General features: G+C 40.2%; 3 protein-coding genes, 2 long non-coding RNA genes and 1 other non-coding gene across 21 annotated transcripts; 2 read left to right on the top strand and 4 right to left on the bottom strand.

Moving 5' to 3' along the window:
• Positions 1-60,310: 60,310 nt before the first annotated feature.
• Positions 60,311-64,239, bottom strand: LOC129060720 (WAS/WASL-interacting protein family member 1-like). Its single transcript, XM_054560771.1, has 3 exons — positions 63,999-64,239; positions 63,378-63,952; positions 60,311-60,712 (listed from the first exon to the last, which is right to left on the bottom strand). The coding sequence occupies exons 1-3, from the start codon at positions 64,237-64,239 to the stop codon at positions 60,671-60,673; spliced, it is 858 nt and encodes a 285-aa protein (XP_054416746.1). The 3' UTR covers positions 60,311-60,670.
• Positions 63,497-153,874, top strand: TAX1BP1 (Tax1 binding protein 1). Of its 14 annotated transcripts, none has more exons than XM_054559102.2 (18): positions 63,497-63,631; positions 70,523-70,691; positions 80,001-80,103; positions 89,712-89,899; positions 93,529-93,687; positions 109,285-109,433; positions 109,521-109,611; positions 111,581-111,766; positions 116,165-116,368; positions 117,141-117,287; positions 118,401-118,524; positions 120,195-120,298; positions 124,078-124,203; positions 127,546-127,617; positions 140,919-140,964; positions 141,460-141,608; positions 152,357-152,439; positions 153,249-153,874. In XM_054559102.2, exons 2-18 carry the CDS (start codon positions 70,530-70,532, stop codon positions 153,448-153,450), a joined length of 2,295 nt encoding a protein of 764 aa, XP_054415077.1. In that variant the 5' UTR covers positions 63,497-63,631; positions 70,523-70,529; the 3' UTR covers positions 153,451-153,874.
• Positions 153,875-155,186: 1,312 nt separating this feature from the next.
• JAZF1 (JAZF zinc finger 1) lies at positions 155,187-509,303 on the bottom strand. 3 transcript variants are annotated; one of them, XM_054558858.2, is made up of 5 exons: positions 393,535-393,722; positions 314,190-314,262; positions 219,961-220,157; positions 165,287-165,456; positions 155,187-157,579 (listed from the first exon to the last, which is right to left on the bottom strand). In XM_054558858.2, exons 1-5 carry the CDS (start codon positions 393,548-393,550, stop codon positions 157,403-157,405), a joined length of 633 nt encoding a protein of 210 aa, XP_054414833.1. In that variant the 5' UTR covers positions 393,551-393,722; the 3' UTR covers positions 155,187-157,402.
• On the bottom strand, positions 444,727-476,137 carry LOC134761764 (uncharacterized). Its single transcript, XR_010140856.1, has 2 exons — positions 465,028-476,137; positions 444,727-446,823 (listed from the first exon to the last, which is right to left on the bottom strand). It is a non-coding gene; the product is annotated as an uncharacterized LOC134761764 (long non-coding RNA).
• Positions 446,443-446,549, bottom strand: LOC112134553 (U6 spliceosomal RNA). Its single transcript, XR_002915954.1, has one exon. It is a non-coding gene; the product is annotated as a U6 spliceosomal RNA (small nuclear RNA).
• On the top strand, positions 509,083-521,837 carry LOC134761763 (uncharacterized). The gene is made up of 3 exons (XR_010140855.1): positions 509,083-509,237; positions 510,174-510,303; positions 521,648-521,837. It is a non-coding gene; the product is annotated as an uncharacterized LOC134761763 (long non-coding RNA).
• The last annotated feature ends 489 nt before the right edge of the window (positions 521,838-522,326 follow it).

Below are 522,326 nucleotides of genomic sequence, written 5' to 3'. Positions count from 1 at the left end.
AAATTCAAGTTCGCAGATGTCAGCCAAGGGCAAATCTGGTAAGGAGCCAGGCCTGCTATGTTAACTGTTTTTGTTTTTTTAAATATCTAAGGAAATACAAATAGAGGAGCTCTGGTAGAACAGATCTAAGGCAAATCTCTTGAGGGAGAGCCAAGGGTCTGAGGCTGGAGTCACCAGACATAACTGTCAAGTCCAAGCTTGACAGTGAATGGGAAAGAAAGCCAAAATGGGAAACCGAGCAGGAAGCTGATTGAAGTACAGCCCACTGAATGTTTTGGTCAGAATTGATTGGTCCCAAATGCTGCTAGGTGCCTAAAGTTACCCCTCCAGGTGCATAGGTGAATCAAGCAACTTAAAGATACAGAGTCAAGATTGGCAAACACTCTCCAGATGCCACCCCCCCAACCCACCATTGACATGGCAAAGATTCCTCGGGGAAGAAAGGCTGTGACTGGTTACTGAGGTGAGTGTTTGTATTAGAAGGCCAGTGTTCTGAGTTTTCCATTTGTTTTTCCATTTGCTTTTCCCATTTGTTTCCAGCCAAAGTCTAATAGCTCTACAGTGTCTGACATGACCCATTCTTTCAATGATGCATTTGTGGCAGATGCTGAATTATGTGTATAGTATCCCACAACATATAGCCAACTATTCTTGGAGAAAAGCCCTGCCTCACTTTGAACCAGGCTGCAGTGTCCCATGCTCCTTGGGAAGAATGAGAGGCTATGTCAGGAATACTGTGGCCTGCACACAGTGACCTTAGGGCGTCATTATCCACTCACTTCCTCTGCAGCCAGTACTAATAGGCCCTGGGAGGCTCATCAGAGAGTTAGATCTCTAAGGAGGCTAAAGCCTTGGGCATCTCTCTCAGGAAATAAAACAGTTTTTCCAAGCCCAATTCAGATGTTTGAATACTGGCTATAAATATTAGTTTCCTAGCAATTGATTAACAACATTTTTTATGACTCTCTAAATAGACTTATTTGGTCCCTGGATCTTGCCTCTCACACACCTCTGGTGCTGAAAGTCCTGGACTGACATGGATATGGTATGTTGATCTCCAGGCAAACTGGAGAAATTCAATTCTGAATGCCTTGCTTGTAGAGAGCACCTCCTCAGACCCAATATCTATTCATAGATTTTGGATTTTACAGCCTCTGGCCACACATTCACTAGCCTAACTCTTCCACTGACTGTTCTCTGGAGTAGCACTGTGCAAAAGAAACATAATTTGAGCCATTTAAATTTTCTAGTAGCCACATTTCAGAAGAGTATAGAGAAATAAGTGAAATTAATTTTAATAATATATTTTATTTAACCTGATACTAAAAATAGTATTTCTTCATATAATCAATATTTAAAAATGATTAACAATATATTTTACACTTTTTTAGACTAAATCTTTTAATTCCAGGTTCTATTTTATGCTTGGAGTACATCTCAATTCGTACCAGCTACCTTTCAAGTGCTCAGTAGCCACCTGCGGCCAGTGGCTACCATACGAGACTTTGAAGTTCTAGAGAAAGGCCAGGGGGTCACTCAGAATCCAGCAGTCAGGAAGTCTGCGACCCTGTAATGCACCCTACACATTAGCATTCAATGCTATTGTCCTAAGAAAATACCTGTAGACGTGCCCTGCTACATGCTTAGTAGTTTCATACAGACTGATGCCAGATGAGCTTAATTACTAGGGTAGAAGAGCAGCTCCTCACCATAAAGTTCACCTTCAACTCCTAAAGACCCCGCCTCAAAAAGATCTATTGCCAGGCATGGTGGCTCACACCTGTAACCCCAGCACTTAAGGAGGCTGAGGCAGGTGGATCGCCTGAGGCCAGGAGTTCAAGACCAGCTTGAGCAACACGGTGAGACCCCATTTCTATTTAAAAACAAAAATACAAAAATTAGCTGAATGTGGTGGCACAGGCCTGTAATCCCAGCTACTGGGGGTTGGAGGTGGGGGATGCTGAGGTGGGAGGATCGCTTGTGCCCAGGAGGTCAAGGCTGCAGTGAGCCATGATTTCACCACTGTACTCCAACCTGGGTGACAGAGCAAGACCCTGTCTCAAAAATAGAAAAAAAGACTTAGCACTCCTACTAAGTTCAGAATGAAGCCCTTAGCAGATATGTGCCCCTATAAATTAAGGCCAGGGGCTTAATTCTTCCACTGGTTAATGTTAGGTTTTAAGGTGCTTTGAGACCAAGAAGTCAGAAAATTACCCCCATTCCAGATCTTTCACTCAAAAACCTCTGCTATATAGTCCTATAACCTCAAAAGAACTGGCAAAAACTCATACAGTGCCACCAAACAAAATTTCTATATCTGTCCAAGCTTACAGGGCTCTGAGCATACCCTGAGAGTCAGCCATGTGAACTAGGAGTAAGGAAGGCCTCCCATGCAAGTACAGCCAGTTACATGTCCCAGCAAACAAGGCCTGGGTCCAGGTCTTTCTGCTGTGCCAGGATGCAGTCTGAGAGGTCCACTGGGGCCCTTTCAAGGAAACTAATTTGACTCATTAGGGACTCTAATGGTCCCATGTGTAACATAACTTCTTTCATTAGTCAGGCAAGTGCAAATGGTACTCCTGGCCAAAAAATAAATGGGTGATTCCCAAAATGCTATTATTCTTTTTTCTGCCCCCTAAGCCTACTAGGGTACAATGTCATCCAATTTAATCATAAACTTTCCTGTTTATCTGGGTTCATCTCAGGGACGATGGGGCTATTAATGAAGATAGTTTTATTTATCACTTGTGCCTGACTACACTTGACACTGGACACTCAACCATGCACCTGCAAAATGTGATAGAACAGTATAGACCACTGAGTAGATTCCTATCATACATGTAGAACCCTTTAGAGGACCTACACTTGTGACTCGCCTTGTAAGACATCACTTCCAGGCCCAAATGTACTTCCCGTTACCCCTAAACTCACTGCTAAGAATTCATCAACCACGTGCTAGAATACTTCAAATTTAGGGCATCTTCTTAATAGGGTAATTGCCCTTAATAGGCCAAACTTCATACTATGAAATTTTTAAAAATAACTTCATTCAGCCAATATTTAAAATACATACTACAATTATGTGTTTCAATCCATCTTAGATTATTTGGGCTGCTGTAACCAAACATCAGCCAACAACAGAGGAATGAATAAAGAAATCATGGAGGCCGGGCGCAGTGGCTCATGCCTGTAATCCCAGCATTTTGGGAGGCCGAGGTGGGCGGATCATCTGAGGTCAGGAATTCAAGACCAGCCTGGCCAACATGGTAAAACCCCATCTCTACTAAAATTACAAAAATTAGCCGGGCGTGGTGGTAGGCGCTTGTAATCTCAGCTACTTGGGAGGCTGAGGCGGGAGAATTGCTTGACCCCAGGAGGCAGAGGTTGCAGTGAGCCAAGATCACATCACTGCACTGCAGCCTGAGTGACAGAGCAAGACTCTGTCTCAAAAAAAAAAAGAAAAAAGAAAGTGTGGTACATTTGTATATACACATAAACATATATAAATATTTACATATATGTGTAAAAATACAAATATATTTACACATATATAAATATTTACATATATGTGTAAAAATACAAATATATTTACACATATATAAATATTTACATATATGTGTAAAAATGCAAATATATTTACACATATATAAATATTTACATATATGTGTAAAAATGCAAATATATTTACACATATATAAATATTTACTTATATGTGTAAAGATGCAAATATATTTACATATATATGTACCACAATGTATGTGTGTGTGTGTGTGTGTGTAAAATGGATATTTATTCCGCCTTAAAAAGGGAGATCTTGGTCAGGCACAGTGGCTAACACCTGTGATCCCAGTGCTTTGGGAGGCCAAGACGAGAGAATCATTTGAGGCCAGGAATTCAAGATAACAGTGAGCCATGATCATGCCACTGCACTCCAGCCTGGGTAACAGAACAAGACCCTGTCTCTTTTAAAAAAAAAAAAAAAAAAAAAAAAGGCAGGTGCAGTGGTTCACGCCTGTAATTCTAGCACTTTGGGAGGCCCAGGCAGGCGGATCACCTGAAGTCAGGAGTTTGAGACCAGCCCGGCCAGCATGGTGAAACTCCATCTCTACCAAAAAAAAAAAAAAGGCCAGGGTGGTGGCTCATGCCTGTAATCCCAGCATTTTGTGAGACTGAGATGAGACGATCACAAGGTCAGGAGTTCGAGACCAGCCTGGCTAACATGGTGAAACCCCATCTCTACTAAAAATACAAAAATTAGCTGGGCGTGGTAGTGGGCATCTGTAATCCCAGCTACTCGGGAGGCTGAGGTTGGAAAATTGCTTGAACCAGGGAGGTGGAGGTTGCAGTGAGCCAAGATTTCACCACTTGAGTGCACCACTGGAGTGCACCACTGCACTCCAGCCAGGACGACAGAACAAGAGTCCATCTCAGGGAGGGGAAAAAAATACAAAAAAGTAGCCAGTCATGGTGACAGTAGCCTGTAGTACCAGCTACTTGGGAGGCTGAGGCAGAAGAATCACTTGAATCCGGTAAGTGAAGGTTGTGGTGAGCCGAGATTGTACCACTGCACTCCAGCCTGGGTGACAGAGCAAGACTCTGCCTCCAAAAACAAAGGGCTCCTGTGATTTCCCACAACATGGATGAATCTGGAAAACATTATGCTAAGTGAAATCAGCCAGACACAGACAGAAAAGTATTACATTATCTTACTTATAAGTTGAACCTAAAAAAAAAGAGTGAAATATGCAGAGATAGAGAATAAAACAGTGGTTACCGGGGTTAGGGGGGTGGAAGGAAGAAATGGGGAGATGTAGGTTAGAAGTCACAAAGTAGCAGGTATGTAGGATGAACAAATCTAAGGAGCTGATGTACAACACCATGGCTATAGTACGGCTAGAGTTAATAAAACTGAGCTGTATTTAGAATTCCTGCTAAATGAGTAGATTTTACCTGCTCTTACCCCCTCTATACACAAAATGAGTTACCATGTGAGATGATGCATATGTTTATTTGCTCCACTCTAAAAATTATTTTTCTCTCTCTATGTATCCTGTAACATGATGTTGTGTACCTTAAGTATACACAATAACGTTTATTTTTTTTTTAAAGTATCATAAATTGGGTGGCTTATAAACAACAGAAATTTATTTCTTACAGTTCTGGAGGCTGGGAAATCCAAGATCAAGGCACCAAGAGATTCAGTATCTAGTGAGGGTCCGCTTCCCGGTTCACAGATACTGTCTTCTTGTTGTGTTCTCACATGTTGAAGGGGTGAAGGATCTCTCTGAGGCCTCTTTTACAAGGGCACTAGTCCCATTCATGAGCACTCCACCCTCATGACCTAATCACCTCCCAAAGACTCCATCTCCAAATTTCACCACTGAATGTGTGTTAAGAGTTAACATATGAATTTGGGGGTGACACAGACATATAGTCCACTACACACTCCAAATAATTCTCCATTATTCACTTCAATCACCACTACAACAACTCATCTAGAAGAATCCCATGCAGCCCACAACTATCAAGCCTTTTGAGACCTAAAAGACTAGACTCTGAAGTCTAAAATACGGCCAACAATAATTGTTTTATAGATAGTGTCCATGAAATGTTCAGCTTCGCTTCCATTATGAGGTTCTTTGGGAATATCTCCTTTTGCTGGGCATACAATGAAAAATAGATAAGCTGCAATGTTCACAGTTGCCATTGTTTCTCTTGATAGCATCAGTATTTACTCTATATTGGGCTAAATCTGGGAGAGACAGAATGTTCATGGTAATTTTAACATAAATTTAACATAACTTTAAAATTTTAACATAATTTTAACATAATTTCTATTAGCAAGGAAAGATTCTGTAGCTTATTTGTTAGGCTTTTTGTGGGCTTCTCTCTGTAACCTTTACATTGTTTCTTTGTAGACAATCATTAGTGAGGGAAAGTTAGACCTAATGAATCCCACTTTGCAGTTTATAATTATACCTTCATTGTGATTATAATTATTCTATATCCTCTCTAAGTCTGACATTCTTGAAGATATAGTTCTATTTCTATTCCCCCAATGGTTGTATCCTAAGTAATAGGATAATCTAACAACTGATCTGTATCAAATGAGAGAACTTCCTATAAGTTGCATCTTTTTAAAAGACATATTATGATCATTATTGCCAGGCATTATTCTGTTGCAATAGAAGAAAAATTAATTCATTTTCTTTGACAATAATTTACGAACTTTTTGGAGGCAACAGTGGCAAGGCTTTTATAATAGCATTGAGGAAGATTAGAGTGGAAGTTATGGTCTTTGTTGGTTGCCTGCAAGGCACCAATTTCCTTCTCTTTCCTTTTCTAACAGTTTCCTAAGTCAGGTTCCAGTATAATTCTTCTCTCGTACTTCAGGGAACACTGTTATACCTAGCTCCAGAGGAAGACTATTTTGAATGAAGGGTAATGTTGTCTCCCTTGCCACAGTGACTGGTACAGGAACCCAGGCCTAAGCTTATCTGCATATGGCATTCCTTTGACCACAGGGATTAGTTCAGGAATGACATAAGAACAAGTTTAAGCCAATGAGACATAAGAGGACACATGCAGAAACTTCTGAGAGTTTTTCTCTCTTTCTCTGGACATTAAGGAGAGCAGATGTGAAGGTAACATTTGGTCATGAGAAAAGCCAATGTGAAAAGGAATCCAGCCAGGCACGGTGACTTACGCCTATAATCCCAGCACTTTGGGAGGCCAAGGCAGGTGGGTCACTTGAGGTCAGAAGTTTGAGACCACCCTGGCCAATATGGTGAAACCCCGTCTCTACTAAAAATACAAAAATTAGCCAGGCGTGGTGGCTTGTGCCTGTAGTCCCAGATACTTGGGAGGCTGAGGCAGGAGAATCGCTTGAACCAGGGAGGTGGAGGTTGCAGTGAGCCGAGATTGCACCACTGCACTCCAGCCTGGGTGACAGAGCGAGACTCTGTCTCAACAAACAAACAAACATTAGCTGGGCATGGTGGTGCACACTTGTAGTTTCAGCTACTCAGAAGGCTGAGGTGGAAGGACCACCTAAGCCCAGGAGGTTGAGGCTGCAGTGAACCGTGATTGTGCCACTGCACTCCAGTCTGGGTGGCAAAGTGAGGCCTTGTCTCAAAAAGAAAAAAGAGAAAGAAAATAAATCCAACAAACAGGAATAAATAACAGTCTTGGCAGCCTGCGCCAGGTGAAACCTAAAGCCTGCCCTACTCTGGACTTCCATTATGTAAGTTCCCAGTTACATAAGCCAATGAAAACTAAGTGGAGTCTGGTTTTCTGTTACTTTCAAAAAACATTCTAAATGAAATGGTGAGTTAGTTTTAATTTTATTTCACTTTTGGAGTATTTAGAGCCTTAATTCACCCCTGTAATCCCAGCACTTTGGGAAGCTGTGGTGGGCGAATCACCTGAGGTCAAGAGTTCAAGACCAGCCTGGCCAACATGGTGAAACCCTGTCTCTACTAAAAGCACAAAAATTAGCCGGGTGTGGTGGTGGGCACCTGTAATCCCAGCTACTCAGGAGGCTGAGGCAGGAGAATCACTTGACCCTGGGAGGTGGAAGTTGCGGTGAGCCAAGATCGTGCCACTACACTCCAGGCTGGGCAATAAGAGCGAGACTCTGTCTCAAAAAAAAAAAAAAAAAAAAATTATAAGCATACGGTAAAATTCAAACAGTGTAAAAGGGCAATCAAAGTAAATGTCCCTTTCATTTCAGGCATCACTCATCTCTCCAGAGTCAACCTCAGAACAAGTTTCATATGTGTGTGTGTGTGTGTGTGTGTGCGCGTGTGTGTGTGTGTTTCATTTCTACTCAAATACAAGACAATATACACATTGTTTTACATCTTGTTTATTGTACTTTATATATCTTTCAATCAATACATATAGATCTATCTCCCTTTTTAAAGACTGCATGATATTATATTGTATGGATGTACCACAATTCATTTAACCAATTCTAATTTTTTACCATTATAAATAATGATGAAATGGACATCTTTAAATTTACATCTTTAGACAAAGATGTGAATAGAAATCTGAGGATAAATTCCTAGAAATGGAATAACTGATTTAAAAAACATGCATTTTACATTTTAACAGCAATCGCCAAAATTTCTTCTAAAGAGGTTCTATACATTTACATTCAAGAATAAGATAGTTTTGATAATAGAAAAAGTTCTATCCACCCTCATAGATTTCCAAAAGCCTTAGCTGTTGTCTATTTCAAAATTAGCAGACAATATGGTCATCTCCTATATGCTAGGCACTTTGCTGAGCGCTTAATATACACTAGTTTATTTAAGACTCAAACAGTCATGGAAGGCACAAAAGGATGAAGTAATATGCCCAAGGTCACACAGATAGTAAGGAGCAAAGGAATTAAGTAACATACCAAGGTCACATAGCCAGGAAATGGTGAGGCTGAAACTAAACACTCATAAACTGACTTCAGAGCTCATGTGTCAGTTGCTATCCTGCCTCACTACTTTACTTTGAGTTTTATATTTATCAAAGTAATATGTATATATGGTTAAAATTTTTTCATCTTATAAAAGCAACTATAATGAGAGACAATAGTCCTCTGCTCCCCAGAAACCACAGCTTTTAATCACTATGATTTTACTTCTAGTAGAGACTTCCATACATCTAAATAATATGTTCCTATTTTCATTGCTTGATTTATTTGTTGATCTCCTGCTTTAAAAGATGAGGATTTAACTCACTCTACTTACATCTACATCTCTTTCCATTTTTCCTTTTGTAGATATTTGATTGTTGTATCATTTTTTAAACTTTGTAATATTTAAGCTTTTATTTATTGTTCTCTTACTCAAAGACATTATTTCTTAATTCCGCATTATGGTTTTTTTTTTAATGTTATTAGTGTCCCTATGCTTCCATTTACTTCTCTTCTTCAACTTTTACCTACCAATTTCTATCAGCTTTATCTTTCTTTTATATTGTCAAGAGTGGTTTATATTCTGTTCTGTGGTCATAATATAACATTTTCTGTATCTTATCTATAAATTGATTCTAAAAGTTGAATCATAATTAATAACACATTTATTATTTAGACTATAAAGGTATTGTTCAATAGAGAGCCAGGAAGCTTGCTTTTTTTCAAACTATAGATTCCATTTAGGATTGCTGTATACATGAAGGAGAATGCTTCTGACATCATAGTCAACTAGATTGTTTTTGTTTTTGTTTTTGTTTTTGTTTTTTGAGACAGAGTTTTGCTCGTCTCCCAGGCTGGAGTGCAATGGTGTGATCTCGGCTTACTGCAACCTCTGCCTCCCGGGTTCAAGTGATTCTCCTGCCTCAGCCTCTCAAATAGCTGGGACTACAGGTGTGTACCACCACACTTGGCCAGATTGTTTTTTATACTCTGCCTTATACTGTATTGTATTTCCTTTATACTCTGCCTTATACTGTATTGTATTTTCCTTGTACTCTAAATACAATATAATCCTTGTACTATAAATACAATATAATATACAATTAAGTTATACTGTATTTTAGATTGATTAATATGAGGAATACAACTTTATTTCAGCATTTTTGTTTTCCTGGAGTTTCTAATTGCCTTGCTTTTTTTTTTTCATGAAAAAAAGAACATGCTTACTTTGTCATATCCAAATATCTTCCAACATTTTATTTATTCTACTTATGACATGGGATTCTTTCCTTTCTTACTGAAGATATTCTTTTTAGTCCCCACTGAATTCTTGTTCCAATTTGGAAAGACTTATTTCTAGGCCCGCAGTACCCAAAATAAGTTATTTTTATTGAACTCCTGAGTAGTTCCACATTTTCTGTATTCTAAGTCATTTTCTTTCTGATTTCCCTCCCTCGTATTTTTTTCTTGGGTACATCAAGTAACTTCCTAAGAAAAGGAGTTTCTGAGACCTAAAGTATCTTTATCTTCTTCTCATGCTTACTTGATGGTTTGACTCCAAGTTCTCCAGCCTCAGAGTTTCTCTGAAGTGCTGCCGGTCAAATTCATTCCTACTGCCACTGAAGCCCCTCCTGATAGTATCTGGGTTATGGCTTCCTTCGTTCTGTTTAATCCATTACATGATTCTATCTCTTTTCTGACTTCCATAAATTTAAAACAAATCTCATCTGTTGGTGATTCTCATTCCATTCTCTTCATTCTTGTGATTTTATTTCCTTTCCAATTTTTGTTCCTTTATTGCCATTTTAATGGCATCCAGATCAAATACATGTGTACAGTCTGCTATCGAAAATGGAAGCTTCTCCCTTGTCCTTTTTATTTTTTAGAGTTGCAAAGATTGTGTTGTTGGTTGTCATCATGAATAAGAATCCACCTTTCTACTTTTTCAATGAGCTAGGCACTATAATGCCTGTAATTTCAGCTACGTTGGAGGCTGAGGTGGGAGGATCACTTGAACCCAAGAGTTTGTGACCAGCCTGGGAAACACAGCAAGACTCCATTTCAAAAAAGAAAAAAAAGAAGTAGCTCATGGTACGATCTAACCTCTTATATAATTATATAAAATTGAACTATATAGGTGGGAATAAAACGTTACTTTCCAAAAATAGTATGCAGTTAGCATTTCAACATGGTTTTAAAGTCTCACCATGGATCTCACACAGGAGTTCATTTGTCTATTTGTCACGAAAGCATTTAAGGAAATAACTGAATGAGAAGTCCTATTAAGAACTGGTAACAGCCTGAACTTTTTGTAGCACTGATGGAGTATGATTTAGGGTGGAGTCATACTAGTCTGGAACTAAGTGAGTGCAAGTGGAATGAAATGATGCATTATTCATATTTTGTTATTATTAGTAATTAATTACAAACATATTACCTAGAAGTAGTGGTGAGCTAGTAAACGTTTAAAAACTGACTCTTCAGGGAATAAAAGTGTGCATACATATTTATATGTGTGTGTGTACGTATAAGTTTATTATAAATTTCATGACATAAAAGATATAGAGCATACAATTTACAAATAATAATAAAATATACAATACTTTTATTGTGACTTCCATGTAGCCAATGGATTTGTGAAGAATGCATTTGTTAATTTTTGCCAAACTTTTGTTTCTGTAGCCAACATATGGTTACAATTGAGCAATGATTTGACAAATGGAGTTGCATCTCAATCTGCTAACTCTTTCCCCAGTAAATCTTTTGTCATTAAATCTGACATGTGTACTTTATTTTTCATGATGCCTTCATTTAACAACCAGCTTGCAAAATTCCTGAAAATTTAATACTCAGCTCTCACAATCTGGTACAAGCCAACTCCAGCACACCATCACTTACAAACTCCACTTCTCTGACTTGAAGGACAAAATGAGGAGCCATCTATTTTTGTTATCCAAATAATACTTCTCTGACATGAAAATATCTTTTTTCTCTGTAATCCCATCTCTCTGACCATTCCCACATCCCACCATAGGAAATCCATACACCTCAGGGACTGTACAGTCAGGTCTGCCTCTAGAAGAGAAAACCAGAAATTCGGCTCAAAGTGCCACATTGGGCTAGATCTAGGCTGTTGCTGGTGTCATAGCCACATGATGGCACTATTGAAACACAGGTGTTCCAGCTGCCTCAGTACCCCCTCCATACCCAGTCCCCCCTCCATACCCAGTCCCCAGCTTGTCCTCAGTCATGCAAAGCCTACATCTTTTCTAAAAACCTCCCATCTCTGTCTCCTTTCACACCCAGTTCCTTTCAGTGCAGGAAGTTCCATAAGTGCCAAAAGCCCATGGGCATTCTGCTTGCCTAAAAGTCATATCATAGGACCTTCCTGTTGCATCTGTCCTGGCAACTTCTACCTTTTGACATCTGATTTTTAGACTCTGTCATCCATAAGTCACCAGGGCCTTCTCTGTCTCTCACTGATGCAGGCAATGCTTTGTCTGAATACCATTCCAGGGCCTGGGTTCAAGTTCTTATAATTTGTGTGTCCTTATTTATTTGTGTCTTTCTGTCTTTCATTGTTTACTTTATCTGCATGGCCTGCTCCATATGAGATCCTAATGGGAAAACTTGATTGTTTATCATTTTTCATAAGACATCCAACACAACTCAGCATTTTTATGTTTTGGTAGCCTCATTGAAGTGCTCCCACTTTCATGTAAATATCCCAGGGAAAGACTCTAATTGGCCCAGCTAGGGTCCTATGCCTACTACTGGGCCAGTGTGTGGCCAGGAGGATGGAATACTGTGAATGATTAGACCTGCATCGCATGACAACTTCTATGATGGTAAGAATATAAATGAAAGCCCAGAACTGCATGGAGTGAAGGAGAAGCAATATCCTCAAAGAAGTGGGAAAGTATTACCTGAAGATGGGAGACAGAAATACTGAGAGAATAAATGCAACAAACATTCCCTACTGGTAGAGATTTTACCCTTCCTTATGGCTAGTTCTCCTTTTTGGGATGTTTTACAATTCATGGAGAAAATAGGGAATGATATGCTTTGGGAAAGAATGGTAAAATGAAAACATATTTACCATAAAGTGATGCTGAAAGAATGTCCTTTGAAGCATTCCTTTGAAATATTAGCTTATCTATTATGAAGCTTGGATTTTCACCCATATAATTGGCATTATCAAAGTGGGGGCATGATTTTGGCATGCTTTCAAACTCTCTGACATTTGGCATTACTTTAAATTCTCCCTTAATATGCTATCATTATAATTTAGGAGCTTCAGTGGAAAGTAAATCAGAATCTGCCTTATACTACTTCGGTAAAGCCAAAAAATGCAAAATAATCCCACTGCTATTTATTCTACTATTCTAGTTTTATATTTTTGTCTTATAGACTTTTTCATCTCTAAAAATTCAAAACATATAGATTAAAATAAAGAAAAGAATTTAACTTTGGAATGTGAGTTCTGCCAATAGTGGGGCGTGTTCACAAAGGAGTTCCTTTTGCCCTACTGATTTTCTGGCAGGCCTGATGCTGTTTGCTTGCCTCACCACCTGAAGCCTATCTTCTATCTTGCATCTTCATAGGACATGCACTTCTAAAAAGAGTTCAGGGGAGTAGGCTTCAAACTGGATACTCATATATTCCTAGGGTACATGAAGACTTTCCAAAAGCACATGGTGATGGATAGTGCAATCACTTTCCAGATTCCTAACTTCTACATCTTGGTTTCCTGAGAGCTCTCCTCTTAAGGCCTGCCAATATCTGCCTTAACACATTCACTCTTCTTCCATCTCAGAGAAGACAGACTTATCTCTCTCCCAACTTGAATCTTACATTGGTGCATTGCTCTGGCGTATACAAATCTTGAGGATAACTCATAAGGGGATAATTTAAAATGCACTGCTTCTGAGGGGGCTTTTTCTCATTCCTCCCTAACAGAAAAAAGAAAGAAAGAGAGAGAGAGATGGAGGGAGGGAGAGAGGAAGGAAGGAAGGAAGGAAGGAAGGAAGGAAGGAAGGAAGGAAAGAAAGAAAGAAAGAAAGAAAGAAAGAAAGAAAGAAAGAAAGAAAGAAAAAGAAAGAAAGAAAGAATGAAGGAAGGAAAGAAAGAAGGAAAGAAAGAAAGGAAGAAAGAAAGAAAGAAAGAAAAGAAAGAAAGAAAAAGAAAGAATGAAAGAAAAGAAAGAGAAAACAAGAGCAAAGAAAGTCTCAGTAAAAATTACTAAAGCCTGGCCGGGTGCGGTGGCTCATGCCTGTAATCCCAGCACTTTGGGAGGGTGAGGCAGGCAGATCATGAGGTCAGGAGATTGAGACCCTCCTGGCTAACATGGTGAAACCCCGTATCTACTAAAAATACAAAAACTTAGCCAGGCATGGTGGCGGGTGCCTGTGGTCCCAGCTGCTTGGGAGGCTGAGGCAGGAGAATGGCGTGAACCTGGGAGGCGGAGCTTGCAGTGAGCCGAGATTGTGCCACTGCACTCCAGCCTGGGTGACAGATCAAGACTTCGTCTCAAAAAAAAAAAAAAAAAAAAAAAAAAAAAAAAAAAATTACTAAAACCTTATTTTATCCAGGCAACAAACTCTTGGCAAATCTCCATGCCTTCTCTCTCTACCTTGTCTCTGTCTCTCTCGTAGAATTAAGATTCACAATGATAGGCCATTCATTTAAATTTTGAAATGATAGGCAGTAAGTCTGATTTAGCTGATTGGTTTGACAGGGGAGACTGGCTTCTCCAGTAACGTATTTGTACAGTGGACTTAACTCCATAAAGTGAGTGAGCTAAACCTGCAGCTCCAAGGATTTGATAAAAATAAAATTAGGCCAGCCACTGTGCCTAAGGCCTGTAATCCCAGCACTTTGGGAGGCTGAATGGGGAGGATCACTTGAGGCCAGAAATCCAGATCAGCCTGGGCAACATGGTGAGACTGCCACCCCCTCCCCCAACTCCATCTCTACAAAAAAATGAAAAATAAGCTAGGCACAGTGCTGTGTGCCTGTAGTTTTACTACTTGGGAGGCTGAGGCAGGAGGATCTCTTGAGCCCAGGAGTTTGAGGCTTCAGTAAGCTATGATCAAGCCGCTGCACTCCAGCCTGGGCCACAGACATTAAGACCTTGTCCCAAAAAATAAAATAAAGTACATATTCAAATTATAATACACCAGGAAATACATTATTTGCAATGACTGAAACTTAAGATAAAATGTTTTTAGATATCCTTGTAAAATGTTCAAGAGACCTGTTGTTTTTCAAAATGCTTTTGAGATTAAATTTGCAAAGAATTTTGAAGGCCCTGGGTCTAAAGAACCAGAAAAATACTTTGAACAGTTTAAACTCTATTAAGAAAATATAACTATATAACTTACAGCCATAATTATTAAAAATATCCCATTGAAAAGAGAAGGATGGAAAAGAACATAACATGTTAGTAAACAGTCAGTTAACTAAGCAAACTTTTTTTTTTCTTTGTTTTCTTTTTGAGACAGAGTCTTGCTCTGTCACCTGGGCTGGAGTGCAGTGGCACGATCTTGGCTCACTGCAACCTCTGCCTCCCAGGTTCAAGTGATTCTCCTGCCTCAGCCTCCCGAGTAGCTGGGATTACAGGAGCCCACCACCATGCCTGGCTAATTTTTTGTATTTTTAGTAGAGACGGGGTTTCACTATGTTGGCCAGGCTGGTCTTGAATGCCTGACCTCATGATCCACCCACCTTGGCCTCCCAAAGTGCTGGGATTACAGGCATGAGCCACCATGCCCAGCCCTTTTTCTACTCTTGAGTCTATTCAAATGTGGGGATTTTCCTGTTGAATATAGAATTTGGCCAGAGGACATACTAGCTTTCAGTCCCACTATCTTTCAGCCTGTTTGCTTATGCTATAGGAGGGAAGTACCTGGTGTTTAAATTCTATTTTCCCAATATTTAAGCCTATTACACTTATATTTTAACCCCTACAAGAGCAAACGTTTCTGATTACAGTTCTCCTGGTGGTGGTTTTTCCCCTCTGCTAAATATTTCTTCAAAAAAGAAGAAAATAGCAATTTCCCCATAGTCTGGTAGATCCCATGACTATTTCTACCCTATGAAAAAGAAAATCGCGAAAGAACTACTAACTTTTACTTTCCCTCTTCCACCTCTGCTGCTTAGATACCTTAGGGTCACTTAACACAATTATAATGCAAAATTAATTACTAAGGTTTGATTATATTAAATTGCCAGATGGTTTCACTGACCCAGAGCCAAACTGGTTTTTCTACCAGAATTTTCCTCCCTGTTTCTAATAACTAAAAACAAAAAAAAAAATTGAAACTATAATATAAAGACTGTAAATACTAAGCAGCACAATTTTCTCCACAAACAGTACCCTCTTACCCATTAATTTGCTGCCAGCAGAGAGAAAAATTTAGCAGGGACAGGGAGACCCCTGAGAGCTAGAGGGAGGGAGAAGAAGTGACTGCAAAGAGAAAGGGAGCTGTTTGGAGATGTGCGTGTGCCAGAGACAAACTTCCTATTGCATAAGCTTGCTTCTGGCAAGGCCAGGCCTTGAGGACAAGGCTCTCTTTAATCACCACATTTAACCTGGGATGACCTTGGTTTGGGGAGACATAGTAATGTATTGATACATATTTGGAGCAGAGGGTTAATTTTTAATTTAGCTTTTCTGCACTTAATTTTTATTTTCTATCTGCCTTGTAGGCAAAGCCCTTGCAATAATAAACTAGGTGTGGCTACAGCTTTTGGCACAAAAATCGAGCTTTGAAAAAGATATTCTAGCTATAGACTTGGAAGGGTTTTTCCTTTTTTCTCTTGTTTCCATAATATTTTTGATGTAGTGGCTGATTCATCTATATTTTGAGCTTGCATCCTGTAAAGATTTTTCTGTTGACTCATTTGAGGAGTAAAAACTCCCCAATTTTTTTTCAAGAATATAATCCCAAAAGAGTAATTACCTGTTCCCTGTGGTGACAGGAACATTTTCTAGTCTCATCAGCAGAGACTGCAGAGCACAGCCAATGAACAATGAATAACTGTTAGTAAGGATAAAGCCATAAATAAGCAAAATTAAAGTGTGATTCATTATAAATTGTAATGGTGGACATGTTACCAAGAAGAAACAAGTTAATTACTCATGTAACGTATTTTAAAATGATAAGAAAACCATTCATTGGTACAGAACTCTTCCTCAGCTCAGATTAAATGAAGATTTAAGTGCAGTTAAGTGTATACACGTGCACTAGAGAGTAGACAGAATCTTCTTGCCAACTGCTTCATACTAATAAGGACACTGAGGTCACCGAGGAATTCACTGTGACTCTGTCTATGCAAGGGCCCCAAGTCATCAGTTTTGAGACAGTTCCTTACAAATCTGTTTTCACTATCATGTAGGAATAATCATAATTTTATAATATCAATATGGTCTACCTTATAACTTTTGCAAACAAATAGGCATCCCCCCAATTCCCCCAGTTCCTCAGCAGGTGCTGTTGAGGTAAAGCTGCTGTTTGCCTAGCCTTCTAAGGTTAATCTAATCAATATTGAATTATGTATTGACTTACTTCTTCAAGGCACCAAACCTATTTTCCATCAACAGAATAGGAGAATGATGTACCAGAAAGCATACTGCAGACCAGAGGGCTGACTCAACGTTTTAGCATGATATAGGATGAAATACAGCACAAGAAAGTGCAGGCAAGGAGAAAACATATGGATGGGAAATATAGCTTGTCTGGAAACACAAATTTAAAGCATTCCCTTCCACATACTCTAATCAAGATGGCAGAATGAGTTTACTTGGAAGCAACATCCTGCCAACAAGAAAACCACCCTCTGCCCTCCACAGCATCATAGACAGAATGTTTATTTCAATATAGCTATACTTAAAAGTGATAAAGAAAAAAATTATTCAGTGATGCTTGTTAAAGCATGCTAAAGAAGACTTTATTCAGGAAGACTGCAATAAGTGTAAGAACCATGGCAAAGGGATTTTGCAGTGGAGGAGAGAGATTGGGCTCAACTCTGAATATAACACAGGCAAATGGGAATTTATAGCCAAGAAGCAGGGTAGGGCTCAGTGGATAAAACTTACTAAGAGGAAACATTAAGGGTAAGGGAGATTCTGGTGAAATTGACCTAACAGGATTCTTGCTGAAGACAGGCCAGGGTGATCAGACATCTCCTGCAGGATGGCAGAGTTTGAGGAACCTGATCAAGCTATTGAGGGTGATAGGATATGCAGGGTGGAGGGTTCTTGCTAAACTGACTTAGCAAGGCTCTTGCCAAAACTGGATTTTACAAGGAATAGCATAGATGGGCCTAGGAGAAGGTTCAGGAGCCTGACTAAAATTTGGTCAAGCAAAGCATCTTTGTCAAAAGACACCTCCAAGTTCCAAAATGAGAAGCTTAAAATGGGATTTAAAATATGTCTCTATGTACACATGGAGAAATAAGAAACATGATAAATTTATATATTTTCTTTTAGAGAAGTTTGTGATATATTAAGTAAAAAATAGTAAATTGTGGATTCACGTGTATAATTCTATTTCACAGAAAACAAACTCAAAAATCAATCTGTGTTTGTGTGTGTGTGTGTGATGAGCAAATTATATAGGCTAGATTATATTATATAATTTGTGAAATGATCCACGTTGGTCATTTAACATGTGAGCCTTAGATGGCAGAGACAGAATTTAGACATAAAATAGTTTTTTGGCTTTTTTAAAGAGACAGGGTCTTGCTGTGTTGTCCAGGCTAACTGGAACCCCTAGATTCAAGTAATCCTCCTATCTTAGGCTCTTAAGTAGCTGGGACAACAGGCATGTGCCAGGAAAAATTGTTTTTTTTAAATATAACTTTGTATAATCTCAGTTGTTACAACTAGCCTGTATCATTTTTATAGTTTGAAAATCCCCAAATTAAGGAAAGTGTAAAAAAAATTACATGACTAAGTTTTACATAGTTTCTAGATTCAATAGTAAATTACATACTGATTCAGGATTCATTTGTAAATTTTCTAAACTTCATCTAATTATAAAAATATTAAATATTCATTTAAGAAATACTGAACAACACAGAAAATCACACAAATACAAAGAAAATAGGTAACACCAATAATTCCAACTCTTAGAGATAAATATGAACATTAATATTTTGGTGTAATTATTTCTGGTCTTTTTTTTCTATGTGTGCTATGTGTGTGTTTGTATATTTAAAACAAAAATTAAAAAAAAAATACTGTCTATACCCCACTGTTTTTGAAACCCAACAAAGGTTTTCCAAAAAATCAAATATCTTTCTTTTTTTTTTTGAGATGGAGTCTTGCTCTGTCGCCCAGGCTGGAGTGCAGTGGTGCAATCTCGGCTTACTGTAAGCTCCGCCTCCCAGGTTCACGCCATTCTCCTGCCTCAGCCACCCGAGTAGCTGGGACTACAGGTGCCCGCCACCACGCCCGGCTAATTTTTTGTATTTTTAGTACAGACGGGGTTTCACCGTGTTAGCCAGGATGGTCTCGATCTCCTGACCTCGTGATCCGCCTGCCTCGGCCTCCCAAAGTGCTGGGATTACAGGCGTGAGCCACGGTGCCCAGCCTCAAACATCTTTCTTTAGCAGCAGTGTAGTGACTATACTGCACACTATAAGGACAAGAATTATATTTGACTAAAATGAAACGGTGATTTAAACACAAAAGCAGGCAGTTTAGGGATGGTATGGTGGTTTCTTGATGTCAAGGTTGACTATGTAATTGTGGGGCCCAGTGCAAAATGAAAATGTGGGGGCCCCTGTTCAAAAATTTTAAAAATGTTTCATTAAGAGTACTGAAACATAGGCTGGGCATGGTGGCTCATGCCTGTAATCCCGGCACTTTGGGAGGCCTAGGCGGGCAGATCACCTGAGGTCAGGGGTTCAAGACCAGCCTGGCGAACATGGTGAAAGCCCATCTCTACAAAAATACAAAAATTAGCTGGGCATGATGGCAGGTACCTGTAATCCCAGCTACTCGGGAGGCTGAGGCAGCACAATCGCTTGAGCCTGGGAGGCGGAGGTTGCAGTGAGCCCAGATTGCGCCATTGCACTCCAGCCTGGGAGAAAGAGCGAGACTCTGTCTCAAAACAAACAAACAAAAAAAGAGTACTGAAATATAAAGATTTTTCTTTTCTACTGAGACCTCTCTCTTGACTTGCCCTGGTGTTTTTTTAAAATTTCCTATTGTTGTTCTAAGTAACAAAAAATACATAAAAACGTAAATTGATAGCATGAATTTTACCCTTCATATTTATATTAAGCAATGCTAGTTTTAAATGCAAATATAAGAACATTTAATGTGTGTACATGAGATCACTGAAATCACATAATTCATATTTTATAATATGTGTGTGCATTTGTACTTTGTTCTTAACCAGAAGAATGAAAATGTTGCACAAAATGAAATTAACTGCTTTTATTTCACTTCTTGATACAAGCACCTTTTACCAACACTCTCTATCTTTGACTTACTGATACATAAGGAAAGACTGAAATTAAAAGGAACTATGGGCTGTCTATCTTCCCTTTTCCTTCTATGTTATTATTTTCAGGGTAAGTTGTTGACTACTACAGGGAAGTAACATAAGTAAGAAATGACACAACAGGATTCCTTGATTGTTTATGTTCCTAGAAATGCCACTTCTTTCTGCATAGCAAGTTCCAGTTCAGATGGAAAGTGTGGCCTCTTGGGGCCATCACTACTCCAATTAATTAGTCATAGATCTAACACATTTTCCTTGTACACTCTGAGTCTCAGTGAACTCCTACTCATTGTGGGACCTCTGGAATTCAGAGCTCATGGGACTACATGCAAATAGGGCAACAAGAAAGAGCAGACGTGCTGATTGTGTGTAACTTCTCTTTTCACACACATGCTTCCTTGTTCTACTAGACTTTATGTAGAAAGCACAACCTCAGGCTGGGTGTGGTGACTCATGCCTGTAATCACAGCACTTTGGGAGGCCAAGCAGGCAGATCACTTGAGCTCAGGTGTTTGAGACCAGCCTGGGCAATGTGGCAAAACCCTGTGTCTACAAGAAATAAAAAAATAAAAATAAAACAAAACAAAACAAACAGACGTGGAGGCACATGCCTGTAGTCCCAGCTACTTTGGAGGCTGAGGAGAGAGGATCACTTGAGCTCAGGAGGCAGAGGCTGCAGTGAGACTGCACTGCAGCCTGGGCCATAGAGGGAAATCCAGTCTCAAAAAACAAAACCAAACCAAAAAATATAACATCAAAGATGACAGTTATTAAGAATTTCAAGGTAGCCATAATAAAGCATTGAACCACATGTGAGGCCCTTCTGAGCAGAGGTCCTTGTACGACTGCACACTCCAAATCTTCCAGGATTTGGTCTTCTTTTATCATTTTCCTCCTTCATATGAGGGTCTCTAACCTCGAGGTCACTTCATCGTCCAAGCTGACTGTTGAAGTTCAACATCAGCAAAAGGGGTGCAAAGGAGTCTCCCCTTTGGGCTGAATCAGCTCTCTAGAGGGAGACTTCGCAGAAGCCCAGCTCTGCTTTCATCTCATTAGCCAGAACTTAGTGATGGGACTACACTTAACTCTAAGGACAGCTGGAAAATGTAGTCTTTTTGCTGGATACATGGCCACCCAGCAAGAAATAAGGCTTTTACTAAGAAATAAAGGTGAATGGATATGGGTAGGCAACTAACAGTCCCTGCCATACCAAGTGAAAAAAATATTTAAGCAAACCTTAATTTTTATTTACAAAAATCAGGTTGTATCTGATTTTTCACCGTTATCAACATTACTTGCAAACTTTTCAATTGTGTCTTGCTCTAAATTTTTAAAAAACACATCCCTAAATAACAAGTACACTTCTTTGGAGTAATTTTGTTTATTAAATCAAATTAAATAATATGTATTTAATTAAGCTTGCAACAATAACAGTTGAGTCCTTTTTAAAAAGGAGGGCAATTGAATGTTTATATTGATATTTAGTCCTGACATAAACTTGACCTTGTGGGTCAAGGAATAGATGGCTAAGATAAAGATATGTTAAATTATGATTTTCTTTCTTTCTCTTTCTTTCTTTCCTTTCTTTCCTTTCTTCTTTTTTGAGACAGTCTCCCTCTGTTGCCCAGCTGGAGTGCACTGGCACAATCTTGGCTCACTGCAACCTCTGTTTCCCCGGTTCAAGCGATTCTCATGCCTCAGCCTCCCCAGTAGCTGGGACTACAGGCATGTGCCACCACACTCAGCTAATTTTTTTGTATTTTTAGTAGAGATGGGGTTTCGCCATATTGGCCAGGCTTGTCTCAAACTCCTCACCTCAAGTGATCTGCCTGCCTTGGCCTCCCAAAGTGCTGGGATTTTGGGCGTAAGCCACCATGCCTGGCCTAAATTATGATTTTCTATTCTTGTACAGTATTGCTAATTAATGTGTGACTACATTACATAAGGCAAAAGTGATGTAAGCAGCTTCTAAAGGTTGCTGATTTTTTAAAGATCATTTATGTCAACCTAAATCAATCTACTGCCAATATCTGGATGCATTGTATCATCTTGCATTAATGTTATCTACTTGAAGCATTCCAGATGACTAAATTTAAATGAGAAATAGCTATTGTTCATTTCTGCATTAGCATTTTACATGGCGTATATATCAAGCTGTTCTTTAATTGGTGAAAACTAGTTCTCTGTTTGGTGTTAGTAACTCAAGGCTGAAATAACTTGAATTTTCTTAGCTCATTTTTATGTTTCTCACATCTTTGCCAAGCTTATCAAATTATTTCCATGTGAAATGAAAAAAGACTTTACTAGCCTCCACAACATTTTTATTTCAAGTAAGTAACTGTGAAAGAATTTACTTATTCCAACCAGTTTTTAAAATTTGTTTTTAAATTACAAGAACTTGTAGTTTATTAAACAGAACAATTTCTGCACATTTAGATTCTAATGTGAGATTTTTCTGAATGAATTTGGGCACAATTCTATTTTTAAAATGGAACCATTAAAATCTGAGTATTATGAGTAAACTATTATTTATAGAGTATAGTTCTACATATTCTGACATTTTATCTTTCACATATAAATATCTGGGTACATGCACATCTGAGCGTATAAAATTAAACTACCTGAACACCTTTAAAAAATTAGAGTAAAACGTAAAAATGTCTATAAAAAGAAATTCATTAGAGATTTCAAAATATCCGTAAGTGCTAAATAAGGTTTCCAGAAATCAGTGATTACACTGAAACGTGTCACAAGGGGAACTGTTAACAAGTGTTACTTTGCCAATGGTAGGAAGATTGCCAACCTTTAATTGGCTTTAAAGTTGGTGTTCTATCAATGGTGTATTGTAAAAGGTAATAATGCCCACATTTATTATTTAAGCCTGAAATGGGAACTCTAGATTTGACTAAAGGTGGCACTGTGCACTAGTCCTTCTAATTAAAAATATTCAAATGCCCACATTTTAAATTTGATTAAGATGCACATTATCATGTTTATCATTAACAAAAGCAAAACAAAAGATGTTTGTCTACACTTTACAATACACAATGACCAGTCAACCTTCCCTTTTGGTTTGCTATTCATTAACTGTTTTGTTCTGAGGAAAATGCTGAAAATAGCTCTTGGTAGGTTGATAGGAAGGTACAATTTTATTGAATGAAGCCCGAATTTGGCATGCCATCTTTCTTTGTATTCTGTAAAGGTCAGGGAGGCTCCTCATTAATAAACGCAAATAAGGGATTATCTTATCTTCCAGAATAAACAATGCTCTATCCATTGGTTTCTGGATTTCTAACCATGAATTACCATATAATGACCCAGAACCTAGGGCAGCACAAGAAAGCTCTTGAATAACACTTATGAACAAATAAATATGAGGAAAAACCAGTCAAACACTTAAGAGGGAAAATTCCAACAGAAAGTTCACTTTCAATATGTGTGAGGCTTCAGAGAGTAGGAAAAAGATCCGTTGAAGATTTTTGAGGGAAATCAGCTGAATGTTGAATATCAGCATTCATCTGATTAACCTCGAAGTTTTGTCCTGCTGACTTGAATAGTTTTGTGGATTAGGGATAGTTTACAATTTTTCTGACTCTGGCACATTACATATTCATCAGACTACCATTCTATACCAGGCATGTGTCTTTTTTTTTTTGTCTTTTTTTTTTTGAAACAGAGTCTCAATCTGTCACCCAGGCTGGAGTGCAGTGGTGCAATCTCGGCTCACTGCAACCTCTGCCTCCTGGGTTCAAACAATTCTCTGCCTCAGCCTCCCAAGTAGCTGGGATTATAGGCACCTGCCACCAGGCCCAGGTAATTTTTGTATTTTTAGTAGAGACAGGGTTTCACCATGTTGGTCAGGCTGGTCTTGCACTCCTGACCTCAGGTGATCTGCCCGCCTCAGCCTCCCAAAGTGCTGGGATTACAGGCGTGAGCCACCATGCCCCGCCGCCATATGTCTTTTAGCCCTCTCCTCTTCCTTCCACCCCATGTGACATTCACATCCTCCACGTTTTAGCTCATTGGCCGTAAGAAAGATGCAAGGCACATGGAGTGACGATAGCTACAAGACCCTTGTGGCAGACCTCGTTGGTTGCCTTCCCAAGGTCTCCTTCCTTGCTGGCAGGGCCATCTATATTCTATAACAGAGACAGAAAATACCCAGTACTCCCATTCCTAGCTTCCCTGTGACCCCAGTTCTAGTTTATGATGTGAGGTGAAGTCTGCTGAGAATTTCTGGAAAGAAGAAAAGAATAAAAGTTTCTCCCCACCCCCCATCCCCAGGCTTTCTGTTTTTAATGTGATCATGTAAAAGATGTGATGTTTGGAGCCCAGAAGGCCGTTTTGTGACAATGAGGATGAAGCTTAAGATATCGCATAAAAGCCAACTTACTGTCTGTTACCCAGGCTGTCACCTGGGGGGAGTACAGTGGCTTAGTCATAGCTCACTGCAACCTCAAACTCCTGGGCTCAAGTGATCCTCCTGCCTCAGCTTCCTGAGTAGCTAGGACTAAAGGCATGCACCAAAAAATAAGCTATCTTTTAATGCCACTTGTTAATTGATTTTTTTACTTGTATCCAAAAGCATCTTATCAATACCACTGAATCAATATAGTTTTCTAATATAAACAGACTGACCTGTGATGACTTAAGTTGCCTTTCAGACAGTGCATAGTATCTACTTGGTCATTTCTGAATCCAGTTTCTATTATGCTATAGAAAAGTAGTTATCAATCAAAGGTATATATCTAATATGTTGAGATTTAGATATAATCTACATTGAGGGCCAGGTGTGGGTGTGGTCACTCATGCCTGTAATACTAACACTTTCGGGGGCCAAGGTGGGAGGACCACTTGAGGCTAGGAGTTCAAGACCAGCCTGGGCAACATAATGAGACTCTGTTTCTATAAAAACCAAAAAAACCTAGCCAGGTATGGTGGTTCACACCTGTAGTCCCAGCTACTTGGGAGGCTGAGGTGAGAGCATCACTTGAGCCCAGGAATTCAAGGTTACAGTAAACTATGATTGCACCACTGCATTCCAGCCTGGGCAACAGAGTAAGACCCCATCTCTTGAGAAAGAGAAAACCTACATAGAATGAGGGTCTGTGAAAATTACTTATCCTACGTGACAAAATTCACTCATCCTCAACATGAACGCATTTTTTTCTCCCTAGATGCTTCTATAAACATAAGGCAGAATGCCTGTGAACATAAAAATGTCTTTTCCAGAAAAGGTGGATTTAAAAAAGTCTTTGTTAATACAATGTCTTGTGGAACGTAAAATATGAAAAGATGAAAATCATATCCACTAAGAGCTAAAAGTAATGATAATAATTTTAAAAGAAAAACAAAATTGACTTTAATATTTTGTTCATGCAACTCATTCCAATATAATCACAAACTATGAAATAAAAATCTAAGTATTTAAACCTGAGGTTTTGAGGTCATCTCAGGAACATTAGCAAATGCTAAGGAATCTTTTGCATTTATTCTCAGCTAGAAAAAATTGTCAAAAAATTTACTGTATCCTGTAAGCATCACAATTATTCATTAGTCAGAAGAATAAAAATGTGGAAAGCACATTAAATATGTTTAAGAATTGGCAAATCTCTATGCTGGGATTATCACTGAATTAATGGGAGCTCAAATATCGACTAAATCACCTCATCTCATAGTCTGTCCCTTCATAGCCTATTCTGTGATATGGAAACAATATTATTGACAGTTCCTGAATGTCCCCTGTGAGCTTGGAAAATTTCCCAACATGGCTGGGTGCGGTGGCTCACACCTGTAATCCAAGTACTTTGGGAGGGCAAGGCAGGTGGATCACTTGAAGTCAGGACGCCAGCCTGACCAATATGGTGAAACCCAGTTTCTACTAAAAATACAAAAATTAGCCAAGCGTGGTGGTGGGCGCCTGTAATCCCAGCTACTCAGGAGGCAGAGGCCGGAGAATTGCTTAAACCTGGGATTCAAATGGGTTCAGTCGCGCCGCTACACTCCAGCCTCGGCGACAAAGGGAGATGTCATCTAAAAAAAAAGAAAGAAAAGAAAGAAAGAAAGAAAATTTCATGCACACTGAAGGTTAACCCCAAGCAATTTATAACCTTATATAATTTAGGATTAGGCTAGGTGTTGGCAACAGAGACTGAAGTTATAGTAGCTTAAACATATTGTTTATTATCTCTGATAAAATAAGTCAGACATGGCAGTTTAGGGCTGATGTAAAGACTTCACAAAGTCATCAGGGACCCAAGCACTGCCACCCTTGATGCATGGCTTCTGTCCTTATTCCAGCCATCATATCTACATTCTAGCAGGAAGCAGAATGAAGGGAGTGGGAGGAAAAGGGCACAAATAGGGTAATTGCAATAAGGACATCTTTTCAGAAAAGAGAATGTGAAATGTACAGAGGGAAGAAATCTTTAGTTACTAGTGTAATTCCATCGTTGATTTCTTGGTTTTGACAAATGTCCCATGTCAAGGTAAGATATTAATATTAGGGGTAGCTTGTTGAAAGGTACAAGGGAACTTTTTTATATAGTGGTAAAACTCACCATTTTTAAGTGTTCAATTCAGTAATTCAGTGAAATCAGTGCCTTCGCAGTGTTATGTACAATCACCACTGTCCAAGTCCAGAACATTTTTGTAACCCCAAAAGGGAGCCCTGTACTCATTAAGCACTCTCCACTCTCCCTTCTCCCCAGCCCCTGGCAAACCACTAATCCATTTTCTGTCTCTGTGGATTTGCCTGTCCTAGATATTTCGTGTAAATGGAATCATACAATATGTGGGCTTTAGAGAGAGTAATCAGAAGACTGGCTTCTTTCACTTAGCATAATGTTTTCAAGGTACGGGAATTCTTTGTACTATGTCTTTTCAACTTTTCTGTAAATCTAAAATTATTTCAAAATAAAAAGTTTATTTAAAAAAACTTAGTAGGCTTATGGTCTGTTTTCTTCTAATATGTTCCCTTTGCTAGTGACTATAGTCAAAGATCAGGCTACATTTGTGTATGCTGAAGCCATCATCTTCATATTACAGACAGGAAGCAGGAGTGGGAGTTGCAGGACACATGGGATCATTCAGCAACTTCTGCTTACATCATGGCTGGGGAGTTGTGGTCTTTTAGCTGGGCACATTGCTGCCTGAATAAAACAGTGATCCTGTTACTTACTGAAGAAGAAGGTGAGAATGGATATTGGATAGGCAACTAGCAGTCTGCCACAGATCTCCAACAAAACTCCTCATGGCCATGAAAATTTGATGCAAGTTTGCTTGCTTGAAGCTGTTTGCTCTAGGGAGCAACAGCATGAAACTTGAAGTCTCTCTGAAACCTGGCTTTGATACTATCTTTGTTACTTACTAGCTATGTGGCCTCAGACAAGCTGATATCCAAACCCTAATTTATCTTGCATAAATGCAGAGAATAAAATATGCTCAGTACTTGTCAGAGTGCCTGGCCATCATCATCATCATCATCATCATCATCATCATCATCATCATCTTCGATGCCTTATCTCCCAGTCCAGGAAATTTTCTATTACAATATTTTGCCTCTTTTTCTTTTTCTTTTCTTTTTTTTTTGGCAGGGTCTCACTCTGTCTCCCAGGATGGAGTGCATAGGCACAATCTTGGCGCACTGTAACCTCCGCTTCCTGGGTTGAAGTGATTCTCCCACCTCAGCCTCCTGAGTAGCTGGGAATATAGGCGCATGCCACCACACCCAGTTAATTTTTGGTAGAGACAGGGTTTCACCATGTTGGCCAGGCTGGTCTCAAACTCCTGACCTTAAGTGACCCACCCGCCTCAGCCTCCCAAAATGCTAGGATTACAGGCATGAGTCACCATGCCCTGCCAATATTCTGCCTCTTTTAAAATTCTTTTTAGGTTTTGTTTTTTAATAATTTTTTTAAAAAATTAAAAAGTAGATAAATTTTTAAAAAATAAAAATAAAATAAAATATGCTTAGCAAGAAGATTAACTGTAATAATAAGTGGGAGCTATTTCATATTTATCTGATGAGAAGTGATTTTAAAAGATAAGATCCAGAGCTGGAGCAGGACTTGGAGGGGTTTCTCAGGAACAGCAGCCTTGATGTTGAAAACAGGAGCTAATTGGTTCTCACAGATTTCAAAATTTTCTCCAATAGGCTGCTGACTAGCAGTGCCAGCAGGTATTCTTGTTTCGTTATGGGAGACCTCAAAGGCTCTTCTGCCATAGTTCTCCATGATGGTTACTTTTATGTGTCATTTTGGCTGGGCCACGGTGCCCAAATATGTGGATTATTCAGGATGTTTCTATGAGAGTATTTTTGGATGAGATTAACTTTAAATCGGTGGACTTTGAGTAAAGCAGATTACTTTCTCTAATGTGGATGGGCCTCATCCAATCAATTGAAGAAGCCCTGACTACAACAAAAGGCTGACCTCCACCACCCCCAGAGGGAGTTCTAGTGGCAGATGGTCTTCACACTTGAACTGCAGATTTGGGGTTTACTAGTCTCCGTAATTGCTTTAGCCAATTCCTTAAAATAAATCTCTCTTTCTCTCTTTATATATGTACACACACACACACCATCTCCTGTTGGTTCTATTTATCTGGAGAACCCTGACTAATACATTCTCTGACAGAAAACCTAGGGATTAATTTCACTATAGTCTCTTTTAACCTAGATCCCTTAGTAAAACTTACCCTTTTAAGATGTGTCTTAAAACATCACTGTATCTGAGGAAAGCACAGGATAATGACCCAATTCCAACAAGATTGGTTACAATGAGCCTCTGTTCGGATGATTAAGTGGGGAGAGAATTAACTCTTAGCTGGGTATAAATGTGCATTGCCTATTCCAACCATGTTTGTGATAGACAAGGCCTTAACACATAAAGTAGGGGCTATATAAACACAGTGTTATAGTGACTATGTGTCTTACTCATACTACTTTTCCATATTGAGCTGGTGATTTCCTGGAACGCTTATTAATGTGCATATTAATTGCATTTCTAAAAGCCGTTTGCAGCTTTTAAAACACAATTTATTAGCAAATATAGTTCACAACCACAAATTCTTACTACTTTCCAACTGTGAATGCATCAATTCATCATTCCTTGATACTTTTTCATCATACATTTCAAAAGTGCATTCTCAATGTTTGGTTGGAAAAACTTCAAGTTGGCACTGAAAACAAATTATTGAGCATGAATGTGATTTTCCTATTCTAAAATATAAAATTATACATGTAATGATGACCCATTTACACAGGTAAACTAGAGTTTTATATAAGTAACTGAGAAAGAAGAGATATTTACGTTATGATTTTTCTAGTGTTGAATAAGAATTTTATGACTAGGTATGAGCCTTTTCAATATAAAGTAATAATTATTTTTCCACTAAAGATAATATGTAGCTTGTGCATTCAGATGTTTTTGATCACTTAAAGCATACAGCTTTATTTTTAGTTTTTGCATTCTAAAGAGCTGAAATAGTTTTAGGAACTCTCTCATTAATCTTCACAACATTCCTTTTGAGCTATAATGGGAATCAGTCATTATCTTTGGGTAACATAAGGATAATATAATATAGATGTATATTTATTAATATAAGTATTAATATGCTATATGCAGAATACACACATGCTCTGAGTATGTTCAGTTCTTAACATTTTTACTTAGACACAGTTTAAGTAACAGAGCCAAGCAAATGAACCTCTTTCATGAAGTCTTTACCATCCATATCTCACATGCATATGAAGGTCTAAAGACATTTAGTCTTGACTGGGCACAGTGGCTCATGCCAGTAATCCCAGCACTTTGGGAGGCAGGTGGACGTATCACTTGAGGTCAGGAGTTCAAGACCAGCCTGGCCAACATGGCCAAACCCCGTCTCTACTAAAAATACAAAAATTAGCCAGGTGTGGTGGCAGGCGCCTGTAATTCCAGCTACTCGGGAGGCTGAGGCAGGAGGATCACTTGAACCCGAAAGGCAGAGGTTGTAGTGAGCTGAGATAGTGCCACTGCATTCCAGCCTGGGTAAAAAAGCAAGACTCCCTCTCAAAAATAAATAAATACAGACATTTAGTCTTGATTACATTTGTATTAAACACATGCACAAAACAGTACTATATTTTTCCTATGTATATAATGCATGGAAATAATCTGGAAGGATGCATATTTAACTAATAACAGCAAATACCTTTGGAAAAGTAGTGCTTGCATCAGGATGGAAGTGGTGTTCTAAGAGACTTTAGTTTTATCTATTACATATATAAACTCCTGGTCTCAAGTGATCCTTCTGCCTCAGCTCTTGAGTGACTGGGACTACAGGTGTGTGCCACCACACCCAGCTGTTTTTTTACAAGAAACTAAGTTATGTATTGTTTTAGTAATTAATTAAAAAAAAAATTTCCATCCCACCCAGCCTGAGGCAGGAGAATAGGGTCTGGAGGCAGGGAACCTAAGGCTGACTTCATGCTGACTTCCCTAGAACTGAATCAAAAGGAAAATTCCAACTTTCCACACCCAAGTAACAAAAGGATCAGAGGCTACTTCCTTTGCAACACCCCCCACCTTCTGTGTTGCAGATGAAAAATGGAAAGTACCTCTGATTGGTACCCTCCTGCAACCAATCAGACATTTGCATACGGTGTAACTTTGTAACTTCACTTCAGCCTCACTGGTTGCCTTGTGCCAGAAAATTCTGTAACCCGCACTCTTGAGCTGCTTGCTGGAGCCTGCTCCCACTCTGTGGAGTGTACTTTTATTTTAATAAATCTATGCTTTTGTTGGTTGCTTTGTTTGTGCGTTTGTCCAGTTCTTTGTTTAAAACACCAAGAACCTGGACATCTTCTACCAGTAACAACCAGGCAGGCATAATTAAAATAATTTGTAAAATGAAACTGCTGGGCTGTTTTTCCTCTTTGCAAGATAGAATTGCAAACAGTATTTGTCATGCCTATCACCTGGGTCCCTATAATCCTATATCACCACTTTTGACCCTGGCCACCCAGTATCCGGTTTTAGAGACTCTTCTTACCACAAAGGAAAGGGCTTTGTGGAAATTTGTACATGAGGCTTCCTTGTACATATATGATGGCTGAGAAAGAATAAGTAACACACGTATCCCTTAAAGCTCTGTTTGCAGTTTTGTTATGAATAATAATCTGGGTTTAAGTAACAATTACTTATTCAGTGCCTATTTGGTATCTAGGACCAATGTAAACATTGAACATATAAACATGCATAAAAGTGTTCTTGCTTTTAAGGAAAGGTGGAAGGATTGGGCAGACATAAACAAAAGAATGAAAATATAGTGAGATGAAAGCTAATGGAAGTCTGGGCCAAGTGCTTGGGCAACACAGAGGATGAGGTAACTAGTAGTGCAGAGGATAAAGGTGAGGAATAAATCAGGGAAGACTCATAGTGATATTTAAGTTGATTCTTGAAGCAAGAGTAGGTGTGTGCTTGGCAAACAAGAAGAAAATGAGCATAACCAGGCAGAAGAATTGTTAGACTCTCTAATCAAAGATCACCAGGAGTACCTGTTGATTATCCAAAGCTGGGTTTATTATGCATACTGAGCAAGGCAGAGCACTGCTGTGATGGTGTCCCAAAAGGAAGGAGTCAGGGAAGGGTACTTGGGTAGGGGCTGCAGTTAATCATCAGGTGGTTTTAGGTGGCAGATAGTAAGTGTGGTCTTAGCAGGGATTGGTCAGAATATGTAAATGAAGTGAGCTGTTAGAAGAGTCAGTGGTCCCATCTGCACAAGATATGAGTCTGCAAAATTTCAGTTAAGTCAGTTTATCTGTGGTCTTACTTGGAAGATGTGAATCTGAAGGAGATACGGTTAATTTGATCTTAGTTTGTGTGTGTGGCACATTATGGTTTGGTGCAGTTTATCTGTTTTGCGAGTCATGGTGCATTTTCCAAGTTGTATTTCTGTTTCATTTCTAGGATCCATTTGTGCACTAAATATAAGGCCATAATTTGAGTAATATGTCACATGAAAATAATGACTCAGTCTGGATGTCAGCCTCAGGGCCAGGGCAGTGATCCATCACAGACGGTTTTTTGTTTCTCATTGCCCAGCAGGTCCATGGGACGATATGGGGCAGAAGGACCAATCGTAGCTCCAGTTGTATGTCGGAAGGGCAAGAACAAATCTGCGAGATTTCTAATGTTGGAGCTGGAGAAGTGACTCCAAACAGGTTGTCAAAGCAAGGAAAGCCTGAGATGAGGATCTTGAGCCAGAGTAAGAAAGAACAAACAACAGTGATTTAAGCTGAACAAGTGGGATTCCTAGTGATGTGTTTGCCTATAATACCAGGGGTCAAGAAGAATGTCAGAAAATCACACTCCAGATAAGAACTACATAGTCTCTGAAGTCTTTTCCAAATTTAAAACTTAATGGATCAAAAGGATGAAGGAAGAAAAGGGCAAGGTAGAACCGATGGACATAAGGATAAGCAAATGGTCATAAAATATATACAGTTTTGTCAAGTGAAACTTCCTATCTACTCACTGCAACATCCCCTCAATGGGTGGTCATCTGCCTTCTGCATGAGAACTTTCAAAGAGTTTATATACTACTTTATAATGTGTCCATTTTGTGTGTGTATGTGGGGGTACAGTTTTAATCATTAACTGAGGTAAAACTGGATTATCTGTCATTTCTGCTCATTATTTCTGCCTTGGGAACTATAAGGCACATATCTTACCTTCCACACAATAGAGGCCTGCAAATATTTTAAGAAAGTAACCAATATTATTATCTCCCCAATGTGTTTCTTATTCCTGACTAAAGGTCCATTAAAATAATTTCTTGGCCAGGCATGGTGCCTCAATGACTATAATCCCAGCACTTCAGGAGGCGAAGATGGGAGGATTGCTTAAGGCCAGGAGTTTGAGACCAGCTTGGTCAACATAGTGAGACACTGACTCTACCAAAAAAACAAAAAATTCCACTTTTATTCTGATAATTTCTTGTCATGTACATATAGGAATAAATTATAAACATATATGTAAATTTTGACTTTTATGGTTTTAATATTGATAAATATTTTTAACAGTGAATAAACTTTTTATTTTAGAATAGTATTAGATTGATATAAAAGGTGCAATAATATTACAGCGAGTTCTCACATACCCAACACCTAGTTTCCCCTATTATTTATGTCATTATGGTACATTTGTTGCAGCTAAAAAACTGATATTATTAACTAAAGTCCATACTTTATTTACATTGCCTTAGTTTTTACCTAATGTCTAGAAGTCCACTTTTCACATGACAGTTTTCTGGCCTTTATAGTCCTGGACAAAGCCCTCTTCAAATGCTCAGAAATAAACATGATTCTCCAGATGTAATCTTCCCAAAGAAGATCCCTGGTCAGAAACTAGAAAGTGAATGAAAATAAGGCCCTCTCCCCCTCCCCCTCCCTCTCCCTCTCCCCTTTCTTCAGTCTCCCTCTCCCTTCTTTCTTCGATCTCCCTCTGTTACCGAAGCTGGACTGTACTGCCGTGGTCTCAGCTCGCTGCAACCTCCCTGCCTCAGGCTCCTGTGATTCTCCTGCCTCGGCCTGCGGAGTGCCTGGGATTGCAGGCGTGCGCCGCCACACCTGACTGGTTTTTGTATTTTTGGCGGAGACGGGGTTTCGCCGTGTTGACCCGGCTGGTCTCCAGCTCCTGGCCTCGAGTGATCTGCCCGCCTCGGCCTCCCAAGGTGCTGGGATTGCAGACGGAGTCTCGCTCACTCAATGCTCAATGTTGCCCAGGCTGGAGTGCAGTGGCGTGATCACGTCTCGCTACAACCTCCGCCTCCCAGCCGCCTGCCTTGGCCTCCCAAAGTGCTAAGATTACAGCCTCTGCCCTGCCGCCACCCCGTCTAGGAAGTGAGGAGACTCTCTGCCTGGCCGCCCATCGTCTGGGATGTGAGGAGCCCCTCTGCCCGGCCGCCCCCTCTGGGAAGTGAGGAGCGCCTCTGCCCGGCCGCCCCGTCTGGGAGGTGAGGAGCGCCTCTGCCTGGCCGCCCATCGTCTGGGAAGTGAGGAGCGCCTCTGCCCTGCCGCCCCCATCTGGGAGGTGAGGAGCGCCTCTGCCCGGCCGCCACCCCGTCTGGGAGAAAGTGAGGAGGGACTCTGCCCGGCCGCTCCGTCTGGGAGAAAGTGAGGAGCGACTCTGCCCGGCCGCCCCGTCTGGGAGGAGAAATTCTTCTGCCTTGGGATGCTGTTGATCTATGGCCTTGCCCCCAGCCCCGTGCTCTCTGAAACATGTGCTGTGTCAACTCAGGGTTAAATGGATTAAGGGCGGTGTAAGATATGCTTTGTTAAACAGATGCTTGAAGGCAGCATGCTCCTTAAGAGTCATCACTACTCCCTAATCTCAAGTACCCAGGGACACAAACACTGTGGAAGGCCGCCAGAGACCTTTGTTCATGTGTTTATCTGCTGACCTTCTCTCCACTATTATCCTATGACCCTGCCATATCCCCCTCTCTGAGAAACACCCAAGAATGATCAATAAATACTTTAAAAAAAAAAGAAAAAAAGAGAAAGAAAGTGGTTGCCTGGGCCCAGCAGTACTGAGAAGTACTTGTTACAAGAGAGCAAGAAGAAAGCTCTTTTTGAGGGGAGGGAAATGTTCCCTATCTTGATTATTGTGATAGTTACATGGTATACACTTGTCAAAACTCATGAATTGTATAGTGAAAATAGATGCAATTTATGTATTTGTATATAATAATAAAGCTGATTTACAGTTTATTATTAAAATATGTTTTACAAGGTTCAAAAAAAAAAGAAAAGAAGAAAGAGAGGTTGGGGCAACCCCAAGAAAGGATTTGAGGCCAGGCACGGTGGCTCTTGCCTGTAATCCCAGCACTTTGGGAGGCCGAGGCAGGCAGATCACCTGAGGTCAGGAGTTCAAGACCAGCCTGGCCAACACAGTGAAACCCCGTCTCTACTAAAAATACAAAAATTAGTTCGGCGTGGTGGTGGCACACACCTGTAATCCCAGCTACTCTGGAGGCTAAGACAGGAGAATCGCTTGAACCCAGGAGGCAGAGGTTGCAGTGAGCCGAGATGGTGCCACTGCACTCCAGCCTGGGCAACAAAGCAAGGCTCCATCTCAGAAAAGAAAAAAAAAAAGAAAGGATGTGAGATCAGCATCAAGGAGACTATGTCTTAAAAGCTGTGCACTGCTCATTGATGGATTCATTTAATCCTCCCAACCATTCAGGAGGTAGGTGCTGTCATTATCTTCATTCTTATAGAGACTCAGATAGGTTAATTAATCTCCCCAGGGTCACAGATGTGTCTGACTCAGAAGCTCATTGCATTGCCTCCCCTTGGTATATTTCAAAGAAAGGATGCCACGTCTCTCTCTCTCTTTTTTTTTTTTTTTTTGAGATGGAGTTTCATTCTTGTTGCCCAGGCTGGAGTGCGATGGCATGAAATCGGCTCACCGCAACTTCCGCCTCCCAGGTTCAAGCGATTCTCCTGCTTCAGCCTCCTGAGTAGCTGGGATTACAGGCGTGCGCCACCATGCCCAGCTAATTTTGTGTTTTTTAGTAGAGACGGGGTTTCTCCATGTTGGTCAGGCTGGTCTCGAACTCCTGACCTCAGGTGATCTGCCCGCTTCGGCCTCCCAAAGTGCTGGGATTACAGACATAAGCCACCGCGCCTGGCCAGTATGCCACGTCTCTTATCCATGAACCACTCATTGTTCATCCAAGATTGTAACATGAAGGGCGTTTAGCCATTCTCTGCTGTGAATTCATTTATTTAACAAGTGCTTTAGCTCCTGCTATGGGGCAGAAATGACTGCACTTTGCAGAAAGGACTTTGGATAGAAACAAAGGTCAGGCTGGGGCATGTGGCCCCAGCTAGTAAATGTAAGTGTGAAATATCAACATATTAGTGTTAAAGTCAAATTTCTTGCCTTTAACCATCAGACTCCTAAACCAATAAATGCAGGGAAACTGTGTTCAATTACGATTTGGAGTTGTCAATAAAGACAGACCATAATTAAGAAACCAGTAGTACCCAGGTCCATACGTGTGCTATTTGTACTTCTATCTTCAGAGAGTAGGACATTATAAAGATTCAAGGGTAAACAGGTGACTCTTAATGTGTATCTCAAGGTTGAGAACCACTGGTTTACTGAGTAGGTTCTACATGGGTGAGAGACTATGTAAAAGAAAGTCCTTTTTTCTTTTGATGTGTTGTCCACCTAACTGTTGATGTAAAGTAGTTGTGATATCATAAACATGTAGTAATGATGTTGGCCACCATTTGCTGAGCCTGTGGTGATGTGGACCAGCCTCTGCATTAAGTGCTTGACATTCATTTTCTTATTTAACCTTCACAAAGACTCTTGTGGGAGATATCCTAATCACAATTCCACAAGGAGTGAATTGAAAATTAGAAAGATTAAGCACTTACTATTAGTAATTTCGTACTGAGCCCAGGTTTGAGCCTGGATTTGTCTGATGCTTGGCTGGCAGTGAAAAGGCTGTGGTTTACCTGGCTCAAGCATGAGCCATATGAGTCGGGGAACATGTGATGAATGACTGGCCTCGAGGAGGTTCACCACTGGGGTTTGGAAAATAAAGATATCTTTAAACATGAAATAGAAATGTTTAGCTAGTTCTGATGTATTAGTCCATTCTTGCACTGCTATAAAGATTTACCTGAGACTGGGTAATTTATGAAGAGAAGAGGTGTAATTGACTCACAGTTCCACAGGCTGTACAGGAAGCTTGGTTAGGAGCCCTCAGGAAACTTACAATCATGGGCAGAAGGTGAGGGGGAAGTCAGCATGTCCTTACATATTGGAGCAGAAGAGAGAGAGCAAAAGGGGAAGTGCTGCACATTTTTTTTTTTTTGAGACAGAGTTTCCTTCTTGTCACCCAGGCTGGAGTGCAATGGCGCGATCTTGGGTCACTGCAACCTCTGCCTTCTGGGTTCAAGCGATTCTCCTGCCTCAGCCTCCCAAGTAGCTGGGATTACAGGTGCCCACCAGCACGCCTAGCTAATTTTTTGTATTTTTAATAGAGACGGGGTTTCACCATGTTGGCCAGGCTGGTCTCAAACTCCTGACCTCAGATGATCCACCCGCCTCAGCCTCCCAAACAGCTGGTATTACAGGCGTGAGCCCCCGCACCCGGCCTTGCTACACACTTTTAAACAACCAGATCCTGTGAGAACTCACTCACTATCACAAGAACAGCAAGGAGGAAATCCACCCCTATGATTGAATCACCTCCCACCAGATTCTTCCTCCAACATTAGGAACTACAATTTGACATGAGATTTGGGTGGGACACAGAGCCAAACCTTATCACCTGGGATGTAATATTGTGTCATTATACTAAAGTCCAGATGCCAGGCTAGCACTGTAGGTAAAGAAGCCAAGCTTCACCTAGGGGTGGATTGATGAGTTCGATATAGCTTATTCCAACAAATCTATGATACAGTTTATTCAATCAACAGGGCAATCAGTTTAAAGGAAAAAGAAATAAACTTTACCTACCCATGAGGGTAGGAGGAATGTGAGAAAGAATGAGGAAATTAATATATATAAATGTAGAGAGAAGGAAGACAGAGCCAGGTGGTGTCTTCCCATGCTGATATCATTAATACTAGTAATAATAATGATGATGATAGCGTTTTAGTCAGTTAGTGTTGCTGCAACAAAGTGTCATTGACTGAATGGCTTAGAAACAACAGAGATTTACTTGATGCAGTTTTGGAGGTTGGAAGTCTGAGATCAGGGTGCCAGCATGGTTGGTTCTGGGATGGCCCTTTTCCAGGTTGCAGACTGCCAACTTCTCAATGGACTCTCACAAGGCAGAAAGAGGACAAGAGAGCTCTCTGAAGGCATTATAAGGGCACTAATGCCATTCATGAGGGCTCCACCCTTATGACATATTACCTCCCAAAGGTCCCTCCTCCTAATATCATCACACTAGGGGCTAGGATTTCAATATATGAATGTAGGGTGTGGAGCAGGGGGATACATTCAGTCCATTGCAGATAGGAAACTTTTTTGAGTATCTGTCATATGCAGGCACTTATGTGAATGTTTCATAACTACAAAATACGTGCTATATGGATGATAAAAAGCTCAGAGAGGTGAAGTAATTTTCATAAGGTCACTCAGGCCTATCAGACTCAAAAGCTAAGAAACAGTACTATTTCTTTATCCATGTGTGTATCACCTATTATCCAGCCAGGATGTCCTTCAAACCTCCCTCTAAGAAGGCATGAAGACTAAGAAGGATGTGGAGCGAAAGTATGTGGGTGATCTGAGATACAGTTTCACTGGATGGGATTCTCAGGAGGATGTGGACACCACCGGTGAGAGACTAGTGCTGTTTGGTTATTGTAGGAGGGGAAATCTGTGCTTTCTCAGCCTCACTGTACTTATGAACTTTGTGTTTTCTTTACGTTCTTTTGTCTTCAATCATATTCCTTTGGGAAATTCCAGCTTGCTTTACTGTGCTGAGAGTAACAGTGTTCTTTTGTTCATGTCTGAGCCAGAGAGTTTCTCTGCCAAGGGTAGAGGAAAGGATGTGATGGGATGGGGGTGGGCATGGAGTTAACAGTGGATTTGAAAGTGTGAGAAGCTTAAAAGGGCCACCCATCTGCACACACACACTCCTGGGTCCTTTTCTCCTCTATGTACCGTTGCAAGGGAGAGGGCAAAGAAAAATGGCGAACATCTTTTTACTTAACCTCGCTATGTTGTCCCCTCTTGGCTGTAGATGGTCTCTGCAAAACAGGCATCCAGTGGAGCATATGTAGGGTTCTCTGGGGACCCCTATAGGGGTCCTCCCCACTGTTTAATTCTCTGACTAGAGAGAAGCTAGCCTGATGCTTTTTAAAATCCACCAACCCCCTCTCCTATCCCTCTTTTCCAGTCCTGCCGTCCCTTGATCTTGGGTCCTCTTGCCCCACAGGCAGCCCTCTTGGGCGGGGCACCTCCAAGATGGCTCAAGCCTATCTGTCTTCATCAGGGTCCACTCAGATCCTTGCCAAGCCCAAGAGAAATCTGACAAATTACTCATACAAAAAAATAAAACCGAAACACACAACTGTTTCCACTGACCTATTTGTGTTTTACCAGCTAAGGCTAACATGGTGCCCTCTTTGAGTGCAGCTGTCCTACTACCTCAGCAAGGGAGCAGCCTGCTCCTTAACTGTCCTGTCTCCCTTCCTTGTTGTCACTCCCTGATTTCTTTTTCCTTATGCTCAAATGGGCATAAAGGATAAATCAGCAATATCAGGGCATAATTATAACTTCAGCTGGGGAATGACTCTCTCCTCACAGGCCCTTTCCAAATGTACAAATTTACCAGAGATTCTCTTACTGTCCTCCTCGTGTGGCTTGGGTTGGGAATGGAGAAGGAAGAAGCACAAAAGAAGCGTGGTGAAGAGAGGGAACTCACCACATAGCTAAAGGATTTCTTGAGAATTATGAGTGGTAAGTACAAGCACCTATTTTCCTCAGTTTTAGGATCCAATGTTCTCAGCTTTGGGGTTTTCCCAGCAATCAAGAGGCGACAGGAAAAATCTTATTTAACTTTCAGTTATATGTATATTCATGCCACAGCAAAGGTGCAGAAATATGTTTATCTCAATCATAGGGTTGATGTGAGAATCAAATGAGATAGTCAAAAGGCTAATAGCTCCAGCCTACGTTATCTCTTAAATTAGTGATAGCCATTCTAGTTCCAGGATCCCTTATTTGAAACCTGTAGGGCCGACCATATTCTAAGATTCAGAAGTTTTTGGACTTTAGAATAGTAATTCTATATGTTATAGAACTTCCAGGAGTCTGGAGCAAAGTCTTCTAATGAAATACATTCATATTTCTGCAGTGAAATGTATAAATAATAACAGTAAATGGTTTAAATAGATTTTAAATAGCCTGACATCAGTTCAGGTGATAATTTGCCACTAAATGAGTTCAGACTAGTCCAAGGTTTTGGCATTTTGAGATATGACAAATTGTCAATTTCAAGAGTTCTTTGGATTTCAAAATTTCAGATAAAACACTGTGGACTTGTATTAAGAATACAAGGTCTTTGTCCTAGGAACTAAAGCCCAACAAACCAAGTGCTAGACTGTAGCTTTCCTTGCTGACAGTTTCCATCATTGTGTCATTGACCTGGCCCTTCACAAAATAAACTGTGCTTTGTGTGACCCATTCATATTTTCCTTACCCAGCCTAAAACAATGCCCTTTCTAAGTGTATCAATTGTTCTCCCACTCTGGCAAGAGTAGTTGGCTTCTAGTAGACAAAGCCTCTTGGGTGACTATAACAGTACAGAGATTTATTAAAGGGTGCCCTGCTGGTTAACAAGCATTCACACAACTCTGAAACATGCCTAAGTTATAAGTAGGGATGGTCAAACACAAGGCTGAGTTCACTGGGAATTTTGCTCCCCTTAAAGAGTATAGAGTACACTGTTTAGTCATTAACCCCTTTAAAGTGTTTCGTTCTGGCTACTGTCCGTTGATTAGATATGCCATGAGCATTGGCCAAGCTCCAGGTAATCAAGGGTTCCTTCTACTTTTGAATGGCTGATTTTTTTTTTTTCAGTTTAAAATAAGGTAGAATGAAAACCATAAATTTAATCCTCAGAGTCCCCAGTTCACTTGCAACTATTATTTGACTCGGGATATTTACTACCAATTAGTTGACTCATTTAGAATAATGTATGGTGGAAAGCTTCATTTTATGCTAAAAATATTTTTAATATAAACTTATTATAGCAATGAGAGATATTTTTAGCACAATTTAAAAAGTGCCCTAGAGCTTTAAATTGAAAGAGTATGTTAATAACTTCCACAGAGTTGGCATGAAATATAATTTTCAAGAAACACGTGGGATGATAAACACTCAATTCAGAATATTAGTTACCCCTGTATGGAGGGGAATGCAGTCTCTGGGAGTACACAGAGCCCTTCTTTATCAATAAGTCAATACTCTGAGAGATTTATTGATAAAGTCAATATTGATAAAGTTTTGATAAGGTTTTATTTTTAAGATGGATTAAGGGTACATGAGAATTTATTATTCTTTCTTTTCTCCCTTCCCTTCCTTTCCCTGCCCTTCCCTTCCCCTTTTCCTTCCCTCTCTTCCTCCCTTTTTCCCTTTCTCCCTTTCTCTCTTTCTCTCTTTCTCTCTTTCTCTCTTTCTTTCTTTCACAGGGTCTCACTCTTGCACCCAGGCTGGAATGCAGTGGCATGATCATGGCTCATTGCAGCCTCAACCTCCCTGGCTCAGGTGATCCTCCCACCTCAGCCTCCTGAGTAGCTGGGACTACAGGCACATGCCACCACATCTGGCTAATTTTTGTATTTTTTGTAGAGATAGGGTTTCATCATGTTGCCCAGGACGGTCTCAAACTCCTGGGCTCCAGTGATCTGCCTGCCTCAACCTCTCAAAGTGCTGGGACTACAGGTGTGAGCCACTATGCCTGGCATTTATTATTCTTTATGCTTTTTTGAAAGTCTGAAATATTTCATGATAAATTAAATATAATATACATACAATTTCATGAATTCATCTAGGATAGGGTAGTGAAGCACAAAATAGACTTCTATATCATACATCTTGATAATGATGAACTATTTACTAACCAGCCATCCTTCCATGAGTTTGCTTCTCCTGTCCTCCAGTGATCAGTGTTTCTTCATCACTGGCTGTCCCCCAAGCTCAGAATTCATTTTAGGAACTAGTTATTAGACAAAGGGAAAGGCCTCTCCATACAACGTCTGTGAAAAATGATTTCATTTTAATGTGAGGTGTGACATTTTATTCTTAGAAGGCGATTGAAAGCACTCTTGGCCTCCCCTAAGGCCCACTGTGGTGAACATTTTTGCTTTCTTGCTCACTTCTTGCATTGTCTCCTCCTGGCCTCACCTTTGCATGAGGCAGAAGTCGGTCATGCTATGTGTATTTTTTGTTTTAGCTTCCTTTCTCATGGAAACTATTGAAAATAAGGCATCATTACTGCATGGGAGTGGCCCTTACCAGAATTCCAGGCTCTTTTCCATAAAAATTTATTTGTGAAAAGAGCCACAGTCCACATTAGTCAGATTTACAAAATGTGGGAACCTAATACTGGGCCTACTTGGTCTTTTCTAAGCAGAAAAATCCCCTTGAAGGCAGATATTAAAGCAAACATTTTGAAAATGCTCATTTAGCACTATTTAGACAAACTTTAGTATGTTTAAGAATTTCTCATATTAAAATTGTATTCTCCTTTTATGCATTATTATAGTAATTATGTAACATTCCATTATGAGTATAGTTTAGATAAGAAAGGTCTTTGATATCATATACACATGCTACATATGTGTTATGTGTAATGCCTGCAATATGATTGTTCATAGAATCTTGGAGAATTATGTTTATTTGTCTGAAGTAAAATACACTAAATTTGAAATCCTTAAATAAACTCATGATTTTCAAAATTTGTTGCTTCATAAAAAAACGCTGAAGTTTTGTTGGAGTTGTTTACCTTCTGCCTGTGGGCAAGTCTTTGTGGAATGGGCAGCTTTAAAGCCTTCTAAATCAGTAGCTGTCTTTACTATTAACTCCTTGAAACAGGTGTGGGGAGCAGAACCAAAGTCCCAGAAGTCAAGATCTGGCAAGAGTGTCCAGAAATGACTGATATCACATTAAACAGAGCAGGGAAGGTAAGGAGGGAGAATGAGAGGCATGTGTCCTTCAAGTCCCTTTGGTTTGCCGAGTGAAGACAGGACGCTGATTTCCTCAGTTCCATGGGCAGAGGCCTGGTCAGTCTTGTGTTAATGTGCACAATGGTACGGAAAAGGATCAGTCTACAGCTGTAAGGAGCCCAGAGTAAATTCAGTACTATTGGAAATGCAATCCAAAATTATGTTTTTCAAAGGATAGGGCAGTTATATTATGTCCAGGAAAAGGAGAAGCCAGTGTTCATTTGTGGAATAACATGATGGTCTATGGTTCTTTTCTTTCTTTTTTTTGAGATGGAGTCTTGCTCTGTCACTGAGGCTAGAGTGCAGTGGTATGATCTCAGCTCACTGCAACCTCTGCCTTCGGGTTCAAGCAATTCATCTGCCTCAGCCTCCTGAGTAGCTGAGACTACAGGCGCCTGCTGCCATGCCCAGCTAATTTTTGTATTTTTGTAGAGACGGGGTTTCACCATGTTGGCCAGGCTGGTCTTGAACCCCTGACCTTAAGTGATCTGCCTTCCTCGGCCTCCCAAAGTGCTGGGATTATAGGCGTGAGCCACCGCCCCTGGCCAATGTTCTATGTTTCTAAGGGTTAAGTTAGCCACAGTACATTTGTTTCTAGGCAGTGACCTCGAGAAGAGCCTATTCTAAAATGGAAGCTTTTCTAAGACATTACTACACTGCTGACCTCAGTGTAGTAATCTGACAATTCTTTTAGTCCCTCCAAACTGGACTGGAAATAATGATAACTAAACTATATAGGGCCTTAGCATTTGCAAAGTGCTTTCTCCCATCCCTAAATGCATGAGTCAGACAGACTCTGGACAGACAATCAATTGGTGGCAGATAGAGTAACTCAATATAGCAGGTTTACTGATTTGGCTTTGATGAGGACTCTGAGCTGTATAACATGTACATTCATTCATTTAAATTATATATATATATATATATTTTTTTTTTTTTTTGAGATGGAATCTCACTGTCACCCAGGCAGGAGTGCAGTGGCACAATCCTGGCTCACTGCAACCTCTGCCTCCTGGGTTCGAGTGATTCTCGTACCTCAGCTGCTGAGCAGCTGGCATTACAGGCGTGCGCCACCACACCCGGCTAATTTTTGTATTTTTAGTAGAGATGGGGTTTCGCCATGTTGGCCAGGCTGGTCTGGAACTCCTGGCTTCAGGTAATCTGCCTGCCTTGGCTTCCCAAAGTGTCGGATTACAGGCATGAGCCATTGCGCCCGGCCTATTTATTTAAATAGTATTTTTTGAGTTTCTCTTACATGCAGCACACTGTTCAAGGCAATGGAGACATTGCAGTGCAAGAAACAAATTAAGTCCCTCTCCGAATGGGGCCTATAAGTTTTACAATCGCAAAGATGACAAATATCAGTTAATGAAGAGTATTATTTTAAAAAAAGCAGGATAAAGGACTAGAAAAAAGAGTAAGTAAGTAGGATAAAGGACTAGAAAAATAAACAGGATAAGAGGGATGCTGTTTTGCGTAAGGTAGTCAGAGAAGGCCCCTCTTAAGAGGTGACATTTGAGCAGAGGCCAGAATAAATTAAGGAAGCACACTACGTGGCAACCTGGAAGAACAATATTCCTGGCAGAGGTGACAGCATGTGCATAGGCCCTAAGGCAGAAGTGTATTTGCATCATTTTTTCTTACTTTTTATTATGGAAAAATTTAAACTATACAAAAGTAGACAGAATTGTATAACGAACCCCATGTATCCGTTAATCTGCTGCTATACTGCCAACCAATTAATCACCCCCACTGGATTATTTTAAAGCAAATCAAGACATCATATAATATCATCCAAAAAAAATTCAGTATGTATTCCTAAAGATAGGAGCACTTTCCTTTGACATGCCACGTCACTGTCACACTTCAAAAATTGTCAATAATTCCTTAATATCATTGAATATTAACTAGCGTTCAACTTTCCCAGATTGACTCATATATATTTTTACTAGTTGGTTTGTTAAAAATCAGTATGTAAATAAGATTATCTACAACATCTGAAAAATAGCAAGGAGGATGGTGTGGCTGGAAAGAACATAGCTTGATACCAAAGATTACAGCTTCACAGAGAGGGAAAAAAAGCAGGATTGGAATCAAGATGTCCGTTAAAGGAAGTGGGAGAAGGTGATCAGTAGTTATGAGGATGCAATGAACAGGCTAGTGCTGGTTGGCAGAGGTGCACAGGCTTCTGTCAACATTTATGAGAAGTGTTGTCCTGTGGGTCCAGCTCCAGGAGGAGCAATCTAGAAGATGCTATTGCCCCATCCTTGAGATCCTTGGATCCTCTTGCCCCAGACAGGAAAGAATACTAATCTTTATATACCAGCTCCTAATTCTCACAATAGCCCTGCAAGATGATAACTGTTGTTTATAAGAGATGAAAGAGGCTCAGAGAAGTCAAGTGTCTGGTGTGGTGTGGAGAATGAATTTGACCACTGGCCTATCTGGCCCCAAAACTGGCCTTCACTTTCTGATATTATATCCTAAATCTATTTCTTTATTGTCCCCATCACGAGGGCAAGGACTTGTCTGTTTCATGCACTGTGATATCCTTGGACCTAGAAAACTAACTGGCACTTGGAAGAAACAAAAAAAATATATATATATATATTAATTTAAGGTATGAATGTACATGTTACATAATCTTGGGTCTCACTGAAAATGCTTTTGCAGGGATCAACTCAATTTCAGATCAATTTCTGCGTCTCCATGGCTCAACATGATACTTTCTACCTCTCTCTACTTCCTTTAATTTTTTCTAGATCCACAGGTCTTGGATGGCTTGGAATATGGTCAGAGTTAGGAAAGATGAAAATAGCTCAGGAATGACCCCAACTGAGATACTATTTTATACTTACTACATTAGTAAAAAGTAAAGGCTGACTATATCAAGTGTTGGTGAGGATGTGGACTAACAGGAACTCTTACATATCACTGGTAAGAATGTGAGTTGATAAAATCACTTTGGAAAAGCTTGGCATTGTCTTGTAAAATTGAACTGCATATTCTAAGACTCAACAATTCCACTCCTAGACCTTATTCCTGGAGAACTATTGTACCTCTTTACAGGAGACTTTCATGGCAGCCTCATTCATAACAGCAAACAACAACAATACTTGTAGTTCTATTCACAGTAGAATGAGTTCATAAACCATGCTGTTGTCACACAACAGAATTTTGTTGTTGTTGTTGTTTTTTTGAGATGAAGTCTCACTCTTGTCTCCCAGGCTGGAGTGCAATGGCATGATCTTGGCTCACTGCAGCCTCTGCCTCCTGGGTTCAAGTGATTCTCCTGCCTCAGCCTCCCGAGTAGCTATTACAGGCTCCTGCCACCATACCCAGCTAATTCACACAACAGAATTTTATACAGCAGTGAAAATGAATGTGTGAGCTACAGCTACAAGCAACAATATAGATGAATCTTGAAAACATACCCTTGGGTGAACAAAATCAAGTTGCAGAAGACTATTTTAAATATGTTGTTTTTATAAAGCACAAAACAAGGAAGGTGAAACAGTGCAGAGTTTAAATATCTATATATTTATATCTGTCTATTTACTAAAACCATTTTTTTAAAACATAGGAAAAACAAATGCAAACAAATCAAGATTTCAGTTACCTCTGAAAAGGCGGCAGAAAAATGAGAAGATTCTGTGAGGTAAAGGAGAGAAACATATATAGGTAGGTGAAAAAAATAGATAATGTTGTCATTCTTCTTAAGTTTGGGTGGTGTGTTAATGGCTACTTATTTTATTCTAACACTTTATTCCAAGCTCAGAAATTAACTATGTGACTTGTTTTGTAGGTATCAAATAAATAAATAAATAAAACAAGCCAGTCAGCAGGATGGAGCAGTGTGTGAGGGCATCCTGTCTGCCATCCACACAGCCATCTGCTGGCTGCTGGCAGGAGTGTGCTTTTGGCATCTGGAAGCTGTTGTTTACTGTATGGCGGGTGCCAGGAGGTGTGCTGAATCCCTTAAGTGAGAAATGAAACACTTGCTCAAACTTGGAACTCCCAAGTACACATCCAGTAATTACACACCAGGGAGCAGACTTCATTCAGGGAATGCATAATTTATTTGTGCTTAGACATTCCTTTACTGTTTGACAATGTAGTGATCACACCGAGAGGCACCAAGGATTCAAATGTGTTCTTTTATAAACATTTTTCTTCATGCTCATCACGCTGCATAAAGCTGCCAAAGATCACGCCTTAAGTTCACTGAGCTTCTTTGCCACAGACACGGAGGCACACACATTCTCAGCTACATGTGTAGAATTAATGTGTCTGATCTCACTTGGTCTCATGTGAGAAAAGTCACAAATTTCATCCATCTTTCTAGTACAGTTTCAGGACTCCTGGCAGCTCTTGCAATCTATAAATGGGGTAACTTTATTAATTCTAATTAAGTGTCAGAAATGAAAATAGAAAACATACAGAGGGACTTTTTCCTTAATAAGAAATGTTAACACCATGTGATCTTAGCTTGTGCCAAAGACAGTAGTTGTACTGGAGTCTAAGGTGTCAGACTGTTTTGAAGAGTTTTAAAAGTACGTTGAAAAGGAATTTATTCATTCTTTTTAATGATAAGTTTTAGAGAATAAAAATCTATGCTTGCTCTCCCCACAATGAAAATGAAGATTTATAAATCATCCAGAAAATATGATCAATGTAAATAAACTGGTAATCTAGATACCTTTAGTTTTTGGCTTATATTGTCAACTGAATGTCTTTATTCCATGAATCAGACAATTGCTATATCTCCATTTTACTTTCTTCAAATTAGACACAGTGTTAATAATTTCTCTGGTCTACAAGATCATTTTCTTGCAAATTAAAAAAAAACTTTGAATAAACCAACTGAAGAAGACCATGTGCATATATATAATATATAAACATATATGTGTGTATAATACATTATATACAATACATACATATTATATATGTATATAGCAATAGTACACACATACTCAAATACATATATATGGAAAAAAAATTTTTTTTTTCTTTAGAGACAAAGTCTTGCACTGTTGCCCAGACTGGAGTGCAGTGGCATGATCATAGCTCACTGAAGCCTGGAACTCCTGGACTCAAGCGATTCTCCCACCTCAGCCTCCTGAATAGCTGGGACTACAGGCATGTGCACCATGCCCAGCTAATTTTTTTTTTTTTTTAGACAGAGTCTCACTCTGTTGCCCAGGCTGGAGTTCAGTGGTGCGAATTAGTTCACTGCAGCCTCCACCTCCCGGGTTTAAGCGATTCTCCTGCCTCAGCCTCCTGAGTAGCTGGGATTACAGGCACCTGTTACCATGCCCAGCTAATTTTTGTATTATTAGTAGAGATAAGGTTTCACCATGTTGTCCAGGCTGGTCTCGAAACTCCTGACCTCAGGTGATCCACCCGTCTCGGCTTCCCAAAGTGCTGGGATCACAGGCATGAGCTACTGTGCCCAGCCTGCCCAGCTAATTTTTAATTTTTGTGTAGAGACAGGGTCTCACTATGTTGCCACGGCTAGTTTCAAACTCCTGGGATCAAAACAATCCTCCTGCTTTGGCCTTTTAAAGTGTAAGGATTACAGGCATGAGCCACAGCATCTGGTCAGGAAAAGCATTTTTAAAAAACTGCCTACTACTCTTAGAATATGTAGCAGTAGGTTTATAAAAATAGATGTATTAAAATGATATTCCATTAGATTAATTCACATGTAACTTTTTAATTTTTTTTTTTTTGAGACAGCATCTCACTCTGTCTCCCAGGCTAGAGTGCAGTGGTGTGATCTTGGCTCACTGCAACCTCTGCCTCCCGGGCTCAAGTGATTCTCATGCTTCAGCCTCCCGAGTAGCTGGGATTATAGGCACACGCCACCATGCCCGACTAATTTTTTGCATTTTAGTAGACATGGGGTTTCACCATGTTGCCTGGGATGGTCTTGAACTCCTGAGGTCAGGCAGTCCGCCCACCTTGGCCTCCCAGAGTGCTGGGATTACAGGTGTGAGCCACTGTGCCCGGCCCACATGTAATTTTTAAAACTTACGATCATCAATAAAGAATGACACTGCACACAACATGATGTACAAGTGTCCTTTTGTAGCTTATGGGTCTGGTCACACTGCTGGGACTATTTCTTACATAGTTATTAGTATTTTCCTTTACAAGCTTTTGGTTCTTGGGCACCATGATTATACAACATCCATTCATTTATTCATTAATTTATTCAACCAATATTTATAAAATATTTGAAAATAATACTGTGAGATGCTACTCACTTTGGTGCTGGGGCCGTAATGATGGACAAAATCAAATATGACTCTTTACCTCACAGAATCTTCTGTCTAATGCTAAATATATTAACAAAATAATCACCAAAAAAGTTTTTTTTTTTAATTTTTTTTTATTTTGAGATGGAGTCTCGCTCTGTTGTCCAGGCTGGAGTGCAGTGGCGTGATCTTGGCTCACTGCAACCTCTGCCTCCTGGGTTCAAGCGATCGATTCTCCTGCCTTAGTCTCCCAAGTAGCTGGGAAATACAGGTGCCCACCACCACGCCTGGCTAATTTTTTTATTTTTAGTAGAGTCGGGCTTTCACCACATTGGCGAGGCTGTTCTTGAACTCCTGACCTTGTGATCCACCTGCCTCGGCCTCCCAAAGTGCTGGGATTACAGGTGTGAGCCACCGCGCCTGGCCCCAAAAAGGTATATAATTATGAAATGTGAATAAAGAAAAGTATGTGGTGCTGAAAGATTATAATGGAAATATGCCTTAGTTTGGGAACATCTCAGAAGGCTTTCCTGAGAAAGCCATGTTTAAGGCGAAGAGGGCCTGGTATACAGAATCAGCCATGTGAATCTCATTTTCTTTAGAAATCTTTTTAATGCCTGGTGTTTTGCCAGTTACTCTCTAATTACTTTCAAAGTTGTATGATTAGTTATAATCAAATTCACAAAAACCGACTGAATACTTACTATGTGATGAGTAGTATAAGTACTAAAATAAAGTTATTCCCTTCAATGAGTTACTTAGGGAAAAAGCACAATGCGATAATACAAAATAAAACTTATGAGCAAAATAAGAGATATGCAAGCTAGAGCACAAAAGAAGGAAAGCTTTCTTCTAGTTAGAAGTAGATTCTAGAGCATTTTCACTAAGCTTGTGGCATACATCTTGGGCCTTGCAGTATAGATAGGAGTTTGAAGATACAGATGGGGGAAAGTAATTCAGTACGACGTAGGGATGGGGAAACATGAAACATATTCTAGAAACTGTGGGTCTAGTTTGAGTTCTGTAAGACGAAGTGGTGAGAGTTGCGGCTGGACAGTTAGACTGGAATCAGCCTGTGACAGTCCCTGATGGCCATGAGTTTGTATGGGCTTTTCAAAGTAGTAGATGAGCCAGCCTCAGTGGCTCACACCTGTAATCCCAGCACTTTGGGAGGCCGAGGTGGGCGAATCACTTGAGGCCAGGAGTTCCAGACCAGCCTGGTCAACATGATGGCACCCTGTCTCTACTAAAAATACAAAAATTAGCCGCGTGTGGTGGCTCACACCTATAATCCCAGCTACTCGGGAGGCTGAGGCAGGAGAATCACTTGAACCCAGGAGGTGGAGGTTGCGGTGAGCCGAGATTGAGATCGTGCCACTGCCCTCTAGCCAAAAAAAGAGAGGGAGGCAGGAGGGAGGAGGGAGGGGGAGGGAGGTAGAGAGAGAGAGAGAGAGAGAGAGAGAAAAGAAAGAAAGAGGATAGATAACTCCTTAGATGTGTAAAGAAGTGGATGATAGATAACTCCTTAGACATGTGCATCCAGCCCTGCTCAGCTCTCCTACTCCATACTGTGGCACTAGGTCAAGAAAATGATTAACGCTAATATCCCCATCCGTTTCTGTTCCATAAGCTGGGCAGAAGTGAGGCAGATAAATTGTGTGCATTTGGAGGAACACAGAGGGACTATATCCTTGAGGTTAGGGACCTTGTCCAATTCATATTGATATGCCCATCGCCTCACATAAGCCTGGCATTTGATTAGTAATAAGTAACTGTTAGTTCCCATATTTATCTACTCAGTCACTAAGTAGAAGACAATAAAAGATCAAAACCCATACATTGCCCTTTTTTCAATTACATTTTTTATTACAAGACACTGAGCAGACATAACCAAATACAATGTATTTTATTGGACCTTGGCTTGAAAAAAAATAGATAAAAAAGGCATTCTTGGGACATTTGGTGAACTCTGAATATGGCTCATTTATAGGAAGATATTATGAAATTATTATTCATTTTCCTAGGTGTTTGCAACTTTCTCAAATGTTCAGAAAGCACACAAACATACATATAAGGCAAATATACAAAAATATTACTAATTGTTGAATCTGGATGGATGATATGCAGTTATTCATTTCACTACTCTTTTAACTTTTTTTTTTTTTTTTTGAGACGGAGTCTTGCTCTGTTGCCCAGGCTGGAGTGCAGTGGCACTATCTCTGCTCACTGCACTCTACCTCCTGGGTTCAAGAGATTCTCCTGACTCAGCCTCCCGAGTATCTGGGACTACAGGCACATGTCACCATGCCTGGATAATTTTTGTATTTTTAGTAGAGACAAGGTTTCACCATGTTGGCCAGGCTGGTCTCGAACTCCTGACTTCAGGTGATCCGCCTGCCTCGGCCTCCCAAAGTGCTGGGATTACAGGCGTGAGACACCGTGCCTGGCCTTAACTTTTCTATATGTTTGAAATTATTCATAATAATAAGTTAGGGAGGCTTTTCATTTCAAAAATCAGTGTTTTTAGTGTCTAGTAAAGAAACAAACTCTGGCTTATCTAGGAAAACAGTTTTTACTGAACAGGTGGTGGACAGCTCACAGATCCTCTGGGAAGGCTTGAAAATCATAATATGGGGGACCAGTCCTTCGAAGAACTACTCACCTTTCCCCCACCGTCCACACAGCTGGTTCTGCTAACACTGATGCTACAATTACTGTCGTGTCTCCCTCTGGAGACCCAATAGTTTCCACTGAGCTGCTGCCTCTCCTGGGCCAGAATGAATTCTATATGCAGCTAACTGGTGGAGCCCAGGACCCGATAATAAGGGAGTATGAAAAAACACATTTCTTCCATTTTCAATATTTATAATGGAATACAAAATCTGCTTCATAAGGTGGGGGATTCCCCAAAGCAAGGTGGTTCAGATGTTGATTGGCCAAGAACAATAACAAAGGTCAACTACAGATGTATGTATGTATTATTATTATTATCATTTTTTTTTGAGACAGAGTCTCGCTCTGTCACCCAGGCTGGAGTGCAGTGGTGCAATCTCTGCTCACTGCAAGGTCCGCCTCCTGGGTTCACGCCATTCTCCTGCCTCAGCCTCCCAAGTAGCTGGGACTACAGGTGCCCGCCACCACGCCCGGCTAATTTTTTGTATTTTTAGTAGAGACGGGGTTTCACCATGTCAGCCAGGATGGTCTCGATCTCCTGACCTCGTGATCCGCCTGCCATGGCCTCCCAAAGTGCTGGTGTGAGCCACCACACCCGGCCCAGAAGTATGTATTATTGAAGATGAAAGTTATACTCCTTCTCAGAAAGATAGGAGACATATGAAAAAAAAGAGTTATACCCCTTTCCAGAAGGCATCACAATTTTATATGTATCCTTCCATATATACAGATAGATATAAATACATATAGATATATAAGATACCGGTAAAAAATATTATATATTTTATATAAACAATAATAATGGTAGTAGCTAACATTTGCTGAATAATAGCTATGTACTGGATACCATTTTGAAATATTGCTTATGTAAACTAAAACATTTACTGCTGACAACACAATCCTCTGAGATGGGTACTAACGTTACTACTCTAATTTTCCTATAAGAAAACCGAAGGCTAAGTAAATATTTAAACCATCCAGTTTTCCAGAACTAGTAAGTGGTGGAGCCAGGATTATGAATTCAGATAGAGCATACATTCTTTAAACACAGCCTCTCTAATACCTATTGTTTATTATTTTCCTTATTCACTTACAATATGTGATTGTCTACTTCATTCTTTTAATGGCTACATATTATGGGCATATCACAATTAATCTAACCATTCCCCTGTTAGTCAACATTTAGTTTGTCTAATTTTTCCCTATTCAAAGTAATATGTCCTATTAAATATTTTTCTGCACATGTGTAAGTATTTCCAAGAGTCCTGGAAGTGCAGTTGCTGGTCAAATAGTACAAACACCTTAAATTTTATGTATATTGCCAAATTGTCCTCTAAAAAATTTTGTACCAATTTACATCCCATCTCTCTGAGTCTGAGGGTCTCTTTCTGTTATCAATCTCTACATTTGTATCAATTTAATGGTGAAAAGCATTTCATTGTGATTTTAATTTGTTTTCCTGATCATTAGTGTAGCTCAGCATCTTTTCACGTGTTCATTGACTGTTTATAATTTTCCTTCTATGAACTGCTTATTTATGTATTTTAATCCATTTTTCCATTGGTTAGTCTTTTTTTTTAATTTGAAGCTTTATAAAAAAAATCCTTTGTCATGTTACTAATGGTTAAACTTTATCTAAACTGAGAACAAATAATTTAAAAAGCAAGAGACGTGTGTGTGTCTGTGTATGCACTTGTGTGATTAAAAAATCAATCAGCGGTGAAATCTACACAGGGCCTGTGGTCTAGTTAACAGTATGGTACTAATGTCAATTTCCTTGCTTTGATATTGTACTATAGTTATACTAAATATTACCATTGGGGCAAGCCGAGTGTATTAGTTTCCTAGGGCTGCTGTAATAAATTATCACAAACTGGATAGCTCAAAATAATAGGAATTTGTTCTCTCTTAGTTCTGCAGGCTAGAAGTCTGAAATCAAGGTATTGGCAGGTCCATGCTCTCTGAAGAGTCTAGAGGAGGATCGTTTCTGGCTTCTTTCCCAGTTTCTAGTGGTTTCTATCAAATCCTTGTATGCTGGTGTTCCTGTGCTTGTACATACAGTACTTCAATGTCTGCCTCTGTTGTCATGTGGTGTTCTCTGTGTACCTATGTCCAAATATCCTTCTTCTTATAAGAACACGAGCCACTGGATTGGGGCCCACCCTAATCCAGTATGACCTCATTTCAATTTGATTATATCTGAAATGGTAAGGTGACATTCATAGGTTCCTGGGATTAGGGCTCGAGTATATGTTTTTGGCGCACACAATTCAACTCAGATACTGGGTGAAGGGTACAGCGGACTCCCTTTACTTTTTTTTTTGCCACTACCTGTAAGCCTAATTATTTCAAAATAAAAACATTAAAAAAAATCTATCTGGAAAAACATAACAAAATTATTAACAACGGTTACCTCTTTAGAAGATTTTACATTTTATTTAATACACTTTAGTCCAGCTTGGCTTTCCTTGGGAGTTATGGTATATGACTTTTGTCATTTAAAAACTAAAACAAAAAAAATAGAAATTTGGGAGAAAAGAATGGTCTTGTCATTAAAGCACTTAGATCTTAGCCTTTTGGAAAGAAAACTTTAGTAGCAGTGTGAAGGGATGGTAAAGGGATGGTTTGATGCTAGAAGCTGAGAGACTAGATAAGAAATGTGTGCACTTATCAAGGTGAAAAGAGATAAGGACCTGAGCTGGGAGCACTGGTAGGGAATGGCAAGGAGATAAATGTGAGAAACATTCAGAATGCAACATAGACAGGATCTGGTGACTGATTGCATATAATGGAGTAAGTAAGAGCGAGGAGTTGAGACAAATTCCCAGGTTCCTGGCAAGCAAGACTGGGTCCTTGGTGTTGCCATTCATTGAGGAGATAGGCTGGTTTTTGTCCATTTGCCCCAACAGAACTATTCTCCATCCTTTACCTCACTACTTTCTGCCCCAAGAAGCTGACCTCAAAAGACCGAATCCCTGGGCTCCTTTTATCTCTGGTTTCAGGTTGGGTTTGGCCAATGAGTGGTATTAGCAAGAGATCAGAGAGAGGCCACACCTTCTGTCAGAGAGCCCTTCCTCCACATCCAGGTCTCAAATGCTTCCCTGACCCAGTTGGGGGATAACAGCTTCCTCTCTGTTTCTGCTCCTTCTGCTGCTAGAGAGAAACTTTACTGGATTCTTAAAGGGTCCTATCATTAAACTCTCAGCAATGACTTACAGAGTGTGTCATCCATTTCCTGCCAGGACCTTCATTAGTATAGAAAAGGAATACAGGTGAAGGGGAGTGAAGTGAGAGAAAGATGGCAAATTCACTTTTAGAAATGTGGGGCTGGGCATGGTGGCTCATGCCTGCAATACCAGCACTTTGGGAGGCCAAGGCGAGGGGATCGTTTGAGGTTAGGAGTTCAAGACCAGCCTGGGCAACATAGCAAGACATTGTCTCCACAAAAAATGAAAAATTAGTCAGGTGTAGTGGTACATGCCTATCATCCCAGCTATTCAGGAGGCTGAGGTGGGAGGATTGCGTGAGTCCAGGAGGTCGAGGCTGCAGTGAGCCGTGATTGTGCCACTGCCTTCCAGCCTGGGTGACAAAGCAAGACTCTGTCTCTTAAAAAAAAAAAAAAAAAAAAAAAAGGAGGCCAGGCATGTTGGCTCATGCCTGTTAATCCCAGCACTTTGGGAGGCCAAGGCCAGCGGCTCACAAGGTCAAGAGATCAAGACTATCCTGGTCAACATGGTGAAACCCTGTCTCTATTAAGAATACAAAAATTAGCTGGGCATGGTGGTGTGCACCTGTAGTCCCAGCTACTCAGGAGGCTGAGGCAGGAGAATCACTTGAACCTGGGAGGCGGAGGTTGCAGTGAGCCGAGATCGCGCCACTGCACTCCAGCCTGGCGACAGAGTGAGACTCCGTCTAAAAAAAAAAAAAAAAAGCAAAAAAAAAAGCTGGGTTTAGGATGTTTGTGCGACATGTAAGTGGATATCTATTATATATAGGGTTGATGTCAGGAGGAAAGCCCGGCCTGGAGATATAGATCTGGTAGATCTGGTAGTTATTAATAAATGTATTAGTATATTTGGCAATTGAAAATATGCAATCATAATCGGAAATAATTTAAACCTGAAGGGACTGATGGCTGGACTCTGAGGAAGATTAGTACTTATGGGAGCAACTGCAAAATGAGAAGCCCACAAATGAAATTGAGAAGGCATATTCAGAGAAATAAAAGGAAGACTAGGATGCAATTGTATCCCAAAGGGGATAAGGAAAAAGTTTTAAGCAGGAAGGAGTGAACAATTCTATCATTAGAACTTCTTGGTTGAAAAGTTTGTGGAATAAGGTCTGAGAACTGAAAAGTAGGTTGGGAAATGTGGGTCACTGATGACCTTACCATGATAACTTTCAGTGGACTAGTGGGGGTTGAGCACACTTTTTTTTTTTTTTTTTGAGATGGAGTCTGCTCTTGTCACCCAGGCTGGAATGCAGTGGCACGATCTTGGCTCACTGCAACCTCTGCCTCCCGGGTTCAAGCAATTCTCTTGCCTCGGCCTCCTAAGTAGCTGGGACTATGGGCACCTGCCACCACGCCCGGCTAATTTTTGTATTTGTAGTAGAGACAGGGTTTCACCATTTTGGCCAGGCTGGTCTCGAACTCCTGACCTCTGGTGATGTGCCTGCCTCGGCCTCCCAAAGTGCCAGGATTACAGGCGTGAGCCACCATGCCCAGCCTGAGCACATTTTATGGGATGAAGAATGCAAGATTAATTAACATGTAGCAGTATGAATTTTAGCCCACAACTCAAGCTTGTAAAGAAGTATGTTTTAATATATTCCACCAATTCAATTTCTGTTTTGAGTCTCCATTCTGGTTTTGTCAGGATTTTGAAATATTGCTCTGTACTAAGATAGGGTATGAGATATTTTGGAGACCCAGGAAGGTTAAACGGGCTGTGTGGTTTTGTCCACCTAGAAGCACCCTCCCACCCTCTCAGACCCAGAGAAATCTGTTTCTAGAGTTGAGGGGGAGGAAGATGCTGCCTGTTCTCCCTCCACCTATATACCCCTGCCCTTGGCTTCTCCTGAAGCCATTTCTCTGTGGCCTGAATCCTCTCCCCATTTGTGGGGTTTGAGAGTCTGGAAACAGAAGCCAGAAAGATTTTCCTTCTACATCCTTTCTTCAAGGCAACAAACCTATGGGTGAGGGTTGGGAAAGTGGCAAGCTATACAGGGGGAAAACACCAAGAAAAATAGGTTAATATCTAAAACATCACATCATATAGATTGGTCCTTAAGAAGTTCAGCTGGGAAGGAAAGAAAAAAAATAGGATGCTAGTTGGAAGAAGATATGGGTTAAAAGGAGCTTCTCCTGGAATGATAGCAACTGTGCTTAAAGAAGCACAAGGAAGTTTCCTTACTTAAAGAGATCCTCCCCCTATGCATGGAAACCCAGCTTGACAGACTTATTACTTTATGCTCGTAGGTCTTATTTTGAGATCCTGATACTTGCATTAAGTTCCTCATAGGCACAGAGATTACTACTGAGAATCAGTCTCTTTTTTTTTTTTTTCCTGGATAAGACTGCTTGGTGCCCGAGGGGTGGAGGCTGTTAAACTTGTGAAGGGTACCTGAAAAAGAGGAAAAAGTGTAGAAAAGGAAAGATTCAGGAAGGGGAATTTTGTCTACTCACAGCTTGTCTTAGAACTTGCTATATCACACTATGTAACGTCAGAAGCTGATTTTCACAATTAACTAATAAAATGTATTACAAATTACTTTCTAAAGATGCTCAGCATAAGTACTTAGTAATAATTTCATTTTTCCTTTTGTCCTCATGGCAGGATCAGCCTAGCTATGGTCTCTTGTGAGAATAAAGGCATTTCTTTCATCTATTAAACCCAATGCTAAATGGCAATAAATCATCATTCATTGAATTCTGCAACCTAAACTATACCTTACTGAAGAAATTCTAGCCCCTATGCATCATAATTAACATCAAGTAGCAGTAGAAAATTGCAGTACAACAAAGACCTACATTTTGGCAGCAACCCTACTTGGTCGGAACGGAATGAACTCTGAGCAATTACTTCAGGGGAAGAAAGAAAAATAAACAAGACAGGCTTTACCTATGAAGCTAAACGAAGCAGTAGAATTGTTGTGTCAGCCTGGGTCCAATTAGTAGAGAAAAACCATATAGGTAATATGAACAAGGAAAGTTTAATACAAAGAATTATTAACTATAATAGGAGATCGAAGTAACAAGGCTAATAGGAGTAAAAAGAACTCTAAAAAATATAAGAATGGCTGATATAAGGAGAGGCACTACCCCTAGATCTGAGATAGAGTGTCCAAGCAAGATCACCTCTCAGGGCTGACATCTAGGCCCTGGAGAGGGCACATCTGTGCGTCCTTGAATAAAGTCCCATAGAGAAGTCTCACAGAGAAGTCCTTGTGTTGCTGAGCTGGTGAAATTTGCTGGAAATTCACCTTCTGGAACTTGCCAGAAATCTACCATCTGGAACTTGCTGGACATCCACTATCTGGAACTTGCTAGAAATCTGCCCTCTGCATCTTGCTAGAAATATGCCTTCTGGAACTTGTTGGAAATAGATGGAAGATGAGGGAGTATAATATAGACAATTCTTCCTAGAAGTGAGAAGGTTGCTTGTAAAGACAAAAGACAATAGGAGCTGGAAGGAAATAGGGAGCTGGGAAAGTTTTTAAAAATTGAAGAGACTTCAATATGTTTAAAAAGACAATGGAAAAGATCTCGTGGAGATAGGGGGCTTGAATATAAAAATGAGATCATGCAGAGTTCCTGAGAAGGTGGGAGGTGTTGGGATCTGTGAAATAAAAACATATTTGAGCCAAAAACTTTGATTTAGCCTTGGTTAAAATTAAACATTTGAAGATTATCTTAACATTTCCTTAAAATAATTTTTATTAACTTTAATTATCATTGATACACAGTGACTCACAAAATACAGGTATTTAATAAGAAACACTGGGAAGGAAGAATCTTGTTGACATAAGTACCTTAAAAATTCAAAGTACTTCGCTGGCTATTACTCTTCTCAGTAAGATGAGGAAGAGAGGTTAGAAAATATTTACATTCTAGTGACCTTTCAGTTGCACAAGGAACAAAGAACACTGTTAGGAGCCAATGGGGCAAAGGTCTTATATAAACCTCTGCAGGCTCTGTTTCTTAGTATCATAAATTATAGTTTCTCTTTTTGATGGTGCAAGAAACTTCCCAAAACACTCAATCTTAACTTCAAAGTTTCTGCTTAGTATTTCCAGACGTAAACTTTAGTGTAAAGCATGCGATGACTACAAAGTCTGTAATGCATTTGTTATAGGAAATTTTCCTTAATGGGCCAGATAGGAAGTCAAGGGAGTTTAAGGTGTTGGAAGTCATGTTAATGAAATTATAGCCTATGGACTCTAAGTTGGATACTGAGGGAAGTATTAAAAAAAAGAAATGGATTGAGATGCTGATGAGTTTGAAAAATAGTTCTGCTGGGTATATTTGAATGAGCAAGTTAGAAGAATAGGAGATTGTGGTCAAAGAGTAGGAGGCTTGCTTTTCAAGATGATGAGAAGGGCCAAGGTGTGACCACAGAAATAGGTATCTGGAGTGGAGTATTTGAGATGGGGGATTCAGGAAATTAAAATGCTGGGATGTTGGCCTTTTCATTTTAATCTCATCCAAGTAGACAATGAATGGCTTAGAATGGAGAAGGAGACTGTGTACTAGGTGACACTCTTCACTGAATGAGGAACAGTGACTTGGAGATCAGCAGATGACAGCCACAGGGAGGGAAGATGGAGCATAACACAACAGTGTATATCTCAAAGGAGCAAAGGTGTGTTACGAGCACCTAGGTAGGTAATGATTGGGAAACAAGGAGCAATGAGTACATCAATAAAATCTAATAGACAGGGAAAGAGAAAATAAGCATATTTTAGAGTGTTTGGAATCCTCTCTTTCTCTGCCTATCCAAAGCCTACCATTATTCAAATCTCATTTTTAAAGCCTCTCTTTTTAGATTGAGACCATCCTGGCCAACACAGTGAAACCCCATCTCAACTAAAAATACAAAAAAACTATCTGGGTGTAGTGGCACACACCTGTAGTCACAGCTACTTGGGAGGCTGAGGCAGGAGAATCACTTGAACCCGGGAGGCAGAGGTTGCAGTGAGCCAAGATTGCGCCACTGCACTCCAGCCTGGGTGACAGAGTGAAACTCTGCCTAAAAAAAAAAAAAGCTCTCTTTTTAAAACAAAGGTTTACAAAGGTGTTTTTCTCTTTTTAATTAAGAATCATTTATAACAAAAGGAATCTTTAATACAAATTCTAATGTAAACCATTGTTCTAAGAAAGGAGAACAACTCATTTGCCTGGCTTTTAAAACCTGTAATGTTTCTAATAAAACATGTCTATTTGAACTTTTTCAAAAATTTTCAATCCATGTTTTGCTATCTAGTTGTCCCATCTGTGCCTTTTAAATTACATTATTCTCACTATGTAAGCCTTTTTTCATCTTTTCAAATCTTATCAGTCTTTTGAAGTTTAGAGACCAATCTCTTTTACAAAGTCTAATTTCAAAATTAATTATTCTGTATATCTTTCTACTTTATTTCTCATAGTCCATTTCCTGCAGATCTGACAGTTATCTATACCATCCGGTAACATCTTGACCTGATTTTAAGCAGTTTCAGGGAAGAAACCATGCTTGATTCCTTGTTTTTCCCAGAGCACATAGTAAATGAACAAAATCCTCTTAGTAAGAAGCAATATGACACAATGGTGAATGAATGAACTTTGGAGAAAATTATTATTTTTGGTTAACAATTTTCTTCTTACCTGATTCCCTTGCCCAAGCTCTTAAATCCTGACTGGAAAGTCCTCCTCCTCCATCTCCTCATCGAAATCATACCTCACTTTGACAGTCCAGGCCTGCCTCCCCCATGAAAAGCGTACTGCTAACACAAGCCTGTACTTTCTCCCATCTCTGAATGTCTGTCTTCTTATTCATTTACACTTTAGTTACCTACATTTTCATGGGCTCATTTCTTTTCTTCCCTTTGCTATCATAAGTTCCTGTAATGAAAGAACAGTGCCTTTTAAATATAGTCAGCATATTTTCCCAATCAAACACAGGACAACTGCCTAGAAACTACTTGACACTGTAGTTGCTCCAGAAAAATCATGGGTTACTCACTGATTTACTTTCCAATAATTCTCTCAATATTCACCATTTTGAAATCTAAAAAGCTCTGAAAATTGGCCAGGCGCGGTGGCTCACGCCTGTAATCCCAGAAGGAGAATCGCTTGAACCTGGGAGGCAGAGGTTGCAGTGAGCCGAAATCTTGCCACTGCCCTCCAGCCTGGGTGACAGGGCAGAGGGCAGAGAGTGGTCTCAAAAAAAAAAAAAAAAAAGCTCTGAAAATCAAATGTTTTTTCAACATTTGGTGGCAAAACCTGTTTGACCTGACTCATTTGTCATTAAAACTTGACCTGAACCCAAGGGCAAAGTGTCAGAACCTGACCTGAAAAATTTGACCTGAGTGAGACTATACATTTCATTTATCTTAGTGTGATATTCATAATTGTTCCGGAAAAAAAAAGTTGACTGTGAGTGCTGCCCCAGATAGTGAGGAATATCACATAAAGCACACCTCTCTAAAGTCTGAAAAATTCTGAATTCTGAAATCCATCTGGCAGAAAGATTTCACTTAAAGGAAGTGAATCCATATCTCTTCTAGCCATAGTCCACTGCCATACACATAATAGGCTAACTTTAAGAAATTTAATTAAAGCCGGGTGCGGTCTCTCATGCTTGTAATCCCAGCACTTTGGGAGGCTGAGGCAGGCGGATCACCTGAGGTCAGGAGTTGGAGACCAGCCTGGCCAACATGGAGAAACCCCGTCTCTACTAAAGATATAAAAATTAGCCCAGCGTGGTGGTGTGCGCCTGTAATCCTAGCCACTGGGGAGGCTGAGGCAGGAGAATTGCTTGAATCTGGGAGGTGGAGGTTGCAGTGACCCGAGATCATGCCACTGCACTACACCCTGGGTGACAGAGCGAGATTCTGTCTCAAAAAACAAACAAACAAAAAACCCAAACCTTACCCCCCCAAAACCCAGAAATTCAATTAAATACTAAGAGGGCATCTATTTATCTTGGTGGGAAAAACGTGGTCTAAAAATTAAAGGATCATTATTAAAATGAATGAAGCAAGCTAAAATTCCAGAACAAATACCTTCCTGGGGAAAATAACGTCTAAAAATTCAAGAAATAATTAAAAATAACAAAGTAAAAATACCTGTGAAAATGTCTTTCGAGACCAGCCTGGCCAACATGGCGAAACCTCGTCTCTACTAAAAATAAAAAAATTAGCCGGGCGTGGTGGCTGTTGCCTGTAATCCCAGCTACTTGGGAGGCTGAGGCAGGAGAATCGCTTGAACCCGGGAGGCGGAGGTTGCAGTAAGCCGAGATCGCGCCATTGCACTGCAGCCTGAGCAACAAGAGCGAAACTCCGTCCCCCCCGGGGCAAAAAAAAAGTCTTTCAATTATGGTTTTTATTAAGCATACTGTTTTTCTGATTTCATTAACTGAAAATTAGTGGTAATTAAAAATTTATTACATATAAATAGGAATGTGATTTAAACATACAAAGAGTGACATCTCTGACAAATTGTGCTTATAAAATTCACTGCTATGTTTACATTTCTTAAGGGACACAGTTATTTCTACTACCAGAAGGTTGCTACCAGTAACGCGAGTGATAACTTATGTTGATTATTCACACCGTTTTCTTCATCCATAAAATATGGAGACTGGGACTAAATAATCTGTTAAGGTTCTTCTGAAATTCTATGATCACGTATAATACCCAGCACAAGACCAAGTTCAAAAATGTCAATACAGGAAACAAATCAGTCTGTAAATATTGAGAACCTATGTTATCAAAGCTAATGTCTTCTGAAATAACTGGAAGTAAAGATGAAAGTATATGAAAGATAATTTTGAATGTTCTGTATTTAGAATGTGCTTCAACATTTAATGTGATCTAATTTACATATCCTTTCTGGTGCTATTGCAAGTTTTAACAGGGTTTTACCGCAAGAGAAGACTATGATGAATTCGAATGGGACACATTTGCTTCTGTGGAGTTACGATTCAAACTGAATGTGTAATATAGGAAAGCAACATATACAACAAGCAAAAGTGATTTTAGAAATAACAGAACGCGGGACAAAATTCACACACGGAAAATGATACGGATAACAAAAGCAGGTAACTCACAGAAATGCGGCTAGAAAAGAGGCCTCTGCTGGAGCGAGAGCAAATAGAATCAGAGGGCATTAGAACTGAAAAGCTCCTAGGAGCTTTCAGTGAACAAAACTTCGTAGCCAAAAAAGCACAGGACTGGGCCAGGAGTTGAGAGACAGTCTTGGAGCTCAGGGGTTTGCAGCCCTAGCCGTGTGGTCACTCCCTTGCTTCTCTGGCTATTTCCTTATCTATAAAATCGGTGGGTTAGTTTAGGCCGACTGAGACGCAGACAGGGATACGGTACTGTTCATGGACCTCTGAGCTGCCCTTTCCACATCGCTGGTGAGTTACTTAAACCTCCCGTGTGTTTCCCCATTTCGTATGTCAAAATAATAACATAAAATCAGAATGTAAATCCAGACGCATTGTTTTGCTGCGATTAAGTTGAGCGAAAATAGCAAGGAGGAAGTAAGGAGAGAACCACACTACCCGCGGCATGACGCGTCCCGCGGCGGAGTGAGCTGGGGGCGTGTCGTCGCGGAGGGGCGCGGCGAACCCGCCAGGAGGCGGAAGAGACCGCCCCGTGGGCGGAAGTGACGCAAGGCCTACTGTGGGCTGTGAGGGGAGGTGTAGCCGGTCTTTGGGGGTAGGCGGTAGTGGCGGAAGAGGTTCGGCGGCTGATGGCGGATCAGGATCGGAAGCCTGTGTAACTTTCTCCCTTGATCCGGGAGTCTTTCCACTGGGTAAGGCGCCTCCCCGGTCCACCCCAGCGCCCTGTGCGGGGCGGACTCCAGCTGCATCTCTTTTAGGGCTCGTGGTACACCCTTCAGCCCCTGTACTGTAGGGGCCTGGCCGGTCTCGGGAGAGGTCTCTGTGGTGACGAGGCTTTCCTTCCCGAAGACAAACCTTCCTTTCCAGACTGCGATTGTGACGGGGGTGTGGGCAACTCGGATCAGCCGTGGAGTTTTGGAATAGCAACGGGTGGCCGCCCCACGCGGTGGGAGGCCCGCGGGACAGGCCTTCGCGATTTGGGGGAGGTGTGTGGGACGGGGGCTCTTGTGACGCTGGCGACCCCCCCGAAGGAAAAGCTTCTGGTATCCAAGGCTAAACTCTGGGGTGACTGTTTTGAGGGCAGTGTGGGTGTTACCGGCGCAGTAAGCTGAGAAAACACGTAGGTCGCGTCCGAGAAGGACGCTTGGGTTTGCCTTTGCGGAGAGAAACCCAACTGTTTTGTTTTGAGTCGCCGGTGGCGAAGTGGGCGGAGACTCCCTGCGCCGCCTACTTTTGAGGGCCGCGGGCGGAGTTGGCGGTTCTGGCTGATCGCCTGCTTCACCTGGAATCCATTCCCCATCCCGCCCGGTTCGCAAGGCGTGGACTCGTCCCGACCGACTTGCACTCCTCGCTTAGGGAATCTGTGGCTAGAGTTTAGTGTGTGCGCGCGCGCGTACCCCTTATTAGTAAAAAATAGAGCTTAGCGTGCGTCTGTGTGGGTGTGTGTACACACCTTATTGGTAAAAGTTTTGTTAGAAAACACTGGCATTTGACTTTAGACATACACAGTGTTAGGTTTCCGGTTTCACACAGTGGTTATGAATTGCTATTATGTTAGGCTTTAGATGGGAAAATAAATCTTGATTTTTCAACTGTCTGCATTCTGCTAATGTTAAAATTTCTACGAGCTGTGCACGAACAATTACTAGTTACAAGTTTGGTGCTGAATTCCAAAAGGATTTAAAGAGATCATTTGAATAGAAACTAAAAGTGGGTCGATTGTCCTCAAAGTGCTTTTCGGGTTTAGGGAAGGAGCTTAGGACAGCCTTTCTCTTTCGTTCTGTTCTTTTCAAGGGTAAACTTGAAGGATTGTTTGATGATGCCGACTTCTAATAAGGTTTTATTTATTTATTTTTCAAACTGATTGTTCAACTTCAAAGAACATTGTAGTTTTTGTTTTCTAGTCATCACGTTTTTTTTTTTTTTTTTTTTCTTGAGACGGAGTCTTGCTCTGTCTCCCAGGCTGGAGTGCAGTGGCGCGATCGCGGCTCATTGCAACCTCCGCCTCCCAGGTTCAAGCGATTCTCCTGCCTCAGCCTCCTGAGTACCTGGGATTACAGGCGCGCGGCATCACACCCGGCTAATTTTTGTATTTTTAGTAGAGACGGGGTTTCTCCATGTTGGTCAGGCTAGTGTCGATCTCCTGACCTCTTGATCCGCCCGCCTCGGCCTCCCAAAGTGCTGGGATTACAGGCGTGAGCCACTGCGCCCAGCCCATCACGTTCTTAAATTGTAGACCGCTGTTTATAGTTCTCACTGCAGCCATGTTTGTAGAGTTAACCAGCAAATACCTTTTCCATAACAAAAGTAAAATTTTGGAATTCAAAGTTTCAGCCTTTTTAATAATGTTAAAATAATCATGAAAGATCCTAATGATGCTCCTTGTATACTTTTGGGGATTTTGTTGTATTCTTTTGGAATGGATATGTTAAATCTGGGCTTTATGCATTTCTGTCTTTTTAAAGCTTATTTTGTCCCAAATCTTTAGAAGAAGATAAAAATGTCCTCTCCCCTAATATGTATGGGCCGATATCATAGCATTTTAGAAACCAACTTATAAAATCTAAAAAGTAAATAAAAGTGGTGCGGGTGGACACCTGGGCGGAATGTCTTGGCACTCAGGTGTAAAGGATTCTGGAAATAGGGATGTCTGCAAGGGTGCAAATTAATAGACTGGGGCTTTTGCTGTTGCCTCCTAGAAAAATTGCTGATTACATTTTTTGGGAGCAGAGGTCTGTTGAGAGTTGTTAGTCTTTCTTTTTTTGAGCCACAGTGTGAATAATTGGAAACTATTTGAATGCTGGACATTTTTTCCTTTCATATGTTTGTGTGTCCTATCGGATTAAAGTTTGGAGATAATTCTAAAGGTTTTTTAGCTGAAGATGTGAAAAACTTTCAGTAACTCTATCAACCATTACCTGAATTACACTTCTAAGGGTACAAAGCGTTCATATTCTAAAATGCAGTGTTTCTGCTACAGTGGGTCATATGTGGAGTGTTACTAATCTGTTTCATTTCTTTATTTGCTTTGGTTTTACTATTACAGAAATTTTCAAACATACACAAAGGAGAATGAACAGTAAAATGAACCGACACTTTACTAATCTTGTTTTATTACCCCCTCTAACATTAATTTTTTTCCCCTGGAGTTTTTAAAGCAAATCTTAGACATCAAGACATTTCACTTACAGTTAGTTTAGTATCTTTATTTTTTATTTTTTATTTTTGAGACGGAGTCTCGCTGTCGCCCAGGCTGGAGTGCAATGGCGCGATCTCGGCTCACTGCAGGCTCCGCCCCCCGGGGTTCACGCCATTCTCCTGCCTCAGCCTCCCGGGTAGCTGGGACTACAGGCGCCCGCCACCTCGCCCGGCTAATTTTTTGTATTTTTAGTAGAGATGGGCTTTCACCGTGTTAGCCAGGATGGTCTCGATCTCTTGACCTCGTGATCCGCCCGCCTCGGCCTCCCAAAGTGCTGGGATTACAGGCGTCAGCCACCGCTCCCGGCCTAGTTTAGTATCTTTAACTGAAAAGGACTTTAGAAAAACACAGAATTACCATAATTATATTATCACACATAACAAAATTATCTTACTTTTGAATTCTAATTGTTAGGACTGGCAAATTATATTTAGTATTTATCTAAATTAAAAAGCTTAATTTGGCTTCATATGTTTAGTGTACAGAAGTTCTTACTATGGTCTATTTTTCAGTAAGTTCACTAAGGCTTACATTTTTGGGCTAAAGTAAAACAAGTATTGGGAACCACTGGAAAAATACTACCACAAAAGTCAAATCTGCTTTGGGCTTGAAAAAGTTACAAGAGGAGTAAGTAAAGATAACATTGAAATGCTTCCCTGCCCCCACCCCATGTTTATTTTAGCTGTATACATAACTGAGTGCCCACTATGTATTATTTGTCTTTTTTATAGACATTAATACATTCGCAAAATAGTAAAATTGGAATTTAGACCTAAGACTTTATAATATACAGTTTACAGCATAACACGCATAAAGAAATTCTAGAGGCATTGGAACTTGGGGAAATGTAGTAGGAAACCTGGAAGAGGGCACTGCAGCCAGCATGTATAAGCATTTCTGATTTTGTTTCCCAGCCAAATGTGTCTGGCCCCTTAATTGTTGACTGGACGTTTTGTACTTATCCTTGGCTTGCCTACTTACTATACTCCTGTTTGTGGAGATGCACTTTAGAGAAGGGGAATCAGAATTTGACATGGTAAAGCTGCTTGCTTCTACTTTCCTTTTTGTGTAGGCAGTGTACTTCTCTCCAACTGAGAGGAGGTTTGTACTTTTTCTCAGGATGTTAGTGAAGCTACACTTCCCAGGCATTACCACAAGGTGATGCAGTGACTTTGCATATTATTTCTCCACTCTCTCAGTGAATTCCAACATTTTTATAAGCTTGCCTGTCTATGTCTGTTATCTGTAGGAGGAGTGAACCAGAGGAACTATGTGGGAATTAAAAATTTTATTATTTAAAATGGGTTGATTAATGACATAATTATATTTAGATTGCATTCATCCATGTAAACTTTTTAAATGATTAGTAGCTATATTGTAATTTAATAAGAAGAGTAAAAAATGACAAGGTACTGGAATGACTTTTGTAAAATATTTCTATAATTATAGCAATGAAATTTTAAAAAGATTGGAGTGTTGGAGAGAGATTAATGAAGGCCATTAATAGGATAATCACAAATTATTTTACGTTTCAGACTTGTAAACATTGTGAATACTATATTTTAAAGTGAAATACTAGTGTTTTCTATTAGAAAATGTGAAATTCAGGGGAGGGTTTAAAAATGGAATTTCTTGTTAATAGGGCTATTTAAAACAATAGAAATAATACATTTATATATACTTGTAAAAATTCAAACAATAAATTGATGTAAAATTTAAAATCCTGAAGTCTTCTTTTTACACACATCCCTTATAAGACTATTAACTCTATAGTGTATACTTCTTGAGTTCCTTTTGATGCATTTGTAAACATATACAAATACATATATGTATACCTATGTGCTATTTTGTAGCTCAAAAACTTCAGTGAACTAAAAGTATAAGGTTGGATTGTGGATTTTTAAAAAACTGTTATAATTGAGGTTAACACAAGTTTAAACACTTTTGCCTTGTTTTATAGAAAAAAAATAGTTACAGCTTTGTTGGTTTAATTTATTTTAGGAAATGACATGTTAAATTTTAAGAAAAAAGTATTATTCTTAATCAGCTTCTGATTAAAAACATGGGACGTTTATTCTAAGCTAGTATATCTTTCTTAAAGGAAGCGTGAATATTCACTCGCTTCATAGAAAAATATTATTCTCTTAATTCAGTTTTAGTAGTTGTATCTAATAGATGTTGGTTCAGTTGATTTAGCTATAGTTTCTTTTGTTGGTATCTTATAACCAATAGTGAGTTGGTTTTTTTTTTCTTTTTTTTTTAAAGAACTGGAATTGGTGTTTTTTTTTTTCCTTTGTGAAGCCACTGACTTGAAAAGAGATGATCATTAATGACTTCATTAGTATCATGACCTCCCTGGGAGCCCAAATTAGCTCAGACAACTCAAAGAAACAAAATAATAGAACTCTTCAGTTATTTTAGGCAGAGTTCTCCAGTGTTTGTAAATGCTACCTGTTCATTTTTCTGATGGCTTTAGGTTATCAGCTAGAGAGTATTCATAGTTAAGTCTTTCCATGAAATATGGTTGCTGGTAGCAAAGTCCCTTTATTAGTGCAGAGGTAAAGGAGGATTGCTACTGAATATACTTTTTACCTTGGAATGCTTTGCAAACCTCAGGTAGGGAGAGGCTGACAACTAGCCTGATACTCTACAGTGGTTTCCAGGTTCATGATTGACAGTCTCTTTTTGGGATATCCATTATATTCAGTAAAGCAGGACTTTGGCCATAACAGAAGCAGAGGTGACACAAGAAGAAAGTTGGTATTTTTTAAAGTGCTTATTATTACAAAACTTTAAAAATTTGCCTTAGTATTTCAAACAGGTCAGCAAAAGAAACACTTGTAAAAGCACACTGTTTTAGATCTTAGCAATAAGCCTTCTTACTAATGGCTAAAATATGAGTAGAGCCTTACTGCTGTGCTTGCTCTGTAGAAACTTCATTGATTTGTGAAGTAAATTAGATTAATTTGGTTAGCAAAAACCTTGCCCCAGTTTTCCCCATTATTACAGAGATGCCTGTTTTAATGACTCAAGCAAGTGTAGTCAGGACAGTCATAGTTTCTTATGTGTATTGTAGAATTAGTGATTGTACGGAGCCTGTGACAAACTGTACAGATTGCTTTTTTGCGTAAATCCTCATTTGTTTCTGTTTTCTCAAAAGTAGAGCACAAAATAGGGAAAACATTTGGATCTTGCAGTTTTTATAATCTACTTTCACCATTCATCTGCTATCCAGTGCCTTGGTGTTTACTAAGCCAGTGAGCGTTCATGAATCTCTAAGAGATTTTCAACAGTATGTATTTTATTAACACTACACTTTTATTTTTATTTTTAAATATAAGTTTATTTTAATCAGTAAACATGTGGAAAGGGTACGTGAATACTAGAAGTCAAGGTAGGATCATTGGACCTAGGATGAAATGATAGGTTTGTTATAGGTAGAGAAGAACAAATAGGCTGAGCCATTTCAACTAGACCAGCTAAAATTTTACATGGTTTGAGAGATTTGAACAAGCTTGTACCAGAAGCCCAAGAAGACAGGCTGGGTCTGGGATCTGTGGAAATGAGTGAGAGGTAGAAGTTGTTGGATAGTGGTTCTCTTTTCTGGTTGCATACAGGATTGAGATTACTTGGGGCGATGTAGGGGCAGGGCTATGTATATTTGTATACACACTCACAGACACACATGCACACACTCCCAGGCCCCAATCCCAAAAAGTTGTTGTCATCTATTTTTTTTTTTTTAAAGGCCCCTAATGATTCTAATGTGTAACCAGGGTTGAGAAATGCTGGTCCAGGGGATTAGAAGGGCAGGAATGTAGGCACAGAGATGTTAGCATCAGGTTTAGTTATAGGACCCCAAAACCTAGGGAGAGGGGAAGAGATGAATGGGATGGGCTAGGTTAGGGAGGAAAATGATGAAGCTCAAGGGTTCTACATAGGAAGGAAAAGTTAATTGACCCATAGCCAGTAAAATACTGACTTTTAACTGTTCTTGTTTCTGTTTCTTGGTGTTTGTTACTAGGAGCCAGCAGGTTTATATTGGCAGCGTGTGCAGGAAAACACCTCTGGTTCATTTGCTTTTGATTTAAATAGAAGCAGAGGGCTAGGCTTTCCAGGAGAGTTAATTTTTGGTTTTGGTTTTTTAACTTTTAAATGCCCATATAACTTTCTGAGCCAAATGGGTTTTAGTTATTTTTCCAGTTTGTCTGTATTTTTATATTTAATCATATTTTTAAGAAGTTCCAGTATTTACAAAGTATATATTTTCTTAATTATGACATGCAAATATTCATGAAACTTATATTAAATATTATGTATTTTCTAAAGGCATAAATTTATTCTTAGTTGGTATAATTTAACTTGTATGAATTTCTTGTTTCAGATTCACAATGACATCCTTTCAAGAAGTCCCATTACAGACTTCCAACTTTGCCCATGTCATCTTTCAAAATGTGGCCAAGAGTTACCTTCCTAATGCACACCTGGAATGTCATTACACCTTAACTCCATATATTCATCCACATCCAAAAGATTGGGTTGGTATATTCAAGGTAAGAAAGCTTTCTGAATGTGTTCTCCATGTAAACACTTATAATTTTCTTTTAAAACAGATTGATAAGTAGGTTGTACTTGCCTTGTCTTAACTCTGCATTAAGACTCATTTTTGTAAACATCACCATGAAATATTTAACAGTGGGGAGTAGATAAAATGAATGTTTGGAACTCCATTTCACCAGATTTTCCTCTCCCTGATCAAAAAGTTTACCTTCACTTAAGGACTTGTGAAAATTTTTTCAGAATCTTCTTTTCCTATTTTCTCCATTCATTACAAAGAAAAAAAAGATCTTTTTCTTTGGGTTCTTATATTATTTACCATTTTTTCCAGTCATTTGAAATAAATTTTATACAGCTTGACAGCCATGTTATTATCCCTTCTACTGTCCTGCATGGCTTAAATATTGCTCAGATTGTATTACATGATTTTAAGAGTATTCTGTTTGTATTACACAGTTTTAAAGTATTCTGTTTAACATGACTGAATAGTAAACTCTTTGATGGCAGGAGTTCCAGTTCTTATGTTTTACCAGTGATTTTGTATAATACTTTCTTGAAAATAAAGGTGATCATTACAGTGGTACACCTCACTGTGCAGGACTTTTTCTGGCAATTTTAACTCTTCAAAATGTAGTGGAAAACCAAAACATAAGAATGTCCTCTGAGCAGTCAAAATAATGTCATGAATGTCCAAACAGTAAAACACATTCACTTTTCTCCTGTGTTATTCTGTAGTCTTCCTCAGAATCAGTTTGTTTTATTTTAGTTAAGATTTTTATGGGCTTGAAATTTTGATTGTCTAATCTGTATAAAGTTAAACAACAAGGAAGAAAGAAATGAATAGCTGCTAGAAATTAGGCACATTGAAAGTGTCTAGAAGTAAAAGTCCAGCCTGACGGGAAGGCAGAAAAACATTTGGACAAAACAAAGTTTTGGCATTTAATGACTTAGTTCCTTTCTTTGAATTCCTCACTTCTTGATGTTTCTGAATACAACATAATAGTTATTTGCTATTTACTTTTTGTGTCAGTTTTTTAGGCTTGTCAAATCCCAAAATGGAGAAACATTCATTGTAACAATTTTATGAAATCAGTAGTAGTTTTTAAATTTTATTTCTTATTTTTTGAGACAGGGTCTTATTCTATCATTCAGGCTGGAGTGCAGTGGTGGGATAGTGGCTTACTGCAACCTGACCTCCTGGGCTCAAGTGATCCTTTCCCCGCAGCCTTCCAAATAGCTGGAATTATAGACGCAACACCACGCCTGGCTAATTTTTAAATTTTTTGTAGAGACAGGGTCTCACTATGTTGCCTAGGCTGGTTTTAACTTCCTAGGCTTAAGTGATCCTCCTGTCCCAGCCTCCCAAAGTGCTGGGATTATAGGTGTGAGCCACCGCACCTGGCCTCAGTAGTAGTTTCGATTTTATGGAAGATACTGGTATCAAGTTAAAGATACTGATTGAGAACTGATGTTTTCTGTAGTAACAGAGCAGAGAGGAAGAAAACAGAAATGTGACTGAGGAAAAAGAAGGGCATTTCCAGCAGGAAAATGGTACAGGTTGAACATCCTAAATCTGAAAATCTGAAATCTGAAATGCTTTAAAATCCAAAACTTTGAATGCTGACATGATGTGCAAAGGAAATGCTCATTGGAACATTTTATGTTTTGGATTTGGGATGCTCAACCAGTAGGTATAATGCAAATATTCCAAAATCTGACAGATTTAGAAATCCAAAGCACTTCTGGTCTCAAGCATTTCGGATAAGGGATACTGAATCTGTATAAGCAGAGGCTCAGAGGTAGGAATGTTCATGAGAATGAGTAAGTCAGTTTAACTAGAGCATAAGCTTCAGTTAGGGAAGTTGTGGGAGATGAGATTGGAGATAAGTTTCATTCTGTCTATGGAAGACCTTCAGTGTTAGACAGTTTATGGACTTTTTTCTAAAGGGCAGTGGGAAGTCTTTGTATATGTATAGGTTGTTTGAAAAAGTATGTTTCAGGAAGATGAATTATTACCTTTTTCCTGCAGACTACTTGTTTATTTCTTATATTTTTTCATTTTTTTAAAGCCAAAAGCCTGTGACTTTCCCTTCACATCCAAACAATCAGTTCTAACCATTTTATTGCTTACATATTTCTAAATCCTTACTATCACTAGTTCATGCCTTCCATATTTTTTACCAAGACTATTGCAATAGGTCAGCTGTTTTACCCACTTTCATTCTTGGCCTCTAACCTTTGTTTTTTAACTGCTCTATATAAGCTGTAAAATGGAAACCTGAACATGTCTTTCTGTTGTTTGAAACTCTTCATTGGTTCTTCATCATCTATAGAATAATGCCAAGACCAAATAACCTAGAGCCATACAGGGCTCCTGTATAAGATTTTATTTCCAGCTTCAGTTTTGGTCATTCCTGCTGCTGCCTTTTTGCTTTGGCAGTGCTAAACTATACTTCTTTCATTGTGCACTTTAAGGATTGTAAGTTTTCTCTCAGCAAAAAAGAAAAGAAAATCTTCTTTTTAATTCCCTTTCCATCCTTTTTGCCAGCATAAAACTTTAAAACTCAATAGGAAGTTCAGGCATGTAGTAAAAATTTCAGGTAATACAGGAAGGCTCAAGGAAGAAAATAATCATGCTTAACACTTTTACCTACTGTTAACTATTGTTAACATATTGGTATATAGCTACATGTAATAAAATTACAAATAATTATACACATGCATAATGTGTGTATAATAAATATATACACTACTGATGCATCATAGTGTGTGTATATATTCATTGAACCAGTTTCTTACTATTGGAATTTACATTGTTGCTAAATGCTTATCATTAACACTTAATAAAGATCTCTAGCTATCTTTATTTTGTCTACTTATTTCATAAGGTAAGTTCTTGGAAGTAGAATCACCATGTTTATGGCATTGTATGTTTTTAAGCACTTTATGTGTACTGCAAATTGCCCTCTAGAGTGATTTTGATAGACACCATATTGACAAGCAGGCAGGAAGAGAGTGCCTGGGTAGCAATTGTAAGGGAGGAGGAATGAAGATGGGAAAGTAGTATGCTTGAGAAAGTGTTAAGGAATTTGATTTGCCTGGGACACCTATCAATTAAAAATTTATTATTATTTTTTTTTAGAGACGGGGTTTTGCCATGTTGCCCAGGCTGGTCTCGAACTCCTGGGCTCAAGCGATCCACCCGCCTCAGCCTAAATAAGTGCTGGGATTGCAGACGTGAACCACCGTGCCCAGCTACAAATACCAGTTTTAGAAGATGAATGGGAAAGGTTAGTTTGGATCATGTTGTAGATTGTTTTAATATTTGAGGGATAGTTTTTAAGTAAGGAGTAATAAAGTTTAGAAGTGAAGCTTAATCTTATAGTGCTGAGTAAGATAAATTGGAATTCGAAGGGAATGGAGGCAAAGAGAACGTTTAGACTATCCTAATTTTCTATGTGAGATAATGAAAGCCTAAAGTGGAGAAGGAAGTAAGTTGTGTGTAATAATCCATAAGTAGAATTCATAGGATATGTCAACAGTCAATTGAATTAGAACTGGCACTCATTCTATGGCATCTCAGTAAGGAGGAGCAAGGTCATATGTGAAAAGTTGGGGAGGGCTTGAGTATAGATAATTGGCCTTGCTACTGTGGAAGAATGTCATAGGGAATTGGAGTGGCTTAACCAGAAGATTACTAAGCAGCAATTTTATGACTTTTTCCAGAGAGATTCAGCATCTGGAGTTGTGTCAACAGTGCCAGAAGTGGCTGTCATTCAAATTGGGTGTTGGAAAAGGGTGGGAATGGGAAGGGAAGTTAAGAGGACAAAGGATACTATGGTGGTTTCGAGTACATTATTGAGATGATTGACTGATAGTGAAGTCCAGGTTGGGTAGGGAAATGAGTGAAGCCAAACAAGGGATATAGACCAGTTGGACGTTTTTGTTCCTTTTAGTTTTTTTACTCCCTCTGCAGTATTGATTGATTAGTTTTAATTATAACGAAAATAAACATATAACTTATGTTTATTATTTTATACATTCACCTCTCATCTGAGCATTATACTCCCTATTTTATAGATGAGGGAACTGAGGTCCAGAGAATAAAGTGACTTGTTCAAAGTTATCCATTATACGTTGGAGCTGAGATTTGAACCTTATGTAAATTGGCATTCAATAATTATTCTCTGGTTGTTTGGTTAAGTGAGAGATCTGATTATTCAAAATTAACAAGAGTTGCTAATAAGTTCAGCATGGATTTTCTTTAGTGACAGAATTGAAGTAAAATTACAGGAAAAGATTTAGAACTACACCTGATGCAGGCTGGGCACAGTGGCTCACGCCTGTAATCCCAGCACTTTGGGAGGCTGAAGTGGGCGGATCACTTGAGGTCAGGAGTTTGAGACCAGTCTGGCCAAAATGGCGAAACCCTGTCTCTACTAAAAATACAAAAATTAGCCGGGTGTGGTGGTGCATGCTGGTAGTCCCAGCTACTCAGGAGGCTGAGACATGAGTATCGCTTGAACCCAGGAGGTGGAGGTTGCAGTGAGCAGAGATTGTACCACTGCACTCCAGCCTGGGCGACAGAACGAGACTCCGTCTCAAATAAAAAAACAAAAAGAACTGCACCTGATGCCATCTCTTTATTATTAAACCAACATTAATTGCAGTAAAATATTATATGTTACATTATATTTGAGTTTTGTTCCGTTTTGTGTTTATGAATTTGATTTGGTCTTAGTTGTATAAGTACATAAGCATGAGGAATTGGTGTATGTTTAGATTTATGCTTAGTACAAATTAAATTACCTTACAGTTAAAGACCCCCAGTGGATACCTGAAATTACAGGTAGTACTGAACTCTATTTACACTCTACTTTTCTGATACAGTCATACCTATGATAAAGTTTAATTTATAAATTAGGCACAGTAAGAGTTAACAACAATAACTAAAAATAGAACAATTATAACATGAAATTGTTATATTACCTGATACCTGGCCCCCATCATTAGCAACTCTGTTGCTAATTTTGAATAATCAGATTTTTCACTTAAACAGCCAGAGTAAAAGTTATGTGAATGTGCTTTCTTTCACTCTCAAAATATCTTATTGTACTATACTTATTTTGGGGTCTTGGTTGACCTTAGGTAACTAAAACCACACAAAGTGAAACCTTAGATAAAGGATGACTACTGTAGTAACATTAAAGGTCCATGAGTTTTTGTTTTTTAAACTTTAGAGTCTTAGAATTCTCACATCTCCGAGATACTGTTCTAATTGGAATTCTCACATCTCCGAGATACTGTTCTAGTTGAGGAAACTGGAAGTGCAAAGTGGTCATGTGATATGTTCAGAGTCACATTGCTAATGCATGACATGTCCTATACTAGACAAACAAAACCTCCCTGTAAGGTACTGTTTTCACTGCATCCTGCTGTCAAGCACATCAAAAACTAAGTTGCCTGATTAGAAGGTGGATCTAAACAGTGATTTTATGCTTGAATATCCTGTTTCAAGCTTTTGTTTCTTTGTTCCTTGTTTTTCCTTTTCAAATTTTTTTCCTCCTTCTTCTGTTTTCCTGCCTTGGTCTCCCCTTCAGTCCTGTCTCATTCCACTCATTTTCTGTTTTTAAAAAAAGTCCTCTGGTTATAAAAAAAAATTACAATTATATTATAATATATATAATATATAAATATTTATAATTATACTTATTTATAATTATAAAATTAAAATGTCCTACAATCCCACTACCAAAGTATATCCCTACCTAATATCAATGGTTAGCGCTGTTAATGTTTTAAGTATTTCCTTCCAGCGTTGTTTTATTAATGGAAGGAGACTTTCAGTCTTTTTTGTTTTTTGTTTTTGTTTTTGTTTTTTGAGACAGAGTCTCGCTCCGTCGCCCAGGCTGGAGTGCAGTGGTGTGATCTCAGCTCACTGCAACCTCCACCTCCTGGGTTCACGCCATTCTCCTGCCTCAGCCTCCTGAGTAGCTGGGACTACAGGCACCTGCCACCACGCGCGGCTAATTTAAAAAAATTTTTTTTATTTTTAGTAGAGACGGGGTTTCACCGTGTTAGCCAGGATGGTCTCCATCTCTTGACCTCGTGATCCTCCCACCTCAGCCTCCCAAAGTGCTGGGATTACAGGCGTGAACCACCCCGCCTGGCCTGTCTTTTTTCTAATGCATGTATTTTGAATGTTGCTGGCATATCTCATGCCTTTTTTAATGCCTTGATTTTTTCACTTAATCACTTACAATTAGTTCTGTACCATTTTATCTCATTGAGGAATTTATTCTGTTTATGATATTTCTCTGTTGAATCAATGTTGCATACTCCCTGTGTATATCTAGGCATTTTTGCAGTCATTTTTTTCCTAAAGGAACTTTTCTAGTAACATGATTATTAGAAGCTACATTGTATACAGAAGAAGGAAAATGAATGCTCCTACCCATTGTACTCCTACCTTCCCCAGTGATGTCTGTTGTTATATGTTTCTGGATTAGAAAAATTCATAGGCTCATTTGATACTTTTTTATGGGCTTTTTTTCCTCACTTAATTATATGTCTTGGGAATCCTCCTATATCCATATGTAATCAGCTCATTTATTTTCAGTGCCTTTCCTACTCCAAGGCTTGTCTCCCTTTATTCATCTCCAAACATCAGTCCCCTCTTCTCTGTTTATTTCTTTCTTTCTCATATGCTTTCCTCATCCTAATGTTTCTGTCGTTTTCTCAGTGTTTCTCCAGGATTTATTATCTTGATTTTTTTCTAGGTAACTTTGATGTCATTCTGGTCTTCTGTATGTTCTTTCTCAGAATTTCCTTTATGATCAAAACTTATCCAACATGTTTTTCTGAAATGTTAATCCTATTTAAAAGGAACACATTGTGGCTTTCTCCCTTCTCTGTCACCCTTGTTTAATTTCCATTTTCTCATTTATTTTGCTGTTGCAGTAGTAACAAGAATGATGCCCACTGCTGTTGTAGTTCTTCAAACTAAAGTATGTGACATACTCATTGCTTTAGTTTCTTTCTTAACATACGTACAGCCTCCAGTGGTATCTGTGACTACAATTAACTGGTTAACTAGATTCAGGTATATCTCCTAGAAGCAACGTATTTTGGCAGTTTTAGATAACTGGCTATTTTGTCCCATTGTCCGAAGTGTCGCCATGTTCTCCCTGCCATTTTTCAATGTTTGAAAATTGCTGTTATCAACTTTAAGTGTAATAATTTTCTTTACACTTGGTAATGGTGGACTAAAAGACAAGATTTCTTGCATTTCAGTGTGTCCTGTAGCATTGAGCAGCAAGTTCTAGCCCGGTGACCAGGAAAATAAAACAGAGAATCAACGTTTGGTTTGGACACATTATGGTTTATTGACTCTTCTAATTAGATTTATTATTATTGCAGTGGACTCCTACATAATTTCCTGATGTTCATCTTTTGTGTTCCTTTCAGTATTGTCCACTCTAGCATACTTTCATGCGGGAGCTTAGATATAAGACAGTTACATCCCAAAGGAGCCCATTCTTTGTATCTTTCCAGGTTGAGAGACTTCTACATTTATTTTTTATGTATGCCCAACATGCCCCTCTCTAAGTGACTTAAGAACTATTGTTTAGTTTTAGTTTTCCTTACTCAAAAGCAGTTTGAAGTGTAGTTCTATATTTCTGACTTTTTACTCAGGATTGTATCTTGCCCCCAACTTCTTGGTAGGCTCAGTTCTCAGGCTGCTAACAAGCACTTATGTGATAGGCACTATGCTAGATACAGGGATGATCTCATTTAATACGGACACAACCTTTTGAGACTGTTTTTGTTATCAGAGGAGAAAATGGAAATGAATAACTTTTCCAAAACCATACAGCTAGCAAATTATCTTTTCTGGTATTCTGACCTCACACCCTATGCTCTTAGTTATTACAAAATGCTACACCTATAATAACTACCACTCATGGAGTGTTTGCCATGGATTAGGCACTTCAGATGCTGCTTTTAGGTTCATTATCTAATTTAATTCTTCCATCAACTGTGAAAGGAAAAATGGGCTCAAACAGATGAGGTAAATGACTTGTTCACTGATTCCTCAGGTTTCATATCTGTAAAGAGATGAATAGTGTCAAATGTTTTTTACCTTGACACAGAACAAAGTAAATTGCAAGATTTGTCCCAGCATGCAGATACACCAGAAGCCAAATTTTGTGAAACACTTACCCTTAATATACTCCAGTACTTTCTCTTCTATGTAATTACAAAATAAATGCCAGTCATGAACCACTAAATTGGTTTATCACTTCTTACTGAGTTGTAACCTGTAGTTTTAACCATTCCTTTGGAGGCTAAAGGTGACTAAGGTTAGTTCAGCTTCGGTATTCTGTTGTCTACAATCAGGCCAATCAGAATCATAGAACATGTATAATCTAACCTTGTGGCTGATGCATAAATTTTTGTAATATTACTAGCAAATGGATATCTAGTACCTGTTTTAAACATCTCCAGTTTTCAATATTTAACATGGTATAGTCCATCTGGAAAATATGGATTGAGATATGTATATATTCATGTTGTGAGTAGAAAATGTGTTAGCATTAGGTGAGACATGGGTGGTCTGTTTGTGCATATATAAACATCTTGGTGCTGAAGGTCTTTTTACAAAATTTGCCAATTGGCTGCAGGTAAGACTTGCCAAAGATGAGAGATTAGTGAATTTAGTGGATTTAGGGGGAGGCAGATGTCTAAGTAAAACAAATAAAACACTTAAATTGGAGGTATAAATTAAGTTTTTTGAATTTTGATATATCTGAAAATTCTTCAGAGGTGAGTTTGTAATGCATGTCTAATGTTTTAAATATTAATTTTCTTTAGTCTATAACTCCCTCAGTTGTTGAAGCTACTAGACATTCAGTATGTGCCACCTTTGAAAATAATACTCTGTGGTCAATAAAAAATAAATAACAAGTATTTAAAAACTCACTGTGTTTAGTGAAATTACATTTTAATCAAAACACGTTTTTATATTTGATCATATGGATAGTTAGATTATCCTTGAGAGATTGGATAGCAAATTGCATTCTAATATAGTAGAAACTCTACTATTCAATTTATGTAGATTTTTATAGCATTAGGCTGTAGTTTAATTTAGAAATAATTTGACATGCTTGTTAAAATACTCATGATTTGTAAACATATTAAATGTATATTTTAACTGTAAAATACAATAAATAAACAATATGCTGTATGAGCCTAATATTAAACTATTTGCTTATAAATCCGCCTTTTTTGTTATTTCCCTTTAGGTTGGATGGAGTACTGCTCGTGATTATTACACGTTTTTATGGTCCCCTATGCCTGAACATTATGTGGAAGGATCAACAGTCAATTGTGTACTAGCATTCCAAGGTAAGGACTGAAAACTGCAGAACTCAATGAAACTAGATGTCTTATTGCCATTAAAGATGTTGTACTCCATTGTAATGATTTGTTCAGGTATCTCCAGGGTACCAAAGTTGAATTAATTAGTGTCTTTGCTTAGCAAAAGCCCTAAGAATGTAACTGTCTAGTGTAGGCCACATGATATTTTATGTAGACATTTAAAAGTTATTGGTTGTTGTCTTAACTTTCACTGAAGAGTGGGTTTCTTTTTAGATACTAATTTTTGGGGATTTTTTTTCAAGTGAGAAAACAATACAATAGTAATAACAGATATTAGAATAATGTAACAAAAAAAGGTGAGGAAAATAGTCCAGATGAAAACCACAAACATGATTAACAGAACTTACAGTTATTTGAATTCTGTCATGTGTAAGTTCGTTTATTATAAAATGATAAAGTAATATAAAATTCATTTTTGTGTTAGCTTGGCATTATTTACAAAATTTAAAAAATACTCTTATTCAGGTAATTCTGACATATGCTACAATGTGGATGAACACTGAAGATGTTATGATAAGTCAAATAAGCCAATAACAAAAAGAAAAATACTGTATAATTCCACTATATGAGGTACTTAGAGTAGGGATAGACACAGAAAGTAGAATGGTGGTCCGCAGGCCATTCAGGTTCCCTCAAGGGAGGAATGGGGAGTTATTGTTTAATGAGGGTAGAGAGTTTCAGTTTTAAAAGATGAGAACAATTTTGGAGATAATAGTGGTGGTGGTTGCACAACAATATGAATGTGCTTAACATTGAACTATACACTTTAAAATGCTTGAGATAGTAAATTTTATGTGTTTTTTACCACAACTTAAAAACTTGAAAAAAAAAAAAAACACTTATTCAGAGATCTATCAAAGAATTTGCTGCAGAGTAATTTTGTATTGTAATTGTACTGACTTTAGGATTGTATTAAACTGAATTCTTACCCTTGTGTATGTCATAGATTTCTTTTGGTCTGGTGAAGTTTATGGACTCTGTCTCAGAATAATATTTTAATGTGTATAAAATAAGACATAAAATTGCAAAGAAAACCAATTATATTGAAATAATTAAAATATCACAGTAACAAATTTTTGATATATTAATACGTGTGCTTCAAAATCTGTGTGTTAACAAGATGTATTTTATTGGCAGATTTAATCACTGCCATGATTTCCAAGTAAGATAACATTGAGATACCTGTAACAATTGTAATGTGGTATTAACATATAAGTAATTCCTGTTAGTGACAAAAATCACAAATACTGATAATAATCAAAGTACATGCTAAAATTTTAGTTAGATGTTAGTAAAAATAAAAATATAATGTTTTTCTCCATTAAAGTTGATGGATGACCTGAATTTTCTTTATCCTTTAACCCCAGGTTGAACATTCCCTAAAACTGCCTCTTTGCTATTGAGAACTTTATTTGCCTTTATGTTTAAAAAAAAAAAAAAATTCTAGGACTTTATTGCTTTCCCCTGGGCCTGGCTATTAATAATTAAGACTTTTTCCTCTTATCTTTAAGCAATGGGCTCTGTTAAGAATGTTCTTATGTTAGCAGAAAGAAGTTTACATTGTATGAATCATTACTTTAAAAAAATGTGCTCGGGATTATGAGATGAATGATTTAAAATAAAGTTTATTGTTTCACACATTTTCACATATTTTAATGCAATTTAAAAATTTTATAAATCTTTTTTTTTTTTTTTTGAGGTGGAGTCACACTGTGTTACCCAGGCTGGAGTGCAATGGTGTGATCTCAGTTCACTGCAATCTCTGCCTGCTGGGTTCAAGCGATTCTTGTGCCTCAGCCTCCAGAGTAGCTGGAACTACAGGTGCTCGCCACCACGCTTGGCTGATTTTTGTATTTTTAATGGAGACGGGGTTTTGCCATGTTGGCCAGGCTGGTCTCAAATTCCTGACCTCAGGTGATTCACCCGCCTTGGCCTCCCAAAGTGGTGGGATTACAGGTGTGAGGAACCATGCCTAGCCCTAAATCTTTAAAATGAAACCCCAAATCATTTCTCCCTTATCGGATCTGGTTTACCATCTTCAGAATGTTAAAAATTAAATTTGTTTTAACAAACTAAAAGAAAAACCTCTAAAAAACCAAATTATAATAAAATATTTATTTAATGAAAATACTTTGTTAGCATGCAAATGCTTACTTCAGAAAGGAACCAAAAAACAGTTTGAATTTGGGATAAACATTTCTAGTATTATTTATTTTAGAATTTTTTTTTTTTTTTGAGATGGTGTCTTGCTCTGTCTCCCAGGCTGGAGTGCAGTGGCGTGATCTCGGCTCATTGCAAGCTCCGCCTCCTTAGTTCACACCATTCTCCTGCCTCAGCCTCCCAAGTAGCTGGGACCACAGGCGCCCGCCACCATGCCTGGCTAATTTTTTTTGTATTTTTAGTAGAGATGGGGTTTCACCGTGTTAGCCAGGGTGGTCTTGATCTCCTGACCTTGTGATCTGCCTGCTTCAGCCTCCCAAAGTGTTGGGATTACAGGCGTGAGCCACCGCACCTGGCCGAAAAATTTTTACAGTGATCCCTCCCTTGAGTTTCAGTCAGTTTTCGTTATAGTCGCTAAGAGAGAGCATCAGCCTGTTTTAAGGGCAGCATAACTTGGAGCCTATGGACATAGCTTTGGTATAGTGATTTCCAAACTTAACTGTAATTTGGAATCACCTGAGTGCTTTAAGACACACAGAAATTTATGTCCCACCTCCAGATGTTGTGATTTAATTGGTCTGTGGTATGGCCTGGGTTTTAGAATTTTGAAAAGATCAACAGGTGATTCTGTTACGTAGAAGTTTGGGAACCAGTGGCATGGCAGACAGTTTTCAGCAAATAATTGTTAACATTATCTGATTGATATGGTCTTATCTAAGTTAAAATGTCCTGTTTTTTTATCAGGCAATATCTGACTTGGATTTTGGTGACATGTGCAGAGCAGCCTTCTAAAATAACTAGGCTCAGATTAATCAGCTTCAGATGGTTTAATTTTAAAAAATTAACATACTTTTTTGGAGCAGTTTTAGGTTTACAGAAAAAATTGAATGAAGAGTAGAGTTCTCTTGCAATCCCTTACACCACCCTTCCCTGCTTTCCTTAATTTTAACATCTTGTGTGCTCCATTTGTTATGATTGATGGACCAATATTAATACACTATTATTGTCTGAGTTCATAGTTTACATCAGGGTTCACTGTGTGATGTAAATTCTGTTGATTTTGATGAATGTATGAAGACATATACCTATTGTTGCAGTATCATAAAGAACAATAACTTCACTCCCCTAAAATTCTCCTGTGTCCCACCAACTCATCTCTCCTTCCCTCCTGGTAAAACCCGGCAACCAGTGATGTTTTACTGTCCCTGCAGTTTTGCCGTAAAATGTCATAGAGTTGGAATCATATGATATGTAGTCTTTTCAGATTGGCTTCTTTTACTTAGCAACATGCGGTTAAAATTCCCTCATGTCTTTTAGTGGTTTGAATAGCTCATTTCTTTTATTACTGATTAATATTCTATTGAATGGATGTATCATAGTTTATTAATCTGTTGAAGGAGATCTTGGTTGCTTCCACGTTTTGGCACTTACCAATAATGCTGCAATAAACACTCTTGTGCAAGTTTTTGTGTGGATGTAAGTTTTCATTTCATTTGAGTAAATACCAGGGAATGTAATTAATTAATTGTATAAGAGCATGTTCAGTTTTGTAGGAAGCTGCGAAACTGTCTTCCAGAGTGGCTTGTACCATTTTATATTCCTACCTGCAATGAATGATGAGAGTTCCTGTTGCTCCACATTTTCAGCAGCATTTGATGGTGTCATTGTTTTGGATTTTGGTGGTCTGTTTGTTTAAAAACTTTTTTTCACTTTATTCTGAATTTTTCATATGTTTGGTCTAAACATTAATTGGCAATGTGAGTTCATGGAACTTGCATATATAAAGAAATTTCCTTATGTTCTGTGCCAGGAAACCAGTATGCAGAGGATAAAACTTGTAGTGTAATATGGGCACTGATTTAGGTCCTCATAGATGTTTTTTGGATAAGGAAACGTTATAAGTTATATACGTAGTTTATCTTTTAGTAGCCTTTTTTAGATAATAAAATTTAGGTGTGTATTGGAACCAGTTTTGTTACATTTAAAACTTCTTTCCTGAAAGCTGTTGGTTTATTTTTAATCATTTTTATTGTGATTGGTTTCCTCTTAAAAAATAAGTTAACTGCCAGGTTAACTTATTTTTTAAGTGGTGACTCACACCTGTAATCTCAGCTGTTTGGGAGGTTGAGGCAGGAGGATGGCTTGTGACCAGGAGTTAGACACCAGTGTGGGCAACATAGTGAGACTCCATCTGTTGAAAAAAAAGTTACTCAATTTGTTATAGTGACTATTGCATTTGTTTATTAGGGACTTAGGAGTAAGTTGAAAAGTGGTTAAAACATATAGAGAGAAAAGCATCCAGTTTATTTCTGTTAATACTTTAAAAACATTTTTGGGCCAGACGTGGTGGCTCACGCTTGTAATGTTAGCATTTTGTGAGGCCAAGGAGGATGGATTGTATGAGCCCAGGAATTTGAGACCAGCCTGGGCAACTTGGCAAAACTTCATCTCTACAAAAAATACCCCCAAAATTAGTCAGGCATGGTGGTGTACACCTAAAGTCCCAGCTACTTGAGAGACTGAGGTGGGGAGGATCACTGAAGCCCAGGAGGCTGGGGTTGCGGTGAGCCGAGATTGTACCACTTCACTCCAGACTGGGTGACAGAGCGAGACCCTGTCTCAAAAATTCGTGGGCACTAAGCCTAAATGCAATATGTTTTACAAGTTTCTGAAAATTCAACAGTTCATTTTTATTTTGAATTTTGAAATTCAGAAATAAAAGCATCTCCCTGCCTAGAACTTTTTTGTTATATAAGGAAGTCAGGGAAAGCTTAGTCATTGAATATTAGAGTTATAGAAGGGCTTTCAAGCATAATGCAAATCACATTGCTCATTTTGTGGATGAGTCATGAGAATCCTGAAATGCAAAACCCAAAACATCTAACAATACCTAAGCGTGATTGTTTTCCTAAATGAACCCTTATTTATTTATTATAATCTTGTTGGATACTAAAGTCACAGTCTGTAAAATTTGACTCGAAAATTTAGTTTTCACTTTTTCCCATTTTATTTTCAGTATCCATCTGACAGGTTTTTCCAGGCAGCTTTAAATTGCAGCTCTGAATAATTATGTCTATCTCAAATGGTTTTGAACCATATTTTTTAGCAGTTTATTTTAGTGAAGTTTTTGTTTTTTAAAGAATCAGACCTTGAGGCTGGGCACGGTGGCTCACACCTGTAATCCCAGCACTTTGGGAGGCCGGGGCGGGTGGATTACCTGAGGACAGGAATTCAAGACCGGTCTTGCCAACATGGTGAAACCCCATCTCCACTAAAATACAAAAGAATTAGCTGGGCGTGGTGGTGTGCGCCTGTAATTCCAGCTACTCGGGAGGCTGAGGCAGGGGAATTGCTTGAAGCAGGGAGGTGGAGGTTGCAGTGAGCCGAGATCAGGCCACTGCACTCCAGCCTGGGTGACAGAGCGAGACTCCGTCTCAAAAAAAAAAAAAAAAAAAAAAGAATCAGACATTGAATACCTGGTTTGTACAGTTTCTAATGTCTTGATGCCAGAGCTGATTAATTATGCTATATATTTGTTTTGTAGTTAAGCTTTTAAATAAGCCTAGTGGCTATTTGGAAGTTGGTATGAATTAGTAAGTTTTTAGTAGATATTAGGAGGGTGGATTTTTAAAAACTTGAAAAATGTATGTTGCCGGATACATGTCTATGATATTTATTTAAACATTGTTTTTTTTTTTTTTTAGTATTTATTGATCATTCTTGGGTGTTTCTCGGAGAGGGGGATGTGGCAGGGTCATAGGATAGTAGTGGAGAGAAGGTCAGCAGATAAACACAGGAACAAAGGTCTCTGGTTTTCCTAGGCAGAGGTCCCTGCGGGCTTCCGCAGTGTTTGTGTCCCTGGGTACTTGAGATTAGGGAGTGGTGATGACTCTTAAGGAGCATGCTGCCTTCAAGCATCTGTTTAACAAAGAACATCTTGCGCCGCCCTTAATCCATTTAACCCTGAGTTGACACAGCACATGTTTAAACTTTGTATTTTGAAGTAATTTTAGATGTAAAGAAAACTTGCAAAAGTAGTACACAGAATTTCTGTATGCCCTTTGCCCAGCTTCCTGTCATGTGAGCATCTTACATGACCATGGTACATTTATTTAAGAAAACAATAGTTTAACAGTGGTACAGTACTATTGACTAAAGTACAAACCTTACTCAGATTTCACCAGTGTTTCCATTACTGTTCTTTTTCTGTTCTTAGATCCAGTCTCTAATCCCTCTTTGTATTTGTCATGTTGTCTTAGTCTCCTTGGTTTCTGCCTCATCTTTCATAACCTTTACTTTCTTGTAAAGTACTGTTAGCATTTTGTGGTGTTGTTTGTTTTGGTAGCTTGTCTCTCATCTTGGTTTTGCTTGATGTTTTCTCACGATTAGATTGAAGTTATGCGTTTTTGGGAAGAATGCCATAGAAACAGTACTGTACCTTTCTCAGTACATTTTATCAGGGAGTATGTGATGTCCATACATCTTATTACTGGTTATAATAATCTTGATCGTTTGTTTAAGATTGTGTCTTCTGGATTTCTCCACTGTAAATAAAGTTATTATTTTTTTTCCTTGTAATTAACGAATATTATGAGGGAGCTACTTTGAGACTGGAAATATCTTGTTTCTCCTCATATTTTCAGCCACTAATTTTAGTATCCCTCTGTGCATCTTGCCTACGATTATTGCGGTGTTTGTCTAATGAAGTTTATTACTTGTATATTTATTAGTTGATCATTACGTTAGAAAGAATTTTTTTCTTCTCCATGGAATCATTAATTTCTTCTGTGAAATAAAGTCTAATACCATATTTTTTTTGTTACTTAAATTGTTTCAGCTTTAGCCATTGGAGCTTTTCAAGTGGGCTCTTGTATTTTTTTTGACATGCTCCACCCCTCTCTTAATTCCTTTTTGTGGACTGCTACTTTGCTTTAAAACGCCACAAGAATTTCTCTTATCTTATAGATTGTCTGCCTCTCCTCTCTTTTTTTTTTTTTGAGATGGAGTCTCGCTCTGTTGCTTAGGCTGGAGTGCAGTGGTGCAATCTCGGCTGACTGCAACCTCCGCCTCCCGGGTTCACGCCATTCTTCTGCCTTAGCCTCCCGACCAGCTGGGACTACAGGCGCCCACCACCACGCCCAGCTAATTTTTTGTATTTTTAGTAGAGACAGGGTTTCACCTTGTTAGCCAGGGTGGTCTCCATCTCCTGACCTCGTGATCCGCCTGCGTCGGCCTCCCAAAGTGCTGGGATTACAGGCATGAGCCACTGTGCCCAGCCTCTCCTCTCTGTTTCTAAGGAGAAAAGCCAGCTGTTTTTTAAAGAGTGAAATCAGGTGAAGTAGGTATAATAACTGAGGCTGAAAATTTCAAGACATGAAAGAACAGCAGGTGTAGTGGTTATAGCTTTTGGGGTAGATATTAATAAGGTAAATATATTCATCTTTGTTTATTCATTTCACAATTATTGAATGTTTCCTTTTTACAAGTCATTGTGGGGAATTCTGAATTTTTTAATATGTATGCGCACAAATATGTACATATATATGTGCCCTCAATGTGTGTGTGTGTGTGTGTGTGTGTGTGGTATCTATGGTGTTTTTGAGGTCTGATGTAGTTGTAAGGCATGTACATAGTAACTAGTAATGTAGTAACGTTAGGTTTACTGTGGAGGTATGTAGTTTTTACATTTGATCTTAGCCAAAAAGGCTGAGAAGTGAAAGGAGATATTTATTTTTTAATGTAAAAAGTACTATGTGAGCTTTGATGGGGAGGCAAAGATTAATTTTAAGTTATAATAATCCAGCAGAATTTAAAATGGGATAACAAATTGAAGAAAGAAGGGGGCAAATATTGAACACATTATTCTAGATACTATAAATATATTATCTATTTGTTAATATTTTGGATCTCTGAGACAGATGGCCCCTTTTTTCTTTTTAAAAAATTTTTTTTGGGATGTAGTTTTGCTCTTCTTGCCCAGGTTAGAGTGCAGTGGCACAATCTCGGCTCATTGCAACCTCCACCTCCCAGGTTCAAGTGATTCTCCTGCCTCAGTCTCCCGAATAGCTGAAATTACAGGCATGCGCCACGACAATGTTGATCAGGCTAGTCTCAAACTCCCAACCTCAGGCGATCCACCTGCCTCAGCCTCACAAAGTGCTGGGATTACAGGCGTGAGCCACCGCCCCTGGCCTTTTTTTTTTAAACAGATTAAGAGCCTGTGGCGGCCGGGCGCAGTGGCTCATGCCTGTAATCCCAGAACTTTGGGAGGCCGAGGCGGGCAGATCACGAGGTCAGGAGATAGATACCATCCTGGCTAACACGGTAAAACCCTGTCTCTACTAAAAATACAAAAAATTAGCCAGGCGTGGTGGCAGGCGCCTGTAGTCCCAGCTACTCAGGCGGCTGAGGCAGGAGAATGGCGTGAACCCGGGAGGTGGAGGTTGCAGTGAGCCGAGACTGCGCCACTGCACTCCAGCCTGGGTGACAGAGCGAGACTCCGTCTCAAAAAAAAAAAAAGAGCCTGCGGTTCAGGGAGGTTAAGTAAATAATAGTGGTAGAGCTGGATTTCTGAATAGATCTGTGTGGTTTGAAAGCTTTTTTTTTTTTTTTTTTTTTGGAGACAGGATCTCACTTTGTCGCCCAGGCTTGAGTTCAGTGGCACCATCATGGGTCATTGCAGTCTTGACCTCCTGGGCTCAAGCGATTCTCCCGCTTCAGCCTCCCTAGTAGCTGGGACTGCAGGTACATGCCACCACACCTGGCAAATTTTTGTATTTTTTGTAGTGACAGGGTTTCACCATGTTGGCCAGGCTGGTCTCTAACTCCAGGCTCAAGTGAATCTGCCCACCTTGGCCTCCCAAAGTGCTGAGATTACAGGCATGAGCCACCGCACTGGGTCCTAAAGCTTATTTTTACCATACTGCACTAGCAGACCTCATCTTTTCTGCCTTCATATAGTTCACATGTGCAGCATATTCCTTTAGTTAATATTTCTTATTTACATGTAATGAATGTCAAATTGGAGGGAAGATTTCTCTAAATGACATATTCCCACCCCCACTCCCAGTCTTCAGTAGACTTTTATATTGGTTCTTCCCTTGCTCCTCCTCCAGCCTCTTTCCCATTGTAAAGTATGTACTTGCCTCTCCTGGATGAGTGGGTTTTGCCCTAGTGAAGATACAAGGGGAAAGGATATTCTGGGAATATAAGCTTAAACCTAAGAGAAGAAAAATTTTAACTTTGAGGAGGAAGGAAGAATCTAGTTTTGATAATTTGCGAAAGGAGGAAGGACATATCCCAGATTCTTCTCGAGAACAGTGTGCGGAATGAGACATGGCAAGTATTGTTAAATTGAAATAACATGAATTTTATAATAGGAAGTTTAATAATTTTGTTTGTTAACTTCCTCTTAGGATATTACCTTCCAAATGATGATGGAGAATTTTATCAGTTCTGTTACGTTACCCATAAGGGTGAAATTCGTGGAGCAAGTACACCTTTCCAGTTTCGAGCTTCTTCTCCGGTTGAAGAGCTGCTTACTATGGAAGATGAAGGAAATTCTGACATGTTAGTGGTGACCACAAAAGCAGGCCTTCTTGAGGTTGGTGTTCACAGTGAGATAGTGATTCACTGATAATTTTAAGAACAGAGCTCATGTTGGTTGGCATTTTAAGAATTTTAAGGTTATGTGAGAGTTGCCACAAAAATCGAATGCTTTTGGCTGGGCGCGGTGGCTCACGCCTGTAATCCCAGCACTCTGGGAGGCCGGGGCGGGCAGATCACGATGTCAGGAGATCGAGACCATCCTGGCTAACACGGTGTAACTCTGTCTCTACTAAGAATACAAAAAATTAGACGGGCGTGGTGGCGGGCACCTGTAGTCCCAGCTACTTGGGAGGCTGAAGCAGGAGAATGGTGTGAACTCGGGAGGCAGAGCTTGCAGTGAGCCGAGATCGCGCCATGGCACTCCAGCCTGGACGACAGAGTGAGATTCCATATTAAAAAAAAAAAAAAAAAAAAATCGAATGCTTTTTAACTGAAATAATAAATTTAGAGTGTCTGTTTTGAAATGCTTAAAAAATCTTTTGGCCACAATTATGCTGTTGGTTCCACTGTGGCAGGTACTTTCCCTAGGGCCTATCCTTATTTTGCGCATAGTGGATAGTACAGTAAGTACCAATTGGGAGAGTTTAGGTCTAAAGCTTTCCTTACGTTCCTTTGCCTAACTTTTTGTGGTGGCGTACGTAGTCAGTTCATTGTAGAATGTTACCGATTTGGGGATGAAGCTGCTTGGGATAATGGTGTAAATCAATAAATCTAACTGTAATTGGATGTGAACTTTGTTTCATTACCATGAACATTCTCTTTCTAAAGTGTGGCAGTGAGTCAGGGGAGCTTCCCAGTCTCTTAATTTAGATTGGACATTTTTAGAATGATTCCTGTTGTACTTCTGATGAAATGAATAAGCCTAGATTAACCCTAATTTAAAAAGAAAATTTAAAAAGCTATTTACTCTTTACTGTTTTTGTAAATAGAATATTGTGGAGTCATGATCATGGCTTTAATATAAATTTACTATGTAGATGGTCTAATAATGCCTAGTGTATTAATTTTTAGTAGTCATTGACAGAGAAAATAGTGACATTCTTTTCTCATTTTAAGATCACATTTTTCAATATCTTTATCCTATACCTAAAAAACTACAGTGTTATATTTGAGTTATTGTGATTAATTGTATATAGTGCCCTCTATTATAATAATAAGAAAAATAGCTTCTCAAATTGGTTCACTATACATTTTTGGCTAATTTATATTCATATTTCTTCTATTGCAGCTATTGCTTTTTCTTTATAGTTGGATAGATTTTTTTAACATGTAAATATTTAATGCCTTTGATTTTACTTTTATTTACCTCAAAGAACTGAGACTGGAGTAAAAAGACAAGAGGTTACAGATATAATACTTTTATTAGACAGTCAAACTAGGTTAGGAGGAACTAATGATTTTTTATTGTGAATTCTTTCATATCTTTCCTTCCCCTTTACAGAAATGCCTCTCTTATCTTAAAGAAATGTAACTTTTATAGGGTGACTAAAACATTTTGTGGTGCAACTGCCTGATGATCAAGGTTTTTAGCTTTGTATTTGAATGCCAGTCAAAGATGCTGAAACAAACCCAGATCTTAAGAGTGCAGTCAGTATTTATATTGTAGCTTTTTGAATACTTATTAGACCACCCTCATTTCAGGGCCTCCAACAGAAAAGTGATGGCATTTTGGCATTCACATCTATCTTGCACTTTTTCTTCAAAGATTGAGACATATCTCATTCTGTTTCACTCCTTCCTACTCCACAAAGGGTTATAAAGAAAATGAAAATTTCTGTTTCTTAAGTAAATATTTCTGAGATTAAATGTTTTTTTAAAAAATATTTTGGTGAGTCTTTAAAATTCTCACATTCATTAAAATCTTTATTTTATCTAAAACTGCACAAAATTAGTACAAATGTGAGACATTATCTGGGGCCCTGTTGACATTAAAAGTGATTAGTGACATAATTTTGCAATCTGTGGACCTTGATTGTATCCTAGGTTTAAAAAAAAATTGGGGGGATAGTGAGGGATATTTGGCTATGGCCTATTGGAGGATATAAAATTATTCTTAATATTCTTAGCTATAATAATAGTGGTGGTTTAAAGCCAACTGTCCTTATTAGGTGATGCTTGCTCTGAAGTATTTAGGAGTGAAGTGTCTGCAATTTCACGTTAAATGGCTTAGAAGAAAAAAGGATACATAAACTTAAGTATATAAAGAGAGATAAACATGGCAAGATATTAATAATCAGTGAATTTAGGTGATGGATGTTTGGATGATCATTGTAAAATTTTAACTATGTTGTATGCTTAACATATTTCAGAATACAAAATTGAGGCAAGAAATGAGACATATACATTCTTATCTAATTTGAATTCTTCTAAAAATGTCTACTTAAGCTTCAGTGAACTCTTGAGAAAGTATATGTGAATTAAATAAATCACTGGAAAAGGCGATTCTTTTATAAAGTCTGTGTTGTGCTATGTCAAGATATATCTTTATTTTTAAGTTGCCAGAGTTTTGAGCCAGATATAATGCCAAATTAATAATGACATTAACCTTTATGGGTGATATACTTGCCTGGTTCTAATTTTCTGTTGACTCTATTGAATGCCATTTATTGCAATCTACTTCAAATCATTTTTTAAAAATAGATAAGATATAAAAAAATTCAATGATTGAATAAATAAACTTTTCCTGGCATTTTGATTTGATTTGTTGGAACAGGTAGAAGAGTCATTCAGAAAGTTTGCAGCTATTCAACTTTGATAAGAGCCATTTTAGAATTTAATCAGTTTGATTTCATAATCCCATGACCCTGGAAAACCAATTTGGGGTGTATGGAGGAAAAACATTTTACCAGTTAAATGTATAATACCACCTTTGTTAAGTCTTCCCTCTGAGTCTTCATTCTTCCTGTAAGAGAAATATTAACTTTGTTTTACTATCTTATGACCATTAATTTAGTAATCTTTTAGCATATTGAAGTTTATATTTTTCTGAACTATTAGCTGTTCCCGTAAGAATCAGGTATATTGTTAATATATTGTTACAGTCTGCATGTTTGTCCTAAAATTTGTATTTTTACTTATGAAGAGTGTTTTAATTTAGCCAAGTAGAGGCCATTTTATATATAGAAACTATAAATTTCTTGGTGTCTTAAGGAATCAGCACTTTTAATAGTAATTCCACAGATGAAGGCCTTATATACCATATAGTAAGTTTGTGATAGTTTCAAAGATTTCCTATAGGTTTGTATTCAAGAAGAGGTACAACTTTTCCTCTTGGAGTATCTGATTATTACTGTGGATAAGAAAGCCCCGTAATTAACGGGAAAATTAATATGCCTTATTTTTAGTTCTGATCTCAAAAATGATTAGCAGCCAACTTCATAGTACAGTTCTCTCATTTTGTAATATTTTCTTCTTTGCTCAACCAAAAGAAGGTTTAAGTTTATGATTGATGAATTTTTCTAACTGAGGGCTAAAAAAGGCTGATTGATATAAAGTAGGTAGAATGTAAGAGTTCTTTCTGTGAATGTCTTCACTATTTTTTTTGGAAATGGAAAACTAAATTTGTAATAACATATTTTAGGATTAAGCAAAAAACTAATTAATTTGAGTTTTTTTGCTTTATAGTTGAAAATTGAGAAAACCATGAAAGAAAAAGAAGAACTGTTAAAGTTAATTGCCGTTCTGGAAAAAGAAACAGCACAACTTCGAGAACAAGTTGGGAGAATGGAAAGAGAACTTAACCATGAGAAAGAAAGATGTGACCAATTGCAAGCAGAACAAAAGGTTAGTTGTGTCTTATGTAACTGATTGAAGTTGATAGTATATTGCCTGAAACCCACCTTTTTAAAGAGCTGAACCAATTAAATAAGTGAAAACCAGGTACTGAGAAAAGTAGCCTTTTAGATAGACATTTATACAAGAACAGGTCAGTTCCTATTAACCTTCTGCCACAGCTGCTTTTATGTTTGTAAGATGGTTAAAATACTTTTAGACTTTTGGTACCAGGCTTGTTGAGGTAGTCCCTGACAACTATTTCCAGATGTTTTACATCTAACTGTAGAATACTTGATTTTTTTTGTTGTTTAGAAATACAATTAGAAATGATAAATGCTGAATAAAGGAAAAATGGGATACATAAATTAAAATTACTTTTCAAAAAAGCATAATTTGGTGAAATAAGATGTAGTACTAGACAAAATTTTGAAATTTTTAATGGGTGAAATGCTATGTTATCCTAAGAAACAAACTAGTTAAAATTGGCAGAATTTCTTGAGCTAAGAAAAAGAGAGACAGGTACAATGCAAGCAGAAAACATTGTGGCTTCATTAGTGATAGAAATAGACTTGTAAGAAGCCAAAAACAGTGAAAAAACAGTTATCTAGTCATTGACTTGTTTATTTAATATTTTCACAAGAAAAGCAGTTTGTTCTGATGAAACTTACACAGACTGTGATCATATATATTACAGTCTCACATACAGTAGAGCTGGTTGGGCATATTTATGCCCATTTACAGTATTGAGCTATTGTTTCCTGAGGGTGGGGTCTGTTCTGTTATCCTTTTGTCTAACAAGGCCTCCAGCAATTGCTTAATAATTGCTAAATGAACCGCTAGTGCAGTGATTCTCAAACATCTGTATACTCCAGTGGAGTGGTTATATATTGCACACCTGGTCAGAGATGTTATACAAATAAGTCTTAAATTCTGAAAAGATTTTCCTTGCTTTGTTCTATTTGTTTGAGGATTGCTCTTTTGAGTTAGAGGGTAAACATAATGTCAAGTACTATGTACATTTACAAATCTCCTTATAAATGTGAAGTCTTCAATTCTGTCTTTTCTATCGTTAGCCTTTTTAGTTAAAAATATGCAAGTATTTCCCAGTTTTACTCTTGGGGAACACTTAGTGTCCTGCAGCAGACTATAGGAGTAGGATTTTCCATTTGGTTAAGGAACTACTTTTTTCATTTGAACCTTTGAAGCAGGTATACCAAGTATTAAAATATAGTAAAATCTCATAATATGTGCCCTCCATGACTGTTAGGACACTCAGCTAATTTTTTTTTTTTTTTTTTTACTCATTTGTTGTAATTCTCTTGCTGCTTTGTGTAGTTATGACTCTCTTTTTCTCCATTCTTTACATATTTTTCTCATGATTTATACCTGGATCTGGCAGTTTTCCAAAGTTTAATGTCAATCTTTTTTTTTTTTTTTTTCACTGTATTACAAGCCAGAGGGATCAAGGTGAGATAGATGACTCATGAAAAAGGCCCATTTCACCATGTCCTCAGCCCATGAGATCAAGAATATCCTGAAATGTGGCCTTTGAGGTTTTGACTCTGATTACTTTGAAATCCAAGAAAGGAATGGATGATTGTGAGAACAGGAATGGCAGAATGATAGGTCTTCATTTGTGTGAAATTACATATATATATATATATACACACACACACACACACACATCAGGCCATTTCTCTGGTCCATTTGAGTAGTAGCTGAGATTTAGACAGTCTCAGATTCTTTGTGCTCTCCAGGTGATAAAGGGGTTAAGGACTACGGACAAGACTAAAGTGCTAGACTGAGGTCAGGGGATTAATGAAGCAAAACTTGTAGGACATTGTGGCCTTGGTGCTCAGAAGAGATCTTCAGCAGAAGTTTTTATGCCAACTCTTAAATCTTGACGACAGTCACTAATCTTGGAGGAGACTACTTCTTTGCTGCCATTCTTACATTGGGGCATATTCTCTGGGAAGCACTTGAAAGTGATTTTTTAAATGATACTCCGTATTATAGAAAAAAATTGACAAAGGACCTGGAATGGTACTTGGTGCATGGGAGGTTCTCTCTAAATGTAAGTAGCTATTATTATTTTACTGTTTTTCATAATATGAACCAGAGAATCATCAAGGAAGGACTACAATATAAAGTGTCATCCAACAGGACTGGAAATTCGTAGCATTTCCCTCGGATTCTAAAAGTGTAATGCATACATAATGTAACCAATAAAACCCTCTAAGTTATAAAACTATGTGGTGACAATTGTTTGTTTCTGGGGATAAAACGTGTTTGCCAGGAGAGATACTTCCTCTTTGTTACAAGTCAATGGATTTTTAGTTTTTTTTTTTTTTTTTTTTTTTAATGAATTTGCTTCGTATTCCAAAATTAGTCTCCATTTTAATCAAGCATGCCTGCTGGGCAGCTACAACTCCAGACTTTCAAACTGGTCTGGTTGGATGGCTTATAAAATCTGTGACATTTCTTGGCATTTGTTTTAAATCTGTTCCATGGTGTGAATCCTATAGTAGTTCTAGAGGTCTTCTATTTGAGGAACTGGGTATATAAACTGTTGAATATCTGAAAGATTGTTCTGATGTATCATCTATAATTTCATTTAAAGTTTTATAATGGATTCTCCATGTAATAAGCAGAGACCTTCATTTTCTTCATAATAGGAGAAATTTATTGCATTTCCATTCTTTTATAAAATAATATGACTAGCTTATTACCCATTCCATACTTGACAAAAAATAAGTGAATTAAATATCTGTAATTGTTTATTAATAAAATTTTTCATCTTTTATCACATTGACCTTTATCACTCTAAAGTGCTCTAATAATTAAAACTAAATGAAATTCTGATAATTACAATTCTTTAACTTGGTAAATTAAAAGAATTGGATATGTTGGGATTATTACAACAGATTGGTTTAAATTATATGTTTGTTTTTAATGTTATTTTATGAAATTGGCTGCTTGAAGGAATAAACTAGGATTACAAAGTAGATTAAAACTAAAACAAGATAATATTTATAAATTGAGAAACAATAAATTACATATTGTATTTCCCCTAGATTTTTGTAGTATCTACTTCATTGTTTATGTACATCCTAGATTTAAAAAGTAACTCTATTATTAAGGATAATTTTCGATTCATTTCTGGTTCAACTGTAAGGGAAGATTTCTCCCCTCCTCTCTTGAAAAAGGCTCATTAATAAAAATAACTCATATAACACTTAATAAAAGCCAGATGGTAATTTGAGTGCTTTACATATGTTAGTTAACTTCGTCCTGTGAAGTAAGCAGTATCGTCTGCATTTTTCAGAGGTAGTGCAGAGAGGCTACTTACTTGTCCGTGATTGCACAGTTAGTAAGTGATAGAGGCTAGCAGTATGGCTCCAGTCAGTGCTTTTAACCACTGCTCTATACTTCTGAGGGCCAAAGATGTGAGCTGATCTAATTGATTATTTTTCAAAACAGCTTTATTGAGATGTCATTTGTATGTCATAAAGTTCACCAGTTTATACAATTCAATGGATTTTAATGTATGTACAAAATCATGCAACCATTACCATAGTCTAATTTTAGAACAAATTCATCCCCAAAAGAAAGCTTTTACTTGTGGTTACTCTACCATTTACCTTCTGATTGCTTCCCCCAGTCCCAGACACCCACTAATTGAAATTTCTGTGTCTATGGATTTGTGTATTTTGGACATTTCACATGAATGGAATTATATAATATGTGGCCTTTGTGACTGGCTTATTTCACTTAGCATAATGTTTTCAAGGTTCATCCATGTTGTAATATATATTATTAATTCATTCCTTTTATTGCCAAATAATCTATTGTACTGATGAGTATTTTTTAAAAACCCCATCTTTACATTTATCAAAGACTTCTGTGAAAATTAGCAGTTTGTATATTTCATTGTGTTCTTGTTTGTATTTTGGAGTGCTAGATACATACTGGAAATTGAAAGAGTTAAAACTGAGGCTCAGAGAACCAATGATTTTGAATCTTGCTTTTCAAATAGGACTAAAAAGAGCTGTGCCTCTGTTAAGTTTTTCAGTTAATTTAGTTTATAATTTTTTTGGAGCCTAAACTGTGAATTGAGTTTTTTCATATAATTGTATTTTCAACTTGAATAATAAGACGGATATGATGTACTTCAAGGCATTTTTGAACTATATTATATTTGAGAATATTAAAGTAATATTGCCAAAACAACGTAATGGAGGATGTTACAAACTGTTAAATGTATTCGTACTGTTTTGATTCTTAAGTTTCACAAACTGGGTAGGAAACATCACCAGGTATTTGGGAAGTATCATAGGTATGGGAGTGAGAGAATGTGCAAGATCTCTTCTCTGGCTAGTGTGGACCTCTTAAGCTATCTTTATTTTTTTGGCTGTTTCTTCTCTAAAACGTAAAGATATTTTGTGTTGTTGTAGAGTGACAGCATATACTGCAAAGAATAACTTGTCATCAGATAGAGTTTTCCTTTTTATTCTCATTGAAATAAGGTGGTCACTTAGTTTTTCTGAGTTCAGGCTTCCTCATGGATAAGTCGTCTAGTTAACAAGTGGCAAAGTTGAGAACCTGAAAACCCAAGCTAGGTGTTTTCATTACTATATTACAATGGCTTATAATAACAGATACAAGTATAGTATGTCTCTTTATTCATCAAGTATTTGTGGAATAAATAGATAACAATGAGTTTTGGGGCTTGTGGCATTCTGACCAGCTTTAATTGTAGTCAAAAGAAGGGTCTGAAGGTGACATTTTATTTTCGATATGGGATTTTATGGTCTTGAAAAGGATTTAAAAAAACATATATTTAAAAACTATCATTCTTGGACAGGTCCTGGTTTACTATATGTGAGCTATTTACAATGTTTTCTTTTTATGCATCTTTAGTGTTTTTCTGTGGCCTTCCAGTTCTTTTAAGAAGTTTTAAAAAAGCACTATTTTGTACTTTATCATTTTATAAATATTGTGCGTATTCTGGTATTTAAAGGGATGAAAATACCAGTTTGTAACAGCTAACAAATGAAAGATTTTGTATTACTAAAACTCAGCAGTCATTTGTCTCCCTCTAGTGATCACATAACTGTGCCACATTGCCCATTTACTTATCATGTTTTGATTGAAACCAGAAAAAAGAAGTTTAATACCTTTTAAATTATGTTTCACATTTTATGGAATTTGGTTTACATTTATTTAAGATTGTCCTGATTATAATTTTAATAGAAAATCAGTAGTTCCTGCAAAGATTTTGGGAAGCCTTTAATATCTTGCTTCATTGAACCTGAGAAGCCATGGTGATACATCATTACTGCCAGGAAAAAAATAATCCAAGTAAATTAAGACATACTGTTGATTGTAAGATGCATCTCCATTTCAGAAAGGATAAATTGTGGGAAAAAATCAGCATATAGTTTTAGTACAGTAATGTAATGTCTTTGTGGATATTAGTCATTGAAATGGTTTTCTCATTTATAGAAGAAATTTTTCTTATCAGAATATACTAGGACACATAATGGTATGGTTAGATGAAACTCATTGATAATACAATTGAAGGATCATATGTATTAAAAGTTTAAAGTTTAGAATTTTGAGTTGCGGGAACTTAAGTCAAACGGAGTTCTTTCTGATAAACGGAATTTTGTGGTGGTAGCTTTGTAATATGTCAGCTTTGCTAGGCTGAACTTATTTTCCAGAGTTCCCTTCTCTATAATTTGTTTAGGATGAGACACAAGAGAGATTCTTGCATGAGATTTGAAGGCAGAAGTGAAGCAGCAGCCATTTTTGTAGCTTATACAAGTTGTGGCTTCTCTCCTGGCTCACCTTTTTGGTATGAGGTAGTAGTAGCCAGGCTGCAATTGCCCTACCTTCTGTGGAATCCTCTTTCAATTTCTCCATCTCTTGGGTTAGGTCTGTCAGGAAGGACCCCAGCATGCTCAAGACATCTTGAGACTATCAGGGTCAGAATAAAAACCAACATGGACTTCAGTTTTCAGTCCGTTCTGGTGAGCTTCAGCTGGTGATTGTGGATCTTATTTTGTTCTTGCTCTTCCCACTTTATAATGTCTTTCTTGATTGCCTGCCTTACACAAACTAGTTCCAGCTTCTACAGTTACACAAGATCAAATCTCTTAGTGTCTCTCTCAGTCTGTCTGTTCATCTGTCTGTCTTTCTCTCTCTCCCCAGCTATTTGCTTATCTGGTCAAGCACTGACTGATAAATTTACCATGGTACATAATTCTTAGGGAGATTTTATGCAATTTCAAATTTGAAATTCTGGTAATGTAAATTAACATTTAGGAAATTGAATTAACCATTTTCCCTTCAAAATGGTAGTGGTACCTTTTGGAGTACTTAAGTATTCTTCAGTGTATTCTAAGTAATTTTAAGGATTCTTATAAAGAACCAACCTGGTAAAATGCATAGATAAAGGTTTCTGTCTGGTATGATTTTCCTTCTGCCTGAAAGGACTTTCTTTAACATTTTTGTAGTGCAGGTCTTCTATTGATGAATTTGTTCAACTTTTGTATGTTAGGAAAAGTCTTATTTTATCTTTAGTTTTAAAAGAGATTTTTGTTGTGTATAGAATTCTAGATAGTTTTTGTATTTGAGTATTTTAAAAATGTGATTCTTCTCACGTTTATTGTTTTTGATGAGAAATTGTGTCATTGGTATTTTTCTTCCTCTGTATTTAATGTGTTTTTTTTCTCTTACTATTTTTAAGATTTACTCTTTATCATTGAATTTAAGCAGTTGATTATGTTGTGTCCTCTTTATTTTCTTTATTTTTTATGCTTGGGGTTCAGTGACCTTTTTGTGTCTGTATACTTACGGTTTTCATTAAATTTTGAAAATTTTAGGCCATTATTTCTTCAGCTGTTTTTTCTGTCTTTCCTCTTCTTCAGGGACTCGAGTACACATATGTTTTGTTGCTTAAAGTTGTTTCAGAGCTCACTTTTGCTTTTTTTTTTCACTTGTGCTTTTTTTTTCAGTCCCTTTTCTCTCTGTTTCATTTTAAATAGTTAAATTTTGTTTGTCTCCAAGTTCACTAATCTTTTGTTTGCAATATTTAATCTGCCATTAGTCCCATCCAGTATATATATTTTTTATCTCAGACATTGTTGTTTTCATTCCTAGAAGTTTGATTTGAGTCTTTTTCATGTCTTTCATGTTTCTATGTGTTTACTGTGTTGAATTTTCTTCTAGCTTCTTGAACATATGGAATACACATGTTTAAATGTCTGTTCATTAACTTGATCATCTGGCTCATTTCTGTATCAGTTTTGATTGATTGGCTTTTCTACTCATTATGGGTTATATTTTTCTGCCTCTCTGCATGCCTAGTAATTTTTGATTGGATGTCATATATTGTGAATTATACCTTGCTGGGTGTTGGGATATTTTTTATATTCCTAAAAATATTCTTGAGCTTTGTTCTGGGATGTGGTTTAATTACTTGGCAACAGTTTGATCTTTTTGAGCCTTGTTTTCAAGCTTTGTTTGGTGGTACCAGAGCAGCATTTAGACTGGGGTTACTCTCTCCCCACTACTGAGGAAAGACCCTTCTTTCAGTTAGAGAATACTGTAATTGTTCTCCCATGGATTATGAGTTTTTCCACTCTGACTGGTAGGAATAACCACTACTCCTGGCTCTTTTTGAGTTCCAGGCACTGTTCCCTGTAGTCCTTTTTGGGTGATTCTTTCTCCAGCCTAGGTTAATTTCCTCACATGCATACGCTGATCAGTAATCAGCTCAAGACTTGAGGGGGACTCATTGCAGATCTCTCGAGTTCTTTTTCTACATGATTCTTCTCTGGTACTCTGTCCTGAAACCTCTATTCTTCTTAGCTTTCCTAGACTCTCAGTTTCTCTCCGTAACTCAGGGAGACCACTGGATTCTGCCTGAGTTTGCCTCTTTGCCCTGTGGCCTTAAAAGTCTCTTTAGACAGTAATAAGCTGGAGCAAATATAGAGGTGACCTCTGTTGTTTCCTTTCTTTCAGGGATCACTGACCTTTTATCCTGATGTCCAGTGGCTTGAGAGCTGTTCTTCATTCAGTTTTTTAGTTTTCAGGTGGTAGAGTTCATTTGGTTCTTGTTACTCTATCTTGGCACTATTTTAGTTGCATCTAATTGTGTGTTTTAGAGCCGCTATCAGGAGAAATGTTTATTTAGAGGAGCCAAGATATTCTTTCTCAAGTGATTTGAATCATCTGGTATTCTAGGTACCCAGGTTTAAAAGCCTGTATGGTTTTTCTGCACGTATTTGGCATTCTGTTCTTAGTTTTCTATTCCATGGTACTCAAAGTAGCTGGTTCAGAAACTTTGTTACTGGTCTGTGTTGGAATGAAAAATGTACACTGCAATGTATGTAAATGCATTACTTTCTTCATTGAGAAAGTATTGCTATGAAAAGCTGTTAGGTGAACCCAACAGTGTGGTTAGTGATGTAGTTGATTTATATTTTGTACAAGTGTCTTGTCTTGATATAGCCTGGTGACTGTCGGTGGTCTAGTACTGTTCGCCTAGTCACACTCTTGAGTAGCTGCTTGTACTTTATATTGCGTAGTTTAACAAACGTGGACTTTTATTTAATATGCTTTTTATTGTACTCAAGAATATAGATAGGTTCTGTAAGATTGTATCCAGGATTATTCAGTTGCAGATATAAAAGAAAGCAAGCATCCAAAAGCCAACCTATATTAACTTCAGTTACCTTGATTTTTAAAAAACGTATACAATTGGCCAGGTGCGGTGGCTCACGCCTGTAATCCCAGCACTTTGGGAGGCTGAGGCGGGCGGATCACGAGGTCAAGAGATTGAGACCATCCTGGCCAACATGGTGAAACCCCGTGTCTACTAAAAATACAAAAATTAGCTGGGTGTGGTGGCACACACCTGTAGTCCTGCTACTCGGGAGGCTGAGGCAGGAGAATTGCTTGAACCTGGGAGGTGGAGGTTGCAGTGAGCCAAGATCGCGCCACTGCATGTCAGCCTGGCGACAGAGTGAGACTCCGTTTAAAAAAAAAAAAAAAGTATACAATTTGGATTTTTTTTGTATATTTACAGAGTCATGCCACCATCACCACAATTTAATTTTAGGATTTTTTTATTATCCCGCAAAGAAATCTTGAGTCCATTAACAGTCACTCCTTACATACCCCTGTCTGCAGCCCTAGGTAACCATGAGTCTACTTTCTATGTCTCTATATTTGCCTTTTTTTTTTATATTTCCATAATGATTTTGAGGTTCATCCATAGATCAGTACTTTGTTTCTTTTTATTGCTTAATAATATTCTATATCTTGATGTAAAATTTTTTTTTAAAATATAGAGACGAGGCCTCACTATGTTTCCCAGCTGGCCTCAGACTCCTGGATTCCAGCCATCCTCTCACCCCAGCCTCTCAAGTAGCTGGGACTACAGGTGTGCACCACTGTGCTTGGCTCATATCTAGATTTTTGATTTTTCAGGCAAATATCTTGAGGCACTTTCTGACAAGTGCTTTACTGTTTTGAGATCCTCTACCATATATATTTGTTGCCCTTCAAACTGGCTGTTTTTGGATTAAGTATACTCAGTATCATAGCAGTGTTTGAACTAGCTTTGTAATTTCCTTATTTTTGGCTTTTAGTTGCTACATTTTCTCTTCAAGATTCAGATATTTAAAGTAATTTACAATAGTTGAATTTGGGTATGATCAGTGATGCATATCTTATACTTTATTACATAGCCAATTTAATTTTTTGTCTTAATGGCAGTGTATCAGATGAATTACTTGATTTAAATACTAGTCAGGGATAAATAATGAATTAGAGTGAAGACAAAGAAACCCAACAGAGTAAAGTTTTTGTTGTTCCTTTTTTTTTTTTTTTTTGAGACGGAGTCTCGCTCTGTCACAGGCTGGAGTGCTGGAAGTGCAGTGGCGCGATCTCGGCTCTCCGAGTAGCTGGGATTACAGGCGCCCGCCACCATGCCTGGCTAATTTTTTATATTTTTAGTAGAGATAGGGTTTCACTGTGGTCTCGATCTCCTGACCTCGTGATCCGCCCACCTCGGCCTCCCAAAGTGCTGGGATTACAAGCGTGAGCCACCGCGCCCAGCCAGTTTTTGTTGTTCTTAATGTAACAGTCTATGTCATAAGTCATTGAAGTCTGGGGAGGGGATCGCAGATTTGCTTTGCATGATTATTCAGGGGCCTTGTTACCTTTTATATCATTCCACTGCCCACCCTTAGATTCCTAGAGAATTTATGTCTTCGTGATAGAAACTTGGTCACTGACATATCCTGGTTTCAGCTGGATGAAAAGGGGAAAGAGATCTTAGACAAGACATGATCAATAGTGTAAGTTATAGAGGTGGAAGTAATATATATCATTTCATTTATATTTAACCGATGATAATTTAGATGACTATAATGCATTGCAAGAGAAGCTGGGAATACAGTGTAGTTGGGCAGTGGTATGTAGTTACTGTGGTTGAAAGGAGGTCGTAATTTGGCAGACAACCAGCAGTCTCTGCCACAACACACAACACCAATATAGTAGTCTTTGAATTTAGCAGTTTGTGAATGAGATCTGGAAATTATCTTTGGAAAGTATCTTATAACTTAATCTATTTATTAGTACCATTGTTAAGAAAGGTCATATCAAGAGTAGATAAAAATCAAATTACCAAAATTTCAGTACCTCAATTATTAAAATTTTCAGTTATTATTTTAGAAAACTTTTGTTTAAGGATATTGGAAAGTTGAAATCATTCTCAGTTCTTCCATTTACTAGCTGTGTAACCTTTGATAAACTACTTAACTTCTCTGTGGCTCACTTTTCTCATGTGAACGAGCCTTATAGTTGTTCCTAATTCTTAGGCCATGTGCTCATCAAATGAGAATGTATTATACATAAAGCACATAGCATTTCCTACACAGTAGCTCTCAAGATAGCTGTTATTGTTATCATAGCATTAGGTACCTGGTTTTGGACAGAGGCAGTTTAAGGCATTTAGTATCTAATACATGGAATTGCCAAAAACCAGTTTTGCATTTATGATCTCATTGAATTTGTTTTTGTTTGTTTTTGCCAATTGTCATCAAGAAAAGATACAAAAGGCTTAATTTTAATACATGGGGTGATGATTATAACTTATGTATACATAGCAATATATTTCTTTCAAGCCAATTACTTTAATTTTGTACCTGCTTTACAAAGTAATAGTTTTAAGAAATTCATAATATATTATTTCTACAATATATTTATATACTTTTAAACCCATAATTTTTGTATTGATAAGTACAGAACTGTACAATGAAGCATTTTCATAGTTTATTTCATAAGACTACATCATTGAATAGTTCCTATTCAACTTAATTAAAAGGCAATTTTAAGTAAAGTTATACTACCCTAAATTTTTGTACTTATTCCCTAACTCTTTAAAAATGTATATGAAACCTAATGTTAAAAAAAAATCACTAGTCTGTGAAATAAATTCATATTCAGGAAATAATTTAGACATTAATATATTTGTAGCCTGTCTCTCTTCCCCCTCCTCTCCACTCCAACCACAAAAATAGTGCTTGGATCTGTTATTTTCTATAAAAGTTGAATTTAAGTACATTTGTTCATAGCAGATTTTTCAGTGAATTGAAGGTAGCCCTCATCACATTTTTTACTATAGTCACGCACCACTTAACAATGGGGATATGTTCTGAGAAACGTGTCGTTAGGTGATTTCCTCTTTGTGCAAACATCATAGAGTGTACTTACACAAACCTAGATAGTATAGCCTACTGCGCACCTAGGCTATATGGTATAACCTATTGCTCCTAGGCTACAAACCTGTACAGCATGTTAGTGTACTGAATACTGTAGGCAGTTGTAACACATGGTAAATATTTGCGTATCTAAACATATCTAGACATCTTAGAAAAGGAAAGGTACAGTAAAAATATTGTATAAAATGTAAAATTTGTTATACCTGTATAGGGCATTTACCACAAATGGAGCTTGCAGGACTGACAGCGCTCTAGGTTTTTCAAGGAGTGAGTAGTGAGTGAATGTGAAGGCCCAGGGCATTGCTGTACACTACTGTAGATTTTATAAATATTGTATACTTAGACTACACTAAATTAATTAATTAATTAATTTTTTTTTTTTTGAGACAGAGTCTTGCTCTGTTGCCCAGGCAGGAGTACAGTGCAGTGGCGTGATCTCGGCTCACTGCAACCTCTGGCTCCTGGGTTCAGGTGATTCTTGTACCTCAGCCTCCGGAGTAACTGGGATTACAGATGCGTGCCACCACACCTGGCTGATTTTTATGTTTTTAGTAGAGACAGGGTTTCACCATTTTGGCCAGGCTCTCGTACTTCTGACCTCAGGTGATCTGCCCGCCTCGGCCTCCCAAAATGCTGGGATTACAGACATGAGCCACCGTACCTGGCCAGACTACACTAAATGTATAAAATATTTTTTTCTCCAAAAATAAATTAACCTTAGCTCACTGTAACATTTTCACTCTCTTTTTAAAAACTTTTTGATTCTTTTGAAATAACATTTAGCTCAAAACACAAACATGTACAGCTGTGCAAAAATATTCTTTCTTTGTATCCAAATTCCATAAGCTTTTTTCCATTTTAAAAACTTTTTCTTTTCTTTTCTTGTTTTATTTTATTTTATTTTTTTGAGATGGAGTCTTGCTCTGTCGCCCAGGCTGGAGTGCAGTGGCATGATCTAGACTCATTGCAACCTCCGCGTCATGTGTTCAAGCAATTCTCCTGCTTGAGTAGCCTCTCAAGTAGCTGGCACTACAGGCACACACCACCACGCCCAGCTAATTTTTTTTTTCTTTGGTATTTTTAGTAGAGATGGGATTTCACCATGTTGGCCAGCAGGTCTTGAACTACTGACCTCAGGTGCCCCACCCACCTAGGCCCCACAAAGTGCTGGGATTACAGATGTGAGCTGCCACACCCGGCCAAATATTATATTTTTGTCTGGTGGATTTGTGGAAACCAGAGAAGATGCCTTTATAGTCTGTGTAGCTGTCATCATAACTTGGTATTTTAGTTGATTTCAAAATTAGGTGTTTGAGAAAAGCCAGATTAAGTAAGATGAGTAATATTTGATTTAAAATCTGACTAGCAATTTTCATAAATAATTGTTTTGTCAATAATTTGTTATTTAAAGTGTTCAGGTGCTAGTTTACTAAATTTTACTCTGTATATGTGTGAATCTAGAATACCATACCTTTTTTTTAGATAATTGTTAGTGATACTGTATCTGGTTTCTTCATATGCTTTTGTTTATAATCAGAATTTTATTTTTTAACATGAGAATAAATGTGCTTTGTTATTTTAAATACTTTTAAAATGTGTTTAGCCACCTGGATGAATGATTCATAACATTTTATCTGGTTATTCATATATGAGAGTTATGACTTGTGGGAATTGGTAATAGTGGCTCATGGAAACAGTGATTTTTTAGTTTAGGAGCGGGAGGAAAGTCCCTGCATGAATCTGAAGTACTCAAATCTCTTTATCTCCCTTTGCCCCAATTTTTATGATTGTTTTCATATCGGCGTACAATGTAGCAGGCTTAATTATCTGATGGAGGTTTTCTTTGTTTTAATATTAGAATTATGATGTCCTTTTGGCATGATTTACAAATGATCAAAAGTGTTTTAGAAAAATTGTATTTTAGATTTTACCTTTTAAAGTTAATTTTTGAAAGCATGATTCCTAGTTGTTTGAAATGGCAAAGCTCTTAGCTTTTTCATGCTAAGGAGGACTGAGCCACACTGAAGATGCTTATGCTTAACTCAGACATGAAAACTACAGGCCTGAAGAATAATCCGTACTTTATCATTTTCATGTGTTTAGAAAGGAGGCTTGGATGCTGGGAAGCTATCAGGTGCCTTTATGGGCACCAGAGAAAGAGTCTAAGACGCTTGTTGTAGTCAGAGTTAATTTATAATTCACTGTAAAGTTAACTGACTGAAAGCAATTAGTTCATGATTTACATTCAGTTGCTAGTGATTTTTTTCTCTTTTCCTATGCATTTTGTAGAATGCTGTATACCCGTTACAAGGCTTCATTACTTACAGGATTGGAAAGTAATTTTGTCCTAGGGAGAAATACTTGGGTTAAATCTGTAGTGTATTTGCAGTGCCAAGAGAGCGTTGGTAAAACTTAAAATAGAAAAAATGTAAACATTATTTAGAAACCTCTCTGGCCATCTTTATAAATCAACAAGACAAATCCTGAAAATGTGCCCAATTTCACAGCAATCATTATGATTGCAGAGGAAATAAATATTATTTGTTTTTTCTCTGGTATTGTGGCATTGGAACCAAAAAAGCATTTTGTACAACAGTTTTTGGTTAGTGTTACAGATTCAGTCAGACAAACATTTGCTTTGAACAAAAATAAATCAATAGGGTGTATCTGACTTTTATAAAATAATGTAGCAATGTTCATATTCTAGTAAGATATTTAAAATGATATTCTATCAATAAGATACTTGGGTGAGTTCTTTTATGTGAATTAAAGTGAATTATAAATACTATATAATCTTTCATACTTTTAACTTGGCAGAATGGTGATTTTTTTAGTTTTTGTTGCTGGGTAGGTAAGTATTACTGTTTTGGGGAGAAATTTTAAAATTGTTCTTTAATAAAAATAATTTTATCTTAATTTACCAATTCTTTTATAGTATAGTTTTCTATAACAAAACACTTCCCTATATACACTGTTATATTTGAGTCTTATAAATTGTCCATTTAAAGTAGAATATTCCAAGTAGAAATTCAATTCAACATTCAATTTGTTGCACTTACTACCTCTTTTATATTTGTCTTAGTGTCTTTGAATATTTGTTTAGGCCTCTGAGTCACACTGGCAAGAACATTAGGAACATGGCTTTAGGCATATGTTAGTGCTTTGATGGCACTTAGTGACCTGTGCTAGAAAAAGTGGGTGTTAACCTTGATGGTGTCGTGTAAGACTTGATATGTCGTGACTAATTTTTAAAATTTTTTCCTCATTTTTCTTGCCTGCCCCCTGGTGGAGAAAAGTTAGTAAAATCAACATACAGGGTACATGAAAAGTCTGAAGGTGGGGGAAAATGTATATTAAAAAAACTAATCATTGCTCATGCCTGTAGTCCCAGCACTTTTGGAGGCCGAGGCAGGAGGATTGTATGAGCCCAGGAGTTTCAGCCTGGGTGACATGGCAAAACCCTGTCTCTATTAAAAAAAAAATTAGCCAGGCGTGGTGGTGGATGCCTGTAGTCCCAACTACCTGGGAGGCTGAGGTAGGAGGATCACCTGAGCTGTGATTGTGCCACCATACTGCAGCCTGAGTGATAAAGTGAGACCCCAGACAAACAAAAAACAAATTATCGATTAATTTAGTATATGAAAATTTAAATATATGTTATCATTTCAGGTTTTATAGTCTTAGCTTCTCAAATTTGGAGGGAACAAATGTGGGATTAAAATTCTAAGAATACATAGTTTTCTTAAAGATATGCAAATTTGCTTTACTGATTATGTTTCTGTGTTTCTCAAAATACCTTGTCACTTCTCAGGGTCTTACTGAAGTAACACAAAGCTTAAAAATGGAAAATGAAGAGTTTAAGAAGAGGTTCAGTGATGCTACATCCAAAGCCCACCAGCTTGAGGAAGATATTGTGTCAGTAACACATAAAGCAATTGAAAAAGAAACTGAATTAGACAGGTATTTCTCATGCTTTTAAAAAATAAATTCAATAAAAATTTTAAAACTTTAAGACATTATAATGTTACTTTATCATACCTATCTCAGTTTAAAGGACAAACTCAAGAAGGCGCAACATGAAAGAGAACAACTTGAATGTCAGTTGAAGACAGAGAAGGATGAGAAGGAACTTTATAAGGTAATTTATTTTTACCATATCTATTGCCTGTTGCTTCAAAAGAAATGACCCCGGAACTTAGGGGCTGTAGGTCAGCAATTTAGGAGCAGCTTAGCTGAGTGGTTCTGGCTCTAGCCTCTTGTGTGGTTGCAGTCAGGATGTTGGCAAGGGCTGCAGTCAGCTAAAGGCTTGATTGGGACTGGAGGGTTTGCTTTCAAGATGGCTTACTCCAGTGGCTTTTGGCAGGAGGCCCTTCAGCTCCACTTGAAGTGGTCTTTTCATAGGCTGCTTGAATATCCTCACAGCATGGCAGCTAGCTTCTCTCAGAGTGAGTGATCCAGGAGAGAGCAAGGAGGAAGTCACAGTCATGTTGTATATCACCCCTAAAAGTTAGTTTTCAGGGAATTAATTTGCTGCTGTTTTAGATACTTAACAAGTAGTGTGTAATAAGTTGAAGAGGTTTCATGGCATTAAGATACTTGTTTATCACAATTCATGTAACTATTTTTCCTTTTTAAGAACATACATATATATATATACACACATTGGGGAGAACATTAATTTAGTAATGATCCCATTTTAGAGTTTGACTTTTAGAATATCTTCAGAGATGTCATTTCGTAAAAATATCCTCACTGCTAACAAATCTTGACTGCTTGAAGTTTTGATTTTTTGTTTGTTTGTTTGTTTGTTGTTTTTTTTTTTTGAGATGGAGTCTCGCTCTGTTGCCCAGGCTGGAGTGCAGTGGTGTGGTCTCGGCCCACTGCAAGCTCTGCCTCTCTCTCGGGTTCACGCCATTCTCCTGCCTCAGCCTCCCGAGGACCTGGGACTACAGGTGCCCGCGACCACGTCTGGCTAATTTTTTGTATTTTTTTAGTAGAGACGAGGTTTCACCGTGTTAGCCAGGATGGTCTCGATCTCCTGACCTTGTGATCTGCCCGCCTCAGCCTCCCAAAGTGCTGGGATTACAGGCGTGAGCCACTGTGCCTGGCAGTTTTTTTTAAATTTATTTTTTTAAGCAACCCTGAAATATAGAGTAGTTAGCTTAATTGTCAATGTTGTGGGTGCAAATTGAGACTTATTTTTTTAAGTGGCTCATAAGCATTTCCTGAAGGCAATTCCAGATGAGGAATTTCAAGAACATTCTGAGTTAAGTCCGTTTCTTGTTAAGTCAATTTAATGAGCTGATTACGAAAATCAGGTAGTGTTTTAAAGTGATGGTGCAAGGGTGTTGGTTGCTGATGTCTTCAGAGAATCAGGAGTTAATATTCTATCCTTGTGAACAGGAATTAGTCCTTCAGCATTCTGTATATTTAAAGAGTAAAGTACAAGAAGTAAGTTAATTCATTTCTCCTCAGTACTCTTAACTAAAGCAGGATATACTTAATAGTGTACACTAGGGGTCTGTATTTATATTCCTATTCCAGTAGTTGAATTTGATTTGTATGTCTGTTAGGAGCAAATCAGCAATAGCGAAAGTCATGGGAAAATCAATATAGTTGGGTTAGTCAACAAATACATTTTTCAGCACATTGAAACTAAATGATGCCGTACTTTTCTCCTGCAGAAAATGGAATTGTTTGAGATGTTGTTTTTGAATGTACCCCTTCTAGTTTTCCAGAATCTTGTCATGCCAGATTTGAATATGCCAGATAACATAATTTGTTTCCCCAAAAGAACAACCAAATCTATTTGCATTTTTAAAGAGAACCTGAAACCATTAAATCAAAGGAAAAGACTTTAGAGATCAGGTAATGTTGTTAGGGCTTAGAATAATCTCTCTGGAAAATAAAACAGCTTAGAAAAGCTGTGTTCTGCTCCTACATGCTTAACTAGTCAGTTGGCAGAACCTGGGTCTCCTAAATCCTAGTCTAGTATGTCTTTCCTTCCTTTCATTGTCTTTGGGTTAGGAATATAATGGTGTTTTAAACTTTGACCAACTTAGGTCATAGAGTTAGAATATTCTTCACATTTTCAAACACCATTACAGGTACATTTGAAGAATACAGAAATAGAAAATACCAAGCTTATGTCGGAGGTCCAGACTTTAAAAAATTTAGATGGGAACAAAGAAAGCGTGATTACTCATTTCAAAGAAGAGATTGGCAGGCTGCAGTTATGTTTGGCTGAAAAGGAAAATCTGCAAAGGACTTTCCTGCTTACAACCTCAAGTAAAGTAAGTACTTTTGCTATGTGTATTTGAAGATTGTAAAACATACCTATGAAATGTATGCAATATGATTTTCATTTTTAATTCCCCCAACCTTTTGTTTTAAAAAAGTTCGAACTTACAAAACAGTTGGAAGAACAGAACAATGAATACTAATGTACCCTAAAATATTTTGCCATTCTTTGTTTTATCTCCCCCATTTATATGCCTTTTTTTCCTGAGCGATGTGAGTTGCAAGTATTATGATAATTTACTCTAAATACTTTAGCATGTCTCCCTTATGAACAAGTGCATTCTTCTTCATAGCCATAACACCATTATTACACCAAAGAATTTAGCATTGATTGAATAATAGTCATTCTCATAGTTAGTTCACATTCAAATTGCCCCAAATGTATTCTTATATAACCTTTAAAATTTTGTGATTCACAGTTAAAGACTACATATTATTTTGATTGTTGTATTTTGAGTCGGTTTCAGTCTAGAATAGTGTCCCTGCACTTTTTATGACATTGATATTTTTGGAGAAGACAGGCTAGTCTGAGAAAATGTTCTATAATGTGGATTTGTCTGTTGTTTCTCATGACTAGATTCAGGTGAGACATTTTTGCAAGAAAAGACATAGATGATGTTTTGTCCATCCTGTTGGACTCATATCAAAAGTTATATAATGTCGATTTGTTCCGTTCTTGATAATGTTAGGTTTAATAATTTGTTTAAAGTTATGTCTACCTGTCTCTATATAGGTGCCATTCTTTTCTTTCCCTGTTTGTGATTATTAAGCAATCTGTGTAAACACCCTGTTCTCCAACAGCCTTTCCCCAATGGTTTTATTGTCCTTTGATGCTCCTCACCTGCATCAGCTATTATGTTGGTAATAATTAATGATAGAAAAATGGTGATTTAAAAAATTCTATTATTCCTTCTACATTTATTTGTAGGTAATCTTTTATCATGAGGACGTTCCTGTCACCCCTCCCTCTTTTTTTAATATAACTTTGGACTTACTGATTTTTTGCTGCATATTATGCGTAATCATCATTATTCTTTTTCATAACCAAATTGTTCTGAATTTAACCAGGGGAACCTTTTCAAGCCTGCTTTTTTGTCCTGATATGTTCCTATAACGCTTTGAATACTTTCTTGCTTTATGGCACAACTTTATGTTCTAACTTCAGGTTGTTCCCCGAGACCTGATATTACCATTTCTCCAAGAAACTCTGTTTTTTTTAGTAGGTAATGGTATTTTGAAACCAAGAGCTGGATCCTATTGCTACTACGGGGCTGCTGCTTTGCACTTTCAGTGGGTATTTTGCATCTTTAATTTATATTGATAGCTCCAATTCAGATTTAGTACCTTAGGATTCTTCCTTCCTTTGCTCCATTCCATATTTATATCTCTCTTCTTGCAATGTGAGAACTCTTGTTTCCCAAACATCATTATTACTCATGTGTTTCCATCCAGCCGTACACACCAGTGTTTTCACAATTATTACATCAATGCCACTTCCAACAATTAATGTACTAAATAAAGCTAAGGTATTTTTACAGCTCTTTTTTCTTAGAATATGTTTCACTAAGGATGTATAGAAACACCATGTTCAAAAGTGACTTGAACTATTTTTTTGCATACCTGTTATAAATTTGTAATATAATTTCATTTGCTTGTATTTAATTTTAATGTTTGCTTTTATTCTGTTTGATTTAATTTTATTGTTTGAATATGTAAAACAGTTGCTTTGTTCAGAAGTCAAAATGATAGAAAAATTTTACTCTGAGGTCTCAATCTCTTCCTTGTTTTTTTAAACCCTTTTCTTACCTATGCCCATAAACATTTTCATAAGTTTCTAGTTTATTCTTATGTTTCTTTTTGTAAAAATAAGCTTATATATGCATGTGTACATGTACATACATACTTCTTTATCCTCTTCTTTCTTAAAAAAGGTGGCGCTACTATACATACCATTTTGCACCTTTTTCTCATGGAACGAAATAAGTTGCTAGTTACTCCATATCAGTTTGTAGAGATCTTCCTCATTTGAAAAAAATGGCCACATAATATTCCATTATATAGATTTACCTTGATTGATTCATTATTTCTTATGATGTTATTTTTAGTAATTTGCTATTAAAAATACTCAGACATAGTTAATGTAATACCTAAAATGTCAGAAGCGCATGACATTTAGAATTAATGGTTAATCCTTGTTACTTTTTAATGTAACAGATTGCCAGTGCAAACATGAGAAGTGTATTTGATTATTTGTTATTTAATAAGATGCTAAAAATTTCTCTAAGCATCTTTTTCCTATTTAAGCAAGACTTCTGTGAGGAAAAGCATAGTTATGGAAGTACCTGAGAAAAATGACTACTAGTTGCTAAAGCTTTTTAAAAGATTGTGAAAGTAGTTTGAGGTGATGGTTATAAAAAAATTTAAACAGTACGTGAGGATACAAAGTAAAATGTAACCCTCATCCCTTCTCAGATAAGTTATTATTGAATTTATGAATATACGTATATTTATATTTTAACACAAATTAGAATTTATACATTTTTTCCTTTTAAAAAAATTTATAAATGGATATCTTGCACTATGATACACATGTGGATCTTTTTCATTCATCATAACAACTGCCTAGTATTTCTTCTCTTCATTTAACAACTGTGTAGTATATGTTTTTTGATTGTTTATAGTCTTCAGCTTTTATAAGCATCCTGCAGTAAACATCCTTATAGCAATATGTAGGCACATTTGTAATCCATAGAATAAATTCTTTCAAGTGGAATTACTGGGTCAATGAGTATTTAAATTTTGATAGTTATTTTCAAATTACCTTTCAAAAAAATGTTCTATTGATTTTTTTATTCCCACCAAGAGTATATGAGATATGTATTGTTTGTAATGTCTGAACAGACTTAGATTATATAGAGGTAGTATATCATAGTTTATCATAAATTCTCATGTTGGTAGACATTTTAGGTTCTTAATGATTTTTCATTATTTTAGTATTTTATTGAATCCTTGTAAAGCTAAACCTATGTCTATACCCTTTGATAATTTTCTTGGAAACTTATGGAAATAAAATTGCTAGATCAAAAGCTGTGAGAATTTTTAAGGTGCTGATGAATGTTGTAAACATCTGATGAGAAAAGATGCCAGTTACGGTTTATATAAGCTCACCTGTTTGTGAATGTGCCAGTTTCCCTAAACCCATGCAAATATTGGAATGTTACTGTTTTTTTGATGTTTGTTAGTTTGAAAGGTGAATGGCATTTGTTTTAACTTACTTGTTTGATTGTTGGTGAGTTGAATTTTTTACTGCATAATTGCATTTATTTCTTTAAAAAATTTTGTATGTTCATGACTTTTGACTTTTGTTTTGTTTCTCCTTATTGACTAGAAAAGTTATTTATATCAAGTATTATTATACCTTTCTTGACTATATTACATATAATTTTCTTCTAGTTCTTTTTCTTCTCCTTTGACATATAGAAGTTGGCGATCTTTTTATAGGTAGATCTATTAGTGTGATGCCTCCAAAGATTTTGTCCATGGCAACATTGCGTAAAATCATCATTTACATTTCCTTCTAAGGGGCTAACAGTTTAGAAACCAATATTTGGGTTGCATTTTTTTCCTGATTTTAGATTATTTTTAGTACAGAGATTAAAAACAGGAAGTTGAATAAACTAAATTTATTGTGTTTATAATGTTTAAATGTTATAATGTTTAAACATTAATATTAAAGGAAATAATTTCACCATGGCAATTTTAGCTTTTTAAAGATACTTTTAGGTTTGTCAAGCAGTATGAATTACTTTTCATTTTCCCAATGCCTCTTCTTTACTATTTATATATCAATATTTTGTTTTTAGAACGAAGGCCTAAATCTGTTCTGTGTTTTTATAATGATATGAAATAGATTTATATTATATTGGATGTCTTTTAGGGTAGAAAGTAGGAAACATCTTTTAACCAAAATTTTTGGTGTTACAAAGAAGCTTTTGGAATGATTTTTACTGGTAGTCATACAAAATGAGGGTCAGTATTTCTAGCTGGAGAGATTCTGGGGGATGGGATCTTTTGTTTGAGCCTCAGTTTGGGCAGGTCCTTAAGCACTGGGTATGTTGCCTGACTCGCTGTACTTTAGCTTCCTTGTGTATAAAGTAGTAGCAGTGAAACCGAGTACATAGGGTTGTTATAGAGGGAACCTAAAACAAAGTTGCTTCTTAAGTTTTTTGTAGGCATATACTCTGTAAGTCATGAGTAGAAAAACCAATATCTAAAATTTTGGCCCTGTTGAAATATGTGCGAAAATTGTTTCTGCTTCTGTTTTTTACTTGAGTGGTTGAATTACAAATATATTTATCTGCTTTCTTCAGGAAGATACTTTTTTTTTAAAGGAGCAACTTCGTAAAGCAGAGGAACAGGTTCAGGCAACTCGGCAAGAAGTTGTCTTTCTGGCTAAAGAACTTAGTGATGCTGTCAACGTACGAGACAGAACGATGGCAGACCTGCATACTGCACGCTTGGAAAACGAGAAAGTGAAAAAGCAGTTAGCTGATGCAGTGGCAGAACTTAAACTAAATGCTATGAAAAAAGATCAGGTAAAGCAAGTTAATTTTGAATTTGCATTTTGATTTAAAAAACCACTATAATCTCACAAAGTAGTAAATTGTGTTAAGATAAGATGGGTCAGATTTCTGCCTTATTTTAAATTTAAAATTTTCATTCCTTTTGTTTAGTCATTGTGACTTCTTGGCTTACAGTTTATGTGTGCTATAAGGAAAACTTCTGTGAGCAGAATTCTTAATGGTTGGTTAAAGCTGCCCTATTGATTAAATATATTGATGTCAGATATGTATTGTTTTGTTTGGAATTTCTTACTAGCTGTATAAAACAGTATTATGGTTAAGGGAGTAATAATTGCTCTTCAGGAGATGCATTATTTTTCTGTAGTTTTTTAAATGAACCTTAGTCCTAAGAATGTAAAACTGGACTTAAAAAGAGACCCTATGTTGCTCTGTAGCCAAAATCCCAAAATAGAAAAGTGGCCGGGGACAGTAGGTCACACCTATAACCTCAGCACTTTGGGGAGCTGAGGTGGGAAGATCGCTTGAGCCCAGGAGTTCAAGACCAGCCCGGGCAACATAGTGAGACCTCATCTCTACAAAAATTTACAAAAATTACCCAGGTGTGGTGGTGTGCACCTGTAGTCCCAGCTAGTCCAAAGGCTGAGACGAGGATTGCTTGAGCCAGGAGGTCAAGGCTGCAGTGAGCCATAATTGGGCCACTGTGTAAGATTGAAGTTGGGGTTACTATTAACATTAGGAGGTATCAGAGTTTTATTTTTTTCTTAGAATGTTTGTTTCTTTCTAGGACAAGACTGATACACTGGAACATGAACTAAGAAGAGAAGTTGAAGATCTGAAACTCCGTCTTCAGATGGCTGCAGACCATTATAAAGAAAAATTTAAGGAATGCCAAAGGCTCCAAAAACAAATAAACAAACTTTCAGATCAATCAGTAAGTATCATTAAATTTACACATAGTAAAATATCTTGTTAGTATTTTTGTTCGAAATCAAATTTGTAATATTCCAAATATCAACCTTTTAAATATTATTTATCTCTGCTTGATTTCAAGTCATTGGCCAAATATTGTAATAACTTTTCTTTAAAAAAGTCTGGAATTTTAATTTACTGGACAGCCAACAAAGGAAGCAAGGGCAGCAGCAAGGAAAAAACAGAAAAAAGTCTTCTTTTCTAGATAATTTCCCTCTTAAGTTCTTGATAAATATCTTTGTCACTCAAAACTCAATACTTACTATTGACTCTTGTGACAATGACATCTATTCTCATTGGAGTTCACCATTAATCATCCCTAGGTCTTAGATGGTGTCTCAGTCGTAATTGGCAAGTTCTTCCTACTCATATTATGAAGATTCCTATTCCTATTAGATTAGGAACAGTTAAAGAGTGTTAGCTAATTCTTTTGTATTCCATTTGAGAATAGGTAGGTAGATTTGTAATATAGCAAAGAAAATGTTTTTTGTTTTGAGGTATGTATGTTTCAATGTGGGTCCTTAAATTGTGCTTAAATACAAGGCCTTACTATCTGAGGAACTCCTGGAAATGTAGAAGAAACATATTTAAAACCTGAAATTGAAAGTGGTACTATAGCTCTCTTTTATTATGTGATGAATATGATACTTTCCTGGTCCTACTTTTTTAAATCAGAGGAGACAAGCAAGGAATGCATGTAGTAAAATAGGAAGGCCTTTGTGAAAAAATGTGATACTTCAAATATGACTCACCCACATGTATGAATTTGGCCTGGGGCCTTTTGAGTACATTATAACTTTGTAGTAGATTTCTGTGAATGACTTATTTTGGTGGTGTTTTGATGAGTTTATAAGAAAAAGCAAAATATAGTATATTTCTTTTGCAACATTTAGGTCAGTTAGCAAAATGATGTGTATAACTTTAGTCTTTGTTGGCTTTTAAAACAAGAGCAGCTTTGTGGACTTCTTAGGATTTCCTAAAGTAATACGTAAAAATAGTATTTACTTAGTTACTGCAAGAAGGAAATATAACTAATTCATTGACTCATTTAACAACTTGTTAACATTTTGAATAGGCTAATAATAATAATGTCTTCACAAAGAAAATGGGGAATCAGCAGAAAGTGAATGATGCTTCAGTAAACACAGACCCAGCCACTTCTGCCTCTACTGTAGATGTAAAGCCATCACCTTCTGCAGGTAAAAATCTTTTAGACTTTTTGTGTAGGGTGTCCTACATTGAAAAGTACTTATACTGCCTTCTTCCATGTGTAAGAATTTCAGGATGTTCATAAAAATTTTCACGTGATAAGTGAAGGAATTGAGGCAACGAGAAAATAAGGGTATAAATGTAAAATAGAGTCATGCATGTGATGAATATACGCAACATGAATATACAAAATGTGAATGTAAACTAGTAGTTATCTTCTTGAGACTATTCACACATGTTAAAAATGAGCTGGTGCTTGTGAGTACTCATTTGGGCTACATAGGACAGAAGCCATGAATTGAATTTTTACTTTATGTTCCATTAAATCTATGGAATTTTGAAGCATTTTATTTGCGGATTTTAATTTTTAAATTCTGTAGGGGAAAAAAGTCCCCTATTATTCTCGTATTTTTCTATTTATTCATTTATTTTTGGCTGCTTTGGATCAATGGGGGTACTTCTTCCTTTGTCAATGTACCTGTTGGCTGATGAGTTAAGTTTTTATTAGTTTATTAACTTATAGAACAGAATAGAGAGACATAGTGAAAACATGAATAACATGAAAATTTGGATTAACTAGGTTTTCATCTGTCCTGATTTTTTCACTTTTATGTAAATTTGACAGTAATGACGTTAAATACTAGAGAAAGTATATTTTCTTGTTTAGTGTGTGGAGTAATTGATCTTTTAAGTCTTTTTAAATGTCAACATCTTAGACTATTAAATATTAGGTTTATCCCCTGTAGGACAGAATTGAGCCTTCTGTTTCCATGTATCCTCTGTAGTACCTAAAATGGTGTTATAGGGTATTTACTTAATAAAGACTTAGTGGTAATGAAGGGCTAGAAGAATGATTTAAAATGTGTTCTTGGCGGGGTATGGTGGCATGTGCCTGTACTCCTAGCTACTCTGGAAGCTGTGGCAAGAGGATCACTTGAGCCCAAGAGTTTGAGGCTAGCCTGGGCAACATGTTGAGACCCTGGCTTTCAGAGAGGGGAAAGAGAATTCTCAGAGTATGGTTTTCCTACTTACCTTGTCTATTCAGTTATATAAGGAGAACAATTTTTGTGCTGTTTTGGAACTCTTTTTAGCAAATTTTGTTTTGTTTTGTTTTTGAGACGGAGTCTCACTCTGTCCCCCAGGCTGGAGTGCAGTGGCGCAATCTCAGTTCCCTGCAGCCTCTGCCTCCCGGGTTCAAGCGATTCTCCTGCCTCAGCCTCCTGAGTAGCTGGGAGTACAGGTGTGTGTCACCACGCCTGGCTAATTTTTTGTATTTTTATTAGAGACAGGGTTTCACCGTGTTAGCCAGGATGGTCTCGATCTCCTGCCTCGGCCTCGGCCCGCCTTGGCCTCCCAAAGTGCTGGGATTACAGGCATGAGCCACCGTGCCAGGCCGCTTTTTAGCAAATTTTTAAAAGTCAAAGAATAATCCTTTATTATTGAATGCAAACTTGGTTCTGGCCAAACACACATTTAAAAATTCTCAACTAGAGTTTATATATCCTTCTTTGTGTATCTAGGATATGAATAGATATTTCTGTCCTTCAGCATTCCATTTATTATATTTTACAATATACTGACCTTTAAGTTATTCTGAACAGGAAGATAATATAAGAGGCAAAATACTTTTTTAACAGTCTTATTTTCTGCCTTTCTACAGCAGAGGCAGATTTTGACATAGTAACAAAGGGGCAAGTCTGTGAAATGACCAAAGAAATTGCTGACAAAACAGAAAAGTATAATAAATGTAAACAACTCTTGCAGGTAAGTTAACTAAACTACCTTGTAAGTGAAAGAGATTTATAAAATGTTAATGACTTAGCTTACCTTTATTGTTTTGATTGATTGGTATCTTTGAGTTTCTTTTCCATCTCCATATACTGTTACTTAGTTTCACTTTGGCTTTTGGGATGATGAGGTGGGCGTTTGTGTACCTGTTCACATAGGCATGTGTGTAGCATCATGAGACCTAAAGTTACTATTTTCTTTTCACCTAATAAAATGTTCTTGTTTGGGTAATGGGCAAATAGTTAATTGAGGTTAGAAATTATTATCTGTCATCGTATAAAGATTCATGAAAAATATTTGAACTTCATAAAAGGGAAGTGCTGTTTTTAAATTTACTATTATAGGCCAAGTGCGGTGGCTCACACCTGTAATCCCAGCACCTTGGGAGGTCGACGAGGGTGGATCGCTTGAGGCCAGGAGTTGGAGACCAGTCTGGCCAACATGGTGAAACCCTGTCTGTACTAAAAATACAAAAATTAGCCAGGCTGTGGTGGAGCATGCCTGTAGTCCCACCTACAGTCTCCTGAGGCAGGAGAATCACTTGAACCCGGGAGGCGGAGGTTGCAGTGAGCCGAGATTGCACACTGCACTCCAGCCTAGGCAACAAAGCGAGTCTCTAAAAAAAAATAATAAATAAAATAAATTACTATTATAATAGCAAAGATTTTTACATCTTAAAGTGACTAGACTTGCATAGCGGAAAAGGGAATGTTAACCAAATGAATTGTCTCTTACGGTGTTTATTTTGATTATTATTATTTTATTTTATTTTATTTTTTGAGATGGAGTCTCACTCTGTCGCTCAGGCTGGGGTGCAGTGGTGCGATCTCAGCTCACTGCAATCTCCGCCTTCCGGGTTCATGCCATTCTCCTGCCTCAGCCTCCCAAGTAGCTGAGACTACAGGCGCCTGCCGCCACGCCCAGCTAATTTTCTGTATTTTTAGTAGAGATGGGGTTTCACCATGTTAGCCAGGATGGTCTCTATCTCCTGACCTCGTGATCCGCTCGCCTCGGCCTCTCAAAGTGCTGGGATTACAGGTATGAGCCACCGCGCCCGGCCTATTTTGATTATTTTAAACAGCTTCATTCAGACTTTTCTGGTTTGCAGCCTTCTTGGTGTAGTATTCAGTACTGGAATATTTAAAGGAAAAGGGAAAATGCTTCTCATTTATATCAATTTGGCATAGAGAGGAAAAAGTGTTGTTTGTACAAGTGATTTTTGTTTTTTTAAATGTGCTTTTTTGTGTGTGTTTTTGTGTGCATTGGGGAGGGGAGGGGCATTTTTTAGAGCTATAGAATAAAATTTACACATTAGCTTCATGTTACTGTAATTTAATTTACAGTAATTATTTAAAATATTTTTTTACTTATAAATAGCAAAATCTTTTAACCAAAGTTAAAATGAACTTTTTTTTTTTTTTTTTTTTTTTTTTGCTTGAGAGAATCCTGTGGAAGGGTTGATTAGAACAGTTTTACTCTTGAGTTCAGGGTAGTTTTTTTAAGAGTGAACTACATTTTCATTAAAGATGAAACAATTCTGGGTGAATATTTCAAGATTTTTCTATAGAAATAGTATTGAAAGGAAGATAGAATAATGTTCAAGCAAAAACCTTCCTCAGGGTGCTTTTTTTTTTTTTTTTTTTTTAAACAACCATATTGAGGTATAATTGAAATCCAATGAATTGCATGTACCTAAAGTATACAGTTGAATCAGTTTTGACATACACAGTTGTGAAACTATCACCACAGTGCCATCACTCTCCCAGTTTTTTTGGTACCTGTTTGCAACACATCTCTTTCATTATCCTTATCTCCAGGAAATTATTGGCCTGCTTTCTGTCGCTATCAATTAGCCTACCTTTTAGACAATTTTATAAAATGGAGTCATGTAATATGTACTTTTTTCTACCCACTTTCAGCATGATTATTTGAGATTTATTCATATTATTGCGTATATTTATTCCTTTTTTATTGTATCATTTGTTTATCCATTCACCACTTGATGGGTAGTTGGGGTTGTTTTTCGGCTGGTACAAATAAAGCTGCTTATGAACATTTATTTACAAGTTGTTTATGGACATATGGGTTTTTTTGTTTCTTTTGGGTAAATATCTAGGAGTGAATTGCCTGGGTGATATTGTAGTTGAATAACTGTAAGAAATTACCTCCTGGGTGCAGTGGCTCATGTCTGTAATCCCAGCACTTTGGGAGGCCGAGGTGGGAGCATCATTTGAGGTCAGGAGTTTGTGACCATCCTGGCTAATATGGTGAAACCCCTTCTCTACTAAAAATACAAAAATTAGCTGGGCATGGTGGTGCACTCCTGTAATCGCAGCTACATGGGAGGCTGGGGCAGGAGAATCGCTTGAACCCGGGAGGTGGAGGTTGCAGTGAGCCAAGACTGCACCACTGCACTCCAGCCTGGGTGACAGAGTGAGACTGTGTCTCAAAAAAAAAAAAAAAAAGAAATTACCAAACTGTTTTGTAAGGTGTTTGTACCATCTTATATAGCCAGCGTAATGGGTATGTACTGATAGCTCATTGTGGTTTTAATGTGCATTTCTATAATGACTTGATGTTGAGCATCTTTTCTTATGCTTATTTGCTCTTTATCTCTTTTTGTGTGAGTGGTCAAATCTTTTTGGTAGTTTAAACATAGGGTTGTTCACCTTGAGTTGTGTTTTTTTTTCTGTATATGTCTTTTGTCTGATATATGTAAGGTGAATATTTTCTCCAAGTCTGTAGCTTGCCTTTTCATTTCCTTAATGATGTTTTTAGAAAAGCAAAATTTTAATTTTGATAAAGTGCAGTTTATCAGTTCATTTATGTTTTATGCTTTTTACCTTCTAAGGAATGTTTGCCTAATCCAAGGAGATAAAGATTTTCTCCTGTGTTGTCTTCTAGAAGTTTTATAATCAGCTTTTCTATTTTCTATTTTCTGTGAATCATTTTGAGTTAATTTTTGTGTATGATATGGAATGTATGGTATGGATATTCAACTGACCTAGCATTATTTGTTTAAAAGATTTTCCTCTCCATTAAATTGCTCAAAGTATATTTTTAAGTGTTCGCATTGAACAAAATGTTCCAAATGGAATTGGCCTAATTACCTTTTCGTCATGATTTGCAACTCCTCCTTTAAGATAATCTGGGTTGTAGAGAAGAGCAATGTATAAGAAGTCAACCTAAAAATTATCTTGGTCAGCAAATCCTAGAGTTTATCATTGCATGGAAACAACAGCATTATAAACATGATTTTATTTCCTCCCTTTGCAAAAGTAATGTATACTTATTGTGAAATGTTGTAGTGTTCCAGAAATGAAGAGTAGAGGTGGCAAAAATTACCTCTATCATTCTGATCCCCTGAGATAAGAACTATTAATATTTTGGTTTATATTTTTGTATACAACACAAACATATAGATATTGTATTATAACTGTGTAAAACAACCTATAAACCAAAATGGATTATATTATATATTCTATTTTAGCAACTTGCTATTTTCAATTAATGTATCTTAACATTTTTTCTTGTCAATTTGTATATCTGCCTTATTTAAAAATATATCTAGTATTTCATTGTGTGGATAGAAAATGATTTATTCAATTGTCTATTAATAGACATTTGATTATTCCAGTTTTTATGCTGTTACACAGTGTTATAATAAACGTTTAGCCCATATCTAAGTACGTTAGTATAGATTTTCACTCTACATGAATTTAAAATCTTTTGGTAATTATACTAATTTCATTTAGGATGAGAAAGCAAAATGCAATAAATATGCTGATGAACTTGCAAAAATGGAGCTGAAATGGAAAGAACAAGTGAAAATTGCTGAAAATGTAAAACTTGAACTAGCTGAAGTACAGGACAATTATAAAGTAAGTTTGGTACTCCTTGTATGTAAACTTAAGGCATAAACTTCTGAAAATTAGTTATGTATAATTTTATTCAATCTAATGTACATTTTAAATATGGATAATTGATAGTTTTTTCTACAAATAAAAATGTACTATATATTTAGTTACATAAATACTGTTCATTAACTTTGAATTGAGAAAATGGATACCATTTGCATTGCTATTGTGGCTTTAATTCTGTGGATTCAGATGGCTATTAAAATTACATCTTTTAATTGTGTTTATTTTTAAAGATGAAAAGTGATCATTATCCTCCTGCTCATTTTGAAACAAACATGAATGCATATGTAAAATTATTTTAGGATGGCTGGGCGTGGTGACCCACTCCTGTAATCCCAGCACTTTGGGAGGCCAATCTGGGAGGATTGCTTGAGTCCAGGAGTTTGAGATCAGCCTGGGCAACATAGGGAGATACCCACCCCCGCACCGGTCTCTAAAAAATAAAAATTAATAAATAAAAATAATTATTTTAGGGCCTTGACTTTTTTTGGAGTACAATAATATGTCATCAGTAATTTTAAAAATTTGGCTAGAGTTTTAACATTTATCACTAAAGTATGTGACTGTGATCCTAAATGAAATACTGTAAAAGCAAGTGATGTAATCTTAACTAATGAAAATTATTTTTGCCAATATAATCTTAGGCAACAGACAAGCCCAGATGATAAATGATACTGTAAGAATGTTAGAGAAGGTCAGGTGCAATGGCTCACGCCAGTAATCCCAGCACTTTGGGAGGCCGAGGCAGGCGGATCACGAGGTCAGGAGTTTGAGACCAGCCTGGCCAACGTAGTGAAACCCTGTCTCTACTAAAAATACAAAAAATTAGCCAGGCTTGGTGGTGGGCACCTGTAATCCCAGCCACTCAGGAGGCCGAGGCAGGAGAATCGCTTGAACCCTAGAGGCGGAGGTTGCAGTGAGCCAAGATCATGCCATTGCACTCCAGCCCGGGTGCCAGTGTGAGACTCCGTCTCAAAAAAAAAAAAAAAAGAATGTTAGAGAAAAAAAAAAAAAACAGGCTGTCAAACTACTTAATAAGTAGAAATATGTATTTCTTCTAAGGAGTAAAGTATAATTTAGTATATTTTAAGGAATGTATGTAGATATAATTTACATCTTTTTTTTTTTACTGAAGACCAGGAATTCTAAATGGTTTAAATATCATAGCTAATTGTACCTATGATCTAATTTTGAAGTTAGAATTATTTTAGTTTTCCCTTGTAGAGGCTGGAGATGTAGCATATTACAGGTAAGATACATTAGCTTATTATTTCTGTGATCCTTGTGGATATTCTTTTCAATAACTGGCACCTTCCTTAATTATTTATTAAGTGTGAATCATGAATTCATATGAAAAGAATTTTTTGCATATTGACTAGGGAAATGGTTTAGTAAATGTCTATTGAAGCCTATTTTACATGAAGTACTATGTTAGATATTATGTGGGTGATCACATAAGGCACAGTGCTATGCTTAAGGAGTTTATAATCTAGTAGAGTGCTAGAAGTGTAATGGTAGTATGCACAAAATTTTCACACCACCCTAGGTAATAATCATCTATAAGCCATGGGAAGCTAAACAGGTAATTTTATTTCATTAATGTTAAAAGTAAGCATTGAGATCAAACAACATATCTAAAATTACGTAGCTGGTAAATGTTTTTGGCTTTTTATTTAGTTCCTTGTGCCCTATTTTGTACTGTTTTGACACAGACTAACACTGACCAGACAAGGCAAAATGTGATAAAGCTCCACATGAATGATAAGTTTAATTGCCTTAGAGTTGTTTCCAATCAAATATTTAGGGGGAAGACATTATGGAGTAACTAGACCTTTGAAAGAACAAACTGGAGGGGAGGAGAAGCAGAGCTAGGGAAAGGAAGCAGCAGCGTTCTAAGTAGATGGAAGAGCATTAAGATACATTTGGAGTTCAGAAGTGGAGCGCGTTGTCTGCGAACTGTGAGCAGTCTTGATCATTAGGACTTGAGTATCTGTAACGGAGTAGCTTAGGCTTGAGTAATAGCTTGAAGCCAGGTTTTAGAAGGCCTAAAATGGAATTTCGGTTCTAGTTCTGTTAAGAATGTTCTAGGAGAAAAGAGACCCAATCACAGCGAGTCTTTTTGAAAATAATTTGGCAGCATTGAAGAGGATTTAGAGGTGGGAAGGGTTTGAAGGTGAGGAAATCAGGTAGGAATATTCTTACAATGAATTGAGAAAGACCACCTCCTTTTGGGTACCTTCCCTGATCACCTGCCATTGAATGGGTTACGTGTCTACAAGAGAAAGCTGTGAAAGACATCTTTAGGGAAGAGCCATTGAAGAATGATTTTATTTGTATTTGTATCCATTAATGCTTAAACTGTAATAGGTGACCAGTGGGTGATTGCTGAATGAATGAATGATTTAGAGACTGAAAGTGTTGGGGAGTGGAGAAAGAGGAAAAGGAAGAAGTATTCCAATATAGTTTCTAAGCTTTAGTCACAGTGTAGTCTGAGATTGAATTCTGTTAACAGAAGTACGAAAGTAGGCTTGGGACATTAACCATCAATTTAAAAGGCAGATTTGGAACTTGGGAAAGAGAAAGTGGTACATGAGTTAATATTTGTGATTTATTCCCAGGGGGGTGATATTTGAAGGTATGGAAGAAAGTGAGTTTTCAGAGAGAATATTGAGAGAAGAGGCCAAAGAAGAAACTTGGAGAATACTCATATTTGGATTGGGAAGAAAAAACACACAAAAAAGGGCATGGGACGATGAGGATTTCTATGAACTTCATATATGGAATGATTTTCAGAATATAGTAGTGCTGAGAAAAAGCATACACAGATTGAGCATTCCCTGATAAAAAATCCAAAATCTGAAATGTTCCAAACTGAAACTTTTTAAGCACTCACATGATGCCACAAGTAGACAATTCCATATCTGCCACGTTATTTTTTCACTGTTACTAACGGTACATAATAGTTTTTGCTATTAAGTACTTATGTGTGAATTATGTGTGAATAAGTGTAAGAAAATGACTGCTATCAGTAGCCTGAGGACCTCACTTGTAACTGGCCTCTAAAGTGGGAGCAATTTATTGCAAATTCATGCAATTTCATATAACCAAAGGAATAGTTTTAAGAATAAGGCAAGTTGGTGAATAAGTGACAAGTAATTCAGAGAAGTCAAAGAATTAGCTGAGGAAAATACGTGGATTTAGTAATAGGAATTATTTTCATAAGACAGTATAAACCAGATCTCAAAGTTGCAAGGAGGGAGTAGGTAAATGAAAAAAAATAATGAAATTTCTTTCTTTATTCAGCTTCAATTGGCAGAGAAAGACAAAGAAATAAGTGGTCTGACTTCACATTTGGAAAACCTCTCCAGGGAGAAGGTATTGAGCAATGTAGTTAAAAAAATGTGTATCACATGAAACTGAATAATAATAGAGCTTTATGAAGAGACACATTTTGAAGTTCATGTGACAGTACAATGTACAAATTTAGGAAAACGGTGAAATTTCTAAAAATTACATGAAATGTTTATCTGGTTTTCTTTTGTAATAGGAAACATTTTTGAAGTTGTTTAATGACTTACAGTAAAACCTCACATTCACATAGAACAATACATTTGTAATGTAAAAGATACTACAGTGCAGCATTTCTGAAAGTGTGGTCTGTGGTCCTTTTGGTGGTTCCCAATCCCCTTTCAGGGGCCTGCAAAGAAACAATTTTCATAATAATACTACAACATTATTTGATTTTCTCCCCACTGTTAACATTCACACTGTGTGAAAGCAGTGTGGAAAACTGCTTGTGTATTATTATGAATTAAGGCAGTGGCACCAAACTGTGATTGTATTCATCACCACCAAGTGCTCACAGTAGAGAAAAAAGAAAGCCAGTTGCACTGAAGATGTTAAAACAATAAAATATGTTAATTTTATTGACGCTTGACCCTTGGGTACATGTCTTTTTAGTATTCTGTGTGATTAAACAGAAAGTACCCCTAAAGTTCTTTTGTTGCCTAATGAAGTATGATGGTTAATAAAGGTAAAGCGCTTGTTTGTTTGAGTTGTGAGTTGAACTAGTCTCTTTTTTCATGGAAACCATTTTTACTTTAAAGAACAATTTCTGTATTCAGACTTGGGTATTTGACAGATATTTTCTCAAAGTGAAATGAAATGAGCCTGTTATTTCAAGGAAAAACAATTGATAGTATTTTTTTTGCCATTGATAATATTTGAGCTTTTAAGCAAAAACTAGAATTTTGAAAAACTTGTTATCTTCCAGTGTGAGCTTGATGCTTTCCAATGTTTACAAACTTTTCTAATGAGATGGGTGTAATATTTAGACTGTATTTTTTTTATTGTGTAGCAAAATTTGTCAGCATTTAGAAGATCCACATAACTCAGTGAACCAGTAGTTTTCCAAATGACCAGCGATGTTACAAAACCATGCATCATAAAAGAGCCATTCTAAGTGCAAGTTAGAGCTCAAGGTTGTATAAGGTTACTGTGATAGTTGTGAAATTCTGATTTTTCAACTCATCACTTTTTCCACATTTGTCCTTTGGCATTCTACTATAAGGAAGAACCTTTCTTTGTCCTTGTTTATGTATGTCTGTGTGGTATTGTTCCAGCAAGATTTTCTGATGCCAAAACTGGTATTCTACAATTCAGTTCAATTCTGATACTAACTACCATAAGTTAGCATAGACCCCTCAGGTTTAGGCTCAGTCCCACAGGACTGCTCCCACTTTAGAGGCCAGTTACAAATGAGGTCCTCAGGCTACTGATAGCAGTCATTTTCTTACACTTATTCACACATAATTCACACATAAGTACTTAATAGCAAAAACTATTATGTACCATTAATAACAGTGAAAAAATAACATGGCAGATATGGAATTGTCTACTTGTGGCATCATGTGAGTGCTTAAAAAGTTTCAGTTTGGAACATTTCAGATTTTGGATTTTTTATCAGGGAATGCTCAACCTGTGTATGCTTTTTCTCAGCACTACTATATTCTGAAAATCATTCCATATATGAAGTTCATAGAAATCCTCCATCTTTTTTTAAACAGCTGTGTAGTACTCCATTATACATACCATAATTTATTCAACCAACTTCCTGTATTTGGCCATTTAGGTAGTTGCTAATATTTTACAAATAATACTGCAATGAATGATTCTATGCACATGTAGTTTTCTGGTGTTGGGGTGGTACCTTCAAGGTAAATTCCTAGAAGTGTGATTGCTGGTTTGAAGGGTAAATGCATGTGTAGTTTTGTTAGAGATTGCCAGATGCCCTTTCATAGAGTTTGTATTATTTTTCGTTTCCACCAGCAATGTATGAGAAGTGGACCTGTTTCCCATATAAATTGTAATCAGGCTTTCTAATTTTTGCATATGGGATAGATTAGGAATAGTATCTTAGTGTAGTTTTAATTTGCATCTTTATTATGAGCGAGGTTAAACATCTTATCTTTTTTGTGAGTTCTTTGGCTCATTATTCTCTGATTTTTGGTTTGTTTTACTTATCTTGTTATATATATATTTTTTCCCTGTTAGAGATATTAGCCCTTTATTTGTGATACATATGTGGTAAGGATTTTCTCTCAGTTTATTTGACTTTTGACTATGCTCACTATGCTTACTTTTACCATGTAAATGTTCTTTATTTTTGTGTAGTCTAAAGTGTGGTACTGCCTTGACCAGCAGTGTCAGCACCATCTGGAAACTAGAAATGCATATTCTTTGCCGGGTGCTGTGGCTTACGCCTGTAATCCTAGCACTTTGGGAGGCTGAGGCTTGTGGATCACCTGAGGTCAGGAACTCGAGACCAGCCTGGCCAACATGGTGAAACCACGTCTCTATTAAAAATGCAAAAATTAGCCAGGCATGGTGGCTCATGCCATGAGCCCAGCTACTTGGGAGGCTGAGGTGAGAGAATTGCTTGAACCTGGGAGGCAGAGGCTGCAGTGAGCCGAGATTGTGCCCCTGCACTCCAGCCTGGGCAACAGAGTGAGACTCTGTATCAACAACAACAACAACAACAAAATGCATATTCTTGGGCCCTGTTCTGGTCCTGCTGAATCAGCAGCTCTGGAGGTGATGCCCCAAAATATGTGTTTGACAAAAACCCTCCGAGTGTTTCTGATTTATGCTCAGCTTTGAAAACTACTGATGTGTTGCATTTGAATTTGTAGTTTTCCACAGAAAGCATTCCCTACACCCAGGTTATAGAGGAGTTCACTTGTATTTTGTTCTAATACTGATAGAGTTTCAGTTTTTTTTTTTTTTTTTTTTTGAGGTGGTGTCTTGCTCTGTTGCCCAGGCGACAGTGCAGTGGCGTGAACTCGACTCACTACAACCTCTGCCTCTCAGGTTCAAGCAATTCTCTTGCTTCAGCCTCCTGAGTAGCTGGGATTACAGGCTCCCGCCACCACGCCTGGCTAATTTTTATATTTTTAGTAGAGACAGCGTTTCGCCATGTTGGCCAGGCTGGTCTCAAACTCCTGACCTCAGGTGATCCACGCGCCTCAGCCTCCCAAAGTGCTGGGATTACAAGTGTGAGCCACCATCAGTTTTTTTTTTTTAACATTAAAATTTCTTATCCATTTAGAATTATTCTTGGATATCACAGAAGGAATGCATCTAAGTTTATCTCCTTCTAAATTGCTGTCTAGTTATCTCAATCCATTCATCAAAATGCCAGTTTTGTGTCAGTGATTTGAGATACTACATTTATTGTATAATAGATTTCCGTATGCAGTTGGGTCTCTTTCTGTACTTTGAATACTGTTCCATTGATCTGTCTACTCATATGGTAGTACCATGGTGTTTTAATTGTAAGAACTTTGTAGTCTATTTTAATAGTTGGTTGGGTTAGTCCTTTCTCATAACTCTTTGTTTTCAGTGTTTTTCTAGCTTTTCTCTTGAAGGGTTAGTTTTCCATAGCAATTTTAGTACCAACTTTTCTAGCTCTAGAAATGATTGTTGGTGTTTTTATTGATATTGCATTAAGTATATACATTAACTTAGGGATAACTAACATCTTGGTGATATTTCTACCTTTTAATAAAGAACAGGCAATATGGGATGTTTTGTTCAAATCTGTTTTGTGTCTTTCAGGAATTTTAAATAATTTTCTTCTTTTTAAAGAAGAAATAACTTTTTAAAAAACTTCTAATAACTTTTAAATAATTTTAAATAATTTTCTTCTTTTTAAAGAAGAAATAACTTTTTAAAAAACTTCTAAATAACTTTTAAAAAACTTCTTTTTAAAGTTTATTCCTAAGTATTTTTGTTTTTCCTCTTGAAAATGGGATTTTCTCTTTCATTGTATGTTGTAACTGGTTATTGTTTTTGAATATGGGGCTCTTGAACTTTTTGTAGTTTTAAATTTTTATGTAATTTCAAACTCAAGTTGAAAAAATAGTATAGTGAACTCTCATTTATATTCTTTCCCCACCATTTGACAGTAACTGGAGGTGAAGACATAACAGTCCCTGCATATTGTATCCTCAGTACAAGGATGTTCTTTCAGCCATGTTAAAGTTAACAGATTTAGGAAGTTTAACACTGACACAGTATTATCATCTAACCTACAATACATATTGAAATTGTATCCTTAGTACTTTGTTTATTGTTTATAGTCTTTTCCTCCCAGATCTAGGATCCAATCCATGATCATACATTGCATTTAGTTGTCATGTGTTTAGTTTCCCTTTATCTGGAACAACTTTATAGCCTTTCTTAACCTTGACATTTTTGAAAAATATGGGCCAGTTATTTAATATAATACTAATTTTGGTTTAATATTTCGTCATGATGAAACTTAGGTTATGAATTTTGCCAGGAATACTACAGAATTTAAATATCCTTCTCAGTACTGGTGAGCTTTCATTATTTGGTTAAGGTATTGTCCACCAGGTTTTACTGATGTAAAATTAATATTTTTCCTTTGTAATTAATAAGTAATTTGTAGGGAGATACTTTGAGACCATGTAAATATCTTGTTCTTTATCAAACTTTCACCTGGTATTTTAGTATCTATTAATGATCTTCTAACTCCATAATTCCTTCTGTATTGATTTTAATTTTTCTGTAAGAGCTATCTTTTCCTTCTCCCCAATTTGTTTATTTATTCATTGATTTTTATCATTGTAGACTCATGGATTCCTGTTTTAGTCAGTGAATTACAGTCTATTTTTATAATCATTTTGATACTCAGATTGTATCAGATTTAACTAATAAGAGCCCCTGCAAACTAGCTCTTGTGGCTTAATATGTCTTTCATTATTCTTTGAGCACTTATTACTTTCTGGTGCAGAATGATGTTCCAGGCTCATCTTGTTATTTTCCTGCCCCAGCCTGGAATCAGTCTTTTCTCCAGGGAGCCCTGTTCCATTTATTGGTGAATGTAGTTTAGAAACCAAGATCTGGGCTGTAGGTGTACCCTCATTGATTCAAAGTCCTTGGCAGACAGAGCTAGAAAATATGTTTCTCCCCCTCTCTTTCCCTCTCTGTATATTAAAAAAATAGCAACACACAAAAAAACCCATGAGTAAATACTTATACCTCCAATTGTAGTCTAAAACTACCGCATAAATTCTACCTTCAATTGTAGTCTAAAACTACAGCATGAATTCTAGTCTTCTCTCTTTCCATCATATAACTTCCTTTTCTAATTAGACTAGGAACCTGGTCTGAGTTTCCTTGATATATTTACTCAAGTGTTGAATACACAGAAAATAATTTCAGAATTGCTAACCCGTAGCACTGTGAAAAGCACATCTAACTAGAGTTCAACATTTGTTTCATTTTTTGGTGGGTGGGGTGGAGGGTGTAAAATTTGCATATTTAGTTGTCCTATGGTGTACTCTCCATGCTCCCTTTACTCTCAGAACATCCCCGTGATGGCAGAGAAGAGGAATATGTTATTTCTCCTATTTACCAGTTGGAGTATCAGAAACATCCTTAACTTGTCAAATAATTTGTAAAACCGGGGTCACTGTGAGCCATTTTGGGTACCAAAGAAAAAAAGTATTTAGGCACCCTGGCAAAGGCAACCAGCTAAACAGACTTGTTCCTGGGAGCTGGAACAGTAAGAGATGACTACTTCTGACAAAGTCTCTTTCTTAAATTGTGGTGGCTATTTTAGGAAAATTATGAGTCAGCAGTTAATATTGTTTTGCTCAGTTAAGATAGCTACACTCATGTTATCCATGCCTTTTTAAGTAGGAGAGGTCCCCCAGGAATTCTTGACCATTTTTATCTCTAGAACCCTTTGATATTTTGACAAAGTCTATTTTCAGAAAATGATTTAAAATGAATAGAGCAAAATGTGTAGAATCACAAAGGAAACACATTATTGTAGTTATCAAAATATTAAGACAAATTTGTGATATATATTATGATATATATGATAGTAGAGTATGTGCTTATTCTTTTAAATGTTAAATAAGATTTAATAGCATGTCTAATAATGACTATAATTTTGAAGTGGTGATCAATAGAAAGGCTATTTTGAGATGGCTACAACAAATGTAATTCAAAACAAATGTAAGATTTAGCAGCATGTCTGATAATGACCGTAATTTTGAAGTGGTGATGAATATAAAGGCTATTTTGAGATGGCTACAACAAATGTAATATGAAACAAATCTGTTTGATTTCTGTAGATGGCCAAGTTACAGGTACTACAACCATTATTGTGTTTTTTGGCCTACATTCCTAATGGAAGAAAATCCTAAATTTTAGTTAGAAGTTAGTGAATAGATACAATTTTTTTGCCCATGTAAGTTCATGGACCTCCTGAAATCTAAACATGGACCCTTTGAGGAGCTTTGTGAATGCAAGTTTAAGAACCTTCTCTAAGTCCAGTTATTATGTTTTGGAGGGGAGGGTTCAGTCTTCTGATTTGCTAAAGAACCTAACCTTAACTATCTTGTCCATGTGCATGCATTCTCTTTCCCCCATGACGAATCAAAGCTGCTTATCACCAATCCTATTCTTACCCTGAATCCTATTTGCAAATGATTTATTGTATCTTTGATGGTAGAGTAGGCATATTAGATTAAACTCCCTGTTAGGTTGGAACTCTCTATAAAGTTGCTTGACTGTACCAATGCAGCATAAATCTTTTCATGAAACCCTTGACTCTATTTCAGTAGTATATTATTTGCTTACAGAAGAATTTAAACTCTACTTTAATTTGCATAAACTTTTGAATAAGTATTTTATTATCTCTAACTCTTTTGTGCCTTTTTTTTTTTTTTTTTTTGGAGACGGAGAATCTTGCTCTGTCACCCAGGCTGGAGTGCAGTGGCGCGATCTTGGCTCACTGCAGCCTCTGCCTCCCGGGTTCAAGCGATTCTCCTGCCACAGCCTCCTGGGTAGCTGGGACTACAGGTGTGTGCCACCACGCCTGGCTAATTTTTTGTATTTTTAGTAGAGACAAGGTTTCACTGTGTTAGCCAGGATGGTCTTGATCTCCTGACCTCATGATCCGCCTGCCTCAGCCTCCCGAAGTGCTGGGATTACAGGCATGAGCCACCACACACAGCCCTTTTTTTTTTCTTTCTTTTGAATCGTGTTTGAAATATTTATTGGATTTAACCTTTCTTTTTTTTCTGTAGTCACATACCAGTCTTGAATTACTACAGTAGCATCTCTGGGGTTTTCAGTCATGGCAAGAGATGAAGGATATCTTTTGAATGCCTTTCTTGTTCTAAATGTATCTCCTATTTCTCAATAGCCCTGTAAGGCTTAGAAAAGGTAAATTCCTTAGGGTTATTAGTGCTGATCTGATAATCAAATCTAGGTCAGCCTGATTCCAATCTACCATGCTGTGCTGCCTTCCTACTAATTTGCTTCTGGTTTTGAGTATGCCCATTGTTGTTTTGCTAGATTAACCTTACCAAGGACCATTTTTACCATGTTGTTATTGTTAAAAAACCTGAAGGCCCATTGTAAATTGTATGACAGATTTGACACATCTGACCTCCAACTTGTCTTTTCAGCTATATCTCCTGCCTGAGACAGGGTCTTGCCTTGCCATGTTGCTCTCCAACTCCTGGGCTCAGGTGATCTTCCCTCCCAAAGTGCTGGGATTATAGGCATGAGCCACCATTCCCGGCTCCTGCTGCTCTTAATATGCATCCTTTGCTCTAGTCATATTTTACCAAGCCTGAAATATGTTATTATTTCTCATATCTTCTATATCTTTTTATTTACTTTATGTCTAGAATGCTCTTCATCTGCTTGGTGAAAGTTCCTTAGGATCCATCTCAAATGGCTCTTGTCTATAGTCTCTTCCTAGTATACAGTGTTTCCATTTTGATACATTGCATTTTACCTTCATCTCTGTAGGAGACCACTTATCACAATTAATTGCTAATTATTTATCTAGAGTTGTACCTTTTATTAGACTGAATTCTTTGCAGGCAAAATCCATTTCAAGTTATTCTTCGTATCTCTAGTTCCTAGTACGGTACCTGTTACATAATAGATGGTGTGCTAGGTATCTTGAAAGAGTATTTTCCTTTTTTGCTTAAAATTTCACAAGTCTTATTTTTGCAGTTAAATAATGAGTGATTGAAAGGCAGGAATGCCATCTTAACCTCACAGTTTTACACAGTACCTGGCATAGTTGATATGTGGACATGTATGTTATATATGGACTTGCTTAGAAAGAACTTTTAATTCCTGCATCTCTTATCAAACCTAAGTTGACTTGCATTTTTCTTAATGTTTGCCAGTTTTGTTCTTGATGATGACTTTCATTTTAAGGTTACTTAGTCCATTTTTTGGATCATTTATATAGGTAAAAATGTGTTAACTTAGACACAGTCTCATCTCTACCCCCAAGAAATGACAAGCAGCAAAACCAGCTCAACTTTCCAGACTAAATTTTTCATTCTTATATCCTTTGGATAAGGCCTCTGGTTGATTTTTTTTAACAGCTCTGTTAAGGTGCAGTTTACATGTAATAGAATCTGTTCATTTAAATGGAGTTTGATGACTTTTGGCAAGTGCATGTAGTTCTGTAACTACCGTTTCACTCAAGCAGTGTAATGTTTCCATTACTGCACAAAGTTCCCTCTTGCTCATTTGCAGTCGTCCCCTCCTGCTACCCCGTGTCCTAGAAAACCTCTGGTCTGCTTTCTGTCCCTGTCGTTTTATGGCTTCTAGCATTTCATGTAATTGGAATAAAGCAGAATTTATCCATTCATTAGTTGATAGACATTAATCTACCAGCTGATGGACATTTAAATTATTTCTGATATTTTGCTATTACAAATAATGCTGCTATGAACATTCTTACGTAAGTCTTTTTGTGGACATATGTTTTCATTTTTCTTGGGTAGATACCTAGGAGTGGAATTGTGGGCTTATATGGTAAGTGTATGTTTTTAATGAAACGGCTGAATTGTTTTACAAAGTGGCTGTACCATTTTGTGTTCCCACTGGCAGTGTATGAGCATTCCAACTGCTCCATATCCTCACCAGCACTTGATATTTTTATCAGTCTTTAATTTTAGTCATCCTAGTGGGTGTATTAGTGTTATCTCATTGTGGATTTTAGTTTTAATTTCCCTGATAACTAGTGATGCTGAGCATCTTTTCAGTGCTTGCAGGCCATTTGTACATATTCCTTTGTGAAGTTTCTATTCAAATCTGTTTTTTTAAATTGAGCTGTCTGTCATCTTTGGTTGCAACAGTTCTTTATATATCCCAGATATAATTCGTTTGTCAGATATTTTGGTGTTATTTTCTTCCAGTCTGTGGTTTGTTTTTTCTTTTTTTACAACATTATCTTTTGAAAAGCAAAAGCCTTGAATTTTGAGGTAGTCCAGTTTATCAGTATTTGTCTTAGTGCTTCATGCTGTTTGTCTTATCTTAAATTTTTGCCTAAATCAAGGTTATGAAGGTATTCTCCTATTTTTTTTTCCAAAAGGTTTGTAGTTTTAGCTCTCTTACTTTAGATTTATGATCTATTTGTTTTTTATATGGTATGATATGTAGTCAAAGTTTATTTTATATGTAAGTACCCAGTTTTTAAACATCATGTTGAAAAGACCATCCTTTTCCTCCATAGAATTTCCTCTACATCTTGAGGTATTTTAAATGTTGAAAATACTCTATAAGTATGGGTCTACTTTTAGAATCTATCTTCTATTTTATTGATTTTTATCAAGGGTCAGCAAACTAAGGCCTATATGCTAAATCTGGCTTTATATAAATAAAACTTTATTAGCACATGGCCATGCCCATTCATGTAGGTATCATCTATGACTGCAACTGCAGAGACAGATTTCAGTAGTTGCAACAGAGACTGTGTGGCCTACAAAGGTGAAAATATATACTGTTTGACCCTTTGCAAAAAGATTGCCAGCTCCTCATCTATATTCTTATGCCAATACTATACCGTCTTGTTTACTGTAGCTTTATAATACGTCTTGAAATCAGGTTTCATAAGTCCTCCAACTTTGTTCTCCCTTTTTTTTTTTTTCTTAAAGACGGCATCTCCCTGCCATCTTCCAGGCTGGAGTGAGTGGCTTGATCGTAGTTCACTGCAGCCTCGACCTCGACCTCTTGGGCTGAAGTGATCCACCTGCTTCAGCCTCTGAAATAGCTGACTACAGGCATGTGCCACTGTACCTGGCTAATTTTTTTCTTATTTTCTTTTCTTTTTTTTCTGAGACAGGGTCTTACTCTGTCACCCAGGCTGGAGTGCAGTGGTGCCATCATGGCTCACTGTAACCTTGACCTCCCAGACTCAGGTGATCCTCCCACCTCAGGTTTCTGAGTAGTTGGGACTATAGGCACATGCCATCACACCCAGCTAATTTTTGTATTTCATGTAGAGAAAGGGTTTTGCCATGTTTCCCAGGCTGGGCTCAAGTGATCCACCCACAGCCTTACAAGTGCTGGGATTACAGGTATGAGCCACTGTGCCTGGCCATTTTAAAATTTTTTATTGACATAGGGTCTCACTGTGTTGTCCAGGCTTGTCTCAAACAGGCAATCCTCCTGCTTTGGCCTCCCGAGTGCCACATTGTGAAAATCAGTGAGAAACAGGAAATGAAGGTGGCTTGTCCAATCTGATTCTAAGGCTTGAGGAGTCGTACAGTGGCCAATAGTCACACACATCCCATTAGTAACTACTTGTTTAGGAGTGAAATAAACGCATTAATTTTCTTTCAATTTATGTGTAGTTTTTTTTTTTTTAATGGTCACTAAATTTGTTAGAAGACAAATACTTAATGGTCAGTAAGTCCTCACTTAACATCATAGAGCAGTTCTTAGAAACTGCAACTTTAAGCAAAAGGACTTACAGCAGGTTGAAAGAAATAACTCCTCATGATCCGCCTGCCTCGGCCTCCCAGAGTGTCGGGATTACAGGCATGAGCCACCGCACTTGGCCTTTTTTTTTTTCTTTCTTTCTTTTGAATCGTGTTTGAAATGTTTCTTGGATTTAACCTTTCTTTTTTTTCTGTAGTCACATGCCAGTCTTGAATTACTACAGTAGCATCTCTGGGGTTTTCAGTCTTGGCAAGAGATGAAGGATATCTTTTGAATGCCTGTCTTGTTCTAAATATATCTCCTATTTCTCAGTAGCCCTGGAGTTACAGGCATAAGCCATCATGTCCAGCCCGTTGTGCTTTTTGCATATGGGCTATTACAGGACCTTTGTGTTTCTGTGTACATTTTAGAATTATTTTGTCAATTTGTACAAAAGCCTACTGGGATTTTGTAGGTATTGTATTGTATCTATAGTTAATTTGGGGGGGGGGGGAATTAATAGCATAAAAATACTAAGTTTTCTAGTCCATGAACATGTTATATGTCTCCCTTTGTTTATGCTCTTCTTAATGCATTATTTTGTTTAGTGTATAGGCTTTGCACATTTTTCGTATATTTATTCCTAAACATTTTATCTATTGATTTTACTCTAAGAATTATTAAAAATATCATTTTCCAATTATTTGTTGCTGTATGTAGAAATACAATTGATTTTACATATTGAACTTGTATACTGCAACCTGACTAAATTATTTACACTCATTTTCCTAGTTTTTTTTTTTTTTGAGACGGAGTCTCATTCTGTCACCCAGGCTGGAGTGCAGTGGCGCTATCTTGGCTCACTGTAACCTCCACTTCCCAGGTTCAAGCAATTCTTTCTACCTCAGACTCCTGAGTAGCTGGGACTACAGGCGTGTGCCACCACGGTTGACTAATTTTTTTGTATTTTTAGTAGAGACGGGATTTCACCGTGTTAGCCAGGATGGTCTTGATCTCCTGACCTTGTGATCCATCCGCCTCAGGCTCCCAAAGTGCTGGCATTACAGGCGTGAGCCACTGTGCCCGGCCATTTTCCTACTTTTTATAGATTTTTTGGGATTTTTTACATTTATCCTCATACCATCGTGAATAAAGATTGTTTTACTTCTTCCTTTCCAATCTACCTTAATTTTGCCTTGATCCACTGGCTATTTTGAATGGAAGTGTTGAGAGCAGACATCATTGCCTTATTATTATTGATATCATTTTGATCTTCAGTAGAATCATTTAGTTTTTCACCATTAAGGGTCATAGTAGGTTTTTTTAGCTGCCTTTTATGAAGTTAAGAGAGTTCCTTTTTATTCTTTAGTTTCTGAGATTTAAAAAAAAATCATGAATGACTTGAATTTTGTAAAATATTTCTTCTGCATCAATTGAAATGATCATGTTTCTTTTTCCCCCTTATTAAAAGGTAAATTACATTTATTGATTTTTGGATGTTGAACTGCATTTGGGTTTTGGATGTTAAAGTGACTTTTTTGTGATAAAGCCCATTTGATCATGTTTTATTTTTTAATATTGGGTTTGACTTGCTATAAGTTAAGGCTTTTGCATCAATATTTATGAGGGATAAGTCGCTAGTTTTTTTTTGTGAAATCCTTGTTTTTGGTATCAGAATAGTACTGGCTTTGTAAAACAAGTTAGGAAATGTTTCTTTCTGTTTGGAAAGAGTTTATACAGGACACATTTTTATAAAAAAATCTTAAGTGATAGAATTCACGTTTTTCTTTTTTTAAGGAGACTTTTTGGCCGGGTGCGGTGGCTCATGCCTGTAATCTCAGCACTTTGGGAGGCTGAAGCGGGTGGATCAAGAGGTCAGGAGTTCAAGACCAGCCTGACCAACATGGTGAAACCCCGTCTCTACTAAAAATACAAAAATTAGCCAGGTGTGGTGGCGGGCATCTGTAATCCCAGCTACTCAGGAGGCTGAGGCAGGAGAATTGCTTGAACCCGGGAGGTGGAGGTTGCAGTGAGCCAAGATTGCGCCATTGCACCCCAGCCTGGGTGAAACTCTGTCTCAAAAAAAAAGACTTTTTATTCATACCTAAGTTGTAAGAGATTCACAGTTTACTCTACATTAACTCAATGCGAATTATGTACTTTCTTGGCACAAATAAATTTGAAAATACATTGGCTTTATCCTGCTTTCTGATTTTGTTATATGTGGAGGATATATTTATGAGAAGTTGAGAGCCAGCTTTTCTAACTGTATTTCCAATTGCATTCCAACTTCATAATAGGAAATTATTTTATTGTTATATTTTGACTAAATGTTTAATACTGCTGTACTTATGAAATATTTTATTGCTTTGCTTATTCATCTTTGTTTTTGTTAATTTTAGGAACTTAAAAGGAGTCTAGAAAATCAAGCAGAAAGGAAAATGGAAGGTCAGAATTCCCAGAGTCCTCAATGTCTCAAAACATGCTCAGAGCAAAATGGTTATGTTCTCACATTGTCAAATGCACAGCCAGTTCTGCAATATGGTAATCCTTATGCATCTCAGGAAACAAGAGGTTATTACAGTATTTTTGGTTTGGGATTAGCTGCATCTGGAGATTTTTTTATGGTTTATATTTTCATGGATTAGCAAACTGCTGGTATAATCAACTCTAATACAAACATTATTTTATTTGTATAATTAGCAGTTTTAATATTTAACACTGTAACTGGCTTCATCTAGAAGTGATGCACCATGAGATGAGTACTTTATTTACTCATTGCATATAGTTCACAATTTAAAAAATCACCTGGGTTAAAAATAAAAACATCTATTTTTTTCACATACCAAAGTGGTTCTTTATATCCTGTTCATCATATCTGTATATATAGATGTTAGTTGTAGTAACCAGTTTCACTCTACCTTTCCAAAAATTTTATTACAGATGGAGCAGATGGTGCTTTTTACCCAGATGAAATACAAAGGCCACCTGTGAGAGTCCCCTCCTGGGGACTGGAAGACAATGTTGTCTGCAGCCAGCCTGCTCGAAACCTTAGTCGGCCTGATGGCTTAGAGGACTCTGAGGATAGCAAAGTAAATTGAATTTTCATTGTGTGAGCCTGTCCCTTTTTTATTTTTTAGCTTATGTAGAGAGTTAAGGGTATGTGTGCATATGTGTATCTTTGTGCATGCATGCATGTATGTGGAAGGAGAGTGTGTGCTTGTGCCTGCACACAATTGCCTACTTGATATTATGAAAAACGTGCTTGTATTTAAATTTGAAAAATCTACTAGTATGCTTCAGACTTGTACTTTAGGATTTATATACTAAAGTAAAAGATTAAGTTTAGAGAATAATCTCAGAATATTGTAGTTATCAGATAGTTTAATCTTAAACATCACTAAGTAACTTACTATATTCTTTTGATTATAGATGTTAGGCTTGAAGCAGCAAAGTGTTAATGGCAGTATTATGCTTCAGTGTACATCTTTTCTTTATAGCATTTATATCCCGCTTTAGATTTTAGTGTGGACTCTTTATTATCTTCAGCCAGAAAAAGAGAAAAGTGTATGTATCATACAGTGGTTTTCTCTTTTGGAGAAATACTATTTGAGATGTCTTTAGTATTTATGTAGGATTTCTTATTCTCTGGCAGCAACACAATACTGATGATAATTGAATTAGTTTGTATAGCATGTCATTATTTTTGTAAATTTTATTTAAGAGATTCCTTCAACATTTAATGAATAGGTTTGTTTCCTTACAGCAGCTCTTTTTGGATAATATGTTCTTTTCTTCATAGTAGCTCTTTTTGGATTTCCTGTGCATTAAGATGAATTTAAAAGATATGCTTTATCGTGCTCTTTGCAAGTACAGTGGTATCATGACCTATTTCTTATTTAATCTAGTTTGCTGCATTTAATTGCTATTAACCTTTGCAGAAACTGATCAGTGTTCAGACAGGCATGATTTTAGCCCTAGTGCTCAACACCCATAATGGAGAAAAATGTATTTCTCCCTCCTGCCTTTTGGCCTCCTATGTCCATTACTGGGAATAATTAGGAAAACTGTCAGAACTTTTGTAGCCTATTTAAGGTCTAGAGTATCATCTTACTGCTTTTTCACACCTTTACTTCACATTTTGCATATTTAATCTGATCATTCTTGGCACAGATGTTACATGTGACAAGCCCTTCTCTTCCATAGTCATCTGCTTCAGTTTAATTAGCAGAATGTTCTTTCTGATCTGTGTGCTTTGCCCTCCTGCAAACCCATGAGAAGCAGTGTTAGAGTCTTGTGCTTATTTGCTGACATGCTTAGATTTGGTAATGAGATGGAGGACTCTTAATATGCACACCTCGAGTAACTTTATTTTGCAGTCACAAGATTTTTCACATTAGAAAGTAATTCTACGTATATTCTGAATTTAAAAAAATTCTTGTCGTTACAACAACAAAAATCACTTGCAAATGAAGTGTTTTAGTAAGTAATTTTAGTAAGAATATGGAAAGCAAATTTGAGTTGACCTGTTCTTTCTTTCTGTTTCTCTGCCCTGGGAGTGATTAATAGCCACAGGCCCCAGCACTTCTGAGTCAGGGTTGAGGTGACCTACCTACTCTTTCAGCCTACCCTAGTGCCTACACCTGCCATATCTCCTCTCTTCTGCACCAGAAACTGTGGTCAATTGTCAGATCAAAAACCTTTTGTGACTCCTGTTTACCTAATGATTGTAATAACTTTAACATCATAATTATGACAGCAGCAAACATTTCTATACCCCTCTTTGCCATTAATGCTGAACTCTTTAGATAGAGTCACTTATTTGTTCTTCATAGCAGTCCTATGAGATAGGAATTGTTACTGTTACAACTTTATAGTGGAGGAAACCAAGAGACAGATTAAATAGCTTGCCCGAAATCACTTAGCTGCTGTGGGTAGAGACAGGATTGAATCTCATGAGATTGGCTATAGAAGCTGTGGTCTTAGCCACCTGTCAAATGGACTAAACCAGAGGTTTTCTTACTTTGTTAGTTATAGTAACCCCTAGGCCAAAAGAAATACGGTAAGTCCTCACTTAATGTCATATATAATAAGTTACTGGAAATTGTGACTTTAAACGAAATGATGTATAACAAAACCAGTTTTTTCCCTCATCAACGTTGTAATGAACCGACGAAAGAATGATGTTATTTCTTTCAACCTGCTGTAAGTCCTTTCACTTAAAGTTGCAGTTTCTAAGAACTGCTCTATGATGTTAAGTAAGGACTTGCTGACCGTTAAGTATTTGTCTTTAACAAATTTAGTGACCGTTAAAAAAAAAGAAAAAACTACACATAAATTGAAAGAAAATTAATGTGTTTATTTCATTCCTAAATAAGTAGTTACCAATGGGATATGTGTAACTACTGACCACTGTACAACTCCTCAAGCCTTAGAATCAGATGGGACAAGCCACCTTCATTTCCTGTTTCTCATTGATTTTCACAATGTGGCACTTGTTTTGTATCACAGCAACTGCCAAAACCAGCATCTCGAAGATAAGATGGCATTGAAAGGAATGTGTAGCACTATTTAAAGTTGAATCTGTGAGCCATCTCCAATGATTGTAGTTGTTCACGTGGTATATGACAAATGCAGATGTTCCTCAACTTACAGTGGGGTTACATCCTGATAAACCCATCATAAGTTAAATATGTGTTTTCGACTTGAAGGATATTTTCAGCTTACAGTGGGTTCATCGGAACGTAACCCCATCATAAGTTGAGGAACGTACTGAATGTGTATTGCTTTTGTACCATCTTAAAGTTCAAAAATTGTAAGTCTAACCATTGTATGTTGGAGACCAACTCTAATGAGTATTTCTGTGTACTTCTGCATATATAATATCCTTAGAAAATTAAAATTATCCCACAGTAACCCTCGGAATTTACTGTGGTGCCCTAGGTACTTTCATATCTAGTTTTGCGAACTATGGGTCTAAATCCTTGCTCCTCAAAAAAGTGGTTTGTAGACCAGCAGTAGTGGTATCTCCTAGGAGTATGTCGGAAATGCAGAATCTCCTGCCCCACTCCAGCCTTACTGAGAATCAGACTGCATTTAACAAAATCTTTAGGTGATCATATGATTTTTAACATTTGGGATACGCTATTTTAAAACTTCCTAACCCCAATCATTCAAGGCCAGATTATTTTCTCTTCCCTTAATTCATATGTTACTTTCTAGTTGTGTTCTTGCATTTCTTAGTGTTTCTCTTCTACCTTCATTCCTTTCTCCTCTATCAAAGACGAAAGCCCACACATTCTATTAATATGTGGCTTATTTGAAACTTTCCACATGAGCCCTTCACTGTGAACCCCTAAACTGCAGACATTTTTTGTTGATAGACAATTTTTTCTTTTCTGGTGAGTTCTAGCTTTTATTCTCAGAAGGGTCTGTTACTCCAAAATGATTGAGAACCAGTGCTTGAGAGAGTCAAGGGCTGTTTCCCATTTATCATGGTGCACTGTTTGAGTTTTTGCCTTTCTCAGACTTGCCATTTTTCATATATTATCTTACGTTTTAAATTTAATTTTAATGTGTTTTCTGTTCACAAAAATAGTGTGTGATTACAGTCAATTCATTTTTATCAAGAGAGTCAAGACAATTCAAGAGGAAAAGAATAGTCTTTGCAACAAATGGTACTGGAAAAACTGTATATCCAGTTCGATGAAAGAATGAAACTAGACTCTTGATTCATAGCCTGTGCAGAAATTAACTCAAAATTGGATTTTAAATGTTAAGAGCTAAACTACAAAACTCAAAACATACAGATAAATCTTTATGACTTGGATTAGGCAGTAGTTTCTTAGATATGACACCAACAGCATAAGCAACAAAGGAAAAAATAGATATAGGTTGACTATCCCTTATCCAAAATGCTTGGGACCAGAAGTATTTCAGATTTCAGATTTTTTCAGATTTTTGAATATTTGCATTATACTTATCAGTTGAGCACCTCTACTCTGAAAATCCAAAGTCCACAGTGCTTCAGTGAGCATTTCCTTTAAGTGTCATGTCAGGGTTTAAAAAGTTTTGGATTTTGGAGCATTTTGCTCTTCAGATTTTTGGATTAAAGATAGTCAGCCTGTAATTGAATATGTCATCAAAAGGATTAAATGAATCTTTGCTGTTCCATTTTAAATTTTTTATACACAGTTATTTCCAACAGATAATATATAGCTGGTTGGCATCTCTTAATTTTGAATATTCCCTTTTCTATACCATATTAGTATAATACCTTTCATATAGTAGAGGCTTTTTAAATGTTATTAATGAGTTTAAAGAAATGTGTTTGTTCCATTTTTGCCTATTAAACTATTTAAAATTCAGGCCATCTTAGAAAAGTAATTGTTGGGCTGGGCATGGTGGCTCAAGCCTGTAATCCCAGCACTTTGGGAGGTCTAGGCAGGCAGATCACTTGAGGCCAGGAGTTCGAGACCAGCCTGGCCAACATGGCAAAACCCCATTTCTACTAAAAATACAAAAAAAATGTATCTGGGCATGGTGGCGCACGCCAGTAATCCCAGCTACTTGGGAGGCTGAGGCATGAGAATTGTTTGAACCTGAGAGACAGAGGTTGGAGTGAGCCAAGATTGTGCCACTATACTCCAGCCTGGACAACAGAGCAAGACTCGGGGACAACAGAGCAAGACTCGGTCTCAAAAAAAAAAAAAAAAAAGTAGTTAATTTTTTGTGATAGCTTTATTGAGATATAATTCACATATTATACAATTTGCCATTTAAAGTATACAATTTAGTGGTTTTTAATGTATTCACAGAGCTGTGCAACCATCACCACATTCAATTTTAGAACATTTTCCTCACCACCAAAAGAAACCCTGTAGCCTGTAGCAGTTAACCTCTTCCTATTTATTCCCACCAGTCCAGGAAACCCTCAGTCCACTTTGTTTCTCTATAGATTTGTCTGTTCTGCACAGTAATATAAGTCAAATCATAAAATTGTTATCTTTTGTGACTGGTTTCTTTCACTTAGCATGTTTTCAAAGTTATCCGTGTTTTAGCATGCATCCATGTTTAACATGAAGAATGGGTTTTATTCTTGTTTGTTTGGATGTTTAGATTGAGCATCCAAAATCCGAAACTGAGTGCTGACATGATACTCAAAGGAAATGCTTACTGGAGCATTTTGGATTTTCAAATTTGGGATGTTCAGCTGGCAAGCATAATGAAGTATTACAAAATCTGAGAAAGTCTGAAATCTGAAACACTTCTGTTCCCAAGCATTTTGGATAAGGGGGACTCAACCTGTCCCACATTTTGTTTACCCATTCATCTGTTAGACATTTGGGTTATTTCACCTTTTGGCTATGGCATACATGCTTTTGTTTTCGTACCTTTTTACTTCTTTGGGGAAAGTGGAATTACTAGGTCAGTTCCACTAGCAACTGCTGGAGTGGAAATCCTAGGAGTGGAACTGCTGGAGTGGAAGTCCTAGGAGTGGAACTGCTGGGTCATGTGGTAACTCTTATGTTTACCTAAACCTTTTGAAAAACTGCCCGATTGTTTTCCACAGTGGCTGCATGACTCTACATTCCCATCAGTAGTGTATGAGGGTTCCACTTACTCCACATCCTCAGCCACACTTGTTATTGTCTTTGTGAAATGGTTCATCATCGTGATTTTGATTTGCATTTTCCTGGTGGTTAATGATGTTAAGCATCTTTCATGTGCTTGCTGGCCATTTGTATATCCTCTTTGGAAGAATATCTGTTAAAATCCTTCTGCTGTTTTCAAATTGGGCCCCTTATCAGATAATAGGGTTTGCATATATATCTCCCATTCTGTGGGTTGTCCTCACTTTTATGATGGTGCTCTTTGCAGCACAAAACTTTTTAGTTTTAGTGAAGCTGAATTTATGTTTATTTTGTTGCTTATACTTTTGTTATACCTAAGAAACCATTGTCTCTCCAAGGTTTTTAATTTACTCGTATGTTTTCTTATAAGGGCTTTATAGTTTTAGCTCTTATATTTGGTTTTTGGTCTATTTTGAGTTAATTTTTGAATATGGAGCAAAGTAAAGCTTTTGAAAACTAACAGATTTGCAAAATTATTTTTAATTTTTGAATATAGAGCAAAGTAAGACTTTTGAAAACTAATAGAGATTTGCAAAATTATTTTCTTTCTGATTTTAAATGCTTTTAAATGAGATAAATTATATAGTTCAATGTTATTTCTTCATTGATATATTACTAGAAATGAATGGCAAAGCATAAACAATAACATCTCATAAGAAGAGGAGGAATACTGACTAATACTGTATAGTAATACAAAGTTTTGAGGGGCAAAGAGATATTCTCTTGTTTTAAATAAAGTTACCCAGAGTCATTGGATACTCTCTTTTCTCTTATGCATTGATTTTGGCCTTAGCAAATATATAAATTTCTTAAAGTGTGAATGCTCTTGAACTAAAGTAATAATTATCAACTTAGTAAGAGTTTTGTTAAGTGGTGAAACTTTTCTTCCTCGATATTAATTACTAATTCCTGAATGATAACTAAATATTTCAATTAATAGTTCCTAGCAAAGGTAGAATTACAGCACAGTTTGGGAAATGCTAAGTAGATACAGTCCCACAGTCTGGATACTGATGATACAGATTATGTAACTCACTCATTTACCCCTGAGTATGTATTGCCATAACTTGATCATGAAAGATGGCATTTTTTTTATTGTGGTAGAATAAATATAAAATTTGCCATCTTAGCCATTTTTAAGCATATAGTTCTGTAATGTTAACTTTACTGCTGTGCAGCCAATCTCCAGAAACTCTTCATCTTGCAAAACTGAACTCCATACCCATTCAACAACAACTCCCATTCCCTCTTCCTCCAGTCCTGAAAACCACCAGTAATTTGAATTTCACTACTCTGGGTACCTTATGTAAGTGGAATCATATAGTATTTGTCTTTTTGCGAGTGGCTTATTTCACTTAGCATAATGTCTTCAAGGTTCATCCGTGTTGTAAACATGTATCAGAATTTAATTCCTTTTGAATAAGGGTAAATAATATTCCACCCTATGGATATATGCCACATTTTGTTTATCCGTGCATATATCAATAGACATTTGGGTTGTTTCTACCTTTTGACTATTGTGAATAATGCTGCTATGAACCTGGGTTCGTGATTGAACATATATGTTCAAGTCCTTGCTTTTAGTTCTTTTGGGCATATACCCTGAAGTAGAATTGCTGGATAATATGGTAATTTTATTTTTAATTTTTTGAGGAACTACCATGTATGATCATGATTGCATTTTGAAGTTAGTGTGATCTAACCCTAATTTATTTTCCAACAGGTTATAACCCCCTTTACCATCAGGCCAGGCAGGTGACTCATGTCTGTAATCTCATCACTTTTGGGGAGGCCAAGGTGGGAGGACTGCTTGAGCCCAGGAGTTTGAGACCAGCCTGGGTAACATAGTGAGATCCTGTCTCTTAAAAAAAATGCCGAGTGTGGTGGTACACGCCGGTAGTCCTAGCTACCTGGGAGGCTGAGATGGGAGGATTGCTGGAGTCCAGGAGGTCGTGGCTGCAGATCCATGATCGTGCCACTGTACTCCTGGGTGACAGAGCAAGACCTTGTCTCCAAAAAAAAAAAAAAAAAAAAAAATTACTATTCAAATGTCCAAGGTGGTCACATGCTTTTAATAAGAAAACAAGAATGTTTTTGTACAGAGTATATCCTGAGCAGATGAGAAGTTTTTGAGTTTCAAATTGAATGTCAGTTTATTGTAGCTTGTTTCCTTTGCTTAAAAACCAGTTTGTAATGGAAAGAGTATTGTGCTGATGAGTGTAAACATAGATGAAAACAATAGGGCGTTTAGATCTTTAAATGGATTAAAGTAATATTAATAAAAGTTTTCTGAAAAGGTATTTCTTAAAATTTGGAACTGTTCATAAATATATTTCAGTACGGTATTCTCAATAAAATTTGCTTACAAGATTATTTTAGTAGTTTAGCTAAAATACTAGGTGGTGATATTTTAAAATGTGCTGTTAAACCCTTTGGGTTTGTAAGTTTCAGTGCTGAAACTGATAATTTAATAATTTGGGGTAGAAATATTTCTAAAACAATGCATGATTCTCTGGCTTTCCATGCTTTCATTTAATATAACCTTGATGATTAAGGTTTATTTAAAAAATCATTGTTACATGGTGTCATATTCTTTTAAGATGTATAGTAAGGCTGTGTGGGCTGTGTGATCTATTACTAATAGTGAAATGCTTAACATTGGATATTTCAAGTTCTTGTCTTGCTTTTCTCTTTTTCCCAGTAGCTTTTTTTTTTTTTTAAACTGTCAGTCGGCCTGCTTTAAAAGCTTTATTTCCAAATTAAAGTATTTTTAATCTACTGTGGCTTTGAAACTAATTAACCAGGCTTGTTGAGTAAAATAGAATAAATGTATTCTCGAGTGAAGATTTCACTCATCATTTTGCCTGTCAATATCATGAAAGACTTTATTATATGTATTGGCTCCTTAGAGTGCTTACTGCATACTCTCTGATTTCAACCTATGCTCTGGGTAGATTGTTCATGTTTTATTTCATGAGAAGTTATTGTTTCTCATTATAACATGTAGAATTATACTCTTGAGCCCCTCTCCCCTTTTATTAGGTAATAGTTGGTAGAAGATAACAGAATAATCGGGTTATCATTGCCAAATTATATATGACTTAGAAAGTATAAATTACTTCTACCTTTTTTCCTCTCCAGGTATTTAACAAGCAGGGTTAACATGTCTGACAGGTTGTCTGAGTCTGGAACCTTAGCTACAAACTCTACTGTTAGCTGATTCATGGAAGCAGTAAATTGGTGCAGGCTGTTAGCTATTATAAAACAGGAAAAGGAGGTTATGAGACTTTTGGTTCCATTACAGTTTTGGCCCCTAGAAAATTGTATTCTATTTTAAATATTTGTCGTTAAAAATTCTAAAAAATATAATATCAAGACCTGTCCCGTTTTATCTTTTTCAATTATTTTCTTCAGCATTTCAATATTTTGGATTTTTTTCAAAGATGAGTGAGAAAATTTTGTTCCTTATCACTGTTTTGTAGTTATTTAAGTATACTCAGTGTTTCAAAGATTGTTGCTGGGAGGCCTAAATCTGGGAGCTAGAGTAACCTGGCACAGAATCAGAATTCACTGTCCTACATACTAAGCTCAGCAGATTCAACTACTTTCTCATCTTCCTTCGTTTCTACAGACTTAAAAGCTGTCTGGATTTTAGTTACTTGATTGAATTTTTGAAGTATATAAAGTATTCATGTTTTATCTCCCAATTTAATCCCCCATTAGGTTATCTGTCCTGTTTTCCTTTTGCTCAGTTATATCCTATGGGACTCATGGATAAACAAAAGTATTTTACCCCTTCTTTTACTTTTCAAGAGGGGAAAATTGTCAGAAGGATAATCAAGTACTAGAAATACTAATTTTGTCTTTTGTTTGTTCACGTTTTACTTCACACCATATATACTTTTTTTGGTGCTCCTTCCCATGACAGACTTAACTGACCCATTAATAGCAGCTCTGGGGCAAGCATGCCTACCCAGTAACATAAAGACTTCATCAGTGCCGGCTGCACTTGGGGATATGCTGTTAGTTCATGACATGAGAGCAGCTAACGGCTGCTGAGAGATAAAAAGGAAATAGGCAATTTAGATGATGTGCCTGGTTTCAGTGTTAAATAAGCCTGTGTGTTTGGCTGTTGATGTAGCACGTACAGATCTCTAAAAACTGACTGCTGGGATGCAGCCATGGGAATCCAAATCAGTGTTTTCTTTCTGATTAAAACTAGATGCACAAATTTTTAGAAGTCTCACTTGATAACCTCTGAAATATTTAACTTTGGATTTTGTTCATCTATAGCAGAGTTTTGAGGCTTGTAGTTTAGTGCATTGCTTTGCTTTAACATGTGTTAATCCAGTTGGATTTGCTTCCCCAAGAATATGCATATACAAACTCACACATACTTTATTAGTTTTTCATTATGATTTCTGTATCATGCAATGGATGTATCTTGTCAAAGAGACTGTCTTTCTTGTAATTAAGCTTACAGTTATTAAATGAGAACATTTGGGACAATAATGCAGTCTGACAGTATTGAAAGTAGGGCCGGGTACGGCGGCTCACGCCTGAAATCCCAGCACTTTGAGAGACCAAGGAGGACGGATCACTTGAGGCCGGGAGTTTGAGATCAGCCTGGCTAACATGGTGAAACCCTGTCTCTACTAAAAAATACAAAAATTAGCTGGGCATGGTGGTGCACACCTGTAATCCCAGCTACTCAGGAGGCTGAGGCATGAGAATTGCTTGAACCCAGGAGGTAGGGGTTGCAGTGAGCCGAGATCGCACCACTGCACTCCAGCCTGGGTGACAGAGTGATGACTCCATCTCAAAAAAAAAAAAAAAGCAAAAAAGTGGTCACCCAGTCTGCAGAATGATAAAGTCAGTAAAAGTTACCTACGTATATAGGTTTGAAAAGGTCTACTGTTCTCAGCTTCATTTACACATACAGGTATGGTAAATGGTATGTGTAAATGGTATGTCTCTATTCCTCTGAATACTGCTTTTTATTTCAAGAACACCACAGTGTTAGTTTATAGTGAAATACTCTGCAAAGTTTCAAACATGCTTATTTGAAAGTCTAATTAAATGATAGCAGAGAGAAAATTTCCTGAAGTGTAATCTTCTTTCATACTGTCAGTATGTGCTTGATTGAATTAAGGAATTTATATTTGGTTTTACTTTTCTTAAAAGTTCCAAAATTATTTTTCCCCTAGGAAGATGAGAATGCGCCTACTGCTCCTGATCCTCCAAGTCAACATTTACGTGGACATGGGACAGGCTTTTGCTTTGATTCCAGGTAGTTTTTTTCTTTCCTTTGTAGAATTTGGGTTATATAGGCCAGTGGTTCTCAAAGGTGGTCCTTGGGAACTCATCAGAAATGCACATGTGTAGGGCCTGGCCTAGCTGAACCAGAAACACCAGGCGTAGGCCCAGCAATATGTGTTTTAACATGTCCTCTGATTTAGGGAGTTTTGTCAGAAAACATTTTTAACTTGCAGTATTTAAAAGAATATTTACTGTTCCTAAAATGTCATTCAAATTCATGTATTGTCTATTGTTTGGGGATGGGAACTAGTTTTGCAAAAAACACCTAATGTTGTATAATAATGCCCCAATGATCTTGCTGGTTAAAAATACAGTATTTTTGGCCAAAAACAAAAACATGTCCTCTGACTGTTTCTGATGCATACAATCATTTGAGAACCAGTGCCATAAAAACTTTTAGCTATTAAACCAAATGCACTGGTGGGAAGTTATGAGTTGTGTTTATCCTTACAGTCTTACAAAAGGCATTTTCTGTTAAACGTGGAAGAATTCTTGGTACTAATTTCACATAATTGTGATTGGATTTGGAGGTTATAAGGGGAAAAAAGGTTTTGTTAGTCTAATTGTAAAACTGAATTAGAGGCTCTATAAATGGGTTACACAATTGTCTACAGCAAGCATTCAGAAGCAGCGAAAGGTTTCTGGAGTAAAGACTTTTAAGGCAGGTTGTTTAGTATGAATATCAGCTAACTAGATAAATGGAACCTTGTCATATACGGACAAGTTACTGTTGTTCTACATTTATTAGAAATAGGTAATTCTTTCATTTCTCTCTTTAAGCTTTGATGTTCACAAGAAGTGTCCCCTCTGTGAGTTAATGTTTCCTCCTAATTATGATCAGAGCAAATTTGAAGAACATGTTGAAAGTCACTGGAAGGTGTGTCCGATGTGCAGCGAGCAGTTCCCTCCTGACTACGACCAGCAGGTGTTTGAAAGGCATGTGCAGACCCATTTTGATCAGAATGTTCTGAATTTTGACTAGTTACTTTTTATTATGAGTTAATATAGTTTAGCAGTTAAAAAAAAAAAAAAATCACCTAAAATAGACCACTGAGGAGACCATAGAGCGATACTTTCATGCACCGTCTACTGCACTTTCTGACCAGGAGCTACTTTGAGTTCGGGTACTAGGATCAGGGTCAATCTTTGGCTTATCAATAAATTTTAATCTCTGTTAATCTTACCTGCTTTAAAAAAAAGTTCTTGAGTGTTCATATCTTTATTTATTCCCTAGTTTGCAGAATTGTCTGAATAAAGGATACAAGGATTATTTCAATGTTACTGCACTGAAAAATGTGTATGCATTAGTGTGCTAGATTATTTAGCAGAATATTCACAAGTTTCTGTTGACCTTGTTGATTGAGCATGACTACTAAATATTATGTAATAAAAAGCATTTATCATAACAGTCTTGTGAAGTAGTTCTTCGAATATAGAAAGTTCTATAATTTAGCCCATGAAATGATAGGTTTTTAATTTTCAGAAAGGGAGCTGCATGTAGAATGAGATCACATGCTTTTATATGTGAAATATTGGTTTTAACAATTAACAGAAGGCATATTTTGCTAATTTTATGACAAAATTTTAGAATAACCTGAATGATTATTTTTAAACTATCTTGAAGTTGTATGTATATATCTAATGGGAAAATGGAACAAGAGATGTCAGTATAATTGTTTTCCTATTAAATGATCTCATAACAGGGGTGTTTGTGGCATAAAAATCACAGAATATATATCAGTATCTTTTTTACATTTTCCTGATGAGAATATAAATTTGAAATATTCTCAGTAAGTGATTAAAAGTACAATACATAAACCCAAACCAAAGTAATGTGTTTCTTCAGTTATGTCTCTGCTGTATAGAACTCTCACTAACATTAAAGAAAGAGGACACATTTTCCAAGATCTGTAATTTCATTGTTGTCAAATTTATTCGTGAAAGTTTTTCATTACTCTAGCATCTTGAACATCTTTTTTTGGTTTGGGCCTTTAAAATATTTCTGAATTGTATTCCCTTTCCCTTTTATAATGTGCGTGTGAATAATTTAAAGTACCAACTTTTGATTTTGCCACTTTTGTAGTTATCAAAATAGTTTACATTTGTTCTGAGCAAACTAGCTATTGAAGATGTTAACCTAATATTTAGACTTGGTGGCATTTTGAGTTGCTATATGTGAACTGTTGCATATCATGTCACTTGTATTTGTTTGTGGAAGCAGAGTTTGTATATTGTTAGAATCCTTTAAAAAGTTTTTTGAGTCTAGGGCAAACCAGTATTAGGCATTCATATGCCAGCTGTTAGGACACAGCAGTCCTAGGAAGCAATAGCTTTGGAGACTCCAAGTTTGAGCTTCCAGATAGGTTATATGACGAGCAGAATATACTTAGGTAAAATATGTTCAACAATGGGAGCATTTTTGTTGGAGTTAATAATTATGGATCATGTTAATCCAAAAGTATCCTTGGAATATTATAGTAGTAGACACTGTTCATCTTACTAGCCTAGAACTTATTTTAAAATAGTTTAAGTCCAAGCTTAATTTGTTATTGATAGAAAAGTAATACAGCCTAATCTAAGCAAAAATGTAAGGGAATAAAGTCTACATGCATCAACTGAACAGCCTTATAGAATGAGGAACTGAATGGATATATTAATTTCCATGGTACACTTGATACTGGTTTTCATAATGGACACTAAGGAAAATAAAGAGCCATATTTATTTTTGGGTCAGAGGCAGTTTATTTTAAATGTGATTTCATTTACATTTATAAGCAGCTTTTCTTGACAGGAATTTTGATTAAATTGCCTTCAGTTCTAAAACCTCTGTTGCTTTCAGACTTAATGTGCTCTGTCCCCAGCAAAACATATGAAAATATAATTTAAAGCACAGTTTTCACAGACACAGTACAATACATTCACTATACACAGTATAACAAAATATTCCCATCCTTACCTGTTTAGTAATACTGTCACAATGAATAAGTAAATAGAAATTGGAATTTATCATTGAAAGCATTGAAAGAAATTTAACATGCACAATGACTATTTTATGACTGTTTAGCTGTTGAACTACTGATCCAGCCTGCAGTTTCTTGCACTAGAAAGAGCGAAGCTAAATAATAATTGCTGGCCTAAAAAATTTTTTTTGGTCAATTGTAGATAGATATGAAGTAGCCAAGTGGGGCCTTCTTATGCACCAACTAGTTGCGTCTCATGTCTGGATCACCCTTTTAAACACAGGATAACACTGTATATTCAGGACCAAGACCACACTTCAGATCTGAGGAAATTTTTAGAGGGCAGTGTTTTTATAAATACTTTGAATCCCTCATAATGAAGGATTTTAGAACTTATGAATATAGAGGTTTGCTCATCTAACGGAACTGTCATCCTTTCAAAATGTCTGAAAATTGAGGAGGGACCCCTGCTTCCCAGTTATATGTGACGTAAGATTTTTCATCAAATGGGAACACGGGAAGAAACTTTTTTATAAGCAATTTGAGTTTGTTTTGTGGGCAGTTAGCTATCTCAGAGCATTTTTTATTGCATAATTAGGCAGCTGGTAAACTCTTGTGTTTAAGGAATAGCACTTGGGAGAAAAGAACACTCAAGGCATGATGGTACTGTCGGTGAGGAAAAACTTAAGGAATGGTCCAGATGTAGGTTACTCTAATAGGTCGTATTAGTCACGCTTTTCTTTGACCACCTGCTGCAAGAAGCACTTAATTGTCAATAAGGCTCATTTTCCTATTTCAGCAAAGTGTTTTATAAAGCTAAACAGCCATTTCCAATGAGAATGCAGACCTCTCTACAATGTGATGAGAAAAGTGCCTTTTAAAAAAAGTAAAAAATGAGCATGAAGAAGAGGCAATAGGGGTCTTAACAAAAATGTTCCTCTTTGAAACGTGCTTAGAATTTTAGTTCTGATTTGCAACCCACAGGTTTGGTAGGGCAGTGGTTGCAAGAATTGGCAACACATAAACATTAAATTGTTGGCAATAGAGAACTACAAAGTGCTTTAAAACTTCATCTGAAGATAAAGATATAACTAAATTTCACACACACACACTTTGCACTTAAGTATTTCAAAGTGTTTTCTAACAGATTTCAGGGAAAAAAGCATTTCACTAAATGGGTATCTTGGTCCGCAGATATCACTAGGCATAAATTGAATCCCTTGTACCCAGCAGGCACTCAATGAATGTGTGTTAAATGAATGAATGAACTGAATAGACTATTTTGTACAAAATGCCATTTATAACACTAAAATGACTAGTAAGTCAGATGGCAAGATTTTCAGCTTTTTAAAGGGCAAAAGGATTTGCAAGATAATATAAAACACAGAAAGCACACCTTTATGTATGTTATTTAAATATGAAAATATTTTTAGCATATTATGTTAAACATTCTTTCTTATTTATATTTCCATTACCTAAAGTCTTTCTACTCACAAATACTAACTCCATTATGTAAGGCATGGTAACCAGTTTGATAATGAAGGTATTATTTTGGTTTTGAACATATGTGAGTTGATGTGTTGAAAACTTCAATCACATTACAATCTTGAAAAAAAATCTCAGTGCCAGCCCCTCCTCCCCCCAGTTGATACCACTGCAATACAATCCAACAATATGCAACATGCCCTCAATTTTATTTTGTTTTGGGGGAAATGTGCTGAAGAACCTAGAGCTTTTTTTGTTTAGCACCTTATATCAAAGTAATGAAAATGGGTATGATGATTACATGTGCAAATGTACAAAATCATTAACTCTACAAAGATACATCATTCCAAAATTACAGAAAAAATTTAAAGCATGCATTTAATTCTTTTTCTTTAAAGGGTTGCTGAATGCTTCCCCTGAAAAAAGGTGGCTGTTTTCAAAATCAGCAACTGCTGGTGAGGATTTCTTGGCACAGTTATGACCAGCATGTTATTGCTGCATCTTCCTGATAATCTCAGCCGACACCGGGGGATGGAAATTGATTGTGTGGTGCCGCAGGCCCTGAGCTGTCTTGTAACTCTTCCCACAGCGACATTTGAATGGTTTGCGGACACGAATCTGTGTTCTGTGACCATTCTTAGCGTGATACTTTATGCCATTCACATTCTGTGGAGAAGACAAAAATATTTATTAGATGGATTCACAGAATGCCTGTCAAACTTCGGAAACCTCAGTTTGGGTCTGGATGGCAGTCCTGGATGGCAGCTGTTTAGAGTGTAGTCTTTTGCAAGGACTCCATTTGGGACCCTTCAAGGACATTCTGGTGTGTCGATCATGGGCTGTATGGATGGTCACACACACAGCTGACTCAAAATTTCAGATGTGCCTCAATTACTCTGAAAATGAAAGTACTGATTTCTTCCAATTTTATATAAAATATATATTTAGGACTTACAGACTGTATAAAGAAAATCCTCTGAATCTTTTCCACTCTAAAGAAAGTTAACAGTGAACAATCCTATACAAATATCCTCAGCATGACCAACAAAATATCTTTCTAAAGAAAAACATCAGGGCATATCTCAAAAGTTTGACATATAGAAATTTTTGATTTGGAAACTCAATTTACAGCTTGCTTCTAGACAACTGTGTTAACAGTTCCCTACCATGCCTTAACCAGAGTTTTTGTCAATTTTCTGCTCTGCACTAAGCCAGTATCTCTGATGCCACTGTGGGAGCTACTTGTTGCCCAAATCTTGTCCCCCCGTACAGTTGTACATGTTTAATAAGCACCTGTAGTCAGACTAGTCCTTACCTTAGGTATTACATTCCAAACATACAATGAACTTTAAAAATTTAAGGTTATATAATGTTAGTCACTAAGATTGGACTTCTTAGCATCTGGATACTAAAGTTATCAAAATGCTTTCTAAATTTCTGTTCGTCGGTTTTGCTAGTTCACCAGCATATTCTATGTAAGACTCCATATTCTATGTAAGAGTCACTCTCTACAGTTTTAACCACCAGTAATCCTCATCCCAATTAAATGGTGAGGAAATGGGCTTGAGGGTGGTAAGTAACTGGTGGAAGATCTAAGAAGGGACGGCAGACGTGTGGTATTTGAGATAGGTCTTAATTTCCAAGTCAGCAATTGCCAGATTAGAGAGTAAGGGAACACAGAAGAGACAGCCTGAAACAAAAAGCACAGATTTTAGGAGAGTGAGCTGTTTCCTAAAATATTACCTAAATCCAGTCCTGCTAGGCCCAGTCCCTTGCCCAACTAAAGGATTCCAACACAATATTGTTCCCACTCTTCATGGGATGCCTTCAAAGAGCTCCCAGAAAACAGCTCCCTGCTGTTGTCTCATGAATATCTAGCACAGTGCCTGGCACATTGTAGATGCTAAGTCTTTGTGAGTGAATGAAGTTACAACAGCACTTCCCAAGTTCATGCCTCACTAGTCTGGAAGAAGGGTTGCTACTAAATATAAACATAAACGTTTGGTGGTTATTACTACTACATTAGAGATGTGCAGTACACATTAATGTTTTTTTAAAAGTCCTTGGAAGAGAACTCTGCTGGACTTTGTTGAACCCAAGGGTGCCAAGTAGCAGTTGGCTATGCTCAGAGTCTGAAGGTTGTCCAGTGATTTGAAGCAGAAGGACAAACACTCTGCCCTGAACGCCTGGCTCCAGGCCTTCTGCACCTCAGCCTTGTCCTTCCAGCATCAATCCTTTCAAACATAAGGTACTTGTCTTGTTAAGAGGCATGTTGGGGGTTTCAGAGCCTGCTGGGGCAAGAAAGGGGAGGGTAGTGGCAGTGGCAGTGGCAGAATCAGACCCACTGAAATGTTAGATGGGTAGATATGCCCTGCCAGTCCCTGGCGGTTCCATCTCCTCTGAGGCCCAGGCACATGAGTGAAGAGGCCAACATGTGTATCCAGCCCAAGAGAGCCTTCAGATGATTCTAGCCCCAACTGGTGTCTTAGAGCAACTGCATGAGACCCCAGGTGAGAACCACCTTGTTGAACCAGGCAGCCCAGAGAACTGTAAAAGATAATTGTTTTAAGCCATGTATTGTGTGTGTAAGACAGACAGAAAGAGAGTGAATGTTAGTTTTATGACCATTAGATAAAGACTTCCAACTTTAATATGGTGGAAAGTATCCTGGGTTACAAATGCTAGAAATGTGCACCTGCCTGCTTAGTAATATCCCGTGTATAGCTCAACAAATATTGAGCACCTAGCAGGGTCCTTTTCCGTGGATGAAAGGCTACTAAAACATTTCATGTCCTTGTTTTCATGGGGAACTTGATGCAGGACAGCTTATTAATAATCCAGCTACCTCTGTGCCCCAGAACCATTCAAACCTTGTCAGAAAATAGAAGAAACCAAAAATAGAAAAGCATTAACCAAGAAACAAAAAGGCACAGCAACTCTTAACAGTATCAGGGCTTAGTGATTCCATTGAGGGCTGAGGTTTTTATAACTAATTCGGCTAAAAAAAAGATTTAAGACCAGAAATTGCTAAAGCCACAGAAGCCAGTCCAATGTGAAGCCAGATCTGTCGTTCACCAAGAGAAGGACAAGCCAGGGCTGAGGGGATTCCGGCAGGCGCTGTGGCCCATTCCCAGCCTGAATGTAAACATTATATTGTGTGTCTGGCATGAGACTGTGAGGAAAACAGCCAACACCACACACACATTAGCTTTATGACTCTGGAAAAATCAGGAAGCACATTTAGAAACATAGGTTATTTCCAGGGTCGGTCAAAGAACCTGCTGTGCCGTCACTCCTTTGTCTTTGCTGCTGTGATTAAAAATGTTGACAAGTGTCAGTGGGTTGCCCTTATCACAGATGTTAGTACAAGGTCAAGTGAGACTCTATTAAGACATTTCCTCCATCCAGCCATTCAGTTATAGGCCACGGGAACGTCCTCTTTACAAGACCAGAGGAGCTCTGAAAAGATCCACCGAAGTTTCTTATTTCATCAGTCCTGAAACAAATTTGATCTTTCAGAAATATTAGTAAAAAAAATAAATAATGGCTGGAAACCTGAAATGCTGAAATTGCTGAAATTCTTTGGTCTTTGAAAAAAATGGAATCAAGCTTCAAAAGGGCAAGGAAAGTTGCTAACATTTATTAAGAGCTTATCATACTGGGTACTTGATGTCAATTGCCTTATTTAATACTTATGTTCTGGGGATGAGAGAATTGACTCCTAGAGAAGGTGAGTGACTTGGCCAAGATCACATGGCTGGTAAATTACAGAACTGGAATAGGAACCCAGGGATCTCCGATTCCATAGTCCACATTTCCTCATTTAGTCTCCTAATGTGCTAGGTACTTGTTAATTAGAACAACCAGCTAGTGGTCTTTGAAAAATCTTACCAGTTGGGAAGAAGGATTGGGATAACAGTCTGGAGAAAACTGTCTTTGAGTTACAATGATGCTCTGACATCAAGCTAGTAAGGGAAGAAAGTGGGAAGGTAGGAGGTAGAAAGGAGGACTTAGGTGGGGGGGTTCCACCATTAGGAACTACCTGTCCCCTCTGATGGAATTAGGCGACAATAGACAGCAGGCGATTTACAGGCTTTTCTAAAAAGTCTACTCCAAATCGAATCATGAAGCCTAAAGTCCAGATGCTGAGCTGGGCCATCCTGTCCTTACCTGTATGGGATCTTTGTTGTCAGTACTCAGGCCTTCATGTGTACAACATGTGACACTTGCCCTAGATAAGCCCAATGGTCAATTACCCAGGGGCCTGGATGTTGTACACAACGGAGAAGATGAAGTTGCTTGGGGATTTGATGAGGAAGAAGAGTAAGAAAACAAATTGGGAATGGTAGTGGTGGTAATGGTGGGGGTTAAAAGTGAAACCACTTGCAGCAGTGTGGACACCCCACCAGCCCCAGAAAGCAGGAGGCCAAGGTGCACACAGTTCCCTACTGGCCACTGCACACAGGGTGTCCAGCAAGTTGGGTGGGGTCTTCAGGAAAAAAAGAATTGCCTCTTCCCTCAGTCATTTAAGTAATATGTTCAGTAGACAATTGCAGAAATTCAGAAAACACAGAAGAGGATAAAAAAGAACAGATACTATCACTGTTAATATTTGAGGTATTTCTTTTCACTATTTTTTCATACACACACACACACACACACACACATTCTCTCTCTCAATACCTTTTTTCCACTTAATGTTACTTTGTGAGCACTCCCTCATCATTAAATGTTTCTCGGTGTTTGAAAATGGGACACTGTATCTGGGTCTGTCTCTGTTACTGAAACAATCAATGTACTCTGCAGCAGAGGACTCCAGAGGAACTTTGAGGGGCGGGGTATTGTTCTGTTTTACATTTCTTAAACAAAACAAAACAAAAAAACTTTAAAAATGCCTTTAATCCTCGCCATTCTAACATAAAAATTATCAAAGGGAAAAAACCTCAAAGCACTTCAACCCATCTTTTAAACCTATCTGCATTATAAGGAAGGGAAGTCCCTCTGTTCCCTGAATTCAGGCGAGCATGAGCAGGGCAAGGGTGGTGGGCTCAGTGGTTGTGGCCTGGAACACCTCTAGGAAGGATACAAAGGAAAGAATCCGCCCATGGCTTTGGGGCTCAGTGGGGAGCCCACATTTCTTCGTTCCCATGGGCTACACCTTGATTCCTTTGCCCTCAGAGCATCTGTCACATCTGAGACCTCTGCTGGGTGCTGAGGAGGGACAGTGAGCTCTGAGGGTTATGGGAGCAGTAAGGGAAATGGCACCTCAATGTAGAAAGAGGATGTGGGGAGGATAAGAACTTGACCTACGAGGGGCAGAGAGGGGAGTCAGTCTGGGAGGTTGGTGAGGGCTCCCAGAGGTGGAGGCACTGGAGCTGTGCTGGAGAAAGGAGCGGAATTAAAGTGAGAGATACTGAGGGAGAGAGGAAGGGACGGGGGACCAGAATATGCCACCCAAACACGCCTCTGCCCTAAGGACTGTTTAGCCGAAGGCAGTTCAGCAGCAGCAGATGCAGGAAGGAGGCTCCCTGCTCTCCCTCTGTGTGCCTCAAAACAGGACACAAATTTACAAAGACCAAAGAAAGCCCACTCCCACTTCTTCCGGGGAGATCAAAGGTTAACCAATGAAGAGGACTTTAGACTCTTATTGGCCTGGAGATGGTACTGAAGGAATCTACATTAACAAACTAATACACTAACAGGACTTTGTCTGCCTTTTTTTTTTTTCTTTTTTCCTTCCACAAGTTGCTGCTTCCAGAGACTCAAAGCCCTTTTCCTTTGTTACTTCTCTAAAAATGTACTTACTGTTCTTTGTTGAAGATGCTGTATAAGCTATGAGAACTGCCCATTCCCTGGGTGTCTTGTCTCCCATGTGTATATGAAATACACATGTTGATAAACTGTTTTTCTCTTGTTAATCTCTCTTTTGTTACAGAGAATCTGTTGCAACTAGAACTTATGATGACTGAGGAAAACATTATTTTTTCTTCTACAAAGGGCAGGGAGCATCCTAGGCTAAAGAGTTAACATGGGAAGGAAATGTGGAGACTTGGCCTTACAGTGGAATCCTTCTCCCAGTCCCTGCTCTGCATGAGGTCTGGGAGTTCGGGACCTCATCTTCTGTCTGATCCGTAAATGCCAATGAAATGGTGAGGACTGTGGATCCTGAGTCAGTGCCCAAGAGACCTGGCTGGCAGAGACTGCTGCCAGCAGCAAGCAGGCAATAAGAAAAGTCTGACTTGCCTTGGGAACAAATGAGGTGGCAGCACTTCTGGATTCTGCCCCAGTCCACAGTACCCAGCTTATCCCACCCTCTTCTCTCCAGTACCCAAGCCAGCAATGATGCAGTGAATAAGATGAAATACTAATCGCACTGGAGCACAGCCCTGCCTTCCAACCAGCAACTTCGGGGCAGAAAGAGTCAGCCGCCGGCTTTGGGATGTAGGAGCAGCTCATCTCCAGTGCCTGATCAGAGGTGTGGTCACAAGCCTGCTATGGCCCTGTGTATCATGACCTGGCATTCTGGCCCAGAAAAGGAAACTCACGCTTCCCTCATGGGATCAGGACCACCAACTGCCACCCATGTTACCTGCCAGTTAATGGGGCTGGAGCCAGCAGCCCCTTCAGCCCAAGGCTCATTAAATTCTCAGTGGCCTTAGATGGGAGAGAACACTCAGAAAAGCCCCCACCAAGCCAGACACAGACAATGGAAGGGGGAGACTGCCAGAAACCCAAGCAAAGGAAAAGTAAAAGACAAAACAGAAATGACAAGGAGGAAAGGATGCAAATAAGAAAAGGGGATGGAGCTAGAGGTGGGAAAGAGGGGATGCCTCCCCTGCACCCTCTGCCCAGAACCCAGGGCGTAGCTTGTATTTCCTTTGTTTTTTGGCGGGTCAGCCCGAGTACAGGTCATTACTTGGCTCCCGCTTTTAACATGGCCGATGTGCAAGACACCCCCGGCCCGGTGCTCGGCCCTGGAGAGCACGCAGCAGGACCGCAGTGGTGGGGAACGGCTGGGGTGAGACGCGGTGGGAACCAGCCCCTTATCTGTACAGATCAAGAAAGAAGGAAAAAGTCTCTTTCTGCAATGAAGTACTGCCCTCTGGAAACATGGGCTTGTCCAACAATCCTGTGGATGTTTTGTATCCCAAGGTAACCCCTGAGCGGCCCTTCCCTCCTCTCCCAACTCCACGCCTCTGACACAGAATGTACAGATGCGTCCTGAGACCTGTTCTGACCCAAATGCAGCGCTCCTCTGCCATCCCTCAGAGGCTTCTCACATCTGCATCCTGGGGAGTTCATTTCAGTTTACACAATGAGCATCTGGACTTTGCATGATGGAATTGTAACGGTACATAGAGAAAGTGAAACCTAGAAATGCTAACTTTGTGATACATTTGTGTGCCATGCTTCTATATCAATAGCTGCTATGAAAAGTACTGAAATAGATTAGTGTTCAGAGACACATATTTAAGAAGGGGCAATACAAGTGCTTATGGTATCTTTTTTTTAAGCTTTAAAAAAAGTCAATCTGCTATCCTATGAGTGAATTAGCATATCATCAAGCATACCAGGTATGTTTCTGATTTTTATACTCCTAGCTCACAGTTGGATGTGAAAGAGCTGCTAACACCTCATGGGGAGGTTTGCAATTTTGTTTTTTAAAATGCCCTCTAGACCCATACTTGACTATTGTGCTGTTTCTCGTTGTTTTGTCCCTGTTCCTTATTAGAAAAGTTAGCACCCCCAGTTGCCCATGACACCCAGGCCTTCAGAGACCTGGGTCAGCAGACAGGCGGCTGAAGCTGAAGTGGGTGGTTTGGTGAGAAAAATATCAAAGACCTTTTTTCTCCTGATCCCCTTTCATGCCAGTGGGTGGAAGGAAGCAAGAACTTCCTCAGCTGGAAGCTAAATACCCTACCACACTCACCAAATGGCTCTGGGAGCCATCTGGGGCTTTTACAACTTCAAAGTGGTCTCCCGTGAGCCACCTGCAGGGCCATCCATTGGGGAAGGTGCTTGGCAAATAAATAGGTTGACATATTTGATATTCTGTTCTGATGGGTCCCCCAATATGACATGAATTTGAAGACTATCAAAGACACGATCCTCCTACAAAAGCTCTCTCTTGACTGCCAAGCTCCCACGTAGGTGAGCAGAGGGGAAAGCCCCGGCAGCAGCAGTGATGGGTGAGCACTGCCCTGAGGGCACCTGTGTGCACACAGGGGTGAGGCCCATACACGCTAATGCAGGAGAGGGGAGTGTCTCCCCCGAGCCCATACGCTCACTTTAAAATCAAGAAAGGGCTGCTGCCTTCCACGAAGCTTGCCCTGTTTCCATGTGGTTATGCCAAGCACGCAGCACCTCTGTTACCTTGTATCTCTTTTTACATCCAGGAACTGGGCAGGCAAAAGGCTTCTCTTCCCCTCCATTCATGCACATGGAGCTGAGGATGGCTTCGGAGCTGATGGCACTCTCTGTGGTCCAGGACTCATCGCTGTCCGACTCCTCATAGTCCACCTCCTCCTCGTCATACTCGCTGCCTGCAGGACAAGAGAAGTGCAAGGACTGTCAGGAGCGCTCATCTCCCCACAGGTTCACCCGGCCACTCCCAGGACAGGAGATGTGGCCATGGCAGAGCAGCGCTGACGGCCCAGGGAGAGGGCACTCCCGGCACCAGGGGACTGCAAACACGGCTATTCCCTTACAACCCCGGGAGCAGGAGCCCTGCGTTCCCACCTAAGAGACCAGGGCAAGGGCTTCCCAACAATTCACGGCTAGGAGTTGGCAGAGCAAGAACATTAACTCGGTTCTATGGCAACCCAGCCTGTGGCTGCAAAGGCACAGGGAAGACTTGCTCTGGGGCCAAAACCAAAAATAAGCAACGATGACAGGCTCCTCATACTCCCCACGCTAGTGCCTGACACTCCCAAATGAGCAGAACCCTGTCCCCTTAGTTTTATGCTTTACTGGCCTAGTAAATGCAAAAGTCTCCAAGGTCGGGGGTTAAGTTTTGGACTTCTAAGACATTTCCACTTCAGTGGAATGAATTTCAGGTCTTTTTCTTTATAGATTTGAGCTGGGAAATTTGGAACTAAAAGAGGGTTACCCTCACGCTAGGGAGCAAGAAGCATAGAAGGCCAGGAGGTCTAAGGATAAATCGCCAGCGGCAGAATGTGGAGTAGCTCCTGGAAGATGAAGCGATCCCCTACACACGCAGTCCTAGGCACCGCATCTGCCCTTCAACTCATGCGACACTTCCTGCTAGGGCTGACCCATTGCAGTCATGCAGCTCAGACAGGAAGCGGGGATTCTCTTTTATTCCTAAGGGTTAAGAGCTCTGCTAAGAATCGAACTGAAATAGACTCTACTGACTTCTGTGCAAGACGGCAGGGATGGAGAACCACTTCAACAGGCAGCCTCTTTTTGCTCTTTTTTAATGAGGCCCAAAGCCATTTATTTGGAGCGTTTGCACAATACAACCCTGAAGGACATAATTCTACCGATCATAAACAGTGTAAAATAATATGTTGACAAGTCCTAATGCATTTACAAGCCCCGTGGAATAAATAGGAATTATAGCACAACATTAATAAGAATTATATGGTAGCAATTACAGTTGTGAAATTCATCCCCCAGGTGTGAGGCTAAATTGCACCAGGGGCCTGCCTGGGTGCTTCAGGGGCTTACTCTGCTACATCAATTATTTCAACACCAAATATTGGCACTTTTATTGGGTTTCATTTTAATAGGCATTCGTAAGATTGTTTGAAGAGCCAGTTGAGCCAGGAACAGGGACGCCGGCATCTGAGCCTAAAAGTTGAAAGGAACCAGGAAGGAAGGGACCTGAAGTTTACTGAGTGCCTGTTATGTTTCAGGCACATTCTATGCATCATCTCATTTAATCCTCCAGTAACCCTATGAGGTGGGGATTACTGTCACTTTTATACACATGAGCAACTGAGCCCTAGTGAGGTTAAAACGCTTATGCATTCTGAATTAGTTATTAAGGGACAGTGTGCTTTTTTCCCTCATTGCTTCCCAGCCCCCAGTGCCAGGCTCTTCTGAGGGGTTCCCTTTTAATCTCCTTTGAGTTGCTGGCTCTTCACCATTTAATACTGAGATGGAATTCAAAGCAGTCTGTTTTGAAGTCTGTTAGAAATTCGCGGGTGGTGCAGAAAAAACAATTTGGCAAACATGAAACTTTGGAGTTAAATGTGGGTTTCAGTAAATTCTGCCCTACTTGGCCATAGCTCCCTAAATAAAGAGAGCCGGTTTGGAAACGCTTGTAGGGCGACACAGGGGTACCACTCGGCCACGCTGCTCGGGGTCTGTCCTGGAGTAAATCTTGAAATCTGTTTTTAAGTAGGGCATTGTTTAAGACATTTTACTCTTAAACAAATACCACATGCTGGCATCCTTTAACTTGCTTGTTAGAAAACTATAAATGCTATTTCGCAAAGCTCCTCCAGCGGGACTTCAGAAAGTTAGAATGACTAATTTATCCATCTAATTGGGCTAATTTGTTAACCTGAATACCAAGAGCCATGAAACATTTAGAACGGGGGAGGGCGGGGCACCTCAGACCAACTGGGGGCTTAATGAAGCCCAACAGAAGAGAAAACTTCAAAACTCCACTGGATTAAAAGCGATCAGCCTGAGGGGTTGAAGCAGCCTACACCGTCTGCGTCTCCGGGGGAAGGCACATGGTATCCAGCCCCAGGCAGGGCAGGAAGGGGCCACGCAGCTTACCCTGCAAGTTGGAACACTTCTGAGAGGGAAAGGTAGTGTGGGCCGACAGGTGTAAGTTGGGACAGTCCCAGGCAAGGTGGGACACACACCACTCGGCAGCAGCTTACCACCAAGTCCCTGGGTGAAACTAGTCATCTCTCTCGGTTGCGACAAGATGGACTTCTGTTTATATACTTAATTTTGTCCTCTAACAGAGAACATCAGCACAGACCTGGGTTCATGCCTTTGCTTTCATTAGCTGAAGGACAAACCACTTGGCTTTTATTTTCTCTTTCATGAAATAGGCACAAGTCTCTTCCTTGCGGGTTGAATTTAAGGATCAGAATGTGTGTGTATAGAATACCTGGGATAGGAGGACCTCCATAGAGTATGCGCTGAAAACATGGAAGGCAGTGTAAGCAATGCTATCTTTGTAATCATATTACATATTCCATATAAAATAAGATGATCTTTAGAAAGGCCTGTCGTGAAACCAAACAAGATAATTCCAAAAGGGTTGGGAATCCCTACCAGAAAAAACACAAGAGAGACTCCAGGACCAGACAGGCCCCATCTGCTTTAAGCTCAGACAAAGTGCAAAGCACACTCCAGCCCCCACCTCCACGAGGCTAGAGGCCAGGAGGGAGTGCAGCTGGGGCTCAGAGCACTGTGAGCCCAGGCAAGTGACACCACCTCTCTGAGCTTCAAATTGCTCATCTGTAAAACGGGCGAATGCCTGTACGCACTAAGGCTGTTGTGAAGAATAACTGAGATCCCATTTTTAGGACTCTGGACAATGCCTGGCCCATGGTAGGCATTAGAGTAGTACATGATAAGAAAACAAACAATGCTATGTGAGCTGTTTATCTCATCTACTGTTGCCTTGCTCTCTCTTGAGAACAGTCCCCTTTTTAAACCAGAGGAACATGCTGGGGTTCTAGTACAGCTTTTCTTATTGCACCCCAAATGCTCCCCTTTTATTAACCAGGTGTCCACAGCACCAGGCGGCAGCCAGAGGGCCTGGGGCAGGCAGCGTAGGGGCTGCGGGACTCGAGTCACAGGCGCTCAGATGCTGGCACCCATTCGCGCCCCTGACAGGGCGTGGGGTGTCCTGCAGAAAACTTTTGAGCCCAAAACACAACCGCTGTTAGTCTCCTTTCAAACATTTTGGAACTCTAGAAAGAAATACCCTAAAACTAAGTCACCAAAGCCGCTGGGCCAGCCTCTGTCCTCTGCTTTATCCATTTCCTCATGTCTTCCCACAAGAGGAAAATAAATCCCAAGCTCGTTCATTCATCTTCAATTGCTGCTTCAGCTGCTATCTCTCAACACTCACTGCAGAATGAACAAATACCCAGCAGTCTCCACACCTTTGCTAGGGAACTCCTTCCCCATTCCTGGAAAGCAGGAGGTAGCAAAGCTGCTTCTCCTAGCAACACCCTCCCAAGCTTTTACTCCTGCACTTCAATTAATAAAAAATCATAAGCCTGCCCCGACTATGAATGTATGTGAATATTTTTATTATAAATATATATGTACTAATATATTATTGCAAAAACCACATATGCAAAGAAGCAAAAAGGGTAGGGATAAAATAAGAATAAATATCTTAATACAGGAATTAATAGTTTTAATAAATTTTTTATAAGTAGGTATAAAGATTTAATACCCCCTTCTCGCACCTCACTTTGAGCCCACTGCCCTGCATGCCAGCTGGGGCTCCAACGGGGCACATCACAGTCTGCACTGAGGCTATCAGGTTGAAATGAGGCTCTGGGCTACTCTAGGGGAAAATGAGGGGACCTCAAGGATGAATACATTCATTTATTCACATGGCAAACTTTTACCCAACACCTGTCATAAGTAGAGTTGGTGGTCATTAGGTCCTGTCTAAACTCCACCCTATAAGCCAAAGGAGAGGTGCCGGGTGCCCCGCCAGGAGACAGAAGATCATAAGGAAATGAAATGATGTTCTTGTTCTGTGCCTCGCACCATCCTGAGACAACAAATGTTAATTTCCACACAATTTTCGAAACAACCAAAAATAATATAAAGTATTTCCTCTGTGTAGAAGACAGGGGAAAAAACAACCATGTGTATGTATAGTTATAAGCAGCTGGGGCAGGACAGGTCTTTGGAGTGTGAGAGTCACAGAAAGAATCTATCCCTTTGGGGCCCAGAGTGGGCATCTGTGTAGACACTGGCAGGTGTCTTCAAGGCCACCCTCTTAGGAAGCTCTGCTGGGGAACTCTGGACTAGGGGGTCAGAATGTTTCAATTCACTTCAGAATGAACAATACAGACCACTGGATCCCATGCTCATCTTGGTGTCTCAGAAGTTAGTGACTAGGGCTGGGCGCAGTGGCTCACGCCTGTAATCCCAGCACTTTGGGAGGCTGAGGTGGGTGGATCATGAGGTCAGGAGTTCGAGACCAGCCTGGCCAACATGGTGAAACCCCGTCTCTACTAAAAAATACAAAAATTAGCTGAGCGTGGAGGTCCGAGCCTGTAATCCCAGCTACTCAGGAGGCTGAGGCAGGAGAATCGCTTGAACCCGGGAGGCAGAGGTTGCAAGGGGCCAAGATGGCGCCATTGCACTTCAGCCTGGGCAACAGGGCGAGACTCTGTCTCAAAAAAAAAAAAAACAAAAAAAAAAAAACAGAAAGAAAAGAAAAAGAAAACGAAATTTAAAAAAATGTTAAGTGACTGGCCCACAGTCACACAGTGGTCTGCAGCCTGTTCATGGGGGCTTCCCTTCTCCAGGTCTACCTCATGCAGGATTCTAAGCAGGAAAAGATCACGCTGTGGCCTGCACCCATTCACATTCCCTCTCTTCTCCCTCTCTCCTCTACCCCACCTTTTCCAGCCCTAAATCGCAGGATGCTTCAAGGGAAAGGGACAAGGTGCTAAAAAACAAAACAGACAAAACCTGTTATGTGCCAACCACCCCTCCCCATACGTTCCTGTTTGGGGGTCCAGAGGAACTCACCACTACCACAAAGCTCTCTAGCTTTGTTCATCCTACGTACCTACTACTTCATAACTTCTAAGCTACATCTCCCCATTTCTTCCCTCCACCCCATAATCACTGTTTTATTCCCTATCTCTGTATATTTGACATTTTCCACATATAAGTGAGATCATGCACTATTTTTCTTTCTGTGTCTGGCTTATTTCACTTAGCATAATGTCCTTCAGGCTCATCTATGTTGTGGCAAATAGCTGGATCTCCTTTTTGTAAGGCTGAATAGTGTGTATATACACACACACACACATACACACACACACACACAGATTCTTGGTGCATTCATCCACCAACGGACAAGTTGGTTGTTTCCAATTCTTGTCTACTGTAATGCTGGGAGAATATGAGAGTGCAGACATCTTCCTGAGGTGATGATCTCATTTTCTCTGGGTATATATCCAGAAGAGGGATTGTTGGGTCATATGGTAGCTCTATGTTGCTAACACTTGTTATTACTTGTCTTTTTTGATCAGAGCTGTCTGAATGGGTGTGCTCTTTTAAGTGCTAGCTCATGGTGGTTTTGATTTGCATTTCTCTGATGCTTAGTGATGAGCACCTTTTCATATCCTGTTGGCCATTTTTATGTTTTCTTTGGAAAAATGTCTATCCAGGTCCTTTGCCCACTTTTTAATCAAGTTATTTGTTTTTCTGCTATTGAGTTGTATGAGTACTTTGTAAATTTTGGCTGTTAACCCCTTATCAGATATATGGTTTGCAAATATTTTCCCCAATCCATAGGTTGCTATTTCATCTTACTGTTTCCTTTGCTGTGCAGAAGCTTTTTAGTTTGATGTAGTCTCATTTGTTTTTTATTTTTATTTTTTTGAGATGGAGTTTCACTCTTGTTGCCCAGGCTGGAGTACAATGGCGTGATCTCGGCTCACCACAACCTCCACCTCCTGGGTTCAAGCAATTTTCCTGCCTCCCAAGTAGCTGGGATTACAGGCATGTACCACCACAGGCATGCACCACCACGCCTGGCTTATTTTTTTTATTTTTTATTTTTAGTAGAGACGGGGTTTCTCCATGTTGGTCAGGCTGGTCTCGAACTCCCAACCTCAGGTGATCCACCCGCCTCAGCGTCCCACAGTGCTAGGATTACAGGTATGAGCCACCATGCCCAGCTATGCAGTCTCATTTATTTATTTTTGTTTTTGTAGATTGAACTTCTGGTGTGATATCCAAAAAATTCATTGACAAGGCTAATGTCAAGTTGCTTTTCCCCCCACGTTCTCCTGTTCTCTAAGAGTTTTACAGCTTCAGGTCTTATATCCATTTGGAGTTGATTTGTGTGTATGGTGTAACATAAGGGACCAATTTCATTCAAGTCTATGTAGAAACCCAGTTTTCCTAGCACCATTTACTGAAGAGATTATCTTTTTCCCATTGTGTTCCCTTTGTGCCCTTGTCAAAAAGTACTTGAATACATGTGGGCTCTCTCTTCTGTTCCATTGGTCTATGTGGCTTTCATCACAGTACTATACTGTTTTGATTATCTTTGCTTTATAATATAATTTTTATTTTGAGATGGAGTCTTGCACTGTTGCCCAGGCTGGAATGCAGTGGTGTAACATCAGTTCACTGCAACCTCCGCTTCCTAGGTTCAAGTGACTCTCCTGCCTCAACCTCTTGAGTAGCTGGGATTATAGGCACCAGCCACCATGCCCAGCTAATTTTTGTATTTTTTGTGGAGACAGGGTTTTGCTATGTTGGCCAGGGTGGTCTCGAACTCCTGACCTCAGGTGATCCACCCGTCTCAGCCTCCCAAAGTCCTGGGATTACAGGCATGAGCCACCGTGCCCAGCCTATAATTTTAAAGCAGGAACCGTGATGTCTCCAACTTTACTTTTTCTTTCTTAGGATCACTTTGGTTATTTAGGGTCTTTGTGGTTCTACATCAATTTTAGGGTTGTTTTTACTGTTTCTGTGAAGGATGCCATTAGGATTCTGATAAGGATTGCACTGATTCCATATGTCACTTTGGGTAGTGTGGACATTTTAAGAACATTCATTCTTCTGATCCATGAGCAAGGGATATTTTTCATTTATTTGTGTCTTCTTCAATTTCCTTCATCAATGTTTTAGTTTTCAGTGTACAAATCTTTCACCTCCTCATTAAATTTATTCCTTTTTTTGATGTGATCATAAATGGGATTGTTGTCTTGATTTCTTTTTCAGCTAGGTTGTTATTTGTGTATGGACATGCTACTGATTTTTGTATATTGATAATGTATCCTGCAACCTTACTGAATTCATCTTCCTCTGTACTTAAAAATAAAAATCAGTTGGATCAGATTTGTAATTTTGATGAAACCATTCTCTATTAGAGGAGAATGCTCTCAGAGATCCACCTTTCAAAAGGACACAAGGTTTAAGGACACAAAGGATCCACTGGCTGTGACACTGGGTGAGTGCGACAGTAGGGTGGAAAGTCAGCCCAGAAATCTCTTTTACTGGGATGGTTAATTGTTTCTGCTGATGCTCCGGCTGAAGTGCCACGGTTTTGAGGCCCTATTATTTTTTAACAAACAAATGGGCAGATTGTAGGAATGTGTACATGTCATGGCAGCCAAAATGCCTGTTTTTTGATTTGGCCTCCTTTTGCTCTAAGCCATTAGCTCCTTAAATTCTGGCACTTGCCTTTATACCCAAACCTACCTGTGCTTACTTTTTTTTTTATTTTAGTAAAAATTCTAGCTGCCTAAGAATGGGCAAATTTTGTTTTACACGTGCATTTAACCAGAGAAACATCTTTGCCATTTAGGCTGGAGGTGCCACCTATGAACCTGGCCCTAGGAGAGGTGCTTTCCACATCACCAGCCTTTGTCTCCCCAACTGATCAGAGGGGAAAGCTGGGGTGCGGGAGGGTAACGGATGTGTCACCTGGCTAGCAACAGGCCCATCAGGTCTTCGGTTTCAAAATTTGTGTTCGTTTTTAAATTGAATATCCCCTGTGTGACAGGGAGAACAGACGTGACAAAGCAAGGCCCTGGAGACGGGCTGCAGGGAGAGGAAAAACGAACACAACGCATGGAGTCGCTCAAAATCACACGTGGCGTGCAGTGTGTGAGCAGGTGGGAGCAGTGGACTAAGCCTCGTGACAGCCAGTGATGGGACCCTGCCACACAGGTGGTTGTGGTCCAGTCTTCCAAAGGCAAGGGACAAGAGCTGTCTTTGTAAGGCTCTCTGTAGTCTCAAATATGATTAATCAATTTTAAAATGACGTTCGCTAATGTTAGAGTTTCTGCAAGAAAATGTAATTTAACCTGGCACGGTCACATATAAAAATTGGCTGCCACTCATCTTTCTTGGGTTGAGTTTTCTATTTTCATACTCCATGGTTTCATAACCACTGTGGTGGGAGCCTGGGGCAGGCAGGACAGCAGCCGAGAGGGCCCTCAAGAGCTCATTTCAGCATTTCAGTTGGGGAAATGAGCAAAACCAAGGTAGGACCCTGTGATAAGACAAATATATTCCACAGGATGGCCGGGGAGCTTCTACTGGTTGTTGGCAAAGGAGGTAAAAATCAGTGTTAGTTTCATGAATCACATGAAGAAACTGAGGTGGCCTGGAACTCTTACACACACACGCACACATACACACACACCCCTACACCTCTTCCTGGCCGCCCACCTACACGGAGCCCACATCGCCATCCAGGGGCCCCACTGGGTGCTTCTGCCACGTTTGCTCTCTCACTGGCCACAAGAAGATTTCCAATCTTGCCCACTCTCCTCGAACCTCTGCCCGCACTTCCCTTTGCTGACCACCTTACTCCATGGAGATGGCCCAACTCTGTTTTACTACCTAAAGAGTTCTCATTCTTCGTAGTCATAAACATAAAATAGTGACATACAGATAAAAGTCAACCTTTTCCAGAAACCTAATATGCCACATTTTTCTTATAATGCATATCATTAATATTCATGTAAAAGTGATAATTGCAGTGACAGCAAATTAAAACTTTCCTGGGGTATCAAATTCTGGCAAATACATTAGCAAAGAGTTGCTTTTCTGTCTTATAGATTTATCATGATAAATTAGCTTTAATTGGTACTGACCCACTTTATAGGAGCTGAAGCAACAAGTCTAAATGAACTGGCAACAAGTGATTACAATGAAAGACACATTAATGGCTCTGGGACCATGGGCCATGCCTGGAAAATTCTTGACCTCTTTGTTCCTGGGCCTTAGCTCATTACTGGAACGTCATTCTCCCCTGTCTCCTCCTTAACTATGGAATTGATTCTGGTTCTCCAAGCCAGAAGTAATACTTCCATAGGACTTTACACTTTCTAATGAATTGCCAGCCCGGTGTTGGATTCATCTCTGGTATTTGGAGTTCTTGGTCATTCTTTGTGATTACCTCATAGTTCCCAGGACACTACTGGAACCACAAGGAGCCACTGGACATGTTTGTTGAATGAACAAATGAGTGAATCGAGTTCAGAGGGGAAGGAGGACCCAAGATGACACAGCTTCAACTCTTGACCCCCTCTAATCTTTTTTAAAAAATTACATTATTTCACTTGCCTGCTTAAACCCTCCAGTGGCTTCTCACAGCAAAGAGCAGCCCTGGGCCTCATCATGACCTTTTTCTTTATCAAGGTTTCTTTATCAAGGCATCTTTCAGCTCTGAAGGACCATTTTTTTTTTTTTTTTTTTTTTTTTTTACTTAGGAACTATTTGTACTTGGTTGAATGATAAACTTTTACAACTATAAATCTAACAAACATTTCTAAATCTTTAGATAGTATTAAATAATAATACATCGGAATGTAATTTTTAAAATAATTTTTTTTTTGAGACGGAGTTTCACTCTTGTTGCCCAGTCTGGAGTGCAATGGCGCGATCTCGGCTCACTGCAACTTCCGCCTCCCGGGTTCAAATTATTCTTCTGCCTCAGCCTCCTGAGTAGCTGGGATTACAGGCACCCGCCACCATGCCTGACTAGTTTTTGTATTTTTAGTACAGACAGGGTTTCACCATGTTGGTCAGGCTGGTCTTGAACCCCTAACCTTAGGTGATCCACCCGCCTCAGCCTCCCAAAGTGTTGGGATTACAGGTGTGAGCCACCAAGCCCAGCCTAAAATAAAATGTTCTAATACATTTAAATATTGATTACAAACACACTCAAATTTGACATATTTCAACAAAATCATGCCAACTTTACTATGTAAGTTTTAAAAGATCTTAAAAATACACAAATCAAGGCTGGGCATGGTGGTTCACACCTGTAATCCCAGCACTTTGGGAGGCTGAGGTGGGAGGATCATCTGAAGGCAGAAGTTTGAAACCAGCCTGGGCAATGTAGTGGCACCCCATCTCTATCAAATAAAAATTAAAAAATTAGCTGGGTGTGGTGGTGTACACCTGTTGTCCCAGCTACTCAGGAGGCTGAGGCGGGAAATGAGCAAAACCAGGACAGAACCCTGTGATAAGTTCAGGAAGATCACTTGAGCCCAGGAAGTTGAGGCTGCAGTGAGTGGTGATGGCATCACTGTACTCTGACGAGGAAAGACCTTGTCTCCTAAAAAATAAAAAAATGCAAACCAAAAAACGAATCACACCAATGATCACAATGACTATCAAGCCTAAATTTAGCCTATTACACAGTTGGTTCTAAAGAGCTGAATTATTTTATCATAATTTCCACACTTAGCTTTGACCTTACTGGGTCACAAGAATCTGGTGAGACCTAAAAGACAGAGGAACTGACCTCGGGCCAGTGGAGGGTGTGTGTTCTGAGTTATGGACCCACACTGATGTCTGGGGGTTCTGAGTTATGGACCCACACTGATGCCTGGGGGTTCTGAGTTATGGACCCACACTGGTGCCTGGGGGTTCTGAGTTATGGACCCACACTGGTGCCTGGGGGTTCTGAGTTATGGACCCACACTGGTGCCTGGGGGTTCTGAGTTATGGACCCACACTGGTGCCTGGGGGTTCTGAGTTATGGACCCACACTGGTGCCTGGGGGTTCTGAGTTATGGACCCACACTGGTGCCTGGGGGTTCTGAGTTATGGACCCACACTGGTGCCTGGGGGTTCTGAGTTATGGACCCACACTGGTGCCTGGGGGTTCTGAGTTATGGACCCACACTGATGCCCCTCCTCCCGGAAGAATTTCATTATATTACAGCAGGTTTTTGTTCAATGTTGTTTTGTTGTAACATTGATGAGAAAAAATAAATTGATTCCCAGCAGGGGCCACTGTGTATATGGAGTCTGCTGGTTCTCCCCTCATCTGTGTGGATTTTCTCAGGGTCCTCTGGTTTCTTGCCACATCCAGGGCTGTGCATGTGAGGTTCACTGGTGTGTCTGCGTGGTCCCATGTGAGTGAGCATGTGGGTGGCTCTGCGACGCGAGGGTTCCCTGTCCAGAGTTGGTTCTTGCCTTGTGCCCTGAGCTGCCATGATAGGCTCTTGCTACCCGAGACCCTGAACTGAAATAAGTGGGTTAGAAAATGAGTGGATACTCATTGGTTTCAAAGAACTTATTTATTTCTGCTTTAATTTCATTATTTACCCAGTAGTCATTCAGGAGCAGGTTGTTCAGTTTCCATGTAGTTGTGTGGTTTTGAGTGAGTTTCTTAATCCTGAGTTCTAGCTTGATTGCACTGTGGTGTGAGAGACAGTTTGTTGTGATTTCTGTTCTTTTACATTTGCTGAGCAGTATTTTACTACGAATTATGTGGTCAATTTTAGAATAAGTTCGATGAGGTGCTGAGAAGAATGTATATTCTGTTGATTTGGGGTGGAGAGTTCTGTAGTTGTCTATTATGTCCACTTGGTCCAGAGCTGAGTTCAAGTCCTGAATATCCTTGTTAATTTTCTGTCTTGTTGATCTAATACTGACAGTGGGGTGTTAAAGTCTCCCACTGTTATTGTGTGGGAGTTTAAGACTCTTTGTAGGTCTCTAAGGACCTGCTTTATGAATCTGGGTGCTCCTGTATTGGGTGCATATATATTTAGTATAGTTAGCTCTTCTTGTTGCATGTATCCCTTTACCATTATGTAATGCCCTTCTTTGTCTTTTTTGATCTTTGTTGGTTTAAAGTCTGTTTTACCAGAGACTAGGATTCCAACCCCTGATTTTCTTTACTTTCCATTTGTTCGGTAAATATTCCTCCATCCCTTTATTTTGAGCCTATGTGTGTTTTTGCACATGAGATGGTCTCCCGAATACAATACACCAATGGGTCTTGTCTCTTTATCCAATTTGCTAGTCTGAGTCTTTTAATTGGGGCATTCAGCCTGTTTATATTTAAGGTTAATATTGTTATGTATGAATTTGATCCTGTCATTATGTTGCTAGCTGGTTATTTTGCTTGTTTGTTGATGCAGTTTCTTCATAGTATCTATGGTCTTTACAATTTGGCATGTTTTTGCAGTGGCTGGTAATAGTTTTTCCTTCCTATATTTAGTGCTTCCTTCAGGAGCTCTTGTAAGGCAGGCCTGGTGGTGACAAAATCTCTCAGCATTTGCTTGTCTGTAAAGGATGTTATTTCTCCTTTGCTTATGAAGCTTAGTTTGGCTGGATATGAAATTCTGGGCTGAAAATTCCTTTCTTTAAGAATGTTGAATATTGGCCCCCACTCTCTTCTGCCTTGTATGGTTTCTGCAGAGAGTTCCACTGTTAGTCTGATGGGCTTCCCTTTGTGGGTAACCCAACCTTTCTCTCTGTCTGCCTTTAACATTTTTTCCTTCCTTTCAACCTTGGTGAATCTGACGATTATGTGTCTTGGGGTTGCTCTTCTCAAGGAGTATCTTCGTGGTATTCTCTGTATTTCCTGAATTTGAATGTTGGCCTGTCTTGCTAGGTTGGGGAAGTCCTCCTGGATAATATCCTGAAGAGTGTTTTCCAACTTGGTTCCATTCTCCCCTTCACTTTCAGGTACACCAATCAAACATAGGTTTGGTCATTTCACATAGTCCCATATTTCTGGGAGGGTTTGTTTGTTCCTTTTCATTCTTTTTTCTCTAATCTTGTCTTCACGCTTTATTTCATTAAGTTGATCTTCATTCCCTAACATCCTTTCTTCCGCTTGATCGATTTAGCTATTGATACTTGTGTCAATGAGAACAAAGACACACAATGTATCAGAATCTCTGGGACACAGCTAAAGCAGTGTTTAGAGGGAAATTCATAGTACTAAATGCCCACAAGAGAAAGCAGGAAAGATCTGAAATCGACACCCTAACATCACAATTAAAAGAACTAGAGAAGCAAGAGCAAACACATTCAAAAGCTAGCAGAAGACAAGAAACAACTAAGATCAGAGCACAACTGAAGGAGATAGAGATACAAAAAACCCTTCAAAAAATCAATGAATCCAGGAGCTGGTTTTTTGAAAAAATTAAAAAATAGACCGCTAGCCAAACTAATAAAGAAGAAAAGAGAGAAGAATCAAATAGACACAATAAAAAATGATGAAGAGAATATCACCACTGATTCCACAGAAATACTTCTATGTAAATAAACTAGAAAATCTAGAAGAAATGGATAAATTCCTGGATGCATACCCCCTTCCAAGACTAAAACAGGAAGAAGTCGAATCCCTGAATAGACCAATAACAAGTTCTGAAATTGAGACAGTAATTAATAGCCTACCAACCAAAAAAAGCCCAGGACCAGACGGATTCACAGCTGAATTCTACCACAGGTACAAAGAGGATCTGGTACCATTGCTTCTGAAACGATTCCAAACAACAGAAAAAGAGGGACTCCTCCCTAACTCATTTTATGAGGCCAGCATCATCCTGATACCAAAAACTGGCAGAGACACAACAAAAAAAGAAAATTTCAGGCCAATGTCCCTGTTGAACATCGATGCGAAAATCCTCAATAAAATACTGGCAAACCGAATCCAGCAGCACATCAAAAAGCTTATCTACCATGATCAAGTTGGCTTCATCCCTGGGATGCAAGTGTGTCTGGAATTGGTGGGTTCTTGGTCTCACTGACTTCAAGAATGAAGCCGCGGACCCTCACGGTGAGTGTTACAGTTCTTAAAGGTGGCGTGTCCGGAGTTTGTTCCTTCTGATGTTCGGATGTGTTCAGATTTTCTTCCTTCTGGTGGGTTCATGGTCTCGCTGGCTCAGCAGTGAAGCTGTGGACCTTCGCAGTGAGTGTTACAGCTCTTAAGGCGGTGCATCTGGAGTTATTTGTTCCTTCCGGTGGGTTCGTGGTCTCGCTGGCTTCAGGAGTGAAGCTGCAGACCTTTGCAGTGTTACAGCTCATAAAGGCAGTGTGGACCCAAAGAGTAAGCAGCAGGAAGATTTATTGCAAAGAGCGAAAGAACAAAGCTTCCACAGTGTGGAAGGGGACCTGAGCCGGTTGCCACTGCTGGCTGGGGCAGCCTGCTTTTATTCTCTTATCTGGCACCACTCACATCCTGCTGATTGGTCCATTTTACAGAGAGCTGATTGGTCTGTTTTACAGAGAGCTGATTGGTCCGTTTTGACAGGGTGCTGATTGGTGCGTTTACAATCCCTGAGCTAGACACAAAAGTTCTCCACGTCCCTACTAGATTAGTTAGATACAGAGTGTGGATTGGTATATTTACAAACCCTGAGCTAGACACAGAGTGCTGATTGGTGCATTTACAAACCTTGAGCTAGATACAGAGGGCCGACTGGTGCATTCACAATCCCTTAGCTAGACATAAAGGTTCTCCAAGTCCCCACCAGAGTAACTAGATCCAGAGTGCTGATTGGTGCATTCACAAACCCTGAGCTAGACACAGGGTGCTGATTGGTGTGTTTACAAACTTTGAGCTAGAGACAAAGTGATGATTGGTGTATTTACAATCCCTTAGCTAGACATAAAGATTCTCCAAGTCCCCACCAGACTCAGGAGCCCAGCTGGCTTCACCCAGTGGATCCCGCACCGGGGCCGCATGTGGAGCTGCCTGCCACTCCCATGCTCTGCGCCTGCACTCCTCAGCCCGTGGGTGGTCGATGGGACTGGGTGCCATGGAGCAGGGGGCGGCGCTCGTCGGGGAGGCTCCGGCTGCGCAGGAGCCCATGGGGGTGGGGGAAGGCTCAGGCATGGAGGGCTGCAGGTCCTGAGCCCTGCCCCACGGGGAGGTAGCTAAGGCACAGTGAGAAGTCGAGCACAGCAGCTGCTGGTCCAGGTGCCAAGCCCCTCACTGCCTGGGGCTTGTGGGCTGGCCAGGCGCTCTGAGTGTGGGGCCCGCCGATCCTACGCCCACCCGGAACTCATGCTGGCCCGCAAGCGCCGCGCACAGCCCCAGTTCCCACCCACGCCTCTCCCTCCACACCTCCCCACAAGCTGAGGGAGCCGGCTCTTGCCTTGGCCAGCCCAAAAAGGGGCTCCCACAGTGCAGGGGCGGGCTGAAGGGCTCAAGCCTGGCCAGAGTGGGCGCCAAGGCTGAGGAGGCGCCGAGAGTGAGTGAGGGCTGTGAGGGCTGCCAGCATGCTGTCACCTCTCACAAGGCTAGTTCAACATATGCAAATCAATAAACGTAATCCATCACATAAACAGAACCAATGACAAAAACCACATGATTATCTCAATAGATGCAGAAAAGGACTTTGACAAAATTCAACATCCGTTCATGCTAAAAACTCTCAATATACTAGGTATTGATGGATCATCTCTCAAAATAATAAGAGCTATTTATAACAAACCCACAGCCAATATCATACTGAATGGGCAAAAGCTGGAAGAACTCCCTTTGAAAACAGGCACAAAACAAGGATGCCCTCGAGGTCGTCACCACTCCTATTCAACATCCAATTGGAAGTTCTGGCCAGGGCAATCAGGCAAGAGAAACAAGTAAAGGGTATTCAAATAGGAAGAGAGGAAGTCAAATTGCCTCTGTTTGAAGATGACATGATTGTATATTTAGAAAACCCCATCTTCTCAGCCCAAAATCTGCTTAAGCTGATAAGCAACTTCAGCAAAGTCTCAGGATACAAAATCAATGTGCGAAAATCACAAGCATTCCTACACACCAATAATAGACAAACAGCCAAATCCCACTCACAATTGCTACTAAGATAATAAAATACCCAAGAATACAACTTACAAGGGATGTGAAAGACTTCTTCAAGGACAACTATAAACCACTGGCCAAGGAAATAGGAGAGGACACAAATGGAAAAACATTCCATGCTCATGGATAGGAAGAATCAATATCGTGAAAATGGCCATACTGCACAAACTAATTTATAGATTCAATGCTATCCTCATCAAGCTACCATTGACTTTCTTCATAGAATTAGAAAAAACTACTTTAAATTTCATATGGAACCAAAAAAGGGCCCATATAGCCAAGACAATCCTAAGCAAAAAGAACAAAGCTGGAGGCATTATCCTACCTGACTTCAAACTATACCGCAAGAGTACAGTAACCAAAACAGCATGGTACTGGTGCCAAAACAGATATATAGACCACTGGAAAGAACAGAGGCCTCAGAAATAATGCCACACATCTACAACCATCTGATCTTTGACAAACCTGATAAAAATAAGCAATGGGGAAAGGATTCCCTATTTAATAAATGCTGTCGGGACAACTGGCTAGCCACATGCGGAAAACTGAAACTGGACCCCTTCTTACACCTTATACAAAAATTAACTCAAGATGGATTAAAGACTTAAACATAAAACATAAAACCATAAAAACCCTAGAAGAAAACCTAGGCAATACCATTCAGGACACAGGCATGGGCAAAGACTTCATGACTAAAACACCAAAAGCAATGGCAACAAAAGCCAAAATAGACAAATGGATCTAATTAAACTAAAGAGCTTTGCACAGCAAAAGAAACTATCATGAGAGTGAACAGGAAACCTACAGAATGGGAGAAAATTTTTGCAATCCATCTGACAAAGGGCTAATATCCAGAATGTGCAAAGAACTTATATTTACAAGAAAAAAACAACTCCATCAAAAAGTGGGCAAAGGATATGAACACACTTCTCAAAAGAAGACATTTATGTGGCCAGCAAACATATGAAAAAAAGTTCATCATCACTGATCATTAGAGAAATGTAAATCAAAACCACAATGAGATACCATCTCACTCCTGTTAGAATGGCAATCATTAAAAAGTCAGGAAACAACAGATGCTGGAGAAGATGTGGAGAAACAGGAAGGCTTTTACACTGTTGGTGGGAGTGTAAATTATTTCAACCATTGTGGAAGACAGTGTGGTGAATCCTCAAGGATCTAGAACCAGAAATACCATTTGACCCAGCAATCCCATTACTGGGTATATACTCAAAGGATTATAAATCATTGTACTATAAAGATACATGCACAAGTATGTTTACTGCAGCACTGTTTACAATAGCAAAGACTTGGAACCAACCCAAATGTCCATCAATGATAGATAAAGAAAATGTGGCACATATACACCATGGAATATTATGCAGCCATAAAAAAGGATGAGGTCATGTCCTTTGCAGGGACATGGATAAAGCCAGAAACTATCATTCTCAGCAAACTAACACAGGAACAGAAAACCAAACACCACATGTTCTCACTCATAAGTGGGAGCTGAACAATGAGAACACCTGGACACAGGGAGGGGAACATCACACACTGGGGCCTGTTGGCGGGTGGGGGGCTAGGGGAGGGATAGCATTAGAAGAAATACCTAATGTAGATGACGGGTTGATGGGTGCAGCAAACCACCATGGCATGTGTATACCTATGTAACAAACCTGCACGTTCTGCACATGTATCCCAGAACTTTAAGTATAATAAAAAAAGAAAATGAATACAAATTATCAAATAAAAGTCTGTAAAGTCTACGATAATCGTACAAGTGCACGACAGTAAATGATGATGTGCAGAAGTGCTCAGCGAGTCTGCCACATCTGTTATTGCTGGTTTTTGAACTGTGGTGGGAGGAGGTGCTCCTTACAATAGTCACACATTTATTTCTTAATTTAACCCACTACCAAGAGGACCATTGTCACTCACTGATGCATCAAAACTTGCGTAAATAATTATCCTGTTTAATTAATTTTCTTAAATGTATGATAGCTCACATTTATTTTAATGTTTAATACTAGAAGTGTTTTGGGTCTTTATTTAGAAGTTTGCTGATGTTTTTGTGACCAGAAATATGCTGTAGGAACTTAACTTCTCTTTGTATAAATTAGCCTTTGGGAAAACTGGTTCTGTTATATGTCATTTCACTTAAAGTGAAAATTTCCAAGAACCTCTTGACAACATTAAGTGAGGCCTTCCTGTATTTGGCTTCATTAGTATTCAGTGTTGCACTATGATGACACTGAGCCACGGGATGAACCAAGCTCACATCTTTATCTTCCTTGGAGTTCAACACCATCTCCACAACCTCTGTTGTGATCTTTCTCATCTTCATCCTCCTCCTCATCCTCCTCATTGCATGAGCAGCTGATGTGTATCTGGGGCTCACTAGAGGCCAGGCACAGCTCTAAGCGCTGTATATCTATTAGCTCATCTAAATGTCACAACAACCCTTTTAGGTGAGTACGAAGATTATCTTCATTTTACATAAAATGGAAGCCCAGAGAGGCAGAGTACCTTGTTAGAGGTCACAAAGCTCCTCTGTGGGGGTGCAAGGGTTCCCAGCTGGCCAGAGTCTGTGTTCCCAGCCAGCGTACTGCACTGCATACTTGAATTCAGCCCGACCCTCGGATGGACTGTAAGCCTCCTCTCAGTGTGTTTAAGCCCCCAGGTATTCTGGTTCCCCCCATCCCCACTTTCCTCTCTCTCCCCTCGTCCCTCCTTTTTCCTAAGAGACAGTCTCCGGGCACCTGGTGCCCTCTGTCCTTCTGCTTCAGGACCACCCTGCACGGCTGCCATCATGGGATTCCCCTTTTCCACTGTCGCAGCAGTTCCCTTTTCCTCTCCCCACATGGGTCCGATGCCTGTTCCACGGTTCCGTGTCTTCCTCTTTCTTCGTTCACCACTTGCTTGGGTCATGGGAGGTAAAATCTGGAGTCCCTGAATGTCTGAGGATGTCTTCATTCTACTCTCAGGTCGACGCCCACGAGTCCTGAGCCGCACTGACTTCCGGTCTCAGATGTGTCCTCCTCCTGGGAGACTCAGCTTCTCGCTGCTCTCTGTCCTTCCACCTGCCATCCTTTTACTACTGTGCTGGGGACTCATCCACCTGGAAACTCACGCCCTTCAGTTCTGGGAAATTTCTTTGAAAAAAAATTTTTTTTTTTTATAATTTCCTCTCTTAGCTGTCTTTCTGGGAATTCTTTTTATTCTAATGTTACACCTCCCGGACTTATCCTCTCATATTCTTATCACTTCTATTTTCTAAATCTCTGATTTTTTTTCTCCCTTTTACTTTCTGGGTGATTTTTCTAAACTATCTCTCTGTCCTTTCTATAAATGTTTTCATTTCTGCTATCATCTGTTTTAATTTCCAAAGACTCCTTTTTTATCCTTTTTTTTTCATGCACAAAGCTTTCTTCTCTCTGTAAGGAGAAGGTTATTCTTTGTTTTTATTTTCTCCTGCCCCATGCACTGTCACTGTTTCTCCAGTGTGCCTTTTTTCCTCTTTAATCTGGTCTCTGACACTGTCTGTCCTGGGAGCCATTCCCAAACCTTGAGGATCCTTGTCTGTCTGCTCATATTTAAAACTGAGGCATAAAAAGCAGATTGGATGCTCTGGTGTATGGGTGGGTCTATCAAATGGTGAAGGTCCACACAGTGAACCTGGAGGGGAACCACCTCACAGGTCCTTTCCCCTTGGGCTGGCTGTCCTGGGTGGTGTGAGTGGCTGTGGGTAGGGAAAGGGCACTGGGCTTCTACCACTCAGGATGGAGTCTCTTCCTCAGTCTCCCTGTTCTCAGAACTGTGCCCTCACCCTGGGCTCTGCCTGGCAGCTCTGGTTCAGTATCTCCAGAGCCATGCTCTGTCACGGGAGGGATGGCAGCTGCCTGGCCTCGCAGGGTTAGGGAGGATACAGAGGGGGAAAGGAAGGGACATCCCGTGGAGACTGTCAGCCAGTTCTCCTGACTTCAGCCTTATCTGCACTCCCACATTCAGAGGTATCTGTAGCTCCATTTTTAAAATAGAAGATTTATTTTTTACTTTTTAAAAAATATTTTCAACTTTTATTTTAGATCTAGGGGGTACACGTGCAGGTTTGTATATTGTGTGATGCTGAGATTTGGGATACAAATGATCCCATCACTCAGGTCCTGGGCATAGTAATCAATAGTTAGCTTTTCAACCCTTGTCCCCTCCCGCCTCCCTCGCCCCAGAGGTCCCCAGTGTCTACTGTTGCCGTCTTTATGTCCATGAGTACCCGAACATAAAGCTTTACTGAAGTATAATTCAAATACTATACAATCCACTTATTTCAAGCGTACAGCTCAAGGTTTTCCATATATTCACAGAGTAGTGCAGCCATCATCACACACAATTTCAGACCCTTTTCATCTCTCCAAAGAGAGACCATGTACCTATTAGGTTGCTCCAGATCTGGAGGCTTTCTGGGATTATTGAATGTGAATCAGCCCACCTCTGAGCTCACCCTTTTCAGCTTAAGTTCCAGCTTTTTCTAGTCTGCTAAGTCAGTGACCTCTTTTCCACTTGCTGTCCAGCTTCCATGCTTCTGTTGCTGCTGCCTCACCTCTATCTTTATCTTTGTGGATTATGATTTTGAAACCCCGCTTTCTGTATTTTGGGTGCATGTGCGTGTTCACACCACCTTTTAAAACTGGAAGTTCCCTGGCTGCTTTGAAATCATTCCTTCTTCTAGCAAGAACAAAAGTTCCAGGCCTGTCTTGGATTACTCCTGCCATAAGACATGGGATCAGCTCCTTTCCTTTCAATAGAGGAAAGCACTGAGACCAAAATCTAGGTGCTGCTTGTGGGGCCCGATGGTCCCATGTGAGGGCTGCTTCTGGGCAGGGCCACCATTCCGGCCTGCCTTGGAGACAGGGCTGTCTGGGCTTCTCTTCAGGATTGTGAATTCACTACTGACATTTCCAATTTAATGCTAACATCAACGTGTGCTTCAAAATGTTATTCCAGGCGAACATGCAGATTTATTTTCTCTGCCTACGGCTACTTCATGTCTATTCCTTCCCTGCCCGTCATTATCCTTCCCTCTCTTTTATGACGCTTGTGTGTCTCCATGTCCATCTGGCTGGGGTCCCTTTGATGACCCTGTTCTCCCTGCTCTGAATTAGAGACCGGTGGCTATAAAATGCTGAGCCTGTCCTCGCCACAGGGCCTTCTTCTCACGGTGCCCTCTCCTTGGACTTTCTTCTTCCGGTTTTTCTCATGGGTGGCTGCTCAGCATTCAGGTCATGTCGGCTCAAATGTCATTTCCCCCAGGAGGCCTGCCCTGATCACCTCCCTGCCAAGGGAGCCCGTCCTTGCCCAGGCACAACCTCCTCCGTACCTGGGTATCTCCCTCACAGTGCAGCTAACTTTCTAAATGATGCTGTTTTTGTCTTTGCCATCCTTCTTCCCCACTGGAATGCAAGCTCTGCAAAACTGAATTCCTAGTATCCTTAAAAGTGACTGGCACACAATTGGCACTCAATATATATTTGTTGAAGAAACAAATCAGAGGCAGAGAAAATGTGCAAACACAGGGCCTCCTGACCCCCAGGCCACTGTCTTGTGACTACACGATGTAGTTCCTTGGGGAACAGAAATCCAAGTACAAGGCTCAAGGCAGGAAGGTATAGTGAAGACACACAAAAACATCACCTACCTGAGATTCAGCTTCCAGCAAATGAAACGCCTAAGTTCAATTCCCTGTCACAATTCTCTGTGCCAGTTTTTGGCGAAGAAGTGAAACTCACAAGTTGATGGAACGCTTGTGGGCAGTGGCACTTCCCGCTAGGTCAGCTGCCAAAGAGAGGAGCACAGGAGAATGCAGGGGCCGCCTCCCCCAAGCCGCCAGCTTTGTGAACAGAGCCCAGACTCACAAGGAGCGCAGGGCCCTGACTGCCGCCTGGCCGCTGTGATGAGACCGTCGCCATCCTAAGGGCTAATGACGCACAGAGGAGGTTGTGACTCACCCCTGGCTCCCTCATTCTCCATCAGGGAAGAAGGAAGAATGTCACCCTAACTCCATGGCCCATGATTTAATTTGAGGTCAAGATCAAAGCTATTCAAATCAACATCTTCTAAAAACTGGAAATTCAGATTTTAAGACAATTCCACCAAGCCATAACAAGAAATTCTGCATGTATTTAAATAAGCACATTCTCAGAAAAAGATGAAAAAAATGCACACCCTAGGAAAAAACAGTCCCTTTCTCATTAACCCTAGAGTGCCAGGCCCCTTCATCCTTTTCTTCTTTTCATTTTGAGACTTCAAAGCAGCCCTCTGCTCACCTACTCAGTTTGGAGTCAAAACCCATGGGTTTGCCCGGCTCAGAGCCTACTGCCCCCCTAGCAGGAGTCCTCTCCCTGCTGAGGGCTCCGGCCAAGCTGACTCCTCCTGGTACCTGAGTTCCCTGCTCTCCCAGCTTGGTTAGAAGAGAAAGAAACCACCTGAGTAGCACCAAGAAAATATCGTCTCCTTTACTGTTCCCATATGTTGTTTCAGGTCTCATTTCTTAAAAAAATCCTACATTTTTAGGAAAAACTGAGCAACGAAAAATACCAATGTCTCTTCAGGACAGCAAAGAGCTCAGAGAGACACCTTTCCCCATCCCTTACCCAAGTCAGAAGTCCCACTACTTCCCTCTTGGGGAGATCAAAATGACTTATTTTCCCTTAGCTTTCTCAATGTTGCTACAGACTTGGGGAAATTTACTATAAAGTTTTCCTGTGGCAATGGGCTCCCTCACAGGACCTGCTTCCCCCAGAGTCTCGAACAGTGCTTCCAAACTGCAGACCGTGACCCAGGAGTAGGTTGTGAGATCAATATAGTGGGGCATGAGGAGCATTTGAAAAGGGACAGAATGGAATACAAAGTATCAGAGTGTAAGGTGTGTTCATGGGCTGGGCACAGTGGCTCATAGATGTAATCCTAACACTTTTGGAGGTTGAGATAAGCAGATTGCTTGAGCCCAGGAGTTCAAGACCAGCCTGGGCAACATGGTGAAATCCTGTCTGTACAAAACATACAGAAATTAGCCAGGTGCAGTGGCATACGCTTGTGATGCCAGCTACTCAGGAGGCTGAGGTAGGAGGATTGCTTGAGCCTGGGGAGGTTGAGGCTGCAGTGAGCCATGATCGTGCCACTGCACTGCATCCTAGGTGACAGAGTGAGACCCTGTCTCCAAACAGAAAACAATGACAAAAAAGATGTGTTCATGAAGCTTTTGTTTCAGGGGTGTATGTGCTGTCTCTCACATAAAATGTAGTTCTTACTACTTCAAACAGTAAAAATCTTTAAAGCCATATTTAACCATCAGCATCTAGTTTATAGGATTTCTTTATAAAAGAACCAACATTTAACCCAGAAAAAATATACTACTAAATAATGGTATCCAACATTTAAATAGGATATAAAACAGGCTAACAGAGAAAGAGAAAGGGAGTTTTTGGCGACCATCGACAAGATGTTGTGTTAGCTAGGAGTACAGTGAGTGCCACCCACCAGCCCTCCCCACCAGGAACCTAAAGTCTAACCGGGGAGCAGAGCTGTTGCCAGTCCGACTTCCATAGCTTCAGAAGGGCCCAAGTAGAAGGGAGCTGACAGCCACAGACACAAAAGTGACAGACGCACAGATTGATGGACAGTATGCAGAAGATTCCCGGCTGATTCAGTATCCTTTAGGACACGGGGCACATTCTTTGTGAATATTCTCAAGGGCAGTCCACCCTTGCTTTCTGAGCAGGTGACTTTGTTCTAGGGAACAGCCACAAGTCACTTGGGGCTGTTCTGCCGGACTAAGAATGATCATGTATGCGGCACTTTGAACTCCTTACTCAGGCCGTCATCAGGCTGCTGCCTAGAATGGGTTCGCAGACAGGTTCAACTCTTGCAGCACAACCTCAGCTCATCTTCATGGAGTGAGGGCAGCACCGCCAGCACTGGAAGGATGGTGCTCTGTGACACAGTGCACGTAGGCATTTGTATGCAGTATGGATATTTTGTACTTAGTAATTTTGCTTACTTAACAGACACTACAATTTCTATATGATAAAATGAAAGGAGCCACAATGATGATAGGCCAGATTGTGATGTGCAAAGGTGCACACAGAACAGCTTCATCCTTCCATTAACCCTGATGAGCACAATGACACAAACTCAACCCAACTGTCCAGAGCCCACATGGTGAGGTGGCTAAGACAGGCACTTGGGAGCAGGCGGCCTGTGCTAGATTCTGCTCTGTTCTGACAGATATCTCACCTCTCCACACCTCCATTTCGTCATCTGTAAAATGGAAGTAATACTAGAGCTAACCTCACAGGGCTGCGGTGAAGATTCTATGGTTTCATAAGCATATTTAGGTTGACTTCCGGCACACAGTTAACACTATATTAGTGTTGGTTGCTATAGTCCTGTTAATCAGCATTTTTAAATTAAATGTCTGGATTTGAACGACAACCAAGGAACCACAAAGGCCTAACAATAATCTAATTAGAATTATCTGCCTATAATTAGTGGACTAAAATGTCTAAAATGTAGTTTACATTTCGAACACATTCGATTACAATACCGCTTCCTAATGGTGTTGGAGAAACATAATGTGCTGATTTAGGATTATATTGCTGAATTTATTTTCATTAATCCATTCACATTATTGGAGACCTGGGGATAAAGGAGACACGCTGTCTCTCTGGCCTCGAGGTGCACAATGCAGGACTTGGGCGGGCAGACTGCATCACGCCATGGAGGAATGCAAGGTCGGAGATGGCCCAGACACTAAGGGAGTGCCTCACTCTTAACGACATGACTTCTGAAGGCAGTGAGACTGAGTACTGTCTTTGTTGGACCAACGGCTGCTTGTGTCTGCACTGCGGCAGCCCTTGCCGGAGCTTGTTTTGGTATGATGATTTCCTTCTTAACTGTGAAATAAAATGTGCTATATTTATAGAGGGTACACCTACAGACAGGGTGGATATTTTTGTGCCAAGAGAAAGCTCAGAAGGAGGGCTGGGAAAGGGAGGATGATTGATATAGAGAAAAAAGTTGCAATGATGAAGATGAGAAATAATTAGGGTCTGCTAGCCAAAACCGGTTTCTACTACATCAGAGTAACTGTCTCTTCCCAGACATAGCATATGACATGAAAATGCACCAACAGAAAATAAGCTGCTTCTCTTGAGAATAATGTCGTGAGAGTCACTGAAAGTTCACGCAAATCTTAGAGATTGCCCATAAAAGCTTAGTTTCACACTTCGTCCCATGTGGAAACTACAGCCTGTGCCGCATGAAAAACGAGTTTTATGACAGTACTTCTGATTTTTAAGAAGGCTATTTGGCTTCCTAACAGGGCAGCTTCCTAAGAGCACCAGCAATGTCGCTTTTACATATTGCACGTACTAGGCAGGCCTCATAACCATCAGGGCTCCATTTAAATCTGGTAAAACGTTATGCGGGTGACAAACTTTGACAAAAGCGATTGGGAGAAACTGCAAGGGCAAGAATTTCCCACTCAAAGAGATCGTTTTAAGCATGATCTAAAAATCAGTCAGAATTTTACACTCCAGTCATGACAACAAAGACCGAGGGAGAGGTAGACAGCGTGGCAGTCCCTGCTCCTGGTGCCACTCATGTCCTACGTGCTTATCTACTAAGCTTCTCTTAGACATGGGCATTGTGGCCAGTTTCAGAGGGCCAAGGTCAGTGGAAGTGCCCAGTGACCCTGGCGATGGTTTTCCTGTCATTTCTGTTTCTTTCGCAGGATCTCGCCTGGTCATGAGAGGACACTTTGTGACCCACTAGCCTGGGTTCCATGTTGGTTTCTTCATGGACTCGCTTGGTGACTTCAGGCAAGACATTCAATTCCATTTGCCATTTTCTTCTTTTGCTACAGAGCCCACTTCAGAGGATTCAATGAGTGAATACAACATCGGTGCTTGGATCAGTGCCTGCTATACTGTCAGCACTACCCGTTACTATTTTCACTGGTTGAACAGACACGTGAGTTCACACATGACACCATCATCTATCAGGATGAGGCATGTTGCTTGCTCCACGTCTCTAAGGCCTAGGATCAGTTACAGAACTCCAGGAGCAGCGGGGTTAACATGGGTGACCCATTTCCCCTGCCCACTGCCACTCACACGGCCCACGCCTGCTCCTGCAGATGCCATTCCCCGGTCCTCACCGCAGCTCCCTGTGGGGTTGACTGCCGCTTGCTTCTCCCGCTCCCATCCCCCTCTCCAGATTCCTCCGCCACTGCATGGGCCGCCTCACGGGGGTTTCTCACCATCCACTCTGAACAAGGCGTGGAGTTGCTTGCCCCAGCCTGGCTGGTCAGCTCCCCAGCTGCCCTGCCCCAGCCTATCTAGGTGACAAAGGCATGATGTCACTTCCTCTGAAGACTGGATTCTTCTTTAATTTGGATACAGTGGACTTCAAAAGTGGCACTCAGAGTTCCCTGTTGCTGTGACTTATAAGCATTAACTCTGGCAGTGAGAGGTTGCCTCCTGATAAGAGAGAGCATGGTACCCAAGTCAAACTGCCAACATTTAAACCCTGTTTGTGGGATCTTGGGGACTTACTTCTTCAAGCCCCAGTTACCCCACTTGAAAAATGACAACCACAACAGTAGCTCGCTGTGGCAAGGATGCAACTAATACATGGAGAAGGCTTTTCATGGTGCCTGGCAGAGAGCAGTATCTCAGTCTAGACCTTGGGCAGATGGTCACACCAAGAACGAAAGGCACGATGTCTTTCTTCCTCAGAATAGAGGTGTGTGGGCTCTTTCCTCCACTCTTGTCCTTTGTTCATTCAACTTCAGGGCCTCTCTGGATACATGTATTGTTATGTATTGCTACACTGGAAATCCTGCATTCACAAGCTGCACACTTCTCTGTGTGTTCATAAAATGTCTTGTGGAACAGAACGATGCCACATAAACACCACATAGTGATAAGCAAGAGGTTTTTACGTGGTTTGGTAATAAGACTGTTATTAGACCTCTATTCAGGGCTGAAAAACAGGAACAGTCATGGCCTAATAAATCACACCTATCAGTTCCCAAACAAGCGGCAACAGAAATAAGGGAGGACCCCGCACCCTGCTGTGAATGGAAATGCGATGAATGACGTATTTACCAGTAGGACTCCAAAACCATCAGGTGCTTCCATTAGGTTCTGCCTGAACTGCGGGTGGCCAGTTTGGATAATAGTTTCCATTGTAATAAATGCGGACAGACTAGGTATTTTTAGGACTCCTCTAGAGAGCGGTATCCCGACGGCACCAACATGGAGGTACAAACATCTGCAGCATCAGCTGTGCCATCCCCCTTCTCCTCCCCATGCTTCTGAGACAGATGATTAAATGGACACAGGCTTCTATTTGGGTCTCTTCCTAGTGTGGTGATCCCATGCAGGAACCAAGGGGTTGCTTCTGGCCTGTTTTCCAGAATCACATCCAGGACGGGGCAGGCCAGGAAGATGTCCCACCTGCCACTCGTAATGTGCAGTAGGAAGTAGGCTTTGTGTAAAACAAAAATAGAAACACGGCAACAAAAGACACTATCTCTCTGTCCTTCTGCCATTTCTTTCCTTCTAGGGTTAGGAAATGGTATTTCTACCAAGGGCTGACTTTCTGTGCAAAGTAAAGGGAGGCTGGTTTCAATTTCTGTGTCTTATTTTCCTAGCCCCTCCACCATCAGGCCCTGCCTCCCTAACTACATTTATTTTATTTTGAGATGGAGCCTCGCTCTGTTGCCCAGGCTGGAGTGCAGTGGCACGATACTGGCTCACTGCAACCTCTGCCTCCTGGGTTCAAGTGAATCTCCTGCCTCAGCCTCCTGAGTGGCTGGTATTACAGGCACGCACTGCCACACCCGGTTAATTTTTTTTTTTTTGTATTTTTAGTAGAGACGGCTTCACCATGTTGGTCAGGCTGGTCTCGAACTCTTTACCTCATGATCCACTCGCCTCAGCCTCCCAAAGTGCTGGGATTACAGGCGTGAGCCACCATGCCTGGCCCCTAACTGCATTTAGAAAGCCCCCATAAGCTCATTTCCTGGGGTCTCGGAGGAGGTACTGGTCCTGCCGTGCCTCTCCCTCCAGCCCCAACTTGCTCATTGCCCCTGGCTCCAGCTCTGCTACCTGTGTTCTGGCCACGTCCCACCCCTTTCATGTATGAATTCCACATCTGCTTTAAGTTCCAAGTGGGCTGGGACCCTGTTTGATGAGTCTCTCCTATACAAGTCCCAAGTATGCCATCAGTACATACTTTCTGATAGATTTTAAAACACCCAAGCTTGACCTATATACAATATTATCACTGTGTCATAGAATAATAATATTTCAAGGCTGGAAAGAACCTCAGATTTCCTGTGCCAACCTCCCCTCTTACAGAGGACAAGACCAAGGGCCTGGGGAGGGAGTGACCCGTCCCAGGTCACATATTCAGCACAGGTCCAAGCAAGGGTGGAAGTCCGGCCCCCAGGTCACTGGCAACCCCTCCAAGGTCCTGCTAGTGGCTGCCCAGGTCAAATAAATGGGAAACCAGCATTTGCAAGCCAGGTGACAGAGCCCTCCTGAGTCACAGATGCTGCTCGGGAGGCTGCTTAAAACTCATTCTCAGGCATACACCAGCGCACGCATCCAGTACTCTGTGATTGTGTCCACCCAAACAAGCTGCTTATCTACTTTTCTGAACGTGAGGTTCGAATAGTGAGTGCTTTTGAAAACTCCAGAGTAGTTAGCAATGCTTCCTGGATGATTTTGACTGGGTTCATGTATCCCCAGCCACGGTATGTATATGTAGGTGCAGTTTCATGAATAGAGGAAGAATACCAGGTTTAAATGTGTCTCTTAAACTGTCATTGTAACGAGAAGTTACAAGTTGGGTCCTGAGGGAAATAAAAAGGAGAGATTTTCCAATTCTAAGTTCTCAAACCACTGAATAACTTCGCTGCTCCTCCTCAACTGGTTTGGAGTTTGATTTGAGACCAGCACTAAATACAAATTGCTCATTTTTCAAATCAATCTTGATCTAGAGACATACTGGTCAACCTTGGGAAAGCAAGGTCAGTGCTGTGTGCCAATGGGGTTGTGACATCGTAAGGAGATGATCACAATCTTTAGCCAACCTCCCATTTGTCAGCTAAAGTCTATTAACTGTTTCTTCCCTTGCTCTGTTTGCTCTGTAAGGAGAATACCCCTTTTTATCTCAGGACAAACCAACGATATGTCATCCACAGATGTCCTAATGGGATAATCCATGTGTCACAGACAATAAGGAAAGTACTTTCCAGTTAGCTAAATAAGGATTAATGAACAGATACTCAGCAAACCTTTGGGGGAGACACAGACAATCTCTGCAATGGGCAGTGTCATCAATGTCCAAGAAGCCTGCACAGTATGCATTTGTAAATGGCCAGGCATAATTTTCAAGTTTGTGCATCCAAGAGAAATGTTTTCTATGTCTATATTTTTCTAAAAAGTGAAGGTTTAGAAAAACAAGCTTCGAATGTTAATTATATGATGGTCCCAATCTTTTGGGGTGGGTTCTAGAATTAGAAGCGTGTGAAGGGCATGTGGTTCAAGTGGGCGGAACTTTTTCTGCCTCAGCCAACTGTCACATGAGAACTGTCAAGGATGGAAGGTGGGGAGACACACATGTCAAGGATGGAAGGTTGGGAGAAAGTGGTGGTACTATCTGTGGCATGTGCTCTGTTCAACGGGGCTCACTTCAGAAAATGTAGCTGAAATACTTCTGAGGTGCTAAAGCAAATTGTTATAATGTCACTGCCTATGGTGCTGTTGAGGCTTTATAGCCACAGAGCGCCCATAGTCTCTGGAAGTCATTCTGCATTCTCACATAAACTCTTTCCCCCCCAGCAAGTTCCATTCTCCACAGAAAAAGGCCTTTCAATAATGAACAGCCGTCTGTTCCACAGAGCACGGGAAAAACATGATAAACCAAGTCACGCAGCCTTGGCTGTAAACATATTCTTACACAAGATTTCTCCAACTCCATATAAACAAAAAAACAAGCTATTAACCACTTGCAGATCAACAACAAAAAATGCATTGGGTTTCCTGCAATTAAGCCGCAATGTTTTACAGTGCAATTTTATTTATAACTGAAAAAGAGTAAATAAGTAAATATATAAAACGTCGAACAGACCCCTCCCGCCAAAGGCTTTTTCTGCAAATTAACTTTGCAGTAATAAAACCTGTGCCAGCTGGAATCTTTCCCCTGTGCTCTGTGGCAAGGGCAGCCCACGCGGGTATACGGCTGAGAAAAAAACACAGTAGGGCATTTTCTACCTTCAGCCAGGGGATGTTAACTGAACTTTGGCAAGTGTTTAAAGATTTCTCTCTCCATGTTCAAGAAAGAATTAAAAACAGTTGAACTGGGGAAAACGAACATCTGTTACTTACTTACACTCACAACCACAATGAAAAACATTCACAATTAAAGCGATTTTGCTTCCCTGCTAGTTATAGCTGTAATTTTGGGTTAAAAATATAAATGCGGAGGCTCCTTATTGTCTTTGGGGCTTTCTTCTTTGGGCTGCTTGTAAAAAAGGTAGTTTACTTGGGGTTGATTTTTTTTTTCCCATTGGAATAACAATATCAGGAAACAGGTCTGCATAAAAAGATAGGGGATGACAACAAAAAGTACCTACGCAATGGAGCCTTGTTTTATGAAGCTATGAACCAGTAGTCAATAAGTGTTTTATATTTGGGAGTTAAATACACTTTACAGCTGTGTAAAAAACCAGAGCCATTTTGGGACAAACATAAACATTCCAGCGTCTACAAAGTTTACTTATATTAAGCGACAGGGCAGGTTTCTATCAACTGGGAGGGATTTGTGTGTTATGCATGACAGCACTGAAAAGCTTCTACATCAAGTCATTTCCCGTCCAACATGCAGAAATTTCATCAAGAAAATCAAATCTATTTCCAACAAGGTCTTCATACTTCCACCCAGGCTAATGAAATAACCTCCTAACTGATATGCCAGGCTCTAGTCTCTTGGCACTCCAATCCATCCTCTTTCTGGCTGCCACATTCAACCTTCCTCCAAATAGCTGCAATCCATAATATCGCTCTTCTTTGATTGCATTAGTTACTTTGCTTATTAAAAATGGCTCCACTGCCAACTCTATTAAACACAAATTCCTTAGCATGGCATTTAAGATCCTTATATCTATGCATATGCTTCATGAAACCAACACACCAGTTCACTGGTGTGGAATGGGTCCCCAACCATCCCCTGGCTGGCTGTCTAGGTTTTTCTGGCTTGAAATACACAACACTCAGCCCACCCTCTACCCTTTCCTGCACTCATTCTTGAAAACCTCTCAAATGCTACTTTCCCCCGGTCATTGTTAACTGAATTGTTGCCAGTAGATGTGACTACTACCCCTTTTAACCATGATAGCAGTTCACTGAAGGCACTGAGGTTCAGAGTCTCCTAGGAGCTTTATTTACACCTTGTCTTCCTCTGTGACTTCACTGCCATCTCTCTGAGCGTGGCTCATCTTTGCATCCCCTCCAGCACTCAGTGCTGGGTCTTCGAGGAACAGCCATTACAGCCAGTTGCTTGTCTCTCTTCTAGAGAGTTGGTGGAACATTTCCTGACTCCACTCTGATATGCTGCTGAGAAGGTAGACTGAGACACTCTGATGCAATTATTATATGGACTAAAAACAATCAGACTTCCACCAGTATCATGCATAATTCAGTCAAACAGATTTGCCAGGCGTGGGTTCTAATTGGAATGGCCATCATAAGTAGTCTTTCTCCTTGGTCAGGCCAAGAAGGAATTAATTTGTAACTCATTGACATTTATTTGGAGGAATCTCTTTTTTAAATTTATTTTATTTATTATTATACTTTAAGTTTTAGGGTACATGTGCACAATGTGCAGGTTAGTTACATATGTATACATGTGCCATGCTGGTGTGCTGCACCCATTAACTCGTCATTTACATTAGGTATATCTCCTAAAGGTATCCCTCCCCCTCCCCCTCCCCCCACCCCACAACAGTCCCCAGAGTGTGATGTTCCCCTTCCTGTGTCCATGTGTTCTCATTGTTCAATTCCCACCTATGAGTGAGAATATGCGGTGTTTGGTTTTTTGTTCTTGCGATAGTTTACTGAGAATGATGATTTCCAATTTCATCCATGTCCCTACAAAGGACATGAACTCATCATTTTTTATGGCTGCATAGTATTCCATGGTGTATATGTGCCACATTTTCTTAATCCAGTCTATCATTGTTGGACATTCAGGTTGGTTCCAAGTCTTTGCTATTGTGAATAGTGCCACAATAAACACACGTGTGCATGTGTCTTTATAGCAGCATGATTTATAATCCTTTGGGTATATACCCAGTAATGGGATGGCTGGGTCAAATGGTATTTCTAGTTCTAGATCCCTGAGGAATCGCCACACTGACTTCCACAAGGGTTGAACTAGTTTACAGTCCCACCAACAGTGTAAAAGTGTTCCTATTTCTCCACATCCTCTCCAGCACCTGTTGTTTCCTGACTTTTTAATGATTGCTATTCATTAAACTGGTGTGAGATGGTATCTCACTGTGGTTTTGATTTGCATTTCTCTGATGGCCAGTGATAGTGAGCACTTTTTCATGTGTTTTTTGGCTGCATAAATGTCTTCTTTTGAGAAATGTCTGTTCATGTCCTTCACCCACTTTTTGATGGGGTTGTTTGTTTTTTTCTTGTAAATTTGTTTGAGTTCATTGTAGATTCTGGATATTAGCCCTTTGTCAGATGAGTAGGTTGTGAAAATTTTCTCCCATTCTGTAGGTTGCCTGTTCACTCTGATGGTAGTTTCTTTTGCTGTGCAGAAGCTCTTTAGTTTAATTAGACCTCATTTGTCAGTTTTGGCTTTTGTTGCCATTGCTTTTGGTGTTTTAGACATGAAGTCCTTGCCCATGCCTATGTCCTGAATGGTAATGCCTAGGTTTTCTTCTAGGGTTTTTATGGTTTTAGGTCTAACGTTTAAGTCTTTAATCCATCTTGAATTAATTTTTGTATAAGGTGTAATCTCCAGCTGGGCGCAGGGCCTTGCTGCTGAAGGTCCAAGGTCACTGCCCACGAAGGCTGGCTCAGCCTTGGAATGTGTCCATGGGCTCGTGCCAGCTCTGGCCCTGATCCCACAACACAGAACCCATGTGGCTGAAGGAGCCGAGGCTGGGAAAATCCCCAGGGAGGGGGCAGAAGACTGTTACGTCCTTAGCAGAACATGAGGCTTTTTCTGAAGTTCTGGAAAATAAGTCTGGACAGTTTTCTTTCAAAGTGGTATGGTTCAGCACACCTCTGCCCTCCTTTGCCACCCCCTCAGGAACAAAAACCAGAAGTGCTGAGGGAGCTGTCATGTTATTCCTGGCCCGAGGAGAGCAGGAAGTGCCATAAATCTCTCAAGACAGCCTAGGCTCATGGGATTTCCAGAACCAATCTGTCGATTTATGAGAATCAGATCACTCAGACAGACATCCGAACCTTAGATCCTTATGAAAAAACATTCACATACAGGACATTCCTGTCACTTAGGAAAACATTATTCTTTCAAAGTTCCTCCCATAGAACACATCTAACATCTAGGAGAAAAGAGCAAAGAAGCATGGCCTGAATCAGGCCAACCGCTGAACCTTTAATCTCGGAATGACTTATCTGGGGAAATCGCTAGCAGCCTGCTGGACAATGATCAATGAGGGCTGGCTTGGCGTGGCACTGCCTTGGCCCCTGGGTGGGAAGGCTTGTCAACAGCCTTTGGGATCATCAAGCCTGGCCCCAGCAAACAGGAAACAAAGCAGTGGCTTGCAAACACTACTTACAGATGATGTTGGACCAGCAGTGCTGGAGCGCCAGGAGCTGCAGAAAGGACCTGAGGCCCAGGCTCTATCCCCTGGAATTTGACTTGCTAGATTTGGGGTGGGTCCCAGAGAGCCGTATTTTAAAGGTCACTGGGAAAAGCTTGGGAACTATTGAAATACCATATATTGTGACAGAGGCGGTCAGTGATTTAAAACCATGTCTTGATTCTAAAAGAGAGTCCTTGACTGTAGGCTGCCCCTGAAAACCTGCTTGTCTCCCATCCGCGCAAGAAATGATCCAGCCTCCACTCGGTTGCCTGGGAGTCTTTCTCTCTCGCTTTCTCTTCCAGCCTCATCCAACTCTCATTGGCTCTACTCCAAAACATTCTGAGTTCATCCGCACCTCCCTGCTCTGTGATCCTCGTCCCAGCCTTACATCACTTTCCTCTTTCCTCTGCACAGCTGGAATAGAGTCCCCCTTTTAGCCATTTTTACAGCCCCAATCCCAACAGTCATTGGTCAGTCAGAATAACCTTTTAAAAATGTGAAGCAAACCATGACATTCCCCTGTTTAAAACCCTCCCTTGACTTCCCCTCACACGTAGCAGAAAGTGCCAACTCCTGTCATCTGGGCATGTTTCCCCCACCCCACCCATGAGACCCAGCTAGCCTCACACTCCTGTTTTTTCTCTTCATCTAAGAAGTACTCATCCTTAAAGCTCAGACTGGGCATCACTGATTCCAAGAGGTCTCCTGACTCTTCACCCAAGTCTGGGCTAGGCAGGTGCCTGCCCTGCGTGTGCTCTGAGCTCGTCCCTATCAGAGAACTGTTCACCCCATGTGAATCTTACCATCCGTCTCCCCACTAGTCTCTGGGATACTGGGGTTATATCTTTTATCTCTGTACATTCATTAGGTACACAGTAGGCACTCAGATGTTTGTTCAGTATATTAACAAGAAGACCTATCCTAGTTATACCTGGAAAACTAGTAATTATCCTAGGAGCTAAAATGAATGTTATGGAAGGACACACAAAGGAATCATATTTCCTGTATTTCCAGTCATTCCTAAGTCCTCAGAGGCAGCAGAGGAGAGCACTCTGGAGTCTGCTTTGCAGCAAGGCAGCCCTGGGTTAAGATCCAGGCACCAAAACTTCCTAGCAGTGTGGCCTGGGGCATGTTACCTAATGTCTCTTACCTTCTGGTCTACATTTGCATAGAAAATGGGTATGTGAATGACCTGGTTAGCCAAGCGCCCAGTAAATCCTGGGTGTCCCCGCATGGTAACTCACAGTGTTGTTCTTACTCCTTTAGGGGGCTAACCCTCTAATGCCTCTGGCCAAGGTGGGGCGGAAGGGACAGAGGGTCTCTCTTCAACCTGCTTCCAGAACTGTTTTATCTAATAAAGCATAACTCCTGATTTGTTTTCCTCTTTAGGTAATCTTGATTTTTAGTATTTCTGAAAAGTCAACTCTACTGGACTCTAGAATAGCTTTGGTCATCTGTTTCCACCTTGACTCTTGGGAGAGCATCTGATAGGACCTCGAGGGGCACACCGTCCCTTTCTGCCCTTCTCCCTCCAGAGTGCACGTTTCCATTTTCCAGTCCCATTAACACCACCGTTATCACAACTGCTAGGATTTTGCTAAGTACTTAAAGCAGAAAGAGGCCTGGATTAGAATTCTGAATCCTTTTAATCTCTCTCTAGGTAAGTTTTGCCAGCCTAGTTTCTTAAAATGTCAAGTATTAAACTGCTTTTATCTCACTAATTAATAATTAGCTTTGGCAAGCAAGAAAGTAAAAGGCATGGCTGGATCTTTCTCAAAAATAAGATCCCGGATAGCAGACTAGGTATAAAACGCAAGGTGATGGCAAGATCATTTGGAGTCAAATAAAGCAGAAATCATGAGCTGAGTGTCCTTCCTCAGAGGATGGAACTGGGTGGGAGAGTTTCCATTACTTTCCCTGGAGAGAGGTCTGTGCACTGGTGGGTTTCCACAATGAGCGCTCTATACTTGAATGCCCTTAAAGACTAGAGGCAGTCTTTTCTATTGCTGCTTTGTAGCTTGGAAATCCCAGCTAGTGATGACTTTATGGGTTTGTATGGTCTAGACAAGAGGGTTACTCTTTGGTGAAATTGCTCCTTGGGGAGGTTACTGTGAAAAATTCCCATACAACTAATTAGCATTCAGAAGGGCAGGCTACCAAGAGGGCGCTAGACTTTGGCAGAGGCCGCTGCTGGAAAGCCAGCATCCCCAGCTTTATCACCAACCACGTTTATTTTCTTCCCTGTCAAAACAAGGACAGGAAAGGGGAATGAGAGAGCTAGCAAAAAACACAACTCGAGGTAATAGTGGAGAACAAAAAATGAAGCCTGCCCATGGCTCTGAATGAGAGGTCAAGTCTTCTCTGAGAAATACGGAAATACCTAACTTTTTTTTGTTGTATATTTTCTACATAAAACATTTTCAGCTTTCTCAGCAGCTTCAGATCTTTGGAAGCGAACATGGAAAGGTATAACGGTCTGAACGGGGTATAGGGTAAAATGCTCCCCCAAATGTCAGCAAGTCATAGTTTTAAAACCCAGAGGAACTCACAACTATTTTCACCTCAGGTTTTACAGGGCCAATAGAGGTAGGTGGTTGTATGTGTTCCTTCAATATAGGGAAGAAATAACTTTCACCTACCCTAGGACTGAGCCAAGAGAAAACACCTGTCTAGAAAGGCTTGGGTTCTGGTCAGCTGACAAGCGGCCTCTGTGCAGGGATGTCAGCCTGTGTTCCCGAGTCTCATATCCAAATGCAAAACCCACTCTGGCAAGTCAGCATCTTCTCCAAGAAGCCCTTGGAGACTGGTCCTGCACAGCGGCTTTCCTTGCCATACGTGCTCTCAGATAATCTCACACTTACATAGACGTGGTTTTTTCACATCTATGTTATTTGTGGGGATGCAGTTTCTTCTTCCTGTTGAGTTCATCAGGGTGTGGCATCTTCTCCACCTGCATTTCACCCTGATGGCCCTATGATGGTCTTGCACAAGATGGAATAACTTAAGTATGCAAAGGGGGACCATCTACAAAAAAGCCATATTTTAAAAAAGCATTTTTCTTCCTCTCTGTGGTTATGCTACAGTCAAGGACTCTGTATGCATTCTGGTGATGCGGAGTCTGCAAGTGTTCCAGGGTCTGCAGGCCCAGAGGGAATTATATAGCTATGGCTCGATGGGGTCTCAGGAGTGAACTACCAACATGATGCAGTGTGATTACGGAAACACACTTGCTGTTTTATAGTGGCTGGAATGTGACTGAGAGGAACAAGCACTACAGTGGGAATCAAGAAGCTTGGACTGTGGTACTGTTTTACGCAATTTAGCTACATGTCCTTGACTCTACACTTATGAAGAGATGAGCCTAGATCACTTGCAGGCTTCCAAATTTTTTGACCATGATCCATTGAAAAATATATTTTACATTACAACTCAGAAAACGTCTAACACACACACACCCACACACACACACACACATCCCCCCCATTTCCCCAGCTAATACTTATCCTTATGGAGTGTGAAACACTCTATTTTGTTTTTTTCTTGTCTTTCTAAAATGCTGGTTATATCTTACCAATTAATTTCATGACCCATCAATGAGATGTGACTTCAGTTTGAAAAAAGTAGCCAAGATGATCTCTGCATAAATTTCTGGTTCCCAAATTCCATATATGTAAAGATCTGATGCTATTTTATGCCATAGTGTTTTTCCTTCTTTGTTTTCTTTAATTGGGAGGAGTTCAGGGCAATAAGCACTTTGTAAATTTAGGAATGTTAAGGAACGACAACTTCCATAATGAAGCCATTGCCTCACCTGCCCTTCTCCCAAGAATTCTCATCTAAGTGGTGGAGTAGGGAATGGAGTCACTCTCTGGCCTCTTTGACCATCATTTTAAAAGACAGCAGTAGGTGGAAAGAGCACCCTTCCGTCCATGTCACTAGGATCCCTGTTCTTACCAGGCAACAACTACTAAAATGGTTTGCAGCTTCCCCATTCTTAAGACATACATTATTATTATTTTTACTGATCTGTTTCCCATTCTTTTGAATATTCTGAGGACATCTGTACTGAGCACAAAAGATGAACAGGAAGATGAACAACATGTTACAGCAATGCTGCTACTCTGTCAGTGCATAAATGGAGGCCAGAGATCTTAACACAGAGCTCTCAGGAGTCTCTGAAATATGTAATTCTTTTATTTCCGAAACATACGCAGTAAGACACGCATTTGAGTTGTTTTCTTCATAACCATGATATTTTCACACTGACCTTGAGGCTAAGGCCAATCTTGGAGAATGTGATTTGTCCCATGTGTATGTTCCATTTCTTCCTATCAAGCATCCTCTCTTTTCTGAGTCAAGGGACCACACTACCTGTTGTTTGACATTTAGTTAGCTTCAAGGGCATGGTTCATGGCACCAGGATGAAGCTAAGTTAACTGGCCCACATGAGAATTAAACCCATGACCTCAGACTTATTAACACCATGCTCCTATCACCTGAGCTCCAGTTTGCAAGCATCATGAACAGAGAGGGAAATGACTTCTTATAAGACAACAATGAACAGGTATGCAGAACTGATTCGCTTTAGTATCTTCTCTAAGATACTAAATGAGTTAGTATCATTTAGTATCTAACTTCATCATGGTGAATTTTAGGGAGACTTTCAACACAATAATGGTCTAGAACTTGGTGGAATATTAGAAAGTAACCATTTAAAAGGGTAGGGCCTGCTCAAGGTATAGGGTCATGATCATGCCTCAAAAACACCATCCTACATTTAGTATCTTAGAAAAGATACTAAAACTACATTCATTTAATATCTTAGAAAATATACTTGAATGAGAGGAACCAATGATAAATATTAATTCAGCATCTAAGTAACAATATGGTTTATTAGGTTAATAAATTCAGACCACTCAGAACACTACAGACAAGAACCTGAGAACACTCTGAAGGAGCCACAAATTGCCACCTTCTGGAAGATAACAAAAGAGGCAAAATGTACTGAGAAAACATCCATTCACTTTTCAGTCCTGCCATCTTTCCAAAATATACTATTATATAATAGAAAACACCAGTAAATAGAAATTCTAGGAGGCTGTTAGATGTTATTTTTAAGAGGCACAGCTACCACGAAGATGGAGCTACTTTCAAGTTTATATATAGCATAATTCATTTTCCAGTTTACCCTCCTTGCTTGACAGAATTAAAATGACAATGTTCATCAGCGTGCCACATTTATAGCTTTAGCTAAAGGTCTCCCACATGGCAAAGGACAAGCTTTCTAGTCCTGGCAAAACTTCCACTTTTGATGATGCCAAGAAACACATATTTGTTGGAAAGCAAAAAAGGGAATGAAAAAAATCCTTTTTGGAATATTTATTACTTATTCATTTTAGAAAACAGAGCCCTATAGATTACTTACAAATGTGTTAACTAGCTGGGCACGGTGGCTCATGCCTGTAATCCCAGCACTTTGGGAGGCTCAGGTGGGTGGATCATGAGGTCAGGAGTTTGAGACCAGTCTGGCCAACATGGTGAAACCCTGTCTCTACTAAAAGCACAAAAATTAGCCAGGCGCAGTGGCGGGTGCCTGTAATCCCAGCTACTCGGGAGGCTGAGGCAGGAGAATTGCTTGAACCCGGGAGGCAGAGGTTGCAGTGAGCTAAGATCATGCCACTGCACTCCAGCTTGGGTAACAGAGCAAGACTCCATTTCGGGGGATTGGGGGAGGGGAAAGGCTAACTAGATTCTACTAAACTTTGTTCTGTTTTGAGACAGGGTCTTGCTCTGTTGCCCAGGCTGAAGTGCAGTGGTGCAATCTAGGCTCACTGCAGCCTCCAGCTCCCAGGCTCAGGTGATCCTCCTGCCTCAGCCTCCTGAGTAGCTGGGACCACAGGCACATGCCACTGCACCTGGCTAATTTAAAAACAGTTATTTGCAGAGACAGGGTCTCCCTGTGTTACCGTGGCTGGTCCTGAACTCCTGGGCTCAAGTGCCTCAGGCCTCACCTGCCTTGGCCTCCCAAAGTGCTGGGATTATAGGCGTGAGCCACTGTGCCTGGCCTGAACTTTTAATTTACTATTTACTTGGCAAGTACCATGTATTAGTTACCAAAGGTGTACTTATGTTTCTGTAATGCATATTTATTATACAGTTATTCCAGAAAGGTTTCATTTTTCTTTGATTTAAAGAAAAAGCCAATTTTCATATTTGCAGTTACTTCATAATTTTAATTTTATGGTTTTAGTTTCCAAAAGGGCACTATTCATCTCCCGGGGGGGCGCGTGGGGAACCCTTCCAGGTTAAGGTGCATGGCCCACAGGTGGTGGCAGTAGCTCATCTAGCCCTTCAGAACCAACTCCAGTCAAGATCCCCTTGGTAGCTCACTCACAACTAAGTTGTGACATTTTAATTGCATGCTTTTAAATATTAACCATTTGTCAAGTTTTGTTAGTCTTAATTTTCCTTTACACACAACATAGCATAAATTATATATATTGGTATTACAGAAACCAAGAGGCTTTAATTAAACACTTTTTTCAAAGAATGCTTCCTTTTAATGGCAGTGAAATACCATTCATAGCATCTAAGTGCTCTGCCAAAACTAACTTCATCATGGTGAATTTCAGGGAGACTTTCAACACAATAATGGTCCAGGACTTGGTGGAATATTAGAAAGTAACCATTTAAAAGGGTGGGGGCCTGCTCAAGATATGGGAGTCACGATCATGTCTCAAAAACACCATCCTACATTGATGGCCCAGCATCAGTCCCCGTAACTGTTAGCACACTGTTAGTTCAGCCTGGATAACCCCAGACAGTTCTGTCTAGAGGAGGAGAGCTGACGACGCACCAACAGAAACGCATATCGAGGGCCTTTCCACCCCTGAATTTAAGACTCTAGGCAGCCATTTTCAAGTCAAACATTCTGATGAGACTTTTAACTAAATACAGTGACATAGCTTATCTTAGAGAGCTCACATGAAAACAGATCACATGAAAAGCACCACTTCATCTGCCAGAAAGAAGTCTGCTTGACTTTTATTTTTTATTTAAAAATTTTGGTAATTTTGAAATAGGAATCTATTTGAAAAATTAAAATGCATCCAGTCTCAGGCTGCAAGGAAACATCTTAATTGGTAGACAATGTCAGGGACCGACCACTTCATTCAAAATTATTCAGGCTCCCTGAGAATGATTTGTCCTGGGGCCTGTAACTACTTAGAATACTCTGGCTGCCTTAAAATAAAACTGAAGAATTGGGGTACTGAGATAGAAAACACAGTACATCATAAGATCAGTAGATGTCAAATTCATATACAGTTGTCCCCCAACCAACTTTAGTTTCTTATGGTTGATTTTACCTATGTGTTCCATACCAAGCAGAGCCTAATTGGCTTTTTTTTTTAAAAAACAAAACAAAACAAAAAAAAACTTATTCAGCCTAGTGGAATATGAAATAAATCTTTGATCTGATAAGATCAACCCAACTTGTTACAGCTAAATATGAATTAACACCAGTCCAATTTTCCAAGGAGGAACTATGTAATTTTGGTTGCAAGGTGCCAGACATGCACAATCTCTTTGTCCATGGTCCCAGAAAGGTTCTAGCAACCTCAGTTTCTTCCTGCCTGTCAAATACCGCTTGTTCTGAGTGCATTTCCAACATCTGACACAAGTCCTGGGACAGGAGCAGTGAGATTCTGTCCCGTGTCTTTTTAGCAAAACCAAATTTGCTGAAAGCATTCTCAGTTTTCTGCAGGTTCTTTAATGCTGTGCAGCTGGGTGTGCCTGAGGATCATTTTATTGTTAAAACTTGAGCCACATGGAAAAGACATTAAAACAAGTTTGCTGCCGTGATACTCATGAAGATGAAAGGGCTTCTCTGATTTTAATATGCCGTGTTTTAGACTGGTGGTGGCAGGGACGGGGGTGTGGAGAAAAGGTGTCTTTGGAAATATATGAGTTTGTCTGGGCTGTGAATTCTTCAGGTGCTAAATCTACATCACCTTCACAAGGGAGGTGTATGGCAGTCTCGGGCGTCTGTTTGTTTATTCATGTTTTCAGTAGAGTCCACACCATTTTCCAGGCTTACAATATGTTGCTCTCTTTAGCACTCATATTTCAGTTCTGGTTTGTGCTTCCAAAGGAAAATTACTGAGAAGTGTGCACTGATGGATGTTGGCATATGAGCGAGCTCTGGACGTTGGCTTAAAAAGATGGCATTCTTTCTTGGGGAGACAGGGTGTGAGCAGCACAGTCTTAATGTGTGCTCTTTAAAACAACTTTACCTTGTGATCTTTTTTGATATTTTTTTGGCCAATGCAGAGACCCCTGCTGGGACAAAGAAAAAGCAGCTAGGACCTAGGACCAATGCCTCACCACTAACCGTGTTTCTCGCACGAAGTGAAATATGGCTGTAAAGACCTTTGAGATTTCTTATGGGAATCCTTAACAGTGGACATACTACTTTTATTGAGTTTGATTAAACAACACAGTTAATAGTAGAGATGAAATTCAGGTTTTTAACTAAATGTAAATGGTCAAGTGTGGTATAGGATCACTTTGCATGAACATTATAAAAAATAACGCAGAAACACTGAATTATTGGCTTTCTGTTAGTACAGATATTAAATCTGAGGATTTAAGTGCCTGCCCATCAGAGAAACTGGATTACTTAGAGTTTCTGAGGATGTGCTCAACATGGACTGAACCTGGGCGGCTTTAATTTTCTTTCTGGTAATATTCTCAATGTAAGGAAGCACTCTTTATCTCATGGGAAACAAAATATTTTGGGTATTGGAAGACGTAGGTGCTGTAAGTTCTATCAGAAACACTTTCAGTCATTAACCAATTCTCAACTGTGTCACTGGACTGAGAGTTTGGCAACAGCTCTTCTCTATCTTTTTTCCTCTGCTCCTTCTCTCTACTTAATGAGTCCCGTAACTGTTTTATTTGTCCATGTTACTGCTTCCTTAATGTTCCTATGCTAAGGATAAAGAATTCCGCCTACTGTCTTTCTTCAATGAACAGGAAATTCCAGAGATTTTCAAACTCAAACTACTGCATGTATTCACTTCATTGTTCCTAAATGAATTGTTTATAACAGAGGAAATGCTATTTTCTAGTTCAAAGAGTGACTGGAAGTTGTGGACTCCTGTTCTTCATTCCTGCCTGAGCAACCACTCTTTTGTTTCAATTGAGGTAAGATTTACACACAGTGAAATGCACAAATCTGAAGTGTATGCTTGTTTTTTTCTGAGACAGGGTCTCACTCCGTCACCCAAGCTAGAGTGCAGTGGCACAGTCACAGCTCACTGCAGCTGCGACCTCCTAGCCTCAAGCCATCCTCCCTGCCTCAGTCCCGAGTAGCTGGGACTACAGGCATGTGCCACCATACCCAGCTAATTTTTTGATTTTTGTAGAGACAAGGTCTCACTATGATGACCAGGCTGGTCTCAAACTCCTGGGCTCGACTAATTCTCCCACCTCAGCCTCCCGTGCTGGGATAACAGGTGTGGGCCACAGCATCTGGCAGGTGTATAATTGGATGAGCTTGATAAATGTACACATCTGTGAAACCAACATCCCAATCAAGACACAGAATATATCCATCACTCAAGAAAGTTCCCTTGTCCACACCTTCTTCCTCACATTCTCAAGTTAACTATGGTTCTGATTTCTGTCACTGCAGGTTGGTTTGCCTGTACTTGAACTTCATGAGTACCCTTTGTGTCAGGCTTAACTTGCTCAGCATAATGTTTTTGAGATTCATCCATTTTTGTGTGTGTATCAGTACTTTCTTTTTATTGCTAAATTATAATCCACTCTCTGGATATATCACAGTTTACCCATTTATCTGTGGATGAACTACTTATCATTTTGGGGCTACTGTGAATAAAGGTGCTATGCACATCCTTGTATCTGTCTTTTGTGGATATATGTTTTCACTCCTCTTTGGTAAATACCTAGAGTGGAAGGGCTGGGTCAACATCACTCAGCTCTGTGGCCCCGAGGAACCTATATCACACCTCTGTCAGTTTCACTCTCTCTGCTGGGTGGAGGGATAATGAGATCTGCTCCCCTCTCCCCTCAGAGCAGGTTTGAGGACGTTCTCTGCTCTGCACAGGAAGGAGGGGAGGGAGTTTCAGAGACACTGTAGTCAAAACTCCCCCAGTTCTAAAGACTTTGAGATGCCCTTTACATGGCCTCCTGACCTTGATTTAAATCTTACCAGTGGGATGTTCAATTCTACACACCTTAAAGGGAATCTGAAATGTAAAAGTATCCCAAATTGGGTAGCACAAAGGGGTGTCCCCCCCTTCCCAACTGTGATGATGGTTGGGCCTATGTGGGCACATCCTTCAACAAGAAAGGGGACAGAGCTCCTTCACCAGCGTGTTCACCTGCTGGAAACATCCAGTGTTCTGTTTCTTAGTACTCTGAGTCTCCACAGTTAAAAGAGTTATTGCTACCTTTACTAAAATAACAACCAGGATATAAAAATTGGTCAACTTGCTCCATCTTCACTTCTGCCACCCCTGGTTATAAAATGATAATCTTAAATGCTTCTGTGTTAATAACAACAGTGTCATTTCCCCTCATTTCTAAACTGGGTTGTCCTTTCATTGTTGAATTGTAGTTCTGTACATATTCTAGATATGAGGCCTTTATCAGACACACGGCTTGCAAATATTTTCACCTATTCTGATTGTCGTCTCAATTTCTTGATAGTGTCCTTCAAAGCACACACTTCTTTAGTGTTGCCGAAGTCCAACTTCCGTTTTTTTTTTCCTTTGGTCCCACAGACACTTTAGATATAGCATTTGTATCCATTCTGACAAGAAAATGACCCCATCTCCTTCCTGAAAATTTATCCACGTCCAGAGCAGTCATTAGCAAATACCACCTGTAATGTACATTCCTGGAATCAGCCTTCTCTGAGGTTAGTGCAGACCAAAAATAAACATGCACAAGCAGCCCTGGCCAGGGCTGGTGAAATATTGTCTGCCCAAAAAGGCTGGATTCAGCTTAGAGCAAAAAATGTTTTGATTTACACGTGCTATATAGCTATTTCTAGAAGCCCTAACTAACCTGACAACATAAACCATTTCCACCACTGACAGTCAATAGTTCCTGAACACATGGGGCTTATTTACTAATGCAGGGTATCTTGAAAGCAGAGCGGGGATATTCCTATGCTGATTTATTTTCTGAACTGGTGGTTTAAATAGAATCAGTATTAACACAGCAGTTGTTCCTGGCCCTATCCTTATTTAATTAATCCTTACAGTAAGGTAAACACGGCCTCCATCATACAGATGAGGAAACTGAGGCTTGAAAAGGTTTAAGTCCATCTGTCTCTCAAGCAGCAGAACCAAGATTTGGATCGAGACCCCTTTGGTGTCAAGGACTCTTAGCACTTTACTTCTGTGCTCCCAGAGTTCTGGAGGGTCTCCCAGAAAACTCTAGATTTGCATACCACCTTTAGTCAACACATCCAGGTCTGCTCACTAATTCCCTCACCTGACACACTCCATAATCATGGACTATAAAATTGTTTGCCCAAATTACTTTCCCTATGATCTCACCTTATTCCAACTGCTTTGGAACTTACATTTGCCTTGCAATTATCTATGACATTTTATGGGTGTGAATATACATCTTTTAATTGCATTAAAACAGTGTAGAATGACCTTATGTGTATCTCAATATTGTTTTATTAATCATCTGTGCTGCTAATTTAGCCCTTGTGTGTCTACATCATGTTCATTAGTTGTCTGTTCCACAGGCATATGTAGCCTGCTTCTATTAAGGGATGTAAGTTCTAAACCACAAGGGCTATATGCCTTATGCTTTTCTGTATCCCCAATACTTGGCGCAGTGCCTTATAACAAGACAGATGCTCAGATAAATGTTCACTGCAGCACTATTCATGATAGCAAAGACACGGAATCAACCTAGATGCCCATCAATGATAGACTGGATAAAGAAAATGTGGTACATATACACACCACGGCATACTATGCAGCCATAAAAAATGAGATCATGTCCTTTGCAGGGACTTGAATGGAGCTGGAGGCCATCATCCTTAGGAAGCTAACACAGAAACAGAAAACCAAATACTGCATGTTCTTACTTATAAGTGGGAGCCAAATGATGAGAAAGAGCTAAATGATGAGAATACATGGACACATACAGGGGAATTATATACACTGGGGCCTTTCGGAGGGTGGAGGGTAAAGGGTGGGAGGAGGGAGACGATCAGGAAAAATAATTAATGGGTACTAGGGTTAATACCTGGGTGATGAAATAATCTGGACAATAAACCCCCATGACACAAGTTTACCTATGTAACAAACCTGCATTTGTACCCTGGACTTAAAATAAAAGTTAATAATACTTGCCTTGTGTCCCATCGAGTATTAACAAGGATCAAATTAGATGGTGAATGTGAATGCTTTTGTGCACTATAAGGTTAGAAAAAGATCTATTATGATTACAGATCACCACTGATTTGTATTTATTTATTTATTTATTTGAGATGAAGTATCACTCTGTCACCCAGCCTGGAGTGCAGTGGAGCAATCTTGGCTCACTACAACCTCTGCCTCTCAGGTCCAACTGATTCTCATGCCTCAGCCTCCCAAGTAGCTGGGATTACAGGTGCGCACCAACATGCCTGGCTAATTTTTGTATTTTTAGTAGAGATGGGGTTTTGCCATGTTGGCCAGGCTGGTCTCGAACTCCTGACCTCAGGAGATCTGTCTGTCTTGGACTCCCAAAGTGCTGGGATTACAGGCGTGAACTACTGTGCCTGGCCAATTTGACTGTTTTCTTCAAGTCAAAAAAATGTTTTGTTTGGGAAGGTTTTTTCTAAGTGGTATGGCTGTGGAAAAACAAATAAAATCCTATTTCCTTGTTGCCATCCTCACTCCAACATTTTCAGTAGCAAGAAGAGATTAAAAATAAGTGGCTGCAGAAGATGCTGGGGAAGCAGAATTAGCCGTTAGACTCGACCATGACACTCAGGCCGAGGAATAAAGGTTTTTACTAGTCAATCAAAAAGGAACAGGAAGAGACAAGGATTACAACAGAGTAGTATATAAACAAGCAAATAAACTGTAGGCCAGGAAAGGGTCTTTCAGTGACCTACAGAATGCAGGCGAAGAATATAGCAACATCTTCTCATTCTCCAGCTACAAGAGCGGGTATTTATGTGAAAAGGGAAATGTAAATCAGATCAATAGGAAGATTTTAGGGAACGTTGCTTAGGTAACATGCAGACATCCAACTCTTTATGGAGAATGTGTTAGAAAAACCAAATCACAGCCTCAGGAATTCATATCACAAAATTCAGTCAGGCTGAAATATTTCACCTTTCTCCCCTCATTTTCCACTATTAAACAGAATAGTATTTCTCTGAGATTTTTCCTTCCATTTTATTCTTTTCTTTTGGGTAGGTGGGGGATGTATGTTAGTTTATACTTTATTTTGGTTATCTTTTTTCTGTCTGGGATTTTTTGTCCTTATTAAGCCTATTTAAGTTTATTTTGCTTTCTAACAATAAAGGCATGAGGGAAGAGCTCACCTCAACTCCATTCAGATAGAGCTTCTAAATGCCAAGCAAAATTCTATCAGTCCTGTAAGTCTGTATTGCAGAGTAATGTCCACCCCGAGGGAAAAATTAATACTATATTATTTAAAATAATCTGCTGTGTATTAATAACTCCTGAAATTTTGAATATCTTTATAATCTGAAAAATTTATTGTAAAAGTCATAAAGAAATGTTTTTTAAAAGGCCATACCAAGAGACACAGGAATATGAAGTAAAATAAAACAATGCAGAAGTTTAAATTTTATATTAAGAATCTAAACAAGAAAACCTAAAAATTGGTTTAATTTCCTTGGGTGCCTTTCTCTGGTTTAATACTTGAATTTTTCCCCCCAGAGTGCGCCAAAATATATATACAAATATTTTCCAGGAGTAACTACGCGATGCTATTAGAACCAGAAACCCAGCCAGCTCTTTCCATGGCTTCTCCATTAAGACATGAGTGAGCATCTGTCAGTCCCACTGGATTCATCCTGGAGGTCAAGGAAACGGATTACAGTAATCTTTCTCCAGACAACGTGGAAATATGTTCAAAATTCAAGCTAGAAGGCACACAGATAGTACAATGAGATGGGCCGCGTTTTAAAACAGTGGTTTCTTAACTCTGGTTGTAGAATTACCCACCCAAAAGAGCTTTTAAAAACTCCCAATGCCCAAGCCCCACCCACCAACTGAATCAGAGTGGCTGTGGGTGGAGCCCAGGCAGAGGTAGATTAAAATTTTTTCCAGGTGATTTCAACATTCATTCTGATAGAAAATCACTGTTTTAAGAGGTTCAATGGGGAAATATGGGGGGAGGGGGGAGAAATTACTTTCTTAACTAAGCTGTAGGCAATAATAACCAAGACAACCTGCTCTCTAATGATGGATGCAAAAGCAAAAAGGCCTTTGCTATAGGATGACCCCATGTCAAAGGTCAATTAATTTGATGGAAAGAGATTCATTCAACTCTTTTTAGGGCCAGTAATTCTATATCCTCCAATCATATGTACTAAGTTGTTTTAATTATAAAAAGAAAGACAAGCTCATTTTAGAAAATATGGGAAAAGAAAAAGAAGAAAATAACATTCATCTTCCTGTCATATTAAGGTAGTTAACCATGGTTAACTTCTCTTAAGTAAAAGATAAAATTGAGATCATGGGCCAGGTGTGGTGGCTCACGCCTGTAATACCAGCACCTTGGGAGGCCGAGGCAGGAGGATCACTTGAGGTCAGGAGTTCAAACCAGCCTGGCCAACATGGCGAAAACCTGCCTCTACTAAAAATACAAAAATTAGCTGGGTGGTGTTGATGTGCACCTGTAGTATCAGCTACTTGGGAGGCAGAGGTCAGAGAATCTCTTGAACCTGAGAGGTGGAGGTTGCAGTGAGTTGAGATCACACCACTGCACTCCAGCCTGGGAGACAGAGTGAGACTTTGTCTCCAAAAAAAAAAAAAAGAAAAAAGAAAAAAAAATTGAGATCATATTGCTCCTGCAGTTTTGAAATTGGATTTTCTCATGTAACAAGATAATGTAAAAACCTTTCCTACAACATTGTGGTGAGTGCCAACAAAGCAGTCCATTGCCTGAAATGGTCATTATTTATTTATTGGCGATTGACTTTAGGTTTATTTGCAGACACATGGATCCACGATTCCTTGACCTACAAACTAAGTAAGATTAATCTGGTAAATACTGAAAGGAAAAAACAGTGGTATAATGGTAAAGTGGGGCAGGGAAGGTCCTGATATGTAGCATTTGCCTATTTCACTGGTGTAAATACTCCCATCATGGCTGATTTCAAGGTAACAGTTTAGCAAACAGTTTGCAAACCCGATTATTTAACAACCAGCTATCTGGAGTCAGCTGACCCTTAGAGAAACCCTGGCTGAACCAAACTGTTAAGTCCTTCTGTTATGACATGCTGTTTGAATGGCAGAGCTGTGTGAAAACGAAAGTTACGGTGAATGAAGTCAAACCAAGGTTTCAGTAACTTAACATATTTTGAGTTTGGAGGTGTCAAGTTCACACACAGTATGGACGGTCTAATAAAGTTTTTAAAAAAGTATTAATGTAATAATAATGAATGTGGATAGAAAGTGTGGGTATACTGGAAAGAGCTTATTCTTTGAATAGACAGACATGGATGCGTCAAGTTAACCTTAGTAAGCCTCTATTTCTTATCTGTACATGGGAATAATAATGTCTCAGTGAGGCTGGTGTTAAGATTAAATACAATGTCATACATAAAGAATACAGTAAGCACACATAGCAAACACTCCGCAAGTGCTACTTGCCTTTCCCTCTAAGTAATTGTACTTTAGATGTTACTACTTTTTATTTTTTTTTGACACGAAGTCTTGCTCTGTCACCCAGGCTGTAGTGCAGTGGTGCAATCTCGGCTCACCGCAACCTCCACTCCTAGGTTCAAGCAATTCTCCTGCCTCAACCTCCCAAGTAGCTGGGATTACAGGTACGAGCCACCACACTTGGCAAATTTTTACATTTTTAGTAGAGATGGGGTTTCACCATGTTGGCCAGGCTCATCTCGAACTCCTGACCTCAGGTGATTCGCCTGCCTCTGCCTCCCAAAGTGCTGGGATTACAGGCATGAGCAGCCGTGCCTGGCCCATGTTACTACTTTTAAAAGGAGAAGGGTATGAATTGTCTTAACACTTTATTTTCAGATAATTTAATCACACTTATTTTTCAATTCCATTTCTCTATTATTTAAACCAGGGGTTGGAAAACTGTGGCCTATGGGCCAACTCTGGCCTGTTTTTGTACATAAAGTTTTAGAAAAACTTTTAATAAAACACACCATGCCCATTAATTTAGGTGGCTCTATAGCTGCTTGCACATTACAATGGCAAAGTTGAGTAGCTGAAACAGAGACCCTGTGGCCTGCAGAGCATATTTACTATATGGACCTTTATAGAAAAAGTTTGCTGATCTATGATTTAAACTATTCTAAGCTTTTCTTAAATGAATACTTTTTCTATATATTAAAAGAAAAAAAGACAAGGACAGGAAAGGAAAACAATGAGAGAAAAAGATTATTCTAGGATGTAAAAATGGCAAAACAGGCCATATATGGTGGCCCCTGCCTGTAATCACAGAGTTTTGGGAGGCAGAGGCAGGAGGATTGCTTGAGGCCAAGAGTTCAAGACCAGCCTGGGCAACATAGCAAGACCTCATCTCTACAAAAAAAGTCAAAAAATTAGGTGGGCATTGTGGCATGTGCCTGTAGTCCCAGCTACACAGGAGACTGAGGTGAGCTACACAGGAGGCTGAGCCCAGGAGTTTGAGGCTGCAGTGAGCTAGGATAGCATCACTGCACTCCAGTCTAGGTGATAGAGTGATATAGTAAGACCCTGTTGCAAACAGAAAAAAAAAAAATTGCAAAACAAACATTAATTCCAAGTATACCTAAGAAATACTGGAAACTCCAGGATAAAGCTGAGCTCTAATTCAGTATTGTCAAGAAAGTATATCTTAAAGAACATTTTATAAATGAAGTTCCTACAAGATGACTATTACTTCTGAAGTGGGAATGCACCATGAATATAGAACTTGGAAGAGTGAATTTAAGGGGTAGAAATGTGGAATTTTATAACCTGGCAATGAAAGTGACTAAAACCACATTAGTCAGGCAAAATAAGCTGATCTCTCTAACTACAGGTAAAATAACATTCCAAACATTGAAAAATGTACACAATCAAAATTGTACATGGTAGGGGTTTAAGAAACCATTTCCCCTGCTAATTTTTGATGTTTACATGGAATGTTCTTCCAGCAGCAAATAACTTACCAATGATCTTGACAGACTGAAAATGATACATCTTTACCACAACATAAATTAATTCTCTCAATGGGAAATTGCTAAAATAGGCAAGGTGTCAGAAAGATTTCTTTATGTCTGAAGGAAAGGAAATGATTCCATTTCTTCCAAACATTCTTACATGAAAAATAATAAACTCTCACTTTTAAACTGTCTTTATTTTCATGGGGTCCTAGGCACCCGTCACTAATTGGGGCAGTCATAGTTATCTGGGATTGGACATGAGTCAGTCCATATTACTTCAGGTATAAAACACAGCCAATTGGAGACTGCCCCCATAATTCATATTATATGTGAATAAATATCATAGCAATACCCAGAAAAGAGGATTGCGGAATTACACGACACTCTTTTTCATTCCTTAGATTTACAACATAAATGTTACACAAAGATCCTGGAAAGTCAATCTTCACAAAATAAAATAAAAGGGAAACATGGTGGTGTATTCAAGGAAATGGACAAATGCCTAACACAAATGAATTGGTTCGTCCTCTAGAAGCATGACCTTGATTCTGTTCCTAAAATACAAAGTTGAAAACCCCAGACGAAAGAAATGAACATTTATTGAGCACTGTGTTATACATGTGCTATCACATTTAACTTTGACACAAAATCTATATAATGGGTATTAGTGACTTGCCCAAGGTAACACCATTTGTAAAGAAAGAAGTTAAGGCAGCAACTCTGGTTTATCTCCCATACCTAATCTGTCTTCAAAATGTTCAATCCTGATTGAACACAGGGTGTCTGTCAACCATGAGTCCCCTGAGATGCTCCATAGAGAAAGAGGTCCCCTAATCAGAGCAACTAAGTTTGGGAAATTTACTAAATCCTCCCCTTGGAGACTAACAGTGCATATTAAAGCCCCGAATTAAAGAAATCTATTTAACTTTGTCTAACTCATCACCTGCCCAAACTTACCAGGAAATCCCTTTCCCCAACTAGTATTTTGTGAAATTAGTATTCTGAAACACACTTTGCACAATGGAAAATGGATGACAGAGAAATACATAAACTGTCAGAGAAGATAAACAATTTTAATCATGGCTAAGGAGATGATGGTGTGGTTACAAGTGGGTTCTCTTTGCTCTTCGATTCAACCAAAATTTTGAATAAGACCCCCAATGCCCTAGTCCCCGCCTGCCTCCTCAGTCTCATCTTACACTCGGGCTACCTGGCCTGCTTTCAGTACTGGGGACCTGCCAGGCTTTCCCCCTCCGTGGAGCCTTTGCAAAATGTTCCCTTTGTGACATTGCTCCCCCTTACCTCTTTACTTAGTTGACTCCTATTTATCTTTCAAAGGAAGCCTTTCCTGACTGGGTCAAACTTCTCTCTGGATGCCCTCCTATCACAGAATTCTATATAGCACTTGTCATGATTACAGGGTTATATTTATTTGCGTATTGATTTGATTAGTGACGGTCTATACTCCCACTGGGGGAAGAGAGCTATTTCTCTGTTTCTCAGACAGCACAAACATGCGGGACCTCTTCCACCATCTCTATTCACTCCTGCCCAAGGAGGAACAGTGACTTAATGAAGCATGAACTAGGGAGGAAGGGCTGGGCATGCTCTGCTCAGGGTCCAGGTGCACTCTGGTCAGCTCCCACCCTGGGGTAAGCTGAGAAGTGCACTTTGGGAAATAAATTGAATTCTGGGAAGACATACTAGGAAGCCCAATTGTTACAGATCCAAGCTCCATTCTGTGGTTTAGCTTTATGTAATAATAAAGTTGATATTTTGTTCTTCATTTGCGACTGCTGTTTTATTTTTTAATCATTTCCACACTTGGGAGAGGAAGAAAAGAGTGATCTTGTTTGGCCCCTAGAATGCCAATATCCTCCAACAGGTGTAAGCTCCTGAGGTCAGGGAAGGGGGCCTCTCTCTGCTCACCTCAGTAGCTCAGTTTCTGGCACTTGTGAGGCATTCAAAACGCCATTTCGCCCAGGCTGGTCTTGAAATCCTGGCCCCAGGTGATCCTCCTGCCTCAGCCTCCCAAAGTGCTGTGATTATACATGTGAGCCACAGCACCCAGCTGAAGTCCTAGTTTCTTGATACATGTAATTCTACCAAGGTTTTCTTACTAATATTTTCTTTTAAACAACTGAACTTTGTCTTCAGATTATTATAGGCTAATCCTAATGTGGAACTGAGGATAAAGTTTTGAGCAGAGTTGATCCAAATCAATGAAGATGGTATCCTTAAAAAGACAGAAGCCTCTTTAAGGAGAGGACCTGGAGGAGAGCAGATGAGAATGCTGGAGTAGCGCACATCCACATGTGTGTCAGGGAGGCTGACAGGAAAGAGGAGGCAAATAGGAGAGATGGACTGGGAAAAATAAAATGGATTACTTGACTGGTGAATAGGTGGGTACAAAGAAGCAAGTGAAAAAGCTAAATTGAGGGGCAAGTTTCCACTATCTATAGAAAAAGCTGGAGAAGACAAGGACTCCCCCTTCTTCTCAAGGCGTTGTAAAAACAATGAAGTCTCCTTGGAAGAAAAATTGTATCTAAATTTCTCCAAGACTGCTTAATAAATTATGTTTTCTCTAAAGGATGCAATTATTTTAACTGTTTTAGAAGAGAAAATGTTCATAATATATTTAGTTGTAAATCGGGTGATGAGATATGTATTATTACAGAGCCCATTAAAAATGTTGTGCAGATGGGTATGCACAGTGAAAATGGGAAATATATTGACAAAAAATCTACAAAACCATTATCACATGCCTATTAACAATAATCTATAAATATTTCTTCAATAATAAATTAAAGAATTTACCAATATATAGAGACTAGTGAAAGGATCAACGATGTGGTGGGTCTGTGTCGTCATCTGTCCCCAGCCCCTTTCTGCCCCCACTTTCTCTTTCTCCCCTCTCCTCCTTCTCAAGGCGGTAGGGCCAGGCCACTCACCTGTCGGAGTGCTGCTGCGGAATGAAGAGGAGGGGGTGATGGGGGGGGTCACGGGGGGAGTAAGGCTTCCACTGCTGTGGCGTGGCGGAGTGGACACATTCCCCCGAGACACTGAGCTGGACAGAGTCAGTGAGAGCTTCGGCTGAATCTTCTTCTTTAGGGACTCCTGCTCTCGGCGGGCAGCATCTGTCATGAATCTGAAACAATAATGGAAGGTAAGGAACCTGGGCCCTGTATAGAGCATGAGGACTGATGACATTCATTAGAGTTTCAGACATGCACGACCCTGGAAAAGGACCTTGGCCACAGGTCAGTCCCAATCTCAAAAACTCATAACAGCTTCCCTTTCCCAATGCAATGGAATTATCTTCTAGCTTGTTATTTTTACGGTTTCTCAAAGTCAGGTCCATTTCTTCCCCAGTAAATCCTCCTTTCCAGGAAGCTTATACACACAGAATACATCTGCACCCACTGTAATACTTTCAGTTACAAGACTTCCTCTCTTGGAAGGTCTGCTCTCTTTTTTTCTACCCATAGGAAACCCACACATCCTCAAAGTTCCCCAACCACTCCTAAGTAGACAGTGCTTCCTTTATCTGCAGGTTGGCAGTATTTCTTCTTTGTACCACTTAACTACCACCTAACATATACGGCCTCATGAAAACTTTTTTTTTTTGGTGTTACTTTGATTCTCATATTGTTATTTGGGTTTAAAAACTTTTCTTGGCTAATTGAGTCCTTGCTTCCCTAGTCATGAAGGCAAAGATTCTAGTCCCCAGTTCCTAGCACAGGGCCAGGCCCACCTCAGGAAACATGGACAGAACTGCGTGTATCTGCCCAGGAAGATTCCAGAAGAAGGGAAGAGAGCAGCATAAGGAGGGAGGTCACCACTGATGATCTGTTTATGTTCTAATTTTATTACTCATAAAGAGAAAGGTGACTTTTCCTGATAGTTTCACTTTGGAAACTTGAGTTATTCTTCCAATGCTTCTCTGATGTTGGTAATATTCAAACTTTGTTCTTTTCTCACTGTATAATCTACCATCTTGTAAATTCCTGTAATATGAGATTCAATACAATCTATGAAATGGTATCTCCTACCTAAAGAACATTCACCTTTTCATATTGGCAGGCAAACTTTGTCAGCTGCATTTTTGAAAATTGCCATAGAAAGCATAGTCCATAAATGTATGATAGCGTTCAGATGATAAAACCACAGCTGTCCCCACCACCTAGGCTAAGAAACAGAACATTCCATGCCCCTCAAGGTCTCTCTCCAACACCTCCCGCATCAATTATATTTTGACTATTTCAATATAATTTATCATAAGCTCACTGCATTGCACTTAAACATGGTATTTTACCTAACCTATTTCACATCTTGTCTACAAAATTCCTTAGTATTTCTCCTCACTACACAATGAAGTTTTGGAAGTCAACAGATAGTTCTAATACCTGGTGAAAGCTTGAAGTCAATTAAACACCCAATGAAACAACAGTAATATTGTTACGCTGTCTTAAAATTTCTATTTTTATACTTGGAACATGGATGGCACATTTCTTGAATGGTTCTTGCAATATAATCCAGATATATAAACTGGATTTTATATGCTGAACTGAGCTTAGTAATAAAGCTTTGCCTTGAGCTCTTAGGTTTTGTGCTATAGGATAGTGATGATTTAAAAAGAAAGGACTGTCAAGGCAAAAGAGAATTGTTTGCACCTGGTAGCCAGGTACTCATTTATTTTCAGATGCAAAACTGGTTCTATTGTCCTTAAAACTTCTTTTCCTCCTCCTCATAAACCTCTACTAAAAATACAGACTCACAGAGAAAAGCAAAGAACTAGTGCTTTTTTTATTATTATTCTAAGAAGAACTGCTAACTAGCATGGTGCTGAGCTTCTCACACTGGGGTAATGCAGTGCACCAGGCAGTGGCAAAGCCACAAGATAAACAGGCTGCTGCTTCCAGGAAGGCCGATTGTTCTCGAGGGTTAAGTAATTCAAACTAGTGTTTCAAATAGCAAAATAAACACGGACATGCTTATGGGGGTAGAAAAAAAATTTACATCTTGCATTTTAGTTAAGAGCATGGTATCTGGAGTCAGGCTGGGGTTGAAATCCTGGCTGGGTTATTATGTAATTTGAGGCAAGTTGATAAACTTCTCTGAATCTCAGGTTTATTCTCTGTAAAATGGGAATGAGAGAGTAGGTAAGGAATTAACATACGTCTTTTCCCTTTCTGCATGGGAGTCTGATCTTTGGCTAAATTTGGTAACCTGCTAAAAGACAGTATGTCAACTATGTTACTAGGCAACACTATCTACATAAGAATGACCTTTGACTGGTGAACTGCACAGCCAGGGAGGATCTAGGAACCTGGAGCTATCTGATAGGAAGCCAAGAATCCTGATTTGGGCTTCCCGAGCGTAGTGATCTTGTAGCTGGGCATGGCCCTTGCACAGAATGGGGAGCTATGCCCAGAGCGTGTTTCAAGAGCTTTGGCTCCTGTGGGGCATGAAGCTCTTCTACTAGGATAGCTTCCACTCCTACCTCTCTGCACCTGAACAGACTCCTATGTGCACTGCTGCAAGGGCGCCTGCAGAAGGCGACTTGTCCTCCATCCTCTGAACAGACCCAGTGCCCTATGTGGCCCATGGTCATCTGTGAGTCTGAATGTTCACAACCTAAGAAGGCGACCTGCTGGCAGACGGGGCAATAACATTTCAACTTCAGAGGACTGTTGTGAGTAAATGAGGTAATTGGTCTGTCATGTAGCAAGTGGCTCAAAATGCAGAAGCTGTTATTAATTACATAAAGCATTATTATATGTTATGTCTCTATATTTTGTCCACCTTACTCAACTCCAAGTGTCTTGAGGACACACCACACGCCCATAGCTCTGAAAGCACTGAGCACACACGTGCCTCGTGTAGAGGCAGAAATTCCGTTTGTGGAACGGCTGAATGGAATAAACCCAGAGGGTGCATATCCAGTGTAAGAGACAGAGGGAGAGACAGCCAGAGGCAGAGAGAGAAAGGCTTCTCTACGTCTAACTCATATATATATATACATGGGTTTTTTTTTTTTTTTTTTGAGATGGAGTCTTGCACTGTTGCCCAGGCTGGAGTGCAGTGGCATGATCTTGGCTCACCTCTGCCTCCTGGTTCAAGCGATTCTCCTGCCTCAGCCTCCCAAATAGCTGGGACTACAGGTGCCGCCACCATGCCCAGCTAATTTTTGTATTTTTAGTAGAGACAAGGTTTCACCACACTGGCCAGGCTGGTCTTGAACTACTGACCTCAAGTGCTCCACCTGCCTCAGCCTCCCAAGTGCTGGGATTACAGAACTCATACCTCTTATTGTAAAATACTCTCCTACAGCTCAGATATAACACAACAACTATAAACAACCATAACAACATTCACACACACAAACCCCACCTTCACCCTCACATGGGTTTGGCCAGCTACAGACAGCAATCTGGGTTGGGGTTATGTCTTCTATAGTGCTTTCTAGAAGCAAGAACAAGGCAACCATGTTAAAAGCATTAAACATGAAACACATTCTTAAAGCCCTGTCGCTAAGACTTCCTCCTGCAGTTCTCCCTCCTCTCTTGGATTGGTGTTGTGAACTTGGACATACAACCTATAAATCATGGTAACCTTGACATACCAAGGTACACAGCTGCACAATTTGTTCTAGTGACAACCATACACACACACCCATACCACCTGCCCCCACAAACACACACAGGAATGCCACACAAACGCTGTGGGAACCCTGGTTAAAAAGGGCCTGTGTCTCCCCTGCACTAGCATGCTGCTCCTCTTCCTCCTCCCTTCATTAACCATGACTTAACCCATTTTCTGAGACTTAATTTAGTAAGTAAATTCTCAAGTTTTTGAGCAATGTTCCATCAGCACAGCTGTCTGTCAAAAGGTGGGCAGATTCCCAGTGGCAAGAAACCATTTGGGGAGACAAGAGTGTCTAGAGAAGCCAAGGAGGCACAGCAAAGGCTGTGATTCTGGCCAACAAATGGGGACTATGTTCCCTGTTTTACCAAATATCAGGGCTGGAAAGGTTCACCGTGTTCCCAAGGCTGAGTTCAGGTTAAGCAAGTCATGTGACTCAGTGGCCTGAGCTTTCCTCAATGAGTCTGGACACCACTGGTGATCTTTCTGAAGCTCTCAGTAATCACGGCTGATTTGGATTTTTTTTTGGAGACAGGGTCTCGCTGTCACCCAGGCTGGTGTGCAGTGGTGTGATTACAGTGCACCAAAGCCCCAACCTCCTGGGCTCAAGCAATCTTCTTGCCTCAGCCTCCCAAGTAGCTGAGACTACAAGCACGCCCCCCAACGCCCAGGTAATTTTTGGATTTTTTGTAGAGATGGGGTCTCACTATGTTGCCCAGGCTGGCTTCAAACTCCTGGGCTCAAGCAATCCTCCCACCCAAAGTGTTAGGATTATAGGTGTGAGCCACTGCACCTGACTCACTTGGGTTTTAGAGCAGGAAGGAACCTTGGTTAAGTCAGATCATCAGGTCCAACCCCCTCATTTGTTACAGTAACTGTGAACTGAGGTGGTGTGACCTGTTTGAGGTCATTTAGGATAGTGGCAGAGCTGGCATCAGAGCCCAGTCAAGCCTGGGGACGCTGTCATGGTTTTCACAGTTGAAAGTGTTCAGGGAGCTGGAGCATGGGGCCTGGGGAAATGCAGGGAGGACTCCTCTGGCGGTTTACATGGGGGCAGTGAGCAGCTGGGAGAACAAAAGGCTCATCCTCTCAATGTCAGTCCATCCTGCTGTGTGGGACCACTGGGCTCCCTGGTTGTGGTGGGGGCGGTCTCTGGAATTGTAGCCCCACTGGGCTATGATCTGGGAAAGGCTGGCTGTGCCCACCTCCCAGAATTCTCTCTGCTTTGCAATGGTGACACTGCTCTGATCTGGCAGCCGCAGTGTGCCGGAGCTGGCTCATACTGGGTTGTGAAAGCTGACTTAAATTTTCAGGGATTTGGTGAGTCTGTTGTTAAACACAGCTGTTATTAAAAACTAAATGACATAAATAATTAAATCAAGTGCTTTGTTAAAAACAAGGATATTTAACTCAAGGCTCACTTATTTTATTGCATTTTAATATTATCTATATTGTTATTTACATTAACATTTTATCTATTTGGTAGAATTATTTATAACTATATTCTGTATAATGCAAAGTAACCTACTCTGTGTTCAGTAACATGTGGGTAGCTTGAAATTGGCTATGGCAGGAGTATTTACACCACAGAAACTAGAAATAACACAAATTGAGACTTTTTTCCTCCCCAAGTCAGTTCAACATTTGCCAGTACACCTTCTAGTGATTATTATTTTTTAATGTGGGGAAAAAAAGCGTTTGAACCGGGCTTCTTGCCTACTCACTAAACGAATTAATTAGGGAAGGAACGAAGAATGAATAAGAAAGTCTTCTTTTTTAAAATTGTAAAAAGTAATATATCTCAGTAAAGAACACTACAGAACATTTTTTATGGATTTGTGACTTATGTTTAAAAAGTTTTTTAATTGACCAACACACAGGTTAGGAAAAGAAATGAAATAAAGGTATTTTTTAAAATTATGGAATATATAGGCAAATCAATATATACATTTCCACACATAAAGATTTTAATAAAATAGAAATCCGTGTACCTACCATTCAGCTTATGAAAATAATTTTTGATGTTTCCTGTATAAAAACTTTTTTTTCCTAAGAGAAGTGTTACCGAGATAAAACTATGGTTGATATTTTAGGGTTTTTCCTTCTAACATTTTTCTACACATAGAGAAAACTGCTTATTTCTTAAAGAAAAAAAGTCACTTGAGACTCTTTCACTCACTGTTGACTAACAGCCTGAAAATCTGCGGTCAGGCAAAGCAATGTTTTCATTTTGAAACTGAAACTGCTGTAAGATTAATTTCAACTTTTCCTACAAATCAGAAATGTCTAAGTTACTTTAATTTAATATGGTCATTTGTAGTAATATTTGTTATTGCTAGGGGAAGTACATATTCCTTAAGTAAATTTTCAAGACTCCACTATAAATCTTTTAAATCCTCAGACCACAATGTTCATTCAGTCTGACATGTTCAACGTGGAACCATGAATATAACTCCACAGGGGGAAAATGTCAACTGCTGGTCCACGGAGACTAGTTTCAACCACAAACTCAGGAAATGTACAGTATTTGCTGGAACCTGGGCAGAGACTCCATTGCCACCTCACTCCATGGCCAAAACACCTGAGTCTAAGTGACCTGCTGGGGAAAAAAATCACTTGGCTTTCACTGGATCAAAGAACTCAGAAACTGAAGTGACCACTTGAAACTGCAGTCTCAGAAAAAACTGAATCCAAGATGTGTGGTGTGGTATGGCTGTGATTATATGACTCTGGAGAGGGCGCGTGGTCCAGAGGTCTGCACTGCACATCGCCAGGAGGCTTGTTCTGGGGCAAAGAAACTGGTGGCCTCCGGGAGTCACTGTATTCACTTTTGTGGTCCTGGTTTTTCTACCTGTTAAAATTGAGGAGATTTGGTTTTATGGATATATGGAATACATCACTGCTAGGGTCCTTCCCAGTTCTAACAGTGAATGATTCCAGCAATAGCATTGTATTTTTCAAATAGCACATTATTTTTCAAACTTTGTTTTGACTTCAACCCGTTATAAGAAACGTATTTCACAGTGCGACCTGGTGTGCTCACATATATAAATAGGCCTGCAACCTGCAATTTTGAGATCTCCAAAGCTCTGAAATCTGAAATTTTTTAAAAATAAAGTTTGGCACTAAAACGTCATTGGAAGGCAAACTCTAACCTGACTGGGTGAAAGGCTACTTACAGATTTTATTGTATTTACTGAAAATATTCAGGTGTTTCACTGTATAAATATTAATGTACGTGATTATATGGGGCTGCCCCGGACCCTACTGGGGGTATCATGTAATATGAAGTATTTGTACTATATTATCTTTATGAAATCTAAAAAATTATGAATCATGAAACATTTCTGGACTCAAGGACAAGACATTTTAATATAAATATCTGAAACAGAAATTTCACAAAACAATCTTTACTACATGTGATATACTCTGGCATTTTTCTGTTCTATTTCATTTTAACAAAATATGATGGTCACGACCACCACATTGACTTCCTGACCCCCTGGGAGGTCATGGTCTGGAGTCTGAATATATTAGTGTAGCAGTTAAGAGGGTGGGCTTTGGAGGTAGACTGTGTAGATTCAAATCCCTGATCCATGCCCCACTAGCTGTGTGATGACATTGGGCAAGTTACCTACCTAGCCTTTCGGTGCTGCCATTTTCTCATCTATAAATGGAGACAATGACAGGTCCGATCAAGGGTTGTGGTGAGGATTAAGTTAAGTTAATATTCATAAAGCACTTAGAACAGGGCCTGACACTTCGTGCTTAACAAATGTCAGGTTCCTGGTTCATAAAAGAAGTGATTAACATGCTGGGCGTGGTGGCTCATGCCTGTAATCCCAGCACTTTGGGAGGCCGAGACGGGCAGATCACGAGGTCAGGAGATCGAGACCATCTTGGCTAATACAGTGAAACCCCCATCTCTACTAAAAATACAAAAAATTAGCCGGGCGTGGCAGCGTGCGCCTGTAGTCCCAGCTACTAAGGAGGCTGAGGCAGGAGAATGGCATGAACCTGGGAGGCGGAGCTTGCAGTGAGCAGAGATCGCGCCACTGCACTACAGCCTGGGTGACAGAGCGAGACTCCGTCATAAAAAAAAAAAAGAAGCGACTAACACTTGTACTGGAAATCTTAACTCGCAAACCTTTCACCTTCTGCCATCTACACTAGCATTTGGTTACTTTGGGGCATGGAATATTAGGATTTTAAATACTGCCATCATGAGTTTTGCTGATTCTGAAAGCAAAGAGCCACCTTTACTGATTCTGCAGGCATTAATGTTATTTTTATTTATTTTTTGGCTTTTGTGACAAGGTCTCACTCTGTCGCCCAGGCTGGAATGCAGTGGCACGATCATGGCTCACTAGCAGCCGTGTGATTTTCTCATGTCAGCCTCCTGAGTAGCTGGGACTACAGGCATTCGCCACCACATCTGGATAATTTTTTGTACTTTTTGTAAAGATAGGGTTTTACCATGTTGTCCAGGCTAGTTTTGAACTCCTGGGATCAAGAAATCTGCCCACTTTGGTCTCCCAAAGTGTTGGGATTACAGGCGTGAGACATCGTGCCCGGCCCAGGCATCTATTAAATTGCAATGGCATCTATTAAATGGCAATCACAGGCAAATTCAAGAAGACAGATACAATAACTATTAATAGAACAGAAAAAGAAGGTTCCTCTCATTAGACAACACGCTGGGGCCCATCTATAAACTCATACACCTCTTCTTACTTCCTGGCCTTGATTTCTAGAGTAGAACCAAATTACAGAGGGTCTTTCCAGCAGGACAGGCAATGGGAAACCCTCCACGCCATGAGCTGCTGGACTGACATCCTTCCATCCAGCTAAAGGCTGTTCTCTGCTTGGCAGATTCATCAAGTTGCACAAGGCTCTGACTTGGTCTGCTAGCAGACCCTCTGTAGAAGACCACATCCAACTACGCTTCATTTGAAGTTCAAAAGCTTTGTTCCGCCTTTTCAATGGCCCTTTGGGCATTGCCATTTTTCAGCAAAAACAATCTTTTGAGAAAAGCTGTGGGGAGTTGGCAGATAGGCTCTGAGATTCCAAACACTCCCAAATCTGGTAATTCATTGCTCCAGATGATGGTATTTCTGACATGACAATCTAACCTTCTGAAGGATAGTCTAACATGGAGAGTAAGGATTTTTCTTTTCTCTGGCTGTTACTATGCAATCCAGGACAAGGATGGATAGAGAACCAGTAAGTAAGCAAAACAGTGCATGGCACATTTGAAATGTGGCTGTAGGAAACGGTGATGGAAATAATGGGTACATTTCAGCATGCAACCATGTGTGGCCCACATGTCAAAGGATCTGGCTGCTCTAGGTCTCAATGTAATGATGGCTTTCAGAACGTACGTCTGCTAATAAATTCATGTGGCGGATCTTCTTATTTTAGCAGCAACTTAATTCCATAGTGAAGCTAAAGGCGTATTTGGTTAAAACAGCGAGTTAGTAAAACATGACCTAGAAACAGCAAGTGGAGTAATCATTTGTTAGCACCCCTTCGTTAACAGAATGGCCTTTTTTGGTGATCTGGGAACTTAATAAATGTACTTTTCAGTAGAAAAGAGAAAATCTGGATTTCCAAATAACATTAATTTCAGAAAGTTTCTAGTAATGCTTCAAATAATCCTATGTTTCACTTCTTATACCGGAGTTATTTTTGACTTCACGATCTGAGGCCCATGGGGTGGATTTTGAAGCTTCATAAAACTTTTTGCAGTATCACCAAAACTCTGAGCCCCTTTTAACATACTATTAAAATTCTAATGCAAAATAATAAAATTAAAAGCAGCACCAGGAAAAAAACCCACTCCATTTGATCAGATCAGTTTGGCACTTAACTTGTAAGAGGTATTTTTTGTGATTTTTCACTTGACCTTTACATTGGTTGTGGACATAATCTGAGAAGTACACAGCTAATGAAATAGATTGTGTTCTTGGGTACCAAACTAAAACTGACAGACTTGCTGCATTAAGAGAGACGTTATTTTCTCTCTTTCTTTTTAAGACAGGGTCTCACTCTGTCAACCAGGCTGGGGTGCAGTGGCGCCATCACGGCTCATTGCAGCCTTGACCCCCTGGGCTCAAGTGATCCTCTTGCTTCAGCCTCCTAAGTAGGTGGGACTACAGGGATGCACTTCCAAACCCAGCTAATTTTTGTATTTTTTGTAGAGCACCACATCCAGCTAATTTTTGTAGAGGCAGGATCCCACTCTGCTGCCCAGGCTGGTCTCGATCTCCTGGGCTCAAGCAGTCTCATTGTCTTGGCCTCCCAAAGTGCTAGGATTACAGGCATGAGCTACCCACGCCTGGCCTGTTTTTCTAAGTTTTCTAAGTTTATATTTGACATATATGGAAGGATATAGTTCCTGGTCTTTGGAGAATTCTAATCTAATTTTGCATAAAATAAATAAATATGAGGGCAAGCCAATTTCATACCAAACCTTGTAGCTTATTTTGCTTCTAGATGTTCATTTCTTTCTTTTTTCTTTTTTTTTTTTTTTTTTTGTGGGGGAGAGGGAAGAAGAAAAGGTAGGGTAAGGATAAAAAGACAAGATAAAAGGTGATCTTTCCTTCATCTACTGTCTTGACAATCATATTTTATTTATTTTTCTTTTTATTTTTTCTTATTTATTTTTCTTATTTTTATTTTACTTTCTTTTTTAAAGGCAGCTACAGTAAATTTATATTCTCTTTGGTATATTATAGTTTGGATATTCTATACCTTTTTTAGTATTTAAATAACATTGGGTTGCCAATTTTTATATTGCCATGTATACCTTATCTAACTACCATCTATCATCACCAGCCTCTAATTAAAAAGAAAAAACTACTTTAATATAAAATATAGGAAGAGCATAATCTTGGAAGAAATCCTTTCTTGAGAAAGGCTTTCTTGAGAAAGATTCTTCTTTATTCTGAGATTATGATAACAGAACATAGGAAAAATCTACTTAAACTGTTTTGATGAAGAAAAGCCACAATATAAAATTTCATGTTATCATTACTTTATACTTGCATCATATATATAATATTATTTATAATATACTGTTTACAATTATTCTCTAGATGCAAATTTTTAAAAATATCTAAATGTGTTTTCTATTATTATCATTGCGAAAAATTCAGTTGCAAGGAATGCTCACCAAACAGAACTCTTAAATTTAGGTGGAATTGCTTGAAATATGCTGAGCAAACGAAAGAAGGCAAATACAAGGGCACTCAAATCCAGTAGCTTCTCCTTTCCAAGAGCTGGGAGGTGGTGAGTAAGAGCTGAGTGTCCTCTCACAGCTGGACACACAGAGGGGTGGTGAGGTGCTGGATGTCCCCTGTTCCCTGGCCCCACATGCCCCAGGCAGCTCAGACACTGCAGACCAGTGGAAACATCCTCATGAACAGCAGCAGACTAGCAGCTGTGCTGTGGATAGCACTTAAGAACCACTTTTTTAAATCAGTAGTATCTTTTCCTAAATTTTGGCACTCAAATGAAATCCAGGCACCAAAGCTGAGCCACTGAAATAACAAAATCCCATTCCTGAATACTATTTCTTTGTATGTTCCCAACAAATATGGTATATTTTCTTCACAACTATGGAATGATATAGTCAATCTACCTTAATGAAAGCTTGCTCGGGCTCCGGCAATCACTCTTTAAAGCCGCAGGTCAGGACAAATTATCAGTGAAGCAATTAATTTTGATTTACTTTAGCCTGAATAAAATAAACCATGGTCTTTTCCGTCATTGATGCCAAGAATAAAAAACACTTCTGAAAGCTACTATACCGCAAATCTTTGGTTTGGAGACCAATGGAATATCTTTCTCTTGGCAACTCCCTATCCTCCTTTCTGTTCCTTTTCTACCTTCATTGAATTGCAAATAACTATGGCTATTTCTTACAGATGGTTTTCACTGCTAATTTGACATCCACGTAAAGACTAATGAACAAAACAAAGTAGTTGCACTTTACGAGGTTTTGTGGTATAAAACTACAAATAGCTTTTCAGTTTTCTTGTTTTGCCTCCTCTAGAAGTAAATTAATGAGTTATTGAGGTTTCACTGTAAGCTGCTAATGAGATGATGCATAACTTTCCCCATAAACTAGAAGAAATTTAAAAACTGAAGACAAAGTTGCACTTAGGTCTCTCAGAGTTTTAAATCCAGTATACAGCTGGGAACACAGCCTGGTGGGTGAAAAAATCTAGGTTCTGAAGGCAAACTCTTAATCTGACTTAGTTGGTGTTCAAGCTTAGGCAAATTAATGACTCCTTCTCAACTTGGGGTCCTCGTTATAACACAGGGGTAATCCTAACACTTACCTCATGGGGGTTATTATCAACATCTCATTGGATAAATGCATGAAAAGCCCTTGGCTCCACTTAATACTCAATATATGTTAGGAGACCACTCAGAGTTGTGGTATTTCCATGGGTGCTGGCCCTATGTTCCTGACCCTTTCCCAGGAAGGAGAAATTGTTTATAAATTTAACAGCCATCTAGGAGAATTCTTACATAAGAGGTAATTTCTTGGGGGAACCTATGCAGTATCTAAGATAGGTATCTAAGCCTGGGATTGGACGTCTCCATTTCCAAAGAAAAGTACTTCTCTGATGTTGCACGGCCTTATCCTTAGGCGAATTCTTCTGACAAGGTGGGGTGGGTGACCATCAATATCCAGCTAAGAACAAGTGACTCCCGGGGAATCTAGCACCACGGGGTGGGGAACACTGGAGGTGTCCAGTTAATTAAATACTGGGTTGAGAAAGGGGAGGAGAAGCAAATGAGATGGTAGAAGATTCTCAATGTGAGAGGTCTCAAATAGGTAGGGTTTGTCTATGCCAGAGATGGCACACACAGTGGCTCTCGTGCCACTTAAATGCACTCTGCCCAAGACGGCCACACTAATCGATTACAGCACTCTTGCCTGTGCTGCTTTGGGACTCAGCCTTACAGTTTTCTTCAGCACTGTGCCCTAGGTAGTCACTACAAACCAATGAAGGTGACATGTAAGCTGAAGGTTTGTGCCATCCTGGACTTACACATTTTCCTCTATATCTACTGAGATTTCCACTAATACCCTGGCCTAGGCATTTGGTACATACTTTATCCCTTCTCAGAAAATCAGAGAACAAAGCTGGCAGACTGTAATATCTGAGAGAGCAAGTTGAGTATGTCTAAGACAAGAGCTGTCCCCAAGCTAAAGCAAGAATACTAGCGACATATTCAGATAACAGCATCTATTCATGAAATGTAATTATGTATGGGCCAACTGCTCAAATTTATGGTGTATATGAGACTTATTTATACACAGAATAGCAGTCAGCAAATTAGCATTGTTGAAAGAGCAGAGTTTACAGCACTTTTTCTTAAATGAACTACTAATAATAAGACAGTAAAACTATTTTGGGGGCAAAGCCAGTTTCAAGCATGGGCTGTTCTGTGACAAAGCATGTGCCTGTGGGCATCTCAAGCTTACAGACCTCAAGTCTCATGCGTTTTGGGGGTTGATTTTTTTTCAAAGTGATTTTTTGCCTTTTGTTGCAAGAGTTCAGTTAAACTACTTCTGAACTTAAAAGCATTACATAAAATTCATGGACGGTCACTGATTTGGACTAAGGTTCTGCACTAGGCCCCAACTGAGCAGACCAAACCAGAATGGAGTTGCTCAGGCTAAACTTTGAAATGGGCCAGTTTTCCAAAAAAACAAGACAGTCACAGCAACCAATCAGAAGGGGCCCAGTTTACCTAAGCTGGAAGTCCCCTATAAGAACAACAAATGACTTTAAAAGAACCAATGCACTTTTTGTTCTGTTTCTGCTTTTCTCAGCCCTTTTCTGCCTATCAGGCCAACCTCATCTACTCAGCTCATTGGAACACACATTCTATTTTATAAAATGAGGTGTTGCCTGATTCTAGAATCACAAATAAAAATCAAGTGAAGTCTTTAAATTTGTTGTAATTTTGTCTATTGACAAGTTTAGTTTTCCCTGTTATCCAGGAGGCTAGCACCTGTTGAATGTGTTCAGGTATTATTAGGTTATTCAGGTAAGTACACACTTGAATAACATTCATTCATTCATTCATTCATTCAGAGGCAGAATCTCGCTGTGTTGTCCAGAATGGAGTACAGTGGCGTGATCATAGGTAACTGCAGCCTCGACCTGCTGGGCTCAAGCAATCTTCCTGCCTCAGCCTCTTGAGTAGCTGGGACTACAGTTGCACACCACCAGGCCCTGCTAATTTTGAATAACCACCCAGGCCCTGCTAATTTTGAATAACCACTTTTTCTTTTTTTTAATTGAAGAAATTTGAACTTCCATGTCTCCTCTTCTGCCTACTGAAGAGTTAACCCAATTAGTCTGAGTGCTAAATATACTTGGTAAACTGTAAACTGTGTGTAAATCTTGGGTATGGAAAGGACGCAGATGTCGATGATGGTGATAATTTAAACTTTTTATTAGGCATAATTTAAAAAAAACCCCACCACTGGCCGGGTGCGGTGGCTCATGCCTGTAATCCCAGCACTTTGGGAGGCGGAGGCGAGCGGATCACCTGAGGTCAGGAGTTCGAGACCAGCCTGACCAACATGGAGAAACCCCATCTCTACTAAAAATACAAAATTAGCTGGGCCTGGTGGCACATGCCTGTCATCCCAGCTACTAGGGAGGCTGAGGCAGGAGAATCACTTGAACCTGGGAGGTGGAGGTTGCGGTGAGCTGAGATCTGCCATTGCCCTCCAGCCTGGGCAACAAGAGTGAAACTCCATCTCAAAAACAAAAAACAAAACAAAACAACAAAACAAAAAAACCCACAATGACCGGCACAATGTCAATATTTTGCTATCTTATTTAAGCTTTCTCCCTTCCTCCCTTTTTAGGCCATGATTGATAATTCACATATTTTTCATCTTGTGTTCACATAATCACTTAAAAATATATAGGGATTTTTAAAAATGGAAGAAAGGAAAGACAGAAGAGAACAAAGGGAGAACGAAATTTTTCCAACATAGTTCCTGGGAAATACCTAACATAGATTCACAATTAAGATGGCCAGCAGCGTAACCGCAGGGACACAACACACACTGCCAAATGCTTGCAAAGGAGGGGCACTGTTAGATAGAGTCTATACCATTGAATGACACTGAATGTTTATTAATTTGAAAATATCAGCCAATGGTTCCCAACTCTTTCAGGTATGAGAGTCTGTTATAATGTCAAATGGTATGCTGTCTTGCACAGTATAGTGAGATTTTGGTGGTTTTTAAGTTAGAGGGAAAAAAGAATGACATAAAACCACTATTCAGTAATGCTTTGAAATCAATGTGTATTTTACAAGATCTCCTAGCCACCTTTCCCCTATATGCTCCATCCCATGCACAGCTCCCATGCAAAGCCTGCACAAATTTATGGGTTATTTGGAAAAAAATTCAGGGGGTATGTGTGTGTTTAAATTTTTCAAGAATGTCACTACTTAACTGCTAATGAAGTATTTCTTGGAGGGGTCTCTGGACCTTCTGCTGATTTACAAGGAGCAGCCTTCATTTGCATGCCAAAGGCATGCACTAATCCTGGGCATCAGCTGGCTCCCAGGAATGCATGCGTCCCACAGTCCTGTTTATCCTGCTGGTTTATTTAGCAAAGCTTTTCTTCAGAGAGTACAGGCCTCTATTTCAGGCCAGCCAACCTGATTATCCCATATCCCTAATTAGTGTAATTAAAGCTTTAATGGATTGCAGCCGGGATATAAACCAGGCAAACCCCCTTTAAAACCCATTACTTGTGTATGCAGGAATGGTCCACAGCAGAGGGCTCCTTGTTGAGTGACTGAAGGTCCTGGACACCTCTGCACCCAACACCCAGGCCATTTTTGGTGACCAGGGAGCCTCTTCCACCAAGTTCATATATGCAAACCAAGTGGTTGTTCCCCCCACCCCAAGTATCCACTGAAGCAATGGGCATTTTCAGATGGGGTTACCTCTTAATCATTACTGCACCAGATGCTAGCCTCATGGAGATTTTCCTCCTGTTATTGTGCCCTGGGAAATGAGACAAATACCCTAACTAAAATAATTCCAACCAACTAGGAGAATCTTGTTAGACCCTGCTGAGCACTCTTATATTAACCATGATGCAGAGAATCACTCAGAACTTTTCCAACAACCGAACACCGAAGAGCTACAGCTTTAAGCCAGATTTAATCCAAAGCGTTTTTAGGTGCTCCCAACAGTGTGCAAACTAACCCCTTCTTAAAATGGCTCTGGAGAGCGTTCACATTATCCAAGCTTCAGGTGGATATCTGGATGTTAATATTAAAGAAGGAATAAGGGCAAAAGTTCTATGACTTTTAAAAAGTCTTTTTAGTATGTGATATGCTATGTGCTTTATCATTATTACCTTATTTAAACCTCATAACAGCTTGCAAGGGGTGATCAGTCCTATTTACAGATACAAAATTGAGACTTGAGACATTAGGTAGTTTGCCCAAGGACCCACAGCTAACATCACGCCATAGGAAAGTTACAAAATGCTAAAAGTCTGTGTTGTTCAATACAGTAGCCATTAGCCATATGAAGCTATGGACACCTGAAATGTGGCTAGTACAGCCAAGGAATGAAATTTATAATTTTATTTAATTTTACTTAAGTAGCCACATATGGCTAAGGGCTACCATATTGAATAGAAACAAAATTTCCACGATCACAGAAAGTCCTATTGAGCAGTGCTGTTACAACTGATAAGAGCTCCATCTGGATATGGTGGGTGTGAAATGGTGGTGGGATACTCAAGGATGTGGACAAACAGGTCAGCGATCTAGATTTGGGAGTCACCCACCCAGAGGAGAAAACTAAGGGAGCAAGCAGGGAAAAAGAGGCAAAGGTTGAGAAGAGAAACTTGGGGAATACCTGCAGTTTAAATGGCAGGAGGAGAGACTGAGTAATGGGTCTCATATATTTTTTTCAGACTTAATATTTTCACGTTTTTAGATGAACATCTGGGGTACAAACATTATTTAAGACTGAAGATATGAAATGAAAAAGTACATTTATTTATTTGAGTGTTTATGCAAAGATGTCCTCTCAAAGGCATAGCATTTATATCTTCCAGCTCAGAACGGGGGTGTACTGGGAGCTGAAAAATGTTAATACAGGACATAGGCATCACATAGCTTTTATGCAATAAGTAGCTCAAATTCAATTTTAATCTGTTCACAAACCCTTCTAAATAATGGGATCCCAACAATTTGCTGAAATAAAACTCTAACATTGGTACCTGCTGTGAAGGGTACTTTATAATAATTTTCACTTATACTTCTTTCAGTTGCCTGGGGGATTCTTTGTGATCTTAACTGACCTTGTATTTCTTACCGTGTAACCAAAAACACCTAGAGAAAAAGTCGACTCCTTTTCCTTATTAGAAGTGAAAAGTCTGCCCACAACGCAGGAATTTTACTTGGGTAAGACCTGAGACCAAACTGGGTTTTCACTTGGAGAGGGTGAGAAAAATCTTGGGGCTAGTTTACCTCCATACTCTGCATCCTATGGAAGGATAGGAGTCTGAAACTCTCACTGACTTCCGAAGAAAATTTTTCACCCACCCTATAAATGCAGGTGGGTGATGCAGAGAGGGAGGAACGAAGAGGGAATAGTGAGAAAGGTATTAGAATGGGCTGTTAAGATTAAGGTTAAAATTAAAATAAAAACCTTGAAATTTAGAGTTCTGAAAAGCCAATTAAGACATTTCCAACTTTTTCCCCCCTATATAATTTACAATGGGGCTTGGGTGACTATTTACAGAGCATGTGGCCCTACAATGCAGAATCTGGAAAAGAGGAATTCTGGGAATTAAAACGCAGAAAGGGCACAAACAGAAGGCCAGCATTGCCTATGACAGCTGGGAAAAGACCGGAGACGGCCAACACAAAGCTCCCTTTCTCCTGTCCTCACTTGTGATGGCGGCAGGTACTGTTTCCACTCATGGTGCTGATGATACAGCTGACTCTGGCCTCATTTACGCAATTAACCACACATTCTCTGTGTCAGTATCGTTCCCTCGGAGAACATGAGGTATTTGTGAGGAGACATTATATCTTTCAGGATATCTGGGAGCTACTTAGTGGGTAATTCACTGAATGCTACCCCAATGTCTTTGAAAGAGTTAATTCACCTCCTGAGGGCCTCCGGAATCTGCCTCATTAGGCCTTATGGGACAAAGGGAGGTCAATACAGAACAGCATACATTAAAAAAATATATTTATATACATTTTTTATATATGCATATACATATATATTTATATATTATATATGTATATGTATTTATATATATTATATATTTGTGTGTGTGTGTGTGTGTGTGTTTGTAGCCAGATTGAGATTTTCTAACCATGCAATGTGTTAAGAAAAGGGAGGAAGAAAAAAACAACAAAAGAACCAGAAGGCCATACCTTTTGGACAAGTAAGACAGTGAGGAGGGAGGTCTTCTCTAGGTCTGTCTCATCTCCGCTGTCTGTGGGCGGAGGAGGGTGGGGAACAAAGAGACCCCACATGAACAGAGCTTGGCGGGAGGGGCACTGCGGAGCTAAGTGGTCAGCACATCTGCTGCAGGAGGAGTGGAAACCCCTTGCTCTCTTTCACACTGAGTCAGAGCACACTGGGTCAAGCTCACTCTTACCCTCTATTTCTTGACTGATTAACATCTCCAGAAGAAGAAAATCCAACCCACCTGTGGGAGCCCTTGCAGATGCCTCATTTCTCTTGTATTCAGGCAGTGAGATACCTTGGCCATTTGCTTTCTGACATACCTTCTTCTTACTATAATTGAAGTCTAATTTCTCTCTTTCACTCTTAGTGAGTTGTTACTTAGCAGGGGCTCTTAGCAGAGAAGCAAAGGTGGGACCTGCAAGCAAGCCCTGTATCCAGCTTTACCACGTGCTAGTTATATGCCTGTGATAAGCTTTTAACCTCTCTGAGCTTCAGTTTTCTTATCTGTAAATGGGGGTTTCATTGATGTGTTTCTTTATTTCCACGAGTTCTGAAAGCACGTAAGGTGGCTCTTCAGGATAAAGATTTAAAGCACAATAAAATCGAATGAATAAGAGGGGTCGGAGAACTGAGAGAGAACAAACCTGGGGACAGAGCACAGGGGCAGGAGAAACAAAACGAGGAGAACCGCCTGCTACCTGTTTGCTATGTGGGTTGAAAGTTCTTGAATACTTGTAAATTGGAAAGTTCTGAGTCAACAATGCAAGGAATTGCTCCTAATATTTTCAGATGCTGTAACTCCATTTCACAAGTAGTTATGGAGGTACCTGTACACGGGCTGAGGGGACATGGAGATGGGGACAGGGTCTCTGCTCTTCAAATGCTGCTAACAGCCTGGAATAGGCACCTGAGGGAGGGCACAAAAAATTCTAAAGCCGACTGTGGGGAGTATGTTATGCACAGGGTGAGGCCCGAAGCAGAAGACCACTGCGTATGGTTGGGCCGGGGGCTGTACTTTGGTCCTGGATGTTAAAAACTACTGTGTGTGCTCGTCAACCTCAGCTTCTGTTTTGTTTAGGTTTATATAAATCGTGGCAACCTTTTGTTGCCAGACTGCATTCTGATTTTCTCATGCCTTCAGCAGGACTGCCAGGGAAGCAGCCCTCACATCCCTTACTAAAAATGGAAACTCCTGCTCACCAGCCAAGGACAAGAGTGCTGTGTGGCCAACATTTACCTTGCAATTGTTACTAGATCTCCCATATAGATATAGCACTTCTTCAGAAGCACAGGGCAACAGTTACCTTTCATTTCCACACAGGGGCCTCTCAGGATCCTACAGTAGATTGGTTCAGCCTCGACTCCATCTGATGCCCAGTGTCCCTACAGGAAACAGGCTTTGGGATTTCACAAGCCATGCACTGGGATCCTCTGTTCTAGAACCTCCCTCTAGTGTGCTCATAGGACCTATTTTATTCATGGCAGTAACCAGAGTGCTGTTTACTTTATGTAAAGGATTTTAGCTGGTGAAGAAATGAGCCCCAGGCCTTAAGCGAGGATTAGACCCAGCCTCAGCAACCAATAAGATGGCAACCACCAGCCATTTTAGCTACAAATTACTGTTAAGAGTTTACTATCAGGATGATTCCTTCAAGCAGGCCCTATTAAAAAAATAATCACCATCTGCTAGACTCCCTTCTTTATTAAACTGGTCATTAATTACTGGTAACAACTAATTTTGTCTGGATTTTATTGAGTAATTATAAAATAAACAGGGAGGAGCTCAAGCTTCCTGCCTTGCTGAAGGCAGGAATTCTTTATAATGCTATGTTTCAAAAGGGGGCTGTAATAAATCACCAAATTCCATTTAATATGGTAATTATAATTTGCAAAATTCATCCTTCCTGTGGTTAACGAGTGCCTTCTTTCAGCTTAGCTCAGCCTGACTTCATCTTGGGTGATTAAATAGCAAACTAGTCTTTACTCACTGGTAACAATAGATCTTTCACGGGTTATTGCCTAATTAATCAAGGTGCATAATTTGATCGCTAGCACTTTTTAAAAAGTGTTATATGCCAGGTATCATATAACAATATGGTATTGCTATAGAGTAATTAAAAACGAAGCAAGTTTTAATGTTTTGATGAGAACAGGTTTATTATCCTGAATAAGGTGAAGTGCAAAGTTTCACTGACGTTCTTCAATTACAACATTTAGGTTGAAACACTTGAAACAAGCCATTAATTTAACAACATGCTCATCCAAAACAAATCATAACTCATTTCTTTTTACTGCAAAAGTAATTGAGTAATGAATAATGAAAATCATCCCACTGAAAAGGGCAGTAAATATATTGACTTTATTATTAATACTCAATTTTGGTTAATAAGGCAGCTATTAAATTTGAAACATGATGGACCTGATTTATTGACTTATTCAAGATAACAGTGAAATACTATCCAGTAAATACTGGGGTTCTTACAAGAGAAGATTTGATTCTGACAAATTAAGTAGAATTCAACTGAAATTTCAGTTCATATTTAGAATGATTTGACCTTAAATCTCTTATCCCTGTACTTTGCTTGTTCCTTAAAAGAATTTAAATTGTGTGTATGCTTATGTGTGTGTGTACAGGGGTGGGTATGGGAGGCCTCAGAGGGCCTTACACCATGCACTCTAAACCCTAGTGAGCTGGAATTTTCTGGTGAAGTCAGCAGTGGTTTGGTCATTCTTAGACTCTCTACAAAAGCAGTTCATAATAAAATACCACAAGGACATTAGTTATACCTAAAGGATTAGTTGCAGCCTAAGTCTCAAACACAACATTTCAGTGATGGTTCAGGGAAAAGAAAAAAAAATGTAAAAGGGATCAGTGGAATTTTTTTTCTCCTTCAAATAGGATTATTTATACTAATATGAATACTTGTTATTCATAGTACTAAGTTTCTTTGAAACTGAGTTAGTGTATACTGAACCATTGCTCCTAGGGGAAATTCAAGGTTAGGTTCCTGCAAGCCTCTGGCCACAACATTTTCCTCAACGGATTAATACATGACCTTGTTTTAGGTGTGTTTCTGTTTAAAGACACCTTCTGTAAATACATATTGTTGATTCCTTGAACTCAGGGCTAACAGTACTACGACTCATGCCGGTATAAACTTACCTGACACATATTTTCTCCTTAAGTCACCTCAGAGCCTTCTTGTGCTTAGGGACTCTAGATAGCACTTCAGTGCTATGCTTGGCACCATTTTAAACAGCAAGATCACCAACAAAAAGCTCAAAATGCAAACAACATGGCACTAAATACAGTGTGAAAAGGACATGCGTATAATATAAGAGCTGAAACAAGAAAGCAGAGCACTGCTTCGCTCAGCCTCAACTGGGAACGTGTGTGCTGGTCAACTCAAAAATCTCACCGCTCTGTCCATGTTGGTGAGTGACTGTGAAAGCACCACAAGTAGTGATTTGCAGACACAAATACATTTTAGTGAGAAGGCAAATTTACAAACACCTAATCCACAAATAATAGCAATTGACTAGGCCTGGCACAATGGCTCATGCCTGAAATCCCAGTACTTTGGGAGGCTGAGGTGGGAGGATCCCTTGATCCTGGGAGCTGGAGACCAGCCTGGGCAACAGAGTGAGATCTCACCTCTTAAAAAAGAAATAACCGATTGTACCTTAAACTACAGGCTCTTACTACGCATTTACCCATGTATTATATTTGCTTATCCACAATTTGGGGACATTTCAAGTGCTTGTCAGACATTTTCTTATTTATCTGCATATTTCAGAGAAGGGCTTCATTTCATTAAGGGGCATTAGGTAACACCCTGAGTTTGCTTTCCATGGAGGCACAGTCTTCTCTAAAGGCAATGAGGACCTGTTCCAGAGTGCCTCTCCTCACTCTCAACTCTGGCATATTTCTCCTCAGGTTTCACTGGCTAGAACTATATCACAATATTGTTTACATCAATCAGTGGCATGAGGAACCAACTGCTTCCATTAGCTTAGACCAGAGTTCTGACTCACTAGGTCTAGGGTGGCAACTAAGAATCTGCATGTCTAACAAGTTCCCAGGTGATCCTGATGCTGTTGGTTTAACCACAGAGTTTAGACAATTTAAGATTTACCACCTGAACATACTTAAGGCCCTTCCAGCAAATGAGAACGAGAGAGAGTTTTAGGTGGAAACAGGCAATGGAGCTCTTCTACATGGTCTTTGCAGACTTTTGATGTTTGCTGAGACACTGGTCAGGGTACCTGCAAGTGGGGAAAAGTACTCCAAAGAAGGCTAGCAACATGTATACCAGTATTCAGAAGCCAAGCAAGCTATTTTAAGATCCCTGGAAGGTAAGCTGGAGATTTTCATGCTATGACAAGTTTGCATAGACCGTTTTATTTACTCTAAGCATTGTATTCTGTCTAAAGATTACACAGAAAGATGTGAAAGTCACTGATGCTGTTTCCCACATATTTCTGACTCTCCACTTTTGGGCCACATGATGGTACTGTACTTCTTTGTTCCCCTTGAGGTTACATACAGGAAGATGACTTGATTTGGAAAATGCACAAGCAATGATGAGCTACAGTGGCACCTCCTGCTATAGTGATTACAGAATGTGGGTTGAGAATAAAGCTTCTATCAGACTAGGTTCCTGAGTGAAGGAGCAAGGCCTCTCTAATGAACCATGGTGGACACGCAGAGTAAGGAAAAAATAAACTCCTGTTGTGTTAAGTCACTGAAATTAGGGGATTTGTTACTACAGTATAATCAAACCCATCCTAATACAAAGGATGTAAAACTTTTATACTGCACTTTAATTATACATTTTTTTCCTTTAAGCTCAAATGCCCCTTTAAAAAAAAATCCTAATCACCCTTCAAGCTCTGGCTTGAGTTACATCTTCATCATCACTCCAGCCAACATTTATCTCTTTGTGTGAACACCAATTGCAACTCTAAGAAAAATCACAAGGTTTAGCAGTTGATTATTTTATAATTGTCCATATATATTAGTATCACCTCACTGACTATATCAGAGACTTAAGAGGGCAGAGTTCATGTTGTAGGCATCTTTGTATCATCTTGAGCAAAGGAGGAAAATGAGTAGTCTTTAGATAAAATCCAACTGGAGAATGGATGTCAATATTTTCTAGTATTTGAACTTTTCCATGTGTTATTTGCACACAATCAGGCAGTTATTGAGCACATATTGCTGCACGGAGTTATACAGAAAATTTGAGAGCAGAGTTGCAAGTAGCCATGTGCTTGCTTCATTTACTGTGCTTGTGGCTATTTTTACCACCTATGCAAATTTCCACTTCTCTGAACAATTTGACTATACATGTCCTGTTCACTCCCTCTTTCCAAAATGAATTAAGGAGAAGAGAAAACAGTGGTGATAAGAGAAAAAAAAAATCAGCTAGTGAGATTGAAAACGAAATTTGGTGAGCTTATACTAAATTGCTGCTTAAATATGGGAAATGACATTGATTGTTGAAAAGAAATACAGCCTAAGTTTCATTAACACCAATAATCTAAACATGGAACTTTGTGACGTTATCTGGCCTAGCCCTTTGTCTTCAGATTTGTGCTTTCAAGCATGCGAAGTATCATGGTTCTTAAAAGTTAAGAGGCTGACTGAAGGTCCCTTGCTTACTAAGTGATGAAGGTAGCAGTGAAACACAGGTCATAGTAATGGGCAACTTTAAATGCTCAACATAGGTGGGTAGACTATCTTGTTAGCATGAAATGTAAAATTATATTTTGAAGAATTACAATTTTTGAGCTCTTAGGAGAGGAAATGCTCAACATAGGTGGGTAGACTATCTCATTAGCATGAAATGTAAAATAATATTTTGAAGAATTATGATTTTTGAGCTCTTAGGAGAGAAAAATATTTTGAACCTGGCCCCCCATTGTGAATAGAAACTAAAATGGGAAAATTTGGAGAAATAAACCAATGAGGAATAAAGATCATAAGTCATTCATGCTAAAACCTGTGATGAGAGTTAAAGAAAAGTCATTTAATTTTTCAAAGGTAAATTGAAAATGCAAGCATGTCTATAATGCCTTAAAGCTCAGTAGCTGCTTATCTTGTCAAAAATGTAACTATCAGAGCTGGATAACATAGAACAAGCATGAGGATGCATTTTACGATGATAAGGTAGCAACATGAAATAACATATTTATAATCAATAAAATAGTGCCAAATGTGCTTGGGTGAAGTCATAGAAAAGAGGGGTGACTTATGGTTACAAAAGGAAGGAGCAAGCTCAGTTTTGTGCTATTTGACTACAGGAGTGCTCTGGAACACCAAGGAAGATTGGACCAGCAGTCCAATTCTACCCGCACCATTTATTAAATAATTAATACATAATCATTTCAAAAAGTACTAGTTGGGAACTGGCTCTAAATCTAAATATCACTAATGACAATGTATGTAGAGGCAAATTCAATCCTGGTTTCCAAACAACTTCACAATAAACAACTTGTGGAGTTTACCCTGTGTGCAAGTTGTATTACTGCTTGCGCCTTGGAATCCTCCTTCATTGCTACCCTTAAAATCCAAGCTAAAGGGACTCTCTTACAGGAGTGATTGCCTTAAGGGAAGTGCCTTTGGTGTTTGAGGAACCAAAAGCTCCTGGCCCTGACCCAAAACTAATCCACATTATTGTAAGGTACATCCAATATTAAAGGCACTAAGGTGATGTTTTAGTACAGTGAGTCCTCGGCGTTCCTTAAAACTTCAGCTTCATTTGGCAACTGATGCCTCTTGGGGAGCAAAATTACTTACATCGTTAAAACTTCATCAAGTCATAATTTTATTATAATTGTTAACATAAATAACTACAGTAAATAAGTACAGAGTGATCGATCTGTTCTTGATATCTCAAGGGAGTCTTTATTTAGCTTTGATATATAAAAAATCAGGACATTATTTATTTGCATTACAAACTGCATATCAACTATTCACTTGGGCATGTTTTAATTGGTTTTAGGTTTTGCACATTCCATAAGTGAACTGTGTAAGCAGGTTGGCTTCAAAAATAAGGTCTCATGTAACAGCTAAGTCTATATGACGATGTGTCATATGGCGTGTCAAACATTTTTCTGCTTTCCTCTGTTTCCCTTTCTGACATCAGAAAAAACTTTGTTCTAGTGAAACAGAAAATAAATTCTGCTAAGATGGGATAAAAGGGGAGCATGTGAATAAGACCCTCTTCTTTCCTGGCCAGCAGGAAGTGCCTCCAGCTGTCTGATCTGCCTCAGTAGCCCAGCACAAATTTTTCAATTGACTAATGCTCCCCACTTCCGCCGGCAGCAGAGTAAGATATCACCTGCTAAGATAAATTACCATAATATAATGATGGAAGGGAAAATATATGGTGTAATAGAGAGGTCTAAATACCCGTAAGTGGAAAAAAGCATAAACGACCATTTTAATTAATTTCCTAATGTAAAACACAGCTGTAGTAATGTTGGCAAGTCTCACCTGCCCGTTTTAAATTTGTGACATGAAATCATGCCACTTAATTAAGTCTTAATGCACAAAAATATATTTTATTTACTTTTTATGGAATACCAGCATTTAAAGCTTTCTATTTATGTGTGTAAGCGCTTTATAAATTACTTGAAATACTGAAAAAATCTGACTACTACTAATCGGCAGTTACAAGTACCAGTTTTAGTTTCAATAATTAAATGCCTTTTTGGTGGACTCCTGCTGCTATGTGAACTAGCTCTAGGCTATTAAAGTAATGAGTCCGGACAGAGTCATCTGATCTCATGGTTGGTGGAAAACTCAAGGAAAAGGGCTTTGCCCACAATTCCTAGTCTGTTTACCAGACTGCAACCAGACTGCCTGCTGGAAGCATTATAAAGCCTCTGGGCTTCCCCTTCCCCCTTCCAGCAAGTATCTTTTTTTTTTTTTTTCCTCTTACAACTGTTGTCTAGGAAAATATGGTATTATAGAGCCCTCTGCAGGCCAGAAGTTTTGTAGTGTAGCTTACCAGCATGATTTTTCTTAAAGTGGCAGTAAGGGGAAAAGCATAATTGTCAAAACTTCGTAAATCAGATCTCATTAAGAAATATGTTTGTCATAAGGGCAGACTGGCATCGATTCTTCCAGAAGACTCACTGAAAAAGAACATCTCTGTTAACTTGTTTAAGGGATGTTGCCTTGATAGCAAAATTTTGGTGGGCCCCTGGTAACTCTTCATAATGGGTTGCAGCGTTAGGGATTATATCATCTTCATCATCGTAATTCTTAAAATAATCCATGAAAAATACAGGGCTCTGAACTGTTCACTTAAAAATGCAATTTCTGGCCAGGCATGGTGGCTCAAGCCTACAATCCCAGTGCTTTGGGAGTCCAAGGTGGTAGGACTGCTCGAGACCAGGAGTTCAAGATCAGCCATGTAGTGAGATCCTGTCTCTACAAAAAATAGAAAAATATTTTTTTAAAAAAAGAATTTATATCACGCCTGGGCTTTAGAAGCCTAGGTATAAGGAAGAAGAAATTAGAAGTTAGTTATACAAACTCTATGATTTCCTCAGCCAAGTTTTCATTCGAATGAATGAAGTGTATGCCTAGAAAAACTCAGTGAATTTCTTAAGTGTTTTAGGGAACTTAGTATAAATTTTTACAGGCGTTTTATATTGTGTTTTAAACTTTTTGGATGAAATGGATATAAATCATTACAGAAAGAAATACATAAAGAAAAAAATGAGGAAGTGCATTGAAGACAAACAGAACAAATAAATAAGGTCTGATTTTCATTTAGATGGTACTTTTCGAACCACATTTTATGTTGGTTATAAAGTATTCTTTTTTTGTTGGAGACGAAGTCTCACTCAGTCACCCAGGCTGGAGTGCAGTGGCACAATCTCAGCTCACTGCAACCTCCGCCTCCCAGGTTCAAGCAATTCTCCTGCCTCAGCCTCCCGAGTAGCTGTACTGGACTACAGGCTCACACCACCATGTCTGGCTAATTTTTTGTATTTTAGTAGAGACGGGGTTTCACCGTGTTGCCCAGTCTGGTCTCGAACTCCAGAGCTCAGGCAATCCGCCCGCCTCGGCCTCCCAAAGTGCTAGGACTACAGGCGTGACCCACCGCACCGGGCCTTATAAAATATTCTTAAAGTCAGCAAAATAACCAACAACTTTTAATAGGAAAATTTTTCCTAATATTTTCAAGTCAGCAAAAGTACTAACAGCTTTTAATAGTGGGTTTTTTTTTTCATAATAGTCAAGAGAGTATTAATTTAAAAGAGGAAGCATTTGACCAAAATATTTCCTTTTATTGAGTTTAATCTGTGCCAGGTAACTCATAAACCTCCTGGAGCACCCAGAGATACATGCTTCTAACAACTCACAGAGGTGCCAGAGCCGTCTCCTCAAAGTTCCTCACCCTGGCAGTAAAACATTATGATCAACATTCGCCTAGAAGCCAGGATAAGTGGAAAAAATGGGAAGTGATATGATGATGAAAAGAATCAGATATTGCATATGTTAAAATTTCCTTCCACAGCATTTTAATCATTTAACAGGGTCTCTTTAAGGACCCAAAGGGAGTTATGAGGAGGCCGTGGTCTGGAGGCAAGAACCCAGGCTGTGGTTGTTGGTGGCAGTCTCCAGATGAGCCTCAGCAGCTCCCTGGGGACTCTGGTGACATTCTAAGACCATGCCTTATGTGGTTGTTTGGCATAACTGACTGCTGCTTTTCCCAAGGACAGCCCTTTGGTGTTGGAGGTTTTTCTAGTCTCCTCTACTCAGTGGTATAGACAAGACCAGCATGTCCTTAGGGTAATGTCTGCAAGGGTTTGGGTTCCAGTAAAATGACTCTTCCAAATGAAAACCCGAAATTAAAACGTCGAGTTTCCAGATTTGTTGAATTCAGAAACAAGTGCTCTCAGCATGAACTGTCAACAGCCAAAGTTAAAACAGGCCAGCTGGTAGCTCCTGTGGGATTGTCTCCACACACTCTATCCCAACTTTGCAGAGCTGAATGTCAGACATTATTCTATCAGGCCTGGAATCCGCTGCCAGACTCAGCCTCCTTCATCCGGCTTATCTCCTACTGGGAGGCTATGGCTGACTGGATGGAACTGCACACTTCCCAGCAGATGCTGAGCTGCCAACGGATGGGAGCACGACTGGGCTGGCGCCGCCAACATTTACAGTCATTCCTCTTGCTCCATTCCCCCTGCAGTCCCCCAGCCCTGTCCCACCAACGCCTGCTTGCAGACTTGGCACACTAAGAGAGGACAGGTGATGAGGATTAGGCCAAATGTATTTGCATATCCTCAGCACAGGGAAGGAAATTAACACCACAGTGACATGATTTAGTGGCTAACCTTAAACCCGAGAAAGGCCTGAACCAATTTTTGAGCACTATGAGACTGAGGGAGATGTAAAATGCAACCCATCTGGCAGGGATGGGCTTGTCCAGGGTTAATGGAAGAAACAGAAATGAATTAGCTTGAGTATGAAGTGCTGTTTAACGTTCACTCACAAATTGTGAGTGGGCCTTATACTTGGGCACAAGAAATGCCACCTTTACTGTATTCTTGTGGGATGGGGATGGGGACTGAAAATGGTGGGACAGTTTTCATGATCATTTTTTCCTCTGGCAGCTGTATCACAATCTTTTGAGACCGAGTCTTGCCCTGTCGCCCAGGCTGGAGTGCAGTGGCGCGATCTGGGCTCACTACAAACTCTGTCTCCCGGGTTCAAGCAATTCTCTGCCTCAGCCTCCCGAGCAGCTGGAATTACAGGCGCCCGCCACCATGCCCGGCTGATTTTTGTATTTTTAGTAGAGATGGGGTTTCACCACCTTGGCCAGGCTGGTCTTGAACTCCTGACCTCATGATCCACCCGCCTCGGCCTCCTAAAGTGCTGGGATTATAGGCGTGAGCCAGTGCGCCCAGCTCACAATCTTAATAGGCCCTTAAGGACAATGTTGACTATTTGTCTGCAGCCAAATTCAGAAATGCTCTGACAATTAGGTATTTCAGAAACTGAACACTTCATACAATTTTTGTTCACTACAATAAGAGCATAAAAACTTTTCACAATCTCTCACAAAGTTAAGTGAATGAGAAAATGAATTAGGACCCATGAAGTATATTTTCATTCTTCTAAAGCTGCTTCTCATGGGAAAGTCAGAAAAGGGGCTGATTTTTAAAAATGATTATTTAGACAACTGAGTCATTCTGTAATTTGAAGCCAGCAAGAAGGCAGCTAATGCTATTTCAATTTGCTGTCATATGAAGGTACCTAGAAAAATGAATGCCATTAAAACTTTCTTCTCATTTTTATGAATCCAATAAGCTAATGTGTGCATTCTCTGGGCAAATCCGCATAAAGCTGCTTTAATTTGTTTTCTGCTAAGACAATGGTGAGTTAGTTTCTCTCTAAGTAAACACAAGTCTAGCATCCCTTGGAACACAACAGTGACATCCATCGTGAGCACAGTGCTTTACCAACACACAGTGACTGACTACAATCAAGCTAAAGACAAATGCCAGACATATATTTTTAAAAATAGGGTTATTCCCTTTAATGCTGCCATCTTAGGGGGATATATGTACTTATTCTACTGCACTGCCATTTTATTACTCAAAAATATTTTGGACTTCCTATTGAAAACACCTTTGGAAAATACCTGGACTTCTACGGAAGATCACTAAGGGTGGTAACTATCACTGAAGAGCCAAAGGCCATTTGTAGTCAAGTTTGGAGAATAAAGTAGGTAATTCAGCTCCCAGAACCCCTTAAAGTAAAAACCACACAGCAAAAACTTACCCAAAACAAATAAGGTGAAGCTAAATAGAATCTCAGCCTTTCATGAGATTGGAAATTATCTTTGAAGGCCATTCCAAAAAAGCAGCTGAAAACATATTTTGAGCAACGGTAGAGTCATTGAAATAGGTCTGGTAAACATCCCCCAATGTGGTACTTTTTTAAAAGACAACATTCATTTATTTCTCTAGAGACAGGGTCTCGTCCTGTTGCCCAGGCTGGAGTGCAGTGGCAGTCATAGCTCATTGCAGCCTCTAACTCCTGGGCTCAAGTGATTCTCCCACCTCATCCTCACAAGTAGCTAGGACTACAGGCATGGGTCACCATGCCCCACTAATTTTATTTTTAATTTTTTTCTAGAGACAGGCTCTTGCTATGTTGCCCAGCCTGGTCTCGAACTCCCAGCGTCAAGGGATCCTCTCGCCTCAGCCTCCCAAAGTGCTGGAATTACAGGCATGAGTCATGTGCCCAGCCCAAGGCCAATATTCATTTGGATGTATACGTTCTGGTATGTTGTGTATTATGCGTCTTTTGCAGAGTAAGCAAAATGCCCAACGGAGGAGTTCTTAAAAATCATGGCAGCCCCTCCCTACGACTAGGAATCTCTATTGAGGTCACCTGGATGCAGATCACATTTCTTCTGGGAAGCCACTTGAATGATACCTCCGTAGTTACAAAGAAAGGTGTACTAAAAACCTTAGAAACCTCACCATGGCTAGCCTGGAGAGTCCCCTGTGGTATGCAGAGCTGAATACTTGGAAGGAAGTGAACCACTCTGCATGAATGATAAGGGAGTCTCCAAAGGGGAGTGATGTTATCATTAGGGCAGGCAGAGTGTGGACAGGCTCAAGATAGACAGGACATCTTGAGGACAGGCTCAAGATGGAGAGGAAGGCTGGTTTGGGAAGAGTATATGATGAGTTAGAAACTCCTTTGTAACCATCTTCCTGGACACAGTACTTGGGTTCGGGGAAATCATGGCTGAGAGTACAATTATGAACCAAAGATGTGAAGAGAGGCCCACATGAGGATCTACCATGGTGTGAGCCATAAATGGACCTGCAAACCCCCCAAATAGCAGCTAATCCTTGGAACTGGCAGGACATACCTTCAAGAGCAACACAGTACAAGGGAGATGGTAAAAAAGAGCCATTCAGGTCCTGGCTCGCACTTTTTCCTTAACATCTATAAAGCAAGACTGACCTTTTTGACTCTGAGCAAACCACTGGGTTCTTGGGTAATTTGTGCATGTCAAGAAGACATCAGACTTTCTTCTAAGAACATATAGGTGCTCTACTAATTTGAAAAAGTCACCATATCAGCACTCTAGCCTATTTTGTCATCTCTCATTCATTGCCTTCAACGTATGAACACACTCCACAAATATTTGTCAATACAAAGGTTGCATGATTCTCACAGCAAAGTCAATGATGTAGACAAAAAGAATATTACAAGACTCATTTTACAGACAAGGACACTGAGGAATGGAGGCACTGAATGGCTGACAGACAGCACTTCTTTTGAACAAGGAGTTCAAGAATCCTCTCAGGCTGGGGCTCTTCCTAGTTCCTTCCATGTTGGGGATTGGAGGTATGGCAGAGTCCAAGTGTAGTGGCAGGAGGCAACAAAGAGGTAAGGTTTCTAGAAGCAGGTATGTATTGACAGCATTGATATCATGACAACAGCAGCCTGGCCCTCTTCTTTAGGGGATTAGACCACATCATTGCGGATTCTCAGGGGACAGAACATCTCCCCGGGAGTTCTTCATTTTGTATGGACAGACATACTCCTCCCTTCCATCTTCATGGTGTTGCCAGGGGCAAAAGAATGGGGTGAATTTCTTCTGCAAACTGATTCTGTTATCTTCTAGAAGTTGAGGGAACAGGGAGAAGGGAGTAATTGAGTAGCCGAGGATGCACAGGAGATCCAGGAGCTGCTCTGTCTCCCCCTTCAGTTTCCCAGGATTCCCAGAGGCAGTGGCTCCAGCACTCTCGTGCTCAGCTGGGAGTCCCCTGTGGAGCCCCCATCCCAATTTCTTCCCTGCACTTCTATTTATAGTATTTACTAAAGAAATGAACAAAGAAACTCTCACTATTGGGAGGGTCACTTAGGAACATTAAGAGGATGGGCTGCGAAACCTTTCTGCTGTGATTTGAATCCCAGCTTGATCATCTACTCTCTGTGACAATGGACAAGTTTCTCAACATCTCTGTGCCTTAGTATCTTCATCTGTAAAATGAGGATAATAGTATCTTCCTTATAGTGTTGTTGTACGCATTAAATGATATAATAACTATAAAGTACTTATAGTCGTGTCTGGTATATAGTACTTAACAAGTAGTGAGACTTTAATGCCTCCCTCTGCTTTTTAAAGTAAACTATAAGCCCTTTGTGGGCAAGGGCCTCATAAAATCATCAAGCTATATTTCTCATTTGAATAACATCTCACAAGAGATGTTTTTTATACTGCAATATAAAAATATAAAAAAGAACTATGAAGAGAAGTTACCAGAAAAATAATTCATAATGGTAGATATGGGTAATGCTGTTTGGGTAAGGAGTTCTCAGCACCCTTTAAATCACCCCAAATGCTAATTAGTATCCTACAAGAAGGTCAGAGCAAATTCTAGAGGCAAGAATTTCTTCCCCAAATCAATTTTCAGGAACCCTATGATGAAAACGTCTCATTTTACATGTACTTGATAAAATGAAATAATAATTGAATCTACAAGGCCCACATGCAACATGAGGTCATATAACTTTACGTCAACATGTTTGTGTTTTATTTGAATAGTTCATTTGTATTTATTTAATTATATATTTACTGAAAAGCAACAGAGACTTGTACTAAATTGTGTCAAATGGTATGTGATGGCTATACTTAAAATGCTCAGATTATTTTGAGCAGAGGGATTTATTTTCTTCTCATAGCTTTTGGAAGTCAGGGCCTATCTGGTTTCAGTTAGGCAATAGTCTTCGGCCAGCATTTTCTGGTACATTTGAAACTGTTGAACAATGAAAAGTAGAAACTTTTCATTGCCAGTGCAGCTTAAGCCTAATGCAGATACAAACACATTTAATAGCACTTTATTTAGGTTCAGCTTTATTATTCTTAACTTTCATAGTAATTTTGAATCACATTGCATTAACAAATTTTTATTGGGTTTCCCAATGGAAAGCCAATTGCAGGCAAGGCCTTTTACGACTGGGATGTCACAGTCAATCTTAGATTTGCCTTCTAACAAAGAAGAAAACACAATTCTTAAAAGCTTGCTTTTGTTAAGTTCTGATATAGTATGCTCTCAAGGACACGAATTCTTTGCTTTGTTCTTTGCTAGTGCCCTTCCTAGGTATTGTGCAAGTACCCTTCTTAAACATCTTTGAGTTACAGCCTTCTAACAGAGCAAGCACATGGATGGAGCTGGAGGCCATTATCTTCAGCAAAGTAACGCAGGAACACAAAAGCAAATACTGCGTGTCCTCACTCATAAGCGGGAGCTAAATGATGAGAATGCATGGACACATACAGGGGAATAACACACACTGGGGCCTGTCAGAGGGCGGAGGGTGGAAGGAGAGACAGGATCAGGAAAAATAATTAATGGATGCTAGGCTTAGTACCTGGACGACAAAACAATTTGTACAACAAACCCCCATGACACTTTACCTGTGTAGCAAATCTGCATATGTACATATGAAAATATGTACCCCTGGACTTAAAAGTTAAAAACAGAGCACATGGCAGTTGGTGACAGGAAGGGCAGGGACGATGCTCACCTACAGGCTCAAAATCTAACCTGGGCAAGAGGGGCACGTTCAAGATTTGATTTAAACTGGCAACTCACTTTTCTTGCAACTGAAAGTATTCTAAGCAACTTATCCCTCTGGACTCCTCTTCAAAACTAATAAATAAAGCAGTCTTCTAGGAGCCAGCTCCTTTAGAGGAGCTGCTATATTCTGGTTTCTGATTTATTTAGTGGTTAAAATATTTCCCTGTGATTTAGGGTAGGGTGGCTCCAGTGGGCAGCCAGGCATTGCCCAGTGGCCTGTGGCATGCCCACAGCATATCGGGTGCTGTGGCCAGCAGGGGGAGGGGAGCAGAAGTGGCGGCCACCCTGAAAGATCTGGTGGCCAGCAGGCCAGGGAGTGTGTCCGGCCGACCTGTGGAGGAGGTCCAGGCTCACAGAAGAAAGTGAGGGTCAGCCTGGAATCTTCAATGAAAACCTTCACTACAGGGTATAAGAACCACTTTTACTAAATAGAACCTTAACCACAAAGAAGTTACTTAGTTTGCCAGTTACAAGCACTTTAGCTTATTGACTGTAAGCAGAAGTTTGTAGGTAGAAGAGTACATACAGTACCTAAGAATGTGAGTTTAGGCATGAGCTGTGTGACTTTGGGCAAAAGATTTAACCTCTTGAGTGAAATTTCTCATGGGTAAAATGAGGTTTATCCCATCTGTACAGGAGGGATGCTGTCAGGATTAAGTGATTAAGCTGTTGCAAAGCGCAAAGTGAAGCCAAATAATAAATGGCAGTATTATTATTCCTAAGAAAGTATAATAGCAATTTTTAAAAATCCATGTAATATATGTGGGAAAAAAGCCTAGAAAGATATACCCCAAAATATCAACAGTGGTTATCTCTGGGGAGCAAAATTTTGGGAGAATTTATTTCCTTCTCTATCCCTTCCTCCATATTTTCTGCATTTTCTTTCTTTTTTTTTTTTTTTTTTGAGATGGAGTCTTGCTCTGTCGCCCAGGCTGGAGTCCAGTGGTGCGATCTCGGCTCACTGCAAGCTCTGCCTCCCGGGTTCACGCCATTCTCGTGCCTCAGCCCCGAGTAGCTGGGATTACAGGCGCCTGCCACCACGCTCAGCTAATTTTTTGTATTTTTAGTAGAGACGGGGTTTCACTGTGTTAGCCAGGATGGTCTCAATCTCCTGACCTCGTGATCCGCCCGCCTTGGCCTCCCAAAGTGCTGGGATTACTGGCGTGAGCCACCACGCCCGGCCAATTTTCTGCATTTTCTATAATGAACATATATTACTTTTTGATCAGAACACAGTTATTACAATACTAAAATGTATCTTACATGAAAATATAAAGAAAATGGCTACGAAGAACAAGATGAGAAAATGTTATTGCAAACCTGACCACTGTTTTCCCTGACAGTATCTCTGGAACATTCCAACCTTGTCCTCCTTTTCTCCCAAGAACACATTGCAAGTGGTCACACTGAGGTTAATGAAAACAGGCACATTTATAGCATACGAAAAGGCAATACAACACAAGTATGTTCACTTTTTGATAGTTATATTGGTTTTGTGATATATTTTTTAAAAAGGAAAGATTAAACTTTTCTTCATGAAAAAACTGTTCAGTTATTTTTAGACACTTTCATAAGAACTCAAAATTGTAGGTTTTTGCTCAACCACTAAGAAAATGTTCATATAATCTAAATTTTGCATTCTTTTAAGAAACTATATTTATATCTTACCACTATAGCCCAAATATTCCAAATAATTTTATCCTATAGACAGCCATTTTTTTTTTAAAAAAAGGAAGAGATAAGTTGACAAAACAATATGCTAAATATAACACAGCCATCAGCAGGACAGTAGTATTATATGACCAGTAATTGAAGTTTTCCCATCACTTTGCTCTCAGAAAAAAAGCCAGTGTTAAAAATCACATCTTTACTGAATGTGAAACTAGATCTAAGTAGATTAAATGACTTGGCCAAGTCCTTTCTGTAAATTTGTGGCAAAGGAGAATTTCTCAGTGCAGTAATTACATCTTTGCCTTCCAGAAGGCCATCTACAATGAGATTACATGTAGAGCATGGGTTAGCAAACTTTTTCTGTAAAGGGTCAGACAGGAAATATTTTAGGCTTTGTGGGCCAGAGAGTTTCTGCTGCAATGACTTCACTCATGACAGTGTGAAAGCAACCGTAGACAATTCATACATATATGAATATGGCTGTGTTTCAATAAAACTTATTTACAAAAACAGGTGGAGGGCCAGATTTGGCTCACAAGTCATAGTTTGCCAGTTGCTGGTGTGGAGGAACCTAACTGTTGAATTATAAAACCATTCTCTAAAACCTGTATCCTAAAAAAACAAAAACATAACAAAACAAAAAACACAGGACTATTACATTACAAGAATAAACTCTGCATGTGGGAATTTGGGATACCTTGGCACAACAAGGTATGTGTGTTTGCACATGATGGCAAAAATCAGGTTTGGAGGCCGGGCGCGGTGGCTCATGCCTGTAATCCCAGCACTCTGGGAGGCTGAGGCAGGCAGATCACCTGAGGGTCAGGAGTTTGAGACCAGCCTGGCCAACATGGTGAAACCCCATCTCTACTAAAAATACAAAAAAATTAGTTGGGCATGTTGGTGCACACCTGTAATCCCAGCTACTTGGGAGGCTGAGGCAGAATTGCTTGAACCTGGGAGAACTGCTCGAACCTGGGAGAATTGCTTGACTCTGGGAGGCGGAGGTTGCAGTGAGCCAAGATTGCACCATTGCACTCCAGCCTAAGTGACAAAGTGAGACCCTGTCTCGAAAAAAAATAATAATAAAAAATAAAAAAATAAAAAAATCAGGTTTGGGTGACTTCTTGAATGTACTTGGAAAGAATTCTCCTTGGTTCATCATGGGCTCAGTCCTGAGCAGGAACTCGTTTGATAAACTAATAGTATGGGCTATTTTAATTTTTTCAAAAAACGAGGTTTGGGGGACTGGAGAAATAAGCCAAAGGAAAAGGGGGTAAAGACAGAGAAGAGTTTTATGTGTATGGAGAGTGAGAAAGGAAAGAAAGAGAAACCCAAGGTTTGGGAAGGTCATCTGGAGTTGGACAGGACTAAGGCAGTAAGTTACCTAAGACATTTCCCCCAACTGTTCTCAAGTCCAACTGGGGATGAAAGGAGGCATGTGTTGTGTGTAAATCCATGTATAATGAGAATGCTGTTTGAAGTAGCATAATCTTGGCTCTATAGCCTGTCACAGTTGAGAAAAATATTGGTGTTTGATAGGTGCTCCCACATCATAATGTAATACTTTATGAGGACTGTTGCTATGTAAAGCCACAGACACAGTCATCCATAATCTAGGTGCAGGTGGAAGAGAGGGTACATCTTGTGCTCTCAATCAGCTGGAAACAATAAATAAATTTATGATTCGCAATATGAAATACAGACTTTTAAAAAGAAAGACTTTAAATGAAGGTTTTAGTTACACATCGTTTATCCCAAACCATTTTAATGTATATCCATTTACTGCAAACTAATCTTTTATTTAAATAATGACAGCTAGAAGTAAACCGAGACTGAAGACAAAAAACAAAGTCTTTCAAGATGTGAAAATGAACTTGGTGATGATATTCAACAGACTCCTCACTCACACTCCTGCAAACCTATAAGCTGAAGAGATTTAGAACTATTTAGATGTGTGGATAGGCTACTGAAAAACAATGATTCTTTTCTTCTAGCTTTAAGGCTTACATACTTTTTCATATATATAATTTTTTAATGCTTCTTTAGGATGTTTTTGATATTGTGTATAAATATGAAAGGGCTGCACCAGACATGTGTAAAGATGATATATAAGATTGGGTAACGATGGCTGTCATTCCCTGAGCATATAGGCAGGCCAGGAGATGCTTTATAAATGTTACCGGGATGGACATTATAAACAGCTCTGTGGAATGGGTATTATTAATTCAATTTTCCAACGGAGGAAAATGGGCTCAGTGATGTATAGATGTTCCTGGTAAAAGCAGGACAAAGATGATTAAACATTTTTAAAATAATGCTCTGAAATTAGGGGTGGAGGGCTTAATAAAGACAACATTCAATCTATATTCTAAATGGATATGTGATGTGATATGAGCATTTTGAATACAGATGGAGAATTCAAAAATAGCAAACAATCACTAGCTGACCAATAACTGCTAAGCAGAGATTTTCCCAAAATAATACTCCAAGCACCGAGAGGGTAAGAACTGACTGAAATATAAGCTCTAGCAAATGAGCAGAGCTGCTTCTGCAGTAGGAAATAGTCTACAGTAAAATTCTTCCTAGGCCCTCCTTTGGGACTCTCCAGTTTATTACAAAAAACACACATAAATATTACTATGTTTTGTGTTTTTGAAAAGCTGCCAACAAAACAGGTTGTTTGGCTATAGATTTTCTTCTCTAGATTTAGCAGTTTTGATCTTTGAATCACATTTACAACAATAGAGTAATTTTAGTAAGCCATATTTGGCTAAATATTCTTTAAGGCCTTGTTGCTTGTGGATATACTGTATTTTTGCACACTTGTGGACAAGATGTTGGCTTCATTTTACAACTAACATCTTGTCCACATCAGGGGAGCTTTCTCACACAGACATGCATACCATGTGGGCTACCTGCTGAGTTCTGGCAAGCTTGGCAGACTGCAGAACATAATGGGAAGGCGGTTGGAGTGGAAAAAAACCTTCCTGGGAATTTTTTAAGTGGTTAAAAAAAAAGGCATACCATTTCCTAATGTCCCACACTGTGAGTTGGCACAGGAAAGATAATCCAGGAAATGAGATGTAAAAACTGTACACAGGTTTCTTAACAGAAGAGGCATTTTGCAAACAGCCAACATAAAGAATGCATTTCCATTTAGGAAGTCAACCACTTGAAAGTTTTACTTTTTAATTAGCCGCATGGAAGTTGAAAGAGTATGAGCTGGAAATGATCATTAATTCCACATGGAGATCTTACAGTTGAGCAACCAGTTCTCAGAAGCCAGTATGCTCATTTGTTAGTTAGGGTGCACATTCAAAATAACCCAGTTGGAGAAGGATACTCATTGGGTAATGTCTTCAAGAATTTCAACTGGAGAAGCCATATCAGGTAAATGTGATCTAAATGCAGTTCTTTTAGTTTTCTACTTTGGTGAAAGGCTTTTCTCTAGTAAATTACGTGGCTTCCCAAAGCAAGATGTAAACCCTCTGATTTTTAAAGCCAAAAGGAAGAAAAAGAGAGAAAATGCAATAGCACCACCTAAAGGGCATTTCAGTAGCAATAAAAACTAAATGAAGGTTGAAAACCAGTGAAGATTTTTCATTTTACCATACACACACACACACACACACACACACACACCATATATATTATATATAAAACATATATATTACAGTGTACCAGATTGTTATGATAAATGCAGTTTGACAGATGGTACACCTTGGCGGTAGCCTCTGGAGCACTTATATTTGGCTCCATATCCCACCGGTTGGCGGGGGGGAATCAATCCAATTTACAGAAAGGATCATTTTGCAAGGTTCAAAGTTCAGTTGAATGAACTCATACACCAAGACGATCACAGACCTAAATGTAAATGTAAGAGCTAAAACTATATATAAAACTCTTAGAAGAAAACACAGGAATAAATCCTCCTTACTTTGGGTTAGGCAATGGTTCTTTAGATATGACACCAAAAGCACAAGTGACAAAAGAAAAAACTAGATCATTAGACTTCGTTAAAACTAAAACCTTAGTGTTGCAAATGATATCGTCAAGTAAGTGAAGACAACCCACAGAATAGGAGAACATATTTGCAAATTTTATATCTGATAATGAACTTGTATCTAGAACATAAAAAGAACACTTACAACTCAACAATAAAAACATAAATAACCCAATTAAATAATGGCAAAGGATTTGAATAGTTATTTCTCCAAAGAAGATATACAAATGCCAATAAGCATTTGAAAAGATGCTCAACATTATTAGTCATTTGAGAAATGCAAATCAAAATCAAAACGAGATTCCACTTCACACCTGCTGGAATGGTTATAATCAAACAGACAATAATAAGTGTTGGTGAGGATGTGGAGAAATTGGAATCCTCACCCATTGTCGGTGGGAATGTTAAACGGTGCAGCTGCTTTGGAAAATAGTTGGCGGATCCTCAAAATGGAACTGTACCTCAAGTGAGAAATGAATAAACAAAATATGCCATATTCATACACAAGAACATTCTTTGGCAATAAAAACAAAGTACTGACATATGTGACAACATGGATGAACCCTGAAAATGTCATGCTAAATGAAAGCAGCCAGACACTTTAGGTCACATACGATTCCACGTGTATGAAATCCAGAATCTATAAAGGAGTAAAGTAGATTAGTGGTTTCCAGGAGCTGGGAAAGTGGGGAAATGGGCAGTGACAACTAATGTGTACGTGGTTTGAGAGATGACAAAAATATTCTAAAACTACGTTGTATTGATGGCTGCACAGTGCTGTGAATATACTAAAACCAATGAGTTATACACTTTAAATATGTGAAATGTATGGTATGTGAATTATATCTACAAAGCTGTTACATTCAGTTGAATAGTTCGCAATTGCTAGCCCCCAGCAAAATAGAAGGTATTGTTTATATACAAAAATAAACCATCCACAGCCTCTGTGATCCTGTAGTTTGCAAATCTCTTCTACCCAATTTTGAAGGGGGAAACAATGACAAGTTGGTGAGGACACACAGCAGCAGAAGTGGGACCAGGAGCTGGGTTGCCCAGAGTTCCATGCAGGGCCAGGACTAGGGTGAGGAGTGAGGTACTTGGAGTGCCCCAGTGAAGAGGGTGCTCACTCCCAGTACCTTGTGTGCCTTGCCCTAGTCCCAGCCCTGGTTCCACTTTCCATGCCACCTCCCTGGGAAGTTCAAAACAAGAACAGCTGCAAGTAGAAACGCTATTGTTAAAGCAACAACCATCATTCTTCATTTGTTTTTCCTAAAAACGTTGTTAAAGAACAAGAAAAGATTTTTTCTTCCCCTTTACTTTAGGGAATACTTTAGGGAAAAGAGAGATGACACAAAGAATGAGAAGTCAGGCAGAGCCTGGAAGAAAAACTAAGTGTGAAAAAATATATGCTTGCCAAGAGGACATGCTTTCTCTGGTGACCAGAAGTACCACCACCACTTACTTTAACAGTTTCATCTAGCATGGTCTTCCACAACATGCCTACTACAGCTGCCAGTGGAATCCAGATTGGCCAACTCTCTTCCTCATACGCGTCTATACCAACATGCTTCAACTGGATTAGTGAGTTTCTTTGTGAGTGCAGTGGACACAGTGTAAATGCTACAATAAAAATGTGGCCTTATTGCTACCCAACAATCTTTTATTTTTTATTTACACATCTATGCAGTCTCTCTAAGGTAAGCTCAGCACATACTCTCTGCATGCTACATGGTTATATCCAATGCACAAACTCAGGGACAAAGTACTCCTGAAAGAGTACATAAGCTTTCAGCTTTATTTTGTCCATTTGTTTACTTCGACGTGAGATGGTGGTAGTAAAGATTAAAATGCTCTCCCATGTCTATCCTGATTATCTATCCTGCCTGTCGATGGTATAAAACGGCTCGTAAGGCCAGACTTTCTATTTACATGTTCTGATTTATTTGCTGTTGTCAAAGATTCCCTGTTTATTATCCCCTCCAGAATGAGCTCCATGGTCCAGCTAAACACATTTTTATACCCTTTCCTGCTTTAATCATAGCCAAATATTTGAAATCACAGACATGCTTGCTGACTCTAAGTATCCCATTACACAGCAAGTTAAATAGGTGCTTGGGCTTTACAGTTTTAATGTTTAGTTTTGTTCTATTTGTTTCTCTAAATAAGCATTGTACTCATCCTTAAATTTTCTTGTGAGGCTTTGCCAACAGTGTTAGGTTTTTTTTCATGCACTTCTATTGCTTGGTGTCAACTAGAGTTGTCAAAGCCTTGCCAAATTTACTTTTCTTGGTATATATCTTACAAACCAAAGAGATTTGTGCATTATGAAGAGAGCTCTTATGTCCACAACATTTACTCCTCAAGCAAGCACATAGGCTTAATGTTTAAAAGGGACTCCACAAGACTAACTCATATACAGGGTCTGAAACCTCCCCCTACAACTTACTAGCTCTGTGCACATTGTTTACCCTAGCTCTGCCTATTTTCTTTAATGGAAAATGATGACCAGTATGATAGCTCCTCCATCAGGCTGTTGTGAGGATTAAATGAAGTACATAGCAATGACTCAATAGAGACGGTTGCCATTAGTATTGTTGAACTTTTGCCTTTAGGATGTTCCCATGACATCCTCTTATTCTGGTTTGCTTAGAGATAACCAAAATATGATCCTCTCCTTTAAGAGCATATGTGCTAATTGAAAAATAAATATATTATTGATTCGAAAACACTCAAAAACCTGTAGAATAGGTTTATTGCTTATAAACAAGAAAAAAAATTAAGCAATCAGTGTTCCCTCTTGGTTTTATGGATGGATGTATAACAATAGAATCAATATGCTATGAAAAAGCTTTATATTCCATTAGGAAATCTTATACCTGAGTCAATAGAACTAACCATTTAAACTTGTTTTCTATCTCTTTCTTTGGAATTCAAAAGCAACATATCTTTCCATAAAAATGCAAACATCACAGGATTATTGATACTGTAAAAAAGGGAAATTCTTACAGTCCTATCCCAACAGCCACTGTCAGTTATTGGGAAATACTCCGGATTGCATTTTTTGGTGCATTTTCTTTAGCAACTTTTTTTTCTTCTTAAACTTAGCAATAGATCTTGGACATCTTTTCAGGTCAGCACATACAGATCTACCTCATGGTTTTAAACAGGATGGATACACTCAATTTACTGAACCAATCTCAAACTGAAGAATATTTTGGTTACTTCCATTTTTCTTTTTCTATCACAAACACTTTCGTGGTCAAATTCTTAACAATTTCACAACCTGACTCAATCTCTATGTTTGAAAGGCTCTTCCAAGTTTCATGATTATCTATTGAAATGAATGGTAACATCCATCCTCAAATGAGCCCTGCTATTTTGTGTCCCCTTCTCTTCAGAAAGCTTAGGTTATATTGTATCCAGGAGCATGGTTTGTTTTGTTCTTAACTTTCCAACATTACCTCTTCCCTGGGAAAAACAAAACAACAAAAACAAAACACCAAAGCATCTGTGTCTATGTTACAATCCTCTGAAAATCTGTTTCTCTATCCTGGCCCATTCATCTATTGACTAGCTCTTTGTCCTGTAGCAATTCCATGAGGTCCAGGGCATATTAACCTCAGCTTCACACCTCACTGGTGCTACAGCCTTGGGCAAGGTAATTATCTCTGTGCCTCAGTTACCTCATGTGTGAAATGGGAATAATACAGTTGTGAGGATTGAATGAATGCAACGCAAAGTGCTTCAAATGGTGCCTGGTAATAACTATTCAATAAGTAGTAGCCATTATTGTTAATAGTTGGTTGGTTGCTTTTAATGATTTTTTGAGATAGGGTCTGGCTCTGCTGCCCAGGCTGGAGTGCAGTGGCATGATCATGGCTCACTGCAACCTCTACCTCCCAGGCTCAAGCAATTGTCCCACCTCAGCCTCCTGAATAGCTTTTTTTTTTTTTTTTTTTTTTTGTAGAAATGGAGTTTTGCCATGTTGCCCAGGCTGGTCTCAAACTCCTGAGTTCAAGCCATCCACCCGCCTCGGTCTCCCAAAGTGCTGGAATTATAAATGTGAGCCACCATGCCTGGCCATAATGGTTCTGTTTTAAAGAACTGAAAATACTGATTTCTGCCCCCTTCAGGGAGAATGGCTCTCATGTGTTTCCATGACTGATGCCGCTTTTGCCACCATCACTGTTTAGCAAGAAATCTGAAGCTTGGGCCATTTCTCTAAAACACCTTGTGTTGCAGAGCCAAGTAGCAGCTGGCCATGAGGTCTATGGAGCACAGAGCAAACCTTCCTGCTTCAAAATTATATGGTTAGAGGTTCATTACTTGGGGCTTTAGGAATGGTTTTGTTATCAGGAATTCTCTGCTTAAAATATCAAAACTCCTGGGAGAAAGAAAACCTTTAGTTATCTCACAGCTCAGCAAAGATGAACTGACAGTCAGCTAAGCTAAAATAGGTGGAAATCACAGCTGGGGGTGGGAAGGATTGAGTAGCAGGCTGAGAAGCAGCACTGTGGCAGGGGAGGCAACAGGACAGGAGGGAGGCCTTGCTTCCTTTGCAGGGTGTGGTTCCCAGGTCCTGCCATACCCCCAGTACTCTGAGGGCCCCAAGCCAGGTTTAGAGACCCCTGGATCTGGAGAGAAGGGGATGAGCTGTGTGCCCCTGGGGTGAGATGGCCCCTGTGCCCTGTCCCACCTGCCAGTTACCCATGGCCTCAGGCTTTTTTCCTTCTCCACGCCCCTCTGATGGCAACTTCAGCAATGAGCCAGTGTAGGGAAGAAATGGTGGTGATCTCCTAGAGGGGGAAGATCCTGTGTGTAAGGCCACAAGCCAAATGCCACCTTGCCATCAGCAACCCTAACGTGTTGCTTTTCTTGGGCACTCGCAATAGGGAGACTGGTTTTATAACACACTCACTCATGGTCTGTCTCTCCACTTCATGAGAAACCCCTTCAGAATTCAGATGGTGTTCACTCCCTGGTTCTCATCACGGGGTCTACACATGATGTTTATTGGGATGAACACATTGGAATCTGGGGCTCTGCTTTCCTCTTTGCATGTAAGTGACCCTGCCACTTGCTAACAGGGGTTGAAAACCATTCCACGGCTGCCGTGGCCAGTGAGGAGGGTTCTGAGGACTGAGGCAGGCAGCAGGGACAGACTGCAGGTGTTGGCCAGGAGCCCCGGCACAGCAGTGAGCAGCTCCCTGTCTTCTGGGAAGAAGAAACCTGGCTCCTGCCCGCTGCCCTCCTCTCACCTGCTCCCTACAGAGTGCTGCGCCAGCCCTGAGCATGCCCCCTGGTACCATTCTCAGTAAGCCTGGAACACGAAGGCCTCTTCATGTTTAGTTTTGATAAGTTCCTGGGAAAGGCTGGTGAAGAAGGTGACAGCTTTCTGCTCTCCTATCTTTCGCAGGGCTGGCTCACGGCGGTGTGGTGGTGGGTGTGCTCTCCCTGCCACTCCCCGTGATCAGCCTTACCCTGGCACCTCCTGACCTCTAGCTCCTTCATGCACCCTGTGACCCAGACTCACCTCAGAGTCCTTCTGCCTCGGTGTAATGCATCTTATTCTACAGCCTGCATTTCCAAAACACAGCACACACACATGCCCAGATGCCGTCTCAGCAGTCAGCCTGCATGGTTTCACAGAGAACGACCACAGGCACAATTAGGCATTGAACAAAAGCTCTCTGATAATGCTGCTGATTTGGCTGAAATCCCTCAAGTCTGATGAAGCACTGAGATGCCAATCAGTCCACAAGAACGACTGACTGCTGCATCTTGGGTGGGTGGCGTACTTGGGCGGAGGCTGCCTGGGTCTTGGGTCTCTGATCAGAAGGGTTTTACACCAACGCAGCAGCCCTTAAAATTAATTTTCCATTAAAATCTAAGCCTCTCAGTCCGATAAACAAACTGCACATTTACTGTGGATTCTGTATCTGACCTTTTACACTGGTTTTGTCAATAAAATTTACTGTATTCATAAATACTAATGTTCTCATTTGGTTCCCTATCTTTAGTATACTGTAAATTATAACCAAGTACATAAATGTCTTGGCCTGGTAATATAGTGGCCTGAAATGACTTCCTTTTTTCTTTAAAGATGTTGCATGTTTTAATGGTAGGTGTTTTTAATTAACTTTAAGTGCCATAAACTGCCCATGTATGAACAAAGACAAGTGAGTTGCATTAAATTAAAAGTGCAGTATCTGACTAATGTTAACAAATTAGGCACACCTTCAAGATGCACAATTTCTGTTTGGAGTTGTCATCTTATTAATGCAGAGATACCAAAGCTCCTAGAATAGCCGCACCAAATGAGCCTTTCAAAATTAATATTTTTGGCAATCAATTAGGAATAAGATTTCAAGCTTTAAAAAGATTCCCACTCAGGCATCTCAACATAGCATCCCTTCCCTTTTTCCTTCATAAATGAGCTCAATTTGGGGATCTGATCTTTTTGCCAATATCAGTCCAAATTAGCACTGTAAATATTGAAATCAAATGTTACTACTTCGCCTAATTTTCTTTCAGCCTGCAGTTAATCTTTATTCAGCCTTAATGAGTATTTATTGCGTGACCCTGACAGCTTGCTACTGCTGTGATAAATTATCTGACTCAAGTCCGATTAAAAATGCAACCCTGAGTGCTAATTATCTCAACAGACCTGCTTAATAATAGCATTTCTTGTCAATTATGGAATCTCAGCATGGGTGTCAATAGCAACGAATGCACAGGCCTACCTTGGATGCTGACTTCCCATAATGCCCTTTTACTTGCCATATGTAAATCAGAGTGCTTCTGTACCTGTGATGACCTTTTATTAGCAAACTGTCAAAATGACAAAACTAGCCGTAGCAAAACCCCCACCACCGTACAATTAGGGGCTACAGCTTAGGACAACAGGAGGGCAATCAGACACAGCTAATTATGATGCATCTTACTTGTGGCCTGTCCAGCAGGAAGAATGAGCTGTTTTTGAAATTTATGCCAGCTTCAGCATGGCCCACAGGAGGGAAGCTGCTGGAAAGTGGGGTAAGGGAGAGGGGACAGGCAAGGAACTGCATATTTCTACAGTTTTTCCGGGAATCTGGAATCAGATCCGAGTTCAAATTTCAGCTCACTTATTTGCTGTGTGACGTTGAATAAATCACTTCATCAGAAAAACGGAGGCAACACCATTTCACCTCACTGGGGGCTGGGTGAGTGAGGGGAATGGAAGGTAACAAATGTAGAAACACCTAGCAGAGTGCTATCACATAGAAGGTGATGAGTATCTGTTTACTTTCTTCCCATTTGCCTTTTCCTTTCCTAATGATCAAGATAACAGATAACAACAGCTAGAAGTACCATTTATGGAGCTCTTGCACGCACCTTGCACAATGTCTTATGTGCAGCCTTCCTCCTTCACCCCTGTGGTCAGAACTGATGAGAACAGTGGAGCTGAAAGCTACCCTACCCAGATCATTTAATGCAGTCTCCCCTTTGTAGGTACAAATGTCTTAAAGAATTCAAAAGCAAAGACAACTCTCTTCTCAAAGGGTTACCTGAGTCAAACATTTTGCAACCTGCCTTGGTAATAGCAAATGGAGTAGCATTTATTTATCCGAGCATTTACTATGTGCCAGTCACCATGGGGACTGCTTCACTTTGTTTAATCCACACAGCATCCCTATGAGGTGGGTACTCTTAGCATATTCCCTCTGGAGATGAGGAAAGAAGAGAAGAAAGGTTAAACGACTTGTGCAACATCCACAACTTGTAAGTTTCAGAGCCCAGGCCTGAGTTGAGAGCCAAAACACCCACTTCTCAAAACAGGGGGGATACCACAATACGTTTTAATTACCTCCACAATGCTTTTAGTAGAAAAGGACAGGGTGATACCAGCCTGAAAATGCTCCCCACACTGTTATGTGGTACTCTAACTATAAGGAACAATAAACAATACGTGCCTTTTTGGCTCTCTGCTGTGACAAACTGCAAAGGCAGCAGGGCAGGAGGCAGGTCTGAAACATAAGCCTTGGCCTTCGCATGGGGCAAGGGGTGCTGGGAGTGAAGTTAGATGAGGCGCTATTTGGTCACATGACCTCAAGCGTGATCAGCCTTGGGTGGTAATTTATGGGGCACAAACCTCCTCTGGCTTAATCCAGAGAGACTTCTTTTTCATGACGAAACGAATTCTGTCACATCGACGCATTCCTGCCTCACCTGCCTGCCCTTCCTAGGCCAACCTGACAAGAACCCGGAATACAGCAGGGTTCTGAGCATAACTGGAGGCAACATCCTCAGATACAGTTCTGAATTTTCCCAGAATAGAAGGGGACTGTCTCAAGTAAACCCCTATTAAAACACAGATGTTCACATCCCCTACATCCGGACTGCCTGGCCTATGCAGACAGAATAGGGAATCCATCCTGTTCTGTAAGGAGCCAAATAGCATTTCCCTGGTGGCCACACCCAGGTTGTGATAAGGCTCAGGGTCGTGGGAAACAATGCAGAGGAAAGGAGGGTAGTGTAGACGCCTCCGCTGCTAGCTGGAGGCCGCGCGCTGGATGGCTAATGAGGCCCAGATGCAAGTCTCTCACGGACTGATCTGGGGAGATGTGAGAAAGGAATGCGATCATTTCCGTCTGAAATAACGTGCTCCCTCTTCCCCGACACCTCGGGCCCACTTCATTACTTCCTCCACAGATGATCTCAAATTAGGAAGCCAATCCTTCCCCTCGATATGATGCCAAGTTAGTGCCACGAGGGTGTAAATCAAGTGTTTCATAAACACCGTGTGGGCTAATTTCTTTCCAGGGGTACTCAAGTCAGTCATCTCCCTCTCACGAGCATTCGCTGCTTTCCCATAAAGTGAGCGTGCCTGTGCTTTCTTTGATGAGTGATGCTAATTGTCATTTGGGGTGAGCTACAAAGCTCTTTCTCTAGAGCATTAGCTGAGAGTTAATGCATTCCACAGAGATATCTGGGGGCCCAGTTTTCAACATCCTGATGCTTCTCATCACCTTGTTCTGTCAAGGTAAACCCAGATTTCAGCTGGGAATAAAGCCTTGTGGGTTTAAGTCTGTCTCCTGATTTTCATACTTTGATTCCTATGACACAAAGCAATGTTGATGGGAAATTATTTTGTACCACACTTCCCTCCTTGGCGTGTCCTTCAACAGCCATTCAAATTCCACATAAGTTTCACAGGAACTATGGAAACATATCCTCTACAGATGAGCTTAGCATGAAAGTTATTGCCCCACTGGGCAGAGCCCAATGGTCTGACATTATTTACCTCCCTCTGAACACTACTACAAAAGGAACTACATCTTGCCGAACACTTTAGCAACAAGGAACATAATACATGTGCCCAGTGTGCTGTCAGATGCATATCTGTAGTCTCTGTATTCCAAATTGTTCTATGCATGAGTCCAGTGCAAGAAAAAGTGTGGCTCAAAGGCTGTGTCTACAGCGCATAAGGTTTTAATGGCCTTTGCTTGCTTGCAGACCAATCCCTTAATTTTCTGTTTATCCAACCATTTGCCATTTGGCTTCCTATTTTGAAGAATATGCTCGTTGACACATTTTACTGAAAAATCAAGTAACCTGAAATACAAACTGTGACTTAAGTGGTAGATTATTATTTGTTTTGTAGGTGGGTGCCCGATTTGAGCAGCTATTATCTACTTTTTTCATTTTATAATGTTGACCAAATATTTAAAAAAATTTTATTTCAGTCTGGGTCTCAGGCCAATAAAATAGTCCCTTGAACTTGACTGAAACATACGGATGTGAGATTTCATTTATTGTTTTTGGTAAAGTTATGTTCCTCCAGAAATTGTGCAGGGGTCACATGAGAATCTTGGGTGCTGCCACTTGCCTGAAGCTGTTTCCACTAGCAACAATCTTCCTAAAAACACATGTCAGCAGTTAGCAATCCAGCAGTATGACTGAAGCCAGCCCTAGGGAGCTTCATTTCTATTTTGGGGACTCACTGGCCTTCCAAGGGACAGAAAAAAAAATTGGATCATTTGGCTTTGCAGGAAACCCCTTGCCTAATTTCTATTTCTCTAAGCCACACCCTTTCCGGAACTCTGTCATCAGCTACAGTGTGACTGGTAATACATTTTGGATTTCGAGAAATAATCCTTGACACCTCCCCACTATGCATTATCATCTTAAAACCATGACAAGACCCACAGGAAAACAGTTCTTCCATCTAGGGTCTTTGGAAAAGTGATCGAGAACTCACTTGGTACCTCTGGGGGTACTGAAGTAAAAAAAAAATTTTTTTTTTTAAATCTTGTTTCAGGGCCAGGGTTTAAGCACACCACTGTTGGACACACTGTTAGAAAAGAAAGTAAATCCAGAAGCTGTGATTTCAAGCAGAATTGAGTGTGGGTGCTGGCTTTACGCAGCATTATGACAGATCTAGCCTGTAAGATGTCCAGGGAAGCCCAGCGGGGCAAGCCATGCCCAGCACCGATTCCCTGGACTAGGAAAAGCTCTGCTGATCATCCCCCTGAGCTTCTGTGTAGCACCTCCCGATTCCTGACCTTGGTGTGGGCCAGCAGGGTCCTCTGCACTTCTTCTTAACCCAGGCCTTGTGGGTCCCTAAAATCAGATCTTTTCAATTCTTCCTCCTCCTCTTCTCTGAAAGTTACTACCACTTCCTACACCCAGGTCAAGTTACACCTGTCCGTTTTTTACGGTTGATTTCCTCCAGACCAGAAACCAACACATATCAAGGGTTGTGGTTCATCACTATGCCCTTGCTCGGAGTTCTCAGAACCAGCTGCATCGGCATTGCCTGGGCACTTGTTAGAAAGGCAGAATCCTAGACTCCACCCCAGACCTATGGGATTTGTATGCACTTGAAGTTTAAGAAGTAATGGTCTGGAAATGATAGGTCTTTCTTGAAAGCAACTTATTTCTGAGAGTTTATGAGTGATCTAGAATTCTGGGCCAATTCACAGAATACTGACAACCATAGCTGCCTTCTAAAATCTCACAGGTGAAGTCTTCATTCTGCAGACAGACTGATTTATGATCATTTGACTTACAATTTTTTGACTTTATGACAGCGCAAAAGTAATACACATTCAATAGAAACAGTACTTTGAGTACATACAACCATTTTGTTTTTCACTTTCAGTACAGTAGTCAATAAATTATTTAATCCTCTACTATAAAATAGGGTTTGTGTGAGTTGATTTTGCTAGAATAAAGGCTAATATAAGTGTTTTGAGGATGTTTAAGGCCAGCTAGGCTAAGCTATGATGTTTGTTTGGTAGGTTAGGTGTATCAAAAGCCTTTTTAACTTAATGTATTTTCAACTTATGATGGGGTTATGTCCTGATAAACCCATTATAAATCCAGGAACATCTGTATTTGGATATCCAGGAGATATGTTTAAATCTGCAGTAAATTTGTTTAGTTTAAAAGAGAAATTAAATGTTCTGGTTACCACACACACCAAATAAAGATATGTAATTTTTGAAGTATTAACCTAAAGAAGATCTATCTAATACGCAATCTGAAGGCACTTTGAAATCTTGTAGTGTCTCATATTTAGCACCAGCTGACAAAGCCTGGGGATAAAGCAGCCTTTGTTTTAACTGAAATTCTCCTGGAAAAAACGTCCAAGAGTCTCCATAATTCCCCCAATGACCAACTGAGTTTCCTTGAAGTTTTGGAGTACTCAGTATTCACAGGGTTGTGAGTGGCTTCCAAAAATAAATTTCTGGGCTGCATGTCATCCCTAATAGAGCAGAACTGTCAGATATTGGGGTAGGTATTTGTGGTTTTAAATCTCCCTAGTGACTGCAGAAGGACCATAAGTGGGAGCAATTATTCTAGGCCACTGAGGGGCTCCAAAGGTGGCTTCCGTCTTATGTCATAGCTGTAACCTCAATCAAAAACACAGATTTATACACAGAGATTTTGATGACATAGAGTTCTGAATCCAAAGGTGAGGAAGGGTTTTGTTGTCTACATGTCAGTCCTTGAACTTGTGCCTACATGTTTAGTAAACTACAGTGGTCTTTTATTCCACTGAGGACAGAATATCATTGTAATATGTAAATATATGCTACCTTGTAATATGTAAATATATGCTACTGCCCTAAAGAAAAAAAAGAATGGAAAATGTTCTGAGTAGCTACGCTTTGCCCACTGCATTCAATCAGAAATGGTCTTGAATTTTTTGTTTTCAAGCAAACTTGGCTAAAGTCTAGATCATTTTATAGTGGAATCACAAAGCAATTTGTTTTTCCTCTCTGAGGTGAAAATATAAAGCCTCCTGTTACTTATGCCATGACATCTAAAAAGCAGATGATATTATACATTTTCATTATCTTCAAGAGTACATTTTTGTTCCTTTCTAGCAGATTATTTAATTATTCTGCCAAAGGATTCTCATAATGTCGTGTTTGCAAAACAGCTTTAAATGCTTTCAAATACTTCCAAGATTAAAATAACTGCTGAGTTATTTTGCTTTCTGTGGACAGTTCAATTTCATTTCATCTCTGAATATACTCTTTTTCTGATGGATTTATAACTACTACACAATAGTAGCCATCCATAAAGAACAATATAATAGGTACTAAGAATCTACCACTCACAGTCGTTCTGTTTTTGGCATTTGTGGCTCATGAGAGCCTCTGCTATTCCTTTCAAATGAATCTGCTTTCATACAGCATTTATTTCTTGACAGTTCACATAATTTAGTCAACACTCCTTAATTTTTTCCCCTTTGATCCATGACTATGTGTAAACCAACCAAACAAAAAACTATAAAACTCTAAATGTAGTGAATTTCTCCTGTTTCTCCTCCCTTCTCCTTCTAGTTGGCTATTCACATCACTAGTGACATACTATAATAAATTGCCATCACCATTCCCTCCTCACTGTGGATCAAAGCCTTGGAGTGCTTGATGAAAATTCATTAGACCTCTGCCCACTGATTCCCACCTGGCTGCTCACAGCACTTCTGGCCAGCATTGCCTTGAGCTGGCTGGAGATGGACACTCTGATGACTAACAGCTGGGTGTCTCAGACAAGCCCTCTCTACCTCCAGCCTCCATGGGCTAACTCTGCTTGCTTTCCTACTTCTCTCTCCTTATCTTACACTTAGGTCTTTGGTCAATTCATGGCAGAGGCTGCCAAGGATGTCAAAAACAAGACGTGGGGGCGAAGGGGTGGGTGTGGCCTGCAGATGGTCTGTGTGCCGTACCAGGCCACTGGACGGTGCTGCCGGGCTGGTGATATTTGGGTCACTGATGTGGGGTAGCCAGCCACTGAGAGGTCCTGGGGAGGCTGAAAATCACAGGCCAGTCAGACAGAAACACTCTGAGGGGCTTTACTCTGGGAGATTTATAAGACCCAGGGGTGTTTACGTCTGTGCTCAGTTTCAAGCATTTTCCCGACTGCTTCATGTCACGGTGCTCCAGCTTATCACTGCAAACACAGCCAAATAAAAACTACATGTGGCATTTGGTAAAATTTATGCAGAGGGGCAGCTGTTGTATCCCGCCTCACCTGAGGCTCATCTAATCAAACAAATCTGGCAATAAGGATGACAGACTGTAAAGTCCAAATGAAGCATTATTTTTTTTCTGCATTCCCTTTCCCACTATGCCACAATGCCTATGGAAAATGAGACCAAATCAAAACCTTGTAAGAGTCTGTAATTACCCTAACAGTAATGACTTATCATTTGTACACCCTTGTATTTTCTGTCCCTTCTTCTGAAGATTCACTTCAGGCATGCGGGAGCACTTACAGCCAAGATGTCAGGAACAGAAACACAGTGACCATCTGAATATTGATTGTATACAATCTGTATATTGACTGTATATTGACCATCTGTATACTGATAACCTACAAGGTTTGCAGATAGATTGCTAGATCATGTTTTTGGTGATTAAAAAGAGAATGGGGGCTCCTGGATGTAAAATATCATACTTGAAGATAGTGGTAGAGTTTTGGAATTTTTTCACTTGCTTCATTCCACAGTGGTGCAGCGTTCTACCCTATGTCAGCGATTAGAAAACTGGGCAATTAACTTCACGGATTTCTACCTGCCCTTAGAAGACATCCATTTTCTGAACACCCAGGAAGTCCTGACATATGCTAAAATGTGCACACACAAGCTCACAAGGCTGCATAAGAGGCCAAATTCAGCAGGCCCTGCTGTCAGCCACACCCTCATCCCACAACAGCTGCTCTCATCAGTTACACCCTTTGCATCCTTGTCTAGATGTTATTTTCTGGACTCCTCCAATTCCACAGTCACTCAGATAAATTCTGTAGAACAATAATACTGACATCTGGATTTTGGGAGGCCAGGGAGAATTGAGGAGAGAGAAAGGGATGAGCTGGGAAGGGAAGGATTTGCGATGCAAGGCAACTGTCAACACAACAATTCTGGCTGATCATGCTGTTCCTTGGGCTCCCTGTTTGACCTCCACCAGCCTTTCTATTGTCACGCCCTCCTGTCATTCACCAGTGTTTTCTTTTCCTTTTGGTAGTGTAGGCCCCCACACTGTCAGCCTGTAGAGTGCATGTGTAGTTCCAGGACCCAAACTACAAGCAGGGAAGTGTCGTCATGCTCATGCATGATGCTGACCTTCACCCTGTGGCTCTGAGCCACAAAGTGTGCTCTTGTGGTTATTTAAAAGTCTGCCTCCGGCCAGGGGATCATGTGAGGTCAGGAGTTTGAGACCAGCCTGGCCAACATGGTGAAACCCTGTCTCTACTAAAAATACAAAAATTAGCCAGGTGTGGTGGCACATGCCTGTAATCCCAGCTACTCGGGAGTCTGAGGCACAAGAATTGCTTGAACCCAGGACGGGGAGGTTGCAGTGAGCCGAAATTGTGCCATTGCACTCTAGCCCAGGCAACAGATCAAGACTAGCAAGACTGTCTCAAAAACTAAATAGATAAATAAAATTAAATTAAATTAACAGTCTGCCTCCTAGACAATGCCAATCGTTAAAAAGCTGCCTCTCACAGCTCTGCTAGCCTCATGAATGTATGTCAGGAGTCTCAAGTTTAACCCTCAGACACAGGTCAAAATTATCTCTCCACTGTCTCCCAACCCCCAACTTAGGAACTTCCCAGGATTCCTGACTTTTACTAGACATTCAGCTTCAGACCTAAATTAGAGAGATAACTTACCTGCTTTTCACAATACTTTTGATACAATCTCATTCCACCTTCCACCCCTCTTTGTGAAACATTGGCATCACTGAGCTTTGCACCGGTTAACATTCTCAAGGTTCAAGACTTTGTAGTATCATCATGAGCATATCAAATGAGACTATGTATACCAAAATATTTTGTAATCTGCTAAGTAATATAGAAGTGGTTAGATCAGCCAGATACCAGAGAATTAGGACTCTCTGCAGAGTTGTTGAGGCTATACAGTCTGATGTCAGAGCAGGAGTCTCAGCTGACACCCTGAGCAGTTGACAGCGAATCACTTGAGGGACTAAATATGCAAAGCTGCTTCAAGCTCCAGGTGGCCCAGTGCCCGTAGCACGTTTGGATCCATTGCCTTGGAATGCCATCCCTCCCAAGAGGGACTGGGATCATCCAGTAGCCCTATCTAGTTGAGAAGATCTACAGAAGACTACCAATGAAAAGCCACTATCACACCCACGGGACCTTTGAGTAGGTCTAGGTAGGCGTACCCTTTACCAAAAACCAGGATTTTTATGACACTAGCCCTAATGATCTTCAACCTATAATAACTGAAAAACCAAATGTCAAACACAGGTCTGGTACTTATGAAACCATTCTAACTTTGAACCAAACTTGGTTAACAAAACTTTAATTCTGTATTGTCCAAGGGACCTACAGAGTGTCCATTATGTGCCATGAGCTTGATATTTAGCCAAGTACATTGCCTGCATTGTACTACATAAGACTACATCGAGTAGTTGGTCACAGCATTCATAAGCTAATGGCTACCACAAGGCCAAACATAGGACACAAAATAAGTACAAATCAGTGCAATAGGCTTCTGTTACAAATGAACAGATGGTTCAAACAACCTGAATTTCAATGACAAAAAAGGCACAACTCTTGCATACAAGATAATTTCATCTTTCTCTTCTAATTTTCTGCAAATACAAAATGAAGCAACTACATTTTCCAATTTAAGTGATATTTAAATAAATGTTGGTATGAGTTCCATGGAATCTTGCCCATTCTTTTAGGATGGTGAACCCACGTAACCCAGCTTTAATTACTTCTATTCCCCATCTTACCGAAGAGGCTTAGCTCAGTGCCTGGCCCATAGTAAGGACTCAATAAAAGGTTGTTATAATTAAGCTTATCGCTCCTATTTAAATACGCTGTTCAATTTTCATCTGGGTGTGCGAACTTCCCTGTAGGAATGCTACTGTGGCTCATATACATCTAGAACCCCTCTAGATGTGTAATGGTCTTTACCCTGGCATTGCTTGATGCATTAGCCCTGCTAAGCCAAAAGAACAGTACTATTACCTTAAGAAATCGTATAGGTCTCTATTTAATAATGCAATTTCTTGCCAGGTTCTAAGGCATTTGCTGCCACAGTGTACATGAATAAAAAGGAAAAGCATGCATTTTAGATATTAAAGCATAAGGCTTATGGTTACTTTTCTGAAATGGTCATCTTTCCTGGGCAACCAGATTTGTTTTTAATAGCTTCAAGAATCCAGGTGTGTCCAGTTTTGTAAAATGAATTAGTTCATTTAGCAAACATTCAGGATCCTGAATCCTTTTACAAGTTAATTATTACAGTATTTAGGTCCTGATGTTGGTGCCTATACTCAATTCTTCCAAAGGCAGAGAACCAATTAAGAAGGAGAACACAGCATTGGTCCCACACTATTGGAACAAGACAAAAACACTGCTCAGGCATCTCCTAGTTTTAGAATCAACACAGCAGAAAAGATATCTGGTGTAAGAAGAGAAAGACAGCGGGTTCATGAGCCACACTGCTGACATTCTACAGCCTCTCTCCTTTGCTGCCTCTGTGTCCTTCCTCAGATTGAATTACTGAGCTGAGCCACAGGTTCTGTCTCCTTTCATGCTCACTCCATTCCCTCCTATAGAGAAACTACAAAAGCCTACTCTTTGAGAAACTGAGCCAAAGCAGAATATTCCTTGCATATACCTGTAGGATGAGAAACTGGTTAATGACTAGGCAGGTGGGGTGGGCACTCAGAGCAGCTGTGTCATCAGCAGTTCATGGCACTATAATAATGAGTTTGTGTTCACTTCCAGGGACATAATGAGTAAGAATTAGCACCTGCCTTCAAGGAGCCCATAGCCTAGTAGGAAAGGCAGGTTCACAAATGGAAAAACTTAACTACTTTGCACAAGGTAGAGGCCGCACCTAGCACAGAAGGGGTAATGAACCCTAAGGGGTGGAGAGGGGTCAGAGAAGACATTTCGGAGGAGGTAGGTTGTGAGAAAACATCTGAAGTTTATCAGCCCCAAATGGGGATTAGGGGATCGATCCCAGCACCCAATGAAATGGTTCCCATGCTTCATCTGTGTCACCAATCTCAATAGGGGACCTTTCCCCACTTTTCATGAGGGGCTTTGCCCATGCAGACACAACCTATGAGTACAAAATTACATTCTAATCCACCAATTCTCTCTTACATTCTTTCGTAAGTCTCACAAGTAAACCAACAGCTGAAATACAGATCTGGCTACGAGAAGTTAAATCCCTTTAGGCCTTCCCAAAGTGGCTGAGCTGTAGTTGGCAGTGGAGTTGTTCTCTGGGCTATGAATCACTGAGGGGAAAGGGCCGGAGAAAACTGCAACCAGCTATATGGCTGGGGGAGTTGAACAACAAGCATATTCCTTTCTATTAAAATCAGATGTTATCAAATTTCATCTGTTTTCTTGTTATGCACAGAAATGCACTGAAAACATGTTTGAAACATGTTTAGGAAAAAAACACATTAAGATATTTTTATTCTTATGAGTGCAAGCATGGAAGTATTTGAAGGCATCTGCTATCAATATTCAATAAACAAATCTCACCTATTTGATCTCTTAAATGTTACCAAGTGGAACCACATCCTGATAACAAAGAGCTTCATAATATTAAGCAAAATCATCTTTAGCAGAGAGATACATGCAGTTTCCTCTTGTTGCTCTAAAGGCAGTAGCATAGGATATTAGTTACAGCATTAGCATAATCCTGAGCTTACTTTATTTTAAAAGCATGGAACAAATATTTGATGATGCCTCAAGTTTTACCAGACTCAAGTTTTTCCAGCTGGCAAACCACAGGCTGAAAAGTTAAGTCATATAAGGCTTTATAGCCCCATGTACTAAAAATATTCCCAGCCAATGGGTATTTTTTAAGCTGTTCTAATCTTACCTGTAGGTGGATAAATTTTAAGCTTGAACAACATTTTAAGGGGTAGGCTTTTTGTTAACTATAGCCAAGAGGTAAATATAGTCCAAACCCAATTCTGGCATTCATTTGCAAGGTCATGTTTGAGACTAAAATTTATGTGTATAAAAAGGATTTATAAACTTAATGCTGAACCCAAAATGTGCCATATTAGTTACCATGACAAATGACAAATCTAGCCCTCTGACTTCACACTTAGCTGAAGTGCCTGCAGCTTAATGCAAGCTCAGCTTTGAGAGGATGAGAGGGAAGTAGGCTTCAAAAGGTTCTGTGGTTTGGCTGGGATGCCTGACCTCAGAATCCACCTACTCAGAAAGGTCTGAATCCCAGGAATCTCTAAAGAGACTCCAACGAGGTGGCATGCACACACCTATATTCTTTGGAGGTGGAGGGTTATGAAGGATATGAGGGTTACGAAGGATATGAGGGTTATGAAGGATAAAAAAGACAAATTTAACTTGAACAACTAGAAAATAAATAGACTGAAAAGTATGTTTAAACCCCTTGATGGATCAAAGATCTGTAAAATATACAGTTATCCTAAGTTATGGGCTGAGTCTGTGAGATGATAAGAAGTGCAGCTTCAATGATCTAGAGAAAAGATGGATGTTTACCCTGGATAACTGTAACACAGTCAACTTCTTACTGCAGATGTCATCAGAAAAGCCACAGCGACAGTATTCACACTGCCTCAGCATGGCAGATAAAGGCATACATCCTGAGCTAGATGACATGACCCACTGGGCTTCCAACCTCTTCCCACCCTGGTGTCCTGCCATGCCCCACCCTGCGGGGAGCTCATTAATCCTTCAGCCAGTCCTTCCCAGTTAGTCTGTCTAGGAACCAATGAAGATGCGACTTTAGATATCTAACTGCAAACATCCTAGAGGCTTCTGATAGACATCACTTGTCCTTCTGTAGTAGCCCAGCTCAGGGATCCAATCCATCATAGCTCCTAGAGGTAAATACTTTGGTTAGTGGGGTCCATGGTGCTTCTTCTTCCTGCTGCCTTTCACTATTTCCTGCTCAACTACTCTGCCCAGCCTGACTGGGGCTGTGTCTCACTGATCATGCAATGTCAGTAAAGATGGCCCTCTGGAAGCTCAGTGCCTGCCGTCATCTGCAGAGGGACATTCTCTGTGGAACAGAGTATGGTTAGCAGTGGGTGCGGCTGCTGAGTTTGGGAACACTAATTCAGGATGGTGGCTTTGGCAGGGCATCCCTGTCCATCTGCAATATCAATCTTGTCCTCCATCCCTCAAAAAAGAAGTCCAGTCTTGTACTCCACCAGCTTTTCAATATTATGACTAGTCAGCCCATATATAAAGGTCAAATTCAGCAACTCAAATGCAGGTGGCTTAGGATATCAACTGGTTATATGTAAATGCAGTTACTTCTGTGACAATCAAATGTGTGAAGGTTGAGGCCTATGGGTGGAGGGCAAGGCAGCATGTCACTCCAATCTGTAAACAAGGTCACTCTCTAAGCATCACACTTGATTTTCCAGACTGCGAACAGGACTTACTATTATTATTTTTTTTTTAGACGGAGTTTTGCTTTTGATGCCCAGGCTGGAGTGCAATGGCATGTTCTCGGCTCACCACAACCTCTGCCTCTTGGGTTCAAGGGATTCTCCTGTCTCAGCCTCCCGAGTAGCTGGGATTACAGGCATGCACCACCACGCTCAGCTAATTTTTGTATTTTTAGTAGAGATGGGGTTTCTCCATGTTGATTAAGCTGGTCTCGAACTCCCGACCTCAGGTGATCCACCTGCCTCGGCCTCCAAAAGTGCTGGGATTACAGGCATGAGCCATCGTGCCCAGCCAGGACTTCTTTCTAATTGACGTCTTCCAACTAAATGACAATTAAGTTGCCTGGCCAGTAAATTCTTGTGGTTTGGTCTACACAAATTTCTTAAAAACTATATTAGTCTTTTACATGTTCAACATTGGTTTCTGCCAGATTTGTGAAGTAATAGAAAAAAGTGGTCATAAATGAAACACGTCCTTTGTAGCTCATATGAAAAGGATGCCAACATGCATTCCCTGAATTCAGTGTGTTTTTAGAAAAAGCAGTATAATTTATATCATTTCATTTACAACAGTGCTAAGTTAACGCTCTTGGCTGATTTTGACAGAGGCCTTTCCAATCGAACTGCAATGATTTGTTTCCCTTAAACACTTTCCATACTGAAGGACTTTTAATTAGCTTTCTAGAGTGTTTTCCTGATGGACATCACCTCCTTAAAGCCTTGTAAGTTTCCTGGCTTCTAAAACAGAACAAGAAGTTAAGGGGCATTCTTTGGGTTTCAGGCTTTCTGTGAGTCAAGAACAAATCGTTGTTTCGTGAAATTGGGTGCAACTGCTTACTGTGAATCATGTAGAGGCTTCTTTCTCCACCCTCTCAGCCCAGTCCCCAAACCTGCTCAGCAATTTGACTATATATTTTTTATTTTACAACTGATTGTGACAGTGTCACTAAAAGGCATGTTTTAACACAATAATGTCAGCTGGGAGTGGTAACATGAGACCACAATTAGGCATGACCTTTACTTAATGAAGCACTCCCTAAAGGGTAGTGGAGGAGTGCCAAAGCTCAACAAGGTTAACCAGATTATCTTTAGTGAATAAAATTCTCAGAGGCTTGAATCTGCATTGTGAATCTTTTAAATCTGTACCTACGACATACAGCAGGTCCCAAACTCAACCACAGACTCCTTCTTTGGAAGAGCATCTCACGGGATGAGTGTTCTCAAGAACTCACTTTGGGGCAAGTTGACTTTCTTCACTGAATTAAGAAAGTGCTGGAGGAAGGGACAATGACCTTGTTGTGTTCTGATTGGGTGGGATGAGGTAGCAGAGATGAAGTAGTGACGGAGTGTCAAGGAAGTTTGTGAGTAGGGTGTAGCAGATCTTAAAGGCGTTTCACAAGAATCAGAACCTTTATTTGGCTCCGAGATCTGTCATGAAGTACAGGGAGGAACATAGTGGAGGGGCTGACGTGGAGGGGCTGACGTGGCACCTGTGAATGTGCATCTATCATTTCCCCTTCACATTCTCATGAGAGCAGTCGACTAGCCATATATTATAAAACTGAGGGTCCTTTGACTCAATTACTTCCCTCACTGATTCTGCCAGGTGACCAAAGACCCCTATTAAGATCATGCTCTTTGGGGGCATGACCCAGGCATTCTGAAGATTTTAAAGTGGGAATGCTATCAAGGAGAATAATGTGCTAGGCCATGGTTAGTCAATGCCCTGGAACCTCATGAATTGCTCATTATTATTCCCTAATATCCCCTCCACTTGGAATCTTCATTTATTGTTCCCCATTTTCCACTCCTAACCAGGCCTCTCAACACTACTGGGGAGAAAGTCTATTTTCTCTTCATAAAAGTGCCAGGGACTGCTCTTCTGGAAGAAAGGGCCCTACGTGGTAGGGCTTCAGAGTACAAGGCCAGAAAACACCAGGCAAGTCACACCATGGCCCAAAAGGAGGATGGGGTGAAAATGTGGTCATGCCAAACCTCACCTCACAGTTCTGGCTACGGCCAGTCTGGGCTGCTGAGGACATCTGCCTCCATGGCTGTCGGAGAAGAATATTTGCAAATTGTCAATTCAACCACTGGGGGACTGGGAGGCTGGAGAGGCAGTAAACTCTGTTGAGTGTCACTGCCAAAGCAAGAGTCTATTTATGTGAGATCACACTGAGGCAAGGCTGCACACCAATAATGGCAAATCTCACTCTTGAGTTTTAGTAGAAAAATGAAGTGTGGTACCTCATAAAGCCATTTGTTGATGGAAAGTTCGTGCCGCTGACTCAGTTCTGCTCTGCCCTGAGTCTGCATTTTTCCCTCCCTTCCCCCAGTGGCAAAGGCCTATTTGGACCTGACATAGGAATCATCTTTGGTTCTCTACCGGGTAAATGAACTGAATTTAAATCCTCAAAGCACTCCTCCTGTGACCTTCAGGAACAGCAGCTAGACCCTGACATCAGTTGGCCACATTTATTCCTGAAATTTCTAGCTTTTGTGTCTAGATATGAGTCCCCACTTGGCACTTGAAAAGTGGTTCAGTGCTTAATTATTTATAAAATAAGTAACATGATTTTGTGCTTTTATTTTATAGGATATGATGACATAAGGGATGTTGTATGTTCAAGGTAGCCACAGAGGAAGCAGTACCTCGAGGTAGTTCATCTAAGTGGGGACATTTCTGCAGGATTTCAAACGACGCAGCTGGTGTGAAGCATTGTACATTTCAAGAACACCAGATACAGATGTATAAGAAAGTGGATGAATGAAAACAAATTCAAAAGTACATTCAAACAGAGCACTTTGGTTACCCTGGACTACTGTATTTTCTACCCAGTCCAGTTCCATTGATGTAACATCCTACCATCTAGAAGATCCTCCTATTTTAAGACACTATCTTGCAAATGCCCCTGCTCCATACTCAGACTACTGCAATTACACAGTAAGATTAATGAATTCACAGGCTGTTTCTGAGGATTTAATGACTTCTTAATAGAACAGGGTACACACATAGCTAGACTATGACAAATCATAAAAGCTTCTTAATAAGAAACCCCAATTACTTAATTAAAATTTGCTAATTGAAAATTCTAAGAATAGTATGTAAAATATTCCAGACCTTGAGATAAAGCAGTAAAACACATATCTAACGTGTCCACCAGACAAGTTTTACATATCTATGCAATAGGAGACCTTGGTAAGTGAAACAAGAAATGAGGGAATAGGTCATCACACAGAAACCTTGAAAGTGGTCTAATAGATCAAGAGTGAAAACTGGAAATTATTATTATTTATCACACAGAGAGCAGGTGCAAGGAATGGGGTCACCTTTATTAATTTACTCATACATTTCTTACTCCCCCTACTCCGTTACAGATTCATCTCTCTGTAATGGTATAAAGGCATATGTAAGAAACATTACATGGATCTTATCAATTTTGGATATTTTAACATTCATTCCTGTTCTTAAAAGATGCACTTGATGTTCAGGGTAGCTCTACAAGGAGATGCTCAAAAAGTGCCTCATTAAGATGGCTGATGTAAATTTTTACTAAAGAGTAGGTGAAATGTTGTAAGGAAAGGAATGCCTTCTAAAGCAAGTAGAGAGAAACCATTTTTTAGCTCCAAATGCCACATAACCAGTTCTAAGTTAAGGGGAAAGGAGGAAGAAGGATAACAGAGCTACAGGACTCAACCTCCATGAAGTCATCACATGGAAACCTTGACAGCAGTCTAATACAGCAACCCCTAGTTTGTGTGCTGCAGAGGGAACATGGCTGCTGCTCCACCAAAGCAATCTGGCAGGCTAGACTTTACAGCTCACCCAAAGCATCCCTGGAGTTGTGTACATGGCTCTGGTGAAACCTAAAGCCCAGCCCAGGCTCTCTGATTCGTTCTTGTTTCGAGCCAGGGGTCCAGTTCTGTGTGACTTATCTTTCCTCAACATAACTTGGGAGTAAAGTAAGGTCAAATGTTCTGGCTTTGACTTCAGCCTTCAAATTTGATTTTGCAGTCCAGACAGTACCAGATCCACCCTGCCATCTCCAAGTCAGGGCTCCTTACAAAGAATTTTTGGAAAGAAGAATGGATGATAACGGGGAGGGCAGAAGGGGACAAGCAGGGAAGGAGCCGGGATGTGACCTGCTAATAGAAATTAGAGTAGTACTAATAGCAGTAACTGGTTTTACTAGTAGTACCAGTAAAGTGCAAGAGTAATGGCAAGATTAGCAATGGCAGTGGTGGTGGCAGAACAGTGACAGCAGTAGGAGTAATGTTAATCGCAGCAATCATTTGAGGAAATGCCTATTGAGTGGTAAAATAAAAAGACATGTTATTAACTTTTCTGTATTATCTTTACAGATGAGAAAATTATAGCAGTAACCTGCCAAGGGAACCTGTCCAAGGCCACACACAGAGTAAACAGCAGATAAAGATTTGACATCAGGTGTCCCAATGCTTTCTAATTATCATCAGGGTTCCCTGAACAAATCTCAGGAAATACTTCTAGGCTAGTCATTTTACCATTCCTTTTACATAAAATATCATTCTCCTTCTCCAGCTAGCCAACTCCTCTTTATACTGTAAAGTCCATCTCACTTTTTCCTCCATGAAACTTCTCTGATTACTTTAACCCTATGAAGTTATAGCACTGATCATTTCAGCTATTAGCTTGGCACAAGGACATACTCTGGCCCTGTGACATACTTTACACTGCTATTTAAGTTTCCATGTTTGTCATCTTGAGTATCTAGACCCACCAGTTATATTTCTTTATCTCTTCTAAAGTACCTGGCACCCATGAGTATACAGTAACCATTCTCTATACAGAGCATATGTTACAGACACTCTAAAACTGAATTAACAGCTGGGCGCAGTGGCTCACGCCTGTAATCCCAGCACTTTGGGAGGCCGAGGCAGGCAGATCCCCTGAGGTCAGGAGTTCGAGATCAGCCTGACCAACATGGTGAAATACCGTCTCTACTAAAAATAAAAAAATTAGGCAGGCATGTTGGTGGGTGCCTGTAATCCCAACTACTCAGGAGGCTGAGGCAGGAGAATCGCTTGAACCCAGGACGTGGAGGTTGCAGTGAGCCGAGATCATGCTATTGCACTCCAGCCTGGGCAACAGAGTGAGATGCTGTCTCAAAACAAAAAAAAAAAAATGTGCAGATGAGTTTCTTAATCTTGTGGAAGTGCATGATACTCAGATCAGATGCCCTTTCACAGATGATAAGGACAGACTATATCAACATACCCGGGGTCTAAAATGAGGTTAGAGTGAAATACTGCTACCTTGCCACCTACTTTACTCAGCATAAAAATGCATTTAAATCCCCCAGTTCTTCTCTCTGGAAAAGGTATACATCTGTGAGCACCTCCTAAGAGAAAAAGGCAAACTTCAGAACATGAAATCTTCCCAGTTAGACTTGTTGTGCTTATTTAATTGAACGGCATTTTCACTGGAAAATTTTAATCAATTCATGTGTCTCCTTTAAATCACAAGACTGAAAGGACCCAGGGAATCCACTAGTGAGAATTTACTCCTTTGGGGAAAAAACTTCTAAGTGCTAATTTTTAACCTGCATATCTTTCTTCCCAAGGGCACTACATTTATCTTGCGTGCACAATTTCTTTAGCTTACACTCATTTTGGGGTAACCCATGCCAAATGAACCCAGCAGGCAGACTTAGAAGAGAAGGCATTGTGTAAAAATGTAACAAGGATTGACTGGCTCTAACAGTGTCTGACAGTCTTGCTGGTATATTCTTCAGTGCACAACAGGGTATTCTGTAGGAGTTAAGCTGTGGCATGAGGTGGAAGTTCAGCCTGGCTGCTGACATATTTTGGACAGCAGAGAGGGCTGAGGTTGCTGTGGTTGCCCTGACAATTGACGGGTTGGCACATCAGCAGAATGAGAATTGGAGAAGTCTGGCAAAAAGTAAAGCCACAGTTCCTCCAGGGTGAAACCTGGAGGAACAAAGCCTGTTCCCAAGCCACCCAGGAAGCTCAGGTCCGTGTGGCTCCAACTCATAACCTGGTGGAGGCTGATAGGAGAAAAATGCAGGAAGGTACGCAGACAAGGAGGGATATGCAGGTTAAAAATTAGCACTTAGAATCGCGAGGGAGGGAGCAGAGGGGAGATGCTGAAGGTGGGCAGAACAGAAAACAAACACAGCTAAGAATGAGGAGTCCAAGAGGAGCATGACAGGCCAAAGAAAACACTGGGGTGTTACAGAGGGAGCAGGTGAGAGCAGGCAGTGCATAAGCAAATGGAGTCAATCAAACCTCTTCATCAAAATGGAAACACAGCATTTGAGGACTTACTGTTTGAACTTCTATGAGAAACCAGGACAATAACAGCTGGCAGTTTTATTGCTTACTATGTGCCAGGCACTGTTCTAACTGTTTTACAAACATTAACTTATTTAGTACTTATAACAGTCGTTAGGGTAGCTATTACAACCTCCATTTTACAGATGGATAAACTAAGGCACACGGAGGTTAAGTAACTTGTCAAAGGCCACCAAGCTTATCAGAAGCAAAGATGAAATTTCAACTCAAGTAGTCTACCTCCAGAGTCTGTGTTCCTAGTCACTAAGCTATACTCTCTCCCACAGACCCACGACATGTAATTATAATATATGATTTGTATATGAAACATAATTGCCTGAGGCAGGATTCTCAATTCCGACTGTTGCCCAAGGCTGGTGTGTGGGTGAGTGGCACAGGCGATGACTCAGACCCACTGATTGTCCCAGATCACATCATAACTGGGAGAAGCTGGTTTCTATTTGTCACCACACATATGCCCAGGAACTCTGGTGAAGACATTAAAGAGTTTATTTTTCAGGAAAATATTCTCCCCAAAGAAAGCTTACTGCAAGAGCCAGAGGTGGCAGGAAAGAAGGAAAAAGGGACAGGTTTTGCCAGATTACAGAAGAATTCCTTTTTGGATAGAATAGAATGCCGACTTTGATGCTAGTTGGACTTGTCCACCCAACAGTTAATATAAAACAAGGAAACATTGTCATTTAAACAGTTCCAGTAGGAGCTCCGGCCAGAGAAACACTGCATTTTAAGGGGGAAACTGTACACCCGTGCCATGGTATTTGAGAATCTAGGGATTCATGGTGCTCTCTGGATCTTTCCATCACGGGTATCAAAGGTTTACTGTCATCACCTAGAGACAGAAGGCTATATGCTGGTCCAGGACTTTGGCACTGGAGAGACCTGAGTTCAAATCCCAGCTCCACTAGTGGTGAGTAACCTTTTTGAGCTCTGTTACCTTATCTGTAAAATGAAGATGGCATCTCAGCCATAATAATAGATTATTTAAATAGTGATCATAAACACTCTTTGCTTTTTCATATCAACTTTTGGTTGATGTGAATTCTTGATAGTCTTCATGTACAACAACATGGTTCACTGCAGTATGGATCTTCTCACTTAATTTATTGAATATTTACCAGATACAAGACTAACTGTACACAAGAGGAAATACACATAGGTTAAGATGTATCAAATCATTGTCCTCAACATTTTCTGATTGTAGATGTGCCTAACTTTGTTGATGTTATGTTAGAAAAGGATAAAAGTGATCATAGTAATATTCAGGAAATTACTCTGACAACCATACCCGTTTAGTGTTAGGAAGGCCAAGCCTCACAGTTCATATGCATCACTTATGAAAAGTTTATCCAACTGGCTCTCATGGCTGGGTGATTCAGTCTTCCCCAATCCACAGAGAGTCAAGACTTGCTTTTCTAAAAGCAGAAAGCTTTCATGCTAATCCTGGAATCTCTGAGGGACAAGAGAAGCCAAAGGGATCAGTCCTTGTGTTTTATAAATGGTGGATACAAGTTATATTTTGAATCCCATATTGAATGCAGAACTAACAAATCCATAGAGGAAAGGCAGTAGGCTTTGCCAGCCCATAAATTAATTACCTTTAATGGCCAGGCTTAGGGTAAAAGCAAGAAGATATGCAAGGGCTTCCCTATCTCTGCTTTCATTTTGGTATTTAGTCCTGGAATTAAAATCACTTCTAATCAGCAAAAAAAGCAGTTGTTTTAAAAACAGTAACATGCTGAGGGGAGAATTTCCCCTGATATTCTAGGGAATTTGAACTTTGGCCCTTGCTGTGGAATAATCCTACATATGCCTTTCTGAAATACACTGCAAATCTTTTTTGTCCTTTTTAAAAGAATAGACTGAAGCTCTGAAGCTTAACAAAAATGATCTACCCACTATCCCTCCTTTTAAAACTTCACTGTGTGGGGTTAGCATTCACCTGTTTAATAAACTGAGCAAACTGAACACGGCAAACCTTCAGAAATAGGGAATCTGAATTCCAAATTCAGATTGTGTTGCAAAGTGTAATTCTTTGGGATGGATTTTCTGTGAATGAAGGGGAATACATAATAATACAGAATTTTCTGGGGAATATGTTCTCATGTATACTATGTTACAACTTGGCATACAGCATTCTGCAAACATTTTCTATTTAAGTCAAGGACAATTTTAGGAGTATGGTAATAATCATGTTTCTCCATATCACAGTTAAATTTCAACTAACTTTAAATTGGAAACAACGTAGCTTTGGAGCTCCCTTTCCAAGTGTTAAGAGGATCAGAGCAAATTCTTGGATGAGAAAAAAAACTACTTTTTTATTTCATTCCAAATTCAGAATTGCCATGCTTGTTCCCTATGATTACTCATATTAAGTTATAATGGTAAACTGGGAGTAGCTGTCAATCCTGGGGTCTTGCACATTATTGTGATGTGTCACAAATATTCAAATAATTGCACAAATGATAGCAAATGGATCAATGTTTGCAAATGCCCCCCCTTTTCTTTTTGGAGACAGGGTCTTGCTCTGTCATCTAGGCTGGAGTGCAGTGGTGCAATCACAGTTCACTGCAGCCTTGATCTCTTGGCCTCAAGTGATCCTCCTACCTCAGCTTCCCAAGTAGCTGAGACTGTAGGTGCACATCACCACACCGGTTTTGTTTTGTTTTTCTTTTTTGGTAGAGGCAAGGTCTTGCTACATTGCCCAGGCAGATTTCAAACACCTGGGATCAAGCAATTCTCCTACCTTGGGCTCCCAAAGTGCTGAGATTAAGGCATGAGCCAACACGACAGGCAATGGCTCCATTTTTAATAAACTGAAGTAGATTGAAGACTAAAGGGCTGGATGTAAGCAGCACTTCCTTTTAACACAATTCCTTCAATGAAGAATGAGGACAACATCTGAATTGGTTGCTTATATACCTATATACCCATAATATAGTGATGGCAATTGTGAATTTCTTTAGTGCTTCCATTATACCCTCTTCACCCAACACGTTTTGGGATTCAGTAAAAGTCTAAGTTTTCCCTTGGAAATGTTTAATGAATATTATTATCCATTAGAAATCCATTAGAAAAAGATCCATTAGATGGATCTTTTTCGGCACAATGAAAAATGTTTGCTTCAGTGTAATTTATAATAATGAAAGCTTGTAAGCAGCCATCATGACGAAATGAAGGGCATGTTTTGGTGAACTCTATCTTATGGAATATTATGTGGCCATTAAAACAGTAATTTTGAAGATGCAGCAACATGGAGAATGCTCACGATACAATAGTTAAATGTATGACCCAATTATAATCTTGCTACAGATGCTTATAAAATTAGAATGGGACTCAAAAAATTGAACCACTGAACATAAAGTATTGTACAAGAATGGGTACAATATAAATGATCCACCCCTACCACCAAAACCATTTTCAAAGCTTACTTTTTACTATTTCCCTAATAATCAGAAAAAGATTTTTTTTAAAATGGCTGACACAGTATATTATGTTTTTAAAAAGAAGTCAAGCAGAAGATGACCAAGGAAACCAAAGGAAAAAAGAACCAACATATTTTGGTAGTCATGAATCCTACCAAAGGCTAGTTGGGTCACCTCAGATGCCAACAATGGTAACTCATGAATCTGTTAGTCCTTAAAATATTGGCTAAAATGGTCAAACTAATCTCAACAAAAGTCATTTTAAAAAGCAAGAGAGCAAGAGAGATGCCTTTCCCAGTATCTCTTGTGGTCTGGAATTTATTGTGGTATCTGTGACGGAGAAGAGTGTATGTTCGCATGTGTTTCTTTTTTCTAACATTATCAGCATGAGAATGACTAGAAATGAGCTGTAGGTTTTTCAGAAGTCAAGACAGCTGCGACAGCTACAGGGTTTCATTTATAGATACTGACACTGCATATTTCAGTATATATCAGACACAAAGGTTAAAATATGTACATACTGTTCTTCAGCATAAAATCTAAGCAAAGATCTTAACTCTTGACAGCACCAAAATGTTGCTCTTACTTTTTCCAGTCATTGTGCCCCGAACATACTCTACTCCCCGATATTTATAACACAAGCAAACAAAAAATCAGGCATCTAATCAAAATGCATCCATTCTATATTCAAAGTCTAAGAAAGTAAAACTGGTGACAGGTATTAAAAGAAGATCTGAACATGTTTATTTTTATAGTCAAGTTGTCTCACAAAGCATAGATACACATGTTTTCCTTATAGCTAATACTAACACACATAAACATCTTTCACTTAAGTCTTCTGACATCCCAAAATTACTGCTTGAGATGAATCAAGGCTGTGGATCACAACAACCTTAAATTTGACTGCATGAAGAAGACTGGTAAATGTCTCCCTGTTTTACCAAAAATGTTATATTTCTATATGAGACAGCTTTTTGGAATACATTTGAGCATATTCAGTAAAATGCTGATTAACGTTTCTTGATCTTTACTTCTGACAATAAATGAAAGATCCTTGTATTTTATAAATCTTCAGCATATTAGATTTTGGTAGTCTAAAGACTAATGAAAAACGAAAGAGAAAAACAAAGCCAAAAATCATAAATCCTTCCTGACCAGAAGGTATTCCTCCCTTATCCCTAAAAGAAATTCATTCCTGCACATCTTGTTTGAATTTAACTTCTGAAGTTTGTCTTGTTCCATCTCTAGGACAAGTCAGGCTGCAGGGTATAGAGATACGACTACATGAATAAAAACACACGAGCAATGCAACCACTGCATATACAAAACCAAGATGACTGTCAAGTGACATGTCACTTGGATACATGTGTTTCTGTATTTTGTCACGAATGTTCAAGCTGAAAGCTACTGGAAGAATCTGAATTCTCCTTCCCCTGCTACTGCAGAATATGGTAATGTAATTAGAAAAAGCTAATGCTTTATGAGCAGCATGCTGGCATCCCTTTTTAGCTGTAGAAGATTCATTTAAAAAAAAAGCACTCAACACATTAACACTACACAATACATTCCGTAACTCTACAATGAGGGCAAGACTCTCCTGCTAACACAACCCCAGGTTCTTCTGAGGAGGTGCCTTGCACAGATGCTGGGTTTGAGTTTTACTTGGGAAGAGGGTGCTGCTTTTCTTTAATCCCTACCCACTCTTTCTTACACCAGCCTTACATGATTTATAGCATTTTTATTACAAATAGAGAAACGAAACCTTGGTTTGTGCAGATTGAAGCAGTGATGAGGAACTGGGGTGGTTTGGCAACGGATGGAGGTAGAGAGTGAGATGCAAAATTCTATTCCCATCACAAGTGAGAAAAACACAATTCAAGGCTGACCCTGGACACAGTCAAGTTCACAGGGGTAGTCCAGGAAGGGAAGGGCACTAATGGTGTATGTGGCCATGCCTGTAAAGGAGATGAGGTCCATAAACTGCAGTTCCCCTTTTTCTGAGTCTCCATAAATGCATGGGAGAAGCAGAAGCAGGATAAGTTTGCAGCAATCGTTACTGGTGGCCAAATTTCTCTGGTGGAAAAGGCAGGTTTTCTTTTTCATTCCTTTATACTAGTTAAAGCCTTTGAATAAACAAAATTCTTAGGGAACTCTCAAGGGATAATTTTGTCCAGAAAGTTCCTTCTACTTATTTCTTAACTCCTTTAAAGGTGTGGGATTCTGACCTGGTAACTTGCAATGAAGCAGTATAAGCAACAAAGATGAGGTAGTGGTTTAACTTTCCAGCTGCTTCAACTTTAGATATGAAAAGAAACTGATGGGGGCATCCAGGTTGCTTGGCAAGATGATGCAGACTGCACAGGTCTAAGGAACTGATTAGTCAGGGTCTATGCCAGTGATAAACCAAGAGATCTGAAAAGGCCCAACTACCATTTCTTATTACAGTCTCCTCTTCATAAAGCACATTTTTATGCTTTTATTATACACATATGTATCCCAGACACATTGGTTTTATTTTTGAAAAATAAAGCTATCCTCATTTGGGGTGGGGGAAAGAAATTCAATTAGCTGCACCCTCCTCAAGATGGTTTTGGGCAGTGGGTCAAAGCCACTGACAGACCCATGATGCACCTGACAGAGCTTTGGAGTAGATGCTACAGGGCCCCCGTACCATGCTCTGGCCATACCCCTACCCCTGAGACATGAACAGGAATAGCTAAGGGATCTGTGGGGTCCTCTGCTTGCACATGGGAAGAGAAAACAGAACATAGGGACATCTTACAGCTTTCTGACTGTCCAATCCCTCTCATAGTGATAAAGGGAGGGACCCGAGAGACTAACACTTTTAGTTGTGAAAACATGAAGTAATGTCTTCTTGCCAGCCATATTTGTGTACTCAGATCAATCAGGGTCATTAAAAACTATATATTACTAAATAGCAATCTACAAAAACATAGGTTAAATGAAAAAGCAAAATTTAAAGAAGTTCCTCTAATGCAATTTTACACATACGTGTGGATAAACACTTGAAGGGAAATATAAAAGTATCTTATTTGTTGATAAATTCCTGGTGCTATTTCTTTCCATTTTTGTTCCTATTATTTTTAAATAGAAAAAGAGATAAGATGGATCAAAAATAAATTGCTCTACATACCACTATACAACTACAAGAATGACTAAAACTGAAATTACTGGCAATACAAACTGTTGGTAAGCATGCAAAACAACAGGAAGTCTCAAACCTTGCCAACAGGGCAGTATTGTGGTCCCACCATTTTATTTTTAAAAAGTTTAATTGGTTGGCTGTTTCTACTAGCTAAACACACATCTATACCACAAGCCAGTGATTCCACTTCTAAAGAAATGAGTGTTACATACACAAAAAGACTGGGAAAAGAATATTCATAACCTCTCTGTTTATAGTAGTCAAAGACTTTCAACAGAGAATAAATAATTGTGGTAATTCATATAGTTGGATGGTATATAACAAACAACAAAACATGTACTAACACATGCAGTAATAGGGAATAAACTCAAAAACACGCTGAGCAAAAGAAATCAGACATAATTAAATGAAAGTTAAACGAAGACCACCTGAAATTCCAGATTAATTTGCTTTGCCATAACAGGTATTATTCTATACATAATATAATTAGTCCCATAACTCACAGTCACATAATAAACTTATTAACAGATGGGAGAGGTGGTAGCAACTGGTGAAGTACTTGTCTTGAAGATGGAAAAAAAAATGCTTATATAAGGTAGAATTCCAGAGCCTGAGCCTGGTCTTTTTGCATTCAGCATCTTTCAGTGGCTACAAGGGTGTTTGTGCCTAGGAAATCAGAAATTGCAGGGCTTACCGCAGTTTTCCAATTTAAATTAATAACTTTGACTTTGCTATTATATACAAATATGCACATGCCTCTTTAAAACTGTAGAAAATAAGACCTTGATGCCTTAGCCCTTGAGATAAATTTATGCCAAAGACCAGAAAGTGCTATTTTCAAAAACAGTAAATGAGTTAAGAGCATAATGTGCCTTTATTATTAAAAGCATTCTGGCTTTGAGTTTTCAAAAATTTTCCTGCTGTCTAGCAAAGATTAATGCAATATAGAAACCAGCTTTTCATCATACTTATTTGGCCCAGGAGAATTGTACATCACTGAATCTGGTTGGTGTTGAACATAATGATAAAATGGGCAATAAAAGAAAGTAGGGATGTTTGTATGGGCACAAGGAAGACAAGTCTAAGCAACTCCCCAGCTAACTTGCTCCAAATGAATTTATCCCAATAATAAAAACAAAAAAAAAAATCAATCAAGTTTGTACGAATAATAGATAGTATTTTTCCTAGTAGTCTACAGTACCAAGATGGCCCCCAATGTCTAAGAGTAACATAGCACTCTTTCTCTGGGTATCAGGATGTGATGCCATTTATCCTTTTCTGCTAACCTTAGTCTGGTCCATAGGCAAACTTGGACAACTCACAATTTGCCAAGGTGATACTGTGATTTCTGAGAGACACAACTATTGACTATTGCTAAGCTCTCTCAATTTGAAATGAAAGAGTAAGTCAGCCAAGTCTGGCATCATCAAGAAGAGATGCACGCAGACATCACCAAGAAGGCAGGGACAATTCCAAAAGCCAGATCCCATTTCTGGTCTTGGCATGCTGAATGATATCTCATTAGGGGAGAGAGGACGTTGGCAAGGACTGATTGTATGCCGGCCCTACCAACTGTAAATTACACAGGGCCATGTTGTCACCTAAATCTGCAGGGAAATTTCAGTGGTCACGGAAGGTGGAAGCTGCTTGGAGGGCTTCTCTGCGAATCCTTCTGCTTGTTGAACATCACGTTTATGGCCTTAGCAACAGTGCAGAGTGAATTGTCTGTCAAGGAAAATGCACTAACTCATATCAAGCCAGGGAAAAAAGCTCCTGGGACAAGACTGACACGAGTGCAATGACCAGAGACTAAATTACCACCTGCTTAGGGTGGAATGAAAAAACAAAATAACAAGTAAGGGGATTTATTTGCAACTGGAGACAATGACATAAAATACAAGCTAGCACTTCAATTATTCAAGTCTGGTAATTCCACACAGTCTGCATGTCTGGTTAAAGAACTCGTGTAAATTCTGAGCTGCAGGCTTTTAGAGGCAATGTGTATGAGGCAAGACAATGGAGTTGGAGATTAGGAGACACAGGCCTTGCCTTGGCCATGCCTTGATTCCGTGCGGCATGGCAAGAAATCATCTAGCATCTTTTTACCTTTGTATCTGAGCAATCCAGAATAATGATAAAAACAGGGATGCACAATAGAAAGATCTCGGAGTTCAAACCTTGTCTGCCATTTATTAGCTGTGTAAACTTGGGCAAGTCACTGAATTTCTCTGATCCTTGTAAAAAAATAGTAGTAAGAGCAATCTTTTAAAGTAGAATCATGGCTCATGTGAGCAAACGACTTTGTAATAAACTAGACACCTGGAAGTATCTGCGCAAGTTCTTTGTAAAATAGAAAGGGTTATATACATTTTGGTTTTCATTACTGCTTCTGCTATGACTTACCACACAGGGCAGTGTGATGAAGTGTATGATATATAAAAGATCTTACAGAAAGCAAGGTATTAGTATGGAGAGGTTCTATGATATCCAAGAAAAAACAAAACTTTGGAATCACATAAATTGCGGTAAGAACCCACTTCTAAAAGCTTGACTACTTAGAATTCTGATGACATCTTACTCAGGCATTCTTAACCTGAGGTCTGTGGACCCAAAGGGGTCATGGGGAGAATTTAAGAGATCTGTGAACCTGGACAAAAAAAAAAACAAACCCAAAAAACTTACGTCATTACTTTCAACTAGCCTGTAACTGAAATGTAGCATTTCTTTCAATTATGAGTATATGGAATGAGTCACAGTATTTTTACAGTATCTACGTATGACTTTGTACCTGTAGATGTCAGATATTTTGATATCACAGTACGATTGTAGCAGATATCTCAAAATATTATTTGTACTCATTACTAATTGAAATTATGGAAGCTACTAACCCAGTGCCTAAGCTTCCTTATTTAAGGCTTTATTAAAGAAGCACACATTAGTGTATCACAAATTTGTAATTTTACTATTTTGACAACAGCATTTTAATGTAACTGGTTTTCTTTGGAATCTTACATATTTTAGTTTATGAATCTTAGTTTACTTTAACTAGTTTTAGTTAATTCCAAAACACTATTTTGGGAAGCAGTCCACAGGCTTCACGAGTTCGCCAAAGGGCTCCCACAACCTTCCTGGGAATCCATTTCTTTAGGTGTCAAAGAGAGCTAAGAGCTATGATGCACAGTCACCGTGAAGATTCTAGATGACAGAGAAGCACACCGCCTAGTGCCCCACACATAGTAGGCATTCAAAAGAAGCCAGTATGCATTGAAAACAATGAGAGAAGGGAATTAATTTCTATCTTATGCCTTTCATTCTTCCTAATTTCAATACAATTTATTTTTGGTATTTCAAGGATTTAAGTCAACGAAGACTTGACTGTCTTCATTTGCTGGATGGCTCTGGGTGTTGTTTGTGATAATATGGTTATGTGGATGTCCTTTCCTTCTAAGTTCAAAGTGCTATCACTGGAGACAACCTCTGCACAGGCCAGACGGGAGAGCTCTGGGGATGAGTCCACGCTGGCTGAGGATGGGGGCGCCTTACAGGGGATATGCCGCTGACTTAGCTACACTGCTTTGAGCCAACGGGCAAGGTCTTGGCCACAGGGGAGGAAATGAGAACAAGTAATTTAGAAACTGGGAACACAGAGCTATTTTAAAGCTTGCCAGTGAGAGAGCCTTCAAAGACAGGACTAGTCTTTAGGCTCAGCATAATGAACCTCAATGTGAGAAAATTAAGTAATGTTTCAACTTGAGTCCCAAATCAACAGTCTCAGCAATATGAGACTATTCTACAAATGGGAATGCACTAGAGCTACAGAGGGAAGATTCATGGCCTTCTTAATTAACTCCGAGGTGCTGCACATAAGGGGAAAACGATAAATCAAGTAGACTACTGCCAGCAATCTGAATTTCCAAATGAAATAAGAAAGGTGTAGTGCCTTGAGTCATTTTGTAAATGTGTATGGTGGGGGTGGAAGGGAAATTTCCAAGGTCATCTCTTGTGTTTAATTCGCCACTTTATGATTTAATTTCATACCATGTGCAAAGTACTTGCTATACAATCAGGTGTGAAAAGATAGGGAAATAGAAAGATTAGTAAGACATGATGGGAGGGCAATGCAATATACACACATGTAAAACTGTAAACTTGTTACTCATGCATTTATCCCAAATACATTTATTGAGCTACTACTGTGTAACAGTGTACTACCTACTGTGTAACAGTGTTCTAGAAGCTGAGGATGCAGTAATGACCAAGATGGACAAAGTCTCTGCTCCCATGGAGCCCACATTCATTAGGGGAAGACAGGTACTCAATAAGACAATTACATAAACTGTGATTTCAAGCAGTAATAAGCACTATGAAGAACACAAGAGAAGAGTAAGGGCACAGAGAGGGATGAACAGGAGGGATGAACAGGGAAGCCCTGCTGTGCAAATGACATCTGACCAGAGACTAAAAGAAGGGGAGGACATGAACTGTGTAAAGCTCTGATTGGAGGGAGAGCATCCCAGTAGAAGGGCCAACAAGGACAAGGACAAGAGCCTTGGAGCAGGCCTGAGCTGGGTGTGCTCAAGGGGCAGGAACCGCAACTCTTTTAGGGGAAGGAGGATGGGGGTAAGAGGTGAAGCCGGAGAATTGAGGGGATGCCTGGTCACAGAAGCCATGTTGGCCATGATAAGTTTCACTTTTATTTCAAGTGTGACAGGAAGCCTTTGGCAGATGAAGGAGGTGATATGACTTAGCTCCTGCTAAAATAAAAACACAAGCAAAGAAATATAGGTCTGTAGAATAAATAAGAATTAATCCACATTGCAGGATTATCGTTAGTGGTGAAAAACAAACACATGCAAGCAAGCCTGGAAACAACTGGGATATCCACCACTTAATAGTGAAATAGATCATTATATATCCATATCACAGTATTTTGCATTGCTGTTAAAAAGAATGACTTAGATCTATCTCTATTGACCTGGAAGGATGTTACATGAAAAACAAAAGATAAGTGTGTGGGGGGAATGATATATATATACACACATATACATATACGTATATATGTATACACATATATGCATATACGTATATATGTATACACATATATGCATATATGTATATATGTATATGTATGCAATATATAGATATATAGATATACAGATATATGTGTGTATATAGATATATAGATATATAGATATATATGTATGCAATATATATATTTTATGCATATATATGTATATGTGTGTGTATATATACACACACACACACGTAATATATGATGTTTATTTTAGGCTCTCAATTTTATTTAAAAAATGTCACAACCAATTAGAGCTATATATATATCTCTCTCTCTCTCTCTCCATATATGGAGAATACCCGCCACAACGTCAACATTTGTTAATGTGGGGTGGGGCAGGGTGGGGTGTTAGGGAGAGAGGAGAGAAGCTATTAATCTTAAATATATTTGTACACAATTTTAAAATTTATATTATTCAACAGTCATATCCAAATGTGTTAATGTTATGATTTTTTAAATTTTAACTTTTTAGGAGATGGAGGTCTCACTTTGTCACCCAGGCTGGAGTGTGTGTGTGTGTGTATATATTTATTATTATTTTCCGAGACAGGGTCTCACTCTGTTACCCAGGCTAGAGTGCAATTATAGCTCATTGCAATCTTGACCTTCTGGGCTCTGGTGATCCTCCTCCCTCAGCGTCTTGAGCAGCTGGGACTACAGGCTCATGCCCCCATGCCCAGCTAATTTAAAAATTTTTTTGTAGAGATGGGGTCTTGCTTTGTTGCCAAGGCTTGCCTTGAACTCCTGGGCTCAAGCGATCCTCCTGCCTTGGCTTCCCGAAGTGCTGGGATTACAGGTGTCAGCCACCATGCCCGGTAGAGGGTGTATGATTTTGAAAAAGGAACTTAATAAATATTTAAACAATTTATTCTCAGTGATTGGGGAATCTTTGTAAAATAGTGTTAAATGTCCATCTTGAAGAACAGGATCATCACAGCCAGAAAGAAGTGGAGAAAAGAAGGAGGATGCTGCAAGCCGAGGGCAAAACAATGGAAGGTTTTCATTCATGGCACTAACAGACTGATGCTTTCCACAGCTCTTGTGATGGCAGCTGGTGGACAAGGTTTCAGTGGAGAGAATGGAGGCAGGCAGGGAGATCGGTGAATTCTTGGGACAATCCCAAACAGGAAGTTAGAGCTTCAAGTAAGGACAAGAGCAGGGGAAGCATTCAAGAGGCGATGAGGATGCAAAGGTAATACATTTGGTGCCTGATTATTTGGAAACAGGGGTGAGGAAATGAGATGGTTGGAATATAATTAATTCCAAGCTTCCTAGACTAATGAATGGGTGGGTGCCATTAAACATAATATGAATCAAAAAAAGAGGAGGTTTTCTGGAGAAGGATATAAAATAACGGGCCTGGCACTAGATGAGCTGAGCCTGTACTGAAGATTCCCAAACCCACAGGTAGTGGGGTGGTTAAAAATGGGGGCTGAAGGAAGCACGGGACTAGGGTCCTCTTCACATTGGTTAACAGCCAAGGTCAAGGCATGGAACAAATACAGATAGAAAAGCAAAACGCTAGGGACAAAACTTAGGGAGAGGCCACCGCTTTTATGGCAAAGAAGTAGAAGAACCAGGACAGAACAAACTAATGGGCACAAAGGAAGAAAGAATTTCAGCACTGAGAGCATCTGCTGACGAGGGGATGGAGACTTCCTTAAGGAACTTGAGTACAGTGCGAAACAGTTCAAACTGAACTGCAGTAAGTTTAGCAAGGTTTTGACCTAGAATGTTACAGGTCAATCTTGAGGGTCCAGCCGAGGTTGGAAAGATTGCATTTGAAGTGGGACAAATCATCCCGCTATATACTTTTATGTAGCAATTCTCCACGGCCACTAAGTAGAGAGGCACATATTAGGTTTATCTGAGGCTGAGGACTGGAGATGATGAGTGGGCAAGGTCATGGGGACAAGTCAAAGTTGAATTTAGCAACTGGGTGAAGGCAAGTTGTGTTTGGCTGTTCTTCTGAAGCTATGAAGGAATACCTGAGACTGGGTAATTTATAAAGAAAAGAAAAGAGGTTTAACTGGCTCACAGTTCTGCAGGCTGTATAAGTATGGTGCCAATATCTGCTTGGCTTCTGTGTTTTTTTTTTTTTTTTTTTTTTTTTTGAGATGGAGTCTCGCTCTGTCCCCAGGCGGGAGTGCAGTGGCACGATCTGGGCTCTGTGCAACCTCCGCCTCCCAGGTTCAAGCCATTCTCCTGCCTCAGCCTCCTGAGTAGCTGGGACTACAGGCATGTGCCACCATGCCTGGCTAAGTTTTTGGTATTTTTAGTAGAGATGGGGTTTCACCATGTTAGCCAGGATGGTCTCGATCTCCTGACCTCGTGATTCACCTGCCTCGGCCTCCCAAAGTGCTGGGATTACAGGCGTGAGTCACCGTGCCAGGCCAGGGAGCTTTTATTCAAGGGTCGAGGCAAAGTGGGAGCAGGCGTGTCACATGTTAAGAGCAGGAGCAAGAGGAGGGGGATGTACCACATGCTTTTAAACAACCAGATCCTGTGAGAACTCACGATCTCAAGGACAGCACCAAGGGGATAGTGCTAAATCAGTCATGAGAAATCCACCCCCATGATCCAATCACCTCCCACCAGGCTCCACCTCCAACACTGGGGATTACATCTCAACGTGAGATTTGGAGTAGACATCTAAGCTATATCACATGTCAAGGAAGGACGGGCTAAGAACCTAGAGGTCTCAAGGCAAATGTGACACCCAGGAGAGGACACAGCAGGGGAAGCACTGGAGCCTCTGGTCAATAGGTCAACTTCACAGTTTGAGATAATGAAAGTACAGCAGCTCTTGCTTATGACAAAGTCCAGGAAATGGCTTTCTACATAAAAAAGAAATAGGAAATCCAAGTCTATTTCTAGAGAGTTTCTTTATCACTGAATTTCTACTGACCTGTGATAAGTTTAAAAATTTTGAAAAATTATAAAGCAGCTTTGAATTGGGCTCAAAGATGCATAAAAAGAAGATTAGTCATAAATACTGAGGACTGGACATAAAGATTTTAAAAAATGGTTTGATGTGATTTCAAATGTATAAGCAACCTGTTTAAAACACAGTGTCCTAAGAATGAACTGTAGACTACTGGAGGCACAGTTCCTAACAAATGAATCATATCATCCAACTGTGACAAGACTCACCTCTCCTACCAAGTGTTTTGTGTGAGCAATGCAAACTAATTCCGTTGGAGCAAGCCAAAATGTCACATAAGGGTTGTCCTTCCAGCTTCCCAGTGTCCCTCAAGAATATATGGTCTTTCTGGGCTGGGTGTGGTGGCTCACGCCTGTAATCCCAGCACTTTGGGAGGCCAAGGCGGGCGGATCACGAGGTCAGGAGATCGAGATCATCCTGGCTAACGCGGTGAAACCCCGTCTCTACTAAAAGTACAAAAAAAATTAGCCGGGCATGGTGATGTGTGCCTGTAGTACCAGCTACTCGGGAGGCTGAGGCAGGAAAATGGCGTGAACCCGGGCGGCGGAGCTTGCAGTGAGCCGAGACGTGCCACTGCACTCCAGCCTGGGCAACGGAGCCAGACTCTGTCTCAAAAAAAAAAAAAAGAATATATGGTCTTTCTGGAACACAATGAGCACACCAAATCAAGTTACAGATATTACAAGGAAAATCCGGCAGGCAGCCATCTCAGCTTTGTTTCAACTGATGTCCATAAAAATATAGGCTAAGAAAATGGTAGTACAATGCCTGGTGATTGAGACCTAAGAGCATGCAACATGTTTATTATGGCATGTATTAGGCCACAAACTTCAGTCTGGGGCTGGGGCACACAGCAGAACCTTAGTTCTAGTAGACAAGGGAGGAAAATAGGAAGGCATGCCTTGTACTGTAATAAATATGACTGCTCTCAGAAGACCATAAACAGGTGGTTTCATGAAAAAAAAAAAAAGTCACCGCTTTTAGATTTAAAAAACATCAAATGCTTCAGGCTTGTTTGTATTAAAAAAATAGAAGGCCAGTACACACTCAGCTAATTATAGCATTTTTTATGAGGCTATGGCTGACTAAAATCTGGCAAAAATGAGTCCAACTGAAACAGCAAGAATGAGAGTTTGGAGGATTAGGTGAGGTTTTGGAGTGGGAAGAAATGTGGGAAAGAGGAAGAAAGCTTTCATTAAGCAGCTCACATTCTGGTAGAAGGAGGAAAAAAAGCATCCAGACTGATTTTATTTTCATTCAAAACAACCTCTCATTCCATACATTTTTACTTTAAATCCCTGAACATGTTTATAATGGCTACTCTGAAGTCACTGTCTCTTAAATCCAACATATGGGCTATCTCAGGAAAGATCTCTATTGACTGCTTGTTTTGTCTAAGGGAAGATTTTCCTACTTCTTTCATGTCTAGTAATTTTTAATTATATATTAGACATTGTGATATCTGATCCATTCCTATGAAGATACTGAGTTTTGTCCTAGCAGGCAGTTCAATTTCATGCTGATCATGTTGAACTTGTATAGGTCTAGACTTACACTTTATTAGAATACATCTCTTAAAAGCCCAAAACATTTCCCAAGACCCTTTAACTTGTCAGAACTCCAAATTCTGTCTCCTCTGACAATCTTATGTGGGTTTGGTTTTAGGGATCATTGGGGTGCTTTTAGAGCAAGTCATACCCTAGAGCAAAGTCCTTATTTCTAATTTGAAGTCTTTCTGGTATCTTAGTTGAATGACTAGGTGTCCATAAATTGTTTCTATACTGGCTGGGCTGGAGTGCAAACATGGTTTCTCTGTTCTAGTCTCACCCTTGTGGCAGCCACTCTTTGATAAGACTCACAGTCTTACCCTGAACATGAGCAACCCACCCTCAGCCATGGACTCATGGAGGATCCTGATATAGATTTTTGGAAAGACTTCACAGATCCCTCATCTTCACTTGCATCCCCCTTCCCTCCACACACATATACACACAGGCAGATTTCAGCAACTTTAGTTGTGCTGACTCTGACCTCTGCCTCCTCAGTTCAGCGAAGCTGCTGTGCTCTGCCTGGACTCTAACTTACTCCACTGCAGTAAGGACATTGTCCTCAGACAGTGAGGGCCAGGTAGGTGATCATGGGGCTCGCCTCCTAAGCTTCCTTTCTCTCAGGGATCATGGTCTTGCACTACTTATTGTCTAGAGCCTGAAAACCATTATGTTGTACATTTGTCCAGTTGTTTATGGTGACAGAAATCACGATGGCAATTTAATTATTTAAATATTTTTATGCTGCATGCCATATGAATGTTGAATAAAAGTTGCAATAACATTCCACATAGCTCTCTCATTGCAAATAGGCAGTAACAGCTCCTGGTTTCACATGAAAGTGTCCCTAGAGTTCTTAGATCATTCATTCTTATTCTTTCATAAATTCATTTATTCATTCAATAAATACTTATTGAGAGTCTTATATATGACAGACACTGTTCTGGAGGCACAGACAGGATTCGAACCTAAACAGTCTGACTCCTGCTCCTATACTCTTAACCACTACATTGTTCTACTTCTCAAAGAGAGGAGAAATAAACTGGAAATGTGGGAAAAACAGTGATAGTTTCTGAGCAAAAAACAGCTTGGTGACTGAGCAGGTTATGAGAAGTAGTTGGGAACATCACTAAAAGAGGCACAAGAGGAGAATTTGATTGAGTTAGACCATTAGGGCAAAATTTTGTCCTTGTTTTTCCCAGACAATGATGAGTAAAAAGAGTATTCTGACTTTTGTATCAGAAAAAGAACAAAAAGCCATTCTGAATAAAAGGCTTCAGGGTTCCTTGGGGAAGTTGAGGAAGTAGGTGGAAGTGATATTACTCCAGTGATATTACAATTACCTCAAACTATATACACAACACGACTCCCATCAGATGCTTCAAGAAAAAGTGCTCTGGAATCAGGTACATATGAGAATTATATTACTCCTCTTGGAGACTTAAAATGCGTATCAGCATAGCAGAGGATCTGATAAATCTTACGGTAAAGAAAACCATTTTATTTAACTCAAAATTTCCCAAACATAAAGACCACCGTATCCTATTGTGAGTAAGTGTGTGAGGGCATGAGAGTGTGGGGGTGTGTATGTGTGTGTGTGTTTTGGGGGGAGAAAGGTGGGGGAGAGAGAGAGAGGGACAGTGTGAGAATGAGTGCATGTGAAACTGGTGAATATCCCTTGGAATTACTGTTCTATGAAACAGATTTTAGAATTTGCTATCTAATGTCAACAGCAAATACTAGGTTAAATAAAAACCATTTTTAGAGGTCAAGCCTACCATTACTGCACCAAGTAGTGCAGGGAGTCCTACAAAGAGAATGAGGGTAGATCTGTAACTAAGTTATAAGAACATAGTATATTTTTGTTAAGTAGTAAATGAAAAGAATCGAGTATAAAAAGGTGCCAATTTGTGCCTAGGCATGACAATTCTTTACATCTTATACTAAATGCTATACATATATTTTTAAGTTAAAGTTAATTTGGAAACTCCAATTTATGTTATTTTAATAAAAGCATATTTTGCAGAAAATACAGTATAATTAACAGCTGTGGCCAGGTATACTATCATTTTTTTTTTCTTTAGACACAGAGTCTTGTTCTATCACCCAGGCTGGAGTGCAGTGGCGCCATCATAGCTAACTGTAGCCTTGAACTCCTGGGCTCAAGCAATTCTCTCATCTCAGCCTCCCAAATAGTTGAGATTACAGGTGTGAGCCACTGTGCCTAGGATCATATCTTTAAGTTATGTCAGTTATCCATTTCTGGGAAGCCACAAGTTATTACTAAGCTACCTGAACTACTCTGACAATAATCTGAAGGAAATACCCAGGGACAGCCCCATGCTTCTCAGTAACCTTTTTATGGAGACTCACCTGCCTTTGCCCTGCAGCTCCCCTATCCTCTGTCTCTCCCCTATCCCCTGCCTCATTGGTGAGTCACAATGGAGGATAATTTCCTGGGTGCTATGCCCTTTCTTTCCTATTGATTGGAGAGGCTATGGTGTCCTTATCCATTACAGCTGAAGCCTGTTATGCTAGGGTTTGCCTTGCACAGTCAACCTAATTCGGTGGTAGCCATCTATCATATAGGAATTACTGGTTACCTCTCTCATAGAGTTTCTAGCTTCTTCAGTCTCCTACTGTTTCATCTTATTGGATTGCTAACCTCTAATTATCTAGGACATGGCAATTATTCTTATTTTTATGTCTGTTCCCTCTGCCCAGGTGTCCTACCCTATTTTTCCAATATTAGATACTTTTTCAAATTCTCCTCTTACTTTTCTATCCTCTAATGCTTAACTTTTAACTCTCTGATATCCCAACAGGTCAAGCTACACAGTGGCTAGAGCCTAGAGCCTAATGGTGCAGGTTTGAACCCAATGCCCCACTGTGTACTATCATTTGCCTTTTTCATTCTCATGTTTTCACAGGTATACTGTGGGGTTTTCTAGAGGCTGTACGACACATAGCATTGCAGCAGATTGGACGCAAAATCCAAAATCTAGTTGATGTCCATTAAGTCATTAAAAAGCCCACTTTTAAGAAAATCATAGGTTTTTTTTCCTACCTGTAAATATCTATTATGTTCAACATATTATGTTCAAGAGTGTAGAGTAATTTTAAATAGGTATATAAAGGCAACAATTTTTACTTAACTGTTTTCTTCTTTTTTTTTATAATCCAAAAAGCTAGCTCCATTTTAAGGAACCTAACCCTCTGTTGATTGATTAGTCAATGTTATTGCCAAAGAAAGTTTCATCTCAATTTTGAGATGCTCAAATGTCTATCATGTTTAAACAGATATTTGAGCAGAAAAATTGTCATTCTTTTCCGGTCTTCACTGCTCAGGAAAATTAGAGTTTATTTCCCCTGAGAGGAAATAAAAATCTCTTATTTGTATAAACATCATTTTTTTTAAAAAAGCACCATCTTCTGTCATATTTAGCCTACTGCTGTCAAGCCGATTTTCTTTCACATGACTTAACCCTTATTACTATCATCTTGAATGCATACTGACTTCATCTGAATTTTGATACTGCATGCTTCCTTTCTCTTATCAAAGGTCCCCAAGACTCCTTTTAGTTATCTTTCCACTATGGCCAGGCTAGTAGTTGTCTGTTGCTTGGCCCTCTCTTTCGTTTGCTATGTTCCTAAAAATACATATCCAAAGTTCCTACTGTGTGGTAACTTTATGCTCTGAAAGTGGCACTAGACATCCTGTATGAGTGGAGGTATTAGTAACTTGGGCAACCTTCCACTCAATCTTTCTCTTCACTTAAAAATCATTGGTAAACTTACTGATCCACTATACATGTCTACTTCTCTCCCAGCTAGGATTTGATCTGTCAAATTCCCTATTTTCTCAGGTTTGTAATTATAATGAGGTGCCCAGTTCAAGACCCATCTTCTCCAGATCTAACTTCTAATTTACAGTAAATATAGAAGACAGAGGAACCCAACAAATGACATCTAGAGGAAACAACCAAGAGAAAATCCAGAAGGTAGAAACATTCTATGGGACAACAAGCCTATCTCTTCAACAAGTTATTGTCAATAAAAGGGACTGTGATTCTCTGAACTGGGATGCTAGACTAGACCAACCAGCTATAAAGAACATGTTTAGACCACCTGGAGAAATCTGAATATTAGATTAGAAATCTGGGTATTAGATAAGATTTAAATTTAGCGAAATGGAAAAGTAGAGATGAATGACTAAAGAGTAGATTATGAAGTAGTATGTACAGCTCTTGATTAAAAAATTATATATGTATTTTTATAAAATGATCTGAAAAATATGAGTTAAAGTTTTAGTAGCAGTGGTATCTGGGTGGTGGGAATGTGATGTTTTAATTTGTTTTTATATTTTTGTCTGACTATATTTTCTAATTTTCTATAATGCCTATAGACGGCTGTAATAAAATGTTATTTTAAAAATTACTCACTTTCTCTGAGATGACTTATCCAAGAAATTTCACACCCACTGATCATGCCCCGACTCTAGAATTCCAGCACATTCTACTGACAGTTTATGCCAAACCACTGCACTTGATTCAAGTTCTCTGGTGGTTTTTGTATGTGGCCCCATCCCTATTCTTTGACTTCTTTTGTAGTCCCAAACCATGCTTGGCAAAATATTTGTTACTTTAGTGACTATAACTCCTATATAGAGGAGGTTCCAAGATGGCCGAATAGGAACTGCTCCAGTCTGCAGCTCCCAGTGTAAGCGATGCAGAACACGGGTCATTTCTGCATTTCCAACTGAGGTACTGGGTTCATCTTTCTGGGGCTTGCCAGACAGTGGGTGCAGCCCATGGAGCAGGGCGGGGCATCACCGGACCCAGGAAGCACAAGGGGTCAGGGAACTCCCTTTCCTAGCAAAGGGATGCTGTGACAGATGGTACCTGGAAAATTGGGACACTCCCACACTAATACTGCACTTTTCCAACAGCCTTAGCAAACGGCACACCAGGAGATTATATCCCGCGCCTGGCTCAGAGGGTCCCACGCTCACGGAGCCTCGCTCACTGCTAGCACAGCAGTCTGAGATGGAACAACAAGGTGGCAGCGAGGCTGGGGGAGGGGCGTCTGTCATTGCTGAGGCTTGAGCAGGTAAACAAAACAGCTAGGAAGCTCGAACTGGGTGGAGACCACCGCAGCTCAAGGAGGCCTGCCTGCCTCTGTAGACTCCAACTCTGGGAACAGGGCATAGCTGAATAAAAGACAACAAAAACTTCTGCAGACTTAAACGTCCCTGTCTGACAGCTTTGAAGAGAGTAGTGGTTCTCCCAGCACGGAGTTTGAGATCTGAGAATAGACACACTGCCTCCTCAAGTGGGTCCCTGACCCCCGAGTATCCTAACTGGGAGACACCTCCCAGTAGGGGCCAAGTGACACCTCATACACCTCTGAGACGCAGCTTCCAGAAGAAGGATCAGGCAGCAACATCTGCCGTCCTGCAATATTTGCTGTTCTGCAGCCTCCACTGGTGATACCCAGGCAAACAGGGTCTGGAGTGGACCTCCAGCAAGCTCCAACAGACCTGCAGGTGAGGGTCCTGACTGTTAGAAGGAAAACTAACAAACAGAAAGGACATCCACACCAAAACCCCATCTGTACGTCACCATCATCAAAGACCAAAGGTAGATAAAACCACAAAGATGGGGAGAAACCAGAGCAGAAAAGCTGAAATTCTAAAAATCAGAGCGCCTCTTCTCCTCTAAAGGAACGCAGCTCCTTGCCAGCAATGGAACAAAGCTGGACGGAGAATGACTTTGACGAGTTGAGAGAAGGAGGCTTCAGACGACCAGTAATAACAAACTTCCCCGAGCTAAAGGAGGATGTTCGAACCCATTGCAAAGAAGCTAAAAACCTTGAAAAAAGATTAGACGAATGGCTAACTAGAATAAATAGTGTAGACAAAGCCTTAAATGACCTGATGGAGCTGAAAACCATGGCACGAGAACTACGTGACGAATGCACAAGCTTCAGTAGCTGATTCGATCAACTGGAACAAAGGGTATCAGTGATTCAAGATCAAATGAATGAAATGAAGCAAGAAGAGAAGTTTAGAGAAAAAAGAGTAAAAAGAAACAAACCAAAACCTCCAAGAAATATGGGACTATGTGAAAAGACCAAATCTACGTCTGATTGGTGTACCTGAAAGTGACGGGGAGAATGGAACCAAGTTGGAAAACACTCTGCAGGATATTATCCAGGAGAACTTCCCCCAACTAGCAAGGGAGGCCAACATTCAAATTCAGGAAATACAGAGAACACCACAAAGATACTCCTCGAGAAGAGCAACTCCAAGACTTAATTGTCAGATTCACCAAAGTTGAAATGAAGGAAAAAATATTAAGGGCAGCCAGAGAGAAAGGTCAGGTTACCCACAAAGGGAAGCCCATCAGACTAACAGCAGATCTCTCGGCAGAAACTCTACAAGCCAGAAGATGGTGGGGGTCAATATTCAACATTCTTAAAGAACAGGATTTTCAACCCAGAATTTCATATCCAGCCAAACTAAGCTTCATAAGTGAAGGAGAAATAAAATCCTTTACAGACAAACAAATGCTGAGAGATTTTATCACCACCAGGCCTGCCTTACAAGAGCTCCTGAAGGAAGCACTAAACATGGAAAGGAACAACCGGTACCAGCCACTGCAAAAACATGCCAAATTGTAAAGACCATCACAGCTAGGAAGAAACTGCATCAACTAACAAGCAAAATAACCAGCTAACATCATAATGCAGGATCAGATTCACACATAACAATATTAACCTTAAATGTAAATGGGCTAAATGCTCCAATTAAAAGACACAGACTGGCAAATTGGATTAAAAGTCAAGACCCATCAGTGTGCTGTATTCAGGAGACCCATCTCACGTGCAGAGACACACATAGGCTCCAAATAAAGGGATGGAGGAAGATCTACCAAGCAAATGGAAAACAAAAAAAAAGCAGGGGTTGCAATCCTAGTCTCTGATAAAACAGACTTTAAGCCAACAAAGATCAAAAGAGACAAAGAAGGCCATTACATAATGGTAAAGGGATCAATTCAACAAGAAGAGCTAACTGTCCTAAATATATATGTACCCAATACAGGATTATCCAGATTCATAAAGCAAGTCCTTAGAGACCTACAAAGAGACTTAGACTCCCACACAATAATAACGGGAGACTTTAACACCCCACTGTCAACATTAGACAGATCAATGAGACAGAAAGTTAACAAGGATATCCAGGAATTGAACTCAGCTCTGCACCAAGCAGACCTAACAGATATCTACAGAACTCTCCACCCAAAATCAACAGAATATACATTCTTCTCGGCATCACATCGCACTAATTCCAAAATTGACCACATAGTTGGAAGTAAAGCAATCTTCAGCAAATGTAAAAGATCAGAAATTATAACAAACTGTCTCTCAGACCACAGAACTCAGGATTAAGAAACTCACTCAAACTAGAACTCAGAATTAAGAAACTCACTCAAAACCGCTCAACTACATGGAAACTGAACAACCTGCTCCTGAATGACTACTGGGTACATAACAAAACGAAGGCAGAAATAATGATGTTCTTTGAAACCAACGAGAACAAAGACACAACATACCAGAATCTCTGGGACACATTAAAAGCAGTGTGTACAGGGAAATTCATAGCACTAAATGCACAAGAGAAAGCAGGAAAGATCTAAAATTGACACCCTAACATCACAATGAAAAGAACTAGAGAAGCAAGAGCAAACACATTCAAAAGCTAGCAGAAGGCAAGAAATAACTAAGATCAGAGCAGAACTGAAGAAGATAGAGACACAAAAAACCCTTCAAAAAAATCAATGAATCCAGGAGCTGGTTTTTTGAAAAGATCAACAAAATTGATAGACTGCTAGCAAGACTAATAAAGAAGAAAAGACAGAATCAAATAGATGCAATACAAAATGATAAAGGTAATATCACCACCGAGCCCACAGAAATACAAACTACCATCAGAGAATACTATAAACACCTCTATGCAAATAAACTAGAAAACCTAGAAGAAATGGATAAATTCCTGGACATATACACCCTCCCAAGACTAAACCAGGAAGAAGCTGAATCTCTGAATAGACCAATAACAGGTTCTGAAATTGAGGCAATAATTAATAGTCTACCAACCAAAAAAAGTTCAGGACCAGACGGATTCACAGCTGAATTCTACCAGAGGTACAAATAGGAACTGGTACCATTCCTTCTGAAACTATTCCAATCAATAGAAAAAGAGGGAATCCTCCCTAATTCATTTTATGAGGCCAGCATCATCCTGATACCAAAGCCTGGCTGAGGCACAACAAAAAAAGATAATTTTAGACCAATATCCCTGATGAACATCGATGCAAAAATCCTCAATAAAATACTGGCAAACCGAATCCAGCAGCACATCAAAAAGCTTATCCACCACCATCAAGTTGGCTTCATTCCCTGGGATGCAAGGCTGGTTCAACATATGCAAATCAATAAACGTAATCCATCATATAAACAGAACCAAAGACAAAAACCACACGATTATCTCAATAGATGCAGAAAAGGCCTTTGACAAAATTTAACAGCCCTTTATGCTAAAAACTCTCAATAAAGTAGGTATTGATGGGACATATCTCAAAATAATAAGAGCTATTTATGACAAACCCACAGCCAATATCATACTGAATGGGTAAACACTGGAAGCATTCCCTTTGAAAACTGGCACAAGACAGGGATGCCCTCTCTCACCACTCCTATTCAATATAGTGTTGGAAGTTCTGGCCAGGGCAATCAGGCAAGAGAAATAAATAAAGGGTATTCAATTAGGAAAAGAGGAAGTCAAATTGTCCCTGTTTGCAGATGACATGATTGTATATTTAGAAAACCCCATCATCTCAGCCCAAAATCTCCTTAAGCTGATAAGCAACTTCAGCAAAGTCTCAGGATACAAAATCAATGTGCAAAAATTACAAGCATTCCTATACACCAATAACAGACAGCCAAATCATGAGTGAATTCCCATTCACAATTGCTTCAAAGAGAATAAAATAATTAGGAATCCAACTTACAAGGGATGTGAAGGACCTCTTCAAGGAGCACTACAAACCGCAGCTCAATGAAATAAAAGAGGACACAAACAAATGGAAGAACATTCCATGCTCATGGATAGGAAGAATCAATATTGTGAAAATGGCCATACTGCCCAAAGTAATTTATAGATTCAATGCCATCCTCATCAAGCTACCAATGACTTTCTTCACAGAACTGGAAAAAACTACTTTAAAGTTCATATGGAACCAAAAAAGAGCCCGCATCACCAAGTCAATCCTAAGCCAAAAGAACAAAGCTGGAGGCATCATGCTACCTGACTTCAAACTATACTACAAGGCTACAGTAACCAAAACAGCATGGTACTGGTACCAAAACAGAGATATAGATCAATGGAACAGAACAGAGCCCTCGCAAATAATACCACACATCTACAACCATCTGATCTTTGACAAATCTGACAAAAACAAGAAATGGGGAAAGGATTCCCTACTTAATAAATGGTGCTGGGAAAACTGGCTAGCCATATGTAGAAAGTTGAAACTGGATCCCTTCCTTATACCTTATACAAAAATTAATTCAAGATGGATTAAAGACTTAAATGTTAGACCTAAAACCATAAAAACCCTAGGAGGAAACCTAGGCAATACCATTCAGGCCATAGGCATGGACAAGGACTTCATGACTAAAACACCAAAAGCAATGGCAACAAAAGCCAAAATTGACAAAGGGGATCTAATTAAACTAAAGAGCTTCTGCACAGCAAAAGAAACTACCATCAGAGTAAACAGGCAACCTACAGAATGGGAGAAAATTTTTACAATCTACCCATCTGACAAAGGGCTAATATCCAGAATCTATACAGAACTTAAACAAATTTACAAGAAAAAAAATCAAACAACCCCATCAAAAAGTGGGTGAAGGATATGAACAGACACTTCTCAAAAGAAGACATTTATGCAGCCAACAGACACATGAAAAAATGCTCATCATCACTGGCCATCAGAGAAATGCAAATCAAAACCACAATGAGGTACCATCTCACACCAGTTAGAATGGCAATCATCAAAAAGTCAGGAAACAACAGGTGCTGGAGAGGATGTGAAGAAATAGGAACACTTTTACACGGTTGGTGGGACTGTAAACTAGTTCAACCATTGTGGAAGACAGTGTGGTGATTCCTCAAGGATCTAGAACTAGAAATACCATGTGACCCAGCCATCTTATTACTGGGCATATACCCGAAGGATTATAAATCATGCTGGTATAAAGACACATGCACATGCATGTTTATTGCAGCACTATTCACAATAGCAAAGACTTGGAACCAACCCAAATGTCCATCAATGATAGACTGGATTAAGAAAATGTGGCACATATACACCATGGAATACTATGCAGCCATAAAAAAGGATGAGTTCATGTCCTTTGTAGGGACATGGATGAAGCTGGAAACCATCATTCTGAACAAACTATTCCAAGGACAGAAAACCAAACACCACATGTTCTCACTCATAGGTGGGAACTGAACAATGAGAACACTTGGACACAGGGTGGGGAACATCACACACTGGGGCCTGTCGCGGGGTGGGGGGAGGTGGGAGGGATAGTATTAGGAGATATACCTAATGTAAATGACCAGTTAATGGGTGCAGCACACCAACATGGCACATGTATACATAGGTAACAAACCTGCACGTTGTGCACATGTACCCTAGAACTTAAAGTACACAAAAAAAACTCCTATATAATTAGCAGCTACCTGCTGTCCAACATGGCTGACAATATAAATACAAATAATGAAGGTGAAAATTTCATAGATTCTTATTAGAATACAGCTTAGTATTACACAAATTTGTATATACATAGGTGACATATTTTACCCAAAGTGACAGCCACACTATTAGAAGTCCTATTCAATACCATAATTAATCTATATGCCTGTTCATCCTATTCTCCAATATTAGTAGGCCAATATTACTAGTTATATTAATTCATATAACTTCAATATATAATTAAAAAATTTCAAAACCCTTGCTAATTACAGAAAACAATACTGGCTCTGTAAGAAACCCAGAAAAGTGTATGTCTTTATTTTCATTTGATGTAATTTTGAAGGCATTCTATTTAACACATGTCAAATATTATTGGTAATGAAAAACTGGAGATATTCCATCTCACTTCTTGGGAAGGCTGATAAGCAAGAAATCCAAGGGAGGTATGTAAATAGATGTTTACGTCAATAAATCCTTTTAAAAACATGTTTCATAGAAGAACCTGAAACTGAACAACAGGTGTCTCTAATTCACAGCACTATCTGGGCAAGAATCAAGTAAGTTTTCTAAAAAGGCACTCAAATGAAACAGCACAGATAATTCATTCCCAGCTTTCCACTTCAGACCCTGAACCTCAGCTCTGGTATCAAGAGACTAAAAACACTCCTCACCTTCTATAAAAAGAATATAAATTTCTATCAATAGAAATTCATTCCCTGAATTATGAGCAGAGAGTTTCTCATTCTCATTAAAAACTAGTTTTGCTTTTACTTTGTCTTTTTTGCTTTGGGACTGTGTGTTTTCTTAACCTAAGTTGATTTCAGTTTCTCTCCAAATATTACTGTCTCCTTAATTATTTGAGTTGGCTGAAACACTAAGTCCTCTTTTAGACCTGATATATCAAGTTTGAAATGGTGCTCTGAAGTTGGGCTCACATGTTCAGTTTAAGTAAAAACTCAAGTTACTCTACAGTTGGGGTCAGTTGTTGAGAATGTTTTTACTAAAAGATGAGCTGCTACTAAATAACTTTCTGATATTAAATTATTTCAATTTATTATATTCTGATATTACAACAATGTTTTGAATTCATAAAGTACTTCTTCACCTCAGGATTTAAAATGTTCACTCGAACATAAATCCATTAATCTCCCAAACTGCCCTATGAAGTCAAAAGAGCATATTCTAACTCTGCATATAAAATACTTCCAAAATGAGCTTATAAATCAGTCATGTTTGCAGCATATGCACAGAGCATTACAATTCGACTTCTCCCTAACAAAGAAACAAGAGCATTCCATATACAGGTTGCTTTTAAATAGTTTCATGCAAATATTTTAAGACTGAAAACATTATACCACTCTGTTAAAAAAGATTTGTTTAAAAAGTCAATAAGCAGCAGATATAAGTTTGTTATAAATTCTGAAAATGGCTTACCTATTTATGTAACTCAGGGCAACATAGGTTGGCTGCTGTAATTCTTGTTTTTCTAAAACCCGTGGATCTGTATCTGTAATAAAAACACAATTATGATTTTTTTTTAGATTTTGTATCAGAATATATGAGGCTACCTAACACAAAGTAACAGAGGCTAAGCAGAGAAAAAGATTAATTTAGTACACCACTTTTTAAAGAAAACTCAGTCGGCAAAGCACAATCATTTGTTCATTCATTCATAAATAACAAGATATTGCATTACTTTTCAAGGGAATTCCAAACATCAACAGTGATAAAATGTCCATCTGTCACACAAACTCTTGCACAATCCCCCTCATAAATATTGGTTTTCACTGCTTACAGTTACAATGTTGGCATGGTTTTTGGTGGTTCATCGGCCTAAGAAAGAAAGTCTCTGTTAATTATGCTCACTTCAATGCTGGAACAAATTAGTTTCCATTGGAAAGCTCCATCAATTTGAAAATCTACTGAGTATTGTTCTTGTTCGCGAAACACTTTTCTGCATTTGGATTCATATTCTGAAGGGCAGTTCTTCTCTTTTTAAAACGTATAATGAGTTTATTATAACTTTTCTAGACTCTCAATCAGAAATTCTCATACTGGTTCAGAGTCAACAAACACTACATTCACCAGAGGACTTTTCCCCTCAAAGAGACATAATTCAACACCATAGCAACGCTTTATAATGGTGCTTCTCCAGCACAGCACCAAAAAGGTACTTTTTTCACAGCCAGAAATGTATTCTCAAACTTCTCCCATACAGAAATGACTGTATAAATGTATGTATAAACAATGTTTATGTAATAAGGATGTACAAGGAAGAAAATGAGCACACAATTTTCTTAGAAAAAGGTTCATAGATTTCACACAGATTTCTTTTCATTATAAACTCACTTAAAACTATCTCATTATTAGAAACCTTCCAGGTGCACTTGGCAGTAACCCCTTCTTTGATGTAATGACAGATGTTGTTTCCAGCACCTTTGCACAGGAAGTGTTTACTGCACATGGTAGATGTAAGCTATGTCCACTAACTCCAAAGTGCATTAACAGGTGATGGGGGGAGGGAAGCAGATACAGTGGTAGAGAACACGGGTGGCAACAATGACAGCATAAAAATCAATTTACAATGCTTTTAACTCCCAGACTAAAACTGGACAGTAGTACCAGTTTTATTCGTGGTGTTAAAATTAAGAATCTCATGTTCACTTTATTGTTTTTTCTATGCCAAGAATTTCAGGGACACACTATTCAGAAATCCTGCCTCCTGGGTCTTTGCCACTGCAGGTCCTTGAAAGCCAAATTCTGAAACAAGAGACAAAGATTCTCTGAACGGCTCCATCAAGTCGGGTCTGAAGGTTTTGGCAGTGCAAATGAGAACAGATCAGTAGCTCTGCACCTCAGTACATATGCAACTGAGGCTATTCCTCGATCTCTGGCCTAGGGATAAAAGGAGTGGTTCTCTAAATAACAAGAAAACCACTCTTCACGGGGAAACACAGTTTTCAAACGTAACTCTTACTCACACTCATTTAAATTTGCTGTAATCCCAACATACATCCACGCTTCTGAGAGGAAGATACTTGCTGGAGGAGACGGTAGAACACTGTTCAACAAGGAAAGCTGTTTTGTCCAAAGAAATGGCACATTGGTATGCTGGGTGGGCCATGTGTGCAAACGGTGACTGACAGGCTAATCCTACAAGGTCTTTCTAGGTGCTCAATGAGGTAAGAAACAAGAAATTAGAGATAAAAACCATGAAAATGAAAAGAAAGGAGGAAGGTAAGAAAGAACAGGGCAATGTAGAAAATTTCTCAAGTGCTCACAAAATGGTTTCACCTCAAGTTTAGGTACTGACGATCAAAGGGCTTTGCTTTTGAGACTCAAAGAGATATCTGGTGCATGATTTAATAAGGTGTATTATTTTGAAAGAAAAGGGCACCGTTAGGAGTCTAAAATTTGTGTATAAAGGGGAAAAGAGGCCAATAAACATTTTTATAATCATTTGCTTGTCTTCATTCCTGTAACTGACATTCCCCAACCTAACAATATTCCCACAAACCATCTTCTAAAGATTTCCTTTGTTCCCAAATTATATAATTTCTAAAATGTTCTAAATATTACCTCTCCAGACTACCTTGATTTTTATTTTTTCCTGTGTGTATGTGTACAAAGATACATTTATATTATCCTTTTCCTTCTTTAAGCTCTAGAATCTCTTTGGGAAATGGGAAGGAAGTATCTTATATAAATGTCTACAATTTTGATGCTCAAATAAATGGCGTCAGCTCCTGCTGATCACACAAACTGCATCTTGTAATCTTGATTTACAAAAAATCAAGAATGTTTAGCACTTTATTTGCAAAGCAAGGTTTTAAAGTTTTGTTTTCTTAATTTGCTTCATCATCTTCCATAACCTATTCTAGACTTAGGCTTACATATCCTCAAATTGTAAGTGGGAAACAGACTTCTGGAAGCTTCCAAACACCACCCTCTCCATCACACACACACAAAAAAACAACAAAAACCATTTGGAAGCACCTCAGGTAGGATTCTACTTTTTCTAGAATGTACTCTGGTAACCAACAAGACAGCAGAACTTCTAGACAGACATCCACCAGGTCCCCAAATCTCCTTTTCAAACAAATGTTTCCTTGAGCAACCTTTAGAATATCCATTAAAGCGCTGAAATCTTGAAATGAAATTAGGCACTTGGTGCCTACAAATCAGGAGAGGCCTGCACCAGTGCTACCGGAGGAGTAAAATCAGCTGCTGGTCACAAATAAATGTTGGTTCTGTCACTTGCTTCCTGGCTGGCTGGTGTGTGGGGATTATGACTCACCATTTTATGGATTTAATTATGCTGTTGAGCACTTCACATTCAGTAAAAGTATAATAGCTGCCTTCACTATTTCTCCCTCCCTGACAGAGATTTAACTGTCTGATGCTAAAAACTCTCCACAGGATAGGAGAAGAGAGACAAGAGAGTATGATTTTCGGAGCAGGACAGATCCCCACGTCCTGCACAATGACGTACTCCTCATGAGGATTGTATGAGGGCAGAAAGGACACAATCAGAACAAACTGGGAAGAGTAACACTGTTCATTAGACATTACTAAATCCAACAGGAAGAACTTCTTTATACCATGCCACATTGTTCAGACATTTTTTGAACATGATAAATCGCTACACTAAGGAATATAATATGAAATGAGATGGCCACGGCACACATTTATGGTGCCGATAAAAATCTGGAACTAGAACATTGGCTACAATTGCCCAGAGATATAATCCACCTCGGCAAATGGTCTATGGAATAAAAGCACTTGGTTTTTTCATAACCACATGAGGCTCCTTAAGCTTGCAATTGGGCAAGAGAGTAAGCATTTCTATAACATGGCTGTCAACAGCCACATAACAACATTCGACCACTTTCATATCACTAAGAAGTGACAGGAAGATAAACTCAAACTTCAACTTTTTTTTAGCAGGGCAGGGTAGGGCCAAACACAGCACCGACAGAGATTATGACACTGTTTTCCGCCCTAGACTACTCCTTGCACAGTCCTTTGCATACTCACAGATTTCAGGTTGACTGGAGGATAAAATAATTCACATATTAAAATATATTTTAAAATACCCAAGTGATAAACACCTACACTAGCTTATTTCAAAGTTTCTAAAACACAGCATTCTTGACATTAGATGGCAATGTGTCTATCTTTATCTCAGGGGATGAGATTCTGAATGCACAGCTCTATTATAAGGACTTGGCTATGTAACACTAGACACAGGTACAAATTGAAAGCTTTCTGTAGCTCCTGTGGTCCTAGTAACTTATGGTTTTACAGACTCAATTACATTGCGAAGGGCTGGGGGTCACAGCACTAGCTCCCATTGCTTCTCAAGTGGCAAGGAAACAGCAAGGCAGATAGCAGAAATAAGGAAAGGACAGCGAAGACCTTTCTCAGTAGGAACTGGAACTGCAACGTGACCAAGGAAAGGCGAACACCACAGATCACCTTGTTGTCTCTGTGAAGCCCACGTTGATCGGCTTTGTTTTCTCCGGCATTGGAACCAATGGCCATCAAGCATCAGGACTGCCACGGTTCTGAAGAATAGCCTTTTGCAGTGTTCTTGTCAAGTCTAAACGAAAACTCTATCAGGGTTATTAGCCTGGTCAAGTGAGGCTAATTAATGAGCTCTTGGGCTTTGGCTATGCTTTAGCTGGTCTACATTTTATAACCTGGATTACTTATAATGTAAGAAAGTCAGAAACCAGCCGCACAATGTCTCAACAAAACTAGGGAGGCCTCTAAGGGCAATGTGCTATTCGCAGGCTGGGAGGTAGCAGTATGGGGAAGATGTGGTATCATGTCGTTTGAGAACTTGTTCAAATTCGATATCCTCCAAACACCAGGTTCTTTTTTAACTGTGTACAGCAACAGTGGGAGGCCTGAGAGGATGTGGGTAGGAAGGTAGTGGGGGATTTGCAGTGTTGGAAGACCCTGGGGAGGCAAATGCCCACCCAGCCAGATGAGTAATTTTGAAGACCTGGGCTGGATACAACACTTTTCTTGGCAATCAGCAACAACTAATGGGTGCTGTCTGTTCTTGGCCTTCCCCCAGCTATCGAACTTGTGAAGCCACAGAGTTGTAGACTTTGTTCAGCACAGCCTTCCACAACATTCTGTGTGGAGTTTGCTGCATCCTCCTCCTCCTCACTCTGCACCACTGTGTTCCTAGTGCTAGCACTGCAATTATGCCCCTGGAGGGATGTTATCCAGGCATATCCTCTCTTCCTTCCACACTTTTCAGAGGTGAAGAACTTGTTTCAACTTCTCTCATTTCTCTGGCACTTAGCTCAGTGCCCTGCGTGTAGGAGCTGCAAAGTAACTGCTGAATGAATACACTGATCCGTTATTTTTATAATGAGAAAATTGAAGGCTTTTGCTTACAGGTAGCAGCTTCATCAAGGACATTTGTTTCCTTCACCATCCAAAGCCCCACTAAAATAGAAATGAATGAATAAAAAACTAACCAAGGATAGAAGAATGGCAGCAGAGGCATCAGGAAATAAGTTATTTGAACCAGTGTTTTGGAAAATGGAAAACCCATACAGGAGTAGACAAAGACCTAGAGTAGATACAGTCTCAAGTACCTGCAGTGGGGAAGACCCACAGCCAGGATCTGAACCCCCTGCAGAAACCCTGATAGGCCCCAGACTTAGAGGTGTCAGGTATGGCAAAAGGCAAGTGGGGGAAAGTTCAGGCCTGAAAATAGGGGGGTTGTTTAAAAGGTTGATTATCCAGGGACACTAAAGCAGGACACCAACCATAGTGGAGGGAGGAGAGGGGAGAGTGCAGGGCCGAAAATAGGGTAGTTAAAATGGAAATATGCCAACTCCACTGCTCCCAGTAACAATGGTAACCAGTCAGGAGGATTCTTCTCTGATTCAGTTAAGTGGGTGTGGAGAAAAGACTGCCAATGCCGACATCTGGTGATTCCCTAATCAAACGATCTCCCTACAGTTAAGTGCATGGTCAACAAGCTCCATCCATGCTTCCATCCAGAGCCTCCTAGCAGCTTTTTATTGCTGTGATATATTTTCTTAAGAGTCAAAGTCTTGCTCTATTGCTCAGGCTGGAGTACAATGGTGGAATCAGACCATAGCTCACTGCAGCCTCAAACTCTGGGCTCAAGAGATCCTCCTGCCTCATCCTCCTGAGCAGATAGGACTGCAGGTGTGCACCACCATAGCTGAGCAATATTTCTATATATATATATATATATTTTTTTTTTTTTAGAGTTGGGGTCTTGCTATATATATTGCCTAGGCTGGTCTTGAACTCCTGGCCTCAAGCAATCCTCTTGCCTCGGCCTCCCAAAGTGCTGGGATTACAGTTGTGAGCCACTGAGCTCAGCCTGCCTTAGCTTTAAATATGAGCCAAGAACAGTCAAGAAATTGTCTCTAGACATTGGAGGAAAAGTCGTAAACGTGAATGAGAGAAACCAGAACAAACAAATGGGGAGGGCAGGACAGAAAAAAGGAAGGGAAGAAGAGAGGAATGGGGGGAAGAAGGAAGGAAGGAAGGCAGACATGAGCAAAGGAACAAACACATCAAGGCCTGGGAAGTTAAGTGACATGTCTACTTACACAAACCCGGTACTGGCAGGGCTAGGACCAGAAGCCCTGCGTCCTGAGTCTTATTGGGCCAGCATTTGGACTATTAAAAATGCTGCTCATCCTCTAAAGACATTTCATTGCTACTATCCAGTTCTAACACTGGACTCTGTATAGATAATCTTTTTTATACTTTCTTAAAAGCCCCATAGTTCTGTTGGCTGCAACTTTTACCCCACTTTGAAGACTGAATTTGTTGCATCAACAATTTACAAAGACCAACTTTTAATTCACGGCTAGTTTACTTCAGCTGCTGAAACAAATAATGCTTGTTGGCAATGGCCCTTTAAAAAAAAAATTCTACAATTGCACATAATCAGTCTTTGAATGGATCAACTTTTCCTTAGTTTATAGACACGTCATTTGAAACTTTTCCCAAGCCATAATTTCCATTACAGGGAAGTCAGTGCAAATTTCAGTGAGATTCTTTCTTTCCCAAATTCAATGTGAAATCCAGATGCGGTTAAGTGTTGCTGTAAACTTTATGAGTTAAATATCTAAAAGTCAGGGACACTGTGCAGCACAATAACACCATCTATTAAAACAAGCATTCATGTTCACATTTGTAGCCTGAGTTTTCCTGCCACAAGTGAATGAATAAACATTATTCAACCAAGAACTGTTTGGACAATGCTCCATAGCCTAAATCAGCCGGCTGCTGCAACCTTCCCTATTCCTGGCAGACCAGAGGGTTAAAATTATCAAAAATAATTCTGACTAGGATACTTCCCAACTTTACCAATCTATCCAGCTTGTAGAATCATCAATGACTGCTTGAATTTTTCCCCAAGTATAAGATGTATAGTCCTTCTGTCTATGAAAATGACACTACCAGTTCACACTCTTCAGTGGTGATGGGGTGTGCTTTGTCCACCCAAGCTCTCGCCTTGTTACTTGTGAGAAAAGAGCCTGCCAGAAACCATAATGGCTGCAAGATATGCTTGTGAAGTATATAGCCTGCACATCTGTATACAGCAGCCCTGGAGACTGGGGTGCTGAGATTAAACAACAATAAAATTCTTTCAAACTGGAGTAAGGCCAAAACTTGGCCCCATTTAATCCTGGGACCAAGTTAATTTGTGTGCACACACAAATAAATATACATGCCTGCTTTCTCCAGAAATGAACCTGATGACGGATCCAAGCAGCATGCAACACAAAAGATCATAAAGAAGCTGGTATATCTCCCCTGCTCATGAGAAGAGCTTATGAGAAGGTATCTGGAAGAGAAGACAGCTGCTTGTGAGTGAGGCTTAGTGACAAAAGAAAAGGCAGGAACATGAGGCTCTCGAATTCATCTCTGAAGACTGGAAGGCAAAAACCTGTTAATGAAAAGGAAACCTTCCCCTCCTTCTGCCTAACACTGTTTGCCCAAGGAAATCCTAACCATCTTCCAAGGCTTTGGCCCGTACAGTACTTTCAGCAAGCATTGTGCCATACATATTTGCAAATACGTCTTATCAGCCCATTCAAATGGAAGCTCCTTAAGGAACCAGATCTTAGAGGCCACAAATCCTAAGCCCAGTGTTCTGTAAATAATCAGTGCCCATGATGATATATGATGAATACATGAATGAATGCCCTGGACATGCAGTACCACAGAGGATACAAAAGCATTCAGCTCAGACAGCTCTGCCTTGGAGAGTCAGGCAAACAGGAGGGGAAAACAGGCCCATGGTAAATGACTTTACCAGGATATATACTTCCATCAAAATACATCCCACCAAGCACAGATGTTCAGAGGGCTATAAAATGATGTACAATTCACAATAATAAGGGACAGAGGGCAGATAGGGCTAATCTGGGAAGGCTTTACTGATGAATGGGAACTGAGCCAGGTTTTGAAGGGAGTGAGCATAGCTAACCATTCACAGGTGAGGGCGGGAAACCTAAGAATAGCATAAGGGAGAAGCCTGTGGATACTGTGGAAAAGCAGTGGAGTTGAAGGGTATTAGTTGTAGTATTAGTATTAGTTGTAGAATATTTATAGAGACACTTTTTAGAGATACTTCAGAAGAGTGGTTCTGAACTGCAGGCAATTTTGCAGCACCCCCCTGACCCCCCATCTCCGCCCTGGGATATTTGGCAAAGTCTGCTAACAATTCGAGGGAGGGTTCCAGTATAGTATCTAGGGGGTAGAGGTCAGGGATGCTGCTGAACACCCTACATACGCACGCAGAGTAGCGCCTACAACAAAGAATCATCTGGTCTAAAATGTCAATAATGTCTAAGTTGAGAAACCCTGCTTTAAAACTACACGAATATTATGAGAAACAGAGCTATTGCTCCTAGATTGCTTCTAGGTGATAATTGGTTGTTTTCTGCAGTCTAAATCAAGAGGCCAGAAGGCTGGTGAGGAGACAAGAGAAGAATAACACAGAGGCTGTTTGGACCTAGATAAGTGCTCCTATTTTCTTTTTCTTTCTTTCTTTCTTTTTTTTTTTTTTTTTTGGAGACAGAGTCTTACTCTATCATCCAGGATGGAGTAATGGGATCTCAGCTCACTGTAACCTCTGCCTCCCGGGTTCAAGCGATTCTCATGCCTCAGCCTCCTGAGTAGCTGGGATTACAGGCATCTGCCACCACACCCGACTAATTTTTGTATTTTTAGTAGAGATGGGGTTTCACCATGTTGGCCAGAGTGGTCTCGAACTCCTGGGCTCAAGCAATCCACTGGCCTTGGCCTCCCAAAGTGCTGGGATTACAGGCATGAGCCACAGCGCCTAGCCAGTTCTTATTTTCTTAATGGAGACAAATAAATTGAATTCATTTAAAAAAGACATTGAATTCTTGCCATGTTTAGTTGCTTAGGGGAAACTTTAAGTCAGTAGGTTCACAACTGAGCGAAAAAGATGAACAGAATTCACAGTTAATAATCTGGCCGGGCGCAGTGGCTCATGTCTGTAATCCCAGCACTTTGGGAGGCCAAGGCAGGCAAATCACTTGAAGTCAGGAGTTCGAGACCAGCCTGGGCAACCTGACAATACCCTGCTTCTAATAAAAATACAAAAATTAGCCAGGCATGGTGGCATGCCTGTAATCCCAGCTACATGGGAGGCTGAGACATAAGAATCGCTTGAACCTGGGAGATAGAGGTTGCAGTGAGCTGAGAACGTGCCACTGCACTCCAGCCTGGGTGATAGAGTGAGACCGTCTCAAAAAAAAAAAAAAAAAAAACAAAAACCTAAACAAAAAAACCCAATAATCTAAGACAGACTATAATGTTTGTCAGTATAGAGGAATATACTAACTACTCTAGAAACAAAACATGATTCTCTGTGCATCTCAGGGGAACTTCTTGAAAGAAAAATTTACATGAGCCTTGAACTAAATCTACATTCGGAAAAGATGAGAAAATGATGAGTCTGAATAGAAGACAGTTTGAGCAGATAAACGGAAGTATTTAATAGAAAGGAGCAGGGAGTGGCAAGAAGTCAGTGGGGCTGGAGCTTGGCAAGAGACCTGAAATGCAGATTGGGTCACATCACAAAAGGCTTGCAATGCTTTCCAAGAGTTCAAACTTAGTTCTGCAGACGATGCAGAGCACTGAAGGTATAAACTGATAAGGCCCATGTTTTAGAAAAATAACCAGTGGTGGCAGGGACGACTAGGCGGCGGGGGGAAACTGGAATGTAGAAATACAAGATTTGGTGAAAAAGAACTGGAAATAGAAGATTTTTCTTATGTTATAGATCTGAGTATTTCATTACAAAAATAAAGAAGTAACTAGAAGGTGAAAAGGAGTTTGATAGACAAGAATATGAGGTCTGCTTCTGACGTGTGGTAAGATATTCTGCAGAACCAAGAAGTCTGGAACTCAAAGGGGAGATAAAAGACTCATGGTATAGATAGGAAGTGAAGTGCTGAAGAATCCCATCATAACACCACACATTCCAACAGGCAACTGAACCAAAGCATGTCTCTCAAAACAAAACAATGATATTCCATAAAACCCCAACTACCCTGATTAAAAACTCACTTATCATATAACTTGGCCAAATATTGGCTGAGAACCTACTAGGCCCAGTGGAAGTCCAGCAGGGATTTTTTAAAAGCCAGAGGTTGTGCTGCATTTGAAACCAACTGAATGGTAAATTTCCCAAAAGATGACTATGAAAGACTGGGGGAAAAAAGAATAGAATAAAAATTGGCCCTGAGTTCATGGCTTCCTGGTATAAAAACCACATTTCCCAGCATTCCTTGAGCCAGGTACATTCATGTGACTATGTCTTGGCCAATAGGATAAGGCTTCAGGAAGCCTCCTTAATATGGTAGATTTCTTTCAGGCTGCCTGAAAGAAATTCTGGGTATGAGATAATCTTGTGAATGGAAGTCATACATGGTGAAGCAACACAGTAGGAGTCTGGATCCCTGATTGGGTGGAGTTCCATACTACTCTTGAACTGAGCACCTCCAGCCTTCTTTAAAGTGAGAGAAATAAACTTATCTTCCAATTAAGCCATATATTTGAAGGTTTTTCAATTACATGAAGCCAAAACAAAACTTGACTGAAATACAAAACAACCAGAATTCTGGTTTATTTTGTTGGACCTAAAACTCTCATCTGAAACATGAAATATTTCATGTTTCATTTTATTTTCTTGGATTTAAAAGAAAAAAAAAAACCTCTTTAAAAATGTATCATACTAAGTGCATGGAAAGAAAATCAGAGTAAAATCACACCTGAATCACCACAGCCTCTGTGGCTAACTCTAAACAGGGATGGTTAGACTGGGAGAAAGAGGAGGAAAAAATCATCATGTCAAATTATGGCTCTTTTGGTCGTTTTAAGACTTTCTCCAGAATTAGTTATTAGTGGGCAATAATGAAGCAAATTGCACATGCATATTACTTCTGAGTTATGAACAATACAACCAGCAGTAACCTTTGAAGCTGTCAGGATCTTTTCAGGCAGGCAATTAAAGTGAAAAATGAGAGTGTGCACAACTTCCATCACCCAATACTACATGTAATAACACCACCTACAAACACTGACATAGGAATGGGGCTCAGTCTGAATATTTATTAATGCAGATCTGTTCCCATTTGTTCCTCTCCTTTTCCTATAACCCATCCCACCTCCACCTGCCAAAATTTTTTTTCTTTAAAGGGCAACTCTGACATCATGCATCACATTTACCTGAAACCTACATGCACTGTGACATCTCTCCTATCTGCACTGAAAGAAATTTTCCTCCCTTTCCTTTGACTCAAATATAAATTTAGGACAAGCTTGGATTCTAGAAGGAAAAGAAGTTGATAAAGAAGTAAGCCCAATCAGGAAAACACAAAATAAGATGAAAATAATCAATAATGGATATTTACAGATGGCCAAATATATACATCAAGTATTGGGTGCTAGGCATTGAAGGTCCCCCTGCCTGCCCCTACCCACCCCTGCCAACACACATACAAAAAGGTCTCAGCTCTCAAGCAGACTGGACTATAGAGGATGTGACTTATATTGATCTAAGAATAATCTAGTGTAGAAGTATCAGCTTTTCTAATAAAGTGTAAGAATCACTATTTGCATGTTTTGTGATTTAAGTACCTGGACTTTAGAGAAATGGCAGGGATAACCAGAAAAGGGGGGTACCTGATGAGCCAGTTGGAGTAGGTGTTCCCAAGCTAAGAAGAAACACCCATGCTACAGGCCTAATACCTGACACCTATGATCCCATCTGTGAGTCTGTCTCCTGAGGTTTCAGCCATTTCTAAATCAACAAGAGCCTAGAGGCCAATGGTTTCTAGCCAGAACTGCCCATTATTATCACCTGGGTAACTTAAAAAAAAAAAAAAAATTCTGATGCCAAGGACCCATCCCCAAAGATTCTAATATGCAATCAGGGTTGGCAATTACTATTACAGACTCTGAGAAGGCTCAGAAACTGGAAAAGGGATAGAGAACTGGTTGGGAAAGTTATTTACACCAATTTGCATCCCTCCCACCCTTCCAAACTAAAAAGGCAATTGTGAAACTGGAAAGGAACTACTGGAAGTGATTTAAAAGTTGTATAAGTCCGACATCCAGTGACGTAATTTTTTTTTTTTTTAGATGAACTCTTGCTCTGTCCCTCAGGCTGGAATGCAGTGGCATGATCTCAGCTTACTGCAACCTCCGCCTCTTGGGTTCAAGTGATTCTCGTGCCTCAGTCTCCCAAGTAGCTGGGATTACAGGTGTGCACCATCACACCTGGCTAATTTTTGTATTTTTAGTAGAGATGGGGTTTCACCATGTTGGCCAGGCTGGTCTCGAACTCCTGACTTCAAGTGATTTGCCCACCTTGGCCGCCCAAAGTGCTGGGATTATGGCATGAACCACAAGACCTACCTGAAATCATTAGATTCTGACTTCACTTGGGACTCAGGTTTATTTCCCCTCCTTTCACTTTCTATACAGAAAGTATTAAGCTTAGTAATTATGTAGACAAGTTAGTGTTTTCACGTATTTCAAAAACCAAATCACAAACTTTGAATTGTGAGTGGTTTTCATCTATTCAGTAAGGGTGTTCTGACGAGACCTCTGACTGGGAACCATTTATTTTTCTTCACAGTATGTGCCTACAATTAATAAGACCACATCACTTTAGTTGTTCTGTGGTTCAGAATTTTCTGTAAGTCAGATTGGCCAGAACCAGTGTGGTTCTCCTGTGCTGTTATATTCACCTCGGTAACAAATCAGGCCATATCCAAGTATATTAGTTTTGTATTTCGGAAGCCAGTTTTGTCAAGGATTTGGCAAAAGGAATTGCCTTCGTTACTTCCTATCTCCCAGGGAAGCCGAATCATTGCTTAAAAAAAAAAAAAAGTCACAGGAGAAAGAGCTGAACATCTGGACACAGACTGACTGGATGGCTCTGCCTAAGAGTTATCAAATGTAAGTGCACATAGGTCACAGCTTACTCAGGTCAAATTCTGGTCCAAGAGGCTCTGCCAGGCTGGCTAGAGCATTATGCATGCTGACTCCACACCCAGGTGGCAGCCAGGAATACAGTGTTCAGGCTCGTGGGCCACAGAGGTTATGTGCTAGCTGGAGATTTATTGCTCCTGATTCTGTGCAGGTTGTGTATTCATTCTACTTGCTAATGAATAGGGGAGCATGCTGAGCTGTAACTCAGATTGATCTCGCTGATGGTGTGAATTTGGGTGTCTAGGAAGTCCCTGGACCTTCTCAGTTATCTGGCACTTGGCAGATGGCTCCTGACAATCTTGGCTTCTGTGGAAGGACTTCTGGGAATTAACTCTGGACTTTCTGTTGCTTTAAAAAAAAAAAGGCTTAAATTTCTTTAGACAATGTAAGATGGTAGTTACTGACAGTCTGCTACTTTCTGTGTGACTTGAGCAAGTTTCTCAGCAGATAAAGATGACAGTGACTCATGGCTCCTACACATGAAGAGGTTATTAAGAGGATTAAAAGAGATAAGCCATAGACAGCACAGAGCACAGTGGCTGGTACATGATAAATACTTAATAAACCTTACCCACTAGGGGCCGGGCTCAGTGGCTCATGCCTGTAATACCAGCACTTTGGGAGGCAGAGGCAGCTGGATCACCCCAACTTGGTGAAACCCCATCTCTACTAAAATACAAAAATTAGCCAGGCATGGTGGTGTGCTCCTGTAGTCCCAGCTACTCAGGAGGCTGAGTCAGGAGAATCACTTGAACCTGGGAAGCAGAGGTCGCAGTGAGCCAAGACGGCGCCACTGCACTCCAGCCTGAGCAACAGAGCAAGACTGTGTCTCAAAAAAAAACAAAACAAAAAAACCCCCAAACACCAAAAACTTACCCACTAGGTACCATTATTATTTTAGGTAGTAAGGTCTGAAAGCATTCAGTGCTTGCGTTGTGGGACTACATTTGTGAACAATCAATAGTTCTCAAGTAGCAATAATAACTGATAATAAAGATATTATTACTATCACTGAGTGTCTACTATGGGTCAATACAAAATGAATTGCTTTCCGTGTGCACTCCTCATGAAAATCCTGTAAGGGAGATATCTCCTGACCTACCCCGCTTCCCAGAGGAAAATATAAAGCTCAGAAAAGGCCCAAATCACAGGACCAGGAGATAAAGCCTTAAATCTGGGTTTGTCTCACTTCAAAGTATGTGCTATTTGACCACGTTTGCTGCTTCCCCTGAGTAGAAATAACTTGTTTCATAGTATGGAGCCCTACAACACTGTTCAGTAACAATGCTCTCTAATTAAATTGCCAGGTGGCCTTTCCTTTGTATTTTAACTTTTAAGGTGATTGTATTATATCTCTTCCATAAATGAACATTGATTTTTTATAACAAAATTAAAATAAGCATTATGTAACTATTAGCATAAAACATTTTTGTTCTTGTACGACCCAACATCATCTCACATGGCCCCAGAAGCACATGGGACACTTTCCAGGCACCCCACCTTGCCCAATTCCCACTCTTTAAGTGCTATCCCAGCTACTGCAATGGGACGTCAACAGCCCCATAACTTAGGAGCAGGTAAAAGTATGGTATTCCTGATCTTTCCAATAAAGTTTATGTTTTTGATTGCCCATGTCTGACTCTAGACATAGAATTATTTCTGGACCCAAATATTTCTCATGCCCAGTACTTTGGGAGGCCGAGGTGGGCAGATCACCTGAGGTTAGGAGGTCGAGACCAGTCTGGCCAACATGGTGAAACCCTGTCTCTACTAAAAATAAAAAAATTAGCCGGGTGTGGTGAGGTGGGAGGATCACCTGAGGTAGAGATTTCGAGATCAGTCCAGCCAGCATGGTGAAACCCTGTCTCTACTAAAGATACAAAAATTAGCCGGGTGTGGTGGTGTGTGCCTGTAATCCCAGCTACTAGGGAGGCTGAGGCAGGAGAATCGCTTGAACCCGGGAGATGGAGGTTGCAGTGAGACGAGATCATGCTGCTGCACTCCAGCCTGGGCAACAGAGTGAGACTCCATCTCAAAAAAAAAAATTATTTCTGGACACTAAGGTTGCTCTTGGGGCTGGCAGGCAGCTCTCTGAATTAAGTGGTTGGTTTTGGCCTCATTGCCATGGTGTCAGAAATCAATACAAATTGACCAGGTGACCGGCTGGATGGAAAAGCATACAGGTCTGAGCCATGCCTCTTTCCCTTTTTTAAAAAGACTTAAAAATTAGACTTTTTAAAAGAGCAGTTTTAGGTTCACAGCAAAATGGAGAGGAAGGTACAGAGATATCCCATATACTTCTGCCCCTGCCCCATGCATGGCCTGTCCCATTACTAGCATTCCCCACTACAGTTCTTTTTTTTCCCTCACTAAAAAGTGCTTCATAGAATGCTGGAATGCTTTGGAAGCACTGGGATGAAATATTTAGACAAATTCTGATGGAAATCAGAACCTAGGACAGAAGCTGCAACACTGTTACTGCACCTGCATCTTTTATTAAGTTTCTCCTTTGGGTGACTGATCTTAAAAAACACCAGAGGTTCTAGTCCAGGTTCTAACTATTTCTAGCTTAGAGCTTTCATCAAGTCAGTTTCTTTACCTGTGAAAAGAAGATAATGATATATGCACCAACTCCCTCACAAGCTTTAAGTGAGAATCATATATTTTAATTATTTATTTTTAAAATTAATTATTATTATTATTTTTTAGAGATAGTGTCTGTTGCCCAGGCTGCAGTACAGTGGCACAAACATGGCTCACTGCAACGTCAATCTCCTGGGCTCAAGAGATCCTCCCACCTCAGCTTCCTGAGTGGCTGGGACTACAGGCGTGCACCACTGTGCTCAGCGAATTAAAAAAAGAATCCTCCCACCTTGGCCTCCCAAGGTGCTGGGATTATAGGCGTGCGCCACTGTGTGAATCATATATTTTAATTGAGCAATTCCAGTATGAATTCTAAGGTCCTACCCCAGCTTCCAAGATAAGGTGGCCTGAGAGTCATTGTCTCTCCAGCAGGAATAACCCAGTGCAGCCACGTCTTAACTCATTAGTCTCTCTGGCAAATAATCTCTGGGAAGAGAAAGCTTAAACTATACACTAAAATAGAAACCTGAATTATTTGTATAAAGAACTTAGATTTCATTTTACTTTGCTATCCTTGGAACTTGAGTGCACAAATGCACTCGGATTATGATTTTTCTCTTGCAAGAGTAGGGACTTGGATCAGAAAAGTTCTTCAAAAGTTTTTCCAAAGAGCCATGTGACTTTTCAGTAGAGATAGAAAACCTTTTGGCTAGCTTTAAGCTGAGTTTATTAAAAGCCATTCTGTTTCACTACAAACTGTGTGATCAACTAATTTGTTTTATACATAAAGGAAAGCCTTTCAATTTATAAAACCAAGATACATTTAAATGATTTTATCACACATTCAAGCCAAATGCAAAACTTTCTATCATGGTTAAGTAAAATAGACATTATCAAGGTAATCACAAGACATCAGATTCCTCAGAGAAGCTCGGGAGACCTCTGGGATTTGGTAAACGTTACTATCAGCTGAGTTTCAACAAATGGAAGGCAGAGACTCTGATGGATTTTCTAGGCTTACTTAAGATGAGGTTTAATGCTCTAGACATGGATTCAACATAATAAAGATACTGCGTCTTCATTTCTATGGCTTGGTTTTAAAAGGAATGCAGAGATAACATACTTAAAAAAAAAAAGTAGTTGCTGAGTATCTACAACTACTCTGCCTGTCAATCTCTCCTCCCTTCAGCCCACACCTTCCTACTTTAGCCAATCAGTTCAGTGTTTTTACAGTATTTTTGATGCAACTCACAGTAAGACATACATGTTAAATCATAACCAGTACACCCCTCCAGACACAAACACACAAAAGTTTCACAAAACATTACTAAACTTCAACATATGTGATGTACCCTGATAATACCATTGCTTTTTTTTTTTTTTTTTTTTTTTTGAGACAGAGTCTCGCTCTGTCGCCCAGGCTGGAGTGCAGTGGCACAATCTTGGCTCACTGCAACCTCCACCTCCCAGGTTCAAGCGATTCTCCTGTCTCAGCCTCCCGAGTAGCTGGGACTACAGGCGCATGTCACCACGCCCAGCTAAGTTTTTGTATTTTTAGTAGAGATGGGGTTTCACCATGTTAGCCAGGCTGGTCTCGATCTCCTGACCTCGTGATCTGCCTGCCTTAGCCTCCCAAAGTGCTGGGATTACAGGCGTGAGCTACCACACCCACACCCGGTCACCACTGTGTTTTTTAAAAATGTTATGACAACCCATTAAATTGATGTTGTCACTGACTAATGAGTCCTAAATGGTGACTACAAAAAAATTCAAATCTTGCTGAATTACAAATCAATAATGTCATGTGTGAAGTCCACTCCCACACATGGCTCTTTATTGCTTATATGATAAGAGATTTAGGTAAAACATAGAAGATCATTTGCAATTTGGCTCCATCAATCAAATTATTCAAACTCATCTCTAGTTCTCTACATGCCCCCTACACTCCAGCAACTCCTAACTTCTTCCCGTCCTCTGCACATACCTCGTCTACACTCTATACCTTTGGTTCTGATTATCCTGTTTGCCTTTCTGTGTCCTGTTCCGTGTGCCAAGCACTGTTTTATAGTCTCTCTTGCCTCTGGTTAGGTTCAGAGAAAATCAGGGGGTGAAAGGAGAGGGTGGTCCAGTATTTGTTCTCCTACTCCCTCCTAGCTAGGCATGGTTTTGGAAGCAGCTGCTATGCTCCACCTAGGGCCACAGCTCTGGGAGGGCGGTCGTCCCCCTTGCAAGGCTGCCACTCTCCAGGTTCTGTTCACAGCATCACCTCCCCTTCCCCTTCAGCTTTCTGCTGTTGCTAGGTCCCGGGTGCCTCAACATCTCTTACCCTGCCACACCCCTATAAATAGCCCCCATATTTAACTCTCTTCTATTCTTTGGGGGCCTAGAATGTATGCCTTTATAACACATGCTACCCAGAATACCTTGTCCTTACCTGCTTTTCTGTGGTCATCCTCAAACCCATCATCCAAAGTCCACTATAAAAGTCACCTCCTCTACAAAACATTCCATGAAGCTACATGGTAGAATCTGCCTTAATAGTCAGGCATATTAAAAAGATAGATTCCATTTTAAAGTGCTTTGTTCCCAACAGACTCAGCTTCTCCAAAAGCCAGCAACTTGTTTCTTTCCTGTCCCTAGCATTTAGCACAAGGGCTGGCAAATAATCACGATCATTGAAAGAATAAATGAATGAAAGGTAAGAGGATTCTCAATTATTAAACGACATCACAACTGCATGCCAGTAGGTCATATTTTCTAACAAGAGTGTCTACAGAGCTGCTTTGTCTGAATTCCCATTCTGGGGTGATCTAGTCAATTTTCTCTACATGTAGCTGCTGGGATCCAGCTAGAGACAACTGCTGCTTACTGTGTGGTGAACCCAGTATCTCTGGTGGTAACTAGCTGGCTCCCCACAATCCCACATCACCTGGCAGGGTGTTTCTGCTTACGATGCTAATGAGATTTTACTTGAAAGATGTAATTATTGCCGCAACCCAAGAAAATAATTAATGGCCAATTTTAGTGGGCAAAATATTCATTAATCAAGTCAACAGACAAGAGACCTGCAGAGTTTAGGAAAAAGGTCCTTAGAGAGAGGGAAAAAAAAGATAATCACCTAGAGATTTCTCCTTTTCGTAAGTATAGGTTAAATCTATTCAATTATAGTCTCTTGAAAGTTTACATTTCAAATTTAGTCCAATGACTTCTAATGAAGTCTAGGTTTAAACTTTTGAGTTTTAGAATGCATTGCACAACTGTTATTTAATCATCATACTGCACAAAAAGGTAGTGATAACAAGGAGACATTAATCTCAGATTTGGTTGGTTTAAAACACTTCACACAAGGATTTCTGAACATGACAAATGTCAGCTTCTGTTTTCTTATATTACAAGTGAGGAGGAAGAAAGGTGTCACGATGAGAACACCATTGGGCTTGGTGAACGTTTACGTCATCTTTGACCCTTATAAACACACAGCTTTTTAACTGAGGGTGAGAGGACATTTTAAATTCTTCTAACACCTTGGTAATCAGAGCGCAGGGAAATATCTGCCCAAAAAACAACACAGTGACCCAGAGATCAAATCAAACCTACACCTACTATTAAAAGATACTTTAATCCCAAAGAGCATGGGCCCTCATAAGAAATGATAAACAAACCCCTCCAGCCTCTCCCTCCAGCCCTTCTTCTCAATGCCCTTTTATAATATTCATGTCCTCAGATTTATATCGACCATATATTGCCTAGATGTGTCTCCCCATTCCATTAAAAGGGACTTACGGGACGGGAGATGGGTCACAGAAGGCAGCAAACAATAACTGACAGTTGAGTTTATCTTTTAAAACCAAAAAAACTTCCATGTTTTCATTTAACTTTAAATGCTAACAACCATATTCCAGGCTCGACATGCCCGTAAAGCTGTTTCACAGTCCAGGGAAAAAAATTTTTTTTATTGTAAATAATGTTCACCATCCACATCTTAACAGTCTGGATGCTGAAGCATTTTTCATTTAGAGTAACGATCTCCAGGAGTAAAAATAATATAATTATAACTGAACTACTTGGTCAGCTAAATCACAACCAGAAATGCACTGGTATGTATTTCATTCACCGTGTCAAAAAATCTTCATTCTGAACCATCAACACAGCACTAAATTTTGATCTGTCATTGAAAACAGGTCGCTTCTATTTCTGGCTTACAGCATGGTAACAGGGCACAGCAACTGGCAAAGACAGCTAATATTTCACATTAAATCTCCCTACCTGACCTTCTGAATCAAAAATGGAGGGACTCATGAAGAAGAAATTAAGTAAACACTCTTTTTTTCTTTAAAAAACAAAAACAAAAAGCCCCTCTTAAAGGATAGAAAAGAAACGACTGAAATTCTTGGGATACAAATTTGTTGTTGCTAGGTCAGCCAATAAAGGCCACTGAAGGGTGTGGGCTGCACCCCTGGGCTGCCTCCTCTTAAAGACAGATAGGAGGGAAGAGGGAGTTTCTTGGTGTCCAGGTGGTCCTTAAGACAAAGCCAGAACTGGCATTTCCAGTGGAAGGAGGACTACAAGGTCAAAGGGTATGTCAGCCACTTTGGGTGTGGCCTCAGCTGGCCCTTTGCAACCCACCGCTACTGAGGGTTGAGATGTGGACAGAGGTTGATGGACATGCATTGCAGAAGGAAGCAACATCTCTTAAGACTTCTTCATGAGTCATTTTGAAATCACTTGTGGATCTGTATTTAAACCATGTTTTTATCTTTCTTTTAGTTTATCTTTAAATACAATTTGAGGAAAGTTTTGCAGATACTTCTCCCTCCTTTTTCCCACCACAACCCAAGCCTGGGTAAAGTGACCCTCCCATCTGCTCCTTTTAGTTGCCCCACCTTCACACTTACCCCATGGTTTGAAACCTCCTGATGGGCATTCTCTCCCACTAGCTCCGTGTTTCTCAGCCTAGGTAGGTTTATCAAGTAGTGTCTCCTTGCTATAGCCCCAGTGATTCCAATTTAATTGATCTGGCATGAAAGACCCACTGAGACACCTGAGTGCACGCCAGGTGACTCTCATGTGCAGTCAGGGCTAAGAACCACTGCTGTGCTAAGCTCCCCGAGGACAAGCCCCAGGGCTGTTCACCTTTGAACCCGACCTAGCACAGGGCCTGCTTGCTAAATAGTAATGGAATACATAAAAGAATGTTGTTCAGTGATTAAAGAAGACAGTGGGAGGAAAAAATAGGAGGGCCATTCAGGATGGCCTCTCAAACTTGAGTGTGCATCAGAATCACCTGGAGGCCTGTTACAGCTCAGGATAGCGGGGGTTGGGGGGTAGGGCAGGCATCCCCAGTGTTCCTGATTTAGTAGCTCTAGGGTAGGCCCTGAGAATTCCCATTTTTTACAAGCTCCCAGGTGACGCTGATGCTGCTGACTGATCTCAGGACCACGCTTCTAGAACCACAGCACTGAAATGACCACAGCAGTCTAGTAATCTTAGATTAGATGACACATAGTAACGGGCTGCAGGATCTGATGAGGTGGCCAAAGATAGTAATTCTATGAGGGACATCACAAGGAGGGGCTGCACAGGTCTTTAATCCTATCTGATTGCTGGCCACAGAGAGACCAGGGCTGAGGAAATCTCCCTTTTAGACTGTGATTCCAATTCACTCAGCTACCTTTAGTCTTCATGGCTTAAGTATATGAATTATCCATCACATGTCCACTACTATTCAGAATTAGGGTGTGGTTGGCAAGAACAGACTGCCATCCATATCTAAATAAAAATTACAGTAACACTTTCTTAGAAATAGGCCCAAGAAAAAATTTTCCAAAAGCAACCAGTGGCAGACCTAGGCCAGAAAACAAACCTATGGCTGCTAGTTAAATCAACTGAGGCACTGATTCTACAGCTGTAAAAATACAGTGGTTTAAAATCCAAGCTTCCAACAGCCATCCAAATAGATGCTAAAATTACATGGGGGGGAAATGCATGCTCTCTTTACTGCCAGTTAAGAGATTTCTTTCTTAACAGATAAAGGAAAGGAATAGGAAAATGCCAATTGCATTTGGTTTTCCTAAGAGAGCACTGGCTACTGGTTCCCAGTAACCCTCCCATCACCCAAGCCATTGAACAGTGACACAAATGGCATTGTGACAGTAACACAAGCAGGGGTTCTCTCTCCATTTCTGATGAATCATCTTATGGGTTGATATGGTTTGGCTGTGTCCCCACCCAAATCTCATCTTGAATTCCCATGTGTTGTGGGAGGGACCTGGTGGGAGGTAATTGAATCATGGGGGCAAGTCTTTCCCATGCTGTTGTTGTGATAGTGAATAAGTCTCAAAAGATCTGATAGTTTTAAAAAGGGGAGTTTCCCTGCACAAGCTCTCTCTCTTTGCCTGCTGCCATCCATGTAAGACATGACTTGCTCCTCCTTGCCTTCCACCATGATTGTGAGACTTCCCCAGCCACGTGAAACTGTAAGTTCATTAAACCTCTTTCTTTTGTAAATTGCCCAGTCTTCAGTATGTCTTTAACAGTACCATGGAAACAGACTAGCATATGGGTCCTAGACAGCAGTAATAAACCTGGGTGTTAGACAACTGAATGTCTCTCTACTTTGGGGTTGTGAGACAGTCTTCAAGGAGTTTCTAGAACAGAAGTAAACAGGAAACTATGTTCTCTGAAAACACAGTCTGTTATTGGTAAGGGAGTGGCATAAAGACGGTGGGCTCACCCACTCAACAAGGATTAACCCTTACATTTGCAGAGAGCAGTGATTTAAAGTGCGGTCCTGGACCAGCAGCCCCCAGGATCCTGCCAAATTCTCAGCTCCTGTCACTCCCCAGACCCAGCAAATGCAGAAAGTGTGTATGTGTGTGTGTGTGTGTGTGTGTGTGTAGGGGTAGGGGGCAGTGCAACCTACATTTTAACAAGTCCCATGCTAAAAATTCTGAAGCAGCTCAAGTTTGAGAGCTACTGACAGAGCATCAGAGTCCTCGAAGCACCTCGGCATAGCTTTTCTTGGGCAAGTCCAATAACCACGTGGAAAAGATGGTATCATTCCATTTTAAACATTAGGGAACTGAACTGAGACAACCAAGATAAGCTTAAGGAGGCATAGTGGCTAAATGTTAATACAGGATCCTGGAACAGAAAAAATGACATTAGGGGAAAACTAAGAAATCTGAATAAAGAATAGCCAACAATGCATCAATTTGGTTCATTAATTGTAACAAACAGACTATACTAATGTAAGACATTAATAATAGGGAAAACTGGGCATGGGAATATATAAGAACTATACTATCTTTGCGATTTTTTCTAAAATAAAAAGTTTGTTTAAAACAATTAGGGAACTAACGCTCTGAGATACATGTTAAAGCAAGATGCTAAATACACAATGGGTGCCTATGGCATTATTTTCTGTATGTTTAAAATATTTATGAAGTATTTTATAATAAATTATACAATACTTTGAAACTGTAAAATCTATACATACTCAGACACTGTTTTGTCTTTTCTCCGGAAAAGGACTGGCATGTGTTTAGATAAGGATGCTGTGCTTGCAGCAGGCCTGAAACACACCCTCGTCCCAGCAGAGGCTGTGGATCCTTTTTGTGCAAGCCCTCTTTGTATTGTCAGCTCTGGCACCACGAAGGGGACCTGCCCATGCTCAGGATCGTCCCTGAAAATAACTGCTGCGATGAAGATGCTCTGGGTCCCACCTGCTCCCCAGGCTCCACGTCCCTGCCTCTCCCCTCACACCCACCACAGGCCTGGGCATCTCATCATGCTTATAACCCCACAAGGCCCTCATCTCAGCTAGGCCTACTCTAACACTAGCTGCTCCTCCTCCAGACGGTGACGGCATTTTAATGAGGGCACTATAGAGCCTCCGAGCCCTGCAGGAGTGAACTGCAAGCTGAAAGCTGCCGGTGCCTTCAGACCAAGCCAGTTGGCCATTTCCCTCTGCCTTTCTTTGCTGCAGACTGGACTGCCCTTGGTCAGAGGTAAAACCCATGCCCCTCGCTCCAGTGGCTTCTGATGGAGCAATGCCTCTGAGGCCAGCCTGGAGCTCTTGATGATGCATCAAGTCACTTACTTACCTCTTTCTTTTCCAACCTCTGAGGGAGTTAAAAACAGGTGGTGAAACCAACAGAATGGGGATTCAGAGGAAAGAGAGCTAAGAGGCCTGAACAACCCATAAACTGAATTTTAATCCCTAGAATAGTGGGACATTCACGGCTGCCCGCATGTTTCTGAGGCTGGCTATTTTCGCTCTGCTGTTTTAATGCCAAAACCAAGGAATGTGTGTGGCAGCCAGCCTTCCCCTGACACCTTTGCCTTGGGTCTCACCCAGACCAAATGAGTGAGGATGAGGGGACAGGGGCCAAGGGGGCATTGTTTGTGAGTTCAAGAAACAACACTGAAAGCTTACTGGTTTGTTTTCTAGACCAAATACATCACCCTCATGTACCTGCTGGCTCCCCCTGCCCTTACTCATGCCATTATGCCATTTTTGACTGCTCTCCCTCCACTCCTCAGTGGAGTCAAACACAATCCCTCCCTAAAGGGCCTGTTGAAGTCCAAAAGGCAGCCCAGGGGATCGTTTTCTGCTTTCTTTTGTATCATTCATCAACCAATATTTATTGAAGACCTACTATGTGCCAAGTACTGTTCTAGGCACTAGAAATATGGCAGTGAACGAAAAAAAAAGAGGATTTACATTCTGGGAAGGACAAGGGTCAATAAGGACACCACTAAATATACATTGTTATGTGTACTATGTCAGATGGTAACTTCCAGGAAGAGAAACAGAACAGGGGAAGGGATGAAAGTGACAGCCATCCTACTCTCTTCACTGACACTTAGGTCTAAGTATGCCATTATCTGGCCGGGCCCAGTGGCCCACACCTATAATTCCAGCACTTCGGGAGGCTGAGGCAGGTGGATCACCCGAGGTCAGGAGTTCGAGATCAGCCTGACCAATATGGTGAAACCCCATCTCTACTAAAAATACAAAAATTAGCCGGGCATGGTGGTGGGCGCCTGTAATCCCAACTACTCAGGAGGCTAAGGCAGGAGAATTGCTTGAACCTGGGAGGCAGAGGTTACAGTGAGCTGAGATCACGCCACTGTACTCCAGCCTAGGCGACAGCGAGACTCCATTTCAGAAAAAAAAAAAAAAAGCCATTATTTAACTCAGTTAATGTTTCGTTTCCTCTTCAGCTAGATCCTCTACGTTCTCAAACAATAAGGGCTGTTTTCGGCTTCTTCCAGCATAGGATTGTACACACTGTCGCCGTTCAACCAATTCTGTTGAACAAAAAAACTTATACAGCTGATTCATATTTTAGAAACACAGACCTTCTGGGTGCAAAGGGAAGTCAGGAGATGAATTAATCCATGTGGAACTGCAGGCAGTCAGTCAACCATTCCACACCTATTTTCCAGCAGCCATGTCCTAGGCACATGAGTGCAGTACTGGCCAGATACTTGTGGGCTCACCAGTCCTGCCCTCGTGATGTGTACATTTTGGTGAAAAAGACCAGCAAATGATAAGCAATTACTTCTTTGTTTTTGTTGTTTGTTTGTTTGAGACAGAGTCTCGTTCTGTTGCCCAGGCTAGAGACAGAGTCTCGTTCTGTTGCCCAGGCTGGAGTGCAGTGGCACGATCTCGGTTCACTGCAACCTCCGCCTCCGGGGTTCAAGCGATTCTTGTGTCTCAGCCTTCCAGGTAGCTGGGATTACAGGTGCCTGCCACTACACCTGGCTAATTTTTTGTAATTTTAGTAGAGACAGGGTTTCACCATGTTGGTCAGTCTGGTCTCGAACTGATCTCGGGTGATCCGCCCACCTCAGCCTCCCAAAGTGGATAAGCAATTACCTCTATGAAGGAAACGGGCAGGGAGATGAAAAGGAGAAAAGCAGCACAGAGGATAGGAAAAGGCTTTCCACAGAGATGATGTTCCAGCCAAGACAGGAAGGGGGAGAAGGAGCCAGCGAGGCCAAGGGCAGGATGGGGGTGGGCAAGGATACTGAGAAGCAGCTCCTGGAGGAGGAGTCGGCCAGGGCACAGGCCTGGAGGCGGAAATGTGCTGGGTGCATGGCCACAGAATCCAGTTAGTGTGGGGATGAGGCTGGGGAGGCAGGAGCCAGCTTTCATAGGCCCTTGTGGGCCACCGTCGGGAGTGTGGGTTTCATTCTAGTGCAATGGAAAGACACAGGAGAGTCTAAGCAGGAGAGAACACAAGATTTCTATTTTAAGAGGATCCCTCTGAAAAGACAGCCCCAGAATCAGGGTGACTACATGTCACACTTTGCCAGGGACAGTGCCACTTTATACCTGTTGTCCTAGCATCATTATTAATAGCACCCCATTTCACTCTCCAAAGTGTTGCAGATTAAGGGAAAAATTATAACGTCATCCTATCCAGAACCCATTATTATAACTAACATGATTCACTGTTCTGAGAAACCTGATATGCTCTGTACCAGTCACATCCCCCCAAATACAGCAGAGGCTGAATACAACATATTCTATGGTGGGAAATTAAGCCTGTCCTCCAGCATCGCAATTATAAAACGGTTCTACTGTGTTCTGGTGGGGTTTTTTTGAAAGACGGGATGAAGAGAAAATTCTGTAAACTTGGCTCCATGATGTATTCCACGTTTTATAGCTGCTGCGAGGGGAAAACTCTCCCACAGATCAAATCTAAAATTTTCCTGGTTCAGCTGGAGTCTGTCCTCACTTGATATGGACAAAAAGGGCCAGTCACTGCTGTCTGTGCAGAGATCCTGAGAGTCCTGTTCTTGAAGAAGCCTGCCAAAGTCACCTCTGAGCAGCTCCAGGTTACATAAGCCCTATTTCTCTAACCTCTCCTCTCAGGTCTTATTTTTCAAATGTTCAGTCATCCTTGTGGCTCCTCTGTTTATCCCTGCCAAGTTCTTCACACTGACACAGTACTTCTAAAGTTATACTCCAGAAGCCCTCTGCTATTTTCCCTACCAAATCTTTCCAGAAGCCTCAAAGCCATTCTCCTCTGCATCTAAGCCATGGGCCAGGAAACTAGAACCAGTGCTGACAAGCCACACTGTACCTCCTGCCTTGCTTCCACCTGTCCTCCTTGGACCAGACCACCTAAAGAGAGGATTAAGCATAATCTTACCGTGTCTGGGGGACAAAGGCACGTAGGGGTGCCAACCTCTGTCGGCTTGGATTATGCCCCTTCTCATATTCCATCTTAGAATCTCAGAATGTTGGGGTAAACGCGACCTTAGCAACACTCTTTTCATTTGGTAGATTTATTGAAGGCTGATCCTACAAACTGCTCATAGATGGGACAGAACTCACCCTGGACCATGGTCCTTCCCCTCCGCTTTGCTGCCCCACCATCCACTTCATGGAAATGTTACCATCCTCTGATTGATTTATATTGAGCTGAATTTACATGTCTTTTCCTACCCCCCTCCTTGACTTTATTTAGCTTCTTAAGGGCAAATAATATATTTAATAGGTCTCTGTATTATTCACAACATGGCATCTTCCATGTAGCCAGGTCTCTGGGGAGATATTTGCTGAACAAACTCCTGAATGGATTCTTAAGGCTCCTCCTTGCTTTATGATAGAGACAAGAGTAACACTCCCAGGCTTTTGGGGGTCACAGGCTCTGGGACAAACAGACCTGACTCCAAATCCAGGCTATGCCACTAGTTTCCAGGCTATGCCACTAGTTTACCAGCTAGTAGTTAACTAGTTGTAGGAAAGGTATTATAATTCATCTTTCTTCATCAGAATAATGGGTGCAATATACCTACCTCTTTCTGAGGGCTACAAAAGCCTACCTATGTTGCACATAAATGCCTCAACAGACACATGTTCTGCCCTGAACACCACTTCTCCCTCTTTTGCTTGCTGTGCTCAGCTATTTTCCCAGCTATTTTCCCTATAGGTTAAGCTTTTACCAAAAAAGAAAAAAACATCCTAATAGTGCTGTTCTTACCAGAGATATCATTTTGTCCTCATGCTGAACTACTTAAAACCCTCCTTAGATAAGAGAGAAAACTATACTGTAACTTATATCCTTTTGCAAATTTTTAAAGTAGAGTGCTGAGATAACACCAAAATGGGGGAATTCCTAAGGTGACTTGGGACATAAGTAGGAGTAAGGAAAGTATTTAAGCTTAGAGAGAAAACAAAGAGAAGCCTTCTGATGAGGTGTGAGCCCATGGAAAACGGCACAGGGAAAATGAATCGGAAATGCAGCCTGTGGGGTAACACTGCTGCAGAAGGAAACAAGCAAGGAGAGCCAGCACCTCCACGGTGCCCCCTCCTCCTGACTCAGAAGCAGGAGTTGAAGCCTATGACCCCTAGGACTGATCCCATACTGACATCTTGTGGTTACAAGTGTCATGACACTTACGTGGTCTCATGGCAGGCATGGACATGCATATTCGTACCACAACCATGTCTTCATTTCGCAGCATTTCAAAAGCATCAAACGTTTTCTCAACCCCAAGTTCCCTGTTCTCAGTAGAGGTAGAAGTGAGTGAACAAACTGCTGATGAATGTGACACTGGCATTTGTCCCTCCCAACTGCATCCATGCTAGTGGCTGAAGCCTCTGCAGCCTTGGCTGAGCATCTCTTCTCCAGCACCCAAGGCTTCTTTAGGAGAATTACCGAAACTCACTGGTTGTTTTAAAAGTGAAATGAAAACTGCAGCTGCTCAGAGCTTTCAAATACCAACCGAACCACTCCCTCATGAAGTCTAAGGGAGGAAGTCAGGAAATAGAAAAGTAACCTGGTTCTTTGGAATTTCAAAATTAAATTTCTCTTCACAACCATACCCCGGAGCTATTCAGTAATGGAGGTGCGCCAGAAACCCTCCATCTTGCAGAATCCCAGATGGTCCTGAGTGCCTGCTGCATTCAAAGCACCTGGGGGATACTAGTGCACCTCAGAGGGCCCACGGTCCAACAAGAGATGGGCAGGACCCCATCACTGTGAAGTAAAGGAAGAGTGGTGAGGGGCAGATACGGGCCGAGAGAGTTCTGGCAGGAGACACCAGGAAAGGCTCCCATGGGAGAGCAGCATTTTTTTTCTTTCAGGATGATCAGTGTGGGGCAAATAAAGCTGTGCACGAAGGCATTTAGAGCAGGTGGTTAAAGTCACAGGCCTTAGGAATCAGACAAAACAGGATTTACGCCCAGGCCTATCACTTCCTAACTGTCCATCTGAACGTGGTGATCTGTGAGCTCTCAAAACCTCGTTTTCTTCCTCTGAAAAGCAGGGATGAAAATTCTGACTTCATGTTGGAGTTGTGAGGAATGAGTAAAATAATGTGTAGAAGTGATGACTCGGCACACACTAAGGACACACACCAGTTGCGAACAGCTGGAGGAGCAGCAGGAGCGCAGCGACGGGCAGGAAAGGCCACCACCGCCTGCGGAAGTCAGGGGCAGGTGAGGACAGTGTGGACATAGGACAAACAAAGATGTGGTGGGGCAGGGTCGGAGGACAGAGGCACTGGACACTAGGCAGGGCCGCCTGACCAGCTCTTGCTCCTCTCTGCTCTCCCAATGCATTACGTGACTCTTCACTTGGTTTCTTTTTGCCTCTTTATATCCTCTCTCCCCAGGGATGTTATTTTGGCTTTCTGGAGACAAGGGCCCACAGTTCATCACCACGGGTCCAGCAGAAGGCCCAGGTGCTAGAGCAGACACTCACTGAGCATTTGGCCTGGGCTCTGACTGTGCTGGGTCACTTTCAGCAAATTAACTAACCTCTGTTAGAAGGCAGGTTTCTCTTCAGTAAAATTCAAACAAAGAAACAATACTTGCCTCTTTTGGTTGCTGTGAAGATTAAATGAGAAAATGCAAGTGAATGGACAAATGACTGGGAAAAGGCTCAATAAAAGATAACTGCTATGAGAGCCGCACCTGCTAGAGTCCTAGCTGCCAACTTCACAGAAAGCACTGAAGACTGTTTTCTATGAAACCCAGTCTCAAAGACCTAAGGATATGCTCAGATAAATCAGAGAGCATCGAACAATATTGTTACAACAATATTTTCTAAGAGATTTGTTAAGAAAATTGGGTTTTTATCTGAATTTCTCCATATTATGTAACTTTCCTACTTCTTAAGCATAGCTTTCAAAAACACACCATGGCAGCACTGCCCTTAACTGCTTTTCCAGACAAAATCTTTTCAAATTTCCACCAAAAGAATGCAGTTGGCACCACCTTTTCCTGACCGTCCTAACAAATGGATAAACTTTGCTGCAATGAGACAGTTTAGAGCAACATCTGCTCCTACCTGCCAACAAAGTTCAGCTGTGGCTTCTGACACTAAATAGGGCATGAAAATCTCTTCCTTTAAAAAATAATAACATTTATACTTTTTTTGTTGATCAAAAATAACAGATGACTATAGAAAAAGTGGAAAATCTAGAAAATTATAAAAAACAAGTTACCCACAATCAACTATCCAAACATAGTTCAGGCTGTGCATTTTACTATATCCTTTCTATCCTCTTAGTCTTCTTTGCATATATATTTTTAAAATGGAGTCAGTCTTATCTTTTCACTTATTATACCTGAAGATTTTGTTTAATATTTCACTTTGTTGTTGTTGTTTTTGTTGTTCTTTGTTTGTTTTGAGACGGAGTCTCTGTCGTCCAGGCTGGAGTGCAACGGCATGATCTTGGCTCACTGCAACCTCCGCCACCCAGGTTCAAGTGATTCTTGTGCCTCAGCCTCCCGAGTAGCTGGGATTACAGGCACGTGCCACCTTATTTCACTTTGTAAAAAATTACCAAATTACATAAAGCTGTGCTGGATGTCAGGCAGTACTGAAAGAGATGTGAGGTGAAGTCTTTATTCTCTAGAGGTCGGTGCTTCGTAAGGATACAAGACAAACCCACAGGAAAAACAAATAATGGTATACAATAATGATGGTATACAAGAATTACTTAAGACAGGGGTAGTACAAACAACAATGTCTGTGAGGTTCACACCTAGATGAGATTACCATGGCCTAGAATGGCCTTGCAAGGACTTCATAAAGGAAGACAGAAACGAGTCCAGCCGTGAAGCATTGTAGTTCTATAGGAAATTTTGAAGTGATAATGACTAATTTACCTCCCTTTCTCCAACATACCGAAGGACAGATTCACTGAAGTCATTTCCCTTGCTAAGCCTTTGCTCTTATGGACAAAGCTGAGCTCCCACAAAAGCTGTTTTTCAAGTATCATAAATGAGGATGTAAGTAATTCGAAACAATTTTCCAATTATGCTTGCATTCATGAGGAAAACTAAGGTTTTAAGAGAAAATAAAAAAGGTTATCTGGAGAATTAGAAGTGAATTCTGAAATTCCAGATTCCTGGTGTCTAAATAACACATAATACAAAAATTAGCAAGAATCTACTCCACACATGATATTGAAACTTGGAACCACTTATCAGCCAAGCTTAATTCCTGGGACAGACCTTCCTGCTTAACCTGTATTCATCCACTCATCCATTTAGGAAATACTGTTAAGTATTTTAGAATGTGTGTTAATGAGTCCAGCACTGGGCTAGGCGCTAAGGTAAAGTGAACCATATGGACAGGTTCCTGCCCTCATGGAGTGGACAGTTTTAGCAAGAGAGAGGCTGACAGGTAGACAGACAATGACAACCCAATGTAATAAATGCTTGGTAAATTAAGCTACCTTAAGGACTTATAGATGCTATGGATATAAATGCTTCATTAAGAAATGAGCACCTAGAAAAAAACACTATATTAACATACACTTGGAAAATTAGGAAAGTCTTCTTAGAATAGATAACATTTAAATTTAAGGAAGAAGAGCAGAAAGTCAGGAGCGGCAGTAAAAGAAATATCTAGGGCTGGGCACAGTGGCTCATGCCTGACATGCTAGCACTTTGGGAGGCCAAGGTGGGAAGATTGCTTGAGGTCAGGACTTCAAGACCAGCCTGGGCAGCACAGCAAGACCCTATCTCTAAAAAAAAATTAAAATAAAAAATTTAAATATGAATATGGTGGCACCACCTGTAGTCCCAGCTACTCAGGAGGCTGAGGCGGAAGGACTGCTTAAGCCCACGAGGTTGAGGCTGCAGTGAGATGTAATCACGCCACCACATTCCAGTCTGGGTGATAGAACAAGACTCTGTCACAAAAAGAAAAAAAGAGAGAGAGATGTCTAAGAAGAGAGGACAACATATTAAAAGTTCTAAGGGAGAGAAAAAAACATGGTGAAAAAGTGGAAAGAAGATATTCAGAATGACTGGGTTCGAGGGTGGAGAAGGGAGGATTTTGGTGAGCTAGAGGTATGCACATACATAACCAGGTGTGGGCATGTGTGTATACACACATACTCATTTAGACCTCAAAGCAATCCTCCCATAATTATCATCATTTTGAAGATGAGGAAAAAGGTATGAGAACACTAGTTGGTGATAAACAATAAGTAGTCAAAGGACCCTGAAGGGAAGAGGCACATGATGAATTTTGCATCTCTGGCAAAATACCAATGATGCAGTGTAGAGAATCCTTTGGAAGTTAGGAAGTGATGATAAAATCTTTATTAAGCTTCCCAGAGAGATTAAAGGGCTCACTTTCTGTCATCTGACATGCCATGCCCTGAGCCTGCAACTTGAGAGATCATGAAATGTAGACAGAACCTTTTCCTTCAAGGAGTTTATAATCTACCAGGGGCAACAAGCATATTGGGACACGGGGTGCTCTCTGTAGTGCTTGACAAGGATTCCATAGACCAACTACTTTCAAAAGCACCATGACCAGCAGAATCATAGACTGAGGTTCCTTCTTTGAAAGACAGCCAAGCTTCTTGCAGGAAGAGAAAGCCCTGACCACAGGGAAACAGTGACCACAGCTACAGCCCCAGCTCTTCTCTGGGTCTGACAAACTCAGGACAATGGTTCTGTTCCCTAACACCTTTCTATAATCCCCAATCCTAACCTGGTGACCCACCAACAATGTCCACATGGTACCGTGGGTGTCCAGGGCTGTTCCTGGCTTAGTCACACTCTTCCCCTCTTGGGGTTTAGCTACTTTGTCACCTCCCTGCTGGAGAAATGCCACTTACCAACGATAGTGTTAAAGAACATTTGTCCTCATACTTAACAACAATCCAGTCAACCGTTTATTCTACTTTCTTCAAAGCTATGAGTAAGAAAGAGAAATTAAACTAAAATTTTCAGTGTAGGTAATAGGTTCTCCATACAGCAACATCGTATCTAAATCCATACAACCACCACCATGAGAAAAAGATGTGTTTGTCCTCACAAAACATGAAAACACGGGAAAAGGTAAATTGACTTGCTTTGGTCCACATGGCTAATTAAGGGCAGAAGCAGGCTTCAAACCCAGTTCTGACTCCAAGGCCAGCCTCATTCTACTATATTATTTAATTCTTCAGAAGTAAAATAGGTCATTTAAAAACATACTATCTTTCTCAAGTTGGCAGTTAATGTGTTTGCTACAGAAGATTGGTCAAGAAACCAATCAGGGGTTTAAAATCCGACTTTGAAATTATATCCTCAACTCTTAAACCTTCATTTATGGTTTGGTGGTGTATTTAGTCTTGTCAATATGGCCCTTGCAGCAGCAGATGTTGGACTGATGTGAGATGGAAAGATTTTTGGCCAGGTTTCTGAAACCCTAAATTCTAGACCAGCTTTCCATAGTGAATACAGGTTCATGAGAGCTAGGGCGGAGCTGGGGTTACTCTAGCCAAATGCACACTGTTATTATTCAGAGCCTTGGCACCAAACTTTGCCAAGGTGCTGATAAATCAGGGTAGGTTATATGTCAATTAATTATAAGTAGAGGATCATATAATTCTTTGTCCAAACCATTGGGACACAGTGAAAGGAAGTGTTATTAATAATGACAACAGGACAAATGTGTAATCCAGGTCTGGCCATGGCAAACCAACACTTATGGTCACCCTGGTCATAAGAAGCCCCTTTACTTTCTAGCTTAAGGCCTAGGTTACAGGAAGTCTAGAGGCCCCACTGGGTCTGGCTGCCCAGGCTCACACCCTCATCTTGTTGCTAATAGCAACAAGTAACTTCTAAAGATGAATCTAAGGAAAAATGCTCCACAGGAATAAAAGCTACAAAAGTATTCTTCTCTAAAGCCCAAAGTTAGCCCAAACCATCTACCCTAAACCTTGGGGCAGGGTAGGCTGCAGTGGAGGAAGTCTGTTTTTCTTACTACAATATCCTTCTCAAAAGAGGACTAAAAGAATAAGAGAATGTAGTACAGACACAAGAGCTCTGAGCCTTTTGTGCACCAAACTGACAGTCCCTGGCACTTGTGGCCCAGTAATAGCCCTGATTTTGAACCTGTTCCAGCTGCTTTCCCCCTCAAGGCTCAGGTTCCTCTGGGTGACTGCAATGCTTCTAACGTATGTACAAAATGAATGTTGAAAATGCATTCCCCCTAGAATGTGCTACTCATAAGAATTCCTTGGTGTAGGGGAATCTAACCAGTGGTGCAGGTATCATTTGTGTAACTATCTAAAGTACCATGCAAAGGCTATTTTTTCATGTTTATAAAAATAGATAGACCCAATTTCTTGCCCCTAACACAGAACTCTATACCCAGTAGTCATTTACTAAATGTTCTCTCAACTGAATAGGACCTAGTTAAGTATTCCTGAAGCCGCCGGCACTGGAGAGGGGAGCCAGCACCTCCTTACTGGTGAGTGGTCAGGAGATGTCCGCAGAATGGCTTACACCACAAAACTTACTGTACCCTTTACCTCGGTTTTCCACTGCATCAGGTCAGAAACTTATTTGATTTGCTGCCCCAAGTGGGCTTCACACCTTCCCTCCTATTCGCCAGTGTGTCTTTTTCCATTACCCGTGTTTAAAAACAGACTCTTTAATTTATGGGCATTTAGGGCTGGTGAAAGTCTCCAAGCTCTGGGCTCACCACAGACTCAGGCCCCTAAATGGTAACAGCTGAGCTGGCTTGTCAGAAGGGGTGAGGCCCCTTCTCCCGTCCCTGGAGAAACAGCCTGAATGAACAGACGTACTGACCCCAGCCCCATGCCGGTCTCAGGGGCTGCCCCAAAGTGGCTCACTTGGGGATAAAGGTTGTTGCTTCCATGGTGAAGAAGAAAATCTTTATTTGTGCCTGGAGAGTAGGAAAAAGTGGTTCCTAATGGTGGCCCTGGCCTGTTTCTGATCTCTCACAAGGGATGAAACATTGATAAGGACAGTCCTTTATTTGTGGGTTATGTTCTTGTTTGGTTATTAAAATACCCTTTCTTTTGTGAAATAATGTGGGACAGTAGGTGACATTTTAAAATGTCTTTCATTGGCAAAATAAAGAGTTACCATTGGCATGTTGATAAAGTTTTTTGGTAAAATTCTACTGCCCCATGAAATGCAAAAATCTGGGAAACACTTCCTTAGACTCCATGCCAAGGCTTCTGAAGAGCAGAGAAATGGGAACGTGGGTCGGGAGAGTGGGGAGAGCACTCTCATCTCAGAACTCCAATCTGCTGGCTGCAACATAAACATTAAATAACTAATGGGGATGGCAACAAAGCTATCTTCATCACCTAGTCCAGGCCAGGCTGGGTACTTATATTATCTCAGTTAATCCTCACAATTACCCTGCAAAACAGACACTATATTTTCCATTTTATAGCTAAACGTGCAGCTATGTACCATCAACAAGTAGCTGTGGAAGGCTGGGATTCAGCCCCGATGGCTGTTTCTTTCCCTGATGCACGGGGTATGCAGTGGGGAAACAGGGCTATCAGCTTCACTGAACAGCAAAACAGAACTTTTGAATTAATCAGAGTTGTGAAGGGACCCATTTCTGAATAGAGCCTATTACATTCTAAAACCCAGACGGCCATGAAGACATTATAATGGAAGTTTGTCTATTCTCTGTATTTTTTAATTGGTTTATTTGAAAGTTTGGTCTCAGGAACTGCTCTGCAAGGTTCTGGAAATGACTTAATCAAAACAAGCCCAAGTTCAATATGAAACAAGCAACCTGTCTTCTGCAAAGCAATAGTCTTCAGCCAAATCTGAAGCACCCAAGCAGTCATTACCCTCCCTTTCTTGACTTCTGGGTATTTCATTGCTTGTTGCCATTTCCAAGAGTTCAGGTAGGCTTGAATAACTGTTCATTAAAACCAGAGTTTAAGGGGGAGGATTTTGAACAATATCAAAGACCAAGGAGCTCACCTGAGTATTACCTGCAGATTTAACTTAACCGTGCTGTTGCTATTTCCAAAAAGGCACAAACCACACTATGGCTGTATTCTTAAGGGTTATGTAGCACTAAATACTAAATCAAACTCCTTGTATCCATTGAATCTGCTGAAGGCAATATGTAGAGATGTTGCAACATTCTTCTCCACCACCTTTCCATTCTGCTGCATTCCCACTTTTAGACACAAAGCAAAACCATCCACCCCAGGAATGTAATAACAATGCATCCGCTCATTAATATGTACAAATAAAGATGCAAGAGTCAATTGTCACAAATAAGGATAGGATTTGGCATCTCATTTGGAATGTCTCCTTTGCCTTAACAACTCTATTAAGCGTTGGTGAATAATATTAGGCAACTATTCATTCAACCAATATGTACTAAGTGTCTATTAAATGCCAGCCATTGTTCAGGATTATGGGGATGCAAAAAGTGAATTAAGAATAAAGACAAAAATCCTTGCCATTATGGACTTCTCCCTGTAGTGGAGAGAAAACTTAATATTATACAGTAAAAACTTTACTCATTAAAGTTATAATTTAAAAATAATAATTTCACTTTCAGATGGTTTTCATGCTACATGGAAACTCATGAGTTTCTCAAATTTATTGCTTCATCCTAGGAGAAAAAATTATTTTGCAGATGATTTAACATAATACACCTAACTTAGAGCAAAATCATGCAGACATCTTTTGTTAATATCCACATTCCTGACATCTTCCTTGAAGTTTTTCACTTCTAAGGGCTGCAGTGATTCAAGGGACTGCGCCGAATGCTTCTTAGAGGATGGCCCCGGGGATGAATAGGATTCCCAGCACAGGACTCATTCTTGTGATGTTCTGCCAAGTCAAATTTACTTCCTACAAAACCAACAATTCACTTTTATGCTGGATCACTAAATAATATGGCAAAATTTTAGTTAGAAAACTTAGGCAAAAGCTTATGAAATATCTTAAGAATGAAGGAGAAAGAATGAGGATGAAACAATGGAATCAAGATATCTGACACATCACACTTTGTCTGTTGTAAGGAATTGCTAACAGATGAAAAGAACGTCCTCCAAAAATCCCCTCTCGAATAATCCACTATCAAGCACATGCAACAGAACAGACCACGGGAAGTTACTACAAAGGCAACTGCTTTCTTTATCCTAAACAGATGTATCACAGATAAAAATGGCTACAGAACTTGGTAATACCCATGTAGAGAATGAAAGGCTACATGGGAAAATCTATAGAATTCTTAGGAAATAATGTTTGCTATAAAATGGGAACCATTTTAAATATTGAGGCAACTGAGATATTAAATTTTTTAACCTAATGTTTAGATCTTTTCTTACAGCATATAAGCTAATTATTTAAAAGCTTGAAAAAGCAAGCAATGGCACCTTTGCAATGATCAGAGCCAAATTTGCTGACAAGGTGAAGAACTATACAGTCAGTACTCAGGTGCTGGCTACAGTGCATCACTAGGTGGAAAACAAATCATAGGAATCAGTGCTAAGTTCAGACTCAGTAAAGTGCCACACATTTCTTGAAAGTCAAGGGGTTGAGGTGAATGGAGCACTGGCCTCAGGTATACCTGGGTTAAAGCATCCTTACTTTCGAAATCTGAAAAACAGCAAGAGTTAATAATACAGCTTGGCATCATTATATCAGAGTGTCAAAGCAAGTGAGCTGATGAGATTCAGAAAATAAAGACAAGGACTCTGCAGGCGGTGCCCCCTCTAGACGCAGACCTGAGCAAACCAGAAGGAGCAAGAGCCCTGTAGGGGCTGGCGCACGGTGGAGAATGTTTCTAAAGAATTAAAAAGGAGTGTTCAGTTTAAATATACAGATACAGAACACAGCCTCAGTTCTGACTGTAGTTTAGGGAAGTTTTATAGGCTTGTGGAAGGCAGGCATGGAATACAAACAAATCAATGCGGACAGGAGTAAGAGATAAACAGTTTTAAATGTCTTGTACCACTAAAATGTTTCTGCAGCCCACGTTTACTGCCAAAAGAGGAGACTTGGAAAATTTTGGTCTGGCTATTCCAATTATAGTGCTTTATGAAACCACACAGGATACAGCACTACCTTCTTGAGAAAAGCAATGATGCCTTGACCAGGTAAACCTCCACGGTAAATGTGACTTGTTATGGATAACTCTGCATAAGTAAGGGCTGTTCGTCCTTTCAAGGCCTGGCTTCATTCCTTTTGGAAGACAGTTGCAAAGATCTTGTAAATTTTGCTTTATCTATTTGTCAGATTGAGACTTGTACCACTAAAAAAAGGTACATGAGTTACTATGAACCTTTGTACTATTTATAATGTGAAGTACAGGTCGTCAGTTACCATCTTGACTTTAAAATAGTTTTTATTTATCTTTGTGTTGGTTTAAAACTTAAACTTTAAATAATGTCTCTCTCTCTTTTGGTTTAGGGAGAGAGAAAAATGAAAGTTTTGATTTCTATTTTGGTCTTGCCCAAAAGTATTTCATAAACATTTACTAAGAAGGTTGTCAAGCTCTACCTAACTGCCCCCATGATAAAGATAAACCTTCTTATGATATATTCAGATAAATACATTCATCATTTTCATCCTTGTGTTATTATTCATACCAAAAAAGGCACAGTTGTCATTAAAAGTAACCAGAGTTCCCAGGCATCTCATCAATTACCTAACTACCTATTCTTGGCAAAGCTTGGTTGCTATACATGAAGCATATTTACATCTACTTAGTATACGGTCTAGCTGTTGAGTCCTCTAAAGCTAAAAAGACATCTATACCTCAGGTTCAGCTCTCCTTTCCATCCTTTCTCTATCGATGGCACCTTCACACATTAGATCCTAAAAAAGAAGTCACCCTTAGGTCTTTCTAGACCTTAGGAAAGAGAAGAGTCTTTAGAAGTTGATATGGGGAAGAGGGGGCCAGGAAGCATCATCTTTCTGATGGCCATTTCTGCCTGTGTCTAACACAGTGAACATTCATATAGAACAAACACCGGCATGGTGAGGGTGGGGGATGACAGATGTTGAGTGGACGATGGGGAGAAGAGAAAGCGTTTGTGGGAAGACCCTCACTCCCAATATCCCACCCCTCAGTCCCAGATTGCTTCTGAGACTAGGAAGCAGAGAGCAGGAGGAATGCAGCTGGCGATGCAGTGAGACCTTATGCTGGTTACTAGCACCATCCTGCAGAGTGTACCATTTGTACATATACATTTGTGTATGCATAACTTTTTCACTTAGAAAATGGGCTTCTTCCATTATTCTCAGCAACCTAAAGCAGGAACAGAAAACCAAACACCAAATGTTCTCACTTATAAGTGGGAGCTGAACACATGGATACAGAGAGGGGAACAACACACACTGGGGCCAGTCATGGGGGTTGGGGGAAGGGACAGCATCAGGAAAAATAGCTAATGCATGCTGGGCTTAACACCTGGGTGATGGGTTGATAGGTGCAGCAAACCACCATGGCACATGTTTACCTGTGTAACAAACCTGCATATCCTGCATATGTACCTCAGAACATTTTCTTAAAACAAAGAAAAGAAAATGGGCTTCTTTTCTCTGATAAAGACTCTCTGGGAAGAGACAGGATCTACACTTTGTCACATGGGAACCTGCAATGGGAGACATGAGGATTTTCTTCTTTCTGCATGTGGGAGGCTTTGCTTTTCCAAGAACACTTTGGAGTGTCTCACGCAACCATAAGTGAAGACTGGGGCTGGTTCTCTTCCTAAGCTTCACAACAAATCTAAAAGTTCTAAAAGTGGTATGATCTATGTTTATAGAAGTTCATCTTGTATATGTACAAATAATATGAATAAAACATGATTTCTTCCTTACTTTCATGTTTACCTTCTCCTTCTCTCTGCAAAAGGGAACTGTGAAATCTGCATAAGAATCAACACTGGCACTGCACATTTTGGATACAAACCAAGCACAGAAAATATGGACTCTGAAAATACTAGTTCAGAACTAAATAAATAGATCTGCAATTTGGAAATTAATAATAAGAAAAAGTTACTGGCTTTCTTTGTAAGACTCACAGAAGATACATATATCTTATAGTTTTGGAATTAAAGAGAAAAAAAATGGCTCTGCTGTGCCTTGCTGAAAGCTTTCTCTGCCCTGGCATGTTTGAAAACAGCACGTTTCACTTTGCTAGCAGGAATGACAGCTTAAGAGTGTCAAGCCCACTCCCTCATTTGCTAGATCAGATAGCCTCTTCTGTTTGTGAGAAGTGAAACCTTATCTTCACTTTAATGAGAATTTGCCCAATATATTTAGAATATGAGGCAGGGCTATCCCTGAAGCAACCCAATTGCCTCTGTGCTTCATGCATTTCCAGCTAGGTCTAAGAATCAACACAAAAAGATTGAAAGCTTTAAACACCTGAGTTTGGATAATTCTGGCCAGGAAGAGACCGCATGACCAGGCCAGTGTCATTACCAAGTGAGGAAGTAACATTAGCACAACGGGCCCAGTCTTTGACCCTAACCTGTGCCGCACCCACATGCTCTACCATCTCCCCTTTATACCTCTTGGTCCTCCCACTGCAGCTCCAGCACCTCCCCTCAGCTCCCCACAAGGAGGCGAAAGCAACCCAACACAAACGTGTGTGCCCAAGCATCTCCTCTCAGTCCTTGACCCCTTCATCTTTATTTTCTAAAGATATTACTACAGCACCTTGCAAATTGAATTTAACAAAGGACCTATGTAAGTATGGATTATGTTACTTAAGCAAACTAGATAGGGAGCCCATCTTTTCCATATTTACCCCTAGAACAAAGCAAAGTGCTTGGTACTTAGCTGACACAATGCTGACTCAAGCGAAAATAAGGAGACTGCACGGCCACTGGGATGGAACGATTATGAGATCAAAAGTTCACAAAAATAAAAACATTTCCAAGGAGTTAAAGAGGAAGACCAGAGATTTGGAGCCTACTGTGTAATGTGGATAAAGACTTGAGGATGGCAAGGTAGCAGAGGACAATGGCACCAGGGCTGGAATGGCAGCAGACTGTGGCTCTGATTACAAATGAGGCACTCCAGGACCCAAAACTGGCTAGGCCTAGGGTACACTCGAGCTACACATGTAAGCCTGTGAAGGCTCCAAAGTTATTTGGGGAGTAAAACCCTTGGAAGAGAGAGGACGTACCGCTAATGAGAATTGAGGGTGTGGAGCAGATTTGGGGAACTACTGTAATGTGACCACAGGGCACACCCCAGCTAAGGAAAGCAAGAACTCACCAGCTACATGTGTAAATACTATCCTATGTGCTTGACAGCAACTCCTCTTTCTTTCAAATGACACGCACCTCTTTCCTTCCTGATTTTCAAAGAGCCCTGATTGCTAAACTTGTAATTATGGTACTCTATGGGAACTCTTTTTTTGGGGGGCAGTGGGAGGAGTCTCACTCTGTCACCCAGGCTGGAATGCAGAGGCACAATCCCGGCTTACAGCAATCTCCACTTCCTGGTTTCAAGCAATTCTCCCTGCCTCAGCCTCCCAAGTAACTGGATTACAGGCACCGCCACCATGCCCAGCTAATTTTTGTTATTTTTTTGTAGAGATGGGGTTTCACCACGTTGGCCAAGCTGGTCTTGAACTCCTGACTTCAGGTGATCCACCTGCCTCGGCCTCCCAAAGTGCTGGGATTACAGGCATGAATCACTGCGCCCGGCTGGAACTCTTAATTCTTTCTCAAATCAGTTAGTCCTGATGCATAAGAAATACCAATACCTCTCCAAAAAAAAAAAAAAAAAGGATTCTCTTTTATGACTTTCTGAAATAAAACATCACAATATGAATTTCAAACTGTTCTGTGCTCTACTGATTCCAGGCAAAACACACACATGCACACACACACACACGAAGTTTAAGTAGAACCTTACTTAAGCAACTTGAGTCAAAGGAACATGAGAATCTGAAAGGTTAGGGTGGGTTTTTGTTCCCTTTGGGCAAATCCTAGAAGACTTTGCCTACTGGGGGCCCCACTGCTTTTAAGACAAGCAACAGGGAGAAGAACAATTGGAAGCACAAAGAAATCCTTTCAGTTTCTTTTATTATTTTGAGGCAGCCTTTGAGGGTGGCCAGTTATAATAAAAATATGAAAGAAAACTAATACACACACACGCACACACTGATTTATAATTTTTATAATGGAGCATTTAACATTCACATTCTTGTATGGAAAATATTTTTATTTTTCCCAATCCTGCTTCATTCCAAAAGCATTTACAAAAGAGACAGCTCTGTCTTTAACTCACAAATGAGAAAACAGAGGCCAAACTGTGTAAGTGACTTCCCTACACTCACATACCCAGGTGTATGGCCAAGTTGGAATCTGAACACAAGTCTTTTGAATTAAAATGCCATAATCCTTCTAGAAAGTACAGAAATGACACTATCATCCTCTTAACAGAAACAGAGATCTGGATGAAATATCAAAAGACAAATCCTGCTTTCCTGTTCGCTCAGAAAGGAATTTGCTATTGAGTAAAAGGTAAACATGCCATGGCCTCTGCAAACAAAGTGTGATTTTTTACTATCCTGTATATTAATGAAATACCATCACAGCCAACAAGATGAGAACTTACAACGTGAAGCTAAGGACATGAAGGCTGAGCCGGTACCGTCCTCAAATTGCAATCTTTTATATATATAAAAGAAATAGGCTGGGCGCAGTGGCTCACGCCTATAATCCCAGCACTTTGGGAGTCTGAGGCAAGTGGATCACCTGAGGTCATGAGTTCGAGACCAGCCTGGATGACATGGTGAAACCTCGTCTCTACTAAAAATACAAAAATTAGCCTGCCGTGGTGGTTGGCACCTGTAATCCCAGCTACTTGGGAGGCTGAGGCAGGAGAATTGCTTGAACCCAGGAGGTGGAGGTTGTGGTGAGCTGAAATCACACCTCTGCACTCCAGCCTGGGCGACAGAGTGAGACACCGTCTCAAAAAAAAAAAAAAGAAAGAAACAGGCCCAATTTATCTGTAATAGTGTTGAAAAACATCAGTGTGGCATTAATCTCAAGTAAGTAAAAAAACAGGAAAAGAATGAGAAACTTAAGAAATCTAAAGAGATAAAAAAACAGCATCATCAAAAATAAATTTTTCAGAAAACATTTTTTTTCAGAAAATGTTTAACAAACTCTTAAAAGCAAATAATCCACTCAATTTCGGTGTAGAGCCCTTTCTCCTAATGGATGACTGCAGGAGAGATGCTTGTGGTTCCTTGCTTTACTTTTGGGAAGGGCTAGACGAGAGGAGTAAGCTGGAGGATAAAGTGCAGAGAAATTATGGCATGCTTAGAAATTGTTAACATATTAGTGAGCACACAGAGTGACAAGATGTAAATCAGAAAATATATACCCAATTAATTTTTCTTCTGGGTTTTCAAAACCCACCAAAGCTTTCAACCATTGTCCTGAAGAATTCTCAATTTCAATTCTAAAGCAACAGCAACCTGAAACCCTGAGAACAGACCATAGACATGTATGACAATAAATACATGAAAATAAAGGAGAAAAATTAAATGCAATTGTCAAATAATATCTTTAAGTGGAAGAAGATATATTTGTGAAAATTCAGCAGGAAGACCTTATCTTTTTCTCTAACAATGTAACACACATAAAGTCAAATGGAGTAGCTCTAGCCTCTCTGTAAGTACATCTATGTGAGACGATTGCCAAGGACCCTTGCAACTTTACTCAGTAAATTATAATCATTTCTTTGTCTTGATGCACTAATATGTAACAACTGTGGGGGAAAATACAAGTAAATAACACCTTCCCCCAACCAGTCATTTTAACATGCAGCACTCTGCAATAATTATGATTCCACTATACACTCAAGTCCACCAGGACAGCAGCCCTGCCTAGAATAAACTTCAGGTTAGAGTCAGTTTGATAAACACTGATTAACAAACCATTGACATAGTAACAAACTAAAACCTATCTGACTTCTGTAGTGATTTTTTTCTTATGTTTTGTACAATTATTGGGGGCATGCATATTATTTGGAAATATTAGTAACCTGAAATTGTTTTCCTTGTTTATTCTTCATCTGGTGCCACAGTCTTCACTCATTTTTGGGGGGAACAATGAGGATGCAAATAGAAGTGGTAGAGTAACACAACCTCACTCTGCAGGCAGCTTTGGACACAGAGCATCTTGACAAAGGCTCGCACTGGACGAGGTAGGGTCATCTCTGGAGGACATTTGGGCTTCCTCATGGCACATAGGTTATTCTGGGGCCTGACCCAAATGCCATGATGCCTTGTGCCAAACAGAGGAAAGGAGGGAAAACTACCTTCCTAACGTGGGTTAGTGGCTTTTACCTCCCTTTATTAGACACCTAGAGGTTCCTAACCCTGCCTGGGCACTCAGGGGTATGGGATGTTGGGGGTGAGGCTGTGCTCCTGGAGAAGGTAGGAAAGTATGGTCAGGGATGGGGAGAAGCATCTGCAAAGAATGCACACAACAAGAGCAGAGAAAGTGAATAACCAGCAACCCTCATGGCAGCCCATTGGCATCTACAGAACAAACTCCCTCTAGGTACAGCAGATGCCAATCTTTCGGCTCACTAATGGGCACAGTTCAGTGGCCCAGTTTACTTTAGGAAGAATCTGGGCCTGGGGACAAGGGAACACAGTGGAGCACACCCTTACTAATGGGCACAGTTCAGTGGCCCAGTTTACTTTAGGAAGAATCTGGGCCTGGGGACAAGGGAACACAGTGGAGCACACTCTTACTGGGGTGCAGAGGGAATCAATCTGTTCAGAGTTTATTTGGGTACGTGCAGAACTTGCTTAACTGTCCACCTCTGTCTGAAAAGAGACAATTATGATGTAGGAAAAGAAAAAGCAAAAAGACTAGATGTACTCAAACACAATAAATATTATGTTTTCTTGCAAATGTCCTCAGCAATGAGATACAGAAGCAGAGGAATTTAAAGAACACATCCAAGAGATCTGCACAGTCAGAGAAATCAGTGACTTTGTTTTATTTTTCAGTTTTCCAGGCAGGACCAATTAAACCTGTCTTAATAAAATTCTCAAGCAATGCTGACATGATTCATCTGTGTAGTATTATAAGAGTTTAGCAGGCCCCATTTTAACCTTGGTTGAGTTTTATGACTCATGTAAAACATTCTGAAAATGACTCAGGGAAAAAGAGGGGACATAGTGAGATAAAAGTGGAAGAGGTGAGTCATGAGATCTGAGTTCTTATTCCCCAGATCAGTAACTAGCTGTGTGGCTTTGGATGGGTCCCTTCACTTCTCAGAGCCTCTTTTTCCTCGTGTGAAAGAAAGGGAAGGAATTTTTACAGTTTTATTTGTATGTGTCTATTTCATCTCAATTTTATTAAAAACTGGGCTCAGGTTGAACACACTTGGTCAAAATGAACCCTCTTTCTAAATGCCAATTCACAGGATTGTTCCATATCCAGAGATGTGTGGATGGAAAGGTTCCTTATTCAAATCTTATTAATGAATTCTAGACACCCAAGACACCCCCAGCAACAAGGAATTTTTCGCTGAGTTGGTTCATGCCATTTTTGGACAGCATGAATTATCACAGATGTCTCCAGGTAACATGTCTCCTCATAATTTCTACCTCAAACTCACTTTTCTCTACTCTAGTCACGTGTATGCATACATTGCTTTACTAGAAATGGGCAGAGAGATTTTGGAATTTTCATTGCCAACATCACAATTTCAAATAGGAAAAATAAAAAGCTTTTTTTCTTCCAGCAGAGAATGCATGAAACTCAGTTGATAATTCTTACAAATGGTACCAAACAAAGGAAGAAAATACCAGAACTGATGGGCTAATGCAACACAATACAAAGAACAGAGGAGAATGGGAATTTCCATGCAGTGGGTAACCTATTTTTGGCAAGGTAAATGAAACATTAATATATTATATTAGAGTAATTCAGGTGAAAGAAAACATACAACCTATAAACTTTGGGATGGGGGAATGATTGTGGCAAGTAGCTTCTCACTGTGCTTGTATTAGCATAACTAGTAGATATAAGCTCATTTTTCAGGGTTTTATGATTCTGACACTATAAATCCAAAGTAGACTTGAACTTGTTAAGTAAATGATTCATATAATTTTGTTTACATAACTGAACTAAAGAAAGGAAGACAAGATAAAAATTCTACTACAGAATTTGTTGTTTTCTTTCAAGCATTTATAAATATTAGAGATAATCTTCCTTTTTATTTAAACAAAACTGTTTAACATCTGCTTTTTATGATATTGTTATTTCTTGTGAACATTCAGGTTTGAAACTCTTGTTCCCAAGAATTATTTGCAAACATCACATAACTAAAATTCCAAAAAAAGAAGCATGCACACACCCCATAACTCCAGCAAATCCTTGATTAACTGAAAGCCAAAACCCAACCAAACAGAATTCCAGATGAGCTGAAGCTTGTCCTTTCCATATGACTTTTATAAGAAAGTAGGAAACTACAAAAAAGATACAAATTTATTTAAAGCAAAAGATTTGCTGAACGTATCAGTAGGTCAGTACATATTCAGCTTCACTGTCCATGCTTGGTATACTTAAAGTATTATACAAAAAACCATGCTCATGATGAGGTATGAACTGTTCCTTTTATCTCTACCTCAAATTCTTTTGTGGAACAAAAGTAGGTATTATCTTTTATCTCTACAACTTTAATGCTTAGCACATTGATTAGACCTGCATACTAAAATATTTGTGTTAACAAATTAATAAAGAGTGGCAAATTAGAGGCAAAGCATGCTAAATTTAAAAAGATTCATGATTGCTCTGCATATGGAATGTAAGCTCATAGCATCTTAAGGTTTAAAGAGACCTTGGAGACTTACTTAGCCCTCCTTGGTGCAGGGCTCCTCCAAGAACATTCTATTGTTTTAAAAAATGCTTTGGTATTAGCTACCATATTGGGAACACACGCACATGCGCACGTGCATACAAACACACACACACACCCCTTATTATTTCAGTCTTATGAGATAGATGTATTTATCTTGCAACCGGGGAAACCGAGGTTCAGAAAGTGACAGAGGGAAGACAAGGAAGAAGAAAAAGTCAGAAAGAAGTGTAACAAGTTTTTGCCAATTCTTTTCTATGGTCTAAGATCCAAGAATAAATAAGAAATTAATCAGACAAGATGAAAATGTGCCTCCCCTGCCCCATGCAATACCAATATTATAACTGACTTACTGAGATATATGAAGCTAAGATAGTCCCTGGAACACACTACACACATAAATGTTAGCTTCCTTTCTTTTCAGTATGTTACAGCATCTTGGGGACAAGTAAAGATATTTAGGACCCATTCTCAACTCTGAAAATTTTGGAATTATCACATAACTAAAGAGAGTTATGAGGGATGCTAAAACCCATTCCCCTAAGAATAATCAGTGCAATTGTGCTTTTTATTTTAATTTAAAATTCAATGTGTATATGTCTCCTTGCCCCCGCCCCAAGGATATAAATAACTGGAACGACTGAATACAGCACAAAATACAGATGTCGGGGAAAGGGTGGCAGTTTTAACTTTGAAATTCACTATACTTGTCAGTTAAAGTCAGGCCTAAAGCATTAATTTATTCTGAAACATTAATTAAGTGGAGCTTTTTTGCATTTAATTTTCTCTGGCATTTTGGAATCTATTCTAAGCCCTGTGGAAATGGCAGGTCTGATGTTATTAAAATTAGCCTTTCAGAAAGTCCTCGAACTGAAGACTCCTACACATTAAAAAATGCTGAGAGTCCAGATAATGGAAACCTAAAGTATTATTAAAGGGTATTCTTTACACATGAAAGAAAAACCTTACTTTTATTAAAAATGAATTAAACTGTCAGAAGTCTTCAATTTTACATAATATTTGAGCCCTTTAAACACATAAAAAAAACTAAAGCCAGTTTCATTTTTTTATTCATTCATTCACCCACTCATTTAAATATCTGTTGAGTGCCAACTATGTGCCAGGCAGATACTGCTCTGAGTGGGGCAAGCAAGGTCTTGTTCTTGTGCAGTTTACAGTCTAGATGGGAAAATAACAAACAACAAATATATAATATCGAAAAGAGATTAGTACAATAAAGAAAATTAAAGAGTAATGTAATCAAGAGTGACTGGGAAGGCCTCTGTATAGAGGAAGAACTTATGTCAAGTCCTAAATGATCAGCAGTTGACTACACAAAGTCTGGGGGTAAATATCTCAGAGAGAGGGATACACGGTGCCACAGTGGAGAGGTGGGAATGAGCCAGGCAGGTTTGAGGAGCAGGAAGGCAGCCATAGGGTCTGGGCCACCCGGCAGATGAGGGTGTGGGGGTGTAGAAGTGTGTTTGGTGGGATCAAGAGTTGTATTTTGGACATATGGAGTTTTAGATGCCCACTTAAAAGAATAGTATGATAAAACAGTAATGAATAGCAATTCCATGATCGCCCAGAGTTAAGAGAGGAATTGGGAATGGAATTCAGGGATGGATGCCAGTGACTGCAGCGACGTAAGGTAGAAGACCACAATTCTCTAACAAGCTTTATCCCATGAATCACCTTAGATATTCCATTTAATTGGCTAATATTTAATTTAATGTGCCCCAAATTCAACATAGTAGACACTATGTTCCTTAACGTTCTATTAAGGAAAGGAAGAAGACCCATCTAGAAACCACAGAGATTATTTCTATTACATAGATAACACAGTGTGCTCTCAAAGACACAAATTCTTTCAGAAATACATATAAATGGGTGCCCTAGATATATGTGGCAAAAATTTTAAAAAATTAAAATGTGTGTAATCAGAGAGAGTATTTGGAGAACGTAAGAGCAAAAGGCTTTCCAGGGGTGGTTCACAACACAAATAACTATTGTTTACCTGGAGAATGTGTGTTTGAGCCCAGTTGTGTGCGTGTCTGCATGGGTGTGAGTGCACGAGTGTGTATGATTTGATATTGCTGATGGTGGAGGGAGGGAAGTTCACCCTCTTTCCAAGTCAGATTGCCCAAATGATTATACCTCCTTGCTTGGGATGCTTTGAGCTTGATTTTAGATGGATAAATAGTTTATAATTTGGTATAAGCTATTTTTAAAAAGGTGACTTTTTTAAAAGGTATGGGAAAAATGAAACTAGACATCTTGCTATGCAAATTTCTGAGGCAGCACAGAATTCCATGGCCACATCTACTTCCCAAGACACAGCCTTCCAGAAGCCAGTGAGATAACACCGCTTCTTGTGCCTCTTTACTTTCCAAGACATGTTTGTGTCTGAGCCTCATCAGCCTAAGGGCAAGACCTACATACTTCAGATGATTTGCATTGATGGGTTATGACTATAATACATACCAGAGTTAACAATCTTGATTCCAAGTCTCCTTGACTACATTTGGGAAAGGGCCACCTTACTTTTTATTAATAAATCTTCAGAGAATTCCCCTGTAATGCAGCTGTCTGAGATACTCATCTTGAGTATCTCAGAAACAGTATTTCTCATACCCACAAATGCTACTCATGACTAAGTTCTCTAAGAAACTGGCAGGGAGTCATTTCCACAACTGTTTGACTTTCAAAGAATGGCTCCTTTCTACTCCTGTAGGAGGAGATCAAGCCGAACAGGGCACCAAGGATCTAGATCACCCTATGAAGTGCTGCCCTCAAACACGTTCTCTGTATAGTCACAGATGGTGGGGTCACCCAAGGAAAATAAAAGCCTGGGTGCCTAAAAGAAGCAGTCCTCTTGGGGAAGCACAGAAGTAAACAGTGACAACCAAGAGGAAGAATGTGCTGAAAGCACACAGGATAGGTTTTGAAGGATTAACAGGAGTTCGTTAAGAGGGCTGAGAGATGGTGACAATATTTCAAAGAGATGGAGCCAACTGTGACAGAAAGAGGCAAGGTGGAGTGTGATGTGTGGAACAAGTAGCCCCATCTGATTACAGCGCAGGGTGTGGGGAGGGAAGGGGAGACTACTGCCAGCTCCATTCAGAAAGATCTTAGAGTTCCTGCCAGAGTGGGACAATTGCCCTGAAGGAAATGGAGAAGCACAGAAGAATTCTGAGTCTGAGGGGGAGCTGGGGGGAGTTGGGTTCCTGACATGACCAAGTTTTAGAAAGATCACTGGAAATGGCAGCAGCTGAAGAATGGATGGGTTAAGGCTGGGGAGGTGTGAAGACTAAAGCCAAAGCAGAAAGCAAATTAATTTATGTTAAAAACCAAAGTAACAACTGTCCTTTAACCAACTGCTTGGCAGGAGGGATTGTTTTTAAAACATTGTTGTCTTGGTTGTCTCCTATGCACTATAACATATAGACATGTACTGCAGAACAACATTTTGGTCAATGATGGAACACTTATGCGATGGAGATCCCGTAAGATTGTAATGCTGTATTTTTACTGTACCTTTTCTATGTTTAGATACACAAATACCATTGTGTTATAATCACCTACAGTATTCAGTACAGTAACATACTATATGGGTTTGTAGCCTAGAAGCAATAGGCTATAGCATATAGCCTAGGTGTGTAGCAGGCTCTACCATATAGGTTTGTGTAAGTACACTCTTATGATGTTCAGGTAATGACGAAATCACCTAACAATACATCTCTCAGAACATAGTTTCTCAGAAAGTATTCCCATTGTTAAATGATGTATGACTGTATTCTACTAAGTACGTGTGCTTTGCCTACCTGACAGTCTCCTGCGGTACTACGATCCTGCAAAAATGTAAGGTAGACTTGAAACTGCTGCAAAAGATGCATATGATCTGAGCATCACTAGGGAGTATATGGGAATACTGAATGAGGATTCACATTAACAGGTGAAGCTAAGTCTGCAACAATGAACTGTGACATAAGGAGGCAAGGTAGAGTACTAGGAAGCCAATAAACTGGCGAGCCCATGGCCTTATACAAAAGATGGCTGCCTGTTAATGGTGGACCACTAGCCCTCTTTCTCCAAGAACATGAGCTCTTTGGTTGCAAGAATGCCAACTGTTGTGAGTGCGTCTTTTTCTGTGACCTATCACCTCCATCTTTTGGCTCAAGTGTTGCCTCTTCCGAGAGCCAGAGTGTGAACTACCCTCCCCTAAGCTCGGCATGTTCCACCCACCTTACGGCCCCAACATTTTCTTGAGGGCTACTTTTTATTCATATTTGTGCTCTCCTGGCCTAGACAAGGGCCGGATACATGAGTTGGTGTTTGTTTTCAGAAACACTGTGAGTTAAAAGTTGCTCTAAAATTATTACACAGCCATTGTAGAAAACTGGCAGATCCTCACAAAGTTAAACATAGAATTACCATATGACTGGCAATTCCACTCTTAGGTAAATACCCAAGAGAGTGAGGTAAATACCCAAGAGAGTGGATACAATTGTTCAAAGACTTGAACATAAATGTTCAAAGCAGCGTTATCCATAGTAGCCAGAATGGAAACAACCCAAGTGTTCACTGACTGATGAATGAGTAAACAAAATGTAGTATATTCTTACAGTGGTATATTATTTAGTCATAAAAAAAAATGATGTACTGATGTATGCTACAATATGGATGAAACTTGAAAACATTATGTTAAGTGAAAGAAACAAGACACAAGAGGCCAGATATAGTGTGATTCAACTTAGAGGAAAAATCCAGAAAAAGCAGATCCATAGAGGCAGAAAGCAGGTTACTGGTTACCAGGAGCGAGGGGAGGAGTAGGAAGAGACTGCTTAATGGGTCTGAGGTTTCTTCTGGGGTGATGAAAATGTTCTGAAGTTATACAGTGTTGATGGTTGTACATTATTGTAAATGTACTAAAAACCACTAAATTGTACCCTTTAGAATGTTTAAATGGTGAATAGTATGCTATGTGAACTTCACCTCAACTAAAAAAAATGCATCAAATATATCTCATCTCACTGAAGACCATCAAATGTATCTCATCTCTTCTTAGCTAGTAAGTGTCCATCTATCCTTCCTTCCTTCCTCTCAACATTCCTCTCTTCCTCATTCCTTCCTCCATTCCCAGCTTGCTATGAACCTTGAACAAGGGCAAGCAAACAAAGTCTTCACCTGCAAAATGGGAACTGCATGAAGATGATGATCATACAATTTTCTCTGCTCTAGCATCTGAGAGATAATTTGCTGGGATGCTGCAGTTCCTATGGACTGGACATCACATAGCAGACAGCAGGTACAGGGATAAGTGATCCCCTTCCTCCCAACTGTCTGCACTGTCCTAGCTGATGAGGCGATATGCCAAAAATTTTGAGTCTGCCCACGTTCTTCGAACATTCAGCAAGACAGTGGGACTTACAAAGAAAGCTAATAACCTATTCTTCTAAGGAAAAAAAAATCCCACAAAATGTATTTTTCTTTAGTTTTTAATTAAAAATGACCTTTCTGATTCTATGGCTGGAGGCAGCTATAGTAATGAAAAACGATGTCATTTACTGGTGATACTAACAGTGTGACAGTACAATGAAAAAGGTTATAATCATGAGAGAATTCCTAGGTGTTTACATACCACCTAATTGCCGGGATGCGGGGAGGATACAGATTGAGAGACATCGTAATCACTCTGGAGCAAAAGACTAACCACCAACCCATTTGGAATATGGTACTCTTGGGACTTTATTCTCAGCTTTTCCTTTAATGCTGCCAGCAACCAGAAAAGCAAATGAGAAGGAGTTCAACCCTAAAAGAGATGAAATTTTGACACCAGGGGTCACCATCCTCTTAAACTCTGAATGAGGTGAGACCAGTGCCTAGCCTAAGGGGCAGGCAGGAAGGAAGGAAAAAGGCTGGGAGGAAGCCAGGAGGAAGGTGAAAATTAGGGAGGCATAAAAGAAATTCTTTTGCTTTGCTTCTTCAAAGAAGGTGAGCGGCAGGAGGTGGGGGTGGGGATGAGTGGTAGGAGTATGTCTACAGAAATGCTGCTGAATGGCTAAATGCCCTGAAGCCCATTTTCCTAAAATCCAAAATGTGCTTTCTTCGGACAGTATCTGGGCTACTTTCTTCTTCACCCAGTTCAACCCAACCTGAATAACAAAAGAAGGGGAAGTTGCCAGGAATGGGAAGAGTTTCTAAGGACTCTTGAGAAAAAGGTCTGCTGAACTGAGATTAAACTATTTCTCCACCACTATGCTTATTTTCTGCTATATTCAAAACCCAGGGCTAAGGGGAGTGATTATATTCAGAGTAAGAAACATCTATTGGTTTAGTGGGCTAGAGAGGATAGACAGAATTGTTAAAAGCGCAATGAGTGTGTGGATTAGAAGAACGTCACAGTAGAATTTTGTTTTTGTTTTTTAGAGACAGGGTCTCACTCTGTCGCCAAGTTTGGAGTATAGTGACATGCTCATAGCTCACTATAGCCTTGAACTCCTGGGCTCAAGTGATCTGCCTACCTCAGACTCCCAAGTAATAAAGACTACAGGCATGCTATACCATGTCCCGCTAATTTTACTTTTTGTAGAGACACGGTCTCACTGTGTTGTCCAGGCTGGTCTTGAACTCTTGGCCTCAAGTGATCCTCCTAACTTGGCCTCCCAAAGTGCTGGGATTACAGGAATGAGCCACTGTGCCTCGCCTGTTTTTATTGTTTATTTAAAAGCATTTTACTGGCCTTAAAAATTACAAAATAGCATTTGCAAATTTTTTAAAAGTGGAAAACCATTAAACAATTTAAGAAAGCCATATAGAAGTGTAAAGTTAAAAAGTGAGTATCCTTAATCTCCCACTACACCTCCCTAGGTTAATTACTACAAGAACTGTGATAGGTTTCCTTCTCTAATGTTTTCAATGTATGAGCAAATATGTAAATGCTTTTGTTATATTTTTATCTGTTTCTTATTCAGTGCTTCCAGCTGTGCCCAGCATGACACAGGAATTATTTCTTTAGTTTCTACAAAACCTTTAGGAGCCAAGTACTATAAAAAGCCCCATTTTTACTGATGGGCAAACTGAGGCGCAGAGAAGTTAAGCAACTTGCTCAAGGTCAACCAGCTGGTAGATGACAAACCTAGTTCCAGACCTGGCTTTTTAGCCCTTATGCTGACATATGGCATCTGTCCGTGTCAAACCATGGAAAACTAGCTTGTTCTTTTCAGATGGCTGCATGGCGTTACATATAATGAATACTCCAAATTTTATTTAATCTGTTCCCTTACTGAGGGACATTTAGGCTGTCCCAAACTTTCCTCTATTATAAATATCATTATGATGAATTTCCACAGTATAGCAGAACTGTTAGGTCAAAAATAGTATGGTTTAAGTTTGGATAGGTGTTACCCTCCTAAATAGCCTATGTAAATCTACATTTCTAGAAAGAATGTTCCAAGAGCATCCTTTCTGACACAACTTCCCAAGTGCTGGGCATTGCCAATCATTTTCATTTTTGGCAATCTGATACATGAAAACTGATTTCAATATTTGTTTTCTCTGATTGTAACTGAAGTTGAAAGTATTTTGATATGTTTAAATAGTCATTTGTATTTCTTCTGTGGTTGTTCACAATCTTCCAACATTGATCTATTTCATTGCCTTTTCCTTAATGATTTGTGGGAGCTCTGTACAAATTTTGAATATTAACGCTTTTTCTGTTACATATGTTTCACATATTTTTCTCCCAGTTGGCCCTCCATATTTTAATGTTGTTTATGGTCTCTTTCACCATAATTTCATGAAATTGAATTTGTTAAACATTTTAAGACTTCAGGGCTTCTTGTCATGCTTTTAAAGGACTTCTCCATGACTATAAAAATATATTTTCTTCTAGAATTTTATAGATTTGAAATGTAGTTATGTTATGAATTAGGGATCTAAATATCTATTTTCCCAAAGAGATTGCCAGTTGACTCAACACTATATATTAAATATCCCATCTATTCTTACTGAGTTGAAAGTTACCTTTATCATATATTAAATTCTCATGTACACATGGATCTCTTTATGGATTCTCCATAGAATATTTTAAAATCTGGTGGGGCATATTCCTTCTAATTATTTCTCTTCTTAAAAATAGTTCTTTGATATTTTTGCTTACTTATTCTCCTGTATGAACTTTAGAAACAAACTTTAAAGTTGTAAAAAGAAATTCTATTAGAATTTCATTGAAATTGCACAGGAATGTTACATTAATTTGAAGAGAATTTATAATACTGAGCTCCTAGCCAGGAGTGAAATGTATCTCCATTTATCAATATCTCTTTCCAGATACTTCAGTAAATTTCTATCATTTATCTCATAGACGTTTTTTGTTAATTTTACTTTTACATTTTTATAGATTGTGATGCAATTGTGAAAGGTATCCGTTTCCTCCCATAATACTATGTATATGGTTACTGCTATCAGATGAAAAAAATATTCATTTTCTTCAACTTTACTGAAGCTTTAGTTCGCCTAATCTGATATTTATCATATATGGATACTGAAGTATCCATATCACATATGGATACTGAAGCTTTATTTCTCCTAATCTGATATTTATCATATATGGAGATGATCATATGGATTTTGGCCTTTTATGCCATTAACTAAGCAAATTACACTGATTTCCTAATATTGGACTATCCTTGCTTTCCCAGGCTAAGTTTACAATATCACGGAGTATTATTTTTCTGGTATTTTGCTGTACTTGGTTTACACTTATATTGTTAAATTAGATGGTTTCATGTTTTCTTGATCATATTCTTGTCTGGTTTAGATAACAAGAGTTAAACCAGTCTGTAGAATAAGCCTGGATGTGTTCTGTCTTTCTCTATGCTTTGGAGGTGTACAAATTACCAGTAAAATAACAAAATCTGTCCCTAGTGTCATTGAGGAGGAAGGAGATTTGGCTACTTTTCAGAAAGAATTAGATGGTTGGTTAGAATGAATGGACCCTCCATGGATGCATGGATGGATAGACAGATGAAAGACCAACTTTCTTCTGTGGTTCCTTTCTATTCATATGTTCCTTTTTGAGTCAGTTTTGGTAATTTTCAAATTCATTTCTAAAAGACCGATACATAGAAAAATTTTATAAACCTTTGGTTCTATCTCCCTCTTACCCTCAAGTAAGCTTGCCAGGTGTTCCTATTTTATCAATGTTTTCAAAGAGATTAGTTTTATTTTATCAAATCCATTAGGTTTTTGTCTTTAATCTTGTTTTTTATAATTTCTGGACTTACAGCTATTAATTATTTGACTTTTTGCTTTATTATAATAGTTGCTCTTTTTCTCAAATATTGAGTTGAATACTTAGTCCATTTATTTTCAGCACTTCTAAGTTTCTTTTCTTTTTTAGGCCAGGAATGCTGGCAAAAAGCTTGTCCAATTTTCTTATAAATGTCTTCAAGACTATAATTTGTTCTCTGAGAACTGCTTTGGCCAGACTTCTGGGTTCCTATATGAAGTACTCTCATTCTTATTAACTTCTAAATAGTTTGTCATTTCATTACGATTTCTTCTTTCACTGAGGAGTTATAAAAAATGCTCACACAAAACCTTGTAAATGAATGTTCATAGCAGCATTATTCATAATAGCCAAAAGGTAGAATCATCCCAAATGTCCATCAATGGATGAATGGATAAACAAAACGTAGTATAACCATACAATGGAATATTACTGAGCCATAAAAAGGAAGCCAGTACTGACACATGTTACAGCATTGATGACTCCTGAAAACATGCTAAGGAAAAGAAGCCAGACACCAAAGGCCACATACTCCATGTTTCTATTTATATGAAATGTCCAGAAGAGGAAACCTTTTCTTTCTCCCTTCCCTTCCTCCCCTTCCTTCCCTTCCTTCCTTCCTCCCTCCCTTCCCCTCCCCTGCCCTTCCCTCCCTTTCTTCCCTCCCTCCCTCCCTCCCTTCTTCCCCTCCCCTCCCCTCCCTCCCTCTCTCTCTCTCTCTCTCTTTCTTTCTTTCTTTCTTTGACGGATTCTTTCTCTGTAGCCCAGGCTGGAGTGCAGTGGTGTGACGTCGGCTCACCACAACCTCCACTTCCTGGGTTCAAGTGATTCTCCTGCCTCAGTCTCCAGAGTAGCTGGGATTACAGGCGCCCGCCACAACTGGCTAATTTTTTGTATTTTTAGTAGAGACAGGGTTTCACCATACTGCCCAGGCTGGTCTTGAACTCCCAACCTCAGGTAATCCATCTGCCTCGGCCTCCCAAAGTGCTAGGATTACAGGCGTGAGCCACCACGCCCAGCCGGAAACCCTTTCTATTCTACTGCTTCCAATACTTCACTTCTGACACCAGATGTGTGGAGTTTTTTCCCTTACACCAAGCAATTCTCTAATCCTTGGCGAAAACCAACTGGTGTCCTATTCAATTCAATTATGACACTAATCAGAGTTAGTGTCAGTTCCCACAGGTAAAGGGCTCAGTCCTACAAGAATGTCCCTATTTCAGATGCCAATTGAAAGCCCAGGTAGCTGCTTATGCTTCTGAACAACTAGCTATAAATAGGAACTTCTGGTAAATAGGAAGCTCTCTTCAGGTTCAATTATTTGCTAGGATGGTTCACAGAATTAGGGGAAACACTTTACTTACATTTACCCATTTACTATAAAAGATACAACTCAGGAACAGCCAAATGGAAGTGAGGCATTGGACGAGCTATCGGCAAGAGGCACAGAACTTCGATGCCCTCTCCGAGCACAACACCATCCCAGCACCTTTCTATGTTCACCACTCCAGAAGCTCTCAGAGCCCCATGCTTTAGGAATTTTTATGGAGGCTTCATCACATCGGCAGGATTGATTATGAATTTAATCTCCAGCTCCTCCCCCCTCCCTAAGGCTGGCAGGTGCGGCTGAAAGCTCCAACCTTTTAACCATGGCTTGGTCTTTCCGGTGGCCAGCCCCATTCAGAAGCCCACCAAGAGTTGCCTCATTAGAACAACAGATAGTCCTGTCACTCAGGAAATTCTATGAGATGGAGGAGCTCTGTGTCAGGAACTGGGGTCAAAGACCAAATATTAGAATTAAAGATATATTTAGCACCCCTATTGCTCAGAAAATTACAAGGGTTTTAGGAGCTCTGTGCCAGGCATCAGGGGCAGAAACCAATTATTTATATTTTTATTATGTCACAAGGCAAATCCATAGAGACAGAAAGTAGGCTTGTGGTTACCAGGGGTTGGAGAAAGAAGTGAATGGGAAGTGACTGCTGATGGGCACAGAGTTTCTTTTGGGGGTGATGAAAATGTCCTGATTTTAGACAGTGTTGATGGCTGCACAACTCTGTGAATAGAAAACCCCTGAATTGTACACTTTAATAGGATCTATTTTATCTTATGTGAATTGTATTCCACAACAATAACAGTTATAAAGAATAATATTTTTAAACGTCCATGTTGTTAGATTTGGGAAGGCTAACATCTACTATCACTGTATCTCGTTTGGAGAATTTAGACTATGCATGGTGTCCAATTTTTGAAGTGTACAGAGATTTTCTTTGTGGCTTAGTCTCTGTCAGTTTTTGTAAGCGTCACTAAGTACTTCAAAAGAATATGCATTCTCTTATTGTTGGATAAAAAAAAGAATTCCAAATACTCTCATTAAGTCATGCTTGTTGATCGAGTTATTAATCTTTTATATATGCTTTCTTTTGTTATTGATTCTGTCGATTTCTGCTAAAGGCATATTAAAGTCTACCACAATGGCCGGGTGTGGTGGCTCATGCCTGTAATCCCAGTACTTTGGGAGGCCGAGGTGGGCAGATCACAAGGTCAGGAGTTCAAGACCAGCCTGGCCAAATAGTGAAATCCTGTCTCTACTAAAAATACAAGAAATTAGCCAGGCGTGGTGGTGTGCACCTGAAATCCCAGCTACCTGGAAGGCTGAGACAGGAGAATTGCGTGAACCCGGGAGGTGGAGGTTGCAGTCAGCCAAGATCGCGCCATTGCACTCCAGCCCAGGTGATAGTGCAAGACTCCATCTCAAAAAAAAATAATAATAAATAAAGTCTACTACTATAACTTTTTTTTTAAAGGAACTATTGCTGCATTTTAAGTGAGTATAATATTCTTTTTCTTTTTTCTTTTTTTTTTTTTTTTGAGATGGAATCTTGCTCTGTTGCCAGGCTGGAGTGCAGTGGTGCGATCTCAGCTCTGCTTCCTCCACCTCCTGGGTTCACATGATTCTCCTGTCTTAGCCTACCGAGTAGCTGGGATTACAGGTGCACACCACCACGCCTGGCTAATTTTTTTCTATTTTTAGTATAGACGGGGTTTCACCATGTTGGCCAGGATGGTCTCAATCTCTTGACTTGGTGATCCGCCCACTCGGCCTCCCAAAGTGCTGAGATTACAGGCGTGAGCCACCGTGTCCGGCTGTGAGTATAATATTCTTACACTAAATAATAACTCTAATCTAGTAAAGTTCTGCATTGTCTCCTGCAAACCGGCTCCTGAAACCTAATTTTTCCAGCTCCTTTTGCATACTCCTCATCTGTTTCACTTATAACCACTTGTCTCCCCAACAAGCATCACCCATCACACTTCCCTACTAAAAAAATGACCTGGGGTTCATATGCAAACTCCCTACAAAGGTCAGTGCCACCAAACAGTGCTATAAATAACACAGTCCATCAATATTTAAAGCCTGCAAATAAGAACAATTAAAATCAACTAGTAACTCAGAGAACAGAAATCACAAGGAAAGAAATCACACCTAAAATTGATTTAGACGGGCATTAGAAACCTTACAAAGTGATTTACTGACGAACCAAACATTCTAGTGTGGCCTAGTGGAAAAGAAAAAATACTGTCATTTTTTTCTGTTTAGAAGCCAATGCATAAAATCTGAAACTGCAGGTTCACTCTGAGGGCATGTGATGATTAAAGGAAAAAAAAAAAATTAACCTTGTGCACACCTCCTATATTCAAGATCATTAATGAAAAGCCAAAATGTTTAATTTGCTCTGATGTTTCTGTTTTCTGTCATTTTTGTATAGTTAACAGGATCATAATTTAAGTAAGTCACACATTGTAAATAACCTGGGTATATTATTCTCCCCTCCTTGGTAATTAGACCACCTTTTGTTACAAAGAATCCTATAAACCATTTAACCATGAGTAGCTGTAAACTGCTCATATTAAAAAATGGGTGCTCCTGCTCTTAAGAAGTTGAATAGCACCAAGGAAATTACATAGCTTTTTGTCTCTCCTTCACTTGCATTTTATTTGAGTTTCTGGAGTCAGTTTGCTAATTTGATAATTGATATACAGGTGTAAAAATCTACTATAAAAACTTTTGGAAGAAAGCAATCCCTATTGACCCCATCATTTTACTTCAGTGCAAAGCGATAATCTACACTCAAGACCTCACCTACAAGTGGCTTCTCCAGAAATGTATAAAAAAGATGAAGCCAGCTGGCACAACAGGAATTGCAGAAGTATTCAACAAATTAAAACAAACAAACAAACACCTCCAATCACTCAGTTTCTTAAGCAGAGCAAAGCAACTTGTATCTTTGTGTTACTTGTGATTACTTGATATGCTGATCAACTAGGATGTAAAAATAAAACTTGCAAAAATCAAGCTAAGAATCCTAGCTTTAGAATACAGCACATCCACAAAGATGAGGAATCATTTTCACCCAAAGAAACAGCGACAAGTATGGATACTGGCTTTCTTTTTTTTTTCTGATTGTGGTAAAAAATACAATATTAAATTTTACCATCTTAACCACTTTTAAGTATATAGTTCAGCAGTGTTACGTATATTCATATCGTTGTACAACAGATCTCTAGAATTTTCCATCTTGAAAAATGGAAACCCTATACAATTAAATACTAATTTCCCCTCCCCTAGCCTTTGACAACTGCTTTTCTACTTTGTTGCTATGATTTTGACCACTTTAGATACATCATTGCTTTGACTCATAGTACATGTCCTTTTGAGACTGACTTATTTTGCCTAGCATAATGTCCTTGAGGGTTAGCCATACTGTAACATGTGATAGGATTTCCTTCATTATATCTGCATGATATTCTACTGTAATTACATACCACACTTTCTTAATCCACTCATCTGGTGATGGATACTTGGGTTGCTTGTACTCCTTGGCTATTGTAAATAATAGCGTAAAGAATTTCAGCATGCAAATATCTCTTTGAGACCCTGCTTTGAATTATTTTGGATATATACCCAGAAGTAGGTTTGGTGAATCACACAGTAATTCTATTTTCAGTTTTTTGAGGAACATGTTTTCTATAATGTTTTGTGGAACTGCTTTCCATAATGGCTGTACTGTTTTTGATTCCCATAAACAATGCATAAGCATTCCAATTTTTCTGCCTCCTTGCCAATTCTATGACAATTACACAGACAGGAGGAAGAAATATTTTACAGGAGTGTGTTCAGGAAATAATTAAAGAAATTGATTCTACTATATACCAAAAGAAAACAATAGATAAAACAGTATTTTCATACCTCCTATTAATGGAAAAAAGTATCCCAAAGAACCAAAATATGTTGCGATCCCAATGAGAGATTTCAACCAATAAGTTTGAAATGAAATAGCTTTTCTTAAATTTCATAACACCAGCACTTGGCTTTTGAGCAAAGGAGTGGAAAGGTACGGAAAGAACTGGAGCGGGCTAAGAAGACATGGGCTGAATCCACTCATACTGAGAAGATGCTAGAGGGCCTCACAGGACCCTTCCATCCTCGCCTTTCCCACCCCACCTCACACCCCGAGCAGCTCTGCATCAATCTTTTTAAAAAACTGTTGAATAAAGCAAAAAGAAAAGGAAAAAAGGAAAGCTATTTTATGCTCCTTCCAGGATTAAAATTCAATTTCTTCGATGAGGGTAGGAATCCTTGTCTATTTCTCACTTTGCATATATACCTCCCCAAGTATAAACTTCCCATCTTCATTCTGAAAAGTGCCTCGAACCAATTAGTGAAGTAGAACAAAACCTTCAAATTCTATTTTCCACAGAGCATATAATCCTACATCTACTTAAATATACAAAGCACTACTTTCAGTCATCATTCTTGCTCAATCAATACCATTTACCTATTAATAGGATGGCTCTCTTATTTGCTCTAGCATAAAACTGACCTCACAGTAGTTATAGAAGCTGAAGAGATACAACTTAAAAAGAATCTACCCTTTTAAATTTAACCAATCCCAGTTGTCCTTTATAACAACTGATGCATGGATATTCAACTAGTGTACGGCAAGGCAGTCACCAGCACTGGAACGAAAATGGGTCCTTTCCTATATACGAAGAGAACACCGTACAGTTACTTTTGAGAGGGAGAATGGCAAAAAAACACTGACCCTAGGGCCCTTGCTCCCTAGTCATGCCCCTAGACCCAGTGAAGCCTCCCCTTGTACACTTGCTGACAGGATCTCTATTTGCGGTCTGTTTGGGTATGTTCTGGCCACACTAAAGCTACTTGTAAGTATTTCTGCCATTTCCCTTTAGGAAACCCAGGGCCTGGTATAATATGTGATTCTCTCATGCCCGAGGCCATTAGGGTAAATGTGCCTCGTGTATCCCACTTAAAAAGTTAACGCAGGAAGAGGTGCAGACGCTGGTAGACACAGTCTGCCTTTCTTCCTGCTGTCTGGTTAATGTAGCAACTGGCTGCTCAGGAAGGAAGGGGAGGGAGATGGACCGGAGAGCTGAAAAGACGGCTGGCGCTAGGTAGGATTTACCTCATAGACTTATCCACACCATCCCTCCCTAAAACAAGCTACAGTGTATGGTGCTCACATTGCATTTTGAGGTAAAAGCTCTCAATATAGGTGCTGGCAATGTGCTCTATCTCGATCTGGATGGTGTTTACCAGGGCTATAGATGAAATATGCAATTGTTAAAAATCAGTCAAGTACACTTAGAATTTGTGTACTACATGTTAATAAGACTTTGAAAAATCAAATTTTAAAAGTTCCCAATATAGACTTACTAAATGACAGAGGATGGCACCAATTCATTCCTTTCAGGTGTTTTTTTTTTTTAAACTAAATTTTGCAATGACCTGATCTCTCCAACTTCTAGTCTAGTCTCTCTCCCTCCCATCCCCTTTTTGCATCACTAACACATTAAAATTCCTAAAGTTCCACTCTGATCAAGTCATATTCCAGGTTAAAAATCCCTGATGGCTCTCCATGGTTTATCACTGTCTATAAACTCCCTGGCCTGGCACTCATTCCCCACTCCAGGGTTAGCCACATGCCCTGGCCCAAAACACCCCTCAACAGCCTTCCCTAAGCCCGTCCTATGAAGATCTCCCAGCCCACACTTTGGTGCCTGTGATTTCCTCTCCTCTACCTCTACCCCTCCCCAAATTATTTCCATCTTGGACTGTTAAACATATGTATGTATACCTTTCCAGCTTCCTCCAAATGGATACTCTAATAGTAACAGCAAGAGATCTTTGTTTATTGTGTATTTGATAATTAATAATGTTTTAATATCATTTACTACATACAATGTAAGCTTCACGAAGACAAGGCTCTTTGTTGTATTCACCAATGTATCTCTTGGGCTTGGAAGAGCCACTGGCACATAGTAGGTGCACAATGATTATTTGCTGATTTGATGATAATGGCTTTCCTGAAGGAGAGCCTGTTTCCCACACACGGTGCTTTATACAGATCATTTCTATTCCTGAAAACACCAAAGCAATATGTATAATATAAGCCCCACATTTCAGATGGGGAAATTGAAGCCTGATGATGTTAAGTAACTTGTTTAAGGCCTCACAGCTCAGGACAGTCAGCATTCAACCTCCTCTTCCTTTGAATTCTCAGAAAACATTGTACTATGGTGCTTATCTTCTGCCTGATACTACAGCTACACAGTAGTCTGTTCTCTCTTTCTGCTTTGCATTCTTTGTGAACAGAGACAGTGTCTTACCCATCATGGTATCCTCTGAAGCACCCAGCTCAGGTCCTCACAGTGCAGGGGCTCCATAAATATCTAGTGAGTGACTGAAGAGTAGATAATAAAGGGGTGGGGGAATATGATTTAGGGAGTATCTCTAAAAAAAAAAAACCTGGAGCATGCAATAAACTAAAGCATAAATGAGCACTAATTAATAAAAGGAAGCAAGTTAATTAGTAAAAGGAGGCAGTTCACACCACATGTACATGACAGGAGAGAACAGTCTCATGTCAGATGGGACTCCTGGGAGCGCAAGTCTTTACCATATAAAAATTAACTACAAGACTCAAAGGGCACACCATGTGGCAGCTTCATTCCTTGAACTATTTCAACAACTACACACACACACACACACACACACAAAAAAAAGAAAGAAATTGTTGAGCCTGAACTGAATGTATTATCTGAGTGTGAGCATGAAATTTCACAGAAGAAATCATTATAAACCTTTTCCTCCTTAAGAATCATGTCCACCATGTCACAAGCGCTAAACTAGTGGATTAAACTAAAAGCAAACCAGCCCATGAAATCGGGAGAGCTATCTGGCTTTATGCTCAGCTGGGGCTCAGGCTGCTTCTACAATCACCAATGTGGCTGCATACCACCCTTCTCTTTGTCTTCTTTATCCTAACAATTCCTGATGCACACTCCTGTCCCCTGCTCCTGAAACCCTTTCCCAAGTCTGTAACTCCTCACCTCCATGACTCAAGAACTAAGGTACAATGATATTCCAGAACCCACCCATCTCTTAAGCTGGGGGCTGCCTGTACTCTCCTTTATGAATACATATATATCAGAATGTTTTGTGTCTTTAGGGGATAAGATTTTGAGCTGCAATTCTAGAGCATGCTAAAATGTTAATTCTATACATTTATTCTGGAACACCTGAACAATGACACTATTTTGGCAATTTTTCTGAATTTCTCGATAATAGAAAGTAAGATTAAAGCAAGTTCCTAGCTATCCATCATGCTGTGACCCTCATCACTGAAGTTCAGAAACTATCGCACATTAAAGACGGTTTACCTGATAGGGGCTAGGCTGAATCTTAACTTTAACCCATGCCTTAGTAAACAATTTGCTAAATAAATGAATTGGTAATATAAGGAAGATTTCAGCCTGATTATTGTAAAAGCACATAAAAAATGCTTTTATGACCTTAACCTCTGTGTCTACCTGTATGAGGTTTTCAGAGATTATCTATTTTAAACTCTACTTTTGTACCTCAGTATAGGTTGAAGAGAGACCCTGCAAACAAGCCCGAGGAATGTTTAGAGTGATAATAGCGAAGATCTACTGACCACTTAATATTGTGCCAAGTACTCTGTTGTAAGTACTTTATATGTATTATCTCATTGAATCCTCAATCATCTTATGTGATAAAAACATCTGGGCCTGCTGTTTTCTCTATGGAAAGATTTTGTTTTAATTTTTAACTTTTTATTACAGAGATCTTTCAAACATACACGAAAGTAAAGAGAATGTTATAATGAATCTTCATGACCCATCACCCAACTTAAGAGATTTTTTACTCCTATTTTTAATGGTTATAAGCTACTTAGGTCTTTGTAGCCTTTGAGTCAGTTTTAATAAGTTAGGAATTGTGTCTAAGATTTAAAATGTATTAGCCCCAAATTTGTTCAAAATATTCTTTTATTAGATTTAAATCTCTGCCCTAACTGCAGTTACTAACATCATTTGTTTATGGCTTTTCTCTTTTTGTTTTCCTTGATCAATCTTGGCAGAGGTTTGTCAACTCTATTCACCTTTTCAAAGAACAAACTTTTGGCTTTCTTGATCCTGTCTAATGTAAAAAAATTTTTTCCACTTAATTCCAGTTCTTGTTTCATTATATCCTTTCATTTTCTGAGGGGTTTTTAGGTGGTTATTTTTTCTAACTGAGGCTGGATGCTGTACCAGTCAGGGATGCAGAACCATTACCAGTGATGTGACAGGAGGAATGCTTACAGCAATTAGACTTTGCCACTGTGGGAGGGGCTGGGGAAGTGAAGGCGGTGGTACTGATCCTGGTGGGGACACCAGTCACTTCTTCTGAAGCCCTGGAGCAGGAGGACCAGTCAGAGTTTGTATGCAAGGAACTCGGAAGCCAGGCTCATATACACCAAAGTGAACCTACAAAGTGGGGGATGCACAGAGAGGTCTAAGGAAAGCTCACCTTTTATGAGTCCAAAGCAAAGAACCTGGGGTGGCCAGCCAGAGGGAAGAAGAGCTAGATGCAGAGAGGACGAAAATGAAGACAAGCCAGAACCTGCCTGCACCTGCCTCTATTTCTGTTCATCATCCCATCTCACCCTGAAGCACTCTGGAGAACGAAGGCCACTGCTTCACTGATTGTACCCCCCAGTCTCCTACAAGTTCATCTTTTGGCCTTCCTATACAAGGAAGGAGATTCTGGGAAACATAGTTCCTAGTTTAACCAACTTGATAGGGAACAGTATAGCATAGATGCTTTCATCTCATTAATGTTCAGCCTTTCTTCAATACATTTCTAAGTACTATTCAGCTATATCTCATAAGTTTTAACATAGATTCTATGTATTTTCATTACTATTTATTTCTAAATATTTTACATTTCCCATAATCTCTGCTTTGTCTTGTGACTTATGTGCATGCATGCTTCATAATTTCCAAACATACAGGTTTTCTTCTAGTTTTTGTTACTGAGTTTATAGTGCAATTTTCTTAAATATTTTCATTGCAGTCAATTTTCTTAAGTATTTTACATGCCCTTAAAATGCTCTCCCACTTCAAATGTTGGATGCAGCCTTCTTTATATGTCTTTCACAACAAGCTTAACACTAACTGCGTTACTGTTTTTTTGCCTGCTTGATAAACCAATTAAACCGAGTGACAAAGAAATTAAAATCTGCCCCATGATAACAAGACTGTTTTATTTTTCCTTGTGATTTCAATAATTTTGACTTTATATATTTTGGGGTCATAGTAGTAACATAATAAGTATATAAACGTTTAGAATTGTTTGATGTTTCTGGTAAATGGAACCTGCTAGGACCTTCTTTAAAATTAATAATATTTTTGCCTTAAATTCCATTATTAATTTACCAGGTTTCTTTTGGTAGGATTCTGCCTGGCATATAATTTTACATACTTTTCATTTCAACTTTTCTTTATGTGTTGTGAAGATGGTTCTTGGAAGCAGCACATTGCCAACATTTTTTAAAATCCAGATTGATAATTTTTGTCTCTTAACTGGAATAATTTGTCCAGTTATATTTAATATAATTTAGTGGTTATTCTGAAAATACGGAAATTATATATATCAAAACCTAAACATTGCTAATTTCTTTACCTTCTTCCTAAATAATATGTTATATGTAATCACCTCCTGACTGACATGCTATAAACGACACATATTTTGGCTTTTTAAGCTCACAAGAAGTCACTGTTGATTCAAATTTACCCACATATTTACCGCTTTATTTTTTGTCCCTTCTTTTAACTCTAATCTTTTTATTCATGATCTCTTACCTTCTTCTCAAAGTACATATTTTAGAACCTCCTTTCACGAAAATATGTTGCTCCTCTTTCCCTGGTCTGAAAATTGCTTTATTTATCCTCATTTTTGAAAGACAGATTTGGCTGAGCAAACAATTACAGGCTAATTTTCTCTCTGTATTCTGAAGACATTGTCCCACTATTTTCTGCCTTGTCATCACTATAGTTAGTTGAACCGCTCCTTTGAAAGCTACATGTCTTTTCTCTGTGACCGCTTAAGGGTTTTCTCTTTGTCATGGTGCTCTGCTATTTTACTGTGCCATATCTAGGCATACGGATCTCTTTTAAACACTTAGTCTTGTTTAATGTGTTGGTATCTTTAACCACTTCTGGAAAGTTCACTCTTCTCCTTGTCTTTTAGCCCCCTTCTATATTTTTCATCTTTTGTGTCTACTACATTCTAAATACTTTATTCAATTTTATCTCCTAGCTTATTAATTCTTTATTTGATTCTATCTAATCTGTCATTGATTGCCTATCAAGCTTTTAATTTAAATTTCTATATCTTAGTTAATAAGTTGTATCTGCTTAATTTTCAAATTTTCTTTGTTATTTCAATACTCTTGCTCCTTAGACATATTTTCAATCTTCTCTTCCATTTTTGTAAACATAGTAAACATACTTATTTTATGTATTATGTCTGATAAATTCAGTATCTGAACTCTTTGCAAGTTGATTCTGCTGACTCTTCTTCATAATGATTTATTTTTTGTGTGTGTTTTGAGATTTTTGAATGGGAGCTAATGTATTTTAGGAATTCTGTAAGGGTTCTTTATGGTCAAATAAAGAAAGAATTCCTTCACAAAGAATCTGCATTTGCTTCTGCTGGGTGACAAGAGCGACTACCAACCTGGTACCATTTTAATTAGATTCTAAGCTGAATGTTTTTCTGACCATTCAGCTAGTGTGAATTTCAGTTGTAAATCCACAAGCTGCTCTGTGGTTACAGATTTTCTGAAGAGATTTATTTTTTGCTCCTCCACATAGCTCTAAGGTTCAAGACAGAAAATTTTCCTTGGAGGAGTCTCAGGTTTTTTTCTAGCTTGCCATTACCAAGAGAATATAGCTTAGAGGTACCAGTTCCATGGTGGGAGGAGCCTTTGCTAATTATACAGTTCAACTTGGGTGGGCCTAGAGTTTTCCTTCTGTGGCTCTGGAGGTTGTAAAAACCTAAGAGCAAGTTCAGGGTGAAAGTCAGCCTCCAGAGCTCTCTCTGGGTTTCCAAATTTCACTTGGTATTTAGCATCTGAGCATTTCTTCCTGTCTTGTCAGATTGGCAGTACAATTGAAAAAAATCTTTTCCAATGATCCTGCAGGCAGTATGATTCACAGTGGTTCAGAATGAGAGCTTTGAAACTAGTGCCTGGGTTCGAACTTCTGCACAGCACTGATTAGCCAGGTAGCCTTGGGAAGTTATTTAAACTCTGCTTTAATATTTCTACTTCTAAAATGGGAATAAGAATAGTACTTGCCTCATACATGGGTTTTTGTAAGGATCAAATGAGTTCGTGCAGTAAAGCACTTAGAACACGGCTGGCCATAGTCAGCATTCAAAAGAAAAAAAGGCATTATTATTACTATTACTATTAGATTGTGGTACCATGATGAGACCTTACAATGCAGATGCTGCTTTCTACTCCTTAACATTCTCTCTTGTATGATCATGTTATAAAATCAAACTCTGCAAAATGTAATTTTATATAAACATTTCTTCCAGTACACTCATTTTTATGAAGCTTCTATTTAAGAAAGTACACAAAACACATAAATATATGCATAACAATGAATGGCAGACACACTCCGCTGAACACTCCTATTTAACTGCTCTTACAATTTAGGACCAAGAGGGAGCACGATGAAAGTAAAAAGCATTAATCAAAATAACCCAAAGAATAATTTTAATGATGCCTAATGGAGGGATTCAGCTGTTGCCATCAAGTGTAAAGGTAAGCATGTTAATAGCAAAAAGAAATGGCTTTGTTAAATGTGATTATCTCTTGCTCTTACTAAGCCTTATGAGATAGAGCAACACAAATAAGAGCCAGGAGAGTTTTCAGGCCCAGAGTGGCTGTATTTACAATGGTGAAAACCCAGTATATTACAAATAATGTAAAAAGGCATATACCATGCATACAATCTGAAAGAGCTGGCTTTCGTAAGACAAGTGGGTATTTCTTGATTTTAATATGTGAACATTTTTAAAGTATCAAAATCAATCTTATTATCATGAACACATTTTGCCTGGCCATTGAAAATCTTTATTTTTATATTTAGGTTTGATGAATGAACAGCCATGCAGAAATGTGATTGGACACAAAGGATCTGGCCTAACGGTGAAGGACGGAGTGGAGAAACCCAGCAAAACCGCACAATTTTTTACTGAGTACTTCAGTTACAAGATAGAGAGTGAACCCTGCAAGAGAAATGAGCTCCTGTTGATTTGTTTATAAATTATCACAACAAAACAAAATGCCCCTGGCTAAACTGGGATTTGGGATTTGGGGTTGTGCCAACCGTCAGGTGATCACCGCTCAACTCCAAATACACCCCTTAATAGCTGCTCTGTGATAATGGACTGGACTGGAAACATTTCTTCTTTACTCAAAGCCTAACATTGAGTGAGCTCAATATTAGTTAGTTAGAGTGAGCTCAGTGTTAGGCCTTGTCAGTAGAGGGCGCCGCAAGGACACTGTAATGGCTCCAGAGTACTGTGTTTTGACGTTTTCTTGCTGCTGCTTCACTGTCCTTCAGCGGTGCACGTATATAGGGACATCTCTGCTCCAGTCTTGTGTGCAGAGCATGCAGCCCCTTAGTGACTACGCAGCCCTGTCGTGAGGCTGAGTAACCACCTTTCCACAGGCCTCCCACACAGACCCTGCATGCTGCAGGCCTTGTGCCCACCATGATACTCCAACTCCCCACCAGCCTCAGGTTGCCTGTACCCCAAAGCCAGCAAACTTCTGTGCCATCACAGGGAGCGACATCCACATCCTCTCCAAAGCAGTCTGAACCCAGCCTTGGGGAGTGGCTTCTAAGTGTGTCCTTCCTTGCATATTTTTCTTCAGCCTTAGGGCACTTACTGAGTTCTCTTTACATCTTCATAGTTACTCTCCTATCTTAGTTTAGTAATTCCTTACACTAAACTTCCTGTTTAAATTCCTTTGTGGTTTTTGTCTCCTCATTTGACCCAGACTGACACAGTGTTTAATTCTCATTTCTGAATTCATGTAGTCATGTACTCTTTCCTCATCATACACCACTTACTCTATCCATTAAAAATATGCCGTCTTTTCATGTATATATCAGCTGAAATGTTGGCCAACTACATGTTTTGAAAAACTGAATGATGCAAGAAAACACCTTCTAAGCTTATTTTATTTTTGCTTATAGCATATGAAAAAATTCCAAGCTCAGCACCTTGCCTACCCAAGGATTTAAAGTCAAATTAATTATTTCTTCTCTTTTCACACCCTGTTCTTTCTCTCTTCCACAGAAAAGGGCTGGACTTTTGTTTATAATTTAAAAATAACAAATAATTTCACAATGCCTTATTCTAAAACATTTTTTAACAAGAATTTGCAGATCCTAATTACTTCCAGAGTAACATTTGAAACTAAGATATTAAAAAGCGCATTTAAAAATATAGATCATTTATTCATCTTTCCTTTAGTACCCAGTATTGGACAGACTGCAGACTAGGAACTGTGATATAAAAAGATGAATGAGGCATCTTCACTTCTGCAAACTGCAATAGAAACATAATATAGGTGAAAAAAGAAGGAAAGGCAGGGAGACTTCATAGCAAGATATAACAAAAAATTTCCTCCAAAAAAATCACTCTTGTAATAATGACCAACATTATTAAACACTTCTTAAGTGTATAACCCATATAATTCAGTAGAAAAAAGAATCAAATATCTTTAAGAACAGTTTCATATCACATCTATTTGAACGTGGGCTCTTAATTGTAAAAGCTAAATTAAATCAAAATATAAAACAAAACTATACTAAAATAGAGCAGAAAGAAAACAATGATATGCATTATTTGTAGTATATTCCCATGTTCCTTGGTAATAGAAACAAGCATATATCTGGGATTACAAAAATTTTTAGGACATCTAATTCACCAGCATGCGAATAACTTGACATTTTACAACTATATTTATAGTACCATTTGAGGTTCCCTGAATATAAATAGTTTCCAATCTATATGCATCTCTTTGACATGTGAGAGAGGGCTCAAGAAATGCCACAGTGTGAAAGTTATCAAAATGGAATTTTAAATGTAATGATTTGCATATCATATCGAAGCAGAGTTTCAACATGACTGCAATAAATGCTCTATTTTTTCTCCTCCCAAAATATTCTAAAAGGTCACACCAGTCTAACAGTGATAGGTAACTGCCAAGAGTTAAAAAAAATTGGACATCTTGTAAATTATAATTTAAAAAAAAAAATATATATATATATATGACTGAGGTAGGCAAAATCAAGGAAACCAAAGATATGGAATTAACACCCCTCAATGACCAGAACATCTGGCTATATATTTACTTATTTTTGTCTTTTAATTTTAATTTCCCCCCAAAATAGAAACATATTTCAAACCTCATCATTTTCTACTTTAACCAGGCAGCAGGAAACCAACATAAAATTTAAAAGAAGGAAACTATGTAAAAATCTTATATAAGCAAATGCTTTTTCAATTTTTATTCCAACATGAGAGCAGAAAGCAAGATTTCTGGAAACTGATTATTAAATAGAAAAGAACAAAAAGAAATGTGGTCCTATTTATCACCCATTCAACAAAGAACTAGTTTTTAAATTGAAAAACTAAGCAATGCATTCTGAAATGTAGCTACAAAAAATTCTATAAATTTTTAAACTAATATCAATATAGTGACAGTTGAGGAAGCAAACTTTCAACAACACTCAAGTAGTTAAACAGAACTTCCTCATACTTCATGTTTGCCAAACAAAATATCAGGAATGTGGGATGAAGCATAAAGAGATCTTATTATCATCTAACTCAGTCTTCTTTCACAGATTAGGAACTTGAGAACCAAAGAAGTTTTTTGTTTTTTGTTTTTCTCTAAAAACTGCTCTGCTAATGACTTTACGGGCAGGTGGAATAAACAGGGTACAATTTCAGAGGCACTAGATCAGTTAGCCTTTAACATTTCTTGACCAGCTTAACAGGATATCTTAAATTCTACCATTAGAGATTCATTCTATAGGGTTATTCATTATATAACTTTAGATCTAAGAATCTAAGCTTTAGATCTGAGAATCTAAGTTTGAAGGGCATTTGTAGATCCTGAGTCCAAACTCACTCAAGGAGCATATCCAAATCACATTTAGGTTAAGTTCTTTTAGGGAAATGACTGGGTCTTCTTTACCTCCATAGTCCCAGATCCTGGCAGACAATAACCTACATATTAATTGTGGTGTTGGTGAAAATGACCAAAGAATCAGTCAGCTGACTTTCTCCCTAAGCGCTGATAAGGAATCTTTTGGGAGTAAGATTTGGGGGTGGTAGGTTTTAAATAGGAGAGGACAGAAGGGAGCCAGAATTGGGTCCAGGAGACATAGTTTGGGGTTCTTGACAAATGTAAGCAGAGTGAAAACCTGGGTAGAGTAGAGGAGTGGGTGAGAGAAGCGGGGAGGCGCCTCAAGAGAACAATCAGACAGCGAGGTGAGGGAATGGAAGAAACACAGTGAAAACCTGGGTAGAGTAGAGGAGTGGGTGAAAGAAGCAGGGAGGTGCCTCAAGAGAACAATCGGACAGCGAGGTGAGGGAATGGAAGAAACACACTTTGTTTATTGCACAATGTTTCACAGACCTTCTCTTGCCAACAAGCAGACCATAAATGTCACTATCCTATCCCAACATGTGTTGTTAAGTCAGCGCAGGATGGCCTAGAAATTTTGCAACTATTTCGAAAAATTACCAAAAATGTTTTACATCCTGCCTAGCATCTTGTTATCTAGGTAGTAAAATACCAAGGGTTAATGTGATAGCTAAAGAAAAAGAAAATCACCCAACCACCTCATGCCTTTTCTTTTTCTTTCCTAGGAAATTGCCAGTTATATGAGTCCTATATTTGTCCTTCTTTTTAAATGGGAAAAGGCAGAGAAAATAAAACTACAACACGTTTTATTTGTGTGTTAGCGATTACAGCCCGGGGCTATTTTTCCTTTCCCAAACAGTGCACATTTTAGACCTGACACAAAGCAGGGGGTGGGACGTTGAGCTCCACCAAGCAAATTTTTACTTGTGACCAAAATACTGGACCAGATGGATCGCAAAACTTGCCAAGAGCACAGTTAAATGTTCACGAGAGGACTACTAATGTAAGCAACGAACTCACTAGTGCTATCTCTGTTTTTTGTTTTCATTCCACCTAGAACCAAGAATTCAGGAATGCTAAGGAAATCACCTCCAGGCAGATTTAGTCTTTGCTAAGCACATTATAGAAGTGTTAACACACACCTTAGATGCACTGAATTCTAACAATTACAGAAACAGATCTCTAAGGCTATGGAACTTCACCAGAGGTATTTCTAAGAACTGCTGGATGCTTTGTTAAAAGAACACTGGAAAGGCTCCGGTACAGGCCAGGTCAGGGCTGGAAGTGGCAAAGAAAGCATCAACAACAAGGCTGGGCACGGTGGCTCACACCTGTAATCCCAGCACTTTGGGAGGCTGAGGCAGGCGGATCACAAGGTCAGGAGTTCGAGACCAGCCTGGCCATCACGGCGAAACCCCATCTCTACTAAAAATACAAAAAATTAGCCAGGCATGGTGGCGCATGCCTGTTATCCCAGCTACTTGGGAGGGTGAGGAGGAGAATTGCTTGAATCCAGGAGGCAGAGGTTGCAGTGAGCCAAGATCGCACCACTGCACTCCAGCCTGGGCGACAGAGCAAGACTCCATCTTTAAAAAATAAAAAAAAAAAAAAAAGAGAGAAAGCATTAACAACAAAAGGTGGGAACCATCAAACCAGATAATGATCCTCAACCAGAGTACTGCAAGGTCCCTGAAAGAGAAGTGTCTGTGCTTGCCTCAAGCTCACAGTTACTACCTAATGGCACCTTCCAGAGGGTGGCTGCTGCTGTTGATTTGATTGTTACCGCTGTTTTAAAACTCTAATTGGAAAATCAGTTTGTAATTCCATTTATGACTCCTGAAAAGATGAATGGTCTTTTTAAGAAAAGCTATCCAAAAAACCCTACAAAATCCATCCAAAGACAGCTTCTGCTCATCCAGAGCCAAGAACTAGCAGGTACCTCCAGCATCTTGGCACAGGGCTGGTCCCCATTCCAGATGAAGCTTCCACAAGTTAATGCCTTTGTACCTGCCCACCCTTGAAAATGAGAATCTTTGACAAGCTGCTGCCATCCCTCTACGGCTGTGAGACCAGCTGGACAAAAACTCTAGGAGAAAATGCTGGAGTCCGTGTCCACTCCAGATAACTAAGTGAAGCTTTGTCATTTACTAGGTCCACAGCAAATGGAGGTAGGAAAGGCTGGGTTTGAAAAACCTGAATTAAGGTAAATATTATCCTCAGTGAACATGTTTCCTTGCTCCATCAGTGTTGTGAGGGGGTAAGATCCCAGAGATGATGACTCAGACAGAACTCAGAGATGAGTTCTGTTGTTCTGGTTGTTAAACGAGTGGACTCTCTTTATCTCTCCATTGACAAATGCTGTTGTGCCCATAACCCCAAAGGAATCCCTTGCTGCTCCTGCCCTCTCCTTGGGGCTACCTCAGGTCCCCCTACAATCCAGCAACTAAAGAGGTGACCACACAGCACAGCCAAAGCCCTGTGAGAATCAATGCCAAGGCTTCAGCCAGAGCCTCATCAGCGCTGCCCAGGCTACACCAGGCCTTAGGTAATCTGACTTCTGCTGGAAAGCTCTGGAGAACCAATGATGGAGCAAATGTTGGGCAAATTTTCTCTTGTTTTCTGCCCAGTCTAACAAAATGAAAAAATGAGGAAGAAGGTAGATTTGGGCCACTTAGAAAAACATATTTGAACCAAGTAGGGCAATTTCGTTTGAATTTGTGAAATCTCAGTGTCAAAATAGGTTGGAAGGGGACTTCGGCAGGTGCTCAAACCAATCTTCAAACTGTACAGATGGGATAAATGACTTTCGCTCACTTGCTAATCAGTGCTGAGGCGAGGAACAGAACCTAGACTTCAGCCTCAGTCTCTCAGCCTAGTGTCCTTTCCCGTCTCCTTCTGCTTCTAAGTAGTTTTTTTCGTTTGTTTGTTTTTGAGACAGAGTTTCGCTCTTGTTGCCCAAGCTGGAGTGCAATGGTGCAATCTCGGCTCACTGAAACCTCCACCTCCCGGGTTCAAGTGATTTTCTCGTCTCAGCCTCCACAGTAGCTGGGATTACAGGTGCACGCCAACACGCCCAGCTAATTTTTTGTATTTTTAGCAGAAACAGGGTTTCACCATGTTAGCCAGGCTGGTCTCGAACTCCTGACCTCAGATGATCTGCCCACCTCGGCCTCCCAAAGTGCTGGGATTACAGGCGTAAGCCACCGTGCTCAGCCTAGTTTTTTTTTTTAAAGACAATTTGTAGTACTTTCAAGTGTGCCAAAAACTGGGCTAGGAGGTAAATAATATAAGATGATTATCTCTAAAATACAAAAAGGATACGTATTGGGCATGCAATTGGTCAGTAAATACCTAGAAGCTTCTCATGCATGCATAATAAATTGCTTCCCTTAAGTTAAACAATCCTCTTGTTGTATCAATTATACCATTCACCTAATTAACAGAATCTTTCCTAAACTGTGCAAAGGCAAACTTCCCTGAAGACCTTGCAAATGATCCCAGTGCCCAGTTGCTGGAATGGCACTAATAAGATTTGACTCTACTGACAAATTAAAATTTTAATCAGGGCCACATGAAAATCTCAAGAGCAGGAAAAGTAAAGCAAATTGAGAGGTTTACATTATAGGTTTTGAGATTTTGAGATACTTTTCCATACACGCAACATAGAACAGAGAAATTAACAGGCCAAGGAAATGTTATTTTTTAAAAAAGGAGGAGGACAAAGAAAAAAAAGACACGAGTCACTGGTAAATAATGTTGACACTGTTGGCCACTTTGTTTTAAAATCACATAAAATCTTTGGGGCATTAACAATTGCCCATACTTTCCCCTGGAATTGCAGAAAAGCTGGCTCTGCAGCAAAGGGAGATGGTTTAGGCCACTGACTGAAAGACTCATCCCTGTGTATGGTTTCAAAAAGCTGCCTGGTATCATAGCAACCATGCATGACTGAATGTTGTACAAAATGTGATCAAGGCCTCCCCTGGGAAAATCTCATGTAATTTACTCCATTTCTAAGATGTTCCCTGGGCTCTGGAAATCAGGTCTTCAGTTCAAGGATCTTCAGCACAGGAGGAACTTACACATCATCCAATCTGCCTACTGACAAGGCAGAGAGGTGATGGAAGAGCCCAGTAACTTAACCAGCACCACAGCTGGTGGCAGAGCAGAGAGCAGAGCCAGCTATCTGGACTCCCAGCTCAGCGCTGCTTCCTCTTGATCTCACAGCTTCATCTCTCCAATTTAGTGAGAACTGACCTTCCTCACCAATCAGCTGTTTTCACAGTGAGACTCATGCATCATAGCTGTATTATATTTTAACCTGGAGATCAAGTATGGCACACCAATTGGATGTCTGTACACTGGGGATTTTGCCTTGTTCTAAGGTGACATGACAAATGGCAGATTCTGCACCTTTCACTTCACTAAAGATAGTCTTAAGGACAAGTGCCTCTACTTCCTTTGGCCTTTAGCTCCCTGCCTGCTCCCTAGCATTAAGAAACAAAGGAAAAGTCAGCTGATTTGTTCCATGAGCCTGAGCCATGCACCTGTAATGAGAGGTACCGAGGGAGAGGCCCAGGTTTCCTGGGTCTGTACCGGGTTCAAAGGGCGGAAGAGCTGCTCTCCATGCCCAACTTGGAACATACATCATGACCTAAGGGGGGAGAAAACTAATCTCCAACCCTCTGGTTCACAGGCAATCGTGTGCAGAGGCCTTTAGCTTTAGAGTTTGGGGCGCTTTTTTCTCCTGGAGGTGCCAGGTACGGCTCCATGCTAGGTCTGCAGCATTCGCCATGCTGAGCGTTGAGAAGTGTTCTCAAAAACTCATGCCCCCAAGTTTGAACAAACTCATACTTGTCCCCTAAGAAGTCCCTGTCATCCTGGTCTGTCTGGCTACGAGCTCGTTACTCCCCTGACCTTGAGGCCCACAGACTGGGATGAAGCCAGGACCTGGCTCCTCACTCAGGTCCTCCCGCGCCTTCTCTGGATGCCTTTCCCTCCCTGCTCACGGCACACTGCACTTTGTAAAACGTCTTCAGATGTGGAGAGCTGAGTCCTGGCAGTCATCCCAGGAAAGGGGAGCTTTTTTTGTTGTTCTGCCCTTGATTGGTCTTCACTCTCAAACAGCTGTGAACCTTTTTCTTCGTTTATTTTCAAGCAATTAAAACTACAGCTTGATAGCGTTACTGTAATCTCTCCCATTGTGTTTAGAGAAATTTTTCTTTCTTCAAGACTTCATGTATCTATCCAAAAGAGAGAGAACAGTCTAGAGGCACAGCATACCTCACGAAAGTGATCTGATTTGTTCTCATCCCTGAAAAAGCCAAATACTTGGAAATAAGAAGTTGAAAACATACATGTGGCCACATTTTCCTCTCCTTTGCTTCCATGTCCACATGGAAAAGAAGAAAAGCTTCTAGATATTTGCAAAGGTTTTGTGAAATATGAGCTTTGGCTAAGCACATGTTTTTAAAAATATTTGGCCCCTCCAAACAGAACAGATGTTTCGCAAAATTTTCCACCATCCAGTCACAGCAATCCCGGCATGATCCTGCCCCATGTCCGGCTCCGGGCAGGCTGTCAGTGGCAGCTGGTCTGAAGAAAGTGTCACAAATCATCTAGCTCTTCTTAGACTTTAGAACAAGCTCCCTCCAAGCCCTGCAATCTTCCAAGGTAGAGGAGGCAGCAGGAAGATGGGCATTTGAACAGCACGGAGGGCCAGAGGTAGAGTGTGAAGGCAATAGAAAGGCACATATTCTCTTCATGACATTCATCAACAAAGCCTAACATTTCACAAGTACTCGGGCTTATTTCTTACTAAGTCCTGAAGCATTAAGGTCATCCAAAATCCCCTATTAAAGCGTGAGCTCCTCGAGGGCACAGACTGTGGTTTTATTCATCTTTCTATCCCCAGCACTTGCATACTGCACACACACAGCAGACACTCAATAAATTTGATTGACTGAAATGAAAACTGTGAATACCTTCGTGGGAACAGGGCCATGACCAGCAGGCATCTTACCTAGAACTGGTTACCAGGTGAAGGCAAGATAAACAGAGTATTCCTACATGGGGAAGGCAGCTGCCTAAAACGGAATCGGCTCTGGAGAGCCAGAATCCCTGTGTGTAGCGAAATACTACAGGTCAGCAAGCAATGCGGTGTGATACAAAGATCCAACTAGATGCGGCCAGAAGCCAGTGCACAGGGAGGTTTGACACCCAAAGAGACTGTTCTAAGTCACAGGCAAGACCTGCGTTCATAACGTTATGAAAAGAGCTCATCACAGCATACTTTTCCACTTTTATATACCAGGACAAAGACCTAATACAGTACCCTCAGCAGATACACCTCTGTCGACTCCAACACCAGCAGGCATCTACAGTTTAGTGGCTAAATGCAAATTCTGAAAACCCTGCCTCAACTGCCCTCAAAAAATCTTTAATCCTCATTTCAAACTTTTATAATTCAACTCTCGTTTCTTTCCTTCCTCATAGAACCATTTGGAAAGATTTTGGTTTTTCAATAAATATATTAATACACAAAAGTTAGTATGTCCCATAAAAGTATTTTTAACCAGCTCCTAATCTGCCAAGATTTCAGTGAAACCTTTCACTTACCATTTGCCACCCACATACAGACCCAAGGACGGACCTTCTATCCAGTGACGGCACTTACAGCTGATTAAAGGGTTTGCAGGTGATGACAAAAATATGCTTGGTTTACAAAGACAGGCAACATGGAAGGACACATCTGTGATCAGAAAAAGTGCAAATTTGCGGAGGAGGAAGCTGCTTTCGATTTGCATTATTACTGCTCGGGTTCAGGAGAGATCGTGCTGTTTCAAGTGATTCCATATTTAACAAGCTCTCGGCATTTCTTATTCCAAAAATATGTAATGAAACTACTAACAATACAAAAGAGCTGATTTTAACTTTTGTTTTCTTGTCAGAAGACAGACAATGTTAAAGAAGAAATTCATGATGTTGTAAGTTTAACATCGTAGTATGAAGTCTGGGAGACGTGTCTGAATCAAACACGTCTTCTGTTCTACAATCCATCAAAATGAAGAACTTCTGAGAAGATGAATAAAGGAAACACTGTATACATTGCTTGCATAAACTGGATCTCATTAAAAATATGGTGGCTGGGCTTCACACACAGTTTGCACCTTAACCTTGCATCTGTTATAATTGCCCCAAGCATTATTCCAGCTCTTTCATTTCAGTGAGAAAGTGTGATGATTTTGTCAACCAGGGTGTAAAACTGACTTGAAACAAACTGCTATAATCAACTTCCCACAACCCACTGAACTGTGCGAAATGGCAGTATGTAATAAATAATTAATGCAATTAACAAAACGGCATGAGCCTACTATAGAATATAATCTGTTCAGGCTGAAGAATAAAGTTCATTTCAAATAATTGTTACCATATTTACTTACGGATATGGCTATATGCAACTCTATGCTTAAATAGCATATAACAATTCCCAAAGTCAGGTCTTTAAGGTAAATTGGCATTGCTTCACTTTTGAGATAAGTATCTCCAGACATACCAATTCTTGGATAAAACTTAAAAAGACTAGAAGTAATTATAAAAATTAGAAAAGATAAACTAAAGAAAAAATAGAAACCATCCACAATTCAGCTCCCTTCCACCACCCCCCACCAAAACATGTATAATTAACATTTCAGAAGGAAAGATATAAACACTTAACAGTTGTTTCAAAAGTTGGGATGGGGTTAGAGGATCAGGGAAGGATGAGTTTACCTTTCTTTGTATCATTTAAATTTTTCAAGTCATGTGCATGTATTTTTAATTTTTAGAAAATAGTTTATATAAACTTGCATACACCTTTCAGATTTTCCTCCGGATGCATATTTTTTAAAAACCAAAATGGTGATGACATTATGTGAATAACCAAAAAAAATTATATATTTAAGAAAAGTACAAAGACAACCTCTCTCACCTTGTTCCCCTCCTCCCAAACCTCAGAAAAGGAAACTCCAGCCTTGCCTCAGTATGAAAATACATGACTTTTTAAAATAGCACTATTGGTAGGTGTTAGCAGTGGGCAATGTGTGACCCACAATCTTCCTTTCACACAAAACACAACACTACTGTCTTCTAAATTTCCTTCATCCGAGTTGGAGAGGACCCTCTCCAATCCCCTATGTTTTAAAATAAGCAACTAATATCTAGATAGGTTACAGGGTACTTGAGTTAGCAGAGCTCGTCGTGCCGGAGCCTGGCTGGAGACCTGGTCTCTGGGCTTCCCATGAAGCCCACACACCCATCCATGCTGTTGTTTGTAGGGCTCCTTTATACTGAGAAGGAAGGTCAGTCCTCAGATTTGCCCTGGAGTGTGATCACTTCAGGTTGCCTCCCCTCCCTTTCTCTCAGGCAAGGGCGCACCCAAGGACTGAAAATCAAAGCCAGGACCACATGACTCCCATCCTGACTCTCTGGACCTGAATCTTTGCATTTTGCTTTATTTTCACTGTAAATCAAAGTAGTTTGTTAGGCTGTGTCTTAATAATTTGGCCTAAAGTATTCTCCCGGGGGACAATTTTACAACGTACACTTACAACCACTGAGGCACAGTCTCTTGGGAAGAATAAGGAGCCCTCACGTCTCATCACGGGGAACATGCCTATTTACGTCACGTCTGCATTATTGCCCCTGCCCGGGGCAGTGCTGGCTGGCAACCCCAGGAGGAAAAACCACTCTGTTGTGGCCATTTTCAAAGAAACTCACCTTCTACATGCAGAAGCCCCTGGATGTGTGAATTTTCTTTGCAACAAAGGGAGAGAAGGTCCAGTGATAGTCTCATGATTACATGGTCAAAGGGGTTAATAAGAAGGAAAACATAAAATAAAATAATCATAATTAGAAAGAAATTGCATAAGAAAAAGGAACCTAAATGCCAAGTAAATTCAATTATTTAAGAGTAGATGCTTGAAAACAAAGTTTACTTAGTTAAAAAAAAAAAAAATCAGAGGTGAGGCTTTTTCCCTTCAATGTATTCTATTGCTTTCTTATGCTTTATTATAAAATTAGCTAACAGTACTGTACAGGGGTCATTGCAACATTTTCTAAGTGCCTCATGTCTACCTATGTGTTCTTACTTTTCCAGGCCCCTGGGCAAGGATGTTTACATTATTTGTCCTAAGTAATTAATTTGCCCCAAATAAGTTAACAAGTCAGTGTCACAGTGCCAGAAGAAGGGCCATGAAATGTTTGTTAAGGTCACTGGAAGAGGCTAACTTGTGGCTAAATTTAGTAATTATTTCTTTCATAGGAATAATTCCAAAGTTTGAGTCATGGAATAGAGAGGAAACCTGAAATGAGATTTTAATATTATGCACAACACCTTAAAAAGGCAACAGGAAAGCAGTATCCCATATGAAGCAGAAATCCAACCTAAGGAAGATATGGGAAACAAACAAAACATTGTGGAGAGTTTTTAAAAATCAGAAACAGAAATACATATATGTATGTACTTATGTATACACACACACATACATATAGAGTACTAGTTTTTGTTGATGAAATAAGCTTATTTTTATGAAATCAAAAAAGATTTGTGGCTTAATAAATATGTTAGAAGAAATGAGCTATTTGAGTAAGCTACTACTTAGCAGGAGTAAGTTTATAAAGGAGTTTATTATAATACTTTTATAATTATTCTGATCTTTAAATTTTGCATAATATTTCTCATTAATGAAGACAACCCTGGCTTGTCTGATGTGTGAAATTATTTATTTTTAAATTATATTTCAAATGAAATTAACTGACATTATTATACACTGCCTCAATTTAGGACAAAGACTTCACTCACTGGAGAATCCACTGTGAATCCCATGAGCACAGAATGAGACTTCTTAATGACTAGTCTAAGCATTTATAAAAAATGTCAACCATTAAGGACAATAACAACTACCCCTGAATTGTGTCCTCATTTTCTTGAAAGAAATGAAGAGGGAAAGGACACAGGTCCCAGGAAATCAAATCCGCTTTTAAAGAACTGTCCTCAGAAACCAAGCAGGAAAAAGGGAAGAGGTTATGGGCATGTCGCTGGAGCCAAGGTGACCTGGGTTCAAAGCCTTACGACACTCACTGCAAATTTGTGACCCAGCAAATCAACACATCTCTCCAAACCTGTGCATCCTCGGGTATAAAGTAAGTGTAACAGCATCTACCCCATAGGGCTGTTGGAAGGAGTTTCCAGAATGAAGAATGCAACCCTTCTCATCATCACTATGCCCCAGCATCCCTTAACACCAGAAGGGATTAAGGACCACTTCTGGTATTAACTCCTCCTGGACCACAGAAGCTCATTTATTTACTTACAACAAGGCATTTACCTGATAGTGAGCTAAACTATCCCTAGAATATAAAAAGTATTTAAGTAAATATGAGAAAATAATTTTAAAATACACACATATGGAGAGTAAAAAAACTTTACCTCCCTCCATCTCCACTTTTCCTGATTTTTACCATAAACAATTTAGTATGCTTTCTTCCAAACCTTCTCTGTCTACCTATAAATGTATATTGTAATCGGTTGGTTTTCCCCGAGAAACACATCATGCTCTGTAAACTGTTCTATAAGTGACTTACTTTACTCAACAACATAAAACAGACAGTATTATTCTTTTTAATGGCTGCATAGTGTTTCCTATAGTGAATATACTTTACTTAAGCACTCCCCATATTAATGGATATTTAGGTGAATCCCGTTTTTTGCTATTAAAAAAAAAAAAGGCTGTGCACTATTTTTAGGGTGGATTTCTAGAAATGGGCTTGCTAAGTCCTTGATTCATTTGAAACTTAATTTGACACTGGTTATCTTGACCACAGTGACATCAGATTGTAAATATGGTCATAATGACATTATAATGGGAGAGACAAGAGATAGAGAACTTCTACAGGTATTCAGAGCATTTTTTTTCTCTTGGACATAAAATGGATCCATTGTACAGGAATGTGTTCTCCCCATTCTCAGTGCAGAGACAAAGCCGACAAGCTTAAAAGTACATGTTTAGGATTCTAGACTTGGTTTAACTCAAATGGCCTTGATTGGATGGGGTCCCTCTGCAGTATTAAAACTGCTCTAATTGCATTCTTCAAGCCAGCTGAAGGCTGACAGCTTCCGCTCCCGGCTCATTATCAGAGCACTTCAAGGGGCTCCATTATGAGCAGAGCACCTGGTCCAAATTTATTTCAACGGCCCAGAGCAAAATGGGAAGGTGCTTAATGTTCAACCACAATGGTGACATTTTTATGAGATATCCAAGGTTCAGAAACAAATAAATGAAAGGTTTGAAGGGAGCATGAACAGAAACTGTGACAATAAAAATTCAACATTGATATATCAATTTAAAAACATATACCACCCATACACTTGGGGTAAGGCCAAGGGTTCAATGCAGGCTAACCAGAAAGAAAAGAAAAAAGGTCAATACTGAACTCCTCCCATGACTGGCTTTGCTAAAAAAGACTGATGAAATTCTAAAAATGTTTAAGGAAATCAGAATGAGATGAAAATTCTGAATTCCGGTTAGGATAACAATTATGTTATCTATCTGCACCAACATGAGAACGAAAGAAAATCCAAGTGGAATTCATAGTGAATTCTAAATGTATTATGTTCATAGTTATTCTCCGGTTTGCTTACACAATTGCTGTCTTTCTCTCTCAAAAAAAAAAAAAAAAAAATCCCGTGTGGAAATGAGTAAGTTAATAATTCCTTACAGATGTTTCCATAAGAAAACATTGTGCAAATATATATTTAGAATTTTTTAATAAATGTATAATAGGGAAATTTTTCCAGGTAGATCATAGCAGGTCCAAAGTAAACATGACATCCTATTGCATAAATCCATATCTAGAGACTGCTTGTCAAGTGGGATTTTGCTCTCTGCGGCTGAGTACTTGCAGAGATCTTAGTGTGTAGACGACAGCCAATTTTAAAGCCCGAAACCCAGCTGCAGAGCATTAGAAAGCCCTACCCTCCACTAAGAATCTGTTTAAAGAATGTTAAAATAAATATTTGTATTCTTTCACTAAATACAACAATGACACTTACATTGGAATCTAAGAAAATGATGAATGAAAAATTATAACATTGGCACTTTACAATGGGAATGCTGACTAAATCGGAACTATACAAACTCGGAGGATTTACTCAATGTTTAGTCTCTTAAGAAAAAAAGAGGACAATTAATCAACTACATAGAAATTTTTTTCAGCTATTAGTTGCTTTTGGTCTTGTGATTTTATCTTTCTCAAGCATTTTCCCTATTAAGCCGACCATACAGATGTGCAATACATTAATCGGCCAGACTATAAAGGCTTTAATTATTTTACTGATTTAGAAAGGCAATTAGGCAGCACCTATTTTTCACGTATTGATTATACCGACTCTGGTTTTAGATCTGAATTCATGAATCATCAGGCAAATGGTATAACCACAAAAAAAAAGGCTACTGGAGCGTTTTTTTTCTACAACAAATAAATAAAAGCACTTAAAATTAATTACCTGATAGAACCACCTTAACTACAAAAAAAAGTGGCAAAATCCCAGTAGAATAAATTTGGTATGTAAGTCCTCCAGCAAAGTGACCACTTGTCTGACTGCTTGCAGGCCACCCAGTGTTAGGTCTTAGAATTTGGGAGCTTAGAAAAATCTTCATCTGGGTGTACAAAAACAGGGTGCTTTGTTTTGGTTCTGATTTAGCCTTGCTTCTGCCTTTACTGTATTCTGCTTTCTCCTTTGAAACTACTTAAAGAGCTGGAGCTCTGGGAGTCCATGGGGAATTTCCATGTTCACCATGGAAACTGAGGAAGTGGTAATTTGGATTATGTACATCCGGGTCCTGATTTCTCCTTCACTTTGACCTCTTTCTCCTCCCCATCTACTATTTAAAACCCACTATGTAATCTAGCTCAAAACAACTGAGACTGCAGTGATGGCTGTGCATGGTGGCACTTATGAGACAAATAATTCCTGGCCTTTCCCATCTTTATGGAACAGAAGAAAACATAAGTCTTGAAAGTTTTCACAAGATGCTGTGTTAGATGAAAAAAACTGAGAATTTTTCCCATAGAACAGATGTTTCCTAGCTTTGTACAGCCTCTCAGCTCTACATTAGGAAGTCGCTCGTATGATGATAATGTACCGCTTACGGGCAGGATGGTATAGTGGCAAGAGACTTGGATTCAAGCACTGGATGGCATTTATCAGCTGCGCAACTCTATGCAAATTATCTTTAAGCCTTTCTAGCATTAGTTTCTCTATCTATAAAATGGGAGCGATTATGCATGCTTCACCCATCACAGAGAACTGCTGAGACCGTCATATGTGCATGTGAAAATGCTCTCTAAGCTGGAAACTAGTGTCATAAACGTCATTTCTTTTTGCAGAAGCCATCTCCTTCAGGCAATCACCTACACTGCCCTCTTGTGGTAGGCAGGCTGCATTGCTACTAAAAGGCAAAGAAAATTATTTTGTGAATTGAAGATTGTATTACTACCAGATTAATTTCATGTAACCAACTCTTAATTGCCAGGTGAATAGAGAGAGGGCCACTTGACATGAAATATACAATTCAAAGGATCTACTTGGGTTTTTTTTGTAATGCCATTTATGAACAGTGAATCCAGACACTATACTCTGGCCCCTTTTCTTGCACTACTAGTCCATGATAAAAATTTTGGAAAAGTGGAAAACACTGGACAAGAAGAGAAGCAGGAGATCAGTTGAGTATTGGTGAAAAGTCCTACCTTCCCTGTTACTTTGGACATGGATATTAAAGCCAGTGAAAATGTTCATAAAAATTGTAGGAACAAAAAGCCATCCATAGTTTTGCCTGTACTCTAGAACTAGAATAACTGACTTTTAGAACTGCTAGGGACCTGAGATGCCACATTGTTCCTCCTCTTTTCTTTACAGATGGAAAATCTAAAATGCCCATAATTTTTTTTTTTTTGAGACAGAGTTTGCTCTGTTGACCAGGTTGGAGTGCAAGTGGCATGATCTCTGCTCACTGCAACCTCCACTTCTCAGGTTCAAGCAATTCTCCCGCCTCAGCCTCCCAAGTAGCTGGGATTACAGGTGCCCGCCACCATGCCTAGCTAATTTTTAAAATATTTTTAGTAGACACAGGGTTTCACCAAGTTGGGCAGGCTGCTCTTGAACTCCTGACCTCAGGTGATCCACCCGCTTGGGCCTCCCAAAGTGTTAGGATTACAGGCGTGAGCCACCACACCCGGCCATGCGCATAATTTAAAAGATGTACCTCACTTGGACTCTGATCACCAAATTCCATCACAGCAACCACCTTCACTTGGAGCTGCCTCCAGCTTCTGTTTTTATCACTTCTTAACTCAAAATACATCTTCAATCCCATTTTTCTCTGACAGACACTGATATAGAATAACAAATACTGGAAAACTAAGCCACGAGGAGCAAAATAAAATATAAATATCACTTAAGAGAATTCATTATGAGAAATCATAAAACTGACAAGTCTCCTGAACAAAAATGACCTGAGAGTTTACCCATAGGTTAGCAAATATTAAAATAATGATAAGGATGACAACCACAAGCAAATCAATACATGCTTGCTGATGAACTGAGTAGGAACTTAAGAACTTGGCGCCTCTCTAAAATTTTTAATTAAGAAACATTTAATTATACTTACTATGCGGCAGGCCATGTTTCAAATGCTTTCTTATAATCTCATCACAACATTCAATATGCTGTTAATAACCTTTATTGACTGCAGCATCGGTTTATGAACCCTGCTGATTGTTCAGCTAGCACCATGGATCAGGGAGTAATCTAGAGGCATAACTCAGAGATACTGCTGGTCTGGTTCCAGACCACTGCAATAGCAAATATCACAATAAAGCAAGTCACGCTAATTTTTTGATTTCCCAGTGCACATAAAGTTACATTTACACTACACTGTAGTCTATAAAGTGTGCAATAACATTATGTCTTTAAAAAGTATATATCTTAATTTTAAAATATTTTATTGCTAAAAAATACTTTGTAAAAATGCTTATAGTCATCCAAGCTAGATCTTCTGGATAAATTGTTGCAGCTTCTCCATCAGCACTTGCTGCCTCACTTTGCACTTTCACCTTACGGAGATGGCTTAGTTTCCTATACTTCATGAACCCAACTTCTGCTGGCTTTCAACTTTTCTTCTGCAGCTTCCTCACCTCACCCAGCCTTCATAGAATTGAAGGGACTTGGGGCCTTGCTCTGGATCAGGCTTTGGCTTACGAGAATGTTACGGCTGTGTTGGTCTTCCATCCAGAACACTCAGACTTTCTCTATATCAGCAATAAAGCTGTTCTGCTTTCTTATCATTCGTGTGTTCACTGGAGTAACACTTTTAATTTCCCTCAAGAACTTTTTCCTTGCATTCACAACTTGGCTAACTGTTTGGTGCAAGAGGCCGAGTTTTCAGCCTGTGTTGGCTTTCAACATGCCTTCCTCACTAAGCTTAATCCTTGCTAGCTTTTGATTGAAAGTGAGAGACGTGTTACTCTTCCTTTCACTTGAACACTTACAGGTCATCATAAGGTTATTAATTGGCCTAATTTCAACACTGCGGTGTCTCCAGGAATAGGCAGGCCCAGGGAGAGGAAGAGAGACAGAGGAAGGGCCTGTTGATAGAGCAGTCAACACATAAAATATTTATTGATTAAGTTCACCATCTTATATGGGTGCAGTTCATGGCACCACCAATTACAATAGTAAAGTCAAAGATGACCGATCACAGATCACAATGACAGATACAATAACAATGAAATTTAAAATATTGCAAGAATTACCAAAATGTGACACAGAGACATAAAGCAAGCACATACCATTGGGAAAATGGCAATAAACCTACAATTTGTAAAAAAATGCACTGTCTGCCAAGTGTGGTAAAGCAAGGTGTGCCTGTAGGAGGGAAGGGAGGGCATCAAAGTTCCTTAGAAGATACAGAGTAGTAAGCTGGTAAATTAGAGGAAAAGTCAGGAAAACCTCGTGGGGACCAGCACAGGAAAGGCAGCTGGCAGAGATAAAGCAGGTCTTGCATTCTTTGACCTCAGGGCAGCGGGGGACATCTCTGGGATGTGACCCAGTCAGGTTAAGATTTTGAGACAGGGCTAAGCCCAGTGTTGTTACTCTTCAGTAAGCCTGGAATGGAGCCACCCCTTCCCCAAGGAAATCACGTAACGATGAGGAAGTCACATGCACATAAACAGTAAATGAAGACAGGATGACCAGCTCGACCAGCCCGGAGGAACCAACACCAACATGGAGGAAGGAGTGCGGGAGCGCCTGGGGGGCTTTGCCTGCAGAGGGGAGCAAGAGGGAGAGCAGCCAGCCCTTCGGGGCACCAGATGCTTTTTCTAAGGCTTGGTCATAACCAGCACCAAAAAGCAGCAAGCTGCGCCATTCACCCAGCTATTCTACTTCTTCACGCTGCTTAGCTGGGGTTTTAGGGACTTGAAAAGGTACCTGGGGCTACAGAACACAGTGTCCACGCACTTGCGCAAGCTGGTGGGCCTGGGGCATTGTAGTGGCCTCTGCTCCACCCTTTCCCCTTGCCCAGAAGCCTCGACACCACCAGAGAGCGAAGTGGGACAAGAACCCAGAGAAGAATTTAATAAAACATCAAGGCCAGGGAGTTTGTGATACTCAAAACTTTGTGGAGGATGGGTCAATCTGCATTTATATGTGTTTCCATCTCTCCAGAGAGAGAGAAAAAAATTAACATGGACTGAATTTTCTCTATTTCTATTAATTCACGTATTATGCCATTTTCACTATAACAAAATGCTGCACTCTTATGCTTTCTTAAAAAGATCACTATAGTAAAACTATTTAATCTATATACCTGGATGATACTAGAGTTTAATAAGTGTTTACAGAATAAATCAATGACTGACAGTAATATTAAGGGGCTAAATAAGTTGATCTCTAAAATTACTTTCAACCTAAAAATGCTACATTCTGCGATAACAAATAAGTTTATTATTTAAAAGTCCTTAGGCTATTTTAGAGTAGAGTATGTTTGACGATTATGAGAAAGTATCTGGAGACTTGAAACTTTAGCCTGCTAAAGCATCCTTTAGACAGGTCCCTCTGACAAAATGAAGTAAGACCTGGTAGAATTTCTCAGACAAATCATGCCAAATCCTTCAAGACAATGCATGGTGGCGTGGGGAGGCAAGGATGTCACTCACCCTTGCAGCCCTTGTCTATTTGGCTTTCTCTGCAACATTTCACTGGGCTGACAAGTGTTCCTCATTGAACTCTCCTTCCTGGGCTTCCCGTTGCTCTCCCGCCTCTGCCCGTTCACTCTGCTCTTGTGCAGGCTCCCTTTTCTCTGTCCACCCTTGGTGAGTCTTTGACCTCGGGAATCTTCTTAGGTTCTCTTCTTATGCCACACGGTCTTTCCTCTCCTGTGATTTTAGTTAATATCTGTATGCTGATGGCTCTCAAATCTCTTCCTCCAGCTCCAGCTGCCTATTGGACATGTATAACCGGTAGTTCCCCAGGCTGCAGTATGTTTGAAGCTCCCCTGCCCTGGTCTCCCTCCTCGCAGCCTCTTCTGGGTGAAAGGCACATGTCCCACCAGCCACCCATGAGCCATCCTTGGCCCCACTCTGGAACCTTAACCCCTCACATCCCATAAATCCCCAAGGACTGTGCATCCACCTGCCGAACATCACCAGAGTCCACTCCCAACTCCACTCACAGTGACTGCAAAGGGGGCCTTTGCCTCGCTGTCACCATTACTATTCCCTGCTCCACAAGGTGGCCAGGGTCAGCTTCTCAAATGCGGATCTGGGCACCTCAGTCCCAGCTCAGAACCCACCAGTGCCTTCCTACAGCCTGTGAGAAAGTCAAAACTCCTCCAACTGGGTTTGCAAAGCCCTTCCAGAGCTGACCACCACTGAGTGCTCTGGCCTCTCCTGCATGGAAACACATTTTCTCACCTCCTTTGCTTCTGCTGTACTTGTGGATTAAAATGTTTTCCCCCATCCAAATCCCCTCTACCTGGCTGGGGCCATTGCCTTCCAGCTTTTCGGCTTCTGGTAAGTTTTGCCTGAACCCCTTCACCCCTAGATCAAGCGCCCCTTCCACATGCTCTCTTGGGGTTCACATCTCTCAGTTTAGCCCTTGTGCCTCGAGTGTAAGTTCCTGTAACGTCTCAGTATCCCTGCCCCACTCGTGCATATACCCTAAGCCTGTCTCATTCATATCACAACCCCAGAATCTGCACAAGGCCTACCACATGACAGCCACTCAACGGATATTTACTGAATAAACTCATGATTATGAATATTTTAGTACCTGACCTATGAGTTATTGACACATAACGGGAGTACCATGGGTTTCAGAATAACACAGACCTTGTTTCCCATCCCAGCTCCACAGCTCACAAGCTATGTGATCTCAGAAAATGTATGGAAACTTTTAAAGGCTGTTTGCAAAGCTGTAAGAGCACGACCAACCACTTACTTCATAGGGTTGCTGTGAAGACTAAAATACACACAGCATATGAAGTGCCAAGAGTGCTGTATTATTTTGTGTTTTTCAAAATGCAGTGCTACAAACTTCTTTATCACTATGTCAATTAGTGCTATTGCTGCCTTAACCCACAGGCCATCAGATACATTTTTAAAGTTCTTTATGTGAGCATTATTCAAGAAAAAGCCTTGTCCGCTGACCCAGCCAGTAAAAACACTGGGCCCTGACATTGGGTAAGAAATGTTGCTTACAACATTGTAACATTGTTGCAACACTGTCTTACCCAATGCCAGGGCCCAGTGTTATTACTCAAGCAGGCTGGAACATCCAATAATTTCTGCCAGCCTAAAAATTATTGGTATTGCTTCTACATTTTACATTTTATGACAAGTCTAACAATATAAAGCAAATAGTGAAACAGCTTGTTTCTTTCCAGGATTATTGAATGAGGGCAGAAGATGTCATGAGTATATTTTGATAAATATTTCAGGCATTACAAACAATACTGAAATATATGTCAGTCTTGTAACCATCACACTGCAACATTTTCTGCTGCCTTCTGAAAAAGCCCCCTTGCGAGGGAGGGTGGAAGGAAGAGAGGGAGTTTCTCAGAAAGAGAAGAGAAAAACCTAGCACTTGCCCAGTATCACTGTGGGTTTAACAATTTTGCTTTACTGATTTTATGGCACAATCTAGTCTCCCCATATCCCCAAAACAAAAACAAACTAACAGCAACAACAAAAACCCTTTCCATCAGGCCAACTAGGGGCTTTGGAACCAATTACAAAGTACTATGAGATGACTCTTTAAATGAAAACTCTTAAGCTATTCACCAAGTCAAGTACATTGTGGGAGCTGAACTCCCACTTCAAAAGTTTGGGTTCTGACCACGGCCTCCAATCCAACCTCCCTCAAATTCCAAGAGAGTTAATCCTGGCTTTCCGTCAGGAAGTTTGCTCTCACAAACTTGTAGAAGTACTGGCTATTAAAAAGTGTATGGGTTCTTTTAGTCTTTCTGTGCCATGGTCAGTAAGGGCACAGAAGAAATCCTGAGCTTCTAAGGGTGATCGCACCCCACAGGGGGCAAGCAGCATCATGCCATCGCCATGCCCAGGAGGGAGACATGGAGATGGCCTTGGAGCAGCTCTGGGCAGGCTCTCTCTCTCTCTTCACACAAGAGGCAATTTATGTTCTAGGTCAGAAAGGATGTTTGTTGTCTGCTGTGGTTTGAATGTTTATCCTCTCCAAAGTTCGTGCTGCAATTTAATCCCCAATGGGCAGTATTAAGAGGTGGGGCCTTTAAGATGTGAATGGATTAACATTTATGGATTAATAGGTTAATATGGGATTGGGGCTGGCAGCTTTAGAAGATAAGGCAGAGAGACCTGGGCTGGCATGTTTGCATACCTCAGGACTCTGCAGAGTCCCCACTTGGAGGAAGGCCTCACCAGATGCAGCCCCTCAACCTTGGACTTCTCAGCCTCCATAACTAGAAGAAATAAATTCTTTATAAATTACCCAGTATCAGGTATTCTGTTGTGTGCAACATTGTCTTGCCAAGGTGGCTCAGTTCATGCTGTATTTTCCAAGGCTTGCAAAAACTAAGCTTTGCCCTAGTATTCTTGTTGAGAAGATCTGAAACATATGATTTTTATGTGGCTAACAGGCATAAAATCCCAAAGATATTAATACAGAATGATTTTTAAAATATCTTCTGCTATGTACCATACCATGTTTAAAATGTTTCCTTCCAGTTTAAAATGTATGCTCTAACTATAGAGTATTTCCTTAGAAAAACTCAACAAGATGAGCAATAAGAAATCCTATTTATTTAAAATTTTTCTCTTTAAAGTACATAAAACTTGAAATTTTTATATGCAGCTTAGGTCTTCATAAACCTACAAATAGGTAAATGGAACACTTAAATCTTTTCTTGAAAATATCTTTGTTTCACCAGACTAAGACCTCATATTCAAAGTGTCATCCCCCCGTGATTTTTTATGACCACGTTATAAACCCCTCCAAAAATGGGGTTTACAACGGAAGTGTTGACATCATGTTAACTATTGCTTTGCAAACTGAGCTCAGTAATCAAGGCCCATTATATTTATGAGGCAGGTAAAATCTGTAGCCATTAATCACAGAGCCATATTGACAGATTCTAAGTTTGAGGTCCAGCAAAATTAATGTATCCCATTTCTTATATCATTGATACCACGAAGAAAATTTGCAGGCAGCTTTATAATTGTGAGGCTTTCACATTTTTACAGAAATCCAGAGGCAGACTTGTTGAAACATTTCATTTATTTACACCTGCTGTGGTCAGTTTTTGCACATCTGCAAAGTACTAGAGAAGATTTTTCTTTCCCATAGATAATTCATGAGAATTACATGCATTTGCGCAAACACAGCCTTTATTAGAAGAGTACTACAGTCATTGAATTCTATGTATCCATATGCCTAACCCACACTGAGGTTGTACCAAATTGTGATTAATTACCAACAGAATATTCCACTCCTAAATTATAATTCAACATCCCTAAATAAAACAATCTGAAATGTCAGCACTCTGTCTTAATGACATCATGCCATCCCAATAATTCTGTTTTACAAGTAAATTCCTATTATATATTAATAAGGGCTGTTGGTGGCTAAACATCTTGCCTCCCCAGTAATGACTGGGTTGAAGGCAATTAGAGCAGCCAGGTGCAGCTGAGCTGGGTACTCATAAAAGTTTTTAAATTTTACTGTTTCTGTTTCATTTGGGGAGGTGCATTCCAATCTGCCCAAATTAAAGAGAAAGCTCTGCCCATGTTTTCAGCTGTTGTGTGTTCTAACCATTACTGATAAACCCCTTTAATATTTCTTTGCTCCTTAGAAGCTGATGATCTGAGGAGTTCAAGTTTCACCACGAGCATCTATATTTCACTGCCTGTCACAGTGATTACTCCAGACACACACATACATGTGCACACACACAGTCTCAGGGTAACAGAGCAGCACCTTCATTTAAGACTTTCTGGGGCAGCCCTGAGTAGTAAAATTGATGCATGAAAGAAAGAACTTTACTCACTTTGTTAACATGTTTTTGCTGTAATTAGTTTGGGTCAGTGGAGGAGACATCAAATTAAAGTTTTATGTCATAATAGGAGCGATGATTTTCCCATTACAAGAAAATCAATTTCCTTCTACAAACTACAAACACTACATAAAAGAATTAATAAGTGTAAAGACTTAACACATCTGAAGCAAGAGAAAAGGTTACTACTGATGATGACAAATATCCTTAGAAGTAGAATTTTAAAAAGAGTTAACAACTTCCCCACAGTAGTATTATAAGGGTGATGTACCCTGGGAAATTTTCCTACCATTCAGAAAACACAGAGCCCTTTATTTAACTTATTATGTGTCTTTCTTCTCTTTACTCTGTAACTCATACTAATCAATTTAATTTAATTCAGTTAAAAAATTTTTAATGCTATAAACAATCAGTTTTATGACATCAAATGACTGACCTAAGTAGGTTTTTGTTTAGCTTTCAACAAGTTATATGGATACTCTATACATTAACGATCAGATAGACAAAAGTAATTATGTAGCAGCTGCTAATCCAAGGACCAACATCATCCTTAAAAGCTGGATTCATGTCGATGACAGTAAGACAGGGTCTCACTTGATTTCAAGAATACATCAGCCAGAGCTATTCTAGGAAGTAATCTTGGAAGGGCCCCTTTAGAAGTAAAAAAAAAAAAAAAATCATATTCCATTTAATTTCAGAGGGCAAAATAGACTTGATTTCCTCTGAATAAGAATAGTCCTCAAAAGTGATCCCTAATTTTTTTCTAGGTGGTTTGGGGGATTTTCCTTTTTGTTTGCTTTGTTTTTGATAAAAACTTTACATTTACACAATAGGATTTAAAAAAAAATAGAGTAGTGCTACATTAATTCAGAAAATAACATCATTCAGAAATACACTGTTGGTCTGTATTAACAACCAACCTCTCCATTTTCTGAGGGGAAAAAGGACACAAAATGAAGACCCTTTGCATACAGCTAATCATCTCCTGCTTCTAAGCAAAGAAAAATTTATCAACGACTCATTTTCTTAGGATAGTGAGCTTCAGAATGTCATCATTCGACATAAAGTTTTTCAAAATTCCTAATCAGGAAGAATGCAAGGAGGAGGCCATTTGTCTATATCAAACAAGGAGCACCAAAATCTAGATTTCTTATCTTTGTTTCCTTCCTTTTGTTTTCCTTAATCAATGAAAATGTCCATTTTAAAAAGGAAAAAAATAGTCGAAATCAGTATTCTTGTATATTTTCTTTCTCCTCTCCACTTTTTTTCCTAGTGGGAATACAGGAGATAAAGAGAAGGGTTTGACAAAGGGCCTTTATTTCTTTTAAGCAATTACCAAGACAAGTCCTGCTTCCCAGTGGATGTCTCCCTACCAGCTCTTGAACTACATCCTTAGCCCCCTCATACAGATTAGATGCCCTACATTAACAGACACAGCCTGAAAACCAGGGGGTCTGAAAACACATCCCTTCACGGAGCTTAACAGTCACTCAGGGTTAACACCGCGGGGCTACAATCTGCTGCAAGAGGCAGTGCTGCAGGGACATGGTAGCCGACAGCAGTTTCAACTGGTATCATGTTCCGAAAGTTTCATCACTTTTAAAACTGCAACTTCGACATTTTTCTGCAAATCTCTCTTCCGCACTGCTAAATCGTTTCTGGATTCTGAGATATTTTGCTGCTAGGAGCTAGCTTTCTTACTGGCTCCCTGTGCCTTAAAAGGAAATTAGGCAATACATTAATAAGTGCTATTCGTGGCTCCCTTCTGACCACTGAGCCACAACTAGGTTGCAGGTAATTAGATCTAAAGGCTCCATTGTCAAACACACCTTTCCTTTTCCTAATTACATGAGAAAACCTCAGTAAGTCCCAATTTTAATAATAGTGCTTCCTGCCACAGGGATCAAAGTCAGAGATGCGTGTGATGAAGTGTAGCTAGGTTTGTTTAAGGAAAGGAGTGTCTCCTTTTCCTTCTACTTCCAATCCTTGTCCTAATACCTCCCAAAGAAAAGGGGGCCTGTCTCCCTTCCCAAAGACTGATCCTCTGATTCTCCTTTGTTAGAACTCTGTTATTTTCACCTGTCAAACCACCACTATGCCATTAAATCACTATTTGCATTCTGTTGTCCCTTGTGTTTCTTTTTTATTGTTTTAAGCAGCGATGGATGTTTCTGTGAGTTTATATAATCTCTCTCAGGATAAATTCATTCTTAAACTAATAATGGGCTTGATTCTCATGTTAATTCCTCCTTTCAATTAATTTTATTTTACCAACATCTCCAAACTAGGGGGACACTGGACAAATCATCAGCACTGCACATACTCATCATATTTCCAATCATCACCAATTTCCAACAAGAATAAAAATACTCCCAAGACATAATCTCCCATTTGGATACACTTGGTCATCAGAGTGCATTCCAATGAGCAATACAGGAGGAAAATAATAAAACAGAAACAGAAAACAAAACAATAATACTATTGAATATTTAAGGAAACTTAAAAATCTAATCCCCAACGTGATGGTCTGTGGTGATGAGGCATTTGGGAGATAATTAGGTCATAAGAGTGGAGTCCTTGCCTATGATGGGATTAATGCTCTTATAAGAGCGGACTTGAGAGAACTTGCTTCCTCTCTCTTTGCACTATTTGAAGACAGCAAAACCACAGCCATCTGCAAACCAGGAAGAGGGCCTTACCAGACCCAATTATGCTAAGCACCTTGATCTTGGACTTCCCAGCATTTAGAACCATGAGAAATAAATACCAGTATTCTATTATAATAGCCCAAGCTAAAGCGGAAATTGGTATTGGGAAGTGGAGTGCTGCCTTAACAAATACTTAAATATGTGGGAGTGGCTTTGGAACCGGTTAACGTGTAGAGAGGCTGGAAGGTACATGCTAGAAAATGTTGACATTGCTGTGAAGGGACTTTGGAAGGTGATTCTGGTGAGGGCTCAGAAAGAAAACAGGAGAGATATATATAAAGTTTTCATCTTCTGGGAAAACATATAAGTAATCCTGTTCAGAATCGTAGAAATAGGGATGGTACCAATGAAGGCTCAGACAAATGAAGAACATGTTATTGAATAATTAAGGAAAGTAAATTCTTGTTATAAAGTGGCAAAGAACTTGATTGAACTGTGTTCATATACTAGCATTTTGTAGAAGGTAGGATTGGCAAGTGATAAAATTGGCTATTTAGCCGAGGAAATTTCTAAGTGTTGAAAGAGGAGCTTGGTTTTTCCTGACTACATATAGTAAAACACAAGATGAGAGAAATTGAGATGTGAGGGAAACAAGAAACTCCGTGGTGAGATTACATCATTTAGATTCAAAAGTCCATGTAAGATTTGGGTCCCCAAGAAGTTAACCACAGGTACCGTCAAATCCATTATGGTGCCATTGTCAGTCAAGAATCAAGGTTGCCTGCCAGGGCTTCAATCCCAATATCCACTGTAGATACTAAGAAGTTACTCAACCTCTTTAAACCACACTTTCCTCAACTTAAAAATCAGTTTAATGATTGAACCTACCTCATCGGACTACAGTGAAGATTGGATAAGATTGCCTGTATAGCTCTTACAGTGCCTAACATACCTCATGAACTCAATGAACATTAACTGTCATTATCATCATCATCACCTTCTTCATCATGAACAAATCTCTCTGCTCAACAAAGATGCTAATATCCAGTCAAACTGCAATCTTAATACTGAGTTTCCCCAGTTTCTTCAATAACTGCCTAACTTGCCCATTCATCTTATTTTTCATAACTTTAAACATTATTAAATCAAAGCATAAGACTCTAGTATAAATTCTAGGCCAATTACATGCCAAAAGGAAATTATTTTATTGTTACAGTGCATTCTTAGCATTATCCTATTCTATCTACATGAAAAGTAAAAACTCAGTCTTTGTTTAAAATATCTCATTTGAGCATCACAATATCCTCCAACACAGGTATTAGTACTCCCATATAATAGAGAAGAAGAGTGAGGCGGCTTCACTGCTTAATTTACCCAAGGCCATAGGCTAGTAATTGGTGGAACCTGGATCAAAGCCAACTTACCTCACTTTTAACCACGCCTCCTCATTCTCTGTCTTCCTCTTTTCCTATTCAAGCTCTTAATTTTTTTTCTATTCCACAGACCTTTTTTGTTTTAGTTTTTTAACTTAAAAGTTAATTAAAATTATTACTATTTTTTCTAATTCTATCAGGGGAAATAATGTTATTCTTATTATTTTTTTTTAAGCTGTGCTTAACATGTAATGGATTCTTTGTAAAATTAGTAAGTGGCCCAATTATGCAGGGAGTCAGTTTGCCCTATGTTTCCTCCTAAAATGAGTTTGTGCAAATAAAAAAAAATTAAACTTTTCAATTCCAATGTTTCCACATTAGATGAAAACACAAACAATTGAGCAGTGAATTATCATAGTCCTATATTCAGTCAACAAGCGGTTACAATAACCAACAAGTGGTTACTACAATAATGTTAAAATCTATCATACATAATTAATTCATTTGCCACTTGTTATGCTGCCAACTGAGCCCACATGAAGTTACAATAAGGACTTGTAAGAAGATTTAAGGTTTCAAATGGCCCAATGCACAACTGACTGTAAGTTATCTATAAAGGCTAGACAATGGCCACAGGCAAAGATACTATACAGCAAGCTTGTCCAACCTGCAGTCCACAGGCCGCATGTGGCCCAGAACAGCTTTGAATGTGGCCCAAAACAAATTCGTAAACTTTCGTAAAACATTATGATTTTTTTTTTGCAATTTTGTTGGCTCATCAGCTATGGTTAGTGTTAGTGTATTTTATGTATGGCCCAAGATAATTCTTCTAATGTGGCCCTGGGAAGCCAAAAGATTGTACACCCGGCTACAGCAATCACTTCTACTACTGGTAGTGCAATTATTGAGGCTTTCCTTTGTGCCAGGTTTAATATGCACTAACTGATTAAAATTTCTTTTTGTTGTTGTTGTTGTTGTTGTTTCCTTTTTTTGTTGTTTTTTTACTTATTATTATTATACTTTAGGTTTTATGGTACATGTGCACAATGTGCAGGTTAGTTACATATGTATACATGTGCCATGCTGGTGGGCTGCACCCACTAACTCATCATCTAGCATTAGGTATATCTCCCAATGCTATCCCTCTCCCCTCCTCCCCCCACCCCACAACAGTCCCCGAAGTGTGATGTTCCCCTTCCTGTGTCCATGTGTTCTCATTGTTCAATTCCCACCTATGAGTGAGAATATGCGGTGTTTGGTTTTTTGTTCTTGCGATAGTTTACTGAGAATGATGATTTCCAATTTCATCCATGTCCCTACAAAGGACATGAACTCATCATTTTTTATGGCTGCATAGTATTCCATGGTGTATATGTGCCACATTTTCTTAATCCAGTCTATCATTGGTGGACATTTGGGTTGGTTCCAAGTCTTTGCTATTGTGAATAACGTCGCAATAAACATACGTGTGCATGTGTCTTTATAGCAGCATGATTTATAGTCCTTTGGGTATATGCCCAGTAATGGGATGGCTGGGTCAAATGGAATTTCTAGTTCTAGATCCCTGAGGAATCTCCACACTGACTTCCACAAGGGTTGAACTAGTTTACAGTCCCACCAACAGTGTAAAAGTGTTCCTATTTCTCCACATCCTCTCCAGCACCTGTTGTTTCCTGACTTTTTTAATGATTGCCATTCTAACTGGTGTGAGATGGTATCTCATTGTGGTTTTGATTTGTATTTCTCTGACGGCCAGTGATGGTGAGCATTTTTTCATGTGTTTTTTGGCTGCATAAATGTCTTCTTTTGAGAAGTGTCTGTTCATGTCCTTCACCCACTTTTTGATGGGGTTGTTTGTTTTTTTCTTGTAAATTTGTTGGAGTTCATTGTAGATTCTGGATATTAGCCCTTTGTCAGATGAGTAGGTTGCGAAAATTTTCTCCCATTTTGTAGGTTGCCTGTTCACTCTGATGGTAGTTTCTTTTGCTGTGCAGAAGCTCTTTAGTTTAATTAGATCCCATTTGTCAATTTTGGCTTTTGTTGCCATTGCTTTTGGTGTTTCAGACATGAAGTCCTTGCCCATGCCAATGTCCTGAATGGTAATGCCTACGTTTTCTTCTAGGGTTTTTATGGTTTTAGGTCTAACATTTAAGTCTTTAATCCATCTTGAATTGATTTTTGTATAAGGTGTAAGGAAGGGATCCAGTTTCAGCTTTCTACATATGGCTAGCCAGTTTTCCCAGCACCATTTATTAAATAGGGAATCCTTTCCCCATTTCTTGTTTTTCTCAGGTTTGTCAAAGATCAGATAGTTGTAGATATGTGGTGTTATTTCTGAGGGCTCTGTTCTGTTCCATTGATCTATATCTCTGTTTCGGTACCAGTACCATGCTGTTTTGGTTACTGTAGCCTTGTAGTATAGTTTGAAGTCAGGTAGCATGATGCCTCCAGCTTTGTTCTTTTGGCTTAGGATTGACTTGGCGATGTGGGCTCTTTTTTGGTTCCATATGAACTTTAAAGTAGTTTTTTCCAATTCTGTGAAGAAAGTCATTGGTAGCTTGATGGGGATGGCATTGAATCTGTAAATTACCTTGGGCAGTATGGCCATTTTCACGATATTGATTCTTCCTACCCATGAGCATGGAATGTTCTTCCATTTGTTTGTATCCTCTTTTATTTCCTTGAGCAGTGGTTTGTAGTTCTCCTTGAAGAGGTCCTTCACATCCCTTGTAAGTTGGATTCCTAGTATTTTATTCACTTTGAAGCAATTGTGAATGGGAGTTCACTCATGATTTGGCTCTCTGTTTGTCTGTTATTGGTGTATAAGAATGCTTGTGATTTTTATACATTGATTTTGTATCCTGAGACTTTGCTGAAGTTGCTTATCAGCTTAAGGAGATTTTGGGCTGAGACAATGGGGTTTTCTAGATATACAATCATGTCATCTGCAAACAGGGACAATTTGACTTCCTCTTTTCCTAATTGAATACCCTTTATTTCCTTCTCCTGCCTAATTGCCCTGGCCAGAACTTCCAACACTACGTTGAATAGAAGTGGTGACAGAGGGCATCCCTGTCTTGTGCCAGTTTTCAAAGGGAATGCTTCCAGTTTTTGCCCATTCAGTATGATATTGGCTGTGGGTTTGTCATAGATAGCTCTTATTATTTTGAGATACGTCCCATCAATACCTAATTTATTGAGAGTTTTTAGCATGAAAGGTTGCTGAATTTTGTCAAAGGCCTTTTCTGCATCTATTGAGATAATCATGTGGTTTTTGTCTTTGGTTCTGTTTATATGCTGGATTACATTTATTGATTTGCGTATATTGAACCAGCCTTGCATCCCAGGGATGAAGCCAACTTGATCATGGTGGATAAGCTTTTTGATGTGCTACTGGATTCGGTTTGCCAATATTTTAATGAGGATTTTTGCATCAATGTTCATCAAGGATATTGGTCTAAAATTCTCTTTTTTTGTTGTGTCTCTGCCAGGCTTTGGTATCAGGATGATCCTGGCCTCATAAAATGAGTTAGGGAGGATTCCCTCTTTTTCTATTGATTGGAATAGTTTCAGAAGGAATGGTACCAGTTCCTCCTTGTACCTCTGGTAGAATTCAGCTGTGAATCCATCTGGTCCTGGACTTTTTTTGGTGGTAAGCTATTGATTATTGCCACAATTTCAGCTCCTGTTATTGGTCTGTTCAGAGATTCAACTTCTTCCTGGTTTAGTCTTGGAAGGGTGAATGTGTTGAGGAATTTATCCATTTCTTCTAGATTTTCTAGTTTGTTTGCGTAGAGGTGTTTGTAGTATTCTCTGATGGTAGTTTGTATTTCTGTGGGATCGGTGGTGATATCCCCTTTATCATTTTTTATTGCATCTATTTGATTCTTCTCTCTTTTTTTCTTTATTAATCTTGCTAGCGGTCTATCAATTTTGTTGATCCTTTCAAAAAACCAGCTCCTGGATTCATTAATTTTTTGAAGGGTTTTTTGTGTCTCTATTTCCTTCAGTCCTGCTCTGATTTTAGTTATTTCTTGCCTTCTGCTAGCTTTTGAATGTGTTTGCTCTTGCTTTTCTAGTTCTTTTAATCGTGATGTTAGAGTGTCAATTTTGGATCTTTCCTGCTTTCTCTTATGGGCATTTAGTGCTATAAATTTCCCTCTACACATTGCTTTGAATGCATCCCAGAGATTCTGGTATGTTGTGTCTTGGTTCTCGTTGGTTTCAAAGAACATCTTTATTTCTGCCTTCATTTCGTTATGTACCCAGTAGTCATTCAGGAGCAGGTTGTTCAGTTTCCATGTAGTTGAGTGGTTTTGAGTGAGATTCTTAATCCTGACTTCTAGCTTGATTGCACTGTGATCTGAGAGATAGTTTGTTATAATTTCTGTTCTTTTACATTTACTGAGGAGAGCTTTACTTCCAAGTATGTGGTCAATTTTGGAATAGGTGTGGTGTGGTGCTGAAAAAAATGTATATTCTGTTGATTTGGGGCGGAGAGTTCTGTAGATGTCTATTAGGTTAGCTTGGTGCAGAGCTGAGTTCAATTCCTGGGTATCCTTGTTGACTTTCTGTCTCATTGATCTGTCTAATGTTGACAGTGGGGTGTTAAAGTCTCCCGTTATTAATGTGTGGGAGTCTAAGTCTCTTTGTAGGTCACTCAGGACTTGCTTTATGAATCTGGGTGATCCTGTATTGGGTGCATATATATTTAGGATAGTTAGCTCTTCTTGTTGAATTGATCCCTTTACCATTATGTAATGGCCTTCTTTGTCTCTTTTGATCTTTGTTGGTTTAAAGTCTGTTTTATCAGAGACTAGGATTGCAACCCCTGCCTTTTTTTGTTTTCCATTTGCTTGGTAGATCTTCCTCCATCCTTTTATTTTGAGCCTATGTGTGTCTCTGCACGTGAGATGGGTTTCCTGAATACAGCACACTGATGGGTCTTGAGTCTTTATCCAATTTGCCAGTCTGTGTCTTTTAATTGGAGCATTTAGTCCATTTACATTTAAAGTTAATATTGTTATGTGTGAATTTGATCCTGTCATTATGATGTTAGCTGGTTATTTTGCTTGCTCGTTAGTTGATGCAGTCTCTTCCTAGTCTCGATGGTCTTTACATTTTGGCATGATTTTGCAGCGGCTGGTACCAGTTGTGCCTTTCCATGTTTAGCGCTTCCTTCAGGAGCTCTTTTAGGGCAGGCCTGTGGTGACAAACTCTCTCACATTTGCTCGTCTGTAAAGTGTTTTATTTCTCCTTCGCTTATGAAGCTTAGTTTGGCTGGATATGAAATTCTGGATTGAAAATTCTTTTCTTTAAGAATGTTGAATATTGGCCCCCACTCTCTTCTGGCTTGTAGGGTTTCTGCCGAGAGATCCGCTCTTAGTCTGATGGGCTTCCCTTTGAGGGTAACCCGACCTTTCTCTCTGGCTGCCCTTAACATTTTTTCCTTCATTTCAACTTTGGTGAATCTGACAATTACGTGTCTTGGAGTTGCTCTTCTTGAGGAGTATCTTTGTGGCGTTCTCTGTATTTCCTGAATCTGAATGTTGGCCTGCCTTGCTAGATTGGGGAAGTTCTCCTGGATAATATCCTGCAGAGTGTTTTCCAACTTGGTTCTATTCACCCCGTCACTTTCAGGTACACCAATCAGACGTAGATTTGGTCTTTTCACATAGTCCCACATTTCTTGAAGGCTTTGCTCGTTTCTTTTTATTCTTTTTTCTCTAAACTTCCCTTCTCGCTTCATTTCATTCATTTCATCTTCCATTGCTGATACCCTTTCTTCCATTTGATCGCATCGGCTCCCGAGGCTTCTGCATTCTTCACATAGTTCTCGAGCCTTGGTTTTCAGCTCCATCAGCTCCTTTAAGCACTTCTCTGTATTGGTTATTCTAGTTATACATTCTTCTAAATTTTTTTCAAAGTTTTCAACTTCTTTGCCTTTGGTTTGAATATCCTCCCGTAGCTCGGAGTAATTTGATCATCTGAAGCCTTCTTCTCTCAGCTTGTCAAAGTCATTCTCCGTCCAGCTTTGTTCCATTGCTGGTGAGGAACTGCGTTCCTTTGGAGGAGGAGAGGCACTCTGCTTTTTAGAGTTTCCAGTTTTTCTGCTCTGTTTTTTCCCCATCTTTGTGGTTTTATCTACTTTTGGTCTTTGATGATGGTGATGTACAGATGGGTTTTTGGTGTGGATGTCCTTTCTGTTTGTTAGTTTTCCTTCTAACAGACAGGACCCTCAGTTGCAGGTCTGTTGGAGTACCCGGCCGGCCGTGTGAGGTGTCAGTCTGCCCCTGCTGGGGGGTGCCTCCCAGTTAGGCTGCTCGCAGGTCAGGGGTCAGGGACCCACTTGAGGAGGCAGTCTGCCCGTTCTCAGATCTCCAGCTGCGTGCTGGGAGAACCTCTGCTCTCCTCAAAGCTGTCAGACAGGGACATTTAAGTCTGCAAAGGTTACTGCTGTCTTTTTGTTTGTCTGTGCCCTGCCCCCAGAGGTGGAGCCTACAGAAGCAGGCAGGCCTCCTTGAGCTGTGGTGGGCTCCACCCAGTTGGAGCTTCCTGGCTGCTTTGTTTACCTAAGTGAGCTTGGGCAATGGCGGGCGCCCCTCCCCCAGCCTCGCTGCCGCCTTGCTGTTTGATCTCCGACTGCTGTGCTAGCAATCAGTGAGACTCCGTGGGTGTAGGACCCTCTAAGCCAGGTGCGGGCTATAATCTCCTGGTGCACCGTTTCCTAAGCCCGTCTGAAAAGCACAGTATTCGGGTGGGAGTGGCCCGATTTTCCAGGTGCCATCTGTCACCCCTGGAAAGGGAACTCCCTGACCCCTTGCGCTTCCCGAGTGAGGCAATGCCTCACCCCTGCTTCGGCTGGTGCACGGTGCGCTCACCCACTGACCCGCGCCCACTGTCTGGCACTCCCTAGTGAGATGAACACGGTACCTCAGATGGAAATGCAGAAATCACCCGTCTTCTGCGTCGCTCACGCTGGGAGCTGTAGACCGGAGCTGTTCCTATTCGGCCATCTTGGCTCCTCTGTTATTCTTATTTTTACATACTTTTGAGAGATGAACTTTCTTCTGTCAACCTGAACTTCAATTTTTTATTATGTCTCAACTAGAAGTCCACATTTTCATGAATATTTAATGTTTCCTCCTAACAGTTATGTTATTTTTCACAACTGTTTAAAACCACAGTTGTTAAACTAGGTATTTATGAGGCATTTTCCCTTGCTCCCAATACGCTACCATAACAATTTTCACCACTAAGAACATTCTTAAAATAGTTCAGATTTTTTTTTTTATTTAGGTATTTCCCATTAAATCCACTTTTGGAGAAAAGAGAATACAGTTTTACTTTCTTTTATGCTCTTAAAATCAAGTTAATACTAACCTGAATAAACAAAGTCCTGAATGAAGATCTCAATGTAAGTTAAATATACATATATATTATATATATTATGTATAATATATTATGTATATATATTATGTATTTTATATATTTTATATATGTATATATGTATAACACATATATATACACACACACACATATATATGTACATGCAGAGAGAGAGAGAGATCAAAGGAAAATCTGTTTAATGTCAACTTTATTACTTTGGGGTTTTAAAATTCAGAAATACACTTCAACGTTCATATTGCTGTTAGAATAGTCGGTGTGTGTATAGCCCAACTGGAAAATATTCTCTTGTTTTAAATGATGATGGGTCCTTGAATCCTGTGTAATGGAACTTAAAAGACTCATACCTTCTATCTTAGCATGTCAATAGGTCAAAACCTTGTAAAATCAACTTGGCAATAACATTTCATGCAGTCCAAGTATGTTACCGTAGCAGAAAATTTGCTACGTTGGCTTAATTACACAAGTACATGGCAACATTCAACTTCCAGTGAGAAAAGGTTTAGATTTGGGGAAACTTTTCAATATTTTCTTTTTCCTCTCATTGAGGGTATATTTGGGGTATTACATATTACTTCATGTATATATGTAAACACAATGTTGTACTTGTGTATATATGTAGACACTGTAATTACATATATAAAGGGCACTCAATGGGTAGGAGTCAATGTTTAAACTATCAACTTCTAATTAGTTTCAATTTTTTTTTTTAACCTGACAGCAATAATCTAAACTCTAACATCCCATTTCAGGGAAAAAAGGCAAAAAAAAAAAAAAAAAAAAAGTACCAACTAATGTCAAAGTAGGGGAAGAAGGAAATAAAAAGATCTCATTTTTAGAAACGACAGCTCCTTATTTTGGCTTCTATTTAGTTAAAATACACGGTTGGACTGAGCTTTGATGTTATACTGCCTGTTCAGAAAGGGATAAGCAATATTAAAAGTTTATAAAAAATTAAAAGTAGGGAAGAAAAGGAAAAGAAACCGCTTAAACTACTTCATAGAACTGCTTTTAGAAATTTCTGGCTGGATGCGGTGGCTCACACTTATAATTCCAGCACTTTGGGAGGCTGAGGCAGGCAGAGTATTTGAGCCCAGGAGTTCAGGTCCAGCCTGGGCAACATAGTGAAATCCCATCTCTACAAAAATACAAAAAGAAAAAAACCAAAAAAATTAGTTGAGTGTAGTGACTTGTGCCTGTAGTCCTAGCTACTCAGGAGGCTGAGGTGGGAGGATCACCTGGGCCTGGGAAGATCGAGGCTGCAGTGAGCCGTAATTACACAACTGCACTCCAGGCTGGGCAGTAGAGTGAGGCCCTGTTTCGAAAAAAAAAAAAAAAAAAAGAAAGAAAAGAAAAAGAGGAAATTTTTATCTAGAAATTTCCATTCATAGACAAATAATCAAAACATTATTTCATGTAATTTAAATATCTTTCCTAAAACATGTCCCTGAAAGGGTTTCTACAAAGTGTTCTAGTTGCCATGTGCATTTGAAGAACACAGAAGGGCACAATCTTTTTAAAAGCATTTAAAAATTTTGATGTTTCAATACTTCAGTGTGACTTATCACCCCTTACTTCCCACCATTAATTAGCATCTGTGAATTTGGTGTTTGATATGGTTTGGCTGTGTCCCCACCCAAATCTCATCTTGAATTGTAGCTCCATAATTCCCACATGTTGTGGGAGGGACCAGGTGGGAGATAACTGAATCCTGGGGGCGGTTTCCCCCATACTGTTCTGGTGGCAGTGAGTAAGTCTTGCGAGATCTGATGGTTTTATAAGGGGTTTCCCTCACTCAACTCATTCTCTCTTGTCTGCTGCCATGTAAGACGTGCCTTCTGCCTTCCACCATGATTGTGAGGCCTCCCCAGCTATATGGAACTGTGAGTCCATTGAAACTCTTTCTTTATAAATTACCCAGTCTTGGGATGTCTTTATCAGCAGCGTTATCAGCAGCATGAAAACAGACTACTACGATGTTGCAGACAAAAAAATTACTGATTGGATAACTTCAAACTTATCTGAAAAACTTGATTCTTCATCAATTACCACTTACATATGTTCCTTTCAATTTGCTAAAAATTTCTCCTGGTATATGACCATTTCACATCGCTAAAATCTAGTCAGCTCTCTCAGGCAGCGAGTTCACTGGGTTGTTTTGCCCATTCAGGGGGAAATGAAGAGAGTGCCACAGTGATAGTTCACTTCTCACTGAGCTTTGGGCAAACCCAAAAGACAGGTGCCTGCCTGCAGATGCTGTCCACTGTCTCTTTTCAAATGCTGTAGCGCCCCCCTGTGGCAATGCCTGCAAACAAGCCAATAACAAGAATGCCTTTTAGAATGAGCTGCAGATAAAAGTCAGGGTGTTGGGGGCAGGAGCCAGAGACGGAAGAATGCATTCAGTGCTCAGGACAACTTGAACCTCCCTCTTCAGTATTCCATATATTCATTCGCAAATCTTTATCAAATGTTACAAGCACATCATAAATGTGGAGACACTGCAGGACAGACCATGGTCCCAGCCCTAACTGGAACTTAGATTCTTGTGTGGCCAAAGCAAGAGACAGTAACTATGAAAGCACATAAATAAAATCATTTCAGACAGTGATAAATGTCCCCACGACTCAGAGGTTCAAAATAGGGTAAGGCTATGAGACATGGTAATATGCATAAATCAGCGATGCAACCCTCTGAAGTAGAAGTCAACATTCGAACTGCTCAGAGGCAATAGACATTTGTATTTCTTTTTCGGATCAAGAGAGGATCTAAAAGTAAATAGTTGTCTGCCTCCCCGATATCCCTTCTTCCCTTTTCCCATCAATACAGATCCCTAATGTTCACTCAGAACAGAGGCTACATTGCCAGACTGAAGGTCCCACAGCTGGCAAGGAGCAGGACAGAAACCAAAGGGCTGACTCGCCAAGCATCAGCAGTCTCCTTTTCAGCCCCAGTACCGTCTCTCCGGGGCTGCTCGCTTCTGCCTATCCTCTCCGCAGCACGAAAAGCCTGGAGAGGCTTGGCCTGGCCTGGGTTTCTGTCCTGACACATCAGCTAACTTGTTTGTGACCCTATACACATTAATAACTTCTGTCTCCAAACTGTCATCTGCTGAAAAGCAGCCATCTATCTTACAGGAAACGCCATGGGGGAAGAAGGAACTCAGTAGGCACCCAGCACTTGAAATTTTCTGGCAGAAGGAACATGGGCAAGCAGACCCGAAGCTTCTCCTTCCAGGCAAGAACACCCGCTTCACCTCCACTTATTCATGTTTTGCTTATGGTGCTTTTTAAAAATTATTATTTTTTATTTTTTTGCTAGCTCAGCCCCACCCTGTGGCCAGAAGGGGCCAAGGGCCGAGCTGCGCCTGCTCATGATGTTTTAACAATGCCCTCTTTCCTCCACTGCCCTCAATCGTCCTACCAAAGCCCCCTTAGTAAGACAGCAAGGAGGAAACACACAGAAATACATCTGGAGTCCCAACAAGAAAGAAGCTCCATCCAGAAAAACTGGCACCCCAGAGAAGGGCACAGTCTCTACTCTGTGCTTTGGCTTACCTGATACCCACATGTACCCCAAGGGTGTGCCATCTCCGAATTTGAGAAGCTCCCACAGCACCAAAGCCAACCTACTTTCAAGGCTCCACGCAACCTATCCCATCTTATTCCCACAAGTCTTCAGTTTCATCCCAGTCCATCTCTTCATTCTCCATCAAGAGCACCACTATCATTCTACATATTTGTTCACTCTGTCAGACCTTCTAGGCAAGCCCTGTATTAGTCCATTTTTATACTGCTATGAAGAACTTCCCAAGACTGGGTTATTTATAAAGGAAGGAGGTTTAATTGTCTCACAGTTCAGCATTATCGGGGAGGCCTCAGGAAACTTACGATCATGGCGGATGGTGAAGGGGAAGCAAAACGTGATCTTCACAAGCAGGGAGGAAGGAGAAGTGCCAAGTGAAGGGGGAGGAGCCCCTTACAAAGCCATCAGATCTTGTGAGAACTAACTCACTATCATGAGAACAGCATGGGGGAAACCACCCCCATGATTCAATTACCTACAGCTGGTCTCTCCTTTGACACATGGTGATTATGGGGATTATAATTCAAGATGAGATTTGGGTGGGGACACAAACCCTAACCATATCAAGTCCCTACCTCAAGGAGTTCTCTGGCTTTCTGCTCATCTTCAGCCCACCTGTCCTTCTAGCAGAGCCTCTGCTGCCTTCCAACAGGTAATCACGGTCCCCTCCTCTGAACCTCAAATCCCTGTGAGATCCTAAGAGGGCATCAGTCAGCTTAGGCTGCCATAACAGAATACCACAGCCAGAGTGGCCTGAACAACAGAAGCAATTCTGGAGGGCAGAAGTACCAGATCAAGGCACCATCAGACTGTTCTGCTGAGGCCTTGCTTCCTGGCTCATAGGCTGGCCCTCTTGCTGTGTCCCCACACAGCTGAGACGGAGAGCTCTGGTGCTCCTCCTCTTCTTATACTAGCACTAGCCTTTATTGGGCCCCAACCGTATGACTCATTTAACCTTCGTCATCTCCTCAAAGGCTCCACCTCCAAATATCCTGGGGGTTAGGGCTTCAACATGTGAAATTTAGGGGGGACACAAACATTCCATAGCATCAAGGATGGCGTGAGACAGAAGACACTAAAAGGGAGAGGAATAAGCAGAACTGAGAGGGAGGCCACCGAAGAGAGAAGCGGGAGGCAGGGCCTCTGTCTGCTCTTGGAGTTGGAGAAAACAGGAATGAAGGGAACAAGAGGGCCAGTGGTTAGGGTTGTTCTGAGAAGTTCTGTGGTGAGGAAAAAATTATGAGTAAAAGGCAACACTTTTGGTTATAAAGCACAATAAGCTATGACAAGAAGCAGTCCTTTGCTGTTAACTCTCTGAAGGTTAACTTGACTGGACCATATACATCGGAAATGACCTTTCCCTTGTCATAAAAATAACTGAAACCCTTATAGACATAATGAAAATCTTACTATCCACTACTGAGCAAGGAAAAACATCTATCATCAAATTAAACATTTTGCCTTTTAAGTGCATTAGCAAAGTGATTTACATAAGAACTACACTTTTCACATAATCATTCATACATGTCGATAGACGATTCAAGGAAAAATTCATAAAACAGAACTGCAGCTCAAATCTGTTCTGAATAATTTATCTTCTTACTAGAAGATGGCCAATAAGAGACTATTTTTTAACTTTTCATTTGCAATTTTTTTTTAAATTCTCAAATTGCATCTATATCTCAAATAAAGTAATGGGAACATTCTAGCTCTGGGGTGCGGAAAAGCAGCCACGGCTGTGGGAAGCTGACTGCAAATGAAACACTGGCCTACACTGCCCTCTGCTGGTATACTAACCACATTTCAAGTTTCTTCGTTTTTACAAAGTTGCCAAAAGACGTTCAGTATTTTGAACCAGCAAATTCAAGCCTAATTACTAAGAACAGGTTGTGGAAAATATTACCAAGTGGCGTAAATGCCATCTGCACCACATCAGGCACACATTCCTAATGAAAAGGGCACATGTGTAGAAAGAGATGGTGCCAAATCACATCTGCTAACCTAATATAAAGGGTTTTTAACTAACTCCTTAAAATATGCATTAAGTTAACAATAATGTCTTTAAATCACCCCCCACCCCCACTTTCCCACCCAACCCCTGCCACGCCAACCAACTTTTCAGAAAACAAATAAATATTGCAAAAAATGAAATCTTGGCTCCCACCACTGCATTTGGGCCTCTGCTTAAATCAGCTCAGCAATAAATAACTGCATGTTACCACAGTTTACAAAATTCATTTTCTAAGTACAGACTGTTTTTTTAATTTAGATGCTGCTAATTTGCCAGAATGTTGCTGGAAAACATGCCATTTGTTTAAACACATACAACATCAGCCTCCATTAAAATGATTACAGCATCAATTCAAAAGTCTGAAGCATTTATTAGGTGTCTCTAATTCCACAGAGCCTTTTACTAAGCCCTGTATAAATGAGTTAAGCCAAATTCCTGCCTCAGAGCTTGTTTCCTAAAATAGATGAAGTCACATACATTGATACAATAGAACAACATAGGTACATTTACTTAAGTGAATGGACCTACATTGTGTTCTGAAGCAAGAAATGGGAGAGTTGTAGGAGATGGATATATAAAGGGTGGGGCAAGAAGAAATCACAGCTGTCTACGAATCAGCCAGCAAGTCCTTTGGGAGGAGGTGGGATTTCAGGTAGCTGAATGAAGGGGAAGGTTCGGGGAGCTAAAAAGAAAGGTGGCAGGCACAGGCCTGCTAGAGTCTGGGAGGTCATTTGCATGTAGAAATGGGAGGGTGACAGGAAAGAGGTAAATCTTGGAAATGCCATGACTCCCAGCAGCCACACAGCAATCTGCTTTAACCAAACCCAGAACACTACGCACTTCTGCACAAGGGTGCCCGGCTCCAGGCTACTCATTAAATTCTCAAACCATTCCGTAACTTAGCTATTATTATTAAATCCCATGATGAAACTGAAGCACACAAAACAGAACATTTTGTCTCCAGACCCCAAAAACCTTAAGCTTGCTACTATGGACTGAATGTCTGTGTCCCCTTAAATTCCTATGTTGAATCTGTAATCCGCAATGTGATGATATTTGGAGTGAAGCTTTTGGGAGATGATCAGGTCATGAGGGTCTCTGGATGGGATTAGTGCTCTCATAAGAAGAGAAACCAGAGAGTTTTTCTTCTCCCTCTCTCAATCTCCCTGACATATGTGGACGTAGCGAGAAGACAGCTATCCACAAACCAGACAGCAGGCCCTCACCAGGAAGTGAATCGGCCAGCACCTTGATCTCAGATTCCCCAGCCTCCAGAACTGTAGGAAATAAATGTTTGTGTGTAAGCCAAACAGTCTGCAGTATTTCGTTGTAGCAGCCCAACCTAAGACACTTCCTGAGTGCCAGGACCAGGTACGTCTTCTTCATCTTTATGTCTTTAGCACTTAGCCAAGTGCCTGGCACATAGGAGGTATATAGTGTCTACCAAGAGGCATTACTAAACAAATACCACTCAATCATAATCTCTCCAGTAGAATGTAAATTCTGGTTCAGAATGGAACATTATTCACTTTTTATTTCAGAGTCTCCTTTATCTAAAGTGCAACTAGATTCTAGCTCCTTTGAACTCTGGGATGCCTCACAATGTGTCCCACTGAGGATAAATAAATGCTAGACTCACAATTAAGCATTTGATGGTAAGAGATGATTAGTAATTATGACGGTAATGGTAACCGCTAACACTGACTGTGTACTGACAATGTGTTGGGCACTGTGCTAAGCATATCATCCACGACACATTTCATCTGACCATCAGGAAAACACTCCGAGGACAGAACTATGACCATCCTCCAGTGCAACAAGAAAGTCCATAAAGGGAGGTCCGTTAGTCATGCCCAACTCCTACTCTGGGATTATTCATAAAACAAAGCAAAATGTTCTGAATTAAATGTTCTCTCTCTTGGGCCATGATAGGCATCCATGGGCTACTCTGCCTTTTCCTAATAAGCAGCAGGGCAAAGTTAGCACTAGGACTGAGGGATGCTAGCACCACTTTCTTGGGACTTTCTATTATTGCTGGCATGTTAGCCAATGTGATTTAGAATAATGTGGGGATTATTTGTAGTATGGAATGGAAACCTCCCTCTTCTTTTCAAAGAGGATAGTGTACTTTGTTCAAATGTTCAGTATCTTGTCTCTTATGATGACAGTCGGCCACATCTCCATCCCCAAATTACAATGCTCTTTAGCATTTGGTACTTATTTCTTAAATGTGTATTCAGTCTGACTAAAAAAATTCTATGAAATTTTCATTGTCTATTCACAACTTCCAGCAAGACTAAAAAGCTTTTTTTTTCTTTTTTTTTACAGCTAATAAATTCCAGTTTAGAAAAGTTAAAACTTCTACACTTTGGAATCTCACCAACATGGGGGAGAGGAGTATGCAAGATGGAACAGCCTTTTAACTTTTTTTTTCTTTGAGACGGAGTTTCGCTCTTGTTGCCCAGGCTGGAGTGCAATGGAGCGATCTTGGCTCACCGCAACCTCCACCTCCCAGGTTCAAGCGTTTCTCCTGCCTCAGCCTCCCAAGTAGCTGGGATTACAGGCATGCACCACCATGCCTGGCTAATTTTACATTTTTAGTACAGATGGGGTTTCTCCATGTTGGTCAGGCTGGTCTCAAACTCCCGACCTCAGGTGATCCGCCTGCCTTGGCCTCCCAAAGTGCTGGGATTACAGGCATGAGCCACCGCGCCTGGCCTTTTAAACATATTTTTAAAAGCTAACCAGTGACAAAAACAGAACTGATGAACAAGAAGGGGTCCTCACTTCCCTACAAAAAGATATGGCCTTTTAGTCTCCAAGATTTCAGTGCTTGGAGCTGTACTTGGCCTGCCTCAACATTGGAAACAGCCAAGAGAAGTTTCTGTGCTCACTAAGAGAACAGAGATGCACTAAACATCGTGTTCTTTTTAATGGTCCTGATTATATATATCCAAGTACTTAAAGTCAAGTTTTTGAAAGATGCCTGCTTTCCTCTGTTAATTAGTCTAAAATCTAATGTTGGAAGGAAGAAGCATGGACAGTGTGTTCCACACTCCCAGATTTATTAGAAAGGACAAAGCAGAAAGTTCTGAAGTGAGGGTGGGGAGAGAAACCCTTCAGCCTTAATAAATGAAAGTAATACTTCTGTTCATAAATCAAGTTCAAAATAAACTATAAACCAAGATTTCTAAACCAATACATAAGAGCATTTTTATAAACCACAATCCTTACATGAACTCTAGGTTTTAGATTAGCATCTCTCTGAGCTCACCTAAAACTTGTATAAAGTAAATCACTGCAAATCCAAATCAAAAAAGTTTTATTTTTCAAACTATTGATTGTTCAGGTAGAACATATATATATATATATATATAATAATAACAAGATATAATCCCTATTAAATGAAGAGGTCTCCATTTACTAGCAGGAAGAGGTACTTTCAGATGGATGGAATTATATCTCAGACAACTTCTCAATGCTAAGGGTGATTCTGCAAGTTTAATTTACAGTCCTGTAAGTTAAGGCTCTATGAGCAACATGACTAGTGTCCTACAAAATGGCTCAGTTTAACTTAACCCATCACAGAAGTGCCTTCACATTCTGATCACTCTAGACCCAAACTTAAAGAAGTATAAGAAAGGAAAAGAAAACAGAATCACAAGACCACCATCCATATGCACTGCTTTAAAAATGTGCTGAAATTCTGAGAAGCAAAGGTGTGTCTGGAAAAGAAGAATCCAGAGAATAGCTGGACCAAGTCTGTGGTAGGTGGTCATGGGGCCACCAAGAAACAGGTTTCAGGCATCTGTGCATCTACACTGTATTTTGTATTGGGTTAAAAACTGGAAAAAACAAAACAAAACTTTAGGCAGCACTCATCCACTCTGGATAAAGAATAAATTCTCCATCTAACAGTGAGCTGGTGATAGGAATTATTTATAGATCATGTCATCTAAGCACCTGAAAAGATAAAAATATCATAGTGATTTTTATGAAGTTTACATTTTCAGAATTGCTTTGAAGCATATTTAGTGACTTAATGACATAAGCATTCCTTCAGCATTCCAGATAACAATAGAGGCACTGGAAATACAGGTGGAACGCTTTTTTTATCCTCATCGTGCCACATTAATTTTGTAAATAATACCACAACTGTGACTTCAAACACAATTAATCTGATATTTCTGCCACTACAGCTTTTCAATGTTTTAGCTCTTGCTGTATACCACATATTAAACACAACTCTATCACAGACACACAGTTATACAATGTGTTATATATTATTACATATATTATGTTATATATTGCTTCTACTGTAAGAATATCTAAGAAGACTAGGGTGCCCAAGAAGGGCTGAAAGGGAATCACAGAAGATTCTGACACATTTACAGTTTTGGCCAGTCATGGTGGCTCATGCCTGTAATTCTAGCACTTTGGGAGGTTGAGGTAGGAGGATTGCTTGAGGCCAGAAGTTTGAGACCAGACTGGACAACATAATGAGACTCATTTCTACATTAAAAAAAAAAAAAAAAAAAAAAAAGCCTGGCATGGTAATGCACGCCTGTAGTCCCAGCTACTTGGGAGGCTGTGGAGGGAGGATTGCTTGAGTCCAGGAGGTTGAGGCTGCAGTGAGCTGTGATCCTGCCACTGCACTCCAGTCTAGGTGATAGAGCAAGACTCAGTTTCAAAAATAAAATAAAATAAAATAAAATGTAAGCCCATTTTAAGTGTGTGCCTGGTGTATTTGAGAATCTGTAAAAAAAAAAAAAAAAAACCAAACAAATACATATTTAACTGCTTGAGGGAAATGCCATTTTTTTTCTTAGCTCAAAAGGGATCAATATGGCATGGGATGCTTTTAGATATATTTTTAACAGAATATAGCTAGAGGGATAAAATGCTAATTTTCTACGTGTTGTCTTATGAACCACAGAGGAATAAATGGTGCCTCATCAGACATGTCTCAGTGGCAGAACTGGGGAGTGGTGTCACCCTGGGTGGGAGGCAGGGCACCAACAACCCCTCCCAGCCTGTGCCACCACCCTGATTGCCCAGCACCCCCGAGGGACAATGCGGAGGCAGGCAGCTGGAGGGACAGCTTAGCCTGGGCTCAAATCTGAAACACAGAAAGAGATAAGAGATGGACCAAATCCATCCCTGCTCCAACATTTGCTGCAAGGTAACCACAAGCAAATGTCTTAATCTCTTAGCATTTGCTACAAAAGTGGAAACAGTAACAGCTACACCTCACAGGACTATTTTGAGAATTAAAAGACATATTGTGAATAAAATGCCTGGCGATAGCGCCCAGCACATGCTTAAGGCTCAGTGAATAGAAACGATTCCCATAAGTATCACTCTCTGATTTCTGGGCTTGTTCTCATTTGCAATCCCTAGGTTATTTCTTATCACCATGACCTTGCAAACCATATCATAAATATCCAGGCACTATTTGAGAAAAAAATACAACGATGTATACTAATTATACATAGTTGGTGAAAAAGGGTATATAATATTTAGCACAAATTCATTTTTTGAAAAAAATGTCTACATATGTGGTTGAAAAAAGTCTGAAAGGACATATACTGATTTGTAAACATGGTAGATTCTGAATGGTGTAACTACAATCAACAGCTTTGTCTTTCCTTTTGCTTCTGTTTTTCTAATTTTTCTATAGTGAGCATACATTCCATAGTTATATAAAAATATGAGAAATCAAAATTTTCATACATACTGAAAGACAAAATCATAAGATACTGCTGCTAAAATATCAGAACTAGTACAAACACAATACCACCTCCAATGCAAAAGAACACGATGACGTAAAACAGCACTCAAAGGTCAAGCACAGCCAGCGGACTCTCATGGCAGAGAGAAAGTGAACTTGACCTTGAGCCCTAACCCAGCTTTTCCCTGGCCACAGCCCTCGGTGAGTCACTTATCTTGGGCCCCAGCTTACGACCGATTGATGTAACCATTTTTGCCCCAGTGGCAATACTTGCTAGGGATGACCAGTCCCTTCTCCTTGGAACACTCTGCCTTGGCTTCCAGGTCACTCCCTCCTGGCTTTTCCTTCCACCTCGGTGGTCCCTCCTTCTTGGTCTCCTTTCCTGGTTCCCGGATCTCATCCAGTCTATTGTTTTAATGCCCACCATTCCCAAATGCCTATCTTCAGTCCTGACCTCTCTCCTGAACTCCAGAAGTGAATATCAAAAATTGCCCACTGGATGCTGGGCATGGTGGTATTTACCTATAGTTCCAGCTACTTAGGTGGCTGAGGTGGGAGGATCCCTGGAGGCCAGGGGTTTGAGGCTGTAGTGTACTATGATCGTGCCTCTGAAAAGCCACTGCACTCCAGCCTGGGAAGCAGAGCAAGATCCATCTCTAAAATATATATTTTTTAATTGCCCACTGAAGATTATCATTTGGCATCTAATAGGCATCGCAAACTTAACCTGGCCAAAACAGAGATCCTGATTTCCATCTTCCTCCAAAACTTCCTCCAGCCAGTCACCCTCATCTTAGCGAACGCCAACCAAATTCTTCCAGTTGTTCAGGTCAACTAGTCTGGAGTCACCCTTGGTTTCTTTCTTTCTCTCATACCTAAACCAAACCTGTTGACCTTATCTCTAAAATCTACCCAGAACTCTACCACTTCCCACCACCTTCACAACTACCACCTGGACCAGGACCACCATCTTGTTGCTGGACTACTGCAATCCCCTCTTAATCAGTTTCCCTGCTTCCACCCTTGTCCCCTCCAGTCTACTCGAGACACTGCAGCCAGAGTCACACTATTAAAGTACCCGTTCATCCATCCCATCCTCCTCTTCTCAAGGCCCACTGGCTCCCCATCTCCCAGAGAGTAAATGCCTGAAGCGCAAACTGGCCTACGTGGGTGCCCACCATGACCTTATCTCCCCCTACCCTCTTTCTCACTCACTCCAGCCCCACTGGCCTCCCTGCAGTTCCTCCGGCACACCGGGCAGGCTCCCACTTCAGGGCCCCAGTCCGAGCTGTTCCCTCTACTTGGAATGCTGTTCTCCCAGCTGGCCACCTTCCCACTTCCTGCAGGTCATTACTCAAATGTCTTCTCCCTGGGGCGACTCCCCAGCCACCCTAGGTAGTACTGTGACAACCCCACACTCCCCCTCTCCATTTTCCTTATCTTACTTTTCTCCATGGCAGTTTCATTTCCCAACATAACTTTTGTTTCACTCACTTCATTTATTTGTCGTCTGTCTCCCTACAGCTAACACATAAATTCCACAAAAACAGGATTTCTTTATTGTTTTGTTCCCAATTGTATCCTTTGTACCTAGGACAGGGCCTGGCAAATACTAGGCACTCAATAAATATTTACTGAATAAACAAATAGGATTTAACAACCTGCCCTTACATGTCTGAGTTATATAAGAAGCCCACAAAATAAGGAATGTAAATGTAACTACTTAATAATTTGTCACTTAGATAAACATGTGGATAGTGTTATTATTATCACTGTTGTATTGAAGATATGTCCCAGTTCTGCCAGATGTGGCCTTAGTCATGCTTGACCTGTGATTCCCCACCTCCCTTCTACTTTATTTATTTCAGTACCAAGGTTGGTAACTGAGAATTCCTACAACACTAGGATTCTGGAAAGTATTAGGTTCGCAGACCCACTCAATGTCCAACCCTATAAATAATTATCTGAATCTTCCCATTTTTGTCTTCCCATGGGGAAGGATAGGGGAGATTAAAAGATTAAACGTCATCACCGAAGAGTGCAAACAGTGCCTATTCTTTCTTTACTGTGCATCAGAAATAGTATACCACTTAATCTAAGGCAGCTCAGGGTAGAAGACTCTGCCCTTGACTTTTGCTTAGCCCTCATGAAACAACCATGTCTCACCCGAGGTGGATTTCTGTGTGACCTCTCAATAGACAATAGCTTGGGTTCAGCTCAGAGATCTTCATCTGGAAACCAAGAGTATTTAAAATATGCTAGTAACTCTAGGAGATAAAGAAAACTGCATGTTAGTTTATGACATGCCCGGAGTTTTTTTAGAGACACCAAACAGAAATGATACAGAGTTAAAAAAACAAACAAGAACTCTCCTCTAAATGCCAAAGTCTCTCGGCAAGTAGAAAACTACCTAAAGACAATTTTGCTGACCCATATTCCATCTTGGTTAGAAATGGTTGTTTGGAACTCTTCTCCGTAAGTTCAAAAGAACTATAGCCCTTTCGAGGTCAATAACAGTACCTTTTACTTACAAAACTAACATTTAGTTACCGCAGATAAACTGCAAAGCATTGTGAATCCTGGTGAGGAAGGTAATTAATCTAATTGAGCTGAACACATAACGGTTTTCGAGTGGATAAAGCTGCACCTTGGGACACCTGAGCCCAGCAGCAACGCCTGCCCTATTTCAGGAATGCACAGTTGATAGGAAGGCAGTTGCACTGAGTTCACCTTTTAGCTTGACAAAAGGATTTCCTTCGTCACACCCTAAGGCTCCTTTAGAAAGAAGCAACTTATAAAATTATATCCTGTTAAATACCCTAATATCAAAGTCGGAAACTGACCGATTTAAGACTTAATCAGCTTAATTGTAAGATTTTGCCTGTCAGCAACATACCAAGCTTGACTTGCTCCTCTCACCTCATTGCATTGAGTCTGTGTTACCACAGATGCAAGAGGAAGAGTCTACCAGAAAGAATTATACAAGTGGCTACAGAAAAAGCTTTCATTTCTCACTTTATGAAAGTGACTCGATGAGCACACAGCATCTCATCCTCATCAACCGTGGCTTCTTTCTTCATTAAAAGTAAAGCAAACAAACAAAAAGCTATTCTGCATTTGGACTCTCTTCTAGGAGTAACAACATATTCCCAAGAAAAATGAGGTAGCATGGGAAACTGTTTTAAGGATGACACACTGGCAAGCTCATGATCGGTTCTGCTAGGATCCAATCCAAGCATATGTGGAGGTTTTCAGTAGGTAACAAAAATAACCTTCACTGTGAATGCTGTCTCACAGGTTACTTCAGCGTTTAAAATGCTTTATTTATGATAGTAAAACTAGAGAAAATAAATGAATCCATATCAGACCAAAGGATTACAAATAAATCCCCTAGTATTGTTGATGTGGCATTTTTCCTTCCGAAGAGCAATGGTTTTTCTTTTCACTTGCTTTTGGCATTGGTTTAACTCCACATTGGGTTTGATATTTTCATCACACAAAAGTCAGGAAATCTGGAGTTAATGTTCCAATAGCCACTCTCCCAACAACCTCTGACGCAGACATGCACCTGGCTTGCTGAGCAGCAACGTCCCAATTACCGCATGTCATCATTTCAATAAATAGGACTCAAGTGTTACAAGACAACACCGAGTTCTAGGGAGACACAGGATCTCACATGTGTTAATACCTCGTTATACATCCAAGCCTTCTGCCAAGCAGAAGAAACACAGGATCACCTTCTAACATAAACATTATAGGCCTTTCTTGCTATGGGGATCAAGTCCAGTATATTTTTCATTCACCACATGGTCATTTCCCTCCACTGTAAAGGAGATGCAGTGAATAAAAGCTATGTTAGGATAGCAATATGCTTGAGAATTTTAAACAAACCAGTGAGGCAGATCACTTACAGTTTTCATACCAAGCATACCTCTGAAGGCTGCATATAAATACTCCTTTCAGCTGTGAGCACCATGCACCCCGATATGAATACTGTACTATATATATAAGCAAGAACACAGCATTCCACTGACTTAGGAAACAGAGGTTCAGACTTTTACATTTTCATCTTCCATGCAGGCCCCATGGTCTAGTGGGCTAGCACAAGGCTGGAACTGGAGGAATCTGAGAGTTAGTTACAGGACTGCCTTGGTTCCTCACAGATTTTGAGTTCAGGAAAATTATGTAAATTATACCTCGGTTCTTTATTTCTGGAAGAGGGAACAAAGTGACTACAAATTCATAATTGCAGCAGAAGCATCTAAACTTTGATGACTCAAGCTGCCAACATCGAATTAATCTGCCACCTGATTCTCCCAGTTTTACAGGTGTGCTTTATATGTGTCCCTCAAACACCAACCAATCCACAAATATCCCACTAGAGTACATTTCCAGCACTTAGTGAGTGAAGCATCTTGAAGGTATTTCTCATCATGGGCAGAGTTTTACAACTAGTCTCTTGAAGCACTTTTGTGTATTTCAAAAACCATGACCTACTACAGAAATGTTAGCCCATATAGTAGCTGAGGCAAGTCACCTGTGGAGAATACAACCAGGAACAGTGTCCACCTTGGTATCAGATGTACTTTACTAAAGTGCTTTGGGGGGCTGAGAATGTTCTTGGTACCTGTACTCACTGTGCTTCTCCCTCCAAATTGATGAAACCTAAACTGGAGATGTGTTTCATGACATACAACATGAAACAGCCAGGAATATAGGGATCTAGTGTATCCATTGGCTTCAACTTCTCAAGCCAAAAATTACACTGTAGCTATCTAAGCCAGAGGCCACCATGGCAGACCAACAGAAACAAGGCAAACTTAAGTGAATGTAGTCAACCCAAGCACATACACAAAATGAGGACATGAGGACCTCACAGGTTACAACATTATCAGAACAAAATGCCATTCAATAGTGGTTCAAAGGAAAGAATATACAGAGATACCATTCCCGTTGTTAGACACACATATCTAATGTAGTTTACTGCCAGAGAATGCATATGGAGTTCCACTTTACAGACCCTATGATGGACCTAAAGCATTTTTGCAGAGATGACTTATTAAAACTAAAATAAATGGTGGCCTACAAATGAAACCAGAGACATAAGCGTAAATGCTTAGATCCAGCACCACACCTAGGCACGCCTCACTTCCCTGAGCTCAGAAGGCATTTGCTCCATCAGGGCTAAAACAATGAGCTCCCAGGTCCCAGAGGCCCACTGATCAGACCTGGGGGGTGGAATGCAGTAACTCTCTTCTTCAGAGGACAGGCTTTTCCAGACGGCAGTGTGACAATACAACCTCAATTCTGCAACTGGTTCTCTGCACTATCTTTAGTGTACCCACTGATTCACTCAACAAGTATTTCCTCAGCCCTTGCTCTGCCAGGCACTGGACTCGGCATTACTTTTTCCTAGTCGAGACAGTCATATCCAGGCCCAGTTAACGCCCTGATTGGATTAACCTTCCAACCTCTCTTCACGCTTACCTTTCCAGCAATGCCAAATTCATTCAGTCTCCAAGGTCACTGGCATCCTAGTTTCAAATGAGGAGCCTCGTCATGGTGCTCCTATTATTACATTTTGGTGGCAGGATAGCCCCTGCCCTTGGTTTCCAAGCTCATCTCTCTGTAATCAAAACAACTTTACTCTTTGTTGTCTTTACTCTTTCCTGCCAGTTCTCTTTGCTCCTCTAACATTCACTTGCTCAGTTTCTCATGGATCTGATCATCCCACGAGGCAGCCTGATCAAGGAGGGCCTGTCCTCTGTGGAGAAAATGAAACCCTTGTGCACTGTTGGCAGGAATGTAAACTGGTATAGCCACTATGGAAAAAACAGTACGAAGGTGCCTCAAAATATTAAAAACAGAACTACTGTGTGATCCAGCAAGCCCACTTCTGGACAGATGCCCAAAGAACACAAAATCAGTATCTCAAAGAGATACCTGCACTCCTGTGTTCACTGATGCATTATTTTCAATAGCTAAGCCAGGGAAACAACCTAAGTGTCCATCGATGGATAAACAGATTTTAAAAATTGTGGTATTCATACACAATGGAAATTATTCAGTCATAAAAAAAGGAAACCTTGCCATTTGCAATAGCATGAATGAACCTTGAGGGCATTATTCTAAATGAAAAAGTCAGACACAGAAAGACAAGTACTGTATGATCTCACTTATATGTGGGAACTAAGAAAGTCGAACTCATAGAAACAGAGGGCAGAATTAGAATGGTGGTTGCCAGGGGCTGGGGGTGGATGGCTGGAGGAGGAATAGGAAGCCATTAGCTAAAGGATATAAACTTTCAGTTATAAAATGAATAATTCTGGGGATGTAATTAATAGCACAGTAACTATAGTTAACAATACTGTTTTATATACTTGAAAGCTGATGAGAGGGCTGGTCTTCAATGTTTTCACCACACACAGAAAGATAACTATGTGAGGTGATGGGTCAGTTAATTAGCTGGTTTCTGGTAATCATTCCACAATGTCGACATATACCAAAACATCACATTGTATATGGTAAATATATTCACTTTTAATTCATCGGTGATACCTCAATAAAGCGGGGAAAAATAAAATTGAAATTTAAAAAAATAATAATTTAAAAAATGGCCTATCCTTTTCCTTATTCAGGTAACTGATATACCACATGCCTACATATTTCATCTGATAACCCATAATCGCTCTCCCAAGGTATATCAACCACCTGCCCAGGAAAAAACATCTGCAATAACAATAGTACTGAATACTGTAAAGCACTTCCAATTATACCATCTCAATCCATCCTCAACACTGTGAAATGGCTATTACTTAACTCATTTTACACACAAGGAAACTAAGGTTTGTACAAATTAACTAGTCCTAGATAATAGAGCTAGTGAATGGCTGAACTGGGACTCACTCTGTCAACAGGCTGCTAAATAAGGATCCTTCCATCACCCACTCTGCCAACCCCTGTTCAGTATTAGCCATGAGAGACTGTGGGGATGGAGGGCACTTACCTTGCCTCATCTCCTGAAGGCCAAACAGGGCCAACAACTGAAGAGAGAATCAGCCAAGCCAAAACAGATGGGCATACGAGGACTTGAATCCTAAACAGCCTAAGTGAATTTAAAAGAGTAGTAGTATCCAACGAGAAGTTGTCAGAAAAGAACTCAGAATGAAGCTGCAAAGGTTACATTACAAACTACACTAGATATTTTTTTAAGGAACAGCTGCACGTCACACACATTTATCAATAAAAAGGAAAACATTCATTTGACTCCTGAAGAGTTAAAATTTTAAAAGAAGACTGGTCAAGAGGAAAATAATCAACTGAAAAGAATTATAATTAGAAAGTTTAGGCCGGGCATGGTGGCTCACACCTGTAATCCCAGCACTTTGGGAGGCCAAGGTGGGCAGATCACCTGAGGTCAGGAGTTCCAGACCAGCCTGGCCAACACAGTGAAACCCCATTTCTGATAAAAATACAAAAATTAGCTGGGTGTGGTGGTGTGTACCTGTAATCTCAGCTACTTGGGAGGCTGAGGGAGGAGAATCACTTGAACCTGGGAGGCAGAGGTTGCAGTGAGCCGAGATCACACCATTGCACTCCGGCTTGGGCGATAGAGCGAGACTCCATCAAAAAAAGAAAAAAGAGAGAGAGAGAGAAAGAAAAGAAAAGAAAAGAAAAAAGTTAGTTTAAAAACAAATAAGCAAAAATCCAGGATTCTCAGACTAAGATGTTAGAGTTCGGTTACCAAGGTGTGAATGGGACGGTGCTTTCTGCCTCAGTGTCCTAAAGACTAAGACGTGGTGATGTGCCCACATGGCTGGCCACAGGGTAGCATGATATCTCAGTCACCTAAAATCACACTCGCAACCCGGGAGCCTTGCCTGGGAGGGACTTCTAATTCCATCCAAAAGTTTTGTTCTCCTCTTATTTTTGTGAAGATAGCAGTAAAAACTACCACTGGTAATACATTTAAAATTAAAAAGTAGGGTGAGGGAAAATGCTTGCAATCTGGTCAACAAGATGGACAAACGACCCTGATTTTCTGGCTTAGAGTTTCCTGAGGACTCTGCTACAGTAGACAACTAGATCTGGCTGAAGAAAAGTAAGGAATTCATAGAAAATCTTGGTCTATTTTATGCTTGATACAACCCAAGTATCAAAGTATTCGTGGATAAAGGGATAGTCTGTTGTTTTCCTACTTAGCAAAGTAATGCTAATCCAGTTAAGTTCAATACTTCTTGCAAATCTACCGTAGGCTTGCCTGCATCCTTGCCAAATCTGGTTATAGGCACAGAAGTAATAAACAGAAAATATTCATTTGCTTCCATGTTTCTACTTTCTGACCACTGGAGACATTTCTCTTTAGGGTTCTGTTTTATTTATTAGGGTTTTGTTACATTTTATTTATGTGTTTCTTGTTTATTAATTCATTTGGTGAGCTTTTTATTGAGGAAGAACATGCAATAAAGGATTTTCCTTCAGTTTTATGGTGAAATATAAAACTAGGCCTTTATAAATTATCATCGTTTTCTACCACATAACAGCTATGTCTTTGAATAAGTCACAATGCTTCTTTGAGGAGGTTCCTCAGTAAAAGGCGGATAATAAAATCTATGCTATTCATCTTAAAGTGGTTTTTTGAAGGCCAAATCAAATGATGAATCAAAAAGTGCTCTGTAAGTATTAGAGGATATTGTTACTTATTATTAGCACAGATAGCTATGGATCAGAAAACCTAGTAACAACAACAGTGTATTTACCTTCAGGAGACTTCCCAAGGGTGTGTGTGTGCATGCAGCATGCATGCATGTGCATGTGCGTGTGTGTTACCAGCAGGAGAAGTAGGGTGGCTCTGTGCCCTGCAGCCAGGATGATCATTTCCCAGGTGCAACTATATTTCCGCAAGCATCAGAGTTCAAGGAAGAAACAAGACTTGGGACAGCTGTCTATATGCCTGACCTAGAATTGTGTAGTATTACGGTGCCATACCAACATCTAATTTTTAATCATTCCAACTCTAGAGCTGTTTTTTCACTTTGCTTTTGTTTCCAGAGCTTCACTGGTGGCAAAGGATACTTGAAACGTCCCAAACCTATGATTTTATGATCATGAGGTGTCTTCGCCTCTCACCTGCTGGTGACAGATACTTGGCTGTCCCAGAGTTACTTAGAACAAGTATCACTAGGAAAGAACTTTCTGAAGAAACCTTAGTGGCCTCCAAATTGGCAACGGAAAGAAACCAAAAGTTAGTGGAGGCGAAGTCACTGACATAACAATGGAGGCCAGTTTCATTAGTTTCATTCACTGAAGCAAAACTTGGACCAGAAGACTCATTATTCAAACCAGATGCTGATTTTGTAACATTCACTTCAGTGATGAACTGCCTCCATTTTCTTTTTATTTTGAATACGCAATATTACAAAGCAGACAAATCACCACGTTAACATGAGCACTCTTAAAGTTTGTAAAGTTGGTTTTAAAAAAAACTGAGTGTAGAAAATCTGTTTTCAAAAGTTTATTGCCAAAAGCATTTTTTTTTAAATTTTTAAATCATGTGACAAAAGAAATGCTACAATTGGTTTAAGATAAGATCAATTATGGGCAGCAATGAAATTACCTTTTAATGATAATTAGCCCCAAATCTTGATTACTGTCAGCTTGAATTATCTGGTCATAAGGCATACAAAGTCCTGTGTTCATCTGTCTCAAACAAGAATGAATGGTGGGCCTGCCCCAGGTTAGCAGTCAAATAAGATGGGAGGCAGTGGAGGAAGGGGAGCAAATGAGGCAAAGAAGGCTGACCGTACAGACCTCAAGTGCTTAAGAGAAAGCAAACATCATAAAAATTTGTATCAAGCACAAAACTCACTTTTAAAAACAGCCTGCTGATAAACTTCCTCTTAAAAATGATTATTCTGTATCTCTTGTCAAAAGAATGACGAGGATCAGATCTCAACCCCAGAAAAAATAGTGAGCCTCTCCAGGGAGAAATTGAACCAGGTCGAGCTCAGGAGAATATGAAAGCAGAAAAAGGGGAATGGAGCCTGGAAAGACGACCTGCACCTCTGGACATAATCTCGAAGGAGAAATGGGAACCCGCCTCCAGTTCAGGGCATTCGGAGGTGACACAGCCTTGTTGTGTAACGTCCAGGTTTGTTCTCAGAGTCTGGCCTGGTGAATCGGTATCCTACAAACAAGGCAGTGTAACTTCTGGGGGCCCAACTCTGTTGCTTTATGGAGACAGACTATAGTATTTAGAGATGGAAATGATCACCAGCCTCATTTTACAAACAGAACCAAGGAGGCAGAGTGAATCCTCATGGGACTAACTAATGGCAAAGCCAGTTCTCCAACCCACGTGTCCTGACTCCTTTACCCAGCTGCTCCTGTCCTCTCTCCCTGGGCTGGTGGTGAGGCTCTGAAGAACAGTTACTAACACTGCTGCTGAGGAGCACTCACTCACCACAGTCTGTCCACTATGAAAGGACATGCTCCTCTCTGGCCTTGGGCGTTCTCACCTGGTTATTCAACACAGATATCTGCAAAAGAACATCTGTATTCATATTGGAGCTATAACTCCTATTTACCAAAACCTACTATGGACCAGGCACAGTGCTAGGCCCCTGCATTCATTCACCTCTCGTAATGCCTATAACTTAGGATGTGTTTAAGCCTCATTTTACTCAATAATGAGGCTTAGAGATGTGAAGTAACTTGCGAAGTCCACACCACTAGGTAGTGAGAGTCCTAGGTTCAAACTGGTTTTTCTAGCCACTGAAGATACTGTACTTTCTACTACACTACTAGCTCTCAAAATTTTGCTAAAGAAAGAGCTCCTCATTCAGCTGATTATGAGAGCTGCACAGGAAGCTTTACCTGATGAAAATAACCAGATCTCTATATATGAAATAAGTAGATTCTGAACAATGGTAATAATGCTTCTAAAATCTTGGGGGGTAAACACAGGCCCTTTCAGTTTACTTTGCTAAAGAGAGAAGTTTCTTGCAAATTCTAATTTTTCCTTCCAAAAATCTTTGCTCCACATATCTTGGGTATTGTTTATTATTCTTCATTTCTCTTTAGAACAAAAGCTTAATGCAACAGAAGAGAAGGACAATGGGAATATTAACAAGCAAGAATAACTTTCCACGGAGTTGGTAACCGAAGTAAGATCCCACAGACCAGACTGTGGAGAACTTCATTATTCCAGCTCACCGCCTCCTTGGAGCTGGCCATGCTCCACTGATGCTTTCACCTTCTGGCAACCACCTGCTACCTTTACCTTCTGCAAACACAGGCACCTGGCCAGCCTGGATAATTCTGCTCTCTGAACAGAACACAGATAATTCCCATCTTCCAGTCTGAACACAGCCCCGAAAACTAGAACTCACTGTGGGTTTGGTGCTACTGACATCTCTGCAGTTTGTAATCTTCTGCTTGCAGGGAGGCTGGCTTGTTCAAAGCTAGAACACTCCAAAGAGGCCTATTCTTAACCAAGGAAGGCTGACAGGTTGGAGCCTGCTTTCCTCAATATATAGATTAGACAAATAGAAGCATCATCAAGGCAAACCTGGCATGTTGTACTCTCAACCAAATACAACCAACTTCTTTTTAGGGTTTTTTTTTCTTTCTACTTTTAGGGTTTATTTACTGGCAGTTTCAGGTCTGGAAATACAAAAAGGAACATGACATGGGTTCTGCCCTTGAAGTGCTCCCAGTCTGGTGAGGGAGACAATACCTTTCAGGGGATAACTGTGGTACTGAGGATGAGTGTGAGAACACAGAGGTCTACTAGATGCTATAAGAAAATGGGACAGGGGAACTAGGGATGCCTCATCAAAAAAGGGGCCACGTGAACGGGGCTTATAGATGAGTAGGAATTTTCTGGGCAACAAAATGGAGGCGAAAGGACATTCCAAACAGAAAGAACAGTGTGTTCAGAGACTCAAATTTATCAAGAGGCCTGCAGTCCAGGAAGTAAAGAGAAGCAGCGTTTGTATGTGCAGGGAAGTGGGGAATGGGTAAAGGAAGGATCTCAGAGACTATTTACAAAGGGTCTCTGTAGGCATGTAGGAGGCAAGAGGTTTTAAAGCAGTGAAATGACACACGTAGGTTTTGTTGTTGTTTTTAAGTAATTCTGGCAGACATGCTGACTGTGGATAGGAGGCTACATCAGGGCTGCACAAAAGAAGTAAAATGCCAACCAAAGGGCCAAGCCACATATGTAATTTTAAATTTCCTAGCAGCCACATTTAAGGTAAGAAAAGACAAGTGAAATTAATTTAATAATATGCTTTAACCCCTCAAACCCAAAGTGCTATCTTTCACCATGTAATCAAGAGTTTTAAAATTATAAATGAGATAGCTTACATTCTTTTTTTCATACTAAGTCTTCTAAATCAGGCACAGTACAGCACATCTCAATTTAGACTAGCCACATTTCAAGTGCTCAAAAGCCAGATGTGGCCAGTGACTACCATAACGGACAGCACAACTGTAGATAAACCACTACAGCTAATATAAGACCCACTTAGGAGGCTGTAGTCAACACTACCAACAAGAAATGATAAAGCTCTGGGAAGGTATTTCTGGCCCGTGGACATATGTTGAACTGGCACTGAAATACAACTGTAAAGACATGTAACTTATTTTTTGTTTTGAATAGGTAATACTTTACAGGCTTCAAATATAAAAATAATACAACAGAGTACACAGTGAAGAGTATGGCCCCCTGCCTCTTCCTGCTCACCACATCCTTATCCATGCTATCCCCCACCCACCTACTAAAAGTAACCACTTTTATTGAGCTCCTTTTGTTTGTTTATCCTTTCAATGTTTCTTCATGCAGATTCAAGCAGATATGACCATAGACTCATATTCTGTCTCCTTTCTACATCAAAGGGAGCATACTATATATGGTTCTATACCTTGGTGGGTTTTTTTTTCCCATTTAATAACATATCTTGGAGGTCTTTCCATATCAACATATGAAGAGTTTCCATGCTCTCTTTAAAATGCTGCACAATATTCCACTGTAAAGGTGGATCATAGTTTATTTAACCAGTCTTTCTCCAGTGGATACTTGAATTGCTTCCAGTCTTTTCTATTATAAACAATGGTCTAATGAGACACCTACTCTATAGGTCACCGCATAGGTATTCAGATGTATCTGCAGGAGAAATTGCCAGAGCCAGACTGCTGGGTCAAAGGGTAATTGTATTTGTAATCTTGATAGATGAAAACTGGCTGAACTGGCCTTCATGAGGGTTATGCCATTCTGTACTCTCAGAAGTACAGTGCTGATGTTTCCACAACTGGTCAACAATGTCTAAGTGTCACACTGTAGAATTTTTGCCAATCTGATAAAGTTAAAAGTGCTACTTCAGCACAGTTTAAGTTTGTGATTCTCTTATTATGTGTAAGGCTGAAGATATTTTGGTAGGTTTGAAAACAATCTATTTCTTTCTCTCTCTTTTTTTTTTTTTTTTTTTTTTTGAGACAGAGTCTCGCCCTGCCACCCAGGCTGGAGTGCAATGGTGCGATCTTGGCTCAGTGCAACCTCCACCTCCCCAGTTCAAGCAATTCTTCTGCCTCAGCCTCTGAGTAGCTGGGATTACAGGCACGTGCCACTACGCCCAGCTAATTTTTTGTATCTTTAGTAGAGACGAGCTTTCACCATGTTGGCCAGGCTGGTCTCAAACTCGAACTCCTGACCTCGTGATCCACCTGCCTCAGCCTCCGAAAGTGCTGGGATTACAGGCGTGAACCACCGCACCCGGCCAAGACAATGTTTTTCTTATTCTGAGGATAATCTGTTTATATCCTTTGCCTAGGCTATTGGTATTCCAAGTCATTTTCTTTTTCTTTTTTCTTTTGAGACAGAGTCTCACTCTGTTGCCCAAGCTGGAATGCAGTGGTGCGATCTCGGCTCACTGCAACCTCTGCCTTCCAGGTTCAAGCGATTCTCCTGCCTCAGCCTCCAAGTACGTGGGATTACAGGCATGCACCACCAAACCCAGCTAATTTTTGTATTTTTAGTAGAGACAGGGTTTCACCATGTTGTCCAGACTGGTGTCAAACTCCTGACCTCGGATGATGATCCACCCGCCTTGGCCTTCAATCAATAAGAAAGTCATTTTCTTATTCATTTGTAGAAACTCTTTATATGGAGGTTAACTGTCCACTGCAAATAGTTTCTTCTCTGATTGTCATTTGAATTTGCTTATGGCATTTTTTTTAATCAGGTAAAAATACTTTATTTGAATTTAGTCAAATTTATCAATTTTTTTAAATGGCTGCTGGATTTTGAGTCATGGTTAAAAAGTCCTTCTTACTTCAAGGTTATAAAGGAATGTCTTCTAGTTTCTCAGCATTTTATGCAGATACAAATATATATTTGTATATTGAAATCCTTCTTAAAAATATCATTTTTCACTTTTTTCCAACTGAGGTAGACTAGACATTTGCTGAATTGCCTTTCTGATTTCTCCTTCCTTTCTTTCTTTGTCATAACTCTGTTGAATATGACACTGGTCATCATATAAAATTAATTGATCAAGTTGGAGTTTATCTGAATGGTATGAGATATGGAACCAACCTCACCTTTCTCCAGATAGCTACCCACTTGGCCCAATAAAAATTTCATCATTATCCCATGGAAAACACAATTTTAAATACTATTCTATTTGTGTGTAGACAGCAACCTAGATTTTTATAAACTCATGGTTCTAATTCTCTAGTCTAGACACTACAGAGGTAAATACAACCTATGTTATTCAATTATTTATGGGAACTGCCAAGTTTCATGAAACTGCATTCATCACATCATCAACAATATCTTTTGAGCAGATGCTTGACTTGAAGAGATATACAGACACAAACTGTCATTTAGAAGTTTACAACTGGGAGGTTGCTAAATTATTTTTCACAATTAATTTGTTTAAAAAGCAAGCAATACAACACAATTAAAGTCTGGCAAAACTCACAGAATTCTGGTTTACTCAAGTTTATTTTATATGAACACCAGTGCAGTATTCAAAAAAAAATTACAACAAAAATAGGACAGGGAAAACAGGCAAATCTGAAAATGTCTGGTTCACCTCAGCTGGAAAAGTGGTAAATGACATTTCTCTGAGTGTTTCATAAGGATAAAAATATAAAATGCTTCATAAATGTGTGTGTCATCCTTGCATAAGGGCCATGCTAATCTTCTCTGTATCTTTCCTATTTTTGCATATGTGCTGCCAAGAGGAGCACAAAAAGAATGTTTTTGGCCAGGCACGGTGGCTCACACCTGTAATGCCAGCACTTTGGGAGGCCGAGGCAGGTGGATCACAAGGTCAGGAGTTCGAGACCAGCCTGGCTAATATGAAGCCTCGCCTCTACCAAAAATACAAAAATTAGCCGGGCATGGTGGTGGGCGCCTGTAGTCCCAGCTACTCAGGAGGCTGAGGCAGGAGAATCGCTTGAACCCGGGAGGCAGAGGTTGCAGGGGCCAAGATTGCGCCAGGGCGACAAAGTGAGACTCTGTCTTAAAAGAAAAAAAAAGAATATTTTTTAACAAGGATCTAACGTTCCCAATTATTTCTATTTGAAAATTTCTCATAAACTGGAATTTTTAAAGTAAAAATGTAAAAGCTATAGTATTCTATGGCAAATGACCTTGTATTTCATTACTAATTCTAATTTTCCATATTAACATTCTTCAAGTTTTTATTCAATCCATAATGTACACATTACTCTGTCATTTGAGGTTGTAAGATTAGTTGGAGATCTATTTCTAAGAGAGTTTTACACACACACACACACACACACACACACACACACACACAGAGTCATGAGCAGCATATCCTTCAAAAACAGCAGAGGGATCTGTTCCTGCAAGGGGATGCTCATTAATTAGACACAAATTATAAAACTTTCACATAGCAGATGATCTTACCAGATAAATAGCTATGACAACAAAATGCCCCTACATAAGAAATAAAGGCAATGCTGGGGAAGAGAGCAGGGAGAATCCCTTGGAATGAAAGCTCCCTAGACATGAACAAAGTATGGCTCCTAAGACCTCTGTGCTGTTAAAAGAAACAGTTGAACTGGAAGCCAACAGCTCTGTGAACCAAGAGGCAGTGGCCATGCTGCTCCTCAGGCAGCCCCCGGTCTCCCTACCCACTCCCACCCTCAAGAAGCTCCTGCTTCCCATGGCAACCTGCAGACCATCACTCACAAACCTGATCTCCAGCCCTGAGAGGACGCTCCAGAATTTCAACCATTTTTCGGCTTGCAAGTAAGTGCCTAATGGAGATGATTTGCCTTTCTGTCATACCTAAGTATCTAAAACTAACCATTAATACCCGCTGCCCCTCCCCTCCAACAAAACCCTACTTTGTTTCCTCTATGCCAATCATATGATCATTTTCCAACTTACCTGGACTCCTTAGCACCTCAGACTGCAGGCATCTTCTGACTCAACCTCCCCTTGACACCTACTATTATAACCACTCAGCAAGTCTGTTTCTGTGATGTCTCCATCCTGCCCATCCTTTTTGTTTCCAATGCCACTCATCTATTTCAGACCCTCCTCATGACCCTGTGCCCACTTCATAATCTCTTAATTTGCTTCTTCATTCCTCCATTTACAATCGGCTCTCCACATGGCTGCCATGGACCTTTCCTAAATGGTACTTTCTCAAAAACCTTCCACGCTTCCCCCTACTACTTACATGACAGCCCCAAATTATGCCATTAATCATTTCATTCACTCAACAGATATTTACTGAATACCCACTACGTGACAGATGCTATTCTGGGCATTTGGGACACATCAATGAACTGATAAAAACTCTTGCTTAATCTTGTCTTAACCCGTTTTCTCCTGCACCTTACCCCACTAGTCCCCTACGTAACTGTAAGCATTACCTATACATATATCTGTATCAGCAGTTATATTTTACTGTACTGATACATTCAGCGATGCCTAACAAGCCCCTACCATGTGTTAGATCCAGCAGTCAGCAAGACAGATATAGTCTTTTCTGTTCCCTCTAACCCTGCCATCCTAAAATATGCAATCCAACCCCTCCAACCTCCACAAAGACTCCCGTAGGCACCCAAGCCCACATCAGGGGCCATTAATTCCTCTCTGTCTTGCAACAGCGCTTATCTTATCTTGTAAAAGGACTTATGGTTTTCATTTGTTTGGTGGGGTTTTGTTTTTGTTTTTGTTTTTAAGCTTTTCAGGGGTTTAATGAAACTCCCTAATTAGAGTAAAGGTCTTAGAGGATTGGATGCTTATTCTCTTCTTTGTACTCCCTAGAATGCCATGATCACTGAACACTATAGCCAAAGGAAACTTCTGACCCCCGTTCATCAAACCCATATTATTGCTTGAGGAACTTGAGACACAGAGAAGCTAAACTGTAATATCAAATGCTAAAAAGAAGTGAATAAAAATATGAAGGAAATAAAAATATGAAGGAAGTCTAGCAGGCATCCTTCCCTTTGTCCCTAGGGGTAGAGGAAGGAAGATGTCTGAACCACTAGTCGCACACAGTTCTTTTTTTTTTTTTTTTTTTTTTTTTGAGACAGAGTCTCTCTCTGTTGCCAGGCTGGAGTGCAATGGCGTGATCTCAGCTCACCGCAACCTCCGCCTCCCGGGTTCAAGTGATTCTCCTGCCTCAGCCTCCCGAGTAGCTGGGATTTTCATTTAACTCTGGAATTCATGCAGGGGCTCTCAAGTTGTCTGATGAATTGTTTGGAGCTTCTCCCCAGATGAGGCCTAACTAAGCTGGGAAGCCACCCCAAGTGGGAGATTTGCTCAGCTCTGCCCTGCTGCTCTCTTTTCAATCCCCCACTCCTTGCATTTGCTTGGGACCTAGACGATGCTAATAAACCAAACCCTAAGCCCAGATACTTACCAGAACTAAACCCTAGGCCCAGATATTACCCACCCCCCGCCTTGAAATCCAGGGGTTCCACTGGGCATGGTGGCTCACACCTGTAATCCCAGCACTTTGGGAGGCCAAGGTGGGCAGATCATTTGAGGTCAGGAGTTCAAGACCAGCCTGGCCAACATGGCTAAACCCCATCTCCACTAAAAATACAAATATTAGCTGAGCATGGTGGCGCATGTCTGTAATCTCAGCTACTCGGGAGGCTGAGGCTGAAGAACCCTTTGAATCTGGGAGGCAGAGATTGCAGTGAGCCGAGATCGCACCACTGCACAACAGAAGGAGACTGTCTCAAAAAAAAAAAAAAAAAAAAGAAAAAGAAAGAAAAAGGAAATCCAGAGGTTCCCTTATTCTGCCATATCAAGGCTTTACCCTCCCCTCTGGCCAGTGAGCTGCCCCTGCCGGAAGCCAGAGAGCTCTCTAAGGGAGGTAGCTGTTACCCTTAGCTAGAGGTAGAATGGCACTACAATTAAAAGGATCTACAAGCGCAAAGTAAGAATAAGCATACGAGACATTCAATTTGAAACAGGCTGGTAGAGTCCAGGAATCATCTACAAAGCTGTGAGATGTAGCATGGTATATCCTGCTGTAAGATTTTTAACATGAGCTCCATTTCTGTATCCATGTGATTTCCTCTCCACTATTCGTATGACACTCAAGGGGGAAATGTGTGATCCTATTTTCATCCCACCCCTGTGCTCACTGAAATGACAATTGGTGCTCAGTAATGTTTCCTGAATCCCCTAATAGTGAAAGTCAAATCTAACAGAGGCATAGTTGCATACATGTGACCAATGTAGATAAGAATGTCTCATATGTTTGTACATTTCTCTGTGGGGCCTAGAAAAAGTGATAGCACTTAATTGGGCATAGATTATGAAGTCCATGTTGACCAAGTTAGACACCCTTCAGGTGTTGTTTTACACAGCTTTCCCATTATTCACAATAAATCTGCACTCACATTTTATAATCACCCTTCAATGTCCCAGTCTTTTGGTTTAGCTGAATCTCATAATCTTGGAAGCTGACAAAAGTTCTCTCCCAAGCTGCCATCACACCTAGAGGATAGTTTGGTGCCAATGTTCACATAGAAAGAAAAGTTTTCAAGATCAAAGAATATTCCTTGCATTTATGAAAATCTTTGAGGTATAGAGACTTTCTACCTAGCAGCAGCCAGCGAGTGGCCTTGTTTATTTCTGTTTAAATGAACTGTTAAAAGCAGAAGAAACATATCATTCTAAGCTCCAATTTTAAATCTTCTATCTGATTTTAGTTTCTTGGGGGAAAGAAATAAGAATTCATGTCTGAGCCAAAACCAAATACATACAAGTCCTGCCATCAGTGATACAGCTGCCAGAGAGACTTCTCTAATGCGCTCCCAAACTCATGTTTCAGTTTTTCCTCCCCTTCCTCCCCTGCAAGCAGGATGGGCATCTTCCACCCAATCCAGGCTCCCACCATGTCTGGAACATGCTCTGTAGCTCAGCTTATGTGAACATCTGAACCTTGTTTTCCAGAACCCAGCCACCATGACCCAGGTCAGCCTAACAGTAACTGCTGACCCAGACCACAGGGCTGGAGCTCTTTTGGGTGCCTCCTGGCTTGAGTTGAAATTGGTTCAAGCAACTAGGGTGAGGCTGGGGCACCAAGCAGGATTGAAGGGGTTCTCCGGGCCCAGATCTGTGGAGGAGGAAAAAACAGTGGCTGAGGAACCACCTGGGCCTGAGATGTCAATGCGTCCTGCCTTCCATCAATCCACCAGACCTGAACAGATAAAATATTAACGTATCATTGCTTGTAAGGTTAGGGCAATCCCGGAACACCAACCAACACCACTCAAGCAGGGACGCAGCACTCATGTGTTCATTCATTCATTCTCTATGTAACGAGCCCCTCCATAGTTATAGGGGGATACATCCCAATTTGGAAAATCTAGTGAGCCTCTAGTTAGCTAGAACGCAGAGAAGTATAAAATTCCATTAACTGGAATGATGGGTTCCTTCACATAAGTGACATTTCAGCCTCAATGAAATTCTCACTATTTCCTGAACACACCAAGATGCTGATATCCTATCTAAAGACGCCTCTCCCTCTTCTCTGCCAGCAGCAATCAGTTCTATTTATCCTTAAAGACAAAGATGTCACCTCCCTGGGAAGTTTTTTCCAACTCCCCCAGCCTTCCCAGGAGACTTTCCAGCCACGTCACCCTGCATGTCCCACCCTCCCTCTCTCCTCTAGCCACACTGCCCTTTTCTTCATTGCTTCCATGTTAAGTTGCTTTCTGTCTCAGGGCCTGTGCACATGCAATTTGCTCTTCAGAAATGTTCCTCCCTGTACTCTGAATCATGACCACCCCCAGCACCTCAACCCCTACCACTCACCCCTTCATCGAAGTAAGTCTCATCTTCAGATCTCAGTTCAACCAGCAGCCTTCCCTAACCCCTCAACATTATTCACCCTCACAGCAGCCCATGCCTTTCCTTTCCTGCACTTATCAGAGCTATACTGGTAGAACTGTGATATGACCTGATTAAAGTCTATTTCCCCACTAGACTGTAAGCTCCGTAAGAATAGGGACCATGACTATTTTTATCTTTCATTGCAACCCCAGTGACCAGCACAGTAGCACATAGTAGGCACTGAGGAAAGATTAGCTGAATGAACAAATGACCTTCTCTATAGTGTCTGTGTCATTATATTCTAATTGCCCATTGTGTGCTGGCCACAAAGCCTGGCCCCTGCCAGCCACGTCAAGAGGCAAACACTTTCCCAGAATTCATTTAAAAATGGAAATGGACATGTATCCCTATCACCTGTACCTTGTACATACACATCTATAACAATGATGGAAGGTAGAAATAAGGGTCTTAAAATCCTGGGATTGATGACTCTTACTAAGGTCAGGAAAAAGTGTTCATAGAACAGATCCAAAAAGGTAGAAATACTAACCAAAAATCAAGGGGGCAGGTAATATTACTGTTTCTGATCAATTCTAACCTAACCAGAAATGTCACAACCAAGAAACCCCATTTCCTGCCTCTTCTGTTGATGTTTCAGCTGTTTTGACTGCTGAGAAAGAACAAAACAGTGAACAGGAGACGGAATATGCCACGTGCAGCATCTCGGTCAGTCCCTGTTTGGGGCTGACTTGTGTCCTTCCAAAATTCATATATTAAAGTCTTAACCCCCAGTGCCTCGGAAAGTAACTATTTGGAGATACGGCCTTTAAAAAGGAAATTAAGTTAAAATGAGGCCATTAAGGTGGGCCCTAATCCAATCTGATTAATAAGAGGAGAGCAGGACACACAGAGACCCCAGGAGTGTGCACGCACAGAGGAAAGACCCGTGAGGACACAGCGAGGGGGCGGCCATCTGCAAGCCATGCAGAGAGGCCTCAGAGGAGACCAACCCTGTCAGCACCTTGCTCCTGGACTCACAGTGTCCAAAGCTGTGAGAAAAATACATTTCTACCCTTAATGCCAACTGGCCTGTGATACTGTGTGCTGTGGCAGCCCAAGCGGTTCTCGAGAGAAAGGGAAGGAAGAGGTTCCAAGTATCCGCTGCCCAACCCACTCTTCACCATCCTGGGTGTCATCTTCTCCCCAGTGCCGTCCTTTCATCTTCATTTGACCAGTAAGGACACTGAGGCTCAAAGCCACAGAGGGGGCTGAGCCAGAACTTGACTGCAGGGCCATGTGCTTCCGAAGTCCATGTCCTTTGCACTTTACCTTCAGTTCAAAAGACCAAAGTGGAGTATAAAATATGAAAGCAGATTCCATTTTGCTTTTCTTAGCCCTTAGAAAAGGGGGGAGATCACCACTTTAACTAAGTTGAAGAACCAGACACATTTAAATAAAGTAACTGAAATGCTGTGGAACAGATGTGAATAGGAACTAATTTTGCTTTTTAATGAGCATTTTGATCAGATCAATACTACAAAATGCTAAACTGTACAATGCCATTACTGTTTAAATGCATCTACCCAGCTGACTGGCTCAAAGACACATTACAGTAGCTAAAAAATGTACTTTCTCTTTATAAGAGCAGGGTCTATTATGTAAAATAAAGTCATAAAAATTTTAATTGCACTGCATAAAGGACAGAACCTGATCTAGCCTACAAACCATGGAAAGCAGAGAAAAGTAAAATGCAGCTGAATGCTTAATCAGCTGTCTGTCACCTTCTGAATAGTGCCTAATATTCTAATTATTAGTCACCACACTGAGAAGGTGCAATTATGGAACAGGGAAGATTGCTTTTTTTTTGTTGTTGTTAACCCACAATTTGGAAGGCCTTCACAAAAATATTAAAGACCCAATAAGCTATAAAGCGAAAAAAATGGTTAACAGTTAAAATTCAGTTTCCCCCCAAAGCATTTTTTAAAAGCTTTGAAGTTGTATTGACAGATATGACTAACAATTGTAATCACAGAAATAAATGTAGTAAAACGATAATTTATCTGTCACAATTTACCGAGGGGGAAAAAGTGCAGCACAAGCAGCTGAATTGTGAAGTTAAATGAAAGCAAAGATAGAACCCGGTTTTTAATGAAATGTGGAGCATTATTAATTGGTTTCCTAGCAACAGCGGGGCTAAAATTACTTAACATGTCTGTTCAATCAGATGCAAATTTGAGTGTTATCCTTTAAATGTTGATTATAGTTGGTCTTTTCAGATGCAAATCCAATGTGTAAAGTGAATGTAAATGTTGACAATGCTGATACAAAAAATCCCCTGATTAACATCATTCTGGTGTTCAAAGCACTAGAGTTGAGGATATTCCCTTGGAAGGACTGCAAGCTGCCAGGGTTGCCCATCTTGTCTGGCATTTTCCTGTACCTGTCCTCCCTGTCCCACCTCACCACCATCCTCACTCAGTGCAAGCATGAGAGACGACTAAAAAATGAGATTGCTGGGCCTTGTGATTTCTCAAGCACTGGTTTCTCATCAGTGCTAAATGATAGAGACAGATGATGTTTTCAGCTTAGAATTCCATCAGCTGATGCAAGGGCCTTGCCAACCCAAGACCAAGGTTGGTCTCAAGTGTAGTTTTTCAGATGGAGCAAGACCTTTGGGTGACTCCACCGGAATGGGATCCAAGCAAACAAATTCCCTACAAGACTGCCAAATAAGGCAGCCTTCCTCAGCTATACCCTGGCTTTATCCTATGGTTCAAGTGTAGCATATTCCAGTAAATGGAGGCACCAGGAAGGGGTTAGGGGTGGGAAGGATGTAGCCCCTTCATAATCTCCATCATCCCCCAAAGCTACCCTAGTAACACACTACTCCAGACAAAAGCAAAGTGCTTGCCTCACTTTCACTCTCATGCAACAAATATTTATTGCACAGTTACTATTTGCCAGGCAGTGATCTTAGGGAGCTGGAGACACAGAAGTGAATTAGAAAAAGTTCCTACTCTCACCCCCAGTAGTTCAGGGGAGAGACAAATACATAAACTTAGAAACAATAATTTCGGGTAGTAATAAGTGCTAGGAAGAAAAAAGTAGCTTAATGAGGAGAGGGGGATGGGCACGGCTGGGGGACCACTTTGGATAAGGTCTTTTGGAGGGAGGATACCTTCTGCACAGACCTAAAGGAAAAGGAGCAAGCTAGGCAAGGTGCGGGGAAGCGAGTCTCACTCAGAGGCAGGAATGACCTTGGAACAGCACAGAGGCCAGAGGCTCTGAGTGTGACGAAGAACAGGAAGGGGAGCGGTGATGATGCAAGAGGAGCAACTTTGAGATAAGCTCCTAAACCATCTTCCAGCAAGACTGCACTCCCCATTCCCCACCTTACAGTGTTTCAGGGACACAAGTGTCTCTAGAGCCACCTCAGGGTACAGTGCAGGAGCAAAAGTCTGCCATGTGAGGAAGAGGAGAGGGAAAGGAAGGGGAGGGGAGGAGTGAAAACAAGAAGGGAGGAGAGAGGAAGAGAAGAGAGGGTGAGTCCACGGAATCCTAAAGGCCATCTCCTTTCCAGGTCAAGGCCCAGTCCCTTTCCAACCCTACCCCACCCCCAAAAAGCTTCCATGCCAATGGAAAGTACATTCTTAAACTGATCTCCTCTAGAAAACAGTGAATGGCTTTTCTGGCCAAAGCCCCCTGTCTCTCAATGAACACTTTGTTCCAGACACTCAATCAAGGCTCTGGGATATCCCAGGCAGTGATCAACAAGACATATATTCCAGAAAGTTCTAAAGCTTGCTTTTCATTAGAATTGACAGTCTCCTGACAGCTAAATACTAGGCGAAGGATCCTAAGGCTAACCTTAAGAGTACTGGGGCAAGGGAAAATGGACAGACCCTTCCTGCAAAGCATCTCACTCTAGCCTTAGAAGTCATGCCTTCAGTCTTTGAAGTATTTAAGGGTTACTATTAAATGCAAATGCCCTTTAGAGAAACATGTGTAACCTTAGGTATAACCCATGTCAGGGTGGGGATACAGATGCCAGAGGAGGCTGTGGAACGGGGATGGAACCTAGTCTATCGAGTGGCCTAGCATGGACCTGCATTGGGAATGGTGACAATGTCAAGGTATGCAAAGGGAGTTGTGATGCCTGACTGGAAAACACAAACCTTCACCAGGACTTGCCTTAATTCATATTAACCCTTAGAGAGAAACACCACTGGCACCTCATTTCACCAGGGAGGTCTAAAAGAAAAAAAAAGTGCCAAAAAGTTTTATTTCATGAAAAGCAGAGATAAATGTCAAAAAAAGAGAAAATGTGGCTGTATTAGTCCATTCTCAGACTGCTAATAAAGACATCCCCAAGACTGGGTAATTAATAAAGGAAAGAAATTTAATTGATTCACGGAGGCCTCAGGAAACTTTACAATCATGGCGGAAGGGAAAGCAAACGCATCCTCCTTCACATGGCAATAGCAAGGAGAAGTGCCGAGCAAAAGGGGGAAAAGCCTCTTATAAAACCATCAGATTTCATGAGAACTCGCTCACTATCACGAGAACAGCAGCATGGCGGGTGTTCTCATGATTCATGAGAAGTGCCCTCATGATTCAATCACCTCCCACCGGGCCCCCCCATGACACATGGAGATTATGGGAACTACAATTCAAGATGAGATTTGGGTGGGGACGCAGCCAAACCATTTCGGTGGCCTACCACTCAATTACAAAAAAGAGATATCCTCTCTTAGTAGCATCTACTCAGAGTTCCAGGAGGCCATATTAAATTGTGAGTTAAGAATCAGGTTGTACATGTGATCACAGTCCTGGTTACTGAGATGTATCTTCTAGGTCAGTGGCTCCCAAAGTCTGGTCCCTAGAGCAGCAGCTGATGTAACACCTGAGAACTTACTAGAAATGCATATTTGACTGGGCGCAGTGCTTCATGCCTGTAATCCCAGCACTTTGGAAGGCCGAGGCAGGTGGATCACGAGGTCAGGAGTTTGAGACCAGCCTGGCCAATATGGTGAAACCCTGTCTCTACTAAAGATACAAAAATTAGCCAGGTGTGGTGGCACACACATGTAGTCCCAGCTACTTGGGAGGCTGAGGGAGAAGAATCGCTTGAACCTGGGAGGCAGAGGTTGCTGTGAGCTGAGGTCGTGCCACTGCACTCCCGCCTGGGTGACAGAGTCCATCTCAAAAAATAAAAATAAAAAAGAAATAAAGAAATAAAGAAATGCATATTCACAGGCCCGGCCCCAGACTTAATGAATTAGAAATCTGGCAGTGGCCCCAGCAACCTGTGCATTAATAAGCCCTCCAGGAGCTTCTGATGCACAGTATATTTGAGAACTACCATTCCAGGCCAATTCAGCAAGAAGGTGTGTCTTGCTGAGTTTATATTTAGCACTGACTTTACATTTGCTGAGTTTATACTTAGCACTGACTTGCTGCAAATTATTTCAATCAGCAGGAAACCAAGGATAGCTGCACTATACCTCCTGCATGATGGCACACATTCAAAATAAACACATTCATGGTGTGAATTCTTTCACATAATGACTTCTTCAAAAGAATGTACTACTCAGAACACAAGATGCTGATTTAGTGATTTCTTAAGATAACCCATTGTTCTGACTGGGAGATAAGTAAAAAGAAAAAAGTGAGTTATTCTTTAGGAAACTTAAGTTTGGGGTAGCCTTCTGAGAGTAGCTCTGAGAATCACTGGGTTCTCTGTTTTTATGCAAGACTCTTTTCCTTGACCCTTCGTGGCCAGCTGTCAGGTCTCCATCCTAAACAGCAGGAGCCCCCTAGCATTGGACAGAGGGTCTTAGTCATACAAGAAGACCCTCTGTGAATACCCCCCAAACTCCCTCTACCTCTCATATTTTAGAGAGAATCATATAATCTCTTAGTGTTCCTGACAACAAAATGAATATTATGCAGGCGTATGGTTACTTAAAAACTCTGAAGATGAAAAAAGAGCCTAGAAGATACTTTAACATGATAAGATAGCTACACATGGAGAAATCTACAAGCAGAAGGATGAATCTCAAATGTAACTGCACATCAGAATCACTTGTGATGCCTAATAAGAATAGAGATTTCTGGGGTCCGAACATTTTTTATTCATTTGGTGTGAACTGGGGCCCAAGAATCTGCCTTTTTCGGCGGGGGGGGGTCCATGAATCTGCACAGGTGATTTTGATACAGGGATTTGTGTTTAACTTATCTACATGGTAACTTCTCCAGTTTTCAAGGGGTATTAATATGGCATAATGAGAGAGGGCTTTTTAACTTAGGGAAACAAAGCAATGCTATACCAAAAGAACTACAAGTTCCTTTTCCCCTGGGTGTTTACTAAAGCAGTTGAGAAAAAGTCTGTATGTCTCTCATTAAAGTAAGTTTTCAATAAGTAATTTTTTTCTTTCAATAAAGTTATACATGTTCATTATAAAAAATTTAAAAAAGAAAAGAAAGAAAAGCAAAAGGGAGAAAGTATAAAATACCCACAATCGCACCATCCAGAGATAAGTTGGTACATTACATTTTTCCAGATAACGTGCTGGCTGTTTCCAAATACATTTGTTTTTAATAGTGGGATCAGAGTATATGCAGTTACTGTGTTGTGTGTTTTTTACATCTAATAACACTGTCAATATCTTTCCACCACTCCTCAATTCTTTAAGATATAAAGTGAAAGAATGCCTAAACATGAACTACTGATTTTTTTTAATCAAGGAATTAAAATTCTATGTAACCAGCACATAAATACAAATATTTATGTCACTTGTACAACTATGCTAAAAATCTAACTGTTTTTATTAAACTGATTTTGTATTGAGGCAGAGTTTATTAGTAACCTTTACTAGCTCATTAGCTCATTTTAGTGAAAGCATGCACATTACTGGAGGCCTCTGGATACATCTACAATACATTCATACAACAAGTATCCACTTTAATGAAATATATTAGACAAAGGTTTTTCTCATGAAATCCAAAGGGAGCCAAAAGACTCTACTGGAAAAAAAACAAAACAAAACTGAGGACCCTCCCCCACCACAAAAATGTTTTTTTAACCTGCCCTGAGAGTCTATAAACTAATTCTGTTCAACTAGGGAGTGGCTGAAAAATAAATATATTTCACAGAATGCACTCATCATAAACTGAGAGCTAAATTCTTGCATGTTTATAAATGAGACACAAAGAATGTGAGTTTATGTAACAACCCACATTCACATTCCCTTGCAAGGCCTGCTTGGTATCAGAAAGCTTGTAAAAGCTTCAACACAGTAGTCACATGAACGTAGGCAAGCCACTTAATGCTTCTATGTTTCAGTTTCCTCATCTGGAAAACATGGACTCTACTAAACAGCATCTGCGCTAATTTACTCAGGGTTTTCTGAGGGCCACATGGGATAAAACATGAAGCTCTATGGAGACTGTCGAGTGGTACTCCAATGTGATCAGGAGTCTAACTGGTATTTCTCTCTCTCTCGAAAGGGTGCTCGCTCACCATTCCTTAGTCTATTGCCCACACACAGTATTCTGCAACTTCCTGAACACAAGAGATTGGATAGAATACCAAATGTATGTGTGTTGGGCCAAAGAACAGAGATTAATTTAATCTTTCAATATTTGGCCTGATGACTGCTTTACAATGGAATCAGACCGATGGATCCCTCACTACCATCATGAAAAGTTATATATTCTGGGAAAATCTTTGTGAATAATAATTATCTGAGAATTATCGGGCATGGTCCCAAACTGAGCTTATCATCACCATTACCTGGTAAGCTTTTCAGAAACAAAGGATTCTCAGGCCTCACATCACAGATTCCAGAGCTTTTAACTTAATCACATACAAAATTTTAAGATGCCCTAACTTACCTTAGTAGTTTCTATGCCAAATTATCCTTGACAAAAGATTGTTCATTCGTTTCAGTAAGACTGGGACCCCTCAGTGCAATATGATTGAATTGCATGTCAGTAATTTGTATATTCACAAAGACAGATGACCCTTAAAATGAGTGTTCTCTATCACTTAAAAAAAAAAAATCTAAATGAGTATATCTGACTGTACACAATAAACTTTCTCCCTATTGCCCCATGTTAGGGAAATAACAGAAGATTCTCAATCCCTTTCCAAAACACTTTTTATTTCACCAGAGCCTTCTCTCCTTACATAAATAAAACCACAATATGCACTAGATGACTAGAATCTTTAAAAAATCCTTAAAATTATAGGTATTATCTCTTTTTCCTATAAGCATTTCGCAAAATGAACAGACATTTGGTCCATGGTTGATACAACCTTGCCTTTGAATATATGGACTAAGCTCTGTTCAACATTCTTTTATTCATCCAACAAATGACCCAAATAAGCACTTCTCAACACTAACCACAAATCTTCAGGGCTTATCCTGGAGCAGTATCCTACAATTTGCATAGAGTTTTGCTACCACTCTCGGAGAGTCAAATATTGCCTAATTTTTCTAAGCTCTAGGTTGGAAAACTGGGCTGTTACTTTGCCATGGGCATTTGTTCTCAAAAGTTTCTTCTGCTATGGGAAAATTGACAGAACACTTCATTCGATGTATTATTAGAAGTGATTCTTGAAATTTAATGGAATGGAAAATGCAATGCACAAATCTTCAAATTTATTGTACTAAACAATCTCTCTGGAATATATGGGGCAAAGACTGACCACATGAAATATTGATTTGGAAAAAAAATACTCTTTGATCCTACTACCCCCATGATCAGATGCTTCTTGGGTAAAACATTTCCTACTTGGAATTCCATGGAGAATATCATTACACGTAATTTTCCTACTATAACTGATGACATGGAATGCAATAAGTGCTCATTTTGAAAACATGTGCGCTATTGGTCACTTGGTTTCCATCAGAGAATACTAATTAGGGTAAGCAGTACATGGCGGTCTTGGCCCAAAAGACAGTTAGCAATGAATTCATTAGGGAGAACGAGGATCAGCAAGGCTCAGCTAATTTATAATATTGACCACAACATGAAATCAAGTCGTGTTCCAGAACCGGAACTCATTAAAAATGCAGTGGGAGAAGAGGGAGCAAAGACTGTTTTACTTAGAAGCTTAAAGACTTCTGGGAACAAAGTATCAGGATACCCATAGCTTAGGGGAAACCAGGGCTGCCCGCAAAGATTTCAAAGGAGTCAACTTCAAGGACATGGAAAGATTCTTAAGGGTGGTAAGGAGAGGATTAAATAGAAGTTATAAAGTGAAATTATTGCGACGGCAATTGGAGCTACACATAAGGAAGCAATTTCCAGCCATAATTTTAATTAGGAGCATAGAATGATCTTCTGTGTAATGATGACCCTTCATCATTAGCATTATTCAGAATTACCCTGCATCCACATGTATAAACATAGAGTGGAAATTAAACATAGACATGGAAGAAAGGTCAACCATAATCACATCTTTCAGATCCTCCAACTGCAGGTGAAACCTCTCAAACAAAATACAGTTAGCTCTCAATGTATAAATATTCAACTTACAAACAATTGATAAATACATTGTCACCACTGCCCCCAACCCCTACCCATCTCTGAGCCTTCACACTGTGTACTCCTGACTATGGAACTCCCTGCTGCTGCTGCAGTAGCGACACAAATACCTTTATGGATAAAAATGGAACTTTCAAGAGAATTTGTGTGTGGAAGAAAGGAAGAAGCCATAAAAGCAGACATGCTTTAAGCACAGAAGCAAACCACCTCTGGCAAGCAAACAAGGCTGGCTCACCTCTTCCCAAAAAAGATCACCCTCCAAACCTCTGACATGGATTACTCATCTTTATTTTACCATCTTGTTCACTAAAACAGAAGATTCATTCGGCTTAACAAACACCTTTTGTAAAATGCAAATGACTTGATAAGTGGACCAGACCACATCCATTATTCACACTATGAATCAGATTTACTTTCCTACTACCAGCTACCATCAGCTGCCTTGAAGGAATGAGAGTTTTGACTGAGAATGATTAAAAGAGGAAGAAAGGTAAAATTAAATTCAGAAAATGGAGTGCTACAGGGATATGACAAAGAAGGAGTATCACAACAGGGAAAGAAAACCCAAGAATCCTAAGCCTATCAGCTGCTTAGATAAAGGTCTCTAGATGAAGAGAGATGATGACATAAATTGTGCTTTTTAAGATCTGCCAGGAGAATTCAGGACAGAAAACAAATGTTCTTTTCTCCTCTTCCTTCTTTCCCTAGCAGCAACCTGCTTCCAGGCCCCAGAATTCAACTTAGTCTCACTAAAGAGGAAAAAAAACTAGAACTGGGCTTGCACTTGAGATAAATGGTCTTTTGTGCACTAGTCTAGGAACCTGTCCACTGTCATAATTCCTTATCATGGCCTCCCAGGACACCAGCTCCCCCACCAACCTCACCACGGTCCTTACTCAGTGTTCTAGCCATACGGGTTTTCCTTCTGTTCCTCTAACAGGTCAACTTGCTCCTGCCTTAGGCCTTTGCTGCTTCCTCTGAGAAACAGTCTTCTTCCAGAGAGTCCTTCACATCACTCTGGTCTCAATAAATTTCACCTCTCCAGATGGGCCTTCCCTGACCCTAACCAATGTTGTCCCACTGTCACTCCACAAAACTCATAAATAACGACTTGTCTCTATCAGTCTCACTACGTGCTTATTTCCTTCTTAGCACTTAGGCCTATAAGAAACATTATCTTGTTTATTTATTTATTCACGTTATCATCTGTCTTCCACACTACAACCCAAATTTCCTGAAGGCAGGGGTGTCATCTCTTGATGGCTGCTGTCAACCCTGTGCATTGAACAGCGCCTGGTGGGTACTGAGCACTCCATGCATGTTGGCTGTTCAAAAAAGAATTTCAGTAACTATATGGGACACTTCTTTTTTTAAAGAAATTGGGAATTTCTCTATTAGGAATGGTTTCAAAGGCATAGCCAATAATCATCTCCAACTAAATATTTATAGTTCTAATAGCCCAAGTTGGGTCTCCACATATATTTGTTTCTTTGATGATTGATTGAGATAGACAGGGTCTTGCTCTGTCACCCAGGCTGGAGTGCAGTGGCACAAACACAGCTCACTGCAGCCTCCATCTCCAGGGCTCAAGTGATCCTCCCAACTCAGTCTCCTGAGTAGCTGGGATTATAGGTATGCACACCAGCATGCCTAGCTTTTTTTTGTTTTTTAAATTTTTCATAGAGACTGGATCTCACTTTGTTGCCCAGGTTGGTTTTGAATTCTTGGCTTCAAACGATCCTCCCTCTTCAGCCTCCCAAAGTGCTGGGATTACAGGCGCAAGCCACTGTGCCCAGCCTCTATCATTGTTTTAAATTTACCAATATTTGTCTTTTACTGAAGAAATACAACAGGATCCTGATTCCTGCAGGTCATCAATTAGAACCCAATCTAAGTGATATATTTATTTTTTTTTTACACCCAAATGATACAAGAAGAGAGAATTGAAAAATATGTGTATATAGGTATGTGACTCCTGCAGTATACTGTCCAATCCTGTTTTACACTATCATTTATAATCTTCTATTTTGTATTAAGGTTTTATGTATACACATATTCTCTCGCTTGGACTATAAGCTCCTTGAGGAGTGGAATCCACATCTGATTCCTGCTACCTCCCGAAGGCCTAGAATTGTGCTTTATATATACACGTGCTCAACAGACCCCAAATGAATGCACAAATTATACTTGCACTATTACTCAAAATGACTCAAACTATGACCTATCCTGTTTTCAGTAGCAATTTCCCTAAGTGATAACTGGGTGATTGTAGGGAAGCAATATTTTCCTTATATAGTAGCAGCCTAAATGACAATTGAGAAATATAGACTATTTGAAATACAAACATGCACAGGTTACATTGCATACACACAGACACACGTTTGAGTGAAAATTAAATGTGAACATGTAAACATGGACAGTTCTATTCCCAAAGTTTGTATTCCCCAAAACTAAGGAGCCCTCTCTCCTCAACTGGCTTGATACCTAACAAGCAGGCTGTGTGGCTACCACAAACATTAACTAAAAGGCAGATATGAGACAGAGCTTTCACCACGTAGCACTAAATATGTTGTTTAATATGTAAGGGTTGCTACATGTTACGAGTTTTACAATTGTTCTTATGTCAGCTAATTGCTTATAAGAACAAACAGCACCCTGCCACATGCTCACAGCCACATGTTCTTTGGCTATTTTAATAAGAACTGGACTGGATTTACAGCAAAATAACTTTACTTAGGACTTTCTGCCAAAATCTTATCTGATAACCGCCCCCCACACATAGACATCTGGGGACGGCATTTTGAAACACTGTTTTGAAAGAACACGGAGGAGATGTTTTCAAGGGCAAAAGAAAGCTTCAAAAGAGGCAATTACTTTTTAAGTCTGATCGATAGTGAAGAGCATGAACTATAAAATACCTCTTAAAAACTCATTTCAGGGCGAGGTGCAGTGACATTTACAGCAACACCAAGAAAAAAAATACTTATAAACAAGCTGGTGGTATTCTGGCTAAGTAGGTGGTATAAACATAAAATTCTGTTTGTATCTATGTAACTAGGTGGATGGAGATTATCAACCAATTCATCTCTGGTCCTCTTCCTGTATTAGAGTCTTGTACTATTGTACTGGCTCTCTTATTTTAAGCAACTCTGTGTAATGAAGTTTCTGCAAGCTGCAGGGATTGCCAACTGTACAAATACCTTTTTCCATTCTCCATGTTTCACTTCAGGAAATAATTTCATTCTTCTGAAATGTATGGATAGCACTGCCAATCTACAACGCTGCTATGGAAGCCCAAAATACAACAACAACAACTAGCATGATTGCAGCAGGGAGTAATTACTGAATGCTCACTGTGTCAGGCACCCTGCTGAATGTTGGGTATTTATTATCTCAAATAACCCTCACACTCTATTCTCCCTATTTTACAGGTGAAGAAGCTGGGACACAGAGTTTAAGTTACTTGATCAAGGTAGTTCAGCTAAGAATGAGTAGTAGGCCTGGGATTCCAAACCAGTTTTTCTAACTCTAACCCAATACCCTTATCTCCCATATTGAACCAGTTCCCGCCCTGGTGATTTCATAAATGGAAAATTCAACCTCCCTCAAGAAGGAAAAGATATAAATCCCTGGCCACATATAGGGATCTGGGCTGCACCACTCCAACAAGGATGAGTCTAGAAACGGCAGCGTGCTCAGAATCTAGAGAGAAACAACATGTTGGTGGAAGTGGGTCTGTGCAGGGCTGCCTTCGGCACTGAGTTGAATGTGTGGTATGATTAGGCAGCTCAAATCCATCTATTTTTTAGTGAGCACCCACTATACACTCACCATTTCAACACCTGCCACAATTTCAGAGATGAATAACAGAGTCTTTGTCCTTACGGAGTTTGTGGTCTAGTTAGGGAGAGAAACAGGAGGAGGAGGAATTAAAATACTGCATGAAGAGACCCAATTCTGACCTAAGTACTAATTGTTCAGGGACAAAGGTATGTCTAGACCCAGCCTATGGTGAGGAAGACAAGGGACTGCCAGGAACGCTTCCTGAAGGAGAAGGCCTGAGGGAGGCCACAGAGTGAGATGGGTGGACAAGCCTGCAGGCCGCAGGGTGGATGAGTGTTCACACCGGAGGCTCGCAGATGAGGCTGCAGGGCCAGAAAATAGCAATGGCCAATGCTGAATGCTTATGCCGTGCCAGACCCTGTGCAAGTGCACTTTCCTGCCCAACAGCCCAACAAGCTAGGCATCCTGATGCCATCTTACCGAGGCAGCTGGGGCACTGGAAAGCAGTGACTCGTGTGAAATTGCTCAACAGTTACCATGGTAGGGTAGGGACTGAGACTCAGAACCTCTCACTCCAAAGCCTGCAGAGAACTGCGGTGCTGTTTGGCCTCTGAGGCTCAGTAAGCATCTGAGGAAGGAGCAACACACAAAGGGTCTAGTTAGAGAAGTAACATGATTCAATCTGTGTCTTAGAATACCACTCTCACAGCTGTGAAAAGTAAGGGGCAGGGGTGGACGAGAGGCACGGAGACCAGTCAACTGCTCAGCAACAGCATCTTCCTTGTGGTCAAACTTCTCTTGCTGATAGCTCCCTCTCCTGCTGCCAGTCACCCTTCACGACCCTGCGGCATTCCAAAACAAGGAAGGTATCTATTTGGAACAAGCAATCCATAGCAAATCAGAATGCCCTTTGCCAGTCCCGCACCCGGGTCTCCTTAACAGCATTTATCCCAGGCCTCAAGAGGCCTTGCAAGTCCTTTTCTGCCTCCACAGGGTGCGCTCTTGGATGAACTGTGCATAATTCCTCTACATATCCCTGGGATATAGATGGCAGTGGTTTCTGAATGATGCCTTCCCCTCTCCACAGATGCCGTTTCTTGATAGTCACCACAGGAATGGTGTCTGCCGTGCAGCCAGAAACTCAGGATGGCCAACTTCGATCCTTTGAGACCATCTGGCAACTGAGAGCCCAAAGGAATTCCATTATTAGTGTGAACCAACATGAGTGGTACCTAGACGGTATCTGACACTTCCAAGAACTTTCCGTGTATTCATTCAATTGTCATGACAATCCTATGGGTAGATACAATTAATTATTACCCATTTTCCTGATGGGGAGACTGAGGGACAGGCCGGTTAAGTGCCTTGCCCCAAGTCACACAGTAGGTGAGTAAGTGGCAGAGCCAGGATTCAATTCCAGATAATCTCACTCAGAGCCTTTAGTCTTAACTACTATCCCCTGTTCAATGCCTCTCACAAGAAAAACTAAAGAAAAGAGATCCATGTTCCAGAACCATACCTACTACCTGCTATGAAACAAGCAGGTATAAACTCTCTGCAGGGCTTATGTATTTATTACCAGAAGGGAATAAACACAGATTTAAAAAGCACATATTTTCAAAAGCCTGTTGCTGGTAGAAATCACAGGGGAAGTAGCAGCCGGAAGCTACGAACAGACCCAGCCAGGTAAGACAGGCGCAGAGAACAAGTTAATAATGGCCTAAATATAAAGACATAGCTTCAAATCCAACCTACTATTAATTAATTTATGTATTGCCACTAGGGAGGAGGCAGTTAGTATTAAGTTAGATTAAATTATGGAGAAGCTTCAGCATTGCTGTGACTATTTCAACAGTAATTATTAAGTTGCTATGCCTTCCTTCCCTAATAAAAAACCCTTTATTCTCATTCTCAGAATGCTTCGCTGTTCACCTGTTGCCAGCTTCTTTTGACAGGCATGACAGGCTTTTAAGATTAGACTAAAGACACTTTTCAAAGAGAAAAAGGAAATCTGATTTCTAAATCCTAGTAGGCTTCTCATCCTAACTCGCTCTGTGAAGAATATTTGCCACCCTTCCTCTTCTCCCAAGGGTTTTGGATTTCCTTGTCATGCTGAGTGTTACACTTGCAAAGACTGACAGTCCTGGAAGAAAACTGTAGACGTCGAGTGCTGGAGCACTAAATTAGGAGTCCAAAGACCTGGGTTCAGGCCCCAGACTTACCACTTGTGAGTATGGATTTGCCCTCAGTTTACGTATTTATAAAATAGAGGCACCTCCCAGACTACTTCCCAGAGTGGCTGGAGGCTCAAATGAGATAACATACATGACAGTTGTTTGGAAACTGTACCACCACATAAATGTGAATGACTTGGTGAACTGGCTAATTAATTAGGTCAAGGTAGACCTTAAGTGGAAGGGCTGAGTCACTGCCACACTGCCCAGCACTTAAGATCAGGGGCCTGGTACTAGTTGTTTTGCTTCACCATCAGAGACAAATTTCCCAGCTGCCTGTAGTGACCTTGGTTTAGATTTTGTCACAAAACACTGATTTTGTATCCTCCTGTCAGTGCCTGAAGACCTCAAGGGCCATCAACCCACTCCATCTATGAAGCTGCCAAGTTTTTCATGGAAACACCAAAGGAAACTCTTTGCAAGGGCACATTCCTTCTTCTGTGCATCAGCCAGAGGCCCAGGGAACAGTTAGTGCCATGAGGTGAACTGTGTCCCTCAGAGCTGATCCATTGAAGTCCTAACCCCTGGTACATCAAAATGTATTTTATTTGGAAAAAGGGTCATTGCAGATATAATTAGTTAAGATGAGTCATTAGGATGGACCTCTAATCCAATGTGATCGGTGTCCCTATAAAAAGGAGACGTGTGGACACACAGACAGACAGGCACACAAGGAGAACTTCCTATGAAGACTGGAGTTATGCTGACAAGAAACTACCAGAAGCTAGGAAAAGGACCTGGTATCGACCCTTCCCTAGCACCTTTAGAGGGAGCACAACCCTGCCAACACCTTGATGCCAACAGTTCTAGTCCCTAAAAGTGGGAGACAATAAATTCCTACTGTATCAGCCACTCAGTTTATGGTACAGTTATTGTAGTCCCAGGAAACCATATATTTAGGATTTGCTTTTCCTGTTTCCCTACACTCAATAATTCATTCATTTAATCATATTTACTGAGGATCCACTAAACGACTAGGCCTTGGACACAAGGATGAAGAAGACATCTATATCCTGCCCTTAAAGAACTTAGAGCGGGGTAGGAGGCAACAGCCCTATGGACAAACATGATAAAGTGGTATGGAAGTATGTTTAAAGTATACATATTTGCAGAACAGGGAAGAAGGCATGGTTCTTCTGGAAAGAAGAGGAGGTTGGGGAGGGAGACTAGAAAAGGTTGCAGAAAGAAGTACTTACTATGACAAAGTAAGTCCTTCAAGATCTCCAGCTCCTATAAAAGTTGAAAGTCACAAATCTTTTTTTTTTTTTTTTTTTTTTTTTTGAGATGGAGTTTCGCTCTGTCACCCAGGCTGGAGTGCAGTGGCATGATCTTGGCTCACCACAACCTTCACCTCCCCGGTTCCAGCAATTCTCCTGCCTCAGCCTCCTGAGTAGCTGGGATTATAGGCGCCCACTACCACACCCAGGTAATTTTTGTATTTTTAGTAGAGATGGGGTTTTACCATGTTGGCCAGGCTGGTCTCGAAGTCCCGACCTCAGGTGATCCACCTGGCTTGGCCTCCCAAAGTGCTGGGATTACAGGCGTGAGCCACCACGCCCAGCCAAAAGTCACAAATCTAAGTAGCCCAGAAAACAGGCAGAGAATAAAGTGACCAAGGTATCAAAATATGAGGAAGGCTAACAGAGACAGAAATACTCACTACAGTATTTTTACTGCAGTCTAGGAAACATAATACCTGCCACCCCTCACCCCAAACCCCACTGAGATTCTGACTCAGTAGATCTGGGGTGGGGAGAGAACATGTACTCCCTTAAAAAGTTCTACAGGAGATTTTACTGTCCAGTCCCCCATGGATTCTGTTGGTGCTTCCCAACATTTTCACATCATAGCACATAGAGTCAATAATAATATGTGTACAACACATTGAATTAAAGTAGAGATAACCTCACAACATTTATGCAGCAACCGGTGAGAAGAATCTATTTTTATTCTTTATATCATATTGTTATGGTAAGAGAAATAAAATACTAGGAAAGATCTTGGCAAGAATTTTTATAAATATTCCAAGCACAATTTCTTAAAATCACTGACTTCAAGAACTTTACATAAGTTCCGTAAGGAGCCATATAAGTGATGCTCAAATATAATTTGAACTGTTATAATGTTTTGAATGGTTGCAGGAAATGTTCAATGTTTTAACACAGAAAGAACTTTACAGCTGTGAATATCTGATGGCAATGTGAAACTCATTCACAGCATATAGTTTACTAAGCTCTTGGTTATGTTACGCTATCCCAGCTTTTAATTTGGAGTAGAACAAAATTTCATAGACTCAAAAGATGCAGCCACAGCCCTGGATCCTGTTACAGTGAAATCCCAAGCCAAATGTGAAATAGAAAATCGAGGCAGACACAACTCAGAGACATGTGACTTCTAGAAGGTTGAAGTTAACAAAAAAAATGAACAAGCACCTCCTACATGGAAAGCCTGACAACCAGAACAGAAGGTTTAAGGAAAGGATTTTTCAAAGACTCGGCTTTTTAAGCTATAGAGGTGGATTCTGAGAACTTGCCCTAAGTTCTTTAGGTACACAGTCATGGAATGCCAGAAAATTCCTGTAAGGTGTTGGTAAGAGGCCAATGCTACTCAAGCCAGGCCAGTTTTCTTGGTTAAAAAGGTGCAGTGAGAATATGTTGAGTTAATTCCAATAAGACTGTCAATTCAACTTTTACAGGATTGTATTATGGCCCTAAGATCAAATTAGATGTTCTCAATAACACATGCCTTAAGAACAGGAAGCCTTCATTAGTATCAGGCATAGACTAAACTAAAAAAGAAAAAGAAATCCTGGTTTTTAGTACAAATGTTCATATACAGTAAGTTCAGCTGTTACTGTGACTGCTCTCTGAGAAAGAAAATGCAAGGTTCTGATGTTAGGTGCTTGACAGATACTTTACGTATAGTTCTCTTAACCTATGACTTCCAGAGTTTTGACCATGGATGACAATAAGAAATAATTTCTAGTATCTTCATCAGTATACCTACATGTTTAAAATGAAAAAGTTTCACAAAACTCTTTTCTAATTTCTTTTATTATAAAAATAATACTTTTTACTGGTCAATATTAATATATAACCTCTTATTGGGTTTACAGTCAGAAAAAAGACTACAGTCAGAAAAATACCAGTTAGCTAAATTATACTACATCTGCAGAGCAAAATATGTGTCGGTCATTAGAAACAATGAGGCAGTTCTACCTCTACTCACATGGAATGGTTTTCAAGGTATATGATTAAATGAAATAAAATTAATTTAAAAATATTAGGATTACCTTAACGATGTTCAAGCATTTTTTTCCCTCTTCGTTGTAAACAGGACATGAAAACAGAATTTCGTAAATGCTACTGTCCATAAACATCATCTGGGGAGCTTAGTGAAATTCCTGGACCTCATCCTCAGAGACTCTGATGTGATGTTCAGAATCCAGTATTTTTGGTGTGTATCACCCCCCACCCACACACACATATGCACATGCAACAATTCTAACAAAAGTACTCTGAGGACCACACTTCGAGAACCATTTCTAAAGCCTCAGTGACACTCAGTCTTTCAGAGCCAGGTGAGCAGTAACATATTCCCCGAGGCTCGCTGAGGAGCCTCCACTTTAAAATAAAGCCTCCACTTTAAAATAAAGACTTAGGGAGCACCGACCACCAGGAGTCAGAAATAAGTTCTAGGGGCAATGGAGGAGGTGACTCCATGAGTACTTCCCAAATACTCAAGGCCCTTCTACTGTGGGCACCTTTCCTTTGTCCTGCCATTTTTAGCTCCCAGCACAAAGGACACTTCAGTAAGATGTCAAGTATAGGAGGCCTTGCTGTTGAACTTACGTTGCTCACTGTATCTCTCCCTTGGAGCCAGAGTATGTCTCAGCAGGCCACCCAGGGCCCTGCTAGCCCATGCGGCTCTTTCATCAAAAGAGGTACCACTACTTCTGGGTAGGACAACAACCCAGCACGAGATGCAGGGCATGGCCAGCAGGGAGCAGGCTGGATTTCAGCACCCTTTCCCCAACCCAGGCATTCCTGCACAGCGAACAACGTGCACAACCACACCAGATGCAATCCAATTCACTGTCAACCCTGCCTAGAGCTTCTTCTGTGTTCTGCGGATAGAAAGTACAGGCATTGTGTTGGAGCAGAAAGAGCATTGTACTGGGAGTCAGGAGAGCTTTCAGTCTCTACCCTGCCTCCAACCAGCTACTGAGATCGTCACTGGGCCACACTGCTCTGCCGTCTCTGAGAGAGAGAATGAAGAGTTCTGTTTAAGCCTAGGTCCAACCCTCTGGGTCTAGTCTCACCTTCCACAACTCTCATCTCCTTCTCTATACTGCAGATTGACTCAAACACTTCTACTTCCAAAAGTCATCAGACTTTCTCTGTGATGCCTCTAGCCTTGTAGTGCTGTTCCCTGCTCGGGAAGCCCTTCCTGATACCTGTGTGTCTTCAGAACTCATCCATGTCCTTCAAGTTTAAGTTCCAGCAAATTTAACTTTGATTTTAAAAGGCTGGAATAGAAATAGTAATTTCTATGGCCCTTTATCTCTGGTGAAGCCTTCTCTAACTCCCTCAGGTACTGCTTCCAACCACTACACCTTGAACATATACACCCTCCTTAGACAAAGCATCACACTGTATTATAGCTCCTGGCCGGTGTGCCTGTCTTCCCATTCCATGCAGGTACACAGCCTTTGGAGATGATGTTCCATTGACTATACAGTCCCAGGTTTAGAAGGCTCAGTATTCACGGAAGGAATTAATAAACGGAAAAACTGTTTCTTCTACCCTGTAGCAGTTACTAAAGGGTCCCTCTGATCAAAGAGACGGATGGACCTACGCCCAGTCTTTGGAGCTATAGACAGATCCTTTAAGTAGAAGAGAAAATGATACTATCCATAAAAGGAATTTATGGTATATTCTTTTCATCAATGCAGCCAGACTGCAGGTCTTACAGAGGTTCCTTTTATGGATAATATCATTTTCTGCTTACATATAAGCTCCTCCTTATATACCGTAAGCCAGGTCATGTTTATTATTTTATTATCTGTCTTTCCTCCTAAAACGTAAGCTCTAGCAGATCAAAGCCAATTTTCATTTAGTGCTGAATCCTCACCACCTAAAACAGTACCTGGAGCCTAGAAGGTGCTCTGTAAAACGTTGTTGAATGATGGAATAAATGAACAAATAAGCCCATGAAAATGAAAGTTGCTGGGTGGGGGTGTTAAGGGGAGGGAAAGAACTAGGAATAGGTTCTGCATTTGTAGCATGTTTACAAATTGCTTTATAATCATCAATTAGCTTTTCTAAGCCACATTCTCTCCAATGCAGGCAGTGCTATCCTCCCAATTTTAAGATAAGGGAATTCAAACCCAAGGTCACACAGCAAATCAGCTTCAAGTTCAATGCTTAGCCCCTAGCCAGTAATAGGAATAAGATTAAAGATACTGCTGATCTCCAAAAGGTTGACATATTAGAGAAAATAAGAGTTGAAGGCATGGGACCCAGAAAGCTTTGCACATATTCTCAGCACACTGCATCGAAAGAGAAACAGACAGTTCTGTCTGGAATTGTAAGTTCTCAGTGTGTATACACTGCATTATTCAGTCATCAATTTCCAAGGCCCTGAGAGGCAGACATTTGCAGGAAACAATGGGAGCAGCAGTCTCGCTCCAGAGTCTCAGGCCCTGCCTGCCAATCAGCAGTGACACCACTCTGTCACCAAGAGGCTGGGGCTCGCTCACTGCCAGGGGTCTGTACAGGCTCTTTATAGAGCAGCTGGAGAGGAAAGAGAAAAGGAAATAAAACCTAACTTAAAAATAATTAAATCAAACACACAATAGGCTGACATCAAAAATAAATATATTTAATCACAGTTTAATCACAGTATAATCATCTAGCAGCAAATATGCTCATTTATATTATACATGAGACATGAGACTCCAAATTAAATTTTTAAAAAAGGAAAACGGACAGATGGATAAAGATTCCTAATTTTCCGATTTCAGCCTTTTTAAATCAAAGGTAAATCTGCTGGAAAATGGCACTTGGCTTCCAGTATTACTACTCATATTCCAAGAAGGGAAAGTAAAATGTAAATTTTGATGAAACTTAAAATTTAATTTTGGTTGGACTTTTTCAATTTACTTTTTACTTATAGTTAGGAGATGAGATCACTCTCCTCTTCTGTTTTAAAAATCATTTTCCACAGAACTATCCAAACACGTTCAATACTGCTAGATCTAATGATAGAGGTCATAGTGAGTTTGCATCACTGAACAAGGAATAAAGAAACCAAGAGATCAAAGCATGATTTAGGCCGATAGAAAAATTAAAAAAATAAACCAAGAGAGCTCCCATCCTTGATCCCTTCTAAACTGGATCCACATTTCCAGCAAGTAGAAGGACAAAGGAAAAGGTAACTAAAATGTCCAGGGCAGTAAAAATCTGTGAGTCAAGGTTCACATGTATAATCTTTGCTTTTCCGGGTACTGAGGGTATGATACTAAGAGGTCATGCCTCCCAAAATACTGGAGGTAAATATGAAAACACGCCTAAGCACATACTGAAATGGAGACCAGGAAAATCCAAAGATAAGAATAAATTATATGCTGACCCTGCAGCTTAATCATCAACCACTTAATCTTACCCCTAAGTAACGTCACATGAAGCATTTTTAAATATTTAGCACCACAGTTTCTTGTAGGCATCCAACAAATAATAAAAAGAGGGAGAAGGGTTTGGTAACAATTCATCCTCAAAGAGCACAGAAAGTGACTGGAAGCTTTCTCATATCACTTAACAGCTACTGAGAAACAATTTATATAAAATCAGTCATCCATTTTTATGTGTGTAGTTTGATGGGTTCTGGCAAATGCATACAGTTGGGTAACCACTACCACAACAAAAAAAAACCAGAACATTTGCAGCACCCCCATAACGTTCCCTTGTGCTTCTTCGTACAATCTCCTTCCCCCATTCCAGGACCCTGGCAACCACGTTGCTGTTTTCGGTCCCTATAGTCTTGCCTTTTCTAGAATTTCATAAAGTAAAATCAAACTGTACGTAGCCTTTGTGTGTGACTTCTTTCACTCAGTATGATGGGTTTGAGAGTCATGCATGTTGCTATGTGGATGAGGAGTTTGTTCCTTTTTATTGCTGAGTAGTATTCCATTTCTCCATGTCAATTTTATACTCTTCCTAGAAGCCTTAAGATAAGCCCCATGCTACTATTCTAAATACTATTTATTGACTTTCCTTGATTTTGTCTTTGGCAGAAATGTCAACACGGCTGTGGCCACCTGGCCAGGTACAAAACTAGCACCTGTCAGGAGGGTCAAGCTAGGCAAGCCAACAAGAATTTAAATAAAGAGTTGGAAATGCCTAGACATACTAAGGAGCAGAAGCCAGCAGATGACAGGCCACCATCTTGAAGAAATCTCTTGACTGTAAAAGATTAGAACAACATTAAATTAAGGAAACCATTTCCCCATTGATCGATTGATCAGTAAGTATTTCCATTTAGGGAACAGTGATATACCAGATGATCTGTAACTTGTCCCACTGTGAGGGTGACATGAGCTATCCCATGGCACTTGAAGATTCAGGATGTTCTGGTGTAACACAGGAGTGAATCTTCAGATAACTGAAATTTATCTTATTAAGTACTGTAAGTACTAATTAAGTATTAAAAGGTGCTAATTCTATGCCTTATTAAACAGAGTCTACTGAATATAATCAAGTGTTTACTTGATGATGCAGAATGATCATTATAAACAGTCTGACTGCATGATAAGCCCTTAAATAGAGTTGTCCTCAGGGATGGCAGACAATTGTCTCTCTATTCCAAATGGTCCCAGAGTATTGTCATTTATAAATAGAAGTTCCGATCTTCTTCCTATAATGTTAACTATCACTAGTCATACTGTTGCTACGTTCTTGCTTTTAATCTACCACAGGTTGAGTTTCCTTTGTCTAAAATGCTTGAAACCTAAGCACTTTGGAATTCTGGTTTTTTGTTTTTTGTTTTGTTGTTTTTTTTTTATTTTTTGAGACAGAGTCTCGTTCTGTCACCCAGGCTAGAGTGCAATGGCGTGATCTCGGCTCACTGCAACCTCTGCCTCCCAGGTTCAAACAATTCTTCTGCCTTAGCCTCCTGGGTAGCTGGGATTACAGGCGCCCGCCACTATGCCTGGCTAATTTTTTGTATTTTTAGTAGAGACGGGGTTTCACCATGTTTGTCAGGCTGGTTCAAACTCCTGACCTCGTGATCCTCACACCTTGGCCTCCTAAAGTGCTGGGATTACAGGCATGAGCCAGTGCACCTGGCCCAGAATTCTGATTTTTTTTGGCGTTTGGGATATTTGCATTATACTTACTGGTTGAGCATCCCTAATCTGAAAACTCAAAATCCAAAATGTCCCAATGAGCATTTCCTTTGAGCATCCCATCAGCAACCCAAAAATATCCAATTTTAGAGTATTTTGGATTTCAGATTTTCCAATCTGGAATGCTCAACCTGTACTATTTTCTTTTTATATAAAAAAATTATAAAATATTTCCTTCATACAGAAAAGCCCAAAGAATAAGTATCCAAGTACTCACCTTCTGATTCAGTAACTGCACACACTTAACATACTTCTTTCAGATCACTTTTCCCCTACTAGTAAAAACAATTTTTTTTTTTTTTTTTTTACATTATGAAAGTTTAGCTACCTTCCAAGACATCTGGAAAATAGAGAAAAGAAATCACTCTTGGCTGGGTACAGTGGGCCATGCCTGTAATCCCAGCACTTTGGGAGGCCAAGGCGGGTGGATAGCTTAAGCCCAGGAGCTCAAGACCAGCCTGGGCAACATGGCAAAACCCCATTTCTACCAAAAAAAAAAGTACATATACATATATATATATATATATATATATACATACACACAAAAATTAGCCAGGTGTGTTGACACATACCTGTAGTGTCAGCTACCTGGGAGTAGGCCAGGGGGAGGGCGGACAGGGAGGCTGAGGTGGAAGGATCACCTGAACATGGGGAGATTGAGGCGGCAGTGAGCATTGATTGCACCACTACATCCCAGCCTGAGTGATAAAGTGAGACCCTGTCTCCAAAAAAAGGAAAAGAAAAGAAAAAGAAATCACTCTTAACATAGCACAACCACTCTTTACATTTTGGTAAATTTCTTTCTTTCCTTTATCCCCATGCAACTGGGTTTCCCAGACCTTTGTGCATTATATGTATAATGTGGTATGTCACTTTAACACAGGTTTCTTACTTTTTTTTTTTTCAGACAGAGTCTCACCCTGTTGCCCAGGCTGGAGTGCAGTGGCACGATCTCGGCTCTCTGCAACCTCCACCTCCCGAGTTCAAGCAATTCTCCAGCCTCAGCTTCCCGAGTAGCTGGGATTACAGGCACACACCACTACACCCAGTTAATTTTTGTATTTTTAGTAGAGACGGGGTTTCACCTTGTTGGCCAGGCTGGTCTCCATCTCCTGACCTCAGGTGATCCATCCACCTCGGCCTCCCAAAGTGCTGGGATTATAGGCGTGAGCCACCACGCCTGGCCCACATGTTTCTTTAGATTGCTACACACCATAATTTTTTAGAGGCTGCATAGCAGAGCAAGTGAATGTACTCATTATTGAACCAATCCTCTCTCATCATTACTCACTTAGGATATTTCCAATTATTTGCTATTGTAAATAGACTCCAGAGAGTATCTTTAAGCATACGGTTTAGTCTTTGGACTTTTAATCTACTGAGAAGGCATATCTGAGTATTTCTTGACTTGTTATCATCAGAGTGAGGCCTAAGAAACTGTTTCATTCATTCATTCATTTATCCATCCATCTATTCATTTATTTGAAACACACTTACCAAGTCCCTTCTTAATGTTAGAGATCTTTTTTAATGAAATAAATTAAAATGCATGATTGCTGCACTCAATAAGCTCATGAACTAGCTGTGAAGACAAACTCACTGCACTTGAAACAATCAGACAGCAACAAAGGAATGAGGCAGGATTCACTGATTCACTGCTGAGTGAATGACACACGCAACTCAGGGTCTGGAGGAAGAAAACCTCCTTGTGGTTTACGCAGTCAGAAATGGGCAGCTGAGGAGTCCTTAAGGATAGGCGAGGTTTCCACTTACGTTGGCTTTACTTATCTATTTTACTGCTCTCATATTAACGAAGAGATGGTACTCAAATGTTTCCACCAATCCAAAGTCAAGTAGAGCAAAAATAACTCTTTGTCTCCTGGCATTACGTGCTGTCCCCATCATTTTTGGTGAAGGAATCAGGATGGTGGGCCACCTTTCCTGTGCTACCAGGGAGCATTCACACATAGGCTGGGCTGCAGAGCCTGTAAACAGCCTCCTCTCCTCAAGCAGCCCAATTTCTCATATCTTAGCAATTGAACCAGACAACTATATCCCCTTTCTTGCTCTGTCAACAAATGCATGAAAAGCCTCTTTTTTTCTTAATGCCTATCAGACTGGAAAAAGTGCCAAAGAAGTATGTCGCCAGTGTCAAGAAAGACGTCCGTGGAGAAAGAAAGGGCAACAGTTCACCTATTTTTTCCCTCTGAAGATCAAAATGTAAACAAGCAGGCAAAGGCAGGCAAGCAGAAAGGCCTGGGTCAAACTCAAAGGTCCCCACCCCACCCCCAGTCTCTCTGCTCTATGAGGCCCTGTCTTTTCGGGCTATTGCAAGTCTCCTTGGCATGCCTCCCTCACCGGTGAACTTCTCAGTGTCAGAAATAGGGAGGTGCATCCAGCTGGTAAAAGCACAGAAATAAAGAGGCAATGGGAAAGCCTGAACCCATGGGTTCAACTAGATTCCCACACAAGCACACATTGATCTTCAATTTGAATCAGTGGGGGGAAAGGTCACTTATCTTTAAACGTGAGAGTTGTCTAAAACGAATGTATCTGCTGAAACGTGGGATATAGTAATGGGCTAAATAATTATTAATTAATTCACTTAGCAGTCATCTCATTTTCTTCCTATTGTCCATTTTCTTACTCCATTGTCTTCCCCACATTTTCTTCCCCTGAGGAAATAAACACACTGATGAAATAAAACAAAGTCTCACAATGCTGATTGGAAAGTCCCTTCTGGCAGGAGCCTCAGCAGTGACCACTAGAGCAAACAGAGCGCCCATGTGATCTGCAAGAAGGTTTTACCTTCCTCTATTCCCTTGCCAGGAGCACCCTGACAAACATTACCTGGCTCCTTTGAAGACAGGTTTTCTGAAGAGGACTCCATTTCCTTCAGGAACTTTCTAGGGGAGGCAGTCAGAGGACTGAGTAACTAAAATGAGTGTTACTGTAAGGAGGACAGGATCATCTTGCCTGGTGGGAGGCAGGTCCAGAAAGCTTCAGGGTGCAGGGCACTGCTTAAGGGAATTTTGACAGAATCTGTCATCTTGTCAAAGGTGGGCATTCAAGGAAGTAGAAAAAGGGTGAGCAAAGATGTGCTGGGAGGACTCGGGGAACTGCCAATAATTTGGCACAGATGGCCTGCAGAAGTGTTGCTTCCAGACTTTTGGATTTCACAAAGCAGGCCATGAAAGAAAAGTAATGCCCATGGAAGAGTCCAGAAAACAAAGGTATTGACTTATCATTATCTTCATTTTGTAAAAGAAACAACAGTTTAGTGCACACACTCATCAAAAGGCATCACCTCCGAATAAAGGCCACAAATGCTCCCACATCTAACTTGAGAAAACAGTCAAGACAGCGTGTCTATGTTTTTTTCTCATTGCATGAGGACCGGTGGGAACACTGTCATGGGGCCGGCCCTGGTCTGCATTATCTGGGCATGATGACTACAGGGCACAGGAAGGGGCTTTCCTCTCCTAAGAGGCCACGCAACTTGCCCAAGCCTCACACAGGGGAGACATTAGGAAGCACTCAGGTGGGGTCTGAAGGAAGCCTGTGTGTCCACCTGCTTCTCATGCTACAGGCCACTTCGCCTCCAGGCCCATGCTGATGGCCTGACAACTGAAGGAGACTGGCTCTTGAGGTCCAAAACTCCACCAGTCATTTAAGTGTCTGCAGGCAGCATGTGAAGTATAGTCATCAAGTATTTTAGATAAAAATGTGTTCATTCGATAGGTAAAGGCATCAAAAATTTCCTGTATGAAGAATTTGTAACTAGAAGTAAAAAAGTTTTAAGTTATAAGGCAAATGGAAAAGCACAATACAAATTATACATAATAATTAATAATGTAAATAAAGACTGAAAGGAAATGCATCCAAATGTTAACAGCAGTAGCTCTTGGGAGGGGGGATTTTTTATTATTTTTTTTTTTTTTGAGACGGAGTTTCACTCTGTTGCCCAGGCTGGAGTGCAGTGGTGTGATCTCAGCTCACTGCAACCTCCACCTATCAGGTTCAAGTGATTCTCCTGCCCCAGCTTCCCAAGTAGCTGGGATTACAGGCACATGCCACCACAATCAGCTAATTTTTTGTATTTTTAGTAGAGACAGGGTTTCACCATGTTGCCCAGGCTGGTCTTAAACTCCTGACCACAAGTGATCTGCTTGCCTTGGCCTCCCAAAGTGCTGGGATTACAGGCATGAGCCACCATACCTGGCTTGGAGGGAGAATTTTAAAAATGCTTTTCTATGTCTTATAAATGTACTATAATTTATTTTCATGTTTTCCTTTATTTTCTGTATTTTCTACAATACTTTCAAAAACAAAGGATGAGGCCAGGCACCATGCCTCATGCCTGTAATCCCAGCACTTTGGGAGGCCAAGGCAGATGGATCACTTGAGGTCAGGAGTTCGAGACCAGCCTGACCAACATGGTGAAACCCTGTCTCTACTAAAAAAATACAAAGTTAGGCGGGCATGGTGGCGCATGCCTGTAATCCCAGCTACTTGGGAGGCTGAGGCAGGAGAATCACTTGAACCCGGGAGGCGGAGGTTGCAGAGAGCCGAGATCATGCCATTGCACTCCAACCTGGACAAAAAGAGTGAAATTCCATCTTAAAAAAAAAAACCACAGAGGATAAAATCTTTTAATTTTTAAAAGTTTGAGTCAAAACTAATGTTTTTAAAAAACCTGCATTTTGAAATTGTCATAAATTGCCACAATTCACTCTACTAGTGAAAAAATAAAAAAGAATTGTGGCTCATGTTGACATATACTTAATAATTATTTTTCTTTTTACTTTAGTATATCTATCTCATTAGCATTTTATTTACAGATTTCCCAAATCAAACCAGCAGCTTCATGTCTTTACGTAGTTTCGTCCTCACATGATGATGTGAGAGTTTCGATTTGACTTAATTATGTCACTATGCAGAGGAAATTTAGCTAGGTCTGTTGATGAATCAGATGTTCTCTTATATAAAACAACAACAACAATTACTACTACAGGTCAGCTAATGATATAGATGGTTTTTAAAGGAAATGAATTGGGTTTCATGGTTTCATGACAGGGTTGCTAAAACTTTGCTCTATACGATTTTCCCATATTTGGCTACATCTCTTCAACAACTTCACAAATATTCATCTGAATACCTAAAAGTCCTATATTTGGAATAAATCAAAAGGCTTGACTTACTACTCATGAAACCCTGAATCTAATCCCTGGTATAAGTAAGCTGGCCCTCTGACCAACTCCATCTCCCAGTTACCCCACTATGCTACTGAGCACACCTTTTCCTCTCCCAAACCCTACTGCATTTCTTCTAATACTCAATGCTTCATCTATGCCAGGCATTGGATTAGTTTTTTCTATCTCCCATTGACTCAGAAAAGGGAAAAGAAAAATCAAAGGCCATATAAGTAATAACAAATGAATCCTGACTTACTGTTCCTTTGTAAAAGAAAAAGATAAAAATTAAAAATTCGACTCAGGAAATATAAGAATAGTAAGTAAATACGGCGAGTTAATGAAGAATTACAGAAAAGAAAGTAGTGATTGAAGAATGGGTTATGCAGAGGTGAAATTCAGCTAGGTCTATTGATACAGGAAAGGAAAAGGAAGAAGGTAGGAGGTTTGAAAAGGGGACACTGCAAAAAATGGCAATGGAAAAAGTACAAGAAAGATACAGAGATAACCCAATACAGATACACAGAAATACATTTGAATTTTACAACTTTTTCATAACTATTATGATTAAATGTTTTTGAAAACAGTGTAAATCGGTGCTGCATTTTCACAAAGCCGTATTATATAGTTTCTTAGTTTCTAGGGAGAATTTTTAAAATTTATAAATCATTTAAAAAGTTTGTTGAGCAGTCTAGGTAATTTCCAACTTCCAGAGACCAATGTCCAGTTCATTACAATTTCTCCCTCGAATCAGCACCTCCACTATGGCCCTATGAGCAGTGTGGGGCCACTAGCACTCTCCAAGGGTACACTACTTGGTTTGCTCATCTTGGAGCATACAGTTCTTAACACTGTCAGCCAGGAAGTGGGCTCTCAGAAAATGTTTGCTGAAATAAAACTAATGAAATGTAAGCATCTGGCTCTTTGCAAATGATAAAAAGCATCACATTTCCACTAAAAAAAAATAGCAACAATGTATTTTATAAATTTATTTTCCTAAAGTCTGTATTTAGAATATGATTACTCAAAAAAGTGACTAACTTCTATTGGAGAAATTTTCATTAATAACCAGATTGCAGCTTTTTCCCAACTATAATAAAAAGGCAAAGACCAAAAAAAAAAAAACCAAAACAAAAAAAGGATTGTTCAGTTCTAGATGAAGATACCAGGAAATTCTACCTGAGGCAAACCTATCCCACAGCCATCTCCATTCTAACTGTCTCACTCATACTGAACAAACCTTTTCCCTCATTGTTGACAGCCCTCCTCATATCTGGAACTATGTTCTCTTCACCAAGCTAAGCACTACCAGTCCCTCTTCTCTTCCTCATTCATGGCTTCCAGAGCCTTCATTTCCTGACAGCCTTTCTACAGAGACTTATTTCATTGAATATGACAATCAGAATTGATGTGGTCTGGCAATGACCATGGTGGGGTTACCACTCACCATACCCAGAAATCCATACCTCTATTAGGGGTGCTTTGGGATGTCTGCAGCTCAGAACTGTTTGCAAAACATGTATCCTCTCCTGCCCTCAACCTACCTGCCCCTCTACCCCCTCCCCCTGGAACAATTACCATGAGACTCTAAGAGAAGTCCCTATCAAAACTTCACTATGAAAAATCCAGGGAGAACACTGGGAAATGCCAAGAATTCTCAGTCCCTGGGTACTTTCATAATGGGATGAAGAGGTACACATGAAGATGGCCCCTAACAAAGCCTCCCTAAAGTTTTGGGGACTGCTGTCCTCCTTGACTGACCCCCTCCCATCCCAACCCATGAGGGTAACTGGCTTGTATGACTATTTAAGAAAGAATCTGCAAAGCACAGATGAGCTTCTGCTACCATCCCACAAGTTGATTCTACAATCTGAGCTGTCCAGCAACAGAACAGACCTGAAATAAGCTGATGTGCCCTTAGTGATTACAATGTTCAAGCATGGCAGAGGGCCACTGTCAGGGTCCCTACAGAAGTCTCCAATGGGGAGAGCAGATGGGTTTGAGACCACTAATGACTCTTCTAGTACTTAAGATATGATCATTATACAGCCTCTTCAAGATCCTCTGGTCAAACTTAACCTCATATCCAATACTCTGATGTCCTGCAGTGAGTGCAGGACTCATTTATTCAACAATCAACTAACTAACCAAACCACATTTACTGAATGTCTCTTGAATGCCAACCATTGTGCCATACAAGTGAAAAAGGAATTCCACTCACATTCTCTGGCCAATTGGATCCTTTATTTTTCTGCTTGATCTTATTAATCTATCACTGAGCAACCTTAGGCTACTGCTGACAATTAATATTAAATGATTATTTATGATTCCTTATTCCTACCTAACATTTATTAATTATGGTACTTAATTTCTCAGTTTCAAAATTTCTGTAACATCAATGATTATAAATATATTCTATTTCCTACTAAGATGATGCCTACAATATTGAAAAAAAAAGGGAGGTCTCAATGATAGAAGGAATAAATGGCCTTTTCTCCTAAAAACAATTATATTCAAAATAGACAAAACATACTAGGGAGAGAAAAAGGTAAAACATTAAAAAAAAAAAAAGAAAAGTAAAAGCTTAGAAGTAGATACAGTAAGCTATTTGCAATTGCTATCTGCCCTTGCTTACTAAAACTAAAAATAAAATTGGCCTGCGGTTTACTAAATTTGGTTGCAAGTACTTTTCCCCACCAAACCACTCTGCAATCACATCAATCACTAATGAAAATGATTGGGAGGGGGGATGGAAAGAAGGCTGCGTAAAAATACACTGTATATTTTCTGGAACATATGATGAAACAGAAGGTTTCACTTCTTGTTTCAACCATTTTAGCACCTTCTCCTTTTACTCAATTTCAGGGCATGAAAGAGACTGGGCAGTTGTGCAGAATATGAGGAGAACCCATTTTGAGAGAAGATTAAAACCTGGCCCACTAATAAACTATCTGCAGTTACTGTACACATCAGTCAAACCAAATAATTCACTCTCAGTTTAACTCATTCTGCAGGGCTCTGGAATAATACATCACTCTTCTGATAGAGGCACAAGTCCATTAATTACCAAACTGTGCTGCCACAGAGTTATACGGTCTTCGTTCTTCCCCTATAAAGTGTGTTTTAGTTTTCGAGGCAAGAGGAGAAATTCAGAGGGGAAATGAGTAATTTAGGAACCTTTTACAGCTCTCTGGCCTGCACTAAGTAATCCTTTCTTCCCTTTCAGAGTTAATCATCAAAGGTACTGAACACAGTATGGAGGGCCTGGCCACCCATGCCCATTCAGCAACTACAACCTCAGAAATGACCCATGCAGAAGAGACCAAGAGAAACAACCACATCTAGGCTGTGACAGCACGGAATGTGTGTGTGTGTGTGTGTGCGCGCGCGCGTGTGTGTGCGCGCACGTGTGTGTGCGTCCACACGCACACATGGGAAGTATAGGAACTAACTACCTGGGTCCAAATTCTAACCCTGCCTCTTCCTGGGAAGATGACCTTGTGCAAATTAACCTCACAATGCCTCTGCTTTTTGATCTGGAAAATATAAGGGTATAAGGGTACCTACCTGATAAGGTGTCTATGAGGTTACATAAGCTATGGTAGGTAATGTCCAAATCACAGTACCTGGTATGTACATATATATACACCCTTGATAGATACCGTATTCATTCAATCCAAATTGCCACTCACTCCAGCACACTGGTATCTCTGGCTGCCAAGAGTTATGCAACAATATACTTAAACACCAAATCATCTAAATCATTTGGGTGGAACCATCGATCCTTAACCAGGCTTGTGAAAGGTTCTCTTGGCTCTGTTTACTTTGGACAGGCATCAAGCGTCTGTTTTCCTCAGAATCTGAAAGTCACTGGGTCAAGGCTGTAGAGGCCCCTTTTCACACAGAGGAATCAGTCAAAGACTGAGATTGCTCTGTGTGGTGGTGGTGGTCACCTGGCCAATTGCATGGGGAGTCACTTCGTGGCTTTGGCAGAGTCTGCCACTGTCTGCTAGAATAAATGTGGAGCCAAAATATGATTTGTCTATTTTGACTTGTGTACATTTTCTGAGTACAAGAGACTATTGATAAGAAGTTTAGTTAAGTGGAGAAAATGTTTGTTGATTTCCCAGAAAGCACAAAATGTTCATTCAGTGAAGAGAGAAGGCCATTCGCTCATTATAGTTATGAATTAATGCTACATCTTCTACAGCAGAGGTTCCCAAGAGTGTATTGAAATTGCCTGGGAATTTGTTGAAACACAAATTGCTGGGTCTCAGCCCCATAGTTTCTGATTTCGTAGGTCTGGGGCAAGAGCACACAGTGTTGAGAATCTGCACATCTAATACAATAATCCAGAAAATACTGCTGCTGCTTGTCCAGAGACCACTCTTGGAGACCACTGCTCTATAAGCAAGAGTACGTCACTAACTATAAGAAATTTAAATTCAGATCCTAGAACTAGCACACTACCAAGCAAGGGGGGAAATCATTCTTATGAGACAGTCATTGAATGAATGCATGAATCAAAGGGCAGACAAATACCTTCTCTTCCATCATATGCTACATTTCCCATATTTGTTTATACCAGACTTCATACGACGTATAAATAAAGACAGTCTTTAATATCCATTAAGATGACCTTCGATATCCTTCAACCAACCACAGTGGATACTGAAAGCATACATACATGTGCATGCACACCTCCCCTGTGGTGGTCTGCTCAATGTAACTCAATCTCCACTCTCTCCTTCCTTTTAATAGCAGAACCTCCAGAGTGTCTGCTGGGCAAATGGCTGCCCACTTGCAGACTGATCTCCTCAGCACCCCCGCAGCTAGGTGTGCCCACTAAGTCCCTCTTCCCACAGGCTGATAAGCAGACAAAGTGAGAGGAGGCTGGCCTCAAGCACTGAGTTGGGACCCCAGCCTAGAGTAGAAGGTGGCAAAGTTCTTTTGTAAAGAGCCAGACAGTGAATATTTTTGGCTTTGTGGGCCCTATCAGCTCTATCACAATTATTCAACTCTGCCATTGCAGCACAAAAGCAGTCACAGACGGTATGAAAATAAGGAGTATGACTGTGTTCCAATAAAACTTTATTTATGGACATGAAATCTGAGTTGCAAATAATTTTCACATTTTTTTCCAACCATTTAAAAATGTAAAAGCTATTCTTAGTAGGTGGGCTGTACAAAAACAGGAGACAGGCCAAATCTGTCCCAAGGGCGGTAATTTGCCAACCCCTGCCCCATGGGAAGATGACACAAGACAGAAGGAACCCATCCTTAGACAGCTTCGTGGAGGAGACCTACTACCCACCCTGAACCACAATCTACTTCCATTAGTGACAGAGACAGCTTTTATCTTCTTTTAAACAATTGACTTCAGGGTCCCTGTTGACAAAGCTTAACATGTAATGCTAACTCATGCACCTACATACACAAAATCACATTTTGGTGTGACACGGTTTCAGTTTAGGACTGTTCAAAATGAACAAAAAATTAAGGAATGTTAGAGTCCCCTTTGCTTTTTTTTTAATCCCCGATGTAAGCTTAAATTCCCCATGGTCTCCTCCTAACTTTCTCAGGTAGCAGAACTGATAGGAATAAACACTCATGTTGGTTCCTGCAGCAGGGATTGCCCAATGTCTATTCTCTCTTTATCTCTGCATAACAGAACCCTGGACAATGTGCCCTGCAGGGGGAATTATACTTCTCGACCTCTCAAAACTTGGTTGAGAGCAGGCACCCTGGGCCTAGGGAGAAAGGAGACCACATTGAAAACACACACACACACGCTCACACACACTCACACACACACACACCGAGAGAGAGAGAGAGATACTTCCTAATGCTGCCTGGGCCTCACCTAAAACCCATGATCCATAGGGGACTGACAGGAGATAAAAAGGCAAGGAGGGGTAGCCAACGTAATGGAGGCAGTAGTTATTGGTGGGGCTTTCCAGAAAGCCCTTTTGGCCTTCCTGCCCTTCCTTCTGGAAGCCTAGAAATCAGGAGTGCTAAAGAAAGGGGAAGAGAATGGCAGAGACTCCAGCTGGCACAAACATCCTGGACCACTGAAGACACCAACAGGTGAATTCCAGAATTCTTGACTTAAGCTGCTGTGTCAGGTGTCTGTTACTAGCAGCCATGCAATTCCAATTCACGTAAGCCCCAAATTAGATCCTATTTCCACAACCGAATAAAGGTAGCACCCACATCAACGCAATGCACAGCTCTGAGATGGAGAGAATTCTCAGATATAAAGGAGCAACAATACATGGGGCTAAGACGCGGGTCTCATAGGGTGACTCTGGGAAAGCCAGTTTTTTTGCCTAAGTCCTCTCACCATCAGTTTACCCAAATAACTTCTGACTGGTCCTCTGTATAAGCAGTCCTATCTTTGATTGCCATTGAGAATTCAATCTGATATGGACACAGACTGGGCTTAATGATGTCGAGCATTTGAATGAATGTCAAGAAAATGAGCTCCTCATTTTGGCTCTCCACTCATGGCTTTAGGCCTTGGACCAGCCTTCCCTGACTGAAAGCCAGTCAGTAGGTCAGAACATCCTATGTGCCAGCCACTGTCCTGGGCCCTGGGAATTGCAGTGCACTTGGCTTTGAGTCTCTGCCCTTAAGGAGCTCACAAGCTGATGAGGGGAGAGAGATGCTGAACAAACAAATAAATAAATAAAGACAATTTCCATAGAGGAAAGTTTTATGAAAAGACATAACAGGGTAATGCAATAGCAAAATAAGCAGGAAGGTGGGCTCCTAACTCAGCTGACATGGAGAGAGAAAGCCTCCGAATAGATGAGACTTAGATGCTGAGGGGATATTCATAGGAAAATCCAGGGAAGTAACTGGGAGTGGGGTTGATGGGAACTCCCTGTACTACTTTTGCAACTTTTCAGTAAATCTAAAATTATTCTAAAAATTAAATTCATTTTTAATTTAACAAATTTTCTAAAATCTAAAAAAGAGAAACCCAAGCAGAAGAAACAAGAGCAAAGATCTTGAGACATGAACAACACTGGCCAACTCAGGAAAGGAGGACCGTGAGTGGGTGCAGCACAGGGGCAGAGAGGAAGGTGGGAGGTGGGACCTTCGAGGGGGCGTGGGCAGGAGGTGTTGAGACCGTAAGCCTTGGGAAGGTGTCTGGGTTTTCTTTTGTTGGAATGGAGAGCCTTGTCAGCACAGTGGCTTGACATGATTGACATTTTGAACGATCACTCCTGCCACTGTGGAGGACAAGCTCTAGGGTGGTGGAGGAAGTAGAGGCAGGGAGGCCCAGGAGGAGGCTGCAGCACTGGGAGATGGGGCTTCAGTCGCAGTCTTCGGCCTCCTTACCAATTGCAGGAAGAATCAGTTTCACCTAGTAAAGTTCATTCTTCCTGGTGTATACACAGCCTATTATACTGTAGACTGCATAAAAACGGGGAGTCTAGATTCTCATACTTCACTCCTAGTGCCTGAACAATTTTTTAAAATATTCCCCCAAGCTCTGATACCCCTTATAAACAAAACCATAATTATGAAATAAAGTGCTTTGAATTAAAAAGTTGTTTTAGGTTAGATTGTGATAGTTTAAAAATGGCTACTTCATGAGTTTAGTTTTGCTTATAATAGCAAAAAGCAGAACTTAACAGAATGATGGGGTGATACTGCCCTCCAGGTGGTGAAAATTGGTTCTAGGTGGGGTACTGAATCTCACTCTAAGTGTAAAGCACAGATTACATATAGGACATCAATAGATGCACAGTTTATCTGTGGTATTAAAATCCCATGAGGAGGGATGGGAATAAGAAAAAATGTCAAAAAAGGCTCCGGGATATGGGGGTACATAGTGAAAAAAGAGTTGAGAAATGTGAATTTGCATAAACACCCCAAATACGGCATAACCCAGGCAGAACTCTGCTATCACTCTCTCCCCTCACCCTGTTCTACCTTTCTTTCCAGCCCTTACCACTACCTAACATGATATACTTTTGTTTCTTTGTTGTCTATCTGTGTCCCCCATCTAGAATGTAGGCTCCATGAGGGCAAGGGCTTTGCTTGTGGCTGCACCCCCAGCACTTACAGAAGGGCCTGGCACACGGTAGGCGAGGCTTGTTTTGTGAAGGGAGGCTGTTGGGTGAGATGTCCTCAAAGGTTCCTTCTGCTGCAAAATTCTAAGATTCTCAGATGCCCTCGCAGCATTGTCAGCCACAAAACATCGCTTTAGTTCCATCCCAGGAGGCCATTCCTTGCATACCAAAACCATCTCATCAGAAGGTGGCCCCACTTATGATCTCCACCCCCAGGACCAGCTGTGTTTTAGGAAGGGCACGATATATTTATCGAAGCAGCTCCATAGTCAGAAACTTCAGCATGACAGTACCTCATGCTGCATCAGGTGATCATGAAAAGATTACAGGCTTTCTAAAATTATCAGCAAGATATGGACCTTTATGGCTTGCATTCAGCTTCTAATTGTCAAGAAGGAGGTAGTAAATCATTTGGAAGTTTGTTTTTGGTTTGGTTGGAGAGAAAAGTTCTTGAGCTATCAGGTATAGAACCACAGCATTTTTCGATCTGAAAGAAACCTCAGAAATCATCCATTCCTGCATTAGAATGTAGCTGTGGATCTCAATGCCCAAGTTTGAAATCTGGTTATGTTCTAGTAAGTGACAATGAGCAGATTATTTAAGCACTCTGTAGCTCAAGCTTCCTCGTTTATAAATTGGGAATAATAATAGATGCACCCCATAGATGAATTAATTCATGTAAGGCTGTCGAAACAGTAATAATATGTAGCACAATTCAGGCATTCAACAAATATTAGCCATTATCATTATAACCAGTCTTTTGGTTTTTACTTTTTTTAACTTGAAAAATCCTTTAATCTAAAAAGAAAAAAAAAAAGTCTACTCAAAAGCCCTGTAGGTAGAGGATGAAAACTACTAGGAAGTCCTATAGAAACCCTAGAGCCCCAAGAACACTCCTAGAAAACCAGTGATTAAGCCCAGTGCACATATTTTATTCCCCAAGAAATGGAGGCTACAGGTTGAAGTGACTAGTCAAGGTCACAGAGAACTCCAGTTTCAACTACTGGCCCTCTTGCACTCTACGTTACCAGGTGCCTCCTCGTTATTAAGGAAGTACAGAACATGTGCTAATGGGGGCTTTGCTGCTGTCACAGGAATGAATGTCAGGAGTGACATTCAGAAACTGCATGCGATCTTCACAGAGAATCATGGAGGTCCCCATGGCAAAGTGAAAAGCAGTAAGTCCCTCTGGGGCTTCCCTGACAGATGGTTACACAGCCTCTGCTTGAATATTTCCAATGAACCCACTGCTTTCCCTGACAGCCTTTGCTGCTAACTAGCTATAAAAACCAGACTTAGAAGCAGTATATGATTATCCTTTATTCCCCAAGAATCTCACCATTCGCATGGCAGTATGGTGAAGGCTTTGGAGTCAAGCAGGCCTACTGTGTGATCTTGAGGGGGTTACTTACTCTCCTTAAGGCTCAGTGTCTTCGCCTATAAAATCCAAATAATATATAGTACCTCCTTTGCAGCCTTTCCGAGAGGGTCAAATGAGAAAACGCATTCAATTGTGTTTTGTAGTCCCTAGTACTTAGTTGGAGCACAATAAACTGTAATTGCTATTAATTGTCATTATAACCATCTACTCTCTCCACTAAACCATTAGGCTATATGTTACCCATTCAAAGGAAAGGCAAAGTTCTCAACAGCAGGCTCACTTATTTGGTCCAAGGCAGGAACTTGCTAATTGTCTACCCAAATCAGGCCTTCCTTTCCTCCACAGTAATAGAATTATAGCTAGGCCATGCTGAGGATACATGCACCAGTGCCTTTGCAGTTCCATGTAGCCATGCAATTAAGTTCTCACTAATGCAATGAAAGTGGAAATAAGAAGTTATCACTAATAGCCTAGGCCATACACATTGTATGTGTACCCCTCCATACTCCTTTCCTTTCCCTCTAGAGGAACACAAAGTTTCATCCTCAGGCCCCAGAGAATCCAGCTTCTACCATAAAGAAGAGGAATACAGTTTGGGAGTGTAGAGAAATAAGATGGAAGGAACCTGAGGCCCTCAATGACTACATGGAGCCAGGTAGCCTGCCTACCTACCCTGGGCCCTTATATGAAAGAGATAAACTTCTTGAGCCTTTAGTTCATGTAAGGTTGGGCCTATGTGTTACAACAGCTGAACTTTTTGTCCTAGAGTGACCGCTCCTTGGGATCAGTGACTTAAGCTGAAACATTTACAATACCTGTCAACAAGCTAAATGGTAAGATCATGGCCACAACCTGACAGACAAGTAAAAGGACAGGTGTTAGAAGAATATTAGAAGGATATATTCTTTAAATACCCTTTAAGTCTTGCAGACACACCATGAAAATTAGTCTCCATGCTTTTTGCAACTCTTCTGATATAACATAAAGACACCAGGGGCTTCTTGGGTGTATAAAATGTCTGATGAAAGGTAAAGCATGAAACTAACTCAAAGCCTTTACATTCCTATGGCTTCAAGAGTCTTTATTTCAGGCAAAATATGAAAGTGAAAAAAGGAGGACTAAATCTGTTTTTAGGAATAATCTAATCTGGTCCTTGGAGCTTAAGACTTCATGGTAGAGGAAACATCTGAATACGATTCAGTGGCTATCAGTTTAAGTTCCTGCGTCATAAACTTAGTGCCATTGCAGATGAGATGCAGAGCCATGGATCATGTCTTCTGGAGGCCCACAATTTAGTGAGGAGGCACAGGAAGATACTGGAATAACAATAATAGAATGCTGCCTGTTGTGCCTGTTATATCAGATAATAACAAAAGCATTATCAGCTCATAGTCATTAAATGTTTAACATGTGCCCCTCACACATCAGCCTTATATGGTATGTATCCTATTCCTCAGTTTGCACATGGGAAAATCATACCTTAGTAACTTGCCCAAGGTCACACAGCAGTCCAACCAGAACCTGGGACAACTGACATCAGTGACAGCTCTCTCAGCCACAAGAAGGTGTGACATACAGTGGGAGAAAGGGAAAAAGAGGTTTCCAACTGGCTGGGCTGCCCTTTTCCATCCTCCATGACATCGACTTGGAACTGGGGAAGAGAAGGGGCACAGGAACAAGTGGCAAAGCACCCCAAAATTCTTAAAGCTCTCTATGCTAGGTGAGGGCATCACAGGAAGCATCCCTTAACCTTCTCAGCCTTGCCAAGCAGCTCAGGATTTGAGAATACAAGTGCAGAAGACTGGGCAACCCAAATTAAAGCCTTTAGGTTCTTAAGGAACCTCATAATGAAAAGGGGTCATCCCTAACCAAACAAGCAGGTTCCCCTATTCTTTGTGGCCAAGCAGAAATCATTTAATTGCTTTTTCTCCCCTTCAAGTTCCAATTTCCCTGCCTGAAATGCTTATTAACTCCTCCATGGGGAGTTACAACATATGTGTCCCAAGCCCTCTGGGATGTCATAGGGACAGCAACCTCCTGTTTAAAGAGTACTGTGGTCACTTTGGGAGAAAATTTTTATCTCTGTACTAAACATCAAAATCCTTTTGGACTCTTCCTATTTCCGATAAAATGCATCCATAATAGATTGGATTACTGTTCACTCAGCTCTTCCTCCTCAAAAGAAATATACTTCCTTGACCTAATAATTCTGGGCTTGGCCACATGACTTAATTTGGCAAAAGGAATGTTATGTGCATGATGTGAATAGAGGCCTTAAATAAGCTTCTGTGGTTTGGCTTGGCACTTGAGCTCTAGTAGTCCACCATGAGAAAAGCATGTCCCTACTAGCTGCTGCCCCTTCAGCCTGGTTCCCAGAAGGAACACCTGTGACCAGATGTGAGCCCAACCCACAGCAGATTAGCTGACCAGCAGCCTAACGCAGAGCCACCCAGCTGAACCCAGCCTCAATCAGCCAAACCACAGTCCCCCTGCAGACCAGATAGCATTAATGCTTATTGTCTAAAGCTACTGAGTTTTGGGATAGTTTGTGATGCTGCATTATTGTAGCAGCAGCTGATCATCATTTTAATTTAGGAAAGGCTAAATTACAGGTACGAATATATGTATCTTGGCATATCTCACACTCTGATTTTTCTCTTGAACTTCATTGACTGCATGGGCATCCTGTCACCCAAAGCACACTACTTTCAATTACTTGAACAAAGATGCTGACAGGTGAAAATACAGCCAACAGGTCCAGATGTCCTTGGTAAAACAAATGGCTTATTCTGACAGTAAAGTGTTTCCACTAACATCTCTCCACAATATGCAGATGTGAAAGAAAAAAACTGTTCATGGAATTCATAAAATACTACCTTTCAGAATTAAAGAAATGGCACTGTGATGGTGAAATAGTATCTTCAGAGTTGGAATCTATACAATCTCCCTCAGTACTTCTTCTCAAATAAAATACATGTTATGTTACTGCTTTCAAGACCATTCTCCTCCCCTGCCCCCATTTCTGGCAGTCTCATAACCACTAAAATCTATGCAGATTTCACAAAGCTACTGAAAAAATTTTTTAAAAGAAATCTATAGGCTCTCAGTTTGAAAAATGTACCAAACATTATTTTTAATACGACACACTTGGCCCGGCACGTGGCTCACGTCTGTAATCCCAGCACTTTGGGAGGCCTAGGTGGAAGGATCACTTTAGCCCAGGAGTTTGAGACCAGCCTGGGCAACACAGGGAGACCCCATCTCTACAAAAAATATAAAAATCAGTCAGGTGTGGTGGTGCGCACCTGTAGTCCCAGATACTCAGGAGGCTGAGGTGGGAAGACTGTTTGAGCCTGAGAGGCAGAGGTTGCAGTGAGCCAAGATGGTGCCACTGCACTCCAGCCTGGGTAACAGAGTGACACTCTGTCTCAAAAGAAAAAAACAAAAACAACCACCTTATTTTTCACTCCCACTTCCAAATAGCAAACACTAAATAAATTACATTAGTCAAGTGAGTTACATTAGCCAAAAAGTTTTATTTCAATACAGAACACAAAAAATAAATAGAGCTTTTAGAATTAAAAAACAAGCAAACTAGATTTAAAGAGAACTAGAGTGCCAGTTAGGGCTTCTCAGGTCCCTAGGGGACTTTGAAGGCGGTAATGGGGCTTTGAGCTATTTGAATGTTATAAAAAAGCAGAATGGAAACTAATCATAATGAAGTAACACAATATTCCACATCACCCTTTAGGGCTGGAATTAGGTTCCCCCTGTGTGGTGACATTGCCTGACACAAGGCTACACATGCAGGTCCAGCTCCCTCTCCTATCCCACCCCCACCACTCTCCTCCTCAAACACACCAGATACTCCCATCTCAGGCCCTTGCAGCCTCTGCCTGGAACATTCTTCCCCTAGACACCCCAATGGCTCATTCACTCCCCTTCATCGAGCTTCACTGAACTTCATTCAGACCCCTGCTGAAATGTTTCCCTCTCAAAGAGGCCGTCCCAGACCACTTTATCTCAAACAGGCCTTTCAACCTCTCTCTCCTGACTCGCTGTATTTTTCTTCACAAGGTTATGACTGTTTGAAATTAGCTCATGTATTGTGTTTTGTCTGCTTCTTCCATGAGCATGAGGCTTTAACCGTGTAGTTCACTACTACATCCCCAGCTCCCAGACAGTGCCTGCATAGTTGGCACTCAATAAATAGTTACTAAACACATAAATTGGGTGTTTGAGATGTTGCTGCATGAAAAATTAAAAAAACAAGCATTTAATTACTTATTAAATCAGCCTGTTTTGTTAGACAAAATCTTTCAAGAAATAGAACCCATGAGAAGGGAGAAGGAAAATTAACAAAAGAGGCCCTTGGTTATATATACATAAAAAAAAAAGTTGGAAACCATTTTCTTACTCAACTACTGCTAAGTCAAATAAGCCTGGACCAGCTGCTTAACTGTATCAGGGCAATATATTCTATAAGACTAAAAACGGTTTCAAGTGATGTTGACAAAGATTGTTTAGGAATAAAGTATTTTAAATATTCTCTGCAATAAGTAAACAACTCAATTATTGCTATGCAAGCTTCTAAAACAAGGCCCAGCCTGGGGTTTTCCTGAGAAGCTTCCAGCGTTTAAGTCTGTAACATTTCAAGGACTATCATTAAAGAGATGCACAGCCCCTTAAAGAGGAAGGCATGGCATTTTGTGAGTCCTATAGTCATATTCTTGGATTTCTTCATAAAAGCCCTACAAATCTTTCGAATGATTCACAACAAACCTTTACAAACCACACATATAAAATCATCTCTTGTTTTTTCCATTGCTTGGTTGTTGCAACATGTAATAATTATGTTTTCTGCTTATATAGATTAGATTAACAAACCTCTCTAGACTCTTGAAACGCCTTCTTTTCGAAATAGAAAATTATATTTATCAAACATGGAAGTATTTTTCTAATCACATGATCTAATGTCTCAAAAACTTAAATCTGGATAAACAATACTAAATTAAGGCTGGTATATTTTCAAACAGCAAGAATTTGTGTGTGGAATGTTTTAACAGCTCATGAATTCCTACGACCACTCAGTATGACTTATACAAACACAAACCAAAACTCTACCAGGGAAATCAAATTTCACCAAATATCTCCAAGTTAAAATATTTAACAAAAAGCAGAAATGTATATGGTTATTTTGATTGTTTTTCTCCCATCATATTACGGAAACATGAAGAGGACAGGAGACTTTGAGGAGTATGTGGCATAGGGAGCATCACCATGGATGCAAAAAAAAGGTAAATCCTATCAGTGTTATAACATGTGTGGGGGCTTCCTGATCTCCAGGCCCTTCGTAGTCATGTTTCTACTTAATCCTCATAACAACACTGGGAGATAAATACTATTCCCATCCTCATCGCACAGAAGCTGAGGGCTACAGGAATTAAATAAGTTGGCCAAGGTCACGTAGCCTGTGGGATTCCAGTGGCACGCATAACCGCTTCACAGTAAAACCTCTGCCCCAGCCTCCTGCAAAAGACAAGGAAGGGAAATGACCAGACAGCTTTCTTTTCTTCACAATTCACCAGCTAGCACACTGAATATAGGTGGTGTCTCACAAAACACTGTGATATGTGCATACTATCACCCCATCTTAGAGAGGAAGAAAATGAGGCACAGGGAGGTTCTATAACTTGACAGGAGCAAAGCCAGGACCCCAAGTGAGGCAAGCGAGTTCCAGGAACCTCACACTGAACCACAGCTTACTGCTGTTCTCTCAGCTTTTCTTGTCCAAGCACCTGCACTCACTCAAGACTTTAAATTTTCATCAACGGAATTAGCTAGTTGGCCTAGATCATCTGTAAGTTTCCTTTCCATTTTTAAATGATAGGATGCTCGATTCACTTGCAAAAGGGTTTTTGCCACAATAAAAACACTCTGGAGAGAGTTTTTCAGTGGTCCTGCTTTTTTTCCCAGGGGAAGGAAATGGTACTGATAATAATCTTAATACACTTTTAGGATTAAGGCTTATCATTTTAGAATTTGGTATAAAAGAAAAAGTTTTAATTACAATGTTTTCATGTTAAAAAATAGTTAACTGCTTCATAAAGAATACAGAAATTTTGAATAAAAACCACTATAAGCTACTATTCTTTTCATTTTCTATAGTTCAGATAGCTTCTTTGCAGGAAGCAATGGTATACAAGGTTTACTTTGCACCCCGCCATTCATACCTGCTTCATTAAAGCACACGGCCTGTCATCAATGGCTCTTATTAAACACAGTGATTAGGTGGAGTGGAGCAGTTGTCTTGCACAATGTTTTTAAACCCATCTGTATTAGTTGCCAGCATTTAAAGATGAGTTTCGGCCGGGCGCGGTGGCTCATGCCTGTAATCCCAGCACTTTGGGAGGCCGAGGCGGGTGGATCACGAGGTCAGGAGATCGACACCATCCTGGCTAACATGGTGAAACCCCGTCTCCACTAAAAATACAAAAAATTAGCCGGGTGTGGCAGCAGGCGCCTGTAGTCCCAGCTACTCGGGAGGCTGAGACAGGAGAATGGTGTGAACCCAGGAGGTGGAGTTTGCAGTGACGCGCCATTGCACTCCAGCCTGGGTGACAGAGCGAGACTCCGTCTCAAAAAAAAAAAAAAAAAAAAAAAATGAGTTTCACATAAAAATCTTAATTCCTAGCTTCTCCCTCTCAAATAATAATAATAAATAAAAGCATCTGCCAACAAAGGGCCTATACTACAACATGGCAACACTGGGTATCGCCTGCCTTTTTAAGCAAAGCAAAGACTCTTCAGTTTGCCAAAGTCTCTGCCACGCCCCACTGCATTGAACTTGGTTACTTCCCTCATACACTGTGTCCTGAGGCATGTGAGTTTGAGACCTTTTCACCACCACAGGTGCCCTGGTTTGAGCATTTCTACTCTAACTACATAGCTGAGATAGTAACACAGCATCAAACTTGCTGTATATTAAAGGCCTGCCTCCATTAAAACTAAAAACTACACCCACAGAACTGAAACCCAAAATGGACACACCCCTTTAAAAGTTTGATTCCTTTTTGAAACAACACAATCCTCCCAATGCTCGATATTTCATTAGTGTAACCCAATGAGTTCCCAACCTTGGCAACACATTAGAATCAACTCTGAAGGGCTAAGAATACATAGGCCCTGACCCAGACCATTCCAGGCCAACTGCATCAGAAGCTCTGGGGATGGAACCCGGGAAATCTTTTTTCCCCCAGCTTCACCCAAGTGATTGTAAATGGCAACCCATGTGTTAAAGTACTGGTGTAAACACCGACATACACAGTGTGACTTATAAATCAATAAGGCTGATTTTCCACAAGCCACAGATGAGAATCATTCTCATTACAAGTTATGTTAGATATATTACACTGAAGGTGCCATGATAGTTCCAGGGATTGACAAAAGACGATTCCTTTATTCTAACATCTGAAGTGAAGCGCATGTATAACTTAACGTTACACGTTAATCTCTTGATTTTTCTGTGTGATGTTTACATATTTTAACAGCAAATATTTTGGTGTGGGCCCCTGAAAGTGCTGAAGTGGAGTCAACATATAAAAGGGAGTTTCCAATCTGGGCAGAATATTGAGACACATTAGTTTAAATCACACATCATCAACCACTTTGAGTTGATGCCAAACTCCAGATGTCTAGTGTCAGAAAGATCTTATTAAAAGATGTACTTGGCATCTCTCTAAAATCTAAACTATCTCTAAGTTACACAAGGGCTGCAAAACACCTGTGTGACACTTGCTATCAGTCCTGAAGACGAGTCATACTCCACAGTCTACCAGCCGGTGAGATTCCCAAGTAAACTGAGATGAGCTCAATGAGGAAAAGAGAGGCCTAGAAAAAGTTAACTGGGAACTGTTGAGGCCACAGCTTTCCATAAGAAGTACTTAGCTTGGGTTTACAAAGAAACTTCAAAAACCCCATTTCCGTCATGTGATGTTTGATACCTGAGGAAGCCTGGGCACAATTTCTGCTTATTTATGCCTATTACCATGGTGTTCAATTTACTTAATAGAAAACTGTACAAGTATGTCTCTACAGATTCCCCTGCTTTTGCCATTACTTTCATAATTATGCCATATATGGAAAATCAGGCAGCTAAATTAGCATTCGAGAGTCTCCGCTAAATGAATTAGGTAAGAAAATGAGTGCTTCAATTTTAAGCCCAGATGTGCTCCTGCAGAAGCGATTTAAGGTCTAGTGCTGGAGTGACAGGACTTGACGTGTGACTTCTCTGTGGATGGCACCAGGGAAGCATCCAGCAGTGAGGGCTCTACACACAGGCCACGAGCACTGAGGGTTTTCAGTGCTTAATTCACAATGTTTACAGTTGGGCCCCATATGTACCCCTGGTCAAAAAAAAAATCTTTAAAATAAAGTACATGAGCTGAGTACTGGGCCACGTGCATGCAATCCCAGCTACCAGAAGGCTGAGGCAGGAGGATTGCTGGAGCCAAAAAGTTCAAGATCAGCCTGGGCAACATACCAACACCCTGTCTGAAAAATAATAATAAAATAAAGTACCTGAACATAATTATATGATTTTAATTTCGGAAATCTGAAGTAAAAGAGAAGTTGGTGTGTGTGTGTGTGTGTGTGTGTGTGTGTGTGTGTGTGTGTTGTGTGTGTGTGTGTGTGTGTGTGTGTGTGTGTGTGTGTGTAGAGGGTTAGATATTGTGTTTGTCAGGAGAACGTATCCCTAAATGATCATCAGTGACAGAGAGAAAACCAGTTAGCATCTTTGGACAATTCAGTAATTACAACCATTTTAGAACTGCCAAATTATTGTTTTCATTGTTGTTACTGTGATGGGATGCTCATGGACCCTCCTGTCCTACCTAAGTGTTTTCTTCAGAAGCCTTGACACATTCAGAAACATTTCTACCTCAACCAGACAACCAGCATCAAAATATGTCATCAACCATCCATACCGCTCCCATCCACACTGCTCTTGGTGGAAATCCAGCCTTTCTCTATTTATTTCTGCAAGACTTTCAGGTGCGGAAGAGCCTTCAATGAAAATGCAAACATCTTGTAGAAGATCACAACTTAGGCTGTAAAGAGCAAGCACTGAGTATATGGGCACACCTGGCAGCAAAGCCGGCCCTGGCTACCCCGGGCATTTTCCTGGCCGTTCTTTGCTCTGTGTGCTGGCTTCCTCCTGCGTCGCATGGGACTAACACTGCATAATGCATATTAAAGCAACTAGCCAGCAGGTACTGTGATGAAAGAAAAATCAATCTCGGGACCCCCCAAATAATAAATAATAGTATTACTATCTCATACAAATAAGACTGTAAGAACTGCCCAAGTTTGAAAAGCTCAAGTAGTGAGATCAGGAGGATTCAAAATCCAATTCTGTGTAGCTTCACAGTCCATGCTTCTTGCCACCCAGGACTCCGACTCCTGTGTACCAAATACCCCTGGCAATTTAACAAGGAAAATCAATTTCCTTTTTAAATCAGCTTTAAAAAGGGTCTTTTTCAGATTCCCTTAATATAAACTATACTGGACTAATTGCATAATGGATATTTGTGAGAATGCCATAAACACATAAACATATAAATATACAGCTCTCATAGATACAAGCCTACAGAAATTAATTTCAAAGATGTTTTTCACTCTCCAAAGTTACCTTTGTAATTTATTTTTTTCACAGCCCAAAGTACTTCTCAATTTTCATTTTCATACCATTTCTGAAAACACGTCTTGGGGAGGAGGATAGGATGATGACAAGACCCTGAGTTTCTGGGGGAGGAAACAGTGCACAGGAGGTGACCACACAGTTCAGAGCACACCCCTGCTGATGCAGCTGTGGGCAGGGGCTACAGGACAGAGAGGGGAAGACCCATTAAAATAATGGTATTTATTGAGGTAAAAGAGGCTTTCTGTCCTGAAGAGAAATATTTCTGTTTTATACCAATATAAACAAACACTCTAGTTCATATTTCACTAGGTGTGTTATTTAACTAATATGGTAGCATATTTAACTCCAAAGCGGAAGGCAGTACTTACAGGATGGGGGTAATGTCTACTTCACAGGCTTGCTGTGAGGGCCAATGAAATACTATACAAAAATTATTTAGCACTGTCTGTGGCACATATAGTAATGAGTCCCGAATAGGGAGCACAAGGAATAGACCCAAGTTTTGTGGGCCTGCAGATTCAGACTTTTCTTATGAAAAAAAAATTGAATGTTATAAAATGTTTACGAAAGTGATTATCTATTGAGATTAAGAAATCACAACAAATCACAAAATTTTACAAGCTGCAATACCAAAACATCCTAAAATCAGAATCCAGGAAAAGAACCCAGTATGTGTATTAATTAACTTCCTGACACACTGCTATAAATACTTCTTTTGGGCTGTATACTCTGATGAATCCTCACATCACAATGACTTACATTCATATCATTTTCCACCGGGCAGAAAGATGAATCAATCTCCCCTCAAGCATGGGTGATCAAAATTTATTCCTAATTATTGACAATTCAGAAAAGTTACTTTTAGCCTTATAAGTTCTTTACTGGCAATGACATATACATTTTTAGGATTGTTGTCAAACCTGTAATCACATCTCTTAATTTTCTTTCACATATGAGCCATGAAAATCCAGGACATTTCAAGTTTTCTCGTGCAATGACTAACTTTAAACATTCTTTTTATCAATGATACTCATTAACCAGTTTGTTAATGAGTATTTTTGGTATCAGGCATATTCATGTCAAATGAACAAGAATCTTAAACACAGAATTCCCATTAAAAATGGTGCATTTCTAATAGTATATTTGTATTATTGAGTATATTCCTAAAAGAAGAGAACTTTCATACTGACTACACTTAGATAAGAACTGAATCCTCCACGTAGAATTTTACACATCTAACAAGTGAAAGAATTCTCCACAGACCTGGCTCCATACACCATAAACCATCCCACAGCAGACGTCATGGTACCCGTTAACACTGCAGTTCTCTCTCTGACCCTCCCCTTTGCGTAAGAACCCCAGGTGAGTTGGCACAGTGGGTGGCGATCCTATGAAGCAATTTCTACACTAGGATGGCTAGGGATAACTTGACACAGAGATGACTGTGAACTGCATAAATACATCCCACTAAACCCAAACAAAATGTGGACCCAATTCGACTTCCCTCTAGCTATATCTCAAAAGCACTTTCAAGTCCAATGTCATCAAACCCAAACAGAAATGTGACAGCAGGGAAGTCAGAATGAGAAAGAAAAACATTAAGGGATTGCTGTTAAAATCTTCTTCCAATTTTACTAGTTATGATCCCATGAAGGCCCAGCTACATATACTGCTAGGGCTCCTCCAGGGCCCTGGAAAGTGCTGGGTGGGCCCTGGCAATATATTCAAAAACGGCAAGGAATGTGTTATACAAGTCAGAGGCCCTGGGGCTGGAGCTTCGTTAGCTTCACAATAAATCTGCCTCTGTGGTCCCTATTATTATTCATCATTTATCTCAGTCTGTACATGTCTGGTCTCTCCAAATAAATTTCAAATCCTTAGAGATAGGAAGTACTGTCTTAAGCACTAACATAGGAAATACTCAAAAATGTGTGGTTGTCCTCACTATCCATGGTGATCTTGAAAGAGAGAGAGGGAAAAAATGTATAATACAAATGTATACATACACACACACACATAAATATATACACACATATGGACATACGTACACACATATATGTGGTATGTGTATTAGACATATACATGTATTATTTATATATGTGTTAGATATCCTACATGCCTTTGTGTCTAAAATATATATTTATTTCTATATATCAATTATATCTATAATACCAAAGAAATGGTGAGTTTTTCAGTGTTATTAACCTGGTATCCAGACCATGTCCCTTCAAGGAGGTCTATCTCAGGAGAAAGTCACCACTGTAGTCTGGCAGACAATAAACAGTGCTTCCTTGGGAGGCCAGTGGGTGAGCTGGGCAAGGGACAATGGCCGTCAGGGGACTATCGGTGCTCTCTGGTGCTGGGCAGACGGTCTATCGTTAGTGACCCAAGAAGAGTCCCTCTGACTCCTGCCAAAGTTGACAGCAATTGGAAAGACTTCACCCTTAAAGAGGATATCCACTAATCTGGTCCCTGCTTGCAGCTAGCTTTAAAAAAAAAAAAAAAAAAAAAGTAGGTGAAAACTACTGCAATGTTCCAGTGCTTACAGTGAGGGGAAAATACAATTTTCTTTACACCAATTAAATATATTAAATGAAAGGCACTTTTAAAAAATACACGCATAATAAATTTCTGACATCTATGGTTTCCTATCTTCAGATTCTAAATAAAGAACATTTTTCAATTTAATACGTTAGCCAGGTCAACATGGAATAAATCTATTACCTCACCATGAAACAAAATGAGTATCTACAATCCAGCAAGTATTTCTTCGTACACAGGACATGTCTGCACTGTCAAGATCTGAAGGCGGGGGTAAGAATGGGGTAGAGAAATTAAAGGGAATGTGGGGTATGTATGATTGTTGTCCTAGAAGCTAAAACTAGAAAACGAGGATTTTTAAGGAATTCAGAAACATTGCCTCCTGTCTCTCAGACTCAGTCTACAACACCAGGCCTCTGGCTTCCAAACAGTCCCAGGGAAGCCCCTCATCAAGTGTCACCAGTCTGTGCCAGCCTTAAGGCATCCTCACTGTCATCTATGGGAAGAATTGGGTTTTCTCAAAACAGCTGTCAGTTTGTATTTCTAGAACTGTCAACGTAGGAGATACCTCCGAAATATATGAACTCTAAAGGAAACCATTTTCTGAAGAATATGTAGGTTTTTGCCAACCTAGTCAGTTATAGGCAGAGTTTTGGTGTCTGTACATTTTGGTCACATGTCAGAAAATGTGTATACTAAATGAAAACAATTAGAAGCTTGTGAAACTTATGAGACAGGATGTTCAACAGTGATGTTTTATAAAGGATGATCTGACTGTTTACAGGTAAGAGGCTAATGGAAAAACCAGTGAAGACAGAGTTTTGGAGACTGCCGTAAAGTTTCGGATTTCAGGTTCCCTTATCCTGCCTATGGGAGTGTGGTAGTGTGTGTGTGTGTGTGTGTGTGTGTGTGTGTGTGTGTGTGTGTATGCACATGCATTTAAAACTTCTCCTTGTGTGTGTGTGTGTGTGTGTGTGTGTGTGTGTGTGTGTGTGTGTGTGTGTGTGCGCGTGTGTATGCACATGCATTTAAAACTTCTCCTAGCACTACACCTGGGGGCTTCTCGGGAACCCGGGGAGTAACAGGGAGATCTTGCCGCCAAGCCACAGGGCACAGGCAGAGAGCAGGGCAGGCAGCAACAAGCTTTTCATTCATTCATTTATTCATTCAGTCATTCCTTCTCCCCACAGGAAGTGTCCTCAATGGAATGCACCCACAGGCCCAAGGCACAGTGCCTCTTTCTAGTCCTGGATTTTTTCAAATAAATTCAGGCCACAAGGAAAGGCCATGTTGGAAGCCGCTGGCTTTGACACCACTTTCCCAATCCACTGTGGCAAATGCCTCTGCCAGGGTGTAAAGTGCCTCTGGCCACACAAAAGAGAATGTGGCCAGAGGCTGCAACACCAGCACTAGACTGTTGAGGGGTCTCCTATTTCCCATTCTCAGTCCTTCCCAGGAAGAGCCTGATGATGTCACAGTTATAAAATGCCCAAAACAGCACCACTAATAGGTGGATACAACCCATGTTAATCTCGAAGGTAGACTCTGACAGTAGGATTACATATTTATTTAGCAGATACACAAATGGCAAGAAACTAGATGATGTAGACAACTTATTATCGTAGATAAACACTTCACATATATTATCTCACTTAATCCTCACTAACCACTCCGTGAGATGGATGCTGCTACTATCCTCGTTTTACAGAGGAGGCACAGTTCGGTTAATTTGTTCCTGGTCATACAGCTGACAAGTGGCAGACATGTGTGTTCAACTCCAAGCAGGCTGGGTTTGCTATGCCACTGCTCAGATGACCTTCAGCTCGAGTTCAGTTACTTTCTAAAGGAGGAAACACAGACCAATCATGTGAGGTGAGGTGAGGAGGGGACTGTCACGTTCTTCACCTAATTGGCAATTGGCATAGGCTTAGCTTTGCATACCTGTCTGGAATTCAAATCTCAAATCATACACATCAGCCATGAAAGCTTAGGCAATTATAAACTGTATCTTCGTTTGCTCACCTAAAAGTGGGAGTAATAAGGGCCTACGACATATTGTACAACTTATCTATTTAGTACACTGTGATGTTCCTTTGAGAAGATAATGCAAATATTTACTAAATCATCTTAGGAGCTAAATTCTATATTTTTGATAGTAAGTGCCCTGATTTTTCTTTCCGGAAACTTTGACCTTTATTAATTAGATGGTTTATAAATCTATACTATGAAATGAAGCACTATAGGTTTATTACCTGGGTTTTGGAGATGAGGAAACTAACAAGTAGAGACTCACAACAAGAAACCTGTTGATACTCGGGGTCAAGAACCAAGTCATAGCTAATGCAAGCCATTCTTGGTCAATGAGACTCTGCCCCTTAACTGGGCCCTTGCAGGGAAATGTTTCAATAGCAAAGCTGAGGATCCTAACATCTGAGGAAAGTTCTAAATTACATGCTAGTCTGGTACTATCACATGAATAACTGAATTGGGTCAGATTCCTGTGTTTCTATTCAAGTGGTGCAGGCCTGCCTTGGGGCCTGTGCACTGCCTGCGCCCAGAATGTCCTCATGACTAACTCTCACACCTCCTTCAAGGTTTTGTCTCCCATATCAGCCTCTCAGCAAGGCCTACCCTGACCAATCTATTTAAAATTCTAATACTTTCTCCTCCCAACTCTCCGGACCCTGATCTAGTTTTTCTCTTTTCTGTATCACTAACCACCTCCCAACATACTGTGTATCACATACTTCAATTGTTTATTGTCTGGCCCCCTATCCTAGAATATAAACTTCCTAAAGAGTGATATTTTCATTTTGTTAACCAAAAAATGTCAAGTGCTCATAACTTTGCCTGGCATAAACTAGGGACTCAATATATATTATTACATAAATAAGTCAAAATGCAGAGGTACTTTTAAAAATGCACCAAATAATCAAATAAGAATGATTCAACAGTTGTGTTTCTGAGACAAAAAGCCATACGATTTCATAGCACTGGGATACAGGGTTGTAGCAGGCATTTCATGAGCCTGGGACATGACCTTCAGGGTGCTAAATTTAGTGCTCCTGGTGTTTCTAAGACTCCCAGTTACCAGTTTAACTTCATCTATCTAGGATGTTCATACCAAGAGTGTTTCTACAAACTCAATTATCTACTCAAAATAAGAAGCAAGCAAACCCGGACCTGCTTTTCCCATCTCCATGTAACAGACTCAGACCTATGAATGAACTGATAACAAAACTGATGGAGAAGCACTTCACAGTTGCAGGGCTATGGGATTTCTCGGCAATTTAAATTTAAGTGGGGATGGGGGAGAGTTTTAGCTAGGATATTCAGTGTATACACTGAGACAGGTACTCCAGTACTGAACCAACAGTGAAATGCAAGAAAGAAAACAGGAACACCGGTACAGCACTCTTCCAGGAGGGAAAAGAGCTAAAACAGTGGATGGTGAAAATCACACTTCCCTTGGTTCCAAAGCCCCCAAATCCTTGTTCATTACGGGGAGAGGAAAACAGTTAAAAACAAAAGTTAAGCATACACGTATAAGATAACAGAGAGTTATTCTCAACTTAATGCACTTAATTAATCCAAACTAAACATAATACTTGTATAATGAAAAACACAGGCCTTGTCATATTCCCATAAATATTCATTTCATCGCTGTTTAAGGGTTTTTACTAGTGGCTAAAGGTAATAACCCAGATGGGCCCCCAAAATGGAATGCTCGCCTAAGCATATCTCTAATACTCATGGTTGCTAAATAACAAGACTGTTGAACAAATTAAAAGCAAAATAACACACCTCTTATTCTTTTCATGAATCTTTTTAATGTAACCACTCACCAACAGACATGAAATCAGTAAGTCAATCATTAAAAATAACGGTCTCCAAATACTTATAGATTGAATCACAAACGATAAATACCACGTAACAATACCTGTCTAGAACTTTGACTAAATGCTTTATATTTTCACCCATGTCTCTTCATCAGAAGTGTATTTATATGACACTATCTACTAATTGGGATATTTTTATTCTTCTTAAGATCAATTCTTACTTCTTTCTGCATATAGGGCTGCCTTTGATAGTAAAGGGCCTCTCTCCAGCAGAGGTGTGTAATAGTTTGAGCCTCTTCATCCTGGGAATTGCAAGTGTTTGTTCATTTTAACATTTGCTTTTCATAAAGTTTGCTGCTTCAAACTGTTTTCAACTGAGTTAGCCCTGCGACACAGTTCATCTAGGTCACTGCTATTGCTGTAAACTTAATTTTTCCACATTTTCACTATTAAAAGGACAACACTAGCCTTCTGGGAATGAGGCAGCATTACTTCAAAGCTGAGTTTTAGAAAACGTATCAAACTCTGAACCTTCTTTAAAAATGTGTGCAAAATATTAAGACAATTTCTACACTTAAAAAAAAAACCTCATGATTCACCAAGTTTTAAACCATCTCAAACTAAATCCTCAAGAAGGATAACTGTCTTTAACACATTTTAATAAATATAATTTATACTGTCTTTTAACCAGCTTAAGTAGGTAGGCAATGGGGTAAAATTATTACTCAGCTTACATAAATTATAGTTTATTCTGAAATAACTGTTAGCGAGAATGAATGGGATATGCAATGACAACCTTCCCTAAGTCGAGATATTATTTATTTATATTGCTTATATCATTTATATTAATTTATAGCATTATTTATATTTCTTATTTTTTACTTATTATTGAGAGTAAGGGAAAGAACTTGAACTAGTAACATTTCTACCAGAACTTCACAGTACCGGTGTTTTTGCTTTATTTTAAACTAGCCATCATGAAAAATCTGATTTAATACTTTCAAGCACTTTCAGTTATGTCTATTCAATCATGATATGAATCAGCAAATTTGTTGCTCCATTAAACTGCTTTTAAGACTACCAGAACTTGCCCAGCTCTTCTGTCATACCTTTAGCAGAGGAAATGGAAGAAGCTATTACAAGGACGCCTGAAAACTTGAAAAGTTTCAAAACCTGGACAATTACTCAACAGCATTTTCCTCTGAAAGACATTTTGTAGACGTTTCCCATGATTATCTCCTATTCCGGATGGCCCATCAAATCACATTCTAAACAGGCATTCAACACTTATTAAGCAGCCACTGTGTGCAGAGACAGCACTATACTAAGCAAAGGAGCATAGGGTTCTGCCTCATTTTATTCCTGCATAAATACACAGCAGTCGTGATTTATTCTCTCAACTTTGTAGAAACGTGAGCTGCATCCACATGGCTGAATCCATGGCATTCATTTGGACTTCCTGGGGGCAATTTACAGGTTCTCTGGATTAGACAGTCCCATTGGGACATCGCTCGGACCCTTCACCTTCTAGCCCACGCAGGACAACTCGCTGGCGTCGGCCACACCTTCCGCAGGTGGTTGGACCGCTTGAGCCAGATGCACCCGGCCCACCTCCCTTAGCAGGGGTTCCGAATAGAAGTGTGAAAATGTGTGCAATGACTTCTGCAAATCAGAGGACTTGTTGAAAGGTCCAAGGGTCCAGGCGTGAAGGGAAAGCAGCCACCCTGCGGGGCGCCCCCTCCCCGGCGTCTCCCGGGCCCGGGGCGCTGCGCAGGCCTCCGCCGATTCCAGGGCGCAGCCAGCGCACCTCGGGCCTAGCACCATTAGAAAGGCAAATCGCAGAGCCGGGGTGCATTTAAATGCCCGGCCGTGGGCCCTGGGGATGTCTCTCCAGCGGACGCCGCCGCAGGGGCCTCCAGTGCGCGTCGACCCCGGGGAGCTGGGCGCGGCCCGCGGGCGCACCCAAGACCTCAGCCCGCAGCGCCCGGGCGTCCGCGCCAGGCCGGGGCAGGGGAGGGCACCCAGAGCCCCCGGGCCCGCGTCCCCGGCCCCGCCCGGGCCGCTCGGCCGCCTCCCAGGGAGAGGGCAAGCTCCCCGGCCCCCGCCCGCGGCCGCCGGCCCCGGCCCCCTCCCGACGCACCACACCTAGCAACCGGCGCTGACAGGACGCAGTGGCGGCGGCGGCGGCGGGAGGAGGAAGCGGAATGGCTGCCGCGGTGGAGCCACCCCCGCCCCCCCGCTCCACCTCCCCGCGGCTGCAGCCGCCGCCGAGCCCTGACAGCTCGAGCCGGGGCGGAAGCGCCCGGCGGCGTGCAGCGCCCGCCCCCCGCTGCCCTCAGCGCCTCGGGCCACTCCGACCACCCGGGCCAACTAACTCCGCGTCCCTGCCCAGCGCCCAGCGCCCGCCGCCCGCCGCGCCCTCCGCCCCGCGCGCGGGCGCTCGGCCCCGCCGCCTTACCCCCCGCCGCCCCGCCGCCCCGCCGCCCCGCCGCCCCGCCGCGGCGCTCCCCGCTCCCACCACTTCGCAGCCCGCGTGCACGCCCCTGAGTCCCCCAGCCGCCCGCCCGCCCGCCCGCGGCACCTCGGGGCGCCCGCCCCCTCCCCCACCCGAAACCGCTCCCCGCCCCCCGCCCCCCGGCACCTCGCGCCCCCGCATCCCGCCACCCCCACCTCGGGGCTCGCACGCGCCCTCCCCGCCCCGCCGCCTCCCTCCCCGCCGGCCACCCCTGGCCATTCCGGGGCTCCCCGCCCGGGCAGGAGTTTCCGCGCGCCTGGCACCCCCGCCCACCCCCGGGCCATTTACCGATGTGGTTGTCCTCGATGTGCTCGATGAGGTCGGCCAGGGTGGGGAAGTGGAGTCCGCAGCCCCCGAATCGGCAGGTATTGGAAAAGAAGGAGGCGGCGGCGATGCCTGTCATGGTGCTACATCGAGAGCCCCCCTGGTGTCGGCTCTGCGAGCGCCGGGCGGGCGAGGGAGGGAGGGAGGCCGGGTGGGGTGAGGAGAGGAGGGGCTGGGGGAGGGGGAGAGAGGCGGGGTGAGGGGAGCGGCGAGGACGGGACGGAGGGAGAGGGGGCGAGAGAGATGGAAGGAGAGCGAGGAGCCACCGGGAGGCAGAGGGGAGGCTGCGGCTGCGGCGGCGGCGTCGGGAGCGGCGGGGGGAGGGCGGGGGCGGGGGGGAGGCCGCCGCAGCTGGGAGGAGGGACCAGGGCGCGCGGCTACAGCTGTGCGGCCCCAACCTCAGCGCCCGGACCCAGGCCTCACCTGCGAGCCCTGCCACCAACTTTATCTCGCTAGGCCTGCCCTTTACGGCTTGCCATCCGTGCCATCTGTTTGGAGCCTCCTTGGTTATGTATATGACGTTCTTAATACACCCACATCGATTAATTACACCTACCTCCCTGCGAGGAGAACTCAGGGAGTTACCCTGGCCCTTCTCGGGGACTTTTTTTGTACTCAGCCACCTGTCTAGGTGTGACACAGTCACAGGGGACCCAGGAAAGGTAATTGTGTGCACCTTCTTCTTTAAACCTTCTTTAGAAAAAGTCCACATTCTCCGGAGGTTTGTACTAACTAATTGATTTTAATGAAGCTTCCCTCTAGGCCAGAAGAAAATCTTAGCTTTATTTAAATTTCAAAATAGAGTGGTTGGTTGTCAAGTGCATTTGCCTGTGTTTTACATATGTACCACGTTTTTTATACTGCCTGCTCCTTCTAGGAAAACAAAAACTAAAATAATTTCATCACCCGAAATTACAGCACCCCACTGCACCCACTCCACCATCTCAGGTCTGGTAATTAACCCATCCTCGTTTCAGCCACTGCAGAAAGGACAGTGCATTGGTTAAGGCTAGAAGGAGTGGAAACAACGGCAAGGGACATAGTGACTCTTCATTTAAAAAGGAAGCGATTTCATCCTGTGAGCATTTAAAGCATAATGTTGACCAGGTAACCACTTAAGTTGAATTTAGTAGCTTCCCTGAAAGCCAGCATTTTGCTGAGAATCAATTACTTTCTTGTCCCCACCCCCTCCTCCAGTTGCAGTCATATTTCTGCTGTAAAGTGTGTATTTTCCAATAGCACTTTTCCAGGTGCCTAAGAAATATTACACATTATCAGTAGTTTATGACCCAACAGTACTTTTTTTATTAATATTAATATATGCATACTGAATTTAGCATTTTCCCTTATGGCAAATTTCATTTACCCTCTGGTGCAGATGCATGGAGAAATAGTATTCCTCCCTCCATAAACTCTATGCATCTCTATCTAGTGTTATTTCTAATAATGGGATTGTTTGCTTTTCATGTAAGTGCTTAGAGTAAAGGCACGTGTAATATGTCTGTTGCTACAGGAAGGTTTATGATCTGACCATCACCGGTGGCATTTTCTCTTCTCATCTCTTCTGTCTTGCAGCTCACAAGGTGACAAACTTGCTGAGATGAGATTCGGCTTGGGTGGGGCTGGGGCAGCTGTGTCTTGAAGTTTAGTTTGGTGCCAAGAATGGTTTCGTGGGTCCAATGAGGGTGGGGGCAGGGCCCTGGTGGGCCTGATAATGAGCCAGGGACCCAGTTGGCAGGGGACTGAGGCCAAGGCCAGACAAGGGTCTAAAGAGCAGGAGTTAGAATTCTAGATCTTGAATTAGAATTTTGGCAGCTGTGTAGTACATTCAGCTGCCCAATCTGGGAAGGCCTTCAGCTGAGAGCAGGCAGAATATCTGGCAGGCACACACCACACCGAATGACATGGAAATGCAATACAAAACTTCAGCCAAAAATGATGCCAAAACAGCCACCCTTAGAGATGAGTGTTAGGCACCCCCACTATGCAGCATCTGGGAGCCCCGAAAGCTTTGAAGAAGTAGCCATTCTGTCCTCCAGAGGAAAAATTGTCTACGTGGAGTTATTAACTCCCAAGAGTGTGGAGAAGTGGTTCAGGCAAGAGAGTTCCGAGATGGGAAGTGCCAGAAATTTGCAGGTGAAAGATGAAGGAAGTAAGGGGCCTGGGTTTCACTAATGCATGGCTTTCTACTACCTCCTGTCAGTTTCACTATTCCTAAAATAAAACCTTGCTAGACCAAATTGAAAAAAATAGATTTTTTAAAAAATGAAGTGAGCTAAAATAACTTCCAAAGTAAATCAAGATTTTGGTTTTTAAGACAAAATTATTTTCTCTACCTTGGATAATTATTACTGTTTTATAAGGAATCAGTTCATTTTGCCTGAAAATAATCCACCCTACTACTACTTCATATATGACTGAAGCTTTGTTTATGTGACGTTCTGCTCATACTACTTTTTAAAAATCTGTACAGTCTAGGCATTTCCGGTCTTTATATAAGATACATGATTATGATCTCTTAGATCTGGAAGATACTCTGGCTGTCAGAACCACTGGTTTTGGAGATGTGGTAAACTGAGGCCAGGGGCATCAAGCAAGTTCTCCCAGGTGCACACAGACAGTTTTTTTTCTCTGTACTCATGGTGCATTTAGAAGGCATTGATAGACAATAGAAGGACAAATTATATATAGATAGTAACCACAGGCAAAGTTTTTTAAAAATTGCTAATAGCATGTTTACCTTTCTGCACTTATATTTTTAAAATGTTTGTTTCCAGGATATCCCTTTAGATAAAGTCAACATCTAAGCTACAAAAATATATAAAACAAACAATTCAACTTATTGCATCCGAGAGAGAAGGTGATGACTGATATACCTTTGTACTGGCAAAAAACATCTGTCTGATTTGGAAAGTAAAAATATTTGAAAGGAGAGGGACACTGAGGGAACTGAGAAGTCGGAATGATACGACAGTGGCTGTAGACAAGAAGCATTCTCTGGGTTTTCTTGAAAACCATCTGTCTCTCCCCAGAGCCCAGTGCCTCCCAATGTGTAGGCACAAAGTATGGATGTGCAGTGGCCCCATAATATGGTACTTAGCATTACAAATGGTTTGAGATTGCATAACAGTCTCCCCAAATCCAGCATGTCCAGTGCCCTCGATATGGGGCAGCTGCCGGAAGGTGTGAATCCACTGGTCTAATGGAGCCAACTGAAGACACTGAGGATCCTGCTTCATACAGCTGTCTGTCCTCCACATACAGGAATTGGTTTATTTTGGCATACACTGATAATCAAAACCGTGTACTTCCTGTGTCCTGTGTGGACATCTGTTAATGATGCAAGAGGATCTATATGAACATTAGATTCTATCTTGAATCTAACTCTATACTGCCTTCAACTCTAGCTTTCTCTGGCTTTTTAGATTGTTTTCCAGGTCCCTCTTGAGGTGCTTTTCAGGTTTACTAGCTATTTCTTCTGTTGTCACCACTGTGTCAAATGAGTAGATCATGAACCTCGGTCTTCTTCAGCTCTTGCAAGTCTGTGGATGCTTACAACGTCTGATGTTCCCCGGCTCTTGAATGCTAAGGCTGCCACTTCCACCAAGAGCAACCTTGGGCTCAATGGGATGCCTTCTTTTTAGGCTCCATCTTCTAAGGAGGATGATGTCTATCCCAGGTTTTATTGCTTAATATTTATGCAACCAAGTTCTCTGTATTTATTTTATTCCAGCTCAGAAATGAATCAGCTTTATCTGCTCTCTGGTGGTTAATTCTCATTTTGTCCCTCAGTCTCATTTTGCCTAGGATTAAGAGCTAGCCTTAGAATGAGTAATGGGGGTATTCTTATTAGTTGCCACTAGTGACCTCATGAGTGTTAGCCCCTAGCTCTCTAACTGGCTGCTCCTGCCTACTGACTATATACATAGTTATGGCATTTATTTCCGCTTCCTTGCAGGACTTTTCCAGAACTAAAGTAGTAAAACACCCACCCAATCACTGCAGTTCTAACTGAGCATCCTGGGTCCATTTCCCTTACGTTACGTGCCACACTACTACCCAGATGATAACTCCAAACCCAAACCTGATGGGAGCCACTGCTGCTCTGGCCACCCCAACCTGAGATTTAGAATAATGTTAACAAAAGCAGCTAAGCAATTACTGTTTCATTTTTGCCTTTAAACTATCTTGATTGAACATCTATGCAAGCCTCCTGTTACACAACTCCAGAAGGCTCTATTTATATAGGCAACTACATGAACAGTGACCCTGGGATCTGTGCAGCCTTGCAGTCCTGTTCCACTGTGCAAGATATGAGGAATACAATTTGAATAAGACAAGCCCAGTCTCTCCTCACATGAGAGAGCACTAGGTGCTTTGCAAAGTCCTCCTCAATCTGTTCTAAGGGCCTGCTAGGGGTGGCTTGGTTGGACTCCATGTACTACCCTCTTGGCTGCTCTAGTATCTGTTATTTCCCTTCTTTCCAGCTTTGGCTCACTCAGATGATAACTTCAGTTGCTGTTGACTGTAATGGAGCCACTAAGGCCACTAATGCTTGTAAAAGACTGCACAGCCTTTTTAGCCCAAAGATGTGTTTTTAGGCGTCACTGATTCTCACCCAGCAATGCAACAGTCTTGAGGATTTCTATAACTTCAAAGGCTACTAGCACCTTTTTTGTTCTAGCTTTTTGAGGTTTTACCAGCTCACACTATTGCAGTCCGTTTCCTCTGGACTCAGACAAGTATCACTGGAGACTGGACTAGAAGATCAAATTGGGAATACTCCATGATCCCATCTGCCCTGCTAGAATGTCTTAGTGGTAACTTTCACTACCAGAATAGGCTTCCTGCTTTTCAGTGACCAAAATTGATCCCAGCCTTACCTCCTACAGTTTCCCCACATGTACTGACTGTTCAAGATGTACCAAATCATTTTAGTTTTCTTTCTTCTTCTTTTTTTTTTTTTAAGATAAGATCTCACTCTGTTGCCTGGGCTGGAGTACAGTGGCACGATCACAGCTTGCTGCAGCCTCGACCTCCTGGAGTCAAGCGATCCTCCCTCTTCAGCCTCCTGAGTAGCTGGGATTACAGGTGCATGCCACCATGCCCAGCTAATTTTTTGTATTTTTTGTAGAGATGGAGTTTTGCCATTTGCCCAGGCTTGTCTCGAACTCCTGGGCTCAACCACCTTGGCCTCCCAAAGTGCTGGGATTACAGGTGTGAGCCACTGCATGCTGCCATTTAGTTTTCAAAATGCGCTCACTTGTTCAACAAAAGCCATCTTGCCTTTCTTTGCAAATGTTGTGTAGCCTGTCTGGAACATTCTTTTTCCCTCTTCCCTATTCCCTCCCCCAAATACACTGCAGCAACTCAGCATGTCATCTCCTCCAGGAAGCCTTCCCTATAACTTCCTCCTCTTCCTTCCCTGCTGAGCTGGATGTCTGTCATCTGTGTTCTAGCCAAATTCCCTCTGCATCAGATTCTGACTGCTGGCTTACTAGTCTTCCATCTCCTGTGTACCAGTAAGTCTCAGACCTTTTGATCAAGAATCCACTTGAACCTTGATCTCATTAATATTTATATTTATTTATAAATTATATACAGGTGCTACTTTTCACATATAGTATGTATATTTTAGGCTGGGCACAGTGACTCATGCCTGTAATCCCAATACTTGGGGAGGCTGAGGTGGGAGAACATTTGAAGCCAGGGGTTTGAGACTAGCCTGGTCAATATAGCAAGACCCTATGTCTGCAAAAAATTAAAAAATTAGTTGGGTGTGGTGGTACACCCCTGTAATCCTGGCTATTCAGGAGGCTGAGGCAGGGGGGAATAACTTGAACCCAGAAGTTCAAGGTTACACTGAGCTATGATCACACCACTACACTCCAGCCTGGGCTACAGAGTGAGATTCTATCTCTAAACCAAAACCAAATGTATGTATGTTATGAAATGAATCAAATTCTTTTTAAAACACAGGAATAGAAGGCCTAGTATCTTCATACCATACCGCAGAGTATTGCCTAGCCCACATCTGGGGTGAATGCATTCCTCCTTGGAGTCCTCTGCACTTGATGGTAGCCTGCTTGAGAAAAGAATCTTTTTTTTTTTTTTTAGCCGGACTCTCTCTCTGTCGCCCAGGCTGGAGTGCAGTGGCACGATCTCGGCTCACCGCAACCTCCGCCTCCTGGGTTCAAGCAATTCTGCCTCAGCCTCCCGAGTAGCTGAGACTACAGGCGCCCGCCACCACACCTGGCTAATGTTTTGTATTTTTAGTAGAGACGGAGTTTCGCCATGTTAGCCAGGATGGTCTCAATTTCCTGACTTCATGATCCGCCCACCTTGGCCTCCCAAAGAGAAAGTATCTTTAGGCCTGCACTGCTCAGTAAAAGTTGTATGGGAGTATAGTTCAGCACTGTGATAAGGCAGTGTGCTAAGACTTCAGTTTTCAATGTTAAAGCAATTTCTAACAATTTGTTACTGTTCCTCTCTTATGTAGCATCAAGGAAAGATAGTCTTCAATCTTTTAGCTTGGATAGATTAGAGATTGTGGACACACTTTTGACGAGACCTCTTTCTAAGGTCTAGCCCAGGGACTGTGCTGCGCCAATAACAGGCACTTAGAAAATGCTTGTCTCCTTTGTTTTGATGGTGCTGGTTTCCTAGTCTCTGCTGACGCAAAGCCATTCAACTGGACAGAGATAAGCAGGGAGCCATTCATCCATGACATGAGATCTGACACTAGCTCTCCTTTTGTAGACTGACTACGATACCTTTCCCTTTCACAGATGTTCAAATTCATTATGGTGATTATTTTAAATAACTATTACCACATTCATTGAGTGCCTAATATTGGACTTGATGCCTAAACACAGAGCAGTTCTTAAATCCTATGAGGTAGACAAATGCTACTATGCCCAAACTGTGGATGAGAAAAAACAAGACCCTGGGAAATAAGGTAACTTGCTGAGGTCCTTAAAGCTAGTAAGTGCTGGAACTAGGATTTGAACTCAGCTCTGTCTGACTCCAGAGTCCTGGCACTTAACATTCTATCCATACTTGAATTTGTGGATTATAGAACACTTTTGTTCTCTCCCCTTGAATCTGGGGGCAGGCCCATGCTCACAGAAATCACAGACACTGGGCTAGAGGGGCAAAAGCATCCTAGTTTGCCAAATGCGCTTAGGTGAGGATACTGAGAATCAGGATGGGAAATTGATGATGGAGATGTCATGAGGCCTCCAGCAGGAACTGAAACTCTTGGCTTGTCTTTTGCCCTCTCCTTCTCTATTGGGAGGTCCTCTCATTGCTGTTACCAAGCTTGTTTCTGGTCTTAAATACCTTATTTTAAAACTAAACTTTATAGAGACGTCAGACTTTTAAAAGATACCCTTGTGTTGCTCTTCACCCTGTTCCTGACAACCTCCACTCTGCGCCTTCCTGCTGGTGATTTTGGGGTGGAGTAGGGAACACAGGCATCACTTCTCATGAGGAAAGGTGACCCTTTTGCTTCTGTCATGCTCTTCATCTTTGTCTCCTGTTTTGTAAGGACTTAACTCATGTTGCCTTCCAGCTAATTGTTTGGCATAATTATATTTTCTGTTGCAATTTTTGTTCCCAGAGTCACAGAACAAACAGTCCCATTAAACGTCATCTCAAAGGGCTCTGCAACTCAATCCCTTCTTTTCCAGATCTGGACCAATGTGGAGGCTACTTTTGCCTTTCAGAAAATGGACACAGATTCCAGTCATTTCTCTAGGAAATGACTTTTCCCCTGGGTTTTATAACTCAATTTGCCTTTCTGTAATTTTCATCCCATTATGTGTTTGCCAAGATAAATGATTCTTTCTTCTCTGTATTGCCTTATATATGTAATGACTTTTCTTATTTATAAGGCCTCAAACTCAGAAGCCTTAGGTCAGACACAGGATGCAATGAGAGAAGAGGTGTGTGAATGCACCTTTGTATTGTGTGAATGGTGGGGCAATGGTGACCTGGAGAGAACTGTTCTTTTAAAACACTGGAAAGCAAACACATTCCACCTGCAACCCACAGTTGGCCCATGAACCTTCCAGTTTGCACCTTCTGTTTTTCCTTCCATGCCACAGTGCCCAACTTAGATTACTCTTATTGCCGCAACAGCCCAAAAATATCCGGATTAATTATTTCTCATCACTGTGAGATTAGATGTAATCTAATTCTTGTTGTTAACAGTTCAAGAAGGGTTCTTTGCACCTTAAACAGATCTTGAAGATAATATCTGAGCTGCCCAGGTAAACGGTCATATCAGAGGGAATAAATAGTTGATAAGGACTGTCTTCCTGGTTCTAACACTTCTTGGTTCTCAACATCTTTCTGTATTACCCAGTGCAGATCAAAGTCATAAGAAAATTTTCAACAAGCTGACTATATAAGTACTACAAATTTATCTAAAGCGAGTGCAGTAAAAAATAATGTTGTATAGTGCCTGACCAGTCTTCATCTATAAAATAATTAACAAAACCCTTCAGTTGGTAGGTTTTGGCTGCCCAGTCTTTGAGTATTCCCTCTCCTGTGTCTGCAGCTCAAAGTCACATTACTTGCAAGGTATTCTCTTTAAAACTGTGTATAGTAATCAAACATTTTAGATTACAGTCTTCAGGGTTAGAGCCCACTCATGATTCCAATTTCTTTCTCTCTCTTCCGCCATTCCCATTCTCACTCTCTCCTTCCCAATCCAATATCCCTCCCCTGCTGCCTTTCCCTGCCGTCCCCGACCCCCTGAAAATATGGTGGCTTTTCAAGATTGATTCTTGAATGGGGCCTAGGCATGGAGAGTGTTTGGTATTGTGTTTGAGAAGGTTGCACCAGAGACGAGAATTCAAGAAAGAAACAAGAAAAAGGAAATTGGGAAAGAAAACTAGAAAGGGGCAGAAGCAGAGGTTGAGAGGATCTTTTCTGTCTTCTCTCTCCTGTGCACCAAAGTCTGCAGCAGAGGAATCCTCTCTTCAGATAATCCCTGCTTGGTCTCTTATTCTTATGAACCACAATCAAATTTGCATCTTATCTTCCTTATTCTATACCCTGATCTAAAAGACTGATCAGAGGAAAGGTCTTCACAAAAGTTCAGCATTGAAAAGACCTAGATCCTAATGCCAGCTCTATTTTTTGACTTACAGATCATTAACCTTGGGGAAGTCACTCAATCTCTCTGAGACTTCTTACCTATACACTGGATTTAACAGTACAGATCCTGCCCAGCTTCTGGGGATGAAATGAAATGCTGCATGTGAAAACACACTGGAAACTATAAAATGCTAATCAAAGTTGAGGTATTATCATTATTATCCCTGAATCCAGTGCTACAAATGCTATGGCATGTGGTTATCTAACCAAATTTTCTTTGATTTTTTGGAGAAGGGGGTGGGTGTTACAGGCTGGTGCAGCAATAAGGTAGAGCTTTAAGTTATAGGAAGGAAACTTTAAGTTGTCAACCGTTGCTATCTCAGAGACATCATGAAGATGTGAAATCACTTTGGAGTGTACCTGCTTTATTTTGAGATGAGCCGTTTGAGTGGACCCTTTTGAGTGATGTAGACATAGTAAGACACTTATTCTGGGGGGAGTGCAACAGGTATTGTTTTAGTTTTGGTTTTGGTTTGCTTGACTAGGGCTTGAGGCTTCAGCACTGCAGGCAGCTGGAATCTTGCTGCCAAAATGATTGGTTCGGGAGGTGGGCATGTGGCCAGAAAGTCCCATCAGAGTTAAGTTCAGTGCTTTTATCCAGTGGTTATCTGCATTTCTATCCAGATAAGCCTGTGCCTACTCTCTTCTCATCATTTGAGGAGGAAGCACGTAGCCCAGTTGATGCTGGCAGACATCTTAAGACCATGAGGGACTTCTGCCTGAGGACAAAGCCAACTTGGCAGAATGCAGAATTAAGAGATCTCAGAGAAACTGAACTGGAATTCTGATAGAACTGTGCCCAAAGCCCACATTGGTCTTATGCTGTTATATGATCCAGTGATTCATCTTTATTGTATAAGCCAGTTTGTGTTGGGCTTTAGAGTACTAGATAGTAACAGCGAAGTCATCATCCTAAATGATACAGAGTTTGAAGGTTTCTGGAGAAGGGGTGGGAAAGTATACATAGTGTTCAGGGAGCTTACTGAGAGGAAGCTGCCCGTCTTTTAATCTTTTTTAATGAGGTTCACAGCAGTGAACCTGCCTCTGATGGGCTAAGGTGGGACCACCTATGATCAGCTGATGGAGAGAACACTGCAGGAGGGAGGCCTGAGCTATCACAGAGGCAGGAAGGCTGAACTGGGTCCTGGCATTGGGGTGAGGCTGTGGATAAAGCTGTGTCACTAAGTTGATGGCCATGAGTATAGTCCGTAAATATGCCTATGTTCAGTTTTCATAGATTCTGCCAAACCGTTTTCGAGCCAGCTTAGCAATTTACATACTCACCATCGCTGGTTCAGAGTTCCCAGAGCCTTTTACATTTACATTGTCTATAGGCTAAATACATTTCAATTCTCTTAAGTTTTTTTTTTTAAATGCAAGTGTAACAGAAGTCCCTGAGTACCTGCTGGCTGTAACCTATTCTCCATAAAATAGGAATATCTCAGCACCCCCATCAAAATTTTCCTTCCTGATATGGCAGTCATGTGGGGACAGAGAAGGGGAAGGAGTGTGTGGGGGGCAAATGTGGAAGGGGTGGGTAATGGTAGGGAAGGTTGTTTTCTGCACAAGTAGCAGCCAGTCAAAAACATTTTATTACAATTAGGTTGATTCCGTGTCTTGGCTATTGCAAATAGTGCTGCAGTAAACATGAGAGTGCACATATCCCTTTGACATGCTGATTTCATTTCCTTTGAATATATATCCAGTAGTGAGATTGCTAGATCATATGGTAGTTCTATTTTGAATTTTTTGAGGAACCTCCACACTGTTTTCCATAATGGCTGTACTAATTTGCATTTCCATCAACAATGTATAAGAATTCCCCTTCACCTCCATGCCACCATTTGTTATTTTTTCTTTTTGCTAGTAGCCATTCTAATTGGGGTAAAGTTATATCTCATTGTGATCTGATTTGCATTTCCCTGATGATTACTGATGTTGAGCATTTTTCATAAATATCATCGAGGAATGAAGGAATAAAGAAAATATGGTATTTTCACTGCGATAGCCTGAGGAAAGAAAGAAAGAGAGCAGAGAGAGAGAGAGAGAGAGAATGTGTTATCTATAAACAGTGGAATACTATTCAGCTATAAAGAAAGAATGAAATCCTGTCATTTGCAGCAACACGGATGAACCCAGAAGACATTATGCTAAGTGAAATAAGCCAGGCACAGAAAGACAAATATTGCATGATCTCACTCAGGTGCAACTTAAAGAAGTTGATCTCACAGCTTCAGAGGCTAGGTAGGAAAAAGGAGAGGGTGAGATGGGGAGAGATTGGTCAATGGGTACAAAATTATAGTTAGATAGGAGGAATAAGTTCTGGCATTCTGTTACACAGTGATTCTGGCTAACAATATTATATTGTATATCACAAAATAGCCAGAAGAAAGGATTTTGAATGTTCTCACCACAAAGAAATGATAAATCCGTGAGGTGACGGATATGCTAAATACCTTGATTTGATTTTTACACAATATTTACATGTATCAAAACGTCACACTGTACCCCATTGATATGTACAATTATGTTTCAGTTCAAAAGAAAACAACGTTCCATTATATTAAATTATTCAATATATGTTGATGAAACAAGCAATAAGATTTGGTATTATTTATACTATTGCTGGTTAATTTTTTTATTAATTTTTACTTAAAATAATGCCCCAGTTATCAAAAAAACTCATTTCACTGGACTTAGTTGACTAGTGGCACCAGCTTGTTAAGCATGAAAGATTTACTTGAAGATGGAGGAGAGAGTTGATATAAATTTAATTGACTTAATATTTTCATTTAAATGTATATCTCCTAAAAAGCAAAACGTGCAAACTGACAAAACTATGCATGTTCACTCAAATGCTACCTAACATATTCCTATGTTGCCTTTCATGGGTTCTTTCCTTGGAGTAGGGGGTGGCAGCCTCATGAATTGGAGTCCATGTTTCCAGTGGCAATGTCTTTCACTGTCTATTAGGTAGGCTTGTCATATATGCTGGGTTAGTGGGATTATTATCAGTCAGTGTTACCTGCCAGCCTTTGGGAGCTAATGAACAGAGCGCAGGAGTTTCTGAATTTTTCTATGAACTTGTTCCTGCCATGTTACAGTTGGCACTCTCAAGAATTCACATTTTCGTGCATTCACAGACATCTTGTGGCAGAGACTTCTAGGTGCCTATCCAATATCTATTCTCACCTTGCTCCTTAGTAACAGGATGAGAATAAAGAACATACTGACTCAACTACTGGGCATTGTTTTCACTTGGCCCATCTTCCCTTCTGTTTCCAAGAGCACAACATGACAGCCGGAGTGACAGTAGCTATCTTATGAATGTGAGAATGTGGATCGTACTAGATTGATGAACTGCAACTGCCCTATCAACCCAGCACTGCCTACTTCTGGAATTCTCATTGTGTGTGAGAAAAATAAATTCCTATTTATTTAAACCACTGCTTCTCAGGTTTCTATTACTCATAGTTGAATGCAATTCTGGTATTCTAAATATTCATTCAATGTAATCCCCCATTTGATTTGTTCAACATTTTACAATTCACTTGGAACAGAAGTCTATACAACAGAAATGCATACAACTCACTCAGGCTCCCTGACCTGGGTCATGAAAGACTAAGCTTTAAAGGCTCTGCCAAGCCAAATTATCCACTATAGAACAAGGGGCTGAGTGGCAGGGCAGGTCCTTCTTCTCCAAGGTAGCATTGGGAAGTCCACAGGGTGGAATCAAAAGTTGAAGTCTGAGGGTCATCATAGCAGAGCTCCCTGCCTGTTGTCATAGCAGGAAGGAGAGATCCATGACAATGTGTTGTGACAAATACGAAACTTCCCCGTGCTTTTACACTAGAGACTTGCAGGCCTGCCTGTTGAGTTAATCAAGCCCCCTGAATCTAAATGTCGGAGCTTTTGGAAGCTGTAAAGGATTCTGTCATCAGCCCATAGGCACTTTCTCACTGCAT

Source organism: Pongo abelii, chromosome 6, assembly GCF_028885655.2.
Source record: "Pongo abelii isolate AG06213 chromosome 6, NHGRI_mPonAbe1-v2.0_pri, whole genome shotgun sequence".
Lineage (NCBI taxonomy): Eukaryota > Metazoa > Chordata > Mammalia > Primates > Hominidae > Pongo > Pongo abelii.
This window is presented reverse-complemented; position numbering and strand designations above follow the sequence as displayed.

What these genes read in the sequence shown, in the direction of transcription:
- LOC129060720 (XM_054560771.1), bottom strand. Translation starts at nt 64,239, where the DNA reads ATGGGGAATGGATTCCAGGTGAAGCAGGCGATCAGCCAGAACCGCCAA. An exon ending in CTCAAAACAGTCACCCCAGA is followed by an intron (nt 63,953 to 63,998) that starts GTTTAGCCTTGG and finishes GGGGGTCGCCAG; the next exon opens with CGTCACAAGAGCCCCCGTCC. An exon ending in CGGGACGCGTCATGCCGCGG is followed by an intron (nt 60,713 to 63,377) that starts GTAGTGTGGTTC and finishes CTTTCATTACAG; the next exon opens with GAACTTATGATAGCAAAGGG.
- TAX1BP1 (XM_009242921.4), top strand. Translation starts at nt 70,530, where the DNA reads ATGACATCCTTTCAAGAAGTCCCATTACAGACTTCCAACTTTGCCCAT. An exon ending in AAAGAAACTGAATTAGACAG is followed by an intron (nt 109,434 to 109,520) that starts GTATTTCTCATG and finishes TACCTATCTCAG; the next exon opens with TTTAAAGGACAAACTCAAGA. An exon ending in GGCTTTTGCTTTGATTCCAG is followed by an intron (nt 152,440 to 153,248) that starts GTAGTTTTTTTC and finishes TCTCTCTTTAAG; the next exon opens with CTTTGATGTTCACAAGAAGT.
- JAZF1 (XM_063725473.1), bottom strand. Translation starts at nt 341,123, where the DNA reads ATGAGAAGGGGCATAATCCAAGCCGACAGAGGTTGGCACCCCTACGTG. An exon ending in GCCCTGAGTTACATAAATAG is followed by an intron (nt 220,158 to 314,189) that starts GTAAGCCATTTT and finishes TTATTGTTTCAG; the next exon opens with ATTCATGACAGATGCTGCCC. An exon ending in CCGCAGCAGCACTCCGACAG is followed by an intron (nt 165,457 to 219,960) that starts GTGAGTGGCCTG and finishes CTTGTCCTGCAG; the next exon opens with GCAGCGAGTATGACGAGGAG.